We start from the raw sequence: 545,867 nt of genomic DNA, 5'->3' as shown, positions 1-545,867 counted from the left end.
AACAATGGGAGAGCAAGAGGAGGTCAGGGGAGGACAGTTCAAGCATCAATGAGAGGACGGACCGGACAAGCAACAATACAGCAAGCAGCTGAGAAGCGGGGCAAGCAACAATGTAGGAGGGAGGTGGGGAGGAAGAGGTGCAAGTACAAGAAAAGAAAATACCTCTGAAAACTGCGAGCTTTGGAAGGACACCGAGCAAAGGAAGTAGTACTTGGGGATGATCAAGTCTAGGGACAAATACATGAAGTGGAAGTGAAGCCGACACTTGCTGGCCAAAGAGAAGCAAAGAAATGAGAGTGACTATGAAGCCAACTAATGGTAGACAATCCATGCTGCTAGAACTTTTCCACTCAGATTGGGGGGGGGGGGGTCAGCACATCACCCTGCTTCAATACTCTGAGGACACAGTCATTCTTGTTACAACGCAACTGAGACTACTTAGGTCAGATGGCAAAGTAAACAGTTATAGCTTAACCACATTTATGACAGACATAAAGTTACTGTCAGAAACTACCTGGTATCGATTTCCTTAGGAGCAGAAGATTAGTCCTCAGTCCCCACTACTTCTATCAGCAACAGATAATTTACATCTGTTTCAAATATCAGCAGGGGGGAAAGGGGAAGGGGACAACAGAGAGGCTCCTTACGTCAGATGCTTCTACTCTCGACTGGACAACCTTCTTTTATCTGGGTATATGGAGGGCACCTATAATCAATTATCACAACAGTTAAAAGGGACACAAAATTGGACAATCTCCCTCAACAACACATGAATTAAATTGTGCTTTAACTCAGCTCCCTTATTTACCTGCTTTCTGACTGAGGATAGCTTCTCTCTTAAAATGTTAATTAGCGTATGATGATTTATGCTGGAATTGCCAATTCCAAGCTTTCACCTTTGTTTGTTGAGATATTGCCGTTCTTATTGTTCGATTCATAAGAAGTATACAGCTTCTTTTCTTCTCAGTCACATTGAGGTATTTACAGTTGCTATATATATATATATATATACAGAGAGAGAGAGAGAGAGAGAGAGAGAGACGGAGTAGCTCTTGTTTTCCTTGAAAATAATGTATTTTCCAGAGAAGAGCTTGTGGAATATTCCGAGGCTCTGAACTGTCTCACTGTGGGTAGTGCTCTCCCAATTTCTTTCTTCCTGAGAGAGACACTAATTTCCTATGACTCCGGCTGCCAACTGGAATTTCTCTATACTTCGACAGTCTCTGACACAACTTGTATTGGTTTGCTCATGCACAGCAAAGGTACGCTGCTCACTGGTACCTGAAACACCATAGAACATAAACTGGTAACTAGGAAACACTTTTCCTCAAGAACAAGTCTTTATCTCAAGATTCTGTTCATAACAGTAACACTACTCACAATTCACTGCTGATGTGCGATAAAAGATCACTTTGGCGCTTCTGCACATGAGCGGAAGATTCGCTGGGGTATCAAATATTTTTTCTTTCTTCAAGGTTCAGGTGCACAAAAGACACACTTTAGATTTCTTCAGTGAATTCAGTTAAAGTGTGCCGCGTGTTGCTCGCGCGAGGGTATTGGTTCTAATCTAATCCAACAATTAGACTGCATGACCGCTTCACTAAGAATAACAGTGATCCAGCGGGTTACCAACCTCAGGTACTCTATTACTATATACTCACTTGGGCCCATAAACACACACTCATTTATATAGGCTAGCAGATACCGGGTCAATTTATTGTGCTAATAACTGTAAGATTTCTTACCAAACCCATTGTCCCAATGTATTTTCCTCTGGTCAATGGACCTTTTAGTTAACTAAATAGATGAAAAATTACATATCATAAACCTTTATTAAAGAACCACAGACTCGGGAGAGTTTAAATTGTTTATCTAGTAATTTCATGTGAGCCAAGAACCAAAATACAATTAGGACACCGTCTTCAACAAGGAGAGGAAGAGAAAGTAATTCAATCAGAATAATCGTTAAACAAAATTATTACGATGACAGAACCTGAGTAGGGAGGACAAAGAGAGAACAGTACACTGACATACTACACAGAATTATATTTACCTAATATGGTGTGGAAACCAACCACTTGGCCAAGGAATTGGAAAGGGTCCCCTGGGACAGATCAGGTGACAAAGGCTCAGGACAGGATTCAGGACAGGATAGATGACCTCTGCTAGATACGACGCCTGCGCCGCACCCCTCTCTTACACTATCTTCCTCGTCAATTCTTCCGCGATCTTTTTCTATTATGTGCCTCCTCGATTCTTCTGCGATTTTCTTCTAATTAATTGGCTCAAAAGTTCTAAGTCTGGAATTGAATCTTCTTCAGTTTTTTCTTAATTCTCGGACAGCATCTCGGTCTCTCAGCATTCTCCGTCTCTCTGTGGTAACTAATCTAACTAAACTACCTCTATTGTACCTTTCTAATGACATGTACCACCCCTAAATGTTTCAAATTTATAAAACTCCTAACTCTGATTGGACAGGGAAAGGGGAGATGATCATCACACCATGCTAAGTTTTAATACTTTACTTTAAGCTCATTGTTCCATGTTCCCTCTCCTTAATTTACTTTCCCATGCTTTATTTCCCACCCATATTCATAAGTTAATCAATACAATGTATGCAATTTTATTTAAAATCCCTTCGGATCTTAGGACATCATACTGGTTCCCAGGGTATGTTGCTGTTTTCTTTTGGATGACATTCAAGGCATTGCATCGCGGCTCCTGGGTTGTTATAACTGCGCATGTGAAATGGTCACATGATGTATCAGCTTCGGTCTCACTCAGAGGCCCAAATACGAACTAATAGAGAGGTCAAAGAGAGAATATTAAAATCAAAAATAAATGATTTCACTGTATACCACCTATCTCTACTCTACTCCCATTTACTTATATAAATCTTTCGCATTAGCATTTTATTAAATGTGCAGGGCTTAGTCTCAGCATAGGCATGCGCATTAACATCCGAGTTCCAAGCGGCCATTTTGAAAGCGTTTGCGCAGCTGCAAATATTTCCCTCCAAAACAAATTTACGTCATTACTACATAGATGTAGTCGACGCATGCGCAGTGAAAATTCCCGCGTTAGCAGCAATTTTTATTCACTCTCGGCTTACTTGTTAGTATGACACATAGGCAAGCTTCCCTCAAGCTTAGGTGTACGAATTTTCTGATGCATTGTTAGTATTTACGAACACAATTATTACGGTATTACAAGTTATTTGAGAGGATTGCTTCCGAGCAAGTCTCTTTTATATGAGTCCTTGCCCTATCAACAGTGGCCATCTTGGAAATCACGTGATTCTGATACAGCAGTTCTTTCAATAGTATATGGAATAACAGCTTCCTGCAAGGGTGTAATTTCTTCCACACAGGATATTGTCTACTCCAAAGGTATTTGGCTTTTCTCTGCTTCTTTCTAGAAGTTAAAACATTACAGAACAATGACCTCTTTGAATATAAGAGTAAAGACTTAAGCGAGTGGCAAGAAGGCGAGCAGGACCAAAAACCAAACTGAATGCATTCAAATTAAAAGTGTCTTTCTTTCAACACTCATTAAGGAAATTCTATCTAAATTTACATAGCCCAATAACTTAGTCGCTATAACATGGTGTTGAAAGCAAATTGTCTCCCAGAGATTTTCTGTGGAGCTCCTCCTTCTCATACTTTGGAGACGAGGCAAGCACTATCAGGGGAGCAGCCATGAAACTAAAATACCCCCCACTTTCAACACAAGCACTGGTGGCACCAAACAAGCGAGGCTTGTGAGCCTATACCTCCCTAGAAGAGATCCCCTGTCTCTCCCATCCAAGAATCAATCTACTGATCCTTTCACTCTTCCATCAACCCGATGATACCCACCATTTCACCATCACATACTCTTTTCCATTCATTCTTTCATTCATTCATCATTCATTCTTTCACCATTCCATCCATCCATTGACCCATCCATCCGTCATCTATGCTAGTATTCATCCATCTACCTATACATCCATTATATTGCTTACCCAACAATCAATTAGGTCTTTCGTCCATTAATCAATCCTTTTGCCCATCCATCCATTCATCTATTCATCCTCTCAAATTACCATTCACTCTGCCATCCATTTTCCCACCCATACATCCATCCTCTCAAATTTCCATTTTATCTGACATCTATTCACCCACCCATCCATCCTCTCAGATTTCCATTTACTCTGCCATCCATCCATCCTTTTACTCATTCATCTATCCTTTAACCCTCCCATCTTTCCACCCACTCATTCATACTTTTGTCCATTCACCCTTTCACTCTCTCATCCTTTCATCTACCCATCCTTCCACCCTCATCTATCCATCCTTTCATCCACCCATCCTTTCACCCACTCATGTATTCATCCTTTCATCCTCCCATCCTTTCGTCCACTCATCCATCCTTTCACTTACTCATGCATCCACTTTCTTTTCCTTTTTCTATAAACCTAATTTCTTTCTTCCTTTTAGCATTAATTATAAGCTTTTTATCTGATAGGTTTCAGATAAAAGAGGCTCATAAAGAACCCCACCCTCGCTGTACCTGGTAAGCAGGAAGAGCAATGGGGTTCACGATGACCCTGAGCACAATAGTGTCTAAGATTTTAGGAATAGATCTTAAGTTAACCTTTCATCTCCTGACACTCTAGCCAGCAACTCACTTGATAATGGAGTTCAGCCTGGTTAAAATGGGATTCATTTCAAATTCACTTTTTTTCTTTATTATTTTAGACTCCATCTTAAATCCATCTCACAGTCATAAATAGCCAACAAAAAGAGTAGTGATCCATTATTGAGGTCTGACTACTATAAAAGGATTGATGATTTCAAGATTTTTATTTGGGTGATCAGCCTTCTAAAAACAAAAACCATCACACCAAATGACATTTTTAAATAGTACTACTACATACTTGTATAAACACATAAAATCATTAGTAGAATTTTACACAGTTAATCTATAAGGTTCTTTTGTGCAACAAATATTTAAAATTTAATTTAAAACAAAGGTTTAAGACGTTCATGTCTTTCTAACATCCTTTTTATTAAATGGCATTTAACTCTTCGAAATTTTTCTGGTTGTCCAATAGTATTTAAAAATCTATTTCGCTCTCCACATAGTTTCAACCGATTTCCTTTAAATACACATTTAAAAGTTCCACCCCCCTGCATACTAGGGGGATTGAGGTCCCACCGAGCCAGGTGATTACGGCTTCTCTACATGATCGTATATACAAACTATTCAGTAGTGTTTTTAATAGTGACTTCCGTTCTTTTAATAACTTTGGGCATACGCAGAAAATGTGTTGAATAGATTCATCTTTGTATCCGCATAGTCTGCAGACTCGATTTTCCCTTTTATCCTTCCATGCTGTGATTAAGTCTTTTGTCTCCCACATGCCGAGGCGCAGCCTCATAAATTGACGTTTTAGGGTAAGTGAGAAATAGGCTGATCAATATTCCTGAGGCTTCCTTTTCCCATATGAGCTGATAACTGTCCAAGCTTTCCAGTGGATTTAAGGGCAATCGCACACCTTGGGTAATGAAGGTAGACGATGTAAAACTGTAGGTAGGTGCAACCTGGTTAACCCTCCTGAGTATGAGGGTACAAATGTGCCAAGACTTGCGTTATCCCATCTAGTGGAAACGTCCCCGGGAAGCACTCAGCAATTGATTTCAATGACTTTCAGACAATTCGTTTATATATTTTCTTCAATTAATTTATTCAAATTTCATCTTCAACAATGATTATTTTCATCATGTTTTTTTTATATATGGTATGCCCTATGCATTTCGTGCTCTGCCCTTCTTCAGGGAAATTAATATCTGTGATGGATAAACATAAAGTAAACCTTTCTGGTTTATGTGCCTGTGCAATCAATGTGTAATACAATGACTAGTTGAGGACCTTATAACCCCAAAGTGTAGACAGAGTCATCGAGGGTGCACCACGTACGCCTGAGGGCGTGTACAGCGCTTCTAATAAGGGTTAATCAACATATAAAGCGCCGACTGGGTGCCTGAAGGGGTTCTAGGCAGTGTGTATGTGCGTGCCTCTGGGACACCATGCAGAGTCACCGTGTCTCTGGCGCACGTGAAGGGCGTGTTTATAGGGTCCGTGATCGTTTGTATAGCGAGGGGTCTATAATGGGTCACCAGGGCATAGGGAAGGGGGGGTGATATATAACCTTTGCAACACAAGTGTGATGAAATGCTCCCTGGGGTGGGGAGAGAGGGGACACCCCTGCCCCCTGGTGTCTGGGTCAGCACCCCTAGAAGTGAAGGTTCGCACACCATCACTCCCACCCCGCTGAGATGCCACCCTCCCTCTCACACCCCCTTCCACTGTGAGTTGCGTGTCACCACTCTTTCAAGGCCCTACCCGCCCGTCCATCCCGGCTCTCTCTCACACCTGACTGCATCCTTCACCTCACCTGCAAAGAGGGGGTTCGTTTTCTGTAAAGCGCCTGGTTTTCCGGGCAGAGAGGTGGGTGCCATAGAAATATCAGAAATAAACAGAAAACACTTAATTTGAATTGGACAAATTGTATTGCATAATACTTTTTGAAACACTGTGCATGCTTTGTGTTTAAACCTTACCACTTGACAATGTCAAAAATCAAGTGGTATGTCCTAACGAAAATATGTTGTTTTTCATTGTACTGCAGCAAAAATCGGGTCCGCCTTATTTTTTTTTCCAGATCACTGCACGAACTCATCATTACTTTATATTTCGCGGATCAAAAATGCACATTTGTACAATAGCAGGGCAAAAGCCAGTCTTACCCTCTCAAATCTTCCCCATGGCCTAGCCTTATGGGAAATCCACTAAGCGGCACAAAGACCTGCAACGCACATATATTTTAGTGGTTGCTGGTAGAAAGCGTTACGCTTCCTGCTGTAATATCTTTATTTCTTATGAGGGATTGTTAATTAAAGACCCTTGCCACCACCAGTTGAGTAGCAGAGGTTCAAACAGACTGGCAAGGGTGGTAGTGTTCTCTTTCCTAAGATGTTGGGTCAGGGAGGTGATTCCCAACCACAGACCAATCAGATTAACCACCATGACAGGAAACTCAGTAGCAAGGTAACTAATGCCAAAGCAAATTTAATATGAAAGTTTATGATATACAAGGCAATATGGAGCCTTAAGCAGAAGGAAACATGAAACAAGTATACTTAATTTATTTGGATGCACAAACAGGGAAATTGATCAGTAGGGCAATGGATATAATTTGCTTAGTTTTCGTCCGGGGTTTAGTCAAGAATTTTTACCGAAAATCCAAAGCTTAATTTGTGTTGGTGGTTACATTCAGTCTCCACCACATTAATTTCTGGGGACCGAGACATATTTTTCATCAACAAATTTTGCCCCTGAGCAAGAGAGAGAAACTAATAATAGAAGGAAAGAAAAAAAAGAATAAAACAATGTGATAACGGGAGAAAGCAGCGATGAAAAAGTGCGATAAAGATACAGGAAGTGTCTGCACTGGAAGAAAAACAAGCCGGGCGCAAGCGAGCTCTAGCTCGCTATGCCCTGAGATGGTCAGCTCCGCGAGGCAGGTCCCACACGCTATGCTGGGAGGTGTGAAAGTGGCACCAAACAAAACACGGCTTCTTTCATTTACTTGCTTCCCTGTGAAATGGATTTTTTTTAAAAGAAGCCCGCGAGTGGTGCGCGCGCACGCCACAGCGAGACATATGGTTTCGATTATCGTGCCCGTGTCTGGGCACGATAATTGTAACCACATGATGGCCGGTGCGCGTAATAGACACCAATAGGCCGTGGGCGGAGCAATGCGCCCTCCTTTGGCCTACTGCGTGCTCTCTTTGTAAAAAACACACACTCAAAGCCCAATAGTGTGCCCCAAAAGGAAAAGCACACGCTCGTGCCTGTGCGATTCCTACACCCGTTTTCAAACCCCCTTACAAAATGTCTTGTGCTGCGCGAGCAGTGCTACACACTGCAACGCTAGGCGCGAGACCTAAAAACATGATGAAAATAATCATTATTGAAGATGAAATTTGAATAAATTCATTAAAGAAAATATATAGAAGAATTGTCTGAAAGTCATTGAAATCAATTGCTGAGTGCTTCCTAGGGACGTTTCCACTAGAAGGGATAACGCAAGTCTTGGCTGATAACTGTCCAGGCATGCTGTCTTTGCAGTAAGGTATTCTCATCCGTTGAGTGAGACAAGAATTTTGTTGTGTTGATTAGTTTATTGAACGCCTTTTTCCCTATACTGAGAATCCAAATAGCTTGGGCAGAGTGGTCCTCTATCACCTGGTTTAAATAACTACCCCAGGATCCTTTCGTTTTCTTTTCTTTTTGTCTGTCTATTTCTTTCTAGCATAGGTGGTCCATGGTCTCGCTTTCAGAAGCATGCAACCTCCAGCATAATTTCATGAAGGCGCCTTTGCTGCGAAATTCCTGATTTAGTAAGCCAAACTCTAGCCGCACCTGGGCAGGCGATGCACTTTGTTGGATCTGGAAATCTTTTTTATAGACTTTTGTTTGTATTTTATTCAAGGCAGGGATGTCACACCCTTTCATTATTTCAGTGCAATAGGTTACTGTTGGCATTAACTGTGCCTGCATGACTGTTGATAAATTACCGTATGATGGACAGCTTAGTTTCTTTTTTAATACGTTAAAACCGTGTATCAAGTTTTGAGATTTTGACCTCATTGAGATGAGCTGTAATTTATAGTTCAATTTTCGTTCTACCATAAAAGGATTGATGATTTCAAGATTTTTATTTGGTCTGACTACTATAAAAGGATTGATGAAAATCTGGGGATCAAAACCATTTGGGTTTGGCATCCCAGGACCAATATAAGAAATTATTAAAGGGGAATACAGGAGAGCTTTTTTTATAAGGGGATTGTCTATTCTTTAGTAAACTTAACAGGGATAATTTCACTAGGTGGGGAGAACGTGCTTTTACAGTGGCGGCGGCCAGTTTGTGGAATTCCCTTTTTGAACAGATCGGGTGTCTGAACTAACACCTATTGTTTCAAAACCAACTCAAAATGCTGGTTTTTACTGATTAGGCTTCTGTCAGTGAGCTCGACTATGGGTGTGCTTGTTTGGGGTCGCCGCCTATCTTTCTGTTGCTCCTCTACTCTTAGCGCTTTGATGCCTTTTTCTAGAAATGTCATAAATACTTAGGCAATACAAATCAATCTGGGTCCCCAACCTTATCATTTCAACATAAAACATTATGAAAGTTAATTGGGTTATGTTTCCTTCTACTGCCCAGTGCCGACATAAGCTATAGATGGGCAGGTGATCCTAGCTTCATCGTTTATGGCTGCAGGGTGAAAAAGCAGAATCAATTTCCAATTTGATATGTATCTGCCCTACTTTGTGAATGCAAGAGACTGTTGAAACCTATGTTCCGCGAACTTGGTTTGCATACCATAGTCTAAGCATTGCATCATTGTCTAGCAGGAACAAATAAGTAGAGTCTCCCCACTGCTGGAAACAGCATGTAAAAAAAAGTTAAATAATCTGATAATAAAGCAATTTATAAAACTGCTTTATCATAATTTTATTTTACTTGTAGGAGGCGCAGCCAAGTCTTGAGGGTTGGGCCATCAGCAGCAGGAGGAGTGGTGGGCACAGGGCACTGCAAGTGCGCATGTTGGTTTGGCCAGCCGCCTTAGGTCGGCCAGTCCAACATGCACCCTTGGATATCTCCAGGCTGTTTCTTGAAGAGATAAGCAGGGCTCAGGAGCACAGGCTCCCAGTTCCAGTTGGAGCGTGAAACCAGCTTGTTCCACCCAATCCCAGTGCTTCTCTCATGCTGGGTGTTACCAGCATGAGAGCAGCATCTGGATTAGTTCAGGGGACTTCAGGAGCCTGTGTGCATCAGGATTTCGGAGCTGAAGAGCGCAGAGAGGTGGCAAGTAAGTTGTATTTTTAGCCCCCCCTATGCTGCCCCACCACTTTTCCCTGCTGTAGACTTACCAAATATATGGAGATTCTCGTCATGGCTGCAATGTGTGAAGATGCAAAGAAATTTGCGTACTTGTGATACAAGCCTGAAATAGGAATTTTGACGTTGGCTTATCTAAACCTGGTTACATATATGTAGGTATGTGGAATTTGTATACTGTGAACCTAGTCAGATGGTAGCATAGTGCTGTACAGAGTAAAAGTCAAGCAAATGTTCAAAGAGCGCAATGAGAGTTAGCTGGGTTCCAAGAGCAGAAGTGTATTGTTACTGCATTGTGATGTACTATTCTTTAAAGAGGTGCGTCTTTAACTGTTTCCTAAATTAAAGCAAAATCGGGCTGCTGCTGATGGATATGGGATGTTGTTCCAGAAAACCATAATGTGCATAAATGGAAAAAACGTGCTGTTTTGTTTATTCTTTTTTACACTTCTTAGCCTGCAGTTTGATGGTGTCCTGGCTGACAACGACCAGAGATGGTGAGTTTGTACGTAAGATAAGTAATGGTGCTGGTTATGATGGATAATGCAGCTGATTTTGAAGATGGTGTGGACTGGCAAAGGGAACCAATGATGTTCCGTCAGGATGGGGCCCTGAATGAGATGTGAAGTGGCATGTAGGATGCCCTTAAAGGGGGTTTGTGTGGAGTCTGGGAGGCCAAGGAGCAGGGTGTAACCACCACCCAGACTCAAGAAAGCGAGGAATTGAACAGCAGTAATGTTGTCCTTTTCTGGAAGAAACCGTTTCACTTTCTTTAGAAGAGACATCTGGCACCAGGCTGTGTTTGTTTTTTTGCCAATGTGCTTAATTTTTACATAGATAAGTGCCTGGGCCCAATGTATTCCTCAGGAGGCCACTGCAGCTTGTACTACCAACTGGATCTGCCAATGCTGTTATCACATGCCTGCATAAATGCACTTTACTAAATATCACATCCCTATAAATGTGAGAGTTTGAATAATTCCAGGCCCCCCAAAGTAGACAGCCAGTGCCACCATGTGGTTCACTGTCATAAGCAAGTGTTGGTGTTAACAATTAAGTGCTAGTGCCGAGCCCTGGCAAACACAGGCACAAATTAAGCGCTGAGTTGGTGTCTAGGGTGAACTTGGCATTTGGTCACAGCAGAGCATGGCTTTCCCTGCCTTCTTCCTATCTTTTCTCTTTATGCACCCAACCTGCCCACACGCTCTCCTTTAATTCCCTCTTGTCCCCCCCTTCAACAATCCATCCCATGTCCTTGTAACATTTTTTTCTCCGTTTTTTATATGATTTCTCTTTTTCAGGAGGAACCAGCCTTTGCAAAGTGCACAGGGCTCACTACATTTTAATGTACTGTCGTGACATGAACCATCCACCACATTCGAACAGTAATTTAGAAATAGCCACCATGCATCATAGTGCATGTGCATGCATATAAGGGTCACAATGCACATGTGTACAAACGGTGAGTAGACAAAATATCGGAAATGTAATATCGATATACAGAAATATCGAAGTCAAAATATCGATGGAACAATATGGTGCCAATTCCGATCCGGTAAAAACCGGGTACGAACCGTCGGACGGAGCCTTTTCTCCGTCCGACTCGTACCCGGTGCGAAATCCATCCGAAAATGCAAGTACGATTCATACGGAAACACCATTTCCGTACGATTCGAACAAAACACCGACCGAACAGAAACTAAACACAATTCCGATCCTGAAAGGAGCCGACGTGACGTCGGTACGCATCCAGCCTACGTTTCACGAACCAGGAAGTACGATTCGAACCGACGTCATCCCGCACGGAAAATATTTACCGGCTGCCAAAAACTGCCGGGAAATCAGGACGACACACGCAAGGAGCAGCTGGACGCGACGAACAGACATGGACCCGAACCTACGTGCCATCCCTGCCCTCCTAGCAGTCCATCTGGCGTACAGGAACCGACGCAGACGCCGCAGAAGGTCAGCACAACAACCAGGGGCAAAGGGGGGGGCAGGGGCAGGACACACAACACCAACACATGGTACCAAATCACACATGGCCTGGACATACCTGACCATCAGGGCCTGGTCACTTCCAGGGGGTGGGGGCGAGGCCAGCAACGCAAGCGTCCGCCACAACGGAAGTGGATGGTCACGCGAACCGGTACGTACCCTACCCAGGCCGCAAGAGCGTGGGTACGGAACGTACCACGCGTCCCCCTACGTCACTCCAACAATAGCGGTACGGCCCGTACCCACGTCAGAAAGGCCTTGGTACAGCTCGTACCAGCATTGCTGGGGTCATGTAGGGGTACGCGTGGTACGACCCGTAGCCACGCCCCCAAGGCCTGTGTACGGTGCGGACCCCACGGCCCCGCAACAATGGTGGGACGCACCGTACCCACCCACCAAAGGCATGGGTACGGCCCGTACCCAGGCACGCAGAGCGTGGGCAGGGGTATGTACGGACCGTACACCCACCCGTGGAAGTACGGCCCGTACCCCCACCCGTGCATGTACGCCCCGAACCCCCACTCGTGTATGTACGCCCCGAACCCCCACCCGTGTATGTACGCCCCGAACCGCCACCCGTGTATGTACGCACCCAAGCACAACCCGTGTATGTACGCCCCGAACCCCCACCCCACCCTGGTATGTACGCCCCGAACCCCCAGCCGTGTATGTACGCACCAAACCCCCACCCGTGTATGTACGCACCAAACCACCACACCAGCCGTGTATGTACGCACCAAACCCCCACCCCAGCCGTGTATGTACGCACCAAACCCCCACCCGTGTATGTACGCACCAAACCACCACACCAGCCGTGTATGTACGCACCAAACCCCCACCCCAGCCGTGTATGTACGCACCGAACCACCACCCGTGTATGTACGCACCGAACCCCCACCCCAGCAGAGTATGTACGCCCGAACCCCCACCCGTGTATGTACGGACCGAACCCCCACCCCAGCAGAGTATGTACGCCCCGAACCCCCACCCGTGTATGTACGGACCGAACCCCCACCCGTGTATGTACGCACCCAACCCCCACCCGTGTATGTACGCACCTAACACCCACCCCAGCCGTGTATGTACGCACCGAACCACCACCCGTGTATGTACGCACCAAACTCCCACCCGTGTATGTACGCACCTAACACCCACCCCAGCCGTGTATGTACGCACCGAACCACCAGCCGTGTATGTACGCACCAAACTCCCACCCGTGTATGTACGCACCTAACACCCACCCCAGCCGTGTATGTACGCACCGAACCACCACCCGTGTATGTACGGACCGAACCCCCACCCCAGCAGAGTATGTACGCCCCGAACCCCCACCCGTGTATGTACGGACCGAACCCCCACCCCAGCCGTGTATGTACGCACCAAACCACCACCCGTGTATGTACGCCCCCGAACCCCCCCCACCCGTGTATGTACGCCCCCGAACCCCCCCCAGCCGTGTATGTACGCACCGAACCACCAGCCGTGTATGTACGCACCAAACCCCCACCCGTGTATGTACGCACCTAACACCCACCCCAGCAGAGTATGTACGCACCGAACCACCAGCCGTGTATGTACGCACCAAACTCCCACCCGTGTATGTACGCACCTAACACCCACCCCAGCCGTGTATGTACGCACCGAACCACCACCCGTGTATGTACGGACCGAACCCCCACCCCAGCAGAGTATGTACGCCCCGAACCCCCACCCGTGTATGTACGGACCGAACCCCCACCCCAGCCGTGTATGTACGCACCAAACCACCACCCGTGTATGTACGCCCCCGAACCCCCCCCACCCGTGTATGTACGCCCCCGAACCCCCCCCAGCCGTGTATGTACGCACCGAACCACCAGCCGTGTATGTACGCACCAAACCCCCACCCGTGTATGTACGCACCTAACACCCACCCCAGCAGAGTATGTACGCACCGAACCACCAGCCGTGTATGTACGGACCGAACCCCCACCCCAGCAGAGTATGTACGCCCCGAACCCCCACCCGTGTATGTACGGACCGAACCCCCACCCGTGTATGTACGCACCCAACCCCCACCCGTGCATGTACGCACCGAACCTGCTATAAGAATGGGGTGTGCAAAACACCCCCAGCAGTGCCCAGACACAGGAGGGGTGGGTGCAGGGTCCTCCCAGCAGTGCCCAGACACAGGAGGGGTGTGTGCCTATCACTCCCAGCAGTGCCCAGACACAGGAGGGGTGTGTACCTATCACTCCCAGCAGTGCCCAGACATCGGACAATATAACCCATCAACAAGTTCAGTGACCTACAAGGGTGATACCCCAGATGCAGGCGGAGCCATCGCTGAGCCAGCATGGCTATATTGAAAGGCAACCCTCACACATCCAGGAAATGTAGACACAGCACAGCACAGCATTTGGGAGACACCCTGCAGGAAAAATGGCCTGGGCCACAGAGGATGGAACACACCTTGGGACAATGTCACCATACAGTGAGAGCAAACATGACCAAATACCATTTGCAGAGACCTTTGTGATGGCACGCAGATGGCAGGGTACACCCCATGAGCAGCACACTCCAACATTTCACAGACCCCTAACACATTATCACCACCCCAACGCAGGGAGCACCAGCACCAACAGCAAGTCCAGGAAAGCATCAGTGTGCAAAACAAAAAGAAAAGGCTTTATTCAGCAGGAAAATATATCAGAGAAAATGTCCACTATGTACAAGGGCCATGGGCCAGCCCAGCAGCAATGTCCGGGGGGGGGGGGGTACACATCGGGACGTGTGTCCCCTAGCTTGCCTGCACAGTTCACAAGTCCATTTCATCCACAGAAGAGGGGGCATCAGGGGGGAGGGTGGAAACAGGCACCGCAGGGACAGGAGGGGAAAGGGTAGGTGTTGTGGGTGCAGGGAGGGATGAATCTGCCACAGGGGGGGTGCCAGCGCCAAAGGTGGAGGACAGAATGGCGCTGCACACGTCGGCAAGTTCCCCCAGCGACTCCCCCGTACCCAAACCAACCACAGGCCCCAAGGAGGGGGGGGGGGCAAAGGGATGGGTCGCAGCGCCACTGGGGGAGGGTGTGGACAGGGTGGGGGACTCAACTCCCCTGGCCGGGTCCCGCCTCCACCGCTTGCGGGGTGGTGTCATCCTGGGGCTGGGGGGCACACTCGCAGTGGATGATGCTGTCACTGACTGTTGGCCAGGAGAGCTAAGGGGAGTGGATTTGGAGGGAGTGGGTTGTGTGGAATGCGGACTCCCACTGTGGCTGCGTGTTCTACGTTTCTCCCCCGACCCAGTGGGTGTGCCTTCCTCACCCTGTGTGTGCGTGACAGGAGGTGTGCGCTTCGCCTTCCCTGGTGGTGTGGTGCCTGTGTCTGTTGGGGTGCGTGCACGCTGACGTCTGGATGTGCGTGGGACAGGCACGGGAGTGGGAATTGTGGATGGGGCAGGGGTAGGGGGTGTTACGCAGCGCTGCAGGAGATCCAGTGCTGCAGTCAGTGTGGAGTCTATGGACCTCAGCAACTGCCGTTGGTCAGACTGCGCAGCCGACATGCCCTCCATGTATGCCTCCATCTGGGTCAGCACCTGGGTGTGGGCATGGAGGACATTTAGCATCGCAGTCTGACCAACCTGCAACTGCCTCAGGATGTCCACAGACTCCGCACTCACCGCAGCAGTGGTGACAGGGGCAGGGGGTGCGGTGCCTGGCAGGAAGGAGACATGTGGGGACCGAGCACGGAGGGAAGGGCCACGAGCATGTGGGAGGCCGGTGATGGAACCTGAGGTGGCGGGGGGATGTGGAGGGCTGCCATCAGCTGGGGGGGCAGACTCCGCCACCTCTGGGAGCTCAGCCTCGGACCCGTCTGCGTCATAGTCTGTGTTGGCAGTCAACAGGTCCTCCGCCTCACTCCCTTCGGCCTCCGTGCCACTCCATGTGCCAGACAGGACAGCACTGCTGGTACTGGTGCTCAATCTCTCCTCCCGGTCCGTGCTAGTGTCTCCTTCCGTGTCCCCCGGCGATGCTGTGGGCAAGGTGAAGAGACAGGAGAAAATCAGACACCTGTACACTTATGTCACATGAGTCAAATATACATAGGTCACATTGCATAGCCTGAAAAGCAACAGGAGTAACACCTACAAAACAATGTACACATGTAGGCCATGGAACACACAGTTTTTCTACCCACCATGCCACTGAGACACAATGGAGATCATGACACAACAGCAAATCACTGCACCTGAAATTTTAGAGAGGAGTCAGCCTCTGGGGACAAATGTGCACAGCACCTGCACCACACTGCGTCGTCAAAAAGGGATGAGCATGAATCATATCCATTTACTCTTGCCGCATGCTGCAAAGGCAATACATGAAACCAGGCCACACATGACAGGGTCACTGCACCTTGAGCGTATGTCCAGTCAAACATCACACACAGGCTAAACCCAGCAAGGAGGATGAAGCTTCTGACATGTAGGCCTTGTACGCACAAACCACCCACACCTGAGACAATCTCATTGAGACGGAGGAAGTATGTACACCTCTTACTCTGGGATGGAAACACATGGCCTCCACTAATTCATGACTGTACACACACAGCCCCTGGTGGCCATGTCCACACATCATTGACAGGCAAACATCATCAGATTGTCTCAACAACACACACAGGTAATGCCCACTATGAGTATGCACAAGCAAAATGGGTCCCCCTGTACAGTGGACACATGTAGCAACCTGTAGGTCCTAACAGTTGAGCCCAGGGTACAATGCCACCCTACGCAACCCATGGCAAAGACACAGTGAATGGCCATATTGTTGGATGACGCACATGATACCTAGGAAGAGGTGCCCCAGGGCACAGTAGTGCCCACACTCCTCCATGGTCCAGGATGGACATGACTGCAAATTAAGCAACCGTCCCTGCACTTAGCAGGCCTCCCACTCAGGCACATCATGTCAGAGGGCACACAAAAGGACATGCATGCTGGAAGGCTGTACATTTTGGAGACACACCCCTATGTCGTGATTCACAATCAGTGCCAAGTGACATGGACACCACAATGACTGAAATTGGCCATGGCACACGCAAGGTCCCCATACCTGTGGCACATCACCCCCACACATGATGCTGATAGCATAGGGCACCTGCATGAACTGCCTGCCTAAATAACCGTGTGCAAGAGTGGCGACAGACCAGGGAACACATTGCAAGGAGGGGAAGGGAGGGAGTGAGAACAGCACTGTGCTACTTTGTGGAGAAGTTGACGCACTGCACAATCAAACCCTGGCAGTGTATCCATGCAACTGCACACTTACATTGGCTGGGGACACACACCTGACACACATGTACCTACCCCCTTCCTGCTGCTGCCTCTCCTGTAGGCGCCTGTCCATATCGGGGAAGACCACCGCCAGCACACGCTTCTGGATGTGGGTCAGACGACGGCGGCCACGGTTCTTACGGCTCTCAGGTGAGTCCCCCAGCAGGAGCCGTGCAATCCTCCTCGTCCAGCACCGGATGTCCTGCCAGCGTTTCCTCACCTGAGACAGGCTCCGCCTCCGACCCTCTGTACCCCTCACGGCACTGACGGCTTCCCTCCAGATCTCCCCCTTGGCAATGGCGCCTACCTGTGAGGATGCAAAAGAGAGAATACATTAATCCACATGAGCAAAGACACAGAGACACACATATAGAACAATCCTCATTATGAACAGGCCATGGTATGCATGCAACTAATTGCACCTTTGTCATAGGGACATTATCCACTGTGGAAGGCCAAATGCACTACGTGCCAGTGGAAGCACACGGGTGGCATGAGGGGTACCACACACTCACTGACCAGGGATCACACTGTGCCTCACAGGCTACACCAGGATTATGTACAGCACCTCACAGCAGTCACCTGCCCCAGCACACTGATGCTACCTCAGCAGAGTACACAGACACACACAGGTACAGGACAATCACATGGCATTGCCAACTGCGGGTACACACCTCACTCTGCCCATGTGCCAGTAGACGGGGGTGTCACAGGTGTGGGGCTGGCTCAGCACGGCATGCACACAGCACTGCTCCCTGCTCACATCCGATGGCCAGGCCATATCCATCCCTCATGCTGCTTGTGTGCAACACTCCCCATATGCACTCACCCACATGACAGGGGACTAACACACACACCAATGTGCAGGGGACGAACACGGCCTTTGGACACTCACAGCACAGGTACACTGAACAAACACACATCCATGGGTACTGACACCTGTCACACTGGGGGGAACACAGGATCACATCAGGACTGTGGAAACAACATCCCCAGGAGGAGTATGCAGGCAGAATGTGGCATGCACCTTGCATTCATTGTCACAGTAGGCACTATGCAAGTGAGGAGTGCACACAGGAAACACAGCATGCTCTGCATGGGTGACATGAGGCCTTCCACACCCTGGGACCCACTCCAAACAACAGTGCATGTCTGTCACACATGGACACAATGCCAGAAGTCACTGTCACACAAAAGGGGCACAGTCTAAGCTAGTGGAGTCTGCACTCACCTGAACCCCTGGTCGACCATACAGGCTCTGGAACTGTGGGAGGATCACATCTATCAGGGCAAGGTTCTCCTCCTGGGTGAATGGCTGTGACCTCTCCACAGTCCTGGACATGGTGCCAGAGGAATCACTATCAGCAGCAGTGGTCATGGATGAATGGATGTGCAGGCAAGTGCTCTCTCATGGGACCTGGCTGCCTTATATATGCCTGGCTGGCCTGTTCATGTATAGGAGTACAGATTGATTGGTCAGTCACATTAGCATCCTACGTTTCATCCAATCCCTTCAAACCTACCCCAGTGTGTGGCTTTGCATGGTTTCAGTTTTGATAATGATGTCAAGTCAACATCCACATTGCAACAATGTAGATGCTTTCAAACTGACTTCTGCTGTGCACCTGGTGCTCAAATTCAAAAATTTAACTCAGTCTCCATGGCAACCATCAGGCATTTAGGCCCTTATACTTGTCCCTCATGTGTCCCCTATGTGTTTTCATACATTTACACACAGGTACGGTGCGTTCCACGCCCTAGGCACCCCACAAGCAGTGATACCGACCGTACATGCGCTTGTACGGTCCGGATCACAATATGGGCGCTGGCGTATGCGTACGCCACAGTAGTACGGACTGTACACGCGCTTGTGCGGTCCGGATCACAATATGGGCGCTGGCGTATGCGTACGCCACAGTAGTACGGACTGTACACGCGCTTGTGCGGTCCGGATCACAATAAGGGCGCTGGCGTATGCGTACGCCACAGTAGTACGGACTGTACACGCGCTTGTGCGGTCCGGATCACAATATGGGCGCTGGCGTATGCGTACGCCACAGTAGTACGGACTGTACACGCGCTTGTGCGGTCCGGATCACAATAAGGGCGCTGGCGTATGCGTACGCCACAGTAGTACGGACTGTACACGCGCTTGTGCGGTCCGGATCACAATAAGGGCGCTGGCGTATGCGTACGCCACAGTAGTACGGACTGTACACGCGCTTGTACGGCCAGCGCCCATATTGTGATCCGGACCGCACAAGCGCGTGTACAGTCCGTACTACTGTGGCGTACGCATACGCCAGCGGCAATATTGGCCCAGGGACCCTATACACGCGCTCCGAGCGTATGTACGGTGCGTATAACAACTGTCAGTGGTGACAGGCGGCACACAGACAGGAATGGAGCGGACAGGTATTGCCAAGGGTGGACACAAATGCATTGTCTGTGCAATACCACCTGTGTGTGACACAGGTGTGTCAGGATGTGATGTGGCACTTTACCCCTGAGGTGTGGGCAAAGCACATGTACGATGAGCTGTGTACACATGTCGTGTGTGATGGTGCGCATTGTACCACACATCCCCTGCACTCCTTTGACATGTGTGCATGTCGTACACACTAGTGGAGCCATGAGTCACTTGCATGTCCCAGTCACGGACACCCGCACCTGTCCCCTGATGCCAGGTACACGGAATATTACATATGACACGTGTATGGCTGCGTTGCATGCTGCAACCATGTCATGTGTGTGGCATGTCTTTCCATGATTTTGCTGTAGGTGTGTGGTTCAATGCGTCAGCAGTTGCTGCTGCCAACATGTGTCTGTGTGTCGATGGGCATGGCACACTGTTCCGCACACCAGCCCACATATGTGATTTGCCATGAGGTGTGTATGTATCCAACTACACGGAGTATCAACACAAGTACATATCCACATGCTCCCTATGTATGTTCTGTCTCGACATGTACTCCTCAAAGGCAATGTGTGTGGCCTGTCCTATTCCTATGACATGTGACCAGTGCATATCGCATCCAACTACCTGTCTGTACCATACGCATACTACTTCTGCACATGTGTGGATGTCTGTGAATCCTGTGATGCGTGTGCATGTTCACTTACACTGGCCCACAGCTAGTCTCATGCCATGTCATCGTGATCTTGCCCCCCTCCGTTAGTGGCTGTCCCTTGGTAGGAGTGTAACCTGACTGGCGTACGTGTCCAGGAACTGTGGCACAGACCTGACTCACAACGTGGCATATGTGTATTGGCTGTGTAACATGTGCTCAGTGCATTGACGATGTTGTTGTACAGTGCTCACTCTTAGGTGTTCCTTCCATTTCACTGCAGGGCTCCGCCTCTCCCTCGACGTATGCCAGACATTGCTGCCCTGCATGAACGGGACTGTATACGCCGCTACAGATTCAGCCAACGGTTGATTGATGAGTTGACTGGCCGGCTGGAAGCACAACTCCTCCCGCGCCACAGGTATCCAAGTGCACTGACACCCAAGTTGAAGGTGATGGCAGCCCTACATTTCCTTGCCACGGGTACGTTCCAACATACCATTGCTGATGTCGGGGGCATGTCCCAGACGATGTTCAGCCGTGTTCTGCATGATTTCTTAGAGGCCATGTTGGTTCACCTGGATGAGTACATTAAATTCCCAAATCGTGAGCAGTTGACAGATGTCAAGCGTGAGTTCTATGCCCTGGGAGGGATGCCCCATGTCATTGGGTCCATAGATGGGACACATGTTGCGTTGGTACCACCACAGGCACAGGAGGTGGTGTATAGGAATCGCAAACATTATCACTCCATTAATGCCCTTGTGGTGTGTCTGTCCAACATGGTGATTTCACATGTCTGTGTTCGCTTTCCAGGATCAGCACACGATGCCTTCATCATGAGGCGTAGCAGGGTGCCAGAAATGATGCTGCAGCTGCGGAACGAGCGAGCATGTATTGTTGGTGGGTAGACTCTGGCAGTTCAGTGTTTGGCGTCATCTTCCAATCTCACTGCCTGTGCTGACACACTTATGTCCATGATGTTTCCTTGTAGGGGACGCTGGCTATCCCAACATGCCATGGCTGATGACGCCTGTCCGCAACCCCAGCACGGCTGCCGAGCACCGCTACAACAACGCACATGGGCGGACCAGGAGAGTCATTGAGAGGACGTTTGGACTTCTGAAGAGCCGATTCCGGTGCCTCCACAAGACCGGCGGAGCACTCCCATATGCCCCGGTGAAGGTGTGCAAGATCATCATCGTCTGCTGCATGCTGCACAACATGGCAGTGGAGGAAGCTGTTCCACTCATACTGGATCAAGATGACCAGGACCATCCACCCGTGGAGGATGAAGGGCTTGGTGACGGGGCAAGTGATGTGGAGGAGGAGGAGGCTGTGGAGGACATGCGGAGTCGGCTCATACGCAACTTCTTTGCTTAGTGGTGAGTTCCAGTGTCTGAGTGTGCACGCATTGGGCCGTGTGTGGCATGTGTTGCAATGTGTGTGTCCATCTGCATGTCTGCCAAGTGAGTCAGTGGTGTGTATTGAAGTGTCACTCAAGTGATGGCGCAATGGAAGGATGTTGTCTGAGGGTCATCATTGTCACCTGTCATGTTAACAACATGATACGTGTTAAGTACATGCTTGCGGATGTGCTCCTTTGTGCTGAATCCTTGTGTGTCTCTCTTCCACAGGTCCATGTGCATGCTGTCTGCTGGTGGCATTGTTGTGCTCCTGCTACTCCTCATGAACACAGCGACATGTGCTGATTCAGCGTCACATGCACGGGCAAGTGTTGAAATCTCCTCAGGGTAAGGGATGCCTCACGTCGTTTTGGGTGTGTGAATTGTTTGTAGTCTGTGTGCACTTCTCCGGTTCATGTGTGTTCCATTTGCATACATGGTGATCCTACATGGGGAACATGACATGGGGCAGGCTTCACCTGGAGCCATGCTCAGACTTGGTGACTGTCATGTGGCAGGGGATTGGGGATTGTGATGAGGCCATCATTGTGTGTAACACTGGCCTCGGAAACATACAGGTTGCACCGGGTTGACATGGTGTGTGATTGCCCCATCAGGGCCTCAATGGTGTATAGCGGCCTCTCCGTGGCAGCAGGGGGTGTTTAGCTGTTATCCGTCACTTGTGTGCCAGGTCAATGGGATGCCAGCATCTGTGTTGCAATGGGGGGTGCCAGTGTTGCTCCCACATGTACATCCACATGACCTGTGTATGTGTTGACAGAGTATCATTGTCATTCCAACACACATGACTAATAAATTTGTCCCTCTGTCTCCAAGGTGCCTCTTCCCTGTCAATGGTGCCCTGTTGCCACTGTGCGTGCCGCAGGTCTGGCATAGTTTTCATAGGTGGTGCATATGTGTCTATGTGTAGAGTGACAAGATGCTAGGGGTTTGTCAGGGAGTGGGAACTGTATTATGCACAAGATGCACAGTTCCATCCACCTCAAGGCAAGAGAGACCATCCCCCAGGGCAACTACAACATCCGTGTCGAATCCTACCCTGCAGTCTACGGACATGTGCCTCACGACTCCCATGGTACTTGTCCATATCCGGAGTGCATCTGCACAGCTCTGCTACTGCGTCGGGCAACCAGGCCACATCAACGTCCTAACGGGATGGGGGGAATGTTTCACAGCCAGCTGCAGGATGACCTTCTAGATCCACGCCCACACTCATGATGCAGCCCACAACCCCAACACAACCATGTGGCACAGTGATCCTAAACTGCATTCTGGCATCTCCATGCATCCAACCTTGGCCTAGCCACCATTCTCAACATCCGCCTGACGCAAGCATGCTGCACATTGTAGGGACACATGTCTAGACATACCTGGGAGCGGCAAGCCAGGTCACTCAACATGATCCCTGACCTCTGCGCATGACTGTTGCTCCCCTGAATGTGTCTGTAGCCACAGTTGTGCGGGAACCACTCAGCTGGTTGGGCCCAGCACAGGTGAGTTTGGTACTCCATGTCTGTATCAGATGAGACATTGGGACCCATGTGTGTCCTGGGCAAGACTGCGACCCCACGGTTTGGATGGTTGGAGTTAATTCTGAGATCAGGCATGCTTTGACTGTACGACACACACATGTATTGTAATAATGTAGAATCACGGCATCATCTTGTAAGTGTGATTAATTTATTTGTGGTGGGGTACGGGTTTGTGGGGATGACAAGAGGTGCACAGCGGGAGTGTAGAATCCAAAGTTCACTGGGGGAGTTGGTATCCTTGTCGTAGCAAAATGTCAGAGTCCATGCCACAGTCTTCGTCAACATAGGTCAGACAGTGACCAGCAAGTCCATGTGGCAGAGAATGTCATGTGCTGCTATTGGGCCAGAGGGCCAGGTGCCAGGCCAGGTGACCTGGGAGATGGTGATGTTCTGCTGACTCTCACAGTCTTTTTCGTGGACGACCCACCTTCCTGCGGGGACCCTCGGAAGCAGTCCGTGACGATGTCTGTGACGCTCCGTCGGATGAATCCTCCTCCTCCTGATCCCTCCCTGTGTCTGGTAATGGCCTTCGCCTGGTGCCACAGGGAGGGTTGCCCATGTTGTCGGCAATCCGACGGAGTACACCGGTCATTTGGGTTTGCACCGCCACGAGCTCAGCCTGTCTATCCTCCATCCTTCCTTGGTGTTGCAGTTGACAGGCATGTTGCTGGGACTGCAGGGTCTTCATCTCCTGGAGGGTCCCCTTGATGTCATTGAGGGTGGACGCAATCTGGTCCATGCCCCTGGTGTCACGCCGGTATGTATCCAGGATGTTGCTGACCTGGGACACTACCGGGTCCTGAGCTGCCTGGTCAGGTTCGCGCCTCCGCCGTCCTCCACTCCCGCCACCCCTGCCCACGTGCACCTGGCCTGCCGTTGTGGGTGCATCGGGTCTCCGGGACCCCTGAGGGATGGCATCTGCGTTGCCGCCTGCCTCCTCCTGGGTGCCCGGAGGACCGTGTCCCTCCTGGGCAGACTGGCTGGGTGGTCGTGTGCGGGCAGGGCTCCTGGACGTCTCCTGGGATGTGGCAGGAATGGGGGTGGTGGTTGGCACAGTTGTACCTGACGCAGGTGCTGCAGGTGGTTGGACACCAGAGGGGCCAGGTTGGTCTGGGTCATCCACGGAGTGGTGAGAGTCATCGCTGGCGGTGGGGTCATCATCCCGCGGAGCCTGGTCCTGTGTGACTTCCCCCCCAGTGTTGGGGGGTGTTCGTCGACGTTGACCTGTGTGTGAGAGAGACAATGTTAACAGTGTCACATGTGGCATCCATGTTGCATGCATTTCTGATTTGGCACTCTTCCTCTGGGTAGTTGGATCTGTCCTGCATTCCTCTCACAGTGCACTTGTGCATGGCTATGTCCCTTGGCCACAGCTGTCAGGGCTTTACGCATGTGTGAGACACAATCTTAGTTGATGCATCTATTTGGGTACACAGTCAGCAGTGTGGTGTGCGGGCGTAGCGAGCCATGCAGAGGCGCCTTACGTGTTGCACTGTACGTGGCCAAATGGTGTTTTGGCAAGGCAATTTGATGTTGCAGGTAGGGGACTGAAGCATTTGTGACAGGGTTCTTACCGACACGGTGGGTGGGTATACTGGGTGTGTGGTTAGGTCTGTGCCTGCAGCACGGATGGACTCGTGCACAGATTGACACATGGACCGGTCTTCATCTACGGAAGGGGGGGTTGAGGCACTGCCAGACCTGGTCTGCATGCACACAGTCCACCGGCTGACGAGTGGACATGGCCACACCACCCAAGGGTGATTTAGTCTCCCTGTGTCTCCCTTCCTCCCTCCCTCTGTCACCCTCCTCCCTCCCTCTGTCGGTCTCCCTCTGTCACCCTACTCCCTCCCTCTGTCTGTCTCCCTGTGTCCCCCCTCTGTCTCCTTCCCTCTCATTCCCCCTCTCCCTCCCTCTCTTTGTCACTCTCTGTCACCTCAGGCCAGCTTCCTGGGCACACACAGTTAGCCGGTCTTTGAATGGCCATTGGCTTGTTCATGTGAGTTAGTCCCTGTTCTCCGGGCACCCATTGGGCAGTGTGTCTGAGTGTAGGCTGCTGCTGTGGCGGTGTGTGCTGAGACTCTATCAGAGCGATGCATCTTCATTGTCTGCTGTTATGTGCAAATTGTGCCTTCAGACCCATGGCATCCTGCATGGCAGCCATCATTTGCAGGCAAGACAGTACTGTGTGGGTACACACAGTTTGTATGGCTGTGCCCTGGGCCATATGGGCTGAGGGCATTGTTGTGTGCTTGTGAGTTGCTCAATGTTAGTTTTGCTGCCCCCACTCCCAGCATCGACCACATCCTGTGTTGTGTTGGTGTTTTGTGTGGCCTGTGACTTGGCATGGCCCTGATTGATGCATGGGGCATGGAGGCGCCAGTGGCATGTGTGTGTTTGTGGAGTGTTGTTGTGTCCGGTGGTGGCTTGGGGGGGGGGTGGCATGCATGATTGATTGTGTATGGCATCCCCCCCATGTGAGGTGAGTTGTTTGTGTACTCACCAGGGTCTGGGAGTCCTGGCAGTCCGTGTAGTCCCTCCACCGCCAGCGTGGACATCACCTTCTCCTCCCAGGGATGGTATTGTACCGGTCTGGGGGGCGGCCCTCCTCCAGTGATGTTCCCCTGGTTGTGATTGTCAGTCATCTTCCTCTTGACCGTCCTCCGCAGATCGTACCACCTGGATTGGCACTCGTGCCTGGTCCTTCTGGTTGTCCCAACAGCATTCACAGAATCGACGATCCTCTGCCACATGGCGGTTTTTTCGGATATGCTGGTCTGTCTGACCAATGTCCCAAAGAGCTGTGGCTCGACTCTGAGGATTTCGTCGACAAGGATCTCCAGCTCCTCCTTTGTGAACTTTGGATTCTTGGTGGTGGACATGGCGTGGGGTGTGGTTGTGGGGGTGTGGGTGTGGATGGCTGTGGGTGTGTGGGTGTGGTAGTGGAGGTGTGTGTGTGAATGTGATGAGGGGGTGTTTGTGTAGGTGGTTGTGTGAAGGTATGCAAGTGTGAGGTTCAAGTATGGTGGTGTGGGTCGTCTGTGGGCTCTGGCAGCAGTGGGTCTGTTGCAAAGGCTCATGGTTTGTGTGTGTGGTCCATTTTTATTGGTCCATTTGTGGGTGTGGCTGTGTTTGAATTTTGTGTGGGTGTGTTATGAGGAGTGATTGAGTTTTGGGCCTCTGTTTGGCAGTTTGGCAGTTGCAGGTGAGTGTATGTGATGTTTGTGGGGTTGTTGGGCCTGTTTGGTGGTGTGGGGAAACTCTACTTGACTCTCCTTGTGTAAATATGGTTTGTCCGGGTTCAGTACGTGTTTTTTTGGCGTCAGTACGGTCCGTACATGCACTGGTGGGGGTGCGGTCCGTACATTCCCTGGTGGGGTGGTGGTTCGGTGCGTACATACACGGCTGGGGTGGGTGTTTGGTGCGTACATACACGGGTGGTGGTTCGGTGCGTACATACACGGCTGGGGGGGGTTCGGGGGCGTACATACACGGCTGGTGGTTAGGTGCGTACATACACGGCTGGGGTGGGGGTTTGGTGCGTACATACACGGCTGGGGTGGGGGTTTGGTGCGTACATACACGGCTGGGGTGGGTGTTTGGTGCGTACATACACGGGTGGTGGTTCGGTGTGTACATACACGGCTGGGGGGGGTTCGGGGGCGTACATACACGGGTGGTGGTTCGGTGCGTACATACACGGCTGGGGTGGGGGTTTGGTGCGTACATACACGGCTGGGGGGGGTTCGGGGGCGTACATACACGGGTGGTGGTTCGGTGCGTACATACACGGCTGGGGGGGGTTCGGGGGCGTACATACACGGGTGGGTGTTTGGTGCGTACATACACGGCTGGTGGTTCGGTGCGTACATACACGGCTGGGGGGGGGTTCGGGGGCGTACATACACGGCTGGTGGTTCGGTGCGTACATACACGGCTGGGGGGGGGGTTCGGGGGCGTACATACACGGCTGGTGGTTCGGTGCGTACATACACGGCTGGGGGGGGGGTTCGGGGGCGTACATACACGGGTGGGTGTTTGGTGCGTACATACACGGCTGGTGGTTCGGTGCGTACATACACGGCTGGGGTGGGGGTTTGGTGCGTACATACACGGCTGTTGGTTCGGTGCGTACATACACGGCTGGGGGGGGTTCGGGGGCGTACATACACGGCTGGTGGTTAGGTGCGTACATACACGGCTGGGGGGGGGTTCGGGGGCGTACATACACGGCTGGTGGTTAGGTGCGTACATACACGGCTGGGGTGGGGGTTTGGTGCGTACATACACGGCTGGGGTGGGGGTTTGGTGCGTACATACACGGCTGGGGTGGGTGTTTGGTGCGTACATACACGGGTGGTGGTTCGGTGCGTACATACACGGCTGGGGGGGGGTTCGGGGGCGTACATACACGGGTGGGTGTTTGGTGCGTACATACACGGCTGGTGGTTCGGTGCGTACATACACGGCTGGGGGGGGTTCGGGGGCGTACATACACGGGTGGTGGTTCGGTGCGTACATACACGGCTGGGGGGGGTTCGGGGGCGTACATACACGGCTGGTGGTTCGGTGCGTACATACACGGCTGGGGGGGGTTCGGGGGCGTACATACACGGGTGGGTGTTTGGTGCGTACATACACGGCTGGTGGTTCGGTGCGTACATACACGGCTGGGGGGGGGTTCGGGGGCGTACATACACGGCTGGTGGTTCGGTGCGTACATACACGGCTGGGGGGGGGTTTGGTGCGTACATACACGGCTGGTGGTTCGGTGCGTACATACACGGCTGGGGGGGGTTCGGGGGCGTACATACACGGCTGGTGGTTCGGTGCGTACATACACGGCTGGGGGGGGGTTCGGGGGCGTACATACACGGGTGGGTGTTTGGTGCGTACATACACGGGTGGGGGTTCGGGGCGTACATACTCTGCTGGGGTGGGGGTTCGGTCCGTACATACACGGGTGGGGGTTCGGGGCGTACATACGCGGGCGGGGGGTGGTGGGGTGTTCGGCGCGTATGCGGGCACATGTCTCCATGGTTGCTATGGGAGTTCGGTTCGGACGGTGTTTTTTGCGTACGGTTGTGAAATGGGGAGGACGGGAGGGATCGTACTTGCGCAGTCGGACTTTATTTTTCCGCACGGTGGGTTTCTCGCCCGGGGACGTGTCGGTGACTTTTCCCGACCCGAGGACGTGTGGGGAAATCTTCCCAATGCGATTCGTATGGACTTTTTTCCGTTCGAATCGTACTTGGCAGTTTGTACGCTACTTTGACGATTCGGACGGAAAAAAATCCGGATACGAGTCGGACGGGGAATTTTTTTACCGGATCGGAATTGGCACCTTTATCTCTGTCATTAATATCCATGTAAAAAATGTCGAGATTGTTATGTGTAGTAAAATATCGAGGTATAGTATATCGAAAGACATAATATCGTGTAGTAAAAATATCGAAAAAGGATAGTATTAAGTCATTTTGTGATTTGTTAAAAATTATTGTTTAGAAGTGTCAGCAAATGTTTATTTAAGTGTATTAAAAATAACAATTTTGTTTCTATTAATATAATTTTATTAATTTTGATATATAATTTTAGGAGCGGGATGTTGGGTTTATAGGGGATAAGGATGGGGAGTGTTTTAAAAATATATATTTGAAATAAAATATTTTAATACATTTTTGTAGAATTTGAATTTAAATTTTGAACAAAATTGTAATATTTAAATTTTAATTATGAAAAAAAAATTTTTTAGTGGGATGTTGTGTATATAGGGGTTAAGGGTGGGGAGTGTTTTGGAAATAAATATTAAATTTAATATTTGAGGATATAATTTTTGAAATATTATTAATATAATTTTTTTAATTTTGATATGTAATTTTAGGAGCGGGATGTTGGGTTTATAGGGGATAAGGGTGGGGAGTGTTTTAAAAATATATATTTGAAATAAAATATTTTAATACATTTTTGTAGAATTTGAATTTAAATTTTGTAAAAAATTGTAATATTTAAATTTTAATTCTGAAAAAAAAAATTTTTAGTGGGATGTTGTGTATATAGGGGTTAAGGGTGGGGAGTGTTTTTGAAATAAATATTAAATTTAATATTTTAGGATATAATTTTTGAAATATTATATTTAAAAACAAAAAAAAAAATTCTAATTTGTTTTTAAAATTTAAATGTGAAAATTGTAATAATTAAATAAATGTAATAAGTGGGATTTTGGGGTTATAGGGGATAAGGGTGGGGAGTGTTTTAGATATATATTTAATATTTAATATTGAATTTAAAAAAATGAAATTTCAATTTTGGTCAGAAAATTTACAATTAAAAATTTTACTAATAAAATTTAATAATTTATGATATAATTTTTGAAATATTATATTTACAAATAAAAATTTTTTAAATAAGTTTTTAAAATTTAAATGTGAAAATTCTAATAATAACATAAATGTAATAAGTGGGATTTTGGGGTTATAGGGGATAAGGGTGGGGAGTGTTTTAGATATATATTTATTAGTTAATATTGAATTACTAAAAAATTACATTTAAATTTTGGTATTAAAATTTACAATTAAACATTTTACTAATAAAATACATTTAATAAGTGGGATTTTGGGGTTATAGGGGATAAGGGTGGGGAGTGTTTTTGAAAAATATTTAATATTTTATAAAAAAAAAAAAGAAAATTTAATTTTGGTATTAAAATTTAAAATAAAAAAAATTACTAATAAAATAAATGTAATAAGTGGGAATTGGAGGTTATAGGGGATAAGGGTGGGGAGTGCTTTCGAAATATATGTAATATTTTATATTTGAAAAAAATAATGGAAATTTCTAATTTGGTAATAAAAGTTAATTTTAATCATTTTAATAATAAAATAAATGTCATAAGTGGTATTTTGGGGTTATAGGGCATAAGGGTGGGGATTGTTTTAGAAATATATTAAAAATTTAATATTAATAAAAAATAATTTACATTTAGAAATGTTCTTTGAATTAACATTTAACAATTTTAAGAAGATAATTAATTTAATAAGAGTGATGTAGGATTTATAGGGGATAAGGGTGGGTAGTGTTTACAAATTAGTAATTGTTTTAAAAAATCAAAAATATATAGTAACCCTAATTCAATATAGATTGGAGTGGGAATAGTACATTATTTATGGTCAGTGTGCAGCACCTACTTTGATTTCTTATAGACTGGAGTGGGAATAGTAAATTATTTATGGTCAGTGTCAAGCATCTACTTTAATTTATTATAGACTGGAGTGGGAATAGTAAATTATTTTTGGTCAGTGTCCAGCATGTATTTTAATTTTTTATAGACTGGAGTGGGAATAGTAAATTATTTATGGTCAGTGTCCAGCACCTACTCTAATTTATTATAGATTGGAGTGGTAATAGTAAATTATTTATGGTCACTGTCCAGCACCTACTGTAATTTTTTATAGACTGGAGTGGGAATAGTAAATTATTTATGGTCAGTGTCCAGCACCTACTCTAATTCATTATAGACTGGAGTGGGAATAGTAAATTATTTATGGTTAGTGTCCAGCACCTACTCTAATTTATTATAGACTGGAGTGGGAATAGTAAATTATTTATGGTCACTGTCCAGCACCTACTCTAATTTTTTATAGACTGGAGTGGGAATAGTAAATTATTTATGGTCAGTGTCCAGCACCTACTCTAATTTATTATAGACTGGAGTGGGAATAGTAAATTAATTATGGTTAGTGTCCAGCACCTACTCTATTTTATTATAGACTGGAGTGGGAATAGTAAATTATTTTTGCTCACTGTCCAGCACCTACTCTAATTTTTTATAGACTGGAGTGGGAATAGTAAATTAGTTATGGTCAGTGTCCAGCATGTACTTTAATTTTTCATAGACTGGAGTGGGAATAGTAAATTATTTATGGTCAGTGTCCAGCACCTACTCTAATTTATTGTAGACTGGAGTGGTAATAGTAAATTATTTATGGTCACTGTCCAGCACCTACTCTAATTTTTTATAGACTGGAGTGGGAATAGTAAATTATTTATGGTCAGTGTCCAGCACCTACTCTAATTTATTATAGACTGGAGTGGGAATAGTAAATTATTTATGGTTAGTGTCCAGCACCTACTCTAATTTATTATAGACTGGAGTGGGAATAGTAAATTATTTATGGTCACTGTCCAGCACCTACTCTAATTTTTTATAGACTGGAGTGGGAATAGTAAATTATTTATGGTTAGTGTCCAGCACCTACTCTAATTTATTATAGACTGGAGTGGGAATAGTAAATTATTTATGGTCAGTGTCCAGCACCTATTCTAATTTATTATAGACTGGAGTGGTAATAGTAAATTATTTATGGTCACTGTCCAGCACCTACTCTAATTTTTTATAGACTGGAGTGAGAATAGTAAATTATTTATGGTCAGTGTCCAGCACCTACTCTAATTTATTATAGACTGGAGTGGTAATAGTAAATTATTTATGGTCACTGTCCAGCACCTACTCTAATTTTTTATAGACTGGAGTGGGAATAGTAAATTATTTATGGTCACTGTCCAGCACCTACTCTAATTTATTATAGACTGGAGTGGGAATAGTAAATTATTTATGGTCAGTGTCCAGCACCTACTCTAATTTATTATAGACTGGAGTGGGAATAGTAAATTATTTATGGTCAGTGTCCAGCACCTACTCTAATTTATTATAGACTGGAGTGGGAATAGTAAATTATTTATGGTCAGTGTCAAGCATCTACTTTAATTTATTATAGACTGGAGTGGGAATAGTAAATTATTTATGGTCAGTGTCCAGCAACTACTCTAATCTGTATGGTATTTAATGAAATTAAATTACATTAATATAGCAATAATAAAAATATATAAAAGTGAATATTATTAGTATTTTATCATTATATATTGGATTTGTACTAATTAATTCAATATTTATAGTTTAGGATAATAAATACATGTAAAGTTTTAATGTGATATGTTTGGAATATTTAATATTATTATTAGGAAAAATATATGAATATTTTGTATTGGAATAATGGGTAATGGCATTCTGTAATTTTATAATATTTATTGATTTTTATTTTTTTATAAAAAAAATATTCTATATGTTAAATATTCATAATAGAAGATAAATATTAATAATCAGAGAAACACAATTAATAAGACAAGAACATGGTTTTTATTGTAGTTTTTTAAATTTGTTATTGTTTATTCATTTGAGTAAGATCATTCAGAAATAGCATTATTTACATTGTAATTAAATTCAAACATATTGAATATAGGTGAGAACAAATTTTATGTACATTTAGGTGCCAATTCCGATCCGGTAAAAAAATTCCCCGTCCGACTCGTATCCGGATTTTTTTCCGTCCGAATCGTCAAAGTAGCGTACAAACTGCCAAGTACGATTCGAACGGAAAAAAGTCCATACGAATCGCATTGGGAAGATTTCCCCACACGTCCTCGGGTCGGGAAAAGTCACCGACACGTCCCCGGGCGAGAAACCCACCGTGCGGAAAAATAAAGTCCGACTGCGCAAGTACGATCCCTCCCGTCCTCCCCATTTCACAACCGTACGCAAAAAACACCGTCCGAACCGAACTCCCATAGCAACCATGGAGACATGTGCCCGCATACGCGCCGAACACCCCACCACCCCCCGCCCGCGTATGTACGCCCCGAACCCCCACCCGTGTATGTACGGACCGAACCCCCACCCCAGCAGAGTATGTACGCCCCGAACCCCCCCCAGCCGTGTATGTACGCACCGAACCACCAGCCGTGTATGTACGCCCCCGAACCCCCCCCAGCCGTGTATGTACGCACCGAACCACCACCCGTGTATGTACGGACCGAACTCCCACCCGTGTATGTACGCACCTAACACCCACCCCAGCCGTGTATGTACGCACCGAACCACCACCCGTGTATGTACGGACCGAACCCCCACCCGTGTATGTACGCCCCCGAACCCCCCCCCAGCCGTGTATGTACGCCCCGAACCCCCACTCGTGTATGTACGCACCAAACCCCCACCCCAGCCGTGTATGTACGCACCAAACCCCCACCCCAGCCGTGTATGTACGCACCCAACCACCAGCCGTGTATGTACGCCCCCGAACCCCCCCCCAGCCGTGTATGTACGCACCTAACCACCAGCCGTGTATGTACGCCCCCGAACCCCCCCCAGCCGTGTATGTACGCACCGAACCAACAGCCGTGTATGTACGCCCCCGAACCCCCCCAGCCGTGTATGTACGCACCGAACCAACAGCCGTGTATGTACGCACCAAACCCCCACCCCAGCCGTGTATGTACGCACCGAACCACCAGCCGTGTATGTACGCACCAAACACCCACCCGTGTATGTACGCCCCCGAACCCCCCCCAGCCGTGTATGTACGCACCGAACCACCAGCCGTGTATGTACGCCCCCGAACCCCCCCAGCCGTGTATGTACGCACCGAACCACCACCCGTGTATGTACGCCCCCGAACCCCCCCCAGCCGTGTATGTACGCACCGAACCACCAGCCGTGTATGTACGCACCAAACACCCACCCGTGTATGTACGCCCCCGAACCCCCCCCCAGCCGTGTATGTACGCACCGAACCACCACCCGTGTATGTACGCACCAAACACCCACCCCAGCCGTGTATGTACGCACCAAACCCCCACCCCAGCCGTGTATGTACGCACCAAACCCCCACCCCAGCCGTGTATGTACGCACCTAACCACCAGCCGTGTATGTACGCCCCCGAACCCCCCCCCCAGCCGTGTATGTACGCACCAAACCCCCACCCCGGCCGTGTATGTACGCACCGAACCACCAGCCGTGTATGTACGCACCAAACACCCACCCGTGTATGTACGCCCCCGAACCCCCCCCCCCAGCCGTGTATGTACGCACCGAACCACCAGCCGTGTATGTACGCCCCCGAACCCCCCCCCCAGCCGTGTATGTACGCACCGAACCACCAGCCGTGTATGTACGCACCGAACCACCAGCCGTGTATGTACGCCCCCGAACCCCCCCCCCAGCCGTGTATGTACGCACCGAACCACCAGCCGTGTATGTACGCACCAAACACCCACCCCAGCCGTGTATGTACGCACCGAACCACCACCCCACCAGGGAATGTACGGACCGCACCCCCACCAGTGCATGTACGGACCGTACTGACGCCAAAAAAACACGTACTGAACCCGGACAAACCATATTTACACAAGGAGAGTCAAGTAGAGTTTCCCCACACCACCAAACAGGCCCAACAACCCCACAAACATCACATACACTCACCTGCAACTGCCAAACTGCCAAACAGAGGCCCAAAACTCAATCACTCCTCATAACACACCCACACAAATTTCAAACACAGCCACACCCACAAATGGACCAATAAAAATGGACCACACACACAAACCATGAGCCTTTGCAACAGACCCACTGCTGCCAGAGCCCACAGACGACCCACACCACCATACTTGAACCTCACACTTGCATACCTTCACACAACCACCTACACAAACACCCCCTCATCACATTCACACACACACCTCCACTACCACACCCACACACCCACAACCATCCACACCCACACCCCCACAACCATCCACAACCATCCACACCCACACCCCCACAACCATCCACAACCACACCCCACGCCATGTCCACCACCAAGAATCCAAAGTTCACAAAGGAGGAGCTGGAGATCCTTGTCGACGAAATCCTCAGAGTCGAGCCACAGCTCTTTGGGACATTGGTCAGACAGACCAGCATATCCGAAAAAACCGCCATGTGGCAGAGGATCGTCGATTCTGTGAATGCTGTTGGGACAACCAGAAGGACCAGGCACGAGTGCCAATCCAGGTGGTACGATCTGCGGAGGACGGTCAAGAGGAAGATGACTGACAATCACAACCAGGGGAACATCACTGGAGGAGGGCCGCCCCCCAGACCGGTACAATACCATCCCTGGGAGGAGAAGGTGATGTCCACGCTGGCGGTGGAGGGACTACACGGACTGCCAGGACTCCCAGACCCTGGTGAGTACACAAACAACTCACCTCACATGGGGGGGATGCCATACACAATCAATCATGCATGCCACCCCCCCCCAAGCCACCACCGGACACAACAACAACACTCCACAAACACACACATGCCACTGGCGCCTCCATGCCCCATGCATCAATCAGGGCCATGCCAAGTCACAGGCCACACAAAACACCAACACAACACAGGATGTGGTCGATGCTGGGAGTGGGGGCAGCAAAACTAACATTGAGCAACTCACAAGCACACAACAATGCCCTCAGCCCATATGGCCCAGGGCACAGCCATACAAACTGTGTGTACCCACACAGTACTGTCTTGCCTGCAAATGATGGCTGCCATGCTGGATGCCATGGGTCTGAAGGCACAATTTGCACATAACAGCAGACAATGAAGATGCATCGCTCTGATAGAGTCTCAGCACACACCGCCACAGCAGCAGCCTACACTCAGACACACTGCCCAATGGGTGCCCGGAGAACAGGGACTAACTCACATGAACAAGCCAATGGCCATTCAAAGACCGGCTAACTGTGTGTGCCCAGGAAGCTGGCCTGAGGTGACAGAGAGTGACAAAGAGAGGGAGGGAGAGGGGGAATGAGAGGGAAGGAGACAGAGGGGGGACACAGGGAGACAGACAGAGGGAGGGAGTAGGGTGACAGAGGGAGACCGACAGAGGGAGGGAGGAGGGTGACAGAGGGAGGGAGGAAGGGAGACACAGGGAGACTAAATCACCCTTGGGTGGTGTGGCCATGTCCACTCGTCAGCCGGTGGACTGTGTGCATGCAGACCAGGTCTGGCAGTGCCTCAACCCCCCCTTCCGTAGATGAAGACCGGTCCATGTGTCAATCTGTGCACGAGTCCATCCGTGCTGCAGGCACAGACCTAACCACACACCCAGTATACCCACCCACCGTGTCGGTAAGAACCCTGTCACAAATGCTTCAGTCCCCTACCTGCAACATCAAATTGCCTTGCCAAAACACCATTTGGCCACGTACAGTGCAACACGTAAGGCGCCTCTGCATGGCTCGCTACGCCCGCACACCACACTGCTGACTGTGTACCCAAATAGATGCATCAACTAAAATAGTGTCTCACACATGCGTAAAGCCCTGACAGCTGTGGCCAAGGGACATAGCCATGCACAAGTGCACTGTGAGAGGAATGCAGGACAGATCCAACTACCCAGAGGAAGAGTGCCAAATCAGAAATGCATGCAACATGGATGCCACATGTGACACTGTTAACATTGTCTCTCTCACACACAGGTCAACGTCGACGAACACCCCCCAACACTGGGGGGGAAGTCACACAGGACCAGGCTCCGCGGGATGATAACCCCACCGCTAGCGATGACTCTCACCACTCCGTGGATGACCCAGACCAACCTGGCCCCTCTGGTGTCCAACCACCGGCAGCACCTGCGTCAGGTACAACTGTGCCAACCACCACCCCCATTCCTGCCACATCCCAGGAGACGTCCAGGAGCCCTGCCCGCACACGACCACCCAGCCAGTCTGCCCAGGAGGGACACGGTCCTCCGGGCACCCAGGAGGAGGCAGGCGGCAACGCAGATGCCATCCCTCAGGAGACCCGATGCACCCACAACGGCAGGCCAGGTGCACGTGGGCAGGGGTGGCGGGAGTGGAGGACGGCGGAGGCGCAAACCTGACCAGGCAGCTCAGGACCCGGTAGTGTCCCAGGTCAGCAACATCCTGGATACATACCGGCGTGACACCAGGGGCATGGACCAGATTGCGTCCACCCTCAATGACATCAAGGGGACCCTCCAGGAGATGAAGACCCTGCAGTCCCAGCAACATGCCTGTCAACTGCAACACCAAGGAAGGATGGAGGATAGACAGGCTGAGCTCGTGGCGGTGCAAACCCAAATGACCGGTGTACTCCGTCGGATTGCCGACAACATGGGCAACCCTCCCTGTGGCACCAGGCGAAGGCCATTACCAGACACAGGGAGGGATCAGGAGGAGGAGGATTCATCCGACGGAGCGTCACAGACATCGTCACGGACTGCTTCCGAGGGTCCCCGCAGGAAGGTGGGTCGTCCACGAAAAAGACTGTGAGAGTCAGCAGAACATCACCATCTCCCAGGTCACCTGGCCTGGCACCTGGCCCTCTGGCCCAATAGCAGCACATGACATTCTCTGCCACATGGACTTGCTGGTCACTGTCTGACCTATGTTGACGAAGACTGTGGCATGGACTCTGACATTTTGCTACGACAAGGATACCAACTCCCCCAGTGAACTTTGGATTCTACACTCCCACTGTGCACCTCTTGTCATCCCCACAAACCCGTACCCCACCACAAATAAATTAATCACACTTACAAGATGATGCCGTGATTCTACATTATTACAATACATGTGTGTGTCGTACAGTCAAAGCATGCCTGATCTCAGAATTAACTCCAACCATCCAAACCGTGGGGTCGCAGTCTTGCCCAGGACACACATGGGTCCCAATGTCTCATCTGATACAGACATGGAGTACCAAACTCACCTGTGCTGGGCCCAACCAGCTGAGTGGTTCCCGCACAACTGTGGCTACAGACACATTCAGGGGAGCAACAGTCATGCGCAGAGGTCAGGGATCATGTTGAGTGACCTGGCTCGCCGCTCCCAGGTATGTCTAGACATGTGTCCCTACAATGTGCAGCATGCTTGCGTCAGGCGGATGTTGAGAATGGTGGCTAGGCCAAGGTTGGATGCATGGAGATGCCAGAATGCAGTTTAGGATCACTGTGCCACATGGTTGTGTTGGGGTTGTGGGCTGCATCATGAGTGTGGGCGTGGATCTAGAAGGTCATCCTGCAGCTGGCTGTGAAACATTCCCCCCATCCCGTTAGGACGTTGATGTGGCCTGGTTGCCCGACGCAGTAGCAGAGCTGTGCAGATGCACTCCGGATATGGACAAGTACCATGGGAGTCGTGAGGCACATGTCCGTAGACTGCAGGGTAGGATTCGACACGGATGTTGTAGTTGCCCTGGGGGATGGTCTCTCTTGCCTTGAGGTGGATGGAACTGTGCATCTTGTGCATAATACAGTTCCCACTCCCTGACAAACCCCTAGCATCTTGTCACTCTACACATAGACACATATGCACCACCTATGAAAACTATGCCAGACCTGCGGCACGCACAGTGGCAACAGGGCACCATTGACAGGGAAGAGGCACCTTGGAGACAGAGGGACAAATTTATTAGTCATGTGTGTTGGAATGACAATGATACTCTGTCAAAACATACACAGGTCATGTGGATGTACATGTGGGAGCAACACTGGCACCCCCCATTGCAACACAGATGCTGGCATCCCATTGACCTGGCACACAAGTGACGGATAACAGCTAAACACCCCCTGCTGCCACGGAGAGGCCGCTATACACCATTGAGGCCCTGATGGGGCAATCACACACCATGTCAACCCGGTGCAACCTGTATGTTTCCGAGGCCAGTGTTACACACAATAATGGCCTCATCACAATCCCCAATCCCCTGCCACATGACAGTCACCAAGTCTGAGCATGGCTCCAGGTGAAGCCTGCCCCATGTCATGTTCCCCATGTAGGATCACCATGTATGCAAATGGAACACACATGAACCGGAGAAGTGCACACAGACTACAAACAATTCACACACCCAAAACGACGTGAGGCATCCCTTACCCTGAGGAGATTTCAACACTTGCCCGTGCATGTGACGCTGAATCAGCACATGTCGCTGTGTTCATGAGGAGTAGCAGGAGCACAACAATGCCACCAGCAGACAGCATGCACATGGACCTGTGGAAGAGAGACACACAAGGATTCAGCACAAAGGAGCACATCCGCAAGCATGTACTTAACACGTATCATGTTGTTAACATGACAGGTGACAATGATGACCCTCAGACAACATCCTTCCATTGCGCCATCACTTGAGTGACACTTCAATACACACCACTGACTCACTTGGCAGACATGCAGATGGACACACACATTGCAACACATGCCACACACGGCCCAATGCGTGCACACTCAGACACTGGAACTCACCACTAAGCAAAGAAGTTGCGTATGAGCCGACTCCGCATGTCCTCCACAGCCTCCTCCTCCTCCACATCACTTGCCCCGTCACCAAGCCCTTCATCCTCCACGGGTGGATGGTCCTGGTCATCTTGATCCAGTATGAGTGGAACAGCTTCCTCCACTGCCATGTTGTGCAGCATGCAGCAGACGATGATGATCTTGCACACCTTCACCGGGGCATATGGGAGTGCTCCGCCGGTCTTGTGGAGGCACCGGAATCGGCTCTTCAGAAGTCCAAACGTCCTCTCAATGACTCTCCTGGTCCGCCCATGTGCGTTGTTGTAGCGGTGCTCGGCAGCCGTGCTGGGGTTGCGGACAGGCGTCATCAGCCATGGCATGTTGGGATAGCCAGCGTCCCCTACAAGGAAACATCATGGACAGAAGTGTGTCAGCACAGGCAGTGAGATTGGAAGATGACGCCAAACACTGAACTGCCAGAGTCTACCCACCAACAATACATGCTCGCTCGTTCCGCAGCTGCAGCATCATTTCTGGCACCCTGCTACGCCTCATGATGAAGGCATCGTGTGCTGATCCTGGAAAGCGAACACAGACATGTGAAATCACCATGTTGGACAGACACACCACAAGGGCATTAATGGAGTGATAATGTTTGCGATTCCTATACACCACCTCCTGTGCCTGTGGTGGTACCAACGCAACATGTGTCCCATCTATGGACCCAATGACATGGGGCATCCCTCCCAGGGCATAGAACTCACGCTTGACATCTGTCAACTGCTCACGATTTGGGAATTTAATGTACTCATCCAGGTGAACCAACATGGCCTCTAAGAAATCATGCAGAACACGGCTGAACATCGTCTGGGACATGCCCCCGACATCAGCAATGGTATGTTGGAACGTACCCGTGGCAAGGAAATGTAGGGCTGCCATCACCTTCAACTTGGGTGTCAGTGCACTTGGATACCTGTGGCGCGGGAGGAGTTGTGCTTCCAGCCGGCCAGTCAACTCATCAATCAACCGTTGGCTGAATCTGTAGCGGCGTATACAGTCCCGTTCATGCAGGGCAGCAATGTCTGGCATACGTCGAGGGAGAGGCGGAGCCCTGCAGTGAAATGGAAGGAACACCTAAGAGTGAGCACTGTACAACAACATCGTCAATGCACTGAGCACATGTTACACAGCCAATACACATATGCCACGTTGTGAGTCAGGTCTGTGCCCCAGTTCCTGGACACGTACGCCAGTCAGGTTACACTCCTACCAAGGGACAGCCACTAACGGAGGGGGGCAAGATCACGATGACATGGCATGAGACTAGCTGTGGGCCTGTGTAAGTGAACATGCACACGCATCACAGGATTCACAGACATCCACACATGTGCAGAAGTAGTATGCGTATGGTACAGACAGGTAGTTGGATGCGATATGCACTGGTCACATGTCATAGGAATAGGACAGGCCACACACATTGCCTTTGAGGAGTACATGTCGAGACAGAACATACATAGGGAGCATGTGGATATGTACTTGTGTTGATACTCCGTGTAGTTGGATACATACACACCTCATGGCAAATCACATATGTGGGCTGGTGTGCGGAACAGTGTGCCATGCCCATCGACACACAGACACATGTTGGCAGCAGCAACTGCTGACGCATTGAACCACACACCTACAGCAAAATCATGGAAAGACATGCCACACACATGACATGGTTGCAGCATGCAACGCAGCCATACACGTGTCATATGTAATATTCCGTGTACCTGGCATCAGGGGACAGGTGCGGGTGTCCGTGACTGGGACATGCAAGTGACTCATGGCTCCACTAGTGTGTACGACATGCACACATGTCAAAGGAGTGCAGGGGATGTGTGGTACAATGCGCACCATCACACACGACATGTGTACACAGCTCATCGTACATGTGCTTTGCCCACACCTCAGGGGTAAAGTGCCACATCACATCCTGACACACCTGTGTCACACACAGGTGGTATTGCACAGGCAATGCATTTGTGTCCACCCTTGGCAATACCTGTCCGCTCCATTCCTGTCTGTGTGCCGCCTGTCACCACTGACAGTTGTTATACGCACCGTACATACGCTCGGAGCGCGTGTATAGGGTCCCTGGGCCAATATTGCCGCTGGCGTATGCGTACGCCACAGTAGTACGGACTGTACACGCGCTTGTGCGGTCCGGATCACAATATGGGCGCTGGCGTATGCGTACGCCACAGTAGTACGGACTGTACACGCGCTTGTACGGTCCGGATCACAATAAGGGCGCTGGCGTATGCGTACGCCACAGTAGTACGGACTGTACACGCGCTTGTGCGGTCCGGATCACAATATGGGCGCTGGCGTATGCGTACGCCACAGTAGTACGGACTGTACAAGCGCTTGTACGGTCCGGATCACAATATGGGCGCTGGCGTATGCGTACGCCACAGTAGTACGGACTGTACACGCGCTTGTACGGTCCATACTACTGTGGCGTACGCATACGCCAGCGCCCATATTGTGATCCGGACCGTACAAGCGCTTGTACAGTCCGTACTACTGTGGCGTACGCATACGCCAGCGCCCATATTGTGATCCGGACCGTACAAGCGCTTGTACGGTCGGTATCACTGCTTGTGGGGTGCCCTAGGGCGTGGAACGCACCGTACCTGTGTGTAAATGTATGAAAACACATAGGGGACACATGAGGGACAAGTATAAGGGCCTAAATGCATGATGGTTGCCATGGAGTTAAATTTTTGAATTTGAGCACCAGGTGCACAGCAGAAGTCAGTTTGAAAGAATCTACATTGTTGCAATGTGGATGTTGACTTGACATCATTATCAAAACTGAAACCATGCAAAGCCACACACTGGGGTAGGTTTGAAGGGATTGGATGAAACGTAGGATGCTAATGTGACTGACCAATCAATCTGTACTCCTATACATGAACAGGCCAGCCAGGCATATATAAGCCAGCCAGGTCCCATGAGAGAGCACTTGCCTGCACATCCATTCATCCATGACCACTGCTGCTGATTGTGATTCCTCTGGCACCATGTCCAGGACTGTGGAGAGGTCACAGCCATTCACCCAGGAGGAGAACCTTGCCCTGATAGATGTGATCCTCCCACAGTTCCAGAGCCTGTATGGTCGACCAGGGGTTCAGGTGAGTGCAGACTCCACTAGCTTAGACTGTGCCCCTTTTGTGTGACAGTGACTTCTGGCATTGTGTCCATGTGTGACAGACATGCACTGTTGTTTGGAGTGGGTCCCAGGGTGTGGAAGGCCTCATGTCACCCATGCAGAGCATGCTGTGTTTCCTGTGTGCACTCCTCACTTGCATAGTGCCTACTGTGACAATGAATGCAAGGTGCATGCCACATTCTGCCTGCATACTCCTCCTGGGGATGTTGTTTCCACAGTCCTGATGTGATCCTGTGTTCCCCCCAGTGTGACAGGTGTCAGTACCCATGGATGTGTGTTTGTTCAGTGTACCTGTGCTGTGAGTGTCCAAAGGCCGTGTTCGTCCCCTGCACATTGGTGTGTGTTAGTCCCCTGTCATGTGGGTGAGTGCATATGGGGAGTGTTGCACACAAGCAGCATGAGGGATGGATATGGCCTGGCCATCCGATGTGAGCAGGGAGCAGTGCTGTGTGCATGCCGTGCTGAGCCAGCCCCACACCTGTGACACCCCCGTCTACTGGCACATGGGCAGAGTGAGGTGTGTACCCGCAGTTGGCAATGCCATGTGATTGTCCTGTACCTGTGTGTGTCTGTGTACTCTGCTGAGGTAGCATCAGTGTGCTGGGGCAGGTGACTGCTGTGAGGTGCTGTACATAATCCTGGTGTAGCCTGTGAGGCACAGTGTGATCCCTGGTCATTGAGTGTGTGGTACCCCTCATGCCACCCGTGTGCTTTCACTGGCACGTAGTGCATTTGGCCTTCCACAGTGGATAATGTCCCTATGACAAAGGTGCAATTAGTTGCATGCATACCATGGCCTGTTCATAATGAGGATTGTTCTATATGTGTGTCTCTGTGTCTTTGCTCATGTGGATTCATGTATTCTCTCTTTTGCATCCTCACAGGTAGGCGCCATTGCCAAGGGGGAGATCTGGAGGGAAGCCGTCAGTGCCGTGAGGGGTACAGAGGGTCGGAGGCGGAGCCTGTCTCAGGTGAGGAAACGCTGGCAGGACATCCGGTGCTGGACGAGGAGGATTGCACGGCTCCTGCTGGGGGACTCACCTGAGAGCCGTAAGAACCGTGGGCGCCGTCGTCTGACCCACATCCAGAAGCGTGTGCTGGCGGTGGTCTTCCCCGATATGGACAGGCGCCTACAGGAGAGGCAGCAGCAGGAAGGGGGTAGGTACATGTGTGTCAGTTGTGTGTCCCCAGCCAATGTAAGTGTGCAGTTGCATGGATACACTGCCAGGGTTTGATTGTGCAGTGCGTCAACTTCTCCACAAAGTAGCACAGTGCTGTTCTCACTCCCTCCCTTCCCCTCCTTGCAATGTGTTCCCTGGTCTGTCTGTAGCCACTCTTGCACAAGGTTATTTAGGCAGGCAGTTCATGCAGGTGCCCTATGCTATCAGCATCATATGTGGGGGTGATGTGCCACAGGTATGGGGACCTTGCGTGTGCCATGGCCAATTTCAGTCATTGTGGTGTCCATGTCACTTGGCACTGATTGTGAATCACGACATAGGGGTGTGTCTCCAAAATGTACAGCCTTCCAGCATGCATGTCCAATTGTGTGCCCTCTGACATGATGTGCCTGAGTGGGAGGCCTGCTAAGTGCAGGGACGGTTGCTTAATTTGCAGTCATGTCCATCCTGGACCATGGAGGAGTGTGGGCACTACTGTGCCCTGGGGCACCTCTTCCTAGGTATCATGTGCGTCATCCAACAATATGGCCATTCACTGTGTCTTCACCATGGGTTGGGTAGGGTGGCATTGTACCCTGGGCTCAACTGTTAGGACCTACAGGTTGCTACATGTGTCCACTGTACAGGGGGACCCATTTTGCTTGTGCATACTCACAGTGGGCATTACCTGTGTGTGTTGTTGAGACAATCTGATGATGTTTGCCTGTCAATGATGTGTGGACATGGCCACCAGGGGCTGTGTGTGTACAGTCATGAATTAGTGGAGGCCATGTGTTTCCATCCCAGAGTAAGAGGTGTACATACTTTCTCCGTCTCAATGAGATTGTCTCAGGTGTGGGTGGTTTGTGCGTACAAGGCCTACATGTCAGAAGCTTCATCCTCCTTGCTGGGTTTAGCCTGTGTGTGATGTTTGACTGGACATACGCTCAAGGTGCAGTGACCCTGTCATGTGTGGCCTGGTTTCATGTATTGCCTTTGCAGCATGCGGCAAGAGTAAATGGATATGATTCATGCTCATCCCTTTTTGACGACGCAGTGTGGTGCAGGTGCTGTGCACATTTGTCCCCAGAGGCTGACTCCTCTCTAAAATTTCAGGTGCAGTGATTTGCTGTTGTGTCATGATCTCCATTGTGTCTCAGTGGCATGGTGGGTAGAAAAACTGTGTGTTCCATGGCCTACATGTGTACATTGTTTTGTAGGTGTTACTCCTGTTGCTTTTCAGGCTATGCAATGTGACCTATGTATATTTGACTCATGTGACATAAGTGTACAGGTGTCTGATTTTCTCCTGTCTCTTCACCTTGCCCACAGCATCGCCGGGGGACACGGAAGGAGACACTAGCACGGACCGGGAGGAGAGATTGAGCACCAGTACCAGCAGTGCTGTCCTGTCTGGCACATGGAGTGGCACGGAGGCCGAAGGGAGTGAGGCGGAGGACCTGTTGACTGCCAACACAGACTATGACGCAGACGGGTCCGAGGCTGAGCTCCCAGAGGTGGCGGAGTCTGCCCCCCCAGCTGATGGCAGCCCTCCACATCCCCCCGCCACCTCAGGTTCCATCACCGGCCTCCCACATGCTCGTGGCCCTTCCCTCCGTGCTCGGTCCCCACATGTCTCCTTCCTGCCAGGCACCGCACCCCCTGCCCCTGTCACCACTGCTGCGGTGAGTGCGGAGTCTGTGGACATCCTGAGGCAGTTGCAGGTTGGTCAGACTGCGATGCTAAATGTCCTCCATGCCCACACCCAGGTGCTGACCCAGATGGAGGCATACATGGAGGGCATGTCGGCTGCGCAGTCTGACCAACGGCAGTTGCTGAGGTCCATAGACTCCACACTGACTGCAGCACTGGATCTCCTGCAGCGCTGCGTAACACCCCCTACCCCTGCCCCATCCACAATTCCCACTCCCGTGCCTGTCCCACGCACATCCAGACGTCAGCGTGCACGCACCCCAACAGACACAGGCACCACACCACCAGGGAAGGCGAAGCGCACACCTCCTGTCACGCACACACAGGGTGAGGAAGGCACACCCACTGGGTCGGGGGAGAAACGTAGAACACGCAGCCACAGTGGGAGTCCGCATTCCACACAACCCACTCCCTCCAAATCCACTCCCCTTAGCTCTCCTGGCCAACAGTCAGTGACAGCATCATCCACTGCGAGTGTGCCCCCCAGCCCCAGGATGACACCACCCCGCAAGCGGTGGAGGCGGGACCCGGCCAGGGGAGTTGAGTCCCCCACCCTGTCCACACCCTCCCCCAGTGGCGCTGCGACCCATCCCTTTGCCCCCCCCCCCTCATTGGGGCCTGTGGTTGGTTTGGGTACGGGGGAGTCGCTGGGGGAACTTGCCGACGTGTGCAGCGCCATTCTGTCCTCCACCTTTGGCGCTGGCACCCCCCCTGTGGCAGATTCATCCCTCCCTGCACCCACAACACCTACCCTTTCCCCTCCTGTCCCTGCGGTGCCTGTTTCCACCCTCCCCCCTGATGCCCCCTCTTCTGTGGATGAAATGGACTTGTGAACTGTGCAGGCAAGCTAGGGGACACACGTCCCGATGTGTACCCCCCCCCCCCGGACATTGCTGCTGGGCTGGCCCATGGCCCTTGTACATAGTGGACATTTTCTCTGATATATTTTCCTGCTGAATAAAGCCTTTTCTTTTTGTTTTGCACACTGATGCTTTCCTGGACTTGCTGTTGGTGCTGGTGCTCCCTGCGTTGGGGTGGTGATAATGTGTTAGGGGTCTGTGAAATGTTGGAGTGTGCTGCTCATGGGGTGTACCCTGCCATCTGCGTGCCATCACAAAGGTCTCTGCAAATGGTATTTGGTCATGTTTGCTCTCACTGTATGGTGACATTGTCCCAAGGTGTGTTCCATCCTCTGTGGCCCAGGCCATTTTTCCTGCAGGGTGTCTCCCAAATGCTGTGCTGTGCTGTGTCTACATTTCCTGGATGTGTGAGGGTTGCCTTTCAATATAGCCATGCTGGCTCAGCGATGGCTCCGCCTGCATCTGGGGTATCACCCTTGTAGGTCACTGAACTTGTTGATGGGGTATATTGTCCGATGTCTGGGCACTGCTGGGAGTGATAGGTACACACCCCTCCTGTGTCTGGGCACTGCTGGGAGTGATAGGCACACACCCCTCCTGTGTCTGGGCACTGCTGGGAGGACCCTGCACCCACCCCTCCTGTGTCTGGGCACTGCTGGGGGTGTTTTGCACACCCCATTCTTATAGCAGGTTCGGTGCGTACATGCACGGGTGGGGGTTGGGTGCGTACATACACGGCTGGGGTGGGTGTTAGGTGCGTACATACACGGGTGGGAGTTCGGTCCGTACATACACGGGTGGTGGTTCGGTGCGTACATACACGGCTGGGGTGGGTGTTAGGTGCGTACATACACGGGTGGGAGTTTGGTGCGTACATACACGGCTGGTGGTTCGGTGCGTACATACTCTGCTGGGGTGGGTGTTAGGTGCGTACATACACGGGTGGGGGTTTGGTGCGTACATACACGGCTGGTGGTTCGGTGCGTACATACACGGCTGGGGGGGGTTCGGGGGCGTACATACACGGGTGGTGGTTTGGTGCGTACATACACGGCTGGGGTGGGGGTTCGGTCCGTACATACACGGGTGGGGGTTCGGGGCGTACATACTCTGCTGTGGTGGGGGTTCGGTCCGTACATACACGGGTGGTGGTTCGGTGCGTACATACACGGCTGGGGTGGGTGTTAGGTGCGTACATACACGGGTGGGAGTTCGGTCCGTACATACACGGGTGGTGGTTCGGTGCGTACATACACGGCTGGGGTGGGTGTTAGGTGCGTACATACACGGGTGGGAGTTTGGTGCGTACATACACGGCTGGTGGTTCGGTGCGTACATACTCTGCTGGGGTGGGTGTTAGGTGCGTACATACACGGGTGGGGGTTTGGTGCGTACATACACGGCTGGTGGTTCGGTGCGTACATACACGGCTGGGGGGGGTTCGGGGGCATACATACACGGGTGGGGGGGGTTCGGGGGCGTACATACACGGGTGGTGGTTTGGTGCGTACATACACGGCTGGGGTGGGGGTTCGGTCCGTACATACACGGGTGGGGGTTCGGGGCGTACATACTCTGCTGTGGTGGGGGTTCGGTCCGTACATACACGGGTGGTGGTTCGGTGCGTACATACACGGCTGGGGTGGGTGTTAGGTGCGTACATACACGGGTGGGAGTTCGGTCCGTACATACACGGGTGGTGGTTCGGTGCGTACATACACGGCTGGGGTGGGTGTTAGGTGCGTACATACACGGGTGGGAGTTTGGTGCGTACATACACGGCTGGTGGTTCGGTGCGTACATACTCTGCTGGGGTGGGTGTTAGGTGCGTACATACACGGGTGGGGGTTTGGTGCGTACATACACGGCTGGTGGTTCGGTGCGTACATACACGGCTGGGGGGGGTTCGGGGGCGTACATACACGGGTGGGGGTTTGGTGCGTACATACACGGCTGGGGTGGGGGTTTGGTGCGTACATACACGGCTGGTGTGGTGGTTTGGTGCGTACATACACGGGTGGGGGTTTGGTGCGTACATACACGGCTGGGGGTTCGGGGCGTACATACCAGGGTGGGGTGGGGGTTCGGTCCGTACATACACGGGTGGGGGTTCGGGGCGTACATACTCTGCTGGGGTGGGGGTTCGGTCCGTACATACACGGGTGGTGGTTCGGTGCGTACATACACGGCTGGGGGGGGTTCGGGGGCGTACATACACGGGTGGGGGGGGTTCGTGGGCGTACATACACGGGTGGTGGTTTGGTGCGTACATACACGGCTGGGGTGGGGGTTCGGTCCGTACATACACGGGTGGGGGTTCGGGGCGTACATACTCTGCTGGGGTGGGGGTTCGGTGCGTACATACACGGCTGGGGGTTCGGGGCGTACATACCAGGGTGGGGTGGGGGTTCGGGGCGTACATACAAGGGTGGCGCTTGGGTGCGTACATACACGGGTGGCGGTTCGGGGCGTACATACACGGGTGGGGGTTCGGGGCGTACATACACGAGTGGGGGTTCGGGGCGTACATACACGGCTGGGGGGGGGTTCGGGGGCGTACATACACGGGTGGGGGTTCGGTCCGTACATACACGGGTGGTGGTTCGGTGCGTACATACACGGCTGGGGTGGGTGTTAGGTGCGTACATACACGGGTGGGAGTTCGGTCCGTACATACACGGGTGGTGGTTCGGTGCGTACATACACGGCTGGGGTGGGTGTTAGGTGCGTACATACACGGGTGGGAGTTTGGTGCGTACATACACGGCTGGTGGTTCGGTGCGTACATACTCTGCTGGGGTGGGTGTTAGGTGCGTACATACACGGGTGGGGGTTAGGTGCGTACATACACGGCTGGTGGTTCGGTGCGTACATACACGGCTGGGGGGGGTTCGGGGGCGTACATACACGGGTGGGGGGGGTTCGGGGGCGTACATACACGGGTGGTGGTTTGGTGCGTACATACACGGCTGGGGTGGGGGTTCGGTCCGTACATACACGGGTGGGGGTTCGGGGCGTACATACTCTGCTGTGGTGGGGGTTCGGTCCGTACATACACGGGTGGTGGTTCGGTGCGTACATACACGGCTGGGGTGGGTGTTAGGTGCGTACATACACGGGTGGGAGTTCGGTCCGTACATACACGGGTGGTGGTTCGGTGCGTACATACACGGCTGGGGTGGGTGTTAGGTGCGTACATACACGGGTGGGAGTTTGGTGCGTACATACACGGCTGGTGGTTCGGTGCGTACATACTCTGCTGGGGTGGGTGTTAGGTGCGTACATACACGGGTGGGGGTTTGGTGCGTACATACACGGCTGGTGGTTCGGTGCGTACATACACGGCTGGGGGGGGTTCGGGGGCGTACATACACGGGTGGTGGTTTGGTGCGTACATACACGGCTGGTGTGGTGGTTTGGTCCGTACATACACGGGTGGGGGTTTGGTGCGTACATACACGGCTGGGGTGGGGGTTTGGTGCGTACATACACGGCTGGTGTGGTGGTTTGGTGCGTACATACACGGGTGGGGGTTTGGTGCGTACATACACGGCTGGGGGTTCGGGGCGTACATACCAGGGTGGGGTGGGGGTTCGGTCCGTACATACACGGGTGGGGGTTCGGGGCGTACATACTCTGCTGGGGTGGGGGTTCGGTCCGTACATACACGGGTGGTGGTTCGGTGCGTACATACACGGCTGGGGGGGGTTCGGGGGCGTACATACACGGGTGGGGGGGGTTCGTGGGCGTACATACACGGGTGGTGGTTTGGTGCGTACATACACGGCTGGGGTGGGGGTTCGGTCCGTACATACACGGGTGGGGGTTCGGGGCGTACATACTCTGCTGGGGTGGGGGTTCGGTGCGTACATACACGGCTGGGGGTTCGGGGCGTACATACCAGGGTGGGGTGGGGGTTCGGGGCGTACATACAAGGGTGGCGCTTGGGTGCGTACATACACGGGTGGCGGTTCGGGGCGTACATACACGGGTGGGGGTTCGGGGCGTACATACACGAGTGGGGGTTCGGGGCGTACATGCACGGGTGGGGGTACGGGCCGTACTTCCACGGGTGGGGGTACGGTCCGTACATACCCCTGCCCACGCTCTGCGTGCCTGGGTACGGGCCGTACCCATGCCTTTGGTGGGTGGGTACGGTGCGTCCCACCATTGTTGCGGGCCGTGGGGTCCGCACCGTACACAGGCCTTGGGGGCGTGGCTACGGGTCGTACCACGCGTACCCCTACATGACCCCAGCAATGCTGGTACGAGCTGTACCAAGGCCTTTCTGACGTGGGTACGGGCCGTACCGCTATTGTTGGAGTGACGTAGGGGGACGCGTGGTACGTTCCGTACCCACGCTCTTGCGGCCTGGGTAGGGTACGTACCGGTTCGCGTGACCATCCACTTCCGTTGTGGCGGACGCTTGCGTTGCTGGCCTCGCCCCCACCCCCTGGAAGTGACCAGGCCCTGATGGTCAGGTATGTCCAGGCCATGTGTGATTTGGTACCATGTGTTGGTGTTGTGTGTCCTGCCCCTGCCCCCCCCTTTGCCCCTGGTTGTTGTGCTGACCTTCTGCGGCGTCTGCGTCGGTTCCTGTACGCCAGGTGGACTGCTAGGAGGGCAGGGATGGCACGTAGGTTCGGGTCCATGTCTGTTCGTCGCGTCCAGCTGCTCCTTGCGTGTGTCGTCCTGATTTCCCGGCAGTTTTTGGCAGCCGGTAAATATTTTCCGTGCGGGATGACGTCGGTTCGAATCGTACTTCCTGGTTCGTGAAACGTAGGCTGGATGCGTACCGACGTCACGTCGGCTCCTTTCAGGATCGGAATTGTGTTTAGTTTCTGTTCGGTCGGTGTTTTGTTCGAATCGTACGGAAATGGTGTTTCCGTATGAATCGTACTTGCATTTTCGGATGGATTTCGCACCGGGTACGAGTCGGACGGAGAAAAGGCTCCGTCCGACGGTTCGTACCCGGTTTTTACCGGATCGGAATTGGCACCTTAGTATATTTTCTAACATTTTTTAGTAAATTAAAAATATTATTAATAATGTTGTACAATGTAGTGTTTTAAATTAAATTTAACATAGCAATAGGTTTTGTAAATCTTTATACAAAACTTTTGGCAAATATTTTCATATATAAACATTTTAATATTTGTAGTACAAACATATTATGCCTTTTTTATTAATATTAATATGTAAAATATTAATATTAATTATTTTTACAATGTTTTCAAAACAAACATATTTTTAACATAAATAAAATTTTAGCATTCATGCAAAAAATTTGTAACAATTTTTCATACATTGTTCTGTAGTATTATCTTTTTAGAAATTATAATAAAAAATATTTTAAATTTTTTAATATTTATTTATATAATTTTAATCATTAGGAACATTTGTTGACAATTTGTAGGTAAATGAAAAAAATAGGTCTATTTTTGCTAAATATTATAAAATATTTGTGTGTGAATTTACTGTTTTACCTGATTTAATTAGGGCTTTTTAGTATAGTTATATGTTTTATTATGTTTTGGGCACTCTATTTTGTAACCCGGTAATGTTGTTTTGGGTCATTTGGTTTGAAGGGAAGCTCGCGGTTGGGAGTTACTTCGCGTCGTGAAAGGTAAGGTTTGTTTTATATGTTTTAGATGGTTTTAAACTTTATTTTGAGCCTAGTTAGATAATGTTTAGTGTAGCTGTACATATATTAGTTATATTTGGAAATGTTATGTGTTAGAGTTGCGTGTTGTGTTTTTACGTGTTTTTAACGATGTGTAGGCATGTTTCGAGAGTTAGGTTTAAGGTGTTTAATGTATATTTAGAACTGTTTTAAATCTAGTATTATTGTTAGTAAGTGTTTATGTGTTGTTTTATGTGGGTGGGAATGTATGTTGCTTTGTTTTTACAATTTCTTTTCTAGGTTATTCGTTTCGGATGGACTCGTTTTTTTTTTTAAAGAAGTGTGTGTTCGTTTTATTGAACAATATGTTTTTTACACTTCTTTAAATGTTTCGGTTTTCATGGATCGTTTTTTAATATTTTTAGCTATTTTCGGGTTTTTCATGGTTTTTCGAAGGATATTTGGTGAATGGATTCTGGATTTAATCGGCAGTTGTATTTTTGCATTTTTTTTTGGGAACCTTTTTTTTTATGTTTGGATTGTGTAAGCAGGAAATGGATTTTTCAGACTTTGGAATAAACTTGGTAAGTTAATTTATTATTATTTCTTGTGGGTGGGTATTGTTTAATATTATTGTTTATTTTTATTTTATTACAAATATTATTAATGTGTGTTAATATATTTTTGACAATATGTATAAATATGTTACACACAGTAATTATTTTTGTAATAAGATAAATATATTTTATGTGTTTGATATTATTGAAAATGGGTAATTAGTCATTTATTTGTATTTGTACTTTAAAGAAGTGTTTTAGCTATGATGTTTAGGTATTCTAGGCCTTTGGTAGTAGGGTACAATTTTACTTGTTGCTCTAGATATTTATACATTTGTTTAGTTTGTTTTGAGGTTTTTGGAGTTAGCTGAGTTATGGATTGTTCCATTCGGAACTCTTGATAACTCTGTTCTTTTTGTAGGCATGATATAAATCTTTCTAGTGTTGGTTTTGTTCTGCCTGTTGATTGTAGGAAGGCGTTATGCCATCCTTCAACTGCGTTATTAGTTTTGGATTCTCCATTTAATGTGCTTCTGTATACGTTCCACCAGGGAATTAAGAATTTAGGGTTTCTTCTGTGGCCAGATCTATGTAGTCTGCCGACCCATGTATCTTCGAAATAGTCCAATAGTGAACTTAGTTTTTCTTCATTTTGTTTGTAGAAGGCGCTGTCTATTAAAATGTTGTAATGTTCTGTTACGTCTGTGTCAGGTACATAAGCTAGTGCTATGAGTTTTTTTATTTGATATGCAAAAGATGAATTAGTTGCATATTCAATGCTTAGGGCTGATTTTTGCATGTGTCTCCATAGGCATTGATTAAAATGATAGTAACAGCCTTGTATGGAGGTATGGGGGTGTGTTTTTAATATAGTATTAATCATTGCATGTTCAAAATCTAGGATTATTTTTTGTGGGGAAAAGTTATTTGTTTTTTGTTTTATTATATTTAATAGCTCAGTGTATGTGGAGTTATGTTTGTTTGGTAATAATGTGTAAATTAATGGTATATTGCAATTGTGATATAGGACATGTATTGTATATAGTTGGAAAAAGGGTTTGGGACATATGGTAAAAGTCCCATCCATCATCCAGTTCTGTGATTCTTGTAGTTTACAGAGATTATTAGCTGTTCCAAATATTATAATTCTTTTGTCATTGTTTTTATTATCAAAAATGACAAATGGTTCTTTGTTTAAAGTTATACTTTGTTCTGGACTTAGAATAACTTCACTATATGTGTGAGGAATTGGGGTTGAAGTAGTAGTGGTTTTTTTAGTACGTGCTATAGTTCTTTTGAGTGAAGTTACAGATGGCATTTGTGTAGTAGCAGTTTTAGGAATTTTGGGAAGCTGCTCTTTTAAAATTACACTAGTAGGTTTTTGAGAACTTGTGCTAGCTTCCTTTATAGTTTCTAAAGCAGATCTGACTTCGATTTCAGTAATGTTTGGTGGGTGGTTATGTTCTCTAGTGTATAGTACTGTTGTTTGTCGTGTTGTAGCACGCCCATAGCACTTATTAGAGTAGTATTTAGTGCATTTCCAGTTAACCTTTAAACCATACACTTTTTCCTGTGTGTAAGTGAATCCCATATAGCATAGTAACATTTTTCCCTTCTGGCTTGTTATGAATTCAGCTCCTTCAGTCATTTTGATGTAGCTTTATCTATGAAAAATATATATTATAGTTATTATATATGATGTTATATTAATTTTCAGTAGAAAAAAACAAGATTTAGTTACTATATACTTACAAAGTTGGTTTTGATGTGTTTGAGTAGAATGCTCTTGATTCTTTATTTGTGGAATTTTCTTCTAGTATTTTCTTTGTCTGGAAAAGAAAAGGAAATTTGTTGTAATAATTGTTTCTATATTTTTATAGGGAATGGTTAGGGGATTTGCAATTGGGATTTAATTAGGGTGGTATTTTAATCTATTAGTTGATTTTTGGTTGTGAAATACTTACTTTTTAGTTGTATCTTTTTTGGTGCTGTTCTGTATTTTCTTAGTTTCTTTTTGAGTTTCCTGTAGTGAAAACATGAAATAGAAAGAAGACATTAATTTATTTATAGTGTATGTATATTGTAATTACAATTTATTCGATTTGAGTCTTCATGAGAATAATATAGTTAACTTACTTTTGATAATTTTAAATATTTCCTCTATGTTGATTTTCTTATATCTGCAGTTGCAATCCAGTAGATTTTCCTCTTCATTCAATTTCGTTTTTTTGGTTCTGGACTGTGAATGAAGTTGAACTTCTTTTTATAGTGCTTTGGATGTTGTAATATGTGTTTTATTGGTTAGTTTGAATTCGGAGTGTTTTTATTGGTTAGTTCGAATTTTTTTTTTTTTCTGGTAGTTAGTTTCCTAATAAGGAAAACGCTAATTAGTGGTTTTGTGGTGTATTATTCTATATGTATTTTTCTAAACATTATATTATGTATTGGATGCATGAATTGATAAAGTATAATTTAATAATATAGTTGTTTAATGTAGGAAGGTTGTTAATAATGTTTTAGTAAAGAGTTAATTATTTAAATCCATTTTTAAATGTAGTAAATATATAATTGTTTAATAATAATTTTGTGTAGAGTTAAAAGACATTATTTGGTGTTTATGTTGTTTGATTTTAGGTTTTAATTAAATGTTATATAGTCGATATTAGTAAAATGGAGATATTTTAGTGGTCGATATTTTAGTTTACGATATTTTGTTATGAAGTATATGTATATTACTGAGTATCGATATTTTAGGGTTTCGATATTTGTGTTGCCGATATTTTGTGTACCTATATTTCTGTAGTTCGAAATTGTGTGTTCGATATTTTTGTAATGTTTTAAATAAGTATATGATGTCGATAATAATGTGATCGATTATTTTGTATCGATATATTTGTAGGTCGATTTTTAGTCTTTCGATATTGTGTCAGTGATTCGTGTACAAACGTCACAATGCAGCTGACATGACACGTTCAAGCACATCAGCAGTCATCTTCGAATTGGATTCCTTTAATAGAAAACATCTTCCAGCATTGTTATACATGTATGCACATAGATTTTGACACATGCATTTGCATGTAAGTCTCAACAAACAGGGGCAAAGCCATTCGCTCGGCCTTTAAAGGTGACATCTATTGACATTGCCAATGCTTGTTTCTTTTGTCTACAGTGGGTGTCCTGATTTTGCACCTTATGTTTGAATATCTAATTGATGGCACTGTGGAATGTCAGGTCAATCACATTCCCTAGCGGCTCCAGGCACCTACTGTGCCAGGAGCAAGCAGCTGACAGCTGCCCAGGTGTCTGTTTGTTGTATGTGATGGTGACACCAGGTAAGCTGTCACAGGCACTGGTCTTCATTCTCCCACATCTCTTGGAGAGATGAGGGTCACAGTGCCAGGTGACAGTGGGCCTGGAGTCCTGTTTGCAACTGTGATGAGGACATAAAGCAGTCACTGTGCTGCTGCCCATCTCTGAGAGAGCATGGGGGCACTGCAAGAAAGCCCTAGCCAGAGGCGCGTATGGAAGGAGAAGAGACGAGGACCAGCAAACCCTCACAAGCGTTCGGGTTCGCATCACATCCTTTGCCTTTTGGCAAGACATGGTCGGCCCTCACCCTTGGATGAGCCTTAGAAGGGGATGAAACTTAAAATGGCTCAAACCTGTGATCTGAAATTAAACAGGGGTTCCCCATCGCATGCATTAGGGGCTTGACAGACCCTACCAGTTTAATACTCTGACACACGCAGGATACACATAGATTTCATACCTTAACCTCTTTGTCTATCCTAGCAGGCATTGGCTTTCTAGTAAATAAAGTAAGAAGATCAGTTTTCTGTTCACGTTTTTACTCATCCTTAATGCAGTAAGGGGCCGATCTACAATGCATGTTTCTTGTCTGGGATTAACACTTTTGTTCTTATGAGACACAAATGATATACCTCATTCTTTGTTCAGACACAGAGAAACACCGCTTAGAGGCATGTTTTCATCTCACTTGGGCACAACTAATTACCCCCTTATAGAAAAGGGTTTACCTTCACAAGTTTTGTTGACCATTTATAGTTTTTGTCCACATCAATACCAGAAGTAGTTTAGTTTATGAGTTAGTTTTCTGTATACATAAATAAATGTATATTTTCAAGTATGTAATCAAATAATTCACAATGAATATAGAATAACTTTAGCATTTATTGCGATTAGGATGAAGGCCAAGATTTTAGGAATGATTTAACTGCCTTCATTCAAACATCAGTTCAGCAAGCTGTAACATCACCCATGAAGAATGTCTCTAAAAACACTGAAGTTTCAATCCAAAATGTAATAAATTAAAGTTAATTGCCCCATTCTGTGGTGGAAAGCAGAATTTGTAAAGTACAAATCATTTCTTTTGAAATTCTCCGAAGCAAAAAATAATGTGGCTACTAATGTATCTACTGATGAAGACGATTCCTTTAATCAGAAATCATCTTCTAGTAGTTTGCAAAAAGTGGGTGAGGATTCCTCAAACATGAGTGAGAGCTTTGTCCCATCTGGACCTCCAAATGAGTAGGGTATTTCTATTGGTGATAAAAACAAGGTTTATCCCAAGTAGTGATTCACGATATACATTTTTTTTTTTTTTTTTTTTTTAAGTTCAAAAAATTTTTATTAAAGAAGTACAGGTGTCAATACAGCAAGAAAAACAACAAAAGAAGAAAAAATCAAAAATATGGCAGTAACTTGCACAATGAAGCAAAATATGACTGTAAAAAGGATATGAGGCTAACAGAAGACAAATAATTGAGGCTAAATAGTAAAAAAAAAAAAACAGTATTAGATAGCAATGATATAAAATGTATCATAATAAATGTAAAGGAACATAAAGGTCCATCAAGGAGGTTTGGAAACTTCTTGCTGAGAGGCAAGCAAACAAAATGAAGGGGAGGAACGCTTAGCACATTTATCAAGGTATAAGGTTACAGGAATCCATAAATCATGTCGCTTCTTGGCCATATTAAGGGGGTAAATGAAGACAGTATCAAGCCTGTGATTATGACAAACATTGTACCACCATGCTCTAAAAGACACATTAGAATTTTTTTTCCAATTGACCGTAATTTGCTGAAATGCAACCGCTAGTAATAAATCAACTATTTGTACATTGGAATCAGTATCAGTCCAGCAAGGGGAGAGGCTACCTAAAAAAATATTGACATATGAGAAAGGAAGTGTAGTGTGAAATATGGCATTAATTTGGGCCCAAACTTGTTTCCAGAAACTTTGGACGGCATTACAAGAAAAAAGCATGTGAAAAAGAGTAGCCTTGGGGGCCGAGCATGACCAACAAAGGTCAGGGATTGAGGAAGAACCTTTATTCAACGTGTGAGGCGAAAAGAGAAGTCTATTATAAAAGAAGAAGAGAGTTTGCGTGAGGGAAGCCGCTCTGGAGGACTTACGAAGCTTGATCCATAATTTGTCCCATAAAGACACGGGCCAAGATACACCAAAATCAGATTCCCAATGTTCCTCCACCTTGGATTTTGGCCTAGGTGTAACAGTTACGCAAAATGAGTGATAAATTGAGGATGCTGTGGGCTGGGAGTATAGTAAAGAGTGGAAACGGGAATGAGGGCTAGGAAGAACAGGATGAGTAGGGGAATTAGAGAGTTTGTCAAATGTGGACAAAATTGCAGATTTAAGTAAAGTGTACTTGCGAATGAAGGAGTGGGGAAGACCAAACTGTTGGCTACGAGCCGGGAAAGATAAGAAATCGGAGCCAGAAAAAAGATGGGATACCCATATCAAACCCTTTTGCCTCCAAGATTTCCAATAGAAGGGTTTCTGATTAATAAGAACACTACTATTATACCAAATAGTGGTATTGAGAAAGGCAGCTGCAGAGGAAGGGGGGTTGGGGGAGGTGGAAAGAAGAAGCTTGGTGGTGAACTTATGAATGGGAGTGGAAATAGCCTGGGGCTTACGAGAAAATGATAAATATTCAGCGAAGGTAAAAGGGGATAAAGCGAGACGTTCAAGGACAAGCCATAAAGGGGAGGAAGCATCAGGATCTCGCAACCAAAGAGAAGCTTGTCGTAGAAGAAAAGCTTTGTGATAGGCGGGAAAATCTGGGAAGTTAACCCCGCCTTGTGATTTAGGAAGACGTAATCTGCATAAAGACATACGCGCTTTTTTCCCGGACCAAATGAAAGAAGAGAGAACGGAATTGATTTTCTTGAAAAACTTAGTTGGGATAGGTACTGGGATATTGGATATAGTGTAGAGAACTATTGGGGAGAGCATCATTTTAATGGTGTCAAGATGACCCCACCAGGAAAAGTAAAGTGGGTGCCATCTGGAAGTAAGGTCAGACAATTTCTGGGAGCATTTAGTGAGGCACAACGAAATAGTGGCGGAAAGAGAAGGGGCAATATACAAACCAAGGTATTTAATATGGGAGGAACTCCATGTAAAATTAGACGCATCAAAATCCGATATAAAGGTAAATTTAGTGAGGGGTAAAATTTCACATTTGTCATTATTTAGTTTATAACCAGAGATTTGGGAATAATCGTGAACTTCTTTAAGAAATGCAGGAATAGAGATGGTAGGGTTGGACATGAAAAGTAAGATATCGTCTGCGTAAGCAGCAAGTTTAATGTGTGTATGAGAGGTTTGAAAACCATGCAAATCGGGGTTTTGGCGAAGTTTTGAAAGAAAAGCTTCTAATGCCAGATTGAAAAGAAAGGGGGAGAGGGGGCAACCCTGACGGACTCCTCTACCTAAGGTGAAAAAGGAAGAGATTAGGCCATTGGCACAAACCGCCGCTCTGGGACTGGAATATAGAAAAGAAACGAAGGAGATAAAGTTAGGGCCAAATCCAAACCATCTAAGAGCGGAGAAAAGGAAGGTCCATTCCACTCTGTCAAACGCTTTCTCTGCGTCCAAAGCAATTGCCGCTAATGAATCGTGTGAGCGTGATGATTTGGATAGGACGTTGAATAAAAGTCTAGTGTTGTCTGTAATAAAACGGCCCTTAACAAATCCAGACTGTTCCGAGCCCAAAAGTTCAGGAAGAAGAGGATCTAATCTTAAAGCGAGAGATTTAGCGTAAAGTTTATAGTCAATATTAACCAAAGAGATTGGTCTATAATTCTTGCAATGTTGGGCGTCTTTTCCTTCTTTAGGTATGATGCAAATATGGGCATCCGAGAAGGTGCCGGAGGAAGCACCATTAGTTATAAAGGAATCAATAAGCATGTGCAATCTGGGTAATAATAATTTAGAAAAGTGTATATAAAATTCAGCTGTGAATCCGTCTGGACCCGGGGCTTTATCTTTCTTGAGTGATTGAAGTGCAATGTGTAATTCGGATTCAGAAATGGGTAGTTCAAGAATGGATAAATCAACTGGGAAGTGAGGAGGTGTTTTGATGGTGGAAAAAAAGGCAGCTAGGTCTTGTGCAGAGGGATGGGTTTCAGAAGAATAGAGCGTGGAATAAAAACGAGAAAATTCCTCTAAAATATCAACATCAGTATGCTTTAAAACAGAATTAACATCATAAACAGACTGAATGTTCAATCTATGTTGCTTAACTTTTAAATAATTGGCTAAAATCTCACCCGCCTTGTTCTTTCCCCCATAGAATTTTGAGCTGGATTTCAGTAAATATAATGAGGCATCATCAGTGGATTGTTTGTTAAATTGCATCTTAGCTTCAATAAGAGTAGTCAAACTTTCCTGCGAATGAGAGGTATAAAAAGAGTGCTCCAAATCTTTAATCTTGAGGAGAAGATCTTTTGTAATTTGGCGAGCGCTCTTGCGTTTTCTGGAAACATAATCAATAATGAAGCCTCTGGCCGCAGCCTTATAAGCATCCCAGATAGCATGATGGGGCAAGGTGGGCGTGTCATTAATGGCGAAAAACTCAGTGGTAAAATCAACAAAGGAAGTGGTAAACTTGGGGTCCAGAAGCAAAGTGTTATTAAAACGCCACCGTTTCGGCCCAGTGGACCTGGGAAGGATATCAATGTTGGCTAAAACTGGGGCATGGTCAGAGAACAAGATTGGGCCTATGTCAGCATGAGTGAGGGATTGTGAAATATGATGGGAGAGAAAAATATAATCAATACGGGACTGTGAATGGTGGGATGGGGAATAGAATGTAAACTCTTTAGTAGTAGGGTTACATAGACGCCAGGCATCAATGAGTTTGTGCTGGTTTATTGCTTGAACAAACAGTTTATGAGCTTTATTAGGGATAAAAGAAGCCTTAGAGTGTCTATCCAAAAAAGGGTCAATGGGCAAGTTGCAGTCTCCCGCAAAAATAAAATTGTCATCAATGTATTCAGAAATACGAGAGGCCATTGTTCGCCAAAAGGCAGGATCGCCACCAGTAGGTGCATAAATGTTGAGAAGGGAAATTGGGATCCCTTTCGAGGAGAGTTTGACGTATAACCATCTACCCTCAGGATCTGAGTCAGAGCTCAAGAGCGAATGAGGGAAGGATTTGCGAATTAACACAGCCACACCATTTCTTTTACCATCCCCAGGAGCAGAAAAAACACTTCCTACCCATCCCCTTTTAAGTTTGGCAGCTTCAGTGTCAGACAAATGAGTTTCTTGCAGGAAGGCAATGTCAACATTCAACTTGGCTAAATGAGAAATAATTTTTTGCCTCTTAATAGGAGAATGGAGACCTTTAACGTTCCAGGAAACAATACGAACTGCCATTAAGAGATTTTAAAGAGATAATGCAAAGAAGAATTAACACATCGAGCAAAAGCCTCAAAGGAAGTGAAACTGCAAGAGAGAGAAAAAGGAGAGAAAGGACAAGAGTAGAGGATGGATGAAACGTATAAGAGAAAACAGAAGGAAGAGATATTAAAAGACATCAAGAAAATATAAAACTTCGAAGGTGAAGTGAAACACCATGTATGAATTAGGAGAGATCCAGAAAATTCAGTACAAAAGGACAAGTGGTATAAACAAAAGACAAATTGCGAGAAGGTCAATGAATTGATAAAAAAAGAGAGAAGAAAGTCAACAGAAGGCCGACAAGAAATAAAGGTAGGGAAGGGGAAAAGTAGGAAGGAAGAGAGCGAGCGAGTAAAAGGTACTGGCACCAAAAAACCTGAAGATATGAAGAAAGTAATCAAAATAAGAAAGAAGAAAACAAGAACAGACATATCAAAAAAGAACGGGGGATACTCACAAGGGGTAAAACAGGAAAAACAGTCAAGGAACAGGAAAAAACGAGGGTGTACGAGGATATGGAGAGAGGAAGGTAGGGCCAACTGGAGAAGGCAGGACACTCGGGGTCGGGGAAACGTCCAACCAGAGAAACGGGACGGAACGCATAACAATGATCTGTGAAAAAAGACAGACAAAAAGGTTAGAGATCGGCAAATGACAAGGGCATAAAACATATCAAGAATATAACAAAACAGGAAATTATATCAGCAGTGAGAAACTACTACAATGAAAAGCAAACATTCATCAAGAGAACAAATATATTCAAGAACAATGCGATTGACAAATAGGAACAACGCATGAAAGAAACTGGGATACCAATATAAGATTCCAGGAGAAAGTCATGTTGGAGAAGCAGAGGAAGGACCAGAGAGCTCCATGTCTGCATGGCCGCAAGAGTTCAGGAAACTCCGAAGACGTGTAGGCTCCTCATATGTCGTGGTTTTATTATTATAGGTAACTTTGAATAAGCAAGGATGGAAAAGGCCATATCTAGCACCAATTGAACGGAGTTCTGGTCTCATGTCTAGGAAGGCTTTACGACGGCTTGCAGTCGCTTTGGCATAGTCCTGTGCGAAGAACAATGTGGAACCAGACCAAGTAACACGTGAGGAAGCTCTAGCCGCAGAGAGAACTTTCAGTAGATCCGTGTATTCCAAAAAATACATTATTACACCTCTAGGCTTCGCTGGTGTGGAGAGAGAGGCGGGTGCTCGACCAAGCCTGTGGGCACGCTGGATATTGAGTGAGGTGTCCTCTGGCAAATGCAAAAGCTTGGGAAGAAAGGATTTGAAGAAAGTGATGGGATCACTCCCCTCGCAGCCCTCCACAAGGCCATAAAGGCGTAAATTATTGCGTCTATTGCGATTTTCCAAGTCCTCCACTTGCTTCTGGAGAGAGGAGAGCTGCATATGCATATGAGTGACCTTGGCCGCAGAATCCTGAAGAGAAGAGACGTCCCGCTCCACTGATGACATTCGTTCATCCATCCGGGTCCAATTGTCAGTGAGGACCTGCAACTTAGCGTTGGTTTCTTCCATGAAGGGGCGCAGGGCACGTATCTCCTCAAGAAGCAACTCCATCGAGATGTTCGAAGAAGACTTGGGAGGTGAAGGCTGGTCTTTTTTTAAACGTTTGGACGTAACTTTTCCTGAAGACTGTGATGAGGAATCCATGTTTGGCGCCGTCTCGCTGATAGGAGGAGGTTGAGATGCTTCCAATATAGCCAATTCTGTGAAGAGTTTAGAATTTTTAATGTAGTTACGTTTTTGAAACTTGTTAGAGCCTTCAGCCATAGATGCGGCTACGGAGTGTAAATACACAGACCTTAACCAGATATAAGCACAGAAAAGTCACAGGGCTAAATACAGGATCAAAAACAGGCAAAACGGGAAAAGTAGGCAATATAAAAATTTGATGGGAGAAAGCGCCAAACCAGAAAAGCCACAGGATCAGAAAACTGGATTTTTTTAACTCAAAATGGCCGCCATACATGAGGAGAATGAAAAGTCATAACTGTCAGATAGTAATAAAAATGCTCACAAAAATGCTCATAAAACGCTGAAAAGTCCAGGAATCAAAACTGCAGAAGTCTTAGAGGCATGGTAGAGCCGGTACAATATCCAGGAGCGGAATGAGTGAGAGACGCGCTGCTCCTCAGAGGAAAAGAGCATATCAGTCAAAATGGCGGTCGCGGCCGATATAGAGCCGCTACCGGCAGTAAAAAGCTGAGAAAATGCACAAAGAGATTACCGCGTCTTCAAAAAAGGAGCACAGAGTCTTCCAGAGACCTTCCGAAAGGAAAGTCTGCCCGTCATGTTCCTTTTCGCGTTCGTAGAGTGCCCGTAGTCTCTGGCGTGGACGGAGCCCTCACGCCGATGCCGCCATCTCCATTCACGATATAAATGATATGGATGAAGTTAGTTATTACTAAGATACAGACTATGATGCATCTGCTTCCTAGGGTGATGATTTTGATTTGTTTCTGCAACAAAAAACATAAATGATCTACTGCTTCAAATTTAGGAGATTCAAATTTCAATATGGTGCTGAATGCAGAAAGTCAACCTATGTTTGACCCCCAAATTAATTCATCATCCTAATTCCACAGAAGAGTTTCCTACAGAGCATGTGGTTAAATATGTATAAAGCAGATTACATTTGGCTTTAGACAAGCAAATTAAATACAAATTGAGATCAGAATACCCTAAACCCAGTCTGCCAAATAGTTTTACAGCAACTCCAATAATACGTCCAAAGATCTGAATTTTCTTTTCAAAATTTGAAAAACATCATAAAAAGGGAAGGACAAAGGCTGGTCCCACTACCAGATGAAGTTGTTGGACCTATTGAATTGAGTCCATTAACCCATGTTATAGACATTGCAGAGCTAGCCAAGTTGGAACGTTTTTCTATTGATGCAGATTAACTAACTATGTGGACTCAATGGGCAATTTCCCTTTTAGGAAATACCACGATGGAAGAAAACGTTTTCTATTAAAAATACTTAGCTAGAAAACCTGGCTATGGTGGATGCCAGAGTTAGAGCAGGTGGAATGCTCTTTGGAGATTCGTTCATGTAAGGACTCAGCAGATCTGTGATGATGTTGCATCATTGGATAAAGCTCAATGATCTCTTGGGTGAGAGTTTTGAACAGGTTTTTGCCAGGGCCAGCTGAGGAAGAAGTTGCTTTGCCGGTTATTAATCCAAATCTCAACATTACAGTCTCCAACTTTTACAATCAAGACTTTAGACCCCTATTCCTTTCCCAGAGGGGTAGACATTTCAAAAACAGTGGGGCACTAATGCAAAGTGATGCCATTTTAAATGGTAAGGCAAAGTTATGGCCTTCATATCATAGGGACCCATCTAAAAAAGTTTATTTAAAAAAGGCAAAGCATCACAGCAGATCTTTAGGATTTGTCTACAATTCAGGGTTGTTCCAGAGAGCTCTATGCAACTCATTTTCAAAAGTTTCTCTCTAAACCTTTAAAATGTCCTTAAGAGTTAGCGAATTTCAAGTCAAAGATAGCTTTATTTGATATCAAGTATCTTAAAAGCAATAACATACATACAAACATCAATAAAAATACAAGTTATCAAATACGCAACAATTTAAAAGAAAAACTATGTAAATTCATGAGGACAATAGGTTCTTATTTCCAGAAGATAGTGAGGACAAACTGCTGGGAATAAAAACTTGATACAGCAATAAAATTAATTCAGTTTCAGCTAATATGCATAGTATTATATAAAGTGACAGTGCAATAAGAATAAGCTAATCAATAGACCTCAGGATAAAAATAGTATAAAAACATGATAATTAATTAGAGAGGCTCACGTAGGGCTTTAACCCTTACTATCCAAGCACGGCCAAGATACTTGGCCACACCACAGGCAAAGAGGGTTCTTGCATCCGATTTCAGAATGTGCAAAGCAACACTGTGATCATGGGTGCCCAATTGGCTCCAGATGGGTTTAAGCCAACATATTCTAGCCCTCTTATATGCAGGGCAAGCAAACATAAGATGGGCCACATTCTCAGTTGGCGCCTTACAGCAGGAGCAATCCGCTGTTGTCTGACGAGGGGCGCTCCACTTTACAGTTAGTTCTCGTACTGGGAGGGAGCCCACCCTAAACTGCATGTATAGTGTCCTGTCTCGAGGCGTCTGGATAAAATCTAAATATGGTTCTAAAAATATGTGCTGCTTATGAAAATAAAATTCTTCAGTAAGCCTTCCTATTCTCAGATTGCTAAGCTCTTGGTGATCAACCCATGTCCAAGAGCGCCGGGGCACTCTGCTGAGTATCTGTGCGTGGTACAAATGGATTTAACATAACAATAATATCGCTTTTTGAGCTCAGCCTTACTAGGTGGGGTTTGAGTATCCCACGATTTCTTGAGGCCAAAAGCTAAAAGTGTTTTTTGAGATTAAGCAACCAACTAATTCTTCGGTGCCATCTAAGGCCATCAATTCTGTGAGAGTGGAGGCGTAGCTGGCGAACTCAGGGGTCCGTTGAAGGCGGGCCCAAAATAACAAGGGCCACAGCCTGGATATATCTCTAAAAAAGCGCCTACCCATATCACTTGTCAGGGGTTTTAGTGGTAGATTGCAGAGCAGCGTCACTAGGTCTCTTAAAGATGTATGTTCAGATCTGCTAATTCCATCTACATTTTCAAAACCCCAGAGTTCGGCATCATAAAGGGCTGAACTAACTGCTTTAGCTGCATAGATCATAAGAGCAGGAGCCACAGGTCTGCTCCTGCCACACGTTTGTGGCTCAAAAGCATTTTGTCGATATGGTGCCACCAATGCATTTTCTCAGCGATCCGGATACCTAAATAATCAAACGTCAGGACTCGCTCTAGGTGGGTTCCATCTAAAGTAAAATTACTTCTATATGGCCTATAGGGATTAAACACCATAAGCTTGGTTTTGGAGGTGTTTACAATCAGCCCCCTAGACTCACAGAAGAGATGGAATCTATCTAGGAGCTTTTGGAGCCCAACCGGAGTCTTAGACATAAGAAGTGTGTCATCTGAGAAGAGCAGAGTAGGGACCCTATCTCCTGCCAGGGAGGGGGCATCAGATGGAAATTCTTGGAGAAAGCTAACCACCCCGTTCATATATAAGGAGAACTGGGTGGGTGCCATGACACAACCCTGGCGGACTCCTCTGTTTACAGGGATCCTATCTGTCTTCTGGTCTTGGACCCCCCACCTCACTTGGGCATAATTGCCCCCGTGAAGACGAATCAGCAGATTCAGAATCATCGGTGGGATCCCCATTTCACCTAGTAAGTGCCATAACCGCTCATGGGGGACTAGGTCAAAGGCAGTCTTTAGGTCGATAAAGGCCAAATAAAGACTGCCCTTGCCAATTACAACAACCTTCCAGTAGATTAAAAGCAATCTGAATGCTTGGTCCACTGTTCCTGCACAGGCCCTGCAAGCCGCTTGGTACTGGGAGATGATATTATCATCATTCACCCAATGATGAATTCTCTGCAGCCACACTCTGCCAACTACTTTCTGCAGAGCATCAATCAAACTGATTGGGCGGTAGTTGGCATGGTCGTCCCTTGCACCTTTTTTAAAAACGGGTACCACCTTTGCACCTTTCCACAAGTCAGGTACTTGACTATCCTTTGCAATAGAATTGATTAAAAGCATAATAAAATGTGCCCATTTGGGGGGATCTGCAAGGAAAAGATCTCCCGGGAGGCCATCTGGTCCCGAGGCTTTTGCTGGGACTATTTTCTTTATGGCCGCCTCTACTTCTTCTGAGGTGAAATGGTCTGTAGCATTCAAAATAGGACAGGAGCTTAGGTGGCCAGTTAAACCGTCTTGGCAAGTTGGATCGGTCTCAGAATAAAGTTTCCCAAAATGATTACACCAGTCCTGATTTGTGATATGGTTAGGGATGAAATCAGGATCTTTATTACCTGACCTCCTTACCATGTTCCAAAAAAGGTTGCGCTCCCTGGCTACGCTTGCATCCTTTAGGTTCTGCCAGTGAGTCTCGTACCACTCAAGCTTTGCATGGATAACAGCAATTTTGTAATCTTTTCTAGTTTATCTTATTAAAGAACAATTCCTGCTTTTTATTGCTAAAATTAAAGCCTTTTTTTCTGTCTACAATCTCCATTGAACCATGTCTGGCGATATTTGTGGGATTCGCCTGGACCCCATCTGCGCTATCATTCTTTCATATAATTCTGGGATCTTTGATAAACCATCCATTACGCTAAGGGCCTCCTGCAGTTTGAGTGTATTTTCACTAAGAATATGCCTGATCTCAACCATTTGGGATTCTTGTGCAGCAACTCTAGGCCATTTAAGGTACCTTCTGCAGATAGCAAATTTAGTCTCGGAAGAAGTTTAGTCTCTTTAAAAAAAGACAAGCAATTCTGTAAACTACAATACTTCCTTCAGGTTTCCTAAGTACGAATTTCCTAGTCCGAAAGAAGAAAAAATGATGCATCCAGTTATAAATCTAAAACAATTAAACTATTTTGTAGTGTACTAATGTTTCAAAATGGAGACTATAATCTAAGGATTTACTCTTACAAGGAGACTGGATGGTCTGACTAGATCTTCAAGATGCTTATGTGACCATTCCAGTGCATTCAAAATTCAAAAAAGATCCCTAGTTTTAATGAAACAACCAAACCTATCCTTTCCCTTCTATTCGGATTGCCATCAGCACCCCTGTGTTTTACAAGAATCATTAAACCCGTAGTTTTCAATACTCACATTCCAGGGCGTGTGATTGCTTATTTATCTAGACAACGCATTAATCTTGGGTCAAAACAGACAAATTCTTCGACTACAAGTATGACATCTTCTCTTCTCCAAGATTTAGGTTTCGCAATGAACCAAGAAAAATCCATTTTAACTCCCTCAAGACAGATGGATTCCTTGTGTTTTTATTAAATTCAGAGGATTCCACTCTCTCCCTTCCTCAGTCTATAGTCAAGGTGATAAAATCAGAGATTTCCCAAATTCTACAAAGTTCATTGATAGCCCATACAATTTTAGAAAGAATTGTGGGTCTTCTATCCTCTTCAATACAAGTCGTTGTTCCAGGGCCTCTACATTATATGCCATTAAAAGATTGAAAAATTGTCATCTTCACAAAGGTTTAGTCTTTAAGATTTAATTGCTTAAGTTCAGGATTCACTACTAGAACTTCAGTTGTGGCTAAACAACTTAGATGAGTGGAATAGAAGAATGGAGAACCATTTTTGCTTCTGTCCCAGATCTCTAATATTAGAGTCAGATGCAAGTCTGACAGGTTGGGTTACCCAATGTGGTCAATACTCAACTAGAGGTACATATAAATTGTTTAGAGATGGTTGCCAGGTATTAGCAATACAAAGCTTTGCACCAAACAAGATAACTTTTCCATCCTTCTACACACGGTCAATCTGACAGCAGTCAGCTATATAGTCAGATATATAAATCATCTAATGGACCAAGGACCAAGTCACCAAGGACCCCCACACCGCCAAAACCAACCTCCATGAAGGAATGAAGACCGTCGCCGAATGGATGAGGAACAGCCGACTGAAGCTGAACTCAGATAAGACGGAGGTCCTCATCTTCGGCCCCACCCCCTTCGGCCTGGGATGACTCCTGGTGGCAGTCGGCACTAGGAGCACCCCCTACACCCACTGACCATGCACGAAACCTAGGGGTCATCCTCGACTCCACACTCTCCATGACGAAGCAGGTCAACGCCGTCTCCTCCTCCTGCTTCAACACCCTCCGCATGCTTCGCAGGATCTTCAAGTAGATCCCCACCGAAACTGGAAGGACGGTCACCCAGGCCCTCGTCAGCAGTAGACTGGACTACGGCAACACACTCTACGCAGGAGCCCCGGCCAAACTCCTGAAACGGTTCCAACGCATCCATAACGCCTCCGCACGCCTGATCCTCGACATCCCCCGCCACAACCACAGCACACCCCACCTGAGAGACCTGCACTGGCTCCCCATCAACAAGAGGATAACCTTCAAGCTCCTCACCCACGCACACAAGGCACTCCACGACACCGGACCAGCGTACCTCAACTGCCGACTCAGCCTCTACACCCCCGTCTGCCAGCTTCGCTCCACAGACCGCGCCCTCGCCCCCATCCCCCATCCCCCGCATCCCGAAGAGTGACTGCCGGCGGCAGATAATTCTCCCACCTCGCCGCCAAGACGTGGAACACCCACCCCATCCACCTATGGCAGACCGAAGACCTCCTAACCTTCAAGAGACTCCTCAAGACTTGGCTCTTCGAACAGTAGCAGAATTCCCCCCCCCCAGCGCCTTGAGACCCTCACGGGTATGTAGTGCGCTTTACAAATGCTATGATTGATTGATTGATTGATAGGACGAAAATCCAAACTGCTAGTAGAGCTAGCAAAACGTTTTTGGGAAATTTGCCTTCTAGTCTAGCAGAATATCCTACCGGAAATGTCACCACGGTTGCAGATTGGCATTCCATATATCTCCAAGATAACAGCAATTAGAGACTTCATCATTGTCTATTAAAAAAGCTATTTACCAAATGAGGTTTCTCAGTAGATCTGTTTGTTTCTTGTCTGAACTCACAGCTTTCATCTTTCTTAATTTGGAGACTGGATCTGTTAGCAACAGCAATGTATGCTTCCTTCAGGATTGTTTAAGAGAACAACCTTAAACTAATTAAAGATAATAAAACACTTTTCCAGAGAAAATTGCTGATGGGGTCAATAATCGACAAGAGGTACAATGGTCAAAAGAGGAATTAAGCAATCATAAAAATTGTTTAGAGATACTTTTTAGTATTTTTGCAATACAAGGCCTTCCTAAGAACAAGATAAGTTGTTCCATACTTCTACGTACAGACAATCTGACAGCGGTCAGATATGTAAATCGTCTACGGGGAACAAAGTACAAACTGATAGCAGAGCTAGCAAACAGTTTTTGGGAATTTTGCCTTCAACACAATCTGTCTATGTTAACAGAATATCTCCCAAGAAATTTCAACACGATTTCTGATTGGTATTCCAGGTATCTCCAACATTCAAGTGATTCGAGACTTCGTCCTTGCATATTCAAATAACTATTTTACAAATGGGGTCCTCTCTCAATAGATTTGTTTGCCTTTCATCTGAACCCACATCTTCAATTTTTCTTCAGTGGGAAACCGGATCCTGTAAGAACAGTAGTGGGTGCTGTCCTTCAGGATTAAAGAGAATAATGGTTAACCGGGAGGTCATTTAAGATAATAAAACACTTTTGTAATCAAAGTCACTGCATGCATTTTACACATGTATTCCAGCCATGCAGATATGTCAATCAAACATTTTTTATGCATATTTTTATATACTGATATATGGATTAATAGGGTCACTAAAATCCTTACCCTAACTATTGTTATATATAAACTGATGATTTCGCAACATCTTCACTGTCAATTGTCTTGCTCTTGAGTCTGTCTTCTCTTTCATTTCCTAAATTACCATGAGTTCTTTAATGAATTAATTAATTTCTTGCCTTATTTTGGGGAGCAGTTATTTTTTATTGCCCTCTTTGCAATTGCCGCGAGCAGGGTTCACTTCATGGAGCCAATGATGGTAACACTACTCTCGATCTCAAACGAGTGTATTGATTCTGTAATACAAGGAATTGTTGTGTTCTGAACAAGTTTTCTTTACATGCCACTCAACCCGTGGCTCCACATAATTTCGCTCCTTCAACTTGCAACAGTGTCGGCTCACTTTAGTTGAGCACTACTGGCATTTTCCTAACAAGTCACAGAAAACCTTGGGCCTTATTTATGAGGCCATGCGACTCTTTTACGCTGCCATTGCGTCACTTTTTGTGACACACCAGCGGTGTAAAAAATGCGCCACTTTGCACCCTATTTACAATGTGACTCATCTAAGCAGATGCGTCACTTTGTAAAGCTATGTGCTGCCTTAACCTGCGTCAGGTATAATGTATGCAGGGTGGGCGTTCCCACACTGAAAAAGCCTTGTAGAAGTGGCGCAGTGAAATCTTTCAGATTTTACTGCGCCACATCTGGGACGCTACGGAGTCAATATCTTATGCCTTCCTCACAGCAGGCGTAAGACTGATGCTGGCCCTTTCACATGGAGCTTGCCCCATGTGAAAGGACACATTGCTGGAGTTTCGTCTGTTTTCAGACACACCCCAGCAATGCGTCACTTTTGAGCTCACAGATACGTCAGTAACACTGACGTATCTGTCATTCGTTGCGGCATTGTGCATCATACTGTAAATATGACGCATCCATCTGGTCACAAAGAGGGTGCAGCGAAAACTGTTGCATCGCTGTTTTAATTCAGCGATGCATCAGTTTTCATAAATGAGGTCTCTTGTTTTAAAACAATCGACTCCTGGATGAGTTAAGTAAACAATTAATGTAATACTGAAATACGGATAGATTAAGCCTTTTCAAGTATGTCACCCGCATTGACACGGGATCAAGTAGATTTAATATTCATTCGCCTTGGTGTCACTTTGGATTCATCAAGTGGCTGAGGCTCATCGGCAATTATGGAAAACTACCATCAAATGAGCACTGCCATTGTATGCAAACCCTCTCACTAGTGACTTTAAAATTGATAGATTACCCCTCTGTACCATTGATGTAAGCGAGTGGACGTTGCCGTATTTATGCTTTCTAATATGTCCAGCTGACCGGTCCATCACAAATACTGACCTCTAATAACAGTGTTTATAATTTCCCACATAGGTGCCTCCCATGCCTTGCTGTTCTGATGAGACTCCAATACTTCAAAAGAACGAAGTTAAAACGCCATTGACAACCAAAGCACACAAACTCGAAAGATTGAAAAGTTTCAATCAAGCCCTAGGCCTATCTACATCTGGAACCTTAAAGACGCTGTTGTTGTGTGCTTTATATAAACACACAGGGCATATTTATCAAGAAGTCACAGAGAGTAGCAAGCCACCTTGCTGCACTGTGTGACAGAGAAAGGACTGGAATGCACGGTATTTAACATAATACAGCTCATTCCTGTCTTTTCCCAGCCCTGGCACACAACGCACTGCCTAGTGTCAACGCAGGCATCCTTGCGTTGTGGTGCAAGGGTGCCTGTGTTTTAAGCAGGATTGCTTTTGTGCAGGAAGGGGCACATTCCTGCACAAAAACAGTCCCCTGAGGCATTTTCCTGTTTCTATGTGTGCTGACTAGCACACATATAAAGAGGATAAAACAATTAGAAATCAACATATTTATTCTCGTTATGCATCAGCTGGGAATGCATAGCATTTTGACTCATCCCTAAGTCTACCAGTAATGTTAAATCTGGGAATGCATAAAAATCGATGTGTTGCGTGGGAACACCCATGCACCACCCTTGGAACGCCTCCTTGGAGCAGAGTAATGTAATGCATTAATCTGCACAGCGTTGCGTTACTCCAGATACATCAAGCCATGGGGGGGGGGGGGCGCTAGGTGGCGCACATCCAAGATGGCCGCACACCTGTGAGGCTCGGGAAGCTTGGTGAATGCATCCGCAATATATCCTCATCTACACTACGGCGGCGTAATGGCCATTGCTGCCTAGCTGGTCCTTGACTGCTCCGCTACCACTGGGCCAAGAATTGCGGATCCCGGGGCTGTCTTGCTCCGGTTCTGCGGTGGTGTGTACGGCGGGGGTTGCGGCGGATCTGCCTGCTGGAGCCCCGACTCGGCTGCTCTGCCTACACGAGGACCGCGGCCTGCCACGAGAAGGTAGGCCTCAGCACCATCATTGGGCCTGAGCCGCGGCCCGCGCCTCGCTTCAGATCCTTGCCTGTCGCTAATGCTCCTCAGGCTGCCGCTTCTCCTTCCACCTGCGGAGACCTGAATTTGTCCCTGACATTGGAGCAGCGAGAAATGCGGTAAATCGCAGCGCGCCCTTTTCCGCTCCACTCCATACCTGCTTGAGGCTCCGGCGCTGCAACTTGACTCGTCCCTGCTGGCTCCCTGCTGGATCGGCCGCTACCTTCCCCGCTTTGGAGGATCGTGCTTGCCGCGGGCGGAGGGACGGAGCGGCATGTGAAGTCCTCGAGGCACTGGCTGCTGCTGCGGAGGCGTGAGTGCGGATTTGAGGGTGCGTGCATGTCCATATAGCGCTATGGTCGGGGGCCTGTGACACTGCCCACATTGCGCCACACACTGAGGCTCCTGTGGCCCGCTCGAACATTGGCGCTCTACACGCTATACTGATTCCCTGGACTTTGCCGGCGTGGCTTCGGACCCCCCTGGGCCCTCTGCGGCAACTGCTGTATATTGCGCTGTGTCCTTCGCTGTGCTTTGCCGCTGAGCTGCCACCGACCGCACTACTGACACCTCCCTGATGCTCATCCTCTTGGGCGCTGATCGACGACTGCACACTGATACGCGGGGACAGACGCTCATTGATTGCACCTTCTCACCGCAGCGCTGCAATCGGGGGGACCATCCGCCTTTTATAGAGCCTGGGGCCTGATTGATTGCCTTTGGAGAGCCTCCCTCATGACCCGCTTGGGAGGGGGCCTGAATTGACGAGCGACTGTGTGCCGGAGCGCACTGCGGACATCTCCATTCTGACCCTACACCTCCAGATACTGTTCTGCGCTCCACAGCCATCCCCGGTCATCGCTCCTCTGCGCAGCCCTATAGCCCCATTAACTTGCATCTCCTTGCAGCTACCTTCACGTTGTGGAGTTGCCGGTGCAGCGGACTGCTGGGATGGGGAAACCTGATGGACGTCAACCTCGTTTAACCTTCGAATCAAAAAAAGCTGCGACGCGGTCCACCTCTGTTGGTGTGGACTCTGACACTATGGACTGCACACTCTGCAATCCTCTGAAGATGATGTTAAAACATTGCTGCTAGCAGTACAACATAGCCTGTCGGATCTATCGGGGAACATGGATACTATGAACACTCGACTTGACTTCTTGGTGCACAAGGTCGACAAGCACGATGGGCAATTAAAAGAGGCGGAAAGACGCATATCGGAGAATGAAGACATCACTACTCTGATGCAGACTCAGGTCGCTCAGATGGATAAGCTTCTAAAGGTTATTGCAGCTAAGAATGTGGACATTGAAGCCAGGAGCCGCCGCAATAACGTTTGCATCCTAGGCATTCCTGAGAGCACAAATACAGGACGTATGGAGGTATACATTGAACGTCTTCTGAAGAGCTCCTGTGGTGAGGAATCATTCTCGCAGCACCTGGTGGTAGAACGTGCGCATTGTTCCTTGGGCCCATGGTCCCCCCCCAGGGGAAGCTCCGAGGCCGATCATTGCTCGTCGTCTTAACTACCGTGATCGCGATGTGGCATTACAGAAGGCATGTGAATTGAAGCCGCTGCAGTTTGATGGTAATACATTCACCATCTATCTGGATTTTACCCTGGCGGTGTAGGAGGCGCGCCGGAAATTCCTCGCTGTCAAGCAGAAACTTCGGAAGGCTCAGATCGAATACGCTCTCTTATATCCTGCTCTGCTCCGGAGTACACACGATGGGAAACATGTCTTCAGTACCAACCCACAGCAGGTAGAGGACTTTCTAAAAACCATCTCGAGACGCTCTCCACGTCAAGGCAGCGCTTCCAGATCATCTTCTCCTCCACTTGGCTAACTATGCGCTGGATGGCCTCCTGACATGCGCTGTGCCCATTCTCTATGTTTCGTGCTCAATGTGGGATGGAATAATGTCAATAGATGTGTTATCACTTTTGTAGCGTTTGTATGCTCACCACTGTGCCTTCTGGCGGATCGATGTCTCTGAACAGACACTTGAACAGATAAGTGCCCTAACTCTTCTATATATTGGGACCCAGTTTGCATGTATATATTGCCTGCCGTATGCTACGTAGATGAACAAAAAAGCCACTTTGCCAAGCACTCTTTCCCCATGCGCCACTCTTTCCCGTCATGGGTTGACACCCAGGGACTGCACTGCAGTTAGAGTTAGGCCCGGGAATGGAGTACTGTCCCCTGGCGCCCCCCTATGGGAGTTTCCCTATATTGCTGGTTCTTTCTTTGTGTTCTCTTTTGCTGCGTAAAGCCACCGTCTGGCTGGCCTCAGTTGGTTGTAAGAGAACGACTGTCTTTGTTTACTTCTTTGGGCGGGCTCCGCTATGCCGGCATGTTTGGGGTTCCGTTGTGGGTGGGGGTGGTACGGGTTGTACTGAGTTCCTGCATAACATAACATCATTACGTAATTGGACACTTAGGGGCATATTATCAACGGCCATCGATAATTATCGCTGGCCGCGCTTAGCGATAAATTTCTTATCGCAGGCTATCTCTGGAATTTATCGCCCTGGTCCCACGTTATTAACAACGCGTTTCTCCAGGGCGATAAAAATTCCAGCGATAGCGAGGTTTTCGCCGTTTTGCAGGGAACATCGCTGGTTTTCCATCGATGTTCCTTGCAAAACGGCGATAACCTTGCTGATACGACCCTGTGGTCGTATCAGCATAATCCACCCCCTATGTCAAACATAGGTAAGTCAGGATTTTAGCAGACGTTATATTTTGGCGAAAACTGCAGTTTTCGCCAAAATCTAACGTCTGCTAAAATCCTGTGGGCTGCCTTGTAAATATCGCGATGTGAACATCGGCGATATTTGCAAGGTAGTCCATCCGGGGTACGCCCAGTGACGCCCACTTTGCATCTCATTAGAGATGCAAAGGGAGGTGCCGGAAAAAAGGGTGCTAACATGCGATTATGCATGTTTGCACCCTCTTGTAAATAGGGCCATACTTTTATCTCCGCATTTTTTGCTTTTTAAGCCAAAAAAGCAGAGATAAAGCCCTTGTAAATATGACCCTTAGTTTTGCGACATTGGCAGCCTCAATATGCATCACCGACACACCTGCAGAGATGACACATACTGATGCCCCATGCCTCAAACTGCTCACATAAAACGTCAGGGGACTCCGAGACCCTCGCAAACGCAGACAGGTTTTAGCATATCTAGACAGGCATCACATCGAAATAGCCATGCTTCAGGAAACACACATGGACCCTAGGCACCCTCCCTTTTTTGGTACCAAATGGGCCTCTGCATGTGTCTACTCGTCATTTTACACCTACTTCTGTGGCACACTTATACTAATCAAGAGGAACACGCCGTTCATTGTGGGGGGTACATATAGTGACTCCTCTGGCCATAGCTGGATACTTTGGGGTACGCTGGCTACGCAATCTGTCACACTTGCTTGCAGTTACGGTCCTAACACGGACGATCCGGGTTACTTCACCACCCTCTGGGGTCAAATACTAAAAATAGGCTCCACTCATGTCATCTGGGGTGGGGATTTCAATACTGCTCTTTGCCCATCAATGGATCGCTCTAATTCCCTTCCACATGACAACACCAATGTGAGAAGTTGGCCTGGTATATGCTGTTCACTAGTTAAAGTGGACACCTTGCATCAGTACAATTCGACTCTTATGGTAGATAGGTTTAAAACAACCTTTAAAGAAAGCTATACTAGTGGTAGCTGTGGAGAGCAGCCTTCAGGCTAAGTCTTTAGAGGAATGTGAAGCAGCTTGTTTTACCTTACAATCTCTTGAATTACCAAATGAAAGGACACCACACAGGTATATATATCAAATATATATGTATTTATTACTAAACAACTCTCTACTAATCTCTTTATGAGATTAGAAGGCAGGAACAAATGCACAATCAACGTTTCACAATAAATTAAGCACAAATATGGCTGGGGCCTTAGGGGCGTACCAGACCATATACTTAAAAAGAGACTAAGAGATAAGGAATTGCACAGGGACAAGGCCTAGGGCCCTCAGAGGCGCTGGGGCCGCACAGAACCACCCAAGGTAGGTAAGTAAAGGACCCACGGGAGACGCATGCAGTGTGTTAACACAGCCGCAAATCCCTATTGACTTCAATGGAGCAAGTCGCGATTAGAAATTAAGAGTTTAAGGATACTTCGGGAGAGTCTACAAGCAAGTCACTTACAGGGTAAGTAGTTCTAGAGCCAACACCCACAGAAGCACCGTAATGGTGGAGTTACCTCACCCAGGGAGCCGGGTGCATAGGTGCCTTTTGGTGTCGGGTCGCGTGGTCGTTTTCAATGGGAGCCAATGAAGACTTGCTGCTTGTGGAGACAGGAGAAGTGTCCGGTGGAATCCAAGGCTGGATTCAGAAGAAGGGAGACCTGAAAGCAGAGGGGACAGTGTTCAAAGTCACTTGGCAGTGACCCGGGGCAAGGAAGATGGATGCCCACAGTCGTCGGGTGATTTCAGGTGATCCATGGGTGTCTTGACTCTTCAGCCACGAGGTCCAGGAGGCGTCGACGATGACCAGGAGCTGGATTTGTTGTGTCCCACGAAGTCTGCAGCTTACTGCAGTGTCGATGACCAGATTGGAGCCAACAAGCCTTGGTAACAGCAAGTCTCGTGGAAAGGATAAAAAGTCAGCGGTGCAGACCAGCAAGGTCTGAGGGACTCACCCAGCCAGGGTAAGCCAGGGCAGGCCTGGAGCAATCAATCAATCAATCAATCAATCATAGTATTTGTAAAGCGTGCTACTCACCGTGAGGGTCTCAAGGCGCTGAGAGGGGGGGGAGTTTCACTACTGTTCGAAGAGCCAGGTCTTGAGGCGTCTTCTGAAGGCGAGAAGGTCTTTGGTCTGCCGTAGGTGGGTAGGTAGGATGTTCCAGGTCTTGGCAGCGAGGTAGGAGAAGGATCTGCTGCCGGAGGTTGTTCGTTGGATGCGGGGGACGGCGGTGAGGGCGATGCTGGAGGAGTGGTGCTGGTGGGTAGGGGTGTGGAATCTGAGTCTGCTGTTCAGGTAGGCTGGTCCGGTGTCGTGGAGTGCTTTGTGTGTGTGGGTGAGGAGTTTGAAGGTGATCCTCTTGTCGATGGGGAGCCAGTGTAGGTTTGTCAGGTGGGGGGTGGTGTGGCTGCGGTGGGGGACATTGATGATCAGTCGGGCGGAGGCATTTTGGATGCGCTGTAGTCGTCGTAGGTGTTTGTCTGGGATTCTGGCGTAGAGTGCGTTGCCGTAGTCCAGCCTGCTGCTGACGAGGGCCTGTGTCACCATTCTTCTTGTTTCGGTCGGGATCCACTTGTAGATCCTGCGAAGCGTGCGGAGGGTGTTGTAGCAGGAGGAGGAGATGGCGTTGACCTGTTTGGACATGGAGAGGGAGGAGTCGAGGATGAATCCTAGATTGCGTGCGTGGTCGGTGGGTTTCGGTGCTGTCCCCAGAGTGGTCGGCCACCAGGAGTCATCCCAGGCCGAGGGGTTGGGTCCGAGGATGAGGACCTCCGTCTTGTCCGAGTTCAGTTTCAGTCGGCGGCTCCTCATCCAGTCGGCGATGGCCTTCATTCCGTCGTGGATGTTGGTTTTGGCGGTGCGTGTGTCCTTGGTGAGGGAGAGGATGAGCTGAGTGTCGTCGGCGTAGGAGATGATGTTGAGGTTGTGGTGGCGGGCCACTTTTGCGAGGGGGGCCATGTAGATGTTGAACAGCGTTGGGCTGAGGGAGGAGCCTTGGGGGACGCCGCAGATGATGTCGGTGGCTTCGGATCGGAAGGGTGGGAGGCGGACGCTCTGGGATCTGCCGGAGCGTAAGGATGTGGTCCAGTCGAGGGCCTTCTCTTGGATACCAGCTTCTTGGAGGCGTGTATTTAGATTGAGATGGCAGACCGCGTCGAAGGCGGCCGAGAGGTCCAGGAGGATAAGGGCTGATGTTTCGCCGTTGTCTAATTGGCGCCTGATGTCGTCTGTGGCAGCGATGAGGGCAGTCTTGGTGCTGTGGTTTCGTCTGAATGTGGATTGGGACGGGTCCAGGATGTTGTTGTCTTCGAGGTGGCGGGTCAGTTGCATGTTGACGATTTTCTCGATGACCTTCGCTGTGAACGGGAGCAGGGAGATGGGCCAGAAGTTCTTGAGGTCCTTGGGGTCCGCCTTGGGCTTCTTGAGGAGGGCGTGCTTCCAGCTTTCCAGGAATGTCGCTGTTTCGAAGGAGATGTTGATGACCTTCCATAGTTGGGGGGCGATGGCTGCGTCTGCCTTGTTGAATATGTGGTGTGGACACGGGTCTGTAGGAGATCCTGAGTGGATGGAGTTCATGACCTTGTGTGTCTCGTCGTCGCTGACGTTGGACCAGGAGGTAAGGCGGTTGGCGTTGTTGGTGTTCGGAGGAGGGTTGGAGTCTGGCATGGTCGGGTCGGTCATGGTGTTGAAACTGTCGTGGATGTCAGCGATCTTGTGGTGGAAGAAGATGGCCAGTGAGTCGCACAGTTCCTGTGAGGGCGGGATGTCGTTGGTGTTGGCGCTGGGGTTGGAGAGTTCTTTAACGATGCGGAAGAGCTCTTTGCTGTCGTGTGCATTGTTATCCAGGCGGTCTTTGAAGGAAGACCTCTTGGCTGATCTGATGAGGTGGTGGTGTCTGCGGGTGGTGTCCTTGTGGGCTGCGTGGTTGTCCGGTGTACGTTCGTGGAGCCATTTCTTCTCCAGTTTTCGGCATGCACGCTTGGAGGCCAGGAGCTCGTTGGTGAACCAGGTGGCTCTCTTGCTGGCATGGCTGTTGGAGGGCTTCTTCAGTGAGGCGAGGGTGTTGGCACAGTCGTCGATCCACTGTCTGAAGTTGCGGGCTGCGGCGTCTGGGTTGGTGGGGTCGGTGGGAGGGTTCTGGGAGAGGGTGGTGAGCAGCTGGTCTTCGGTGACTTTGCTCCAGCCGCGGCGAGGCAGCTGTTGGGTGCAGTGGTGCGTGGTTGGTTTTTTGAAGGTGAAGTGAATGCAGCAGTGGTCGGTCCAGTGGGGTTCGGTGGTGTGGTCGAAGGCGACGTGGGTGCTTGTGGAGAAGACGGCGTCCAGCGTGTGGCCGGCTGCGTGGGTGGGCGCAGTGACGAGTTGTCTGAGGCCGAGGTTGGCGAGGTTGCCGATCAGCGTGGTGGAGTTGACGTTGTTGTTGTTCTCGATGTGGAAGTTCAGGTCCCCGAGGAGGATGTAGTCCATGGAGGCGTGTGCGTGGGTGCTGGCGAGGTCGGCGATGGAGTCGCTGAACTGGGCCCGGGGTCCGGGGGGGTCTGTAGACGAGCGTTCCTCTGAGGGTGGTGTTGGGGTCGCTGTGGATCCGGAAGTGCAGGTGTTCGGCGGTGTTGAGGGTGTCGTCTGCGTGGGTGGTGACCTTGAGGGTGGACTTGTGGACGATGGCAATTCCTCCTCCAATGCCGTTGGCACGGTCCCTGCGGGTGATCTTGTAGCCGTCTGGGATGGCAATGGCGATGTCTGGTGCAGAGGAGTCGTTCCACCACATCTAGGTCAGGAAGGCTACGTCCGGGGCAGTGGCGTCAAGCAGGTCCCAGAGCTCGATGGCGTGTCTGCGTGCGGAGCGGGTGTTGAGGAGTATGCAGCGGAGGTGGTTGGGTCTGGTCCTTGATGGTTTGATGGTTCTGTCACAGGTGAAGCTGCAGCTGCGGCAGGAAAAGGGTCCGTGGGTGCGTTTCGGTGTGGCCTGGTTGCAGCGTTGGTCTCGGCCGGTGTTGAGAGCATGGAGGGAGTCGGCGTCGTAGCTGAGGCTGGGTATGGTGCGGTGGGGTGCGCGGGGTCCAGGGGTTCTGGCGCGGGGTGCGGTCCAGCTGGGAGGCGGGTGGCGGGAAGCGAATGGGAGAGGAGGGGGGCGGGCCGCAGGGGACGCAGCGGCAGGAAAGGAATGCGGGGAGTGCGGGGAGCGGGGCGGCGAAGAACTTAAGGCACAGCAGAAAGGAAACAGGCAACAAAAACACAGGCAACAGTTATTTAAGCAGCGCATAGAAAGACAGGCAACAATACAGACAACAGTGACTAAAGCAGCGCACAGAGAAAACAGGCAACAAATACAATACAAATACAGGAAACAGGTAGCAGATCAGACCGAATACTTACCGCCCACCACTGGGCCACCAGGGATGAGGCGCAGGCGGGAGCCTGCGGGTGGAGGAGGACCTCGAACTCCCAGCAGCAGCGAGGAGTAGCAGACAGAGGACACAGCACCAGCAGGGAACGCTGGAGCAGTGGGGGGAGCGTCCTGGCCTGAGAACCGGGGAGCCCTTGGGAACTGTAGAAAAGTCTTCAGGGGACCCACAAGCCAACCGGCAAGGGATCGCAAAGAACCTCAGGAGGATCCACTCAACAGGGGCCCACGGTCACTCGGGATGGGGTAGGACTCTGATCTTCGCAGGGATTCCTGCTAGAGGCTTGGACCACACGTGGTCCAGTGCACCGGTTCATAGAACGTCGTGAAGGGGTTGCACTCGAAAATAGTGCACGGTACCCAGGGATTGCGGTTCCTCGTCACTCGTGGGGTCCACTTGCCTCAGCGTCGTTGGGGACTCACGATAACCTTGGAGAAGTCAGGAAATCTTCTTCCTGGGCTGCAGGGACTTCGGGCGCCGGCGGGAGCGATGGAGTTTGCGACCGTTGATTTCAGTTTTTGGTGCCTGCCAAGCAGGGGAGTCACTCCTTGACTCCAAGGGAGATTCTTCCGTCTTCCAGAGGTACTGGAACGTCGACGGTCCGGGATTCATCTTCAGAGTGTCGTCCAGGGGTATCTAGTTTGCAATGGCAAGGGTTCCCTAACTTATACTGGAAGGAAGGAAGGGACTAGCTCTATGACCCCACCTATGGGAGGGTCAGGGGAGTGGGTGGCTACACCCACTTCCCTTTGTCCAGTTTCGCGCCAGAGCAGGGGCAGGTAGCCCCTGAGCCGGTTTGAACTGGTGTATGCACAGAGGAGCCTACTGCTCCCCCGGTGCAGGATTTCAAAGCAGTCTAGGAGTGCACCCACCCAGCCCCAATACACTAAACCCTGTCTGGTAGGTGGTCACAACTCCCTGTGACAGGATACCTATTGTTGGGCTTCCTCCACTGCGAGTTTCGGTCATCAGCAGGAGGGCAGCCCAGTGTCTGTGACTGGTGGCATCCATTTTGTGATTCTACCGTGTTTCCATAGTAGGTAAATGTCTATACCTCTAGAAGTGTGGGATCATACTCCCACACCAGTTACTGGTGTGGGGGTATGATTCCAAAGCGTTTTACACCAAACACGACATGTTTTGATGCAGCCATTCCAAAGTTAGCATTTACCGCGAGGTTATAATGCACTTAAGAGTATATGGTTTGACCACAATCCCAAACAGCCCCAGAGAATGGTCTCTGTGAGCTGCAGAGGGGCCCTGCTCAGGCAGAGGCACCCCCTCACATGGAAACCAAGCACCCTGCCCTCGGGATTGATAGGGCCTGCCTTAGGGGTGACTGATAGGTTTAAATGTGTGTGCAGGAGAGATATAGTGAACCTATATCTCAGTGACATAATACATGCTTCAGCCCCTGGTAGGCCTGTGAAGTACCTATGTCCTTGGTACCTAAGGTACCATATACTAGGGACTCATAAAGCACCACAGTATCCAATCACTAGTGCACCTAATATGCACTCCATGTTGGTTAGAGAGTACAGAGAGGCTGAGGCCCTGATTATCAGGGTCCCAGCCAGACTATAGCCAGAAACCAATGTAAACATCAGAAAAAAGTGGGTGCAACATAAGAGGCAGATCCTACTCTCCTACAATCAATACTCGGGAGACCCTATTTGGTTTATTCGAGGAACATGGACTTGTTGATGTGTGGCGGTATGTACATCCTGCAAATAAAGAGGGCCCCTTTTATACGGCGGGCCACTCTACTTGGTCTCGGCTGGACTATTGGGTTTGTTTCCGGGGAGTGACACCCTGGATTTGTAATGTTACGCACTTAGCTCGTACAATCTCTAACCATGCACCTGTATACCTTGAACTGCTACCCCCTAACTCTATTGTCACTCCACGTTGCTGGAGACTCATACCTGAGGCACTACTAGATACGAGGTTCCATGCTGAACTGGGTGAGGAGATCACGGATGTCTTTGCTAGAAATAAGGTTACTGTCGACGACATGGGTATTTTCTGGGAGGCCTTCAAAGTCACGGTCAGGGGTGTCTGCATTTCAAAGAGTTTTGGAGTGCTCCGCGACATCAGGAATAGACTGCGCCGCCTTGAACTAGAGATAAAGCAACTGGAAACCAATATGTGGGAGGCTAACTTTAATACCCAACGGGCTACCCTCAGTGAAAAGCTCACTGGCTACATTGACACTGCGTCGAGGGAGGTGAAGTTTCGAGGTAAATAGTTTACTGCCCGCAGATACGGGGAGGGTGAGAGACCTGGACGAGCCTGGGCGAATACCAACAGGAAACCTAGGTTCTCTAATTATGTTTTGGACGTGGTGGACGGTGACGGAAATAGGCACAGAGACAGTCTCAACATACTTAGGGGCATATTTACAATAACTGGCGCATCCCTGCATATCAGCAGGGATGCGCCAGTTATTGTGCGCCACAGCTCCGCCACCATGGATGCGCCGCATTTACAATGCGGCGCACCATGGGGCAAAAACGACACAGATGCGTGACGCATCTGTGCCGTAAAAGTGGCGCATTGCTGAAGTTGCGTCGCAAGCGCGACGCAGCTCCAGCAATGCTCTGGGGGGCCCTATCTTGCTAATGCTGCTTCAGGCAGGCGCAGGGTTTTGACGCAGCATGGGTCTAAAAGTGACTGAGTGAAATCTTGTAGATTTCACTCAGCCACTTTTAGGAGGCGTTCCTGCACCGGAACACCCTCCCCTGGGGCTTTATTTTGTGGATTTGGTTATTTTACACCGCCCCCACAGCGAGGGCTTTGATCAATGGCCATACCTCCTCCTCATTTTCATTATCCCGTGGCACACGCCAGGGATGCCCACTATCTCCCCTCCTGTTCGCCGTAATCATGGAACCCCTAGCAGCGAAGATTAGACAGCACTATAATCATATTGGCTTTAGGATTATTACGCCCAATTCTTATTTCGTTATACGCGGATGATGTTACTGTGTATGTCAAAGACCCGCAACATAATCTTAACTCCTTATTGCGGGAATTTGTCAAATTCTGTGGTTACTCGGGTATTCATATAAACTGGACCAAGTCACAGATATTCCCCTTGGCTAACTCTGTTCTCCCCTTTGATACGGACTATCCACTCAAATGGTGTGATACTGATGTCAAGTATTTAGGTATCCGTGTTTTGGCGGATCGGGATGAGTTAATGAGAACGAACTATTGGTGTGCAATGGAGCACATCACGAGCTGCATTACTCGGTGGATTGCCCTTCCACTTTCAATGGCTGGTCGAGTGTCCCTTATAAAAATGGTGATCCTCCCTAAATTTCTATACCTTTTCATTAACATTCCTTACGATCCTGGACGTCATTTTTTTTCCTCGTTGAGGTTGGAACTGATACGCTTGACCTTGGGTGGCAAGCAACCACGGATACAATGGGACACACTAATGAGGCCCTATTCCCAAGGGGGCTTTGACATACCCAACTTCGAATTGTACTATATTTGTGCTCCGGCCCACTTTGCATACTTTTGGTTCCATCAGCCTCGATATACCCCTCATGTAGCCACAGAACATTGGCTGGCTGACCCCACCCCACTGTATGGTGTTCTCCTCACCAACATTGCCCCTCGAGCACACTGCCGCTCCTCAGTGGACTGCACGAATCTGGCCTGGTCCCATATCCGTGATCATATGCGCGCGCCTTGCTTATATTCCCCTCTCCTTCCACTCACGTATCATCCAGATATATCCCTGCTACAGGAAGGCATCTTTGGAAAGGTAGCACGTGCAAGGAGGCTCCACTGCTGGGGAGACCTGTATATTAATGGACAATTTTGCACACTCCTACAACTGTGCCCTGATCCACCGCCGTCCACCATGGAAACATTTTTGTATGATCGCCTGCGTCATGGTATCCAAGCTAGTATCACTTCCTACCCTTCTGAGTCTGCAACATTGGCCCCTCTACATCATATTCTGCGGGCACCCTCTGCGTCGCACCTGGTGTCCACCCTCTACCATACACTATATAGTGATGTTGAGTACCCTCCATGTGCAGCGCGAGCTTAAATGGGCGCTGGAACTAGAACAAGACATTACTGATGCTCAATGGCTGTTTTGCTGCAAGCAGACAGAGCACGTCTCCTCTAATAGCAGGCTTCGACTGATTCATTATAGATTATTGCACCGTAGCTATCACACCCCAGTTAAGCTCTATAAATTTGGGTTGCGGGACACCACTAGGTGCGATAGGTGTAGGATGGAGGATGCCGACTTCCTGCACCTGGCTTGGGAATGCTCAGATGTACACACTTATTGGAGTCATGTCCTCACAGCTCTGGATGCTATGATCCCACTACCCATCTCCAGACCCCCCCTTGAGGCCCTACTGGGGTATACTAAGCACATCCCAGCTCAAAGCCGTAAATTTGTCTCCTTCAGCCTTGCTATCGCTAAGCGGTGAACAGCCTGTAGATGGCGTAGGTAGAGCGCCTAAATTTAAGGACTGGCTGTCAGATATGATATTTTGGCAGGATCAACTTTGCACCTATGCTGAATTGCTCCCACGTTCTTCCCGCCAACTTGACATCTGGGGCCCGCTGTAAGCATACTTATTAGAACATCCCGTTAGTAATGCACACTCACTGAAGGAATTTTTTCTTGTTTCCCATTTTCGATATTTCTATGTGCATGCTGTAACTCTGCCACATGGAGAACATACTGGTCTGAGGCTGATTTCCGCAATAGAATGTCCTGCAATAGAAAATACCCCCTGATGTCCCCCCCAAAACCAAAGCAACTGCTGCAGGTTGTGATTATACACTGCTTTACATTGACTCATGGTTACTTCTCCATAATTGTGTGATTGTCCATGTAATTGCACTAGATCCCTGTTTGATGGCCATAGAGTGTAGGTAATTCTCCTGTGTTTCCGATTTTCGAGGTTTCCCATTTTGGATATCTCTATGTGCATGCTGTGTCTCTGCCACATGGAGAACATACTGTTTTGAGGCTGATTTCTGCAATAGAAAACCCTGCAATAGAAAGACCCTGATGTCCAAAACAACTGCAGCAGTTTGTGATTATGCACTGGGAATGTGATGTTGGAACAATCTTCTTGCCTTACATTGACTCCGTAACTGTGTAATTGTCCATGTAATTGCCCTTGATTCCTGTTTGATGGCCTTACTGTATCGAACCATGATATAAAGCGTATGTAATTCTCCTGTGTTCTAGCTGTATGACCCTTGTTATTGCTGTAATGTACTGTCAACCCTCTCTGAAAATCAATAAACAAATTTTAAAATATATATATATATATATATATATATATATAGATATAGAACCAAAGTCCTGAACTCCCCAGTGAGACAAAGGAAGCTGCAAACAGGTAAGGACCTCTTCACCACGCACAATGCTGACGTCCAACAGTAAAAACAGCAAACGACTCCAAATTTTTCAATTCTGACTTTTTATTTCATTGTCAGACAAGTGTCCGCCTCAGACGCGTTTCGATCGCCTCCGCGATCTTGATCACCTGACGCGCTGGTATATATATATATATATATCAAGCCACGGCTTGATAAATCGCACTTAAGGTTTTGTCACGTTTGACCCCGTTGTATGACTCAAAAGCGAGGCAGCCCTATGATAAATATGCCCCACAGTTTCTTCATATTGTGCTCACTTCCCTTTTTCTGTGGTTCCTTTTCTTTTAAGCTTAAGTAAGCTTTATTAAAATGTATAAGAAACTGTGGCACATCTTACATAAATATTTTAAAATGAACAAAGAAAAGTAATATAAAATATATAACTAAAATAGGAGTAGCACATAATAAAGTAGTATTATTGAACAGGAAAATCGAGAAAACAGAAGAAAAAGTACCAATTTGAAAACAGCATTTTATATTTTTTTGTGGGAGGGGGAGAGGAAGAAAGAAAAGGAGAAAAGCAAAGAGGGAAAGAAAAATCAACAACTGGACCTGAAACAATCAATATTGAAATCCAATAATTTCACAATAAAAAACCTTAATATGAACGTGATGAAAGCAATAAATAGAAAAATTCATGGTGGTTGAAAAACAAAGGTAATGTCTAGAGTCTGCATAGAGTGAGAGGATAAATAATTAGTAAGAGGAGACCAGAAGGCCTCTTTCCGAAGGAGTTGGTGGGAGGAAATGTGTGGTTCCTTTTTTTGCAGGGGACAATGCACACTTTTCATTTGCAACAACAATGTATGTGTAAATATTGATACGTTCATAACTTCTAGTTTAAATAATATATAATAAAATGTTGGATTGGCATATCTGCCTGGCTGTATTACATATGGATACTTTAAAAGTGTATTTTTAAATCTTAAATGAGCTCCAGCTGAACCACTGTTCACTTAAATATTCAATGACCCCGGTTCCAACTGGCATACAGGTTGGACTTGTTTGTTATAACATTCCTTTAGGATTGGTCTCAAGGAATCCGTTTATGCTATGATCAAAAGAGTATTAGCCTAACCTCAGACACCAGAACGCATAGTTAATACCAGTGGCTTCCTTCTGGCAATACTAGGTGTAGTATCCAACTCTATTAGAACTAGCAGTTTCACTCTCATTCAATGCTCGCCAAATTAATTCTCAGTTCCCAGGGTCACATGCAAAACTTGATTTTGAACCAAACTCTAACAGCTTAGTAAATATTGGACCAGCCTAGTCCTCCTCTGGCATTTCGTAAGACTCTGCGGAATACATCTGAAACTTCAGGGTACCTGGCACCACTAAAGCATGTCAATGGGCCTGGACAGTTTGGTCGAGCTGGTGTTTGGGAAGATCTACTTATCCCTTTTCAGTCGATATTACCCTAGAAGTGAATTTCTTAGCATCATAGGCCAGAAAGGGTAAAACGTATTGTACAGTTAACACCTATCGGTCCGCAATTTCAGCAAACCATTGGTCTGTAGATGGAAAACCAGTTGGATAACATCCTTTAACCTTTTAAAGGGAGAAAGAGTTTGTAATCCCCCTCTTCTTAAATGCAGTCAAATGGGGGATGTTAATTTGGTCCTTAGCATTTTTATCTGATGATAGTAACTTATCTCTTAAAATGATTTATGATAAACTAATTATGTTATTGTGCTATCTATTAGGTGACTATCTGATGTTAAAGCTTTATACATTTCAGCTAGACATTTTACACCTATTGTAAGGAATTTTCATGTTTGAAAAAGAACTAAAATACATTTGTTTTCAGTCTTTTAACCTTATTTTTAAATTGTACTACAGCTATGTGTGGATAAGTGTTTACAAGTTTACAAACAAAAGACTAGCCAGCTAAGAAAGTCCTCTGATATCCAACTCCTAATATCCTTCAGGAAACAACATAGACCGGTTTCTTCTCCCACTTTAGCTAGATGTGTTAAATGGATAATGTCAGTGGCTAGTATCAACATTTCTATTTTTGGTGGCCATTCCTCCAGAGGGGCAATGGCTTGTTATTGGTGTTTGTATAGACCACTAAGCACTCATGAAGGTATCTAGGTGCTCTGTAGCAGGTGTGAGAGATCACCCATGGAGGGTATACTCTAAAGTACGAGTTACTTACCTTCGGTAACGATGTATCTGGTGGAGATGTTGTCTAGCCGCAGATTCCTTAACTTAGAATATCCCCAGGCGTCAGACTGGATCCGGAAAATTCTTTGCAGCAGTACCTCTGCGCGACGGGGGACGGCGCCACATGACCCCACCCGGATGTCATCCACGTACGTGATGTCAGCGAGGTCATATAAGTCCCTCCCAGCGCGCTGACGACAGTTTTCTTCGGAGAAACTTTTCCGCGGCACAACGCGGAGCCACCAACCAAAACTGTGAAAGTATGGGAACAGTGTACGAAGGATGGAAAAATCCGCAAAGAAAATAAGGCTGAATTTTGCTGTGAGAAAGAACCCCGCATAGCGGAGCGTAGACCCTTCCCAAAGCACGAGCAACAAGGGAAGAATATCTCAACAGGCAAAAAAATATACTGTTATGACCATGTAGAACTGTGCCGTCCAACAAGGACGGAGCACAGAAGAAACTTCAATGTACTGTAAGAAGGCATCATTGTTACAAAAGAAGAGCAATGTACATGAATAAGGTATCTTCCCTTATGACAATGGAAGTGTGAAACATAGCCGAAGAGATTGTCAAAGAAGACGACTATATAGGAGACCAGAGCCTTCAATTAATGGATAAGGCGGGCGGAAGTTAAACAGCAGGAGAAGAATAAGAATCTCCTGAGGACGGCATGAAATGGAAAGCCCCCTAGGGGAAATGCAGCCGTATATGGTAATACGTAAAGGGGCGCAACTATGTGAGCACCCTTAAAGAAAACCACTGGCAACTGAAAGTAAGTAAGAGGAGAAGTCCTCCAGGCAAGGTGGTCGCAGAAAGGGGAGGATGGGTGGGCGTTAAGGAATCTGCGGCTAGACAACCTCTCTATCAGATACATCATTACCGAAGGTAAGTAACTCGTACATCTGATAGAGACTTCTAGCCGCAGATTCCTTAACTTAGAATAGATACCATAGCCATACCCCAGAGTGACGGACAATGGGGAAGGCTGCGGTGGAAGCCAGACAGCCACCCAATTAGGTCAAAAAAGGACAAGATAATGGGAGGCAAGGCATCCCAAAAAATGCCAGAACTGTACTACACCATACCTGTATAAGTATGAGCTGTAGAAACTGCACTAGCCATATACCAGACAGAGAGGTAGAAAGAGAGAGAGAGAGATAGAGCAAGAGATAGTCCCGAACCAGGGGACCACTCTCAGCGGAATGGCGCACTATGTGGACACCAACCAAGGTTGGGGAAAAAAATATGAAGATAGGCAACTAGAGTCTACCAGGCTAGCCCACGGAAAGAAGGCTAAGGGCACACCAGGCACCCCAGGTGGGACATGGACGAATAGCAACAACCCAAACCAGGTTGATGCGGACCACCACTGAAGCGAACAGAGAGCATACAGCCACAAAGACAACCAGGTCGCGTAGCTAAAATAAGTATAGGACTGCCCAACCAGGCAACCTGAAGACCAAGGTGGGAAGCAACTCATGAAGTGCAGATATTCAGGGTGCAGACCCTAAGAAGAGCTGTCCTACAGGCATAGCTGACATAGTATAGGATGATTCCTATTGAAGAGAATTATAGACCACAGCCTCTGATTGGGAAAAAGTAACCCGCGTCTAGAAAGAGAGATACCGGTCAGTTTCTGCACACCAAAAAGGGAGCAGTGTAAAGCGGAGGAACCACCCCAGGTACTGGGACGCAAAAAGGGGCCAAATTGCTAAAGATGCAGGAAAGGCAAGGAAGTGCACTTAAAGTGTACTGAAAGACACTTTGCAGCATAAACAAAGTACAATTCCGAGTGCAGCCCTGCAAGGCTCCCTGACACATGGAGATATAGGCCGACCTTGCAGCAGCAAAGAGAGGTGGAGTGCATCTACACACATATGCATATATGGGTAAACGAATCACGACCATGCAACATGGGTGGTATACTAGCATACCTATTGCATTAATGGCCGGTGGTAACCGCATTGCAAGTGTGGAAAGCACATTGCAAATCTCCTAAGGAGGAGAATGATGCATATAAGCAAGGCGACCCATGACGAATAGAAGACTGCGCCAAGCCACAACATTGAACACCGTAAAACGGCGATAGAAGAGCACCAGTGGGCGCATAGAACCCAAAGGAACTCTAGTTTTGCATGACATATAATATATAATAGCATACAAGTACCCCACGTGGAGTATGAACACCCCAAACAACGGAGAACACCTCTTAGGGCAAAGCACAGTCAGAGGCCAGACAGAACAATCTGTGGAACACTGCCACAGCAAGCTCATCATAGTAAGCTTAGCACCAAATCAAAACTCATAGGGCATTGAAAGGATGCGAAATGAAAGGGTAACCACCCCGGAACATGCGAAAAGAAGAAGTGGGAAATATAGCCTAAGGCGAAGGGCGAAAGCCCTTAAAAAGGCGCTGTAAAGCCGAGTCGGCATGGACATCAAACAATAAAACCCCATCAAAGGGTAGATCAACAATTCGCTCCCGGATATTTTCCGGGAAGACGCTATCCCGTAACCATGCATGGCGCCTCAAGGCAACCGAAGTAGCCATAGCGCGGCCCAAGGAATTGGCAGTATCCAAGGATGAGCGGATGGTGAATTCAGCAAGTTCACGGCCATCCCGTAGAAGATGAAGGAGGTCATCACGAGCGCCTTCAGAGTTTGCCGAAAAAAGAGACTCCACAGAGTCGCACAACGCAAAGGTAGCCCTAGCCAAAACACACTGTATTCAGTGAACGAAGGGCAGCACTAGTGGAGGCGAAGATGTTACGACCCCACGCCTCAAGCCATCTGGACTCCCTGGAGGGAGGAAGCATTAAGTGAGGCAAGGAAGGGAAGGCAGTTTGCAAAACAAAACCCTGCACGTCTGGTTGTACAAATAAGCAAAGTGGATCATGTGGGCAGGCCGGTGGCGGTGCAACACAGAGTGAGACACCGGATCACCAGAATCTGGGCGAACCCAGGTGCCCAAAATGTCGTCATAAAGAGAAGCCTCAAAGGGCAGAAGCGACTCCACATTCCCCAACCCCTGATGCAGGACATCAAGCAGCGGGTCCACAGGCAGGGGGACCGAAGGGAACCGCATGTGTAGAACACAAGTGGCTAAGGAGATCACTCTAAGAAATGCCGCACCGGCCTCGGTAGCCCTCCGAGGAAGGGACAGCAATTCATCAGTAGGCGAAGGCTGTAAACTAAGCCTTCCAATACACTGGGGGTACAACCAATGCCCAAAGGAAGAAAGCATAATCGAGGAATGGCGGTGCTGATGGGGCTCCTGAGGAGGTGGGGAATTTGCCGGGTCCAAAAATTCCAATGGGGCACAGGCAGGGATAGGTCTGGCGTATTAGGACGGGAAGTCGGCGCCAAACTCTCCCCGGAAGCCTCAGGAGAAGAGTCAACAACCCAGCGTGCGGTGCCAATATGACGTTGGTCGGCTCCGACCCTGCTTCGTCTGGCGCCGACTCAGCTCCATCCGGCACCGAGTCGGCTCCATCCAGCGCCGAGTCCACATCCACCACGACAAGTTCCGCTTCCAAAGAAGGGGATGTCGCCGGAGCCAGGGAGGCAAGCCTCTGGCACCGCACCGGCACCGGCACCGACTCAGCCTCAACCAAGGCGGGCTCCGACTCCGAAGTAAGAAGCGGAGTCGGAGCCGGGGAGGTGAGTTTTCGGCACCGGAACTGCGCCAACCTCGGCTCTGGGCTGGCGGCTGCCTGTCTGGAAGGCCGAGGCATGCTCGAAGCAAGACTTGGAGCACCAGCAACCACCTGCGAGCCCACAGTGAGCCCCACGGGTCTATGCGGCGCGGCAGGGATGCAATGGGTTGTAGAGGGGGACCCATCCGGGCCGCACCCTGACGACACAAGTCCCGGTGCCGGAGCGTGCCGACCTTGGCTCCGGGCAGGCATCTGCCTGTCCAGAAGTCCGATGTGTGCTCAAAGCAAGGCTTTGAGCAGCAGCAACCACCTGCGACGCCACAGGGAGCCCCACAGGACTATGCGGCGCGGCAGGGGTGCTATGGGTCGCAGAACGGTACCCAGCCGGGCAGCACTCTGACGACACCATATCTCTTAGGTCCCTGGGGGGCAAGGCCTGAATTGGCGCAAGGGACAAATCCACTGGCAAGTCCGTCGGGGACCCAGTAAGAAGCAGAGGTGCCGAGGATGCCCCAGGGAGAGGAGCGGACCCAAGAGAGGCCTGCAGAGCCCTGGCATAGGCCTCCATTTGTGTCCAAGTCGCCCCCACACCTGGATAGGGCAGATAGCGGATGGACGACTTCTGGGGGCGCACGTCCGGAGGACTCCGGGAACTAGCGCCCCCTACAACAGACGGAAGTGAGGTCGCAGACCTCGGCGACATGTGCCGCGACTTACCCAGGAGGGGTGAACGATGTCCCCGGGCCCCAAAGGGCGCCAAACGCCGAGAGGGGACTGCCGGCGATGAGGAGTCTGGAGATCGAGACGACTCCGACCGGGACAGGCGAGCCGAAAGGAGCTTCATCCGACGCTCCCGCCGGGATTTCGGCTTGAGCTGTTGGCAGGCGTCGCAATCCGTCGAGTCGTGGTGTTCGCCTAAACAGCACATACAAATAGGATGAGGGTCCGTCGCGGACATTTGCTGCGAACAGGAAGTACAGGTTTTAAATCCCAAAGGCATTGCACACTGTTCCAGACGCAAAGCGTCAAAAGGGGCCTAAAAACAGGCCAAAGGAACCGCTTACTCCGGATCCGCGTTGCACATGGAAATGAAGGAAACTGTCAACAGCGCACCGGGAGGGACTTATATGACCTCGCTGACGTCACGTACGTGGACGACGTCAGGGTGGGGTCGTGTGGCGCCGGCCCCCGGCGCGCAGAGGTGCTGCTTGCGAAAGTCAAGAACAGAGGAGGAGACACTGCTATGTTCTGGGAGGTCATTCCAGACTTTATGTTACAAGTAAGGCACATCCACCTGCTCTGCTTTTGTGTATACGTCGGGTGTGCACTATTGAGAGACTAGCAGAGGGGAGGTGTCTGGATGGTTGGGTAAAGTGAATGTGGCTCTTCAGGTAGGCAGGCCTGGGTTGTGGAGTGCTTCGTAGTAGAGGGTGAGGAGTTTGAAGTGGGAGTGCTTGTTTATCAGGAGCCAGTGGAGTTCTCTGAGGTGTGGTGTGATGTGGGCTTTGAGTGTGAGGCTAGTCTGGCTGCTGCGCTTTGGGTGGTCTGCAATTTTATGTGAGTTTGTTGGTTACTGCTTCGTACAGAATGTTCACATGGTATAACCTGCTGGTTATGAAGGCACGGGTGCTTGTTTTCCTGATGCCGTCTAGTAGCTGCTTGAAAATGTTTGTTTGCATCCTTAGGGTGTTGAATCTACATGAGACTACTGCATTGACTTGGGTGGTCATATTTAGTTTGTTGTCTATGATGACTCTAAAGTTTATCGCTTATCAGTAAGGCATGGGAGTCCCACTGCAATGTGTTTTCCCTGAAAACCACCACTTCCACAGTGTCTGAGTTCAGTTTGAGGCAATTAGATTTCCTTCAGGTGGCCATTTCTATCATGCATGTGGTGAACATGTTCCTGGAGTTTTGTCTGACATGGACAGTATCAGTTGCATAAGTCAGGATATTTATGTTGTGAGCTTGTATGACGTCGGCCACTGGAGTCATGCAGATATTAAAGAGCATCGGGCTGAGTGAGGATCCCTGCGAGACTCTGCAATTAAGATCTTGCTTCAGAGTAGTAGAGAGGCATGTTGATGGTTTGGGATCTCACTGTGAGGAAGGAGCAGATCCATTCAAGGTCGAGTCCATGAATGCCTGCATCAGGGAAACGTCAGACGGTGTTGAAGTCTACTGATAGGTGTAGAAGGGGTGTGGTTCCCCCGTCAAGGAACATCAGGATGTCCTCCATTGCTGCTATAAGTGTGGTTTCTGTGCTGTGGTTGGGTCTAAATCCTGATTGTGTGGATTCAAGAAGCTGCTATTTGGTGAGGTCATCGAAGAGGCACTTGATGGCTTTTTCCAAGAATTGGCTGGATCGGGAAGGAGGGTTATGGGTCGGTAATCGTGAACTTAGGCAGGTTGACCAAGGATTTTTTTAGGAGGGCAATAAAGGCTGTGTGTTTCCATGGTTCCGGGAACGTGGCTGTACTGTGGAGTAATTGAGGTTGGGGTCTCACTGATAGGGATTGCTACTTTGTCAAAGGCAGGGTGGGATAGTAGTCCGCCAGGGTCTCAGTGTGAATGGTCTTCATGATTGTTGTGGTTTCTTTTGTGCTAATGGTGTCCCATGTGGTGATTGTGTTGTCTTCAATCGTCACTGGGAGACGTCTGGATAGGGTTGGGGTCTGGTTGTGGGGGCAAAGTTGCAGTATATTGTTGTGAACTTCCTTCAAAAAAAGTTTGAGAGGTTGCAAATCTTGTAATGGGTAGATGTTGCTGGTGACCAGGGATGTGGAATTCCTATAGCCCGACGCCCGGGACATATTTTTTGGGGTCAAGGGCAACAAGTTTTCATGTGTATTTTGTCCTTGGGACAAGTAGGCCCAACCCCCTACAGTGGAAACCCTTTGACTGCCAGTTTATAGTACCACGTCATGGATTAGGAAAGGGCATTGTCTCCTGTTAAGGTAATATGTGTGTCCATGTGTTAATGCTGTTCAAACTTGTATTTATGGTTCATTAATGCTAAGCCTTTATTATTAGGGTGCGTACTAAAAGTAAATGTTGTAAGCTCGGCCTGCACTACTGACGGTGGTTCCAGTATAAATGTGTACACACGTTTTCAAAGTTTAGTAATGTGAGGCTATGTACAATGCTCCCAGAATGCTCTCTGATTATATGCAAATATTTGCAGAAGCTTGAAAGCAAGAGTGATGATTCTTTGCTTTCAAAATAAAATGTTCACAAAAAAATGCAAGTAGGAATAAAACATTTTGCAAAACTACTGTAAGATTTTAGGTACCATTTCTTCACAGCATTATTTAGTAACATGTTGATGTATGCTTGAATTTCCCAAAAATATTCGTAATGGAAAAATCAATGTAAGCAGTTGAAATATGATTATGGGAAACAATAATAAACAAGCATTGGCAATTACAATAGTTCTGAAATTGGTGGTCAGCCTTTTGGTTCATCAATGCGTGACTTGTTTAAGCATGGTTTTTGTAAAATCTTATTGGTGTGGGAGCTGCTGGGCCCTCACCATTCTAACAAGCATTGGCGAAAACAAAAATTGTTTTTGGTCTCAAAAGCACACATTGCCGCAGCAGTTCTGGGAACTGAACAAAACTACTTTGTGTGCCAATATGCTCCTTGTAAAAAAGCGGAATATGGTCACTCACAGTGAAGCCAGCTGATTGACCAAGAGAAAGAGAGAGAGATAGAGAGATAGAGAGAGAGAATTTTATTAAACACAAAAGGTCATGGTTAACGCAAGGCCTAATTAGAGGCCGAATTATTAAAGAAAGTCTCAAAAGTGTATCCATGACATATACCCTGGCATTAAGTGCATATATACAGTTTCCGTGATTTCACAAGAATTTACAGAAGTAGGCCAAGAAATAGTACTCCTAAAAAATATTTGTGAACTGCATTTTAGCATGAGCAAATGTGCATGTGTAGATTTGCTCATGTGAAAATCTGAATATTTCAAGTTCACTTTTCCTCCAACCACTCTTTTCCCAACCCTGGAAGAGGTTTTACGGCTGCCACTGTCAGGAGTAAATTTCCAACCTTTTTCAGTATGGGAAAAATTTAGAAAAGAGTTGGTGAAAACCCTTAAAACATGCAAGTTAGTAGGTTTGCACAGACTCAAAAGGGCATTCCAACCCTTGATTTTACCGCTACCTTTAACCCCAGTATGTAGATCTGCGGAAATGTGGCAACATAAGGGAATTGCTAGTATTCAAACCCTACTATGGTACGAGCCCTGGCATAAAGAGAGATGCTATATCAGAACTCTTATATAATGAGATTGCTGCCGTAATTTGTCACCACATTACATGGCACAAAAAGGACAAGTGGATTTTGTGACAGGACAAGTAGATTTATGAAGCAACCTGCCCAATGGACAAGTAGATATTTTATTAAATTCCACACCCCTGGGTGACACATGTGGTGTGGTGAAGTCTGACGATTGCAAAGGTTTCTTTGCTGTTGTTGAAACTAGCGTTTATTTGTTCAACTAGGGCCTTCCTCTTAACTTGACCCAGTGAGTAATATTAAATCATCCTAATGATTTATTTGATCACATTTTATCTCAATCATGGCGTATGTTACCTCGTTACAATAGTTTCTGGCTAACAAAAAGAATGGGATGTTGTTTGTCCTCCAATACCTATAACAACACAACCCTTAAATATATGACAGTGGCATCTGCCTGAAGTACAAGTGGTAGTATGAAATCTGAGCCTCGATGGTCAGGGTTGGATGCTATTGTCCATTTAAAACCAAAAGGGCTTTTTCCAGTGGCAGCCACCATATAATTGTATTTGTTACATTATTACACAATAAAGTACTTAAGGGCTCTGCCAAAATGGAAGGATTAGGAATAAACCTCCAATAGTATCCCACCAATCCTAATCAGGAGATAGCGTTTTAAAAAAAATATGATAAATTACATATCTAATAAACAAATTAAAATAAGAAAATCAGATAAACATTTTAAAATATATATTTTTAACATATGTCACACCCTACTTCCCTAAAAACCCAACAACCCACCCCAAAATTATTTTAAAAATCTATTAGTTTATTGTATATCAAATACACCCAAACATTACACTGACATTACTGGTTATTAAACATATGTTATTAAACATATTTTACAATTAATACATAAAAAAACAAATACACAGAAAGCTACATAATAGCATTATTATTAGATGAACACAGTTGAAAATTTAACTGATCATTTCAAATAAAAAAGTTTAACAATTAACAACTAACCCTACTCCCTTATAAATCCAACATCCAGCAAACAAAAAAAATGAAATTTAATACAATTCTTCAAATACATTACCAAATATAAAAAAACAAGTAAACTAAACTACAAAAATTACAAGTAATTAGCAATAAATTAATACAAACCTATAACAATTAAACTAATAAACTGTTTAAAAAAAACAGTATGATATTCTATACAATATTAATTAAAACCATATTAAATACATATTTTTAACAAAGTTAAAAAAATTAAATCCTTACCTGAGATAATATGTCCCATGATATTCTGGATGTCATAAGATTTTTGCAACAATATTAAAGCCCAGGGTTATTTTAGAAAAAAATATTAAGGTTTAGCACCATATCTAGAGGTGGGTGATGATTATCTGTCTTCTCCCTTTCGTCCGCCAGTCTCGAATCCATAAGTATTGCAGTGTACTCCTTCCCTCAGTGCTGATTTATTAGTTACTTACTTACAGAAGATCTGGCTTTTTGGGTTGTTTGCACATTCTTATCGGTTTCTGCTTTAAGATCCAATGCCCTACAGAACAAAGGTGTCTAAAGATTCCAGTTTAAATAAATTAAGCATAACATGCGATTGCCAATTACATATACCACATATTATTCCTGGTTAGCAGCTGCACTGCATTTTGTTGAATTAGCTGTTAGTCCTGCATTATCCAAGGTCTTTGTCTTTTTATTAAATATTTATATTTATTTCGGATTCTTGTAGGAAAAAGACCAATTCAACATCAAAAAACATAATCATGGTATATTGCGGACCCTCCCCATCAGAGCTAAGATATTGAGCGAGTCAGAACTGTATTTCAAGGAAAACGCTGGATCAGTGGACTCGATGATCACGCTATGGGATGCCTACAGGGCGGTTATACGGGGGGTCGTACTGTCCCAGATAGCAGGTCAGCATAGAGAGAAAGGAGCTGGGATGGTGCGATTAGAGGGAGAAATCTTAGACCTTGAATAAGCAGTCCGGACATGGGACACTGAGGAAGTGCGCCAGCAATTGCGTCTTAAAATGAAGGATTTTTCTGACCTGGCCACCGATGCTGCCAAAGCACACCACCGAGCTAAGTTAAGTCGAATCTATGATGTAGGCGATAAAGCTCGCCTATATAGGGATAGAGCCCAGTGTGTTGTGGCTACAATTGAAACGGACATGCAGACCGCTTAACTGAACGCCACGATATTGCAGATGCTTTTGGACGATATTATGAGACACTATACACCTCCCGTGCCCGGCACACGGAGGAGGAGGCCTCCTCTCTCCTGTGTGACATTTCATTGCCATCACACACTCGGAAGGAATGCTCTAATCTCGACCTGGATATTACGGTGGCCGAGGTTGAGAAAGCTATTCATGACCTACAGGAAGGGAAGGCGTCAAGCCCCAATGGTATTCCTATCGAATTGTTGAAATTAACAGCAAGTAAAACGGCGTCCTTCCTCACCGAAATGTATCGTGAAAGTATGGGGTGGGTATTCTTTCTGAAGATCAGAGATTGGCGAACATAGTTGTCATCCACAAAGCGGGTAAACCAGCTAATAAGTGTTCATCCTATAGACCCATCTCGTTACCCAACTGTGAAGCGAAAATACTCGCTAAAGTTCTTGCCACACGTTTGCTGAGGGTTATATCCCATCTGATTCACCCGGATCAATCCGGGTTTATGCCAGCTAGAAATACCTCCCTCAACCTTGGTAGGCTCCATGGAGTCCTGTCTAGGGCAGACACAATTTGAGTGAGGATGCTGTGGTGGTGTCCCTGGATGCAGCCTCAGCATTCGAAACCGTCGAATGGCCATACATGTTCGCCGCGCTTCGTAAATTTGGTTTCGGATCTGCCTTTATTGACTGGGTGCGACTTTTGTATCACCATCCTCTTGCACAAGTGATTGCCAACAATAGAAAATCCCCCGTCTTCGTCTTTGGCAGAGGCACGAGGCAGGGTTGCCCCTTGTCACCGCTTCTCTTTGCCCTGGCCTTGGAGCAGTTAGCAATGTGGATTCGACAGCACCTCTCCATAAGAGGTCTTAAGTGGACATGGGGTTGGGAAGACCGCATTTCGTTGCATGCGGACGACATTCTGCTTTACTTGACCTCCCCGGCTGTATCTCTAAATGTGATTCTAGATATCTTTCGTGTGTTCGGCACGTTCACGGGCTATACTATAAATTGGTGCAACTCATTGCTTTATATCCTCTCTGGCAGCCGGCCTTCACTACCCCGGGGCTGCCCATTGATGGTAGCTGTTGATCGCTTCAAGTATTTGGGGATTTGGGTCTCCAGGGATCTTCTCCCTCCTCTACTGCGTCTTAAAGCGGATGTCCAGCACTGGAAGACACTTCTGTTGACTCTCCTCGGGCGAGCTCCCTATTCAAGATGATGTGCCTCCCCAGACTCTTGTATGTGTTGCAGAACACCCCAATCTCAGTTACTGCCTCATACTTCAAGGAAATCAATGGCGTTGTTCGAGACCTATTGTGGGAATATAAACCACCACGTATTGCGACACATAAACTCACGCTGGGATGGTATGACGGGGGTATAGGGCTCCCAGATATCAAGAGATATTACTGGGCCTCATAACTCGCTGCCATCAACGAATGTACGTATAGATCGCAGGATGACCCGGCCTTCCAAATGGACAGGTGGCTCCTCCCGGGGGGTGGCTTTGAGGGAGCTCTATACACGCGAGCCTTGAGACCCGCCCTGACAGGCCCAACTGGCCATGCAGTGCAAGTATGGAAGATGGCTACTAGGAGTTTAGGTTGAGAGGGGAAGCTCACACAAGCTACGCCACTTTGGTATTGCGACCGGTTGGAAAGACTGATCCATTCGAAGGGATTTGAAAAGTGGGACCTCATAGGTATTTCTAAGGTGGGAGATCTATGGAAAGCAGATGGGATGATTTCCTTCCATCGACTGCAACAGGAGTACAACTTAGCCCAAACATTTCAGATATCTGCAAATCAGTCACGCCCTGCTTGCTGTCATCCCTAGGGTCGAGGTTCCTCCTGAATCCTCCCCGCTTGAGGACAGGATACTTGATGGGGATCTCCCCGAAAAAGCCATCTCCCTCATCTATAAAAAGCTAATTAATAATGTAGCTTATCCCTTGACCCGCCTACGAGCCAAATGGGACCATGATGTTGCCAGTCTTGATGATGAGGAGTGGCAGATGGCGGTGGCCTCTCCTCGTGAGGTGGCCATCTCCTCTCGACTCCACTTGGTCCAGCTGAAGCTTCTCCATAGAGTATACCTGTCGGGTTCGCTCTTAGTCAGCATGGGATACACTAGCAATGGTAGCTGTGTGCGGAACTGCAGACAGGAGGGCACTTTTATCCACATTCTCTGGGAATGTGCAGTGATACAGAACTATTGGGATCAGGTGGTGCGCAAGATGGAGGCTTCACTAGGGCAGCAGACTCAATGCAATATTAAATTAGCGCTGTTGAATATTTGGGATCCTACAGACTTAAGTTCTAGGGAACGCACGTGGGTCACATTGCGACTCATGGTAGCCAAAATAAATATTGTACGAATGTGGAGGGCTCAACAACCACCAAAAGTAGTGACTGGGCCAATGACATGGACGGGTGTATGGTGACCGAAAAATCTATTTACGAAGCCAGAAGATGTCCGAATAAATGGTCACAAATATGGGAACATTGGAATGTTTAAAGGGGGAGGGATCTGTGCGCCACCAAGGAGCATGAGCGAGCTGCTAGGAGACGTTAATGATGTATGATGTATATTGCTGCCTTAGAAATGTAATACGTACACGCCAGAATGCCAATTAATGTATGAGCCACTTTGAACGGTTGCCAACCAATGCCTTATTAATGTCATATGCCTGTTTTCTTTTTCAATAAAAAGAGTTAATAAAAATAAAAAAAATCATCATAACCCAATTTCTTCAAGAACAAAATAAAGCACACACAGTGCTCTTCTAAAGTCCTTACAGACAGAAATTAACTTACCAAAAAATCCATCATAGAAGGATTTGTATACATTCAAAGTTAATCAAATAGAAAGTAATGCTGACTTTACGATCCCTTATTAGAACTTGCCATTGATGTTCACCTCTGCCTTGTTTCGACTCGAGGTTCACCAGAGGCCCAATCAACTAAGGCATGTTCTGTCCAGCACTATCCAGCACTGCCAGCATGCTCACTGGGTCAAACAAGGCCACCTAGATCCTCAAGCTAAATTCTGCCGCTGCAAAGTTACAAGTCGGCATCTTTTGGGCGGTATTCACCATTTAGCGTCCAGTGTGGCTACTGCCGCCATGTCTCAGCTTGGAGGGGGCACGGCCCCTGGCAACCATGTCAGACGATGTGAACACACCATGCATTATCGAAGAATGTCAGAACTGCTTTTAGATGGTTTATGTTGGGTGGGCAATCACAATAATAACATCCAGCTATTCTGAAATGCAAAATAGATGATGAACCAGACCCTATCCACAAATCATTTGAATCTGGCTGGAGCCCCATGTAACTCAAATGGGAGAACTTGAAATTGAAATAAACCCAAAGGGTCTGAAAAGCCTGTCTTATGTCTCTCACTTTCCTGCAATGGAGCCTGTCAACACCCTTTGGTTAGATCAAGGATACTGATAAATTAGGGTGCTCCCAATTTCTCAATAAGGCCATCATCTCAAAGAATGGGCTAGGCATCAAAGGATGATATTTAATTAACTTTAAGGAAATCAACACAGAAGTAAATAGAACCATCTGACAAAGGGACAAGAACAATAGGTGATGTCCATTTAATTCTCAATGGTTCAATATACTTCAAAGCCAAAATGGCCTAATTTTCTGTCCTCACTGACTCCCTCCTTACTTCAGATATACTATTAATAATATACCAGGATTCAAGCTGCAGTTGGAGTATTGAGCTTATGTTCTACTAATGTAGTGTGATCTAGTAAATTTGAAAACACGTGGCCTATTTTCTGCAGGAGTCTTCTTAAGTCCTCATATTCTGTTGGTGACACCTGGGTTTTCTCCAAGAAATTGTACACCATGCATGAACTGTGTATATGAAACATCTCCTCGACCATAAGGGAAGTATTTTGAAGGATGTCCATCCATGTGTGAGTGTTTCTCACTTCTTTAGTAAATCGTTGTGATATAATTGCAATGGCTGTCGTTGGTCTGGATGGGATAATTTGCATGTAGGTGATTGGTTTTGAGGAATTACTGAATATAATTGTGTGGTGGTACTGGGCTTTGGTGATGAGGGGCTTGCAGACCACAATTCCTTCTTGTTAGCCTTAATATTGGAGGACTTTTTATATGATGGCACAGGAATTTCAGGGTCCCCACAGATGGAGGTAGGACAACTAAGTTGGTTTGAGACACCCACAGGCATATCCCCTGAGAACTCTCTGGATCCCCAGAGTTCTAGCCTGAGAGTATGGGGACAACTCATGTTGGGTCACAACTATAGGGCTACCAACCAAGGTGTGAAACCCTGCACACTAGCATTGGATCTTGACTCGACCCAAGGATTTCAATAAAACTACTTTCTCTTTAAAATGAAGTATAAGAAAGTGAATCACTGTTTCATCACAAACCCCATTACAGGGCATCTTTGTGCCTTCTGCTGCTCATCTTCACACCACTATCTTACAGCTTTCAAGCACAAGGAAAGTAGTCCCAAATGCAATTTTACGTAAAGATATATCATCCAAAATCACCTTATTTGAAATAACCAAAGATCGAATCCAAGGGAAAACTTGTAATTAAAGTAATTCATGACCTCCACACTAGTCTCCACTTTGGCGATAATCCCTTCTATGCAGAATGCTCTACATGTTCCCTTGATGCTTACCATATTCACTATATTCTTAGTATGTTTTCAAAGCCTTTAACCATAGTACTTTCCAATATTCCCCTGTTTCATATATTTTTCTTGCAGCAAAATGAAAAACGCCTGTCCTGAGGTTCTGGTATAACCTCCTCCAAAATAAAGCAGCTGAATCCCTGCTGGGTGCCTTGGATAACCCAGTTCTCTTCTCATTTCTGGCACTAATGGGTTTCTCAGGAGTAACCCCAAATTCACCCTACAAATATTCTCTGCCACTTTTACAGGCCTGGATTTCATAAACTCCATATTTTTGTGCACAAAGAGTAACAGGCAATGTCTGGGGTTAATACACTTCAATGACCTCCTTTACTGCACTACCATACTTTGCGCTAACAGATATTACCTTCCTGGTTGCCTGTGGCACAGTCCCACCTGCGTTCTTTGTTCTGGACCTAGGAACCAACTTCAGTAACCCTGACCTCCAAATGATCACAAATCGCTACAATTTGGCTTTGGCTTAGGCAGAAAAAAGCCCTTAGCAGGTTTCCACCTCCTCAGACCATCACATTTATTTTTGTCGTGTTGATTTTCAATACGTTTCTGTTCAATAATCCTCCTAGCACAACAGGTTCTTTAAGAGGGCCACAGCATCTATGCAACTAACACTCCATTATCCATTATGTAGCAGCATTGGGGCATCCCGCCAGCTTTTTTTGTGCAAATCCAAACTCGTTCTGTCTGAAAAGATTTCACAACTGTGGAGGGCGTCGAGTCATGTTGTTTTTAAACCAGCAAATTTCATGACCTTTGTACATAAGTGATTGTCTCTATCTAAGCCTATCAGCCATTCATAAACAATGTCCAATCATGAAATCTCCAGATTACAGTATGACATATTGCTTTGAATAGCCACTCAGCTGGAGCAGAGTCATCAGGAGTCAGGTAGAACTTACATTTGAATGACATTGTTCCAGCCTACAGTCTCTCTAGGGGCACTAGCTTGTTGTGTAACACAGCCCGATGGGATAATGTATTTGATCTAGAGATCTTTATTTTGTTTGCAAGCGCGAGATAGTTTCTTAGGTTAATGTGCCTGCTGCAGAAGGCTGCAAATACCCTAAATAGCAGTAGTGGGAATCTGAAATGACCCAATTTAGCTACCATGTCACATAGGGCTGCTGTAATGGACTATCTATTTTTCAAAAATGGTTCAATATCTAGATAACCCTGTCAGGGTCAACACATTGAGAATTCATCTCCTGAACCAAATATTGTAGAAACAATATCAAGGCTTTTGAGGCTGAAAGCATTTGTATTATAATTGACATATCTAGACATCACCACAGATCGTACACTAACATTTTCTGTTTTTTAAATATTGAAATCTCAGATTTGTAGAATAAATCTGCTTTTTGAAATGTATTAACTCCTTTGAAATTCTGCCTTATCTTTATTAATTGATGGTCATGGCAAATTAATTGCTGTTATGCGATACTATGTAAATAATGTACTAAATGCATAATACTGGTGATAGTTTGGGGTACAATTTTTATTGAGAGAAATGTGGGAATTCCTCAGTGAGGCACACTGGCCTCAAATGGACCCACCCCAAGCTCACACGTTAACCTATCATTTGCCATGCCTACTTTCCTATCTTGCTGGTTGGTCTGACAAAGGTCTCCTTTTGTACAGCACCTTTCGTGCAACCTGCCTGTAACTAAGAGGGTTATATGCCAATGTCATAGCTTGCTTCAAATCCTTGCAATTTTGACTGGTGCTTTTGATCAACGGTCTACGAACTATTCATCTTTTGTCACAAGCTCACAGGAAAATGTATTGTGGGGCCTGCCCAACTTCCCCTGTAAAATGACATTTACATTTTAGTTAGCCTTCAGCATTGTTGAATCCCACAAATATTTAAAACACACTGTTTGCCACTAATTTCCCAAAATGTCCTTGATGGATATGCTCCAAGATCTCTGTAAAGTTATTTTACATTAGCGGTGAGTTTAATTAAAACATCACAAAGTTGAGTGGAATCAGGACACTCCACACTTTATGAAGCAGTTTGTTTACTAACTTTATTTGAAATAATGTTCCTCCCTTTGGGCCTTCCAGGTGTGATGATTACTGATGCAGAATGTTTCAGGTAGACCATCCTACGGCAAACAAATGTTGAAAGTGGAGGCTGGACATCCACCACCAAAGGTCAGTGGTGTGGGAGTGAGGGTTCTGAGCTGAGGCTGACATATTTATTTATAAAAAAAGAACTCCATAAGCTTTGAATTTCACAAAGCTTGAACAGTTTAGAAAATACACAAAGTTGTGAGTTAGTCAACTTTACATTCCTTAATTTTAAATGCCATCTAATGGGTAGGATTTAAAATTGGATTGTGGAAAGTTGACTGATGTGCTTTTTTAATGTAACTTAAAAAAAACTCACGTATTCCTTTACGTAGAATCACATGGTTGCACCCTGACTATCGAAACCAGAATATAAATACCACTACATTTTGAAGACAGAATATCGAATTCAAAATATCGGCAGGTAAATAAGTTTAGATTTTCTAAACCTTACTCCACATATATGTAACTATGTGATATATGCATCCTAAAGGTACATAAATGTGAAGTTAGAAAAAGTAAATCTATACTTTTCTGTGTACACTTACCTTATGATATTCGGTCCATGATAGTTCTGCAGCACAATATTCTGGTAGCCAATATTTAGTAGTACAATCAACAACATCTATAAAAACAAGCATTTACAATGCAACGGTCTCGGCATTGTTAAAGTTAGAGCTATTGGCATTGCTCATGACATTATTTTTGTTTATGTTTTTGTTTTTAAAACATTTAAAGAAACGGCATTGTTATTTACAATGTCAATAGCTTAATCTCTCTCAAATGCGAGACCTATTGCATTTGCACCCACACACAGAGCCACACACAAAGCCACCCACACACACAGAGCCACCCACACACACAGAGCCACCCACACAGAGCCACCCACACACACAGAGCCACCCACACACACAGAGCCACCTACACACACAGAGCCACTCACATAGAGCAACCTACACACAGAGTTACCCCCACACAGAGCCACCCACACAGAGCCACCCACACACAGAGCCTCCCACACCCACACACAGAGCCTCCCACCCACACACACAGAGCCAGTGTTGGGGCTCTTTGTGCTATTATTACAAGCTCTTCAATAAAAAGAATACAAAAAAAAAAGATATCTACTATTATTAGCATACAGGGCAACAATTTATGAGGAGGCTTTTGGGGTGCAAGTTAGCTCCACAAGGGGATGTCTCCTTATATGAAATAAGTCCAGAGGGCATCAATTGCAGAAATATGCAGGGCAGCCACCTTGTATACGCCATGTAGCTAAAGATGTTTTTGGTCCCAATGTTCTTGCCTCTACCAAGTATTAAGGACAGTCTTATTTTTATTGTGTGGCATCCAATAAGTGTAACGATTTTAAACAACTGAATCAATAAAGTTGTTCACCCAGTCATGCTTTGTAATAAAGAATTTCAACATGCAACCTTAAGCTTCCTGGATTCTTGCTTTCCTCTATCTCATTTTGTCATGGAGGGAAGCACGAGGTGGTAATGCCTCAATTACTTACTGGTAATTTATTTACTCCGAGCCCTGCTTCCTCACTTTCATCCATTTCCCTTCTTCCCACCCAGTCTATTCTGGGGCAACTGGTAAAGTGGCATCTTATGCCTTGGTATTAACAGGACAAGATAAGGGGGTGACTTTATTATGCCAAACTATGCTGGGATTGTGTCTATGGAGGCATACCTGCCTCATTCTGTAATAGATGGGAGCAAGACAGAATAATACATTTAGCCAAGGCTTTAAGTGAGATGAAAAACCTGACTTGTGATGATGCCAGAAGGCAAGTGGCGCAGAGATGAGAACAAGTCTTTAAATTCTAATTATTCACATTGGTCACTTGACAACACCCCCAATCAACAACACATAATGTCAGGGCAGGGTGCCCGAGTCCCAGTTGGTACCAATAATACGCCTAACGCCTCGTCTTTGGTAGTAAGCGCTATATAAATGCAGGTGAAACACAGGTAAGGCTGCGGTCACAGAGATGCAACAGTAGGCCCACCCCTCGCTCACCTGTAAGGCAGTGGCCTTCTATAGCAGCTGCTCCTTGGCCGCTCCGTAGTCCGACAGCTTCTCCCGCAGCTAGGCGTGCATGGGCTCCGCCAGCAATACCTCGCTGAGGCAGATGTCATGCTGGCTGAGCAAGGTGTTTGTCCGGCCGGTAGAAAGTGGCGAGGCCCCGGTTAAGCCTCCTGCTGCCGGGTCGGACCTTTACTGATGTCACGTCGCTTACGCCACCGGATTTAAACCTATTATAGAACGTTTTGGATTAAAAAAAAAATTTAATAATAGTTGCTGACTGCTCTTTTCTCAGTCTAATTATTCCTGCACGCACTCGGTAATTTAGAGGGGCGGCCCCTGAGATTGTTGGTTTCTTTGTGTGTTTTGCTTTTTCCTTTCCATCTTAACCACAATACACACGTTTTTCGTCGTGGCCGGTTTTCTTCTTTCATAAATAAGCAGGCAAGGTGGCACTTGGGAGGCTAAACTCAGGCGAGGTGGTTGATGGGGTACATATAAGATGCACATGGTACTGGCAGCGGACTGCCTTCGGCTACCTCTCAGCGTTATCCTGACAACGCGAAAACGTGTGACAAACGGGGGGTGGTCCAGGAAGAACCCAATCTAGAGTGCCGCGAGAGAGTGAGAGGGGGCGGCTGCGGGGGAAAAAACTTAATGGAAAGAAAACTGCCCGGGGAGGTTCCGGAGCGCCCTGCAGCTGCACTTTATTTCCACAAACCCATTAGGCGGCCGCGTGATTTGCAGGTATTTTCTCTTGCTACGTTCAACGGAGTTTCGTAATTAAAAAAAACGGAAACAGCAGTATTATTATTTACAAAAAGAGAATATGCTAACTAAATAGGGTGGAAAGGTGCATAGCTAGCTATACCTCTTCTCCCCTTTCATGCCCTCCGTTTTGCCACTCACCTATCTCCTCCCACTGTCTGACGCCTCCCTCCTGTATCCCGTTGCTTTCCCGTATCCTCGGACTCGGCTTCCTCTCGTAACCAGGAAGAGTGGGGAGCATTCTGCGCATGCGTAGAGTCGGCGACAGAACAACTGACGGTTAAAGACATAGAAGACGGCAAAACAACAGGTGAAAAAGAGGGCAGACTATTCCGAAGTCAGTTTAACGTTGAAATAGCCCGCCTTCATTCAGTGACGTAAAACAGCCAATTGGCATTGTTAAAGTTAGAGCTATTGGCATTGCTCATGACAATGCCGTTTCTTTAAATGGGTTAAAAACAAAAACATAAACAAAAATAATGTCATGAGCAATGCCAATAGCTCTAACTTTACCAATGCCGAGACCATTGCATTGTAAATGCTTGTTTTCATTAACGTTTGGTTTGGTTCACGTGATGCTGTCGCCATTTGTGGTGGTTTAAATGTTTGTTGCATCCGACACCATTTCCTTTCTTCTGCAATCCGTGCTAGGGGCGCTCCTCCTACTGTCCCTCCTGGGGCCTCTTAATTCTGGCATCCCTAATGTGTTGTGTTCTTGGCGCCTGGGAGCAGCGCCTTTCAGGGAGATCTGATAAGAGACAAAAGCTCGGTAATGTGACTCTGAATAGGGATTGCTGAGTAATCACAGGGGCGGATGTCGCCTCCCCTCCGCCCCCCTATCACTCCCCACCCGGTCCCCTCTCACCACCCCCCCCCCACCCCTCCTCTCGTGAAAAGCACGGGTTTTACTGCAGGTGATGGTTCCAAAATACGCCGTCTCCACTAGTACAGCGCTATCAGCTACCGGATTTTGCTTCCGCTCCTGGAAACTCGGACAACATGTGCCCCCTGTCAATCACAAATACCGCAGCCCTTTAAGACCGACTTGTCTCTGGGATTTTACAGTTGGATAGGGCATTACGATTCCCATGACTAATGAGCCTGCCTCCCTGCGTTTGCACCCCAGGATCAGTACTTAAGCGAGCTCGGTGCGTGTGGTCAAATATGCGTGTTGATAGATAATTCAGCAATGTACGACCACAGGCAGTGAGTGAATGGCTTTTTGAATTTGACGGTCAGCCTAGTGTTGTAGAACAGTCGCTTGTGCGTTTTCCCTGTTTGGCTCACGCCTGGCCAGGTGTACTCCGTCAGTACTGTCTGTGGGTTGTACGTGTTTGAAGCCTTTTGCCTCACTTGATTCCGACCTTCTCACCCTCCTGGTTAATCCGGTTTGGTATTTTGTAGCCACGGCGACGAAGTTCTTTTAAAACCTACACAACTCTGAGGAGCCTAAGGTAGGACTTCGTTCTTAAGATTGTTGAACAGATTTAAGAGAGATCATTTACAGTCACTTTATCAGTAACTGTCTCTGGAATGAGCCTTTTGAGAGGAGAGAAGAAAGGAGGGAATGGAAGAAAACGTGTAAAGGGGAGAGAAAGCAGGGCACCACCGCCTTTCTCCGAGGCGAAGCAGAAATGCCTCGGAGAAACGCAGTGGCGTTTTCGGATTCGGGGCGTGTTTTGCTGTTATCTCCTCTTGCCATTGGCTGGAGGAGATAATTAGACTTTCTGCAAAAAACACGCCCCCCGATCCGAAAAGAACGGGGCCTGATCGGAGTGACGGGACCTCTTCTCCAATGGCTGGCCAGCATTGAAGAGGCCAGCCAATGGAGAACAGGGGAGAAGAGGGGCGGGTTCAAGCCCCTCTTCTCCAAGTCATTAAATCTCGGATCGAGACTGCGCAAGCGCAGCCTTCGAGCCGAGACCTAAAAACATTATGCACTATAAAACCTTGCATACTATACATTTTTCCCTACAAGTATTTGGGAAAGAATGCACCTGTTGTGCACAGCTTTAATGTTTGGTCATAGCTGAGGGCCATGGCCCCCTAAAAATATACTTCTGGCTACACGCCTACTTAAACCAATCCATTTGACATAGCCTATCTGCCATATGCGTGATTCTCACAGTCACCAGCATACAGTCCCCATGCATTGCCAATTCACACCATTCTGCCCATACAATATCTTTTCAGTAGCCATTTCCACCACACTATTACCATAAATCAGTTTGGGACCTTGTTAAAGAAGACCTTCCTGCTCGCATACTGGTGAAGCCCCCAAAATAGGTTCTTTGGTTTGCTAATGGTACCAACTGAAAATACTCTTTACTAGCTGAGAATATCCCTCCTATGTTGCCACATAATAATTGGGCGTGAAATTAGGCTGTCTTTCTCATCCATGTTTATGAAGTAGAGATAGCCTTGGCAAAATGAGCCAAGGAGAATGTTATGATATAGGGGGGATCGTAATAATCTGAGCAGGACACTTGTCTAGAATTTTACACATACCACCCTTTTGAATAGATGGCTCTTCAAGGCAGCGGCGCTTTTGTGAGTATTTGTTGTAGCCACTGATTTGCTATATGTGTTAATGTTCACTGATAGCCTTGAAATCAGAAACGCTATTGATCTACCAAACTTACTTTTATTTCTGCAAGTTGAAGTAAGCTGCTATCACGTCAATTGAAATTTTGATGTAGTTTTTAAATTGCGCCGAAAGCACTTTTGAACCTTAGACCCACTTACTTGCATTAATCAGCTACCAAGTCCCCGGTCCGTCACGGCATGTGCCGATTGTACGGAGGGACGCCAAGGCAGCAAAACAACTTCCGATTTGTGGACCGGAAGCCGCACTTAGCATTGTAGCTCCCGCCAGCAGCCGTCCACCCTATATAAAGCGGAGCACGGCGCGGACATGCGCAGCGGCGCGCCAAAGGCAAGCCCGTCTGCGCCCGACTTCTGCCACGACCCCTGCATCTTTTTTTCCCAATTCCACACGCAGTGCTAGCTCTCGTCCTAGTGTCTCATACTCATTAGCAGCTGTTATGGCAATGCTGGTATACTGCAGTAAAGAGCTAAAAGATTTAAACAAATCACATCTCAGGCCCCCTGACACATTGGAAGGGAAAATCAACAGAATTCTTGGTTTATCGCGCACAACAGGTCCCATTTCACCAAATATAGTTCAAACATCTCATGACCCAAATTATTCCAGAACCTTCAAACCATTAAGTGTCATCTATCTTAACGCACGCTCCATTCTGAAGCATTCAATGGAGATGTGGAGTCTCATTCATATGGAGACACCTGCCATTTGCTTTGTCACGGAAACCTGGTTACATGAGCACGCCTCCACCGACATACAGGTCGCCTTTCCACCTCAATATACATAACGAGAGTGGATAGGAAAGAGGCAAGAGGAGGAGGTCTACTCATAGCCACTATCCCCGGCTTGACCATTAACTCCTTAGAAAACATAAGTTCAGGCCATTTAGAGTTACGTATTTTCAGAATTGAAGGCCTAACTGGAGGCACCTGGAGGGGAGCCCTACTATACCAACCCCCCGGTCCTAAAAGGGATTTCTTAGATAAATTATTGGAGATAATCGCCCGCACATATTGGCATCTGACTCCTTCTTCCTAATAGAGGATTTTAACTATCATGCTGAAATATTGTCGAATTCGGACACAGATCAGCTGATCACAAATATGAACATATTAGGACTGACCCAATTCTGGATCTCCTTTTTTCTAACTCTTCAGACATCACCGTGGAACCTCCCACCCCACTGCTATGGTCAGATCATTATTTAATAAAATTTGCTATTCCTGCCCATAGGATCAAGGATGACCCCAAAAGTGAACTAATATGGCGAAGGTCTTGGCGCAAAGTCACTCCATCCATGTTTTCAAAACATGTTAGTCTGTCTCATTAAGCCAGAAGGAAAATGTCAACCTTGCGACAACTGCTTTTGAAAAGGCCATTACAGCTGCACTAGATAGAATAGCCCCTCTCATTAAGGTTAAAGTCAAACCTAGGGCTGCTCTCTGGTTCACGGAGAAACTAAAGGCAGTGAAGCTCTCGTGCAAAGCGTAAATAGAGAAAAAGCAAAGAAAGGATCGACCGTGAAACATATAAAAACATCCACCATGGTTACATGGAAGACATCAAGCAAGCAAAAAAATCATTTATTTTAAACCGAATAGACAAGGCAGAGAACTCCTGTAAGGAGCTCTACAGAATCCTAAAAGAATTTACAACTCCTCCCACCCAGTTACTAACCTCAAATTCCCAATAATGGACTCATTCTCTCTCCAAATTTTTTGAAGACAAAATCGCCACAATTCATCATTCCTTTCTGTCCCAAATAACTAATGATCATTCCGAAAATGTGTCTAGGCTGTCCTCAGCTCCTCCGTATACCCTGCAAGAATTTGTTAGTTGTAACATCGGGTCAGTGGCAACCGTTATGCAGAAAATAAAATCAGGTTCCCCCCCCAACACTGTCCCTCCTACATTCTTCCCAATCATCGTGCCGGTGTTATTGGAAAATCTATTCAACTTATTTAATAAATCACTATCGGAAGCTGAATTCCCAAAACTATGGAAAGCAGCCAGGGTAAGGCTTATTTTTAAAAAATCCACAGCCGATCCTAAACTCTGCCTCAACTATCACCCATTATTAAACCAACAGCTTGTCACTTATCTAGAGAGCCATGGGCTACTGGATCCCTCACAGTCGGGTTTCAGGGCGGCCCATAGCACAGAGACAGCATTGGTGGAGGTAACAGACAGCATCAGATTAGCTCTGGACAAACGTCAGTCAACAATTCTCGTCCTGCTCGACCTGTCCGCCGCCTTTGACACCTTCTCCCAAAGCATTCTAGAACATCGGCTCTGGGAGATTGTTGTCAGGGAGATCGCCCTAAAATGGTTTAAACGTTATCTAACAGACCGTGTTACAACGGTCCAGGTGGGAAACACTGTCTCATGTAACAGACCGGTCAAGATGGGAGTACCACAGGGCTCCATCCTGAATCCGACTCTTTTTAATCTGTACAGGACGCCACTGGCCAAGGTGATCAGATCTAATGGTTTTGATGTCATGTCGTATGCTAACGACACGCAGATTCTGGTCTATCTCGGACCAGATCCATCAGAAACAAAACAGCGCTTTAAAAACTGTATGCCCCACATTAACAGGTGGATGAGTACAAACCATCTCCAATTAAATGGAGGCAAGTCCGAGATCATGCTCTTCGGCAAGGCTCACGAGCATTGGTCTCACGACTGGTGGCCCCCAAACCTTGGCCATTGTCCAACACCCAAACAGACGGTACAGAAACGAGGCTTCCACATGGAGAGTCAAATGTCAATGAAAAATCAGACTAATCACATAATCGGCTCATGTTTTGGATTGATGCGTAATCTACGAAAGGTCTTCAAATGGATTCCGATGAAGGCCAGGAAACCATTAGTCCAGGTACTGATAATAAATCGCATGGACTATGGAAATGCCCTACTGTCCTCAATTAACGAGGGCCTTCTCACTAAACTCCAGATTTTGCAGAACACTGCGGCCAGACTGGTTTTGAATCTCCCGCCAAGATCCTGTCTGCCCCTTGTCTTAGATCTCTACATTGGCTCCCAGTCAGACAGAGAGTCCTATTTAAGACTCTCTGTCTGACACATAAAAACATGTATGGAAAAGGCCCGGGGTATTGGTCCAAAAAACTACGATGGTACCAGCCTTGTAGGTCGCTAAGATCGATCTATGAATCCCTCCTCACACCCCTTAGAATCCACATTGCGAGATATGGAGGGAGGTATTTTTCCTATCTTGTTCCTGTCTCCTGGAATAAACTTCCCCTGAACTTACTACTATCTCAGATCATAACTGCTTTCGCAAAAAGTTGAAAACATGGCTATTTGACAACTAAACGAGTACTCTATCAGAGCCGTCTGCAACCGCCTTGAGACTTCCGAGTGATATGTGCGCTGTACAAATTTTCCTGATTTGATTTGATTCATAGGCATACTGCAAATAAAGGTTTGAGAGTAACTCGGCCTTTACTTTCTAATGTGTGATATATGGACCTGCTTGCTCGTAATGCCGTAAGGCCCTTAAAATGATGGATCTAATGTCATATTCTTGATTGTTATGATAGAAGGTTTACCAAACTCTAAAATATGTATGATTTCTAATTATGCGAGGATGATGTGCGGTATTCCCAACCCTAACAATCGGGTGATATTGTACTTTTATTTACAGACCACATGCGAGTGTGGGAAAGTGAGTGTTAGAACGAATAAGGATGTGCTTTGTATGGATGTGAAAAAGTTACTATTTGTAACACAAAATGAGTTTTTGTGTTTGATTGCCACAGCATGCAGTGAATCACAAGTGTTACTTACACAGGTCTGGGAAAAATGTCCAAACTATGAAAATCCTAGCAAAAAACCTACTTATCTCCGGCTTTTCTGAAGCTTCCCACCCAATTGTCCCCAGCAACCAAAATAACGGTATTTTAGAAGTATACGTGTGTACGTTGTATGAGTATGGTTACATTCATATTGTGAACCCAACAAGAATATTGGGGAACTGGAAGCTCCAGATGAAAAATGGATGACCTTTTAAGGGAAATACAACCAGATGAAACATATTGACCTGTTGATTTACGAGACATTGATTCTCCTGAGACATCCCACCCTCACCTATCCCAGGCTGCCCATAGGATAAACTGTCTTATATATGGGACATAGCAAACACAACAAGATGATGGACGGAGTGTTAAAACTTTTCAATCACTCACCCCCAGTCAAGAGATATGGGTTTAATCCATAGTTCTTTTGCTCACCATGCCACCACAGTTTGGACCCGCCATATGTAAATCAGTCTGGACCCTGCTCCTCATGGGAACGGTCCAGCTGAACTGTCAGGCCAGGTCTTCCATGGACCAGAAACAAGCACCCTGGAACTGGTTTCGGGATTTCACCCCTCATCAGCCAGGCTTTCTGGGGAAAGGCATTAAATTGGACTGTGTCCAGGATGGCCCGATGATGGAGAGAGTATGAGAAGGAGTCAGGTGTGACTTCAGCATGTTGATGGTGAACCCCAAAGATGACAGGAGGTTCGCTGTTGTTTGTGGGTGGCTAACAACTGCCTGGGATGATCCTGCTTTTAACTATCAGTCGTCAAATTAGGAGGAAGACTGGAACTCCTGCCCTCCAAAGCTGTGATGTACCACAGCCATTCCTTATGTTAATATCAAGGAGCACAGGTAAGTTTAAAGGGTAGCACAGCAAACTGAAAACTCAGGTAGTGGTGATATACCCACAGGACAGGAGTATGGAAATACACATCCTGTAGCTTCAGTGCTCTAAGCCAGTCTCCATGGTTGAGGCAGACAAGATTTGGGCAAGTGTGAGAATTTTGAATTTGTCCTGAGGGAGGAAGGCATTGAGGTGGCACAGCTCTAGATAGGACAAAGGCTTCCGTCCTTATTTAGCACCAGAAAGTAGCAAAGTAACAGCCATCACCCACTTCTCATGCCAACAACCTCTCGATAGCCCCCTTGGCCAAAATGGCTTGCACTTTCTGCCGCAAGATAGACAGATGGTCCTCCGTCAGTTGATCCAGGGACAACGGATGGTGTGGTGAAGTGGCTGTGAAGGGTAATGTGTACTCATTCTGACAATCTGCAGGACCCACCTGTCTGCTGTTATGGCCTGCCAATACAGCAAGAATCGTTGAACCGTGCCTCCACCTGGTTCGCTGTGCTTCACAAAGGGCATGCTAATGAAGTATTGCAGGTAAGAGTGTGGGGAGGGGAGCAGCAGTAGGCTGATGGGCTCACTGACCCTGATTGTGGGCCAGTGGTTGCCACAGCCTCAGCCGTGAACTGGCCACTTTGCTTGGGTTGAAGTGGCTGGTGGTATGGGGTATCTCAGCTGAAACTGTGTGAAACGGTTCTAATTACTATTCCCACTCCAGTGAGTGCAACAGTAGAGAAAGTGTTGGATAGCAAAGGGGTTAAAATTACTATTCCCACTCCAGGGAGTGCAACAGTAGGGAAAGTGTTGGATAGTGTAGGGGTAAAAATTACTATTCCCACTCCAGGGAGTGCAACAGTAGGGAAAGTGTTGGATAGCGTAGGGGTAAAAATGACTATTTCCCACTCCAGTGAGTGCAACAGTAGAGAAAGTGTTGGATAGCATAGGGGTAAAAATTACTATTCCCACTCCAGTGAGTGCAACAGTAGGGAAAGTGTTGGATAGCATAGGGGTTAACATTAATTTTCCAACTCCAGTGGGTGTAACAGTGTGAAAAATGTATGATAGCATAGGGGTTAAATTAACATACTTATTAATTAAATATTTTTTGTAAAATGAATAACACATTAAAAATAAATTAACTAAAAACTTAAAAATAAATACCAATAAAATAAAATTAAAATTGACTTAAATACCATTAAATTACTTCCCACCCTATTCCCCCATATACACACATCCCACTACACATAAAAAAGAACACAATTAATTTAATTGTCAATTAATCAATTAACAAAAATTAATTACCAATTAATAAATTAAAAATACATGTATTTATAATAACAATAAATACAAAATAATTATAATTAATATAATTATAAATGAATCAATTACTACAAATTAATTACCAATTAATAATTAATTAGCAATAAATTCATTAGGAAAAACAATAAGTAAATAAAACAAAATAATTATAATTAATATGATAAAGTAATCCATCAATAAAAATTAATTACCAATTAATAATTAATTACCAATAACTTAATAATCAATAACAATAAAAAAAACATATTAATTAAATAATTATAATTAAATTACTTCCCACCCTATTGCCCTATAAACCCACAACCCGCTCTGATACTAATACGCAACATTTACTTTAAAAAAAAAAAGACTAAATTCGAAACATTTAATACATATATTTAAAAATAATAAAAATACATTACACAAAATGTTAAACATACATATAAAATACATACTAAAATACATAACACTAATTTAAATATCGATATTATTAACAACGATATTTTTGCTAATGATATTACTTCGATATTACTAACTTCGATATTACTTCGATATAAAAAAAACGATATTGCTTACCTTAAGGTCGATATTCAGGTCACCGATATTCTTAACATCGATATTCTGTCCCTACGATATTAAAAACTCGATATTAGTGCAGGTCGATATAAAAAAATCGATATTTTGACTGCACACCAAGGCAGGGCGGTGGCATCTCACAATCTGGCATGTGACTGGGGGGCTAGAGCAAGGTTTGGCCCAGGCATCTAAGAAGAGTAGTAAGGGCTCAGTAAATGTTTGCCCTGACTGGAGCATTTCCGCAAAGATATTGGTTTTGACCTCTAAGGTGGGAAGCGGGAGGTCGAGAACACTGCAAAAGATCTACTCTCTTCAGTGGCAGGGCATAGGGGTGAGAGGAGTCCCAACTCAGGGGAAGTGTTAAGGCCACTGTCGTCTTGAAAGTCATCATACCAATATTCTTCCTGCTATGGTTGACCTATCTCATCACCCACATCATAGTTGATGTTCGAACCCGTACCAAATAAAGTATGCAACATATGTATTCTTCCTGGTGGAGTTGGTAAGTCAAGCTATGGAGGTCATGCTTCAAGGAAATCGAGTGCAGTTTCAGCCAGTTCGTAGTGGTGCTGACTTAAGAGTCAGAGAGAACGATGGGATCCTCCTCCTCTGGCATCCATGGAGTTGGCTTCGGTGTCAAGGCTCTGGGAACCAGTGTTGAGCATGACACCAGAGGCAGAGTTGGAGCAGGAGCTGGAGGAAGCCCAGTGGAGGATTCAGAGGGTCCATCTGGTGTTGAGGGCGAACCCACCAGTGGTATCCCATATGGAGTGCCTCTAGGCTACTAGAAGCCCATAGGCATGTCAGCGGGAGTTGGTAAAGATGCAGAGCATGGCCTTTTGGAACTCTTTGATCTGTCTTAGTGTTGCAGAGAGCACCAGAAACTATGGTTGTGCTGGGGCTAGTTTTAGGATGAGCTCCTACATTGACTGACTTTGTGAGAGGGATCGGAAGTCATGGCGACACCCTTGTTTATTCATAGGAATATGTGAGTGGCAGGAAGGAACCAGACCTGGCTTTGATTTTTTTATGTATCTTCTTTAATTTGGGAATGACTTGTGCGGCTTCTAGAATTGAAATGTGATTGCGACTGGGGTTAACTGTAGGACTTGGATTGGTCTTGCTGCGGAGTCTTCCGGTACTTAGCAACATAGTGCCTCATTTATGAGGTTTTGGAGCAAGGCAGTGCCACAAGGAATCTTGCTGCACTGCCCTGTATCAGAAGAAAAGGGCAGGAATGCGCCGTATCTATAAGATACGGCGCATTCCTGCCCTTTTCCCCAGCGCTGGTGCACAATGGGCTGTCATGCTCCAACGCTGGCACCTTTGCACCATAGTGCAAGGGTGCCTGCGTTGCGGGGCTGAATGATTTTGTGCAGAAAGGGACACCTTCCCGCACAAAATCAATCAATTCAGGCGATTTCCTCTTTCCATGTGTGCTGCAGAATGCAGCACCCATAGAAAAAGGAAAAAAAGTAGGAGAAATTAAAACTTTTCTCCTCGTTCCGCCTCCTTAACGCCACCCCTGGGGCGGCGTTAGATTCTGACGCATTCCCAGGTTTACGATTTCTCATCGATCTGGGAATGCTTCAGATTTAATGGGTGCTACGTGGCAACATTCACAGCAACACCCATGGAACTCCCCTTTCACGCAGTGTTCTGCATGAAAGGGGCACATATTTACAAGGCCATGAAAAGCCACGTTAAGTGGCTTTACGAGGCCTTGTAAATATACCACGGCACACAGCGCCACAGGAATGTCAAAAAAGTGATGTTCCGGCGGTGCAAAAGGGCCCCAACGGATAGAGTTTCGCCTACTAGTCTCACCTGGCATGTGGGTTCATCGGTACTCAGTCACTGCAGGCCTTAGAGTTGTGGCTGGACCCCAGGCAAATCTGACAAGGATCTGTCACATACATTTGATTGCAAGAGTCTTTACAGAGCTTAAAACCTGTCATTTTTGGGAGGTGATATTTCCCTTGCACACAGGATTTTTTTTGAGTGAATTGTGTTAGAGACAAGAGGTCGCTCCGGATCCGTGTCTAGTGGTGTGAACATAAAGGAAATGCCATAGTGTTTGCATGTTATTTCCAGAGCAAAATAGCACCAGTGTGGAGCCACACGGCATCACCTATAGACGCTGCTGAAAATTCTTTCAGAACCAGTCTGATGCCTGAAGAACATTCAAAAGGTGTGGAATCTGTGGCCAGAAGTCTCTATCACAAGATGGGCGAATCACAATTAATTGGCCTCTTGTAAGCAGGGCCGGACTGGGTACCAAAACCGGCCCTGGCAAACTGCTCGGCCGGCCCCCCGTGGGGGAGGAGGGGTGCGGCCGAGCTGCTTGCAATGGCCAGTTTTGGCCGATTTTGTTACAGGGGGCTGATATTGCCGGCCCCCGGTAACAAAACCGGCCCCCACCCTAGCGGCCCACCGGGGAAATGCCCGGTGCCCGCTACGGCCAGTCCGGCCCTGCTTGTAAGGTTTCTTCAATCTACGGAAGAGTGCATCACATTGTATTCTATTGTACTGGAGGTTTTATAGGTTACTATGTGCTGCTGAACAGCATCAGAGTACTTCCTGTGAATATTGAAGGTTGAAGAAAATCCAATGAAAGAAAAGGTAAATGTGATGTTTGAAAAGTTTGGAGTCTTGGAGTCAGGTAAGCACCCCTAGGCACTGAGCAATAGTTTTTCATTTTTTTACTGAAAAGTTGCTTTCAGTGTTTGCCTGCCTTTATTACAAGGGCAAAGCAGACGCCATGAGCCACTGTCTTTAGTGGAGAGCACTGGTTTAAATCTTGCTTGGTTGTTGCAGATGTGTAAAATATAGATAACAGATGGACTCAACCAGCCTGCACTCATTAATTTTCATTGACAAGGAATCCACTGAATGTAGGATTGCATTGTACTTCGGTCTTTTATTCAATCTGCATCTTTGGATGAGACATGGCTGTGTTTCTTCAGCTATGTTCACCCTCATTGATAGCTGACCTAACGCTGCAGCAGTAGACAACCACCATAGTATGTTGAGCAGCCAGATTCCTTCACTTTGTTGCTCTGCTGCTTACACACTGACCTCAACCTGTTCAAAGGCAAGCAAGGGCAGATCTTCACCAAGCTGCCAGGGTGGCTACTGAATGGTCTGGGGTGACACTTTAGATAAACTGTTTTCTATTAGAACAATAAAAACATATCTGGGCATAACTCATGTAATATATACTCAGATAAAACATGTTCATAACTCTTAAACATTAATGAATTGTAGCAAATATCTCAATAAATTAGGAACCCCGATCTAGCTCAGCGGTGCCTCCATTTTGTGTAGCTCTTTTCTCTCACTGTTCTCTGTATCCTACTATTGCTCGTATGGGCTATACATAACCTGCCTGCACAAAAGTGGTGGATGATTGTTTTTTTTTTGGTATCTATCATGCGACTACAGGGACGGGCGCTTAATCTTCCCAATCTATGCAGTAGTTTATCATAGATATTTCACGGTATTCTAGAAAAATGTATTCTTTAGGTCCGTATCATAGTATTCAAGAAAAACGTACTCCCTGCGTCACAACGTGGAAACTATGGGCCTCATTTATGAAAATGGTTGCATCGTTGTGACAAAGCAGCGATGTGACACTTCTCAGTTCACCCTCCTTGCGACACCACAGACGCGCAGTATTTAAAGTATGGTGCATCATGTTGCAAGGAGTTACAGATACGTCAGTATTACTGACGTATCTGTATGCGGAAAAGTGGCGCATTGCTGGGGTGTGTCTGAAAACAGATGCATCAATGTGTCCTTTCACATGGGGTAAGCCCCATGTGAAAGAGCCTGTGTCACCCTTACGCCTGCCATTAGACAGGCGTAAGGTTTTCACGCAATGGTGTCCTAGAAGTGGCACAATGAAATCTTGTAGATTTCAATGTGCCACTTCTACAAGGCTTTGATGCGGGGGAACGCCCACCCTACATACATTATACCTGACGCAGATAGAATGCAGCGCAGGGGTTTACAAAGTGACGCACCAGTGGGGCAAAAGTGTCGTAAGGGCTCATAAATAAGCCCCTTTATCTCTATTTCACCATTATTTATTTATTTTGATGGTTTTGTATAGTGCGAACAAGACCCTTGCAGGTACCAGAGCGCTTTACAGGCAGATGTGAGTAATAGAAACACGCATAGAAAACAATATAGTTTTAACAAATACAGTAATAATAACTACTATAAATCGGCACATATGTATAAAGAAACACAAATAGATCAGGTGAATTTGGCCAAGAGAATAGATTTCACTTCTTTTTTTAAATATGCAGTGGAAGGGTTCTCTCTTGTTTGTGGGGGCAAGGTATTCCAAATCCTGAGAGCCATTCCTGAGAATCTCTGGTTGTACGTTTTCTTCTTGGCAAATCGGCTGTGGTTTCAGTAGCAGGTTATTTGAGCTTCTGGTGGATCTGTTACCACTAGAGTGCACCAATTTGTCAGCTAGTTTACTAGGTGTTTTGTGATGTAGTGCCTTGTGTGTCATACAAACGATTTTCAAATGGATTCTAGCCTCGAAAGGTAGCCAGTTGAGGGCACGAAGGTCAGGGGAGATGTGACAATCTTTACGTTTCACTCTTTGGGCTCACAACTGACAATAATTTAACGTAAATACATAGTTTTAAATACATTGGTTTATGGATCAGAGAGGCCACGAAAATTACACACTGCCGCCCACACAAAGAGACACAGTACACCAACCTTTATTAAAATGTTAAAAAAAATTAGGGGTTATTCACAAGTGATTAGAACTTGAACTATGTCTGCACTCATTCCGGCTTCAGGCGATCGTTTTCAGTGCATCTTATGATCAGATTCTAATAGTTATATACAGTAAACTCAGTCCCACTTAATATACTGTGGCACATACATTTAAGCATTTCCATTTGCGGTTTACAGACAGTTTTCACATCTTGAATATTATTTTCTTACATATCACTATCCACGGTCCGGTTGAAAAACCATAGTGGGCAGGAGAGGATATCTTTATTAGAGGTATAATGGTGCTCTCACTGACAAAGGTTTAAAATATCTTACAACTCCCAAATGTATGCCAACTTAATGGCCCTGTTGTAATTAAAAAAATAACTTAGTTTAATGACTTATTACCAGATCTTTAGTTACTACCAGATCTGTAGTACCTACATGGTTACTTCTGAGTTCCTCCCTTAACTAGCTGCCAACCCCTTAATAAAAACAAAAAATGGCTTTCCAGGACATATACTAAACATGCCTTTGCTGTTTGTTTTATAATTTATATTCAGGTCCATTCTCCATATTACTCAAATGAGCCACATAAATTGAATATCTTTTCAAAGGAGAGAAAAAACAATAGTAAAAGTGTTCCTTCAGACTTGTTTCCACTACCTTTGCCTTCCCCTTTGAAAACCTTTAGTGTTGTTTCAGTTCAATGCTTTGTGGTACTGCTTCTGTGCAGATTCACAGGAGAGCTTTTTAAAGTCTCTTTTTATAAGCTAGAGCTGAAGCTAAATTCTGTTTTTGAATTGCACAGTGCTCTTGGAACCAGGGAGGTTATGTGACTGAATATACAGTATAAAGGGATGAAATACTTTAGCAAAACTGCTTTGTTACAAGGTTGAAATCATTCAAGTATACACTGTACTAAATACATCTTTCACTGTAATAGGTTAGAAGCAGAGGATTTCCAAACGAGACCAAATCTATTTAAAAATAACGGATATTCATTGAACAGGTTTTAAAGGTTTTGAGAATTATGCAGTTCCTCACATACTAAATGTAGAAAGTTGGTATAGCGAATAATACATTCAAGCTGATTCAACGACTGCTGTGTCAGAAGATGGTTTCAAAGATTGCTTCTTTTTTTTCCTTCTGAGTTTCACTGAATCTAAATGAGGAACAAAAAACGTAGTATTAGACATTATTTCGGACTCGTGACAAAAATAGCTTTACTTGTTCAAATACATCTGCCCAAAACTACTCTGCTAGTCATTTTCTCGTTGAATCCATCCAATGCTCACTAGTCCAGATTTATCGAGCGGTCTTCACCGGGCACAAGATACATTTCCATCATGTTTGACAAGAGAACTAACATATTCAATGTTACACATTTAATGACTAAAATGCAAGAGATGGGGACTGTCAGAGGTCCAGGCTGGAAACACTTATCTATCCATCTATTCACATCTTTGTTCCATCCATTAGTATCTGATTCTTTCCTTGTGATTTGAGGATGACTTGAAAATTAATATGGGATAACTTCATAAAGATTAAAAAAGTTAAATAATTCCTGATCATACCAACCATTTTGTTGTTTGAAGTTGAAACTAGTCAGATTATTTCACAATTATTTGCTGATTACTACACAATAAACTCCATTTACATTTGTTTTCTTTTCTATGCCATTGAACATACAATGTTCTATAGTGATCTGCGTGTGAGCTATATCACAGGTTAATCTTTTTGCAAACTTTCCTTTTTCTTTACTTCTAAATCGTTATTGATAACAATAAGCAAAGGAAAGTTGCTAGCTTTCAATCGATTAGTAACTTCTGTTAGCCTTCCCAGTTGAGGCAATTTTAGTAACCCAGCCCCTCTTTATTTATACTTCTGTACTGCAGTCCTCATATTCCTGATTTCTGCCTCTACCCATTGTGTTACACTTGTTGCATTTGTTTGCCTTTCTTTCTTGCACAGCCCTCACAATATCATGAGTACTTTAGTGCATAGTGACATTCACATTCAGATTTCCAGTGCCTATAGTTTCTTATTCTCCAGTTCTCTTGCTTTATCTTCTGTACTTTGGCCCTTTTATTACTGCTCTGGGACCCTATTCCTCTGGTGAAATCCTGTGCATTTCAATTCCTTCCTTTTTTTTTTGTACAGCCGTCTCTAGCTTTCCGACCTTTGCTGTGTCCTGTTCTTTATCTTGAATCAGTAAATTATGAAGAACATTTCCTATTCTATCTCTGTATGTTTACCCAGCTCACTGGCATCTATAAAGGGAGAAGCCAAAACGCTTCTGTTTGTATGTGAGGCAATAAATTTAATAATTTCATGACTCCGTGAGTGCCCGTCTATCGTTCCTTGGTTGGACCTTTGTACTAATTGTAAGGTGAATTCCATCCTCACCAACCAATGTCAACCGCTGCAAGTGGAGCGGCAGAGCAGTGATGGAACTGAAAACGAATAAATTATATGTAGGGGCGGTGTGTGTTCTTCAGGCAGGGCCACGCCGGTAACAATTCTTCCAATAACCGCCGAGGCGATCAAAAAGACCACACTCTATCAGGATTCAGATTATGAAAATGTATTCGTAAAAAAAGGCTATTGCCATGCCCAATGCGTTTCGGTTCGGAGTAACCGGACTGAAACGCGTTATTAATAGCAATAGCCTTTTTATATGTGCGTGTGTGTGTATACATACACACAGTTCAAGTAACAAAAATAAACAATGGAAAAGAAACACATATCAACAAGAAAGCACTTGCAGATAACAATTGTGAAAAAATGCTCTCTGTTAAAAAAAACAAAGGCTATTAACATTTGCAGTTATTTGCCCAATACATCTTTCAAAAGCATTATTTCGAACCTGTAGTCTGTTGTGAGTATGACTACATAATAAGGCCAAGGATGCAAATCTGTGCAAGAAAAATGCTATCCCAAGGCAATAGTAAACATACATAGGGACAAGAGGCAGATGTGACCCTTAAGCTGCTGCTGCAGCCTACATCGCCAGGTCCCTACAACATGTACTATTTTACATAGGGTTCCTAATAATCCAATTCATGTGGGGTTTATTAAGAGGTACAGGAGCATTTGAAAAAACAATACATGGTCTCCCTTACAAGAAGGGTCTAAAGCCAACTAGGAAAGATAGCTTTATCTATTCTGTTCTTCATATAAAAAAGCACATGGGCAATGTTTTGTGCATCAGGAAAGATTTTAGCATAATGAAAATAAAACAATATGTATTTATATGTTTATTGTAGTAAATGTGGAGGAATGACACTCACATTAATAACTTACCAATCAATAAACAAAAGTAGCTAAGTTATCCAACTTATGATAACGTTTTGTATATTCCAAGCACATTCCAAGTGCTCAAAGGAGTGCTTGCTCCCCGTACATTAACATCAAACAGAAAGGCATCCCAACAGAAAACTAAATTGAACTGTTAATCATTGCAAAGTACTGGTAGATTTAACAAAGAAATACAAACGTGTGCTAGGGTCTTTCTTTTTTCTTAGAGGCACAAATGTCATTGCAAGCATTAAGAACTTTAAAAGACATAAGTAGAAATAGAAAACATTTGGACACTTTATATATTTCACTGCTTCTTCAGGCCAGTGGACAAGCAGCAAATGGACCAGGGATCATTTGCTGGCATGCTATAAAGATAACACCATGCTCTCCTCATGGGGCTAAATGACCTACAAATCTTAGCAGTTGTAAAAACAAAATGACAGCTTGTGACATCCCATTGGGAGACATGCTGTGGCAGCTGGTGAAGCACCCCCTGCAAAGCGACTACTAAACGAAACATACACTTTCATGCATACAAAATGTGCCTCCAAAACCGATCAAAAACCCAAAACAGCTTCTGGTAAAATTGACTACAGAATCCACAAACTTCTCACATCAGCTAAGAATAATAAGCACCTCGAAACAATCACATCTGTTAAACACTCTTAGAAACAATGCCCCCATTTGATGTTAACAAAAGACAAAAATGGGGAGAAGCACAGGGTGGGGAGAAATATGAAAGGAGAGACAGCTGTAGAACGTGCTCTCTCATGGAGTGCTTCACAAAAAAAAGTAAAAAAGAGTTCCTAAAATGTGAGTAGTGGTGGAAGAATAAAAGGAGCCAATAAGGGAGGTGGTAAGGAGACTATGCTCCATGGAGAACCTAACACAAGCTGGACAGCCTAAAACAAATAAAGCCAGCGAAGAGAAGGCAAGCAAATGTGAGTGACAAATGGCAAAGACAATGGTGAGCAATGGGCAGAATGCATTTCTAGGTCAGCTTTCAGCATAGCCCATATGTCTTTGCAACAGATATCTGTGTTGTCTGATAGGCTTTGATCTTAAAAAGGTAGCCTAGAATTAAGTATATACTGATGAATAGGAGCAGGAGGTGACATCCATGCATTTGAAGAAACTGTTGATAACCAATTCATGCCAGCAGAACAAGAATATTTGGAATCAACAATGAAGAAAATCGGAGGGAGGAGCTTAGCGCGTGATCAAGATGGCCGCGTGAGCCTAGAGCTCCCGAGACCCTCGCTCCCTCCGGCAGATATCCTGTCTAGTATCCTGCTTTTGATGCCCGGAATATTGGAGGGGAGCCGTTGCTGAGGCGAGAGCCGTTGTCCGGATCGAAATCGCCCACCGGAGACCGAAGTTGTACTGCCTGGAAGTTTGTGGCCTACTCCCCGGAAGGTGCCCGGGACTTGCGTTGGCACAGTGCCCGTGCACTAATTGAACAACAGCGGCCACGCGAGGGGCGAGTCGTCGGAAGGAAGGTGTCCTCACTTTCACTTTCGCTTTCCTGTCTCCACCGCGCCCGGCCTGGACGTGGGTAGCGCCAGTCACTGGCTGCATGGTTGTCTACTCTGTATGGGCAAAGAGATTGTCCCCGCGGCAGATAGCGATGTCGAGTAAATCGGACGCCGAAAAACAGAAGCCCAAAAGTACCAGGCGGGGAGGCTACACCCAGACTAACAACATGGACCGCTATGCCCACCAGAAGGGGTCACCGGGCGGATCGGGACAGACACTGGAGGCCTCGAAGGACGTGTCGCCCCCCTCCGCGGAACCAACCCTGCAAGATATCATGGGGGCCATCGAGGGGATGAAGTCCTCTATCGGACAACAATTTGAGACCCTGGCGCATAAAGTGGATGCCATATCGATCGACGTCAATCTGATTCGGGCAGACCTGGGGAAAACTAATGAGCGGGTTCAGTCCTTGGACCTCAAGACTGCAGGCCTCCTGGGCGACGTCTCCGGCCTTCAGCTGGAAGTCCGTACCTTGCGGACTGCAAATGATCACTTTGCCCGACGGTTGGAAGAGTCCGAGGGCCGCGCAAGGCGCAATAACGTGCGCATTATTGGGGTCCCGGAAAATTCGGAGGAACAGTCAGTGGACCTGTTTGTGGAGGACCTGGTGGTGAACCATCTGGCGCCCAAAGGCCTTAGTAAGTTTTTTACTGTTGAAAGGGCCCACAGAGTTCCTGGCGGGAGGCCCAAGGTGGGGGCCCCTCCGAGGCCAATTGTCGCCAGGATCTTTAACTTCAGGGACCGTGATGCCATTTTGCAAGCATCACGGGTGTCCGGCCCGACGCTATTCCAGAACACCACTGTAAGTTTCTATCCGGACTTTACCCAGATGGTACAGAAGCAACGACAAGGTTTCCTGGCGGTCAAGAGAAGGCTACGAGAGATGGGACTGAAATATGCCATGCTCTTCCCGGCCAGGTTGCGTGTGGTGTTCGAAGAGCGGACTTTCTTTTTTGAATCACCAGACATGGTCGGAGATTGGCTGGACACATTGCCCCAAGGACGGACTAACGTGGAACGCTCCGGTGGAGCAGACGGTGGCGGCGATGAACAATGAGCCTGGACTTAAGTACCAGATCTCCGGTTCCCCCGGGAGGGTGACAGTCCGGGGGGTAGCGGGGGCAGTATGGGAGCTTTTTCCTCCTCTGGGGTTCTTTTTGTAGATTAGTCTTTGTATGGGGCGACAGGCACACTGCAAGTTGGGGGGCATTTTAGAGCTTACGCAGGGGTGCAGGGTGGGGGGTGGATTGGGGTTGTTGTTGGGGTTGTTGTTGTTTTTGGTTATGCAAGGCGTAAGGATGCAAGCTTCTGTGACTCTAGTGCGGTTCCACGCGGGGGGGGGTGGTCTCCTTACATGTTGGGATGGGGGGTAGGGGCTTAAAAATACTCAGTTGGAATGTAAATGGCTTGGGGGATCGTATTAAGCGTGGGATTGTCCTGCAATTCCTGAAGCGATGTACCCCTGATATTGTCTTATTGCAAGAGACGCACTTGATTGGTAACATGTGCTATGCACTCAATAGGAAAGGTTACAAGTTTGTTGCACACTCCGGGTTTTCCTCGGGGTCTAGAGGGGCTGGAATACTCGTCAGGTCCTCCCTGCCCTTCGAGGTTGACTCCACTATTGTTGACGATAGGGGACGCTTTGCGGCTGTAGCGGGGAGGTGGGAGGGCAGGACGCTGGTCCTGGTGTCGGTTTATGTCCCTCCTGCACTGCAACCTTCCACACTTGCGGACTTAGAGAGGACTTTGTTGGATCTCCCAGAGGGAATGTTGGTGGTGGGTGGCGACTTTAATGCGGTAGGCTCCGGATTGCTTGACAGACACCCGCCAAGGAGCTCGGGGGGGGGCTCAGAAATGGCTTCCGGACTTTGTAGATACCCTTGGACTGGTTGATTGTTGGAGACTACTGCATCCCACACAGAGGCAATACACTTTCCATTCCGGGGCGCATGGCAGTCTCTCCAGAATTGATTATGTGCTTACCCTAGCTGCACACGCCTCCTTTGTCTCTGAGGCCAGGCACATGGCACGTGGTATTTCTGACCATTCGCCGGTGTGGATCTGTATGGATGTTGGTAGAGGAATGGGGGGTAGGGTGGCCCCAATTAACCCGTGGTATCTCAGGGACCCTATGACTCGTAGTGCGGTGCTGAAGGCGGTCGATCGTTACTTCCAGGAGAATCTCGGCTCGGTCACGTCGGCTGTGTCTTTGTGGGAAGCGTTCAAAACAGTGCTTAGGGGAGAGGCCCTCTCCTTGATAGTAGCGGCCAAGCGTCGGCGAGACGCGGAGGTCGCCCAGATTGAGGCGGAGATCGCGGAATTGGAGCTGTCATTGGAAGGGGAGGTTACGGCGGCGGCGCTGCACAATTTGACCCTTAAGCAGTCGGAGTACAAGGCCCTTGTGACGGACGCGGCCAAAGCCTTGAGTAGGGAACAGCGGGGCCGTCTGTACGACGTCGGGGACAAGGCCGGGAAATTAATCGCGTGGCTGGATAAAAAGGAGCGGGTCAATCGTGTTGTGCCGGACCTCGTGACGGAGGATGGCGTCGTTGTCGCGGAGCCGGATGGCATAGTCCAGTGCTTTGCGGATTACTTCCACACGCTATACCTCCGTGTCGGACAGGCCAGTGGGGGATTCGTGTGAACTCCTGCGTGATCTTGCTTTGCCTTGCCTTTCCGACATAGACAGGGACGATCTGGATGGCGATATCACAGTCGACAAAATCGCGGGGGCTATCCGTTCGTTACGTTCGGGCAAGGCCTCGGGCCCGAATGGCCTGCCAATTGAGCTCTACAAACTCCGGCCAGATAAGATCGCTCCGCATTTGCGAGCTATGTTCGTGGAGGCGCGGGAGACGGGATGCCTCCCACGCGACCAGCGCCTGGCAACAATCGTGGTCATACATAAAGATGGTAAGCCCAGGAACAGGTGCAGCTCATATAGGCCGATATCGCTCCTTAATGCCGAGCCGAAGATCCTCGCTAAAATCCTCGCTAACCGTTTGGTCAGGGTGATCGGTGATCTGATCCACCCTGACCAATCCGGATTCTTCCCGCATCGTAACACCGCGTTGAACCTTAGGCGCATCCACGGAGTGATTGCAAGGGTGGGGATGATGCAGGAGCCGGCCATTGTGGCAGCGCTCGACGCAACGATGGCTTTCGATACGGTAGAGTGGGAATACCTGTGGGCTGCGCTTGCGAAATTCGGCTTTGGACCCGGATTTATGGGCTGGGTGAGACTATTATATGAAGAGCCTCTCGCTCAAGTCGCGGTCAATGGTAGGGCGTCCCGCCCTTTCGGGCTGGGGAGAGGTACCAGGCAGGGCTGTCCTCTGTCGCCGCTGTTGTTTGCTCTTGCTCTCGAGCCGCTGGCGGCCTGGATACGATGGCACCCGGAGGTGAGGGGGCTTCGCTGGTCACCTGACCACGAGGACCGCATCTCCCTCTATGCCGATGATATCCTGCTTTATCTCGCTTCACCCCGGAAGTCCCTCATAGTTATCTGCGACATTTTGACTTCCTTCGGGAGGAATTCGGGACTAACCATTAACTGGGGGAAGTCATATCTGTATGCCTTGTGTGGAGACGTCCCGGTTCCCCCGCGGAATTGCCCGATCCAGATCGCCCGGGAGGGTTTCAAGTATCTTGGGATTTATATCTCCACCGACCCAACGGTACGGTATGAGAGGAACCTGGTCCCTCCGCTGGTGCGCTTGCGGCGAGATGTAGCGAGCTGGCGGCGGCTGCCGCTTTCCCTCCTTGGCCGAGCTGTGCTATTCAAAATGATGTCTCTTCCCCGTTTTCTCTATGTCCTGCAGAACACCCAGGAGCTGGTTCCGGCCAGCTACTTTCGGGAGGTCGAGAGTCTCCAGCGCTCGCTGCTGTGGGACGGCCGTCCGCGTATAGCGATAGCAAAACTAACTCTTCCTTGGTACGATGGGGGTATCGCGCTTCCCGACATCAGAAGATACTATTGGGCCTCCCAGCTGAGTGCGATCAACCATGGAGTCTACGGCCCGGCGCTTAGCCCCGGCTTTGCTATGGACCGGTGGTTGCTGCGTGGGGGTGGCTACTATAGAGCACTTTACTCGAGGCCCCCGGCTGGGTCCCTCACGGGTCGACCGGGGTGGCGGTGAATGTGTGGAAGACAGTCACGAACTCGTTGGGCTGGAAAGATAGGCTCACCCTCGCCACTCCGTTGTATGACTCAGATATGCTGGGGAAACTTTGGCACTCTAAGGGATTCGAGAAATGGGATCTGATTGGCATCTCCAGGGTGGGCGACCTGCTGGCCAAGGGGCGGATTAAGTCGTTTGACGAACTACGGACGGAATATGCGCTGGAGGGCACGGAATATTTCCGGTATGCGCAGGTGCGCCATGCGCTGCGGTCGGTGCTCGTTGAGGGGGAGAGGGTGCCTGAGTCCTCTCCCTTGGAGGACCGGATCCTGGACGGCCATATGCCGGAGAGCACAATCTCCCTAATTTACAAAAAGCTCGTGAATGTCCGGACCGACCTCCTCATGGGGGTTCGGGATCAGTGGATAAGGGACGGCCTTGAGCTGGACGATGAAGATTGGCAATACGCCGTCTCCTCTCCTAAGGAGGTCGCGATCCCCGCCAGACTACGGCTGGTCCAGCTTAAGATACTGCACAGAGTCTACGTCACTGGGCCCCGGCTGGTTCATATGGGCTATTCCGAGGATGGGTTATGCAAGAGGGGCTGCGGGATGGTGGGCACCTTTTTACATATCATATGGGAGTGTGGTGTGATTGCGGACTTTTGGAAGCGGATTCACGTGGTGATGCAGGAGGTCACGGGTATAGTACTGCACCCAGAGGCGCGGCGCTGTCTTTTGAATGTGTGGGGTCCTACGGATTATGACGCAGCGCAGACTCAATGGGTGACCCTAGGCAATATGGTGGCTAAGCGAGATATAGCACGACTGTGGGGATCCCATAGCCCGCCCACCCTGGATGCATGGAAGGACAACATGGACTGGAGCATGTTTCGGGAGAAAACGGTGTATAGTGCACGGGGGAGGCCTAAGAAATGGCATAAGGTATGGGGAAGTTGGAACCAATATAGGGGAGGCATATGTCTGCCTCCTGCCATTGAACCGCCAGAGGAGCAACTTTCCCCCTAGCCTCACTTCCGACTTGGGTTTTTCTGATGCACCTCCGTTAGAATGTTAGTGCCTCTGCTCTCCCTCATCCTCCAGATCGGTGGTTTGATTTGATGTTGGAAATGGGGCCGCGCCCCCGCTGGAAACTGGCACGACTTTGTGGTGTATACTGCCTTGCTTGTTGTGTTTATTGTAGGTAGTTTTCAAAAATGAGACCTTTGTCATTCTCCTGCATTAGAGCCATGGAGGACTTCACGTGTTGATTGTTTAGCTGCCGAACCTCCGGGATGTCGGCTGAATAGCTGTGTATCTGATTTATGCGAATAAAGGTTTTAAAAAAAAAAAAAAAAAAAAAAACAATGAAGAAAATCAGAGACAAGAAGGCTAAACGAACTAGGGTAAAAAGGTTTTTTTAAATGGTGAGACTGGAAAAGATAAGTTGGATTCATAAGTTTGCTGAAGAGCAGACACGCAAATCAGAATTATTTTGGATGAACAGTAAAGAGTTTTTCCAAGGCTAATCTAGAAACAGAGATAACAACAGAACCATATTTAGAAAAACAGAGATGATGGGTGGGGCCACACTGGCGTCTAAGATGGCCATGTAGCGTGAAGCTCAGGAGTCTGAGCTGCCAATTCCTGCCACAAACTGGGTAATCTGCCACCATCCCTGCTCATGGATGTGGGATGAAGCCCGCTTGGACCCTGAGGAAGCCAGTGTAGCCTGTGTATGGTGTGGGGGCTCTGTCAGACCCCGCCAGTGTGGGGCCGCAGAACGGAACCACAACGGCAGGCTTTCCGCCATGTTGGGGGGCAGTGGCCTGCTGATAGGGGGGGACTGGTGTCTCCTGACTTCTCCTGTTGGGAGAGAGCATCGGAACCTGTCACGGGGATCGTAGGGACCACAGGGACATGCAGCCATAGGAGATCAGAAGCCAATCCTGCAACAGCAGGGGTGCCTAGTTCCTCATATGCCCTGCTGGATGGCCGACCACACCATGGCACACTGTAAGTTCCCACTAGTTGGCAAAAAATGAAGACTTGGAAGCCTGCTCACATATCAAATATATATGGATTTCTGAGATTGCTGATACCACAGCAATGGGCCGCCCTGACACATTCGTGGACCAGCTGCTTATTGAGCTCTTCGGTGTGGAAGACTTCTCTTTGACTTTTCTGGTTAAAAAGGCACATAGGTCCCTAAGACAAAATCCACCTCAAGGTGCTCTAGGCCTAGTCCATGAGCAGGGGCAGCTTCATTACCAGGGCTCTGCCATATCTATTTTTGCAGATTTCACCCAGGCAGTACAGGAGGCCCTTGGAGTCAGAAATGTGAAAAAGATGCTGTGCATAAAGAGGATAAAATACAGTATTCTTTACTGAGCACAGATAAAGATTACCATGGACGGTAAACCCTATATCTTCGCCAACCCCGCAGACGCACACAGAGGCTCTGGTGGAGGTGCTGGGTCTGCAGGCCACCATCAGATGTGGATGCTGAGTCCGAAGACGGGATGGAGGGAAAAAATAATATCTGAACCTCTGTGAACTTTCATAAGATGGACTGATTTGTGACTGAAAGTTGATTTCCAGTGCACACTAAGGTCCGTTTGCATGGTAATCTTTAAGGACACTTGTAAGACTGGTTGGATGGGCTTAATGAAGCATTGCTCTCACCCATGGTGTGTATCACCTCTTCTTTTTCAGGGATTATCGAGGGATCTACTCTGAAAGTTGGGGTACTCAGTGAGAGGGTGGGAATGGGTTTCAGCTTGGCTTTTCTATTTGGACTTAACAGCCTCAGGCACCTAGTTTGCACAATACAAAACATACCTGCAGCCCGTGTTACCTGTATGATTACTACCTTTTTAATTTTGTGACATGACTGGTACAACTTATAACAAGCATTTGCAATGCAATAGGTCTCGCAATTGCGAGATTTTGAGCTATTGGCATTGTAAATGACATTGCCTTTTATTTATGTGTTTAAAAAACCTCCAATAATAAAAGGCATTGTCATTTATAATACCGATAGGTCAAAGTTTATAAAATGCGAGACCTGTTGTATTGCAAATGCTTGTTTTCAAGCGCCCCATAAAGCATTTTCACGCTAATAGAGGCCACGCTCCTTTGTTGGGATAAAGGGCGTCTAAAGAAAGGCCCGCTGCCACTGTTAAAGGAAGGGTCGCTGTGATCTGCACTGGGAAAATTTTGCGAGCTATGGAGTTGCAAATACAAAAAAAATCTGATTGAACTGCATGTAACTTTTCTGGTTACTTATTTTAGATTGTAAAATGTGATTGTGGGTAAAAAAAAATCATTACATGTATTGGGAGGTGGGGGTTGGTTGAAGGCGATCTAATGTATCATGTAAGTGTCAGTAAAAACATGGGACACCGCATAGTGTCACCTATATTTAAATATGTACTCCCTGAAAAAACATTAAAACAATTCATTAACAAATCCCTTATTCAAAAATGTCACCAAAACTAGTCTTCAGTATCCTGGTCTAATGGCAGTGTCATTTGTGATGTTTCCATAGAGAGAGTAACACAGACATCTCTCAGCGATGTTATAAACACCACATACTCCCCGTGTCCTGTCTGAATTATACCCAACTATCCAGGTCCTCTACACAAATTATTTTATTTGATCACTTTTGTCTTAGATTTTGTTAATTAACCTAGTCACAGAAAGAAAGCTTAGTGAATCACTAATCTTTTTTCTGCAAGTAAGTTGTTTTTCTCCTGAGAACAAGTAACAAAGCAGAAGGACAACATTTACCTACCGAAAATGTGCCCCGAAATATGCCCAGAACTTCAAGTTTAATTCACAGATAAGGCACGAATAAGGCACAACTGCCCATCAGAAAGAAAGCGAGAGAAAGAAGGAAAGAGAGAGAAATAAAGAAAGAAAAAGTGAGAAAGAAGAAAGAAAGAGAGAGAAATAAAGAAAGAAAAAGAAAGAAAGAGAAAGAGAATGAAAGAAAGAGAATGAAAGAATTTTAGAGAAAGAGAGAGAGAAAAAAGACAAAGAAAGAGAAAGAAACAGAAAGGGACAGAAAGAGAGAGAAAGAAGGAGAAAGAAGAATAAGAAAGAAAGAGAGAGAAAGAAAGAAAGAGCGAGAAAGAGAGAGAGAGAAAGAGAGAAAAAAGAAACGGAAAGGGAAAGAAAGAAAGAAAGGGAGAGAAAGAAAGAAAAAAGAGAAGAAAGAAAAAAGAGAAACAGAAAGAGAGAAAGAAAGAAAGAAAGAAAGAAAGAAAGAAAGAAAGAAAGAAAGAAAGGGAAAGATAGAGAGAAAGGAGGAGAAAAAAGAGAAAGTAAGAAAAAGAGAACGAGAAAGAAAAAAGAGAGAAGAGAGAGAGAGAGAGAGAGAGAAGAAAGACAGAAAGAAAGAAAGAGAAAGATAGAGTAAGAAAGAAAGAGAAAGATAGAGTAAGAAAGAAAAAGCAAGAAAGAGAGAGAAAGAAAGAAAAAGGGAAGAAAGAGAGAGAGAGAACGAGAGAAAGAAAGAAAGAAAAAGAAAAAAGAAACAGAAAGATAGAGAAAAAGAAGGAAAAAGAAAGAGAGAGAGAGAGAAAGAAAGGAAAAGAAAGAAAGAGAGAATGAGAAAGAAAGAGAAAGAAAGAGAGAGAAAGAAAAAGACAGAGAGAGAAAGGGAGAGAAAGAAACAGAAAGGGAAAGAGAGAAAGAAGGAAAAAGAAAGAGACAGAAAGAAAGAGAAAAAAGAAAGAGAAACAAAGGGAAAGAAAAAGGGGAAAGATAGAAAGAAAGAGAAAAAATAAAAAGAAAGATAAAAGAGAGAAATAAAGAAAGAGAAAGAGAAAGAGAGAGAGAAATAAAGAAAGAAAAAGAGAGAGAGAAAGAGAGAAAAAACAAAAAAGAAAGAAAGAGAAAGAAAAAAAAGAGAGAGAAAGAGAGAGAGAGAAGAAAGAAAAAGAAAAGAGAAACAAAAATGAGAAAGAGAAAGATAGAGTGAGAAAGAGAGAGAAAGAAAAAAGGGAAAGAGAGACAGAAAGAAAGAAAAAAAGAAAACAGAGAAGCAGAAAGATAGAAAAAAGGAGAAAGAGAAAGAAATAAAGAAAGAAAGAAAGAGAAAGAAAAAAGATAGAAAGAAAAAGAGAGAGAAAGAAAAAGAAAGAGAGAGAAAAGAAAGAGAGAGAAAGATAGATAGAAAGAGAAGAAAGAGAGGGAGAGAGAAAAAAAGAAACAGAAAGGGAAAGAAAAAGAAAAAAGGGAAAGATAGAAAGAAAAAAAGAGAAGCAAGAAAAAAAGAAACAGAAAGAAAGAAACAGAAAGAAAAAAGGGAAAGATAAAAAGAAAGAAGGAGAAAAAAGAGAAAAAAAGAAAGAGAGAAAAAGAGAAAAAGAAAGCAAGAGAAAGAAAAAGAGAAAGAAAGAAAAAGAAAGAAAGAGTGAGAAAGAGAGAAAGAAAGAGAAAGAAAGAAAAAGGGAAAGAAAGAGAGAGAGAGAAAGAAAGAAAAAAAGAAAAAAGAAAGAAAGATAGAGTGAGAAAGAGAGAGAAAGAAAGAAAAAGGGAAAGAAAGAGAGAGAATGAAAGAAACAAAAAAAAGAGAAACAGAGAAACAGAAAGATAGAAAAAACAGAAGGAGAAATAAATAAAAAGAAAGAGAGAGAAATAAAGAGAAAGAAAAAGAAAAAAAGAGAAAGATAGAAAGAGAAGAAAAGAGAGAGAGAAAAAGAGAAAGAAAGAAAGACAAAGAAAGAGAGAAAGAAAAAGAAGGAGAGAAAAGAAAGAAGGAGAAAAAAGGGAGAAAAAAGGAGAAAAAAGGAGAAAGAAAGAAAGAAAGAGAAAGAGAGGAAGAAAAAAGAACAAAAGAAAGAAACAGAAAGGAAAAGAGAGAGAAAGGAATAGAAAGAAAGATACAGAAAGAAAGAAAGAGAAAGAAAGAAAGAGAAAGAAAGAGAAAGGAGAAAGAGAAAGAAAAAGAAAGACAAAGAAAGCAGAAAGGGTCAAAAGAGAGAGAGAAGAGAGAGTGAAAAGACAAAAGAAAGAAAGAAAGAGAAGAAAAGAAAAATAGAGAAAGAAAGAAAAAGAAAGAAAGAAAAAGAGAGAAAGAAAGAAAGAAAGAAAGAAAGAAAGAAAGAAAGAAAGAAAGAAAGAGGGAAAGAAAGAGAGACAGAAAGAGAGAAAGAAAAAAAGACAAAGAAACAAGAGAAACAAATAGAGAAAGAAAGTAAAAAAGAGAAAGAGATAGAATAAGAAAGGAGAAAGGAGAAAAAAGAAAAGAAGAAAAAGAAATAGAGAAAGAAAGAGAAAGAAAGAAAAAGAGAGACAAAGAAAGAGAGAAAATAAGAGAGAGAAAGGCAAAGAATTGGAGAAAAAGAGAAATAGAAAGAGAAAGAAGAAAGAAACAGAAAGGGAAAGAGAGAGGGCGAAAGAGAGAGAATGAGAAAGAAAGAGAGAGAGAAAGAACGAAAGAGAAAGAGAGAGAAAGTGAAAGAAAGAAACAGAAAGAAAGAGAGAGAGAGCGAGAAAGAGAGAGAGAAAGAAACAGAAAGGGAAAGTGAGATAAAGAAGGAAAAAGAAAGAGAATGAAAGAGAGTGAGAAAGAAACAGAAATGGAAAGAAAGAAATGGAAAGAAGGAAAAAGAGACAAAAAGAAAGAGAAAGAAGGTAAAAGAGACAAAAAGAAAGAGAAAGAGAAAAAGAGAGAAATAGAGAAAAAAGAGAAAAAGAAACAGAAAAGGAAAGAAAGAGAGAGATAAAGAAAGAGAAGAAAGAAAAAAGAGAAACAGAAAGAGAAAGAAATGGAAAGATAGAGAGAAAGGAGAAAAAAAGAGAGAGAAAAAAGAAAGAGAGAGAAATAAAGAAAGAGAGAGAAAGAAAGAAAGAGAACAAAAAGAAAGAAAAATAAGAAAAAGATAGAAAGAAAAAATAAGAAAGAAAGAGTGGGAAAGAAAGAAGGAGAAAGAAAGAGAAAGAAACAGAGAGGAGAGAAAAAAAGAAAAAAGACAAGAAAGAGAGAAGGAAAGAAAGTGAAAGAGAAAGAAAGCAAGAGAGAGAAAGATAGAGAGAGAAAGAAAGAGAGATAGAGAAAGAAAGAGAGAGAAAAAAAGAGAAAAAAATGAAAGAGGGAGAAAAAAAGAATGAAACAGAAAAAGAAAGAAAGAAAAAAGAGAAAAAGAAAGAAAAAAGAAAGAGAGAGAAAAAAAGAAAGAAAGGGAAGAGAAAGAAAGAGAGAACAAAGACAAAAAAAGAAACAGAAAGGGAAAGGGAAAGAGAATGAGAAAGAAAAAGAAAGAAAAAAAAGAAACAGAAAGAAAGTAAAAGAGAAAGAAAGAGAAAGAAAGAGAAAAAAAGACAAAGAAAGAGAGAAAAAAGAAAGAAAGAAAAAGAAAAAGAGAGAGAGAAAAAATAAAGAAAGAGAAGAAAAGAGAGAAAGAGAAAAATAAAGAAAGAGAAAGATAGAGTAAGGAAGAAAGAGAAAAAAAGAGAGAAAGAACGAAAAAGGGAAAGGGAGAAAGAAAAAAAGAGAAACAGAAAGAAACTGAAAGAGAAAGATAAGAGAGAAAGAGAGACAGAAGGAAAGAGAAAGAAAGAACAAAAAAGAAAAAGAGAGAAAAGAAAGAAAAAGAAAGAGAAAAGAGAGAGAGAAATAAAGAAAGAGAAAGAAAAAGACAGAATGAAAGAAAGAAAGAAAGCAAGAGAAAAAATTGAGAGAATGAGAGAAACTGAAAGATAGAGAAGGAGCATGAAAAAGAAAAAAGAGAGAAAGAGAGAGAAATAAAGAAAGAAATACAGATAGAAAGAGAGAAAAGAAAGAAAGAAAAAGAAAGAGAAAAGAGAGAGAGAAAGAAACAAAGAGAAAGAAAAAGAAAGAAAGAAAGAGTAAGAAAAAAGAAAGAAAGAAAAAGAAAGAAAAAGGGAAAGAAAGAAAAAAGAAAAACAGAAAGAAACAGAAAAATAGAACGAAAGAGAAAGTGAAAGAAACAGAAAGGGAAAGAAAGAAAGAGATAGAAAGAAAGAAAGACAGAGACAGAAAGAAAGAGAGAGGGGTGGAAAGAAACAGAAAGGGAAAGAAAGAGAGATGAAGAAGGAAAAAGATAGAGTGAGAAACAGTAAGAGAAAAAAGAGAAAAAAGAGAGAATGAGAGAAAATGAAAGATAGAGAGGAAGGAGCAGGAAAAAGAAAAAAATAAAGAGAGAGAAAGAGAGAGAAATAAAGAAAGAAATAGAGAAAGAAAGACAGAGAGAAAGAAAGAGAAAAAAAAAGGAAAAAAGAAAGAAAGGAAGAGAAAGAGAGAAAGAAAGAAAGAAGGAAAGAGAAAGAGAAAGAAAGAAAGAACAAAAAAGAAAGAGAGAGAAAATAAAGAGAAAAGAGAGAGAAAGAAAGAAAAAGAAAGAAAGAGAAAGAAACAAAAAAGAGAAAAACAAAGAAACAGAAAGAAAGAAAGAAAGAAAGAAAGTGAAAGATAGCGGAAGGAGCAAGAAAAATAAAACAATTAAGAGGAAGAGAGAGAAATAGAGAAAAAAAGAAAGACAGAGAGAAAGAGAGAAAGAAAAAGAAAGAAAGAAAAACAGAGAGAAAGAAACAAAAAGAAAGAGAAAGAAAGAAGACAAGAGCAAGAAAAAGAAAGAGAGAGAAAAGAAAGGAAAAGAAAGAGAGAGACAAGAAAGAAAGGAAAATAAATAGAAGAGAGAGAAAAAGAAAGAAAGAAAAAGAAAGAAAGAAAGAGTAAAAATGAGAGAAAAAAGAAAAAGAAAGAAAGAGAAAGGGAAAAAAAGAGAGAAAAAAAGAAAGAAAAAAGGGAAACAGAAAGAAATGAACAGAAAGAGAAAAAAAGAAAGGGAAAGATAAAGAAGAAAGAAAGAGAAAGAGAGAGAAAAAAAGAGAAAGAGAGAGAGAAAGAGAAAAAGAAAGATAGAGAGAGAGATAAGATAGAAAGAGAAAGAAACAAACAGAAAGGGAAAGAAATATAGAGAAAGAGAAAGAAAAAAGAAAGAGAGAAAGAGAAAGAGAGGAAGAGAAAGAAAGGGAGAGAAAAGAAAGAAAGAAAGACAACGAAAGAAAGAGAAGAAAAGAGAGAGAAAGAAAAAGAAAGAAAGAATAAGAAAGAAAGAGAGAGAAAGAAAGATCAAGGGAAAGAGAGAAAGAAAAAAGAGAAACAGAGAGAACGAAAGAAAAGGAAAGCTAGAGACAAAAATGGAAAAAGAAAGAAAAGGAAAGAAAGAAATAGATAAATAAAGAAAAAGAAAGAAAGAAAGAGAAAAAAGAAAGAGAAAGAAAGATAAAAGAGAGAGACAGAAAGAGAAAAAAAGAAAGAAATAGAAAGGGAAAGAAAGATAGAGAAATAGAGAAAGAGAAAGCAAATGAAAGAAAGAAAAAGAAAGAGAGAAAAACAGAAAGAAAGAAATAGAAAGGGAAAGAGAGAGAGAAAAAGAAAGAAAGAGAGAGAGAAAGAGAAAGAAAGAGAGAGAAAGAGAAAGAAAGAGAGAGAAAGAACGAAAGAGAAAGAAAGAGAGAGAAAGTGAAAGAAAGAAACAAAAAGGGAAAGAAAGAGAGAAAGAAAGAGAAAAAAAGAGAGAAAGAAAGAAACAGAAAGGGAAAGAAAGAGAGATAAAGAAGGAAAATGAAAGAGAAAGAGAGTGAGAAAGAAACAGAAAGGGAAAGAAAGAGAGAGAAAAAAGGAGAAAGAAAAAAAGACAGAAAAAAAGAGAAAGAAAGAAGAAAAAAAGACAAATGGAGAAAAAAGAAACAGAAAAGGAAAGAAAGAGAGAAAGAAGAGAGGAAGAAAGAAAAGAAAGAAAAAAGAGACAGAAAGAAAAAGAAAGGGAAAGATAGAGAGAAAGGAGAAAAAAGGAGAAAGAAATAAGAAAGACAGAGAAAGAGAGAAATAAAGAAAGAGAGAGAAAGAAAAAGAAAGAGAGAAAAATAGAAAGAAAGCAGAAGAGAGAAAGAGAGAGAAATAAAGAAAGAAACAGAAAGAAAAACTGTAAGAAAGAAAGAGAGGGAAAGAAAGAGAGAGAAATAGAGAGAAAGAAAAAAGAAAAGAAAGAAAAAATATAGAAAAAGAAAGAGAAGGAAAGAAAAAAAGGAAGAGAAGGAAAGAAAGAGAGAGAGAAAAAGAAAGAAACAGAAAGGGAATGAGAGAGAAAGAAAGAGAGAGAGAGAAAGAAAAAGAAAGAGAAAAGAAGAACGAAAGAGAAAGATAGAAAGAGAAAGAAAGAAAGAAAAAAGAGACAAAGAAAGAAAAAAAGAGAGAAATAAAAAGAGAGACAAAGAAAGAGAAGAGAAAGAAAGAAAGAAAGAGTAAGAAAAAAGAGAGAAAGAAAGAAAGACAAAGGGAAAGAAAGAAGAAAGAGAAACAGAAAGAAAGAAACAGAAAGAAAGAGAGAGAGAAAGAGAGAGAGAAAGAACGAAAGAGAAAATGAAAAAAACTGAAAGGGAAAGAAAGAAAGAGAATGAAAGACAGAGAAAGAAAAAGAGAGAAAGAAAGAAACAGAAAGGGAAAGAAAGAGATAAAGAAGGAAAAAGAAAAAGAAAGAGAGAAAAAGGAGAAAGAAAGAAAAAGAAAGAGATAGAAAGAGAAAGAAAGAGAGAATGAGAGAAAGTGAGAGATAGAGAGGAAGGAGCAGGAAAAAGAAAAAATAAGGAGAGAGAAAGAGAGAGAAATAAAGAAAGAAATAGAGAAAGAAGGAAAGCGAGAGAAAGAAAGAGAAAGAAAAAGAAAGAATGAAAAACAGAGAAAGAAAGGAAGAGAAAGAGAGAGAAAGAAAGAAGGAAAGAGAGAGAAAGAACAAAAAAGAAAGAGAGAGAAGAAAGAAAAAGAAGAGAGAGAAATAAAGAAAGAGAAAGAAAGAGAAAGAGAAAGAAACAAAAAAGAGAAACAGAAAAAAACAGAAAGAAAAAGAAAGAAAGTGAAAGATAGAGGAAGGAGCAAAAAAAATAAAAAAATAAAGACATAAAGAGAGAGAAATAAAGAAACAAATAGAGTAAGAAAGAAAGACAGAGAGAAAGAGAAAGAAAAAGAAAGAAAGAAAAAAAACAGAGAGAAATAAAGAAAGAGAGAGAAAGAAAGGAAAGAGAAAGAAAGAAAGAAAAAGAAAGAGAGAGAAAAGAAAAGAAAAGAGAGACAAAAAAGAAAGAAAAATAAATAGACAAGCGAGAGAAATAAAGAAAGAGAAAGAAAAAGAAAGAAAGAATATAAAAAGAGAAAAAAAGGGAAAGAAAGAAAAAGGGAAAGAAAGAGAGAGAAAGAGAAATAAATAAAGAGAAAGTTAGAAAAAAGGGAAACAGAAAGAAATAAACAGAAAGAGAAAGAAAGAAAGGGAAAGGTAGAGAGAAACATGAAAGAAAAAGAAAGAAAGAAAGAAAGACAGAGAAAGACAGAGAAATAAAGAAAGAAATAGAGAAAGTAAGAAAGAGAGAGAAAGAGAGAAAAAGAAAGAAAGAAAAAAGAGAGACAGAAAGAAAAAAGAGAGAAAGAAAGAGAGAGAAAGAGAAAGTAAGAGAAAAAAGAGAAAGAGAGAAAGAGTAAGAAAGAAAAAGAGAGAGAAAGAGAGAAAATAAGAGAGAGAAAGAAAGAGAAAGAAAAAAGAGAGAGAGACAAAGAAATGAAGAAAAAGAAAGAGAGAAATAGAAAAATAAGAAAGAAAAAGAAAGAAACAGAAAGGGAACGAGAGAAAGAGCGAGAATGAGAAAGAAAGAGAAAGGAAGGAAGAGAGAGAAAGAACGAAAGAGGAAAAAAGAGCGAGAAAGTGAAAGAAAGAAACAGACAGGGAAAGAAAGAGAGAGAAAGAAAGAGAAAGAATAAAAAAGAGAAACAGAAAGAGAAAGAAAGAAACGGTAAGAGAAAGAAAGAAAGAAAGAGAGAGAGAGAGAGAGAGAGAAAAAGAAAGAAAAAGAAGGAAAGAGAAAGAAAGAGAAAAAGAGAAAGAAAGAAAGACAAAGAGAGAAAGAAAGAGAAAGAGAAAGAGAGAGAAAAAGCGAGAGAAAAAAAGAGAAAACAGAAACAGAAAGAAAAAAAAAGAAAGGGAAAGATAAAGAAGACAGAAACAGTAAGAAAATGAAAGAAAGAAAAGAGAGAGAGAAAGAAGAGAGAGAAAGAAACAGAGAGAAAGAAGTAGAAAGGAAGAGAAAGAAAGAAAAAAGAGAAGGAAGAAAGACAGAGAAAAGAAAGGAAGAAAGAAAGAGAAAGAGAGAAAGAGAAGAAAAGAGAGAAAAAGAGAGAGAAATAAAGGAAGAGAAAGAAAAAGTAAGAAAGAAAGAGAGAGAAAGAAAGAAAGGGAAAGGGATAGAAAGAAAGAGAGGGAAAGAAAGAAAGAGAGGGAAAGAAAGAGAGAAAGAAAGAAAGAAAGAAAAAAGAGAAACAGAAAGAAAGAAAGGAGAAAGAAAGAAAGAAAGGGAAAGGGAAGGACAGAGAAAGAAGGAAAAAGAAAGAAAGAGAGAGAAAAATAAAGAAAGAGAAAGAAAGAAAAAAAGAAAGAAAGAAAGAAAGAAAGAAAGAAAGAAAGAAAGAAAGAAAGAAAGAAAGAAAGAAAGAAAGAAAAAGAGAGAGAAAGAGAGAGAGAAAAAAAGAGAAAGAAACAAAGAGATAGAAAGAGAGATAAGGAAAGAGAAAGGGAAGGAAAGAAAGCGGAAGAAAGAAAGAGAGAAAGAAAGAAAGAGAAAGAAATAGAAAGAAAGAAGAAGAAATAGAGAAAGAAAGAAAAAAAAAGGAAAGAGAGAGAGAGAGAGAGAGAGAAAGAAAGAGAAAGAAAGAAAGATAGAGAAGGAAAGAGAGAGAAAGAAAGGGAAAGAGAGAAAAAGAAAGAAAGAAAGAGAAGGAAAGAGAGAGAGAAAGAAAGAAAGGGAAAGAGAGAAAAAGAAAGAAAGAGAAGGAAAGAGAGAGAGAAAGAAAGAAAGAGAGAAAGAAAGAGAGAGAAGGAAAGAGAGAGAAAGAAAGAAACAGACAGAGAAAGAGAGAGAGAAAGAAAGAGAAAGAATGAAAAAAGAGAAACAGAAAGAGAAAGAAAGAAACGGTAAGAGAAAGAAAGAGAGAAAGAAAGAGAAAGAAAGAAAGAAAGAGAGAGAGAGAGAGAGAGAGACAGAGAAAGAGGGAGAAAGAAAGAAAAAGAAAGAAGGAAAGAGAAAGAAAGAGAAAAAGAGAAAGAAAGAAAGACAAAGAGAAAGAGAGAGAGAAAGAAAGAGAGAAAGAAAGCAAGAGAAAGAGAGAGAAAGAAAGAAAAAGAGAGAGAATGAAAGAAAGAAAGAGAAAGAACGAGAAAGAACGAGAGAACGAAAAAAGAGAGAGCGAGAAAGAAAGAGGGAAAGACAGAAAGAGAGACAGAAAAAGAAAGGAAGGAAAAGGAAGGAAGGAAGGAAGGAAGGAAGGAAGAAAGAAAAAGGAAGGAAGGAAGAAAGAAAGACATTGGTGTGGTAGCTAGTATGTGCTGAGTGATTGAGAACTGAGCTGATGTCTGGTAAGACAGACACCCACGTGGGCTGCTGGGCCGACCTGCTGTGTGCACACACAGCTCAGAAGGACAGCCTCAGCAGACTCCAGGTTTCACTGTGGGCATTTCTAAGTGCCAGACTGCATTTTAACTCGGGCTGACATTGTTTCAATTGAAAAGCAGACATTCAGGGAGGAGCTCGTCTCCTCGCTCTACAAATGACTAAATGACTCTACCAACAAGTCAAAAAAACATTATCGAAGTAAGCGCCGGAAAAGAACAATATTGAAGTAGACCTGCCCCGGAATTTTGGAGCTCTGTTGATGAATTAAAACTCCAACCGCTTTGCGCGAGGCTTAGTTAAAACCGTCAATATTCTCACGCATTCCTTTGAAGTTTGCACGAACGCGGGATTGTGAAATATTTCCATAATTTAGGCAGTGCTATTAGCTACTGGAATTATTTGCAGACGTCATTGTAGAGAATAAAAAGAAAACGAGCAGGTTCGAGTTTTTTTTCTTCACTTTAGGATGCAGCACCGAGACACAGTAAACAAGCATTGATCTCTTGTCTTTATGTGGCCATGTGTTTGGCCCCATAAAGATAAGAAAGTGCTTTGAGCCGATTGGCGCATGCTCCAAGCGTGGTTGCAGCGTGGTTGCAGGAAACCCGGAGCACTGGCTCGTGTGCCTCACAGCTGTCATGAAGACTTTTCTTATCTGCTTGTTAAATAAACAAGCAGATAAGCAAAGTCTTCAAGACAGCTGTGAAGCAGGAGACCCAGTCCGGATGAGACGTCCCAAAAGGACAAAGGGCGGTAACACAGAAGCCTCATTTTCAATGGGAAGCCACCGTTTACCATAAATGGTGACGCTACCCAATGGAAATGAGGGGCGGGGTTTCAAGCCCCCTTCTGATATATACTCACCCACAATATGTCTTGCAGACGCAAGCAGCGCATGCGCGCTGCAACGCAGGTCTGCGAGACCTAACAACTGATACTGCTATCGTGGAACATCAGAGGCATCAATAATACACATAACGTCAGAATGGTGTTGTCCTACTTGGACTAAACAATACCGAAGGGGATGATGGACGGAGCGCTTGAGCAAATCAAACACTCACCACCAGTCAACTGATCAAGATTTAATCCATCATCATTCTTTAGCTCACTTCAACACCCCACTTCAGACAGGGCCTTATGCAAATCAGTCTGACCCTGTGCCTCATGGGAACAGTCCAGCCCGAACTGCCACGCCATGTCTTCCCTGGACCGGAAACAAGCATCCTGGGACCGGTTTCAAGTTCATAACCCTCATCAGCCAGGCTATCTTGAATCCAGTGGCAAAGTGAACAAGGGACCCACGTCTGGGCATACCCTATCAACTTAGGGCGAACAAAGCGATACCAAAGGGGATGATGGACGGAGCGCTTGAGCAAATCAAACACTCACCCCCAGGAAATACATTGGCACCTGGAAAAAACACACACACATTTGCAGCCAACTGGGTCACTCACAGATATTATTCCTCCTCCAGCACTTACTCAAGGGGGTCTGTATCCTTATATACAAACTAATACATTTTGTGCTCACTCGAACTCATACCAATCAAGACTGGAGAGTTATTGTATTGGACGGCATACTTGAGGGCCACAAAGTCAAACTTGTTAATATCAAATGTAGATACATCCAGGTTCTTCCACTCAATCAATCTATCTCTGCAATGCATGGATGCTGCTCTAGTCTTTTCTGGCGGGGACCTTAACCTGATCCTCGACTCTGGTAAAGACTGCACTGGTACCAGAGCTGCAGCGAAAACACACTCTCTCATGGCACTGAACGGCATGATAGATAATAATGACCTAGTAGATGCATGGCAACTGCAACATGCTCATTCCCAGAGTACACGTTCTACTCAGCCCCTAAGGGTCCTAATACCGTATAGACTACTGGCTTCTCACTCCAACAGGCACAACATGGACTGCCGACATTATACATGTTTGGAACACCGTATCTGACCACACTCCTGTCGGACTGATGCTCCACGACCCCTGCCACAAAGTAAATTGCCCACCTTAGCGATTCCCCAGTGAAGCCCTCATCGACAATGTCGTTAGTAGGGATATCTGTAAGGTAATTGAGGAATACTTCAGCTTAAAAGCAGGATCGGCTTCCACAAATGCTATGCTCTGGGAAGCATTAAGGTATACATTAGAGGCATGGCAATTTCAAAACAAGCAGGTGCTTGCAACCACATGCACACAACTCTGAAACATTTAATGCAACCTCACACAGTTAAACTCCTCCAATGTGGCATCAAACTTCTCCACTTATCATCTAGAATGCCATAGTCTATTACAGCAATAGAGAGAGTTTGCAGAGAGCGGGGTGACTTTTCTGGGTAAACATGCATGCGCCCATTGGTACATTTAGGGAGAGAGACCAGGCAGTACACTCACCAGATTGCTGAAAGGTTATTCACAGCAAACACACATCACTCACATCCACACCAAAACAGGGGCCACACTCTTCACTGCTGCCAACATATCGACAGAGTTTGTCCACTATGATGGGCAACTGTACAACTCCCATCCAGATGAATCACCAGTCACCACTCAGGAGTACCTTAATGACACTGCCATGGTGTGGCTATATTGGGAACACCAACAATTCCTAAGTGCCCCTGTCACCCTCAAGGAGATTCTAGCTGCCATGAAAAGTCTACAAGACCATAAGGTGCCTGGGCTGGACGGGCTGACTAGTGAATTTTTTTAAATGTACAAACCCCTCCTAGCTCCTTGCCTCCTAGAGGTCTACCCTGAAGCAGTACAGCCGGGCTCTTTCCTCAAGCACTCAGCGAAGCGATGATCACTCTATTACCTAAACCAGGGAAGGACCTAACCCTGAGTGCCACCTACAGACCATTATCTCTGATAAACCTCGATAAAAAGATATTGGTGAAGGTGCTTGCCACCAAACTTACTTTACTAGTGGAACACCTTATAACCTCCGGCCAATCTGTTTTTGTGCCCCACAGATCTACATTTATTAACCTTTACACCACATTCGAGGTGCCTAATCAGATAGCCCCACATATGCCAGCTGCTGTGGTTCTTCTTGATGTGGAGAAGGCCTTCGAGTATATAGAGTGGCCTTTTCTTTTTCAAATATTAGTTAAGATGGGCATCCCCCAACTTCATTGCATTCATCAAACTTCTCTATGTAGACCCAGTGACCGGCATCTTGTTCAATAGCACACTTACAGACCTCATACAAATATACAGGTACAAATCAGGGATCCCCGCTCTCACACCTGTTATTCATACTAGCAATGGATCCCCCAGCAAGCATTCTGCAGGAGTGACACCCACAAAGAGGTATGGCATTCCCCACATGATGGCTCCTCTTATTCATTTATTCTGATGATATTTTGCTGATGTGAACGACCCAACATCCAACCTCTCTCCCATTTTCCGTGACATATTATGATTCAGACGTCATACAACCCTGCTCATTAATCTGTCAAAATCGGATATCCTCACCCTTACCGACTGCAAAATGCTGGCACAGCTAGAGTTCACTATGAGCTGGGTTACAAACTCAGTCAGATTCCTAGGCATAATCCGTAACCGCAAGAAGGATACTATATTACAAATAAAAATACGGCCCATTCAAGGAACGACTGGGGACGCAGTGTCATGTAGTTCCCACTAATCCATGGGATCTGAGCGTTTGTGGACAACATAAACTTTGGGTGGGGTGCCTGGACTGATTACATGCACCTTCCGTAGTATATGTTGGCCTAAAGACCAGCTAGCTTACATTGCCACCACAAGCCCCCTAACCCAAACAGGAAGCAAATGCTTCTGGCAACCACTGAACGTGACAACCCTGACCCCTCGGGGATCGTGGTAACAGATCTAGAACCCTTTCACTTAGTCACTCGTGCACTTTTGTTCTCAGAGAAACATACAGAGAATACACAATGGGAGGGACGTTCAATATATTTATTGAACTAACGTTATTCTGCTGTGATAATCAGTAGACAGAAGCATATGAAAGTGATCACACGCACCAAAATAGTAAATAGCAGGTAAAGTCCCACCATTGTGCTAAGAACAGTGTATATATGCAGGCATATAAAACAAGGCAATTTAGGCTTACTCTTACTATTCAATCCCTACTCTGTGTGCATCTAGAGTGTGTGTGTATAGCCAAGAATCCCCCCACAGGATGATCTAACCAACGTACCTGGCCAGACAGAATGTAGGACCCGTCTTGGTCACGAATTGGACACCCCTCATGGAGATGTTAGGCAGCTGCTTGGCTAAGTGTCAGCATGCAGGGACTTATCAATCTCAACAGAAGTGCCTCCTCTGGCTAACCCCTGGAAATGCTTATTTATAATAAAAAACATCCTTGCAACGTATATACAGATTAGCACTGTTATGGGTTTGCCGATAGCCCTGTTGCCCCGTGGATAAGGATAGGATGACATTGTACAGCGCGCAAGGTCTTGTACTCAGTGTTCGAGGCATCATGATAATGTTGCTTGAAGCAAAATGTGTAAGCAAAGCAGTTTCAGAGAAACTAATCCAACATTGTCACACACGCAAATATGTGCAAAAGGTTACAGTAAAATGTTAATGTGCAGACAGAGGAAAATGTAAGAAAAGTGTGCAGCGTTGCTACATGGGCCTAATAGACGCACATAACAGCAGGTGGAGAGCTAGATAAATCTATCCCTATCGCTTGAGGGTAGGGGTAGCTATTATTAAGATAGTGGTCCTCCTCCATTTTTTAAACCACGTCATGAATATTCTCATTCCACATCCCAAGACCTTCTTTAACATGCTAAAAAGTGCCCGGATTAAACAAAATTTGGGCTGGAAAGCAACCTTGCATCAGCTGGAACATACTAACGCTACCATATGATAAGGGGGGAATGGAGTCCAGACTTGAAACTTTATTATCTGGCAGCACAATTCCAGAATGTATGATATTGGTACCATCATGACGCTCGCCTTCCATTTTTACATCCTGAGTGCGTCCAAGCAGGGGATACATGCTTAAAACACTAATCACAGTGTGCCTGCTTAGGAATCCCCAGGAAATACAAACTTTTGCGACAACCTTTTGGGCCTGGCAACAGCTTAGCCACCAGCTTGGCTATTCTACACCCTATTCACCAGGATTCCCCTTTCAGGCCACATGTTGCTGCCATCCACAATGGACAATTAGTACAGCGCACACTGACACAGAAGGAGGTGGTGGAACTGGGAGATTTGTACCCCCAACACAAGTTCATGACACTGGAACAGCTCACACATGGCAACGCTCCCTGTTCCCTAGAATGGTTCTACTATATGACGCTCCAACACACAGTCCAGACCCCCCTCCCGGGATTTCCAGACGGAACATAAAGACTTCTCTCCTCCGACACAGATTACACATGCAGTGGAGTCTGCTCGGTGGGTGTCCCAACTACATAATGCATGCTCCTCTTCACCCACTGATGTTCAAGACCACTCGCGGAATGCATGGTCCAGAGTTACAGGCACAGAAATCACTGCATTCCAATGGAACCACTGTATGCAAACCAAACTGGATTCATTGAATGATAAACTCAAACTGAGCCATTAAAATTTTTAACACCCGTTGTTTTCCATACCTGCTCGACGAGCAAAAATAGACCCCTCCCGATCACACAGACAAGAGATGCTTTCAGGAACAGGCAGATTTCATACACCTGGCATGGGAGTGCCCTGACATACCGTCCTTCTGGGGAAATGTGGCTGACATACTTGCTGGGATGATTGAGGTACAGTTCGATCTCACTCAACTCATAGCCCTTCTGGGCTTTGTAAAATCGTTACCGGAAGGGGTTCGCAGATAAACAGCGATTGCTCTATTACTAGCTAAAAGAAGGTATGAGCTGTGCTGGGGAGGAGTCAATGCCCCATGCCCACAAGTATTGCCTTTTAAAACGAGGTGTGGAGCTATTAGCTTTGCCACTGCGTATTCACATGTAAAGAAAATTCCCAAATGGATGCCGATCAGGAATGCTGTGCGCACATGGGTGGTCATCTTAGAAAGATGTTTCTTATAAAGAAAATGTATTCCAATATGGTTGTGAAGTTGTGCACATGCATACTGATGAACTAGAGGCCATTTTGAATTTTAATTTTAATTTAGTGTTCTAAAATGGCTGTATTGTATGACTCAATTTCGCTGCTTATTGATATTAGGTTTTCCCTGACCCACATGAGTTCCCTCCCTTGATCCGCTATAGGTCGCCTACGTAACCCTCTCGCCTCTTCCCTGGAGGGTGCTCTTTCCTCCGCTTCCTCCCAGCTTGTGACGTCTCATTTCCAGGTCTCAACCTGTGGTCCCGTCCGTTTTGGCTTTCCTGGTCAAGGCTATGTCTATAAATGTATTCCCTACCTTCCTTTTCGGTGGGCGGGGGAATAGGCCCAGTAGGCACACCTCCACAGAGCTATCCAGTGGTCTCTCAAGAGTTGCCCCAGTCAAAGTCACCACCTCAGTCCAAAACAGATGCAACGTTGGGTAAAATCAAACCGTATGAATAAAATCTGCATTCTGTTGGTCACACCTCGGGCACTTGCGCATCTCTCTGCCATGTATCATTCACAACCTTGGTGGGGTCAGGTAGGTCATGTGTATGTAATTAAACTGAATGTATCTCAATTCGAACTGCGTAATATCGCTGTGGTGGAGCAACAACTTTCCCCCCGTCCCTGTCTGTAAGTTGTGAATTTAGGGCTTGTTCCCAACAACCCCTGATTTTAGGTAGTGGCAGTAGGGATGTCACAACTAGGGCCATGTAAAACCACTTCACTTGATGGTTGGCAGTTCCCAGGGAGAGCAGTGCGTGTAGTAGAGCATGTGTTTCTGGTTCTTCCATGCCTCCACCCCATAGGTCACCAAAAGTGCGGGTCAAAGCCTCACACTTTTTAAAACTGACCCACTGGCAACTCGTATTGTTTCACCAATTCTTCAATGGGGATCAGTATTTTTTCCTGATAACAGTCTCCCACTGTCTTTAAGCCCACCTCTGTTCATTCCGTTAACTGTTCAAGGGTAAATATCTGTGGTGGGGTTCCATGCAGCAGGCCCACCAAGGGCAGCAGTGGCGTGTAGTTGGGGTTCTTTGTTAGTCTGGATATTCTCCTTTTCCAGCACTGCAGCGCTGTGGTTTGCAGTATTAATCGATAGGGGGTCACTACTTTGTGATCTAGATTTTGGCCAGTATGGGACGCATATGGCACGTTACAACGCATGCGATACATCACATGCCATTACAACGCAAATCGTTACAACGACTTGCTGTAGGGGGCGCTGGATGTTGGATTAGTATAATTTACTATTCCAACTCCAGTCTGTGCAACAGTAGGGAGGGTGTTGAATTTTAAATCCAACACCTTCTGCCCCCTACAGTGAGTCGTTGTAACAACTTGCGTTGTAATGATTTGCGATGTAACTCAGTGGTCGTTTTAATGATCGCGTTGTAATGGCATGCGATATATTGTATGCGATATAAAGCATGTTTCCCGTAGGGGACTGGGGTGCTCTCCAGCCCCAGCCAAAGCATTACCTCTGCATTAGCTCCTGCCATCCACTGCGCTAACCACTGTATCTGGGAGTCTAGGTAATAGAATTCAAAGTTGGGTACCCCCAGCCCTCCACTCCGCATCGGGCAAGATAATGTCCCAAAGGCGACCCTTCTGCGAGCATCTCCCCCATTTTAAGTCTTGTACTAACGAGTCCAGGGGGCAAACCAACCTCTGGGCAATACGAGTGGGAGATTAACAAAGTGATACAGTAGTTCGGGTAGCATGACCATTTTGGTCAATGAGATAAGCGCCATTATGGGCAGTTTCAGGGAGCTCCAAAATGCTACACAGGATCTAAGTGACTGATGCGCTATATCCAGGTTACCCTCTCGTATATCAACCTGGGAATGATAGATATGTATACCTAAGTACTTGAACGTGGTTTGGGCCCAATTAAGGTCATCTGGAAGTGTTGGGGGTCTCTTCAAGGGTCCTGATACCAGGGCAAACAATACTGGCAACAGTGGGCACCCTTGCAAAGTGACCTGTGAAATCTCATATTAAGCAGAGATCGTCCTGCCTGTCTTGACTCTCGCAGTTGGGCTAGCATAAAGTATTTTGACCCATTTAATCCAGCCCTCACCCAAACCCATTCTCTCCATACATTCAAAGAGGTAGATCCAGTTAACGGTGTCAAAAGCCTTTTCTAGGTCTATTGACAGGAGTGCGGCCTGATCATATATTTGCACCGCAGGGTGGTACAGTACCGAACAGAGTCTCCTCCGGTTGTAGGAGGTATTTCAGGAGGGGATAACCCCTTTCTGGTCTGTGTATATTACCATGGGCATATGTGGGAGCAATCTCAGCGGCAAAACCTTGCTTAAGATCACAAAATCCATATTAAGCATGGATAATGGCCTGTAGGCGCCACTTGGGCTCCTGGAGTTGGTGTTTTAGGGAGCGGGATCCCTATAGCGCTTTGTGTAGAGTCTGGAGGATGTTCTAACCTTAAGGACTCATCATTTAGGGTCTCCAGGCGGGGTGCTAATCTGGAGACAAAAGCTGAATAAAATTCTGCAGGGAGACCATCCAGCCCTGCGTTTTCCTGTGGCCATGGATGCTATGGCTTGTGGTATCTCTGGTAGTGTCATGGGGCTCCCAATAGTTCCCGGTGCATGTCTGACTAAGGTTGTCAGCCGCAAAGGCACCAGAAATTCTATAATCATGTCTTGGGGGACTGGGGGCGGGCCAGTATAAAGTATTTCATTTTACTCACGGTACAGGTTATTGACTGCTCCCTGGTTCGTGTATGATTGTGCCCATGGAGTTACCAACATGTGTTATTTGGGAACCTCATAGTTCTGCTTTAATCAATCTTGCTAATAGTCTCCCTGTTTTGCCCTCTTCATCATGCACCCTCGCAAGGTAACTTTTATAGTTGAATCTTTGCAAGCGCTCCAACGCTTCATTGTGCAGGGGCCTAGCATCGGAAAGGGCTGCTGATGTTGTCTCATCTGCGCCATGTTGGTTGTCAAGCACGCATAGTCGCTCCTCAAGAGCGTCAAATTCCCTGAAGAGGACTCTCCGCACCCCAACCATCTGACTCAGGCAGTGGCCCCGGATCAAAACTTTAAAAGCCTCCCATTCCATCAGCTCCGTATAGGTGGAGGTTGCATTTGTGGCGAAGTAAGTCTCAATACAGGAGTCGAGAGATTTTTTAAAGGGGCTTTCTACTAGCCTCTCCGGTCTGAACCTCCACAAGGGGATCGGGGGCCTGGTTCCAAAGGCCGGTGAAACATTAACAACGGGATATAATCCAAGAAGGTGCGTCTCAGATATTTAGTGTGTGTGGCTGTCTCCTTAATTTCTGCAGAACTAATGAATGCGTCGAGCCTAGTATATAACTATGTAGGAGGAAAAGAAAGCATTTTCCCTATCTGTGGCATGCCGTACTCTCCATGTATCAACCAGCCCCCAGTGACGACTCCACTCGTGGAAACCCATTGACGTGCGGTGCAGTTGGGTGCCGGGGGGTGGGGAGGGATGAGGAGGGCAGCCCGGCGCCGGGGCCCTGCCTGGTGCCCGGTGTGCTCTCTCCCTGTAGTATGGGGACAGTCCATCTGGTGCAAATAAAGTTTGAAGCCATGTCTCAAGGTAGCCAATCAGGTCTCTCTCCTCCACCTTTTCAGGCAGTCCCACCACGCGGATGTTATTCCTTCTGTTGCAGCCCTCCGCATCTTCCACTCTGCGCTCAAGTGTGTTTACTCTGGACGTGAGATCTGCGATCTGGTGAGACACCGCCGCCTTCCCTTGAGTCAATTCTGCTATGGACTACTCTGCTATTTTCACCGTTTCGGATAGTTTATGGTGTTCGGCACGAAGATTCCCCAGGCCCACTGAAACTGTGCTGATATCCTGATGCAGCGTAGCTTTGGTGTCTGCAATGGCTTCCAGGATTTTAGCTAGTTGATGCTGCACTGGGTCCACTGGAGTCAGACGTAGCGGGTTCGGTTGTCGGGGGTTGGGGGATCATCATCCTGCGTTGGTGTATTTGAACCGTATCTCGAATTTGTGAGTTGGCTACCTGTTAATGGTTTTCCACCCCTCACTATCGGCGGAGAAAGATCCATCAGAGGACCATCGCCTCTGAGGTAAAGTACAGTGATGCGAGTTAGCTAATCATAAAGGGCCCAGTACGGTTAGAGTAGTGAGTAAGAGTAGTAAATCTGTAAAAATGTTTTCACTGGATCAACCTGAATGGAACAACTTATTGTTAGAACTGATAGGCTAACCTCCACTATTTTTATTGCTGGTTAATTTCAATGTATCTTATCTACAATAGATAACACTGTATAGGTTTCCTCTAAAATGCTGGAGGGAACAAGAGCTGCACGAAAGCACATAAACAGCATGGTGCTTTTAGTGAAAAGTTAGCACACATAAGCATTGGCAAAGCCAAAAGGTCTCACCTTTTGGACCTATTGGCTTTTTCAGGGATGCTGTGCAGCATTCCTTTAAAAAAAATCAAAAACTATGACATGACCGGACTTCATTTTGTAGGTGCATGCATGGCACACTTACAGAATTCCGTAAGTGTTTTTTTTTCATTTTGTTTGCTGATCCACATTGGATCAGTAAACAAAAACAAGAGAAAAGATATGCTGGTTGGGGAGCAAGCAATATGGAGGATGGGGTGAAATGACCAAGCAGCATGGAGGGTGTAAGAAGCCAAGCAACACAGGGGGTGAGAGTAGGAAAATCAACACTAAGGGCATGGGTAAGCAACAGGGAGCATGTGAGAGCGAAGGAAGACAGAGAACGTGGGTGGGTCGGAGAGCAAACATATCAGAGTACGCAACGTGAACCGCTAAGGGGAAGAACCACATGAGTGAAAAAGCATCACAAGGTACAAGGGAATAAGCACACAAGGGCAGCCGAGGAGCACATTGGCAGAACAACAGCAACACGAGTGCAGTGGATGGGAAAGTGTACATGAGGGAGACTTCTGGTGAAAAGAAAATACTCTAGTCGAGTGCTTAAACAAAAAGAAAAAAAGGAGCGCCTGAAAAAGAAACAGAGTAAGGAAACCAGTAATGCATTTCTGCTCCAGGGGAAGGACAAACACATGAAGCAAAAGTGTAGGCCAACCAATCTTAAGAGATGCGCAGGCTCAAAGCCCACTGTAAGCTATCAAAATGTCTTGCAAGCAACAGGCATTCACTGTCTCAAGCTGTTGCGTAAAATAAGACTTTGGCGTAGCTCTACAAGGTTTTTTTTCACACCCACGGGTGACACAATTTATCTTAGTTCAATTCACTAATGCTTGAATTTGAAAATCAGGTTATTGTAGCCCTGCAGAACCCCACCCAATACATTGGGGCATATTTACAATGGAGGTAACGGAGCACGGCGTTAGCCTTCTTGGCTTAACGTCGTGCACTGCCACTTCTGAAACGCAGGGCTGCACTATATTTACACACAATATGGTGCAGCACCTGTGTTTCCCCCGTGTTGGCGCTACATTTAGCTGCCTAGCGCTAACGCAGGCACCCTTTCACCACAGTGCAAGGGTGTCTGCGCTGCAGGGGAAGATTGTTTATATGCAGGAAGGTGTCCCTTCATGCATATATAGAATTTTTAAATGGTGGTTTGTAACTTCTATATGTGCTGCTTAATGTAGTTGCAAGACGTAACATTTTAATGATTATTTATGTGCAGGAAGGGACACCTTCCTACACAAAAACAATCAATGGCGTTTTGCTGTTTCCATGTGTGCTGCACAATGCATCACACCTGGAAACAGACAAAACGGGAGAAATGAAACATTTATACTCGTTTCACCAGGGTACGACTAGGTTTTCCCTGGTCTTAATTTTGGCGCTGTCCCATATTTATGCCACCCATGTAAATATGGGGCAGTGTCAAAATCAATTGTGGTGGACGGCCCACCACATCACCCATTACCCGCCCCTTTCATGTTAAGGATAGCGTGAAAGGGGGCCTTATCTACAAGGCAGAGTAAAGCCATGTTAAGTGGCTAAACACCACCTTGTAAATAAGCTGAAGCCCCTATCACCACCACAACATCCCAAAAAGTGACGTTGTGGTGGCGATAGGGGCTTGTATATATGCCCCATAGCTGTAGGCGTCAATGCTTTTGGGTTACTAACAGTCCTTTAACAGGGATCCAGGAACACAGTGGTAATTGGAAACAAACCTATTTCTTCTTTACAATATCACACACACACACACTGCACTAAGAAAAGGAAATTTAACTTAAATGCATTTATTACAACAGTCTCAAGCTGTTGATTAGTACATCTAAAATAAGCATGCACATTTAATTAGAACTGCACAAAGCATGTTACGAACAATGAGAATAAAATGAAAAATTCCATTATAGTTAAAATATCATCTAACATCCTAACACGCTAAAACCTACTTCTATGTGCTACATTAGGAGAGCATGAAGTAGCACAACTTGGATCTAGAGTTTCTTAGAAAAAATCAACACACTGCATACCTGTTTACAGCCAAACGCGGTAGTTATCAGAAGTCAGGTGAGACAGTGTTCCATGCAAAAGGAAAACACACGTCGCATGAGCTCCTCTACTCCCGAACTTGGATCGGAATCAAAATGAAGCACAATGCAACAGCATTCAGGTACTCTGGCAGTCAACATCTTCTCTGGCAGTATTCATTTGGGGTGGAGGGTCTTTCCTGTCAAGTGGTCAAGTGTCAGGCCTTTTACACTATATCTTATCTGAGACTGTAATTTCTGACATAACGTTAGGAATGCCTGACATAAACTATGAGCATCAAGATGCTAATCTTAGATGCATTCTTATAAACAAATGTTAAAACACATAAACTTAGACTACACTGTTTATGTTCTTGTTCGTGTCTGACCTTGAAATAGATTTAACATGGCACTTGTCCCAGAGTGATGTTGCATCAAGTATCTTATCGATGTCGTTGTCTCAATGACTTGACACTTACAATGGTTCTTGGAAAGATAAGAAAAGATGACATCTGTGTCAAAGGCAGACATGTCAATGGTTCTAACAATAAGGGAAAAGGTCTTGGCTAGGACAGGATGGAGTCTTATGAACTTTATGCCAAGGTAATTCCTTAAAAGTAGTTCCCTGAATGTAAGCAGTGGAAGTTATCTGATCTAAAGGACGCTATAAAAAACTATTATCCAGGAAAATGATGTACGAAAGCCGCAGAATAAGAAGCAAGCAATTGAGATTGAAGAGAATGCAAACCCACAGTAAGCACTAAATGCATAGGTCAGGAACCACCATTTATTTATACCTCTGGGTGCGTGAAGAGCGGCTTGTATGACGTGTGCGTTTCATTCCCTCTGGCCTGGCGTTGCCCAGGCAACCTTGGCATAAAGCGGCATTCATGTGCACAATATCTTCATCCGAAGTATGTAAAGTCTGATATAACGCAAAGCCTGAATGAATGGCCACATCAGTGATGTTTTGACTTAGGTGGCAAAGTAAATTGTGTATAAAGAATTCAACTGAAAAATGTAATTGAAAATAACATTTGAAATATCTTCTTAGAATTTAATGAGGTATTAAAAACAATATTTGTTTAGAAATTCATGATAATCGCCTGTTTCTAACTACTCTCTTATTTGTTCACTGAATCGTTAATCAAGAAATTCCTCTTTATAAACGAAGCATCATGAAGTCCTGGAAGATACTAATTAAAATGGTAATAGATAGTGGCCGCTAAATAAAAATACATAATAATTGAATTGCCTGAAGGGAGCGGGCAAACCAACCTCTAAATGTCAATAAACCTGTCAAACTCTTAAACTGGGCACAGTTTGATTCAGATCGCAGTTTCATCTCTTTATGGCCGTTCTGCCACGTGACGTCTTTTTCATTAACTAGCCGAATTGAATCCAGACAGAGTGGAGCAAAGAATTAGCACAGCAACAATCATGCCACTGCTGAGTACTGCATCATGTGACCCAGTAAAGCACGTCATAATCCCACCATGCGGCACTATGCAGTCCAGGGCATGGGCCCCAAAAGTAAAAGCCATACACTATTCGCAAATAATGATGATGATACATGTATGACATTAATACAAACCTGAGTCGTCCTGCGTGAAAAACCTGTCAATGCTGACCTTTCGGAACACTTGTCTGTAAAACAATATCGGGGCGCATTTCAAGAAAACAGGTATTGCTATAGTCAGACAAAATGTTCCTTCCAAAACAAAGTTCGACATGCTTAACTTAGAAAGTCAGTAGGTTTTCGGCCACATAAAACTGGAAAAGGCAGCTTCCCAGAGTTGGTTTCACCAGCACTGTCTTTTGCAGGTGATTCGCTCCTCTAGCCAGGATCTCGGAATCCTCCCAGGCAGGAGGCGATAAACCAAAATGGGGTATTGGGGCGCAGCCAGGATAATGTGGGGAATGGAGCTTTCCGGAGACTGCTCCGAGTTTTGGGCTTGGTTTGGGCTGCAATGTAGTCCAAGGGTATAACGACAGCCATGTTAAGCTACCAGCCACATTTTATAGCGCTGAGAGCCACTGAGGGGGCACGGTTTCCATCCCAGTGCTTCTGTTGCAGAGGCACAAAGATGCACTCGCTCAAAACTTACTAAGAATACTGAACCGCAGTAAACCATGGGGAGCAGCAGGATGTGCAAGGAGGGCTAAACGTCAACTCATCGTAGTATCACTCCGATGCACCATGCTGCTAGCAAGCAGTTGACTTCTATGTTTTGTAAATCTTTCCATGAGCATTTAAAATGCGTTAGTGAAGCGTAAACATCATGAAAAATTAGGGGAAATGAGGCAATGCTAAGTAACTAAATGTGAAGGGGGTTCGGACAGGCAAGTATCTCGTAATTACTTGACAGGAGCCACTGAGGCCCGCATGCAGCCGAGAACCTGTTGGCTGACCGGCACCCAGTTCGCTACATAGAGGGCCACCGTGCAGCAGCCGCTCATTTCCTTCTGCCACCATTGTAAACAGGTAGGGGCCACAAATCTCGTTGGCAGGCTGGCTGGACCCAAGAGAAGCTGTGGGTATAATCGAAAACGTGCGAGGGGATTTTGCTACTAGGACGACCAAGCGTGGTTGGATCCTGTGTAACAGTATATGCAGACAGCGACTAACAGCGGGGTGGTTGGAGGAGGTGAACCAAGCATGTGCTCCAGATTTGATTTTGACACCCTTTAAGGCAGCGCGCTGGGGTTTGTAGCCTCGCACTCCAGGCCAGACAGAAGGGTAGTCCTTCAAACGATTCCTCAAGAAGCAATCATATCGTAATGAGACGAGGTCTGCGACAGGCCGCAAACCATGCGGGACACCCAAGTCACTGTATATATTAAGTGTAGAGAGCACGAGCATGCAACACAGATATAATATGGATGGAGAAAAAGCAATGGACAAGATCAAGGCGCTGTACCTGACTATGCCAACACAGAGTTTACGACTCTCAGGCAGCCATAACTTAAAGTTGGGACATGGATAATGGATGGGAGAAGTGGGGCAGCGTGGTCATATACAGCCAGAACCAGTGAAAACTGCACCCCAGCACTGTTTATACAGGACACACTGGAAACAGCAGAGGTTGCCTACCTTGTCCGGCCGTGCCTCGATAACGGCAGTAGCAGCATACCGGGTTGCAAGCAACCTAGGCCAGACTCCCAACGCTTGCAAAAGTAACGATTTGAAAGAAAACAGTGGGTGCAGGGAACAACTATTACTACCTGTACCTGTCACCCGGACCCTGGCACTGCCGTTGTTACTTTTGGCTATAACAAATTCACATGTTATCTCTTCAAAATCCAAATTTGCATGATTGTGCTTCTACAGGATAGGCGGGCTCGCATATAAGCCATACTACTCTAGAGCACCAAATCTAGAGAGGTCCTGTAATGGGGTAAACCATCTTCCCTCTAAGGCAATTAACAGAACTGCCCAACAGAATGCTCTCCTTACTTCCAGCTGCACTGCAAAGTCGGAAATCTGGAGTGCCAAACAGGAGGAGAGGAAGTGGGATTAGGGCAAAGCTGCCGACTATGGAGCTGGGAAACCAGTTTCGAGTCTTGGCATTGGCTCAACATCCTGTGATTCTGGGCAAATCACTTAATCTCCTGATGCCTAAAAAACTGTATGTGTCCTTGTGTAAAGTAACTGAAAGCGCTCCAATAATACCTTCGAGTGGTGTTCGTGCTATAAAAAACTGCATTCAATAAAACAAGAGTTGGAGGATGGAGCGAGTGAAAACACTCGTATGGAATGCTCAAAGACAAAGAAAAAAGTAGCTAAAAAACGGGAGCAGTGGATGGACACAAGTACTTGGCCTATGCTCTAGGGAAGGGAAGAGGCTTGACGCATTCATGCCATGGACAAACAGGGACAAAGGATTTGAGATAATGGAGCAAGCAAAGGGGAAGCCTATAGGCGGGCTGAAGCCCACAGAATTAACACAACACGTCTCTTCGAGACAGCGCATGCTCTGTGTAGCCAAAACTAAAAATATGTTTGGCATTGGAATACCTACCTTAAAGAGGATAAGGCTTCTGACAGCATGGCAGCTGGCAGTCCAGCACAAGTCAGAGTGTTTCTGATGGAAAAGCTGACTTGGTTTTACCACCTGAACTACAGTGCTCAACCTAATTATATTGATGCAGGAGAATTTACAGCTGGTCAAAGAGACAGCTATCAATTTTTGTTGGGTATTACATTGCGCCCAGCAAAAAATGATTCAGTGATTAATTGCCACGGCTATTATATCAGAATACATTTTAAACCGGATGTCAGGACATTTGGACAGCGTGTCAACTGCTGTCTAGGCAGTGACCTGCAGGAGGTATGGCGAGCTCCATTAACAGAGAGGTCTGAGGGCTGGAGTTGTGACTGATCACAAAATAATTTCGTACGAAATTACTTGCCACACCTTTGCATATGTTACCTCTACTTCTATAAATAAGACAATGATAATTGCTAGCAATAATCCAAGGAATCAAATAAGGAAAATGCAAGATGCATATAAATTGTTATTTGAAACCCACTGACTAGATTTCCTTTTGTGAGTTACTATCCCACAGAATATCTGTTGATTTGTTAATGAACAAAAAAATGCACGTAGGCACATTATTTAGGCCTGGGCGGAGTTGGCAGAGTTCTTCTATGCGGAACTCAGCGAAGTGCCCAAAAAGCTCAGCCCCGCTACGTGGAGTTCCCCGAATGGTGGAGTGTGGTACGTTGCACTGCCTGCGCTGATTTTTTAACACCGGGAGTTTGGCCGGCGCTGTAATATCAGCTCGAACTGCACTATGCATCACACCAGAGGGTGCTGCTACTTTCTGCCACTTGAGTAGATATTCTACTCGAGTGGCAGTTTCCTTAATGCGATCGGCAGATTTCTCAAAGCGAGGGGTCACAATCTCCCGCAACCGCCCGCATTGAGAAATCTCACAGCGAGGAGGTCTAGCATGCGTTGTTTCTCGCTTGCCAACGTATGTTGGTGAGAATTGCGAGAGAAAAAACTCTGCATCAATTCGCAGAGTTTTGCGGAACTCCAGGCCAGTGCTGGGAGTGAAAAACTCCATGAGCTCTGTTCGGCGGAGAGGAATTCTTCTCCCACTCCTGATTTTCATTTCTCTCTCTCTCTCTTCCCCTTCACTTGATGTTGTTGCATTTTCCATTTAGCAATATATGTCAACTGTGTATATTCATGCATGGAGCACAGGTATATTTATGCATGGAGCACAGGAGCAATTCCAGATAAGAATCCAGTATGTAGAAGAAAGTTAGTGGCATCATGTAAACCAATATGTGCTAGAGCGGCATTATTATTAAATCATATTCATTGAGGTATTGCTCATTATATAAAAACTCTGTTTCAAGGAATTTCTGCTCATTTTAGGAACTACACCTCTAACAACCATCCATGGAACCCTTTGTGTGAATAATTTTAAAATATGTAAATTAACAAAGTTGCACTGTGAAGACAACACTCTCCATGGATAATGAAAAGCAAGGTCAAGATAATGGTTACATGATGTTACTGTGAAGCATGTTTGTTCAAGTGTCTTTTTAAATATAGTTTTTCAGTTCCACCAAAATATATTGAATTGTCCCTAAAATCAATATTCAATTGCAGGACTTAAATACCCTTTCAACATCTTACATTGTGATAACGTCTGATTCTTTCAGATGATACCCTTTGATTGTTCATTCCTTCCCTTCAGTTCTACGTTACTTCCATATACCATTTTCGATGACTGACCCCTCTGTGGCTTTTCATTTTTCTTCTCCGTAAATCCCTTTTTTCGTATCCCCATAACAGCCCTATTCGTATCTGTGCATTTTGTTTCGTAATTTAGAACACCTCATTCTTAACCAGCCTCAATGTCTACTATATGTTAATTAGACACATTGATGTGTGGTCAAAAATCCTCATTTCTTTCCCCCCTGTGGTCTTGGAACTTGCAATTTCTACCTCTGATACACCAAGGTGGTGTTCCCATGTATAGTTACTACCCTCTTTATCCCTCTGATAAAAACAACCCTAGGGCTCCACTCCATTAGTAACTACTCTAATGTGCATCTTTTCATCAGTACTTACCCCATGGCTCTCCCACCCACATTTAATTACTGCACCAAGATTTTGTTTTCTATGAATGATTTAGCTAAGGTGTTGCCCCAAAGCTTTGTTCTCCATATATTACTACCTGATGATGCTACTCTGCATGCATGAATGAACACTCTCAGGTTTTCTACTCATAGAATTCTAACTCCTCAACCGTGCCCCACTCACAATGCTGCTGCCCATGAATTATTTTCCACATGAATCATTCACCTGTGTTGCTGTTCCCCAAGAATTATTGCCCAAGAGCAGTTTTCAAGAGGCTCCTGAGCCGCTTACTCTGCGCATATTAACATTACAAATAAAAGAATTAAAGAACATTGGACAAATTGTCTGAAATGACCTTTTTAATCAATGAGGCACAAAACATAAAGCACAAATACTTATTTTGATGACTCAACAATATAATTTCCATACCTTTCTTGCAGGTCTTGATGCATGATTTCTTAGACATAAAATTGTTTTCATTCCCACCACATCCACTGTATAAGAATGGAAGACATTTTCTCAAATAACTATGGTAATAGAATCTTCTCTCGTTTGCTTTGCAGTTGCCTTTGTCAAATGATTTCTGACATATAAGACGGCCATGAAAATCTAGAAAATATAAATCAGATGCCACATGGAAACTTTAAAAGCATATATCACGCAATGTTACTTTAAAGCACATCATATCAACCGAGCATTTCTGGAGGTGGCAACTAAACATATTTTTGCATGGATACAACCAAGTATGCATTATAATGCTGCATTTAGGCTAGAAAGAAACAAACATTGGCAAAGCAAATAAGTCTTGCCTATGCGAGAGCTAATGGCAATTATTTTTTTTTGTGCAGTTTTATAAAGCGCAATCTCAAACCGAAGGTATTGGAGCACTTTACCTGAGCACCAGTTACATTACACAAGGATGCTTTGGCAATGTGTTTAGCCATTATGTACACCAGCATGGCTGCTGCACAGCATGGCTAAAAGTTAATGGCGTGGAATGGGGTGGAGTAGATTGGGGTAAAGTGGAATGGGGTAGACTGGCATTGAGTGGAGTGGGGGTAAAGTGGGGTACTAAGGAGTGGGGTAGATTGGGTGGGTTAGAGTTGGGTGGGTAAATTGTGGTGAGGTAGATTGGAGAGGGGTAGATTGGAGTGGGGTGGGGTATATTGTAGTGGTGTGGGGTAGATTGGAGTGGGATAGATTGGAGTGTAGTGGGGTTGAATGGAGTGGCATAGAGTGGAATGGGGTAAGTGGTGTAGAGTGGAAAGGCATGGAGTGGAGTGGTGTGTTGTGTCGTGACGTAAATGGCGAAGATTGGAGTGGCGTGGAGTCGCATGGCATGTCGTAATGTGTCTTAGAGTGGAGGGGAGTGGAGTGACATGTCATAGAGAGGAGTGGAGTGTCATAGAATGGAGCGGTGTGGTATAGAAAGGAAGGGCATAGAGTGGTGTAGTGTGGAGTATGCATTGTGTGGTAGCACACTATCATTACAAACAACACATTTTCAATTGAAATGACCATTACATTTGCACCCAAAACAGTTTTACTCCACACAAACTATGTGTGCAAATGTCATCACCTAGTGTACTGATGTGTTTTGATTGTTTTCAAATATATGTTTCCATCACACTTCAGAAATACAAAAACAATGGGCTTCATTTATACTAATTCTGATATATTCTGAAACAACAGCAGAGTTCATTTCTTTTTTGTGTGATAAAAAAACTACACCCTTTCCTCTTACATGGATACTCACCAGGATTGTCACATAAATTCTCTCACTTTGACATCAGAGAAAGAAAAGTAAACACCAAGCTCTCTCGGAAGAGAGGGCTTGACATCTGACCTCTGTCTTTTAATGCACAGCACATGTGACAAGATAGAAACATAATTTAAAGGCCTGCTTACAGAAAGCAAGTTCATGGAAGAATGCAGTAAATAAGGTTTGGGCAATGGGAATGACGAACTCAAACTGGACAGCCTAAAGCAAATAAAGCCAGAAAATGTGAAACACAATCGACAAAACTAATGGTAAGCAACAGATGGAATTAATTCCTAGGTCAGCTTTCTAAATGTCCCCATGATGTCTTTAACAAACCAGGCAGCTGTGCTGTCTGGTAGGCTTCAACGTAGAAAAGGGAACATAATCTGGTTCTGTTATAAAGTGTTGTAATGCCCTTGAGCAATATAAACAAAAATAAATAAATAAAACCTGCCATTGTAAACGATCAATGACTTTAGGCCTCATTTACAGTTCAGTGGACGAGTTACTCCGTCACAAACGGATCCCGTCCACCGCATTACAAGTGCTATTGAATATAATGCCCTATATATAATGTATTATAGTGCTTTACAGTGCATAATACATACAGCAAACTGGATTGATTTCTTAGTTTAAATTAGGGGTGTAACAAGTTGCAAAAGTCCTCTTAACTTCCTATATTTCTTACACATACTTCAGTTACTACCCCAAGTTCCTAAACATTTCTGCATGTTGGATTTCAGGTTGAAATCTGGACTTTCGCTCCTTTTTAGGTCTCGTCTGAGACAGCCCAGGCTGTCTCTTCGAGACATTTTGTAAGTGGGCTTTTAAAAGTGGCACCAGAGGCTTTTCCTAGCATGAAGCTTGAGTGCATGAGCACGTGCACGCGCGCAGCAGCCATCTGGCCGTCATGGCCCATAAAGCACAGCGCTCTCCCGAGCCCTCCTCTGCCCCTCCACCACCTCCTCGTCTGCTTCAAAGGGTTTCATTATTTTTTTTAGACCTTTATGTTGGTTGCAGCTCGGAGCCGGTCGGTCCGTCCATAAAACACAGAATAAATAAGAAGGCACCAATTCATTTCAACAAATTCCCTCCCAGCAGACATGAGGTGAACGTCCATATCGTTGGCTGTTTGTGCCTGCTAGAAACCTAAACGAGAAATAAAATCTTTGCTGTAGATTCAGATCTTGCCTCGGTGCAGTATTTGGGAGAACCGTGCAGTGGCTCTGCGCCTTTGACTCTTCATTGTCACACTCGTTCCAGCTCCCGACTCTACCTCCCCTGCTCTGTGCAGACATTTCATTGAAGCTGATCCGCGTCTCTATCTCTCAGTACACAATGTTTCCCTGTCTCTCATTCACTTTCTCACGCTCTCTTTCTAAGACTCTCTCTCTCTCAATCTCACTTTACCATCCTCCCTCTTTCTCGCCCAATTTACCAGTCCACCCATGTCTCTCAATCTCCTCCCTCTCACGTTTCCTATCCCTTGTCTCTTTATCTCTCTCTCTCCCCCTTTCCGTCTCTCTCACCTTACCCATCCCCTTGTCCTTTCATCCCACTCTCGCCCTCTATCTCTCTTATTTAACTCACCCATCCTTGACACGCAATATCTCACTCCTTCCCTATTTATCTTTCATCTTACCCACCCTGTTGTCTTACCTCACCCCCTCTATCTCTTGCTCCCTCGCCAACTCCTTCACCCAAGTTGCCCCATCTCTCTCCATCTCTCCCTCCTGCTTTCTTTCACCTTACCCACTCACCTGTGTCTTCATCCCTCTACACTTTCTCTCTCACCCTACACACTGACCTCTGTCTTCGTCTCACTCCACTTTTTCTCCTTCTCTCTGCTTACCATCCATGTTGCCCCATCTCGCACCCTGTCTTTAACATTTCTTGTTTGTTTACATATGTATCTCTATTTCTCGTGTCTGTGTTTTACGCTTGTCTCTCCGCTGTCTCACACACTCATCTCAGTCTTTTGTTTCACTGTCTGCCGCCCGATCTGCCTCTTAACTCCATCTGTGTCTCGTTTCTATGTCTGCCACCCTATCTGGCTATTATCTTCATCTGGCCCCTGCCCCTTCAAAGCACTTTAAATGCTTACATTTTTCAAACATGTTAAATAAATATTTAATTCAAGCCACATCAGGGAGGTGAGGCAAGAGACACAAGAGTATGTGTGTGTATATGCGCACGTGCATGTCTGCATGCACGTGTGTCCTAGTCGGCACAAGTGCGTAGGTATATAGGAGTGCCTGTGTGTGTGTGTGTGTGTGTGTGCTTGTATATGTGTACATGCTTGTGTGAGTGTGTAAATGTATCCCGTCTTGGTAATGCTGTATATGTATGTGCATGCTTGCTTATATGCATGTCTATGCGCGCGTGTGTCTGTGTTTGCATATGCTTGTGCCTGCATGCTTATGTGTGGATGTGTGTGTGTACGTATGCTTATATGGTTGCATCTATGTGTGTATGCCGTTGAGGTTGTCTGTTTCCAAATATGTGCATGTCTACGTGTTTGTTTGTATCTGTGTATGCGTGTTTCTTTGGGTCTGTGTTGCACGTTTGTATGTGTCTCTGTGCATCTATGTTTATTTTAAAGGTATTTTGTATTGCACATAAAAGGGCCAGGAGTGGGTGAGAGCACTTTACATAAAACAATATCTGTGACAATAACTACTACTGGCTGGGGAAAAGATTAACCAACCTCATTAGTACCAGTTTAGTACTTGAATTCAACAATCAGCGACTGTACAGTGACAGATTAAACTTTGGCAAGAACATGCCAGTGCCCGGCACCACCTGTCATTTTTGTATTGCTTTTGTTTGAGCTACGATGTGTTTGTTGTAATCTGAGATAATGCCGAAGGTTGTGAATTATGTGTCATGTTTGTGTAATGCATAATCCTGTTGAAAATGTTGTAGCTTCAGGAGCATGTAATTCTATTGTTGTGACATTTTCTTTTGCCCAGGCAGCAAATGACTCTGGTCTCCCCTCCCTCATAATCTATTTCCCATTTTCTGGTTTTCCAGCGCGGCGAGTTCATACAAATGGAAATATGACTCCACTACATACAACAAAGTAAAGTAAAACACTTGTCGTTTTCAACACCAAACGCTCAAGCTTTCAAAAACGAGAGACCTGTTGCATTGCAAATACTTGCTTAGTTTGGTTCAGCAATAAACTTCATTCTCACATTCGGATGGTAGCCTATGAAGCTTGCAGCTCACATGCCGTCAGGCGCCAAAACCATAGGTGCACAAACCTTTCAAAACTCTACCTCTGCAGCAGCGGTGGCTGACTGTCCCGCTCCACGCGGATGATTATTTATGCGTGTGCCATTCAAGCTTCTTTGGGGTATAAACCGGGATCTAGTGAGTCTTCTCCACAAATTGTACTGCTGTACACGTGGGCTGTGCCCAGCAGGCTGCTGAGGAAAAACGTTCAAAGAGATAGCATTTCTAGTTTTTAAAGTTAGAATAGTAAATAACGCAGGGGTCTCAAACCTTTTCTGTAACCAGAGCTACTTATGTTCAATAAAAGATTTCCCGAGCTACTAATATTGTTGGCCTTGTAATAGCAACCACATCAGACAAGATTATATAGGTGGCCACGCTATTCAGCATTACTCAGTGCATAAGGCAGGGTTGCCAGAAATAACTTTAAAAAGTCTGTCACTTTGGAATATTTTTACATAGGAAGTACATAACAGCTGTAGCTGAAATGCTCATGGCACCAAGGTAACAGTATTATTAATATGTCTCCCCAATGCTACATGTTTTATCACTTTACTTTAAAAGTAATTTGAAATTCAACCATTTTTCTCCAAAAATCTTATGACATGAGCTCTGAAAATACATTTTTTTCTCGAATAAACACTTTTTCTATTTAGTAGAGTACGCTGCACACCGGAAAGCTACTCAAAAGGAGCTGGAGAGCTACTGGTAGCTCACAAGCTACTTGTAGGAGAAGCCTGAAATAACGCTATAGTCCAAAATGTTTCAGGAAGACACCAGGTTATATTTTGATTGGTGTTTGGCCTTGCGTATTGCTATTCCCGAAGAGGAAAGATAAATGATTATCAAAAAAATTATTAGTCTTTTTTAGGTCTCGCCTACGCAGTGTGCATGCGCTGCATAGGAGGACCTTTAGCCGTAGTTCTGCTCATTTTCGAAGCACATACTTATGCTTGTGGCGGTATCCACATTGCGGGAGCGAGCAGGGGGCGCACCACAAGCACGAGTATGTGCTTCGAACAAGAGCAAACTGCGCGCGCACGCACACACACATGCATCATTCCTGGGCCAGCAAACACATGATTGCAGTGCCAGCAGTGTGTTTTTCTTTTACTGTGACAAGCACACGTGTGGCGCACGCACGCACCGCTCCCGGGCTTGCTAGAGTTATCGCTTCTGACATAATTCCAGCCGCTTTACGTAGATTTACAGAAAGGTAGCAAAGTCAGACCCTTGCAAGAATTGAAATGCTGACATAAAATGGGCCCTAACATAACCAGAAAGGCTATTTTCAAAGCACTGAATCATTAGAATGCTCAAATAATTTGTGATCACCCTGGAGGGCACCAAAATGTGCAAGTGGGATTTATACAGAACATGGAGACTTTTGAAGCATTTGTGTTTTAAACAAGCTGATATTTTATAACATTCCACACTCAGTTGCCCTATCCACTCCCCCTCTTTACCCATTTTTATTCTTCCATCTTTCTGTATCCTTTCATCCCTCTTGCTCACTTATGTCTTCCATCTCCTCTTTATCCCCTCCATTCCTTCCTTCTTTCTAGCTCATCTTCCTTAACCTCTCTTCCGCCCTTCTTTCACCTCCTTTTTTTCTTTCTCCTTCACCCAATCTTTAGTCGCTCACTTGCACCCTATACTTTTTACTCTCTTCTGACTCAAATTCCCACTCTCTCTTTTTATATCCTTTCTCTTTCTCCCTCCTTTTAGATCTTCCTCATCTCTTGTTTTAACATTTTTAGGTCTCGCTTGAATGATCTATTTTCTACAAAACCAATGCTTACAGAGGGCTTTGAGTCAACTTATTTCTTGTGATTGTATGACTTTCTTGCCTCTTTTGCGTGTTTCTAACTCAATGGCTTTCATTCCTTTTCTTGTGTTTGCCCATCCTCTTGAGCATAACTGTTTTACAGTGTTTCTGACTGGATGAGCTGCATCCTTCCACTGTTTCTATTAAGGGAACAACTTAAAAAAATGTTTTTTTTAAATCACCCCATGGAAGTGCATGTGTTTTCTTGTTGCCTTTCCCGTGTGCTGCTTTCCCCTCACATCCCCACCCTGCACTCTCTGTGTTGTTGCCCCAAGCTTGTCCATTTTTTGCTCGGCCCCACTCTGTCCTCCACAGACTTTTAAATGTTCTTCCCACATCTCCCTAGCTCCGACGTTGTTTGTCTCCCTCACCATTTAAAAAAAATATAATAATTTGTTTTCGAAGGGCCCCGGAGCTTTAATTTGCTACTGAGCTGCTCCTTTCTCTGTAATGCATTTGCACACACTTTAAAATATACAGTAAATTAAAAGTAAAGAAAACAAGCATTGGGATAGCCAATAGGTTTTGCCTTTGGGACCTTATAAGTGTTTAGTTATCCAGCACAATATCCTTGGTGCAACAACATCAAGTGTTGCATGGCTAAATACTTATAAGGTCCCAAAGGCGAGACCTATTGGCTATGCCAATGCTTGTTTAAGTTGTTTTAAGAATAAAACGATCACCAAAATGCAACAAGTTCTAAAGCTGCAAACAAAATATTTTTAAGTTAGCCCACAAGAGACTGCACATCCATTTTCAGCACCAACCTGCACGCACGAGGAAATATTGCAGGGTTGCATGGAGAACTACACAAGGGAGTAGACATAGGAAAAGAAGGAAACTGCTAAAAGGATGTGAGACTAGGTTTGTACAATAAAAATGATATAACACCCTAGCTCAAAAGTGTATTATTGTCACCAAATGAAATGGTGGTTATTTTATAGACCTAGGAAGGATGAAAGTTGTAGATGGCTCTTGCCTGCTTCTAAAGTGTACCTTGCAGGTTATATACAATGAGCACCTCTACTGGCACTCAGATGTATTTTTATGCTAATTGTTTAATAACTGTCCTTGGAAGAGTATCTTCAGAAGCTCCTATGAAGGCTAGAAGCACAAGAGTGAACCGAGAATGTTCTCAAATTCTGAACATGAGTGCTTTTTGCTTAGGAAAGCAAGAAATCGCTGCTGTCATCTATTTCGACCAGCAGGTTTGAATCCCAGCAAGGTCAACTCAGCCTATCATCCTCCCAAGACGCATCATGTTTGTAATAGTAGCACCTGTTATTTGCAGTGGTTAGAAATAGAAACAATGCAGCATCGGGCACTGTTAAACACACTGTCAACATTTGTTGTGAACTGTGTCTCCCCTGTTACAAATCTGGCAAGAATATCTTAGATTTCATCTTTCCGAAGCCATTAATGTGGGTGATAATAACAACTGTTATGTACAGTGCTGAGAACTGACAACATCGTTGTGTGCTCTTAAGGTCATATTTCAAGGTCACTTGGTGGTGTATACTCCTGGAACTTCCAGGCAGCAGTTATCAAGCGGTTTGCTTTGTACCAGAGCCAAGTGTTCCTTGTGTTATTCGGTGGTCCATAGGTGACCAGAAGTACACACAAGGGTTTCTAGAGAAATTAACCAACAACTGATCCGACAAACAGCAATAAGAACATCAGGGGGATTGGGATCTTGGCCCTTGAGTTATTCACCGAGCTTGCAATATACCTGCTTATCTTCGTCTATGCTTCAGGAGCACAACCCACTAAGGTGTCCGGATAACTAAAAACATTACTGATCTGCCACTGCAATGCAAACAAGCCTTTTCTTTTTTTCAGAGTTAGCATAAAATAAAGACTGATAGTGAAAAATAAGCCTTATCCTCAATTGTCTGGTGCTTGAAAATGTGAGAGTACTTACACACGGAAGGGGGGTGGCGGCAATTGTTGTATGCAGAGCATAAAGCTGTCCCATAATTGTGTACACAAACATCCCGCAGTCCCACACAGCCGTCCATTGTGAGAGATCCTCAGTGGTCACTGTGGCAGTGGGGGGCTCTCTCTCCGGTATGAAAGACACTCACTATCCTTTAAATGTACTTCTAAGGTTAATCTCTCAGAGTTAATCAATAACCACAGACGTGATACCTACTGTTGGGTCTCAACGAGGGCGAATACGAGGCGTGGTTCCGTAAGTTGTCGTTTAAAAAAAAAAAACTCAGATGCGTTTTGTTTATGTTTCACCAGTGTTGGGCTTTTGAAAGCGCCGAAAGTCTACGATTGGGAGGCCATTGGGAATGATAAATAGTTCCCTACGCACTCCTCTAACTAGAGCCTGCTCCCCGGTGTCCAGACATCATTTAACTATAGGTACATCTAGCTACCCATGCCAGGCAGGCAGGCGGGCGGGCAGACAGACAGACAGACAGACAGACAGACAGACAGACAGATAGATAGATGGATAGATAGATAGAGATACGCTTCAGTTTCACCAGAAGAAAAACGAGTTTGGGAATTAAACCGTAACAGGTTGACAGATCAAAATGTTGCCTGAAAATAATGTACATTACTTACATTCCAATAATTATTTATGATACGTTATGTTAGTGACATTACTTCGTGTCTTCTCCTCGAGGAAACAACAATAAATCATTCCCTTGTATCTCAGATACCCCTCAAATGACTAGAAAATGTCAGAGACCCTCAAACAGCTGAAAGTATCTCGTTATAATTTATATACGCTTTTTAAAGTTTCTTAAAACTGTTTTAATGTTGAATAATACAGCTGTTTTATCATTTTTTAATCATGTATTTGTTGACCTCAGTTGAGGTCTAAATCAAATTCAATAAACTCTGAATTCCGAATTCTAGTCTTTGCTTCTGGATCGAAAAACACTTAAATTGGTTTAAACCGCAATTTATTGACACATATCTCCGGATCTCCCAGAAAATGCAACAAAAGGTATGGCAGCTTTTGAAGAAACGCAAATCACATAGATTTGACTGGTTCTTCCGAACTGAAAACAAACCTGCAAACCAGACTGGGAAAAAAATTTATTTGCGTCGCCTCGAAGTGAGGTTTTGGTAGATGAACGCTTTCATTTACCTTCTTATCTCTATGCCTCTGACACTGCTCCTCCCCCTCCCCCTCAACAGTGAGATGAGGCTCCTGCTGAATTCTTTCTGTGGGAACTGTTGTTGACTCCACGAACATTCTCCGACCAAAGGTTTTTATTTTTAAAACCGAATTCCAATCCATACTTGTGACAAAAACAATTATTCTTTATTATTAAAAGAAAATGACCCGCTTCATCTTTCAAAATAAAAATATCATGGGTTCACTGCCTTTGAAGACACGAGCAACAGACTTACCAGGGCGTCTATTTAATTTTTTAGGTCTCGCCTGCGTTGCCTCGCATGCGCTGCTCGCTGTCGAGAAATTTTGTGAGAGAGGGATTTCAGAAACGGGCTTTAAGCCCCGCCCCTCATTTCCATTGGCTGGTGTCACGGTTTATGCTAAACAGTGGCCTGCCATTGGAAATTAACTGTCTGCGTTGCCTCCCTTCTGCCTTTTGGTCCGGCCCATCCGGACTGGATCGCCTGCTTCACGGCTGTCGTGAAGCCCTTTCTTATCTTTAGGGAAGGCCAGCTGTTTGAAATTAGAAGCAGATGGCCCTCCCTAAAGATGTTCTGAGCTGAAATGACCGCCATCCAAAATGTTACCGTGGTGCCGTTGGTGGGGCTGTTAATTAGGCGAGGAGTTTACATGTAAATTACAGGAGGAAGAGGACGGTAAAAATGTGAAACGCAGTATGCTGCATCGTGAAGACTTTACAGTGCAAATATTGTAAAATCCACCATGGCACTGCCAGGAGCTTTCCCGGCCGTGGCTTTCTGGGAATCTGCGCTGTGCGGCATTATACAGAGTTCGCCCGGTGGTTGTAGGGGGAGACTACACCGCACTACTGCAGCCGTTTCCAGATCTCATTCCGTGGACAGGGGTCTGCAGAGGTTCAAGGGCCGCAGCGGCCACCCTGGAGTCCGTGGAATAACTGGAGGCATCTAAGTATTTGCTGAAACCCGGAGCGGTACCTGTACGAGCAAGGGGAGCAATGCCCCCCCACCCCATAACAAATGTAGGACACACAGAAAACACGTACACCCCCCCGAATAACACCAGAAGTGATGCTGGTGACTAAATGCCTGGGGGCATCAGGGAGAAGCGCAAACACGGCGGGCTGTGCCAGGAGCTGTAAACAGAAGCAGGCACAGTACGGGGCTTATGACAGCTGTGCCGGTACCGGCCCGGGGTACAGCCAAGGAGGGCTGAGCACATCAGGACCCGGGTGCACCACAGCGGAAGGCTCAGCACACCACACCCAGGGTACACCTAATGCAGGTGCCCTGTGTGCATGCCGCGGAGGGCTCAGCACACCAGGACCCGCGTTAACACTGAGCAGTGGAAGCTGGTGCCTGTCAGGGGGCATCAGGGGGAGGCACAAACACGGCAGGGCTGTGCCAGGAGCTGTAAACAGAAGTAGGTGGCAGAGTACGGGGCTTGTGGCAGCTGTACCAGGTACCGGCTGCGGTGCCACCGTGCGCCAGCGCTCAGACCAGCGCGCACACATTCTGCACATCTAACAGGGAAGAAGCGGCCCAAGAAAATGAAAATACCATTTGATTCTAACAGCCTTTTAGAGAGTACCTCCCGGAGCTGCTGCCATTGATGGACAGATTTCACCTGTCAGTCTGTGCTTGACATGTAACAAGGTGGAGACATAGTCTGTATTCACAGCCTTCCTTCCCTGCGGTATTGGTTTTCGCAGTGTCTGTTTAGCGCAGGCAAAACTGCCTGTCTATTTCACAACAAGTACTCCCCTGATTGTCTAATCGCTGTCAAGTGGTTAAGTTTCCTGGAACAATTCCTGAGCTGTCTCTCATCTGTTTAGTGTGTCTCATAGTTTGGGGCGGTCTCCTCATAAAGGAGGCACCCCCTTTATTCTCCTTTGCAGTTTTGTAATCAGAGATCATGCTGAAGCCCCACTAAAAAGCTAGAGAGGAGGACGTGCATGTTAGATGCTCGGGTCGTGCACAGGTGCACACGGACTGTATGCGGCTCCACACAGAATCCGTGCAGAGAGGCCCTCCTGCGGCGCTCACAAAGCTACGTGTGCTGCAGGGCCCCCTCAGTAATAAACACTCCGGGGGCCCAGTAATCCCCCGCATGCCAGGGCAGCGGCCCCTTCAAAGTGTGAGCCATGCGGCGGAGGGTCCCTGTCACCGGCTCCAAGGGGTGATGGGCCGCAAATAAGCCTTATCAGAGGTGCGCAGCACGTAGGCCCTGCCGAGCCGAGACCAAATGCGAGAGCAGACCCCAGCAACTTTCTAAATTATTATTATTGTTTGAATAATCCGTTGAAGGGGGTGTTCTGGAGGGGTCAGGGGCCTCCTGATGTAATTTACCGAACAATACCAAAGTTACTTTTTAACGATTTGACGTCAAGTGTCCAAGATCTTGAACAACACTCCAGTCACCATTTTGGACTTTAAAAATGTTTATTCGTCACTTACGTTCCATCAACTGATCCAGCTACATCCCCATCTCCCGCGTAAAGAGATCAATATAAAATACAACAAGGCGTATTAGCGCCTGGGTGCTGTGCACCCCACCCATCAGCAACCCCCACCCCTTTAGATGAAAAATCACGGCAGAATCACGGCTGATTGAGACCTTCACGCTAATGGCCCCTGAAGTCCATTGATATATTAATGGGATAAATTGAGCAACGGCGGACTGGGATAGCCGCACTTCTCTGCTATATTCCCTGTGTGGTAAGACCAAAATATTTCTGGTTGGTGTGCACATACAACTCCTGCACCTGCCGTTCTTTGTGCCAACTGCTAAGCAGATAGAGAACTACACCAGAATTTGGAGTGGTGCACTACCTACGTGGTCAGTTCAATAAGTATATTCACTTGTAGAGTTGTAAAAAATCAATTCTTTATTTTCAAAGTCATCCGACAACACAAAGTTCCAGCCAATGCGTTTCGTTCATTAACCAATTAACTTCTTCAGGGCTGAAAGTTACAATACATAAAATAAATATACGGACACAACATCTGAACAGACTCAATTACATACAAAATGCTGTAAAGAACATGGATGAACAAAAAAATGGATCGGTCGGGTTTTGTCGGTTATTTCTTATCAGCGCACTTGGTGTCACATAAATTATTCTTTCCTATTTTAACATTTGTATCTCAACTGCCTAAACATTGAAAAAAAAAGTTTGCAAATAATAAAACACGTGACTCAAATTACTGTCTACTGTATATGTTTTATCTGAATTAAATCATTCATATATATTCACATATAAAATCACGGCTGTCAACACAAAGTGAAATATTGCAAGTAAGGGGTGATCAAGTGACATGTGTGCTTGGGTGCTCAGTGGTGTGCAATATATACAAAGTGCATAAAATATGTACATGTGGGGGATAGGCCAGATAATTATGGAAACAGAATGACTCTGCTGGCTAATGATTATTCTTTTGGTGTGCAGAGCCTTGGTTAATCTGTGCCTCGCGTGGTCGTCGACATTTCAACCCAAACTATGCTCCAATGGGTAGTCAAGGTGGGTCTTCATCAGGATAGAACGGGGGAATGATAATGACAGCCTATAATTTAAGAAAAGCGGGTGTTAGGCGTGTTTGGTTGCTAAGTCTGAAGGAGATACGAGTGTGAGGGCAGGGTGACTGAACTCACCCAAAGTTAACCAGCGTGAATCCTGGTTACGCAATCATCAAATGACGCCTGGAGGTAGAATCAGTGTTGGCCCAGGTGGTGACTGTCTAGAGGATAGAAGGCATACGGTTTAGACCTGTTGTCATGTGCAAGCAGTAGCCACACTAATATAATTTTAATTTGCAAGGTGTGCGCCCAACCCTTTTAATGAGTGTGGCAGGAAGGCACAAAGTACCTTCTGTATATTGAGACGGATGGCTATCCAGTTAAGCCTGCACATGTGTTGACAAATTGTTCCAAGCGGGAATACGTGCTGTGACGTGGCGGATTAAAATGTAGAGTCAGGGTGAGTATTGTGATCTGCAATGCTTTATAAATGGACTTGAAAACCAGAATCCAGGAACATCGCAGGGCCCTCATCAATGGCGATGATAGATACCCCATGACGGAGCATTATCGCACAACACACACAGGTCCCATTAAATTCAGTTTCTTTGGCATTGACCATATCCCCATGAACCATCGAGGTGGGGATAGGGAACTAACTCTATGAAAAGCAGAGGCCAAATGGATTTGTAGACTACATGCAGTCAGCAAAGGACACAACTCAGATCACGAGTTCCACTACTTCCTGAGGTAACAACTTTCTGACCACTAATAGGCCCTACTGGCACTGGTTGAGACCGGATACCCAGCCCTCCAGGGCACCGCCTCACCGTAGTTACTGCTTACTTCTCTACACTACCTTTTACTAATACTTCAAGATAATGTGCCAACTTTTGGAACCCCTATCCCATACACCCCATCTCTCAGCCACTCCAGCCGTTACCACATTATCAGAATTTACTATGTATTTAACATCTTTTTTACCTACATTTCGCCGTGCCCACATGCCGTATTTCATTTATGTCACGCGGTCTGCTCTCCACACCCGCATATGACATGAGCTAAGTTGTGGCACGCCATTCGCTTCTGCGTTCTATGCTATGCACACACAAGTCAAGTTTGTAGTCTCCTTTGAACTTACCACCTCATGATCACCTAGTTATCGCATCACCAGACTTATTTAGCCAGACTACCACGGCTCTAGGCTCCAGGGGACATAGTAATATCGCAACACAGCGACTGTTTAGCCTTACTATGTACTCACTTATGTCCTCCCAATGCTTTTTGACTCGCATTCCTTAGTTTTATTATTATTATTTTTGTGTTATCCGGTCTCACCGGTTGTCCCCAATCACCCCCTGAACTACCATTTCCAAGTGTCAATGCATTTAGATAGCTATGCCACCACACTTCTAGGCCGCAGGGGACATAGCAACACTACAATTAAGGAATTGTTTAGCCTTACTATGTATGTCTATATGTCCCTTCCCCCTTATGCATCTGTGTCTAATAATTTTTAGCATCCCTCCCCGTATTTTCACATTTCCCTTTTCCCTTCTGTTTCTCACAATGCCCTTTTGCCTCCATGTTCAGCATTTTGTATGTAATTGAGTCTGTTCAGATGTTGTGTCCGTATATTTATTTTATGTATTGTAACTTTCAGCCCTGAAGAAGTTCATTGGTTAATGAACGCAACGCGTTGGCTGGAACTTTTTGTTGTCGGATGACTTTGAAAATAAAGAATTGATTTTTTACAACTCTACAAGTGAATATACTTATTGAACTGACCACCTGGGTAGTGCACCACTCCAAATTCTGGGGTAGTTCTCCATTGATATATTAATTTCCATATTGAAAAATATAACAGACAATTTGTTCACAGCCCTTTTTTCCTGCGCATCCCCACTTTTCCGATATTGATTTAAAAATAAGAGGGCTGCAGGCTCGGGCAGTCCCGAGGTTCCCCCCGTTATTATTGTCATCTGGGGGTCATTTTTCATCGCAAGATTTGTAATTTCAATATTTGTGTGACTGAAGTTAGTGTCTAAACATGCTATAACTTTTCATTTAATGAGCTGTAAATACGTGAACATTCATAAAGCAGCTCAGAGGGCCGGGGAAAAGAGTGAGAGGAGGTGAGTGTAGCATGGAAAGAGATAAAAAACAGAACAGAAGGGAGAGTGATAAAGGAAAAGAGGGAGGACCACTGGAAAGGAAGAGGAGTTGTGGAGGGAAAGACCGGAAGGGGATAGGAGGTGAAAGGAGGAGCGGTGAGATAATGATGAAAGAGATATGGGTGAGAGGAGGAGAAGGTCCGGAAATGGAGAGGTGACGGAGATCATAGTAAACAAGCATTTGCAATGCAATAGGTCTGGTATTTGCAACAGTTTAAGCTCTTGGCATTGTAAATGACAATGCCTTTTATTTATGTGTTGGTTTTTAAAACATAAATAAAAGTCATTATCATTTACAATGCCATTAACTTAAACTCACGCAAATGCGAGACCTATTGCATTGCAAATGCTTGTTTTAAAAAGGAGCTTTCCATTTTAACTGAAAAACACGATTTAAAAGGCACGTTTACGGAGAACACTTACCAAAGGTTATTCGGAAATGAGCTCCCAATAAATTGTTTGTGTCAGAGAACATGCAATAAAATTAAAAAAGATATTTTTGGGATTGTCCTCTGCTGAGATATCGGAGTAGGTTTAGCGTGTGCTGCACATTTTTGCGTGTTGAAAACTCTGCAGCCAGACTCTACCTATATCTTCTCAGCATGTTAAAACGATTCCCAATGACCCTCACACGGTAACATCTATTATTTCAACTCAAAGGCATAATTTGGTTTCAGATGCGCATCGTATTATTTTTTATGTACGACACTAGAGAAAGCCACACAGCCGAATAAATCCCAGATTGTGTTCAACGATCTGCACATTAAAATCGCAATTTTTCTTTCTGGTGTTTTTTTCTCACGGAGGCTGGTTGACATTCAAAGGCTTCACTACGAAAACTGTTTTGAGATAGTAGTTCAATAGTGAAGCATCAGATCTATTTTTCCAAAATATAAGCTGTTGTGCAAGAAGACAGGCCAGAAACCACCACGATGCCAAGCTTCTTTTTTGAATGACTTTATATCTTGTCGATTCTTTTTTCAAAACAAATTGTGATGGTATCTCAGGGAGGAAGGACAGCTTTTGTAAGCACCCTGTGTTTGCGCACGGGAGGAAAAAAGGAAGGGCTGAGGGGGTTCGGAAGAGGTGGGGGATGAGGGCGAGGAGGGTGGGTGTTGTATGTTCCTTCTACCAGGGACAGCTTAAGAATTTCGGGGGATTTGGGCAAAACATATTTTGGGGCTCCCTGTTTGACCCAGCTTTGAATTTATAATTCAGTTTCAGCTCTTTCATGCTCTCTTTGCCCACTGCACAGGCAGACTTGTCCAAATTATAAATCTGTTTACAGCTAATATTCAGGGATAGAGATGTGTTTTATCTGCATTATAATGCAGCAACAGCTCACTAATATTATTGCGAATAATCTTTGTGACCCACCCTCCCATTTCTTAAATCTGAGGTCATGTTTATAATGCAGCAACAGCTCACTAATATTATTGCGAATAATCTTTGTGACCCACCCTCCCATTTCTTAAATCTGAGGTCATGTTTTGATGAAAAACAAGTTTTTTGATATAGATGTTGCATGGTTTTGAAAAGCAAACTTTTCTCTGCAAAATGTCTGTAAAAGACTCCCATATATCACTCACACTAAAAATAAGTCGAAGGAAAATGATATTTAAAACAATCTGTTTAAGAATTATTCAAGGTCATCAGGAAAAGTATCCCGCTGGGGCCCTAGGCCAAGGCCCATTTTGGCCATGCTTTAAAGCATTTCTGCCTTCTACTGAAAATAGCCTGTCACTCAGACTGAGTATGGAATCATACTGAAACTACAACAGCGCTAACATCTTACTTATAAATTTGATGTTCTCGGATGTGTTCTGTGTGATTTATTATATGCATAATAGATAAGTCAACATCGTTTAAACCAGTGTTTCGAAAACTGTGGATCGGTCACAAGCCATTCTTGTGAGGCTGTGGAGCAGGCGGGAACCAGGGGGAGGGGGCTGGCGGACAGAACAGGCGCACTTGGAAAACACAATATGATGAGATAAGGACAAGATTTACAGGCCTTTTTATAGAGGAGCTGGGAGTGAAACACAAGGGGCCGTGTGAACTGTTCTTAGTCAAATAAAAAAGTATTTAATAAAACAGATGCTAAAATTGTGACCAGTGGATTGATATAGTACTTGGTCCCTGCTCTCAGGAGGGCGAAAACACAGGAAGAGGCATGACTCATGCATGCCGTGGACAAATGGGGAGAAAGAATATGAGCGACGATGGAGCAAGCAGATGGGAAGCCTATGGGTGGTCTGAAGCCCACAAAGTATATGCAATATGTATCAAAGAGACAGCGCAAAAGTTATCTAGCCGAGACCTAAAAACACCCATCTGTACAGAGACCTGAATGAACATATAGACGATGAGAAGCAGCAAATGAAAACAAAAAACATAAAAGATCCACCTACCTAACTCTCCAAACATCTAAACAGTGATTTACAACAAAAATAACTAGCTCTGTCATGCCAGTTGAATGGTGTTAACCAGAGTTAGATTCTCTCATATTACTCCTTTTATTGGTTAGCATTAGTCAGGCAATTAATGTGAGGGTTGCTTCTCCATTCCGTCCCTGCCCTTGGGACTTCTTCACTGACATTATCCTTTACTATAGCATATGCTTTAGTATACAGGCCCTTGTGATTATTTATAACAAGATGAAACAATGACCATGCTGTGCAGGTTAAAACCCCATCACATTCTTCATATTACCCCTGCTTTCAAGTTTCGTGCATGCATCTATTAGCACTTCTGGTTTGTGCTTCTGAGAATTCTGTACTAGTTAATTTCTTTTCACCATTATCTCAGGAGCTGGAAAGTGTGCTTCAGTTGTTGTTGGCCGTTGTGTTCTCCACACCTTCTGCTTTACGTCTATAAATAAGAGTCTGCAGCTGAGTGTATGACGTGGCTTGTTTTTAGAAGGTTGGGTCTTGCAGTTCTTCCACCTCAGTTTTCAACATCCGTTTAAGTGTATTTATGTGATTTGCGTGCAATCTGCAGGTCACAGAGTTGATTTCTGACTAGAATTACTCAACCTTTCATGCTTACAATGATTGTCTGAGGCCTGTGGGCGTAGTATGGCTGTAATCACACTTCTCTTTACCGTGGTTTGTAACCTGCAAAGAGTAGATCATAAGGGCTTTATCTGTGAAGAGAGCCACAGGGTTGTGTAAGGAATATAAGTGCCATGACTGATTAACTTGTTGAGACATTTAAACATGTATGATCCTTTGGGTCTGCCCCAGGTGTCTTACACATGCATTTTGACAATGGGGACCCTGTCCTATGGCCTATGTGAGCCAATTACTTCCACAATTTCAGAGGCATCAATACAAAATAACCTGGCAGGGATGCGGCTCTCAGTTTTAAATGCCATTACTTTACAGATGTTTCATGGGTATACAATGGAGATGTTTTCTCTGTAATTTGTTGGTAGGTTACTTACATCAGTTACAATGTGAATATAAATGGCAGCCAAATTATTTATGTTTATGAGAGCTAAAACCATAAATGGCATTATATAGCAGACAACTCAATCTTGCCCGGACAAACGCTTTGCTTACAGCAGCGAGCCTCTCACGCGTTGCGAAAGACTTGCCGCGAAAACAGCGATACAATGTTAAAGACAGTGCTCCACAGCTAAATAAGCAACACGTTCATGCCTTGGAACTGCCTAAAGCTAAAAAGAAAGTTGATGACATGGTCACATCATATGTTTCAACATGGCAGCCATCTTTAGCACAGAACTTCCCAAGGAAACCATCTGCTTTTTCCCGTCCCACTTGCTGCTCGCCAACGAGGTATAACAAGCTATTTCACCATTGCACTATCACCGCCCTGTAACAAACATGAGGGATGTGATGCAAATTTCTGTTAAAGTATGCAGTGAACCACATTCACAGACACTAAACTGGAACTAATATACAGGCAAATTAATATAATAATTGCCACATTAATTGCCCACATTGGAGAAGATCAAGATGGAGTGGAGTCAAAACCCCTCCATCTATACAGCTCTTTGCAGCTCTCTTTTGTGATTACACTGGCCCTGGAGGACAACTGTGCAGTCCAGCCAGGCTTAAATGGATTTTGTTATAAGAAAAAGCAATGGATGTTGGGCGTGATTTAGAGTTTGGCAGACGGGTCACTCCGCCATGTTGAATAACCCGCCTACACCATTACAAGTGCAATAACCCACGGCCCTTTTAAAAAGGTGGACGGGATATCTGTCACATTTGTGATGGAGTAACCCGTCTGCCAAACTTTAAACCAGGCCCGAGTGTTGATGCATGTGAATAAAGAGCATCGGATGCATAATATGTGCAGGTCTATACCTTGGTCAGGAAGACAGGTGGGGCGTGGCCTTCGGATTTTCCAACAATCACATTAGCAAATCCAGTTAAAATATGTTGATACGACTGGCCGAACGTGAGGGGGGCTTTAGGGGCAGGGCAGAGGGAGAGTACTGTGTATTGTTACGCCACTAAGTGAGAGGAAATACAGTGTTTTGTAAAACAACCAACATTCTCGAAGACCTTGAAAACAGATGTAGGGGAGGGAGCGAGAGAAAGAGAGAGAGAGGGTTTTCATCTCTGTGTGTATTTACAAATCAAAGTGAAACCCGACAGAGACCGAACCATACCAACCTGGGAGCACTTGTACAAAACTATTTACTTCAGAACATTCATTAGGGGGGTGTAACACCCCAAGCACCTCCCTTGAAGTTATGGCCCAAGAAGTGTGGGAGTGGACTGCCAGACATTTCAAGTTCCTATGGGTGTTACAAATAGAGTTTATTTGTATTCTATCCATCGAATTGTAACATTTCAACATTGTTAACAGACCGCTTTGCCTCCTGTCATCTCAAAACCGTAACCGTGATTAGCACCCAGATTCCAAAAGTAATAGCTGAGAGCATACACGTTTCAGAAACAGGCTACACGAATGCTCTGGTGCCAGAATAGCAAGTAGCATGCACCTCTCTTCCACTTGGAATGGGGCAGAGAATTGCAAAGAGGGAGGAAGATGGCGGCACCCCAACCCAGTGTTGGGCACAACTTCCCCTTTATACACCAGAAATGTATCCATTACCTGCACTTCTTGCCGATGCAGCCTGCATTTCAACTGTTAGGCTGTGGTTTATTACTTCAGTCCTTTCTTCCTGCCCATTTACAACTGGAGGATCTTACATAAAGAGAGAAGACGAAGATTATATAATATTCTATGCAGAAGACAAGTGAAAATAATACAAACAAAAATACACATCTGTTGCAGTTACAAATTTGCAGACACAAGAATGGTAGCACCACAGACACGCATTCTAATGCAATAAATGCCAGCAAAACAGACAAGGAATTGTAAAACAAGCATTTGCAATGCAATAGGTCTCGCATTTACACGAGTTAGAGCTATTGTCATTGTAAATGATAATGCCTTTTATTTTTATTTTCGTTTTAAAAACATAAATAAAAGGCATATTCATTTACAATGCCGATAGCTTAAAGTCGCGTAATTGAGAGACCTATTGCATTGCAAATTCTTGTTTAATGTTGTTCTATAGTGCTTACTGCTGCCATATTCTTATTATTATCTAGTTAGTACATCAAAAACTCGGACAGTAGGCCTGGCCTTAGTATCCTACTACATGCAAACATGTGTGCCCATTTATGCAGACTGTGCAATGTCTCTCTGTAACCTGCCACATGGCACCACAAGCATGGGACTGAAACTGTGCACAGCCATTGGACGAGAGAACAAGCATTTGCAATGCAATAGGTCTCGCATTATAAAAGTGTGAGCAGCTGGCATTGCTAATAATAATGCAACACTAGCTATTGGCATTGTAAATGATAATGGCATTTATTTATGTGTTTGTTTGATAAAATAGATAAAAAAAGGCTTTGTCATGAACAATGCCAATAGCTTAAACTTTTGCAAATGCGAGACCTATGATGTGGCCTAACAGTCCGAGCTGCTGTCTTTCGAACAGGGTAACAAGGCTCAATGTCGGCTCAAAAGCCTTTGATTCTGGGCAAATCACTTAATCTCCCGTGCCTACCAAAAAGGAGCGTTTCCTTGTGTGACGTAAGTAGTGCTCATGTAAAGCGCTCCAATACAGTTCGGTCGAGTTCGCGCTATATAAAAAAGAAATAATCCCGTGAAGGCTGTAAATCTCCCAGGACAAGCGGCAACTGCTCTCCTTTGTGGCGGGCTTCGGGAAATGTTGGGCAGCCTCACACTGCTCTGCCTTTGCACCCTATGCTGCTGGGGAAGTTTGCGGTTTGTCGGCTTTTGCACAGATTTGTTTCTAAACTTACATGAGAAGATCTTACATTTTGTTAGCAGGGGATAGCAAAAATCCCTCTGAACCTCCCCAGTCTCACACACAAAAGGCCCCTCTTGTGGGCGAATAGGCACCGGTGGATGAGGCACCTTGTGGCGCAGCAGGGCTCCTGTAAGGACACGCATGCCCACCAGTGGTGCAACAACCATAACAGATCGAAGCACAAAGAGCCGATTATGTAGTGCCCAAAGTACAAGTTTGGCCACAGGGCAGATGAGCATTGTGAAAGCTGCGCCGCAATATGTCACAGTTGGCACAGACTTGCCTCGGAGGAACAAGGCTGGCATTGTGCGGCAGGGGCTTAGCAGGGAGGGTAGAGGTCGCGGGTAGGCGTGTCAAAATGTGGCATCTCCGGTGAGCCGGATGGCAAGACGGCCTCAAACTGTCCTTGTTCTACGGTAATGGAGAATTCACAAAAAGATTAGAACTGTTGAAAGCGGACCTGATAGCTCCAGGTTTTACCTCACTTAGGCCAGAAGTCACTACACATTGACCTCATGGTTGCACTAAAACCCTGCATCTCCTGACCTGCTAGTCAGGCACCTATTTTCGTTCTATCATGGCATGGCTCAAAGGCGTAAAGGAGGCCCCAGTGGCCCCTGCAGCACCTCGAAGGGCCCCAAACCTTTCAGTGTGACTCTCCTTCCGCTTCAGTAATTTATGAGAGACTCCGGGGTCCCATCATTTTGTTTTACGCCACTGGCATGGCCTGTGACCTTCTACACCTTGTGGTATCATGGTGTGGTGGAGATCAGCGCACCAGCGCTTTAAGACAATCCACCGAGGCATGAAGTAAGCCGGGTCACAGTGCCTGCTGTTTCCGAGTGCCGAGCAAATTCTCGCACTGCATGTCGAGCCCTTGTGAAATTAGTTCACCGAGGCCTTTTCTGAGGAGCGACAAAATAAAGAATGATTTGGTTAACGTGATAAAACACACCCCTTACCATGAATGCAACTTCTTTTGCGACATTTTCATCACTGCGGAGAGCTGCCGCACTGATGGAAAGGGCACATATCTAACATCTGCACCAGGGTGGCATGCTGCGTGATGCCAATCCAATTCGAAGGTAAACGTTTTTGAGGAAAAACAGAGAAAGTTTGTTTTAACAGAGGTGTGGTGACATGCTCACAGATACAATCACAGGACAAGCAGGAAGTGGGATAAGGGAGGGCGTGGCAAATGGTGTGCACTTTCGCGGCCGCTTTGATGTTCTCAGTGGCCGCGCGGCTCACTGAGAACATCAAAGCGGCCGCGAAATGACCACGCAGGCTGCCAAATGGTGCGCGCGCCCGGCGCACATGCACTGTAGTTGGCGGCCTGAAAGCAGTGGTTTGCACTTCCAAATCCCCCTTTTACAAAAGCTCTCGCGAGAGCAGCGCTAAAGCTCTGGCTCAGGCGAGACCTAAAAAGGTGGGGTGCACGGAGGGGAGGAACAAATAGTCTGCACTCATTTGTGACTGCCTGTATCTATATGCGTTAGCACCTTAAAGGCTAGACCTCTGATTTTTTGGGAAAACGCGCAGCGTCCTTATGGAATGCACCCTATAGGACTTGCCCAGTGGTATCTCACAAGACTCAAAGGAAGCACCCGGCATCTGGTGGAAATCCTACCACACCTTAGGGCAGAGCATGTAGCTGTTCTTGAGGGGCTCTCCCCTCTACCACATTACAGTACATCCGCGGTGGAGCACTGGCTTGTAAAGAGAAGCACACTGTACCCTCTGGATGGGGCAGCATTTCATCCTCTATTTGTATACTTTTACCTCCTAAACAAACACCAGGTAGGGTTGTAAACAAGTAAATCCTCCCCCGGGTTTTGCTGTCTAGCAAGTGTGGTGTTGGGCTGCCAGATGTTCTCTGTGTGACGCATGCATCAAGGCTGTTGGAGATGCGACTCTTGGCCAAGCCCTGGACCTGTCCTGTGGAACCTGTTGATTTTACATATGTCTCGGGCAGTGGGACCTAATGCCCTTCAGCAAAAGCAACAATGAATACAAGCATTGGCAAAGTCAGTAGGCCTCACTTTTGTGATCTGTTGAGTTTGCCAGTGTTTTTTAACTGTGTGGGAGCAAAAGAAACACGGGTTGGAGGAAAGCAACATGGAGTGCTCAGGTGAGGAGATGTGAAAAAGCAGATAGGTGAGCACAGCAAAAGTGAGGGTCTGGGAGAAGCTGGCAGTCAACACAGAACAACACTGAATGCAGAGGAAAGACATACACAAGGGAGGTGGCTTGAAAACACACTCTCTAATGGAGTACTTCACACAAAAGAAAAAAAGTGGAATTTTTTCCCCCGGAGTTTTATATAGCGCGAACTTGACCCAAAGGTGTCAGAGCGCTTTATATGAGCACCAGTTACGTTACATGAGGACACCTTCATTTTGTTAGGCACAGGGAGATGAAGTGATTTGCCCTGAATCGCAGGATATTGAGCATCTATCCCTTGCCCAGGCTCGAAAATAATTCCCCAGCTTCGAGGTTGACCGCTCTAGCCGTTAGGCTACATCCTCTCCCTTGAAAAGCAAGAAGTGGAAGCAGCAATGCCAGCCAATCAAAGACATGGTAAAGAGGCCATGATCCTCGGGAGGGACAAGCAGAATATTAATAAGCTGGGACGCAAATAGTACAAGCATATCTCCAAAACACACTGCCGGATTCACGTTATAAATATACAACCTACAGTTCCCAGGAGCAATGCGAGAATGTTCATCGTCTCGCAAAAACAGAACTTTGCTGCAGTTGGACTCCCCATTCAATTCTAAAACGGTCGATTTTTCTGCCATTTTCTAGCAGTTTGAGAGCACGCAGTGGTGGCAGCCTAAGGTTTACCTCACTTTTATGGCCGCTCAGGCCCCGAATGCTCGATCTGTGCCACTACCCAAGGCCACACAGGTGGGCAACTGCGTGGCAGAGCCCGGAGGCGGAAGGCTCCATTGCAAACTTGCCCACAGACTAGTCCCACCAGCAGCCTTTGCTCAAGTAAAGGTTCTGCTGAAAGTCGCAAACATGTATGTAGGTTTCCGTTTCAGACCCTATTTTCTCCAGAACATAATACACAAAGTAGACTCCTGCATAGGGTAGTCCAGCTTTCAATTCCAGTGACTTCCCCGGGATACAGCCAATTGAAACAGAGTAGTTTATTGCTAAAGACCTGACTGGTGCATGCTTGTTGCATTCGCCCATACCTACTTGTGCCACTGTGTGACGCAGCCATGTCCCCGCACCTGTAAATGGAGGCCTCCCGCACGCCATAATGGACGGGGACCACTGATCTTTCTCTTCTCTTATATTGAAAATGTACGTAATACTAAAAACAAAAATCATTCCACCTCACTGTTGAAACCCCCTTACGGTGCTCAAACTGGGATTGCCCTTTGTTTGTTCGACCTTTCTTTATGGGTGAGCCTGGACAGTACATGCTCTGGGCACACATTTTTTTTACCCTCTCACCAATATTCACTGCCGCAAAAGTGAATGATTTTTCGCCCTTTTGTTAATTGACAACCTACCTGCGAACACGAGTTTCCTGCCTATGTCTCGGCAGGCGATCACACCTTCTGTGAGGCCATGTTCACAGGCACTTGCAGGAATAAACAGAAACCATGGCAGCAGTTCTCCCTTAACTTGCGGCCTCTCTTAGTGGACCTGGCTCGTGAAAATGTCACCGAAATGAACCGGCTCTTGGGAGACAGTATGCCACGATTCAGCAAAGGTGAGGGCATCCTCTCCCGGGGCTAAAGACAGACTGGAAAATGTTAAGCGTATTTATTTACGAATATTTACATGCGTCACACCTGTGGGAACAGTCGTATTGAAGAAACAGTCAGTGGAAACTGCGGGGGTGAGGGGCAGGCTTGCCGGGTGCCAGAGGACGCCAGGCCAACAACAGAGCGGCCAGCCTGTGACAAGATGGCATCCCCTGGGAGCATGGCGCAGTTTGTGTGGTAATCTTAATGCACCGTTGGCAGCCCGGCCTCTCGACTGACCCCGGATCTGACTCGGCTGAGGGCTGCCCTGGTGTTTTCATTGCCACATCTCTGGTGACACTGTTCCCGCCAAGCATTCCTCCTGCAGAAGGCATGTCTGAGCGAGGGGCGGCAGCTTCAGGGCTTGTGCCCCGAACGCACCCTTTGATGCAAGACTTTAAACAAGTTCTCCGTCTCTTCTCTGGGTCTGGTCGCGTCCCAGGGTAGCGGAGATTAACTGCAGAGCTCCACCTCTGTTGTCAACTCGTGCTCATGATATTTAAGAGGTTCCGGGATAAGGTGTCACATGATGTTTAGTGGGGGAGTGAGCAAGCTGCAGAGCAAATCGGAAAGTATTTTTATACAGACAGGGTATGTGCGTTGCTGCCCTGTGCAGAGAACGGCTGAGACCGGGACAAGACTTTTTAACCTCTTCGATGCTGCTGGATTGGTCCTGAGACTTAAACACCTTTGCAGGGCACAAGTCCTAAACAAGGGAGGTCGGCTGGGCTGGCGCGCAGTGCACGTGCGCACACATGGCGACGTGCTTTCACTTTAAACTGGGTTTAAAGTGAAAGCACGCCGTGTTTAACAAGATGGCGGCGGACTGTCCACTGTCCTTACATGCACATGCATGCTGTTAGGTTTGGAAAAATGGCGAGAGCAGCCATCTTTGTCCATCCCTACGCGTGCATGTAAGGCTTTGGCAGAATCGATTGAAAAAAGGTCCTCTCCATGGCGAGGGCAGCGCATGCGCTGCTTTCGCCAGGCGAGACCTAAACAATAAAACGTCAACCCTTGCTCGTGGCTGTTTGGTTGTTGTTCACAAAGAATGATATTCTCTTGACAGTGTCTCCATAAAATTTTAATAAACTCCACATTAAACACCTTGCCGTGGCGAGGGAAAGGTTTTATTGAACTTGTCAGTGTTTCCCATAATGCACCATGGCTGCTCGAGCCGGCACTTTGGTTGTGATGAATAGTTTCTAATGATGAAGTGAGTAACAATCGACCTGTTGTATACACAGGCCACATAAATAAAAAACGCATAACACGAGCCTGAAATGTTAGCACAAGGATCTCAGTTTAGTGCATAGAAGCAGAACTCTACACAAGTGGACTTGTATGCCTCCACTCTAGTTACACAGCTAACAAACATTAGAAAAGGCAATAGGCCTCGCCTTTGGAGAGCTGTCGGCTTTGGCAATGTGTTTTGCAGATGCAGAAGGCGGGCGGAAAGAAAAATGCGCTCTGAAATGATAAAAGAAAGTGAAGCATGCCGGTGCGAATGAAAAAAAAAAATGCATAAAAAAGTTATTGCTAAAATCAAGTTCACCGAAGCACAAGTACAGCGATACTATGCCGAAGTGAAAGCAATGCCAATGCACGTGGAAAAAATAATTAAATGCCTATCTGAAGTGATAAAAAGAACGTGACTTAAATGCTGAACTGAAATGATGAAAACACAGTGTTAATAGAGACAGAAATACAGCACCATTAGCGGGAGGGACACAAATTAAACTAAATTAGTAAGTACCTTGTCCGAGTCTCAGAAAAGTAAAGCGAAGTGATGTCAGACGTATGGTGACTGGCCAATTAGGATGCAACTACAGTAATTGAAAATCAAGCCTGCAAATGGTCATTGTTGGGGGGCTCCAAGCCCTTTACTGCATACAATACTCATCGCAGTATCAGCACATGCGTGCTGTTAGGCGAGACCTAAGAAGGCCTGACGACAACGATGGATTCAGAATACGCTATATGCTACCACCACAGCTCTACATACTAAACGAATGGCAGGGACAATAGTCTACTGTTAGTGAAATGAGGGCACGCTTGGGGACCCCTCCAGGTCACAGGACAGCACTCATGTCAAGGGACAGGCATATGCCTTAGTAAACACACAACAGATTGGCATATCAAAGAACATGATACCAGAAACTTGCAGTTGAGCACTCAGGGCAGGGGAACACGTCTGTACACCATAAACAGCTCATTCCATCTCAACAGATTTTTTTATTTTTTATTTTATTTTTAAAGTTTTGTATAGCGCAAACATGACCCAAGCGGGAATCAGAGCGCTTTACATACGAGATGAGGACGACTTAAGTAAATAGCTGTGGGAAAAAAAGCATAAAAATATATATCAGGCAAATAATAGTATATTGGCAGGCACACTGAGATCAAGCATATGCCACGTAGCGTGTTAAGCAGCAAAACAAGATGGGAGACAAGAGGAGCGAAACTTCTAGTTCAGCGCAGAGTCCAACAGTAAGGCTTTCACTTCTCTTTTGAAGGCAAATGTTGAGGGAATCAGTCTTGTTTCCACAGGTAGGGAGTTCCATAGTCTCGGAGCAATTCCAGAGAATGTACGATTGTAGGTTTTCTTTTTTTTTAATTTCTTCGGCTTGAGCAGAAGTGTGCTGGTGCTCCTAGAGGGCCGGGAGGCTCTCGATAGTTCGAGCTTATTTGCCAGGTAAAGGGGAGTGTTGTAGTGTATCGCTCTATGAGTCATACATGAAATTTTTAACTGGATTCTTGAGTCAAACGGAAGCCATTTGAGCGATTTCAAGTCCGGAGAGATGTGGTTGGTTTTCCTAGAGCCAATGATGAGTCTAGTCGCAGCATTTAGCGATGCTCGATGCTCGAATGGGGGCTAAGCTGAGTTTCAGAAGCCCACACTGAGTAGCACTGCCGTATTCTAGTCTGGAGATGACTAGTGCTTGCACCGCAGATTTGAAGTCATCATGGGGAAGGTAGGGTTTGATTTTTCTTAGGATGCTCAATTGGTAGTTAGCACCTTTGGTAGATGCTCTGATGTGATCCTGCATGATTAGGTTCTTATCGAGCACAATTCCTAGTGATTTCGTGCAATCAATGATGTGAGGTGTGCAGTTCAGAGCTGATAGGTTTTTAAGATATTTCTCAACAATCGTGGCTTGCTTAGCAGGAGAAATGAGGAGAAATTCTTTTTTAAGGGCGTTTAGTTTGAGGTGGTTGGATGTTAGCCAATTAAGAGTTTTGAGCAGAGTTCCGTTGAGTGACTTGATATCTTCAGGGGAGGCAATTTTCATGTACAGTTGGGTGTCGTCCGCGTACATGTGATATTGGATGTTTGAGTCTTTGAGGATTACAGTGAGTGGTTCCATGAAGAGTTTGAAGAGCGTGGGGGAGAGCGAGGATCCCTGGGGCACACCCAGCAAGCAGGAACTGGAGTTGGATAGTGTTTGATTGGATTTGATTCTCTGAGTTCTATTGTTGAGAAAAGAGGCAAACCATTTTAGAACTGTGCCTGAGAGCCCCATCCTACATTCCAATAGGCTCAGTAGATTGTTATGTTTTACAGTGTCAAATGCTGATGAGAGATCAAGTAGTATGAGTAGGCAAGACTCATTCTTGTCAAGCAGGGTGAGCGCGTCGTCTACTATATGAGTGATGGCCGTTTCCGTGCTGTGGCTGGGACGGAAGCCTGATTGAAATTGGTTGAGCAGTTGAAATTGCTCAATGTGTTTGCGCAGTTGTTTGTGTACACATTTCTCAAGTGGTTTTGCCAGGGTAGGGATGTTTGTGATTGGCCGATAGTTATTCAAGTCTTCAGGGTCTGCTGTGGTTTTTTGAGAATGGGGAGAACTAGGCCCTCCTTTAGGCAGTCAGGGATCACACCTTGCAGGTGAGACGCATTGATGATCTTGGACCAGAGTGGGACCAGTGATCCTATCAGTTCCTTAAAGAAGTTGGAGGGGAGGTGATCAGTGAAGTGATTTGACAGTTTCAGGGTTGAGAGGATGCTGAAGATGGCAGTGTCGTTGATGGGTGGGAATTGACTCCAAGAGGCACTGTTTTTAGTGGAGTGAAAGGGTGGAATAGGAGGGGACGAGTGTAAGGAGGAGTCAAGAGAGGGTGAGAGATCGATCCGGGCAGACTTTCGATCTGATTCGATCTTACTCGCCTAATCAAGGAAGAAGTCGGCAATGTCATTGCAGTTAGGCTGAGGGCAGGAGATGAGAGGGGATTCATTAGGTGTGGTATTGGATTGTGACTTAATCAGCTCAAATAACCTTTTCTGGCGATTTTTGGCTTTGTCCAGTTGTGATTTGAAGAAGTTTGCTTTCGCCTTTCTTATGAGTTTGTTGTATCTACTCCTTTTTAGTCTTTGGATTATTAGTAGATTAATGGATGGAGCGGATCTCCAAGCACGTTCTGCCAGTCTCATGCTGTGTCTGTCAGCATTTAGGCTGTCGTCGAACCAAGGTTTGGCGGCTTTTCTTTTTAGTTTAAGTGGGTAGTTGCACTCAGGGCGGACAACATGGAGTTGTTATAGTGCTTTGTGAGGTCATGCACATCAGTCATGTTTGCAGGCGGCTGTAGGGAGATATTGCAGCGAGCTATAAGCTCATCAACGTTTGAATTTTGGAGCGTTCTTTTCCAATGTTTTTGTTTTACTGGTTGTGATCTTTTGGGGTTCCAATTTTCTAGGATATGAAAGGTGATCAGGTGATGTCAGACCAGTCACAGGGGAGGATAGATTCAAGCTGTATGGAGTTGGGATTGGCGATGATTAGATCGAGGGTTGATCCTAAATTGTGCGTGGGTTTGTCACAGAATTGAGTCAGGCAGAGATCAGTTAGGAAGTTTTTGAGACTCGCCTGGTCATGTGGGTCATTCCAGAGGAGATTGAAGTCACCAAGGAAGATCTGGGGGCAGTGTCGTCCCTGATTGGAGGAGATGGTTCCCATAGTTTGTTCAATTAGAGGGAGGTTGTCATCTGGAGGGTGATAGAAGATGTGCAGGCTGCATAAGGGTCTATGTTTGCTAGTGATGTCTATGGATAAATATTCACAGGATGAGAGATTTGCTGAAGGGGACTGTTTTGCTCAGAGAGAGTTGTGGTAGATACAGGCTATGCCACCACCCGTTTTCTTAACACAATCAAGTCTGATAATGTTGTGGCTTGGAGGGACTAGAATGTCAAGAGTGGGACCTGAGGAGTCGGTGAGCCAAGTTTCGGTGAGGATAAGGAGGTCTAGATCCTGGGCGAGGATGAGATCAGCAAGGTCCGTGGCATGTTTCACCGCTGATCTATAGCTGAGTAACATGCATTTCAGGTGTAGTTTGTGGTCAGTGAGGGCCTGTGTAATGGGGATCTGCATGAGGTTATTAATGTTTAAGGCATTGCTTTGAGGATGGGAGCTCTATGTGGGTTGGGCGGTGATGCTTTGAATAGCCATCGTTTTGCCATGCTTGGGATTATTTGAGCCAGGCGCCATTGCAGGGGTGGTTTGTGCCGTTCCAGTGGGGACGGAGATGCCTGCAAGTGAGGAGTTGTAGGCTTGGAGGAGGGAGAGAATATCTGATTTAGATAGATGATTTTTGGATCTGGCGGGTCTAGATTGAGCGTTGGTGTAGGGAGTGGAAATCCAGTCTTAGCTTGTGGGTTTCTGCTCAGCGACACTCGGTACCCTGGGGGAAGGAGATGGTATATAGGGGTGAGCCCTGATCAAATGCTGGGACCCCTGCAAAGTCTTGTTGGAGGCGAGGTCAAAGGCCAGGTCTGAGGTGATGTTAAGAAGATTTTGAATGCCAGCTTTCAGTTTTAGAAGTTCTCTGTTAATTTCTTTGAGATTAGATGCAGGATCAGACTGTGGTTCATAGTTCTTGTGGAGGGGAGGAGGGGGGTTGTTCGCTAGGGTGGAGATAGACGGGTCCCTGGAAAGGGGGCGATGAGGGAGGGGATGTCTCTTGAGGAGGATTTCCGTCTCTGCTGTGCTGGAGAACACTGTAATATAGCGCTAGAGTTGGCATGAGCCCGTGGTTTGGATGAAGGGGGCAAAGGGTTTGAACATTGAGGGTTAGAGAGTGAGCAGGGTCTTTTGGTGTTGAGGGGGACAAAGGGAAAAGTATTTAAGGAGGGATGTGGGCGAGCCTGCTGTGTAAAGAGGGAATTATGTTGGGAAGAGCCAGGAGGGCGGGCCTGCTGTGGAGAGGGGGAGATATGTAGGAGAGAGCTAGGAGGATGGGCCTGCTGTGGAGAGGGGGAGTTGTGTGGAAGAGAGCCAGGAGTGGGACAAATGAAGTGACGGTGATCGGTGCTCAGGATATCTTTTGCTCCAGTATTAAGGGAGTGGCAATGTTCCAGTCTGTATCTTCGTGAGATGGTGGGCGAGTCTGTGGGGCCCAGATTTGGCGGAGCTGGGGCCCTATTTGTGTTATTGAGTGTAGGCGGGGCGATCAATAGGTGGTTGCAGCCACTTAAGAGAGAGATCTAGATGGTCCTGTGGCAAGGTTAGTGGAAGGACGTTCCTAGAGTGATTGGAAGTGTCAAGTGATTTTTTAATGAAGGAGAATCTGTCATCAAATAGGTTCAGGTTCCGATCGGAGGCTTGAGTTAGGATATTCCCATTGTTGTATATGGATATGGTAGCATTAGCACTGAAAGTGGGTGACGACTCAACTAAGAGTCTTATACCGTGAGGAAATTTCTTAGCTGAGGCGATTCTGAGTAAAGCTTGGAATGCCGTTCTCCACTGCGCTCTTCTTTTTGTATAGAAGATCAGGTCATTGGTAATGGTTGTCTCTGTGCTATGATGACTTATTTTGCTCTGCCTTCTGAGAAGGAAAGTACTGTTTGCCCATTTCTCACAAACAGTTGTGAAATTAATATATTTACTATAAAAGTCTGCCTAATATTCAGAGGCAAAGCTCCCGCAGTGTACTCCTCACAGTATCAGAAGGATCATGCTGTTGTGCCCTAAAGTGTTCAATGAAATGTTAACAACTCACTTCATATGTAGTTTCCTTGTAAGGGACCTGGCAATGGGCCTCCATTCAGTGCCTGCTACAAATGGCTGAAAGCTTACATGTCCATTACGCAGTGTAGTACTGAGCGCATATGCAGAGGTGTTGGGTGTGCGGCCTGTGGCTAGCCTCCTCTGCAAATGCTTGAACCCCGTTGCAGGGGGGCAGGGTGCGCAGCAGGTTGAGCACGACAGGTTGAAGGCCACAAAGGGGTACATAGCTGCCCGAGGTGTGAAAACAGGCACACAAAAGAAAAATAAATTTAGTGGACGGTAAGGTTGCAAATTTAAAAACAAATTGAGACCACGTGGTTACCATTATGTATTCTGTAACAGGCACCTTTCTCCCGAGCTCACGAGTTTCAGTACATTTGTGATCTGCACAAAGGCAAAAAAACAAATGTACATAGCGCATAACGCTGTAAGCTAGCTTTTAGGACAGAGTAAGAGTGGATAAAGGCACAAAACTGCCTTTGTGGATGAATGCAGAATGTAGATATAGCACACGCACTCAATACAAACAAGCATTTGCAATGCAATAGGTCTCACAATTACGAGATTTTGAGCTATTGGTATTGTAAATGACAATGCCTTTTATTTGTGTTTAAAAAACCTGTATTAATAAAAGGCATTTTCCTTTACAATACCAATAGGTCAAAGTTTCTAAAATACGGACACCTATTGCATTTCAAATGCTTGTTGTTTACAAGCGCCCCATGCTGTGCTTTCACAAAAGGCCATGCCCCTTTCTTTACAAGAGCCATGTCTAATGGGCCACTATTAAAGTGAAAGCGCGGTATGGGATGCTTTTACCCAAAAAAGCATTTGTTTGTCAAGTTTACAAACAAATGATTTTTTTTGTAAAAGCGCCTTGTGTAAAGCGCCCATTTACACGCTGAATGCTGCAGAAAAGTATCAAGTGCCTGCAGTAGGAGAAACCATTAAACGAAATAGTGCTTACTGAGTAAATATGACGTACCGTGTAACAACCGAAGTAAAAAGGCCAGTCCTCATGGGAGGTTACAAATGAAGACAGGGTGGTACTGAGTAGGTACTAACAAGCCTATTAACGAATCAGAAGTCAGCATTTACGAAAGACAATGAGACAAGCCAATGACAAATATGGGCAGAGAGTGGGCGGGACTTCAAGCCTATACTCCAATACAGCATGGCTCGCAGAGCAGCACATGCGCTGACCTGGCACGACCTTAAAATCAAGAGCTTGAGATCAAGAGTGTTGTGTACTGCAATAATGCTTTACCTGCCAGCATGGTATACCATTACCAAACTCAACCAATGTGCTGAAATGACAGTTCACATTAGAGAATTTTCTATCATTATGTTAAATCCCCAGTAATAAGCCCTGATATGACATAGAGCTGACACTTCTTACCATATGGCGGGTTAAGTGTGAAGCATTTGTTACCAGCTACTAGCACAGTCATGACTCATATTGGGAAGGGGTGTTGGTGTTGTCTGTAAACATACATGTGAACTCATGTGACACGCATGTGGTGTATTAATACCAATACATGAAAGACAAGTTGCATAGTTTGTAATCTACAGCCAGTGTACAAGAAGAGTACCAACAGTGCTGTCTACAAACAGAGCATCCAGGATGGTGTGCATCTACATGCTGCAAAGTATTCTGAGCAGAGGTGGTTAAAAATATGTGGTGAAGCAAGGAAGAAGCTTGGAGGGGAGAGGTGGATGGATAGTGAAACATACAGTGTACTGTTATAAGTTTATGATGTCAAGAAATGTGGGCAGGATACGGAAAACATATAGCGTAATGTTATAAGATTATGATGTCTAAAACAATGTTGCAAATTACAATATTGTTACTCCGATACACCTCTGAACGACAATGCAGGCTTTACCTGTACTTCTTGTTGACACAGCGGGCACCTCAAATGTTAAGCTGTAGCTTAATGTTTCCGTTTTTTCTTCGTGGTCGTTTGAAACTGGAGGCACTTACAAAGAGAAAAAACCCAATAATTATATGTTTCACTTCTCACAAGGTAATTTAATTAGATAAATAATTATATTATTATTGTTATTATTCTATCAGTATTATTTTATTATGTTTTGTAATATTTTATCATCATCATTATTATTTATTCTTAAGAAAAGGAAGAAGAAGGAAGAGGCAGAGAAGAAGGGTCCGGTGGCCCAGTGTACTAATGCATCTACACCAGGATTGTGCTTGACTTGGTGGTCACAGGTTCAAATCACAGGGGTCTATCCAGATTTGCATCCTTCCTTGGCCAATCAAAGGAATACCATTGAGTTAGGTAGCAATAAACATCTGTTATTTCAGCCTCAAGAGACCCAAGGGTGAATGTGTGCTTTACAAATACAACTTGTACTAGAAAGACATTTACTCAGCAGAACAGATCAATACTTGCAAAGATGATGAAAAACAGAATGTTAATGTCACGTTATGTTACTGAGTAATTGTATAGAGTCCGCCACTCGTCAGATACTTGGACTCCTGCAACTGTGTGCAGATATTGTCTGCAATCGCGTTTCATCCAGAGGAGGTTCTCCACTGGGGGATATTTGTTCCTGAGCCCCTTTGTGGTGGATAGGTAGTGTTTGAGGGTGTGAGTTACACTCACAGAGGTATTCCTTAAAGGGGTGGGTCTTGCCACCCTCCAGCCTATTGCGTGTGTAGTGGGTTGTCTCTGCTTGGTGATTGACAGTGAGGATTCAGGTCTTCAGGCCCTCTGCCAAACCAGTGTCAGCTGGTGAAGTGTTGTTGTATGAGGGTAATGGACCTCTTGCCCCTCATACTCCTCAGCCACAGAACTACTGAATCTGCTCCACTAGTTACCTCTAAAAAACGAGTGCTGTTCAAGTCAGCATGCATAGTCTACAAAGCTATACATCTAGCTGGGCTACGCTCTCTCCAAGGCAAGTTTGTATGCCACCGTCCAAGCTGGTCCATGCTCTCAGCCAAAATTAACCCGCTCTGCCTCCCGAAGTTTAAAAAAGTGAGGAAAGGTGGCACAGTCATCTCCATTCAGCCTTCACGCCTCTGGAATAGCCTTCCTTCTGCTCTTCATGCTACAGACAGCATGTCGTCTTTCTGGAAGTTACTAAAACTTCGCTTTACAATCAATAATTGAACCCTTGGCAGCCAGGTTCTGCATGATTTAGATCCCTTCATCCCTAGTGCCAAGGCACCTGTTAGATAACAGGGCACTCTATAAATGTAATAAAAATAATAATAATCTCATGCCCTTCCAAATGACCTAGGTGGTTGTGCGTCATACTATTTACAGTTTGTATATTTTGTTTCTGATATGGGGTGTACTGTTCCTGATCTAGGTTCTAATGGAATCATGTCAACTTGGGGTCTAGGTTCTCTCAGTCTTTGCAGTTACAAACTGTCAGTTCCTATCTTGCATTATTCCTGTTGATTATGTGTGTAGACTCCAGCTGTTGATTAGCCATGGCCCATGCATGTAAGAGTGGTGGAGCACGGTAGGGGGGGGATTTCGATGGACGATGATGAGGGAAAATTAAATGAATAATAACATTTCCCTCGTCATCGTCTGTTGAAATCCCCCCCCCCGGGCCCGACCTCCCCACCGCACTTACCTGCACGGGCCGTGGCTGCTGTGGATATGTCTTCTGGTCTCCTCTGTACCTTTGTAACACTGCCCCTTATTTTCCCAGACCCACCAGAGTCATCTCTGAGGTGTCTTTCTTCCCCAGGAGTCACCTCAGAGTTTTCTTTCTCCATCAGAGTTGTAGCTTAGGTTCTCATCACACACAGTCTTATGGCCCATGGTTCCCTTTTAGCAATAAGTCTACGCCAACGTTGGAGACACAAAGGTTTGGTTGTTATGAGACAGACTCTGGCACTTTCTATTCCAGGGTAGCAGGGTTAGAGTCAGTGGTCTACATCCAATAATGCTAAAATCCCGATCTCCTCATTGTTAGTGTTTGATCAATTCACAAAATACTTGTTTGTCATTATATTTATGAAATAGAAACTAGCTCCAGACCAGAATAGTTTACGGTGTATGTGATTTCACATTTCCTGGTTCTTTTGTCCTGGTCAGTGATCCTCGCAAAGTACTTAATTTGAGAGAGCTGGCAATTTCATTAAACACAGTAGTTCTACTATAACTTTTCCTTTGTAACTCTTTTGGCCAGAATAAACATTTCAATAGTCTTTATTGAATACTGGAATCAATTCTAGTTCAGAAGATCCCACAACAGCAAAATGTATTTATAGTGCAATACTGCAACACTGTAAAACAAGCTATTGTCCATTTATAGGTCAAGGTCTACAGACCCCCTACCTCTTCACTCAACATGGTGTCTCTTTTAGATGTCCTGGGCTCAAGAGCTCTGGTCCTGTCATGCCTTGACTACGCCAGCAGGATTCAGACCAGGGCACCGCTGTTGACGTAGTTCCTGATGGATATAATGTCCTACTCAATACAGGCATAAGGAAAGGGCAGAAGATATGACTTCAACGTCCCAGCATCATTGATTACTCAACCCCTACCCACTAGGGAATTGTTATTGTTCTACTACATTACTGCCTAAGTCATGAAGGACCACCTCATAAAATCCGACTAGTAGAACAAACCCCACCCTCTTTGGTGGAATCATTATCGATTTTAATGCCATTTCTAGATATAAAGAATGAATACCAGAAAAACTTATCATATTTAGGGGGTCATTCTGGTGGCGGTCAGACCGTTTCCGATGGCTCATCGGACACTGTCCAGCCGCCATCTGCTGTTGCGGTCCGACCGACGCATTACCATGCGTAAAGTCGGAGGCAGCAGGTGGAGGGACAGTCCGACGCTGTTCTGTCGGACCGTCGGAGGGTCAGTAATCCCTACAATATGGACAGTGCCTGCTCGGGCACCGCCATAAGAATTACAATGTCCCTTTCCACCTGCCCTTTCATGATTGTTTGCCCGCTATGAAAAGGCAGGCAGAAAGTGTCTTTGGGGGCCCCTAGTGGGCCCAATTCTCCCCGGGCCCTCTGCTAAGGGGCCTCGAAAGCACCAATGGTGCCCCCTACACACCCGTGCACCGCGTGGCAGGCACCATGCGGTGCCTGCCACACAGTGCAGAGATGTTTTTAAAGTGTACATTTTCTATTGCGGCTAGTGCTGCAGGCCGCAGCACAAACGGCAATGGAAAATATACACTTTGCGACCGCCGTGAAGGAGGTTGCATTGTGATAAGGGCAGCAGGATCGCTGACTCCATGTCGGGCGGTCCCGCTTCCGCTATGGTGCCAGTCGGCCGAGAATCCGACTGGCATCATAATGATGCCTAATGTTTGGATTTAAACCGAGGTGACCACATCTTGGTTACAGACCTAGACGGGATTAAATCTTTACTGAAGAACTGTTCACAAGCCCCTAGCCACTCACTGTTGTATGGAGTGCCTCATGAGCTTTCATTTTGGTCCTGATTTTTAATAGACTGCCTTAGCCTACTAGCCACAACCATTAGTCACCTCAATTTCAACATTCGAATGAATGTAGTCAAGAGACAGTGCGCTACATGTTCCATCTATCGTAAATTGCGTGATGCAGCAGCTTGGCTTTATATTGAAAGCCTGGCTACTGGAGTGGGAGTAAGCCTAGTACAACAATGTATGTTTTGTCCCCTTTGAGGGACAATTTGTTAAGGTATAACCTGAACCGTATAGTCTAAATATGAGTATCAGATTTAACCAAAAAATAAGTCTTGTATTAGCGACGATCGTTGGAATAACAGAAACCCTGTCTGGGACATCAAATTCTGTAGCGGTACACCAAAATATTAGGTGTCGCTAGGGTGAATCGAACACCAACATAAAATAAAGATTATAGATAAATAGTTCCCAATATTGTATCACGAACAGCAAATGTTAAATACTTCTAAAGGCTGTCTATGTTCACATCCAAACCAAGAAATATATAGGTTATGTGAGCCGCCTTTGATCACCAGAAAAGTATCACTGTCCCATAACTTGAAGAAGGTGTGTATATCACAATAAGTTAAGATCACCCAGTGGGTAGAAAAGGGCATGCAAGGACAATGTTCGGAAAGTTGTACCAAAAGAGAAATCGAATTCAGTAATACCACCCTATGCCACAAATTCTATATCAGATAGGTAATTGTCAAACAAAGATTACATAGCAGTTAGTACATATAAAATCCAGTGAGATAAGGAAATCATCATGATACATTCTGTATGCCGAAAATGACATAATGAGCCTCTTACGTTATTGAGCCTCTCATAACAGAATTCTGGATCTGTGACAAGTTCTACATAATTCAATCTGTTAAAAAGATGTGTGATTCCCGATCAGTATTAAGCCCACATTCACAGCTCAAGGTCTGATGATCCATTTAGTTTCCAGTCTTCTGATAGGATTGGGTTGTAATACAATATGCTACAAATTTTGTATTGCAGTTCACAATTTGTTCCACACTATATTTCTTGTTTGTATTGCATTGAAAACAAGTACTTTTGTGATCAGCAAATTGACATAAATTACAAGGTTCACATTTATAAAAACCCTTAGGACGCTTGGGTAATCATGTCTGACAACTGAGCTGTGAATGCAGGTTCATGAAACTGTGACGTACTCTGTTGCATAATGTTTGACCCCTACTGTGTGTCATCAGAGGCTTTTGAGATAAAAAAAAAAACTAGCAAGGGTGGTGTCCAATATGAGTATGTGCCAATGTTTGTGATGAATTCTATAGCTGACTGATTAAGACAACTATATGAAGAGATAAATGCAATCCTTTTAAGGTTGCTTGGTTTACGTTTTTTATTTAATAAGAGGGTATCACGTTTCACCTTAGATATTTTATGTTTGGCCATGGTTAAGACCTCCTTGAAATAACCCCTATTCAGAAAACATTCTTCAAGTGCTCCCAGTTTCTTATGGAACACTTGACATCTCTGCAGTTACTTCCAAGATGTGCCATTTCACCCAGTGGTATAGCATTCTGAAACCACTTCACTCCATCTATGTTGCAAATTGTTTAATATTGTGTCGAATATACATCTGGACAGTAGCCTTAAACCTAGATTGACCTTTGTGCCTTCCCTTCCAGCTGACAATATCATCGATGTGTTTTACACCTTGGTCACTCATGAATTATTTAGACTTGAAGACACAATATGTAGTAAAATCAGAACAAATAATGATAATCTTAGAACAGAAGAGAAGAGGGCACTGAAACAACCAACACAATAATTGAATATTGTAATCAAGGAAACTAACAAGGGTGGCAACATAGTTGTTATGATTGTGGGGAATAATAGTGTTCTCCCCTTATATCTGGAGACAGGGTTCTTCGTACAGAATACCTTAAAACTCTCTCTGATGTTATAAGCACACAAAATGCAGATATTGCTAACTCAAGAATATCCAGACAGCTGTCAAACGGTATAAATATCACTTAAAAGTTGAATATGCAACCAATGTAGGAACAACTAGATTATTCAGTGTCTCTGTCTAGAGGGTGACCACTTCAGCATTTAGTATTTAGATTGTGTTCACCAATGGGTTGGGGTTGTTGTGTAGAGGTTGCAAGTCGACACTGTGTCCTTTGCTACAATACTGTTTAATGTGGTTTACTATCTCTCATTTGGGAAATTCTGGAGAGCACCTCAACCCTAGGTTCAATCTACCGTTAGGAGAAAAAGACAATTAATACTGCAAATTAGCTGAAAGGATTGTGGATAAAAGACAAACATGAGCTCGTGGTGACAAAGATAGTAACCGCAATGTCTGATGCATAATGCAAAGAGCAGCAGATTAGTGCATGCTCAGACCATCCTTGCATGGAAGATGATAACCTTCCATGCAAGGATGCACCACAGTAGGAAGCTCAGCTAATCGAAACTGTACAAAAGATTGAGATGCCACAGAATGGATCATTACTTATCGAGTGTTAATGAAAAATGACAAACACACAATACATAAAAAGTGAGATAACAGGCTCAGAATTGATGCCTATGCATGAATATGAAAACAGAAAGAAATGGTTTGGGGTGCCCAAACTCAAACAAAAGCACTGAACATAGAAACTGTGATTACCTCCTTATTTTCAACATCATGGAGTCCATTAAAATTAAAATATGCACATCGCAAAATACAACTAGCGGATCGATCTGTACACATTTTAAAGTATCTATGGCCCCACTGGTGAACCTCATCGCCTTATTTGGGTGTCAGTTCTATACTTATACAGATGACACCCAGATCATTCAAAATGACAAACACACAATACATAAAAAGTGAGATAACAGGCTCAGAATTGATGCCTATGCATGAATATGAAAACAGAAAGAAATGGTTTGGGGTGCCCAAACTCAAACAAAAGCACTGAACATAGAAACTGTGATTACCTCCTTATTTTCAACATCATGGAGTCCATTAAAATTAAAATATGCACATCGCAAAATACAACTAGCGGATCGATCTGTACACATTTTAAAGTATCTATGGCCCCACTGGTGAACCTCATCGCCTTATTTGGGTGTCAGTTCTATACTTATACAGATGACACCCAGATCATTCTATGCAAAGATGGCAATTTCAACTCTTTGCATGAATGCTTCAAAACCTGCTTACTTGAGGTAGCTAACTGGAAAAACATCAATGATCTCAACTTTAATGCCAATAAAACGGAGATCCTGGTCTTCGGGAATGCCTCCTACTGATCCCCTTCTTGGCGGCCGGAATCCTTAGGCATTTTTCCCACCCCAGCTACCGCTGCATGAAATTTGGGAGTCAATTTTTATTTCAAAGTGTCTTTTAAGCCTGACATTAATAAACTAACATCTGCTTGTTTCTTTACTATAAAGGTTTTAAAGAAAAAACCTCTGGTCATGAGAAAGATTGATTACTGCAAAGTGCTAAACAGTGACAATTATCAGAAAACTACAAGCAAGCCGTATGAATCTCCGAAGCATCCGGGCAATCCTTGGCTCAAAGATGCCATTAACACAATGGAAGATTATGTCATAGTGAGGAAAGAGCAAAGTATATACCATTAACTTTATATATTACTATTCATATGGACCACAAGTATGTTTTGTCTTTTCTGATATGTCAGTAGCTGTTATCACATGGAAAGATGTATTTAGCTATGGTCGTATTACCCTCTAGTATTGACTTTGACAACAATCTCAGGAATACCCCTCACATCTCAGGACATGAGGCGCCCAGCGAGTGTCTGTTAATTTATTTTAGAATTGTTACGATTTTAAATGACGCTGACTCCGGGGGAGATTGAGCAGAGATCCCAACCCTTGGGTATGACAGTGGGAGGGCCTGACCTGCCAAGCAAGAATGGCCTAGCTAAGTGCTCCCAATGCTTTATGGAGCTATTCCTCACAGGTTATTTGCAATTAAGGAAGCAAGGGACATATGTATGAAGCCCATTTCCCGTTCTCCAACGTGCCGATTCTCAGAATCGGCCCATTTGCGAACGGGAAAAAGCCTTTTGGGATGTATCATCCCAAAAGGCCCTCGCAAAATAGGGAATTGCAAAATTTGCGATTCCTTATTCTGTGAAAGCATTTAAGGAATCACAAATTGCGATTCCTTAAGTGCGATGTACAAAGCACCCAAGTTGTGCGATTTCTCCTTAAGAAATCGCAAATGATCACCAACCTCAACTTGGTGGTAATTTGCGATTTCTTTGAAAAATTCACTTTTTTGCATTTTTAAAGTGCCATGTGGTGCGCATACATGCCCTTAGGGCATGTATGTGTGCCACATGTGCACACATGCACATTTCAGGGGTGCAACAGGGTGTCCTTTTGACATCCTGACACCCTTGAAATTGCATTCTCATTTTGCGATTCTCTAATTGAGAATTGCAAATTGAGAATGTCTTCCCATTCATTCCTATGGACCTCTACGCCCATAGGAATGAATAGGGAGGTATTCCTTAATTGCGAATCGCAATTTGCGATTCGAAATTAAGGAATATGTAGTATTCGCAAAATTATTTGCAAATCCAACATACATAGCGTTTTGCGATTCTCAAATAGCGATTCTCTAAAAATCACTATTTGAGAATCGCAAATGTATCCTTTGATACATATGCCCCCAACTCACCTGACCTTTTGCGAAATATAATGAACTCAACCAAATACGATAGATCTGTAACCATCTAACACTGTTTAAGGCAGGAAATACTAAGAAATGACGACCATCACAGAAATGGAATATCACTGAATCATATATATATAGATTTTTTTTGCAGAGTTTTATATAGCGCGAACTTGACCCCAATTGGGTATCAGAGCGCTTTACATAGCACCAGTTATGTTGCATGAGGACACACATTCATTTTTGTTAGGCACGGGGAGATTAAGTGATTTGCCCAGAATCACAGGATGTTCAGCGTCATTGCCGAGACTCAAACCCAGTTACCCAAGATTCGAGGTCGACCGCCCTAGCCATTAGGCCACCTCCTCTCCCCTAATATATGTTCTAAAATCTTTGGTATCTAGCAAAACAAGCAGTTGCAAAGCCAATTGGTCTCAGATTGGCAAGCTGGCGCAATAGTCATTTTCTAATCAAATGCCACAAAAATAATAGGAAAATAAAATAAAATATAACACAATACTGCTTATACATGGCAGCATTATTCTTGCAATCAAAACATTTAAATAACAAAGTAACAATCACACATTGCATACACACTTCTAATATGTATAGAGACCTGTTTTAACTATAATGGGCGTCACAAAAAATTATGATTTTTATTGGTCCAAGGAAAAGGTACCCTTGGCTTTGAATTACTGTAAACTGAAATCATGGTGTAAACGCACAAGGACAACTAAAAAGAATTGGCATTGGCCACCAGCCTTTTGGCTTTGCTAATGCTTGTTTTGTTGTCATTCTTGCAAATCTTTATTATTAGGGAAGCTGCAAGCCCCTCATCAATCAATCTCAAAACACGAAAACATTAAGAAAAGGCAAAAAGGCTAAATAAAATTTGGTCTGAAAACGCACACACTGCAGCAGTAGACCTTGTCACTTAATGGAACTAAATTGTGTGTGAATGTGCTCCTTGTGAAAGAGCAGAATGCTGTCACTCACAGTGAAGATCGCCAATAGCTGAAATGGGCCAAACCATTGCCCACCACTGTATCTTGAAGAGAGCAGAAGAAAAATGTGAATCACACAACCACAGACCAATGGATGAAAAGGGCAAGCTGAAACTACTTTCTACAATTTTAGTAAAATCAAAACATCTTAGCTAATGCCCAGTAGCAGATAGCAGGGAATGAGGGTGACAGGGGTGGGGGGGGGGGGGGGGGGGGGACAAAATAATAAAACACCTCCTTGCCACGTCTCTCTTCTGTCATTCCTCGTAGTCTCCCCCTGGCCGGAACCAGGAAGCACACAGGCAACCTCCCCAAAGCCAATCACAATGCTGCAATGCAGCGAAGTGATATGTCTGAGCGCCGTGGTTCGGCAGTCAGATGGGGAATGGAAGCCTGGACATATGCTGAACCAGGCTGTGTAATGCAGCCTGGTGGGGAACATGCAAGAGGCGCATGACTGTTTGGCCAAGTAGTCATGCCCACTTGGAGTGCGCAAACTACTCCATCCCATGTGCCACCAGTCCAGTTCCGCCCTACTTAACCCAGCCCTGCCCTACGAAAAAAAAATGATAATAGCAACATTATTATCATTTTATTTTTCTTGCATTGAGAGCAGTGGGGCGATGCTCCTCCGCCTGTGCGATAAAACTGCCCCTGCTAATGTCAGACTTAATACAAAAGACTCGCATGAAAAGACATTGGTAAAATAATTGGACCACCAGCATTGGCCTTTAAGCACACTTCTTTTTATGCAGATATGCATCTGAAAACAAAATATGTGATGACTCACAGTGCAAGAGAACCAATGGCAAAGTGGGCTGACCCATTGCCCCATGCTGTGGGTTTTTGTGGGTGCAATTCACATGTGAATGATATCTAAATGGACTGACAGATGAAGAGGCACTGATGCAAAGGCCAGCTATATGTGTGTTTTTAGGTCTGGCTGGGTAGCGTGGAATGGGCTTTTCTTATTGCTTTCTTACTTCAAGCTATTGGCTGTTTGGTTTCCCCTTCCAAGAACTGCCTCCATTGTAATGCATGAGGGACTATTTTACAGCTGAAAAGTGCAGACTTATTTCAATGTTTGTCACATTAAATTCTTTATCCTCCGCATGCACTCTATTTAGAAAGTAATCTTTTTGGCTACTTTTTCCCCAGTGCCTGCAAATCCAATTGTGTTGGCATTTATATGATTGACAGCATTTGTGCACATAATGCATGTAACCAGCATTTGTCAATCCCTCTTTACAAGCATTGGCACGTCAAAGCTAGACCTATGGTCTTTGCCAATGCTTATTTGTGTTATTCTTAGTATCAGAACCTTTTAGAGAACTAAAGCTATCTCTAGGCCAAGCCTAAAAATGGGCACAAACCTGAGCTTTAAGAGTTGGAGAGGAAGCATGAAGGAGATTAACATAGGGCTCCAAAAGGGAATTAAAGTGTTGGAAGATGAGGAAGATAAGGTCTTCTCTCTGGCATTAGTTAATGTTCTTAGAGAAGTAGAAATCCCAGTCTTGGCAGCTCAAGAAATTCCGACTTCTGAAGAGTCCTGTCTGAAGGCCCAGTGCTTCCTTCCAACACACTACCCAGAATGCAGCAATGAACTGCTTAGAGTCAATGACCAGAGCGCCATGTCCATGACGGACAGGGAGCCAGCGAGGTAGAGTCAGGCTGTGGTGCTGCAACACATCCCATCCCAGGATTGGTAAGTGAGTGTATTGTCATCAGTTAGCTTATGCGTGGTTCCTATTTTAGCAGAAGAAATAGAACACTCCTGCACATTCTCCAATGGGAAACTCCCGCACAAATGTAAAACTTGCAGCCCTCAGAGGGAGATTGTCCCTTGAAAGGTTGTGATTGATGGTGTCACTGTGCCAGGCTAGGAGGCTCCATTTCCTGAAGGGTCCAATTCCTTCCAACATTTCTTTTGCTCACCTATTTGCACATGGCCATTCTTGGATCAGGACATTTAAAAGGCAGAATGTGCTCAGTTGAGAGCTCACTTGCAAAAGGAACCCTTTATGTACAACTGCCAATTGGGCAATCGTTTGCCTGACTGAGGACACTACCGCCTTAATACGGCATTTGCCCTGGGAATAGAGGGGCATATCACAGCCCCCATCTTTTCACGCAATTGACAAGACCTTCACATGAACCTATTTATTTCACAAACCTTTGCCAACTACATGAAGTAGGATACACATACAATGTAGTGACAGAGTACATAATTATTATTGGAAGGACAAATGCTGAAAATACCCTTCTGCTAGCTATTTTTTCTACCGATTATTTGATTGGCTGGATACTGATGCAAAATAGATGGTCCCCCATTACTGCTACGCACATAACTGGATTTTTTTCAGATATGGGCCAATCCTTAATTATTTGGAACAACTGTTTCTGACATATAAGCCTTGAAGAAGTTACAATCGTAACGAAACGTGTGTCGGCTGTTTCCATCGTTGACAACAGGGAGGTTATATGAATAGGACCTCCGTGGGACAACTAGCGAAAGCAACACTCTTGTAGCACTATATATATCTTTGTTTTTGGATTGCACTTTAAACATTAGGTCTCCAAAATTGGAATGTAACATTGTCAAGTGTCATTAAATCGAATTTTGCATAAATCTATCTGTTGGATTACTTGCCTGTGAGCGGTCATACTGCTGAATTGTAAACTGATTACACTATTTAAAATAGTGACACAAAAACTTGGAGAGTGCCGAGGTAAATTTGTTTTGTTAAGGCTTTCGTCATATTCGGGCAGCAAGATGGCACTGATCAATGTTAATTAGCTTCTTACACCAAATGTCAACACAGATGTCTCTTAGTTAGTCAGGAAACTTGCCTTGTTGACAGCTTTGACGACATCAACCATGCAATCATGTTGAAAAGAATGGAAGCGGTGGCCAGATTCTGCAACAAGTCCATCATTTGGCTGGTATCATTTCTCGAAGGGTCGGTTATTTTTAGGGCTCCTGGTTTTATGGTATTTTTTTTTTTGACATTTCTGTCTGTATTTATCCATATTTATTTTTTGTAAACTTTATCTGTATTTATCCATATTTATTATGGGTTTTGTGAAAAAAATAAAGCTGAAACGGGTATATTTCCACATTTATTTAACCAATAAATATGCAGTCATGCTTCAGTGATATGAACACCTGCGGAAGATAAATCAATGCACTTATATGAAAATATGTATATTTCAGTATCAGCCTTGTGCAAAGCTACTGCTGTTTAAGCCTCTTTACTAAAATTCCTTTCTTTTTTAACCTACTTACCTATCAATCCACACAGTTATTGACCTGGCAGTCATAGCAAAGTGTATTTCGAATCACCCGAAAAAGCACAACATTTCTGTTTTCATCCACATTTAAAAATAAATACAGACACGAAAATAAATGGTTTTCTGTCTGTATTTATCTGTAAATATCAGTAAAAACGGAAAACAGGGAGCCTTAGTTATTTTGCATATACAAGCATTTTGGAACTAAAACGTGGACACATGATAATCATCCATTGTACGTTTTTGGGCATAGGGTTCTCCTGACAGTTTTGGTAAGGCTTCAGAGTTTTTGGTAAACAGCTGCTAGACCCTGAAGAGAGACCATGGGGCATATCAGCAACAACCAGCGATAATTATCGCTAAGCGCACTTAGTGCTAGGATAATTATCGCCGGCTAGCGTGGATTTTTATCGCTGAGATAGCGTGCTATTAGCAACGCTTATCTCAAAAGCGATAAAAATCCTAGCGCTAACTGCCAAAAGTGAGATTATCGCTGGAAACCCAGCGATAGCTTGATGATAGGGCCTCACATACTTAGCCATGATATCCACATTCCATAGGATATCATGGCTAAGTCAGTTTCAAAGCAGGCGTAAGGAAATTAGCGATAACAGAGGTTATCGCTACTTTTCTTGTCGCTATGCTGCTTTGCGTGAGGCTTGATAATATGAGAAATGACGCATAGCGACATTTCCCCCGCTATCCTGGGGAGGAACGCCCACTTTGCATCTCATTAGAGATGCAAAGATGGGCGTTAGGAATTCAGGCGCTAAGGCAAGGTTTCACGCAATAGCGTGACCTTGCTAATATAGCGATAAAATGATCGCCGCTTTTCGGCCGAAAACAGCCGCAAAAGCGGCGATACTTTTATATCGCCGCCTTGTAGATATGCCCCTAAGGGGCATATTATCAAGACTGGCGTTAAAATTATCGCCGCTTTAGCGGCAGAAAACTGCCGCTAAAACGGCGATAATGGGCTTGATAATATGCTCTATGGAATTCCAATTGAAGCTCAGGTTAGATGTCCTTCACATCTAACATGGGCTTCAATTGGAATTCCATAGAGCATAGTATCAACCCCATTAGCCCCGTTTTAGCTGCAGTTTTCTGCCGCTAAAGCGGCGATCATTTTATCGCCTGTCTTGATAATATACCCCCATTAACTTTACAACATGCGGTATTATGGCAAGAACTTCACAAAATGGAACAGAAATTAGATAATACATATATGAGCAAAGCACCTGAGAGCCATACACATTGCGTTTGGCGTCAGTATAACTCCAGGGTATTTAAAAGATATATTCATGTGTGGTCATGAGTGACTGAACATATAGAGAGAGCAGCAGTACAATACTGTGTGTTGTGTACATTATATGCAATTGTAGTAAAAGACAGTTGTGGGAAAGAGTTTGATTACTGTATGAAGGAGACATGGAAACCACTTGAGAATCTCAGCAGAGTGAGACCTGATGCTTGCTTATTCAGTCATACGATGCTAACGCCGAATTTATTTGGCAATTTCTCCATCTGCTTTTCCATTTGAGGTATGGCAAATGTGAACGTCACTTTCCTACCACTAGAGGACACTGTAGCATCTCTAACAATCGCTGAATGTTTGTAAATCCAAGTGGTTTTGCCTGAGAATTCTGATCCCTGTATTGGTCAAAAGGCAGCCAAACGAAATACGAAAATGATCATAACGGAAATCTGTAGGTATCGCGGCAACTTTTACAATTGGTTCACATTTGGCAATTTTCGAAATGGCGCCAAAATGTGGATTTGCAGCACAGTTGCAAAAAAAATGGTCACATTGGTCAGAAAGCTGTATATTTTACAGACCGTTCTTTAAGAGCAACATATATATGGACTATTCGGGAACATATTTCTCAGTTTTAGACAATAATGTATGGGCCGATCAGATGTCTGAGCATCAGATAAACACAAACGTTACACGGCAGCCAAACATTTTTATACCAAACCAGAGGCTGTGCGGTGTGCAGGTATCACAGGAAGAGCAGGGGCCGTTCAATGATGGGGCTCTCAGTTATAGAAATGAGAACCATTTAAACTGTCAACTGATGGGGTCATTGGAGCTTGGCAGAGAGGCAAAATGCCTGCCCGAAGTGGCACCAGAATATCCTAGTCCGAAATATCGTCTGACATAAATATTGTGTCCAAAATATTGTTATCAAAATGATGCCTCACTGGAATTAATAATAGAAAATCTACAGTTAATTCAACGATATTATTGTAAATAATCTCTAGACACTGTAGTGACCCACTGGTCACTGTTCTAGTTGTTCTGATGTACCAGCCACTCGCAGAGGGCTGGCTTACACACCCCACCCCACACCCATCCACCACAGGTGTCACTGGACATGTGACCCTGCCAATAAAAGGGGCAGGACGCACGTGCCCTGAGCTAGTTCCACCAAATAGCTAATTGTGTCTGTGCAGTCATTATGCATGCTTGAGTGCCTAGGGCCCTGCACCATTACATTGGGGAGGAGCGGGACCTGCCCGCGTGTTCAGCCTCCTTGTTCGGTGGTTGAAGGAGGAGAGTGATGACCATGTCGAGGGCAACCCCCTGCAGCAGGTGTGGGAAGCATCTGATTGCCTGCGGGGCGTGTGAAGAGCCCTGGGTGAAGGTGAAGAAGCGGGAGCCCACCCCCAGAGGCATATCACAAGCCCCCGCAGCTCCCACAGTGCGGGGGGGCCCCAAGCTCCAGGGTGCCCCCTCTGCTCAGCACTCTGGCCGGAGAGCTCCCGATTGAGCCCAGTGGGGGCCCCTCCACATACCTTGCAGGGAGGCCCCTTCAAGTTTCGTTACGCCAGTGCCCATCCCGCATCAGAAGAGCATGTGGCTGTGCAATCCGGCGTGATGTGAGCCCTCCCCGATGGCAGAGGAGAAATGCAAGCAAGGCTGAACTGCAGAGACACCGGCCGCTGCTGCAGACAGTGCCACGAAGCCGAGGGAAGCCCGACCAGTTAGTTAGTGTGCAGAAGGTGAGCCCTAAGTGGGGAGACGGGGCAGCGAAAGAAAGCCTAACGAGGGGAGAATGATGTAGAGAGCCACTCGGCCTCTACACTACAATGTATAACTCTATACACGCATCCCCCACCCCTCGAAGCGGGCTCGCCTCAAAGGTATAAATAAAGTTACGGAAGACCGCTCGGGGTCTTTCCGGTTAACCCCACTACCTTGTGTCCACGTGGTCCCTTGCGACAAGCGTCCTGCACGCGTGGCCTGCTTCAGGTCACCACACTGGCGACGAGGCCGGAAGTCCCGCTGCGTGCCACCAGCGAGTTGCTGTTGTTGCCGCGGCGTCAGCGGAGCCCACCCGCGACGCTCCATCGCTGCCGGCGATCCTTCGGCGCCCGGCCACGCCTCCCAGCAGCGGTGCCCCGGCCGCCCTGCTCCTCCGCGCCTGCCCGCGTGTCTCCCTCTCCATCGGAGACATGCTCCAGGGTCAGGGCGCGCACCTGCCTGATTCACGCGGTCGGCTGGGCGCGCCACATCTGCACCACCGGCTGCCATCCGCTGAGCCAGGGGAACTCGCCTGCTGGAGCCTGCCTCCCCTCGCGGCTGCCTGAGCGCCCCGCCCCGATGTCAATGGAGCGACAGCTGCGTGTTCCAGCGCACTGAGGGTCAACCGCCTGCTGAGCAGCCGAGGCGATCTGTGAGAGCGTGTGCAGCTCCCCAGCCAACAAGCATTGGCGGATGCACGTGTGCCTGCATTCAACAAGCACTGGCAAGTGCAAGTGCCCCTGTCTACAACAAGCATTGGCGACGGCAAGTCCCCCATCTGTTGCTGGGGGTTCCTTCAAGGATCCTGGACTTCACCGGCCGGGTGTGGTTGTGCCATCCTCTCCCTACCTGCTGCCTAGAGCTGACTGCGTAGAGGGGCTTAGGACCATCGTACAACGGAGTGAGTACACCAGCTTGCGCACACCACGCCCGTACGCCACCAATGCCTCCCAGCCCGGCCGCTCCTCACGTGCGCAGTGCTAGGCGCGCTCCACCAACGAGCATTAGCATCCTGCCGCAAGCGGGTAACAACGCCCCACCGGCCCAGCAGGTGGCCCATGGAGGAGGGAGAAGGGCGAACGACCCGCGCCACGCTTATGCAACAGTTAACCCACTTCCGCCCTTCAGCGAGATGGCGGTTCCAGTCACTGCAGCTCCCCGATGGAGAGCATGGGTCGGCCAGCTCAACAACTATTTCACGGGGACCCGTGAGACGGATGGTACGGTGAAGCGCTCCCTGCTAATCTTCTATGGGGGACCAGAGATATATGATCTGTTCGAGACTCTCCCAAACACAGGTAACGTGGACGATTACAATGCAGCAGTGGCAGCGCTTAATCAACACTTTGATCCGCAACTCAACCCGGACTTTGAGAAGTTCAAGTTTCGGCGCTCCCTTCAGCTAGAGGATGAGTCCGTGGACATGTTTCATGCACGCCTACGTAAACTTGCAGCCACATGCGGGTTTGCCGACCAAAGGGAGGAGATAAGAAGCCAGATCATACTGGGATGCAAGTCAATACTGCTCAGGAAGTTGATACTACGTCAGCCAGGGATCACCCTGGACCAGATCCTGGTGCTAGCCAGGTCACTTGAACTCTCAGACGTCAGGGCTGAAGAGATGGCCGCAGCCCTCCACAAACCGGCCCCGGCACAAAGCACCACACGGCCTCCTCAGATCAAAGAGGAGCGCGTCAACGTGATCCGCAGGCGACCGGCTCCTGCACCGGTCAGGTTGAGACCGCCACCTGGAGGGCCCTGCGGAAACTGCGGAGAAGATCATCCTCCAACGGCCACTTGCGGAGCGAAAGGGCGAGAGTGCTCCCGCTGCGGGAAATTGAACCATTATGCCAAGGTGTGCCGCAGTGGCCCATCGCGGTTTGCCCCGAGGAGACCGAGAGGGTTCACCCAAAGTGTCCGGCAACTGTCGGTAGCTGACTCGGACGACGCAGGACAAGGAGCAACGCACCACCCGAATCTTGACCTGGAAGAAGAAGACGATGAGATTTACTATGTCTCGTTTGTGGGTCAGTTGGGGAGCCGGCGCAGGCCGCTGCCCATGTGCTCCGTGAGAGTGCTTGGTACCGACCTCCGAGCGCTCATAGACACCGGGGCAACGGTGAACGTCATGGACTCCCAGCAGTTCGAGGCACTGGCGCACCGACCCTCTCTGCTACCAACCAAAGCGAGAATATACGCATATGGAGGCGTTGACCCCCTCCCCTTGAGAGGCACCTTCGAGACAACTGTCACCAGCGGTCCTCTCACCACCACGGCCAGATTTCATGTGACAGAAGGCAGGAAAGGCACCCTCCTGAGCTGCCACACAGCTGAAGATTTGGGGCTTGTGTTTTTCACAAATGAAGTCCATGAATCACATGCCGAGGACATTATGAGGGAGTTCCCCGAACTCTTCACAGGATTGGGAAAGCTGAAAGGAAAACAGTTTCGGCTTCACATAGATCCCACAGTCAAACCGATAGCCGTGCGACACCGATGGGTACCATACAACCTGAGGCCCCAGGTCGAAGCGGAGTTGGCGAAGCTCGAAGCGCTGGACGTCATCGAGAAAGTCACCGGTCCCACGCCCTGGGTGTCCCCGCTTGTGGTTGCTCCTAAGCCATAACAACCGGGAGCGATTCGACTGTGCATTGATATGAGGCTACCCAACGCTGCTGTCAAGAGAGAGCGCCATGTAACACCGACCATGGATGACATCGTGGCGGGCCTTAATGGCGCCAAATGGTTCTCTAAACTGGATCTCAACGCGGGATGCTACCAGTTGGAGCTAGAACCGAACAGCAGGTACATCAAAACTTTCGCTACACATGTGGGCCTCAGACGATATAAGCGACTCAGTTTCGGAGTATCTTCGGCGGCGGAGGTATTTCAGAACGCCATCAAGGAAACCCTGTCAGGCCTGACAGGGGTAATCAATCTAAGCAACGATATCCTAGTCTTTTCATGTACACTAGAAGATCACCATGCCCAGTTGAGAGCGACACTCCAACAGCTCAAAGACCACGGCCTTACGCTACACAAGGAAAAGTGTGTGTTCTACCAAGAGTCAATCGACTTCTTTGGTACAAGTTCAGGAGAGAAGGCCTTAAGGTGGATCCGAAGAAGGCGCTTGCCCTACGGTCGGCAAATATCCCCAAGTCCCCCACCGAAGTGAACAGCTTCCTCGGGATGGCAACGTACTGTGAGAGGTTCATCCCTAACCTGGCCGCCCTGTCTGAACCCCTTTGCGTCCTCACACGCAGTGACCAGCCCTGGACGTGGACGACGGAGGCCAACGCAGCGTTTGTAAGGATCAAGGCGGCTTTGCAAGATAAAACTGTCATGGCGTACTTCCGCCCCGGAAGGCCGACTGAACTCGTTGTGGACGCAAGTCCGGTGGGCGTAGGAGCCGTACTGTTACAGGAACACGAGAGAGGCACATGGAAACCGGTTGCCTATGCCAGCCGGGCACTCTCCAATACGGAGACGAGGTACGCGCAAATTGAAAGAGAGGCCTTAGCGATAAAGTGGGCATGCCAACACTTTCACTTGTATTTATTTGGACAGGACTTCAACGTCATCACGGACCATAAGCCTTTGGTCCCACTGTTTGGAGGCACCACCCGGCTCGCACCTCCCCGCATTGAACGGTGGGCAGTACAGCTGCAACAGTACAGGCTCACAGTGCTCTTCCGCCCGGGGGCACACAATCCGGCAGACTATTTGTCCCGGCACCCGGAGGAACTCCCCCGGCGTGCGTCCCCGCGGACGTGAAATATTCAGATGCCTACGTACAGATGATAGGCCGTGATGCTTGCCCTGATGCGGTGACCCTGGAAGAAGTTGGCCAATCCACGGACAGTGACGAGGCCCTGATCAAGGTCAAGAAAGCCCTGGCCTCCCATGACTGGAAGAGGTTTCTGGAGGGCAACCAGGCTCTCACTGAAGAAGAGAAGCACGCGCAGCAGCAGCTGTGGCAAGTTCATCACGAGCTGAGCATTGGGGAGTGTGGCGTAGTCCTAAGAGGTCATCTTCTGGTTGTCCCACGAGCGTTGCAAGGACGTTTCCTGCAACTGGCGCACAAAGGTCATCAAGGCATGGCAAAGACCAAGGCGCGTCTCAGGAACAAGGTCTGGTTTCCAGCCATGGACACAAAGGTGGAAGAGCTGGTACGGCGGTGCCGGGCATGCACGATCACAGGAGGTGACCCACCGGTCATTACCGAAGAGCCATGTCATCACCCATGGGCCAACGTGAGTGTGGACTTCGGCAGCTTTCCGGACGGAAGACAGATGCTAGTACTCGTGGATGCCTACACAAAATTCCCGGTGGTAGAAGTGGTGGAGTCCACGTCGTTCCAACACATACGGATGGCTCTGGAAAGGACTTTCGCTTTGCTAGGGAACCCTAAAGTAATCCGATCAGACAATGGGCCGCCCTTCCACGGCCAAGAGTTCAGAGAATACCTGGCGAGGCGAGCGATCAAACACCGGCGGATAACCCCTCTGTGGCCACAGGCGAATTGGGACGTAGAGAGGCTGATGCGCACCCTGAACAGAGCCCTGCGCATTGCAGTGGAACAAGGACAAGATGCGGAGATAGCCTTAACCAAATTCCTCGATGCATATCGACACACGCCACACTGCACGACGAAATGTGCACCGGCCCATCTCCTGTTCAAAGAAGCCCCGCAGGACGGGATACCGACCGATCCGTCCTGGAGTCCACCGGCACATGACGATGAAGCGGTGCAAGAGCGACGGGAGAAGACGATCAACAAAGCCAGCGAATACCGAAGAGCCCGAGAACACCACTTAGTGGCTGGAGACAGGGTGGTAGTCAAAGATCGGCACCCTGGTTGGAAATTCCGTACACCCTTCGAACCAGAGATGTGGACTGTGCTGGCAACAAAAGGAACAATGGTCACGGCTAGACGAGGCGATGTGAGAGTGACGAGGAATGCGTCGTACTTCAAAAAGATTTACGTGGAACCAGCTGGAGAACAGGACAGCGAAGAAGCAGGGATGGAGAACGACGATTTCCCAGACTGGTCGGTGACCCCGGAGGGGAGATCCCCGAGGCGGAGTGAAGGCGGACAACAAGGCGAACCGGAGCAAACTGCAGGCAGCCACCATGAAAATCGAGCTCAAGGAGAAGAGTCCGTTCCAGCAGAGGAGCAAGCTCCCGGTTGCGAGGTAATCCCGCTCCAAGCCAGAGACTCAGAGACTTTATGTGCTTCTCGCCTTAAGAGAGAACTTTAATGATTGGCATTGTCTAAAATGTTGGAGGGATGTAGAGAGCCACTCGGCCTCTACACTACTATGTATAACTCTATACACGCATACCCCACCCCTCGAGGCGGGCTCGCATCGAGGGTATAAATAAAGTTACGGAAGACCGCTCGGGGTCTTTCCGGTTAACCCCACTACCTTGTGTCCCCGTGGTCCCTTGCGACAAGCGTCCTGCACGCGTGGCCTGCTCCAGGTCACCACAAATGAGAGCGGAGCAGCGCCTCGCTTCCTCCCACCCCTGCGAAGAAGGAGGACACTGCCATAAGCTCCATGGTCTCCGTGTAGCAGTTCCAGCCCACCCCCACCAACGTGTGTACTGAGAGAGGCTGCTGTGTTGGGGTGGAGTAGAGAGGAGACAGCGTGTGCCTCGTATGCCAACCCCGGCAGCCCTGAAATTATTAACTGAGGAAGCGGGCTTCCGGCGGGTGAGTGAAGGCAGAGTAGGTGCCAGTGCAAGAAGTACAATGGCCTGCAGGGGGGTGCGGCCATATCTGGGAGCCGGTGCGGTGCGAAACGAGAAAGTTGCGGCCTTACCTGCGAGGCTGAAGTGAGCGGGAGGGTCGCTGTGCAGCGTGAGGCAGCGAGGGCCCCACTCGAAATTATAAAAAAAAGGTAAAAAAGACTTACTGTGGAGAAGAAGAAGTCCTACGGTGGAGTCCGGCCGCCTGTGTGTCCCGGGCGGCAGCAGTATGAGAAGGTGCCCCGTCCATGAGGCTGGAGAAATGAGGCTGTCGGGGTGCAGATAACGAAGTAAGCAGTGAGAAAGGATTGCCAGGGGCGTAACAAACACCCCCGCAGCCCCCACAGTGCGGGGGGGCCCCTGTCTTCAGTAGGGGAAGGGGGCCCCCTCAGCTCTTCGGTCGGGAGCTGTGTGTCTCACTCACTAAAGCAGCTGCAGCCTGCTCTGTGCTCCTAGCGGGACCCAGGACTGAAGAGAAACAAAGTAACAAGTTACATTGTTTCTCTTCAGTCAGAGCCCGGCCGGAAAAGGGAGGGGGGGGGGGGGCTGGTGCCAATGTGCAGCCCCAATTTTGTCAGTTGGTTTGAGAGGAAATATGCATGAGACGGAGATGGGTCTTTCTGACTACATACATCACAGGAGGACTTCGCCGCAGAAATTATGTCTGCAGGGTTCCTCTATGTAGAGAAGTGAAACGTGTGACACGCTGCTTGCACACATCTCTCATCTCTGTGTCTGCTCCACCTCATGTGTATGCCATGGATCTAGGGGTGCCCGTGCTGGCGAGGAACATCCCCGGAAACGCTGCAGCCCAAGAGGACACAGGGCTGCTGTTTTCAGACCCCCAGGTAAGCGAAAAGCCACCTTGATCTTCTGACATGATATAGAAGCGTTATTGTAGTAATGCAGTAGCATTATATATTTTTGTTATCATTTACAACGTCACTGGTGTGTTGAAACACGATACTCAGTGCAATAGCACTTACCTTTCACCCGTAGGCTGATGTTTGATTAAACAAAAAACAGCCAAAAGCTAAACACAAAACTATTTTCCCATACCATCTGCCAGACAGCAAGCTGCCAAGAAACCTGTGAGTTCGAAGCCCGATTCTTCAACAAGATATGACAACTATTGCAGTTCTCCAGGAGTGGGTCAGGTCTGCAGAAAGTGTTAGAAAACCGGACACGTTAGCAAGGTTTAGAGGTTTAGTCCAGCAGGTGCCTGAGCCCAGCGAGGTATCGGCAAAGTGCGGCTGCGGAGTGTTCTAAGTGTCTGCCCTAGTGGGGTGCTGCTTTAGAGGGGGGGGGGCAGGATGACGCAGACGAGGTCTGGGGGCGCACAGAAATGCAGACTCTCTCAGTAGGGCTGTAATTTTTGTTCTTCACGAAGAAGGTGTTTGGCGAGAAGCAGATACGAGAACCCGGCCCTACTGACGAACTATCATGAGCCCTATATACTGCTGGGTGACGCACTCATACCCGCCGTTGTTCGGATGTTCCCGGGGTGTGAGGAAGATGGTCTAACAAGAGGGGGGGTCTTTACATGGTGTTTAATGTCAAGAACTGTACAGGGGCATCTTGGGCACGAGGCGGGGTCCGGCTGAGCCCGAAGGCCTAGGGATGTTTAAACCGGCAGGATGTCACTCAGTGGTGACGCTCACATCCGGTGCTGCCCGGGTGAGCCTCATCGGTGATGAATAGTCCCAGCCCTACAGCACAGTGACATTAGGACCCACACTTGCTGCACTCAGGGCTACTCACTTCGGTTACTAGGACTTCGCGCCAGTTATAAAGCAGTGAGCCCAAATACAGTGGCTACTGAGTGGCATGCGCTGGCACCAGGGCCAACTTTAAGGCAGAGCGACTGGTGCAGCTGCACCTGGCACGGAGCTGTGGATGGGGGCCTGTGTTAAGAAATAACAGGGGTTTAAAAACACCTGCTGCAGAGTTCATGGTGTGTGGAGCAGTTTTCAGGCAAATGTCAAAATAACTCTGGTGATTAGAGTGATCCGAATTTTTACTCTAGTGGCAGTTTTGACTCATCATAAAGTAGTGTAGAGGGTTAATGTGCCTGCTGGAAAGAACACGTACTATGCAGATCACAGAGCTGTATTTGATGTGGATAGCTCAGTGGGTTACTGCTTTTATCACAGAGATCCTTATGTTATTTGCAGTTCAGAAGTTGCAGTCCTAATATAGCACAGTGACCTATTAACTGTCATAACAGAGCTGCCTTCAAACTGGATGGCATGGGTTAAAATGTTATGTTTTCCCCCAGTCTTTAATTATCCTAATGTAGCTAAAAATGGTTCGTTTGGGTAGAAATAAATTCTTATTAGTAAAGCCAACCCCAAACCAATGTGGTAGATTATAAATCCTGAGTTTGTGCTTCTCCAGACCAAACAATCTTAAAATATACTGCTTTCTAGTATCGATGACGTGAGTCCTACACTTTTTAATCCTCAGTGTTTTATTTAACATTTCCTATAGACTGATTTACACACGTTTGGTTCATTGTCTCTGTACATATATGTGATGTAAAGTGCTCCGATATCCTACGCTGGTATGAGTATTGATATTAAACCATTGAAATGCATGTGTGAGAGGCAGGGGCGTAACAAACACCCCCGCAGCCCCGGCGGTGATGCGGGTCCCCAGTCTTCAGTACATGAAGGGGGCCTCCTCAGCTCATCTGCAGAGCGCTGTGAGAGGTTTGCTCTAAGGGATCTCTGTAAGTAGGCATGTTAACCCAGTGATCTTCATGCGTGTGGTGGGGAGGGTTTGGGGGGACCAGAATTATGTTGCAGTGGAAGACTGATTATGCGGATGGTTTCACTCCGTTCTGCGTCAAGACTCTGCACGATGCCAGGCATTAGTCTCTGCCCTCTCTTCCCCTGTTGGAGAGCACCTGTGCGCTCAGTCTTGTACTCCGCTCCATAGCAGGACATAGGGGCATGGGCCCAGGAGGACGCACACTGCCTGCCTGTGAGTACCCACAACAACCCTACTTTGGCTCCGACGCAGTTACAGACAGAAGCTTTGCCCGGGCTGGGGGACTGAAGGCAGGGGCCATGTGAGTACGGCCCAGACAGGGGATAAAGGAAGGTGTCCTGTGGGTCTACTGTGGGTGCAGCTTCCGCTAGGGGACAGGGAGGGGAGGGAAGGGGTGCTGCCTGCATCCTGTGAGTACCCCAATGGCAATGGGACAGTGTTAGTGTCAACCTGTGAGTACAGCCACTGGGTCCTGAAGATTGATTTTAGCAGCTGTGACAAACAGCACTGATTAAAAGTTCTCCCCCAATAAAAGGAAATAACTGGATTTTAAAGCTTTCTGCACCAAAATCTGCACATGTGGTTATTCACTGTGTTGTTTCCACCCGCTGCATTTCCACAAGTCTTATTTGCTGAAACATAACGGAGGTAAATTTCTTGAATCTTCAATGTTTGCAAACAGGTGTTTGCTCAGGGATCGCAAAATAATGACGCATTCGTATTCAAGGCCTAAATGTTGAAAGTTCGGAAACGACACATACAAACCCAGAGTGAAAACGCTTGTTTGTCATATTTCCGAGGCATTGTCCATGTTTTTTTAGCTTTATTTTTTAATTAAAAGATCATACAGCCGACTACAAGTTCAAAAATAATTATAAAGTATCGATTTTTATAACAAAGTTTTATTATATCTACTTTTAAAAGAACTTTCTCAATGGTACTTCAGTGACCTGTAGTTCATAGCCTGAATCCTTGCGAGACCCACTTGTCTCTACATCCTTCCGAGGCCCGCAAATTTTAGAATCATGACATTGGATAATGCCATCACTCATTATTTACAGCGTTTAGGAACACCCGAACTGAGGCAGGAAGAGCTGTATTGTCATGCTGCCTGATAATGCAATTCTGGTCAAATTGGAACTTTTCATTAAACGGCTTTTGTCGGGCTAAATGTAAACACAGGAGTAAGCAGTTGATCCTGAAACGAGGGTCACTAGAGAGGGGTGAGCGGGGGGTGTCTCAGTAAGGCCTCTCCTGCAGGGCTCATGGACCAAAGGGCACATCTCTGTGCCAGGGCCGGTGACCCCCTCTCACTAGTGGACCAAGAGGCCAGGAGGGTTAGGAACAGAAGATGCAAGAGACCTGATGGAAGGGAAGGGGTCAGGCAGAGGGGGAAACTGAAGAGTGGGGACGGAAGGACTGTGTAGAGAAATAGAAGAAGGACAATAGGGGGACATACCATCGAGCAGGCAGGGTTCTGGCTCCTACCAGCCAAATTAGATGTTCGACCAGTTAGTTTTTTTAAAATTCAGTTTTCAATATATGATTGTAAATAGAACTAAAAGCTTACTTCACACCACGTTAAAAACCCACACCTATAAATGATTTACAAAACAAATAATAACAGCAGGAACTCTTTTAGAAGTCATTGCCCTGTGGTCAGTAATGAAAGCATGTAAGCAAGTGTTGAAGAGCAGTTTCACTAGCAAGACCTCGTGCCACTCGTGAGTCAATCCCCTGTGACGTCTATCTCAGCACACGCCCGAGGGACAAGTCCAACATGATTGGATGAGCTCACTGTCACCAGATGCTCCTAAGATCGTTGTGCACTTCTGCTTTGGCTAACCACCTGCTGGTGCCATCATGGATGCGTGAGTCTGTTTCAGACTTGAGGAGTCCACGGGGTCCAAGTTTGGACAATATTATCAATAAGGTTTTATTGACCGCTTCTGCAGATACATGGTAGATTTCAGCGATAGAATAGCTCCCACATACAATGTGCTCTATTGGCTTTTCCTTTACTAATGTCTTGGTACTCAAAGCTCTGATTCAGACTTGTCAGAGTGTCCAGTTCTTTTGATTCAACTTGTTCAGCGTGAAAGCAGCATGTGGGCACTTAATTTAAGTGTTATCAGGTGCACAGCCGGAGAGAGCTGAGGGTCTCAATGAACATAAAATAAGGAAGGGATTGCAGTCATGTACAAAGCACGTAGGTCCTCATTGCCCAGAATGAAAACACACCCTCTTATGTGTATCAGTGTGCTTGTTCTTGTTGCTCATCTAAAGGTTATGCACTTATTTCACCTAGAAATGCCAGCACTGTAACAAAAGAGTTAAAAAAACTGAATCAAAAATACTGGCATTGAGTTGGAACCTTAATAACAGCGCTTAGAAGCTGTATGCGTGAACCCCTCTCTCATGCTTGTGTTCTTTTTCTATCTTTTCCACTTTCTTGTTCTTTAGCCCAGACTCACTTTCGTGCTCTGCTTTGCCCTCTCTGTCTTTCCATATATATTCCTCTTTCTCTCTCATACTCTCTCTGGCTCTCTCTTTAGTTGTCTGACTCACTTTCTCTTTCTCCTCAATATCCCTCTATAAGTCTATTTTTTTCTCTTTGCCTGTCTATTCCATTCTTTGTCCTTCTGTCTCTGTCTCACTCAGCTTCTCCCTTATGCTCTTTATTTGCCGCACGTGTTTGCCCTCTTCCTTGCCTTACTGTCTCCTCATTGTCTTTTTCTACCTGTAAAGCATAGTAGCCTAGTCTCAAGCCCGGGTAGGCATCCCTTGACTCCGCACAATCAGAATCATGAAGTTCCAAATGGCCAGGCTGTGTGTGCGTACTCTAGAGAGCGGCAGGGAGTGAATATGTGCATCTATGTGAGATTGATATATAGCAAGTGTGATACCCTCTGCCATTTCCAGCTCTTCAGCTAAGCACACTGAATGGTGGGATTTCCAACCGCATACATGAGGGAGATGAATAACATCTCCAAAAATGCAACATGCTATTGGCTCGAAGGTCAGGACTGTCTGGAGTTTGTCTAACCTGGTATAGCTGACTTGGCAGGGGTGTCACATAATTTATTTTTTAAAGGTTTTTATAATTGCAAAGTTTGGCTCTGTTCTCAATATCTATCAGCTATACAATCTCCTCTTCATCAGGCCCTTAGGCTGGTATTAATGTATAGTATGTTTACCAGATAGGCCATGTCACCAGGGGCACCCTATTCAGGGCCATCTATTCCTTTTACAAAGCATTGTAATTTGTAATCTATCTATCTGGCCAGAATACATAAATAAGGCTTTACATTTTAAGGATCGTATGTTGTATTAATCTTTGCAATCAAGACAACCGAGGAAAGTTTTTCAGAGCGTACATTGCCAGGTTGATTATATTTATTTCGCAAAACAGAAAGCGGCTGACACAAGAAGTTTCTGAAAGTAAACAGTTCTTATTGGCATCCTGTTTGCCTTCTGCTCTTTATTTTGATCTACCTGTCATGAGTAGCAAGGGGAGTGCCATGAGTAGCAAGGGGAGTGCCATGGGCTGCAAGGGGAGTGCCATTGGTAGCAAGGTGACGCAGGTGCAATTCCTGGCGACTTCTAAATGATAGTCCATGGCTGCATCCTCTTGGTACTTTTCATTGGCTCCTGCCTCTTCTGCAGTGCCTCACTAGGAGCCCCTGCCTCGCAGCTAGCACTGACTACTAGAGAAGAGCACAAGCCACCAACCTCTGGAGGGCCTAGGATGACGAGGTGTCCTGGATTCACCAGAACAGCACAGATTTTTCACCAGCTGTCCCATTAGATTTCAACAATTTTAACACATGTCCTGGTTTTCAGAGAGGGTCGACTAAAGACATAGGAAGGCACGTTTTTTATGGGTTTTATGGGCAGTATGGCGGGTCGCTGGCCTGAGAGCACTTGACTGGCACGGAGAATGGGGAGCCCCCTCCATGTACTTTGCAGGGGGGCCCCCTCAAGTTTCGTTACGCCACTGAGGATTGCCCTCCCCACAGTGAACCAATCCTGAGGACGGATGAGGCCCAGAGAGCAAAATAAAAATAAAGAACTTGCCTGGTGGGGGGAGGAAGATGGACCTGCGTGGCAGCACCTGTTAGCAAGGGACTACCTTGAGACGGGTCCTGTGAGGCCCGGGTGGGTAATTAGACCTGCGGCATCGGGGGCAACCCTTGAGCTTTTTGATAATTGAGCACACGAGGCCTACAGCGTTGGGAAGCTGCCGGGGCCTTTGAAATTAAGGAGGCAGCGCCACCTAGCGGCCATTTGTGGTACCAAACATTTGCATAACAGCATTATCACGAACAGACCTGCAGCATAGAGATAGACTGCTGTGGCCTATGATCAGAGGCAAGGGGAGAGGCAGCCAAATCCGTAAGTTTCCTGAAAAACAAAATATGTATACACATGAAGATTCAAAAAGAAGGAAAGGAACACTGCTACACAAGAGACAGTGTAAGGGGCAAGCACGGCAGCTCTGGGGCAGCTGCTGCTGATGAAAGTTGTTGATGGAAGATGGATATTGCCTTGACTTGGAGTGGCAGACCCTCCCCCCCCCCCCCAAGTCTCAGTTTTGCTGGGGTTGAAGAAAGGATCACAGCAGTAATCCGCAAGCGAGACTGCAAGGGAATCTGAAGAAGACAGACTGCCAGGGAGAGTGTAAGTGGCAGTGGTGCCTACTGGCCGTAGGTAGTCACTGCAGCAGAAAGGATAACCCTGGGACAGCGTGAACAGGAACACTGTGGCCCTGGGTGCAGAGGAGAAGCTGAGAACACACTGTGTTCCCTGGAGGGAGAAGCTCAAACTAGCCAAGGCAGATGTAAGTGCGCAGCAAGTAAGGACATTGGAAGTTTTGCCACCAGGAGAGAAGGCAGCAAGTCCCTGGAGAACAGCGGAACTGCGCAGCATGCGGTCCCAGTGGTGAAAGGACGCCACCGCAAGGGGAAGATTAGGAAAGAGCGCAAGGAGAGACGTTGCGACTAATATGTAACCCAGACACCGACGGTACGGACCAGAGCATGAGAGTCAGCACCCTGCAAGGGAGAGAGCCCAGGTGGTCACACAGCGTGACTCATCCTATGAAGCCGGCCCAAGCGGTGACCTGAGAAGAGGTTGGTGAAGCCGCGACCTGAGAAGAGGTCCAGTAAGTGGTGACCTGAGAAGAGGTCCAAGAAGCGGTGACCTGAGAAGAGGTTGAAGTAGTGGCGACCTGAGAAGAGGTCGAAGAAGAGTTGACCTGAGAAGAGGTCGAAGAGGTGGCGACCTGACAAGAGGTCAGAGAAGAACGACCTAGTATAAAAGAATGAAGACCGAGAATAAATATTGACAAGAAGAAAGTCGCGACGACAGGTCTGGTCACTGAAGGACGTGAACGCATTGTCCTAGGGGTAGGACAAGACCAGGGAGACCTGTGTGTAGTGCACAGGTCAAGCTGTTCTGAGGTAGCAGCCACTCCCAGAGGGCTGGCTTACACCTACCCCACACCCATCCACCACTGGTGTCACTGGACTTGTGACTCTGTAAATAAAAGGGGCAGGGCACACGTGCCCTGGGCCAATTTCACTAAGTAACTAACTGAGTCTGTGCAGTCATTATGAATGCACGAGGGCCTAGCGTCCTGCACCATTACAGACACAATATTTGTCAGATGATATTTCTAGCTAGGATATTCTTACAGATAACAGTCCCCCCTCCTCTAAACAATTAGATTTCCAAAGATTGGGCCTCAGGTGGCTCTGCCATCATAAATCTGTGACAGGGAAGCCCATCTTCCACAGGACCACCGGGTCAATCCATCAGAAGGCACCTAATGTTAACAGATAGGACTTCTGACAAATACTTTTCCTAACTGGGAGCTCACCGCAATGCATGGCGGACTTGGAAAGGAAAAAGATCACTGGTCCCCATGTGCAGGGAGACAATTCCCTGCACCTCATGTCAATTTTTTTTTTTCTGTTTCACAAACCAATCCCTATTTATTTTAGTATTTTTGACCCTGTGGCAGCACTTTCTCCTAAATGTTCCTCATCGACACAGTGGGTGTACAGTGAGTGCACCAGCGGGCTGGCATGCTGCCCACCTGTTATTGTTCTACAGTGTTTCTGATACTTCCTCAGATATCAAATATAAGAAATACCTTTTTCTATGAAAATATATTTTTACAGTAAAAAGTGTAACAACTTACTTGGATCCTCACAGGTAATCTGACAGTCTTCTATGCTCTTGAAATTGTTTGCATTTCCAAGGCATCCTCCGTACTTAAACGTTTCACATTTCTTTGACGCTTTGTCATAGAAATAACGAGTAATTAATCCTCTGCATATCCCAGGATCGTCTTCCAAAAAGCAGAATGATGGTTTGTCTATGATTTAACAAATTGATAATAATCATCATTTTATACGCCAAAGACAAAATAAAAATACACATGACACAGGCAGACTGATATACCCACCACAGTCTGTCATACAGAGTGAAGGCCTTGAAGTCCCCTCCCTGAACCCACCATAACAAAACGAGTTGACACCCATCACTCATAACAGCACCGGGCAGGATTCACACAGGAAACATCTAAAGCTGTTGAATGCGCAAATGAGACAATTATAAAAAGCAAGTATGCAAAAATATGCACGATTCACTTACACGCACAAGCTGAAAATTAACTCACGCATTCTTTGCACGTTGTGCAGTAAGTGAGTAACAAATACCCCAAAAATTCGAGAAACAAACCATAGCTGAAAATTCCCAAAATGTTATTATATGATGTCCTCGAAAATGTGTTCCATCTGAAATTAAAAGTCATGTGTGACTGCAATTGAGAATTCAAGTCAAATGGTGATCAAACAGCAAATCACCTGGATTTGTGCTAATGCGAGGACTAATACAATGGGAAGGGAATTAACATTTCCAAAGGTGAGTTGACTTACTGGCTGAATCACATTTTCACTGAAAGTGTTGCCATGGTGATGATGATGAAGCTGATAATGATGAATAGTGTTTATAGCCTGAACTGTTACCCCAAGGGATATCCAGGCGCTAGTGAAATGCATCCATGTATTGCACTTATAGATATGCATTTAAGGTTAGAGGCCATGATCTTCTTTGAGCTTATCACTCGATAGGCGCAGGCAAGTTCAGCGATTTCCTTTCTGTTAACTCTAAGGGGACACTTGCCGTGCTCACTCGAAGCTCCACCGCTAGACCCAACTCTCTGGGATTGAGCTCACTCACATCTAGACACCCTTCCAGACAAAGCATTGCCCACTGGTCGTACGCCTTCAGGGTCATGACCCACCCCTCTAGGACAACATTTTAGGTTAGTTGAATCCCTTCCAAAACTATTTTGGAGAGAGTCCCACTCTCAGGTTAGATGATTTTTTGTTTGGAGTTCGCATCGCGACCACCCAAATGCCACTATGCACCGGCTGCAGCATTGACCCAATAGCCAATGGGCTTAAAGGCTTATCTTTCAGCAATTTCCTTTAGTTCTGGGTCTTCCACGAAGGAATGGGTCACAGTTGTATTTTCACTTCAATAGACAGAGGTCTATTTAAAATATGTAACATTTACAAAAATAGGGCTCCCGGTCCTTGGCTCTGATTTCATATGCGTGAAGATGCTTCCAATCACCTTTCTGGATTCCAGCCTCAGGGGCAGGTTCGAAAGTCTTCTCATCTCCAGACTTTGTCCAGATATGTCCAAGACAACCCCGCCCACCTATGATGCTACCTTCTCCCATAAGACCTATCCTGCTCACGACTCACTGTCAAAATAGCTGTTATTGTGTTTGATGTAAGTAATCAGTACCTTCATCATACTTTGCAATGGGAAGCCATCTGGTTTCACAAATCTGTCCCTCCATATATGTTACAAGTTTACTAATTCTGAAAAACCACATCACAAGATGTTGTCCAGATTTGTTCGAGCTAGGTCCCAAGCCACAGAATGACACAATCTTCTCCGTACCATTATTCTGCAAAACATGCACCTTTCAAGTGACTGGAGATGATGTTTGACATAAAACATAAAAAGGAATAACATGACTACCAATAAATAGGTAAAGAGCTTCATATTATAAACTTCACTGCCAATGGTCCAACACTTCATGATGCTCCACTTAGGCACATTTTATGTAATTCTTGCACTGGAGTTTGCAAAGACTGGCCCCGGTGAGAATAATCTGCATAATGTGTGGCTCCTGTCTTCACACACCCTAGGATGCTGGCACTGTTGATTGATGCAATCACTCCCCATTCAAGCCTATAAGAACATGTCAAGGAAGTCACAACCAACCTTCAAGGCCATTGTTGAAGACGTGCACCTAATCTCGTGGCCGCAGTAGGCATGAACGAGTATGGTCATGAGATTCGCCTTCTCTCTATTCCTGCCCTATTCAGGATAGCAGTTTTGACAGCTCCTGATGGATAGATCAATATCTCGAACTTATAACAAACCAGTCTCCAGCAGATTGAGAGATGCAAGGCTGAGAGGTGCTGTATGCTAAACTCTATACATTAACCCATCCAAATTTAAAGCACAGAGTGATGTCTGTCAGAGGTTATGTGTGGCATGTCCTGGTAGCACACCCCAGTCTAAGCTGAAGATCCAGATCTTAAAATTATTTGCAAATCTATAAATTTGGAGACTGTTCTACACTACCGTCGGAGCAGCAAGAAGTCATACATGAGCATCTTTATATGTTATTTGCAGATGTCAAGTCATGGCGTTCATGTAAAATTTCCCTGCAAATAAATCCTAATCTGCAGACTCCCGCTGACAGGGGAACACAAGCGGCGCTGACCATTGCCTCAGCCAGTGTCCTCACAGCGCTGGCTCTCCGGATATGATGGGAGAGCTTCGTTTGGGCAGGGAGGGTTGGTAGAGATTCGTTCCATGTTCCATAAGCCAGGTACTTCCTTACAATTTGGTTTTGGCCAGGGGTGAAGAATCTATATGCACAGGGTACTGGGGGTGGCAGTTTTTTTACATATATTTGGGAGAGGGTGTTGAGGAGATGGGTTGACGGGAAGGTGATGTGAGTGCAAGGTGGGGCACCAGGGCGGGTTTTAAACATTTTTTGTAATGGGAAAGCAGTGCTTTACATGGCCAGGTACTGTTCGGTACTGAGTACTTACACTTCTTTAATTTGAAAGGGATAGTACCTGCACTTCTCAGCACTCCTGCAATACATTTAATGGGACAGTACCAGCACTTCTCAGGATCAGGTACTCTAAAAAGTACCGGCACTTCTTTATTTCCATTTAAAACACTGTGTGGAAGGGTAAATGTAGATGGTGGATGGGTAGGTGGCTGGAGGTCAGGTATAATTTTACCTTTGGCAGGGGAGGCCCTATTATGTATAGCTAGCTTCTCTGCCTCTTCTTAGCTGTTGAAGGCAAGGGTGGATGATTTAGGGACCATACATAACATAAAACTGAAGATGGGTAAAAAGTACAAAATTAGGATATGTTTCATCTCTGGGATCTGACTCTTACAGTCTATTGGATGTCTGTTAGAATCCCTGCGAAAATCATCCCCGTTATTCACTGTAACTTATCTATAATTCTATATGTCGTGTGTACAGAGAGGCACTTGTAGGGGTAAGCAACACACACACACACACACACACACACACACACACACGCGCGCACACACGCACGCACACACACACACACAAACACACACACACACACACACACACACACACACACACACACACACACACCACTGAACATACCAACATTCAGCTCGGATTTTCAAAAACACTTGCTCTTCAAGATGCGGATGTATTAATCTATCACTAATGTTTTAAATGCAAATATGAGTTGTTAGTTATTTTATTAAATATTTTTTACATTCATTATTGACAGGCATGCTGTGAATTTTCAAATTCTAATTTAGATAACTGTTAAAACATGCATATAGGTATTTTAAGACGTCCAAATAATAATACAAAACACATGTGAATATTATGTCATTAACAACAAATAACTGTATAATCACTGTCAGGGGCACTTGTCTTTGATATAAACATCAATAACATTTTAAGGAAAAATGGCAATCTGAGAAGATTTGCTGTTGGCCTATCACCTACCTACTTGCTGCATGGATGCTGCCAAGGACAGCCAATAATGGGTCACTGAATAAGAAGACTATTAACCAATTGATCAAGATTCGTACAGAGTACATGTGTACATTTCCAAATATCTTGTATATGTTTTTCTGCATTATACATATGATATCTTTTTAATATGGTGATATCCCTCATTGATATCTGCCACAACGACATGCATGCAATGTAGGTTATGCACGCCCCCTCTGCTGAATTGGAGACAGAGCAACACCCTTGACACAGATGCATCAATGCTTAGCACACACCTGTTGCCAAATAGCTTGAGATTAGCCAACAATGTCCCATATAATAATGTTTTCAAATTACTACCTAGGTCTAAGTTCCTGTCATGGCAAATCCTAGTAAGTGCAACACAACTCATGCTGCACCTTACATTAAACCGTCACTCACAAGATGGGTGCAGTATGGAGTGCCCTGTTAGTTCAATGAATATTGCTCAACAGGTATCACAAATATTGAAAACATCAATGTGTACCATTGTACTATGTGCCATCTGTACCCATGTAGCATGAATACCTACATAGGCCTGAAGCCTGTCTGTAAACCTTTTAAAAATATTTTCCAAGTAGAAAAATAATGATTCTTGTATGATAAATGTTAGACCTGGCATAGCTTGGCGTGATTACCCCTGACTTTTTGCCTTTGCCTCCCGTGAAGTTAGATGCTGTAGGTACTTGCCACTGCTAACCAGTGTGCGTGTACAGATGTTCCCTGTATAAATTGTAGTGGTGATTGGTTGTCTCTGATTGGTATGTTTGCCTTACTAGCAAGATCCCTAAGTGATGTGCACTGTGTGTGTCAGGGCTAGTACTAAAGAAATGCGCAGAGAGGGAACATAGGTCTTCAGTGTAGGGCCTGCGCGCATTATGCTAAATTAGCATGTTGTCCTGACAAGTGCTACCACTTGTCAGGCCTTACTTTCTCTTTTGTATACACATGGGGCACCCCTGTAGGATGTCCGGGGTAACCCCTATGCGGGGTGCAGTGTAGGTAAAAGGCAGGACCGGTGCCAGTGTGGGTGCTAGGCCCTGATAGTGGAAAATACTCCATTTAATTTTCCCTAGTGAAAGGCCATCCTGCCCATAGGACAGAATGGGGAGGCTGGGTGTAGTATTGTTAGCCTAGTTTCCCAAGAATTGGAAACGGAACAGTGAAGTTTGGTATGTCTGAGCTCACAGCATCATAACGCATCTTTTTGGGTAGATGGTTTTGTCGCTGTGTGTCCAGAAGCCGCTGTTTGAGAAAATGGCCGAGTTTGTGCTTTAGACCTTTTTGTGTGTCTCAGCAGAATGTGAATTGCCTGCTTGGATCTGGGAGAGGCGAGAAAGACTGAGGGAGGTCATGCCCCAGGGGAGGGGTGGAGACGGCGCCAGGCTGCCCTGCACCTGGAGCGGGGAGAAGGAGAGGCTTTACGAGGTGAAGAGGCCTGGTTTAGAGCCATAAAACAATAGCCCCATACCCCTCTGAGTGATTAAAGATCCAGGCCCCCAATATCAAAGGGAGGACGGTGACACTGGGGGGTTGATACGCAAGACTGATTTAGGGAGGGGTCAGGGACCCCGGAGCACAAGGAAACTTCAAAGACAATAAGGGGTATATCTAGAAGAACTGTAACCCCAAGACGTTGGTTATGTTGATGATGTCATCGAGAACGGTCTCGGTATCATTCAGAGAAATGCTGGGAGCGCATTGAAGATGCCGTGGACTGGTCGATTCTCTGGCAGCTTTGACCTGTCCACGATCGGGAAGAAAACCTCTGCCTCAAGAAGAGTTGCTGAATAGGCTGCGGAGAGACCCTTGACCCTTGCTTCATGATCTGGGGCTTGTGGGCAGTTTGCAGCTCTTGACCGACGAGAGACTGAAGGGGTGTTGCAGTGGGTTGTGCCCCCCCTTCTTCCTGAGCAGGACTTTGCTGTGTGCTGCATCCTGTACCCCAAGGGCCCGAGGTGAGCTGGCTCCCTGTTCAGAAGCACAGGAACATAAAAGATTCCAGGAAGTCTCAAGTGGCGCGGTGGTGGGACCGTGTTGTGGCAGCCTGAGACCTCCGAAGGGGTGCCTAAGGTGATCGTGGGCATCCGGAGCGAATCAAGACTCTGACGCGCAGGGTGCGTGTCTTGGTGCGGCTACAGGTGTTGGAGCACCTGTGGATTGTGGGCATCGTGGAAGAGAGCCGAGATTCGGGACCGCGCAGGGGGTACGTGTCGCAGTGCAGTCAAGGCGCTAGTGAAGAGCGCCGGGACATCATGGGCACTAAGAAGGAGTGAGTCTCCGACACGCGGGTCAGCGTGTGGTGGTGCAGCCAGGGCGTTAGTGGAGAGCGCCTGGTACCTTGTGTGCACCAGGAGGAGAGGTGAGACTCAGACGTGCAGTGTGCATGTCGTGGTGCGACCAGGGCTTTAGTGGAGAGTGCCTGGGTCATCGTGTGCACCAAGAAACGAGGTGGGTCTCCAGCACGCAGGGTGCGTGTGGGGGTGCAGTTGCAGCGCTAGAGGAGAGTGCCTGAAGATCGTGTGCACCAGGAGACGGAGCGAGACTCGGAAGCGCAGGGTGCGTGTCAAGGTGCCAGCCGAGGCGTAGTGAGGTGCGCCTGGTCATCGGAGGCCAGAGGAGGAGTGAGTCTCGGACGTGCCGGGGGTGCGTGTCGAAGGTGCTACCGGAGGTGCTGGTGAGGAGTACCGGGGAGCGGTGAGCACCGTGGAGCGAAGAAGTCCTAACAGCGCTGGAGAGGAGGGCCAAGTGATCGTGCTCTCAAGGGCACCAGCGTTGGGTGGAAGGCTTCGTAGGAGGAGTTTGTGCTGAACGTTGGCGGCCCGGACCGGCAGCCCAGCAGGAGCTGAACTATCGGCCCAAGTATATATTTGCTGCTAACGAACTCTCGAACTATTGGACAACGTCCAACACTAGTGGTGCTTAACGAGCTCAGGGGTTAGTGCGCCACGCACTATGTTATGTTTCTCTTGCAGGATACAGGATCATAGCGTGGCGCACTGCATTGGTTATTTACTGCACTGTACTGAATTGCACTGTGACGCATTGCCTTATTCCTTCCTTGCACAGGGCATGCTGGTGGTGATACGCATTGCATTGCCTTCCTATTGCACTGTACGTAATTGCAGCGTGACGCATTGCTGTATTTCTTCCTTGAACAGGGCAGGCTGGTAGTGATCCAAGTTGCATTATCTTGTGTTGACTCAGTACATGATCGTGACGCTATGCATTGCATTGTTTCACTGTGGCATTGTACAGGAACCATCGTTAAGTAGGGCAGTATTCCTTTAATTTTGCAACATGTGTGATTCTAGTGATACAAAGTACCTAACCTGTTGAGAACGGTTAAAGGTCAGCGTAACTGTTGGTTAGAAGCGGTGGTTGGGGATTAGGACCGCCCAACCCACCGGAAACAATATTACCCATTGTGTATATGTTGGATTTGTATCTTGTGGTCATTTTGAATATCTTTCTATATAAAGTATACTCGTTTTCTACAAACTCGTGTGGAGTCCTTTTGTGGTGACATAATTAGGATTGCTGTGGGTGTGGTTGCACATACTGAACACTCGTGTCTTGGAGATAAGCCTGGCTGCTCGTGTCAAGCTACTAAGGGGGTGAGCAGGGCTGTCTTGGACGGTGTCTTTTCTTGGACTAACGTGGAAGCGGGGAGGTCCGGGTCGCGCATGTGACAACAACGGTGCGCGCGGTATCTCCGGCTTCTAACGGTAAACATTAAAAAGAGCACTGCATCTTTTAGAACTGTGAACGAAGACCACTAAATATTGCAGTGTTAAATATTATACTTCAAAAATCATGCCCTGTCTCCAGTGACCATTGTCTATTTCAAGATTCTTTTTAAAGTGTTTGTTATGTTATATCATGTCATATCGCATAGTGCTGTGCAGTGGTATGACAGGTTATGTTATGAGCATATCATCATCACTATGACTTCTTAGCAATGCATGTAACAAGAGGAAATGCTTTATGCAATGTAGCGTCATTCCCAGCCCAGCATCATGCAAATGAAAAAAAACGCACACGGAGCTCTGAAACCTACATCCTTATTCTTCAACATACAACCACACATTGCATGCAATGCGTCATAACTTTTATAACCACACTTTAACATCTCCCAGCAGATTATGTAATTTCTGTGAAGAGTCAGTCCAGTACCGCAAAGGTCCTAGCATACACTACATCTCCCCCTTTGTTAAATAAAAAGTACTGACAGCATTAGCATCATAGTTCTTCAATGAGTAATCAAGGCACTCGCACTGATCGGCCAGATCAGGTGGTATGTGATAGTTGAGGGGCACATTGCTCAGGCGTCGGTGACATCAGTTCAGATGCCTGACCTGGACAGGTAGGCAGGGTCACGTCACTCGTGATATCAGGAGCTGAGGAACATTGGGGTAGGTGTTTAAAGTGTGACGAGTACCACGTGATGGACTTTCCTGGATGATGCACTGTCACCATGTGCCCTTTTCATGCTACAGCCTACAAAGGGTCGACATTAGTCTGTTTTCAGCTTCCTTTTCTGTTTGACCAGTACCCAGTCCCCTTTGTCGAAGACTGTTTCCTGGGTGCATCGGCGCTGATCAGCATATGTTTTTATCTTGGACTTTCGAGAAGCATCCGTGGCACAAACCTCATAAATAGGTCTGAGGTCTATTTTGGTAGTTTGGTTCTAATGGCTCTTCCAAATAGCAAGGTGGCAGGACTCTCACCAGTTGTGGAGTGAGGAGATGATCCATAAGCATGAAGGGCTTGATACAAGGCATAGGTGAGATCGATTCCCTCTATCATTGAGCGCTAAATTACCTTCTTGAGGGTGCCCATGAATCATTCAACAACACCATTGGCTTCGGTCCTGAGAGGTGTACTCTTCTGACACTTGACATAAAGGCAAACAAGAAACTCCTTGAATTCTTTGCTTTTGAAAGGTAGGCCTTAGTCAGATTTGAGCATAGCGGGTATGCCTCACGCTATCAAGCCGCTTGATGGCTTTGTCATGGGTTGTCATTCCACAAAGGGAAAACGCAAGTATTCCTCAATGACTACCATGAAATGATGTCCATTTCCTAGAGGCCCAAAGAAGCCAACTGCAACTCTTTCCCTGGCATGCGCAGGAAGATCAGACATTGTCAACGGATGCTGCGTCACCTTGGGGGATAAAGTTACAAAGGTGGCACGCTTTCAGCTCTTTTCCAACTCGTTCATCTAGGCGAGGGAACCACACTTGGTCTCTTCAGGCTCTTCTGGTGGCTACAATGCCACAATGTCCTTCATGAGCCAGGTCAATGATTTCTCAGGCTCACAGGTATGACGAGTATCGAGCCTCTCAGTATGCTGCCTTCTTCGGTGATGGACAGCTCATCTTGTACACTTTTGAATTTTTGAAATTCAACAACATCAGCAACGGGTCGAACACTTTTCTTCCAAGATTGCATTGTAATGATGTCTTTGAGGATGAATATGTCCTTATCTGCATTTGTAGGAGCAATAAATTGTTCAATAGATAGAGCTGCTGGCGTGATAGTCCTCACAATGAAGTTGAGATACTTTTCAGCCGCTTTGGACATTGAACTGTGGCAATGTAGTGGCACTCTTGACAAGCAGTCTGCGGGGTTTTGATCTTTCCCCGGCTTGTGTACAATCGCATACTCATACTCTTTCAGTTGCAGCCCCCACCTCTCAATAAGAGGGGGTTTCTTATCTTAGGGGTTTCTAAAGATAGCAAGCAATGCCTGGTGGTCTGTGATGATAGTGAAATGTTTACCATATAAAAACACATGAAAATGTTTGCAGGCCCGCACTACAGGCAGACTCTCCTTGTCCGGCTGAAAGCATGTTTTGTTTCAGACAGGTTTCTGCTGACATTGGCTACAATGTGTCTCAGGGCATTCGGATGGCCATTGTGTTGAGCAATGACTGGCCCCAGCCCCACGAGGCTCACATCTACTGGGATCTCAGTATGTAACTTGAGGCCAAAAAAGGCTATTTCAGTTTCATTTTAAATTGCATGTTTTATGTCTTTGAAACTTTAGTCCCTTTCAGGAGACCACTGGAACGAGACATTTTGCTTGTTAGGTCTCTCATTGGGGCACTCAGTGTAGCACAGTCACAAATGTATCTTGAGCAATAACTGGCAATGCGTAAGCAGGATCGCAGTGCGGTTACATCTTGTAGTTGGCAAGTAGATGACAATGTTTGCACTTTGTCTGGGACAGGATTCATTCCCCAATCCAAAAATATGTGCTTAAAGAATTTGAGTTTGGTTTTGTGAAACTCACACTTTGCCTCATTCACAGTGAGACCAGCATCAGCAAGTAATTGGCACACTTTTGTAAGGGCCTTGTCATGCTCCTTTTGAATGAATGAAAACTCAGTCTTTGTATCTGAACAAACCAAGAGGAGTCGAAAAAGTAGTAATGTGCCTACAGTTTTCTTCCAGCTCGAGTTGATGGTATCCTTTGTCTAGGTCAAGACGACAGAAGACTTTGGCTCCGTTCAGCTGCATGATTATGTCCGCGATGTGGGGACCAGGATGTCTTTGTCTCTCGATTGCTTTGTTGGCCTGGTGCATATCAACACAAATGTGCACTGCACCTCCACTGTCCTTTTTTGGCACCACAACTATGGGTGAAACCCACGGCGTGGGACCAGAGGAGCATTCAATGATGTCATGCTACAACAGTGTTTCTAGTTCTTTCACAACGGCTTCTTGAAAGTGGTAAGCAACTCTAGGGTGCTGTTGGGTAACAGGGGGAATGTCCTCATTAATATGAAGCTGAACTTTCATTGTCTTGAGTCTTCCTAGGTCATGAAACAACAACAGGAACTGATTCACAATTTCAGACTGAGAACGGATGTTGTGTTTGAGAGATATCAGTCCTATGTCAGCAGCAGTGGTAAAACTAAATAGGCATGCACTTGATGAAGTTTCTTGAAGAATAAGAATCGGCGCTTGCATTGAAGTCGGTTAATGTCTCATGGTTGCTGGAAATGACCCTTGACTCTGTAACTGTTTAGACACAGCCCACGTGTATACCTTTGGGTTCGACTCGGTAAGGAGTCGCACAGGAGACAGGCTGTTAAACTTCTCTACTGGCATGATATTAATCGATGCACCACTGTCAATGATGAAGGTTGTGGGGCAACAGTTCACCTTTCATGTAATTTTAGGACAGTGTCCAAATGAAATTTTTCGCTCCATTTGGTGCTTCTCTTCTGACTTTTGATCTTCTTTGCAAGCAGCACATTGTTCCTTGGTAGATATCATCGCCCATCCATCTTCTTCACTAGAGCTTAATAGTGACATTGATGAACCTTTGTATGATGAATTTGACGATGATGGACTTTGTTTTGTTTCTACTTGTCGTAACTGATGTGATTTTGGGCTTGTGGGCGTGGTGAAAATGCTTCTGGAACCTTCTGGCACCCATTTTCTCCTCTTGCGGTGACACATTTGGTTTCTCTTTCGTTTTGCAGACTGCTAAAAAGTGGTTTTCTTTCACGCAGCCTTTGCATGTCTGCCGCATGCCTGGACATTTACCTCATGAGGAATTAAAACCCACATCGGAAGCCTAACTTTTCTTTCTTTGGAGACGTCGACTTGTGCACATCTGTTCTGTGCTTATGCTTACTTTTCATGACCAACACTGATTCATTATGCGCGGTTCCTGCCTCAATATCAGCAGCCTGTCGGTCTGCTCATTCTTCTGCCGTTGCACCTATCAGCATTTTCTCTAAAATGAGTGTCTCTTTCAACATGCATCTACTGAAGGAGTCTGAAAGACGACTATCAATGACTCTGAGGCATTTGGCTTCTTCATCATTGAACTTACAGTGTTAGATAAGTGCATCAAGTCTTCCAACAAACTCATCCATCGTTTCACCCGCTTGTTGTCTGGCTTGATTGAAGAAGTACCTTTCATGGTTGACATTTGCCATCGGATTGAACTTGGCTTCCAATGCTTCTTTTATCTTTTGGTTCTGTTACTCCATCACCGGCAGGTTTTTTTTATATTTGATGATTATCTTGTTGTCTTTTTCTTCTAGTGCGTCTATGAAGTAATCAAACATTTCGATCCATGCAGTCCACCTGGCACCTATGTTTGGTTTCTTTGCCGTGTCAAATGGTGGTGGTGGCTTCAGGAATGTAGCCATTGTGCACTTCGCGCCCTTATCAGCCTCTGTGCTTGAGCCTGGGCCATCACGCCTGATCAAAGATCGTATAGAACTCTCTTCGCTCTTGACAGTGAGTAAATATTCGGTTTCTGAAGCTGAAGACCTGGCTGTTCGAGCAGTAGCGGCACCACCCCTCCCCAGCGCCTTGAGACCCTACGGGTATGTAGCGCGCTCTATAAGTGTCACTGATTGATTGATTGATTTCTCGTAGATGGTTGTCATTGCCTTCGTCTTTTTCCATGATGTCAATAAGTGTACTGAATTTGGGAGAGGCACAGTCTCTTTGCCGGCAGCCTTACCAGCAGGTTTCTGGCAGATGTCTTGACTGTGCTCCTCTGCAGGGCCTTAGACTTCTTCGATGCCCGTGTATTAGCGGGAACAGGGCTTTGACTCCACATATGCCACTCTCAGACTGCTTTGCATCAATTCGGGCGCATGTGGTAAGCACGAGCAGTTTGCTGTACTGTTGCAAACGCTCAGGGAGAGCAGCCTTGTTTCTTTGACGCACATATCGCCTACTCGTCACCAGTTATCGCGCCCTCCCCAGCCCGGGAGCAGGTAAATGAAATAAGCCACACCCAGAGCTCTGCAACACATGTCTTTATTCTTCAAAATACAATCACACACTGCACGCATTGTGTCATAACTCTCGTAACCACAGCTTAGCACCTCTCAGCAGATTACATAATTCCTCTTTAGAGTCCACCCAGAACCATAAAGGTCCTTGCATGCCTAATCTCAATACACTACAGGCGATACAGCACGAATAGCCACAGGCTACTGCTCAAATAACTGAGTTATTACCTTCTTCCAAAATGAGAGAAGATAAGCAGGGCCTTAGAGCTCAAGTGTTATGGAGCTCCTGAGTAGGTCTTTGAAACAAGAAGAAACAGAATCTGAGTAAGGTTTTTTAAATCATGGTAACTAAAGAGTGAGTTGAGTAGCTCACCATAGCTTCTCTTCGTGATGAATGGGTTTTGTCTACAGTTGAGAAAATGCGAACCACTATATGGGAGGTTATATGAGGTACACACAGTACAATTAATTCTATTCTCTTAACCATGCTCAGCCAATCTAGGTAGTTGCTGAAAGTGTCTGATAAAACACTTGGGCTATCCTAATTAAAGACTATTGGAATAGTCAAATCAGGATGGAATAATTATGGTGAAGATGTGAATCATGTAAAGATAGGTCAGATAGGCCAGATAGGGAAGGAGGCAACTGGATGATCGCAGGCAGGAAAATCACTGTTTTGTAAGGCGTTCTCTTGATACAGGCTTGTACCTGGATCATGCACCAACAAGCTCAAGTTTGACTACAGAGAATACAATTGGTGAGGTGGAGGGAATTAGGCTAAGAAGGGGGATAGGTTAACAAGCTTAGCTTAGAAAGAGAATGAATGAACAAGTGGTTACGATACACTATGTGAATTACAGCACACCTAATGCAGCCCCATTTGATTGCCGATCAAGGCTTACTTTATCATCCCTTCAGTCAGGCTTCTCATCCTAGAGAGGTGTACAAACACCAAGAAAGGGGAATGACAATAATCTTATTTGTGACTTGTGCATCATACTTTATTCTTAGTGACATCAAGATGCTCAGTTGATCTACACGGTCATTCAGCACGCTGCCTTTAAGGACCTTTGTACAAAGTGTTTGTTCTTGAGTTGGAAAAGTGTTTGTGTTCAGAATTTCATGTTTGTGAATGGCAGTTTTAGGGCAAAACTTGCTGAGTAGATTTTCTGTCTTCACAAAGACCACCGAGTGTTTGCTATTAGAAAACCCTTGTCTGCACGTCCTCTGTGAGGTGATGTTAAGTGCTACAGAATAAGTTGGAGTAGCACTGTTCCTACTGAGACTAAAGCAATCTTTCAACTAACCGCACACCAGTAACTGAAAAGCAACAAGTATTGTTGTGGAGGCAAGATCTGGTACCACTGATGGAAATTGTTGGACTATGGAGATAACGTATGCTGAAGGTCAAGCACTGGAATCTGTGTGTCGCACATATGTGTACAAAGTCAGAAACAAGATGGAACAAATGGCCAAAACAGGCAGAGTCTTATAGCTGCTGGAGAATGCACTCATTGTAGTTCCAAAGAGTCAAAAATGTTGGGCTGCACTAACTTCATTGTTTTCTTGACTAGAATAAAGGTACTGAGCAACACCACCAAACAGTAATTCAAACCATGATACTAGTTGCACAAGAAAGGTACACCACACAGATGCAACAACATCTGCCCTGTGCGGTCAGCCTTGAAGGGAAACTTTAGGGAACCTATAGAAGCATTGGGCATCTAAGATAATTATGGAAAAGTCTTCATCAAAACAGATACCACGGACTTTTTCTTTTTGCTTTGTGGTATTCAGTTTAAAGATTCGCAAATCTCCCAAGACTAAAAAGCCACCAAACAGATGTCAGAAATAGAGAATGAGACATCACAGAAACAGAATGAAGCCCAATAGTGCAAGTCTGTGGTACATAGCCCAGAAAGCAACACACTGGATCATCTAGAAGGTCACCTGGGGAAGAGATAGGAACTGACTTAGCCGACATAGACATATAAAGAAAGAAGTTGAGAGAAGATTCACACTTCTTAGTTGCTAACAACAACTAGTTTCTTGTGACTCCAGTCTTTACTTGTCCTTCTTTGTGCTGTCATTGAATACAAGGGTTATATTACATTATATTTGCAAGCACACATACTGGTTAACTCTGAGACACTAACAGACAACATATTCAATAAATGCCCAACAAATATTACAGGGAAAATAGCTGTGTTTTCAAAGGATTACAGAAATTTAAAAGAGAAAATTTGTTGTGAAGACTCAAAGTGAGGGAGTTCAAAAGCCTTGCAGCCACCACGGGGCAATGTGTGTGAATTGTTGCATTTGTAAATAATGCACAATGTTATAGAGATACTATCTTTTTCTCAAAATGAAATTAATAAACTAACAAAAACTCTGTGGAACTTGGTGGTCAGTTTGTTATTAATGATACAAATGGACATTCTGTTTCTTGCCCTCTAATATACTTGATGTTAGTTCAGAGGAAATGGATTACCTCAGTACTAGCAATTGATAATTGGATCTGGCTACTTTCACACAAGAACAGCTCAACTAAACCACAATGGGGCAGTCAAAATTTCTGAAATCTCCATCACATAAGACAATGGCTCTAGTACAGTATATTGTCTGGATCAGCACAATTCTAGGTCTGAATCATCTCAAATGGATGTGGATCCACCCATAGACTTCCTGGTCAGATCTACATCACCCTGTTACCTATATGCCAATCACATGAAGCACATGAACTAAAAATTGACTCAGCAGCCATCGAATTGGATCTTTTAAAGACAGATCAAGCAAAGATGGTGTCATGGAGAAAGAGGGCAAGATAACAGCACTTCATCCCAGCTTTGAGGATAAGTGTGCTTAAATCACAGAACTGAACGAGAAGATCATGTTCTTGAATTATCTCACTGCAGATGCAGAGGGCCGCTCATGCAGAAACAATGTGAGACTGGTGGTCCTATCTGAGAAAGCTAGGGGACACCAGATGGAAATATTTTGGAAAGATTGGTTCAACACAGGAGTGGTAGCAGCAAAGGAACTGTCAACCTTTTTGCAGTCAAACCTGCATATAGGGTCCCCTTATTGATCTCAGTGTCTGGAGCTTGTCCTGCAACAGTAGATGTGAGATTGCCTAATTATTATGGAGCAAGCTCAATACTGATTTGCATATGACTGGGTCCAAAATAAAGTGGTATGGTAGGTGAAATACAATGGATAGGGATGCAGCCCAAACAATTGTCAGTGTTGAGATTTATTCAAGCATTTTACCCATCCCCTTCTTGTTGTTGCAGTTGACCCCCTAAGTGTGATGACTATGCCCAGACGTGAGTCCCATGCTCACTGTACCACTGGAGCCAAGCTATAACTGGCTGATGAGCCTTAATCAGGGTGAAACCGGTCTGGGTCACTCGTGTTGCAGTTCACAGTTGGGGTGGGCTGTCCCCATTGGAGCAGGGTCAAGATTGATTTGCATATGGCTGGGTCCAAACTGAGGTGGCATGGTGGGTGAAAAATGATGGATTGGGGTGTGGCCTGAGTGATTGCCAGCTGAGATTAATTCAAGCATTTCTTCCATCACCGTATTGTTGCATTATTATCTTTCAGCACGCATGCGTTTAAATTAGATTGAACCCAACCTGGGACAGTGACAGTTAATTGCTCCTGTGCTCTTCCTGATGTCTACAGCTGATTCAGGCACCTTGGAGACGTGGCGCTTGTCCTTGCTTTATAATGACAGCCTCATCAGCACACCTCTAGATGTGCACATACCTGTACTCGCGGATGAAGTTGGTTCATCTCTTTCCTCTCACCCCGGTGAGCAGTGGCGCCTGTCTTTGCAGTACTTGGACCGCCGCACCAGTATACCTTCTGGTGTTCGTGGACTAGAGTCGGCATTTCTAGGAGGCTAATTCTCTTCCTCCCACTAATCTGCACTTGGCCAAACAGCCTTTTGTGCTACTCACAGGTAAGTACAGCAGGGAATACTGTCAATGAGCTCTCATTCATTTATGTTATCTGCTGGTCTTTATTTATATTATATCCTACTAGGTCAACACCCATGAGTACCTAAAAACATTTTATTGTCAGCTTGGTGCTCACATGATATAGTTGCACTTTCCGCATTCACCAACCCTCTGTATCCTACCATAAAGCAGGCAGCCGATCACGCATTTCCTTAGTGATCCCGAAACCAGGAACAAGGTTACTAATATTCATGCAGACCATGAGCCCTTTACCCGCTCTTACTCTAGCCGTTCTCCCACTGGTGTCCTCCATACCTCGTCCTGGTGAGACCCTGATAGTGTTAAGAGGGTTGAAATGCTATCGACAACATTATTGACAAACAAACCTGTTGCTATTCAGGACTCAGTCCAGATACAGGGACAGGATGTGCTTGCCTGCTACCTTAGACAGAAATCTTGGGTTGCTTCTTGGTAAGCACACGATTGCTGTCTTTTCACTTTTCTTGACTGTTTTCTCCTTGTGGTTCTGTTTTTTTCTCTCTGGGGGCACACTGCACACTTCCCTGAGTAATGACTATGTTTAACAGTCGGTTCGCATCTTGTGTGAAATATCTGTTCAAAGGCAAAATAAAGTGTTGGTCAAAATGAATGAATAAGCATTTACTGCTGAAAGTGACTTCACTGCAGCACTGCACATCTTACCACTGCTCAGATGAGATCCATGGGAAGAAGTGTTGTGTTATATGATTATTCAGAGCAGCGAGGCTGACTTGGCACTACGTGGCTCACTGTCACTGGGTAATACAAAAAGCACTGGCGTCACACTTGTATACAGCACCCAGGACCGTCTGGGGAATTCAAATGAAGAGTCTACCACAGAAAGCTGCGTCTAACCGCACGTCGTTCCCTCTCATTCCCACGCTCCTCTCGGTTTGAATATAGTCAAGAAGTCGTGGGAACGAAGGTCAGAACAGTAGCCGCGGAGCCGCGGATGTGTCTAAAAATGCGCCCTTTAATGGAGACGAGCTCCGCAGCCCTCTCCCTCCCGCCCGAGGCCCCTGTGCCCTCGGCAGCCTGGCTATTACGGACTGAGCCGCGCAGGCGCGTGGATCTTTTTGAGTTGCGTTTACTTGGTTAACATGCACTGCACTTCCTTTCCTTGCGCAGCTCTCCAGTCCCATCATTTTGAATTTCCCACAGAGATGTGCCCCTCATGTTCATTTCAAATACATCATTTTGCTATTGTGGCCCTGCAAAGGTTTCCATAAATCCAACGCATTTCAAAGAAAAGTTTTCTTCAGGGATATATTAAGGACTTTGGGGGTCTTGGGCCAAATGTATTTTGGGAGTCCTTATTCGGAACCGCTTTGAATGTATGATCAGTTTCTGCCGTGTCATGCCCTCTTTGGACAGGCTCACTTACCACAGTTTATAATGTGTTTATATATAATATTCAGGGATAGTGATGTGTTTTCAATATTGTAACACAGCAGGAACCCACTGCGAATAATCTCTGTGACACCCTCCCATTTCTCATATCTAAGGTCCTGTTTTGATCTAAAAGAAGCATTTTTACGAATGTTACATGAAACATAAAAACAATTTTTGTCAGCAAAAAGTCTGTAATAGACTCTGACACATCAACCACATTAAAGATAAATGAAAGGAAACAGTATTTAAAACATTCTGTCATTATTCAAGGTCATCAGGGCAAGACTCTGCAGAACAGAGCTGACTCTATCAGAGGGGCCCCTGAAAGGCTGGGGCTCTGGGCCACAGCCCACTTTGCCCTAAAACGTCTCAGGTTCTCATTACAGAAGACCTGTCTTGATGTCTGCCATGGAGCACCGTTAGGTATTTGGGGAGGGGGTGTGATGCACATATTTATTCTTTTTGGAAGTGTTGGTACATATATTCACTTTAACGACAGCCACAAATTCTAATGTCACAGACACCTCGTTAAAACTCTGAAAACTTCCCCGCTGTATCTAAATGGGCCGAAGCAGGTGTTCACCCCGGACAAACAGCTGGCTGGATACACCCCTATGCAAGGAGTATTCAGACACGTGTGAAGCCCCCCCACCACCACCACCACTCCTCCCCGCCCTGCTGCAGTGCTGTGGCTCCGCCCCCAAGACAGCCGCAGGACAAAAAATAAAATGATCTGCACTTAGATCATTTTATTTTTCGTTTTCCTCTGTGGGCAGTGGAGCGACGCTCCTCCGCCATAGTGGAGGAACCTCAGCTATTCTGCCTTAGGACCTTAGTGTAGCGAGATAAACTGGCACAATTCACAATGCAGTATTGAAAACCTCTAAACAGAAAGTGAACAAAGCTAGAGCCCGAAGAAGGAACACTTCACATTAAGCGATACCTCACTTTTCACATTTAATTATTTTTATTTACTCACTCCCTCCAACCCTGCTGATTGACATGGGAACCTCAAACACTGTACAGAAAGAATAGTCATATTTGTAGACCTTTCTTGATCAGAAGACTTCTTATGTGGGACCAAGATGAACATTTAAGATTAACCACACCTTTATGCCCTCAGTTAAAGAGTTTGCTCCACTCCCAAATTCTGAGCCTCTGCAACTAGGAGTAACTAGGAGTAGCTGTATGTCCTTTAGCACAGGTAGAAAGAGAGAGAGACGGATTCTGGACATTAAAGGCGTGCTACTATTTAACATAGTCATGATTTGGATAACCTATGGGCAAATTACTCCATTGACAATACAAGAAGAGTGGCCGTAGGGCAGGGAGAGACAAACCTCATCTCTTTTAGCCTCACTTTATGCACTCTGCAAAAAAGTCCTTCTACTGTAATACATCATGCCACAATGTGCATCATTGAACAAATGGTGTAGTGATACTGAATGTTTTATGTTAATTAATATTTTTCAATGGGAGTCCCTTTCTCAGGGCAAAAGAAAGCAGAACAATTTATTTTCCTTATTCTAGCACTGCAGTCATGCTCAGCCTACCGTCCTGGTCAGAATCAGTCTCTTCTCAAGGACTGGGAGTGAGGATGATGGGATTTGCCAGGAGGAGAGGGCATTACAGGAACATCACCCCAGGACACTGCAACTAGGAGGAGATGTTGAGAAAGTCACAATCTGAATCCATATTTAGGCAGTGAGAGCAGTGCCTCCCATGAGAAACCATCGGACACCTCCTGACTATTGGGACTGGTTCTTTGATCCAGAGGTGGCTAGGGAGGAGATAGATGATATGTGAGCGAGTGTAGACCACCAACAACACACTCTTAGTACATGCAAAACACGCCAAACCCAACAGGGGAATACATCATTAGCTCAGGAGGAAGGCTAGCGCTCCTTGACTGGAATGTCTCCTAATACAGCCAGATTATTTCTTGAGCATTTAAGATGTGCAACCATGTTGTTATCCTCTGGCTCCCCTGCTTTGGCTCTGTGCACTCGCACCCTGCTGTCTTAAAATGTTTAAGGAAGAAGAAATTATCGGGGGCGTGACCGGAGCGGCCTTGATAGCGCACACACTCTAGTGAGGCTCTGTCGCTTATACACGTAATCCACAAAAAATCCTGGATACTGCCTCTAATTGACTCAACAGACTCAGCAGGGTAGCTCCACTCGGCCACCTGAGCCTGCTAGTGCTGTGATTTTCGTAGCTGCTGCATTGTCAGAGCCGGTGTCGTGGGACACTGCGACCGGGCCATTAGGCCTGCTGCTGTGGGTCACACTGTGCAGCGTTTGCCGATATCGCTGTGTCCAGAATGGTGCTCCCCACCTGATCGCTCCTGACTCGCAGCTGGTGGCCCTTGTCTTGCCTTCTGGGGATGGCAGGGCTGCGCAGGGCTGTGGTAGCTGCCTGCCCGCTTCAACACTAGTGGCCCCCCTAGACACGGGTAAGCTGTGTGGCTGCATGGAGGGAGGAAGGGCATTAGGCACGCTGCCCTTTTGCACACGTCGTCTTTCTCTGGGCCTGGCGGTGGTCTTATGGCGGTCCAACCACCATGGTCATAATCAGTTAGACCGCCGTGGAGGTGGCAGTCGAAGCCCCCCACGGGTACGGTGGTCTTGGGACTGCTGTACTCAATCATGCCCTTAGTTTTGTGTAAAATTTGTGAAATAATGAACATGTTATAACATTTAACTTTTATTAATATTATTCTAGGCTCATTGTTATTACCAACAGAATTTTAAGTTAATTACCAAATTCTTTTAGATTTACTTATTACAATTGTATTTCATCCAATAACCCCATCTTGGAACGATTTTATTAAATTATTTTTCAATTCTTGGAGGAATAGAGTATGCGCAGCGTGTTCAATGTCTATTCAAGATAAAATTAAGAAACCTATTTTTTGGCTTCCACTTCCTATGCATTAATGCATATTTCTCGAAATTATATTTTCTACTCACCATGAACGTCTAGGAAATTGAACAGGCATATATTACATACCGATATTATTAGACTTATATACTTCACCATGATAATATTCTCATATTAGTTATTGTTTGTAACCATTGATGTAAGGACTAATTTATTGACATGCATTCTTGATCATATTCCACAAGTGGTATCAAGGAGCCCAGAATAAACAGGTGTATAGAATCCGTACTTGAGGTACAATACATGAAAGAGAACCAAAAATAATTTATTTTAACTTTTGCTGAAAGATCACACCTATTGATGAAAACTTTGACAAAGATTTAGGCCCTCGTTACAACTTAGGTGGAAACGGGTAGGATATTTACCACACATGGTAACTACCATCACCACATGGTGCGATATTTACTATGCACAGTAAATGCCTTGTATTTGAGTTTATACCTTGAAAATAAGGCATAACATGCAGAGTCATTTTTAGTACATGTTTATCCATGCCTTTCCCCCAATACATTTTGGCAGGTTTAACCTGCCACCATCCTTTAGAGAAAACAAGGAGGGTGTGTTAATTATCCCATGACTACTAATTCCAATCCCTGTGCAAACTGTAGTCTGTACAAGGATTCAGCATTTAACTTCTAATTAATGCCACAAGGTTGAGAAAAAAAACCTGAATGTCCATTACTTTAATATAAATGACATACCCAGAAATGAACCAAATATTTTATACAAATATGACAGTGTTCAAAAGTATCAACTCTAAGTTAAATACAATGCCATCGTGAGTTGAACAGCAGTTTGATGGATGCAAAGAAACCCTTTCTGTAACTAAAATTAAACTGCAGGTTCACAAATAACGAATTATTGAAACTCTCGGGCAATAGTGCTCTCACGTCTTCCCTTAATCAATCAGTCCTCGTGGCTGTGGCTCTCTCAAAAAGGTCTCTTAATTACCCTTCCCCCCAATAATTCTCTATGGAGAGAGTGTTGCTGTGCTGTGTGAAGTTTTTCATATCCACCTGTACAGAACAGAGTCCTAAGCCAGAGATGCATTTAAAAAGGCAAGTAAATGTATCGAACACTTATTGCTTCCTTGTCAGTTCTGTGCGAGGCTGGCGGCCTTGCAATGTTACTCAATGCACATTGCTCTCCGGACAGCAGAATGGAAGATTTCTCTCCGTTGTGTTTCTGTCATTTGTATAAGCTCGACTAATGTCAACTTCCTGCTAAAATAATATATTTTATCTCACACACTCTGTTACCTATCGTCACCATTCAAAGCATTCGTTCTCTAGGCCCTATGTCGTGCACATACACACTCTAAAGAGTGAGTGAATCTCATGTTTGTCACATGAGTATTCCTGATTTTATGTACCATGTAACTAACAGAAAAGCATTCTGACACACATCAGAGGATGCTTCCTTGTTAATAGGGGTGATGTAAATGACAAAGTGGAATTCAGACAGTTATCATAAGAATACAATTATTGGGTGTCAGCAAGTTGACCTCCCTACTGATATGTAGTTTAAAAATTGGGCCTAAACTCAATTAATGCAGCTCTAATGGCCTGTAACAATGATAATGTAAAAATAGTGAGGGAGGAGGGCATTTTATTAATTCCATTATTAAACAAGCGCCTAGTGGCTGAAAATGATTGAACAGGAAATGAAGAGGTAGGGATATTATTATATCACAAAATCCAACGCAAAATCAAAAATTAATTGTTAACCCAGATTCTCCAATACAGAGTCTGCAACGAGAAGCACCAGCCTCATTTTCGGAAAAATATTACTAAACATTATCAATAACATTAATGGAAATGGAAACAAGCTCGGGCAAATCCCATCAGTCTGGCCTTGAGAGGCTACCAGCAGATCTACTGGCTTTGTTAAAGCTTGCATACATGTGGTGACCATCTTACACTGGATATTCCCATTCTTTAATAATGAAGTATAAATTCAAAGATGATGGCAGTTGTATACGAATGTACTGGCTGCCATATTGAATATTTTTTGTATATTTTATCATTATTTACTGTTCCAAGAAGGCAGACGTGTTGAAAATGCGTTGGATATCTAGGATCAGCAAGAATGATAAAGTAAAATCATTCAAAGATCAGTGCCCTTACACATGGATAGCCGACTTTAAATTGTTTTGGAATCCTTTACTAACAATGAAGAATGGAAAACCAAATTCTATTATAACAATATATAGCAATGCCCGTTTAGGATGTGGGGCACTGATATGGGGGCCTGGAAGCAGTGATTAAGGAGCAAAAAGGCCCACAGAAAGTAAAAAAACAAGAAAGAAAATCACATTTGTAAATGGAAAAAAGAAAATGTATTAAAACAAAAAAAAAAAAACACATTGGTCCACTAGCCTTGGCAATAAAGGGGACAATTACTAAGGCAGATGTGCACATAGTGCACAAGAAAAATGCTCTCACTTACAGAGATGGATGCCAGTAACCAAAGAGGACTGACGGACTGACCTGTGATGAATTCTGTGGTGGGTCGAAGCAACATGTGGATGACAATGTAACAAACCAATGGTTTGGGACCACTAGCCCAAATACCCTTTATTTAAGATGTCTTCTTAAAGTCTGGCAAGACAGCTTACCCTATCTCAAAAACCAGAAGTAAATAAATGAGACGTAAAATATGTCTTGAAAACCATCCTACATTATCTGAAGTTTTTTTCTTCAGTCCCATTGGAAATGTCACACTTCTCTTCCACTGAGAAGATGGTATGATGGTAATTAATCCACTGATGGCAAACTAATATTACTTAAAATTATCCTCTTCCCCGAAGTATACTTTGGCTTGCAGTAAGAAAAATGTAAAACATAACAAATTTCAGAACACAAAATATGAAGTTTAAAATGTTCTATACTGTAAAAGTGGTGTGTAAAAGCTTGAGGATGTATTAAAACCCCATATGTCATATATATAAAAAGAGAAAACAACACATTCAAAGATGTCCTCTGTACTAGTAATTATTGATGGGTAGACCTAGGAGGCACCACTAATAGTCACGGAAAAGGAATGCAAGAAGAAGTGAGGAGGTTCCAGAGACAGTTAAGCAGCTTGGGAGGAGGCGAAGGAGAGAATAGTATAAAGGCGACTGGGAAAGCTTTAAAACATGGATGAGACAGGTATGGAGGAAGTTAAGTGCGAGCACTGTGGGGGGCAGTGCAGCATGAGAAGGGCAGGCAGTGTAGACAAATAGGCAGCCAAAGAAGAGCAATCCTGCGTGTATAACAGTCACAAATTGGGTGATAGGTGCAGGGGCCCAATGATGAGTGGATGGTGCTCTGGCAATAGGAGGTGACCTTCACATGGAGAATGTGCAGGAAGGCAAGGGATGGTGGTCTACTGGAGCCCCACTGCATGAATATATCAATTAGAGCAAAGACAAAGGGGTGTATAAGGAATAAATACAACTTTTTAGATCGAGCCTAGCGGCAGTGCGCATGCACTAGGCTGCTGTAGTAGTGTATGTGAGAGAAGCCACGCCCACTCTCCTCCCATATTTTTCATTGGCTTGTGTCATTGTCTTTCGTAAATGCTCCCTTCGGATTTGTTAATAGGCTTGTTAGTCACTTCTTATTACAGCCGTGTCTTCATTTGTACCCTCCCATGGCGACAGGCCCTTTTTCTTCGGCTGTTACACGGGACCTGTTATTTAGTCTGTAAGCACTATTTACTTTATTGAGTTTCTCTTTCTGCATGCCGGACATGCGCTGCTTCAGCTTGTGTTTTTTTAAGCAGCACGACCACCCCCGTAACACGGGCGCCTGATTTCAACCACTTTAACCCGGCCTTATCTCGTGTCTGTTTCAACCCCAACCTCCCTTCAAGTAAAATGGATTTAGAAATGATTTACCGAATTAAGTCATGTGGTTTCCAGGTGCACATATTCCTGTACTAATGGGCTGACGCTGACAACAGCACATCTGTGTTACAGGTCATGTGTACTAAAGCCACCTGAGGGTATGTTTTCAAAAGCTTGTTTTATTAACAACACCACCACCAATACCACCACCTTCAATACCACCACCTCCACCAATACCACCAAGGCCAATACCACCAATACCTCCACCACCAATACCACCACCACCTCCAATACCACCATCAATACCACCACCACCGCTAATACCACCATCAATACCACCACCACTGCCAATACCACCACCACCAATACCACCACCATCAACCCCACCACCACCACCACCAATACCACCACCTACACCACCACCAACACCACCACTAATATCCCCACCTCCACCACCACCAATACCACCACTACCAATACCACCACCACCAATACCAATACCACCACCACCAATACCAACACCACTACCACCAATACCACCACTAATACCACCACCACCAATACCACCACTAATACCACCACCAACACCAATACCAATACCAACGCCACCAATACCACCACCAATACCAACACCACCAATACCACTACCATCACCAATACCACCACCACCAATACCACCACTCCCACCTATACCACCACCACCAATACCACCAAATCAAATCAAATCAAATCAGGTGTTTGTCAAGCGCAACTACTCACCCGTAAGGGTCTCAAGGCGCTGGGGGGGGGGGGGGTCGCAGGTTCCAGGCCCTCAAGGAGGGGGTCTGTCGAAGAGCCAGGTTTTGAGGTTTCTTGCAAAGATGGAGAGCGATGTAATCTGTCTGAGGTGGAGCAGAAGGTGGTTCCAGGCTCTGGCCGCGCTGAAGGAGAAGGAGCGACCTCCCGATCTGGTATTTGTGGTGCGGGGGACCATGGCGTAGAAGAGCTGGGCTGATCGTAGGGTCCTTTGGGGTGCGTGGAATTTGAGTCGGCTATTCAGGTATGCTGGTCCGGTGTCGTGGACGGCCTTGTGAGCGTGGGTTAGCATCTTGAAGGTGACTCTAGCTTTGATGGTGAGCCAATGGAGTGTGCACAGGTGCTGGGAGATGTGGCAGTGTCTTGGCAGGTTGAGGACCAGTCTTGTGGCGGCGTTTTGGATGTTCTGTAGCTTGCGGGTGAGGTTTTTGTTTATTCCGGCATAGAGTGCGTTGCCGTAGTAGAGCCTTCTGTTGACTAGGGCGTGAGTGACGGTCTTTCTGTGTTTGAGGGGGATCCATTTGAAGGTCTTACATAGGAGGCAGAGGGTGTGGAAGCAGGAGGACGAGATGGAGTTGATCTGGTGGTCCATTTTGAGCTCTGAGTCCAGGATGATTCCCAGGTTGCGTGCGTGGTCCGTGGGGGTGGGCTGGCTTCCGAGGGAGGGGGGCCACCAGGTATCGTTCCAGGCATCTGGGTTTGGGCCCATGATGAGTACTTACGTTTTGTGAGTGTTTAGTTGTAGGCAGCTGTTTTTCATCCATTTGGCGACGGCTTCCATGCCTTCTCGAAAGTTGTGTCTGGCGGTGTTGGGTTCGTTGGATAGGGAGAGGATGAGTTGGGTGTCGTCTGCGTATGACACAATGTTGAGTTCGTAGGTTCTGACGATGGGGGTGAGCGGGGCTATGTATACGTTGAAGAACGTAGGGCTGAGGGAGGACCCCTGGGGGACTCCGCAGGTGGTAGGTGTAGGGTCTGAGAGGAAAGGGGGGAGTCTGACCCGCTGTGTTCTGCCGGAGAGGAAGGAGCGGATCCAGTCGAGGGCCTTGTCTTGGATCCCTGCGTCGTGGAGTCTGCGTATAAGGGTGCGGTGAGAGACTGTGTCGAACGCCGCTGAGAGGTCGAGGAGGACGAGGGCTGCTGTTTCTCCTTTGTCCAGTAAGGTACGGATGTCGTCTGTTGTGGCGAGGAGGGCGGTTTCCGTACTGTGGTTTTTTCTGAAGCCGGATTGAGAGGAGTCAAGAATGTTGTGCTCTTCGATGAATGTGGCGAGTTGGCAGTTGATGGCTTTCTCGATGACTTTCGCTGGGAATGGGAGCAGGGAGATGGGTCTGTAGTTTTTGAGGTCAGTGGGGTCCGCCGAGCGTTTCTTCAGGAGGGGGTGGATCTCAGCGTGTTTCCAGTCATCAGGGAACAAGGCGGTTGCCAGGGAGCGGTTGATGGTGTGGCAGAGCATGGGTGCGATGGTGTCGGCGGCTCTGTTGAAAATGTGGTGGGAGCAGGGGTCCGTGGGGGCCCCGGAGTGGATTGACTTTATCGTCTTCAGTGTGTCTTCGGTGGTGAGGGCTGTCCAGTTGTCGATCGCGGACTTCAGGGTGTCGGGGGAGATTGGTGAGGGTTCATTGTGTTGGTTGTCTTCGTCGAAGTTGTCGTAGATGCTCTTCATTTTGTGGTGGAAAAAGGTGCTGAGATTGTCGCAAAGGTCTTGTGAGGGAGGGATGTCGATGGACTCGCTGGTGGGTTGGGCGAACTCCTTGATGATGTTGAAGAGTTCTTTGCTGTTGTGTGCATGAGTGGAGATTCTGTCTTCAATTCAATACCACTACCACCAATTCCACCGCCAATACCAATACATACCACCAATACCACCACCACCAATACCACCACCACCAATACTATACCCAATACCACCACTAATACAACCACCACTACCACCACCATCATCAATATCACCATCACCAATATCACCACCAACAATACCACCACCACTACCACCACCACCAATGCCACCACCACCAATATCACCAATGCCACCACCACCAATACCACCATCAATACCACTACCACCACCAATACCACCACCAATACCACTACCACCAGAACCAATACCAATTCCACCACCACCAATACCACCATCAATACCACCACCACCAATACCCCACCACCAATACCACCACCACCAATACCCAGTGCTTTAAATGGGCGGGTACTCACCGGTACTGAGTACCGGCACTTCTCAGTTTTGTCCCCCTGAGTACCGGAACTTATTTTTGGGCAAGGAGAGTAACAGTACTCCATGAAGCAGCAGGGCTCAGGCCCTGAAGTATGGGCACGTGCAACAGATGGTACGTGTTGAGGTGCTGCTCTGGCTGGCAACAGCCTGTGTATTTCTGCGCTGGGGTGCTCCTGCAGTGTTAGGTTCTCATCAGGCGAGCAAGCCCATTGGGATCAAAGGGCTTCAGACAGCCACCCCCCCTCCCCCGTCGTGTGGCAGCCCGGGATGAGACAGCTTACTGGGCACGCACACAGCCGCACCCGAGTACTTCACAGGTCTTTAAAAGACCAATTGCTTTTTAACGAGGCTTTGTTGTTTCTCACCCTTTCTGAGAGCCCCTGCATCTCTGCTGCCTATTGCTGAAAGAATTAGCCCCCTCTGAAATTGGCTCTAGTTGCGGCTCTGGTTCTCATTGGCATCGCAACAAGAATAAGGTTATGGTCAGAGGTGCTGAGATTGGAACTGAAGAACCAGGGTCGAATTCCGACATTCGCTCATCCTCCTGTGGCTCCGGACAACTCTCTTAACCAGGGTTCTTAAAAAAGTAAGCTTTAATGCAGATATTCTGATTGTATGTAAATCGCAGATGCCCATGGCCCAAATTCACGCAATATCAAACTGCCAAAAATTAGGCTCTGCACATGTGACATAGAAGCTGATGCTTGCCATGTCTCTCATGTAAGGAGGCAGTTTGATTTTGCAAGAATTTGGCCCATGGGCATTTAAGCGCTTTACATGACAATCAGAGCATTTGCGTTAAAGCTTACCTATGTGGCTATTATTAAATTCCTGGATCACCGACACACCCCCAGACATGCCCCTAGACACGCCCCTAGACACGCCCCTTAATACCTACCCAGTCTAATTAGTGAGTACCGGCACTTCTAATTTCCCATTTAAAGCACTGCCAATACCACTACCACCACCAATACCACCACCAATACCAATACCACCGCCACCAATACCAATACCGCCACCACCAATCCCAGTACAACCACCAATCCCAGTACCACCACCACCAATCCCACCACCAATACCAATACCACCACCACCAATACCAATACTGCCACAACCAATACCACCACCACCAAAACCACCAATGCCACCACCACCAATACCACCAATACAAGCACCACAAATACCAGCACCACCAATACCACCGCCTCTCACTCACTAGTAATAGCAGGGGCACTGTACGAGGCCAGAGCTGCAGCTGAGACCATACCTCCCTCCCGCCATGCCTGTCATAAAGCACAGCCCGCACTGCACCAGGAGGTGAAGCCAGGGCCCTACTACAGCTAGAGTGTTTTTTATTAGGCCAAAGATAGCGATGACAATACGCAATGCCACACTGCACACTCAAATCACAGAGAGGGCAGGAAATAGCTCCCCGCTCCCGCTCTCCCTCCTGAGCCACAACAGTGTATTCACAGAGTGAAAGGTGTTGGAGCGCTTTCACTAGTGTTTATAGCTCGGATCATATGTAACTCTCACTTCACACTTTGTGTCTGTGTAATTTACAACAATAACACATCTTCTTCAATGCACTATTTATCACTACATTGAAAACGTCGCAGTCCGGTCTCTTCCTCTGATATTTACAATCTAACAAGCGGTCAAGAAGGCCCTTTATTGCAATACAATAGGTCTCGCATTTGCAAGAGTTTAAGCTATTAGTATTGTAAATAACAATGCCTTTTATTTATGTTTTAAAACCCAAAACATAAATAAAAGGCATCATCATTTACAATGCCAATAGCTCAAACTCGTGTGAATGCGAGACCTATTGAATAGCAAATGATTGTTTTTACTGCAATCTTATTGGCACAATCAGACATTAATATTGCACATGAGTAAATTACCACAACTTAATTTTTGCAAGCAAGCACAAAAGTAGGAAATATTTTTCAATCACTAGAGAACTAGAGTGTTTGTGTTACCAAGCATTTTTTGCACATTCCTATGTACACAATGATCTACAAATGTAACCCAAAACCTCTCAAACATCTTTGTTTTGCTTCTGTACAATATACAGACACTATAATTGAATGCTTCTTATATCATGTCACCTAATGAATTTGTGTCTTACTTATAATATATGTTTATATTCTACTGATTTTAAACACATCGCTGTTCAATAATATGCCTAGTGCTTTGTTTGCTTGAGTACTGTTCAGCACTCTGAAACCTGTGTTGTAAAGGTCCTGCTTTATAAAATAAATATTCAATTAAATAAAAAGGCTAAACACATTAATTCAACTCATACTCTACCATGGGTATGATATTTTAATTTAAAGTTCATTATCAAAGGATAAATTATGATTGCCAATACAGTACATTGTCATGGAACATTGTTTATTGAAGGTTCAGTCATTACTTTGGCACTCCAATAAGTTTACTAAAAGTTGTCCTATTGGTATTCATGTCACATGTTGATTATCAGTATAAAAAACCTGATCTAATATTAGTGTTTTTTTAGTTAAAAACTATTGTACTATGAAACATATCATAATTCAGTTTGAAGAACGTATTCAATTGATTTTCACCTTTATTTCCTTGTCCTGTACTACTAAACTTTAATGTTTGTGGCATATGTGCTCTAGTATCACTTCAGATGAAAAGTTAATTAGAATCTACTACACTTTCTATTACATGCACGCATTGACAATTACAGTAGGTCTGGCCTTGGCAAGCTAGTGCTGTAGTTACCTGACCCATTACCCCATGTTGAACGCAGTAGTGGGTAGACGCAAAATGTGAAGGACAACTGAACAGATCAGTTGTTGATGAGGCTTGACTTACAGCCTCTATGTGTATGTATATTTGGATATATATTTATGAATATTTTTGATTACGAGAAGCTGATTAGACACGTAAAGCTATCTCCAAGCCATACCTAAAAAGAATGATGTGCCATTTTTACATATGCTGATAGTTGATTTGCCTCCTACCTATCAACGACCCCAAAAAAATAATGGTTTTATACTTCACAGAATCAAACTTGCCTTGGTTAAATTTCCCCCTCTTTTTCTTGGGTGGGGTATCTGTAAAAGAAAGAAAAATAAACATTATTTACCGTTAAATATAATGGTATGTTCAGTTGGAATAAGAAGACATTTCTTGCAATTGATTGTTAACAATTATTTGTAAATTTGTGCCAACATTCTGTTTCCTGAGGAAACAAGAAGGTGAAGAAGAATAAAATCTACAAGAAAATAGTGTTATAATTTAAGGGTGGAAAGTGCTATATAAACAACCAAACATAAGTATAGAAGGCTGACCTGAGTTACCAATGCACAGGTGTAGAATTCCTCTTTCTCAATGCCCATGCTAGTCAAGAACAGAACACTTTTTCATGTTTAAATTGTCCATTAGAAATGTAGATCCTAACCCTTTGGCTGCCAATTTACAATCTGAGATATGGCTGTAGGAAAGAGGACTATTTGCTGCTTGGGGGAGATATGTATCCATGTGTGTACGGTGCTCAGAGTTCCCTTCATTGCATGCCAATATATGCAGAAGAATGAAAGCAAGATTGGTGATTTTTCTCGTTATAAAATGTACCTAATTAATATCTACAATTTCAAAAAAAGGACAAAAGTCGCAGGTAGTTTTGCTAATTTATTGATCGATCAGAAACATTTTAACCAGCAATAATGGTGCTACAAATAACAATTGTTTTGATTAGTTACCGCGGTTGCCTAAACCTAAAGCACAAACTGTCAGACCCTTAACAATTCGTGTGGAAATCCCCAGAGTTTCCACCACTGAGGCAGAAGGTTTTCCCTTCGGTCATAGGTCTGACTGGATGCGAGTTAGGCAAGCTCTTGCAGCCTTAATTATTCTACATTTGATGGGCATGTCTCCAAGTACCAGGACAGCTTGGTTGCTAGCTTTTAAACTTCCAACACCTCCAAGGCATTCAGTTCAGCTCAGAAAACTTTATTTCGGCCAATGTGACCATAAAAGTGTATATACAGTAAAATACATTTCATTCGATTCAAGAATAAAATAATAAAAGGAAATCCATTCTTCTCGCGACAATGCATGTGCATCACGTAGGTATAACATAAAGGCAATCTATGTTTCGATCAGCCCAACCCCAATAACTTCATTAAAGTGCATGTGCAATATATGTGCAATATGTAAAGCCGGGAAAAGTAAGCACAAGCTCAACCCCACTGGCCATCCATTACAATAGCTTTTTAGGTCTCGGCTAGCGAAGGCTGCGCTTGCGCAGTCTCGCTCGCGAGATTTAATGACTTGGAGAAGAGGGGCTTGAACCCGCCCCTCTTCTCCCCTCTTCTCCATTGGCTGGCCTCTTAAATGCTGGCCAGCCATTGGAGAAGAGGTTTGTCACCCCGAACAGGCCCCGTTCTTTTCGGATTCGGGGGCGTGTTTTTTCGTTGCTTTTAGCCCGGGCGTGTTTTTCTCTCCTCCAGCTAATGGCAAGAGGAGAGAAAGGAAAACACGCCCCCGAATCCGAAACCGCTGCTGCCTTTCTCCGAGGCATTTCTGCTTCGCCTCGGAGAAAGGCGGTGGTGTCCCGGTGTCCGGACGCATTTGTTAATTTCCAAAACTTAGTTGCTCCCTCACCTGATCTCCTTGTTTGTAAAAAGACCGACTCTCTCCAGCTGCTCTAGCTTTGTCCTCGATTTACTGCTGCACTACTTCAGCCATGCCGGGGTATTACTCTGTACACCAAGGGGTTTTTCTGTGAGTATCCCAATGGAGACAGGAAAACAGGAAGATGCTTCGCTGGTGTGTCGGCTCAGCACCGTGTGTGAGTTGCAGGGTGTGGTCTCTTGTATTTCCGTGGTGTGTTGATTGATGGAGTTGTATCTTCGCTGGCGTGTTCTGCACCGTGTGTGAGTTGCAGGGTGTGGTCTCTTGTATTTCCATTGTGTGTTGATTGATTGATGGAGTTGTATCTTCGCTGGTGTGTCGGCTCTGCACCGTGTGTGAGTTGCAGAGTGTGGTTTCTTGTATTTCCTTTGGTTGTTGTTCTGCTCCGGGTGTGTCATACATGAAGTTTCCCTTGCATTCAATCTCTTTAGGGTGATTGACAGGCGTTGCTGGGCTCAGCCTGTAGGGCCGGGCCTGTAGAGGCGAGGTGACATTATAAGATATTAGGATTACCGTTATTAATGCACGGGGTGTTTCTTGTGTCTCGTACAGCGCCTCGCATAGCCCCGCACCTCTAGGCGCTCTCCACGGCTCGGGACGTGAGACCAGGTGACTGGCTCGATGCCCACGGGAACCAGCGGAGACGCAGATTCACTGCACAACCCGCACGTGGGTCACACTTTGCACATTTACACAACGCGTGTCCTTCTCGCTGCGCAGAACTGGATCTAAAGTTACCAGGAAGGCAGCGTGCTGAAGGTGACACAATGTGTGACCCTGCACAAAAGTGAACTGCGCTGTACCCGAGCAACTGGGGGCATTACCCAAGCGGATCTCACCAGATGCAACAGCAGAGCTATCTCTCAGACAGACGGCAGGAACAGAAGCGCCCACCCCAGGCTTAAATGGAGGCCTTGAGCAGTACAATTACCCCCAGGGTAACTGTGGAAATGGGGAGAGGATGTGGTCCGTCGGCTGCGCTGTCGACTATGGTGCTGGAAACCAGGGTTCGAGCCTCGAGGTCGCGTCCACATCCTGTGATTCTGGGCAAATCACTTAATCTCCCGATGCCTGAATGTGTAATGTAAATACGCTGCTCATGTACAGCGCTCCAACACCTTCGGGTCGCGCTATATAAAAGATGCAAAATAAAATTAAAAAAACACGGGTTTTTACTCCTAACAGGAGAGAGTGCAGAGATGTTCATAGACTCGCGCAGCAGAGCTATCCCTCGCATTACACGGATTGCACATAACGGGACAGCGGAGCAATCCCTCGCATTACACGGATTGCACATAACGGGACAGCGGAGCTATCCCTCGCATTACACGGATTGCAGCGGCACGAGGGGGCGCACGTGGCAGCAGGACAATACAGCTGCAGTGCAAAGGCCAATTAGACGCTCCACCCACATTGTTTTTCAAGGCCCAAGAGTTTGGCGAATTATCGGGTTAAATAAAAATACCAACCTGATTTCACCATCACATGAAAATTCAGAAAGAATAAGAATTCAAATGGAATTTTCAGCTCAGCGGTTCCACAGAGATCCAAAAAATGATGGGACGGCAAACGGATCAAGTAGTAACCATTTGCACTTGGTCAACTGGTCTAATTCATATTATTATTATAATTTTTATTATTATTGCTATTATTGTTTTTTTTAACGGTTTGCATGATTTAATTTGGGACGTTTCTCGGTGCTGTAAAAGAACAGGTATTACCATTATCCGATTTAAATATACTTAATTTATCGCCCTCAGAATGATAAATGTCGAACAGTAGAGCTCGAGAACAACAGAACGTGAGGTGCAGCAACTGAAGGAATTCTAATTGCTGGCAGTCGATAGTATGCTTCTTTGTTTTCCAAAAAGGGGACAGCCTCAGTACTAATGAATTGAGGTTCGGTGTTCTAGCACACGTAGCGTGACTGTGTAACACTGTTCCAAATTGCAGCGCCTGTAGGGGAGGCAGAATTCAGGTGGGAAAAAAACACTTTCAGATGCGCCGGTTTCCAATTTACAAACACCGCTTATAACGTTAGAGAAATGTCCCCCGGCATATTTTAACCTTTAGCGAGTGCCTGCACATTTTACATTTACACAGTCGCGACCTTACGAAACAGCCTAAAACTGGTTCAGAGCAGTGCAAGAGAAGTATTTCGCTCGAATCACAGATGTGTGCACCAGGGATGTTAGTCTGTCAAAACACAAATGTAAGCGAAAAGGAAAATATGAGGCTTTTCATTATGATCCTGTCGTTGTGCTCAGCTGGAGTGATTTATGGTCCAAATTAATTAATCTTTATCATTTTTTTCACGTGAACAATAAACAGCAAAAATACGCAATCAGAAGTGAGACCTGGTCTGCAGGATAAGGGTTCCTGTGGGGGCGGGGGGAGGGGCGGCACTGGGAGAAATTAGGGACAGAGCGGGAAAAAAGTCAATTCGGGAAAACTGCTCTAAATTACTTGCCGCCCCTAGCGCCTGTAATTTGAATAAATGTAATATTTCAGTCGGGAGAGAAAATCAAAGGAAATGTGGGGTTATGTGAGGCCAGGGGACGGAACAACAGATAATGTTTGTGTCTCCCACATGGAATTTGCTCCGGCAGAGGGCACGACATGTCTCAGCAGCTTCCTGATGTTTCAGACCTAACCATACAAAATCCTGAGACCAATGAGTAATCATCATAGCAAACCTAGAGAAAACCTCAACAGCTTCCTTAACTTTCCGTTCTTTTGCGAGGCATAGAGTAACGACTACGGCAAGAGTGTTCGCTGACCAATCGCCCCCACTATGGCCACCTCAGAAACCTTTCAGATAATCTGTCCATTTTTATTAGTCATTTATTTTTTAAATGCTTAATTTTTAGTGATAAATGCAAAGATCTAGAAACAACGGTGCCACTTCTGCTTTGGCTCCCAAGATCAATGTGTATGTGTCTATATCCATGTGTGTGTGTGGTTCTGTATGTGTGTGCGTGTGGCTGTGTGTGTATGTGTATGCGGCTCTGTGTATGTATGTGTGGCTCTGTGTGTGTGTGGGAGGCTCTATGTGTGTGTGTGTGTGCCTCTGTGTGTGTTGCTCTGTGTGGGTGGCTTTTTTTGTAGGTGGCTCTATGCGTGGGTGGCTCTGTCTGTGTGTGGGTGGCTCTGTGTGGGTGGCTCTATTTGTGTGTGGGTTGCTCTATGTGAATAGCTCTGTGTAGGTGGCTCTGTGTGGGTGGCTCTGTGTTTGTGGGTGGCTTTGTGTGTGTGGCTCTGTGTGTGGGTGCAAATGCAATAGGTCTCGCATTTGAGATAGATTAAGCTATTGACATTGTAAATAACAATGGCGTTTCTTTAAATGTTTAAAAAATAAAAACATAAACAAAAAAAATGTCATGAGCAGTGACAATAGCTCTAACTTTAACAATGCCGAGACCATTGCATTGTAAATGCTTGTTATAAAGTGCTACGACATTCACAACTGCAAACATGCATTCGTGTAGATTTTACACAAATTGAGAAATCTGCATGATTAAATTATGTGACAATGTACTTTGGTGCATGGAATGTTTTTTTCTTTTGACGAACCTGTTGTCCATCTCCCACATCAAATAACAGTTATTCTTTTCCCTTCTCGCCCTGGAAAGGCACGTTCAAACCTTAATATATTATGTCTGTTTCCATAGCATCAGCCTATCTGCAAATTGTTTATTAATATCCACATACATGCACATACACATTTTTATCCTGGCCATCTCTTCCCTCCGCCTCTGTAATGCCCTTGATTTATGACAATGTAAAATCAAACATGCAGGCAGAGTTTGCACCATCATACACTTAATGAACGGAAAATTCCGCACTTCCTGATTGAAGGTTCAGGATGTGGATTTTAGGAGCACAAATTGCTTTACTTCGGACCTACAGTGTTCAAATAACTTTTTGAGTTGGGCCCGCTGTTGGCATGATACTTTTTTTAAATGGGTGAACATGCAATAAATTTCCTATGAAGCAGAACACAAACCTTTTACAACACACTTTTCTTGACACTCTTCCAGTGTTTCGAAATTGTTTTCGTTGCCGTCACATCCTCCATATTCAAATGTTTCACATTGGCGGGAACGAATGTTGAAATAGAATTTTTCAAAGATTGCTTTGCAGGGGCCACTGTCTCTCTTATAACTACAGAAGGAATGTCCAAGTCTCAGAGGCTGCAGGTCAGGTTCTGCAATAAATGAAAAATACTCCTCAAGTTATTTTTTCCATTAATCTCTATACATTTTAGATAAGCACCAGATATGGCTACAGGAGTGGCCTTCCAACCTGTTTGAGGAGCGTCATCAGTGAGTAAAAATCAAACAAATGGCTTGCCCCACACCCCCAAGTGATCTAACCTGCTAATACGTTTAACGCTGAATGTTGAACATCTTACGATAGCGGAACAAACATGATATATTTAGTGGTGCATGCGGCACCACCTCCCCAAAAACATTAAATGCAGTGGGCCTTATTCTCAAAAGGGCCTTCGTATTCGTGGTGGAGTCTCCGCATTCAGGGCGGAGTCTCCGCACTCGGGGCGGAATCTCCGCATAAGAATTCTCATTGCAGGGAATGTGCCCAAAAGCAGAGATTCCCCCAACAGTGTGGGGCCTCTGCCACGAGTGCGGAGGCCCTCTGTGAATCAGGCCCAGTGTGTCCACCAGTGTATACAGAACAGGCAGCAGCAGTCCAAGCATGCCTCACACACAAGGAACAGGTACAGCATGGGTAGCAGGGGCACAGTTTTTACTAGTGCTGCATGCACAGATGCACCAGAGCCCTAGGATGTGAGGGACTTACTGCACCCCAATTATGGTTGTCCAACTTTTTAACTAGGTGATGGGGCCCATTGTCCTGTCTGTATTAGGACCATATCGCCTTTACTAAACTAATAAGCGCAAGTTTCCCTCACAAACAAAACAGGTGCAACTTGGCCAGCAAATATTCAAGCTTACCCTATAGAATAACAAGCATTTGCTATACAATAGGTCTCGCATTTATGAGTTTCGTAAATTTGACACCTACTGTATTGCAAATGCTTTTTTTGTCAAAAACGCCCATATTGCACTTTAACTTTAATGTCGGCCGTGCCCCTTTTCCTTAGACGAGTTGTGTCTAAAGAAAGGGGCGCGACCGCCATTAAAAAAGCACGGTATTGGGCGCTTTTTCTCAGCATTTGTTTGTCAAGTCACATACAAATGTTTTTTTTTGTAAAAGCGCCCCATGCCGCGCTTTTACTTTAATAGCAGCCGGGCCCCTTTCCTTAGACTCAGCTCATAAAAGGTAAGGTGCGCGGCCACCATTAAAGCCTAAGTGTCCTGAGAGAACGCTCACATGCTTGCGCTACTGCAACAAGGCTGTTTATGTCACACAAGGCTTCTACATTATAATTTCCCTTCTGCCGCGCTGCTCTTCATGCACGCCCCGTGCTGGCTGCTCTCGTGTGATGGGGGCCCTTTCCGCCCCGAGGGGCACATGCGCACGCATCAGCCGGTTATTTCCACAGCGCCCACCCTGCTCCATGCCTTCTACGCCGTTTATGCCTTCTTTCGCTCCGTCGCTGCTGTCGCGTACTCGCTTCTGGAAATGTCTGGGCGATTTATTTTCTGAACACTGTGTTGTTCAGACCCTTCGCCATAATTAGGTGGTATCGTGTAGCGTTCCTTGAACGCAGGGTATCGCCGCTATTTTGCGAGTATTCGTAAATGTGTGTTCACGTTCCCATGCACTTTTTTCTGTGTTTCTCTGCTTTTTAGTATAACTATGCTGTTGTTTAGCGCATATTTCCACTTACTTTTCACTTTCCCATATTTGGTATGTTCCTGTCTATTCTTACCTTCGCCACCATGAGAACTGGAACTGACATCCTGCGCTGTCTCTCCTCCCCCAGGCCAGCTTGTGGGATCACGTGGGATCTTGCCTTCTCCCTCTCGTCCGGTGTTCCACTTTTTCTTCGCCAGGGCAGGCTTGGCTGGGCCTCTGGTTCAGTTGGCTTCCCCCTTGGCCTGCGGCTGGGCACGTTTCCCTGGGCCGGGACTACTACTCTCCGGGGCAGTTCCACGGCCGGGCATAGGGAGGCGGGAGGGCTGTTCCAGGGGACGGGGGGGGAAGGGCAGGGGCAGCGGGCAACCTCACTACTATACATTTGGCGGCTGTGTTGGGGCATTTGGGACCCCGTTCCACCAGTGGCGTAACGAAACTTGAGGGGGCCCCCCTGCAAAGTACATGGAGGGGGGCCCCCCTCCTAGCGGCCCAGACCACCACCTACCTCTTTTCCCCACCACCCAAAAGTCTGGTATATTTTTATTTGAAACAGCCAACATTTAATGAAATGCCTCTCCTTCAAAGCTTCAATAAGAAAGTGGGAAACACTCTTAATACATAAACGACACCATTTGTAACATTATTGTCAAGGGCAGATTTTTTTTAACTGAGACAACAATCAGAACAATGCCAAGGAGTGGTCCTATTCGCTTAGGAACTGCCTATCGCTGAATAACAAATAACTATTTAGGGCCCCATTAGTATGGCAGGCGGACATATCCTGGGGAAACGGGATCACCCACTGAGGGTGCGGCGGTCCCGCACTCCCGATTAATATGCGCCCGCCACATTGGCGGGCGCACGGCGCATCTGCAACATTGCGGCGGGCGGTGCAGAGAGCACCGTCCGCAGCAATGCCACAAAGGCAGGTTGTGCGTTTCAATGCACAACGTGATAGGCACCGCGCGGTGCCTGCCACGTTGTTCATTGAAAGGCACACCCCCATGTGCACCCCCCACCCCCAGAATCCCTGGGGGCCCGCTACGGGCCCCCAATTGCAAAAACCGCCTGCCAACGCCGCCACAGAAAGGCAACACCCCGCCTGCATAGTAATATGGATAGCGGTGTCTACCAAGTGAACATAGAAGCACCATCAGACGTATGATCACAGCTACCAGACTTACAGCACATTTCGTGGAAAAACAACATAAAGACACAGACATACGATGGACAATCATTGAGAAGATCAATGGTACCAGAAATTTACAGAAAAGACTCCTGGAGAGAGAACAACATTGGGTTTATCGTCTGAGAACGCATGAAGAGGGACTCAATGACTCTATACCATGGAGCCAGCTGAACAAATGATATCCTCGGTTTCCCATGGTTAAACACCAGACCTTGATATGAGGACATATAATTTATGGGCTCCTATTGATACCCTGATGTTCTATCCATCCATCACTGAGATACTGAATAGATAACGATCACTACCAGTGTGGCAACACGTTTTATACACCATTACAGTGGTATCCATGCACCCAGAACAGACGATTTCCACAGTATCCTTTACATACGTTTACGAGTGGATAATCCTATTTAATATATAACATCTAATATCCCTATCCCTACCTTGCCTCCCACCGTGGTTTTTGAAAAATTCTAACAACCAGCATTTTGTAGCTGGTCCCCCGGTCTATGACCTCTATCCAGTACTGTGTGTATTATGTACTGCACACCTTTACGTAGTAGGCTATCTACATCTAACCGCGATTACACATTAAACATTGTTGATCATACCTCCCTCTTCCACAATATCGCAGTTTTCTACATATACACGAGCACTAACAATGATGTACTCGTAGAACATCTACAGTCCCTGTAGGACCGATTACGAGTCCGCAACGAGAAACTACATTGCCCATCCAAGTAACTACAATTCCCTTCGTGTCAGTCCCGCTGCACGTCGTGACGTTTTTCGTCACTTCCTGTAACCGAGGGGCGTGGTCTCAATTAGCCCGATATCCCGGCGCGCTTTTATGATACTTATGCGCGACAACCATTCAATGAACTTGCGAAAGCCGAGGACCAGAACCAAACAGGTAGCAGGCAGGGCGACCGTTCTTAAATAAGTAAGTACTCTGTTAAAGCGCGATGTCTACCTTCACCATTACGTGATTAGCACTCGCCACTACCGATTCTACTCATTCGGATCCACACACTAGCAGACCTACTATGTCTGCTCGTTGACACACGTTCTCTCCACGGTTCCCCCCCAGGACCGCCCATTCTGACTCTTTGGTCCTGTGAGATACAGTCAACCTCCCCGAATTGGGTAATGTATAACTGAAAATCTAGTATGAATGAATGTGTTGTATGCCTGTGTATTTGTTTATAATTCACCCATGTATTTTTAACCACACTCGTAGACAGGTCTTTGGAATCACCTGGATCATTTACGTTCTGTGTGCACTAGAGACTGGAGACACTTTGTGCACGCTATTTTCAAGTACAGACATCACGCTGATATCGCTAGGATGCGAATAAAATCGCCACTCGCACAGAATGCCTGTCACATATACAACGATATGTTACAGTGATCTTGAGTGGCACAAGAGGAGGCCTCTCCTCCTAATGAAAGCATGCGCACAATCTCACGCATGTCCACTTGCGGTTTTCACTATACCGCTCAAGGGGAAATGAACACGGCGGCAATCATACCGCTGATATTTTTATATGTTGTTTGTCTTCTACTTCCTTTCCAGATGGAGCCTGGCAGTTGACACACATCCACTTTTACATAATATCACGTGGAGCAGCTACTCTGCCCTCACCATACTGACAGGATAGGGACACCCCATCCCAGTAATTTCAATCACATAGGGGAGTTTCATCCTTGCCCTGAAGAAAGTCCTGGACCATTTTTTGGCCCTTTTTTTGGACTGAAACATGTCGGCACTAGGGTCCTAGGACCATAATACTCCTACAAGACCCATTTTTTCTATTTTTAATTACCCAGACAGACCCAAAAATAAAGGGAAACTGGGGATCTGCCTGAGGTATTTTATCTAGTTTAACCCCCTCTGTCTTAAACATATTAAAAGCACTCCCAATACTGTGGTCGAGCCCACCCGGACTTCTAGGGGTCTGGGTGACCCGATGATGAAGCATGACACCACTAGGGTGTGTGAGGGTAACCTAAAGAAATACTTATCTCCCCCACGACCACGGTTGTATTAGGCACAACCTTAATTTCAGGAGTTTTCATTTCCCTTTTTCCTTTTCCTTTAGCTTTTTTGGATCTCTTTGTTGGTCCGTTAGAGTATTTTTTGTGAATATGGTGTCTACCAGACACCACCACCATATAAACTGCTTTTCCGCCTGGTAGGCAATCGGGCGGATTGCCTACCGGCGAAAAACTGGTGGACGGTCTTCCCATCTGCCGGGGTCCCCCCCGCCATGGTAATGTGGCAGGGGGAAATTTACAGCGGGCGGAGGTTTTTGGCGGGCGGATCGCCACCGCCATACGGGCGGTGGCGATCCGCCCTTTATCCTAATGAGCCCCTTAGGGTGTGAATTAGAATTTACATTGATAGACAATAACTTGAAACTTTGAAAGACAAACCCAAACATGCAATTTCACAGACTTGACTGACAATATACATGAGGATTACACAAGACATAGCTTAGTATCCTGCCAGCTCTAAGAGAGATAAACTAATGAATTATCTGCATGCCACACACTTGCGACTGTCAAGGGTGTGCATGATAATAACGTGAACTGAGGAAGCACTTTTAATTTCTACCATCATGTCTTTATCAGTAAGCAGGACAAAAACAGGCATGTAAACGAGGCTGATGATGAAAACTACTTGGATGCTTCAGAACACTTTTGCAGATGTTTGTCTGTTTGAATTGATCATTTCTGTAGTGTAAACAATGCTAATTGCAAGATTTAAGAAGCACAGACAAAAGAAAGCAAAAGCATAAATAACACAGCATGTAGCATAAAAACAAATCATATCATTCTGAGATACTGTGTCTCCTGTTTAAAGTTAATGGTCCTGAGCAGGCCTAGATTAAAGGGTAGGGATTTGTGGAGATATCCTCTGGAATGGACTTTGTTAAAAGCATCCCGTATCTCATTTTCATTGTGAGGTGTCAAGAAGTGGTTGCCGGTGGTAGTATGTAGATCGTTGGATCAGATCAGAATAGTCTCTGTGCTGCATAACACGTCTGCAGCAGGTTCAGCTGACTGTGCCTGAGCTTACTCAAGGTGAGGATGAATGATGAGTGTGTGAAGCTGTACTCTGCAAGATGAGCGAGTTCAAGATGACAGTGTGACTGATGCCTTGAGGAGGTATGTGCATTTTTGGTGCAAATACCCATCCACAAATAAGTTAATAAATAGGGATTTGCGCCACAAACATGGCTGGTTGGTTGTAATGCTTGAAATGGAAATATAAAAGTGTAAGTACTCCATCATCTGGAGTAGCTGTTTTTAACTGAGAAGCGATGGTACTGTCCTGGTAAAAGTATTGCACTAGCGCTGAGAAGTGCAGGTACCTTGCCAATAAATGTAGTGCACCAGTGCTGAGAAGTGCAGGTACTCTCCCTGTCAAATTTTAGAAGTGCAGGCACTCAGTACCAGACAGCACCTGCCCATTTAAAGCACTGGTTGCATGGAACTGCCCATGAACCACCTATAGTACACTCCCTTGACACAACGTATCGCAAAGTGCAAGTTGTTCTTAACACTGTATTCTTATAAAATTTCTGGATTACAAACTGTAGAAAACAAATAAAGATGGCTCAGACTTTCTAACAGAAAATAAGTTTGACTCTTTACTACTTTGCCGGCAGGAGACATGTTGATGGAATTAGAAACTCTTTAATGTCTCATTAAAAGCTAAAATAAATGCGAGAAGAGGACAAAAGCAAACAGCGTGATTCAGGCTGACCCTCTCTATCTCGAGGGTACCATGAGTGAGGCAGCTCTGAAAACCACAAATCACTGTCAAGTGTCAACCCCCAGCAGCTCCACAGAAGTGATTGTCATCATTAATGCCAACTGTTGATAAAAATGCCTGGAGTGTATTACAAAATCAAGGAAGCCAGGCAGTGTTGTGTTCCATCATAACCACCCAATTGACATCAGGATTCCAGGCCACTGTGCTAGGGTGACATTATTTATGCCACAGTTCATACAATATAGTTTTCATTAGTTTTGTGGTAAATAACATAGGGGACAGGCATTAATACTAGGCCTGGGCAAAAATTTCGTTCCGTTCGCGGAAATTGCGATAATTTGACATTTTTGCGTTCCGCGGAGAGCGCGAAAATGTCAAAAATTCCGGTTTCCGCAGCTTGGCGATAATTTGTTTCTTGCTCGCGCTGTAAAATGATACATTCTCGCGCGCGCGCGATCGCCTTACCTGAATCCCTGCGTTCGCCGACAAGTTTTCTTGATCCGGTCGCGTTCTCCATGAGATGTTGTATTGTTTTTAGCCATTTGCGCTGTCTCGCGACAGTTCGCGCCCGCAGTGACGTCATGCGTCGCGCGATCACGTCTTTCTTCTCGCGATCATGCACCGCGAGAACAACTCAAAACAAGATGGCCGCGCCCGCAAGCAACCACATGGGTAAGTTGGCGACCCGCAACCATGCAGAAAATCTCGCGAACATGCCGGAAAAAAACTTCCGCATCTTTGCGATATTTCTGCTTGTTTGCGATAATTTTAAACATTCTCGCGATAATTTGCGAAGGTTAATTCCGCAAATTCCGCCCACCCCTAATTAATACCTCCCATGTGAATGAATAATATGTTTAAAAAATACATGCATTAGATTAAAATGTAGGCTTTGTCACGCTGCTTATCTTGTTGTACCATTTATGATGACATGAAGCAAGAATATTTGGTATTTGACACTAGGCAGTCTACGGAAGAGGAAGTAGGTGCAATCATGTGTAGTACTTCTGACTACTGCTAATTTCTCTTACATGTTGGAGTAATGTAGTTAAAATAAATGCCAGACTACTCACTATGCATTTGAAAAATGCTTTGTGGGCTCAACCAGCTCCGAATTCTGTGAATTTCGGCCAATTCAGAATTCCTCCATCCTAATTTTCTCAGAGATGTGTGGATGAAATATTTCTGTAGATGTAGTGTTTGTTTCTGCAGCATGATACTCTTTCAGTAAGGTAATTTTTCACGTTGAGGGAATGGGATGTGAGCAATCTTGTAATATAAAGAGAAATGGAAATGTCTTTTCCATGATGGGCCTAGATGTGCCGGCACATGTGGTAACTATGACCATCATATTTACAGATGGCCCCATGAACATCTAAAGGATTTTAGGGGCCCTGGGCCAAGCATATTTTGAAGGCCCCTTGTGAGAAGTTGGCCTGGTATATGCTGGTCACTAGTTAAAGTGGTCACCTTGCACCAGTACAATTCGACTCTTATGGTAGATAGGTTTAAGACAACCTTTTTAAGAAAGCTATCCTAGTGGTAGCTGTGGAGAGCAGCCTTCAGGCTAAGTCTCAGAGGAATGTAAAGCAGCTTGTTTTACCTTATAATCTCTTGAATCACTAAATGAAAGGACACCACACAGGTATATATATATAAAATATATATGTATTTATTACTAGACACACTCTACTAATCTCTTTATGAGATTAGAAGTTAAGAACATATGCACAAAAAAACGTTTCACAACAAATTAAGCACTTATATGGCTGGGGCCCTAGGGGCGTACCAGACCATATACTAAAAAAGAGGTACAAGAAGAACGACTTGAGAAGGGAGAAGGCCTATGGTTTTCAGAAGCGCTGGGGCCTCACTAATCCACCCAAGGCAGGTAAGTAAAGGACCCACGGGAGACGCATGCAGTGTGAGAACACAACCGCGGATCCCAAAAGACTTCAATGGAGCAAGTCGCAGTTGGAATTTTAAAGTTTTAGGATACTTCGGGAGAGTCTACAAGCAAGTCACTTACAGGGTAAGTAGTGCTAGAGCCAACACACACAGGAGCACCGGAGTACTCAAGTTACCTCACCCAGGGATGCCGGGTGCATAGGTGTCTTTTGGTGTCGGTTCGCGGCGTCATTTTCAACGGGAGCCAAAGAAGACTTGCTGCTTGTGAAGACAGGAAAAGTGTCCGGTGGAATCCAAGGCTGGATTCTGAAGAAAGAAGACCTGAAAGCAGAGGAGACAGTGTTCAAAGTCACTTGCCAGTGACCCGGACCAGGAAGCTGGATGCCCACAGTAGTCGGGTGATTTCAGGCGATCACAGGTGTCTTGACTCTTCAGCCACGAGGTCCAGGAGGCGTCGACGACGACCAGGAGCTGGATTCGGAGTGTCCCACGAAGTCTGCAGCTTGCCGAGGTGTCGGCAACCGGATTGGAGCCAACAAGCCTTGGCAACAGCAAGTCTTGTGGAAAGTGAATAAAGTCAGCGGTGCAGACCAGCAAGGTCTGAGGGACTCACCCAGTGAGGATAAGTCAGGGCAGGCCTGGAGCAACCAGGGGAGCTCTTTGGTTCTGTGGAAAAGTCTTCAGGGGACCCACAAGCTAACCGGCAAGGGATCGCAAAGACGCCTCGTGAGGATTCACTTCACAGGAGCCCACGGTCACTCGGGACGAGGTAGGCCTCTGATTTTCGAGGGAAATCCTGCTGGAGGCTTGGGCCACAAATGGTCCAAAGTACAAGTTCACAGAATGTCGTAAAGGGGTTGCACTCGACAATAGTGCACGGTACCCGGGTATTGCTGTTCCTCTTCACTCGTGGGGTCCACTCGCCTCAGCTTCACTGGGAACTCACAATGGCCATCGAGAAGTCAGGAAATCTACTTCCAGGGCTGCAGGGACTTCGGACTCCGGTGGAAGCGGGAAAGTTTGCGACCGTTGATGCAAATTTTTAGTGCCTGCCAAGCAGGGGAGTCACTCCTTGACTCCAAGGGAGATTCTTCAGTCTTCCAAAGGTAGTGGAACGTCGAAGGTCCAGGATTCTTCTTCAGAGCGTCGTCCAGGGATATCTAGTTTGCAATGGCAAGGGTTCCCTAACTTATACTAGAAGGAAGGGAGGGACTAGCTCTATGACCACTCCTATGGGAGGGTCAGGGGAGTGGGTGGCTACACCCACTTTCCTTTGTCCAGTTTCGCGCCAGAGCAGGCGCTGGTAGCCCCTGAACCGGTTTGAGCTGGCATATGCACAGAGGAGCCTACTGCTCCCCCAGTGCAGGACTTCAAAGCACTCTAGGAGTGCACCCACCCAGCCCCAATACACTAAATCCTGTCTGGAAGCTGGTTACACCTCCCTTTGACAGGATGCCTATTGTTGGGCCTCCTCCACTGCGAGTTTCGGTCAGCAGCAGGAGGGCAGCCCAGTGTCTGTGCTGGTGGCATCCATTTTGTGATGCCAGGGCTCTTCAGGATTCTACTGTGTTTCCACAGTGGGTACATGTCTATCCCTCTAGAAGGGTGGGACCATACTCCCACACCAGTTACTGGTGTGGGGTATGATTCCAAAGCGTTTGACACCAAACACGACATGTTTTGATGCAGCCATCCCAAAGTTAGCATTTACCGCTAGGTTATAATGCACTTAAGAGTATATGGTTTAACCGCATCCACAAACAGCTACAGAGAATGGACTCTGAGAGCTGCAGAGGGGCCCTGCTCAGGCAGAGGCACCCCTCACATGGAAACCAAGCACCCTACCCTCAGGATTGATAGGGCCTGCCTTAGGGGTGACTGATAGGTTTATATGTGTGTGTGTAAGGTGAGATATAGGAACCTATACCTCAGTGAGGAGTGCTAACACTACCTCACCCAGGCTGCAGTAGCAGGCCTGTGGTGTCAGATTTAGTCTGCTTCCCAGGGGTGGCATAATACATGCTTCAGCCCCTGGTAGGCCTGTGAAGTGCCTATGCCCTTGGTACCTAAGGTACCACATACTAGGGGCTCATAAGGTACCACAGTATCCAATCACTAGTGCATCTAATATGCACTCCAAGTTGTTTAGAGAGAACAAAGAGGCTGGGGCCCTGATTAGCAGGGACCCAGCCAGACTATAGCCAGAAACCAGTGTAAACATCAGAAAAAAAGTGGGGACAACATAAGTGCAGATCCTACTCTCCTACACCCCTGTTAGGAACAGTTTTAAATGTATGATCCTCTTTCATGTCCTCGTTGGCCATGTCAGAGACAGTGCACAGGCACACTGGTCCAAATTCAAATTATGTTTACATGTAATATTAAGGGATAGGGGATGTGTGTTTTCAATATTGTAACACAGCAGCAACTCACTAATATTAACTGCAAATAATCTCTGTGACACTCTGACATTTCTCATATGTGAGATCCTGATTTGATCTTAAAGAAACTTTGTTATGGCTGTTGCATGTAACATAAACACAACATTTCGCTACAAAATGTCTGTAATAGACACTCACATATCACCCAAATTGAAAATAAAGCAAGTGGTTGCCGAACATCAACTCTGCAGAACATCATCACTTCAAATATTGCCTCATATTCGCACGGTTACATAAATAGAAATGGGGGCATGTGTAATTTACTTTGAATGTCTGGATGGGAAGCATGATTGGATATTTTTAGCAAAATGAAAAATTTACATTGCCATATTAACAGAACACTACACCGCTCCTCCAGAGGAAGCATGTGATAATAGAAAACAATTTAGACTTGTCAGTTGTCTGCTTTCTTTCATAGTTCCCCTAGGGTGTAATGGAATTGCTGCCTATAATCCTTAACCCCTTCAGCGCGGCGCGGATTACCGCGCTGTGCTGAAGGTTCCATTGAGCGGGCGGGGCCATGACGGAGTGGTTCCGTCATGCGCACAGCGCGACCAACGCGACCAACGCGCATGACGGAACCACTCCGTCATAAGAAGCGATGAGGTTAAGAATGGCTACAGCAGCTGCAGAAGTCATTTTTATTTAGGTATGTGTCCCCCTCTCCTCCTTGCAGTGACAGGAGAGTGACCCACCCTCTAATAAAGAAGCATCAATAAATCTAACAATACCCTCGTAGGGCCACAGGCTTGAATTCAACAATATTTCATGGAAGGCTTTGTGTGGCTCCCCCCCTACCCCCATCCCTAATGCGTCCTACACACAGCTTTTGCTCTTCCTTCAGCCTCTTGTTATCCAAAATATCCATAATAAAAATACATAAATGCCGGTGCTTTCAGTCAGCCTTCTTCATCCAATGGTGTGGTCAAGTGTTATTCTCATTTTGCTTCTGACGCACACCCCATATAACACTGGGCAATGGATCAGCCATGATGCCTTGCACTGTGATCACACTTTGTCTACCATGTGCATACCACATGCTGAAAAGGAGTGCACTTTAGTGCCACAGCTGATGTGCCTAGTTTGCTGGGATACTCTATTATTTTGAGAGTTTAATAATATTTTGGGCATTTTTTTCCAATTGCATGTGTGCAAACGAATAAATAAACTTTGGACACTGACCATGGTTAAACTTCCTATCTTTGACAGTGTATGCTGAAACTCCCAGGAACAATTCATGAAGGGCTACTCAGAAGGTGGACATGGCAGCAAGGCCCTGTGCGCCGAGGGAAAGTCCTTTAATGTCTAGGTGGGAAGATGCTCAGCCCATCAAGCATGCAGAAGCTTCAAGTCTCTCGTCTAGCCTTCACAAGAGAGAGGAGATTTTGTAATAAGGATTGAAAGGCTGAGTCTGCCGACTGATTTGAGTAAAAGGGTGAAACCTGTCTACTTTCCTCTCCTATCACTCGTTGAGTTGATGTGTCCAGTGGAGCCCTGTACAGCGCTCCATTGGCTTTTGGCTACGTTGGCACTATAGAAATACCACATACATTGTGATAATAATAATTCACCAGTAGGCCGTAATTATGTCCCATGCTTTCTGCATCCGAATTTGCATCCAACCACCTGCTGATAATATCCACGTTTCGTTCATCCAAGGACGGTTCCCCAAAGTTACAGAAGTTTCCCCAAAAGGCCCCCGGCGCTGCTCTTTACAGTCTCCCACCCTCCGCTTCAAAACCCCCGGGACGCTCACCGTGTCCTACAGCCAGGTCTGCACCTAGGGCCCCGCTTCCCTGCGGGTGAATCGGCGGATGAAGCCCAGGTAGAAAAGCAGCAAGTAGTCCAGACAGCGTTCCATGGTCTCCGGGGAGGGAGGGGGCGGAGAGCACGGCAGTCAATTCTCCGGGGTGCAGGACAAGCAGGCAGGTGGTCACGGACCCATCGGCCCCTGCACGTGTAGTTTAGACTGCGCATGCCAATTCTTTCACACCAGCGCAGCTCAGTCCCATACCGAGGCTCCGCTGAAGACAGTGCTGAAGCGCGCACGCGCGCAGAATGCAGTGAAAAGAGAGGACCATAACTTTAAACCTAGGTCACAAAGACGGACACTTGCAGAGTTGCAGTGTGAGTGTACTGCGTGCTGCAGGGGGCCCCCTGGAGCTCGGGGCCCCCCCGCACCGCGGGGGCTGCAGGGGCCTTTGTTACGCCCCTGCGTTCCATGCGGAGTTTTCCGTAGTTCTATTGATGGGGGGGCAGGGTGTCTAATGTATGTCTTATGACCCAATGCAGGAAGTGCTGCCGATTGCCGCCCAACTCACCTGGGGGGCCACCAGAGGCATCGACAGGTACAAGGGTCAGAGCACACTGGGGCCAGTGTGTGGGGGTCTGGGGCAAACAGGCTCAGGATGGAGGGTAACTCTTGTTTTCTAATTTCAGAGTTAAGTGAACAAGTATTCAAACAGCAATAGGAATGGAGCTGACGGCGAACAGGATCAGATACGGGCAGGGGGTGCTTCAGGGGAGGGTGTGTTTCAGACACGGACTGGGAGGGGGTCGCGGGGTGAACGGTGACCAGCAAGGAAGGTCGCAAGACGCAACGTGGGGCTATGCTAACTTGTCTTTTCATCTCGCACTCAGAATTATCGCTGTGTTCAGTCCTGGAACGCACATTATCATATCTGACATCTTCTCTGAGTAAGTGATTACGGGTAGTGGGGATGGGGCACAGCAGCTAGCGGCAAGAGGCCTGGCCAAACCAGGGTGTGGTTTTGTGCTATCTGACACTATCTTTATCTCCGTAGATTGAGGGACGCAGGAACCGACGAACCGACATGGAGAGGCAGGGCTCACCACCCCTTTTCACGCAGACGTCGCAGGTGGACGATTCATTGCCAAACGCCACGCGGGAAGCGCAGTGGGCGGCGTTTATACAGATGGCCAAGGGGATGGGCCTGTCCTGGACCACGGGGATCTTGAAGGACGTCGAATCGGAGGACTCTGGCGTCGTCTGCGAGCTGCCCCCTCCTGAGCTTGACTTCAACACTGAGGCCGGGCCATCGAGAGCATCGAAGCGGGTCTGCAAGCCCTCATCAAAGGACTTCCCGGCAGACCCGCTGCCAGCCAAATCCAGGGCACTGCACGCGCAGAAGGAGACAGGGCCCCAGCAGGCCACCCCTCAGCCCTTGGGGCCAGCGACCCCGCAAGACAATCTGGCCGCATCTATGTACGCTACGCGGGAGGACCTTGGTAAGCTCACTGACACGCTCAAGAACTTCATGGCAGAGCTAAGAGGGGGACAGGTGAGCCCCTGCCCCCCACCTTTGGGCAGCAGCACTCCTGCGGGAGAGGGAAAGGCGCGGGCAGCTGCAAGGGTCTTGGTTAGCCAGGCGGATGTTCAGCAAACCCTGCAGGGGGCGCCTGCCCCCGCCACCCCGGGCGGGTCGTCGGGGCGGGGGGCAGCCACGCCAGCGCCAAGCAATTTTCTGGAGGGAGCTGGGGAGGTGTCCCTTTCCGCGACCCCCGCCATCCTTCCGGCGCCTCCTATCTTTCAGGAGGCGGCAGTCTCAACGGGCGCTGCGCCAGTTAGTAGTCCTCGCCATCTGCCAGTGCAATTGTTAGCACCCCTGCAAGCAGTAGTCAAGCTGTGCTAGGAACGCCATCTCCTATGGCCATCACCCCGCCGATTGGTGTTCCCCCTGTCCAGCAGATCGCGCCCCCGCGCCTTTTCAGCCTGTCGCAGCAGCACCTTTGCTGTTAGGTCACTGCTCCTTGGCCTGGCAGGTCCCCTTAGCGGCCAAGCAGGTTATCTGGAGGCGAGAGCTGATAGATATCTTCACTCTGCTCTTGTTGGGTCAGGATGGGGTAGATGCCAGAAAAGCGGGGGTGAAGGAGGATGACAAGAAGGTTAAGTACCAGCCGTGGCCAGAGAAGACCATAGAGAACTGGCTAGATGCGTTTGCAATTCTGTCCGCGGTCATCCTGGAAAAACATCCAGGGCAGGGTCAGGGGCTTATCCAATATGGTGTGTTAATTCGCAATGAGGCGATGAAGTGGGGGGGACAGGGCTGGGTGAACTATAACAGGGAGTTCAGGAAAAGGATGTCCTTGTGTCTTGAGATGCGTTGGGTCCAGAAGGAAGTACAGCTATGGCTAGATCACATGGGATCACGCACGCTGCTAGGCGCAGGGGCACAGCCTAAAAGTCAGGTGAACAAGGAAGCTAGCAGTAGTACCTCTCACACAGAGACACGGGGTGACAAACAGTCCTTTCAGGGGGGGGAGCAGGGGGAGAGGGAGCTATAGAGGGGGTTTCAGAAGGTCGCCCCCAGGGACCTGCCGTTTGTTCAACACGGGGTCTTGAAGAAAGGGAACCTCTTATCTGACCTGTCTTATTCTTGTAGAGTTAATCTCTACAAGAATAAGACAGGTCAGATAAGAGGTTCCCTTTCTTCATTTGTCGTTCTCCCCTCCTCTTGGACCTAAAAGTACTTAGGGGAAACCTTTCACCTATACAACACGGGGTCTTGTTCTTGGGATAAAACATGTAAATTTTTGCACGCATGCAACAAATGTGAGGGGCCCCCACCCAGCGGTTTCTTGCCACTCTCAGCAAGGGGGCACCACCAAAGGTAAGCAGGACACTGGTAGTTAGAGGGGGCATTCTGGGTCCTTCCACCACCCCCTCCCGCACCCCTGAGGAAGCAAGTTCTTGGTCCACACAGATTATGCTACCCATTCCCCTCTCACTTCCCACCGGAGACCAGCCCCGGGTAGATGGGGGCACTATTAAGGGCCCTTCGCCAGTCTGTTTGTTAAACCTTTTACCTCTCCTCAGACAGTACCCGCTCACACAGGACAGTCATATGCTACTAACAGGATTTTGCGAGAGTTTCAAAATTCCTTTTGTGGGACCCGAAGGGGCCAGGGAGGCCAATAACCTCAGGTCAGCCAAGGAACTGCCAGAAGTTGTTTGGGCCAAAGTAGAGAAAGAGAGGGCACTTGGGAGAGTGGCGGGCCCTTTCCTGCGACCGCCCCTAGATCATTTTGTGGTTTGCCCTCTGGGGGTGGTGCCCAAGAAGGAGCCTGGTGCTTTCCGCTTAATCCACCACCTCTCTTACCCGGAAGGGGGCTCGGTCAGGCATGGGCTGGAGGAAGGCACTTGTTCTGTCATGTATTGTACACTGGACGTGACTTTGGACCTAGTCAGGAGGGCGGGCAAGGGCGCCTGGTTAGCCAAAGCGGACATCAAATCGGCATTTTGCTTACTACCAGTGCATCCAAGCAGCCAACACCTGCTAGGCTTCAAGCTAGAAGGCAGGTACTTTTCCGACCGGTGCATGCCCATGGGTTGCGCAGTCTCCTGTGCTTACTTCGAGGCATTCAGTAGCTTCCTTCAGTGGGCTCTTCAGACAGGCTATGGGGTCGCAGGGGTGACACACTACCTGGACGATTTCCTATTCATTGGGAGAGATGGGTCTCAGGACTGCAGCAATGCCGAGCGGCTGGCCAGTCATTTGGGGGTCCCTCTTGCGCCAAGGAAGACCGAAGGTCCGGCGCAAGTGTTAACCTTTTTTTGTTAACCTTTTTAGGGATCGAACTTGACACCTTAGCAGGGGAATCCAGGCTCCCAGCAGACAAGGTCCAGGACCTTGCATGGCATATCCAGTCAGCCATAGGTGAGGAGAAGGTCACTTTGGGCTTCTTGCAGAGCCTTCTGGGTGAGCTCAACTTCGCCGCCAGGATAGGGAGGGTTTGTGCACGTAGGATCGCAAGGGCAACTGCGATGGTCAAAAGGAAGCATCACCTAGTCAGGCTAAGCAAGGGGATGAAGGAAGACCTGAGCATGTGGGCAAGCTTCCTGGAAAGCTTTAATGGTGCAGTCTTATGGAGGGCACCTTGGGCGGGATCTCCGGAACTCGCCTTATTCAGGGATGCGTCTGGCAGGGAGGGCTTTGGGGTCATCCTGGACACAGAGTGGTGCGCGCACAGATGGCACAATGTGTGGCGCAGGGAGAAGATCACAGCCAACATTACGGTACTGGAATTGTTCCCAATAGTGGTGGCCTTCTACCTATGGCTCTCTGTTCTGTCGGCACGTAGGGTCCTTTTCTGGTCCAACAACCTGGCGGTGGTACAGGCCATCAATTCTCAGTCTGCGTCCTGCCCTGTCTTGTGTTTACTAAAGGAGCTGGTGAGGGTGTGCCTAGTTAACAACATTGAGTGTAGGGCGCGACATATCCAGGGGGTGCAGAACACAGCGGCTGATGTTCTCTCTCGTTTTCAGTGGCACAGGTTCCGGGAGACGTGGCCGAGAGCGAGGGAGGAGATGACCCCTTTTCCAGCACACCTATGGTTCCTACTGAATCTGTAAGTCGCTTGAGGGGGATGGGCGAGCTGTCCTTAGCACCTAGGACCGTCAAGCGGTACAGGGCGTGTGTGGAAAAATTCTGTACTATAACCGTCGCATGGGAAGAAGGGAGGTCATCCCTGGAGAGCAGGACTCAGGACTTCATTTTGTGGGCCAAGGACCAGGGGAAGAGCCAACCGTGGATTGGGGAACATAGATTTCGAAACCCTACAAGGGATGCTGGATTGGGTGGGCAGGGCGACCCACTCTGCTTTTGAGGCGGCCCTCTTTGCGGCAACCTTTCGCCTGGCCTTCTTCCGGGCTTTTAGAATGGCGGAACTGGTAGCTAGGTCAAGAAAGGACACGTCGGGGTGGCGTTGAACAAGCAGGATGCTGTGTTGGCAGGGGGGGCCCTCACCGTAAGGCTACGTAGATCCAAAACGGACCAGGCGGGGGAAGGGAGGGTGATCGTGCTGAACAAACTAGAGATCGCCAAGTATTGTCCAGTGCGCCTAGTCTCATCTTACCTGGCGCTGCGCCCCTCGACAGAAGGCTACCTGCTAACGCACGCTGACAGTACACCCTTGACCAAGTATCAGGTACAGCGTATAATGGAGGTGTGTTTAGAGCTGTCAGGCAAAAAGATCCAGGGCACACGGTTCTGCAGCCACTCTTTCAGAATAGGGGCAGCGACCACGGCTTTCCGGGCGGGCTTGCCGGAGGAACGCATCAAACTGGTGGGGCGTTGGGAGTCCAACTGTTATAAAAAATACATACGACCATCAGGGGCCTCAAGCAAACACGGAACAAAGAAGAGCGGTAGTTGTGAAAAATAGGGTTGCGACTTAAATGTCGGTGTATTACTTTTGGTGTAATTATGTGCAAGTGTAATTGTGGTTGCTGTGTTTTGTTTAATAAATCGATTTTCAAACTTCCACATCTTCATTTGCCAGGAAAGACGGTCTGGATGATGGGCCATTCTGGAGTCCAAAGGGTATCTCAGAGGGCGGATAGCAGAAAATGGAGGCACGGGTTTACAGCTACGAGGATAATGTGGCTTGGGACACCAGATATGCGATGGAATAGCCTGATGAAGAGAGTCCTTCAGAGACTGGGAGGGGGTGACTCACCGTCCGATGTATTAGTAATACACCAAGGAGGGAATGACCTGGTTCGCCTGGGGAGAAGGGACCTGCTTCACGAGATGAGGGCCACCATGTGCGAGTTGAGCAACAAGCTGGGGACCTGAGAACTATGGTGGTCGGAAATTACACCTAGGCAGGTATGGCTGGGCGCGCGTTCCGGGGAAGCCATGGAGATCTCGCGCAGAAGGGTGAACAGCGCAATGCGGAACTTCACGGAGCAAAGGGGTTTTGGGTTAATCCGGCATGGGTTGCTACACGCTAAGTGCACGGGGTGCTTCGGGGCTGATGGGATACACCTGTCCAAAGTGGGTATGGACTTATTCTTGCTGGATCTGGGGGAGGCCTTGGAAACAGCAGGGTGTAAGTGAGTAGGGCTATATGGTGGGGGGCCCTGGGGTGGCGGGGCCACACCAAGGCTGTGGCGGAGTTACAGGGCGATCCAAAGGCTGTAAGGTACAGAAGGGTACCCTCTACAGGAGCACAGTAAGGATGCTACAGCCAATTATCCCCAGGGAGGTCCTCACGTGGGATCATGGAGGAGCGACGGTGCCCCATTAGTCCTACGGGCGGTTGTGCACCTGAGCAACCGGGGGTTGCCTGCAACGCTCCGCTCCCCTTAGCTGGGAGGGGCGTGAGTAAGGGGCGGACTGGCGGTCTGCCGGAGGGAGGGGCTATACCCTCCACAAAAAAAGGACAAACACCGGTTGGTTACGGCCACCGCGCCAGGATTGGCTGAGAGGGGCTGTAGGTGCAAACGGACCCGAGGCGGTGCGGACGGCGGACCTGCTCTCAAGTAGGATTTTTTTTCATTTATTTTAAAACTCCCCCCTCCCCCCGGCCGCCACCCCTGCGCGAACTCCCCCCTGATCGCTCACCCCCCTCCCCCCCCCTGCCGCGAGCCGCAACTGCTTTGTTCTTGGAAATGGTTTGTCAATGAAAAAGAGTTTCAGTTGGATGTTGTTGTGTTCCCATTATGTGCCCGGAGAGTTATCACGGCTGTCTCAGCTAGAGCTCAGATGCGTCATCTCCCGGGTCAGCTCCGCCCTTCAGCCCTTTGCATAGTATAAGGTAAAGATCATCTGCAGGAGCTTTTAAGGCTTGTGTTTCCAGAGAAGAAGACGTGCACTATCAGGCCTTGGAGAATACGATTTGAATAAAGTAAGATGGAGCTTAGATTTCCATCATGTAAAATATAGCCCTGCTGACTGGGGGCGAGGTTTCTGCAGGGGTAGCTCTGTTATTTAAAATCACACCCTTAAGATTTAGGCGCTGCTGTCCGAGGCTCAGGCCTCCAAAATCGTGTAGACCGGTATCTAAAGCTTTTATCATTTGTAACCAGGTGTGTTGATTGGTGAGTCGTATTATGCATTATGCATGTGTACGTTTTACTTTTTTAATAAACTTACAAAAATAAATACTAGCTACAGTTTGTTTTTCGCCTTGAACAAAAAATAGATGCAAAATACAGATAAAGTAGTAAAAAATAAATATAAATGTTAAAAAAATAAACACCATAAAAACTAGCGCGTTAAAATCCTTTAGGAAATTTGCTAAAACTCACCACATACAAGAAAAGTACGCACTAACCAGGCCCTTGCAATTTGCATGCAGACTTTATTTTTAAACCATAATTATTTTTATTTTTCACCTGATCAGGACAAAATCAGTGTGAGGAGACGGTAGTGCAGCATCGCTCGGAGGTTCACCCAGGGAGGAGGAGAGGAGGATTTCTTCACTCGGACGTCATTGTGAGGTTGCAGTAAACACTAGTTTGTAAGAACACGAGCTCTAGTTTATTTCCAGCTCGGCTCAAAGCACTTTAGATTCATATCAACCCACTTTTAGAACAAAACATTTCACAATGTTGACCAAGGACCTTGGACGCCCTGCTTTTGTTGATGAACGATTTCTAGAACAGGATTATAGCGCTTCCTATCCCCTAGAACAGGGTTATAGGTGCGCTTCCCAGCACCTAAAACGGGATTACAGCGCTTCCCACCTCCCAGTCTGTACCAGCTCCTCTGATGAGTAAATGCTTCAAGTACAAAGGTGAAGTCAGCAATCTTAAAGTAATCGGGTCAAGACCATCTGGCATGGCAAGGAGTCGGGGAGGTTTTGTTTTCCTGTTGACATGAAAAGGAAAGGTTGCCAGGGAAGAAAGTACTGAAGAAAGCGCCGGAGTCACATAACAGGTTAATATTGAAAATAGTCACTTTTGAGTGTTAGTTATTCATAAAAATCAATTTGAAGACGTCCGCAGTATAGTGTCATGAATGTATGTGAGTTAGTAGGTATAGCGTGAGGCGCGGCACCACGCTGTTCAGGGCAGGGCCGCACTTAACAAACCGTTAACACATTAAAAATGCGTCGGTGCATAACCCTTGCCATGGTTACTTAGCCTTACGTAGAGGCAGAGACTGCACAGCTTTATGTTTGTTTCTGTACTTCAAAATTCAATGAAATTAATTTTATAAAAAACGGGCCCTACGCTTAATCAGTTGTTTCTCATTGGTGCTGCTTGCTTGGTTGAGGTGGTAATAACCGTGTGCGTCTCGGATGCAACTTCCATGTATGTTTATACCGTTACGGGTATTTGTGTTATATGTAATACACTTGGTGACTGCGCTTACAATTGTAGCAACAAATAAAACAAATAAAATGTGTTATTCCTTCTCATATCCCTAGTTTTGGCTTTAGGGATGCTTTAGGGATGTGCAGAAGTGCGCAAAGTATGTTAGAAAAAGACATTTTAGGGTAGCATTCAAAATTACATCGAGAACGTGCTTGCTCACATTATTATATACTCCGTTTCTGGCCTGTCCGTGTGTGACATGTGCCAGCTGCAACACCTGAAGCCATGGCATGTTGTATTTATTTATTTATTTAACTTGTATGGCGCAACAGCTACCCAAAAAGGGTTTCCCTGCGCCTGGACGAAGCTTTTGAAAGGAGAAAAAAATTATTGGTTGAAAAGCCAGGTTTTAAGGGCACAACGAAAGTGGGAATAGGATGGTTCTCTGCGCAAGGCGAGAGGAATCGAGTTCCAAAGAGAAGGACCCAAAACGGAGAAGGATTTACCTCCCATTCTTGAGAGTTGGAACCGCGGCACATCAAATTTTTCAAGTGAGGAAGAGCAGAGAGAGCGGGTTGGAACATACTGACGTACAAGAATCTGTAAGTAGTCAGGTGCAAGGCCCCACTTGATTTTGTGCATAAAAGAGAGGGCTTTAAACTCAACACGCTTGTCAATGCGAAGCCAGTGCAGGTCACGGAGAAGGGGGGAGATAGAAGTGTGTCTGGGAACTCCGCATAGGAGTCGAGCAGCGGAGTTTTGCACAAGTTGCAACCTACGGGATACCGCCTTGTTTGCACCTAGAAACAAAACATTACCATAGTCCAAGCGAGACGTAATAAGGGCATGGACTACCGTTTTTTGGGTGTCTTTTGGCAACATCCAGATAATTTTACGCAACCACTTCAGAATAGTGAAGCAAGTGGCCGACACTTTAGTGGCGTGATGGTGCATTTTCAAGGAGTCATCGATGAAGAATCCTAAGTTGCGGACATGGTCAACGGGACGGGGGAGAGGGCCCAATTCGTTCGGCCAGTGACGAGTACCCCAAAGATCTTTCTGTTTACCCAGAATAAGTACCTCCGTTTTATTAGCGTTAAGCTTTAGATAGTTGTTGTTCATCCAAGTCGCAATTTGACGTAGACCCGACTGGAGAACAGAAACAGAGGAAAGAGGATCAGATTTGGAGAGTGAGAAGATAATTTGGGAGTCATCAGCGTAGGTGAATAAAGATAGGCCAGCGCTGACAGCAATGTCCGCCAGAGGCCTAACATATAAATTAAAAAGCAAAGGACTTAAGATGGAGCCCTGAGGGACTCCAAATGGTGAGGAAAGGGAGTTAGAACTGTCCGACGCAGAAAACACTTGAAAGGTGCGATCAATGAGAAAAGAGGATAGCCAGTCGAGAGCTGAACCACAAACACCAAAGGATTTCAGAGTGTTAATTAGGATAGGGTGAGAAATAGTATCGAACGCAGCGCTCAGATCTAACAAAATGAGCGCTACTGTCTCACCAGAATCCAATAGGTGACGCAATCTTTCAGTCACTCCTAAAAGTGTGGTTTCAGTCGAGAAACCAGCACGAAAACCAGATTGGGAAGAATGAAGAAGATTATTCGTATCCACAAAGTTGACAAAGTGAGTGTGGATGTGTTTTTCTAACAATTTAGAAAAAATGAAGAGATATGGGACGGAAATTAGACAAAACTTTAGGATCGGCATCAGGCTTTTTTAACAAGAGGACAACCATGGAATGCTTCCAGATTGGAGGAACAATAGAAGATATAAGGGAAGAATTTAGAGCTTCCATGATCACCTGGAGATGGGCGGGATCGAGTTGTTTCATTATGGAAGCCGGTAAAGGGTCATTAGGAGATCTGATTTGATGGTGCCAAGAGTGGAGATAAAAGTTTCCAATTGCAAGGGAGGCCAACAGGACAGTTTGGAGGAGGCATTGGAATGTACATGGCGGGTATCGGACAAAATGGGAGAGGAACTTAAGCAGTTAAGGGGTGAGTTAGCAATTTCAGAGTGGATAAGTTCAATTTTGTCGGAAAAGAATTTAGCAAGAGCATCACAAGATTGCTTATTAAGAGGCGGGGGTTTAGCTATGGTCTGAGCACCGGCCAGATTTTTCACTAAGCTAAACAAAGTCCTGGGGCGATTTGTGGCGGTATTGATGATGTTGCAAGTATAGGCAGCACGTGAGGATTTGCACAGATCATGATAGATTTTTAGAGAGTTTTTGTAAGCAACTTTCAGATCTGGGGCATAGTTTCTCCGCCATTTTCTTTCCAGTGCTTTGCATTTGGATTTTTCGATCCTTAGGTTATCAGTAAACCAAGGTGCCGGCGGATGGTGGTATATTAATTTCTTCTTAACAGGGGAAGGCATGCTGCAACAGCATGAAACAACCAACTTTGGATAGTTTCAGCAGAAATAGGTGCCTGCGTAGTAGCAGGAGGTGTAGTTTCCCTTAGCAAATTATTCAGAGCGTTGGTATCAACTTTTTTCCAGTCCCTGGTGAAGAACATAGACTGTGAGAGAACTGGGAGAAAAGTATCAGGGGCCTGAATTTGAAATTTCTGAAGAAAGTGATCCGACCAGAAAACTGGTAACGCAGGTTCACACACCATAGATGTGACGTTTGAAAAAATAGGATCTAGGAGATGCCCTGCTTTATGAGTGGGACCAGTATTACAGAGAGCCAGGTTCATAGCTAGAAGATCAGAAATAAGGTGGGAACAGGTAACATTAGCAGTATCTTCCAAATGGAGATTCAGATCACCAAGTATTGAGAAATTGGAAGAGGTGAGAAGGAGAGAGGAGACCACACCGGGTAGAGAAGTCGACCACAGTGAGGTAGAGCCAGGAGGGCGGTAGAGCAAAAGTCCAGAAAAGGAGAAATTAGGAGTAAGTATAAGTGTAAAACGTGCGGCTTCACAATTGGGAAGATTGACGGATTCTAAATTACATTGGAAAACATGTTTATAGATGACAGCAATTCCCCCGCCCGGCCCAGTGGCTCGGTCCAATCTAGCAATAGCGTAATTGGACGGTAGAGCAATGGCTATATCTGGGCCAGAACTATTATGGAGCCAAGTCTCGGTTAAGAAGAAAGCATCTGGGGAATCTTCCAAAAGGAGATCAAAGATGAAACTTTTGTGCTTGGGGAGAGAACGACATTCAGGCTTAAGAAATAAAACCTAGGAGCGGTGTTATCGGGAATCATGGATGTGTGGACCCTAGACTCCAAGGGAAAGGACAAGGAGAAGGAGCAGTGAGCCCCCGAACAGGAGAGAAAGGGAGTATTGTCAACAGCGAGAGGAACACAGTCAGAAGAACAGATCGGGCGTAAGGCAAGAAGTTGTAACGAGGAATAAACTAATCTGGGAGATACAGAGGAAGACGGAGGGGCAGGGGTTCTGGCCCCTGGCCCCGGTCGGCTGCGGACGGGCGCAGACGGGCTTGCCTTTGGCGCGCCTTCGGCGCGCCGCCGGCGCGCCCGCTGCGCGCGTCCGCTGCGCGGATCGACAGGCATCACTGATAAAGCCTGCAGGATCACCTGTCAGCATAGACAAGGAGCCCCACCTCCCCGCAATAAACCAATCAGTGATCTTCCGCTATCTCCCTCCACAGCAAACGGGATAACCCGTGGTGGAACGGGGAGTGGGCGGGTCAGGAAGTAAGTGATTAAAAATGTGTGCAAAAAGGCCGTAAAAACAAAGTGGCAGCAGAACTATTCAGAGACACTATTCAGAAACACAGTATGAGCATTTAGTTAAAAGAATAAACGTTAAAAAGACGAGCGAGCAGAGCGCTACCTTCACAGCTCACGTCCGCTGCGCGGATCGACAGGCATCACTGATAAAGCCTGCAGGATCACGTGTCAGCATAGACAAGGAGCCCCACCTCCCCGCAATAAACCAATCAGTGATCTTCCGCTATCTCCCTCCACAGCAAACGGGATAACCCGTGGTGGAACGGGGAGTGGGCGGGTCAGGAAGTAAGTGATTAAAAATGTGTGCAAAAAGGCCGTAAAAACAAAGTGGCAGCAGAACTATTCAGAGACACTATTCAGAAACACAGTATGAGCATTTAGTTAAAAGAATAAACGTTAAAAAGACGAGCGAGCAGAGCGCTACCTTCACAGCTCACGTCCGCTGCGCGGATCGACAGGCATCACTGATAAAGCCTGCAGGATCACGTGTCAGCATAGACAAGGAGCCCCACCTCCCCGCAATAAACCAATCAGTGATCTTCCGTTATCTCCCTCCAAAGCAAACGGGATAACCCGTGGTGGAACGGGGAGTGGGCGGGTCAGGCAGTAAGTGATTAAAAATGTGTGCAAAAAGGCCGTAAAAACAAAGTGGCAGCAGAACTATTCAGAGACACTATTCAGAAACACAGTATGAGCATTTAGTTAAAAGAATAAACGTTAAAAAGACGAGCGAGCAGAGCGCTACCTTCACAGCTCACGTCCGCTGCGCGGATCGACAGGCATCACTGATAAAGCCTGCAGGATCACGTGTCAGCATAGACAAGGAGCCCCACCTCCCCGCAATAAACCAATCAGTGATCTTCCGCTATCTCCCTCCACAGCAAACGGGATAACCCGTGGTGGAACGGGGAGTGGGCGGGTCAGGAAGTAAGTGATTAAAAATGTGTGCAAAAAGGCCGTAAAAACAAAGTGGCAGCAGAACTATTCAGAGACACTATTCAGAAACACAGTATGAGCATTTAGTTAAAAGAATAAACGTTAAAAAGACGAGCGAGCAGAGCGCTACCTTCACAGCTCACGTCCCATCATGTCTGGCTGACTGTATGACAGTCAGCCAGACATGATGGTCCACAGATTGATTTGTTTGCCTATTAAATGGAATAAAAGGGGCTCACTGTCAACAGGTCTTTTAGTGCGGTCTTCCATCTGCATAGGAATAATTATTTGTAAAGCCATGTTGTCAGCATTGTGTTGTAACACAGTCATTGTCAGTATTATAATCATGTGCTGCTGCTGTAAAGGAGGCCAATCATGCTGACATTGCAGCATTCACCTTCTGCATTTTTCTATGTGTATCTCTAGTCAGTGCTGACGGTAAATTCGCTGCAAGGCCCCCTTCACACTTTCCGCTGCCCTCCGGTGCCCCATCTGAATCTAATTGCTTCAGATTCCTGCTCCTGGCTGTACCAGTGAGTGAGTATCATTTCAGTCCGTGCAGCTTAGTGAATAGCAGGCTGCACTGCTCACTTGCTAAAGGTGCACTTTCACTGAGACAATAAAAGTGCATCTTCAAGAGTGCTAACAAGACAACTTCCGGTCTCTTCAGACAGTATTTAATATCAGTAAGTTTTAGACTCGTTTATAATCTTGTCTGTCATTTACAATAGAAGAACATGGCATATTCCTTTGCGGATCAGTGTTTAATGTATTCCTCGCTTTTACATAGTATTCAGGTTCTTAGGAGATAGCATCAAGCCTTTTAAATGCCACGTTTGTCTGTAATGTATCCCTGCCATCAATTTGGTGAGTTTGAATTTGAAATGGCATCAATAAAGTCTAATTTCTTAAAGGAATCGCTTCATTGAAGCTGTGCGGTGGGTGATTAGGGGCACAGGGTGTGGTTCTCTCATCTGAGACAGGTTTGCAAGTATGGCGTTGGATGCACCTTGAAATGCATCAGGTCACCACATATAAGTAAAATAACTTGTTCCTTCATGTGCGCACACTAGAGAGGTGGCTACTAGATGTCGCTCTCTAAGCACTTTTGTCAAGGGCAGCAAAAACCTTAGGACTGCTGACTGTCAGGTCTCATAGATCAGCTGTGGTGTCTGCGCCTCACTTCAGTTTCTTGTCTGGGCTGGCCTGTTGCTGATGGATGATGTTGTAGGGCCAACCTAGCCCTGTCTCCTTGTATTCGACTCTGAGCTGTCCTCTCACTCTGGTGTGTCTTCTTCTCAAGGCGAGGTCCTTGAAACACTGTTTCGTGCTCCAGAGACAGTTGCATACGTTTTTGCGTCTTCCTCTTTTTATCTCCATACCTTTCTCCCACATTCATTCCTTCTCTTGTTGCCCTTGGCTCCCTCTCACTGACTCTGTCTCTCTATCACTTTATTTGCACTCTCTCCTACTCCTTTCTGGTCTTCCCTTTCTCTGCCGCACTACTCCTTCTTCTTTATCTCTATTTTGTCCCCATCTCTCTCTCGCTCTCTCTCGCTCTCTCTCTCTATTGTCCTCTATCGTCTATCTGTCCCCACTGACTCACTTTCTCCTTTTCTCTTCCCTCCTTTTTCCACTTTTCTTCCTTTGCGCTTCCTTTCTCCCCCTCTCTTTCTCTTGCCTCTTGCCTTCTCTCCCTCCTAGTGCCTGTGATAGGAAAGGCAGTCTCCGCTAATGTCCCCAATGCCCGCACTCTGTTGGTGGGGGTGCCCCACTCCTGATACCCATTATTGGCAGCCCGTGGCACTGTCAGGTGCATGAGGATCCCATTTAATAAGAGTGCAAATCCCTTAAAAGTTCCCAGCTAATGCACTTGGATCAGGGAAAAAGGTCTTGAGCCGGAAAAAGTCTGACTTATTAGACATTATCCTCCTGGCAACCACTGCCAGCCCCTGCCAGGGTCCTCTCCTGTCAGAAAGTGGACGAGAAATAACTGCTAGTGCTTCTCGGCCTTTTGGCTAAGATCAAGTGTGTGTGTGTACTGCTAGTGCCTAGAGGGCCCTCTCCTGCCAGAGAGAGAGCAAAGATAGGATAGTGGAACTGCGTGTAGTGCCAGTAGATTTGCTGATGGTCCTGGGAGTCTGATAGGACAGTGAAGCTGGGGCAGTGTCTGTAGACTTACAGGCAGGCCTGGAAGTATGAAAGGATAGTGGAGCTGGGTCAGTGACGTTAGACTTACTGGCAGGCCTGGGAGTGCTAAAGGGTGTACAGGAGTCTGTAAGGACAGCTGAGCTGGAGCAGTGCCAGCAGATTTATTGACAGGCTTGTGAGTCTGAAAAGACACTATGACCATTGCTTTATTAACCTTCTTGCTTTTGCAAATATGCTTTAAAATGCACCATCTGCCCACTCTTTTTTCAAAATTTTCTTGGGGGGAGCACCCCCGAACCCTCCCTATGACATTGGACTCACCACAAACTTTGCGCCTCACCACTTTCAAATGTCACCAGCCGCCCCTGAGGGGAACTATCGGCGATAACAACCCAAACACAAACATACCTTGGGAGAGGCACAAAGAGCTTGCATCATACAGAAAGAGAAGAGGCGTATCGGCTGGGGCCAAGCAATCAGCTTGGTGCCCGGGGCAGGGAGATATGGCCTGAGACAGACGGACCCACCCGGGAGTGAGAGAGACACCAGAAGCCACACTCCCTCCCCTCAGAGAGGCAGAAGGGGGCTGAGGTGAAAAACACTTGTAGAGCAGTGGGAGTAACATTCGGGGACGTACACCCTGAAAAAGAGAGGCCCCAGAAGGCCTCCCCAGGTGGTGCATCGGAGAGTAGTAGCAACCAGGTGATCAAACCCACAGAGACACAACTACACCTAGCATCACAAAAGAAGGGTGACATACATGGAGCGACAGCTCCTTGGCACCCTGTGGTTGCTGCCCTCCTGATAGAGCACTCCTTGGCCACTGCTACTTTAAGCCACAGAACAGGGCAGAAGAGTGACCCCCAGCAACCTAACACCAGAAGGCCAGAGGGTCTGTGCATAACTCGCCAGCCCTGAAGTAGGATGGCCAGAGACAAAGACCCTAAGACATCCAGGCAAGGCAAGATGGATAAATATAGTAGTGCCTCCACCAACTGCCACTGAAGGCGAGGCAAGTGCCCCACCAGACAATGCAGCCCTCCTCCAGGTGATTCATGCATCAAGGGAGGCACTGAAGGGGAGGATGGCAGAACGGCACTCAAACGTGACCCTCCTATCCCAGGATATACACAATGTATCATAGAGGGTGACACAAGCAGAACATCGTATCTCGGAAGTCGAGGATACATCACACACCCTACGCAGGGAGGTCTCTGGCCTAGGAACAACGCTAAAAGAAGTGTCATGGAGAGTGGACGACACTGAAATAACCTGTGTTTTATTGGATTTCCAGAAGATACAGAGGGACGAGACCTCGTAACTTTCCTGACCACATGTCTTGAAGACTCTCTGCCGACTGCACAATTTTCAACCTGTTTCATAATCGAGCGGGCGCACAGGATGCCTAGTGTACAACCTCCACACGGGGCGCCTCCACGGCTGCTGACTGCACAATATCTCAATTTCCAGGATCGAGACTTAATACTCCGAGAGTGGAGGAAACTTGGTGAAATTAAATATAACAATACTAAGATATTGGCATTCCCGGACTACTCCCGGAAAGTACAAAAGCTCCTGCGTACATTTGACTCGGTCAAGACGAAACTAAGAGATCTTCGGCTCCAATATATACTGCTTTTTCCAGCAAAACTGAAAGTTCTCTTCCAAGGCATGGCCTTTTTCTTCCGAACACCAGATGAAGCATGGGCGTGGATTGATACAGAGCCAAGACACAGGGGGCTCTCCACTTAGGAACATTCACCAAAGAGAGGGCGGCAGACAGCAAAGGGGAAATAGGAGACGCTTCACAGCTGAGACTCGAGAGACAAGAATGGGAACCCCTTTTCATAAGTTATCCAGAGGAAAGGACAGAGCCCAAGCCTCTAACTCAGAGGTGGAATCCATGTATGTCAAGCCCCGAAAAAAGCAACCCAGCGAGCAGCAACACAGCGCCTCTGGCCAGTCGGACAGAGGTGAATCAGCAGACGAAGACAGCGACCAACCACTCATTCGCAACATCAATCTCATTGAGCAAGAGACTACGCAGGCTACAGATCAAGAGACAATAAAGCAGCAACCTTCTACAGTTGGTGAGGAAGGATGAAATCCGTGGCTGCCTGATGACCGCACCAACTCAGTAGCAACATCTTACTCCAACGGACACATAGATTGGTCCTGAGTCCATATCCTTTTTTCCTGTTTATAATAGATTGATCTTGGGGTAGGGAAGGGATACAGACCTCTCAGGCTTTACCTACGCCAGTGTTGTCACGTTGACCATTGGGGAGTTAGGCAAAGGAAGTGGGAGAGAGTGGGGAGTGGGGACTGAGTTAGGAGACAAGGGATGCGTAGAAATGTTAAAAAAATTATTGTTTATGTTTTTGGCTAGACAGTGGGACCTCAGAGCTCCCCAAGAACTGAGTAATGTGCACACACGCCACAGGGCACAATCGAGCAGTAGTCAAGATATAATGCATCAACATCACTGGGTGAAAGAGCTACTCCATATTGAAATGGAATGTTAATGGAATGGGGAACAATGTTAAAAGAGGGCTGGTCACAAAATATCTCAAAAGATAGGCCTAACATCGTCCTTCTCCAGGAAACACACCTACTCAGTACATGCTGTACCTTCATGGGGAGGGGGCCATATACCATGCTAGCACATGCAGGCTTCTCCTCCGGGTCGATGGGTGTCACTATTTTGATTACAAAACAACTCCCTTCCACACGACCAGAACATGGACGGATCCATATGCCGCAGTGTAGGGAACTTGGGGCCAGATGGAACTTACCCTAATTAGTACATACACCCCACCACGACTGCAAAACCAAACACTCAGCAAAGTAGCTGAAATACTCATGGGGTCTGGCCCCTCTATGCACATAATCAGAGGTGACTTTAATGACGTACTAAACCCGAACCTGGATCGATCCAGCATAGATGGGGGAACACGGGTGCCCACCCCACTAGCGGAATTTGTGTATTCCCTCGGGCTCACTGACCTCTGGTGCAGGGATAACGCCATGACACATTGCTACTCATACTTTTCAGGGGCCCATAGAGTCTTCTCCAGACTGGACCACCTCTTCATACCTGCAGGGGAGGTAGGAAGAATAGAGAAAGCAGAATATTTAGCATGGGGCATATCCAATCACTCGCCTCTGTGGTTGAGGTTGGGAGGAGGGGTCTTAAAGTCTCGACAAGACTGGAGACTGTCCGCTTGGGATTTACATGACTCCTCAATAGCGAAGAGATCCGGATGGCCACAGAGCTATATTTCCGTGAGAACGAGTACTCTGTGCCCTCAGCAGTCACTTTAAGGGTAGCATACGAGACGGTGCTGCGAGAGACAGCACAAAACATAATAGGCCACAAACGAAAATAAGCCACCCACCCGATCGAGGCTCTAGAACACAAACTCCTAGAACTAGAAAGACACATTAGCCCTGACGCAGACACTCATTTACTCTGCCAGATTGCAGTGACGCGAAGGGAGTATCGAACATTAGTGGAAAACAAAGTATGAACCCAGCTTCAGACCACACAACATTGACTTTATGAGTCTGGTGAAAAAGCCGGGAAGCTGTTAGCCTGGCTGGGCAACAGAGAAAGGGAGGCAAGGTGGGTGGTGGAGATCAACAAAGCGAAACAGTCTCAGGGCATGGCAGATGCCTTTGCCCATTATTACAGGGCTGTCTATGAAGATAAGCCACTGCCAGACGAGACCCAAATACACACCTACCTTAGCACCATAGACGTCCCCATCCTCACACATGAGGACCGGACAACCCTTGACAATGACTTAACACTGCAGGAAGTGACGGAAGCGATTGCCATACAGAAATCAGGGAAGATCAACCACCAACTTACTGGCCCCACACCTCTTGACTATGTTTCGAGCGGCTTTAGAAGAAGGGACACTTCCACCCGACTTATGTCAGGTGACTGTAGTTGTGATCCACAAACCTTGAAAGCCCCCCACAGACTGCGGATCAGATCACCCAATATTGTTACTTAATGCAGAAACCAAAATATTGGCCTCTATCTTAGTGATCCGCCTAATGTTGGTGATTACTTCCTGATACACTGTGATCAATCTGGCTTTATGCTTAAACGCGCTACGTGCTTCAACCTCCGCTGCTTGGCCATCTGGTTAGAAGCGTTCAGAAACAGGCGAGCTCCCCATGCCCTCCTCTCCCTCGACACAGAAAAGGCGTTTGACCCACTACACTTGCGATTTATGCGGAAAGCCCTGTTAAGGTTCGGATTCGGCCCGCTTTAATGGCATGGATAGATCTGCTATACACTAACCCTAGGGCCAGGGTGCGCGTCAATGGGGCGACATCGGCAGAATTCCCAGTGAAGAGAGGCACCCGACACGGCTGCCCACTCTTTTCTGAGTGGCTTTAGTGACAACGTCGGGCTCCTTGGAGATGAACGGATCTCCTTATATGCAGACGATATAAATATTACATGTCATCGACCCAGATAGGACACTTCTGCTGATCTTACAGCTGTTTAGGGAATATGGTAACCACTCTGGCTATAACATTAATTGGAATAAGTCCAGACTTTACGTGGTGGGGTTCGTTAAATACACACAATCTACCAGGCTAGCTTACAGTGGCAGGAGATGGATTCCAATATTTGGGGCTCTATATCTCCATGGATGATACAATATGCATCAACCGCAACATCAAACGAATTCTGGCGGAATTCCGTGAGGATGTAACGATATGGAGAAGGCTGCCATTGACACTACTCTGGAGGGCTGAATTATACAAGATGATAACACTCCCGAAACCTTTATTCATATTACAGAACACATACTGTGAATACCAGAAGCGGTCTTCACCACCATTAATGAGGAATTACGCACACTTCTATGGGACGGGCACCAACCGCGCTTAGCGTTACAGATGCAACCAATAACGGAGGGATAGCTTTGCCTGAAATACAAGCCAACTACCTGGCGGACAAATGGGGGCACTTGCCCAGGGCCCACCCCACTTTGGCCGAGGAAAGACTCCAATTTCGAAGGGATAGCTACCAGACATTGACTGGGAGGCTGCCCTTATGCATTTGAGAGAGGTCGCGATCAAGCTGCAGCTACGCCTGGCACAGTATAAAATCTTGCATAGAGCATACTTCGACTGAGTGCGCCTCCACGCCATGGGAAGAGCAGATAAACCTAACTGTATAAGATGCAAAACAGAACGTGGCACATATATGCACACGCTGTGGGATTACCCCTTATTAGAGATCTATTGGAGACGAATACGGAGGAAAAAGAGATATTGGGAGCCCGCCTCCAGAGAGATGCTAAGTATGTACTATTGGGTATTTCCGCAGATGTTGACCTCCCCCGTTGTAAACTTCTACTGTGCAATCTGGGATTGGTAGTGGCTAAGATAGACATTGCCAAACACTGGGAATCACCTGACCTCCCTACTCTAGCAGAATAGAGGGCAGGTAATGATCTATACATGGTCGCAGAAAGAGTGAAGTATAAGGCCCGGGGCTGCCTCTGAAAGCTCACAAAGATCTGGACCCCATGGTTGAGGCACTATGGTCTTGAGATGGAGACCGAGGAGATGAGAAACGGCTGCACACAACACCTGCACCAAGGGTAATACGAAGAAAAGAGACCAGGGACTCCTCCCCGATCTGGAGACTGTGTAGTAGGGAAGGAGGGTATTTGCAGCTCTCACCCTATTTCAGATTCATTGTTGAATGCTTGTACTTTTACTATCACGACTCACCTATACTGTAACTTGTCTCAGAAATGTAAATGTATTGCATGTAATGTACATGTCCCCAGATGTTAGTTGTCGTTATGTTAATAAAAATAAAGATATTTATAAAAAAAGAAAGCAGGGATGAAACAAACTAGCAAGGGTGAGATAAAGAGACAAAAAGAGTAGGATGGCAGAAAAAAGAGGCATGAGGGGGAATCCAAAGTAGGCAGCCTTGGTATTTGGTAACCCGGACAATTAGCAGCACTGACAAGGGGCTCATAAGAAAAACGTATTTTCACAAATAACGCATGGAGAGTGACCTCAGCTTGCCAAGGATTCTCTGCAGCCCACTGCTGACCTTCATATTACATCAACCATACCTCACAGACCATGTTATGGCACTCACAGATCGTCAGCCAGCCTGAAATACCACTGTTTAAACCTGATATGCCTAGCTAGATCTTAATCAACCATATGCTAGTCTTCCCCCCTCCCTTAGAGCCGCGCTGCCAGTCTTAAGACCTCTCACCAGTCCCTCAGATCTATTCTGGGGGTGCAAAAGTAACACTTTGCCTATGCTCTCAGGCTGTCATACCCACCTGTGGGCATCCGATTTTTCATAAACTTCCTTCAATTGCCCTCAACCCATCATATGTTATCCCCTTTGGGCCATCAAAGGCCTCGAAGTTGTTTATATGATTTCCTACAGACCCTACATAACCTTACCCTGAGCAGGCCTGAGCTGACCCTCGCGTGTCCTGTCGCTGCACACAGATCGTCAGCTGGCCCTCAGAGACCATCAGTTGGTGCTCACGCCCGCTTCCCTGCAGTGGCCCTGAGATCTCTTTTACTGGCTGTTGGCACTAATTTCCAACACCGAAGAGCATCTCATCCGGCCTGCGGACTCTTTTAGCTATCCTTTAGTGTCTGTTGGGCTCCCCCTTTGAGGCCTTAGATTTTCGGACTCTCTTTCTGGCACCCAGAGCTGTTTAGATACTCTCCACGAGCCGCCATACCCCTCCATTTCACTGCCCCCATAGCCCATCCAACTACCTGCCCTCATCTCTCCAGCCCAAAATGTCCCCACATGCCTACATTCAGCAAGGCATTACACTCGCTAATCTCCTGCTCTCAGGGGACCAACTTTCCTTCGAGCCAAATCTGTATGCCCTACCAAAGGGAAAGAGATGTCTCTTTGTGGTAAACTTTTTCTCATACACAGTTGTAACTTGTTTCCAGTCTCACAGTTTAGTAGCAATGTTACTATGCCTTGTATGCAGCACTGAGTATAATCTACTGATCACAGGTCTGCATCCCAGCAAGATTGCTCAGTTGGTTCATGTGCTGCACATGAAATCTGAAGTTCCTATCCTGGTCAATGGGTCAATGAGTTGGTGTGATTACTGTGAACTCCTATGTGATGTTCTTGGTATCTCTTTTCATTTTTGCAGGTCAAATTAAAAATGTTATTCTTCAGATGTTGATCAAATAAATGCTTTAAATTAGGTAGCACTATTAAGTGTCAAATAAATTCAAATGGTAGTGTACTATGTAAACAATGATAAGAACTTGTTTTGCATAGTGCTTCATACCGCGTTTGCAGTTTCTGAGCACTGCATACCAGATGTTACTACTACCCAAGTAATGGAACTTTACAGTTCTTGTAAGTATGGAAGGCTGAGCATCCTTGCTACGATTCCAAGTTGTGCCTTTCAGATAGTCACGGGTTTCAAAAACAACATTTATTACACTGAGCTATCCTGAGGCATTATTAATGTAATTATATCTTTACAAATGTATACACGAATTATCCCTGTGTATGTGTGTATACACACACACACACACACATATATATATATATAATATATTATCTACTGGCGGTCGCCAGTAGATAGTTATAGTTAGGACCGTGTTTCCATAGGAAATCCGCAACATTCTATTTGGAATAACTTTGGCGCCGGTTGACGAATCCTCGCGAAATTTTCGAAATAGGTGGGGCGCTCCGCTCCGCTCCTACCCTGAAAGTCTCGGGGGGATTCATCAAGCGGGGGCTGAGAAAAAGGGGGGTCCCAAAACGTGTTTTCCCCATGCAATTTTCCATAGGGACCTTTAGTCCAAGGTACAGCCCGAACGGCTGAACAGAATTACTTAAAATTTGGCAGAGAGGTAGTCCTCAGGTCAGGGATGTGCCTTTTGCAGGTCTGGTGTCAATCTGTTCAGTAGTTCCTGAGAAAATCAAAAGTAAAATCATATATATATGTGGGCGGAGCCTAACCACACATCTCATCCTGAGATCTGATTGGCTGTCAGCACTTCATCCAAGAAGTGTTGGCAGCCATCTTGGGACCAATATACATGATAGCACCTCATTAAAAAGTACTGCAGTTAATAGAAGGTTTTAAGACTTTAGTTACATTATAAATCATTTGTTGATGGTACCATACTCATTTTAGGAATTGTGGTATGTTCTAAGGTGATTTCACCATGTGAAAAAGCCTTCTGCTGGGATATCATGATTGAGAGAAAAATATTTTCTCATGCTTTTCCCACAGAGGTTTGGAAGGTGATCTATAAGCTAAACTGAGAGCTTATTTTCTGTAAATTCACATTATCTTTCTCAGTCATGTGAGAATGAAGTCTGACATTCTCAGTAAAACATGTACATCCAACAAGGGCAGAGACTGTCAGTTGATTCCTTTGTGTTCTACTGCAGCTTCCCAGAGTGTTCCAAAGAACAGCTGGAGCGCTAACAGTCCTACTTATGATAAACGTATGGCACACCTGAAGCCATCTTGCTTGGATTAAAGTGGTAACTCTTAAAACATTTAATTTAAAAAGGAACAAAATGAGGGGGTTCATTTTTCCATAAAAAGTATGATTAGTGCTGCAGAAAGAAAAATTAGGGCACATTTTGAGTGACTTCTCAAATCCTCTTCTATTTCATTAAAAAATTCTGACATGCAGACTGAAACATGCACTTTCAATACCAGCAGCAGTTTTCCCTGGTGAGCAGTAGCTTTACTACAGTGATCTAATGAGCAAAAAGAGTGCTAACATTCTGAATTTATGGCAAATGTGTGACACATCTGAATGCCTTTGGAATCAAAGTAAAAAACTGAAAGTATTTCCTACTGAGGAGACTGCAGTAAATGAGGAAATTAGGAAACTTCATAACAAATAAGTCTGCCAAGATGGCCACCAGAGACAAAAGAGCCCAAATGTAGCCCAAATATCACCCAGATGTAGCCCAAGTATAGCCCAATGACAGAATGTCCCAGAGTGTTCTTAAAAACAACTAGAGCGCTTACTGTCTTCATTATGACAAAAGTATGGCACACCTGAAGCCATCTTGATTGGAATAAACTGGTAACACTTAAAACATCTAATTTAAAAAGGAACACAATGAGGGGGTTCATTTTGCCATAGAAATTATGATTAATGCTGAAGAAAGAAAATGAGGGCACATTTTGAGTGACTTCTCAAATCCTCTTCTATTTCATTAAAAAATTCTGACATGCAGACTGAAACATGCACTTTTAATACCAGGAGCAGACTTCCATGGTGAACAGTAGTTTTACTACAGTGATCTAATGAGCAACTAGAGTGCTAACATTCAGAATTTATGGCAAATGTGTGACATATCTGAATACCTTCATGATCGAATCAAAGTAAAAAAATGAAAGCATTTCCTACTGAGGAGACTGCAGTACATGAGGAAATTAGGAAACTTCATAACAAATAAATCTCCCAAGATGGCCACCGGAGACAAAAGAGCCCAAATGTAGCCCAAAATCACCCAGATGTAGCCCAAATATAGCCCAATGACAGAAGTGTGCAAAACACTTATTATTTTGTGTTTTTGCAGTGTTATATAGTGCAGACTTGTCAGGTATTGGAGTGCTTTACATGAGCATTGGTTACATCACACAAGAACAAATTCATTTTGGTTGTAGACATGGGGAGACTAAGTGATTTGACCAGAATCACAGAATGTCTAGCTGAAGCAGAAACTCCAACCTGGTTCCCCATTTGCAAAGTCTGCAGTTCTGGAAGTAACACCACATCCTCTCCCCTAAGTGCAACATTTAATCAAGTGGTCAACTGGATAAAAAAACATAAAGGTAACAAATAATTTAAAAGTGCTTTCTCGCTATTTGAAAGCTCAGAAAATATGTCCTTATTTTAGTCTTTTAGAGCACTAACCATAATTTTGATGCCAATAAGACCCTCTCATATATGTAATTTCTAAGAATGCTCTAGGTATTACAGTTTTGATTACATCAAGATGACGTCAGGCGTTCCACACTTTTGTAATAAATATAGAATGTTAGCAATCTAGTTGTTCATTAGGATACTGTTGAGAGGCAGAGGCCAGGGGCACGGACTCTGAAAATTGAAGGCAGGTAGGAGAGTGCAAAGGCAACAATTTAACCACACTGAGCAGGCAGGAAGGGCCGTGGCAGCACAACAGACTATGGAGGGCAGTGGAAAGGGGGGCAGGGGCAACAAACCAACAATACAGGACTTGCAAGAGAGGCTGTGGCAATGTAATAGACCATTGTGGGCAGAAGGAAAAGGCAATGGTAGTACAACCATACATGCCAACAGACCCGATTCAGCCAGGAAACGTCCAATGTTTTTAAGCTCAAATGAGCTTTATTTTATCTGTCTCCTGTCTACAATCTCCTCTTTTTCAATGTAACTCAAAGGGGAAAATCAATACCCCAGTTTTTTTCAAAATCTCCCTCTTACCAAGTTCAAAATGTTCGCAAGTATGGTACATTGGATCATGGAAGGAAATGGGGTAGGGACATGGACTTGGATAACAGAGGACAGGAGGGACATGGAGAGGTGCACCAAACTGACCCTGCAGGGCAGGCATCAGGGTTTGCAGCAGCACAATACACCACACAGGGCATGCGGGACGGGAGTGCAGCACAACAATCCATAGAAAGCAAGAGGGAGGGGACAGGACCATGCACATGGACAACAGAGAACAGAGGGGCAAGAGGCAGGACCATAATGGACAGACAGGAGAGAAAGCTGCAGCATAACAGACCATAAAGGGCAGGAGGGATGGATCAGGGGCATTACAATGGAACAGACAAGCCAGGAGGGAGGGAGTAGGGGTCTGCACATGTAAACAGAGAGCTGGGGGCAAGGGGGCAGGGCAGGAGCAGCAAGATAGCCATGGAGGTCAGGCAGGATGGGCACTAGAAGCAAGACACACCATGAAGAGCAACAGTGAGACTGTGATGGCATACACACAGACCATGGAGGGAAGGTGGGAGGGGTTCAGGGGCAGCTAACTGACCACACAGGGAAGGTGGGAGGGGCCATGGCAGCACAGAAGACCATGCATGGCAAGTGGGAGGGTTAGTGGTAGCACAATGGCTATGATGGGCAAGAAGGAGGGCGCAGGGGCATGCACAAAGAACGATGGAGGATAGAAGGGAGGGTCAGGACCTGTGCACAGACAAGAAAGTTCAGGGGAAGGGGCCTCACAACAGACCGCACGGGGCAGGCAGGAGGAGCAGTTGCAGCACAACAGACCAGGGAGGGCAGAAGGGTGTGGCAGTACAATGGACCATGTAGGACAGGAGGAAGAGGATAGGGGCATGGCATGTGGACAGGCAGGGTGGAGGTGGCAGGGACAGGTTACAGTCATCTGACAATGCTAGGCAGGTGGGAGGGGAGTGGCAGCTCAACAGAACACTCAGAGTAGATAGGAGTGGCAGGTCCATGGAACTTGGTGGGCAAAAAGGATGGAGCAGGGGCATACACAAAGACATCGGAGGGCAGGGGGAAGGAGAATAGGGGCAGCAAGCTAAGCACAGAGTTTAAGCAGGAGGTCAATGATGGGGCATAGAATTGGGCAATGGAGGGCAGGAGGAGTGGACTGGTACATCACACTAAATTGAGGGCAGTGGCAGCACATCAGACCATGCATGGCAGGAGGGAGGAGGCTAGTCCATAGATTCACACAACAGAGGATAGGGAGGAGGGGGACGGGGCAGCAAGCTAACTGTTCAGAGAAGGTGGGTATTAGGAACTTTATTGTTTTTAAAACGTGTGTCTGTGTGAACTACTTAAAATGTGAACAAGTATGCAGCATAATCTCACTTTTATTCAGGAAGAAGAGGACGTTTGTGACTTGACTCCGGGCTCACTTGGCAGAAACACCCCCTGATCCTCCACCCCCTATCGCAAAATGTAATGCCCGTGAAAAGGGTAGGTGAACACAGTGTTATATAGAACATAGTCCTGAGAGCACGATTGAAAATGAAAACTAGATATAGTGTATGGTATAAACTATGCACCAAAAAGTGTCATATAAGATGAACCGGGCGTGAAATATAATATGCAATGCATTGTGCGCAATGACAGATTCATTGGAGAGCGCGAGATAGCACAGGCACTAGCGCGTGCTATGCGATATGCGCCTTGGAGTGTAATATGCACAGGGCAGTGTTGTGTAACCTAACTAGTCTCTAAAGTTGTAATATAAAATATGTGTTGGGGAGTGTAACGTTGCATATGCACTGTGACAAAGATATGGATCCCAGATTGTAATATGTATGGCATAGCAATGTGCATTATAACATAGGCATCGAGGAAGGCACGTTAGATGGGGCAATATAACCTGTGCGAAGACAAGTGTGGCATGACATATTCACGGGGTGGTGTTACAGTGCACATGGGCTAGAGAGTGTCATAGCATATGCACTAGCTAGTGGAATACAACACAGAGGTGTGTGGCACTCAGCAGGCAATGGTGGGTGTAACACAGCATTGGGCTCTGCCAGGAGCGCGCTGTGACTCTCAAGTGATGTTCGTCCCCTTTCCAGAGAGTAAAATAAAAAGTATTACACATCCGGCAGTGGATGTGTGTTTTATTAACCGTGAGGGGGGGTTTCTTGCATAGTTTTGGTCGAATTTTTGTCGAATCCCCTTTGAATGGCTTGGTGTGCATGTGTATTAAATGTGCCCGTCAATAGCTACCCATGTTTGTATAAATAAACAACAAGGGTGTCTACCGGGATTAGGCACGGTAGGCATCAGACATGTCAGAGCTTCACTAGTGGTGTAAATACATTCCACGTGGATTCATTGTATGCATAGTCGCCTTTTAATGAATATCACGCAAATCGTCATGGTGATAGGTACGTACGGTTTGTCCAGCATGTCCTAGGTGTGTCTATAAATATATATTTTTTAAAAATATTAAAAAACAGTGGCCGGCCCTGGGGATTGGGGTCAAAAAAATATAATTAGTAGGAGACAGGCCCTGGGGGATGGGGTCATCAGGGCCAATAAATTAGAATAAGAAGGGGAACCACACAGCCCCCCTTCTTAAAAAATTAAAATAAATAAAAGACTGGCATCGTGCCGGAGGCCACGCCCCCTCCTTGCAGCACTCTGCAAACGCGCCCCCTGGCGAGTTGTAAGTTGGGGAATTAATTCCTCTTCAATACTGAGGGTCCCTGAGGGCCAACTAGCCCAACAGGCATCTCCAGTATGCACCAGGGAGCTGCGCTGCAGACAGGTGTTCTGAGGCCAAGCCCCTTTTTACACCTCTCTGCAACGCAGCTCTGTGGCGCTTACTGGAGGTACCTAGTGGTCTAGTTTGACCCTAGGGACCCTTAGGATTCAAGGGGACTTAATCTCTCAACTTAGAACAGCCACAGGGCGCGTTTACACAGTGGTGAAGGGAGGGGACGGGCCTGAGGTGACGTGTGCAAACACGCACTATGGCACGTTTTAAATTGGGGATATAATTTTCCTTCAATACTGAGGGCCCCTGGGGGCTAACTAGCCCACCAAGCGCTTCCAGTAAGCGCCACTGAGCTGCATTGCAGAGAGGAGGTCCAGGCCGTGCCACTTTTTACACCTCTCTGCAACGCAGCTCTGTGGCACTTACTGGAGGTACCTAGTGGGCTAGTTGGACCCTAGGGACCCTCAGGATTCAAATGAACTTAATCTCCCAACTAAAAACGGACACAGGGCGTGTTTACACAGTGGTGAAGGGAGGGGACGGGGCCTGAGTTAACGTGTGCAAAAACGCCCTGTGGCCTGTTTTAAGAGGTAGTTTTAATCCCCCTGCCCTATTATATACTAGGGGCTTACAGAGGAGGTCATGCTAATCACAGGGGGACCCCAACGCATAATGTTCCCTCGTGTATGTAGGTGTTTTCACTGTATTCTAAGTGTCTTTTAACGTAGCACTGGCTCTAGGACTGGTTAGTCAGACTCAGTTACCACCAGTATCCGTCTGAAAAAGTTGAGGGTACAGGATGATTTTGCAACAAGGCTTCTTTCTGCTCTTCTTTTTGTTCTTTCTGCACGTTATCCTTCTTCCTGCACTTTTCTTCGTCTTTGAGGACTTCTGTTGCTTCTTTCTGCACTTCTTTTTTTTCTTTCTGTGCATTTTTTCTTCTTTCTTCACATGTCCTATCTCTGTAGGCATAGTTAGAAATTAGCATTTAAAAAACCTTTGGAATTCACAGAAAAAACCATAGGTTTCAGGCACGTTGTAGTTAGGAATTAGCATTTAAAAAACCTCAGAAATTCACTGAAAAAACCATAGGTTTCAGGGGTGTTATAGTTAGCTGGACTTCTCACTTGTACAAAACCATTGAAATTCCCCCATTATAGTTAGTTCAGCTAACTATAACTCGCGTGCCCGCAATGCACTGCTGATGACGTCACATATTACATCACTCATGATATGGTCAGTGACATCACTCATGACATCAATGATAACATCTCAAATGACATCACTGATGACATCACTGATGACATCATCCTTGTGATCGAGTGGCAGACCTCCTCTCACCCTAATATAACCTTTGATACACACATTCAAAAATAGAGACTAAACTTTTCAAAACAATGGACATACCAATACCAGTTACAACAACCTCTTCAGTAATTCTAAGATCCACATACACATCCACTCATTCACCAAAAGTCCTATACAGTCACTCATACATGTATTCACTCATCATATGTACTCATACACCTATACATCCTGTTACACAATGCCACTCATCCATAGAGTTACTCACACACATAGTCACTCATGCTAATAAAGAATCAAACATACATTTATTTGCATATACAGTTATACACACACCACCACACTTACTTCTACGGAAACTTACACATACTTAGTCTTTTAAACAATCACTTATAGAAACATATACTTATTCATACAGAAACTCTTTCAATCTCTCACTCTCACATATACTCACTTATATACACCAATGGTCACATATACTAGTTTAAAACATATGTAGTTACTCATAAAGACACTATTGAGACAGTCATTCACTCACTAACACACCCATACACACACTCATCCACCCATACAGTCCTGCACACATGCTGTCTTCAACACATACAAAGAGTGAGTCACTCATTCATGCACCTATGCACTACGTAATACCCCCACCGAACCATGCAGACACTCAGACTGATACTCAAAAAACCAACTAATAACCTATATAGACACCCATGTAGCTACTCACCAACCCATGCAGCCACTTATACACAAAGTGAGAGACTGATACAGATATTTACATATTTAAACATTACTCACTAAGCCATGTATTCACTATGATACACTTAATCACTCAGTTACACAATCAATTTTTCAAAAACAAATCATCCATTTAGACACTTATATACCCATTTATTCTTCCATCGACCTTAAGATATACATATATAAAACATATTTAATTTTCAGAAAAACACACATTCACTGGATGATGTCATCAGTTATGTCATTTGAGATTTCATCAGTGATGTCATGAGTGATGTCACTGACCATGTCATGAGTGATGTAATATGTGACGTCATCAGCAGTGCATTGCGGGCGCGCGAGTTATAGTTAGCTGAACTAACTATAATGGGGGAATTTCAATGGATTTGTACAAGTGAAAAGTCCAGCTAACTATAACACCCCTGAAACCTATGGTTTTTTCAGTGAATATATATATAGATATATATATATAGATATATAGATATATAGAGCATACTATATTAAAAAAAACAAAGGTTTCAGGGACGTTATAGATAGACTCAGATTTCACTCAGATATATATATATATATATATATACATATATATAAATCACAAAGAGTTGCCCCACTGAAGCAATCACACACGAGGGGGTTACCACACAGCTGCCACAGGCGGTTGCAATACAGTGCTCCTGCGGCGCTTCGTCTTCTGAAGCCAAACTTGTTTCGAGTTAAAAAACCCTTGATCACTGGCAGGTAATACAGCCCAATAGTGCACAGACTCAGCAGATCAGTTTCAGTATGTCATTTTATTATAATATTGAGCCCCACCCATGTTGGCGTTCAAGGTTTGCACCATGGCTTTCTGATTAAAGTTGTCCATTAATATAAGCCAGGCTCGAGTCCCGTTAAAACCCCAGTGGGTCACTGCAAAGTCCGTAATTTCCAAGGCACCATTGTTTAAACAATAAAACTGAAATAGTTCAAAGCGGTAAACAGGTTTGCTGCAGAGCAACCAATATCTGACCTGTGGCTCCGGTCCCCCTCGTTCCAAAGCAAGCCCAACTCTTTGTGATTTATGTAAAGCGGCCTGTCCAGCCGCGAAGCAGTCCCGCCGCCGCAGATGGCGGATCCTCAAGTCCTGCACACGTGGGCTTGCTTTGGAACGAGGGGGACCGGAGCCACAGGTAAGATATTGGTTGCTCTGCAGCAAACCTGTTTACTGCTTTGAACTATTTCAGTTTTATTGTTTAAACAATGGTGCCTTGGAAATTACGGACTTTGCAGTGACCCACTGGGGTTTTAACGGGACTCGTGCCTGGCTAATATTAATGGACTACTTTAACCAGAAAGCCATGGTGCAAACCTTGAACGCCCACATGGGTGGGGCTCAATATTATAATAAAATGACATCCTGAAACTGATCTGCTGAGTCTGTGCACTATTGGGCTGTATTACCTGCCAGTGATCAAGGGTTTTTTAACTCGAAACGCGTTTGGCTTCAGAAGACGAAGCGCCGCAGGAGCACTTTATTGCAACCGCCTGTGGCAGCTGTGTGGTAACCCCCTCGTGTGTGATTGCTTCAGTGGGGCAACTGTTTGTGATTTATGTAAAGCGGCCTGTCAAGCCGCGAAGCAGTTCTGCCGCCGCAGATGGCGGATCCTCAAGTCCTGCACACGTGGGCTTGCTTTGGAACGAGTGGGACCGGAGCCACAGGTCAGATATTGGTTGCTCTGCAGCAAACCTGTTTACCGCTTTGAACTATTTCAGTTTTATTGTTTAAACAATGGTGCCTTGAAAATTACGGACTTTGCAGTGACCCACTGGGGTTTTAACGGGACTCGAGCCTGGCTAATATTAATGGACTACTTTAACCAGAAAGCCATGGTGCAGACCTTGAACGCCCACATGGGTGGGGCTCAATATTATAATAAAATGACGTCCTGAAACTGATCTGCTGAGTCTGTGCACTATTGGGCTGTATTACCTGCCAGTGATCAAGGGTTTTTTAACTCGAAACGCGTTTGGCTTCAGAAGACGAAGCGCCGCAGGAGCACTGTATTGCAACCGCCTGTGGCAGCTGTGTGGTAACCCCCTCGTGTGTGATTGCTTCAGTGGGGCAACTCTTTGTGATTTATGTAAAGCGGCCTGTCCAGCCACGAAGCAGTCCCGCCGCCGCAGATGGCGGATCCTCAAGTCCTGCACACGTGGGCTTGCTTTGGAACGAGGGGGACCGGAGCCACAGGTCAGTTATTGGTTGCTCTGCAGCAAACCGGTTTACCGCTTTGAACTATTTCAGTTTTATTGTTTAAACAATGGTGCCTTGGAAATTACGGACTTTGCAGTGACCCACTGGGGTTTTAACGGGACTCGAGCCTGGCTAATATTAATGGACTACTTTAACCAGAAAGCCATGGTGCAAACCTTGAACGCCCACATGGGTGGGGCTCAATATTATAATAAAATTACGTCCTGAAACTGATCTGCTGAGTCTGTGCACTATTGGGCTGTATTACCTGCCAGTGATCAAGGGTTTTTTAACTCGAAACGCGTTTGGCTTCAGAAGACGAAGCGCCGCAGGAGCACTGTATTGCAACCGCCTGTGGCAGCTGTGTGGTAACCCCCTCGTGTGTGATTGCTTCAGTGGGGCAACTCTTTGTGATATATATATATATATATATATATATATATATATATATATATATATATATGTGTCCACAACTCCCAGAAAGGGAAAATCAGGATCGCACTCCGTAGTTCTGATACAATGCTTTTATTTTAAATTCGCCCTAAGCAGAGAAATCCACAAAAATCAACGCGTTTCGGTCTTGCCACAAGACCTTGATCACGACACTGCTTATCACAATGGACCTCGCATATATATATTCACAGAAAAAAACATAGGTTTCAGGCACGTTATAGTTAGGAATTAGCATTTAAAAAACCTCAGAAATTCACTGAAAAAAACATAGGTTTCAGGGGTGTTATAGTTAGCTGGACTTTTCACTTGTACAAAACCATTGAAATTCCCCCATTATAGTTAGTTCAGCTAACTATAACTCGCGCGCCCGCAATGCACTGCTGATGACGTCACATATTACATCACTCATGACATGGTCAGTGACACACAATCAATTTTTCAAAAACAAATCATCCATTTAGACACTTATATACCCATTTATTCTTCCATCGACCTTGAGATATACATACATAAAACATATTTAATTTTCAGAAAAACACACATTCACTGGATGATGTCATCAGTTATGTCATTTGAGATGTCATCAGTGATGTCATGAGTGATGTCACTGACCATGTCATGAGTGATGTAATATGTGACGTCATCAGCAGTGCATTGCAGGCGCGCGAGTTATAGTTAGCTGAACTAACTATAACGGGGGAATTTCAATGGTTTTGTACAAGTGAAAAGTCCAGCTAACTATAACACCCCTGAAACCTATGGTTTGTTCAGTGAATATATATATACATAGACACACACACTCTCTCTCTCTCTCACTCCCTCTCTCTCTCACTTCCCCTCTCTCTCTGTTTTCACTTCCAAATCTCTGAATCTACGCAGGTGTGAAATGACTGGTATCCTTTAAAGAAGTGGCCCTCATTTAAGACTTGACCTCACACTCTGGTACTCAGCACAGCCTGGTTCTCCTCGTCCTCCAAGCCCCAGTCTTACCGCTAAGACACCGCATGCTCCTCCTCCATAGAACAGACTAGACTACTGGAGGGCACCTTTATCCATCAGGGATCCCCAAGGGCAGACTCAGGAGGGTCCTTCTCGTCCCAGTGTCTCACTCTGGTTAGTAACAAAAACAAAACAACTCAACTGCTGAGGCTGGCAAATGTGTATCTCTCAACTGGCAGCATACATAACTGATCGATGGTTTCGGAATTACAGAACCAATCAACTCTCCTAATCAGATTTTCCTGGGAGACTGCAACCTCCACTGGGAAAAAGATGAAGACACCCCCACATCCCTCTACAAACCTTTCCTAATCGACAACCACCTAGGAGAGCACTGCACCTTCCCGACCTACAGTGAGGGGACTTTCCATGGAGGGCTCGACGCTGACCTAACTTTCACAAAGAAATGCTACATACCAATCTCCCACCTCTTAAATTGGATGAACAAATCACTTCTCTAACCTTTCCAAAACGTTAACCTTAATGCAACTTCCCTATGCCAAACTATATAAGAAAATGGTAAAATGGTAGAGACCGTAAAGACACGCACAACAAACACTGGCAAAGCCTACAGGTCTCGCTTTAATGTGCTAATGTAAAAAAACACCAGCATGCACAAACATGCTGAAACTACTTGTGCCGTATCTCTGTGGAACCCGTCTCTCTCTGGGTCCCCTGTCTCTGTGTGTGTGGTTTTATTCCCCAGTCATCCAGAATTGTGGGTTTGAATTCCCTGAGCTTGCACTGCTGGAGCCGGGCCATTCAACACCACAAGCTCGGGGGATACCAACAAACATTGGAAAAGCATGTCAACACATGATCACCAAACTGCTGTTCATATGTGTTGCATGTGCAAATTCTGTTTATCATATTAAAGCCTGCCCTGTTGGTTTTACCTGTTATAAAAAAAAGATGCATAAAAGGATTGCTTTCTGTATATGGCGCATTTAAAAGATTAAGAATTCAATGTGACAAACAGGTGAGTCAGTGCATTTTTCAAAGGAGCACGTGCTTCGATTATTTCAATGGAAGCACTTTCTACAAAGCGGAATGGTACACCAAACAGCCAATAACATGAGGTAAGAAATACATAATATTCTGGGTGGAGCCAAAGCCCATTTCATTTATATTTTAACACAATATATAACAATCGTTCGTGTAAAGAGCTGCACTGCCACTCCAGAGATAAAAGGAGCACAGACATAAGAGGCAGGCCAAGCGGCTTTGCCACGGCTAGTTTCTGAATATTATGATAATTGTAGAATCATCTTCTTCTGGCCTTGTAATTTCTAGTGGTGTGGCTGGATTCCCTTGTACTACCCTGATCTCAAGCAGCATTAGGTTGTTCCTTCGTAGCATGGTTTTTAGGTCTCGCCTGACCCAGCGCATGCGCTGGTCTGGCCAGACTTATTGAGAGGGCTCCAAAAAGTGCTACCAGGCCAGCATAGAGCTACAGTGCATGTGCGCGGGCGCGCGCGCCACGCTTTACCGCGATTTCTTTCACTTTCGCGCCCGCACGGCCGCTTTGATGTTTGATCACGATCGCGATCACTTTCACTTGCGCGGCCGCACGGCCGCTTGCATAGCCAATAGGTCTCGCTTTTGGGACCTTATAAGTATTTAGTTATGCAACTGTTGCTTAGCTAAACACTTATAAGGTCCCAAAGGCGAGACCTATTGGCTATGCCAATGCTTGTTTACCTTTTTAGAAAGAATTAACAACATATGCCTAACAAAATGTAGTCATATCTGCGTTTGTTTCTAGAAGGACTTTTTGGTATCTGACAATCTGACAGTGCCGTGGTGTGTAGAGGTGTGTGTGTGTTCTTGAGCTGCCAGTTCAGCATGAGGGCGGGTACTGATTTGTTTGGCTCTGTCATTGGATCAGGCAGTTGTTGGGTACTTGTTGAAGGTAGAGGACTAAGAAACAAAGGGACTTCTGTAGCCATGAGCGGAATGTTTTTGACCAGCGGGTCATTTGGTATAGCTTTTTCCCGTAAGTGTTGCATCTTCAGTACTGCATGCAGCTCTATGCACAATAGCTTTTTCTTATGTTTTAAAGGAGACTGACTGAGAATGACTGAGGGTGAAGTCACTCATACAACTGGCAGTATGTATAGAGTTCTGGTAAATATTTATCTGGAGAACACCTGCATTCTGATTCACACATCCACAGTGGAGCAAAGGGCAAGAGGAAGGAATCAGGCAATAGTGTATCAGTAAGTGAGACAATATGGCAAGGTGCCATTCAATGTTCACTGGGAAACAGGGAATAGAAGATTGTGAAATTGGCAACCGATGTACAGCACAATCAGGTAAGCAGCTTCTACCGGTGCCACGTGTGATGTTAGTACGTCAAAAGGCTGTCATGCTGCAGCTGGCCATGCAGAATGGAGGCAGAAGGGTAAGGCGGGGCCTGATGTACTGGTACACCTGGGATGAGCAATATGTACACTGACTGGCAATTTGCAAATCGTTCTATGTACTAAGAGCGATGGCTGGGGGCATGCTAAGTCACATTGCAGACTGTAGATTTGCAGGGGGTTGAAAATCTACCTGGTGAATATTAATTAGTCAGATTGCAAGTTACAACTGTAACTGGCTGAAAATGCACAGATGGAAGCCTGTAAGGCATTGAAGGCCAAAAAGTAAGATGTCCCATGTGGACAGCTTTCCTTTAACAAATCAGAATCCACCTGCTTTGAGGGGTGTAAGTATCTGATCAATGGTTTGCGGTGACAACTGCAGTCGCAAATCATTGATACATCCCTTTCCAAATTGCAGCTAGGCGAGGGATGCCACTTTCATGCCGCTTCCTATTTGCGATTTGAGCCAAGTTCACAAAAGCTCTTTGTGAGTAGGAAAGACATTTGTAACTCATGAATAGGCTTTCATTAAGAGACAGTTACAAACCAATTGATTTTGCAACTTGCAATCTTTGTTACCATAAAATACCTTTGTACATCAGGCCCATAGGTAGGTCATTGAGTGGTAAAGGTGGTGGGTGTTTGGGATAGCACCATGGATCCAGGCATGAGGTTAGGAAAGTCATGTTCCTTCTTTGACTCACAGACCTCTGAGTGTGGTAATGCCGTCGAGGCAGCAGGCTGCACTAAATGAAGGGCAAATTAACAGGTTGACATCATCGCACCTGCATTAGCTGCCTAGCATGCCAGGTAACTGCCACACTGTACTTGCAAAATGTACAGGAGTCACTGGCTTGAATGATGATAGACGACCCAAAAAGCCAGGCTGGACTTGCCATTGAGGATAGACCAGCTAGTGAGAGCTGCTGTGAGGGGTTGGTCAGACCAAATAAATGTTGATGCTAACCTGGCCCTCCTACATCGTGTTCTCATGCAGGCCCACAATTCCACCGTAAATGTCCCTCAAACAAGGACAAAAAACTGAATGCTGGTCATCAACTCACAGGATATGAGTAGACATTATCCAATAGAAGTGACGTACCGAGAATACTATTCTAGGGATAGATCTTTCAGGTGTAAGTCCATTACCTGTCTGCAGTATTTTTTTCCCTAGAATGAATACAGCTAATAAAGCTTCATGTGCAGTAATTTGGAGGAGATGTTGAGATGAGTTGGATGAGGAACCGATTATCCGAATCTGTACTTAACTGATTCTAATTAGACTTGCTCAGTAGTGTTATATTTGGAATCCATATTGGCAGAGATGCTCTGATCAGTCTCAAAATACTCACTATAGTTTGTCCGGCATCAAATTTTGGAGGATGGATACCACCGACTTCCACCCAGAACATACAGCTGGAGACCACAAAGGAACAATGCATTATGAGAAACAAGTGCTGAAAGGGTAAAGTCCCACACAGGCGTAGCTTTGTTTAATGAGTGCCCAAAGTGAATTTAAGCCAAGTGCAGCGCAAAGTCCTCTGTAACTGATATACATTTTTGCCAGGCAACCCATTAGACGAGGTGACAAATGGCAAACTCTAGCTAATGATGTAGCTGAATATGTGGCCAGAGCTGAAACTAGACCTCGAATCAGCACCGCTGGAGCCAGAGGTATCGCCGATGGAGAAACGACTGGTGATAACTGCTGTGTAAGGGCAGATGCAGGGGCTAGTGTCAAAGGGAGAGCAGGCTGAGTTCCCCCAGGATTCACTGGTGAGAGGCTCGCCGAGACATGAGAAATGTTTCATCTATGCTTCTCACATTACTTTAGTTGGATAACGTTTTTTGAACCTGCCTTGCTGTTCCTTATCTCCCTACCTCCGATGATGGGAAAACCCATGACTGTGTCTTAACTACCTCCCGCCTCACAGTACCTTGCATTGATCTCACTGATACATCTTTGCCTAACTGCAGTACTGTGTTTTATTTTGATGGTTCTTGCCCCAAATATAATGATGCAAAGCTAGTGAATGGAAACGCGGTGGGGACCTTACATTAAACAGTAGAAAGAGGATGTTTGCCCCAAGTAAATTCTGTCTCGGTTACTCAATTTAATATCCTTTACTCAAGACCGTATTCTAGCTTGAAATAGGTTTTACAGTTTATACGGGTTCAAAATGTATATTTGGAGCTGCTCCAGAGGAGTTTTCTCACATCTGCTACAACCTCATAAAGAATGGTTTGCTTGATGCTCTTCAACATCTGAGGAGGTTGCACTAGCCAAGCATGCCCCTAACCAATCTACCCGGGACAAGATGTTCTATGGGAATGCCTTTGCTGATAGTGTTGCTAAAAATGCTGCTTTGTTTCCCAATTCCAAAGCAACATTTTGCCACACATCATGTCCAATTCACATGTGTAAAGTAAGGGCTCTTTTTGCATGATTATGCGCCCCCCCCTTCCCCCCTAAAAAAAAATGTTTGAGCTTATGCTGCTTGCCTTTTAACTTGAAAGTGCACTGGGCCCTGCTGGCCCGACCCCAGTGCATGTGCTCTGAGCCCTAAAAAGATATGTGCAATTGGCTAATACCTAATTAACATATCTAACTTATTTATAAGTTCTCAGTATATGGTACTCTGGGTACCCAGAGCCTGTAAATTAAATGTCACAAATGGAATGCAGCACTGCAGTGACAACTCAACATGGCCAACTTCCATTTCGGACCACCAAATATAGTGCTTCGAGCTATCAAATTAATTGTTACATTAAACCCAACACAGTGCTGAAGTTGGATTTAAAGTAACTTCTAATATAAAGGTAACTTTAGAAAGTCACCACTTTTTTGCCCCAAAGTTCTAGTGAACGTTTCTGATTAACTACAGCAGTTGTTGAGCAGAAGATATGTAGGTAGGACAGCGGAGCCTGTGCTGCAGGATGGAGGGTGCCTCCTTCCTACATCTGGGTGGTCGAGCTGTGTGGTACTCAAGTACTGTACGTCTGTGGCGATGCAAGTAAGAGAAGCAACAAGCATTGTACTTGATAGCAACCTACAACACTGTCTCCCAGGTATAATAAAGAAACCCCCGGAGAAGGACATGCAGTGGAAATTTACATAGCTCGCACTGCTACTTGCAAAGAGGTGAGTGGCTTGAGGTGGTTGGGAACTAGGGGCTGCTTGCTCCAATGCTGGCATAGAGACTTGAGATGGGACACACATTCACTTACCTAGTAAAGACGACAAAGTGTTGGAAGACTTAGTACCTGGGTAGAAATCCTCAGAAGGATCTAGGTGGAAAGAGAGGGGGAGTACAGAGAACAAAGTCAGAACTCAAAGCGAGGTCCAAATACCAGCAGGGGGATGATAACATTCTGGATCATACAGGGATCTGAGGCGTATCGGGTGGGACACCACACAGAGAGCAGAGAAACACCACAGATGGCTAAATATAAGTACGATGTATAACTTTGAGCAGAGTGATGGGAGTGTTTATTGTAATACAGACAAACGCACTAACCTATTCATTGGTTGTTGGATAATACATTATGTCAATGATGTTGAGAAAACAAATAGAACAATAAAAATTGTTCAAAAATAACTACTACTGCATTTGTCATCTGAGATAGCCTGCAAATCTCCTGACAGAAGTTGTGAAATTATCCCAGAAACAAACGGTCTCTTAGTGTGAGGATGGTTGACCTCCTCCTGACCGGACAAATGGAGGGCTAGATGGCCCAGCTTCAAAGAGACAGCTGAAAGTGCTAGTCACACTGTAGCTTGCCATGTCCTTTGTGTAGGTAGACAGGCAGGCATATCTTCCAAATACCTGTTGCACAACCGGTTTTCCAGGAGGGGTGGCTCATTATACAGGGCACATCTCAGGGGTGGGACCATACCCCTGAACAAGGGAGGAAATGTTCTGACATCTTGGATTTGGGCAGAGCCCTGCACTGTGGGGTTGTTTAGTGCCATTTTCACAGCACGTAGCGTAAGAATGGGTAGATTTGTCCCACAGGAACTTTGCCCTCAGAGGGTAGGGAGTCCTCCCTACCCGTAAACTCGAAATTGGTATAAAAGTGGCACCCATGGGTACCACCTGAGGACACTCCTGGAACAGAAGAAGGACTACTGGAACAGAAGAAGGATTACACCTGATGAACCTCAGAAATAAAGGTTGCACTAAAAAAGACTGCACATGCCGGACCAGGATTTCAGAAAGAGAATAGCTGTTCCTGCTGTTGACTTCATGGAGGGGGAAACCTGAAGGGCCTGACCTGCTCCTGCCTGCGACAAGGACCAGCGAGTGGACTCCAAGTTGGCTATCTTCCTGTTAAGCTTCAGGGACACAAAAGCTAAAGAAGCCCAGCACTTGCAAAGTACCCAGCAGACCAGTTACCACTGGGATTGCCCTGAACTTCAAAGGTGCAGCCTGTGAGATCAACTCCTAGCCCCCAAGAGGGGTCCCCTCATGACCTGGATCCTTGTTTGGAGCTAGAGTGTACTCTTTCTCCAAACAGAACTGCACCGTGATCCTAAAGATAAAAGACAACGGTTTTTGGCACATAATCTGATGCTCATACACTACCACTACTTTATAGGTAGCCTCATACACCAGCCAAGAGCCAAGGCTCAAACCAGATCGCTGGACTTTGCCTGTCCATCAACTTTAAACCCAGTGCAGGACCCAAGCTGCAGAGGACCCCACCGATGAGCCTGTCGACAAGAAAAAGAACCAGAAAAGTTTCTGAGTTCAAAGGTAAAAACTTGACCGAACCAAAGTGGCCCCTGCAGGCAACCTGCACTCCATTGCAGTCAGCCTCAGACTTGGACCCACACTCTCGCATTTGAGGCTCTTTGACCGCCGCTACAAGTGAAAAGCAGTGATTTATATAACTTTTTTGAGTGGATTGCAGTGATTTGTGGAAACCTTGCAAAAATCGAACTCCGGTTACCTCTATCAGATTTATGTTGTTCTTGCACCTATTTAAATATAAAAATATATACCATTTTTATAAATTGGAGTGGGATTTTTATTGTGTTGTACTTAGTTATTGACTGTTTTGGTACTAGAAAATGCCTGACTGCTAAGTGCCACAGCTACCCAGGAGTGAGATAAGGTTTGATTTAAAGCAATCTAACTCAGCCTGATATGGAATAGTGACATTATTACTTGGTGAGGTCTCAAAACCACCCCAAGATGATTTGTGCTAATATTTTAGTTACGGTCTTCATGTTCTCATGGTGGGCTGAAGCTTAACTTTGTGCATGGACTGACCCTGTCACCATGACCAAGAGACAGATCTGATACTTTGTCTCCAGGATCAGTAATGCATTTAAGATCGTAAGTGACAAAGGAACTCATTTTGTGTCATCATTGGTTTAGAAACTGGGCAGAGCTCCAGGGATCCCTCATTCTAAGGGACTGATGAGCTGTTTAATGGTACTCTAAAATGAAGATGTTAAAGACATGTGAAAAGTCTGGATTCAAATGGCCTGATGCCTTTATCTTTAGCCCTTTCAACAAGTGTAATTTATTATCAAAAGACTAAGCTGAACCCTCATAAAATTATTGCAGGTAGACCCATGAAATTACACTTCTCCAGCGTACTCAGCTTTGTTCAATAGCACATGTTTAATGATGTGACTTTAGATTATTGCAAACAACTGATTCACTTTCTCATCAGCTTCTCAGGTGTAAGCAGTTCTGACTGTTGCCTCATCTGAAGCCTCCCACAATCACCAGTCTGGCTATTGAGTACATGCGAAGATGCACCAGAAAAATTGATTGCTTCAACCACCAACCAATGGTAAGATCCAGTCCAATTTCTGCTCATCACTGCTGTGAAGTGCCAGGGGATTGCCGCCTAAATCTACGCATCACTCTGCAAGTGCGCGACAGAACTGAAGGAATCCGAATCTGTTGACAAAAGAACACCTGCCTCTGCAGATGCATCACGTACATGCTACAAAGATGCAGGCCTGTCAGGAATCTTGGAGTTTTTGCTCTCCGATAATCATGGCAGGGATACAGTCACATTTCTCAGACACCACAATGTAATCTTGCTATGGGCCGGCCTTGGAGACTGTGGCAGACAGCCCATTGGTGGCTGCAGAAGTGAAGGAGTTTGAAGTTGCAGTGTCACATATCAGCATTTCTGGGGCAAGGTGTAATGAGCCAGAACATTCCAGAAAAACCATAACATTCTAGAAGGGGCGGATGCTTTCCAGGCACTTCTGCGTCAGTAAGAGCTGGGAAGATTTAGCCACCAGCCACAATGTTACACTTTGCTTGGTAACAGTAGTTAATGAGTTCTCTACTCTGGACACACAGGGCCTCATTTTCAAGGCCCTTAGCGCGGCTTTTGCTCTGCCAGAGTGACACTCTGTGACGCTCTGGTGGCACAATGTGCCGCAGCATATTTACAAGGCCACGCAAAGCCACTTGGCGTGGCTTTTCAGGGCCTTGTAAATATGTACCCTTTCACTCAGAAGACTGCACAAAAGGGGCGTTCCATGAGTGTTGCTGTGGGTGTTCCCACGCAACACCCATAGAATCTGAAGCATTCCCAGATTTATGAGGAATTGTAAACCTGGGAATGCGTGAGATTCTAATGCCACCTTAGGGGTGGCGTAAAGGAGGCGCAAAGAGGAGAAATATCCTTATTTATCCTCATTTTTTCCATTCTGCAGCACATACGGAAAGAGGAAAACCTCTTGTGATTGTTTTTGTGCAGGAAGGTGTCCCTTCCTGCACAAAAACAATCACCCCTACAGCGCAGACACCCTTGCACCATGGCGCAAGGTTGCCTGCGTTGGCCCATGGCAGACCATTGTGTGCCATGGCAGGGGAAAAGGACAGGAATGCGCTGTATCTCATAGGTACAACAGAATATGTGACGTTACAACGTGATCAAAATGATCGCGGTACGTTACATTGCAGTTTTTACAAAGCAAATCGTTACAACGACTTGCGCTGGACTTAGGAATAGTATGATTTACTATTCCAACACCAGTCTACATACAGTAGGGAAGGTGTTGGAATAGTAAATCATACTATTCCTTAGGTTAGAGCGCCATCCAGGGCAAGTCTTTGTAACGACTTGCGTTGTACTACCCGCGATGTAAAGGCATTGCGATGCAATGCCCGCGTGGTAATGGATGTTTCCCGATACGATGCATTCCTGCCCTTTTCTTTTGATGCAGGCAGCGCTGCTCTGCCCCAAAATCTCATAAATATAGCCACCGTTTGGGTTTCCTGCACCTTTTTTTGTTTTGCTCCCCTTCAAATCTCTTGGGTGGTTATGGCAGCTCAGGTTAACTATTTCCTCCACAGATACTGAGCTTTGCCTGCTACCTTTCCAGAATTCCTGCCTCAACTTCAAACAGTCCAAGTCATCCTGGCTCTTGGCATCTCTACTACTGGAGACAGACCTTCACATTCTGCTTATGGACCATATTATGGTCCCCTGGGGGCCAGTCACACCTCTCCATTTCCATCTGCTAGTAAGACATTCTACTGCTATTCACAAGACATTGTATCCCGTTTACATCAGTATATTTAGATTTATGGTGCCTTGGCTCATAGGATTATGGGGGTTACAAGTCAGTCCACTGCAGACCGAGGGTACTTGCCGAATGCCTTCCACCAGCCCATGCTCCATAGGTCAGTGGGTCAAGGTCCTCACAGAATGTTTCTTTTCTCATTGCCTCCCTTCGCGTCCCCCCACTCCCTCCCCATTAAAAGCATTTCAGATTCTAAAACTCATTACAGACCTTATTTAAAACTGAAGGAGTGGGGTTAGCATCAGATTCCATGGTCTGAATTCCAGTGAAATCCTGACCAGCCCTCTTCCTACCCATGGCTAAGATCTGTCAACCTGGTAGTGGCAGGTGCCCCACTACATTATTCTTCATTGTGTCTTGCTCTAAGCCTCTTTAGTTGGTTTATCGTGTATCTGTATCAGGAGCGGTCAGGGGGTGGGCTGGAAGAAGTCACCTCCACAGAGCCCACTGCCCTCTCTAGGAACAGGCAATTGATCTATAAAGTCACACTTTCCAGCAAGTTCGAATCGATACAATCTTTCCTTGTATTGACTGTGCTCCTGTGTCCACTGATTCCATTTTGTTTTCATGGAATGCAGCAAAAGAAATGTGACTACATGCCAATGTATAGCCATTGCACATTACCCATTTTTCATGCAACTTGAGATTCCAAGGGCCTTTGGATGTACTGTTAATCCACAACAGTATTTCTGATAAAATTGAGAACTACTGTTTTTGAACTAACATTCTGAACTAACATTCAGAAAGGGAAAGGGGTCCCAAAGAAACCCCTTCCGTTTTGCCAATGAGTTACCACCCCAGCTCGCAAGTCAGTAACATTTCAATGTTGTGTACCGGATGCATAAAGAATAGGTAGTTGCAAGGGACGCTAAAAACATGCTCTTTCCAATTACCGATTTTGGTATTCACTTAATGATTCAGAAAAAGTTTTCTGAATCAATACATGTGTTTAATAAATAAGAAAAAAAAAGGTTTTAGCATTCACATACTCTCTTATTTACTGATTTGGAAAGGGTAAACCCCTTTGTACATCTGTACTTTTTTCATGTGATCAATGCCAAAGGCTTCTATATAGCCACAAGGTCTCGCCTTTGGGACCTTATAAGTGTTCAGTTATCCAGCACAATATCCTTGGTGCAACAACATCAACTGTTGCATGGCTAAACACTTATAAGGTCCCAAAGGCGAGACCTATTGGCTATGCCAATGCTTGTTTGGTCATTGGTGGGTTTAGGCACTGAATAAGTCATCATATGTACTATAGGGACAGCCAACAAGGCAACCATCTGTATACCATAATAAAATTACAAATATGTACAAAATGCAGTTGTAAAAACAATATAATCCCCCTACTACTAGAGCCCTGTAAGAATTACTACAATTGTTTACCCCCATGGTTTGTTCTGGTAGGTCACCAACACCAGAATATTGGCCACTGCGGTACTCTGTTATACTCCATGTAACAAAACACCTGCCTGCAGATTTTAGCACAGTATAATAATCCACCCTTTGAAGTCTATTGTTTTTAACATATGATTTTAACAATAAGACCTGCTTACTTTGTCATTTATAATATAAGTATCACACCTAAGGATCTAACATAACGTATCCCAGTGAACAGATGAGGACTCTAGCCTTTACTAATGGCTTGACACTACACAATAGACTGGGCCGAACTGGGAACACAACCAGCCCTGGAAATTCAGCTCTATCAGCCCAGAGGTGTGGGGAGGGGACTGTGCTAGCAAGATGCTGCGCTGCCGCTTTAGTACTGCTGCCGCTTTTGTCACAGGGGCCCGATGTTGCAGCACTGCTGCAAAACCGGCTTCCATTAACGAAACCAGCCCCCATCACTCGAAAACCGGCCCCCATCACTCGAAAACCAGCCCCCATCCTTCTGGCCCACCAGGAAAACACCCAGTGCCCTCAAAGGCCAGTCCAGCCCTGACAATAGAGGCCTACTGAAGTGGGCATAAACTGGCAACTATCAGTCATACATTTATAAAATTACAAATAGTTATGAACTCACGGTTGGCAAAACAAAACGCAACCCCTCTCAATAGGGCCTAACCGGAATCAGCACGGTGACATTTTACTTGCAGGGTTTGTCAGAGTGGGTGACCAGCATCAAAACCCTTCTCTGCTGCAGTAATCTGTTGGCTACATGTAACCAAATACCTTTCTTTGGACTGTAACAATATGAGAGCTACTGTTATCGCATGCTTTTCACAATAAATAAGCCAGGTTCACTGCCTTTGTAATAACCTTTCAGAATAAACAGTCCAGACTTATGGCATTTGGCAAAAATATGCCATACACACCAACCAACAGCATAGCTGTCGTCGCTGGCTTGTCACCATAAGCAGATCAGACCTACTGTACTGAGCATAACCTTTCCCGCAAGGAAACCGCCAGACTAAATCCTAAAATTGCAAATGTATCCCAAATTACAGAGGGCAAAAGTAAAACACTATCTCTCCTAACAGAACTTAACAGGGATTCTTGGTGCAAATGTTCTCTAACCACAGTTTGTTAGAAAGGGTAAAACACCAAAACCCGTGCCTACTAAGGGAATCTGTAAGATTCCATGTAACAAAACATATGTTGGTTTTTAATCAGAGTAGTAACAATCCACTCGAATGCCTTGCAACTGACATGCTTTTCACATGCTTTAGTGTAACTTTCCATAATAAACAAAGCCTACCGCCTTCATCGACTTGTAGCAATAATGCATTTTTTGAAGTTTTATAAAGCTAGGACTATGAGCACTTTACATGAGCACCAGATACATTACGCAAGATAAATCAGGTTTTCATCAGTTTTTTTAGGCAGGCCTATTAAGTGTTTTGGCCAGAATCACAGGATGTGGCGCTGAAGTCGTACAAAACACAGTGAGATGACAAAGCAAAATACTGTTACTCCTAATAAAGGCTAACCACAGTACTTTAAGTGGGATGAAAAAACTGAGGGGTCTCCAAGGGGCGTGGCCGATGTAATTAAGGGCGTGGCTTAAAAACACAAGCTATAAATCTGTGCTTAGCATAGTGTGCAGCCCTACTGGTGTTTTGCTGCTTCTATCAGTGCACCCACATATATAATACAAGTAACATCACACCTACAATAAACCAGGACTATTGACTTGGTCAATCGTTGTTACTTGCATATGCTAAATAAGCAACAACTATGGCTTCCTTGTATATTATATTGAAAATTCTTCAGTGGTGCAATTTTGAGACAGTAAAAGAACAATAACGAGTCTCTTTGACCTTGTATGAAAGGCAATACACATTTTTTTCAGTCTCACTGAAAACCCTTTTCTTCCACACTATTCTTCAACTAAAAAAGGGATCTCTTTTCCAGAAAGCTATATTCTTTCCAGACGTCCACATTCACTCCACATCAAAGACAGCAGTCATGCAGTAAATATCAAAATGTTGAACATAATATTGAATCAACACATAAGCTTGTTTTATCACTCAAGTCCCGTTGATATTGCCGCATCACAGGTATTAGAAAATAAAAGAGCTCTAATGGGACCAGCCTGGTTTGTTCAGCTATACAAATCAAATACTTTCAGTCAAAGACAACACACTAATCTTACCTGAATTGTTTTGCTGTTCTTCCTCCTCCTCCAAAGCTTTGGTCACTCTGCATGAGATATAGGCCAGCAATAGGGGTACGAAGGGCCATGACAACCTGACAATCTTCATTATATTAATCTTTGATGCGCTAAAATAAAAACAGTACACTAAGATGTAAGAGCGTTTGGCTGCAGAACAAGATATGATTTGGCAATATCTATCTTTTATCTCAAAATAGGTATGCATTTTTTTGCACAGTCTTGCTGTCGACACAGATCAAATGTAGGGCCTAACTTATATGATGGTGGAGAAGTAACTCTATGGCACAAGTGACAGTGTGCCCTCTCCAACAACATAGCGGTCCGCCTGCCCAATTTAAGTGCAGGCAGACCACGACAGTGACTATTCCAAAACAGTAAGGGCCATTCGAAAATTGGCTATATGTCCATCTGCCCAATTAGGATGGGCAGACATATAGCTATTTTTTACAATCCATAACCGCCAGGCAAACCCTGGCAGTAAGGAACAGTAAAAAAAAAATGACCCCCTTGCCATGGGAGATGACTAACCCTGTGCGGAGTACACGTAGTGGCACTCCATGGACTTCCACAGAGTTAAAAAAACTCTGCTCCGCCCTCCCAACAATAAACAAATAGAAACCAGTTACCTTCTCTGGCGTCTCCAGGCTGCCCTCCTCCTCGCTGAGGTCTTTCCTCCTCGCCGTCCTCGCCGTTCGCAAAGCCCTACGTTGTACATCTTGCGTGGACTGTACATGCGCAGTCCATGCAAGATGTACAACGTAGGGGTTTGCGACCCATGAGGACGGGGACGGTGAGCAGGAGAGACCACAGTGAGGGGGAGGGCAGCCCGGAGACGCTAGAGCAGGTAAGTGGGGTTTTTGTCTATTGTTTGGGGCGTGGGCAGGGGCTAACTCCGCTCCGCGTGGAGTCGGAATTTTGCCTGAAGTCCGTGTTCCAAATGCAGCGTGGAGTTGGCAAAACTCTGCAAACTCCACTGGCGGAGCGGAGTTTGCTGCCCATGCTTAGAGATAACTCCCATGGTAAGGGGGGAGGGGGGGTATTCAAATGTTTATTTTCAAAAACAATATCCTGCTTTAAGATTTAAAAATAAAATAAAATAGAACACAGCTTGGTGCAAGGGTCTGTTGTTTTGACAGAGCTCTGCACCAAACTTCAAAAATCAGACATGACCGGGCATAACATGACAGCGCCAATGGTTAATGACAATGCTTTAGAAATGACCAACTGCTTGGCGGTCATTTCTAAATTTGGTGGGTGACATCTCTGCCAGGGTGATGGTGTAGTATACTCTGTCACCCTGGCAGAGAACCTGACCGCTCGCCAACAATTAAATTAGGCCCTACGACTTTAGAAAAATGTGCTTGCACTATGCAGTATTTCAAAGGCCAGGGTATTTATTTATTTATTTTGTGTTTTATAGAGTGCGAACGTGACCCATTAGTGTATCAGAGCGCTTTACAGGGATAACAAGTTATTTACAAGATTCGGAACAGGCGATCATGGGGACACTTTGCAGAGATAACAAGCTATTTACAAAGAGTAGGAATAGGCGATCATGAGTACACTTGAGGGAGATAAAACAAACGTTAGCAGGAGCAGAGAAAGACTGCACAACACCAGCCTCTGCCAAATAAAGTGATAGTGAGGTACGAATTATGCAAAATGATACGCAACAACCATGGTACAAGAATCGCGTAGGTTACAACAATGAAATAAAGAGCGGCTTACACAGGTAGAGTTCAAGTACAGAGCAATATCAGGCCGCTGAGCTGTACATGCACTGAGAGTGTTTATGGGAGGAATTTGCCCATTAGGAAAGTCTTAGCTTCCTTTTTGAATCTTGACAAAGAAGGTATTTTTCTGATGTTAGGCGGCAGCGAGTTCCAGATTCTAGGTGCAGTCCCAGAGCAAGTTCTGTTGTTTGTTTTCTTCTTCCGGAAGAAGGTGGTTTTAGCACAAAATCCCTGGCAGAACAGGAGTGCCTGTCTCCTCGGGATACCATGATTTTCTGAGCAAAATACGCAGGAGAATTAGAGTGTAATGCTTTGTGTTTGATACAGGCCAATTCGAGTTAGATTCTTGCTTCGTATGGAAGCCAGTTCAGCGCCTTCAGGTGCGGTGAGATGTGGTAGAATTTTTTGAACCTGTGAAGAGTCTAGCAGCTGCGTTGAGACAAGCTTTTAAGGGAGCCGTTGAGATCCTGGGTAGGTCAGAGAGGGTTGAACATCCATATTCGATCCTAGAGATAACAAATGCCAGTTCTGCCATTTTAAGGCCCGATGTATCTAGGAATGGTTTTAGTTTTCTCAGATAGCTTAGGTGAAACCTGGCATTTTTGGCCAGTGAGTTGATGTGGGCTCGCATGTTTAGGTTCTTGTCCAGTGTGATTCCTAGTGAGTTTACTATGGTTGTGATGCAGTTCAACATGGTAATTGAATTGGTCCATTCAAGTATGTCAGTGAAACTTTTAGGAGGGGAAATTAGTAAGAATTCATGTTTTTGCGTATTAGGTTTGAGCAGGTTGCTAGCAAGCCATTGTACAGTCAACTTTATCCTGGTTCATTGTTTTGATCTCCTCTAGGGATGACATTTTGATGTAGATCTGTGTGTCATCTGCATACATGTGGAAAGAGATGTTGGCGATACGCAGTATTTCAGCCAACGGTTCCAGATAGAGGTTAAAAGAGTTGGGGAGAGAGTTGAACCTTGGTGGACTCTGATCGTAATTGGAGAATGAGAGGATCGATTTCAATTGACTAAGAATCTATGAGAGTGGTTCCATCTGAAGAATTTAAACCATTCGAGAACGGCTCCCTCTAATCCCATCCTATTTTCAAGACGTTCTAGTAGCTTCTCATGGTTAACTGTGTCGAACGCCAATGATGGGCCCAAAAGAATTAAAAGACACGTTTTGCCTTAATCTAGAGCTTGAAGGGCGTCATCTATTATATGGAGAATAGTAGTTTCAGTGCTGTGATCTGGCCTGAAATCAGATTGGCATTCACCTAGCAGGTTGAATTTGGCGATGTGTTGTTGTTGCACACATTTCTCAAGTACTTTTGCTAGTAGAGGAATATTAGATATTGGTCTGAAATTGTCCGGTTCAGCAGGATTCACTATGGGTTTTTTTAAGATGGGGATGACTTGACCAGCTGTTAGAGAGTCCGGTATGGACCCTTGCGTTAGAGAAGCATTGATTATTGTAGTCCAGATGGGTGTGATAAATTGTTTGGTTGCGGACAAGCACCTGGAGGGGAGCGGGTCATTAAAGTGGTTGTTCTGTTTTATGGACAATAGAATTTTCGAGATGATATGGTGGTCATATAAATTGAAGGTAGTCTAGTGAGCTTGAAACTTTTATTATTTCCTCTGTTCAGCAATATATCTATCACATGCAAATAATAATGATTCTACCACCACGGAGAGTACTGGTTTACACTGAGGATGACTACGTTATGTGGAGAAACCAAGATTACGTATGAATAAAATATTTTGTTGGATTTTTAGATTTGGCCAGCATTTTGTTTTAAAAAAGTTATGATGAAAATAAATACATTTATGCACATATAAATGGATTTTATACTCATGCAAGGACTTTCCTTCAGTCATTTTTCTGTAATGGTTTGTTAAAGTGTCATTCACATTTAACTTGCGCCCACCACAATACAGTGAAACGGGCAACCCACTTCATTCACTGGCTATCTTGTACCAATTGGCTTTGCTTGCCTTTACTGATGTACAGAAGTAGGACATGGACTATCAAATATAAGGTCACACCAGTTCCCCTTTAAGAAACCCACGGGAAATCAAAATAATTTGCATCCCAGAGCAATTCTTATCTATTTAGGGAATGTTAGCTTTCATCAGTTACTCTTACAGACTCCACGACTACCTGGCCTAAAGATCGAGCAAAAGACAGTACTCATTTTGGGCATTCAGACTTTAGTCAGCACACAGTTATACAGTAATGGCAGGTACGTCAAACGATACCAAGTATCCAACACTTCGCTCAGATGTAGCTCAAAGAACTAGCTTGTCTTAAAATTATTCATTAATCACACACTTATATGTTCACCTCTGAGGAACATGATAATGGTTTGCTGGAGTCTTGGTCCAAGGGTCCAAAGGGCGGGGCTTTCAGATAAGGATTAATGTTGAGTGATTTAAGTATGATCTTTGTATAAAATTGGCCAACGTTTAATCAACACTTAATTAAGAATTAATTTTCTGCACTTATGCCATGTTGTCTAAAGCTACAGACACGCCAATGTGGAGGGTGTTTTAGATTATTCTTTGTAGGTTTTTTTTTATTTGTTTTTCTTTTGCACTGCATGTATTCCCCACAGCAATACTGACTTGTGGAATACACATGGCACTCAGGGATGGCCTTGCAAGATATTACCTCTGTTTCTTCAGAGATCAGTGGTTGGCAGGGAGAAGGAACAATATTTTGTCCCTTCAGTGGTGGAGTTAGAGGTGGTGTTGCCAGGCCGGCTGGTGTGGAGTGGCTGGAGTGGTTGGGTTGCATATTTTAAAAAAAGAAAGATGTAATCACAATAACATTAGGTAATGGCCCAGACTAGATAGACTAAACAATAACTCTCAAATTGTATTAGGATCATAACATGGAATATCAATGAGCTTTGGTCCACTCCCAAACTCTGTATTGTACGGGAAGAACTTACTTGTCTAACACCTCTGATACCCTGTTTACAAGAAACACATCTATGTGGGGCATGAAAGAGTGAAATTATGTAAACTGGCCCTCAAAGTCTATACATTCAAAAACCAGAAAACGCCAAATTGAGTGTTTTCCAGGCTTGCTAAAAATTATACATGGCAATTGCCGAGGTCTCAAAGTAACAATGACTTACTGCTCACATTCTTAGTGATTCAGTTTCTGTAATGATATGTGGTATAAATGTGTCTAATACAAATGATCTAGCAACATTTCAACAATTATTGCTGGAATTACCTAATAGGTTTATGTGGGGATTGGAATCTCACCATTGACCCCCATCAAATATTCAACTCAATTTTATACTGCCTATCACATGTGGCATTCTAGGGTCGCAAACCAACAAATGATGAGCTCTTTAGGTATTGTGGATGCTTGGCATGAGCATTGACCCTTACAGCTGGGATTAATATTTTCTCAGCTACTTACAAAACATGCTCCATAATAGATGTGTTTCTGATACCACAAAGTTTCATCCGCGATACAAATAATGAAATATTCCCATGCACAGCAGCTGGTCGTTTTCCACTCTTGCTTAGCATTTCAAGGAGAGGGTTTAATATACATCCAAGTCTTTCACTCTGGACATTTAATAAAAATCTTCTCAGTGACTCAATCTATAAGGTTTAATATGCAAAGTGCTTGAGGAGTATATTGTTGATAATATACACACTGCCTCCCTCAACATAGTATGGATTGTACTAAAGGTATTATTAGAGGCTCCACTAATTGGCTAGACAAAGTGATCAGGTCACCTTGGAGAAAATATATAATCTTCTCACCCGTATAAAATGCTTATAAAAAAGCAATTATGGGACTAGGTCTTCAGCAGAATTTAACACAGTTGATTGAAACATTTTGAGAATAAAGAAAGAATTTTGTATTGAGAATAAAAGAAGGAGCTGTTAAAAATTACACATCAGCTGTTCAGGACGCCCAAGGCAAAATAGTTCAGGAACAAGCAAATATAATATTTACATTTCAGAAGTATTTTAAACATCTATATTAGGAGGAACAGATGCTGGTACAATTAGAGATCAATAATTAAATTCATAAATCTAATGTTTATCGAGTTACATCTGCATAATGTTTAATTATGGAAACACTTGTAGAGAAACAAGAATTTGATAAAGCAATTAAAGGTCTTCATTCTGGAACAAACCCTGGCCCTGAGTCCATCCCTAAAGAGTTTTACAAAATCTTTATTAATACTCTCCTATTATCTCTTTTCATCTCTTTCGATAAGAACTACAAAATCCTCTCTACGTGGAGAGAAACTCATATTGAAGTATATCTCAACAAGGCAGAGGATCCAGTCAAATGTGGACCATATCATTCTATAATGTTAATAAATTCAGATTCAAAGATTTACACTTAAGTAATTGCCAATCGGATATCTCTATGAATACAGCAATGCATAGACCCTATGCAACATGGGCTTGTATCCCTCAGGGACTTACAATGCATACTTATTTAGAGGTCTCCATTTCTGACATATCATACGTTCAAGGCTGCTTGGCTGGGATGATACTGCAGAATGCCACAAAGGCATTCAACAGGGTCTCGGCCATTTCGTTGGCATGTTCTGAGCAATACTGGCCTCGGTCCTAAAATAATTAGACTGGTTCAAGCTTCATATGAAGATCTTGCAGCTAAAGTAATCTGCATGTTGGTATGTCATCATAAAGCTTTCCAATTACAATAGGCACTAGCCAGGCCTACCCTCTCACACCTCAGTTATTTGTTTTATCTTTAGAACCATATATACAACATTTCCACTCATATTTCTCTCTTGATTCTGAATGGAATTTCAAGTGAAATTCTAGCCTCTGCGGATGATGTTGCTGTATTTACATCTAATCCATCTAGTGCACTTCTACCTATTAAACACAAACCAGAGCGTTATGCTGCAGTTTCAGGATATTTGCCCAAATACTTTTAAATCAGTCATTTTCTAATTTTTATAGTAGCTAAGTTTTATCAGCTATGTTTCTAGGAGTTAAACTCCCCACTAATATAATGAAAACGTATCAATACAATTATGTAACCCTGCTGGGCAATATAACTTCTAACTTACAAAAATGGAATAGGTGACCCTTAGGGACTGAGGGGAGATGCAATGTTATTAAGATGGTTTTAATACTTCTGGCAAAAAGAAAACCACTAGAGTTAGTTTAAATAAAACTTTAACTCCTTAGACTAGTAGGGAGATTAGCAGTGCTTGATTTTAGGAACTATTACCAGGCAGCCACAAATTGATGCTCCCTCATTTACACGACCGTTTGCATAATCAGATTTTTTATTGTGTCGATTTGCATTTAATAGGAGGGAAACTCTGGTCAGAGTTATTACATTTATTTACAAGAAAAGGCAATAACATCTATTTCCCTATTTGTCGCTACCTAGCATCCATGGAGAATCTACGCTAAGAAGTATTTTGATGGGAAGAGACTCAAACAGGCTTAATCCGTGGAAAGAAATAAGATTAGGAAAAGTTGGGGGCTGAGTTCTTAATGAACAGCTCATTTTCTGGGAACCTATAAGTGAAAAATTATTGAACAATAGTGGGTGGTACCTATCTTGAAATCAGTAGCCTGCCATACAGTATCCCTTTTCTCGAAATCAAGAGTACAAGAGAGTTAGTCAAGCACCTGTATAAGGAATGGTCAGTTCAGTTAGGGATTGGTTACTAGGCTGCTTATATCTGTCCAATGAAGAACAACCCCTTCAGCGATCCAAGAACACATTTTAAAACAAGCATTTGCAATGCAATCGGTCTCGCATTTACGCAAGTTTGAGCTATTGGCATTGTAAATGACAATGCCTTTTATGTTTTGGTTTTTAAAACATAAATAAAAGGCAGTGTCATTTACAATGCCAATAGCATAAACATGCGTAAATGCGAGACCTATTGCATAGCAAATGCTTGTTTCACAGTGTCATAATTACAGAACTGAAGCATTTTCAATGTTTTATACATCGAAGCCATAGTTGTAGCCTATTTATCTTATGCAACTAAACAACCATTCACAAAGCCAATAGTCCTGGCTTGTTGTAGGTGTAATGTTACTGGTCGTATTATATATGTGGAGGTAATGACAGAAGTAGCAAAATACCAGTCGGGCGGCACACTATGCTAAGCACAGATTTTTAGCTTATGTGTTTTTGAGCCACGCCCTAATTACATTAGCCAGCCCCTTTAGAGAGACACCCCCCCCAGTTTTCTCATCACACTTAAAGCCCCACCATATGTAAATATTATTTGTGCACCTACTTCCAAATCATGCAGTGTAGATCAAATTAAATGTATTTCTCCCTGTCAAGCAACCAGTCATAGTGCCACGGATGGCAGAGGCAAAATGCATGATGACAACATATTAATATGCGTGTGCTAGCAGCTGTCGGGCACTGGGGTTAAAATCAACGACATACCTCAGTGTGCCCCTTGGGAATTCAGTACAGTGTTCTAGATACAGTGTGAAAAGCCACGCCACACATTCCCACAGACCATTCTCTGAAAGCGGATACCTCTCTAGTGCATACTCCAGGCGGCCCAGCCGTATTGAATAGCAACAGTGTGCGCGCCGCAAGCTTGGGGCTGGCCACGCGCTTTAGCCTGCTATACATCTGGCGTTGCAGGTCACAGAACAGGGAGCCGAGCACCAGGTGAAGGCCATGCTGTTTGTCATCAGTGAAAACGGACATTAACCACAATAACAGCCATCAACTTCTAGAACGTTAATGAATCAGGCTCTTGCATTGCAGTGGGGTATATGAAAGGGAGGTACAGTTAGCATGCATAATCAATGAAACACATATAGACCTGGGTCCATTTTGTTGTATTAAAAAGAACACCGGCAAAACAATGCACACATGTATCTGCAATTTAGCATATCATGTGCATGCAAAGACACGCAAATGTGCATGAAATCATCACAGATGGTGAACTTTCACCTACGATTTCTGCTCCCTCTGTTTATAAGAGGGTGGGACCGGACTAGTTATGACTTAGTTATGTGCACTGAAAGGAGGCTCCTTTCTCAATAAATGTAGGTGTGTAAACGAAGCAGGATGTGTACTGCCCTGTGGAAGAGCACGCGGTGTATATAAAAGACCAATTTTTGTGGAGAAAGCAATATCTATGCTAGCACGAACGTAAAACAGATTGAAACGTGCGTGTTACAAATTATAACAGTTTGCTTTTGAAGAATTGACTATGAACAGTAAATGGTACAATAGATTAGATACAGCAATGCGGACACCAACCCCGCTTCCACAGAACATGGACACAAAAGCAGCGACAATAGATCTCGCCGAAGCAGCGCATGCGCTGCATTCTCAGGCGAGACCTAAAAATGGGAACAGTAAACAACAACTAAAATCTATTTCACATTTTGAAAGGGAGCATAATATAATTGCTTTACGGGTACCAATTTTAAAAGGATGCAACTTTATGCCTAGTGACTATTAAATTATACATAGCCTTTTTCACAGCATGGATTTGAATATCATGAAACTGCTCTACATGTACTGAACCCGGGAACTGGGTTCACAGGATATGGCTCTGCAAGGGCATAACAGAATTTTGGAGCGAGTGTCATAAAGTTGTGATGAAATGTCTTAAATTATAGGTTAATCTAGACATAATTTTGTTGGGTTGTATGGGCCATCAGGGAATTCAAGCACAATCCTTATGAAGTTGTTTGTTTATCATGACTACAGCTGCAAGGTGAAGTTTGTGCTTCTCCAGACCAAGCACTATTAAACTATACTGCCTACCAGTATGGATGACATGTGACTCCTGCACCTCGTAGTTCTCTGACTTATGTAACATTTCATATACACTGATTTAAACACGTATGATTGATTGTCTCTGTGTAGTGTGTGTGATGTAAAGTGCTCTGACAGCCTACACTGGTATGCGTCAAGAAAAGTGATGTACCGGCGGCACAATGGCCTTGTAAATGTGGCCCGAGATCTCTTAAGATTCTACTCCTTCTTGAGAGTTTGAATATTAAAAAAAAAAAACCTTGGAGCCTTTGAGTAAGTTGGTAAGACATATGGACCTAGCCGCTGACCAGAATGCAGATTATACTCTCCTATATCACATGATACTAACAAACAGCAGAACAAAATACTTCCCTTGTGTACAATACCCACATAAAATATGAATTTGGGTGCCTTTTTGAAACACAACATTCAAAAGAAATACTTCTGCCACAATCAGAAATAAACACTGTTTTTACAGATAAGGAAATCTCTTCACTTCTTATCACTATTGTGAACCCTCTAGTATTTGCTCTACGTGCTAAGATACATCTTGATAACCACTTCAGAATGTGTTGAAAGGGACCTACTTTCAACCGTTTCTTATAGCCTTAAACGCCATACCCTCAGAGAAACTGCTAAGTTGTGAGTGCACTTGTCATCGTCAAATTTGATTATGACACTGAACCCCAATATAGCTCACAAAGCAAATCCTACACAATGGATTGTAATGCAGAATGCAGCAGCATGACTGACCAAGAGCAGCTGCAGGTTTGAAACCTGGTCCTCATCAGGCTGCACTGGACTCCTGATGAAATGTGACTGTAAATTCAAAATGGCCTCCATGATGTACAGGGCACTGTTGCCTTCCTTCCTCCTTGTTGCACATTGCTTTACTGCTGCATCTCCCTACGCACTCTGAAATCCTTTTCTGATTCTCCACGTCCCCTCCTGCTCAGTGGCACATTCCACTGAACACGTAAAGCGTAAAGGCTATTGTTACATCCCTAGGAATTATGCTGGCAACGTAACTGACAGATTACTCGTTTCTCTTTCTCTCTATGCTCTCTAGACTGCTTCTGGCATCAGTCTCATCTCTCTCTGTCTCTCCCATCCTATGATCTCTTAAGACCGAACTGGTACAAGCAGATTGACCCAACCATCAATAAATTCTGATACCCTTACTGAAATTATCTGTACTCAAAGAGCCCTCAGGGCTTGTGGGTTCTGATCCCTGCCTGCTTCAGTGTCCCAGATATTCTGTGAACCATCATAATTGAAAGTGTGTGTGCTCAGTAATGGCCTCAGTGTTCCACTCTGCCTGCCCATCACTTCTTCCACGGCCCTAGAAGCAAAGCTGTGCCCATAAGCCATGCCCAGAGAGCAGCTGTGACAACAAAGCAACTATCTCTCCCCTCTACTGCGGACCTGAACTCACAGGCTTGCTATCTGAACTCTCCTGCCCTCCACACACTAACACTCGAGATCCCTCATTGCTACCCCCTTTATTTGCAACTCTACTCCCCACACACTTCTACCTCCAGTCCTTAGGCAGTCCAGATCAAACCTCTCCTGAAAACGAACTCTGTATTCCCCATCATTGCCCCTCAACCTTTAGACTTACATCATTCTGTCTGCAGTCCCCCTTTCGAGTCCATTACTGGAGGTCTGGGCTCCATCCTGTAGGCATTAAGTGTTCACTGCTGACTGTATTCCCTATACTTTAGGTGTAGTATCTTTCTCATGCATCTCCTCAGTGCTATACGAAGCTTTGTCCATGCTGTATACATTTGTGCAATTTAAAGTAATAGAAAAAGAAAAGATCTGAGTAAATGTGTAGCAACTTTAGCTGCTCGTACGTCCTACAGTCGCAGAGGAGGAAAGACAAGAGACTGGGAGAACCTTAACAGCAGCAACCCAGCTCAATGTACTGCCCCCTCCGTCCCTGCCCAGCACCGCTCAGCCAAGGGCCCCATCCTTGGTTCGCAGCTGCAGTATTGTGCCGCCAGACGCTTGCCAAAATGACACTAGCAGCTAGCAAGTCCTGGTGGCTGCGATGATCCTCACTGCTAGGGTTGTCGTGGTGTGTCTGCTGGGGTGTGCAGCGTATTTGTGAAGTGCGCTAAGACTAGACTCGACATTACATGTATTGTATGTTTGTGACAATAAAAAAAAGCAATTTGTGCCCATTAGATAACGGTGACGACATTTTCAGGTGAAGCAATTACGGACGATGACATTTGGTTTCTCGTGAAATTGAAAACAATAATCACTTTTGTATATGCATTACTATTAAAGTGAGCATTATAATGGCAGGCAGTTTTATTTAGTCACTATAGAAACTATTTCCATAGTCTATGAACTACAGCTGAAAGATGTACACAAACTACTCGTTCATTCGTAAAACTTTATTCGGCTATCAAGAACAGCCATTAAAGTACATATCAAATAACAGTTAAAACAGTTCGAATTTTTGATACAATACTTACAATGATAATTGTAAAATTAATTGGAGCACTATTACATAATACCTTTCCTCACATTAATAGAATAAAAAATAAATATGGCTCCCCAATAGTATTGTCTCCCATAACAGGCACTACAGGACATTTGTCTACATCCAAGTCCACCTATAGGGCCTGTTTAGTCAATTGCAGGTCCCTCCCCAAACACGCAGATGATATTTGGCTCACCCTACAATCGAACAGATGGGATTTAATGTTCCTGACTGAAACCTGGTTAAGAAATAGCACTAACCCTGAAATTTCATTGGCTATTCCAAAAGGGTATAGGATAGCTATGATTAACCGGGCTGGCAATAATAGACTGGGGGGCGGACTTGCTGTGATCTTGAGAGACGATTGGGAGATCACCTACAAGAGAATTGAAAACAGAGGGCTGATTGAGGCTCTGTCATTCTGTATAAAAATCTAACCCAAAAGGTAGCGTAACACACCCATGTGGCCGGCCATATGCTTGACCTAATTTTTTACTAATGACCAAACTTTAAAAGTAGAGGTTCCTCTCATGCTAACCTGGTCGGATCACCGACACATCCCCTTCAACATGACCATGACCATTGATTATAATCAGGTCAGGTCAGTGTATGAAGACAGAAGAAACTGGAGGAAGGTTTTACCTGAGTCCATGGGCCTGGTGCTACAGTTTATCCTTCCGTGGCTCACAGGTGAACCAAGCCAGGACGCATCTGTCTTCAACTGCTGGGTCACCGCTGCCCTTGACAAAACTGCCCCTATTAAGTCCATGAAACAGGCTAGGAGTAAACCTTCGGCCCCCTGGTTCAAGACTGAACTTCGGCTGGAAATTAGCTTGTGTAAGAAGCTCGAGCGTGCTTGGCGAAAAAATTATGAAGCAGAGGCCAAGTGCATATATAAAGCGGCATTAAAAAAAATTCTGGGACTAATATGTAACTATATTAGAACACTAAGTATGAAGTTCCTATCAGAAAACAAAAATTGACATGTAATAACTAAAACGTAACACCATTAGGGATTACGTTGCTAAGCAAATTAAGTTCTCGGACAACACTGCGAAAGAGATTTTTAAAATAGTCCAGGGATTTACTAAACCACTGGCATTGAAGAGCACTATTGCTCCCTCAGCTACCCTCTGCAAAGATTTAGCCTCCTTTTTCCAGGAGAAAATTCAGGCGATCTATTCCTCCTTCCCCTTATCAGGGTCACTAGATAAGCCATCATCCATCCCCCCCCCCTCGCTGGCACTTGGTCTGAGTTCCGTCCGTTTTGTCCTGAGGCATCCCTGTTGGAGTTGAACAGAATTAAATCAGGCCGATCCTTGCCCAGCCAGATTTTTCAAGCTGCTGGCCTCTTAGCTCAACCCTGTATTGAACTCCATCTGGAACTCTTCTTTGAGATCAGGCTCTTATCCTACCATTTGGAAAACGGCCTATGTCCGGCCCATCCTCAAGAAAGAGGATGCAGACCCGGCAGTACTCAAGAATTTTTGGCCAATATCTCTCCTTCCAGCACCAGCCAAAATTCTTGAGAAAGAAGTCCGGAAACAATTATCGGTTGTCCTGGATTCTAATAACCATCTGCATGACTCCCAGTCAGGCTTCAGGTCGGGCTATCGTATCGAGACAGCGATGCTTGAGGTGGCAGAGACTATACGTGCCACGTTAGAGCAAGGAAGCTGTGCAATGCTAGTGCTGTTGGATCTTTCTGCAGCTTTTGATAAGGTATCACACTGGATCCTTTTAGAAAGACTCGAGCTCCTGGGAGTGACGGGAACCACCTTAGCCTGGTTCCGTTCATTCCTCGAGGGCCGGTCTCAGCAAGTGTCCCTTCACCCTCATGTCTCTTCCTCCAGATCTCTGATGTGCGGTGTCCCTCAGGGCTTGGCCTTGAGCCCAACCCTTTTAATATATACCTCACCCCTCTGGCTTTGCTAGTTGAACAATTGACACTCAGCTGGTGTTCTCCTTCAGGGAACATACTGAGGCAGCTTTAATCAATTTTAAGCGATGTCTTCTTAACATCTCCTCAAGGAAGACGGACAGCTGTTTGAAAATGAACACCGACAAAACGAAGGTACTGCTTTTTAATCAAGCGTCTCCTCCACGGTCAGAACTCTGGTGGCCTTCAGAGCTAAACCCTCCTCCACTCGCAGTTGCTTCAGTTAGGAACCTGGGATTCAAGTTTGATTCTAAACTTACAGGTAGGGCCCAGATCTGTCAAGTCTCCTCTTTGTGCTTTTTGAAATTGAAAGCCTTGCACAGATTCCATCATTTCCTCCCAATGGATTGTAGGAAAACTGTAGTCCACGCACTGGTCACATCACAGCTGGACTACGCTAATAGTCTGTATCTGGGTCTTCCTGCTAATCTGATCAGGAAGCTGCAGATTATTCAAAATGCGGCAGCCACGCTCATTAGAAATGTGCCTCTTTGCCATCACATTTCCCCCCACCTACGCAGTCTTTACTGGCTGCCGGTAAAGAGAAGAATAGAATTTAAGGCACTAACCCTGGCCTAAATAAACAACTGGAGATACCGGCCCACAATATCTGAAGAGGAGACTTCAGAAATACCGTCAGACAAGGGTTCTAAGATCAAATCAACAGGAACTGCTTGCGATTCAACCCTTAGCTAAGGCCAGGATTGGCGGGCGAGCCTTTTAAGTAAAGACTGCCTCTTTGTGGAATTCCATGCCTGCACACATTAGGAAGTCCAAGTCTGAACTGATGTTCAGGAAGGCGCTGAAAACTTGGCTCTTTGGCCTACCCTAGAGATCTTACACCGGTCCGTGAGTCCTCATTTGCTGTTTCCGCTGCTAGCGCCGGGACACCTCCGTTGGAGGTAGCCGTGCGCTCTACAAATTGCAATAATAATAATAATAACATTATAACATACGGAAGGCTCGCTTAGAGTCACCAAATATATCATTGCTACTTTATGTGACCTAATATTCAGTGCAACAAGCATGGGTTTAAGATAAAAAAAACTACAATTCTGGTAATAATTTATAAATCAATAGAAAGTGCAATGTGCTGTGTTTGCTTTGATTATCAGGGCAGAGGGCCGTGTCGAGTGAGCGGGACTTCATAGTTGGAAAAGCACTTAGATGATTCACAATTCCACATCTCCTTCTTACCAGCACAAAACGATGCTGCGTATTAGTCACATATAATAAATAGCTATTTCATCCCTCCTTCAATTTCAAAGACATATACAAAGCGACTGTTGGTTTGTTCTTCAATCGTTGATCCAGTCTATACTGAAGGAAGGTTTCTTTAATCCTCGTCATGGTTAGAGATAATAACTTTGTAGGATCCAACCATATAGATAAATTAAACAGCCTGGCGAGGGAGGAATTAATATACTGTAGCCACAGAATACTTAGTGCACCATTCAAGGTTAAACAATCTAAAATAATTGATCTGGTAAAACCAGTTTCTTCATTAACCCATAATGAAGCCCACAATAACAACGGTCTGACTAATAAAAGATCCTCTAAAAACTGTAGTCTGACCTCATGGTGTAAAATAGTATTTGATACAGAAAAGGGTAAGCGTATTAGTTTTAAAAAGCTGTTTTCTTCTACTTGCAGGGCCGTGCTATTTGTGTAGCCCCCAAGACCTGCCCCATAAAGGGCTGTAGTCACTCCTTTTGCCTTATAAATACCTACCATTTCGTTAATGGGTTGATTCCCTAGTTTTGAAGAGAATTTAAAAATCCCTTGCGATGCCCTGCTCATTTTAGCTCTATCAAATAAAATGCCCAAATAACAGAACGAGTTCACTAAAACAATTGGAGTGTTATCTATAGAAAACGATTTACAGAATGTATGCTTAGGCCCACAGACCATGGTAAGTGTTTTAGATTTGTTAATCACCATATTATATTGGGTCATAAAATCTGGAAAAGCATTCATCAATATCTGAAGCCCAACTGGGGTTCTTGCTCATAATACTGCATCATCAAGGGGCGTCAGCCTGGACCAACTACAGGTAATGGTCTACCCCATTGATAAAAAGAGAAAATAATATTGGCGCTGACACACACCCTTGCTGAATACCTTGCCTCACTTTAAATTTGGTTGAACATTCCCACTGGGGACCGAACCGAACTTGGCTGGTTAAGTTCTCATAAAGACGGGAAAGAAACCACAAATGTGGCCTAGGTGCACCCACGGGAGATCAATGTTGACCAGAGTAAGTTATGGTCTACCAGATCGAAGGCGCAACTTAAATCAGCGAAGCATAGGTAAAGTGTGCCTGCCTTGGTACTGGTATATTTACCAATAAGTAGCTCTAGGTTGATAGATTGTTCGATAGTCCCCAGCTGTTTTCTGAACCCAAACTGCACCGGGGATAAAATAGATTGCTCTTACGCCCATTCCTCCAATCTTATTAATAGAAGTCTGCTCATTACTTTCAAAGACGAGTCCAGGAGGGAAATAGGGCGATAGTTTTTTTGGTCTGTTTTATCCCCTTTTTTAAATATGGGTACAATTGTAGATTCACCCCAGGAAGATGGAATTGCATCGATTGAGGCTGAATTAAACACCCTGGTTAAAATAGGCCCTCATAATTCAGGGGCGGATTTAAAAACAACAGCTGGCACCCCATCTGGGCCTGGTGCCCGGCCCCAGCACTGGCCTGTATAGCCCGATGGACTTTTCCATTAGTTATATTCAGGGGGAGGCACCCACCCTTGCACAACGGCTTCCAGTCTCGTCCTATGGCACCCTCGCTACTTTGTCTAAAAATTTCAGAAAAATGGATCACCCATCTATCGCAGGAGACAAAAGAGCAGAACTCAGGGATATCCTCATTTTTCACAAAGGGTGCACTGTATCCCAAAATAGTTTGATGTTTCTATTTTCTGCGGCAACAGCCAGGTTTTCCCATGCTTCAGCCTGAAGTCTCTTTTTCCTAGTGGCTAGGGCTGATTTATACTTGCACCTAAGGGACTTAATAGCCAATATATCCTTTAGGGAATTAGACAAGTAATATTTGAGTGACTGTAAGGCTTTAGTGCAAGCACTATCAAACCATCCCCTTCTCTTGTTCCCTGATGTATTTGGGTACTGGTTAAAAAGTTATTTAATAGAGGTGGTAATATGACTAAAATTATCTATGATTATGTTTGGGACAATTTCGTCATGGAGACAATAGGTTATTTCCCTAAAGTTATTCACTACTATTTTCTGAAAATTCCCACTAGGGTCAATGCCCATCCATTTAATAAATGATATGAAGCCTGCCTTTGACCCCAAAAGAAGAAGGGTAGCATGAGGAAATTGTGGTCAATAAAAAGTGAAGGTACGATACTAAGATTGCAACACATATCATTAGCAGAAACAGACACCAGTACGTGATCAATAGTGGAGAATGAGTTTCTACCAGTAAAGGTTGGGACTGGCTCACCATTTATATCACAGCCACATCTAAGTAATTGGAGGTCATATTTATAAATAATTGAATTTAGTGCTTCACCATACTCATTATGGCAGAAATGTTCATTGCCCTTTCCGTCCTGGTAGATATGAGCACATGCCTGGCTGGTGGATACTGCACATGCCTGGATATTAAAAACCCTGCCCATACTAGTACAAAATCCGTATAAATTGAGGCTAAAAAGGCTTCAAGGCCATTGTCAAGGGCTGTAGCCACACTGCTACGTGTTGAATCAAAGATATTGTCATAAAAATTAACAATTACTAGGTCTCTCCCCCCTTTTTTATTCAACCACGCTAATTGGGACTGAGGGCCCACTGATGAAATCTTCTCAACATTTACAGTGATTTTATTAGACATAAGTATCTGTAGTCCCCCTTTTGCCCGCCCAGCTTGCGATGCTCACACATCTAGGAAGTATGGTGAAAACCCATCTACGTGTACTGGGCTTGTGCACCAGGTTTCTTGTATATATATAATATCATAACCAGATATAGTGCTAATCCAATCAGCATTTCTTATCTCATTCATTAGCCCATTCATATTCCAAGTTGCAAGCTTGAACCCTTCCTCAGGGGATAGACATGCAGGGGCCATATTTGGAGCACAGGTTGATGTATAACAAGTGCTAGGGTGTTCATTACAACTTGCCTTTACAACCTTGGCTGCATCCGACCTACAGTCTGGAGCCGTCCCAGAAATAGGTATATGGTCTTTGGGGGGCGGGTGACTTGCCAGAGCAATAGGATCCCATGTACAGTATTGTATGTTTCTGACATTTAAATAAACAACAATTTGTGCACATTAGATAACTGTGACGCCATTTTCAAGTGAATCAATTACAGTCTATGACATGCGGTTTCTCGTGAAATTAAAAACATTAATCACTTTTCTATATGCATTACTTTTAAACTGAGCATTATAATGGCAGGCAGTTTTATTTAATCACAGCAGAAACTATTTCCATAGTCTATGAACTACAGCTGAAAGATGTACACATAATACTCTCTGCAGCTTGACTAAAGAACAATCACAAACGGTTGGTTTTTGAACTTCCATTTAATTCATCTAAGACCCTGCAGCTTCCAGGCTCTGAGGACATAGCCCGGGGAATTGTTGCAGGGAAAGGTACAGTGCTTTAAATGACAATACATAAGTGCAGGTACTCACTACTTTGTGTATCTGATTGCTCCTGAGAAGTGCCGGTACTCTCGCATTAAATGTATTGCAGCAGTGCTGAGAAGTGCAGGTGTTCTCCCTTTCAAATTAAACAAGCGCAGGTACTCAGTACCGGACAGTACCTGCCCATTTAAAGCCCTGGTCAGAACATGATGACTGCAGTGCGAAGACACCAGTCTCTTTCTAAACAGAGTCAGTGGCCATATCCTCCACGCGTGGGTTCAAGCATCTCCGACCCTTACCCGCACGCCATCAGTATTCACTGCTTGAAGCCGTCCTACCCCACTAACCACTCCAGTTCTCCGCCCAGCCTGCATCATTTAAAGAACAAGGGGCAACCCTGTAACCCTGGGACCTGGGTAATAAAGTAATAAAGGAAACAGCGGTCCTTTAAAGGGGAGGTGCAAACCTCACCTTACTTAGAAAGTGTGAAATGCCCATCAGCTGATTGGTCTTCCTGAAAACAGCACTGTTGTATTCAATTGGTCAACATTAAAAAAAAAAACTCTTTAGGATTTCACATTCAAGGCATTTACGGATAAAGCGATGCTCCCAAGCGGAGCAGTGAAAGTGAGGTAAGTGGGTATAAAGTGCACAAGTGCTATACAGTATGAACAGTGAATGATTGAGGATGCAGTGGAGTTTGACAAAGAGTAAGCGGCTCCAAAATCACATAACCACAGTACACTATTATTGTGTCTACATTTTGACCCTATGGCATCAATTATGAAGGTTCATTATCAGGACGGGGATTAGGAAGCACCCAATTGATGATATTCATATAAAGAACGTCGGCGAGTACATCCAGAATGGTTCCGCAGCAAGAGTCCGATCCGATTTGGAAAGATGGTGTCCAAATCTAGTATTTGTGGCACCATTCAAATGTTTGTGGACTCAAAGGAGATCATGCCTGGAGTCTCTTTGCTGTAAAGCAGATAAAAAAACAGGGTACAGGTTCTTTGGAGGAACAAGTGTTACTTAAGGCAGCGTGGAAATCAGTGGTGCCCTGAAGCAATATGTTTTCGCAGCCTCACAGGGGAGGGAAACCCCAAGCCAATCGCTTAACATGAAGAGTTGCTTAGGGCTTTTGACTGGTTAACAAGTGCCAACACGTGTCTGCTTGCAGCGATCTGCATCGCTGAAAGCAGACGCATGTGCCGGTGCTCATTAACCAGTTTGTTTTACAGCACGGAACAAGCTAACAGCGCAAAAAATCTGCGTGAGCAGTGTGACGTGCCGAATTCTGCCAGCTTGCGGAACTCCGTGGAATCTTGCTGAGTTTTTATGTAACCCTGCAAATTTCCACAAAGTGAAACTCTCCGAGTACAGCCCACCCCTACAGATACTACATACATTCGGTTCTCCCAGTCCAGCACTGCACCAACAGAGGAAAGCTAAGATATGGCTAACATCTGTTGATTTATTGCTTAAAATATGTTAACAAAAGAACAAAAAAATAAAGAATGTGACAGAACAAAGCCTAAGAATGACTCTTTGTGTAACATCTTTAAAAGCAATTACAATACAATCTTTTAGGGACTGGGGTATAAGTACTGTGTGTTTAAGCCGTAAATCCAACAAGTTATCATGAGAGCAAAGTAAAACCAATCAATGAACAAGGAAGATAAGTAATAAGCACTGTGTAGTGATTCTCAAGTAAAAGCATCAGCTTATGTCCCATATGAAGTGTGACAAAATGACTACTTCGGCCCCATCACAAAACATACAGGAGACACAAATGGGGCGATGTAATCATCCTAAAATTGCTTTGGCCTTGATGAGCAGTCCTTCAAAGTAATTGCTAAGCATGAAAAACAGATATAAGCCAAAGGCTAAATGGGGCAGATCCAAAGCTCACTCTTCCTGCACGACATTAAATCGTACTTTTTCTAAAGAAATAATGACATCAGGTTTTCCATATAACTAAAGTAGTCTTTAGCCAGACCCAAAAAAAAAATGGAAAATGCATGCATACAATTGTAGCAATAGACCCTAGTGCGATAGTGGATAGACCAATGTACACTCTGATGAGTCCCTGCAAGTTATAGTTAGCTCAGCTAATTATAAAAGATGAATTTCTGTGTTTTTCTTAGTTCAAGACGTTAATGTTGTCACTGACATACTCACCTAACTATAATTTTACTTTTCTTTGTCTTTTTTCAGTGAATATAAACTAGACACAGACAGACAAGCAATCCGCGAAGGGAGAAAGACAGCTCAGAAAATTCCCTTTATTACTGGTAGCATACACCAGCAAGACCAGGGCGGGTAATACCTCTTGAGACGATGACCAACCTTCTTATTCTTGTTCGAGTGACATCTGAACTGAGATACGTTGTGTTTATATATATAGATTCCGTCAAGCTCTTTAAAAACATTTTTTGGAAAGCCAGCGCTTCAACAAAACTTGATGATATTTACTATTCCCATATTACCGTGAGCGAGGAGATACAAATGTTTTAGCTAGATTTGGATTTAAAATACAGGGACTTGCTCTTACAATTCTAGGGAGCACGAGCCAAACCATATGCAAACCTAATTCTCTCTGACATCCCTACATGCATTGGATCCAGAGGACTAACTGTGTGAGCAGTTCTGCCACAATCACATGTTCTAGTAATAGGAATCGCCTTTTTGTTCATGGGCAGTTGATGTATCTGTTTGGTTACAAAGGTGCTGCTGAATTCTATCAACAAAGGGATTACACTGGAAGATTCCCCTACATTCTTTCCTGTTGCCTGCGTGTGTGAGGAGACTCTAACCCTCATGCAAGCTTGTACATGCCTGGTGCGCCAACAGCAGGGATACAAGGACAGTAAATAGTGTGTTCAGTACAGGTTTAAACCCATTTATTTTTTTAATGTTGCTATGTCAGAAGCAATTGCAATGTGTCCTGACACCGTATTTAAAATCTGTGTTACTTCTCTGTGCAGCAGGGGATTTTTTCAGACATGCAACACTTCCCCTTTGCCACACGTATGATCGTCTGTTCCTCACCTAAAGTTTTCTATTTGGTATGTAGGGCTGGTGCTGGTCGAAACTTGCCTACCAGAGCTGGGTTTTGATTTTGCTTAGTTCTGTTAAACAATGTTGTTTGTTGCTATTGTCAAAAAATGCATAGCAGCCATGTTAATACGAGTGTTGGAGTTAATAAGGTTGTATAATGATAATGCCAGAAGTACATTTTACTTAGCCAGTCTGCCAGGTCACTACAACTCTCCTCACCATCCCCCGAAGATGGTGCCTGGGGCACATGGGAAATGCAAGGTGGTACTTGGGGAAACCCTTTCCATAAAAGACTGGGAAAAGGGTCATAAAGGTGTACGCACTGTGAGCTCCAACACATGTTTCAAACTAATACAATACAACTATGTGCATCAGACGTATCTCTCGCCTAAGACCTTACATAATATTTACACCACACGCTCTGACCAGTGTGCTAGATGTGGTAGCCCTGCTGCCGACTTTGCACATGTGGCGTGGAGTTGCCCCCTGTTGGCGTCTTACTGGGGGTAGATGGTGCGAAGTTTAAATAGAGCAACTAGTTTGGAGGTTCCGCACCCTCCACGGGAGATATTACTGGGTCTGATCCCTGCACCATCTAAAAAGGATCTTAGCCGTAAATTCTTACTGTTGGGTTTGCTACTTGCAAAGCGACAAATAGCTTTAAAATGAATGGGTACACAGCTCCCCAGTTACAATGATTGGTTGTGAGACATGTCCAAATGGGCAGTGGTGGAAGAAGATAGAATGAAACATGTGTGGTGTGATGAACGCCTAGGTGATGATCTAGTGGCCTGGGCTCAAATGTTGTTGGATCTGTGGGACCCTGCAGATACGGAGGTCAACTCAGACTCCTAAGTAGTGCAGGGATGGTGGCTGTGAGTGAGGGGAGTGCTGAGACCAGAAGGTCTAGAAAAGTGCCTGCTTGTGAGATGGGATGCCAATAGAGGAGGGCTGGGAGCTGCAAAACTATACTGTTGCAGGCTATTGGAGCTGAAGTTTGTGACTACACACATTGCTTCCGAATCAGATGATTGTATGTTCTTGTGAGGAGTCTGTATTAAAATGTGAGAAGCTGTGTGGGTTGGGAGAAGTTTGGGGACATTTCATTTATGTCTGGTATTGCAGTTGCAATGATGTTGTATAAGTATTGTTACACTGTAGTCGCAATGCAAAATGATGATCCTATGAAAATCAATAAAGACTATTTAAAATTTAAAAAAAACTCTCCTCACCATAGTGAGTTCCTAGAGTACATTGGTTTCCTTTCCAACACTGCAGGCCCTTGCACTTTGCTCTGCCATATTAATAACACTTGCTTGGTGGAGAACCCCCACCACCCGCTGTAAAAATATATGTACATTTCAATCATTTTCACCGATGTTACACAAATCCCTAGAGTGAATGCTTAGCCAACAGGCCAAGCTAAAGAGTTCCATAAGCTTGGAGCATAACAGGAGAAAGTTAGCTTTGATATTATTGCTTTTTTACTTTTGGTATTTCTAATGTAGCTTGTGAATTGGTGAGATCACCCTGACATGACATTCAAATATGTATTCAAATCGCATTCAATTCTTACCAATGTTCCTAGATCATCAGACTTAACAAGTTGCCATTATTACACAGTTCCAATGAATTAAATAGAGATGAAAGCACAATCTCATGCAAACATGTGTTGTTTTAGTCAATGTTCTTAAGGCTGTGTGGTTTAAATGCACCATCTGTTACTAATTTTCTAAAATATACCTGGTGTAAACTGCTCATAAAAATGTAAAGCGCCCTTCAAAATCTTATATTAGTGCATCATGTCCTCCAAAAAAGCCCGGGTGGGTGTTTTTCTTAGTATTACACCTTTCCACTCAGATGTTAGTGTATGCCCTACTCTGATGTTAGTGTATGCCGACTAAACTTAAAAACCTGGCTACGGTTGTGAAGACAGTAGGCAGTTATCCATCTAGGTTGTTTTAACTTTTTTTTTTTTCTAATGTACTTTTTCAAACATCCTAGAATACTTTTTCATATTGTGATTGTGAGTTAGGATGTGTACTTAAAAAAAACACAACTATATTAATGTTTTTCAATACAGCTATGTAGAAAAATTGGTTTGTGTTGCAGTAACTCCCCCCACACTTTTTGCCAGATTTCTGTGCACTTTGACTATGTGCGCCCTGGGTCCCTGCCAATCAGGTATCCATAGCCTGCGTTCTTTCCCTAACCTGTACCATTGTCTCCACAATTGGCACAACTCTGGCCTACCTTTAAGTCCCTTGTAAAGGGTACCAATGGTACCAAAGGCATGGTAGATGGGGAAATGCCTCTGAGGGCTGCAGCATAATTATGTCACCCTCAGAGACCTGTCAGCACAAATATGCACCAATGCCATTGCAGCCTGTGTGTTGTGGTGCAGCTAAAAGTAAAGAGTCGACATGGCACACATCCCTGTGTGCCATGCCTGCCCAGCACTGCATGAGAGCTAGGTATGTCACCCTTAAGGCAGGGTGCCCTATACCTCATGTGAGGACATATCTGCATGAGCAGACAGGTCCCTATCATATCTAAAGCCATTCTTAGGTATTATAAGTGCCCAGCAAAGCCACCCCAAGTATATGGTCTGGAATATGGAAGAGAACATAAGCTGGCCGCCGAGTAGGAGCTCTCTCTAGGAACTCCCGGGTTGAGGAATACCGAATCGGTAGATATCCTCCGTTATACCCGACCATCCGACGCCTTCTCGATCCTACTCTACTTTTGGAACCAATCGGAACCAACAGAACCAACAGAATCAACTGAAAAATGATCTTACCAGCAGAACTCGACCCCCATAGACTCGTCACCACGACGTAAACAATTCGAATAATTGAACCGAAACTGAGGTGAACCTCAAAGTCATAACGTTTTCCCCCGGCTCCAACCCAGGATTCTGCTCAATGGGACCAAATCCTCCCTGCTGAGGTGAGACACGATTTCTGCCGAAACCAGATCTCTGGTACTCGCCAATGTTCTGTAACTCTCCCTCTTTGCACCAAGACCTCCAGAGCGGAGATGTAGAACACCGCATCCTTCACCCTCAAGCAAATCAGTCCTCCGCATCAAACCGGAACTAATAAAACCAGCGGAATCACTCGAAAAACGGTCTTACCGTTAGAATCTAACCTCCAGGGATTTGTCACCCCGACGCAATCCTTTGAGGTAATCCCAAGGTGAACCTCAAAGCCACGACATTTTCCTCTCGGCTCCAACACGGGATTCTACTCACCGAGACCAAACCCCCCATCTGAGGTGAGTTACAATTTGCAGCCAAACCGGATCTCAGGCACTCGTCAAGGAGCTGTGGCTTTCCCTCATTGCGCCGGGACTTCCAGAGCGGAGACGTAGAGCACTGCCTCCGCCCCCCAGATGCACCGATGTTAGTCTGTCCTTCCCACGGTATCGCTGGTCTCTTAAGCACCGGGATTGCGGCACTCACCAGTGTTTGGTACCTATTCAACTCGGTTCCTTAATCCGCTGAGCGGAAACACTAGACACTCCCCCCACCCCCGCCAACCGCACCAAGACAACCATAACATACCATCAATACAGCATCTCACAACCCCTGGCGCACAGTGATCTTCCTCTTGTACTGCATGGCTCTTTACATACCGGGTCTGCGGTGCTTGCCAGAGTCTGGTACCCATTTGTCGCTGCCTCAAGTCCCCTGAGCTGAGCTGTAAGACGCTATATCCTCCCCAAATTTCATCCAGGCAATCTTGAACTGCCATCGATACTGCAGCCCCTCTGCCTGCTGCGCCTCCCGTGAAGTCGGCTTCCTCGCCACTGTCACCAACTTTTCTCCTACACTTCTCTCTGCCCCTGACATCAGGGCTTCGGTACTGCAGCGCCTCTGCCTGCATGCAGCATCTCCCGGGAAGGTGGCTTTCTCTCCGCCTTCCGAAACTTTTCCCCTACTTTTCAGGCCATAAGTGACTGCCGTCCCGGCCCGCTCCAACTGGCAAGGGAAATTGTTTAATCCTTGCTCCACCATCGGATCATCAGTACTGCAGCACTTCTGCCTGCATGCAGCATCCCCCGGGAAGTCGGCTACCTCACCGCGTTCCTCAACTTTTTCCCCTACCTATCGGGCAAAAAATGACTGATGTCCCGGCCCACTCCAAAAGGTCATGGAAACTGTCTAATATTCTCTCCGTCACCTGCACACCCCAAGGCAAGGTAGACCTCTCTACCACCCCACTTGTGCAAGCGCCCCAGGTCAAACAGGATTACTTTAGAAGCAATCCCAGAGTCATTGGATGATCATCCAACTACTCTAGAAGTCATTTTCACACCATCAGACATCATCAAGCTCTTGAAGTCATCAGCAGAGTTTAGAAACTTGAGCTCGATGACTTGTGGATGACTTGAAAATGAGCATCTGATGACTTCACAAGGTGTGACTATTCCTGATGACTTCGGGAAGACTTAAGAATGAGTATGCGATGACTTCACAAGGTGTGACTATTCCTGATGACTTCGGGAAGACTTAAGAATGAGTATGCGATGACTTCACAAGGTGTGACTATTCCTGATGACTTCAGGAGGATTTAAGAATGAGTATGTGATTTCTTCATAAGATTCAATTGTGCTTGATGATTTGAAAATAAACATCCAAATCTCCACAAGCATCATTTCTTCTTAACATGATGAAATTGCTCCTTATGTTTTGAGAATGATTATACTTCTAGTGCAAGAGGTAAACACCCATTACAACTAATCTTTTACCACTACTACCATCACCCCGCATACCATCACAATGCAACTACCAGTACTCGGCAATGCCATTACAACGCATGGCATTACAATGCATATGCATTTACCATACATGAAATTTGTTGTAAATGCATGAATGGTAGAAGCATATGTGATTTATATGTAAGTATAAGGTATGTATAGGGTTTGGGTTTTGGAGTGTAGGGTTATATGTTTTGGGGTTCAGGGGTAATTTTAGGGTTAAGGCGTTAGGGGTGATGGGGTATTTATAGGGTTCAGGGTGGGTTTAGGTTTTGGGGTGTCTGGGTATTTTTAGGGTTCAGGGTGGGTTTAGATTTTGGGGTGCAGGGGTATTTTTAGTGTTCAGGGTGGGTTTAGGTTTTGGGGTACAGGTTTATTTTTAGTGGTCAGGAGTAATTTTAGGGTTAAGGGCATGTTTGGGTTTTGGGATGCTGGGGTATTTTTAGGGTTCAGGGTGGGTTTAGGTTTTAGGGTGCAGGGGTATTTTTAGGGTTTAGGTTTTGGGGTGCAGGTTTATTTGTAGTTGTCAGGGGTAGTTTTAGGGTTAAGGGCATGTTTGGGTTTTGGGGTGCCCAGGGTATTTTTGGGGTTCAGGGTGGGTTTAGGTTTTGGGGTGCAGGGGTATTTTAAGGGTTTAGGGTTGTAGTAGGTTTTGGGGTGCAGGTTTATTTTTAGTGGTCATGGCTAATTTTAGGGTTAAGGGTATGTTTGGGTTTTGGGGTGCTGGGGTATTTTTAGGGTTCAGGGTGGGTTTAGTTTTTGGGGTGCAGGGGTATTTTTAAGGTTTAGGTTTTGGGGTGCATGTTTATTTTTAGTGGTCCGGGGTAGTTATAGGGTTTAAGGACATGTTTGGGTTTTGGGGTGCCCAGGGTATTTTGGGGGTTCAGGGTGGGTTTAGTTTTTGGGGTGCAGGGGTATTTTTAAGGTTTAGGTTTTGGGGTGCAGGTTTATTTTTAGTGGTCCGGGGTAGTTTTAGGGTTAAGGACATGTTTGGGTTTTGGGGCGCCCAGGGTATTTTTGGGGTTCAGGGTGGGTTTAGGTTTTGGGGTGCAGGGGTATTTTTAGGGTTCAGGGTCATTTTAGGTTTTGGGGTGCAGGTTTATCTTTAGTGGTTATGGGTAATTTTAGGGTTAAGGGTATGTTTGGGTTTTGGGGTGCTGGGGTATTTTTAGGGTTCAGGGTGGGTTTAGGTTTTAGGGTGCAGGGGTATTTTTAGGGTTTAGGTTTTGGGGTGCAGGTTTATTTGTAGTTGTCAGGGGTAGTTTTAGGGTTAAGGGCATGTTTGGGTTTTGGGGTGCCCAGGGTATTTTTGGGGTTCAGGGTGGGTTTAGGTTTTGGGGTGCAGGGGTATTTTAAGGGTTTAGGGTTGTAGTAGGTTTTGGGGTGCAGGTTTATTTTTAGTGGTCATGGCTAATTTTAGGGTTAAGGGTATGTTTGGGTTTTGGGGTGCTGGGGTATTTTTAGGGTTCAGGGTGGGTTTAGTTTTTGGGGTGCAGGGGTATTTTTAAGGTTTAGGTTTTGGGGTGCATGTTTATTTTTAGTGGTCCGGGGTAGTTATAGGGTTAAGGACATGTTTGGGTTTTGGGGTGCCCAGGGTATTTTGGGGGTTCAGGGTGGGTTTAGTTTTTGGGGTGCAGGGGTATTTTTAAGGTTTAGGTTTTGGGGTGCAGGTTTATTTTTAGTGGTCCGGGGTAGTTTTAGGGTTAAGGACATGTTTGGGTTTTGGGGTGCCCAGGGTATTTTTGGGGTTCAGGGTGGGTTTAGGTTTTGGGGTGCAGGGGTATTTTTAGGGTTCAGGGTCATTTTAGGTTTTGGGGTGCAGGTTTATCTTTAGTGGTTATGGGTAATTTTAGGGTTAAGGGTATGTTTGGGTTTTGGGGTGCTGGGGTATTTTTAGGGTTCAGGGTGGGTTTAGTTTTTGGGGTGCTGGGGTATTTTTAAGTGGCATGGTGGGTTAGGGTTTTGGGGTGTAGGGGAATTTTTAGGGTTCAGGGTGTGTTTGGGTTTAGAGGTGCTGGGGGATTTTTAGGGTTCATGGTGGCTTTAGGTTTGGGGTGTAGTAGAAAATTTAGGGATCAGGGTGTGTTTTGTTTTTGGGGTGCTCAGGGTAATTTTATTGTACAGGGTTCAGTTTAGGTTTTGGGGTGCTAAGGTAGTTTAAGGGTTCAGGGTGGGATTGGGGGTGTAGGGGTATTGTTAGTGGTCAGGGTGTGTTTTAGGGTTCAGGGTGGATTTGGGGTGCCAAGGGTAATTTAAGATTTTAGTGGGCATGGGTATTGGGGTGGTATGGGTAATTTAACAATGTTAGGGGTGTTTAGTTATTGGGATAAAAAAGGACTTTTTTGGTTTTTAGTTTTTTTAAAAAAATTATTAAAATTAAATATATATATACATATCATATTAAAAAATATATATATATTTACCATAAACACTTTTACAAAGTTTATGCATTCACCGTGCACGCCTTTGCGTTGTCATGGCATGCGTGGTAAAGGCATATGCGGAGTAAAAGTTTGCGGGGTGATTATATCGCGTGGTTGTGCATATTTATACAAAGGTGAAAAATTGCTTTGCAATTTTTAATAAACAAAAAGGGCAGAAATGGTGCTGTGCATGAATAGCAAAATGTATGCAGCGTTAAAGGTCTGAACTTTTGTCTCCCCCTGCATGCTTGTTTTTCTCAGATCAGTTTGCCGGATGGGCCTCGAACCAGGTCCTGGAGAGCAGCTGCCACTTCTTATTTATTTATTTATTTATGCGTTTTTATATATACGCGGACTTTACCCGAAGTGTCAGAGCGATATGAACAATGAACAAGTTACAAAAGCACTTGCAAGAGGCAAAAGTGAAAATCATGTGCTATTGAGGTACGGTGCAAATTACAAGGAGAACAAGCATTTACAATGCAATGGTCTCGGCATTGTTAAAGTTAGAGCTATTGGCATTGCTCATGACTATGAGCGTGCGTCAGGCTTAGAAAAAGCTGATATTGCTACTGAGCGACCCCCCCCCCCGCAGTACATACAGTGTGTTACTATGGACTGGCACCCACTATCCTATCGGATCAATACTTTGTTTGACCTTAACTGTGGCAAGAGTACAGACAGCTCTGTGGCTCAGAGGGACACATGTTTGATTGTCATGGCGCATTAGAGTGCTGCAGGGAGTTGGTAGGCTTAAGCAGCAGGTTACTTGCTGCACCACACTTCAAGGCATCGGACCACTCACTGCCTGTCACTGCAGTGCCATTTAACGGAGGCACAGACTGCACCTTGGCTGCACTGAATACCTTTCTTCAGTCCCTGCCCATGACCCACTCCACGCCCTACATTTAAATCAATAACAGAGTCAGGGCAGGTTTAGGAAACCAGGCTGACAACTAATCGCCTGTCAGCAGCAGTCTCAAAATCGGATGTTTACAATCATGAATCGGGAGATTAGGCTCGAAATCGGTAGTCTCCCATATGAATCGGGAGGGTTTGCAAAAATGTCCTTGTGGAAATACAGGGATATGCATGACCTCTGACTGCCTCTTAGTTCAGAAATGTCATCAGAGCGGGGCCAGAATTGTTTCTCGGGTTTATGTTTTAAAACGTTCACTTTTAAAAGATAGCACATAATATGATTTGCTAAGGCAAATGGCATCAGCGCATAAAGATATACACTTGCTTGAACTTTAAAGACACCTTATTTTATTGTAACATGATCTATGTTGTATGCTAACATACAACATATTTTCAAACTCTGATCATAAACCAGCATTTTACAGCCTGAGCTCAGGTCTTGCTATTAGTTTGTAGGGTCACCGCTACCTTTACATTGTAGTGCACACAGGAACTGAAAGGTACCAAATTGCCCCATTCCCCAGCCCTCTTTCCTGGGGTTGCTTGATCACTAAATTGCAGGTCTCAGCCAGCATAGGCCAAAAACTCAGAATCACTCTCTTATGATGATGCTACTGCTTGGCAATGGTCACAGTTCGGCAACAAAGTGACAGGACTGGGGTTGAATGTTCAAAAATATAGAAAACGCAGTGGCTAAGCTTAAAGGGCTGGCATTGACAGCATGCCTTTTCGATTTGTCAGTTTTTGTTTTATCATTTATGTTGCGAAACATGGTTAGGAAACCTGTCAGGCCCACATCAATCTAAAACAATTGGTTGAAAACAAAAATGTGTCTTTAAAAGCACGCCGTGGCATATTAGCCCCTGGCCTTTAAGGAAAATACTTTGTGTGTGAATGTGTTTCTGGTGAAAGGAAAGATTGCCGTCACTGAAAGCGAAGTTAGCCAATGTGTGAAGTGTGCTGCTCCATGCTGTATTGGATTTATTGAAAAGGACAGACCTATAGATGTAGAGGTATGAGGAAAAGCTTCTTCAAGTAAGTCTATTACACATACAACTACAGCTATGTGTCATGGAGACTCTCCTAAGTATACTGAGATCATATTGTGATATGCAGGGAGTCCAGTTGAGTCTAGGATGCTTTCATGAATGCAAATGATCCTGCAGTGAATTTAGAGGGCTTTGTTTGTGACGTTTCTCAGATAAAATGCCTTTTGCTATTTCTCTGATCTTTTCTGAATCTTTTTTTTGAGTCTGCCACTTCCTTCTTCCTTTTTTGCCTTCTTTCATTCCTCATCTGCACCTCTATACTCCACACCATTGCGCTCTATTTCGCTGCAATCTATGCCACTCTATTCTACTCTATAACACTGCTCTCTGCACCACTCTACTCTGTCACTGCACTCTACTCTGCAACACATAAATATATGGCACTCTACGCCACTACACTGCATCACTCCATGCCACTCTAATCTATTCTGTACCACTGACTCCACACCACTGCACTCTACGCCACACTACTCTACCCCGAACCACTCCACTCTACACTGAACCAGTCCACTCTACCCTGAACCACTCCACTCTACATCACTTCACTCTACTCTGAATCACTTCACTCTACTCTGAAACAATCTACTCTATGCTAATTGATTCTACACTACTTCACTCAAACCCAATGCACTCCACCAGTCTACTCTGCACCACTGTCCTTTACGCCACTTCCCTCTAGGCCACTCTACAACACTCCACTCTAAGACGGTCTATTATGTTAAACTTTACTCCACTCTGACACCCTACTCCACTCAATGCCACTCTACAAAACTACTCCATGACTCTCTACACAACTCCCTCTGTCCCACTTTGCTCCACTCTGACACATTTCTCCACTCTATGCCATTCCGCTCTCCTACACTTCTCCACTCTACAACCATCTACTCTACACCACTCTACACAACACCCTCTGTCACTCCACTCCACTCTACACGACTCCACTCCTCTCTGACACTCTACGCCACTCACCTCATCTCCACTATACAACACTACTTCCTCCATGCCATTCCACGCCACTCCATGACTCTCCATTCTACTTCACGACACTCCACTCCATGCCGCTCTTTAGCCCACTAACCTTTAACCATGCTGAACAGTAGTCACGTTGGTGTGCAACATGGATAAAACATATTGGCAAAGCCAATAGCTCTTGCATAGGCAAGACCTATTGGTTTTGCTAATGCTCGATTTATTTAGGGACGGCCCATGAAGCAGTTATTTGCACGTTTTTTTTTTGTGGCCATTATCATCTGTGTGGAGAAAATGTAGAATTCTTAAATTCCCACGGCCAGATGTACGACCCACCAATTAGCGAGTCGCAAATTGCTTTGCGATTCTCAATGGCGTTGCAAATTGAGAAGCTCATGAATATTCATGAGCCACTCGCAATTTGCAACCCCTTTGGGAATGGCAGGCACTCCCAGGGATGGTGGGCTGCTGGGCTCCGCAGACCTCCATATCTGGGACTGATTTGTTGAAATAAAGCAGTTTCTTTTAATGCAGCCAGTTTGCCGTAAAGGAAAAGGGGATGCATTAAAAAAAAAAAAGAACATTTTAATTTCATTTTTTAAGGGAAGGTAGTGCTCCCTGGGACCACTGCCTGCTCGTAAAAAATATTTTTGGGGCCAGTCACAAAGGGTAAGGGGTCCCCTGGGGATCCCTTCCCATTTGCGACTCAATTACCACCCTCTTGAAGAGGGAGTAATGGTAAACATCCATTAGTAGGCGGATGTTAGTCGGCGTACCATTACTTTGCAAGCGTTGCAACGCATGCGATGTTACAACGCGTAGCCTTTACTACGCAAGTTGTAACATCGCATGCGTTGGAACACTTGCGAAGCAAAGGCTATCAACATCGTTGTGTGGAAACGGACGTACTTCCATTTCCACACAACGACGTGCACCACTGACGCTGGAAGCCCAGAGAAGAGGAACCACGGCTGAAGGAGAAGAGATGAACAGAGGAGAGAGAGGCAAAGAGGGGCTGTGTAGTATTTAAGGGTATGGGGGAGGGTCGTGCAGGGGGTAGTTTATTTGGATTTAGAGTAGTGTAGTTGTGTTTTTGTAGTGTATTTTGGTTTAGGGTCGGGGGGAAAAAAGTTCTGATGATATGATAAGCTGTTTCAGTAGCCTAGTAAAAACCTAATTGTTCATGGCTACGTTTTTTTTTTAATTTGCTGCCTGCCACATGCGTGCAGTGTCACCACGTAGGTCACTGAAGTTTGATAACAGGAAGCAGATGGCTTCATAGAATTATTTTCCACGGGGCCCTCTGGGCTTTAAGTAGGCAATGGCTCCCAACATAAAAACTTTGCAAAGCATGTCAAGAGCCTTAATCTACCTGTAACCTCCCCATTCCACAGCCATTTGTCTGGATTTTATTGTATTTTATGAAAAACATCAAAAATAGGCAGAGACAATTATGATAACAAATATAATTCTCTCTGCCTATTTTGCCTTTTCTGGTGGAGGTTTTCATAGGTTTTCCCTGAGCCAATAAACTAATAAAGTAAAACATATTCATGTCAGAAAACCCTGTCACTTTGAAAGAATCGCTATTGTTTGTCTGGGCAGCAGAGCTATGCATTAGGTGAGCCCATCAATGATACAGGCCTGTTCTCCCTGAACTTTACATATTTTAATTTTAGACATCTATATAAAAGCAGAGCCATACAGCCTTTTTTCAGTCTCCTGCACTATGTTATTTTCTTTCTTCCAATTTCACCACCCTCCCAGATGTGTATCCCCTTCCCATATCTCTTACTGTTACACCCACATGCCTACCTCATCCTTCCTTTCTCTCACACCCTGCAGTTTATGCCCCCTCTCTCCCTTATCCCACCTCTCATTACCACCCGATGCACTTCTCCTCTTCTCTGCCTCCCTCGCCTATTCCTCCATCATGTCTCCCTCACTGTCTCTCCCTGTTACTTATTCTCATTTGCACTGTTTCTCTGCTGTCCTACCCTCTGTGACAGACTCAGCAGCAGTAGGGTACAGCACTCTCCCTGACATAGGTGTATGAGGGCCTGTGCAGGGTTAGAATGATTGCCAAAAGTAAAGAGTACCAAGTCACGGCATCCGTTTACAAAGAAAGCAAACAAATCGAGAAACTTCCAAAAGAAGCATTTGCAATGCAATACGTCTTGCCTTTTAGTTATGTGTTTTGTTTTATTATGCACTTTGTGCTTTCCAGGTTTTCTGAACACATAAATAAAGACATTGTCATTTATAATGCCAATAGCTCAAACTGTTGTAAATGTGAGACCTATTACATTGCAAATGCTTGTCAATCTTGCGACTACCTTTCATGGTTTCCACTTCTGTTTCTGCTGTTCCCTGCACCTCCATTTTACAGAGTTTTTGCATACTGTAATCTGGTACACTAGTACAACAATGGCTTATTCACTGTGGAGATACCTTTAAAATGTGTGTGCAGTACTGGTATCACCCTGTACTGTTTGTTCAAGATTCAGCTGCCCAGTCCAGCTCTCACTCCTGGCAAACCGTCTTCTCCAGACAGTGAACACAGTAACTGAAAACAATTTCATCTTGCCTTCCTCACCCAGCCAGCATAGACCACAAAATGTAGCATCAATCTCTTATGATGACGCTACTGCTCAGCAATGGTCACAGTGAGGCCACAAAGTGAAAGGCTGGGCAGAATCTTGTGTGCCTTGCACTGGCACCATCTCTTGAAATTTACTTTACAAAAAAAATAAAAGCTTGCCAGACCTACCATCACTGCCTGACTCCCCCTCAACTGTGCGACATGCTGATAATGTTTCCAGTTATATACTGACGTCACCCTCATTTTGTTCTTGAAAAATTGACATGTATTTAGCTGTTTGAGTACATTTCGTGATCTTGACTGGGTTTGAATGTTCTAGAATATGAAACAAACAATGGCAAAGCTAATAGGCCTTTTGGCTTTGTTATGGTTTGTTTTCTCACAGTTTTTGCAAAACTTTATTGATGTGGAACCTATCGGCCACACATCAATATTTTAAAAAAAATTGTCTAAAAGCAACTATTTCTGATCTCAAAAGAACACTTTGCCATAGTAGTCCCTGACTCTTAAGGGGACTACTTTGTGTATGGATTTACTACTTGTGAAGGGGAAAAAATGGCATCACTCGCAGTAAAGTTAGCCAATAGCTTGGCTCACTGTCCTGTCCAAAGCTGTACGCGCTGCAGTGAATGGATAAAATGAGAATGACACGATAATGGACCAACTGATGAGAGGGTTGGCTGAAAGCCTCTATAGCGAAGTGTGTGTGTAATATATATGTGTGTGTGTGTGTGTAATATATATATATATATATATATATATATATTCACTGAAAAAAACAAATGTTTCCAGGGCCATTATAGTTAGGCTAAGGTTTCACTAATATTAAACTTGTGAAATTCAGCAGTTATAGTTAGCTGAGCTCACTATAACTCACGCCCCCCCGCAATGCACTGCTTATGACCTCACATATTACATCACTCATGACGTCTCTAATGACATCACTCATGACATCATCCAGTGACTGACTGTTTTATAGAGTTTGAGTGTTAAATATATATTCCAAGGTGTTTTGGTGAATCGCTGGGTGTATGAGTGCCTGTCTGTATGATTCAGTGGATGGGTGATTGACTGTATAAGTGAGTGATTAGCTGTCTCAAAGAATGTAGGGGTGAGTGACTGGTTGTGTGAATGTCTGTATCAGTCTATCAGTTGGTGTCTAAGTGGTTGTATGTGTGTGTGAGTGGGTACATGAGTGATTGATAGGTTGTCTGAGTACCTGTATGGGTGGCTGGGGGGTCTTCATAGCCCCCCTATATTATTGTAATGAGCCTCGAGCAGGTGGTTGGTGGCACCAAATAAAAAAAAGCACAATTTGCATAACAACATCTACCAAGTTTGGTGTAATTCTTTTCAGTTTGGGCTGTAGTAGTATTGACAGGTTCCGATGGGACTTAACATTGCAAACGCCCCCTATAATCCAACCCCATTTTTTCAGCCCCCTCTTTACAAATCCCCCGAAACTTTCCATGTGCAACAAAGAATCACTGGAACACCTTTTTTGGAAAAAGTTTGCGAATATTTATTAAACGGTGCCAAAGTTGTATATATCTAAGTGTGTGTGTGTATATATGCGTGTGTATATATGCGCGTGTGTGTGAATATATATATATATATATATATGTGTGTGTATATAAAATACAAGACTTAAAATAAAGCTATGAGTCAGGTAGGCTCCTTGTCTTGTATTTAAATCACATTTGGTGGCAAGGAGACCTATTATTTCACGGGCGCCGTTCTCATTGCAAATGATTCTGCAGTTAAGTTAGGGTACCATATGGTGATTTTTCTTCATTCTTACATTAAAGGTCTGCTATCACCAAAGTATAAATTACTTTTTACACTTTACTTCCTTCTTTTAAGCGCTATATCTTACATTTGTTACTATTACACTCTTTCATATTTCTCCATGTACCAGTCTTAGAAGGAGGGTAGATTAAGTTTGCTCTACAACTCTGCCAGTCCTCTTCACTTCACCACTCCTCTGTTTTACCACTGGACACCACTAATCCATTACACCACCACTCTGCTACTACTGCTCTCAACACCCCTCAACTCACCACTCTAGGCCCCTGGACTCCATGCCAATGTATTCTACGCCACTCTACTATATACCACTTCACTCTACAACTGTCCCCCTAAACGCTACTGTGTAACATAGGCTAGTTCTGTGGGTGAAGCCAGAGTATAAAGCACGGACCAGTGACCCCTTATAAATGTGAGCTCTTGTGTCTGGCACAGATCAGTGCTCCACATCTAGTGTATGTAGCATGAATTAAATGTGTTCTATGCAGCTATGCACTGTTATATTGTATTTGAGCCTATGTTACGCACCTTCAACCAGGGCCCTGCTTTTGCAGCATGGCTGAGAGCCCACATCTTTGTTTGCCTGGTTCTGCCGAGTGGGCAGTGGCCCTTTTTTGTGAACTTAGTTATTCACCTTATGGTAAAAGAAGTTATATGTATAATTGCCAAAAACAATGAGAGGGACTAACCTTAACAAATGCCACTGTAGCACTCAATTAGACCCCAAAAATATACATCCTAGATAATACTAGGCAAAACTCATATTTTCCTCGATGGGATGTAATATGAAAAATCTACACAAGTTGCTGGGTCAGATAAGAATATGGCGTCTCCTTACGAAATCAGGAAACTAACTTGCATCTAATTTTCTCTTTATATCCAGCCCGTGTTAAATAAGGGAAACAAAAGAATAACCGTTTTTCCACTCTCCGTGGATCAGATAAATCAGATAAGTAACGATGTCCTTCTAACCATATATAACATCATCATCCTACCATATACCTGATTGACGAGGATTCTTTGGTTAAATATATCTTTCTTCTCTAATTGTATTCTGTACAGGACGAGAGGCTGAAGAAACTCCGGCGCGAAGAAACTGAGCTACACAAGCAGGTACCTCCGGCGAGGGAACATGGATGCGGACAGGTACCCGGAAGAAGAGATCAACGACCTGTAAGAGGAAGACCCGCGTGTCGGAGCCGTAACATGTCAGAGACGTCCAATCAAGGTACCAAAAATTCCCGACTGCAGGACAACAGGAACTGAGCAGGTAAGTTGACAACACCAAGGGAGTGCAGGAAATGCTAGGCAGATCTGTGACTGAACGCGAACCACGTTGTTGTCACAGACCGACCAATTTATCCGCACTTGACGCCACCCAGCTCCCTGTCTGCAATAGTAGCGAGCGTGACTGAGAATGCCCCCACCTTGCTCTCCTTGAGCCTTGTTCTGTCTAATGCTGGGTGTTTAGGGCCTTGTTTTTTGTGAACCAGCTTTTGTGTCATAGATTATGGCCATCTTCAGTATTACCTGTTTTAGATGCTGAAAGGAGGATGTAGAATGGATCCTGGTTCAACGAATTTGAAATGCTTTGATAGTTATGGAACAGATAGATCACTGGTATCCTGGCAAGCTATCACTCTGCCCTGATAGTATTTCCAGAGGCATATTTGTTTGAATGGGTGGTTAAGGGGCTTGGTGCCACAGTCATGCAACTGTAAAGGGACAACATTGAATCAGTCAACTGTTAAATGCCAAACTTGTCACTTCCCCAAGCTGGAAAAGAACACACAGGATATCTCTGTCCTGTCTCAGGATGTCTTAGACGTCTGTTTCTGACCTGCACCAACACTTTGCCATGTGAAAGCCACTGAAACCGTGGCTGTGCATTGAGATTCAGTTTTACAAAAATGTTTGAACCCTGGTCAGTATGGTAATTTTTTAGCCTGTTTTCCAAATAAGAATACTGTAGGTAGAGTTCAGGCTCAACATGGCTGCCTCCATGATGGTTTTGTAAATGAAATCTGGTATTGATTGCTTTCTGTTTGCAGAGGAAGCGTGACAGCGTCTGGTGAACAGCGGCGTTTTTTTCACTTGGACAGGTGAGTCTTCTTTCTTAACCTCCTGCCCACCTCTTCATCAATGCCTTGCTCTCACCATTACCTCTTTGACCAAGTAACCTTAATGTTAAACTTATGAGCCCTTGTAACCATATCTCATCGGGTACACTATATGAAATAAAAGGATGGAACATTTTAAAGGCAACCCAGTCCTACTAAAAACCTAAAATAGTGGTGTTAACATGATACTGATGTATGTTAATTTCTTTTTCCTCCAGACTCTATGAAGTATATGTTCAGGGATGAAGGCTGGCCATCACTGGACAACAGAACTATGAGAAGGAAGCTGGCTATAAAGATTTGCAATACTGGAGGAGGACTAAAGAAAACTCTGAATCTAAAAACAAACATTGAAGTTGCTGGCTTTCATTAAGCCTTTTTGTTTTTGTTATAGTATTCTGGCATTTTTTTCCCCATCTTGAAGAGTGTCCTGGACTTTCTTTATGTTCTCTTGTTCAGTATCCTGGTTCCTATGGGGCCAAAGGTGTGTTTTAGATCAATAAAATTACATGTTAACGCATCCCCTTTGGTGCTTTTTCATTTAACTATTACTTTTTCAGTCTTTTGCCACTGGTCACTACATTAAACAGCTTCAGATAATGCTCTGTACCTCAAAGTAAGGCAAGTCCCAGTGAGTCAGGAGTATAGGAGTAGCTGGACAAGTTGTTAATCTTATCTGAATGTAAAGTATAACATTGTTGAAGCCACTACTTTTGTATGCGTATGGTATTTCTACAGCACAAAGCTAGCCAAAAGGAATGTTTCTGAGATTTATTTTGTACAGTGCCTGCATCTCACGGCAGAGTTTAAAAAGTAATCTTTCCAGAGTAGGAGAATATTCATCTTATTATTGGGACCAGATTTATGGAAGTTTTGTTTTTGGTTTGCTTAAGTTTTATAATGCGGACTTGACGCAAAATCTTTTCAGGATTTATAAACCAGAGCAAATTGGTATTTGTTACAACACTCATCCACAATGGGAAACATTTTCAGGTTTTTCTAGGCATAGCATTTTTTGTACTGCAAGGGGGCCCTTCCAGTACAAAACCAAAGCTAGACTCTCGCAGACACCTTTGCACCATAGTGCAAATGTGTGTGCATGGTGCTCGACTGCCTAATGGTGCACTGTTGCAAGGGAGAGGGGTAGACATGGCACTTTCCTGCTCTCACCCTGTGATGCAACTCAGCAAATTTGGGTGTTGAGCTGCATTAAGTGACACTTATAAATCTAGGTCTTACTTTAGAACTTATGGAATTGCAAATAATTCCTGGTATTGTATAAAGGAGGCATATTGCATTCAAGAGGCTTGTTTTTGACAGGAAGGTTCATTGAGGAGGTGATCCTCTAAATATTTCCCTACCAGCACATCCATATTCCTAAACTAATAGTGGGACCCTGCAAGGAAATACTGACAGTCAGCTAATGTGCTTGTAACATGGAAATTTTAAGGTGTAATCCAGACCGTAATGATTTATTAGTGATCCACAGCCACTCTGATTTATCCATTAAATCACCTGAGAGCTATCTACACTTGGCCTGCCGTTGGCATAAAATCCTGCAAGAGTATTTCATAACCATCTTAAAGACCTTATGTAGTCATTGTCTAGTAATCCACGCTCATTCTGTAGTTGTCCTAATATAATCCTAAATAATCTATGCTAATTTTTGAGTTATCATTAAATCATCCTGGAGTAATCCACACTCATCCTGAAATTATCATGGGATCATTCCAGAGTAATCAACTTCCATCCTAAAGCGGTAATAGGATCATCCAGGAATAATCCACAATCATCCTTAAATTGTCTGGAACCCATCCTGGAGTAATTCACACTCATCCCAAAGTTGTCAATTAGTATTCGTGGAGTTGTAAAAGGTAATCACTCCCTGCCAGTGGAAGTCATCAGAACACCATCCTAGAGTAGTTTTTGTGATTACAGTAAGAGTCATCCCATTTAAATATTTCCCCCTATAGGCATACTTCAGGATGGTTTGGGATGACGTCCCCAGATAATTGCAGGAATAGCCTGGCTGAAGTCATCGAATGACTTCAGAATGGCTCCAGGATGATCTTCCTTTTTGACCAGGGGCCTGACCACCGCAACCCTGCTTACTGAACCACAGAACCTCCGGACTCTCTCCGGACCTTCCAGTCCCGTGCTGTCGAGGCCAGATCGGATGATTCAAAGGCCAACTGCCAAGATAAGGAGCTGCTGAATCCGTCTCCCTGCTGCACTCTAAAATGGCGAACTAACCATCTGGAACTCGCCCCTCAAGATGGCCGACGACGGGGGTGACCTGTGAACTAATGTGAGTCGCAAATCCGCTTGCACACCCTCCAAACCTCCAGACTTGCTCCGGGCCTTCCAGGCCTCACTCCCTGGCCTGACTCTGCTGGAAACGAAGTCCAGCTGCAATAATGTCTTGTTTGTAACCTGTCCCCCATCCTGCGTTTGCGTGACATTTCCCCCACCCCGCGCTCTATGTCAATGCTTTTGTGATAGATTGTCCTATATTTCTCTCCTCACTGTAACCCCCACCCACTGTTCTCCTTTATTGTAATCTTGCCTATGAGTGCTCCTGTAACTTTTTCGCCCTGCACTGAATCAAATAGTTCAACCCTTTTTCTCTATCAATCTACACCGACACTACCCCCGCCTCCTCTCAAACATTGACCTCCTTCTCTTCCCCCTAGAATGGACCTCCTTCTCTTCCCCCTAGAATGGACCTCCCTCTCTTCCTACGCGCTCTCAGATTGTTTATCTCTCACTCAGTCTCTTACCTGACTCTCCCTCCTGTCCAACTCTGTCCTCCCTCTCTCCCGGTGACTCTCTGATTGTTTACTTTCCCCCTTTTTATCTTACCTCCCTCTTACCCTCTCCCACGGATTTTCTCACCCCTCCTACCTCTCTCTATCTTGGTTCTCACCCTCTAACACCCCTGCGACGACCCCAGTCCTCCCTCTCCAAATCCTCCACCCTTCCCCCTCCACATCCTGCCTCCGCCCTCTCTCTCCCCCCCTGCGCAACATTATCGCCTCAACATGCCACCCCTCAATCTCCCCCCCACAATTCATGACTCTACCCTCAGCAGACATGGCACCAACTCATGGACCAGTCTCTACCCCCCCCCCGAACCTCTCCAAAAACCCAAAGAAAATCTTTAAACACATACTACTAATTCGGCAGACGTAAATTTTAATTGTCGATAACTATCTCAGCCTCTCCTATTAAAACTAATTACATCTTCTACTCCAAACGCCCCTGCAAATGGAAAAGCACTTTCCTCCGCCACCTAACAGTATCCAAATCAAGTAAAATCCCGTATGGATTCTAACTGTCTACCACCCCCTCTCCATCCTTCCCTGGCGAAATTGACATCTCCATATTTAAAACTGGCAATATTCTCATCCAAGCCTCTGAACACCACCATGCCTTCTTCGAGCATCATTTCAATACCTTGTACGTCCTACTATCCAATCATTCCTCATCTTCCCAAACTCTCGACACCCAGCTGCTCTCTCTCGCCCCTCCCCCTCGACCCCTTCCCTCCCTCCCCGAGACGTCCCAACTGCTAATGCTTTCTCCCAAATCCTGACCTCCAACCACCCCCTCTCTCCCGTGCCTCTCCCTCCTCCTGACGCCTCAACAACACTCTCCGTCCCTCAAACCTACATACCCCCAATGACCGACTCCCCCCCTGCACCTCTTGCCACTCTCCTAATGCCTGGCCTCCCCTCCTGGAACCCGTTAATGTTCCCCTCCTGGCTCAAATCCCCCACCCCTCCATATGCCACTCAACTCCTGGAAGCCATTGTCGTCTTTCCCCACTCCCCTCACGCCCTCCTACCATCCCTAACCTCATCTTCTAGGTCTAGAAAGAGCCTGTCTCGTTCCCCGGTCATACCTCCGTCCCACAGCCCGTACACCCCTCTTATACCTCTTACCGGCCTCTCCCCTCCTCCCCACATCAGCTCTCCTCCCCCGTCCAACACTGAACATAACCTATCTCCCTCCCCTCTCTCCACCGCATCACCCCGCACTTGCTTTATCCAGACCCTGTCTAACATTGAGCACAATCTCTCAACACTGACGACTGAACTCACACGACTTAGAAAATACTTTAACTCCCTCAACTCCATATCCCTCATTAACCATCCCAGCCACCCAGCCCCTGGCCCACAACACACCTCTAATTCTAAACCATGGAGCACTACACCCCTCGACTGTTTTACCCATAGGCCCCTCCGCGCTTCGAACAATCTCTCACCCTCCGACCTCCTTGACCTTTGCAACTCCTACCTTCCTAAATCAATGATTGACGGTCCCCGTAACCCCCATCACAACATTCCGGTTATCATGGGGAATTGCAGAATTCCCACCTCTCCCACCTCACCTAGACCCCCACCCCAACTTACCACCATCCGTGCGTGCTCCGTCCCTAAAAACAACTCTAGACCCCTCTCCTGCATGCTAGTGAATTGCCGCTCGGCTGTCCGACATGCAATCCAGATTTCGGAGACTATCCTTAATAAAGCCATTGACATCGCCTTCCTCACGGAAACCTGGCTCAATGACCACTCAACTGCCAGCCTAGACTTACTCGCTCCCCCCAGTTACTCCATCATCAGAAAAGATAGATCTAAGAGAATAGGGGGTGGACTAGCTATAATCTTTAAAAATGAAATTCGACTTTCCTTTGTCAAGTCCACTGACCATGCTACCTTTGAAGTTCTGGAAGCCGAACTCAAGCTTCAGGGGTCCCCCTCAATTTGACTACATAATATCTACCATCCTCCTGGCGAGCCCCTTCCCTTCACTGAGGAACTGTCTGAACTTCTTACCCACTCCTCACTTTCGAACTCAAAAAATCTCTTCCTTGGTGATCTTAACCTTCACTGGAATTAGCCCAATGACCCCTCAATCAACCTCCTCACCAATCTCCTTGAGATCAGTGACCTCCAACAGCTTTGTCACTCTCCAACCGACACTAAAGATGCCACTCTTGATGTCATCATTGCTAACAATGACTTGGCCTCCCTTTCTAACATCATCCCCATCGACTTGTCCGACCACCACCTCATTCTTGTTCTCAATCACCACCTCTGCCCCACCCTCTCTCGCCAAAATCATCAAATCTAAGAAATGGACTAGAAAGCTCAACAATATCCCTCCTGGTGAACTGGGGTATAAACTCCAAGCTAAACCCCGTCTCCCCTCTCTGACAAAATGCCAATCAACTTACCGAACATTATGACAAATCCGTCACTGACATCTTAGACAAAATTGCCCCATCCAAACTAAAAACCATAAGAAACATACCATCCAAATCTTGGTACAATTCCAATCTCAACAACGAAAGACGCACACTTAGACTAGAGGAAAGAACTTGGAGACAACTCCCAACTCCCGCCCATCTTGCCCTCCTCAGATCTGCTACAACAACTTACAAGAAACACATTTTCACTGAAAAGGCCTCCTTCTTCCGCACCCAACGTGATCGGGCCAAGAATAGACCCAGTGCGCTTTTCATCATTGTTCTAACCCAAACTTCCTCTGCCCCACCCATGCTGACAGCCACCACCGACAGATGTGAAGAATTTGCTAACTTTTTCTCTGAAAAATCACCAAATTAGATCAATCCTTCCTCACATTCCAGATCCCTCCCAACCCCCTCCTTAACGCTGACTCCACTACCAACTCTCCCTCCTCATCAACCCACCCCCCGATTCCCCCTCCCACCTTCATGCCACTTTACCCCCCGATTACTGCCTGCCCAATCCACAACTTAAAAACAATGCCTCCTGGCATAACTTCCATCCCGTAATGGAGCTTGATGTCTCTAACATCATTCTAATCTCAAACCTTGCTCACACACTAAAGACCCTCTTCCTTCTAACCTTGTCCACGAACTTAAGCACATCATCACGCCTTATTGGACTACTATCATCAACTCCTCTCTCTCCACGGGTTGTGTCCCTGCCTCCCTACAACTTGGACAAATCACACCTATTCTCAAAAACCCCAACGCCGCCCTTAATTACCCTAATAATCTCCGCCCAATCTCCAACCTCCCCCTGCTCTCAAAAGCCCTTGAAAAGTGTGCCCTGCTCCAACTAGATAAACATATTGACACTTTTTACCTACTGGATCCCTTACAATCTGGCTTCCGAAAAGGCTGCAGTACTGAAATGGCCTTGCTTAAAATTTTGGATGACATCCACCACTCCCTTGACAATGGTGAGACTTGCCTACTCATTCTCTGCCGCATTTGATACTGTTAACCACCCCGCCTTACTCAACGCGCATAAAGCTCGTTTTGGCATTAATGGTCTGGTTCTCAAATGGTTCTCCTCCTACCTCCAACACAGAACAAAACAAATCAAAATACTTAACTGCCTCTCAAACCCCACACCTGACTCCTTAGGTGTCCCTCAGGGATCTATTCTCTCCCCGCTCTCTTTAACCTCTTTATGGAACCCCTTACCCCCCATCCTCAAACAAGCTGGTATCAACTACCACCTCTATGCTGATGACACCCAACTCTACTACAAGATTAAATCCCACTCTGCTGTTCTGCACCTCAACAACACCCTGACCAAAATCCAATACTGGTTCCACACCAATCATTTCAAACTCAACCCCAAAAAAACGGAAATGCCCTCAACTGTCCGCTCTCCTTAACTAACTCAGCAAAATCCCTCGGTATCTCCATCGACAACAACCTTTCCCTTCAGACCCACATAAAAAACTCGGCAAAAGGTGCGCTCTTCACGCTCCATCACCTCAAGAAAATCAAACCCTTTATCCCAGCTGACAACTTCAAATCGGTTGTCCAATCTCTAGTCCTCTCAAGAATTGACTATGGAAACGCTACCCCAAAAGTTCACCTAGCACCAATCAAATCGGTGCTAAACCTAGCTGTCAGACTAATCACCGACTGCACATGCTTCGATCACATCTCCCTAGCCCCCAAGTCCCTTAAATGGCTACCCATCGAAGGCAGATCCACATTTATGATTGCTTCATTACGTACAAAGCCCTTCATCATGTGAACCCACTGTATCTCACTAGTAAACTCAACAAAGCGGGCTGCTCTCGATCATTGAGAATGCAACACAAAAAGATGATGGCCGGAATGTTGAACATTGTCAAACATTCACCCCCAGTCACAGATCTGGGTTTAATCCATCGTTATTTTGCTCACCACGCCACCCAGTTCATTAATAGCCATATGCAAATCAGTCTTGACCCTGTGCCTCATGGGAACAGTCCAGACCGAACTGCCAGGCCATGTCTTTCCTGGACAGGAATCAAGCATCCTAGGACCGGTTTTGGGCTTTCAGCCCTCATCAGACAGGATAGCTTGACTCCAGTGGCGTAATGAGCACGGGGCCCACGTCTGGGCATACCCTTCCAACTTAGGGTGAAAATGCAACACAAACACTGGCCTGGCAGTTTGGGCTGGACTGTTCCCATTGAGCACAGGGTCAAAACTGATTTGTATATGGCTGGGTCCAAACTAGAATGGCATGGTGAGCAAACAAACGATGGATTTAGGCCCAGATCTCTGTACTGGGTGAATGTATGACATTGTTCAGCATTCTGTCCATCAATAGTTCTTTTTGCCTCGATCATTGAGAAGCACCAACTCTCTCCTCCTTATTCCACCCCTGACCAAAAAGAAAACTATGCAATCACGCTCCTTCTCCGGAATTGCCCCCACCATCTGGAACGCCCTCCCTAAAGACCTGCGCTGCAACCCCTCATACCTCAGTTTCAAAAAAGGCCTCAAACTGCACCTGCTCAACAAATACTGGGGTCCTTAATATTGTCCTATCCCCTATCTTTTCCTTCCCTCACAATTTACCCTCCCTTCCCCTCCCCGCCTTGCTCACCCCTTCCATAGTCCCTCCCCTCAGTCATTAATTCCCTTCCTTTGCCTATGTTCACACATCCATCCTATCCACGCCTACCCTCCTGCCACCCCTGTTCCCTTATACCCCCTCCATCTACCTGTTACTGTATCTAACCTTACTACTTGTATGCATTGTATTTTCCTATTATTATTTCTCACCAGACTTGACTCTTCATTGTTTTATTTTAACTGTAACTTGTAATCCACGTTTTGTAGTACTGTTTTATACCTGTAACTACACTCACTTTGTAAAGAGCTTGATGACCTAAGAAGATTGGAATCCTGAAGACGTTGCGGCAGGGAGGATCCAGGCCCAACTAACTTGGCCCCAGCCCTACCGGCCTGTCAGCAGCTAAAAGGAAAAGGCGGGCTTCAAAAAGGACCAGCAACCTCCAGATTTGGTGAGGACTGGTCCCCCACTTCAACAAAGACATGAGACTTCTGAGGACAGCGGCCCTGACCACAAAAGAAGATCCAGCCCATGCGGGACCACGAACACTGCTCCAGGACTTACCTCTCCATGCGTCATCCACGACCCGTGTCTCGAGGGTACATCCGCCTGAAGTGGTCCCACAGCAGTTCTGATCTCCAAACCATCGAGGCGTGTCACCTCCAAGGTTCTGTGTCGACACCTGCAGCCTCTTCACGATAATCCCCCTCCACTGTGACCGGACCGTAAGCAGATTAATGACACTGAAAGGCACCCCTGCAGTCTCCGACCCTGTGTCCTGATGACCCGATCGCAAAGTCTCCTGATGTCAGGGACATCTAAACTTAGCTGCCCAGCTGTTGCTTCCTCCCAGAAGACTTCCTGGCCCGAGCCTGCAGCAAAATATCCAAAGACTACAACCTCCATAGGAAAGCATCGGGCTCCCGACACCTCCTAAGCAGCCTGCCCCCGGCCGCCCCTGCACCGCTGGTGGTGTGAACTTGGTGCTGACCTGGGACCTTCTTTGCCCTTACCTTAACCCCAGGAGCTTACCTCCCAAGACCAAGTGGCCTGCCCGTGAGCAGCGCCCCCACCAAGTTGCCGCCTAGCTCCATTGGCTAACATTGGCACCCTGCACTCTGCAGCCCTAGTGCCGCTGGTGGTACACTTTGATGGATAACCTGAACCTTGGGGAACCTTGGTTCTAACCCCAAAACTCAGTTACCAAAACTGTTAACTTACCTGCAAACCTAGCACTTTGTTTTTCTCCATAGGATTGCATGGTGGGTTGAACTGTCTTGTACTGCAACAAAAGTAACTTAGTGTCTTCACAAGAGTTAACCTGCTTACTGCTGTGCTGTAATGCTTAAACTGTGTTGGGAGTTTGTTTCAGGCCAAACTAGAAAAGTAACTATAAAGTAACTAAAAAGTAATCAAAAGTAATTTCAAGTATTTTAAAAGTGCGTACAACCTATTACTCCGACTGCAAAGTAACTTTTATGCTTCTACAAAACCAGTACACACTGTATCTTTCAAAATATCACTGTATTGAAAGAATTACTTGCCTGCTACAAAGTAAATCTTGATTCTAGAAATATAAATAACAAAGTAACAACTTTTAATACAACCAATTTTTCTTATTCAGTCTTTTGAGTGTGTGACATTATTTCTTGCCTGGGTATGTACAACAAATGCTGAACACTACCCTCTGATGAGCCTGACTGATGAACCACACTACCACAAAAGAGAGTAAGGTATTATCTACTTCAGCCCCTTCTATACCTCTGGAGACTGACTGGGCTCTGTGAACACTAAACATCACTCTGCTATAGTATATACAGAGCCAGCTTCCTACAAGCCAGTAAGACAAAAGTAGTCAATATTTAAAATTAAAAAAGGAGGCGTAGCTTTTTTATGAGCATTGAATGTGCAGCCACATGCATCAATGTTTAGCTGCTTTCCAAGGGGGGTGGCATACAAACACCATGGTTTGGAAATAACAGTTGTTACATTTCCCATTATATCTTGGCCAAGCAGTCATTTGTACATGACGATTATGTAACTGAAAATCTCTGAATGTGGTAAATGCTGAAAGGATGAGCATATTTGAACTACAGAGTTGCAAACATTAGAAAGATTGCTTTAAGAAGAAATATGGCTTTTTTCAGATGTTATTTTTCATGTTTCTTTTTGATCTTTGGTTGACGGTATGATTGAAGGTGTTAGACAAGCAAGTCAACACCATAGCTTATCTAAAGAAAAGCTAAATCATTACCAGTGCATGGACAACCAAGATAATAGTGTGAAAAGCATTGCTGGTGAACCATATATTAGACAGATATAAATATTTAACTGAAAAAGCCAACCCTAAAGCAGTTATGGATTTGGACTACAAGATAAGAATCACTTACTATGAATCACTAATGCAGGCTGAGGGTGTCCTGTAATGAGAATATGCATATCTGCTTCTTGTGTCTGCGTCTTGTTTCTGAGGTAAAACTCCATGAACAAGGACTCCAGTGCAGTTGCGGCCGGCATGCTTTGATGGGTAGTGGACGGGCGTGCGGGAGGATGGCAGGAAGGTGACAGCAGGGGGGCAATATAAAAAAATGTAATAAAAAAAGAAACTTACCTGCTCTGCTCGTCGAACTCGAAGAATAGGAAGCACAGCCAGGCCCCACTGACCAATCACAAAGCTGCAATGCAGCGTTGTGATTGGTAAGCACCCAGGCTCCCCTGACCAATCACAACGCTGCAAAGCAGCATTGTGATTTGTCTGAGCATCCTGGTTCGATACTCAGCCAGGGAATGGGGGCATGGGTATGTTCTCTACTGCTGTAATGCAGCCTGCATGGAGAACAGGGAAAGTGCGCATGATTGGTTTGGGCGGCCCAAGAGGGCCGGCCAAACAGTCATGTGCACTTAGGAGTGCACATGACTCCTCCTCCTCCTCCCCTGCCCTGCTCCGAGAGCAGAGCAGCCCCGCCCACCCGCAAAGCAACTCAAGCATAGAATTATAACTCAAAGTTATTATCATTTTATGTTTCTACTTCGCACTGCTTAAAAGCAGTAGGGTGGCACTCCTCTGCCGTAGTGGAGGAGTCGCCACTGCTACAGTGTGCTCTGGTGTGTGTTGGTGTCTACTGGAGATTTAGTTTTTACTGCATGTTGATGTGGGTCTCTTCTTTTCGTTTCCTTTTACCTGGCGCATGATTGTATTTATTTATAATCAAGCCACCCACCTAACTTCAGTTCTACTGCATATTTTAACTTGTTTTGTATTACTACCAATGCTATTTGTGTTGTCTGTATTCTCTTTTTGAGCTCAGTCATAATATCCTGCTAGTAAGACCTGACTTAATTAATTTACCCAGTGCCCTAGAATTGGTTTGAGCAGTATCTCCCAATGTTTGAAGGTAGAAAGAGAGACTAATAAATAAACACTGCTGCTGAACCCTCTCCTTTACATAGACTGGCCGTCCTCATACACACCAAACACTTGGGGCACACGCTAGGAAAAGTTTCATTTGTACAATCAGGTGACAAATTCATTGGCTGTAATGATTTCTGAGACATTTGCCTGCCTCCTAAAAGTAACTATGACTACATAAACATTACCCTGTACAGTAGGTAGCGCTGATAAATGCACATGACAGTGTGCAGGAGGCTGCCCATGATTTATTGGAAGAGCGGCTGCACCATGTGATCACAAGATTTCAGTGAGACTTTTGCCCTTTATGATTGCCCCAACCCACCTCACAGATATCTTTAATGAGATGTTTAAGGTGGGATATTTTCCAAAAATGTGGAAAACAACATCCATGTTACCTCTTTTGAAAAAACGTACACTCAACCCCCTCGAAACTAGCATCTACCATCCAATAGCCCACCTCCCATTTCCAGCAAGAGTGGTGGAGACGGCAATAAATAGGGAATTACCTCCTTCCTGGAATATAACCATCTCCTAGACTATATCCCAGTTTGGTTCCAAAAGCATAGTACCGAAACAGCTCTAATTGTCGCCACAGAGGAAATAAGAACCTGCATCGATCAGGGAGGGAAAGCCGCCCTGATCCTTCTTGATTTATCGGCGGTGTTCGATGCGGTCAACCATAAGGTCTTACTCAAATGCCTAAACTATAAAGGAACAAAAGACAGGGCTCTAGCCACAATCAGATCATTCCTGTCTGACAGAGAACAGTCTGTTTCCCAAAAAAGTAAATCTTTACACCTTTCACCCTACCTTGTGGTGTACCCCAGGGTCACCTCTGAGCCCAATGCTCTTTAATATTTACCTCACACCTCTTGCAAGTTTGATTAGATCATACGGTTTCTCCCTGGTGTCATATGCTGATGACACTCAAATCGTCATCTCAATATCCAGTGATATGCTTGAAACAGCAAGGAGATTTCACAAATGCATGGAAGAAATAGGAAGATGGATGAATCAAAAGTTGAATTCAGGCAAAACCGAGGTCCTCCTTTTTGGTAACAATCCCACATTTTGGTTCCCTTTCTGATGGCCCCAGATTCTGGGGACCCTCCCAATTTCGGTCAAAAAGGTAAAAGACCTAAGTGTCCTATTTGACAACAAACTGACTTTTAGAGCACAGGTAAATGCACTCACTTCCTCCTAATTCAACATCCTAAGAACAATTAAAAAAAATCTTCCTTTCGTTCCCCATGAACTTTGAATAACTGTGGTCATTACTTTAGTCCTTTCAGAAATTGACTTCCACAAAGACTGCTAAGAAAACTGCAGACACTGCAGAACACAGCTGCCAGATGCTGCTTGGGATTCCACAGTTCCAGTTAGCCTCCTAGGCCCTCCACAAACTTCACTGGCTACCCGTAAAAAAGCATATCACCTTCAAGGCCCTATGCATTGCCCACAAAGCCCTATACGACTGAAATACTTTAATAAGAACCTTTAATGGTACACCCCTACAAGAGCACTATTCTCCATCTGAGCCAAAAAACTGCATCATTCCTCGATGCTCAAGCTGGCAAATTGAGGTGGCAGGAGTTTCATTGGCGCTGAAGCTAAACCCTGGAACAGCCTCCCTATGTACTTAAAATCACAGACTTCTCTGCTCAGGTTCAGGAAGGACTTAAAGACTTGGCTCTTTACTAGCCAATCCTCGCCCAGTCCTCCTTTCTTCTTCCTCACATTACATTGTAAGCTCTATGATCCCTAGCACCAAGACGCCTTTGAGCATTTGCGCACTTCACAAAAATATTAACATTACATAACATTGTACATTTTGGACATCCCATGTCTCTCTCTCCTTGCTTTACCCTCTCTCCCTGAAGTGCCTGTAAGTGGCCAAAAGTTGACATTCATTTTTAATGGCAACTTCCAGGAACCAGTCATAGAATAGCCTTTTACTCGTGCTTAGCTTGCCTAGAACCAGAGGTGGCTTTGACCAAGATAGTCTCAGAACTACACCTAACAGTTGCAGCAGCACAGAGCAGATTTTTACCCAGAAGTCTGCTAAAAGATAATTAAGAGTCTTCGGCATAATTATGTCACTAAACGCGATGGCCAGCTGCTTGCTGCTTATCGAAGGGACGTGAGCTCTAAGCCAGGGAGCTTTCCTGAGTCATTTAGAAGCGCTGGCTTGGTGTCAGATCAGCAGGGCTGCAGCAGCATATCTCCTCAGTTACGGGAGGTAAATGAAACAATGGTATTGGTGTTATAGGCAGTCTACATTTGTTGAGCAGTGAGGTGCCCATGGATCTACGCCTGCATTCAACCTCGAGCATCGTTCCTTAAGCATCATTGGAACATTGGAATGTTGGGAGCTCCATTGAAGACAACTGAGTGGTCCAGGCTTCTAATGAACGGTAGAAGCCCGGAACATCAACATTCCAATGTTGTTGTTCACAGCTGTTGCTGTATACAAAGGCCTCACGGAGACTCAGGGGATTTCAATCCCCTCAGGCACCGTGAGGCCTTTGTTTTATTTGTTAGAACATTCTGCCCTTTAGTGGAGGAATGTTCTTATAGCCTTATAGCCCTCCGTAGCTAGGCTATACCGGCATTAATGGCCCGCTCATTAACACTGGAGCAGGCCTTTAATGCCCGGTATAGCCTGCTACAGCAGGCTATAAGGCTATATTGGTCACAAAAGAGGGAGACCCTTCAATGGTCATCTAAGAAGAGTCAGTATTCATCTTTCGTATTCCTCTCGGGGGAACCACCGGGGAAGTGTTCAATGTCACTTGCCACTCCAATAGAACATCAGTGAGAAGTCCAAATAGCTCATCTCAGCGATGCAAGGTATCAGAAGCTGAGCTTTCAGTTATTGGATCTACAAGAGCCTATCTAACAGAAGCTTTGATAGTGATTTGGGCACGTTTTTGAGGATGGACCTTTGTTTTCTTTGCATTTAACATTTGTTAGCAATGCGTCTGCTGGGGGGCCATGACTGCCTGTCTCAAGTCATCCATTCAACCACTGAACCTACAACTGGTCCCATAGATTAAGGACAAAAAAACTTGCTGCAGTAAGGACATGACCGCATGAGAACTAATAAATTTTGTAGGCTTGCCTTACTTTCTTTGAACCCCATGCAAATCTTGTTCATGTTCTCTCAATTTTTGGTCTATGCCTTATTTTGGTAAATGCATTTGTTATTGGCTTGGATGTAAACTCGCTGATTGAACTGTACTCGAATTGTCCTAGCTTAATATTTTGATGGGCCAAGCATTGCTGCTCTGTCATTTCCTGATCATTTTAGACATGTTTGTTGTGGTGAACATGTTCTGCAGGACAGCACAGAGGAAATTACCATGTAGCTTGTCTCCCAATACTTTGGGTTAGAGTCTTGTCCTTCGACAAAACTGGCATTCTTTGATCTGCAAATGGTGTATACCATGCTGTCAAGTGGGCGCTATAAACTAATCTTAGTAGTATCTTGCAGTGATGACTACAACTTATAAGGAAATGTGCTGCATTAAGATAGCACTGGAAAAAATATCTATATTGCCAGGAAGACTCCTAAAATTCTGCAACATACATCTCCTTGATTACAAAATTCGCCTCATGCCCTCTGCATCTGTTCAACAGTTTGTTTTTCAGTGATTTCGTTACTCTTTGCTATTGGAAGTCGGGCAGAATCTTTTGAGCATCCGTTGGTAGTGGAATGAAGGAAAAGCTTCTCAGAGCCAATGGGTCCGCAAAAGACACCCCAGCTGCCGTCTATTGGATTTGCAGATGATGATATAGTGCTGGTTCTTGGACATTGAGCAATCCAGGAGTTCAATCAGAATTCATGAAGCACCTCAGACTTTAAGTCCATCCATTGCAGAGCCAGGAAAACCAACCACCCCATTTGTGTCCCCTGTTATACTAACCTGAACTCTTGGAGTGGAAACATCTCTGATCCCAAAAGAAAGAGGCAACTCTGGCAAGGCAGTATTGTATCTATCAAAACGCACCTCGTGAACCCAGTTTTTGCAAGCAGATCTACTGTTTGATGAATCTAATGTTCTCAAAAGCTAGAAATATTTGGGAAAGACTGTTTGTTGGCCCTCATTGAGAAGAAAGAGGTAAAGATGGCTGTAAGGGAGCTGAAATGTCATATAAGGTTCTGGGGCTGGATGTCTTCACAGGACAATATTTCAAGACCATCACTAGCTACTTGGACCCTGATACTTTCAGAGCCGTTCCATTCTGTTGTGGGTAAAGGGAAAGTACCGAACACCTTGCAGAAATAACTGTTATTCCAAAACAAGGGAAAGACATGGCCCTTATTCAGCCTGCAGACACATAGCCTTGGTGCATATTGACAATAAACTACACACAAACATTCTAGCTATCAGATTTACCCCATGAAATTATTCATGCGTATTAGCTGGGATTCATTCAGAACAAAAGGATGTTTGATAACATAACGAGAGTAGCCCATCCTTATTGAGAAGGAAACTAAAGGAAGACCCCACTGGTCCTCCTGCCGTTGGATGATAAGATAGTGTTTGATAGGGTCTGTTGTGAGTTCCTGCGAAAGGTGATGCTGCAATTTGAACAAGGAAATGAATTGGATTTATATGTTAATGGCCCCTACATGGTCCCGAAGGACAGATTTATGGAAAATGGTATCTTCTTGAAGAAACTGACAGTCGCAAGAGTCACTAGAAAGGTGCGTCAACAGTCCCCATTGCTATTTGAAATGGCTATTAAGCTAGGAATAACTTGACGCTGCCTCAATTAATAGCACATGTGATAGTGGTGTCCTTTTTTGCAAAACTGACTACTAGTTTAGTGCCCCATTTCATACTTCACATCTGAAACTGTGGGATGTGTAGTAGCACGCATCGCACTGCCTTAGACGGTGAGAAAAAGGTTATTGAAGTCTAGAAGAACATTCAACAAATCCACATCTTTACAGTCCTGGTATTCAGACTACAAGAATGAAATATTCTGGTCCATGTAGCCCCTTCCTTCCTCACTTCTTGCTACGATCATTTCTTGGAGGTAGAGTTCTATTGTTATCATAATTCTCAGTCACTTACATATATGATCTGGGGACTTTCCTCTGTCTCAGTTCTGAGCTGCACTCTGCTCCTGGTTGTCTATTCCCCTTGATATTCCTTCGGGCTCCTTAAGTCTTTCTCTCTTCAAGTCCCAGTGCAGCATTCCCTCGGGAGGTAGAGCTCTGACTGTCAGTGCCTTGCTGATTGATTTCCCCTCCCTCTGTCTTGGTTTCTAGTTAGTTGGTTAGGCTGGTCGGCACGCTCTTCTGTATTCTGCCATGCTTTGACGATTCCATGTTTGTTAGGATTCAGATCTGCTTTTCCTATGCCTTCTTGTTTCATTCCATTTGTCTTCGCTTGTGTTTATGTTCAAATCTTGGTAATTACTACCCGAGGCTGCCAGTGAGTTCTGGGGGTTAATGCTCCATGCACAGATTTGCTCAGCGCTCTTCTTCCACATGAGGCCTTGGTGTCTCCCAGAATAACAGAGATGGCAAGCTATCATTCTTGGTAGTTAGGGGCATATTTATAAGAGGTTTGTGTCCCGTGTGCAACACATAATGTGGTACGTGCGCGATACAAACCTCTAAAACAGATTTATGAAGCCGTGCAAAGCCACTTTGTGTGGATCTGAGCGGCGTAATAAATCTGGAGCAGAGCAGCACAAATCGCTGCGTTGTCTTACTCTGCCCTGGGTAGGCATTCCAAGGGCATTGCGGTGGGTGTTCCCTCGCAACTCTGATGGATTTTGATGCACTGCAAGATTTACAAGAACTTGTAAATGTGGGAATGTGCCAAAATCTTACACCTTCCCAGGATAGAACACATAAATAGGGGAATATGCCTCCCAGGATTGTTTTTGTGCAGGAAGGTGTACCTTCTGCACAAAAAAAATCAGGCCTACAACACAGGCACGCTTGCACCATGGTGCAAGTGTGCCTGCATTGGGGCTAGGCTGCCTGAAGTGCACCAGCGCAGGTGGAAAGGTAGGAATGTGCCGTATTCCATTAAATATGGCTCATTCCTGCCCTTTCCCTATGGGGCAGCGCAGCAAGGTGACTTGCTGCGCTGCACCAAAGTTTCATAAATGTGCCCTTTAGTCCTTTATTGTTCTTTCTACTTTATGTAGTCTGTCCAGTTAGTGTCCTATAGGCATCGCCCGGTTTCTGGCCAGCATTCAGATCCGCGTTCGATTCAACGTTCTCTAGTCTTCAGCTTCTGTCTTGTCCTTCTCCTTCTGGGTTTTAGCCTCATTTGTGTTCGCTAAACCCCGCCTCCAGAATGCCCTTTTCAGTGCAGTGAGTGAGCGCTCCTGTAGCCCATCTCACCAGGTGCTCAGACATGAGCTGCATTTTTGTACTTTAACTATTAGCAGTATGTATGGTTAGGGCAAGTTGGGACTCAGTTCCTTATGTTTACCTATTCTTATGTTGTACATCGACTTTCGGTTTTTCTGTATGTATACATCATGTTTTGTTGTGTGCATTTACATATTATTAAATAGGCTCAATATTATTGTGAATCTTGAATGTCCACATTCCACAATAAAAGAAACAGCATAACATTTTAAAATAAAATGACAAACAAGCAGTGCCTGAAGAAGGCAATGAATTGCCAAACACATGCCCAGATTTTAGTCAGCAACCAACCCAAAACAGTGAGCGTGTCACATTTTAAACTTGTATTAACAGCATACACATTGGCAGTACACCACTAGACAAGCCTGAGCAGGTAACAAAAACAAAAAAAACATGAATGTGTAGTGTGAAATATCAACTACAGAGGACAAAGCTTATCACCTATTGGGTCCCATTTAAAAAGCAAACAACATTATATTCTAAGAAACTGCGAAACAGAACTTTTACTCAAGCATCATTAATATAAGTTATATAGTTTCCCCTTCCAAGCAAAACTGAAAAACACCAACTTTAAAGTAGCTAGTTAAAAGTTTGCCAAACTAAAAGTAGTCAGCTGGAGCCACAATGGTAAATATCCACGCCTTATGAGAAGGCATCCTGTAAATTGTACATGGGGGCAGTGCTTCGTTTGTAAAAGAATGCGTGCCAGTGCACAAAGCTCGGCTCAGAAGGCGCGGCCAGTGCTATTAAAGGTCATGTGTTGGGAATACCAAAGCTGTGCAATCTTTAATCCACTTTATGCATCTTTAATCCACTACAAAAATCTCACTGCCCCTTTATCTCACTCTAGCAAGTTCCTGCTTTCTCCCTTTGTGCCGGTTGTTCTATATTTCTCTTCCTCTGTTTTTCCACTTTGTGTGTTTTTCCCTTTCTTGCTCTGTAAATGGCCGGCTCCAATTAAGCCCTGATGGGGGGGGCACTTAAAGCAAGATATACCTGTGGAGGCCTGGGGGTGCTGCAGGCAGATGGTAAAGTGGGCGGAAGTCTGAGGGAGATGTGTGCTGAAGGCCAAATGAAAATGGCACTGCGAGTAAAGGGAGGCCATGATAAAGATTACATGGTGGTGTGCTCAAGTTTGAGTCTCATGGAAACAGTCCAGCCCGAACTGCCAAGCCAGGTCCTCCCTGGACTAGAAACAAGCATCCTAGGACCGGTTTCGGGGTTTCACCCCTCTTCAGCCAGGATAGCTTGATTCCAGTGGCATGGAGAGCACGGGACCTACGTCTAGGCATACCCGTCCCACTTGGGGTGTCAAATGCAAAAACAACACTTGATGGACAGAATGCAGAACAACGTCATACATTCACCCCAGTACAGAGATCTGGGCCTAAATCCATCGGTTTTTTTCTCACCATTCCATTCCAGTTGGAACCCAGCCATGTGCAAATCAGTCTGACCCTGTGCCTCATGGGAACAGTCCAGCCCGAACTGCCAAGCCAGGTCCTCCCTGGACTAGAAACAAGCATCCTAGGACCGGTTTCGGGGTTTCACCCCTCTTCAGCCAGGATAGCTTGATTCCAGTGGCATGGAGAGCACGGGACCTACGTCTAGGCATACCCGTCCCACTCGGGGTGACAAATGCAAAAACAACACTTGATGGACAGAATGCAGAACAATGTCATACATTCACCCCAGTACAGAGATCTGGGCCTAAATCCATCGTGTTTTTTGATCACCATGCCATTCCAGTTGGAACCCAGCCATATGCAAATCAGTCTTGACCCTGTGCCTCATGGGAACAGTCCAGCCCGAACTGCCAAGCCAGGTCCTCCCTGGACTGGAAACAAGCATCCTAGGACCAGTTTCGGGGTTTCACCCCTCTTCAGCCAGGATAGCTTGATTCCAGTGGCATGGAGAGCACGGGACCTAGGTCTAGGCATACCCGTCCCACTCGGGGTGACAAATGCAAAAACAACACTTGATGGACAGAATGCAGAACAATGTCATACATTCACCCCAGTACAGAGATCTGGGCCTAAATCCATCGTTTTTTTGCTCACCATGCCATTCCAGTTGGAATCCAGCCATATGCAAATCAGTCTTGACCCTGTGCCTCATGGGAACAGTCCAGCCCGAACTGCCAAGCCAGGTCCTCCCTGGACTGGAAACAAGCATCCTAGGACCGGTTTCGGGGTTTCACCCCTCTTCAGCTTGATTCCAGTGGCATGGAGAGCACGGGACCTACGTCTAGGCATACCCGTCCCACTCGGGGTGACAAATGCAAAAACAACACTAGATGGACAGAATGCAGAACAATGTCATACATTCACCCCAGTACAGAGATCTGGGCCTAAATCCATCGTTTTTTTGCTTACCATGCCATTCCAGTTGGAACCCTGCCATATGCAAATCAGTCTTGACCCTGTGCCTCATGGGAACAGTCCAGCCCGAACTGCCAAGCCAGGTCCTCCCTGGACTGGAAACAAGCATCCTAGGACCGGTTTCGGGGTTTCACCCCTCTTCAGCCAGGATAGCTTGATTCCAGTGGCATGGAGAGCACGGGACCTACGTCTAGGCATACCCGTCCCACTCGGGGTGACAAATGCAAAAACAGGTTAAAGCATTGTTTTATATATTTTTATAGCAAGCATGTCACAGAAATTTAAATTTAAAAAAGTATGCCCCTGCCTAAACATGACTGCCATGTGCTAGCAATATAAAATTCTATCAAAATAAAAATGAACTATCACATATAACTTTAATAGAACAGTAGGGGTGCTTCCTAGCAGACAGATATACTTAGAAGATATTTAAACCTCTGGTGAAAGTTTAAAAGGATGACCCCATATAATTGCTAAAATCAAGCAAATATTCCATGAAGGAGCAGGGATCCGCCTAGTGCTATCAACCATTTCAAAATTATGGAGACTCAAGAGCACGTATTGATCAACACTATTCATTGGACCTTGAAAATCTCAAAATTGTTTAATGGCTCTAACATGAGCCCTCAAGTAAGATGCATCAGCGCTACCCTAAAACCAATTTGCAGAAAAAAAATGATGGCCAACAAATTACATTTCAAAAGAGAATAGCCAGTGACCTTCCAACAGACCAGAGCAGTAGCCCGGTGTGAGGTATTAGACTGTAGGGAAGGTGATCTGCAGGACTCGTAGAAAAAACATCTTCTCTAAACACCTACTCCTGCAACTTACTTACCTAGAATTGTTGGCATTACCAGAAAGGATCGGCATAGAGGAGGCCATTGAAGACGAAACTGAACTTCCAGAAGACTCTACCCAGTTCCACCGACAATTGTCACCCACCTCATCTGAGATCGATAGATGCCAATGTCGCTGTAAATTCATCTATTTCACTCCTACAGTTTAGTAATGTATTGTCAATTTGTACTTTACGTGTCACTGGAAATATTTAGGTGCATCCAGGTCCAGGTTAGTGTCCTGATACGCCACACTCCGGTACCTATATTATTTTATATCTGGATACACTCCTCTGAATGGACACGTGCATTCTCATGCAGTCTGGCTCAGAATCGCTTATTGTGTATCTTATCATTCATTTGCAAATCCATTCTTTCAATTTCTCAACATTTGTTTCTCAATTTCCAACAAACCTCTTTGTATTCATACTGCTGAATAGAAAACCTTTTCTTGGGACCTGTTCTTTGTGGTGTTACAGGTTATACTTCGACATGTTGTTTATTTTTTTAATACATTATCTTTTAATGGGGGGGGTGAGGTGTGTGACTCTTGGTACATGATGACATCCTGCAAAGGGTCCATTAGACGTCAGCTCAAGGGGCTTGTGGCGCTGCAAAGGGATGCCACCTTGCCCAGTTGTCTGGAAGAAGCTTCCTGCTGAGAGCCTTCCTGATCTCGTGAGGATTCAAAGCCGAGGAAGGACCTACTTCCCACAAAGAAGACATACAAAAGGAAGAGGCGAGGAAGAGTTACGTTGGGAAGGGACATGCATGATTCTGCTGAATTTCGACATTAGTTGCGGAGGTGCCTCTTGATGCTGGCGCTCACTTTCTAGGTAGAAAGGACTGAGAGGCAGAAGGGGGTCGAAGAGGCAAAGGTGAGCTGGGTCCAGACTGTGCTGACAGGTGAAAATGGGTGCATCGTTGCCATGGTTGCAAGGTTTGGTTAAGTAAGGACACTGAACAACTCCAGTAATTAGACTGTCTTAGGATGTTGGCGTGTGTTCAATGATTGGTTGTACCATGTCAGTGTTATTTAGAAGTATATTGAAGGCTTGTTGGATTGCAGGCGTAAGTACGCCAGGCATCCAACTCATATTTTTAAGCAACGTTTTCAATAATGTGTATGGCAACACAGTCATTTAACTTTGGGTGCGCAATTGACCCAGCATTGTGGGTTTGCAGTTTTTTTGTGCTTATATTTGTATTACATCAAAACTGCTGATAGACTTAATATTTAAAAACAAATGTGTAGCTAAAGAAGTATGTGTAGCAAACATTATCTAGATATAAAGTGTAATTCTTCAACTCTACTAATTATCTTTCATTTTAGGCGACTGTGTGGTTTGGGAGGGAAGTTGTGTTCTTATATATTTTCAGGCTATGTTGTCAGAAACAAATTAAAACAAAAAACAGCAGGGATTTTTGGTAAATGCCATTCCTCTCACGGGAGCCGCCTTTGTTTGAACAAAAGAAATACCTCAAGCAGCAGATCTAGGCATTAGTTGAACAAGAAAGATGAAAAAGGCCAACGCGACGAGCAACAATTACCGAGAGTCGTTAACTGACGGTTCGTAAATCACCCATAGTTAGCCATTCGAATTATATAAACGTCACTCCGCATATTACAATATCTAAATTAATGGTGCAGTCAGCATAACATTTACACATTCCTACGTGTTGCGCGTTGCAAAGGCGCGTGCAAAGCAACTATTTCTGCACGTTACCTTCTGAGAGTTTAACACTTTAACTGTGATAAAAATACAAATTAAACGCTCACATGCACTACGTACCAGACCAATTCGCGTCCAAGATATTTTCCCCGCAGTCTTCTCGGGGTATATTCAGGTCTTGTTGGAGATGTGTTCCTTTTGCGAGAGGCAGGAAGCCTCGGGGCGGGCTGGGAAGAGGAACGTAATATGATCCTCCCAGCTGGGTGTAAAACTTTCCTTCCAGTCTGATAAAATGTTCTGCGGAGGAGTAATTATCTCCCAGTGATGCAGAGCGGGCTCGGCCCTCGGCTGATAGGTGAACAGGGGGTTGGTTTCCTGTTTACAATTCCACACACCACCGAGGATGTGTCTGCGGAGGCGTGCCCCTCTGCCTTGTGCACACTGGTGGTGCCAAGGCTCTGCTTGTGCACGCCTGCCCTCGTCTAATGCACAATGCGAAGTGCAAAGAACGCACACGTGCTCCCGCCTTTTGTAGAATGGGTGGTTCAGCTGCTCAATCAATCAAACATTTATAGAGCGCAGCAAATCACCGGCCAGGGTCTCGTGGCGCTGGAGCTGCTCTGCTGGTGGTTTGATTATTCAAACATACAGCTCTTTAGTTCTCTTCTGAATTGCTAGAGCAATGGTGCAGTCCTACGGTGCAGGGGGAGGTTGTTCCAAGCCTTGGCTGCCAGACTGATCCGTGAAGCAGCGGTGGCCCGTGCAGGTAAGAGCAGTGGGGCGGTGGGGCTGGGTGAAGGGGGATTTTGACGGACGATGACCAGGGAAAATTAAATAAATGATCAATTTGCCCTGGTCAGCGTCTGTCAGAATCCCCCCTCACCTGGCCCACCCCTCTTACATGTACGGGCTGCGGCTGTCCGTGAGGTGTCTACGAAGGAGAGGGAAGCTGATCAATGGTGTTTAGTTGGTTGGTGGAGGGTCATGCGTTTGTTGATGTATGCTGGCCCTTTGGTGTGCAGGGCCTTGTAGGCGTGGGTCAGCATCTTGAACTGGCATCTGCTCTGAATCGGTAGCCAATGTAGTTTCTTGAAATGTGGTGTGATGTTGGGGAGGTCGGCTAGGTGTCTTGCCGCTGATATCTGTATTGCCTGGAGTCTCTTCGGGAGGCATGCAGTGATTCCTACGTAGAGCATGCGTCCGTAGTTCAGTCTGCTGGTGATGAGGATCTGCGTGACAGTCCTTCTGGTGTCTGCTGGGAGCCACCTAAATATCTTGCAGAGCATCCAAAGGGTGTGGAAGCAAGCGGATGAGACTGTGTTGGCTTGCTTCTCCATGGATAGCTTGCTATCCAGGAGGATGTAGAGGTTGCGGGCGCGGTTTGTTGGGGCGAGAGGGGTGCTGAGCTCTGTGGGCCACCATCCATCGGTCCATGGCGAGGTGTTGTTTGCAAAGATGAGGATTTCCATTTTTTCGGTGTTGAGTTTGAGACATTAGTCCTTCTTGCAGTCCGAAACGTTCATTATGCATCTGTGAAAGTTAGCTTTAATGGTGGCGGGATCTTCAGACAGTGAGAGGATGAGCTGTATGTCGTCGGCGTATGAGATGATGTTGAGTCCGTGTGATCTAGCGGCGGCCAGGGGAACATGTAAGTGTTGAAGAGGGTCGGGCGGAGGGACGATCCATGGGGGACTCTGCAGATGATCTTCTTGGGCTCTGAGGGGAATGGTGGGTTGGGGATCCTTTGGGTTCTGCCAGTGAGGTACAAGGCGATCCATTTGAAGGCAGGAGGTTGTGGTCTTTTAGGTGTTGGGTGAGTTGCTGGTTGATCGCTTTCTCAAATACTTTTGCTGAATAGGGGAGCAGAGAAATGGACTAGTAGTTCTCCATTGGGGCTGGGTCGGTGGATGGTTTTTTCTGGAGTTGCCTCACTTCAGAATGTTTCCAGTACTCAGGGAATGAGGCTACAGTGATGAAAGTGTTCAGGACCTTCCTGAGCTCGTCGCCGAATGTCTTGCTTCCGAGGTTGAAGGTGTGGTGGGGGCCTGGGTGCTCCTGAGTGCACAGAGTTCACGATGAAGATAGTATCTTGCGCAGTGAGGAGTTTCCAGTGGGTAAGAAGGTATTCAAAGTTTTTGTTCGCTGGTGTGAACTGGTTGATGGTGTCTGCAGCGAAGGGTTGGTGTTAGAAGTTTTCATAGATGGCCAATATCTTGTCATGGAAGAAGGGAGTGATGTAGTTTTCGGTGGCTGCGGGATTGGTGAAGTCCTTCACGATGGCTAAGAGTTACTTGCTGTGGTTTTCACTTGCTTTGATGCGGTCTGCTAGGACGTTCTTCTTGGTTTTCCAGGAGGCGGTGGTACTGGTTCAGAGCAGACCTGAAGGCGGTGTGGTCTTCTGTCTTTTTGGTGATGCACCACTTCCTTTAAAGTTGTCAGCAGTTGCATTTGGAGGAGAGTAGTTCCTCTGTGAATCAGCTTGCTCTTTTGCTTTGTTCTTTGGCTGTCTTGGCGGGGGCAATGGCATTGGGCACAGTTTGTGATCCAATGGGTCAAGCTCTTAGCTGCCTGTACAGTGTTGTGTGTAGAGAGAGTCTGGAAGTAGAGAGTGGCATTCCAATGGCCTTCTGATACCTCTTTCCAGTCTCTTTGTGTGGATTTGGGGGGCATGGTGCCGGGGTGGGTGGGTCCCGAGACGGTAAAGTATATACTGTGGTCCTGAGATGGTGAAGTGTACACTGTGGTGGTCGGACCAGGTGAGTGGTGTTGTGTGGATGTACCTGACTCGGTCGCTGGAGGTGAAGATGGGGTTAAGCAGGTGTCCGGCGATGCGGGTACGGTCGGTGATGAGCTGCTCTGTATGTGCTTACCTGCCTTTGTCTCATGCACACTGTGTGGTGCCAAGGCAAGGCTTGTCCATTTGTGTATTCCACTCTTACACACAGTGTGTACTAGTGGTGCCCTGAAGCACACACAGCAAACAGAGCAAGAATTATCAAGATTCTGTGCCATCACAAAGTAATGAAAAGAGGCACAAAGTCTTGAGTGGGTACTGACTTTCCAGTGGAAGTTATTTTACGCTGGAAATGTGCCTTTTCTCTAGCACAAATAGTGATGTGTGCCACTTTGCGTCATGGAGGTGTTAAATAGGTTGCACTAAGAGGTTCCAGCACATGCACTCATGTATTTGGCACCAAGCCGATCTATTAAGGAGCTCAGACCAGGTCTAGTAACAAACATAATGCCTCCTTGAGGTGGTGCAAATTGGAGGAATGATTTTATTTCTTCAAACATTTCACACATGGGATATGTGCTGCATTGTACAGCAGCACACACTCAAAATGTGAAATGTTTTGTACTGTAAGGGTATAGTATCAGTGAAACCTATGCTAGACATCACACACACATCTTTACAGCAGGCTGCACATATATTTGCATAGTGCTAGGCAGTCTCCTTGCCCACCACCAGCTGCAGGCCGTTCTTATTGTCTGGCTTGACAGTGCAGCTGTCGGCAGACAATTATGTGAGCATTTCTAGAGAGGGGTTTTGGCACTACCCACATGTTGGGAGCCAGGATTACATAATGAGGCAGCAGTACATGTTTTGATTGGGCAGACATTGTGTGCTTCCACAAAAAAGTGTTTGCCTTCCAAGCTGTGATCATTTTGTTTATTTAGCCAGGAGCCTGAGATTGAACTTTTAGGGGTAAACACGTCACTATAATGCAATTAAAGTGTCCTAAATGACAAGATAATTTATTTTGTTTTTCTCTTGTAGAAGCACAGATGGGGAGAAGGCAGTTATTAACCTACATGGATTTTTAGGTGTAGGTTAAAAGGTCAGGTGACAGTTGCATAAATAGTAACATAGCAGTAAAAACATAAAAACATTTACAGCCATACCTCTCCAGAGTGTGGGGAGGTCAGAGGAACAATGTTTAAACCAATTGTTCCGGAGCTCTGGAAATGAACCATTAAGCAGTTTATAATAATAAGATGTGCAAGCAATTTAACATCACGCAGTAAGGGGTCAGCGCACTGAACATAGGGGAAACTAAAGGGATCAACATTCCAGCTACATTGCAAACAGAAATAGAAACCAGCTGCCTGGACATCAACAGTAAGGATCAATGCACTTTAGAGGGAACAGACAGGATCATGGACATTTCTGCCTGACTGCCAAGCTTTCTCGGAAAGGAAACCTTGATTACACATTTATCTACAGAAGCCACTTGGCTATAGCATTTGTCTTTGGTGGGCCAAATCATGTTGTTTATGAAGGAATAAGTCTCATCTGGGGACGCAAACACTTAGGTCTTGTTTTTATACACAAATCTCAATCTGGCAGGATATAGCATACCATACTGCATTCACAGGTTTCGTATAGTTCTTTTGGTAGGATTAAACTTCCTGCGCACGTCCTGCACTACCTGAGTGAAACAGGGAAGAAAGAGATAGCTGAATGAACCCTGGTAGATGATATATTATTTGTCCCCTGCCAAAAGGAGAATTGTGTCTCCGTCTCTATACTTAAGCAACTTTACAATCACCGGATGAGATGGGACTCCCAGGACCGGCCTAGGAGACAGTGATCGTGGGCCCTTTCTATTGCCACTTAATCGTTAAAAGCCTCATACAAGAATATAACAAACAATAATTAAAAGAAAGTTTTTTGAGGACAGGGATAAAAAAAAAGTGCGTAAAGTGCAATTTGGACGGTCCATGTGAAGTTATAAGGCTCGTCGGGTTTAACAGAAAAGTACATCAGGATATGCATCTCGTCTGGTGCAGATAAGTTCTTGGATGGTCTTCCCCAAGGGTGTCACTGCTCCAACCTTTATTAGTGTTTGCCGAGCTAGGCTGTGTGCAGTGCAGCTTGGATGATGTTGGTGAGGTTCCCTAACCTTACGAGAGTTTGTGCAGTTTTATTAGTGAAACACAGATCTGATGCTTCTCTGCAGTGTCTGTGGGCGTCACCCGGCAAAGTGGAATTATAAAGCAGGGTCGATCATTGGCGAAGTGGGGTCAGCAGCACAGCAGGTGTAGCCCAGACTTGAGATGGTAAGTACATAACCTGCACGATGACTGCCCGTCCCTGCGTGCCCAGAGTGGACTAAACCACGACACGTTGGTTGCTTCTGTGGGAGTGGCCCTCAAAACTCTCATTTTTAGCTTTTATTTTCTCTAGTCCTGTTTGCAGTTCTATTCATATCTTGCTCTGCGGCACTTCATGGTCTTCAATGTCAGCACTGCGGCGCTCTCCTCGTCTAATCTGCATGCTGTCTGTTCAGGCATCCCTTCATGTCCTCAAGCCGACGAGTGTTTGAGTCTGTGTTAGTGCCGATTGCTGCCAAACCCCCTTCAAGTCGAGCAGCAGTGTGTGCATATCGCAGCAACAGGATTACCAAAGTTCCATACGCATTAGTCTCTGAATTTCAGCACCAAATTGTGGCATTTAGAGGATAAATTTAACGGATTGATGGAGCATCTGGAGTCATTTTACATCAGGCCATCTTATTTGGCACCATGTAGCACCCCCTGCCATCGCGATCTTGGGGTAGCAAAGGCAGGAAGAGGAAGTAAAGAGAGTTCTAAACAAGCATTGGCATAGCCAATAGGTCTCGCCTTTGGGACCTTATAAGTGTTTGGTTATCCAGCACAATATCCTTGGTGCAACAACATCAACTGTTGCATGGTTAAACACTTATAAGGTCCCAAAGGCGAGACCTATTGGCTATGCCAATGCTTGCTGTGCTCTTGCAGGAGGACCCAAAAAAGGGACTGTTTAGGAGTCTCCTTAATGACCAGAGTCAAGAATACTTGGCCCCTAGCTCCTTGATGGCCCCAGCACCTATCACCTGAACTCAACTAAATAAATAAAAGATTCATAAAATAAAATACAATTGCCTGGTTAGTGGCATCATGCACATGGTAGTGATACGCTTCAAATTAACAGGACATGTATAGTTAATCTGTAGATGCCTCACACAGTGTTGTGTTTCAGCCATTAACATTTGATCAGGCAGAAGTGATAAGTGAGCCTCTGCTGGGATAAATTGACCTCTTCTTCATAGCTCAATAAAACATTTTTTTAGTTATAGCCACCAGATGCCACTGCTGATAAAACAATAAGAATAGCAAGGAGACGAGTGGCTTTTAGTGGAACGTTCACAAGGACGCGTGTCTTTCACACGAGGAAAACACATTCAAATCCAATGGTTTAAACATGTAATTCCGATTAACTTGTATTGCCATAAATCAGGCTTTCACCCAAGGACGTCATGTATTTCTGATTAAAAAAATTAAGTATCATGTAACACTTCAGCTCAAGTAAATTCAAACAACTATCAAGCACGATGTTAACTATAAGAGGAGATAGTAGTTCTACTGTCTTATCATTAATGATCCCGAATTGGCAAATACAAAGAAACAAAACCATAACAATGTTTTGGGAATTTTGTGGTAAAATTAAACCTGTTTATGTAGGGTAGTGACTCCTTTTAGTTATACAGACGATGATAAGAAAGAAGTGCATTAATAAATCACCCATGTCAGGACAGTATACTGCACACAATCACAGGGCCACTAGTATTATATGATTCTGTGGCAGCGACTTTTTGCGCATAATTAAGGATTTGTCACATCTTTCAGTTGCTTATATATTTGGCTGTTAAATGGGAACTAATTAGGTAAAATCTTTGCCCAGGCAGTATTACTATGTGTAACAAGCATTGGTCGCGGGGAATGCAAAGATGGGGGCTGCAGCGGGAGAGAGAGGCGGAGGAAGTTGTGTGCGCGTGCGTGCGTGTCGGCAAACATGCGAGTGGTGCGCGCGCAGCAGCGCCCAAAGTGAAAGTATTCAGAAAGCTGGCAGCTGTGCACGTTCACGCTCGCGTGAACGCAAGCATTAGGCCAGCAAAAGCCGGTGGGAAGCACTTTTAAAACCCAGAGAGGTGGAGGGAGTTGTGTGCACACGCGCGCGCGCCTGCAAACATGTGAGTGGTGCGCGCGCAGCAGCGACCAAAGTGAAAGTAATCAGAAAGCTGGCAGCTGTGCACGTTCACGCTCGCGTGAACGCAAGCATTAGGCCAGCAAAAGCCGGTGGGAAGCACTTTTAAAACCCCACTTACTAAAAGTCGAGCAACAGCGCATGCGCTGCTGTAGGCTCGACCTAAAAACCATGTTTACTTTTATTTTTGCTGTTTTTTCCTGGAACCAGGGTGTTTGAGCGCTTTGTAACAGAACCAGACTGCGTTACACGTGGTTTTCACTCCATTTTCACTTCCTGCCTGAGGTGGACAAGCCACTGAAAGCTCGAGTCCGGCTCGAGCCTGCAGCCCGGCTCAGGTTCAGTTCGAGGTCCTGTTGGAACTTTCAGTCCACAACAAGCTGAACTCTCATATGACTTGTCTTGCCTCCCTCTCTCTACCCAGGATGTGGACTTACAGCCAGAGCTGTCCACCTTGGAACTGGGGAACCAGGTTCAAGTCTTGGCATGGGCTTAACATCCTATGATTCCGGGCAAAGCACTTAATCGCCCCATGCCGATAAACAATGAATGTGTCCCAAAGTAACTGGTGCTCCTTTAAAGGCTCCAAATTCGCGCTAAATAAAAACTGCAGAAAAATGCACAGAGGTAACAACAAAGCCTTAACATAGGGAAAGACATACAGATACCCATTTACTGGCTGATTTGTACAAAGTGAAACCAGAAAACCTGGATAAACAGTGGCTTTCCCACTTAAATTGTAGGATCTTGGGTAAATATTTTATTCCAGCAAAAACCTTTTTCTTCATTATCGCGTCTGAAAGCACTTTCAAATGTATGAGTTCAGAATACCAGTTGTACAAAAACGTATTGTGTTTAATGTAATATAATTATAATGTTGCCCTAGAACAACCTTGGCGGGGTACAGCGTTTACATGACTATGTTCTTGTTTCTTAGTTCACTAATGGTTCATGTTTAAAGTCTATCACTTTTAATAACTTCTCAGTGCATAATGTGATGTACTTATGTTAACGCTTCCTTCCACATGTTAAAGAAATATACACGTTTTTGAACTTTGGAGAGCATTTATCATATTTTGTGTGAAGATTGTTTCATGATTTACATAGCAAATGGCTCGAGCAGGGTTTCAAAGATCCAAGCCAGACACTCGGCTCGACTCTCCTTGTTAATTGGTCGGCTCGCCCTGTTCCCTTCCCCTTGCAGTAATAGGAGGCTGCTGATAAATTAACAGTGGAACAATGGTTAGGGCTCTGATGTCATCAGGGATCAAAGGGTGCGTGATGTCACCTCTACTACCAGCCATTTTGGTGAAGGGGCTTTCAGGAGTAGATCATCTGCAATTTTGGCGGCAGCAGTGGCTGCCTGGGGCGCACTTTGTATGCCGAAGCTCAAAGTCCGTTGAACTGTGCGAAATAGGACGACAGCGTTTTATTTGAAGGCCACACCACAGGCTTCCGGTGACTCACTGTCTCCGACTGTGCCCCTCCACCCCCAACCATCTTCCGGCTTGTCTCCTCAAACTACTCTATTTTTTTCGGAAGGTCATATCATCAGTTTGTAAACTCTGAACTGCCCGTTTCTCCTGTGTTTTTCTGTTCACCTTTTAAAAATACATTCAGTCTATTGTATATGAAACCTACCCACTTTTGAACCTTTTTCGCCTGCAAATCTCCCCATTTTCAGAGAAGTTCTGCCCTGTGACGCAGGGTAATAATAGTCCTGAGGTTTTTGGCAAGGTGACGCTTTCCTCGTTTGTCACCATTTTGTTTTTACTAAGTTACTTTATCAATATGATTATACACATTTATTGTTTTGTCTATCGATAAGAACGTAATTCACAGCTTAATAGATGGAAATCTTTGAGGTCACTCCCCTCTCTGGGCACTTCCATACCGTTTAACCCAATTCGTAAAAGCTTGACTCCGCATTTCATCTTGCTAAGGTTAGGAAGTATGAGAACTCGAAAGAGGAAATATTACCTATTGTTTCGAGTGCTTTAATGTCATGCTCATAATTAACCATTTTGGTATTTATATCTACCTACAACTAGCTTTTTCCTCACTTGCCAATTCTTATTTCCAAGTCAATATTTTTCAACCCCTCATATAACAAGCATTGATAAAGTCAATAGGCCTGCCACTGGCTGCCGAGCTACTAACTTATTCAACCCTCACTTTCTTTTGGTTAGGTATATCAAAAACCTTTCAAGCTGTTCCTCTGCACAGGAGCACGTTTCTGAACAGACGGGTGGCCATCTTGCATTTGTTATAATTTGTAATAAACTATCTGGATGTGCAGATGCAGCATGCAAAGGTGTCTTGGCTGCTACTGGTACCTTACACAGTTTAACAAGCTTTGGAAACGCCAATAGGTTTAGCGTCTGCATGGGGCCTGAAGCCATGCACCTAGCTAAAGTTACAAACTATCCAGGGACACATTGACATGGCATGGTGACATGTGGAAACCATCTCATGCTGATTGAAAATCCAAAAGGCAAGTGCGAATGGAGGGCCTTCACATCTTGATTTCATGCACATTAGAAACAAGGGGGCATATTCTCAAGAACGTGTGATAACCATCGCAAAAATTACTTAACGCAACCTCCAACATCGCAGTCTATCGCGGGAAACTTACGCTGTGTTAACCAAATATTCAGAACACGGTGGTACCATGCAACAGTCACCAGATAACATGTCAAATGGCCGCGTTAAAACCAACTCCACGCCGCAAAAATGTGAAACACGAACGCAAAAAAAGCTGCAATGAGGCTAAGCGCGATACAAAAAGCTGCGAAAACCAGCGGCAGGCCTGCAAATCCCACGCGTCTGGCGGGAAAATGCACTATAAAAGCAGAACAAGAAAAATACACCAGAAACAATCCAAAGTGCGCAGCAACATGGATGCACCCTGACTGAGCACAGAGACCAACGCGAACCCCACAAGCCCCACAGACCACCAGCAAGGAACAACGGGGTCGGGGAAGACTAAGGAGAAGAGGGAGGGGAAGACTAAGGAGAAGAGGGAGAGGAAGACAGGGTGCAGTCCGCAGGAAAACAAGACCAATGTCACCGAGATGACAGAACACAACCAGCTACTGACCCACAATCAGACTACCTTGAATGCAGCCGGAGTGTCGAGGAGGCCAATGGAGGAGGCCAAGAGGCGCTGGTATGATGTGAAAATCTAAGCCATGTACAAAGATGCCGCCAACAGGAAGGTAGCAACGGCGACAGAAGGTGGGAGTCCTCCGCCATCGGAGGAGCTGGAGGAAACGGAGGCCACAGTCAACAGTGCGGAGACGGTGCAAGGAGTCGGGGGTGTGGACACAGCTCGGGAGGACCTGACAACATCAACAAGGTGAGTAAAGACCAGGGACTGAGGGTACGGGGGGAGATGGGCACAATGGCACACATGCACAAATAAGCAGAGCACACTGCACACCCACAATGACCCTGGATCATGTCCCTCATCCCCGTGGCACACTGCAGCACACACACATAGCAATCACAGCACAATCACATTGACGACAATGTATTACAATGTGCAACCCCGACACTGCAGAACAGAGGACACAACTGGCTCTGCACACGCGCAGAAACAGGCCCACCACATCTGGCAGAGCTGGAAACTGTGACATGGAAACGTACACGTAAAACCTCACACCCGTCATGTAATCCAAATGTACACTGCCCCGCTTCTAAATCCTGCACCTCCAAAACAGTCACAATGTACACTGTCATACAGTCTGCATGTAAACAAGAACAATGCGCCAACACACATGTCAACATGCATCTCCCCTCCACATTGCAGAGAGGGACACACAACACCTCCAGCAGAGCACAGAAGACCACACATCAGTGATGCAGGAGAGGACCACCACACCTCCGACACGGACACCCTACAACAGCCCATGGACATCCTACACAACCCACCACCAGAATAAGGGCATCCAGGCTACTTAGAGGAGAACCCAGGCCCTGAAACAGACCACACAGCAGGAAGTACCCGCAAGCACGGCAGGCTTACAACATTTCACCGAACCACACATGGCACCTCAATGCCAGGTGTCAAAACGCCAAAAGGAGGTGGCCCAACAGGTGCGGGTGTGTTCCGAACCCATGGAAGGTGAACTAGAGCACATATGTGGGTGTCTATTACCCTTCAGGGACCACCTACACCCCACAAAGGAGACCCACACTGCCATAGAGACACATGCAGATGCACATTCCCAGTACAGAACCATGCCCAGGGGCACGCACATATCAGTCACACACCCACATTGGCTCTGCATACGACGGCACAGTCCACTACCCTTACGAATTGTGTGGGTGATGACAAAGCTACATGTCCAAGCTCTAACCCACTGCCTGCGGTGACATGTCTGCATTCTCTGTACACCGCACAATGTAATGTCCCAGGGCCCAGAGCCCTCATACATACAACAAAACTTAAAGGACACACACAGACATCATGTTGAACTGGCTACGGGCATGTGCGCCTGGCCCCTTTATTGGCAGGGCCACATCTACAGTGACGCCTGTGCTGGATGTGTGTGGTGTGAGTATAAGGCAGCCCGCATGGAGTGCTTGGTGCTGGCAACAACTTGAACAGTGGACAGCAGTGCAATGGAAACAGAAAACACCAAACAGTCAATTGCTGAGCAACATGGAGGGAGCCGGAGCAAGTACAGAGGTCACCCAACATACAAACAGAAGTGTCTGTGAGTTGCAGTGCGCTGCGGTTGGGGCCCCAGAGCAGAGCGTGCACATGTGAAGAAAATGTCTAGGATTGTGTCCCTTCTGGACATCCCTGATGCAGCTGCAGTGGGGGGATGTCACACCTGCATCATCTTCCTCATCGCCGTCCCAGGTCTTCCACACTGCCTGAGGTGACATTGCTGCTTGACCTCTCCACAGCACACAAGCAAAACAGTAATGGAAGATGATTCATGGTGCACAGAGCTAGTGGCACCTGGAGAGCTGAGTAGGGGAGCAGGCAGAAGATGGCATCCTCGACAGGTGCGGGCAACTCCGTCAGTCTGCCAGTGCGACCGTTTCGACCCTGGCAGTTGGCGGTTGGAGTTGGTCCTGGTGGTGGTGGCGGCGTGTGCCTCCTGCAGTGATGTGACATTCGGGCCGGTCAGGACTCGATTTGGTGTGTGAGCCCTGGTGGGCCGCATTTGAGGCCAGAGGCAGCGGACAGCGCAGGGCCACAGACACATGGCGTTCATGCCCACAAGGCCATCGCCTCAGAGGCCATCCAACATCTCAGAAGAAGGGGCCCCTGACCTGACCAGCACAGAGTTAGTGGCCCCGGATGCACTGCGGCCGGCACAGGCACACCGCCACAGCACGGTGACTTGTGGTGCAGTGAGATAGGGGCACATGAAGTGCTGAGCGGGTCCTCATCGATGTCCAAGGTGGACGTGGCAGAGGCTTGCGTGGGACAGTGGAAGATGTCCTCCAGGGCATGATGCAGAGGGTGGAAGCTGTCCAGAATCAGCAAATGGAGGAGTGGAATGCCACAGCATCGTTCTAGCCACAAAGTCAGCATCACCGACATGATGGTGACGACAACTCCAAGTCCATGGACTCAGTCACCACCAAAGTTCAACCAGAAAGTGTCCATGGGTCTCGGGGAATAGACTTAGTGGCAACGGGGCTGAAAGGGGATGCAGTCTGCGTTGAGGCCTGTACAATGACATCAAGTCAGCCATAACTAAATCAAGACTGAATTCGAATAGTGTGTAACCTACTCGACCGCAGTGGAGGCCTGAGGCAGCGGTCAGCGCGGTTCAGCGAGCTCCTCCTGAAACTCTAACACACGACGTTGACATGAAATTTGGGTGTGACTTGTGGTAGATTGTAGGAGAGTATGATCTGCACTTATGTTGCCCCCACTTTTTTTCTGATGTTAACACTGGTTTCTGGCTATTGTCTGGCTGGGACCCTGATAATCAGGGCCCCAGCCTCTCTGTTCTCTCTAAACAACTTGGAGTGCATATTAGATGCACTAATGATTGGATACTGTGGTACCTTATGAGCCCCTAGTATATGGTACCTTAGGTACCAAGGGCATAGGTACTTCACAGGCCTACCAGAGGCTGAAGCATGTATTATGCCACCCCTGGGAAGCAGACTAAATCTGACACCACAGGCCTGCTACTGCAGCCTGGGTGAGGTAGTGTTAGCACTCCTCACAGAGATATAGGTTTCCTATATCTCACCTTACACACACATATAAACCTATCAGTCACCCCTAAGGCAGGCCCTAACAATCCTGAGGGCAGAGTGCTTGGCTTCCATGTGAGGGGGTGCCTCTGCCTGAGCAGGGCCCCTCTGCAGCTCTCAGAGTCCATTCTCTGTGGCTGTTTGCGGATGCGGTTAAACCATATACTCTTAAGTGCATTATAACCTCGCGGTAAATGCTAACTCTGGGATGGCTGCATCAAAACATGTCGTGTTTGGTGTCAAACACTTTGGAATCATACCCCCACACCAGTAACTGGTGTGGGAGTATGATCCCACCCTTCTAGAGGGATAGACATGTACCCACTGTGGAAACACAGTAGAATCCTGAAGAGCCCTGGCATCACAAAATGGATGCCACCAGTCACAGACACTGGGCTGCCCTCCTGCTGCTGACCGAAACTCGCAGTGGAGGAGGCCCAACAATAGGCATCCTGTCACAGGGAGGTGTAACCACATCCCAGACAGGATTTAGTGTATTGGGGCTGGGTGGGTGCCTTCCTAGAGTGCTTTGAAGTCCTGCACTGGGGGAGCAGTAGGCTCCTCTGTGCATATGCCAGATCAAACCGGGTCAGGGGCAACCTGCCCCTGCTCTGGCGCGAAACTGGACAAAGGGAAGTGGGTGTAGCCACCCACTCCCCTGACCCTCCCATAGGTGGGGTCATTGAGCTAGTCCCTCCCTTCTAGTATAAGTTAGGGAACCCTTGCCATTGCAAACTAGATATCCCTGGACGACGCTCTGAAGAAGAATCCTGGACCTTCGATGTTCCACTACTTCTGGAAGACTGATGAATCTCTCTTGGAGTCAAGGAGTGACTCCCCTGCTTGGCAGGCACCAAAACTTTGAATCAACGGTCGCAAACGTTCCCGCTCCCGCCGGAGTCCGAAGTCCCTGCAGCCCCGGAAGTGGGTTTCCTGACGTCTCCAAGGCCATTGTGAGTCCCCAGCGAAGCTGAGGCAAGTGGACCCCACGAGTGATGAGGAACCGCAATACCTGGGTACCGGGCACTATTTCCGAGTGCAACCCCTTCAAGACATTCTACGTGTGGTCCAAGCCTCCAGCGGGATTTCCTCTGAAGATCAGAGGCCTACCTCGTCCTGAGTGACCGTGGGCTCCTGGTGAGTGAATCCTCCCTAGGCGTCTTCGCGATCCCTTGCCAACTGGCTTGTGGGTCCCCAGAAGACTTTTCTACAGAACCAAAGGGCTCCCCTGGTTGCTCCAGGCCTGCCCTGACTTACCCTTTCTGGGTGAGTCCCTCAGACCTTGCTGGTCTGCACCGCCGACTTTTTACACTTTCCACAAGACTTGCTGTTGCCAAGGCTTGTTGGCTCCAATCCGGTCGCCGACACCGCAGTAAGCTGCCGACTTCATGGCACTCGCCGAATCCAGCTCCTGGTTGTCGTCGACGCCTCCTGGACCTCGTGGCTGAAGAGTCAAGACACCCGTGATCACCTGAAATCACCCGACAACTGTGGGCATCCATCTTCCTTGCTCCGGGTCACTGCAAGTGACTTTGAACACTATCCCCTCTGCTGTCAGGTCTTCCTTCTTCTGAATCCAGCCTTGGATTCCACCGGACACTTCTTCTGTCTTCACAAGCAGCAAGTCTTCTTTGGCTCCCATTGAAAACGACGTCGCGACCCGACACCAAAAGACACTTATGCACCCGGCTTCCCTGGGTGAGGTAACTCCAGCACTACGGTGCTCCTGTGTGTGTTGGCTCCTGAACTACTTACCCTGTAAGTGACTTGCTTGTAGACCCTCCCGAAATATCCTAAAACTTTAAAATTCCAACCACGACTTGCTCCATTGAAGTCAATTGGGATCCACGGCTGTGTTCTCACACTGCATGCGTCTCCCAGTCCTTTACTTACCTGCCTTGGGTGGATTAGTGAGGCCCCAGTGCTTCTGAAGGCCCTAGGCCTTGTCCCCTCACAAGTCGATATTCCTAAGTCTCTTTTTTAGTATATGGTCTGGTACGCCCCCAGGGCCCCAGCCATATTTGTGCTTAACTTGTTGTGAAATGTTGATTTGTGCATATGTCCTTGACTTCTAATCTCATAAAGAGATTAGTAGAGTGTGTCTAGTAATAAATACCTATATATTTTATATATATACCTGTGTGGTGTCATTCATTTAGTAATTCAAGAGATTATAAGGTAAAACAAGCTGTTTTACATTCCTCTAAAGACTTAGCCTGAAGGCTGCTCTCCACAGCTACCACTAGGATAGCTTTCTTTAAAAGGTTGTCTTAAACCTATCTACCATAAGAGTCGAATTGTACTGGTGCAAGGTGGCCACTTTAACTAGTGACCAGCATATACCAGGCCAACTTCTCACATAGATGGAGGCAAAAGCACCAGAGCGGGCGTTCAGTCAGCGACGATGACGTGTCCTGCCTGGTACGGACTGGATTGGATTGGCGTGACGCCTGCTGGACCGCAGTGTAGGCTGATGGCGTAGTCATCAAGGGCCCACAGACACGTGTGGTTGGGATGCCAGGCACAGACTTGGTGTCACCACCATGCACTCTGCCATTGACAAATCAAGACTCAGTCCCACATGTGCGAACGACTCGAACGCAGCGTGGACCGAGGGCAGTAGTCCGCGTGGGCCCACGGACATCTGCGGATGAACTGCTATGCACAGACTTGGTGGCACCACATCGATGGGAGTATAGTGAGATAAAATATGCCATAATTGATGTTCTCTGCCATAGTGTAATCAAGACTCAGTTCCAAATATGTGACCTACTTTTCCACTGTGCATGCAGGTGGAGTACCTCAACGAGAAGGGAGTAGGGAGTACATCGTGCCGGTGTCGCGGAGGCCGTGATGGTTTCAGGAGGCTGCCAGGTTCGCGGCACTCTGGCTTGGAGCTTGCAACGGCATGTGGTGGGCCCTCATCGACACACGCCGTTGTCGGCAGATGTGCATTGAGGCCTGGGTGCGCAGGGCCTGGCAGGACTGGTACGGGACCCTGCGGCCCGGGGTGCAGCAGGTGCTCAGGAGCACAGGCAACACCGCTCATAGCGATGGCATCGGCCTCGTGGTGGGGTGATGGGCGCCGCCCTGGCAGAGTCGTTGGGCATTCCGGAAGAGAACCACGCCCAGAGCTACGTGCTTTTTATTCACACCCCTAGGCGTGCCAACTAACAAGCTACATTTCCGGGATCTTTCCCACTGGCTGGGGTGACATGGTTGCGTCCAATGTCCCCTGCACTCTATAGACCAGCGCTGTATGTCGACATGGATATGTGTGTGGTCTACATACTGCAGTCTGGCCATCGCTTCGACGCCACACTTGGCATTGTATACATTGTCATTCATCGGTCAGTTGCCTCCTTCGCACATACCTGGTCCCCACCTCTTCCCACAATCTGTTATCATGTGGCTGAGGTGCCATGCAGTTGTGCATGGCTGGCCCAGGTTGCTGGAGTGAGTTGTGCTGTTGTGTCTGGTGGGTGGGCATGTTGTTTGGCATGTTGTATGTGAGTTTGTGACGTGTGCATTCCCAGTGTTGTGAGTTGCTTGGTTGTGGTGTTGAGGTGTGTAGTGTGTTCATTTGGTACTTGCCAATGAGCAGCGCATTTCCGTAGGTGCCAGCCAGGAAGCGCCGGGTGATGATGGGCTGGTGGAAGATGTAGGACTCACGCACTCAGAACGGGTGGTTGGCGTGGAGGTTAGTGGAGATTCCCAGGTGGTCCACTATTGCCTGTACAGTGATGGTATGTGTGTGCTTTCGGTTGTGGATATTGTGTGCAGTGTCACCAGGGGGCACAAGTAGGACATGTATGCATTCAATTGCCCCCTGACACGCAAGGGTATCCTGCTATGGCTTTGAGGCCTTACTTGGTCTCCAGCTGTTCCTGCGCAGTGTGGGGGAAGGATAGGTAGTGTGGTACCAAGCTGATGATGGCATCCAAGACTGTTGAGGGGGGCTTGGATGTGGCTGGCTGTGAGACTCTTCAGACTCTGGCGGATGTTGGTTGGTGGGTACCAGAGGCCAACAGGTGCTACCTCTGTGGTGGTCCAAGGTGGGGTTCTGGGGGGGGAGAGGGGGGGAGAGTTGTGGTCCTGGGTGAGGTGGCGGTGGGTTTTGTTGCCCTCTTGGGTGTCCAGCACGCATGTTCAGTGGCTCCATGCCATCTGTTGTTCTTCAGGTGTGTCTCTGGGCTGGGCTCCCTTTTCTGTTGCAGGCTGCCGTCCGACTTTGCACCAGGTCAGAGCAGGTGTTAGTTTTCTGCTGCTAACGCGCCTTCTCGCATGTTTCGTGGTCTTTCCGCCAATGTGGCTGGTAGTTGAGAATGTTGCGGAGTGGTGTTATTGCGGCTTTTTGCACGGGAACGCCTACTCTGCATCTCATTAGCGATAGTTGCCGGGGTCATCTGTGGAAATGTTTTTTGCAGCTGCTATCGCAGGTAAACTGGTGCTATGGGCTGTTTACACCTACTTGTGAATGGGGTGATAAATTTATCACAACTTTGGCTGGGATAAAGTGCCATTAACTCGGCGATAGCTCCTTGAGAATATGGCCCAAGGTGTAGCTTTTATTTAATGATAGGTCACTGAACTGCTATCATTTGCTATGTTATTCGGCTTGTTGATAAATTGAGTTAACCATTCAGCCATCCTTGTGCTCACTCAGCCATATATTCTTGAATGCATATGCTCAATCTCACACTCAACCACCCATAAACGCAAACTCAGCAATACATACTTTCAGATATACATTTTCTGCGTAGTCGAGAAGGATACAGAGCTGCATAAGGGTTCCTTATGGAGCTTCTGTTTGGATTGAACAAAACTAAGTCAATGTGAACAAGTCAATTCATGCTTGGGACATATGACCTAATAGGCAACTACACATGCATGTACACCACAGTTATGCAAGACTGATAAAATGTTAATGTCCTTAAAGTTTGAGCAGCTGGCATTTTCCTTTTTACAGCCACACCTTGAAGGGAGAGTTGGCAAGCAGATCTGGAGTAAACATTCAAGGCAGCAGTTACCACTGTACTAATCAACATTGCTATTGGCACAGAGGAAATAAGAAAGTGCCACAAGGCTAATGCTGGTCACTCTTGTGAATTAATACATGAGGCTGACCTACATGGACCAAGAAGAGGCGCTGGACGATGAGTGTATGTGATTTGAGTATACCTGTATGATTGTGGCATCTGTCGATCTCTTCCTTTTTGTAAAGTGCGAAGATTAAATTATTGTATGAGTCACCACTGATTAGTGTTAAGGATCATGGGGTGATGTCGTGCCCGTTACTTGAAGAGGGTACCAGAAAAAGGTGTCTGTTATCCTCTTTGTTGTTTGCTGGGTACAGGAGTCCGGAACTAAAGAATGTGGTGGGGTGCATTAGTGGGGGCTCTTGTTGAAGTTGGATTTGGGATACTAAGATCTCCCTATATGCTGATAACATTCTGTTATATGTATCATAGCTGGCTGACTCAATTCAAAGACTCCTCAAACCCATGATAGCTTCTCTGGATCAACTGGAAGAAATCAGTTCTGTATCCGACACATCACGGCTGGAGCCCAGGTAGGCACCTACATTATTGTAGATGATCAGAGGGCAAGCAGTTATAACCCTGAGTGGCTGTTAATTTACATTCCAAAAAGCGCTGACCTCACGTCATGAGGGACGTCTCCCATTAGCACACAAATAGAATTTCGGGCAAAAAGACACGCGTCTTTGGATCGAGGCAGTCTACGCTTTCACCTTCTACATATGGCTGCTACTACAGTGTTTGACCTACAGTCGCAGCATTGATTTACGCTTTTTACAACTAATCTCCTGATGAAGGGCTTTTTGCCCGAAATGCATAGGACACATATGAATGTCAATTGCATTACCTTATGAGGATCATTGTTATGAATGAATAACGAACGACATCATTGAAGAAGAATTTATAATCTTAATAAAGCTCATTGAGTAGAAGTTTACGAGGAGATTCATTTGAGTACCTTTTTCTATTCGTGTGCTAATGGGAGACGCCCCTCATGATGTGAGGTCAGCGCTTTTGGAGTTTAATATATCCTCATACTCAGGAGGATTTACCCACTTACACCACTTACCTTAGTGGACATTTTTTCACCATCACACCTATCAGGAGTGCGTTTATCTATCCCATTTTTTGTTTACATGTTGATTTACATTCACATGGAGGCAATACTGTGGAGGAAGCTTCTGAGATCACAGCAGAGCAGGGCAGGGCTGTACGTTTTTTAAATGAGTGAACTCTAAACTTTAGTACATATTGTAGAAGGAACCCTCTGATTTTCCCGGAAGGGCTTTTCTGCAGGATGGATGATGTTTAATGAACCATCATTTGGGAAAGGGGTGCCCCTGGGATCTCACTGGTCACATTGTGCAGAGGAATGTATGAAACAAGGAGAGACTTACAGAATACATGTTCATATTATTTAGCCTCACAACTAGAGAAAATCAATGAACGGACCATCCAGTCCCAGGTTGAACCATTGTTAAGAATGCTTGGCCTCAAAATAGAGTATAAAGGAGTCCTTCATTGTATGGGTGGGAGCCTGATTGACCTCCCCTCCCCAACAGGGGTGCCTGTACAAGCTTGGAGGCTTGCTGTTAATGAAATGTGGTGGCGGGGCAGGATTAAGAGACAAAGTGCATTATGGGAAGGTGGAGGTATAAAAGAGGTGAGCGAACTGAAGTGTTTTAAGGAGCGCAACCTAATAGCTATATCAAGGGTGTGAGATGTATAGAAATCTGATGTAATGTTGCCATTTGCAAAAATATGCCTGGGATATGAGATGTCCAGATCCTGGTTGAGACATGGTAGGATATGTTAAGCAGGGTGGGGCACAACCTGAATATGCAATGTTAGAAAATTGCATCTTGATCGTGAAAATTGAATATTACGGAATTACAGCCACCTATAAGACTTTGACAAACAATGCGGAAAACTAAAGAACAAAAGCGAGCATGATGTGGGAGAATTTATGGAAGATGAATGGTTGGAAGCATTTATGTACCAAGGGTAAAGACTATTATAGCTTGGTTTCTTTTTGTCAAGAATTCCTGTCATACAAGGGAAACACGCCCTTATGTAAACAGGAGAGCTGTTACATAACTCAAGGGAAACACGCCCTTATGTAAACAGGAGAGCTGTTACATAACTCAAGGGAAACACGCCCTTATGTAAACAGGAGAGCTGTTACATAACTCAAGGGAAACACGCCCTTATGTAAACAGGAGAGCTGTTACATAACTCAAGGAAAACACGCCCTATAAAGGGAGGAACCGGGAGGTACAAGGCTGTCGGATATTGTGTTTACACCGACGTACCTGCTTCGTGAAGAGCAGTGTTCCGGAGTGGTGCTCCAGTAAGGCAAGAACGGAGGTAGGTCGAGTCGTTACTCCCTGGGCCGTGTCTTGCCCCATCGTCACCTGTGAAGGACCCGGAAGCTCTACCGGTCAACCATTGAGCTTCGCTTTTTGACTCGGCTGAGTCCAAGCGCAGTGGCGCTTTTGCTGGTTGGAGTCGTAACTCCCAGCCCGACCAGAGACACAGGGACTGCCAGCTGTAACGCACACCAGGAGGTGTTTGCCGCGTTACAGACTCGGAAGTCCACAGGATCGATCGAGCGGCTGCTCTCGGTTCAGTCTTCTTGCTTGTGATTGGGGTATCGGTGACGCATCACCAGGAGGTGACTCCGCGTCCCGGTGCAGTCTGAGGAAGAGGTTGAGCGGCTGCTCCCTTCAGGTAGAGACCCCGGCTGGGTGTTTCCCTGACTCCTCGATTCTCCACAACACTCTTCGTGCCCCTCACAGCCTACCGATTGGCATTGTCGGCCATTTCATTTCTGCCCTCTGTTGGCATACGCCGGGATCGGCGTATATGCAGAGGACGGTTAGGACCATCCGTGCTGTGGGCTGGTAACGTACTTAGCCTGGAGGATTCCAGTGACTATAACTTTTGTTTGTTCTTTGTATTTTATTTGCCTTCATTAAAAGAACTAACCCTTCACAAGTGGTTGCGTCCTCATTGTCGTGTCTGTTAAACGATCCTGAGACGTTCAGGGCGTTACAAAATATCCGACCTTAATAACACTAACTGTCTCCCGGTCGATAACAGACATGGCAACACTTGATGATGTGCTGGCTGCTTTAGCGGCCATGCAAGTTGAAGTGGCTGCCTCTAGGCAAGAAACAGCCGATGTAAAAGCCAGACTGGATGCTATCCAATTGGACCCGCTCACGCCCAGCACCTCCCTCATGAACCAGACCCCTGCGGTAGCAGTGGAAATGCCGGTAGCCATCCCCTTGGCAACACCAGAGAGGTACAGTGGGGATCCTAACACAGTGCAGGTATTCCTCACACAAGTGGCGCTACATTTATCGTGCAAACCAAAGGCGTTCCCCACGAGTCAGGCTCGTGTGGCTTTCCTTATATCCTATTTGGCTGGAAACGCGGCACAATGGGCCGTACCTCTGGTGAGCAGGGACGACCCCCTCTTATGTGATTGGGGTGCTTTTTGCGAGGAATTCCTGAAGGTATTCGACAGAAGGGCTGACTCGTACACGGCGGACCGTGAAATGCTTGAGTTGAGACAGGGATCCAACGACCTGGTGCAGTATCTCAACGCGTTCCGAAGGCTGGTTGCGGAAACCAAGTGGCCTGTTGCTAAACAGACGGCGCTCTTCCATCAAGGGCTGTGCGATGAGCTCAAGGACGCCGTGGCTCATATTGACCCTCAACCCAAGACATGTGAGGGCCTTATCAACCTGGTATTACGGCTGGAACATAGGCTAAGTGAAAGAAAGGGGGATCATGGGAGAAAAGGAAAATCCCTTCCATACTATGTGACGGTGGGAAGTCGTGAAACTTCCACCGCATCCAAGGGAGAACCCATGGACATCAGCGCAATACGAGCGAGCCTCACAGCCACGGAGAAAGAGTCACGCCGTAAACAAGGATTGTGCCTATATTGTGGCAAAAAAGGCCACTACGTACGTGAATGCCCTGCCAAACCGAAGACGTCACGTTATCGGGCCAACCGGTCGGTAACAGCCATGGTGGGCATACCGGCGGAAAACTAGAGGACTCCAAGACCAGAGAAGGGGCATCTCGGAGTCACTCATCCATCCCTTCACTTTCCAACTCGGTCACTAAGGGACAACGACACCTGTTTATCACGGTGCACGTGGGAGTGCATGACCAGTGGATACCCGTTGTGGCCATGGTGGATTCAGGGGCCACTGGCATGTTTATGGACCACAACGAGGCATGCAGGCTAGGGCTAGTGCTTCTTCCCAAAGCAGTACCCGAAGACGTCTATGCGGTAGACGGAAGGCGATTGGTGACGGGGCCCATCGGACAGCACACGGGGGTCCTTCCGATGAGATATGGGAGGAACCATTTGGAACAAATCGATTTTAACATCATCCGAGCGCCCCAATATGGCGTCATATTGGGATTGCCGTGGCTACAGAAACACAACCCCTTTGTGGATTGGCCAACACATCGCATCGAAATGACGTCACCGTATTGCATCCTGCATTGTGGAATAAGAACGGAATCCCTTGACGCAGATGAGAGCGGGAGTCAGACGGTGGCTACAGCGGCAGAAAAAGATGTGGCTCTCCCCCAGGCTTATCACAGTTTTGAGGATGTATTTGATGAGGTGAAGGCGGAAGTGCTACCACCACATAGACAGTTTGACTGCCAGATCGACCTGGTGCCAGGGGCCAGCGTTCCCAGCGGCAGGCTGTATGCCCTGACGGAGCCTGAAAACGTGCATCTCCGGGGGTACCTGGATAAACTCCTCAGGCTAGGATTCATCCGCCCGTCCAAGTCTCCGGCCGCCTCGCCACTCTTCTTCATCCCGAAGGCTAATGGGGAGCTGAGAGCCTGTGTGGACTTTAGGGCATTGAATGCGATAACCATAAAAAATCGGTACCCCTTGCCTCTCATCAGTGTACTTCTGGAACAGGTCAAGAAAGCTCGTATCTACACCAAGTTGGATTTGAAAGGGGCATACCATCTGGTGCGCATGAGGGACGGAGACGAGTGGAAGACCGCCTTTAAGACCAGGTTCGGCCTTTTTGAGTACCTCGTCATGCCGTTCGGTCTGTGCAACGCCCCGGCAGCCTTTCAGTACTTTTTGAATGAGGTATTCAGAGAGGAGTTGGATATCTACGTGGTCGTATATATCGACGACATCCTCATCTATTCGTCCAGTGTGGAGGAGCACGTACACCACGTCAAAGCTGTGCTCCAAAAGCTGAGGGAAAACATGCTGTTTTGTAAACTCAGCAAGTGTGACTTCCACGTCACATCCGTGGAATTCCTCGGAGTGATGCTGAGTCCAGAGGGACAGGAGATGGCAGAACGAAAGATCAAGGCGGTGAAAGAATGGCCGGTGCCCCAAAGCGTGAAGGACGTCCAAAGTTTCATTGGCTTCGCCAACTTTTACAGGCGGTTTATAGATGGATTTTCAGGAGTGGTGGCCCCAATCACACAGCTACTGAGGAAGTCCAAGGAGTTTGTCTGGTCCCCTGAAGCGAACAAAGCCTTTGAGGCCCTGAAAAGCGCCTTTGGTAAGGCGCCGGTGTTGGCTCACCCCGATCCGGATCTCCCCTACGTGGTGGAAGCGGACGCGTCGGATGTGGCGCTGGGGGCTATCTTGTCCCAACGCAACCACGACACAGGGGTGCTTCATCCCGTTGCGTACATGTCCCGCAAACTCAACGACGCCGAACGCAACTACCATATTGCGGAGAAGGAGCTTCTCGCAATCAAGGACGCCTTCACCGAATGGAGGCATTGGTTGATGGGGGCAAGACATGTGGTATCGGTGTACACGGACCATCGGAACCTACAGTTCATGACGGCCACTAGACACCTTTCTCCCAGGCAGCTGCGGTGGATGATCTTCTTTGCGGGGTTCAACTTCCGCATCACATATCGGCCGGGGACTGAAAACCGGAAGGCGGACGCCCTGTCCCGTCAATCTGCAGTTAAGGAACCATTGCCTGCAACCGAGCGTTCCATCATTTCCCCGAGGATGGTATTGGGGGTTATCCAACCGGATACTTTCCTGAGGGGAATAAAGAGAGGGATCAGGTCATTCGCATGGCGGAGGTGGCTCCTCAGTCACAGAGAATGGCAGCTGAAGGACGGGATACCCCTGAAGGGCAGGTGCCTATTGATACCCACGCCTAGGCTAAGGAAACAAGCATTCATCTGGTGCCATGACTCTCCATGCGCAGGTCATTTGGGCTTTGAAAAAACGGTGGCTAGCATGGGACGGCATTTCTGGTGGCCAACCATGAGAGTGGATGTCAGGAGGTGGGGACAGGAGTGTCCTACGTGTGCTACCATGAAGGCCGACCATGGCCGAACCCAAGGGCTCTTACATCCACTTCCGACCCCGGATAGACCATGGGATAGCATATCACTGGACTTCGTGGTGGGCCTACCGGTAGACCAGGGGATGACGGCAATACTGGTGGTGGTGGATTACTTGACGAAAATGGGGCACTTCATCCCCTGCAAGAGAGTCCCTACGGCCGGGGAATTGGCGTCACTACTCCTAAAGAATGTGGTACGACTGCATGGATTACCTGGGGTGATCGTGTCGGACCGGGGGTCGCAGTTTACTGCGCAATTCTGGAAGACTTGGTGCACTGCGCTGCATGTTAAGACCGCCCTGTCCACCAGCTACCACCCTCAAACGGACGGCCAAACCGAGCGCCTGAACCAAACGCTCAAACAGTATCTGCGATGTTTTGTGGACCAGGGCAGGGAAGAATGGGTCGACTTGCTATGGGTTGCAGAGATAGCCTATAACAACGCCACTCACAGCTCCACACAGTCATCTCCGTTCTATAGCAACTATGGCCAACATCCCAGGTTCTTGCCATTTCTACATCCGTTCAGAGAGGACAGGATTCCCGCCACAGCGGACAGGGTGGCACACATAAAAGACACGTTGATGCGCTCAAGGGCTGTCCTAATAGAGGCCAAGAGAAGATACAAGGCTGCGGCAGATAGGAAGAGAAGGCCCGGGCCACTGTACCGCACTGGAGACTACGTCTGGATATCCACAAGAAACATTAGGTTTCGAAAGAACAGTGTGTTCCATCCCAAGTACATGGGCCCCTATCGAATTACCAAGTGTATGGGTCCCGTGAACGTGAAGGTGTGCTTGCCCCAGTCATTGCGGATACACCCTGTCTTTCATGTATCATTGCTCAAACCAGCACCCTCCAAGCCGTCTGGGACACCTAGGCCGGTATGCGTGGAGTCGGAGGTGGAGTATGAAGTGTCGGGCATACGGGCGTCCAAATGGCGCAGGGGGAAGCTGTGGTACCTGGTTGCGTGGAAAGGCTATGGCCCGGAGGAGCATTCATGGGAACCGGCTGAAGGGGTTCATGCTCCGCGCTTGGTCTCCTTGTTCCATCGGCGTTTTCCTGCCAGCGCTGGACCCGTGGGGAGCCGCTGAGAGGGAGGATGTACTGTCAAGAATTCCTGTCATACAAGGGAAACACGCCCTTATGTAAACAGGAGAGCTGTTACATAACTCAAGGGAAACACGCCCTTATGTAAACAGGAGAGCTGTTACATAACTCAAGGGAAACACGCCCTTATGTAAACAGGAGAGCTGTTACATAACTCAAGGAAAACACGCCCTATAAAGGGAGGAACCGGGAGGTACAAGGCTGTCGGATATTGTGTTTACACCGACGTACCTGCTTCGTGAAGAGCAGTGTTCCGGAGTGGTGCTCCAGTAAGGCAAGAACGGAGGTAGGTCGAGTCGTTACTCCCTGGGCCGTGTCTTGCCCCATCGTCACCTGTGAAGGACCCGGAAGCTCTACCGGTCAACCATTGAGCTTCGCTTTTTGACTCGGCTGAGTCCAAGCGCAGTGGCGCTTTTGCTGGTTGGAGTCGTAACTCCCAGCCCGACCAGAGACACAGGGACTGCCAGCTGTAACGCACACCAGGAGGTGTTTGCCGCGTTACAGACTCGGAAGTCCACAGGATCGATCGAGCGGCTGCTCTCGGTTCAGTCTTCTTGCTTGTGATTGGGGTATCGGTGACGCATCACCAGGAGGTGACTCCGCGTCCCGGTGCAGTCTGAGGAAGAGGTTGAGCGGCTGCTCCCTTCAGGTAGAGACCCCGGCTGGGTGTTTCCCTGACTCCTCGATTCTCCCCAACACTCTTCGTGCCCCTCACAGCCTACCGATTGGCATTGTCAGCCATTTCATTTCTGCCCTCTGTTGGCATACGCCGGGATCGGCGTATATGCAGAGGACGGTTAGGACCATCCGTGCTGTGGGCTGGTAACGTACTTAGCCTGGAGGATTCCAGTGACTATAACTTTTGTTTGTTCTTTGTATTTTATTTGCCTTCATTAAAAGAACTAACCCTTCACAAGTGGTTGCGTCCTCATTGTCGTGTCTGTTAAACGATCCTGAGACGTTCAGGGCGTTACACTTTTTTGTCCAGTTTCAAATTTGGGGAGATCTGGACATTTTGAGTAATCAGAAATTATTTGCAATCCTTTTTCTGATAGTGGCACACATACAATCTGGGCACAAATATGGCTGCTTGACAGCCCCATTAGTGGCTTCTTCCCCAGCAAGTCCTGAAACACTGGTACCATGCACCCGCTTACATGAACCATCATCTAAACAACACAAGATTAACACTATATTATAATGAAAATTAACTTGTGTATGGCAAGATCATGTGTTCACAACCATGTTTTTTAAAAAAAGTTTGTTTGTAGGTTTGTAACATTTACAATTGTGACAAATATTGAACAATACAAAACAATATACAGCATGGACCTTCCTTACAAGACGTATCAACACAATCAATTCAATCAGATGAAACCCTTTCGGCTGCCCCCCTTGCCCCCCCTTCCCCCAAGTCCCACCTCAAGTCCCAACGTCAATGTACATAACATCACAGACCAGGTTTCCAAGTCATTATGCAATTTATAATCTATTTTGATTAATTTTATCCTTATGTCCTCTGTAATTGCCCATTCTAAAAGATCCTTCCTCCATCAAGCCATTGTTGGTCTAAGTTGCTTATCTAAATCAAAGGACGTCCTCTGGGGAAAATATCCAGTACTTTCTCAGCTTTCATTCAACATACATCCACCACTTGCTACAAGGTCATTCGTACGTGTTTCTGTATTGGCACACAGACTCGTCGTATATTAAAATTCTCACTTCAATTTATTATATAAATCTTTGTACATAATATTTTATCAGACATAAGTGATTAAAAGACCTTTACACCTACATGAGGTCACAATAAAAGCTTATATATCGAAAATCAAAATTAAAAAACAATATGACATAAGCCTATCTACAACTATCTACGAGAGTTTTCTATTGAGAAGGAATTGCAATAGACAATAATATCTGTCTTTAGTTACCACACTCAAACCCGACAGTTAGACCAACTTTAAGGTGTTTTAATATAAAGCATCAAAGTCTACTGTCCATCTGTATAGAGGAAGATTTGTGTTTTTTTGTAGGGCGTCGACGCGTTTCGAAGGACTATTCAGATCATGCCTTCTTTTTCAAGACCAACATTATTTTTCAACTCCCGTATCGAAAAATCTCATCCAGTATTTATGATGTAGAGAACCAGCTGTTTCTAATATGTGGCCACCTTGGTTCTTTTGAAGAAGTAGTCCCAGGTTGCTGTGGTAAATCCTGGTTCCTCAAATTAGAATCATTATGTTTATTTCGGTCACTTGTTCATCTTTTGTACTGTGTCTTTGGTTTTATAAAAACAGGGAGGCGGGAAGAATTTTGGTAGAGATACCGCTGTTCCGGTCTTCTCTGTATTTAGCGGAACTCAGCTGTTTTATCGTTCAGCTTCGTTTTCCCAACCTTGTGTAGTATTATGGCTTTGCAACCTATTTGTTTAGATTGAGCTCCGATAACCGGCGGCGTCTATGTGCGTCCGTCACGGTGTCGTCTGTTTCTTTGTTGCTTATGCCAGTGAATGGTGGTAAAGAGTTTTGCTAACACCAATACCAGTAGAGCAAACTTATATATAATTGAGTCGGATAGGTCTTTGATTCAGTGGTTGGAGGGAGGGTGCTCCACATTGGTGACCTTTAGCCTGGGGATACGTTTCTGTCATTTGAGGCAAAACACTAGTTTGAGATGGGACCAGGACAGTTCCTTCAATACGGAGGGATAGCTAGGACACGAGTGAGAGATCTTGTTGGGTGTTCCGGAGGCTCCTACCACATCAGTAGTACTGACTGAGATTTTTAAGATTGGTCAATCGGCCCATGCATTGCCCCAGCTGTATAAGCCACTGAAGGCTGATGAACAATTTCTTTTTTACTGGTTCCACATACATGATATAATGAGCTGAAGACACTATTGACAAACGGAGAGTGGACTCAGACACACAGCCATGTTAGTAGATTTCTAGTAATGCTCGGTTTAAGCGTGCACATTTACATTTTCTGCATCGTATTTATTTAACTCCTCTGAAGCTATCTAGAATTTTTCCAGGTAGATTGTCTGAGTGCCCCAGATGTGGAGAGAGACGGGCAAGTTTTCTGCATATGTCCTGGAGTTCTGACCAATTGTAGGGGTACAGGCAAGATGTAATTGGAAGATTGCAAAACACTGTGGCTCTGCCTCTTGAATTGTCCATCTGACACTGCCTCCTTAATATTATACCTAGCCCCAATGGGTTGCAAATTTTCTTATACGACTGCAGCCACCAATGGAGAATGCCTGATCACCCTACACACAGCGACATTTCATACAGCAGCAGTACTCTGAACCACATAAGGTTAATTACTTGGCACTACCTTCCTCTTCATTATCAACACTGGGAGTAACACTCCCTCATAACATCCATGCGATAGCCTCTTCTCCCAGTTCATTTCCTCTTTACATCACGGTGCTGCATATTGGAGCTCCACTGCCATACTGTATAGCTTCAAATCGGAGAGCCCCAAACCTCCTTCTTCCCTATCTAACTTTAGCGTATAAAGATATAACGAAACAAGGAGATCAGGAGAGTATCTTAGTCTTTGAATGTGAATCGTGGGATCTCACATAGAGTGTTTTGTAAGTGGCATAGACAACGGGGCAGGAGCACCAGGTATTCCAAAAGGCAGTAGCGTTCTCCAGTCCCTGGATGATTCTACCTATATTGCTGAAGCGCTTCAACAATGAGGTATGAGCCACCTGCACACCTAGGTAGGGAGGCTGTTCCATTTCCTACCATATGTCTATATTCAGGAGTGGGTCAAGTGCAGTGCCAATCAATCTATCTAAGGGGATGGCACTGTCTATGCCCAGTTGACACGCAAACCAAGGTAAGGGCCAAACATATTCAGTTTGGCCAACAGAATAGGTAGTGATATGTGAGGGTCTTTTATACAGACTAACAGGCCATCGGCACACATTGAAACAATATGTGTTACCTTTCCTATCTTGATCACCCACTCATGTATCACCTCCCAGAGCCCAATTACCAGTAGTTCCAATGCAAACGTAAACAGCGAAGACAAAAAAGGTTGTTTGTCGGTCAGTGTCCCATTTAGGTGCGACAACATTACCCTGGCACACCCTAGCTGTGGGCTACATTTAAAGGAGTCAGACTCATTTTTGAAAGACAGGAATGAAGCTCATCCTCTGCAATACTGTAAACATATGATCCTACCCGATCATATTGATTGTGTCAAACTCCTTTTCAATATCCAGTGTCACTGGGGCACCGTTCATGTCCATATTTTGGATAGAATGTAGAAAGTGGGTAAGCAATATTATGGATTGTGCTTTGCTAAAGTCACAATCTTATTTATGCATCAATGTTCTCACCACAAGGTGGAGCCTATTGGCTAGATTCTTAGCCAGGTGTGTAACATCAGTGTTGATCATGCAAAGGACAGATATGACCCCATATCCATGTGATCCCTCTCTGGCTTGGGCACCGGTACACTTATTGATTCCTGCATTGGATCCGGGAGCAGCCCCAATGCTATAGCTTCTGCATACACTTCTATGAGTGTATCAGGTAGTAAATGTGCAAATGTTTGATAAAACGCCAGCGGTAGAAAGTCTATCCTCAGTGTTTTGTTATGAGGCATATCTTTTAACGCTGTTAGGAGCTCTTCTTTTGTAATGTCTACCTCCAGCTACTCCAATTGTGCATTTGTGAACTTCGGGCCTGAGATCAATGCCAGATAATTCACTGGAATAGGATCCTGTAGCCTCAGAGGGCTTTTGCATACCTGCTCTAGTTAATGTTGCAATATAGCACTGTTGGCCTTCCATGAGTACAACCTCATGCCGTCCAGCTTTGTAAATGATAATATGTGGGGATGTGACAGCTCTCCATGCAATAACCATACTAGAAGTCAACCTGATTTGTCTCCATCTCCGTCGATTTTCTATCTATACTCCCTAAGTATAAACCTAACTAATTCATCCCATTTATCGCTCAGCTATTTTTCATAGTTAACAGCTCAGCCCTGGCTGCAGTATCCAGATATCCTCTATTGGGCAATCAGGAAACCACCTTTTTCTGCTGTGACAACTCCATTTCAAGTTGGTGCTGTATTCAAACCACTTTACTTATGAATTGGCCCATCACCACTATTTTGAATGCCTCCCATTCATTAGCTAGTTATTTATATATATTATTAGAGCGCTTTACAGGCAGATGTGATAAATAGAAACACGCATAGCAAACAATAGCGTAGCGCTCAATAAATGTTATAAATAAATAAGTAAATATACAGAATAATTCTCCTTTTTGATGCTGAGTTTTTGGTCAATGTCAAATGTATTTGTAGAGCGCGCATATCACCAAAAGGTCTCAGGGTGCTTGCAACCAAAGACAAAAGGAATGTACAGTGACTAAAATGCTCAGATACCTAGATTTAGTTAGCAAAGAGCCAAGTCTTCAGTTTTCTGCGGAAAAGTACATGGTCAGTTATAGACGTTAGTTCCAGAGGAAGTTTATTCCAAAGTAAAGGGGCTAGATATGAGAAAGATCGGCCTCCGTTACGTACCGTCCGGATACGTGGCTGGGTAAGAAAAAATCTGGAGCTGGACCGCAAAGAGCGTCCAGGAACATACCTATGAAGTTTTTTTGCCAGATACAATGGACCTGCTCCATGCATTATCTTGTGGTTAAGACTTAGAATTTTAAAACGCCCTCTTTGGCGAACCGCGAGCCAATGCAGGGTTTTAAGAGTAGGGACAGAGGGAGACCGGGGACGAAGATTGAGAACCAGTCTGGCGGCCGTGTTTTGGAGAATCTGAAGCTTGCAAAGTAAATCTTGATTGAGCCCGGTAAACAGGGCATTGCCATAGTCCAAACGGCTGATTATGAGACCCTGAACCAGAGGTTTCCTTGCTTCCAGAGGTAGCCACTTAAAGATCTTACGTAGCATAAGCATAATCCCAAAACAGGTCCCAAGCGCTTGATTTATATGGGTCTTCAAGGACAGAGAGTTGTCGATTGTAATGCCCAGGTTGCGAACTGCTTGCTTAGGCTGGGGACAAGTGCCCAGCTCTACGGGCCACCAGTCATAGGTCCAAAGCTTTTCCGAATAAGATAACCTCCGTCTTACCGCCGTTCCGTTGGAGCTTATTCAGATTCATCCAATCATTAATCCGGATCATACAACTTTTAAAGCGGACTTGCACATCAGCTTGGTCGGAATTACAAGTGACTAACAACTGAGTGTCATCGGCGTAGGAAATTGTTTCAAAGCCGTAGGTCCTGATGATGTCAGCTAAAGGTGTTAAGTAGACATTAAATAGCATGGGGCTAAGAATAGAGCCCTGTGGAACCCCGACTGTTACTGGATATGTATTAGAGACAATCCCATCCACAGATACCATAGTAAAGCGGTCCGCCAGGTAGTTCTCAAACCAATTAAAGGCCTTCCCTCTGATACCCACCTCCCACAGACGTTGTTTAAGAATGCTGTGGGAGATGGTATCAAAAGCTGCGGACAGGTCCAAAAGGACCAAAATTGCAGATTCTTGATGGTCCAACGCTAACCTGATATTGTCCACCACTTCGATAACCGCAGTTTCAGTACTATGAGCCGCACGAAAGCCGGACTGTGAGGGATCCAGTAGCCTATTCGTCTCAAGAAAGACAGTAAGACGTTTATTCACTAAGAATTCCAAAACCTTCCCAAAGTAGGGGAGCAGATAGATGGGACGATAATTAACAGGCAGACTGGGGTCAGCTCGAGGGTTTTTAAGTATGGGCTTAACCAGTGCACATTTCCATTTCCGTGGGACCGTGGCTTGATTCAGAGATAAATTAAAAACAGTTGTTAGAGCATCCACAAATAGAGGTAAAATTTTGGCGCAGGCACGAGGGGGAAAGGGATCAGCTGGGGTACCAGATTGAATCCTTCCTAGACTTTCAGAGACTTCACAATTTGTTATGGGTTCAAACTCAGTTAGGAAAAGAGCACTATTGGGTTCTATAAGAGAGAGAGGTTCGCTCATGTTAATTATATGGCGACCATGGGCGGTTTCCAGAGATGGAAATGAAGCATAAATAGCTTTGATTTTATTGTCAAAGAACAGTGAGATAGAATCAACCCACTCCTGTGTAGGCACAAAAGAGGATTGTTCGACCGCAGGAACGGTAAATTCCTTCAGTATTTTGAGTAAATCTTTGCTCGAGTGTGCCGCATTATTAATGCGCTATGTAAGGTAGGCCTTTTTTGCTGATTTAACATTATTAATATAGATTGAATGGAGCTGTTTATACTTCCTGCGGTGTTCATCAGATTTGGATTTCCTCCACTGATGTTCGGCTGCCCGACTTTGTTGTTTATCCCTTTTTAATGAAGCAGAAAACCAAGGTGAGGCGTTGTTTTTTACTTGAACCTTGGTGGGTGGAAGGACTATATCCAAAGCTTTTAGTATAGAAGATTCCAAATTACTGGCAGCGGATTCTACCGCATCGGCCTTCTCGCCTCTAATAAAGGCTCAAAATGAGACAAAAAGGTATCCATAGAAAGTTTGCACCAAGGCCGAATCCAGATACTTCCTTTTGGGCTCATTTTGTTGGGTGGCTTTCCGGCATGCTAAATTTAAGAATAGAATGATCAGTCCATAAGACAGGGCAAGGAAATTCAATATTGAAATTAAGAGAGTTAGTAAATACTAAATCTAAAGTGTGGCCCGCTAAATGAGTAGGTCCAATCACCCTTGCTGTGTTAGTCCCAAAGTAAGCATTGCACCAATGAGATGAGCGGAATCTGAATCTAACAATAATTCGGCGTGATGGTTAAAATCTCCAAGTAAAATAAAGTAGTCTGCTGCTAATACATATGGTACGATTCTAGCAGCAGATTAGCAAAATCCACCTTAGGACCCGGGGGTCTATAAATCAGGGCCCCGTTCCAAGATTCCGGGCCAGGCGTGTCTATAGAGAAAATTAAGATCTCTAGCTTGGTAGAAGAAAGGGAATCTAATACACGGATCTTTAAGGGGGCCGCTGTTGCAACCGCAATGCCGCCGCCTCTTCCAGTTTTCCTATCAAGTCGAGTCAAATGATATTGGGTTGGAAACGCTGTAGCTACACTCACTGATGAAGAGTCCTGAAGCCAGGTCTCGGTGATGAAACATATCCCCGGCTTCTCTTCATCCAAGAGACTCTAGAGTTCGGTCGCATGTTTGGGTAAGGATCTTGCATTTAAATATAGGGCAGACACAGAATTTGCGCAAGATTTGATATCGTTGGACCGAAGCTTACCTACTTTCTGAAGACGGGTACTCAAATCTTCTCTATTAGTGAGTTCGGGTTCAGGTTTCTTGTGGCACACAGATGAATGAAAGCGCGTGTTACAGGAAGGAGTTTTACCAGGAGTTAAAAGATGGAGCTCCCTGCTAGAGTAGCGCAACATAATGTCGGGCCAATGTCTACAACTTTCTACAGGGAGTCTGGCCGTCTGGCGGCGATCTGGCGCGGACGGGCGCAGACGGGCTTGCCTTTGGCACGCCGCTGCGCGCGTCCGCGCCCGATCCGCGTTATGTAGGCAGTGTGGGCGTGGCGAGCGAGCTAAAGTGCTAACCTGTTTTGGAACCGGAAGTCACTCTTCGGTCCAGAGTGCCCGGAAAAGGCCTAATGTCCCTCCGCATCAACCGGCACAAGCCGTGGCGGAACGGGGATCAGCCACAGAAGGTAGGTGTTTAAGGAACAGAAAATAGAGGCACAGCAGCAAATATATAAAATATATAAAATTTCAATACACAGAGTCTAAAAAACGCAATGCGGCAGAGTTCATACAGTACAATGTCCTAAATTCTGGGCAGAGTTTTAAAAACCTTAAAATGGCGAAAAGCGATAGGAGAGCAAGCAGTTACAGACCAGGTGGAGTGTCTGAGGTGCTGTGTGTAGATTTCACACAGCGCCAGGACACCCTCGGGTAACAGTAGCGCTCAATAAATGTTATAAATAAATAAATAATATAGTTATAGTGGGTGTTGATCCCCAATGTGTCTCAAAATCTCCATCCATCACTTCCCTATTTCTTCTCGGAACGCTGAGTTCTCCACAGGGGCACCAGAAGTCTAGTTGGTGCATTGCAATAATCAACTCCCCCAGGTAAACACATAACAAGAAAATTAGGCGTTTCCCCGCATTGTTCAACCCTGAATGTTAACTAACAAGTACAGAGTGACTATCAGCCTCTCATCAGCCAAGATCAATCAACAATAACAATAATAAAAAATACTGTGGCAAATGATTCCCAGCTGTATATAGCCTACAACTATACTGAAAATATGGGTATCTCAGCAAACAATACCATCGTCCCTATACTTGGGCTTAAGTACAACCAGCCGCACATAGGGAGTTGCCCCCATAGGCCCGATCCTCACAAAAACAAGATATATTCACAATTCAGAGGGGTAGTAACGAGTTATGTAAAGAGCAACTGTTGTTAAGTCTCAATATCTGGAGCATAGACACAATGCTGGTGATTATGATAAACCTAAACATACATAAATTTAGCATCAAAGCACAAGCATAATTAGAAAAACGCATAGATATACCCTTTGGAAGTATCATGGGGTGCCCACAGGCTACCACTCTTAAAACATAGTAACACAACAATTCTAGAAATCCTAGACCATGTCCAACACTAATCAAACATTCTCAGCCAGTCCCGCAACACTACCCAGCAGTGCCTGTGTATCAGTCAGGTCCACTTTTGCTCCCAACTGCAGATCATCAGTATGGCATCAGTGTCTATCGGAATTAACTGTCCTGGGACGGTTGTCTTTTTACAAAAAGTAGGGGGACGTTTCTTGTTTAATCAAAAAAGTAAGGGCATGTCATGCCCCACCGATCCCACCCACTTCGAACACTAAGGGAATATGGCTGTGAACATTTGCACCTTTATGGAGCAAGTATTTAAACTAAAAGCAAAAAATAGTTCCCGCGTAAAGCACGAGCAATGGAAGTACACAAGTACTTGGGTGAAGCACCACGGAAGGGATAAACACATGAAGAGGAAGTGAATCTGGCACATGCATTCAAAGAGATGCAAGGAACAATGAAGCAAGCCAATGGTAAGTAAAAGGTGGGGTCTAATCCCAGAGTAAGCTAACAAAATGTCTCTCAAGCGACAGCAAGTGCTCTGTCTTAGGCGAGACCTAAAAACCAGGAGGCAATCTTACAAGGTAATACCGTTCTTTAATTTAAAATGGTTGCAGATGCATACAGCCAAGGTGTTGGGGCTTTCCTCCACCAACACCTTGCAAGTGTAGGGCTAAAGGAGATAGGTCTCACTTCTCTAAACAGTAAACATAGTTGGAGGACTTCATCACACCACATGTACTTAGTTAGTTGTGTCTTTAGTGTAGTGCTGTTGTCTGCCCGTACCCTTGTTTTTAGTGCAGTTGATTCTGCTTTTGAGCACTTTTTCTAGTTTTGTGCAAAACCATTTTGTTTTCCTTGCACCTTTTATTTCCAGAGTAAATGCTTAGAGTGCTTTTTTCTGTAGTCTGTACATTTACAAGTGTTTTCTGTACTTCTCCTACAGTGATCTCCGAACATCATTCAAAGCACTTTCTGCACCTCTTTTCGGGGATGCAATTAATTTCCCATTTTGTGCATCTTGTTCGCGTTTTGTGTTGACCTGACACGCCTCTTTCTCCCCGCTCACCCTTTTCTGTACTCCTGGTGCTATATTACAGTCATCATTGTTTCGTTTCTGAAGAACAACTACATGGATATCCCTCCAAGTGTTCGTTTATGCGGTTATCGCTCCAAGTTTTCGCTTATACGGTTTTCCTTCCAGGTGTTAGTTTATACGGTTATCCTTCCAAGTGTTCGTTCACTTCAGATCATTGTTGACCACGTGATGCAGGCTGACAAGAGAACTCGAGTTGTCAGTTAGGGGAAGGCGGCTACAAGCAGGTAATATTGATGGCTTGGGGGTAAAGGTCAGAGATGCTTGGCCCCAAGTGTGGGGAATGTGACCAGTGACTCTCTTTAGAAACAAAGTGGTGTCTTCTCACTACAGTTATGGCGTGACACTATACAACCGTACAATCAGCACAAAAGTGGGGGTGACTCACCAAGTTAGGCAGAATGAACTGACACTAGAAATGGAACATTACTTTCAAGAAAATGAAGGCTCGGTGGACTCTGCCCTGACGCTTTGGGAGGCATTTAAACAGTAGCCAGGGGACAGGCGGTCTTTCTGATCGCTGGGACCGGAAGGAGGAAAACACACAAATTACCAGGCTAGAAACTGACATCCTGGAGCTCAAAAGAGGGTGAAGGAGGGAAAGCTCAGAGGAGGACAAACACCTACAGAAAATAAAGAGGAAGGAATATAAGGATCTAGCCAGATGCTGTGCAGGCCCAACATAGAGCTGCGCGCTGTAAAATCGTCGGGGATAAAGCAGGGAAATTATTAGCGTGGCTGGACCGTAGAGAGCAAGTCAACAGGCTGGTAGTTGAACTAATTGATGACTCTGATAGACAGATTAGAGACCCACAGGAGATCGCGGACGAGTACGCGAGCCATTTTCAGCAGATTTATAAGTAACACGTAGTCTCTATAGAGGAAGAGTCATAGTCCCTATTGTTGGATATGCCAATACAAACCTTCTCATCAGAAGATCTCGAGACACTGGACAGTGAGCTCACCACCAAGTGGGCCATAGGCGACCTACAAGCCGGAAAGGCGATGTGCCCCAAAGGCTTGCCCATTGAACTGTATAAACTTGCCCCTAGTAAAATAGCACCCCACCTCACCAATATGTTTCTGGAGAGCTAGGAGCAGGGAAAGCTCCCCGCAGACCACAGACTAGCTACCATTGTGGTCATTCACAAGAGTGGCAAATCCAAAAATAAGTGTTCCTCTTAAAGACCAATATCGCTACTTAACACCAAAGTCAAGATCTTGGCAAAGTTACTGGCCACCCAGCTGCTCCGAGTTGTCACCAAACTCATGCATCTGGACCAGTCGGGCTTCATGCCAGAAAGAAATGCCTCACTTAACCTCCGACATCTACACGGAGTACTGAGCAGAACTGATACCTTACAAGAAGATGCAGTGGTGGTGTCCTAAGACGCCACCATGCAATTTGATACTATCGAGTGGCCATATATGTATGCTGTACTCTAAAGAATGGGATTTGGCCCCCAATTTTTAAACTGGATCCAACTTCAATATGCCAAGCCACTTGCGTAAATGGTGGTAAATAACCCAAAATCAGCAACATTCACTCTCGAGAGGGGAACTAGGCAGGGCTGTCCCGTGTCCTCACTGCTCGAGCCGCTGGCGTGGTGGATACAAAAAGATCCTATTATGAGGTGCCTACGATGGTCGGAGGGCTGGGAGGATCACATCTCATTGTATGCCGATGACATACTGTTGTACTTAACCTCACAGAGGGCCTCGATAAATAGAGCACTGCATATCTTTACCAATTTTGGAAACTACTCTGGTTATACCATAAATTGGGAGAAATCAGTCATATATGTGCTGAGGGGGAGTTTCCCCTCCTTACCCCAAAACTATCTGCTAGAAGAGGCGCAAGAGAGTTTCAAGTACCTGGGGATGTATGTTACCAAAAATCCTGCATTATATTATGAATGTAACCTCTTGCCCCCGCTGCAGTGACTAAGAAGCAATGTCAAACATTGGAAAACTCTTCCCCTGTCCCTACTGGGCCAAGCTGCTTTTTAAAAAATGATGTCCCTGCCGTGTTTTCTATATACTTTGCCAAATTCGCCACACCCGATCTGAACGATTATTTCAGGGCCATTGAAGGGGAACAGAGAGAACTTCTGTGGGATGGGAAACCGCCACGAATTGCAACACAAAAGTTGATAAGGGACTAGTACAACGGTGGTATAGGACTACCGGATGTGCGAAGGTACTTTTGGGCAGCCCATCTAGCAGCCATAAACCAAGGCATATATAGACCCCGCGATGACCCTGGGTACAATATGGACCGATGGCTCCTCCCGAATGATGAATATACTAAAGTGCTATATTCAAACCCAGCAAACCTACGTTTGATGGGCCCCACCGATCATGCAGTCCGTATATGGCATACCGCAAATAAAAGCTTGGGAGGGACAAGGAAAACCACACAGATGACCCCATTGTGGGACTCAGACAGATTCAGCACTTTGAGAATACCAGGGGCTTTGATAGATGGGATATGATTGGAATCTCAAGGGTGAGAGACCTACGGAAAAAGGGAGACGTGGTCCCCTTCGCACAGCTACAGAAAGAATTTGAATTGGCGGACAAAGAATACTTTAGATACTTACAAATAAGACACGCTCTGCGAACAGTCATTCCTAAAGGTGAATCCCTTGCAGAATCCACCCCGCTGGAGGGTAGAATCCTTGATGCCCCAAAAAGCCATTTCACTGATCTATCAGAAGGTAATAACATGACGGATCCCCTCCTGCAGCTGCACGAACACTGGGTAACTCAAGTGGGGGTATGGAAGATGAGGACTGGCAGGAAGCTTTAGCGTCCCCCCAGGAAGCGGCAATCTCTTCCAGACTAAAGCTGGTGCAACTCAAAATTTTTGCATAGGGTATATTTATCATGTCCAACTCTCATAAAAATGGGATATAGACAAGACTCTAACTGTGGCAGAAAATGTGGCAGGGAGGGCACATTCATACACATCATTTGGTATTGTGTACACATACAGCGATACTGGTTTGCGGTGACCCGATGTATGGGAGAAGTCCTGGGAACCCAAATAGAACATAAGATAGGATTATGCCTCCTAAATATTTGGGAACCCACTGACCTAGGTAGTAAAGCAAGGAACTGGGTGACGTTGGGGATGTTAGTAGCCTAACGCAACATCTCCAAGTTATGGGGCGCACAGGAGGCACCAACAATTACAGCATGGAAGAAAGATCTGGACTGGTGTATGTTGATGGAACAACAGCATATGAATCGAGGAGTTGACCTAGGAAATGGTCAAAAGTATGGGGTAAATGGAATTAGTACCGGGGAAACATCTGTGAACCTCAGCAGGTGACCCTCCGACTGACCCCAGTTACAGAAAAAGCGAGATACCATAAAATCACAAGCTCAAAGGGAAAAGACAGAATTGGGCGGGAACCAAGATATACCTTCTATTATTGTAATGCTGTGCATGAAGATGTGTGATTATGTTTGTATTATATTAGTATTGTCATTAATAAAAAGTTATTTTTTTAAAGTTAGGCAGAATGGATATGAAATCACCATGCATGACATCACAGAACGTGACACCACAGGAAGTGGCATCATGGTGTGTAACATCACATGTGGCATCACAACTCATTACCTCACAGGAAGTGACATCAGATCTTAAGACCTCATATATGTTTAGCAGGTCTATTATGAGTACATTTGAGTGCATAACAATATTTAACAAATAAGATTTTGTGTTGGGGTTGTGCCAAAAGATAGACTCATCCTAGACGCAAAACCTGAGCCTCAACTTATACTTTTATTTTTTTATATACCCTGCCACAAAGAACTTGGCAACAAGGAGAAATGTAGCAGTAAATCGGCTCTGCTTAATTAGTTGCAATTTCTGCATTTAAAATATCTCATGGAGTTAAGTCAACTGCAGCAGAGATCTTTGTGTGCTAGCTAAATCACGGGAAATAATAATAATGGTAAGATAACACTGGAGAATAAAGTATTTGCTGGAGAGATCTGTGTTTTGCCTAGTCCTAATTTTGAATCAAAGTAGCATAGAGGGTTAATATGTTTCCTGCAAAGCACATTATGTAATAGGCAGATGACAGATTTTTATTTTATATAAATGGCTAAGTGGGTAACTGCTTTTAAGACAGAGATCTTTTTGTTACTTAAAGTTCATTTATTGTAATCCTACTAATATAGCACAGGGAGGTATGAAGGACATGTGGCTTGCACACCTTGTAACCCTCACTGTTTTATGCAACACGTTCTTTATATTGATGTACAAACAAATGAGTTATTGTTAATGTATACTACTGTAGTGCTAAAGCGCTATAAAGGAAATAAAACTAGTGGTATTTAAATTGCTATTTGTGTAAATACTGAGGCGACCAACACATCTGACATTCTTACAGTGCATGCATATATATCTCTTATATACATGGACTGAACAAAGTCTAAAGTATTTCTCCCTTAAGTACCTATGAAGTGATGCCTTTGTTTCCCCTCCATTGCATCTAGGTGTGAGGCTCCCAATAGCGCCCAGCCAGGATACACCAACAAGCATTTGCAATGCAATAGGTATTGCATTAGTGAAAGTGTGAGCTACTGGCGTTGCAAATGATGTATTTTTTATTTCCCCCCCAAAAATAACCTATCAGTAGCATAAGTAGTAAACGAAAATCCATGAAGAAAGGAAAGGGTGCAGTACCACAGGCTGTTACTCAGTGTCGCTGTGGAGTTGTAAAGGGACCTCTATTAGCCACATATGGTACTGCACCCTTAATGCAATTATAAGCATAAAATATGCAGCTGAGCATACGTTTCCATTTCCATGTTTCTTGTTTTAATTGGGGGCAGGTGGATATGAAACCAGTGAAACGGAAGGCACTGCCTTAAGTTTCCCATCAGTTATGTTGGAGTTATGAATGCTGAATGTAAGTGAAATAGTGATGGGGCACCACAGACACCGGAGCCCCATCTGAGGCCCCTGAAGGTGGAACCAAACAAGGAGACTACACAAGGGACTATTTAGTGTGTCAGTGCATAAGCTAAATATACATAAAATAATGCCAATGCACCTTAAGCAATTAGGGCCTCCAAAGATAAAATAAAACAGGTGACTGCACGTAACAGCCTGTGCACCGTGGACAAGGGAAACCCGTTGGAGGCTCCCTAAGGTACAACTACACCTAGAGATTGCACACAGAATTCTCTGAAGTGTCAGCGTGACAGCTGAATGTAAAGTCAATGGTAACAGTAAACCACAAATAGCGGAGCCCTGTCTGAAGCCCCCAAAACTGGGACTGGACCAGAAGACTGCATGGGGGACTATATCAAGTGTCATTTTAAGGGCTGGATATAAATAAAATGGTGCTGATGCACATCAAGCAATGGGGTCAAGTTGCGAAGCGCCCAAAGATAGAATTACAAGTGTCTGAAATCACTTAGGCAACAGAAACTGGGTGTTCCAATGAAGAAGAAAGAACAGGCAGTGTTGTGAGGGTGCAGTACCACAGGCTGTCACTAGGTGTCCCTTGGGACCACTTCTGGACACATATGGTACTGTACCCTGCAACATGACTAGGGAAAGGATATGGCGCAACGGTGAGAGCTGCTGACTAGTGAGTTGAGGATCCATGTTCGGGTCTGGTGTTGGCTCAATATCCTGTGATAACGTGCTGATTGTTTGATTTCCTCAGAGCCCATGGCTAGGTGTGCTACATAATTAAAAGCAATTTAATGCAGCGAGACTTTAATGTAGCGATCTCGGGGCGTGTAGGTAGATGGGGGTAGACCGCAAAGGATTATAAAATGAGGGCACTTCACTGCAAATTATGCCTAAGGGAACCAAACAAAAAAACAAGCAAAACAACAGTGGCTTCCGAAGGGTGGTGGGGGCCTGCGAGCAGTGTTGTGGTAGGGGTGAGGGCGAGGCATAAAGGGACGGCAAACAAATGAATCAACAAAACAGTTAACAGCAAAGAGGCAGGCCGACTAAAAAAAGAGTTCTCTCTAAGTATAAATAACCTGAACACTATAAGAGGGACCATCCTCATGGGAAGTTACAAAATTTCAAAGGAGGGGCTACTAAGTGTATTCACCAATGAAAAGTCAGCATTTCTAAAGGACAACAATTGGAACCAATGGAAAAGATCGGCGTTTTTTTAGGCCCATATCCTAGATGCAACATGTCTCGAAGAGACAGCACAAGTTTGGCCAAGGCGAGACCTAACAAAAAAAAGACCAAATAGCCCCTTAACTTTGCCTTTGTTATGGGCCCAGCTTGCATCTGATAAGCCTCTTACCCACCTGCACGTTGCTGCTCAGAACAAAAGCAGACAATGTGCAGACACTGCTGAAAGTACTCCAGTGTCAGAAAATCACACTGGGACGAGTTCAGCACATTTCTGTAAATGTAGTAGACGTAGGACAGGAACGTGGCATTCCACTGAAAGCGGCCAGCTTTGCAGCAGGAATGACTGTCTACCCTCCGAAAAGAATGGGTAGACGGTGTCTACCCTTGACTCGCGCCCTGCCTACAATGGGTACTGTTGGCTAAGTTCAGATAAACAATCTTGTTAACTTTCAATTACCACTCCCCGCCCCGCAGCGGGCCGGATGCAAGTGCGGACCTATTTTCAAATTCTGGTGCGGGTTGATGCTGCATTCATTCTGTCTGATTGTACACCATGTTGGTTCATAATGAGGAAATTGCAATGTTACAAAACCCAATTCTTTATTGGTTTTGTTAAGCAAGATGTTTCTATTGTTCGGCTAGATTCCAGGTTGTCACCCCCCCCTAGGTGTAGCCGCAGAGTTTGTGCATTCCACTTTAAGGCCCAGGTAGTGGACCTTAAGTGCACGTCTGGTGATCAATATGATGACTGGGCGGATTAGCTTACAGGGGAGGGCCACCTTGGGGTTTGCAGGTGGCTGGGTGGGGGGAGGTGGGCTGGGGTAATGTATACATTTTGCGCATATTGTTATTCAAGTTTTGGGTTGGCATTGTTTTGGAAGCTACAATTGCAACGCAGTCCTGACAAGACACTTCACACGCTGGGTTTAGATGTCACGGCTAGGTAATACTCTGGGTCCTTCGGCCATCACCCTAATGTCTTGGAATGTGAGGGGCCTCAATAACACACGCAAGAGACGGCAGGTGATACACTACCTTCTCCGGCACACAGTCGACATAGCATTCCTGCAGGAGACACACCTCCCTCCCACAGATTCGGCTCGCTTTGGCTCCAGCTGGGGCCCACATAGATACTTTGCTAACTATAGCAACTACGCCAGAGGCACAGCAATATTGATACATAGGAGGGTTTCCTTCACTCTCATTGACGTGGCCTGTGATCCTATAGGGAGGTATTTGATGGTCACGGGGATGCTACACGGTTATAGGGTCACTCTGATTAATGTATATGCCCCCAATGTAGACGCCCCAGAGTTTTTTCACGATTTAAATACCCGGATTGCTAAGCACGACCCTCAGGCACTACTATTGGGGGGGATCTCAATCTTACACTGTGGCCCACGCTGGACAGCACCTCTAGAGCCCCGGACCGTAAGCCGCGGGTGAGGAAGGCCCTGAGAGATCTCTGCACCCAATACGCCCTATTAGACATTTGGCAACATCATAACCCCACCCTCACCAAGGACACTCAATACTCTAGTCCGCACGGTACCTGGACCAGGTTAGACTATTGGTTGATCTGGCCCGGACTCGTGGATTGGTTAGTTTCCCTCACCACGTTCCCCAGCACATACTCTGACCACTCTCCTATAGCTTTGCGGCTGCTGGTTCCGCGTCCGGAGGGGTATGAGAGGCAATGGCGGTTCCAGAGCAGAGCCCTGCAGGACGAAGTGTTCAAGGCGGAGATTCGGGCGGCGATAGAGGATTATTTTGATAATAACACAGGTTCGGTCGATTCCGTGGCGGTCCTGTGGGAGGGCTTCAAGGCCACTTTACGGGGGGTTTGCATATCCAAGCGGGCGGGGGTGCTCAGAGACCTCCGACAAACTCTTTCCCGTATTGAACGCGACATTTCCCATTTAGACTCCCAACTTGCACTTGACCCCACCCCAGAGCTTCAGGCGGCGAGACTGGCCCTTTTGGTTGAATACAAAGACACTGCCGATAGGGAAATATTATACCTGGGTAAATATCACACAGCACGCAGGTACGGCGAAGGTGATCGCCCGGGCAGGGTTCTGGCACAAATGCTGCGACCGCAGTACAACAAAACTTTTATTACGGTACTGCATTCAGCGTCGGGTTCCGCCCTCACCTCGTCGGCCGCGATTCGGGATGAATTTCTGGACTACTACACCAAGCTGTACTCCTCCAGGGCTGAGCCGGACGGCACGGCCCAGACGGCATATCTCGACGAGGTCACACTGGTATATTTGGAGAAAGACATGCTAGAATTCATGGCTAATCCCATAACTCTAAGCGAAGTCGAGCATGCTATAGATACCCTGCGGGGCTCTTCCGCCCCGGGACTTGATGGTTTTTACGGGGGACATTTACAAAGAATTTAAGGACGTACTGGCACTTCAGCTGATTGAGGTTTACACCGAGGCCTTAGAGAAGCAATGCCTCCCCCCCACATTGCCTGAGGCCGTTATCATATTGCTCCCTAAGCCGGGCAAAGATCACACACAATGCGGCTTCTACCGGCCGCTCTCTTTATTAAATCTAGATTATAAAACCACAGCACCGAGACCGCCCTCATCGCAGCCACTGATGACATCCGAGCCCTGCTCGACAACGGGGAAACAGCGGCCCTCATCCTCCTGGACCTCTCCGCAGCGTTCGATACTGTCTGCCGCCGCACCCTAGTACAGCGCCTCAGCAACATCGGAATCCAAGAGAAGGCACTAGATTGGATCATCTCGTTCCTCGCCGGAAGAACCCAGAGAGTCCGCCTCCCCCCGTTCAGGTCCGAGGCCACCAAAGTCATCTGCGGCGTTCCGCAAGGATCATCACTCAGCCCCACCCTCTTCAACGTCTACATGAGCCCCCTCGCAGCCATCGCACGCCAACACAACCTCAACACCATCTCCTACGCCGACACTCAGCTGATCCTCTCCCACACCAACGACCCAGCCACCGCCAGAACCAACCTACACGAAGGGATGAAAGACGTAGCCGAGTGGATGATGAACAGCCGCCTGAAACTGAACTCAGACAAGACGGAAGTCCTCATCCTGGGATCATCACCCTCCGCCTGGGACGACTCCTGGTGCCCCCCCGCCCTGGGCAGCGCACCCAAACCTACAGACCACGCACGCAACCTGGGCTTCATCCTGGACTCCTCCCTCTCGATGACCAGACAAGTCAACGCCGTCTCATCATCATGTTTCAACATCCTACGCATGCTCCGAAAGATCTTCCGATGGATCCCCACCGAAACCAGAAAGATGGTCACCCAGGCTCTCGTCACTAGCCGACTGGACTACGGAAACACCCTCTACACCGGAACCACAGCCAAACTACAGAAAAGACTCCAACGCATCCAGAACGCCTCCGCACGACTCATCCTTGACATCCCCCGACACAGCCACATCTCCGGACACCTGAGAGACCTGCACTGGCTCCCCGTCAGCAAGAGAATCACGTTCCGACTCCTCACCCACGCACACAATGCCCTCCACGGCCTGGGCCCCAGGTACCTCAACAACCGCCTGACCTTCTACACTCCCACCCGCCAGCTACGATCGACCAGCCACGCCCTCGCCGCCATTCCACGCATCCGAAGAGCCACCATGGGAGGAAGATCCTTCTCCTACCTGGCAGCCAAGACTTGGAACTCCCTCCCCATCCACCTCCGCTTGACCCAAGACCACCTCTCCTTCAGGAAGCAACTCAAGACCTGGCTGTTCGAGCAGTAGCGGACCCCCCTCCCCCAGCGCCTTGAGACCCTCCGGGTGAGTAGCGCGCTTTACAAATGTCTTGATTGATTGATAGAATACAGCCCGACATTCCAGCAGCTGCAGTCTTATTGGACGCGGAAAAAGCGTTTGACTCTTTGGAATGGCCATTCCTCTTGGAGGTGATGAGACGTATGGGGATGCCTTTCGGTTTCATTGCCACGGTTTCCTTGCTATATAGCCAACCATCGGCTAGACTCCACTTAAATGGCACCCTGTCCAGCCCGTTTCGACTATACAGGGGGCCCAGACAGGGGTGTCCCTTATCCCCACTCCTATTCATTTTGGCTATGGACCCGCTGGTCAGACATCTCCAGGAACGTCATATACAGAGAGGGATTCAGTTTAACACTGGCCCGCTCCTCGCCTCCCTCTATGCGGATGATACTATTCCATATGTACGGGAACCACACATCAACCTGCAGCCCCTTATTCACGAAATCATCCGCTTCGGTGGCTTTTCGGGTTTGGGTATCAACTGGCACAAATCGACCATATTCCCGCTTACTGCGGGCAAGGCCAGGTGGGACTGCGAGTTTCCTCTTGAATGGTGTGTCGATTCGGTGAAATACCTTAGCGTGCATATCCATTTGGATTCCGCTCAAATCATTCGACTGAATTACGGGCTGGCCATTACTAACCTGGAGGAGCAGGTGAACAGGTGGCTGTGCTTGCCCCTTTCCCTTGCGGGCCGGGTGGCCATTTTGAAAATGGTGGTCCTACCAAAATTTTTATATTTTTTTAACAACATTACGATCCCCCTTGCGGACCATTTTTTCCGTAGGTTACGCACACTCACGACACGTTTGGTATGGGGTGACAGGACACCACGCATACGTTGGTCCATGCTGACTCTGCCATATGATAGAGGCGGGTTCAATGTTCCGGACTTTCAGCTATACTACTTGGTGGCACAATGCCGATATGCGTCGGCATGGTTTCACCCAGACGCCCGTATCCCGTATTTACGCCCAGAGGCGGATCTGGTGCTCCCCGACCGGCTGTGCGAGGTCCTCCCGTGTGGTTTCCCACGGGACAGGCACGACCTACAGACGGTGTCCACAACCGCTTGGGCGTGGCATAGATTGAAGAAACGCACGGGTACAGCGTACTTATTTTCTTCTGCGTTGACATTGCCCAATGCTAGATGGCTCCCCATTACCGGGGCGAGGCTGGGGAAATGCACTCTGGCCACGCTGGATATCGCAAAGGTAGGGGATTTCTTTCCAGGGGGTCACATATTTTAGTTAGACGAAGACGTCAGGTTCACTAATTGTGATTTTATGACACGGTTCCTACTGAGCCGATTGAAGTTGGCGCTGCGTGCGGTGCTTCCCACATATCCGGTCGAGCCCGAATCCTTTCCCCCGCTTGATTTGGTGTTGGGATCCCCTGATGGTGCGCGCCTCATTTCCAAAATGTATAAGGCCTGTTCTAAGGTATTGCAAGTTGATGATTCCAGGGTGAGGGAGGCTTGGGAAGTGGACACTGGTCACACTATAACAGACGAGCAATGGCAAAAATGCTGTGAGGTCACTAAGGACGTTTCACTCAATAGTCGCCATAAGTTACTGCATTTCAAGTTTCTTCGGCGGGCATACTTTACACCAGCCATGGCACATAGGATAGACACCAGCAGGCCGCATAGTTGTGTGAGGTGCACGACTCCACACGCAGATTTTTTCCATTTGTCGTGGTCCTGTTCCCATCTGCAGCCCTATTGGGCGGCGATACATGATACCTTGGGGAAGATAATAGATCTTTCACTGGCTCCACTCCCCGAAATCGCACTGTTGGGATATACAGTCCAGATCCCCCCAAAGGTCAGGAAATTTGCTGCATTGGGACTCCTCCTAGCGAAAAGGGAAGTCGCCATCCACTGGGGCAAGAAAACAGTTCCTAAATTACAAGATTAGCTGAAGAGTTTAGTATACTGCAATACAAATTCGGAGGTATATTCCAGTTTGATGCCACTGACGTCACGGCCGAAAGATATATGGGGTCCCTTGAGAGCCTATCTGGAGAATTAAGCAGGCCCCCAACACTCAGCCAGATAATGGAATAGTACCTGAGGGAGTGGGTTGAGGGAACACTTCCAGAGCCTCTTGTGGTTCACCTTCGATTATAGACACTTACAAATAGGGGGAGCAAGGCGAAGGATGGGGGCGGCTTGGGTGGGCACTGCCGGCATGATAGTCCAGTGGCAGGGTGTGGGGAGAGTGGGCGGGAGTTGGCAGACCGGGGGGTTGGCTGGTGTGCTAGATGCGACCAAAGTTCTGACTGTTTAGTCCACTATTCCTTTCATTACATTTTCACTGTCAGGAAAAACTTGAATGCTTATTCGTACTTTATTGCAATGCACTGCAACTTTTGGGGGATGGCTTTTGTGCTAGATGTGAGCATTGTTCTGGCTGTTTAGATCACAATTTCTCTCATTGTATTACCGCTGTCAGGAACTACTTGAATGCTTATTCGTACTTCATTGCAATGCTATGTAACTCTCATGCGCTATTTGAAAAATAAAGTGTTTACAAAAAAAAAAAAAATCTTTCAATTACCACAAATGTGTGTTGTTAGTACAATGAATATCGGTCACTTAGGAATTAAACCTTTAGTTAAGCCCACTACGAGGAATTAAACTATTCTGGAAATATTGTTTAATTCATTAATAGAGGAAGATGTTCAGCGGAGATGGAGATGCAAGACTCATCGAGACATATCTGTTACCAGAATGCTTTGAAAAATGTTCTTTCATTTTCATTATGTTTTATTCTGGTGGTTCGATTCCTTAAATCAAAATCATATATAAAAACACGCAAAGGCTTTGATTTTCATTGTATTCTAACTATGAATGTCTTTGGGCTAGTTTCAGTGATTACCACCGGAGTGGACTCACACTCCTTCTGGTCCAGGTAATCTGTGTGCGTACATTCCTGGAGACATTATGTGTAAACTGTGCAGCAACGGGCATCTAGGCAGATGGCACGTCATAGAGAATCACATCATCTACCTGGCTTTGGATCAAATATGCGAACTGGGTGGCACTGGGACTGAAAAATAAAAGTGTCCCCTATTAATGAATTTGATAGCTATAAAACTGGTCCATGTTTGCAAACTGGGGCAGTTTTGAACTTGTAAAGATACGCTGTATAATTGTTTTGCAAGATATGAAAGACTGCATGGATTTGAGTATGCTGCAGGAAATGTTTGTTTTAATATCAGAGAAATCAACAGAAAAAACTGTGCTTTTAATCCCCTAAATATTTAAAAATGCAATGCCCCTCGAGCTCAGCATCCATTGTAGTGACAGTGGTCACATCTCCCTAAAGCCAGGCCTAGTTCATATTATCACTTCAGGTTTGCACACTAGGTGCTGCAGCAAGACTCCATCCCCAAGAAAACCAGTAGTCCTGAAAACATGCATTTAGAATTCTGGGTGTTGGGAGCACAGGGGTCTCTTACATGTACAGGCTATACGTATTTATAATGAAAAAGTGCTAGGGGTTCGGAGTACAGAAATGTCTCACATGCACGTGTTTTAGGTGCTGATGGTGGGGGAGGTGTACCACTAATTACTTTGAGCAAATGCACATCCACTACGTGCTGATTGTTGAGTGTGAGGAGCCACGACGGAGTGTCATCATTTTTTCTACCTTCATGCAGTGAAGAATTTGGGGGTGTTTAGGTCATCATATATATCTGCCTCACTTTGGGAATGCCACCCACCTCAAAGTAGAACAAGTAAAAACTCGGGAAAGGAGAGAACAGCCTGCAAACACATGCACTCTTATTGAGTGCGACAACAAAAATAAAAATAAGTGTAAGAAATTGGAGTGTTAGTTGACTGGGGTGTGAGCCCTGATCAAGAAGCAAACACAATCCTTGTCTAGGTAAGACACAACTCAACTCTAAATTAACCTGGCCTCAACCCTCTGGTAGCTTGGCAAAGAGCAGTTAGGCTTAGCTCAGAGGCAGTTTTTAAAGTATTTGTGCAGCACTTCAAACAGTAATAAAGTGAAAAACACCACACAAAAAGGATCCCACATCACTTTAGAAAAGTAGAGTTATTTTTAATAAAACAAGACCAAAACGACAAAAGTCCAATCAGTAGAACCAGATATATGCAACTTTAAAGGTTTTAGTAAAAACAGCACCAAAAAGCACAAAGCGTCAACTGTGAATATCTGGTCACACCAGGACTGGGACAAACTCACAAGTTCAAACCGATCGCGATGGAACGCAGGCCGGCTACAGGGACCCAGTTAGGGCCATTGAACAACCTTGAATCTTGGTTTGCAGAGCACTGAGAGGGTCTTATCAAAGATGCAGTGCGCAGTCAAAGCACTGTGTTAAAATGAAGGAGGCCAAGTAGACAAGTCATGTAATTAAAGGTTATGGATTTATTCATCAGGTTACTTCTTCAGTTACAGGTTACAGGGAGATGGTAAGATCCATGTTATACCCCACCAGGAGCAGCCTCCTGCTGCTCAGCCCATCCACTCCAACTGATTCTTCCTCAAGCACAAACATTCTGAACATTCCAATGACCTGACCACTGGCTGAGCATCAAGGCAGAGAACAACAATAGGGAGGATGCATTAACCAACAAGTAGATTATAACACATCTCCCCCCATTATAATGATTATAGAAAAACAAATGTACGCAAGATGATAAGACACACATACGACATGTCCAATAAATTCCTCAGAAATTACATGCTCATCCACTCTAGGAAAAATAGGAAAAACACAAGTAAAAGTGTTCCATTCTTTAAAACAGTGGGTGCGCACCCACATTAACTCACACTCTATACACAACTTAGCACAGGGAATATCTCACCCAACAAACAGTAGGTACCACCTCACTACCACAAGGTACCCACCTCACCTCACAGCAAGGCAAAATGACACACAGGGTACCTTCACAACCCCCAAACAGTGGGTATTACATTTCTTAACACACCTCGCCTCACAACAAGGCAAAACTACACACAGGGTATCATCCAACCCTCAAACAGTGGATATCTCACACCACCTCGCCTCACACTCAAGACACAACTCTAACAGCAGGATTAGGGACTCCAAACCCTCTACTGCACTTACACAACTCATGCCAGGACCAGGGACTCCAAACTCTCTAGTGCACTTACACAACTCATGGCAGGACCACGGACTCCAAATCCTCTACTGCACTTACATAACTCAAGGCAGGACCAGGTCTAACCTCAAGGCTAGAGGGTATGACTCAACCCATACCATAACAGGGTATTTTTAAACTCATCACAAACACAGGGTATCTTTAAACCCAATACATTCCCACTAACACAGGGAAACACAGAATAAAATGTTGCATACAATGCACGGTCATAAACACCTCACACAAGGCAAACAACTACACACAGGGTATCTCTCACCCCTTCACAGTGGGTACCACAAAACCCACCTAGCATAAAGAACAACACACTTAGAAAGAACATGGTAAACATTGTAGCAAATTGAGCATGGCATACATCCGAATATTGATAGGCAATATATGCATCAACTACTCACTACAACACGACACACATAAAATAACCAGCATCATGCCACACACTTCACAAGATCCGGAAAATTACTTAAACCCCCCAAAATAAACGTGATAATACATGTATGCAGTAATTTAAGAATGGTCAATAGAAGTCCATGGTGAGCGACTTCTCACCCGAAACTCCTCACAGCATACCAGATCTCCGAAGACACTTCCAAGCCTTTCATGGAAAGCCCAATCAAAATACAGTGCAAAAATAAGTCAAAGCAACATAAATTGAGTTGTTATCAATAGTTACTTCACCGATAAACCACTTGACATGCTGAAGATGCCAATTCGTCCTAGAATGCGGTTTTCCAAAATGTGGCATGTTGGTCAAACTTGCACAGCCGCAAAACGGATTCCAGGCGAAGGTCTGACAAAGCGTGAACATCACCTAAGATGGCCGCACGTAGCCAACGCTGAGCCGGATGGCTCACCGCACATCCTTGCTGCAGAGCATCCCAAGGCAGCACAGGAGACGTGTTAACAAACGAAGACATCACTGGAAACAAGTGTGGGACCACAGGCAGGTAAGGTGCACGCGCACAATTACAATTTCAAATTTCTTCCTAACGTTGTGAACCGCTTCTCAGCAGCAGCGCAATAAAGCTAATCAGGCATCACGTAGATTGCAGGAAACAAGACAGGTTTCTAAACACGCACAGAGCAAACTCAAAGCAGTAGTGAAATTTCTGCTCCCGTATCAAACAAGCGTGAGAGCATACTTGCGCTACCATTCCCCACTAGACTCCAAGGCAGCGTAATTCACTTCTGTGCACTCACATGGCTCACCTTAAAAAAATCTTCAGGGCATCATAAACATTGCACAGCCAAGAACACGACGTGTCAAATCCTTATTGCGCTATTGCCTCTTTTCTGGACACACACCGACCATTTCTTCACCAACATTAGTCCATTTATTTCCAATACCACAGGAGCCGGTGCTTCCAGATACACAGGTTCTTATTTAGGTCTGGAGGATAAAAACAGCTTACTGGTTTTGCTGTACACTGCGCTGGCTGTAGGCTGTCTGTTCCAATAGAGACTGGTGGGGCTGACAGGCACAATTCCTCCATACAGGTTCACATCTCAAGTCTTCAATTTCTTTATCCACATGTCTTCTTGTTAAATTCTTCTTTGTTTCTAGTGACACTTCAAATCTTTTGTGGCCTTGTATTAAACTCTCCTTCACGCTTGGGTCTTTTCCGCTCGTCGCCAGTGTTAAATTGAAGGAGGCCACATAGACAAGTCATGTAGGTAAAGGTTATGGATTTATTCATCAGGTTACTTCTTCAGTTACAGGTTACAGGATGATGGTAAGATTCATATCATGCCCCACCAGGAGCAGCCTCCTTGCTGCTCAGCCCATCCACTCCAACTGATTCTTCCTCAAGCACAAGCACTCTGAATATTCCAATGACCTCACCATTGACTAAGCAGCAAGGCAGAGAACAACAATAGGGAGGATGCATTAATCAACAAGTAGATTATAACACACTGCATCCGTTCCAAGTTACGGCAAGGCTGCAGTGATAAGTCCTATGTCTTCATCGAGGTTCCTGTCGACGAGGGCTTGCGATGCGAAGTCCAGCATTGAGGAGGCAGATTGCAGTCGGAGCGTTGCGTCGTTCCAAGAACCTGCAAAGCAAAGTCAGTCGACGAGGGATGAGAGGGCTTGCGCTAAGAATGCATCACACAGCAGCGGTTCTGATCAAATGATGGCCTGCGATGCGGGTCTTTGTGATGAAACGGATCCATGCACCAGGGGCGATGCATTTGCTCTGCTCAGGGCTGCGCCACACAGCAGAGGAGATGCGTTGGTTCAGCTGGAGCAACAGAGACTGGCAGAGTATCTTAGGCCCATTTCCAATGGTACAGGACTGGGGTCGCACAACTGGGTAGGGTAGACTCCTAGAAGGCAGATTCTAGATGCTGGGTTCAAGGTTGTTGAAGCCTTCTATCCGAGAGACTGTAGTCAGGAGGCTCACCCTTGGAGTTACTTTGGGGTCCTAGGTTCAGCAGATCATGGTCCAGTCCTTCTCACCCCGGCAGGAGGGCAGCAGGTCATCACAGCAATTCTTCAGAGAAGCAGCCCAGCATAGTGGCAGTCCTTTCAGCAGCACAGCAGTCCTCCTTCCTGGCAGAGTATCCACAGGTTCAGAAGTGTACTGAAGAGTTGGTATCTGATGTCCAGTATTTGTACCCAGTTGTGCCTTTGAAGTGGGGGGGAAAGCATCTAGAGGTATTCCTTTGAAATGCACAGGTGCCCTGCCTTTCCCTGTCCTGGTTCCAGACAAACCACAGAGGGTATTCAACCCTTTGTGTTGAGGCAGGAGCCAGCCTACTCAAGTGTAAGAGGGGCTGTGCCAAGCTCCCCTTTCCCATCCTACCAAAGATTGCTCATCATTCCTCAACCTAAGCTCTATATTGTGCGTTGGTGTCTAATAGGAATATACAAAGCCCAGATGTCAACTACACCCAGTTATGTGACCCAGAGACAGGCAGCAGACACCAAATCGCTAAGAGAGGAAAATGACAATTTTCTAAAAGTGGCATTTTGGAAATTGTAATTTAAAATCCAACTTCACCAAAGTTAGGATTTTTCATTATAATTGCAAAGACACCGACCATGAACTGGTTACCTGTTCCAATTTGGAAATTACAACTTTTTAAATGTAATAAGGTAAGTCCAATGCTATCCTATGGGAGAGGTAGGCCTTGCAGCAGTAAAAAATGAATTTAAGAGTTTTTCACTACAAGGACAGGTAAAACTTAAAAGTACGTGTCCAACTTTTTAAATACACTGCACCCTGCCCTCTGAGCCAAGGGGTGATCCATATGTATTAAAAAGGAAGGTTTGGGCCTGGTAAAAAGCTTATTTAGTCAAGTCAAAATTGCAGTTTAAGGGGGAGGAGCCTAGCGCGCAACCAAGATGGCCGCGTAGGTGCGAGGCTCCCGAGGACCCCCGCGACCTCCTGCATAAATCCTGACCATATCCTGTCCTAGACGAGGGGACTGTGTTCGTGAGACCGAGCTGAGGTGCCACCCGTTTTCCGTTTCCAAATCGGACCTCGGGCACCGGCGGGAGCATCGATTGAGGTTTGCGGCCTTCTCCACGCCGGCCCCCCGGATTGGAGTTGTGGGGCGACCCGGAGACAAAGTGAACAACAGCGGCGGGCGAGGCTGGGCGATTCGCGTACCCCGCACTTTCACTTTCGCTTTCGCGCCCTCCTTGCTGCCAAGCGAGGTAGGATCGCGAGGCGGCGTGCGGTGGTGTGGCTTCATCGGGGTGCCCTGCCGGCCCGCCAGCTGTGACCCGCCCTACGGAGCTGTGGTCGCCCTCCCCCCGGAGCCCGTGAACTGGTCTGTCAGCCCCTTTCAAGGAGATTGGCACGATTTGGGGACTGGAGCCATGTCCACGAAACAAGATGGCGACCGGGCAAAGGTGAAATCGACCCGCCGTGGCGCAGCCCCTCAGTCTAACAGCATGGACCGCTACACCCTCCAGAAGGGATCTCCAGAGGCGCCGCGTAGGTCCCCTGTTGGCCCGACTGATGCTCCTGCTCCGCCCGCGGATCTGACCCTCCGGGACGTCATGGGCGCCATCGCCGAGATGAAGGCCTCGGTGGACCAGCGCTTTGACACTCTGGCGCAAAAGATTGACTCGGTCCTCGTGGATGTGGGCCTGGTGAGGGCCGATCTGTCCAAGACGAATGACCGAGTCGACTCTCTGGCCCACACCACCTCGGGCCTCACAACGGACGTGGCAGCCCTCCAAAAGGAGGTGCGCCGACTGGGCCAGGCGAGCGCCCTGATGGATCGTCGACTGGAAGATTCCGAGGGTCGGGCCCGGAGGAACAATGTTCGCATTGTCGGGGTGCCGGAGGGACGTGAGGAGGAGGCGGCGGATCTGTTTGTGGAGGACCTGATCCTCACCCGTCTCCAGCCCCGGGGGATGAGTAAACTCTTCGCAGTGGAACGTGCCCACAGGGTCCCCGGAGGGAGACCTAAGATCGGAGCCCCTCCGAGGCCTCTCATTGCCCGGATCTTCAACTTTCGGGACAGAGACGCTATCCTGCAGACTTCTAGGCAACAAGGACCGGTCAGACTCGACAATATGGACGTAAACTTCTATCCTGATTTTACTCCGGCGGTCCAGAAGCAGAGATTGAGTTTTCTCGGAGTCAAACGTCGCCTACGGGACCTGAACCTCAAGTATGCGATGCTTTTTCCAGCGAAGTTGAGAGTAGAGGTGGATGGCCGCACGCACTTTTTTGATCGTCCCGAGGCGGCCGGGGACTGGTTGGACACTTTGCCCGGGGATCGGGGCCGGGGGGGTGGGGGGGGCGCGGTTGGTGGGGAGGGCTTGCCGGATCAGGACTGAGGGACTAATAGTAGGCCTTGCTCTGGACAACATTATTGTCATCATTGACTGATTGTGTAAGTTCCCCTCCCATGGAGGTCGTACGGGGTCTCTTGGGGGCTTTCCCTCCTCCTCTGGGGGACTAGTTAGTGTTTTCATCTATGGGGCGACAGGCACACTGCACTTTGGGGGGGCTGTTTGGGCTCATGCAGGGGTGCAGGGAGGGGGGAGTTCTGTTGGGATGGGTGGGTTGGGGTGGGGTGTTGTTCGTTTTTACCGCAAGGCAAACCCTTTACTGTATTGGTGTTTTTGAGGTGCTCTCGGGGGGACAAATGATGGCTTCTGTATGTGATGGGGGGTAGGGACTTGACTTTGTTGTCTTGGAACGTTAATGGACTGGGGGATAGGATTAAGCGAGGTGTGGTCCTGCAGAATCTGAAACGAATTTCGCCAGATGTGGTCTTTCTGCAGGAGACACACCTTATTGGTAATTCCTTTTGTGCCATGAATCGGCGTGGCTATCGTTTGGTGGCCCACTCGGGCTTCACGTCTGGCTCGCGGGGGGTGGGCATCATGGTTAAGAACTCGCTCCCGCTGGAAATAGATGAGGTGCGCCATGATGAGAGGGGACGCTACACTGCCTTGGTGGGGAGAATGGAGGGCAAAGTGGTTGTCTTTGTTTCAGTGTATGTCCCACCGGGGCTACAGTCTACCACTTTTGCGGACCTGGGGCGCCTCCTCCTTGACCTTCCGGGGGGGCTTCTGGTGGTTGGGGGGGGATTTCAATGCGGTGGTTTCGGGGACTATGGATCGTCACCCCCCTAGGGACCTCCCCCGGGCGCAGGCGTGGCTGTCTGGCCTCTTAGACACATTGGGATTGGTGGACTGCTGGCGCTTAAAACATCCCACGCAGCAGCAATACACCTTCCATTCGGGTGCCCATGGTAGCCTCTCGCGGCTTGATCATATCCTTGTCCCTGCGGCCTATGCTGGGAGGGTGGGAGAGGTGCGCCATCTGGCGCGGGGTATTTCGGATCACTCCCCGCTCCTGTTGCACTTTGGTGTCCTCCCGAGGGGGGAGGGCAGGGTAGCTCCAATCAATGCCTGGTACCTGCGCGACCTCACTATTCGTGCTGACCTGATTAAATCCTTGCAGCGGTATTTCGAGGAGAATGTGGGGTCTGTCCCTTCGGCTATCTCTCTTTGGGAGGCCTTCAAGACAGTTATTAGGGGGGAGGCCCTCTCCCTCATATCCCATGCCCGGAGGCGCGAGCAGGAGGAGGTGACCCGAGTGGAGGCCGAAATTACTGACCTAGAGGGTGATTTGGGGAGTGGGGTGACGGATGCTGCCCTGCATGTTCTACACCTTAAGCAAGCGGCCTATAGGGCCCTCGTCACGGAGGCAGCCAGGGGCCTCAGTAGAGAGCAACAGGGGCGACTGTATGATGTGGGTGATAAGGCTGGTAAATTGATTGCGTGGTTGGATAAAAAGGAGAGAGCGAGTCGTGTGGTTCCGCTGATTGAGAGGATGGATGGTGTACGTGTCACCGAACCAGAAGACATTGTCTCTTGCTTCGCGGATTATTTCCGCGAGGTGTATTCCCCGGTCTCTCCCTGCTCGGAGGCGGATTCTCATGCCCTGCTTCGAGATATCGCGCTGCCCTCCCTTTCGGTGGAGGACAGGGAGTCGTTTGATGCTGCTCCTACCTCGGACGAAATTGCCCTCGCTATACGCTCGGTCGCATCTGGCAAGGCCATGGGCCCGAACGGCATCCCGGTCGAGTTGTATAAGCTGCGACCGGACGTACTGGCACCCCACCTCCGTGCGATGTTCCTGGCGGCCCACTCGCGGGGCTCCCTCCCGCCGGACCAACGTCTGGCTACAATCGTGGTGATCCACAAGGAGGGGAAACCCCGAGATCGGGTTACCTCCTATCGGCCTATCTCGCTCTTGAATGCGGAGCCCAAAATCCTTGCCAAGGTGCTTGCCAACCGGCTGGTCGGCGTGGTGGGCGATTTGGTCCACCAAGACCAGTCTGGCTTTATCTCCCACCGCAACACGGCCCTCAATTTGCGGCGCTTGCACGGGGTGCTCGCGCATGTTCCGTTTGTGCGGGAGCCGGCCATCTTGGCGTCCTTAGACGCCACCATGGCGTTTGACACGCTCGAATGGCCATACATTTGGGCGATGCTGGCGAAGTTCGGATTTGGACCGGGATTCATCAGCTGGGTCAAATTGTTGTACTCGGGCCCGTTAGCGCAGGTGGTAGTGAATGGGCGAGTCTCGGCCCCGTTCGCGCTGGGACGGGGCACGCGACAGGGTTGCCCCTTGTCGCCGCTCCTGTTTGCATTGGCCTTGGAACCCCTGGCGGAGTGGCTGCGGTGGCACCCTTCCATCCGTGGTCTCCGTTGGACCCCCGAGTATGAGGACCGCGTGTCCCTCTACGCTGACGATATCCTTTTGTACCTTGCCTCCCCGCGCAAATCACTGATTGTCCTGGTTGATGTTCTGCGCTCCTTTGGCCGTAACTCAGGCCTTGTCATCAACTGGGCTAAATCATGTGTCTATGTGCTTTCCGGGGAGGCTCCCGTCCTCCCGCGGGGATGTCCGATCCAGATTGCCTCGCAGGGGTTTCGGTACCTGGGTGTCTATATCACGTTGGACCCGGAGGCCCGCTACGAGCGAAACTTGCTTCCCCCCCTCCAGCGCTTGAAGGAGGACGTCGCGCGCTGGCGGCGCCTGCCGCTATCGCCGCTCGGCCGGGCGGCATTGTTTAAGATGATGTCGTTGCCGCGCTTCCTGTACGCTCTCCAGAACACTATGGACCTAGTCCCGGCGCGCTACTTCCGTGAGGTGGAGAGTCTACAGCGCCGCCTGTTCTGGGACGGGAGGCCGCGTATAGCCCTGGCGAAGTTGACGCTCCCGTGGTATGACGGGGGGATTGCCCTCCCGGACATTAAGCGGTATTACTGGGCCTCCCAGCTAGCTGCAATTAATCACGGCCTCTATGGGCCCGCCTTGAACCCGGCATTTGAAATGGACAAGATGCTCCTGCCCGGTGGCGACTACAATCGAGCACTCTACTCTGGCGCGCCGGATCCCCGCTTGACGGGGCCCACGCGTGTCATGGTGCGGGTGTGGCACGCGGCCAATGCAGCTATGGGGTGGAAGGACCGTTTGACCCGGGCGTCGCCGTTGTATGCGCCTCAGCGGTTGGGCTCCCTGTGGACCTCGAAGGGCTTCGAGAAGTGGGACACGATTGGCATCAGTAAAGTGGGGGACCTCTGGACGAGAGGGGGATTTAAAACATTCGAGACGCTGCAGACGGAGTTTCAGCTGCAGGGCAGTGAATACTTTCGGTACTTGCAGGTCCGTCATGCGCTGGGCTCCGTCTTCCCAGACGTCGCCTCCATCCCGGAGTCTTCCCCCCTGGAGGATAGAGTGCTGGATGGTCACGTTCCGGATAGCACGATCTCCCTCATTTACAAAAAATTGATTAATGACCGCTCGGGCCTGCTGACTGGCCTCCGCGAGGCTTGGGTTGCCGACGGGCTGGAGTTGGACGACGAGGACTGGATTTCCGCGGTGGCCTCTCCGAAGGAGGTGGCCATACCGGCTCGCCTTCGCTTCGTCCAGCTTAAGATACTCCACCGGGTTTACATGACGGGGCCAAGGCTTCTGCGTATGGGTTACGCTGAGGATGGGTTGTGTAAGCGTGGGTGTGGTGCTTTGGCGACTTTTTTGCATATTTTGTGGGAATGCCCGAAGGTGGAGCGATTCTGGCGTGGTGTGCATGAGGTCCTGCGTCTGGTTACGCATGTCGCACTGTTGCCTGAAGCGAGGCGATGCTTGCTGAATGTGTGGGAACCAACTGATTACTCGGTTCCGCAGACGCGATGGGTGACTCTGGGATATATGATAGCTAAGCGTGACATCGCTCAACTGTGGGGATCCCAGCGGCCCCCGGCGGTGTCGGCCTGGAAAGAACATATGGATTGGTGCATGTTCCGAGAAAAGGTGGTGTATGTGGCGAGGGGCAAGCCTGGGGCGTGGGTGAAAATATGGGGCCCCTGGAACGCCTACCGCGGGGGTATCTGCGAGCCACCACTGTTGCCTGCTGCCTCACCGGCTCCGTCCCCCTAGTTGACCCCCTCCCCCAGCCCCGGGCACAGAGTTCCCCCAGTCCTGGACTTGTTTCCCTTCCCCCTCTTCAGATTCCTGTGGATGGTCGGGATCCCTCATTTGAGGAGCACGTGTGGTTACCTCTGATTGCGGGTTGCCTTGCGGGTGTGGTTTTTCTATGTTGTTGTGTGTGTATAAAGTGAAACCGTATTGTCGGCTTTGAGTTATGTGGCCCACGTCGTTGATGCCTCCTGATTTACTTCTCTGCAACGCCAAGTGCCCTTTTGTAAGTTTGTCAGGTGCTCCTGTCACTCTAGCGGCCGGCCGGAAGGTTGTAGGCCCATACTTGTATATACTTGAGATTGCAAATAAACGGTTTCAAAAAAAAAAAAAAAAAAAAATTGCAGTTTAAAATTGCACACACAGGCTGCAATGGGAGCACTTAAGTGGGTGTCACAATCAGTGCTGCAGCACATTAGTAGCATTTAATTTACAGGCCCTGTGCACAATGTTGGAAAACGAGGCAGCATCTGTTAGACCTGCACAAATAACATGACTACATTTGTCCTTCACTTGGAACCAAACACCCAATTGCAGCGCCTGACTCTCAGAGGGTAGCGTTGCAGAGCAGTCTGAGGCTTACTCAAGGGAGGTGGTATGAGCTAGTAATCGCCATTTGCAGGTGCGCAAAAATAACACTCAATAATTGATTGTCCAGTCTGTACTTTGCTTTAAAAAAGTAAGAGTACATTTATTAAACACACACGCTACTCAATACTATGCACCAATTTACAAATATACATAAGGTGCTGGAATTACTTTGTGACATTGCATAACATCTCCACCCCTCCCGCAGGGGGGTGGGGTCTAGTACCACCACTCCCATGTACGCACATCAACTTGCCCCCAATGCAATTATTCGAACATAACCTGGGGCGTGGGCCCTGCGCACTGGCACCATCCCAGTGGTGACCCACCCCATTACCTCAACAAGCATTAAAAATGGGTACACCTGCCTTGGTGACACATGACCCTGACTGAGCATCTCCTACTGACCATAAAGTATGCAACTCTATATCTTAAGGGCTAGCAGTCTGGGGTCTTCACTTAAGCGCAGCAGCAAGAATCCATGTTTACGCACACTTTGGAATGACAGTACTCATTACCTTGGATGATCATTTGAATTCATTCCAATTACAGCCCCTAAAGGCATCACAGATGAAATCACAGGATTACGCATATACAGCCAGACACCCTAGCAGGACTGCTGGCAACATAACCCTACTTGGCTTATGACATCTCCTTACACCTGTGACTTACAGTCCCTTCAAAAGAAGTACTCCTGGCAACTACACTTCTCCTGCAGTGCGCCTCTTCACTTTAAAAGGAATCACAGGTAAAAGCATGGGATTACGTAAATACAGCCAGACCCTCTAGCAGGAAGGTCCAGCAACAGAACTCCATTTAGCTTAACATCACCTTACACACTTACTTCACTTTACACATGTGACTTTCAGTCCACCTAAAAAGAAATAACCAGGTTAAATGCATTTCTGGTGCAATTACACCTCTCCACCTCCAGGGGATGCCCTGCTCCAGGCATCCCTAAATCAGCCCTTCACTCCTTGATGCACTTCTTCATTCACTTTCCACTGTAGAACAAAAGTTCCACCACCTCCAGGGGGTGCCCTGCTCCAGGCATTCCTAAATCAGCCCTTCACTCCTTGATGCACTTCTTCATTCACTTTCCACTGTAGAACAAAAGTTCCAGCCTAGAAGGTGTTAAATGCTTGCTGAGCCCTTGAGGGGTTATTCTTTCCAAGTCCCCATGAGACTTAGGGTGGAACTCTATTTCATGCTGGGGGGGAGACTGCGCTTCTCCAGCAGCCCCCCCAGCACCTTTGCACACATATGGTGGTGACCCCGTCCTCCTGGGGCCACCACGAGCAGAGAAACAGCTGATTTTCCCTGCAGGCCGGTCGGGACCTGCAGGGCATTATGGGGCAATTCTCTCCTCTTCATGAATAATCGATGAGCGGCTCTCCCGCTGTGTCGGGAAGAGCCGCGCTGGTGGCGCTGGCGGCTTTGCCGCATCTTACTGCTTCGGTGGGGGGCCCGGTCCCACCCGGACACCCAGGTGATGGTAGGCCGCTCGGGGAGCCCACCCCCGGCCGCTCCTTCGGTTTTCTGGGGCCCGGTCCCACCCGGGCCCCTTGCACCTCCTTCGATCTTCTGGGGGTCCCGGTTCCACCCCTTCGATGGAGGGCAACCTGGGGAGCCCACCCCCGGCTGCCCCCGCCAACTCCCTGCCAGCACTCTTCTGTGCTGCCGCGGGAGCCGGCTCCTGTCTTCAGGTCTGCCTGCTCCGGCGGTCAGACGCTCGGAATCCAGCAGGTCCTCCTGGATCACGGGGGAGTGCGACGGCACTCCCCTGCCATTTCCTGCACATCAGGGAATGGGGTCCCGGGCCCCCAGGGCCGTCTTCACGGGGAGCGTGACGGCGCCCCCCCGGCTTGGACCGCCTTCCTTCGGCAGGGGCCAGGGTGGGCTTCTGGCACCCCGCGGCTGCCACCTCACCTTCCTCGGGGCCTGGGGATGGGTTCCCGGTCCCCCCCTCCTCCTCAGAACGGTAGGCGCGACGGCGCTCCCCGGCGGCTCTTAGTCAGAGGGGGCTAGGGTGGGCTCCTGGCCCCCCTGTGGGGGGATATCTTCACGGGGAGCGCTCCCCAACTGTGTCTTCTTCGGGCCCAGAGATGGGGTCCCAGGACCCTCCTCCTCCTTCACGGAGAGCGCACCTGCGCTCTCCGGCTTGCGCTTCTTCACCAGGGGCCAGGGTGGGCTCCTGGCACCCCATAGGGGTGAATCTTCACGGGGAGCACGACGGCGCTCCCCGCCTGTGCTTCGGGGCCGGGGGATGGGGTCCCAGGCCCCCTTTTGGTCACCTTCACGGGGGGAGCGCGACGGCACCCCCCCGGCTTAACTTCTCCTTGGGGGCTGCCCCCGGGACCTGATCAGGTCCCGGGGGCATCTCCGAGACCGGCGGCAGAGCCCCATGCGCTTCGTCGTCGGTCTTCTTAGGGATCAACGGTCGCCTTCCTTCCAGGGGCAAGATATCTCAGCCCCTGGGGGTCCAATCTGCCCCATTTTCACGTCTTCTTGCTCCCGGTGGTGCACCTCAGCCACTGGGAGTACTCTCCTTTGCCCTCCGGGTCTCCAAGAGGGTGGATTCAGCAGGGAGCTGTCTTCACTGGCTCCCTGCGCCAGCCTTTCGTCTGGCTCTCGTCCTTGGCCTCTCTTCTTCCTGCGCAGAGGCCACTGCTTCTGCGCACCAGTCCTGGGCTCTTCTTCTGGTGCGGATAGGGTCCTGGGGGCAGTCAGGGGGTCTCTCCTTCCAACTGCCCATTGCCAGGCTCCAGCACATTTTGCCTCCTTAGACCACACCCCAGAGAGAGCTTCTCTTCCTGTGCAAGTTGAGTAGGGGGCTGGCAAGAAGTCTCTGTTGGTCCTAACAGCGACTCATCACTTCCCTGCTCCCTCCTTCTTATCCAGCATCTGGGCTTGTTCAAAATGGCGTCGTCCAGGGTCTCTGGCCACATGTCTCTGAAGCCCCTTCCCCCCACGCTGCCTTCCCTCCTTGGTGCAGCCTGGTGCCTGGCACCCAGTGACAGCTGCTAATGGATGAGCCCGTAGCCCCACCCATCTTCTCTTCGTGGAAGAAAGGTTATCAATCCATCCAGCTGAGGTCAGCCCTCAGCCTGGGTCTGGTCATGGCTGGCTCAGAGAAATATGACGTTCTGGATGACCCAAAAGCAGTACAAATATGACTATGGAATCTGCAGAATACTTCTTTTCACATCCGCTACAGTGGACTTAAGTGCGTGTCTGGAATCTGTAGGCCTAATGGAAGTTAATCTAGCTCATGGGCTCCACATTCCCATAATGGAATAATGAAGTAAAAAAACAGTAAGACACACTGACTTTCCCTGGCACGTTTCTTTCCAGTGTATAAAGCCTATTCCATGTCACCACCCATTACTGCATAAGTCCTGCCACACCATTCACTTTGTAGCTGCTCCTGTACTGCGCATGCGAGGAATCTCCCCTGCGCAGCCCGTACACATGTGCACACGCATGTAGACATGTGTCTGCATCTAACCAGCCCGGTGTCCCTTACTCCAGCTGCTGCACAGCGGCCTGGTCAAGCCAGGGGGACACCAGTAAAATCCCCATGCAGTCTCTACATCCTGAATTCACTATGGGTGAGTCCCAACTTATGAGGCTCCCCCACAGTAAAAGCTCAACAATTAGGTGCTCAAAAAGCGAAAAATCTGGGCGGCCCATAGTGTTAGAACCACCTTCTAACAAAGAGTTTTTCACTACCAGGACAGGTAAAACTTAAAAGTACGTGTCCAACTTTTTAAATACACTGCACCCTGCCCTCTGAGCCTAGGCATGATACATATGTATTAAAAAGGAAGGTTTGGGCCTGGCAAAAGGCTTATTTAGTCAGGTCAACATTGCAGTTTAAAACTGCACACACAGGCTGCAATGGGAGCACTTAAGTGGGTGTCACAATCAGTGCTGCAGCACATTAGTAGCATTTAATTTACAGACCCTGTGCACAGGTGGTGCCACCTTACTAGGGACTCACAAGTAATTTAAATATGCCAATTTGGTAAAAGCCACGATCACCATGTAGTAAGAGAGCACACACAGTTTAGCACTGCTTAGCAGTGGTAAGGTGCACAGAGTCCTAAGTCAGTAAAACAGGAGGTCTGAAGGCAATAAGCTAGGGGAAAACCACGCTAAGGATGCCTGGTCTGACAACAAGGATTGGCAAAGTCAATAGATTTTGCCTATGTGAGAGCTACTGGCTTTGCCAATGTCTTTTAGCTATGTTGTAGAGCAGAATGGCAACTATTCAGCATGGCTAAATGTTAGCAGTGCGGTACAGAGTAGAATAGTGTAGAGTGGAGTGGCGTGGAGTACAGTGGCATAGAGTAGAGTGGTTCAGAATGGAAAGGCTTAGAACGGAGTGGCATAGATTTGAGTGGCGTTGAGTGACGTAGAGTGGAACAGAGTGGCGTAGAGTAGAGTGCTGTGGCATAGAGTGCTTTTGTTATGAGTAGATGATGTAAAGTGCATTGGCATAGAGTGCAGTGACGTGGAGTGGCATAGCGTAGATTGCAGTGGCGTTGAGTGAAGCAGTGTAATGTGGAGTGGTTTATAGTGGAGTAGAGTTGCATAGAGTGCAGTGAGGCAAAATATAAAAGAAAATGAAGTAAATTCTAATATTTATGAAGATTTCTGAAATGTATTAGCTTGTTATGCTAAATAACAGGCTTCCTTCTTTGGAAATATTGAGACCTTTTTCCTGACTGGAGCACAGGGCTCCGGTGCAACTCATGCTGGGACAATGTTTTGCTGATGTTGCTTATCTTGGTCTATGAACTAGGATGTTAAGAACTGACTGTCAGGGCTGAGTCAAAGTACCACATGTGTTCCTTCCCTGCCGGAACAAAGAATGACCCTGTGCAGCATTCCAGAGCTGGGAGTCACATCTTATCAGTAGAACCAACAGATGAATGCAGTTCACAAAAATGCAGGCTTGTTCGGATCCCCAGGTAAACAAAGTTATAAAGTACATGACTGCTTTTGTCTTCCCTGATGCAGCTGGTGCTTGTGAAACATTGTATGCGCTTACAGGGGGAATGGAGCACGCAGATTTCATAACATTGGGTGGCTTCATCTCCACTCTAATTTCCTTTCTTCTCTTTGGTCAGCACTTACCGGCTTCACTTTCTGCTAGTGTATTTGTCCCTCTCCTGGAGCAAGGCCCAAGCATCGCTTCCTGGTATCACCCTGTATCCTTCCACTGCTCACCTGCTTTCGGAGGTACTTCTTTGGTGTTTAGGTCAAAGCCTACCAGAAAGCACACCCGTCTGGTTTGGTGAAGACATATTGGGGACATTCAGATAGCTTCCATGGGAATGTATTCCGCTCAACACTTACCATTGGCTTTATGGATTGTAACGCACATTTGCTTGTCACTGAATTCCTGGGGTGGTAGAAATCCCACTGATGAAGGCTGAATCTTCCTTTACAGTGCCAGCCCATGCTCCATTAGACAAAACAATCTTTGGAGAACAGAACACCCTAACCTCTGCCAGCTAAAGAGATTTCCGCCATGGCAGGCCTGAGAGATGCACTATACGCTAACACGGATACATGTGCTTGGCAGATGGAGTTTCCCAGTTCCAATCTTCACAAGGGAAAGACTTGTATTCTGAGCCCTTAAGGGACGGCAATGGGGAGAGTCCACAAGAAGCCCTGTGTAATTGCCTCTAGGTAGACTAAAGAGTCAGGTCTGCACCAGTAGATTAGCATTGAGATAACTTCTCAGCAGGGCTTTGCCATTTGGCAGGAGGGGCCAATGGAAACCCTGGGCTCAAATGTATAATGAAAGACTGTTGCTGACATAAATTTGATGAGCTCAGGCAATGATAACAGTGAGCAGCTGTGAAGCTCAAAAACTCTAAGCATCCACAAAATAACTGACCAGCACTTGATCCTGTTCAGTACACTTCCTTTATCTCCAGAGTGCTTCTCCTTGGGCACCCACCGAGCTATACAAAGTCAAAGAATCCTCTCTGATACCGCAGGCAAATTCTGCTTTTAGTTGACTGCTCAGCAGTTCAGAAGCAAATTACATTGCAGGGTTAAATAGAAAGGAAAGTTAAATTATGTGGCAAAAATGGAGAAGGTTTCTCCATTAAAAAGAGTTACACATCTTAAAAGAGATGCAAGAATTTTGGGATTCTTCTAACGTTTCCGTCAGTGATGTGAACAACTGATGTGAATATGACTTTGAGTTGATGGTGAAACAAAAAAAAAAAGAATGCCTACAAAGTAATCATTCTATCCACCCTGTTTAAATTACATCTAAATTCTTAAGGCCCTTACACTCTGGGTGCAACCTCTTCAAACGATTAATTACAGCAATCAACGGCTGATATAACCAGTTAACTTTCATAAAGGCATGTATTTGCCCGTGTGAAGTATTTAATAACTTATGATCCGCTTGAGATAGAAAATTATTTTGGGGTAAAAATCGGAAAATTAAGCAGCAGGTAGTGTGTTATGTGGAGAGTACTGCGCATTTCTATTTTTACTTAAAATGCAGCATACAAGCAATCCTGTTTATGTCTCGCCTAGGCAGCGCAAATGCTCTTCACTCTGGCCCAAATCAATTTAATGCGTCTCAACCTTCTGAATAAATTATATTCCGGAACTAGGGTGCTGAGTGAATTTATGGCTCTGCTTACTTTTTTTTTTGCCTTCGCTAACCTGTTCACCTGTCTGCCACTCTTCGCCATGCCCGTGCATCGTCGTCCTCCCTGCCGCCCAGCACAGCAGCCGTCCTCCCTCCCGTCCAGTACAGGAGCTGTCCTCACGCCCACCCAGCATAGCAGCCGTCCTCACTCCTGCCCTGACCTGCCCAGCACAGCAGCCGTCCTCCCTCCCGTCCAGTACAGGAGCCGTCCTCACTCTTTCCCAGCATAGCAGCCGTCCTCACTCCTGTCCAGCACAGCAACTGGCCTCCCTCCTGACCAGCACAGCGGCCATTCTGACTCCTAACTTTGCACACTCCTATCTCTGCAAAAGTACGTGTGCACACACACTATAGCATAAACACCCTATGGTCGCCATAGATTCCTGACACAGGCCACACTCGTTCATAAGATGTCCTTGCCAGAGCCCGAGGCCCTTCTCACAATGGGATACTTTTATGCTACTCAGTCTCCTCTCTGGTACCAGGCCACCTCCTCGCCGTGACATTTCCTCTCAATCGCGTCTACTTCGTGTGTGCTGGCGGGGCTCCCGCTTGCACTAGGTGTCCACCATCCTCGTGGGTTAGAGACTCGTAGCACCCTGGGCCGCTTGCGTCCTGTGGGCCGAGGCCATCCCGCTACAAACCTGTGTCCAGGCTAGGGGGACATGTAAGAGGCCGCACAGTTGGTGCTCCACGCCCAGGTTAGGCCCGTGGACCCAGCTCGGTGTTCATTGCCCCTCAGAGTACCCCTTCAATTATCGAGTCTGGCTCGTAGCTCTCAAAGACTCTCGACCCCAACACAATCCGGGCCCAGCCTCTCCCATTAAGTCAAGGAGCTCAAGCACCGACACATTGGCTATTGACATCTTTCACCAATAAACAATGCAACCCTGCTGTGATGGCCTTGAGGCCGGTTGCGCGCATACTATTCCCGCTGATATGGCACAGAACAGACACGGACACTCGTGTTAGTCCCAGCGTGGTCCCAACTGCCGTTTGCGGGCCACGCCCCTTTATTTATCCCCAGTGCCTGACGTCCCGCGTCAGCGCTAGCGCAACACCTCCGACGCGGGTAGACTGCACCGCTACCCCGCGTCGAAGGATACTACATTCCTTCTAACCTTTATCAAACAACAAACAAACATTGATCTTGGAGATCTGTTACCAGTCACTAGAATTCTAGTCCCAGGTCTTTCACACCAAGAAGTCAGCCAGCTGGGAGGATGGCGCCGGATTTCTTCTCAGGCCGTATCCGGAGCCCTGTCCCCGCAATGACGGCACTGTGGGGGGTCATTCCTTGCGAGACTTCGCTCCCAGGGGATCTCACCGGAGAGCTTGGCAGACCTCCGCCTGGTGTTCCTGGCACAAAGGGTGCACCCTGGTCGGAGCGATCATCCTCTTCGGTGGGGATCGTCCCTTGATAACCTTCTGGGCCTCCCTCCCCTGGCAGATGACTTGGCCTGGCGCCCAGGTGTTCGGACGATTGCAGGTCCAGAGTCCCGGCGTGCACCTTTTTGAAGAAGGAGATGTTCCGTGTGACCTCCTCGGTTCCTCTTCTTGCGGTTATCATGATGCCGGTTCGTCGGACAACTGTCCAGGGTCTAGGTTCGAATGGGAGCCGGAATTTGCTCCCGGGGTACCTGTCCTTGATATAGACTTTGTCTCTCACTTGAATGGCTGACATTCGGGCTCGTCGGTCGGCACTGGCCTGGTCATTGGAGTTGGTCCTGTTGGCTAGGACCTTTCCGGCGTCAATCTGAGACGGGGTCCAGCTTGGGTGATGCGGGATGGTGTCTCGCACTACCCGGCCCATGCTTGCCGGTCCAGGAGCTGCTTCTGTCGTAAGATGAGGCGTCAGCCGATATTCTCTCAGGAAGCTGTAGATGGCTCTCTCGAGTGGCGATCCATCGGCATGCGCGATGCATATTACTTTGTTGAGAGTCCGCATGAACCTCTCCACTTCCCCATTTGCCTGAGGCCAGCATGGGGTCACTTTCCGGTGTTGAATCCCCCAAGCCTTGAGATAGTCAGCAAACTCTTGCCCTTGGAAGGGTGGGCCGTTGTCTGTCTTCACCACCTCGAATATTCCATGGGTGGCTATGGTCTTTTCGAATTTTGTGATGACCTCTGCGGCTGTCTGACTTCCCACCACCTCGACCTCTGGGTACTTCGTATAGTCGTCGACGATCACAAGGACATAGCGTCCATCAGGGAGGTGCCTAGAGTCTGCACTCACTCGCTCAACTAGTCGTTGGGGGTTTTCTTCGGTAATGACGGGGTGGGGGTGATCCGGCTGACCCGACGCCTGGCACCACGAGCATGTTCTGACTGTCTGCTCCACCATTAGATCCATCCCTGGGAACCATACCTTGGCCCTCAGCCGACTCTTCGTCTTCACTATGCCTTGATGGCCCCGGTGTGCGAGGTCCACCGCTTGTTGAGCCAGACTAGATGGGATCACCAGTCGCGGGCCTCGGAGCAGACATCCGCTGTTGTCAACTGAGAGTTCATCCTTGACCCGCACAATTGACTCCAGGATGGCCTTTGCATGCGGCGTTCGTCTAGCCATGGAGGACTGAATGGGGCACCAGTCATTCGACTGGACCGCCATCAGGGCAAGTTGCAGGCATTCGTCCCTCTGGGTGGCTTCTACGATCGTCTCAAGGCTCATGGGAAGTGGCCGGGATCTTTCCGATACAAGCGGGACATATTCCTCCGTGTCTTCGGCGTCCTCTTCTTCCGCTTTGGTGGCCACCCTGGGATGCCTCGAAAGATAGTCTGCGGGATTGGATGAGCCTGGTTTGTATTTCACTCGGTAGTCATGCTCCTGTAGTTGAAGGATCCATTTCTCAATCCTCGGCGGAGGCTTTGACGCTGACCCTTGAAACAGGGGAATGAGGGGTTTGTGGTCTGTAGACACCGTGAACGGATGGCCGTACACGTAGACGTGGAAATCTCAACAGGCCCAGTGGATGGCGATCGCTTCTCGCTCTATCTGCGAGTATCTCTGTTCTGTGTCCGTCAGGGAGCGGCTCGCATATGCTATCGGGGCCCACTCTCCATTTCCTTGCAACTGTGTGAGCACTGCTCCTAGCCCATATGGGCTGGCGTCCACAGCGACATTGGTGGATCGGGACGGGTCGAAGTATGAGAGGGTTGAGTCTGCCGACAAGGCTGCCTTGGTATCTTTAAATTTGGTCCCTATTCAGGAGGAATACAGTGTGATAGATAACCATACACTTAGAATAGAATGTATGTCTTTTGTCCAGCCGGACAAGAATTTATTTTCATAGTATTTTTCAAAAGTAGTATCAAATAAAACATTCAAATGACAAGTGGGCACAGCCGTGACCAACAGAACACAAGACAGAACAATGAACACAAAATTGGCCAAAAGGCAAGCCAAAATGGGTCTGTACAGTTGTTCTCAGTATAGACCAGGGGTCTCCAACCGGTCGATCGCGAGCTACCGGTAGCTCGCCGAGACCCTTCGAGTAGCTCGCGCTGCATAGTGCTCAATTTATTAGCCCTTTAGTGTTATTTGGGCTATTAGGTTGTTTTCAGGCTCCGATGCCCGCCCTCACCCAATCTAGCTGCTCAGATTGGCTTGAGCCTAGCTGGGGCGGGGCAGGCCGAAGAGGATGACGTTCCTCTCCTGCCTACGTGATGCGTGTCTCGTGACCATCTCTAAGCGCCGCCTGCCTTTTCTTCACTGGCACCGCACTGTTGAGTCACGAGTGCTACGGGTGCCAGTGCGGAGCTGCAGCAGGCGTGGCAGGGCAGAGCAGCTGGTTTTCAGGTCAGGCAAGCAGTAAAACTGCCGGGAACCACGCCATCTACCCTGTTCAGTACAGCCTGCCACCTTATATTAATTTCCACAGAGCAGCAGGTAAGCCGTGTCGAGAGGCCTCTCGAGGTCTTAACACGGATTCGTTACTTTTGGTGCAGGGATACCAATTTAGAGAACCCGTAGCGTTAGGATTCTGGAATGAAAAAAACCCATTTCACAATGTTTGTCAGGCCTGGTTTAAGTTTTCGACTCAGACACTGCCCAGTGCTGGCCCCCCAACCCCCTCACAAGTTGCTGAACGGCGCCTTTGTGGGTAGGCATTGCTGAGGTATTTCAAAGTGTGCAATCTGATTCTCTTTCTTCAGCTTTGTATAATGTTGATTTCCGACAGGAGAATATTTCTCCGGTGACTTTTATAGACTGTTTGTGGCATTTGTATTAAGACTAACCCCACTTGTCCGGAGAGCACAGGCATGTAAGAAGAGGCTGCTCCGCTTGCTGCATGCCTGCTCTCAGCGGTGGGAGAAGAACGAAGGGGCGGGGTTACAATATTGAATAGACAGTTATTTTCAATATGGTGGTCTCTGCAAAAGGAAGGCAGCATGGGAGTGACAACATTAATGCTAAAATCCTATTGTGGAGGTGGGAGCATAATCACAGGTGCGGGTAGCATACGTTCTGCTTGGCCTACTGGCCAACCCTTTCTCTCCGTCATTTTCATTAAGAGTCGGCTTATCACTGTGTATCATCGATTGCTTCTGACACCCAAAGAAACACCCCCATATAACCTCCCCTTTAATGCAACCAGCCATTGAAGCTCTCCAAGTCTATGCTTCACCCTAAAAATAATGCAGCTACCCTTTGTAAACCCCCACTTTCACCCTAATAATGAGATCCGCCCCCATAGCAATGTCCCTAAAATACAAGGTCGACTACAATGCCCACTTCTTCCCAATAACAGTCGTATGGTATGCCCCCACCCTATTAGTCCTGAGCGTTCCACTTTGAAATGCCCCCTACCTCATCCCGACAGTACACTGGAAACGTCCATTATTTTCTTCTCAGAAACGTATCCCATTAAAGAGCCTTTGATCTGACCCGGGAATGTAGTTTTACCCCCTTACACTGCCTCTCTGTCTCGCCAGTAGTGCAGTTCGGTTACAGCGGAGTGCCCCCATGGTTCCCATAACACTGTTTGAACTGCTCCTTCCCCGTGGTAGGGCTGTTCCCCACCTGAAAATATTTGCCGTTCATCCCATATTGAAGCTCCCATGAAAAAGTCTCATTTTCTCCCCCATCAATAAGTCCATCGACACAAGCCTTTCTCCTTTTGAAAGGACCTTTTTTCTCCACAATAACTCAGCACTACCCATGAAATGCCCGCTCTCGCCCAATCTCGCAGTTCACAAGAAGTGTTCACTCGTCTCTAAAATACAGTTCCGCTCTCTTGAAATGCCCCCTGACGTGCTTCTATTGCCCGAATTTCTCCCCAGTCATGAAATTCTTTGCCTACGAGATGACAATTTTCATCTCGATATGCCGACCCTGTCCTTCTTGATAGGTGACTGGACTTGGGGGTGTGTGTTCCTGCTGCACCAGTGTGTGCTCACTCTCTCGCCTCGCCAGTGCCATACTCTGATTGGAGGACACTGGATGTCACTGCTGGGCAGTTTCATAATTTTATTGACCTCAGCTAGGACCATTAACGAACACTGAGTGTCTCTGCTGCACTATTGTCTGCTTCTTCTTGTACCACGACCAGTGCCATACTCGCACAAAAGGTTGGAGACCCCTGGTTCTAACTCTTCGAAGGACATTTTGCTGCGGTCCCCTTCCTTGCCAGCGTAGCGCTGAAAAGTGGTGATCGGTGTGTGGGCTCTGAAGAAATTAGGTTTATCGTCCATGAAACTGGGCGTGGGAGGTCTCTCGGAAAAATGTGCGAGTTGCTTGGGGGTTGGTAGCTCACGCAGATTTTCACTGACCAGAAGTAGCTCTCACTACACAAAAGGTTGGAGACCCCTGGTATAGACAGACACAAATTAATCATTTAACACCGTTGCACAATGTGTTATAGCTTGAGTCTAGTGCATAGGGTGTTTGGGTGTCGACGACGTTTCGATGCCACATTAAATATAGGGCATCATCTTCAGGACAAACAAATAATGCACTGCTGTCTTGATAATATATCACAACTTTTTACAATTCTTTACATACAAAAAAGGAACAAGGGGAGAAAAAGGGGGATAAAAAATGGAAAGGAAGAATTTTAACCACATTTGACACAATACTAGGCATGTTTTCAGCATAACGTTTGTGACTTAGATGCTTGGAGTTGCGTGAACAATGTGGATTGAATTTCATGCAGAGGTGGTGACATTTCTCTAGTCTATGCTGAGTGAGGATTGAAATTCGTATCGCAGTGACGACGTTAAAAAGGAGTTGGTTGAATTGATGCTGATTTATGGTGCCTAGTACAGCTTCGTCATGAAATGGTGAATTATTGCAGTGTTTCAACGGAGAAGAGACAAGTGCGTATGATAAAAACCAGTCTGCATATTAAAGGACGACGAACCGGCGCAGTGCCTGATCATGAGCAAGGTGTTTCCAGTGATTCAGGAGGAACACCGGAGGGTCAGTCCGGATTGGTGGTTGGTGGCGGCAATGTCATGTCTTGGGCCAGAGGCGCAACTAGAGACACATTTCAGGGGGGGCCTAATTCTTTCAGCAATAGGCAGAGTGGAGATGCAGGGGATCTAAGAAGGGGTAACAAGGATTGGAATAGCCAATAGGTCTCGCCTTTGGGACCAAGGATATTGTGCTGCATAACTAAATACTTATAAGGCCCCAAAGGCGAGACCTATAGGCTATGCTTGTTTTATTATACTAATAGTCAATAATAATGTATTATTCACTATTGAAGGAATAAAAACAAAAAAACAGAGCACCAGGAACTGGAACCGGGCCTTTGCTGTCAGCTGTATTAACTAAAATAAAATGCTTTTTAATATAGGCTGTGTGTGTGCATGCAGGACGGAGTGTGTTTGAGACAGTGTGGGTTGTGTAAGCCGGTCTCTGTGTCATCACAAGTGAGCGAGTGAGACTGAGCGTCGGGTAGTGAATACGAATTAGTAAGGATGAGTGACAGTAAGTGAGCATGCATGTGTCCGAGTGAGTGAGGAAAAGTGGGTGAAAGAGTGAATGCAAATGAGTGAGAATGAATGAGTGAGGAGTCTGAAGGTGTGTGATTGAGAATGTGGGATAATGACTGAGCATGAGTGAGTGAGAATAATAGTGAGTACAAGTAAATGTGCATGAATGCGAAAGTATGAGTGAGTGGGAATGATTGGGAGAATGAGTGCAAAGGAAAAAGTGAGAAAGAATGAGTCTGAGTGAGTGAGAATAAGTGATCATGAATGAAAATGTTTTGCTGTGCTTGCCAGTCTACCATTGGCAGGACATTTTAAAGGAAATCTTTGGGTTACAGGAGCACCATAATGATGGCCCTGTAAAATGGAGGGGATTCTTAGCATTTCAGGCACCTGTGAATATAATACTGGCATAATATAAGTGATATTTGGTATATGGGACACTCCTAGCAAAAGGATGGCGTCAGTATCCTGTAGGTAATGGTTGACATAAGGGCACCCGTGGAAATAAGCAAGTATACTGGACGTAATTTCTGGCATGGGACCCACACCTGTGGAAATATGCTGACATTTTGGAGGTAATATTTGGCATGGGGCACCTATGGAAAAATGCTGATGCTGGCATATTGGAGGACATTTTTGGAAGGGGGGGCACCCATGGCAAAAAGCTGGTACATTGGAGATAACTCTTGGCACAAGGTAGGACATCTATGGCATGTGGGACAGGAAAAACCATGCCAAAATGCCACATACAAGAGATAGTTTTTGATACACGGGTTACCCATTGTATATGAATGCCAGTAATGTCAAAATGTTGACACTGGTGTAATTTATGTAGTTTTTGATTTCCAAGAGCACCCACGGATAATGGCAGGCTCCCATGACTAAATGTTGGTCCTGGTACAATGGAAGCATTTTCAGTTTTTTCCAACATATGGGGGCACACACCGTACATTTCGAAAAAAATGGGATACACTCCAAAGGAGCATCAGCTTTCATTGACTTGTTTCACCATGAAAGAGATTGAATATTTAACCCCTTCGGTATGGTTCCGTCATGAGCATCTGTGCCCCTGTGGTCATGATGGAACCATTCCGTCATGAGGCCAGGGGCACAAAATCCCTGTGCTGTCTGCAGCAGAGGGATTTCCTTCTCTCCCCCAAAGCCTCGGGAGCTGGGGACGAGCTTCCCTAGCTCCTGTGGCTCCCTGCCTGGTTTCTGTGCAATGACGATCAGCGCTCACGTCGCGCTGTCATCATTGCACAGAAACCGAAATGAGCCTTTAGGCTCATTTCAGTTTCACTTTCTATGTGCTCAGGGGGCTATCTCAGCCCCCCAAGCACGTCGAAAGACGGGAGAGGTATTATTGGAAAGGGAAGAATCTCCCCATTCCAATGGTACCCCTCCCCAGTGGATCCCTGCTTGGGGATTGCCCCAGGAGGGCGATCCCCAAGCAGGGATCCACCCACTAGACACCAGGGAGGGGGGAGCGGCCCCTTGGGCAAGGACTTTTGCTTCCCCCAAATACATTTGGTGTGATTTAGTCTTTTTGCCCCCTGGGGGGCAGATGGTGGCAGTAGCCCCCAATCTGCTCCCCGGGGGGGGGGGGGGGGGGGAAAGGCCACTAAACGCCAGGGTCTTTTTTTTGGGCGCATAAGTCCATGCCCCCACCCCCGCAGAATTTACAGCCTTTCTACCTCCCATGGGGGGCAGTTGGGGGCAGTAGCCAAAGGTTAGTCAAAGGTTCTAATCCAGAAGATGATGATTCAAAAGGTAACAGATTCCTACCACCATTGAAAGGCACAGGATGGTTTCTTGACAGAATAAACTCACAGTGAATAGAAAATACAGATTCTTCTCATTATCAAAGGCAGAGGATGGTTTTAAGATCCATCTCAAATAGAGGTTACAGGTTCCAACCACCATCAAGGGCAGAAGGATGGTTTGTTCTCTTAACAGCATTCAAAAGGTTTTGAAACAAAAAGCAAAAGGATCAAGTTTCAAGTCCTGTAGGGGTGTGTCAAAAGCAAATTTGGTTTCTTACCAGATAGTCCAAGAAAGTTCAGCAATGTCATTGGCAAAGGAAAAAACATGGGGCATAGGAAAATCAAGCTCATTTGGCAAAGAAGAATTTAAATCAATCTGCCAAAGGTAGCAGCCATCAGCAAACTAGTCCAAAAGCAAGAGGATGATTCTTTAAAGCATAGGTTTCCTTGCATAGGGGAAAAATCGAGCATGTTTTGCTGTAAAAAATGTGCTGCTATGCACCTCCTTTGGAAAAAGAACAATTGATGGACAGAATGTGGAACAATGTCATACATTCATCCCAGTACAGAGATCTGGGCCTAAATCCATCGTTGTTTTTGCTCTCCTGCCATACTAGTTTGAACCCAGCCATACGCAAACCAGTCTTGACCCTGTGCCTCATGGGAACAGTCCAGCCTGAATTGCCAGGCCAGGTCCCTAGACTGGAAAAAAGCATCCTAGGACCGGTTTCGGGATTTCACCCCTCATCAGCAAGGATAGCTTGACTCCAGTGGCATGGAGAGCACCGGACCCACATCTGGGCATACCCGTCCCAATCGGGGTGACAAATGCTCCAGCCATCATCTCTTTGTGTTTGCTTTGTTTGCTCTAAGTTGGCAGGGTATGCCCAGACATGGATCCCTTGCTCACTTTGCCACTGGATTCAAGCTAGCCTGGCTGATGAGGGCTGTTAGCCCAAAACCCGCACCAGGATGCTTGTTTCCGGTCCAGGGAAGACATGGCTTGGCAGTTCAGGCTGGACTGTTCCCATGAGGCACAGGGTCAAGACTGATATCCTTATAGCTGTGTATAAACTGGGGTGGCAAAGTGAGCTAAAGAACGATGATGGATTCAGCCCAGATCTGTGACAGGAGGCGAGTGTCTGAAAAGTTTCAGCGCTCCGTCCATCATCTCCTTGTGTTTGCTTTATGCACCTCCTTGGGGTCACTCCTAGTATAAGCTTTGTGACGCCCCATATGGTCAGTCATCATACCATTATGGTAGGATCATCATGTGATTGATCCTTTAGTCGTAAGGTATAAGATTTTAATACTCCAGCATGATTTCCCGTACGTGTCATGGGAAACAATTCCTCTTTCCGTCCTCACAAGTTAGTCGACAAATAAAAGGTTACATCTTTGCAGACCAAGAGATCTGTTTAAAATTCAGGTATTCACCAATTCACTATTCAGAGAACACTAGAAGATTGTCCTCAGCTGTACTAAATGTTGCATATGTAGAACAGATGAAGCAACATTCAAAGAAACGTGAAAAGAATGTCCATTGTATTAGGCTCTGAAATAATGCAGTTCAGCAAGAAACATGCAAAAACGCATTTAAGCTCACATCTCATTTGCAGTAAAATAAACTCTTAATTAGAATCAAACATAATGAAATATACCAAGCAATTCATGTAAAGAACTAATAGTAAAATTGTCAGTGCATTACCACATGAAAATGACTAACGTTAACTATAACCTATCATCACAAAATTTCAACATTCATATATTTAAATTATTCTCAGAATTCATTTTACTAAAATCATAAAATCATTTTACTTTTTATATAATCTTTATGTCTATAATTACTACTGAAAGTATTAGCTATGTAACTAGTTCTAACGTTTTGCACCACATTCTTTTTAGGATGCATTATAATGAAAGGCAATAGAAATGCTGTCACATTATTAGAATTGGATTATTTTCTCAGTAAAGCATTATAAATAATTTTCTTTTATAAGCAACTTGTTTATTACACTTTTATCAGTAGACAATAAAATCTTTTTGTATTTGTCTTTCTCTTTTTCTACGTTTTTTAAGCACGCTTTTACAGTGCTGTTTCTCATTTCTGTGTAATTTTTCTCAAAATGTGTAAAGTGCACATTTAGATTTCTATGTCTAAATCGGTTATGTCATGTATAGATTTATCTAACTTTGAGCTTCATCATACCCTTGTGCATATTTAGAGTGGGTAGCCGGAAATCTTTTTTTATTTTTTTACTATCACCGCCAAGCATATACTGTTTTTGAGGGATAGTAAAAAAAAATAGAAAATGGACCCCCACACCATGGGAGATGCATGCTCTTCTTTAAAACTTCGAAAATGTTCTCGGTACATCTTTGCCATGCCTTAGTAGTATTTTTCAGTATTATCCAAGGCATGGGGCAGCCTATCAATCATCTGGGGAGTCATTGGAGGGAGATAACTATCTCATGGAGAGTAGCTTTCACTGCACGAATATTCTCCTGCACATTTGATTTGGAAAACATTATCTTTCCAGAGAGCAGTAATAGGCCAAGCCAACCCCCTCGTGTGGCCGTCTGACAGGCACCTAAGATGTCCAGCATGAACAGGGTTGCCGTCTGGGTGGTAGTGCAGGGCAGGCACCAGGGTGTTCTCTCCCTCAGACATATAAGAGAAGACCAGAGATGCACCTTCGTGGGAGGTCTGTGTAGCAGATTGTATAAAAGTACAAAAGTACCTGTTATTTGAGTGCTGTGCAGAGGTTAGTATTGCATAGGCAGAACAAGCTTCCATGACTGCTTAGCTAAGGGATCCTAGCCGGCTATCCTCCAAAGTGATTTTGGAGGAAGACTGCTGCCTGGCAATGAAGAGGTCATCTTGGAGATGGTCTGTGTGAGGGCAAAAATGTCCGCCTCTTTGTCCACGTCCTACTTCTCCTCAACCAGCTCCTGCTTCTCGTCCTTTTTCTTCTTTCTCGAGCAGTGGTGACTGCTGAGACTGAAGCCAAGAGGAGGATTGGATTCTTTCCTTGGATTGCCCGCCATCCACTGCTTGCAGATGGTTCGGCCCCATTGTCCACCGAAACGTCCCTAGTACCAGGGAAAAGATAATATAAATGGTTGAACTACATCAAACACAGTTTTGTGTCAGATTTTAAACACAGTACTTTAATTGACACTGTTCTGCAAAAAAATGAAAAATAGTAAAGTCGCCAGTAGGTAGTTATAGTTAGGACCTTGTTTCTATTCAAAAAGCGTTTTTTCTTTTGCCAAGATCTTTGGCGCCTTTTGATGAATCTACGCAAAATTTTCAAAACTAATGGTTCACTTCGGTCAGCTCCTGTCCTGAAAGGGGTGACTCGTCAAGCGAGGGCTGAGAAAAAAGGGGGGTCTCAAAACACGTTTTCCCCATGTTAATTTCCATAGGAACTTTAGACAGAGCTGCAGCCCGAACTGCTGAACAGAATTACACCAAATTTGGCAAAAAGGTAGGTCTTGGTCCAGAAAGTGTGCTTTTTTTTTCTAAATGGTGTAAATCCATTCAGTAGTTACTGAGAAATCAAAAAATTAAAAATGTATATATTTGAGCACCGAGGAGGATTCACGAACCCTCCCGAGCACAAGCTAAATTGTGATTGGCTGCCAACACTCCAAACCAGGAGTCACAAGAAAAAAGATTTAAAACAAGAAAAGGGGGCAGGGTATAAACACCCTGACCCCCTAGGCCTGCCCAGGGGGTCCCACAAGGACCACCGGGGCCCAAAAAAGCATTTTCTTAGTTTTAAAAAAATGGGCCAAATTCACGCTGGGTGCGCGAATATGGCCGAGAAAAAAAAAAAAAAATAATTAAGCACGGGCTCCTGCGCTTCATTTTCTATAAGCCCCTGGGTGGGCCAAGTCCCAGGGGCAATGAGTAAATATGTAGTGGGGGCCTCCAGCAGCCCCGGAGATTGCCACCTCCCCTGGGCTTGTAAATAAAATGGGGGGTGGCTCCTGCCTCCCCCATGCTGTTGCGGGGACCGCCACCTCCTTTAGGCACTGTTCATTATAGGCGGGGGACCTGGCGGGCTCCCCAAGCCCAGGGGACGACCACCTTCCCAGGGCTTAAATTTAAAAAATGAAGTGGGGGGGGACTCCTGGCCCCCCACACTGCCCTGGGGACCACCACCTCCCCGGGGCACTAATTATTCAAATACGGGGGTCCGTTGCAGACCCCGGGATGACCACCTCCCCGAGGCTTTGCATACGTTGGGAGAGGGGCCGCGCAGCCTCCTTCTTAGAGCCCCCAATGCGCCTGGGGACCGCCACCCCCCAGGGCCAGCTCCTGCAATGTCCCGGGGTGCCCACCCCGGGATATTGCCGTTTGCTATGGCAGGGCAGGAGCACGGCTCCTGCCATAGCAAACACTGCTTTGCTTCTTGGAGGCAAGAGCAGGAAACCTGCTCTTGCTTCCAAGAAGCAAAGCAGAATTGCTTTTGGGTAAAGTGAGCTGCATGTTAGCAGTTCCCCTTGCCCAAAAGCAATGCCGACTCCTGCAGGAGGCGGGGAGCCGGCAGGGACGGTGGGGGCATTGGGGCTCCCCCACGGTCCCCAACGCTGTGGCCAGGCCCCAGGGGACGGGGTACCCGGGGCCAATAATCGCCTCAGGAGGGGAGCCGCGCAGCCCCCCTCCTTAAAAATAAAAAAGATTAAATATGTGGCCATGCCTTGGGGAATAGGGTCCCTGGGGCCGAAATCGGCCATGGGAGGGGGCCGCGCTGCCCCCATCCCGTTTAAAAAAACAAAATTAAAACAAATACTCAGACCCTGGGGGATGAGGTCCCCAGGGGCCAAAAATAATAAAGGGAAGGGGGGGCACAGAGCCCCCCTTCCAAAAACCAAATTTAAAAAAAGTCAGCATATCGCCGGAGGCCCCGCCCCCTTCCTGCAACACTCTTCAAACGCACCCCCTGGTGCGTTCTAAGTTGGGGGATTAAGTCCACTTCATTCCTGAGGGTCCCTGGGGCCAACTAGCCCACCAGGTACCTCCAGTAAGCCCCACACAGTGGGATTGCTGAGAGGTGGAGGACACAAGTGCACTTTATCTCCGAGCAGCAGTGCGCCAGGAGCCGTATTTGCAGAGTGGTGTAAAAAGGGGGCATGGACTCTGAGCACCATCAGCAAACCAGCTGTATGGGGCTTACTGGAGGTAACAGGAAGGCTAGTTGGCCCCCAGGGACCCTCATGAGGAAAGGGGACTTCTTCCCCCAACCAAGAGCGTGCCAGGAGGCGCATTTGCAGTGTGGTTGTGAAAGGGTGCGTGGCCTGTGCCACCTCTCAGCATTCCCACTGTGTCAGGCTTACTGGGGGTAAGAGGTAGGCTAGTTGGCCCCTAAGGGCTCCCAGCAGCAAAGGGGACTTCAATCTCTATCCAAGAGCACACCAGGGAGAGTGTTTGCAGAGTGGTGGGCAAAGGGGGCGTGGCCTATTGTGAGAACTTATTAATCCTGCTGTGTGGTACTTACTGGAGGTTATAGGAGGGGTAGTTGGCCCCCAAGGATGTCCTTTGGGGCCAACTACCCCTCTTGTTACCTCCAGTAATTCCCATACAGTAGGATTGCTAAAACGTCTTGGGAGGCCACGCCCCCTTTCCCCACCACTCTGCAAAAGCACCTCCTAGCAGACTCCTGGAAGGGGGATAAAGTCCACTTTACTCCTGAGGGACTTTGAAGCCAAGAAGCCCTCCTGGTACATCCTGTAAGTCCTACGCAGAGGAATTCCTGATCGCTGGTCAGAGGCCCACCAGCCTTTCTCCACCACTCTGCAAACGCAACTACTAGTTAAAGAAGCTTTTGCAATGTAATAGGTTTCACATTTGTGAGAGTTAGAGATATTGGCGTTGTAAATGTAAACTCTTTTACACATTTTTTTAGTGTAGAATGGATGTACGTTGTGTCTAGTAGAATTATGTGGTATGTTATGCAGCGAAATTATGTGAATAGAAAGTATGTGGTATTTAGTGTATAGGAATTATGTGGAGTGGGATTATGTGTTTTGGAGAGTAAATATGTGTTGTGAAGTGGAGTGGTAAACTCCGGTTTAGTCTTCCTCATTTCCATAGAAGATAAACTATAAACTCAATGAGACAAAAAAACAGAAGGAACCACTGAGGAGCACTACTGGACCTAGTCAAAGGTATGAGCAGGGCCACTAGAATTATGTGACTGTGAAACTGCACCAATTTTCACATAATTAAACATTTTCCGCATTAGCCAAATATTCCGTCATCTGCTGCCTAATCTGCAGATTTGATTAAACAAAAGCCTTGTTTCTAGCTTCAATCTTCCCAAACATGCAGCTTCACGTGTTACAGTGTTGGTGTTACTTGCTTCTTTCTGCGCCTCTCTTGCCTGTTTCTTCACCTCACTTGCCTCTTTCTGCACCCCTCTTGCCTATTTTTGCACCCCTTTTTTCTATTTCTGCATCTCTTGCATCTTTCTGCACCCCTGTTCCCTCTTTCTGTACCTGTCCTGCCTGTTTCTGCACATCTCTTGTCTCTTTTTGTACCTCTGTTGCTTCTTTCTGCATTTCTCTTCCTTCTTTCTGCACCCCTCCTGCCTCTTTCTATACTTGTTTTTTCTCTTTGTGCACCCCTCCTACCATTTTCTGCACCGCTCTTGCCTCTTTTTGCAACTCTGTTGGTTCTTTCTGCACTGCTGTTGCTTCTTTCTGCACCTTACCTTTCTGCACTTCTCTTGCTCTTTTTGCACCCGTTAGTTCTTTCTGCACTGTTGTTGCTTCTTTTTGCATCTATTTTGCAAATTTCTGCATCCCTCATGCCTCTTTCTGCACCCCTCTTCCCTATTTCTCAACATATCTTGCTTCATTCTGCACTGCTCTTGCCTCTTTATGCACTCCTCTTGCCTCTTTTAGCACCTCTGTTGCTTCTTTCTGCACCTCTGACTTAGAGGTAGTTGTATTCCCCCTGCCCTATTATGTACTTGGGCCTTACACGGGAGGTCATGCCAATTACAAGGGTACCCCAAACCCATAGTATACCCTACTGTATGTAGGTGTTTTCACTATATTCTAAGTGTTGTTTAGCATAGCACTGGCTCTAGGCCTGGATAGTCAGTCAGTTACCACCAGTACATGTCAGCAAAACGTTGGGGGCAAAGGAAGACTTTGCACCAAGGCCTCTTTCTGCACCTCTTTTGGTTCTTTCTGCATATCTCTTGCTTCTTTCTGCACCCTTCTTTGTCATTCTGGACTTCTGTTGCCTCTTTCTGCATTTCTCTTGCTTCTTTCTGCGCCTTTCTTCCTCTTTCTGCATATGTCCTACCTATGTAGGCATAGTTAGAAATTAGCATTTGAAAAACCTTGGAATATCACTGAAAAAAACATAGGTTTCAGGGTTGTTATAGTTAGAAATCAGCATTTAAAAAGCCTTTGAAATTCACCTACAAAACCATAGGTTTCAGGGTCGTTATGGTTAGAAATTAGCATTTTAAAAACCTTTGAAATTCACCTACAAAACCATAGGTTTCAGGGACGTTATAGTTAGAAATGAGCATTTAAAAAACCTTAGAAATTCACTGAAAAAAAACATAGGTTTCAGAGATGTTATAGTTAGTTGGACATTTCACTCGTACAAAACCAGAGAAATTCGGCCGTTATAGTTAGTTAAGCTAACTATAACTTGCACCCCCACAATCCACTGCTGATGATGTCACATATTACATCACTCAGGACATGGTCAGTGACATCACTGATGACATCACTCATGACATCTCAAATGACATCACTGATGACATCATCCACATGATAATCTGATGTACCCCTCACACCCTAATATAACCTTTGATACACCCACTCTAAAATGCAGACTACCATTTTCGAAACCAAAGACACACCAATACCAGTTACTACATAACCACTCATTGATTCCTAGGTCTACACACACATTTACTCATTCACCCATACAGTCACTCATACATGGTCACTCATCAATATAGCACTATCCTATGCACTCATACACCTTATACAGACACTCACATACCGCCACTCACCATAGAGTTACTCACACATAGTCATGCAAAGAATCAATCACACTCCCATTTACTCACCTACACAATTATACACACACCACCTCACTTATTCATAGATACTAACACATACTTACTCTGTTATACAATCACTGACAAAAGCACACACCCGTCCATACAGCCAATGACTCACTTTCACATATAGTCATTTATATAGTCCAACACTCACATATACTGCTTTTAACATATGTAGTTACTCACATATGTATCACTGAGACATCTAAACACTCACCAACACACCCATACATACACACACCCATATAGCCCTTCACAAATGTACTCTTTGAACCCATACACCCAGTGAATCACCTACTCACACATCTATGCACAAAGTCACACACCCCCACCCACCCACACAGACACTCAGGCACCCATACAGCTACTCAGACAACCAGTCAATAACTCATATAGACACTCATGTAGCTACTCACCAACCCATGCCGCCACTTGCACACCAACTAACAGACTGATACAGACATTCACACAGTTTAGTCACCACTAACTCATGCATTCAGTAAGACACGTTTAGTCATTTAATCACTCACTTATACAATCAGTGAAGCACCTACTAAATCATCCACAGACACTCATACACCCACTCATTCTTCAATACAAATTGGTATATATATATATATATATACACATATACACATATATATTCACTGAAAAAACCATAGGTTTCACACATGTTATAGTTAGCTGGACATTTTACTGATAAAAAACCAATGAAATTCCCCTGTTATAGTTAGTGCAGGCAACTATAACTCACGCGACCGCAATCCTCTGCTGATGACATATGTGTCTTTATGAAAAAAAAATATTTGTAATATATGTATAGCTAAAATTTAATGGAAGAAGACATGGGCAAATAAGTGTCTAAATACAGTATTAGCATCAGCAGAGGATTGCGGTCGCGTGAGTTATAGTTGCCTGCACTAACTATAACGGGGGAATTTCATTGGTTTTTTATCAGTAAAATGTCCAGCTAACTATAACATGTGTGAAACCTATGGTTTTTTCAGTGAATTTGTACGGTTTTTTAAATGCTAAGTTACTTTACGCCATTCGTGGCGTGCGCGCCCAGTTAACGCAGTTCGTTCCGTGTGAAGCGCACCGTGCGCGCACAGTGAGCGCGCACCGCGCGCTCACTTTACGCAATTAGTGCCGTGCACGCACGGTGGTCACGCGGTGCGCTGCGCGCACCGCGTGCCCACGTTACGCGGGATGGGCCATGTACGCACGATGCGCTTCGCGCACCGTGTGCACATGGAGGACATATTATGCGCTTCATTGTGAAAGGTAATCTTTAATATTTTCATTTTATATAAATATGCCATGCACTAAATGTACCCTTCGGGCACCATTTGCACACGGGGTGGGGATAGTGTGGATAGTTTTTTTTTTTATTATTAATTTTTACCGTACGCGTACGGTAAGCGTAATCGGCGATTTTTCGAAAAAAAATAAAATTGAATTTTTGGCCTTGGGGGTTCTTTGGGGACACCTTCATCAATGCTAGGTGGTTAGGAACTGAATACACTGCCCCTTTAGATGTTTTTTGCCTTTGTTTTTGCTGCCCCACTCAGAGTGCGAGAGAGAAAATGGCGGCCGCCGCTTCCTGGTTTCGACCGATTCGAATGTTTACTTAGATCTAACAGCCAATCAGAATCGCGCTCGCGCACGGCACCGTACGCGTACGGTAAGCTTACCGTAAGCGCACGGTAAGCGCACCGTAAGCTGCCACAGATATATATATTGATTTAAATGCTATTTTCTCAGGATCTACTGAACAGATTTACACCAAACCTACAAAAGGCACTTCCTTGACCTGAGGACTACCTCTCTGCCAAATTTCAAGTAACTCTGTTCAGCCGTTCGGGCTGTAGCTGTGTCTAAAGGTCCTATGGAAAAATGCATGGGAAAAACGCGATGATAATGTTGATGGGTGGCGGGCGGCTGCCAGAACATGGCGTCGTACCACCGGAGGCACGGGGGGCTGGCTGGGCCCCGGGGAATTGGAGGAAGTAGCTGCAGCTGCCGCCTCCTCCTCCTCCTCCTCCTCCTCCAGGCCAATCAGCCGGCAATATTCATCTCGGATGGCCTCTAGCTTCCTTTGCCGGGCCCTGCCACCAACTCCTGCCCAATGGGTTGGGAAGGAGTAGCTATATCAAGAAAGGAAAAAAAAGACAATTGTAACCAATACTCTTAGCCAAACAGTAACACAAAATTAAATTAAACACATAAAAATTATAGTGGCACAGTAGTAGCACAAGCAGTTGTGGTATCCTCTCCTCCTCACTTCACTTCCTCTGCCAGCAAGATGTGGATGTGATGAATATACTTTCAAGCACTATGGAGTAGAGTAGAAGTATTCTTCTGCTCTCTCTTATTTAGCACAAATAATTATGTAGGCATGCTAGCTCAGTCAGCTTGTGCCCTAGACAGACATACTCGTGTTGCAGACTCATGTTATGCATGAGGGGCAGCTGTACTACACAATTATATATTTCCATTACAGCCATACTCTGTTAAATCTCAATGACAAATGCTCAGACAATTTCACTTTCGCCCCGACTACTGCAATAAGGCACATGATGATGGTTAATGATGACATGCTTATGAATAATGATATACGGTGGCACATCATGTCACTCACGTGATGATGATGATGACATACAGAGTGATTTGTAAGTACTAGTTCCATGCAGCCGGTAGGCCACCCTTGGCTGACACGGTCAAAAATGACATGAGTAGGTACTGGAGCGGAAGTGGACCTCAGAGTCAGAGGGAGGCGATTAATGATGGGTGGGTAGGGAAAATAATAGTCATGCACAATATATATGTTGTGCTTGCAAACTACTGTGAGTCAAGGGAGTATTCTGTTCTGAAATACAAGTACAACCTCAAACCTTTGAATCAAAAACCTTGCAAAAAAAACAGCCCTTGTTCTTCCCAGGGCTTTTTTCATTTATCAGTGCATTGCTCTTCTAGTTCTAGCATTATTATTATTATTATTATTATTATTATTATTATTATATTCTTAATCTTCACCCTTGGCTTTGGTACTCTGGCACGGTTTAATTTTCTTTTACATTCTCTTCATCCAGTCTGACTCTGTTTTCTCCTACTATCTATGATACCATCCAAGCATCCATCCATCCATCTAAACATGGCTATCATAAACCAGCTTTCACAGACAACATACATTTGTCATTGATATAACCAACCACCACCCATGCCATGCGTCCTTGCTTGCCTTAGAGTTTAACCCCTCGAACCCCCCCCCCCACCCTGGAGGATTCCTTTCACCCATACAGTTTCACCCACCCAGACAGGCATCCTTTCTGGTTTCTCTTTCACCTTTCACCCATCCTTCAACTACCAATGCATCCTATCATCTTCATCCGCCACCTATATGCATCCCGGGGCCCATTTCTTCACCCACGCATCCTTCTCTTCCAGTCATACATGTCGTCTGACTGTTTGTCTTCGTCATAAAACTGTTTTTCTGAGTTGGAGATAGAATAGAATAGGCCATTAGTTACTCAACCCCCGCCGCTAATGCTAATGTTAAGTAAAGGGTGTCTTCTTCAACTGTTCAGTGTTCACAACAACTTAGTCTCAGCAGAAGTACAGTGTACTAGGCTAGTACTGAGTGTACACCCTTTCAGCGAGTATATTCATCATTCTCAATAAGTAAGTAATATGACTTACCACCGCCCCCCACTGCTGCTGGCTCGCCCCCTGTGGCTGCCGCATCCGCTCCCTTCGGAGTGGCATGGCCTTTACCGCTGGCCCCTGCACTGGTGGTCGGTACGCCTGGAAAAAACATATCACATTTTTTACGCCATATACGCCTTCCCCGTATATTTTTTTCATTAGCAAGATTGAAAATACATAATTGATAATGTCATATACACCACACACATCACTACTATCTACAATGCGCATACTAAAGTAGAGTAGACAGGATATCCTATCAAAAATAACAAAATAATATCCGGTTGGGGATTTTGCTGGTGGCAATTTTTTGAAAGCCTCTCAAGAAGAGGACAACCCAAAAGACTAGACTCAGTGACTAGAGCTATTGGTGCATCTCATTTTTTGAGGTCCCTCTTAATTGTGCTGTCCTCCTACTCCTCATACTTCCTTCCAGCCATGGTGCACGGTAACAGTTGTTCAGTGTTCACCATCAATTGCTGCTAATAGAAAAAGTACTAGGCCTGGAATAGAAAAAGTAAAATACACCAATTCGGGGTGTCCTGTTCCTGTCCAACGTGAGTGACCATCATTACTGATTGAGCATGAGGAGACAGTAAAAGAAACTAAAGCCTTCTCATCTCACAAACCTGCAGATAATACCTTAGTTGGGCATACAATCTGCACAGCAGATTAGTGCTACTAGTTCTAGTAAGGAGTCCTTACTAGTACTAGTAGTAGACTAGGACCAATGTGTTCTCTGAGTCTTACAGTACCACTAGGCAATCCACATATAACTAAGGGGAGAGGGAAAACCGAGTGAAACCCAGAAGAAAGCAAGCTACAAACAGACTACTACAGAGTCAGAGCAGAGGTTAGTCAGATGCAGTTTGATTTGATGTAAAAAGAAAAACCAGACACTAGAAACAATGTTAGCAGTAGTACTAGTACTTAGTAGTAGGTAATGGATCAAAAAACAAGATTTTAGAAACAGATAGATTGTAGAGGAGTTTGGAATTTTTTTTAATTAGGTAATGGAAATAATAGAGCGGTAAAAGTTAGGGAAATCTTAATATATAACAACACCAGAGGACTTACTGGGGCCAGCAGCAGAGCCATCTGCGCCGAAGGCCGCTTCCTGCTGATCCTGGGAGGCCCTGCAGCTCCCGTACCCGCCGCACTGCCAGCTGACCCAGTCTTCTTCTTGCCCCTGGATGCTGATCATGTAAGACATAATTAAAGAGACAAAAAATGGTTTGTGTTAAATAAATAAATAAATATAATTGCTCTTAAAATATTTTTAGACAGGAAATGGCAATTACAATAACATTGGCCTATCCTAAATCAATCAGATCGACTTATTCGACTAGTTGTAGTCGATTAGTGAGTATCGCTGTCGAGTACCATCCGATCATTATTAAACATACATTGCCCACCTATTCCAGACTTTGGAATGAATTGCAAAAAACTTATATTTGCTTCTAAGTTCCGATCTCATTCCTAATCCTCTCTTAGTCTCAACTCCAACAACCCCCTTTCACGGACCAATAATTACGAACGTCTGCATTTTTTCTTTTTAATGCATAGATGGACGCATGCATATTGCATACACCAAATTGATTGGTTGCTATTCACTCACTATAAGAACTACAAACAGTTCTACTAGGACTGAAGTCATGTGAGAGGACGCGTCACGCAGGCCGCTAAAAAACCAAATACTACTAACTAGCTAACTACTACCACTATTTTAGTGACAGGAGACTGGACAGCCTGACAGGACAAAGGCAAGGACTGAAGTCTTTCCTATCTGGATTACCTACCTAACTTAAATTATCTAACCTCTCTTACATAACCAGCCGAAGTGAGTGCAAAGTTGCAAACAAGTACTATTAGTTAGCGCCGAGCACCTGTAAAGTAAACAATCACATAATAGGATTTTTAAAAATAAGTTACCTGCATGTAAGTAACAGCAGCATGTTAGCCATTTGCGAAAAAATAATATTCGCAATAACACAGAACAGAAGCACACAATAGTAATATAAAAAGCTTCTCACCAAGCCCCGGGACCTCAACACCTAGAAGGTCCAGATCCCGGTCCAGGATATCGGACCACCAATGCGTCAATTGGTTATGGGTGCGCCAGACCCCGTGGCAGCGAAACACTACCTTGCCCAACGTCGGTGACGCTCGCAGGGCCCGGACCCAGGCCTGCTGCCAGGGTTAAGGGGAGGTGGCGCAGGATACAAAAAAAAGTGCTTTGACACTGGATTCAAGCAAGCCTGGCTGAAGACAGCTGAAATACCAGAAACCGGTCCTAGGAAGCTTGTTTACGGTCCAGGGAAGACATGGCTTGGCAGTTCGGGCTGGACTGTTCCCATGAGGCACAGGGTCAGACTGATTTGCATATGGCCATGTCTGAACTGGGGTGGCAGAGTGGGCTAAAGAACGGTGGTGGATTAAACCTAGATCAGTTGACTGGGGGTGAGTGCTTGCAATGTTCAACACTCCGTCCATCATTTCCTTTGGTTTTTGCTTTGTTCGCCATCAGTTGGCAGGGTATGCTCAGACGTGAGTCCCTTGCTCACTTTGCCACTGGATTCAAGCAAGCCTGGCTGAAGATGGCTCAAATGCCAGAAACCGGTCCTAGGAAGCTTGTTTCCGGTCCAGGGAAGACATGGCTTGGCAGTTCGGGCTGGACTGTTCGCATGAGACACAGGGTCAGACTGATTTGCATATGGCCATGTCTGAACTGGGGTGGCAGAGTGGGCTAAAGAACGGTGGTGGATTAAACCTAGATCAGTTGACTGGGGGTGAGTGCTTGCAATGTTCAACACTCCGTCCATCATTTCCTTTGGTTTTTGCTTTGTTCGCCATCAGTTGGCAGGGTATGCTCAGACGTGAGTCCCTTGCTCACTTTGCCACTGGATTCAAGCAAGCCTGGCTGAAGATGGCTGAAATGCCAGAAACCGGTCCTAGGAAGCTTGTTTCCGGTCCAGGGAAGACATGGCTTGGCAGTTCGGGCTGGACTGTTCCCATGAGGCACAGGGTCAGACTGATTTGCATATGGCCATGTCTGAACTGGGGTGGAATAGTGGGCTAAAGAACGGTGGTGGATTAAACCCAGATCAGTTGACTGGGGGTGAGTGCTTGCAATGTTCAACACTCCGTCCATCATTTCCTTTGGTTTTTGCTACAAAAAAAAAGTGCGGCCACCTCCGCCTCTGTGAATAAGGCCCGTGGCTGCACCCCTTGTGGGTGCCGCCTTCCATAAGGAAGGCGGTCGCAGCTCGCATTCCTCTTCCCCTGGCCCTTGCTCTCTTTCATGGTTCTGGGTAGGCGGGGGCAGAAAAGAAAAAGGTAGGAAGTAAGACAGTAAGGATAAATGAAATGAAAGAAGCAACTGATAGCAAAAGAGTGAAAAATGCACTAAAAACACACAAAAAGTAGGAAAAGAACGCAAAATATACAATCGGGGATAGAGCGGGATTGTAATAAATAAAAAAAATCTGAAAAAAGTTTCTAGAAACAAAGGATTGAAAAGATATAGGGAGGATAGCTCCAGAACCATAGCAAAAAGTGAAAAACAAGCTGGCCGTGCCCATTGGCGACCGTGTGAAGATCGTGCGATATTCCCCCCCGAGCATGCAAAAAGCTTCCCCAAACACGCAATACACGTTCCCAAACAGGACAAACGCATCGCGAACGGGCGCAACAAGCAACTCCGCATGCTTGCGGATTCTGCGTAGCTCACAGAGTTTTTTGGCGACTTCGCGATCTCCGCCCAGGGCTAGTGTTGATATTCTCAAGGGGGACACACAGTTGTATGACAGATACTGGCAGGACAGAGATGTACACAGGGGAGTGAACCATCCTAAATCATAGAAGATGCACTTTAGATGGTTTTAAAACTAATTTTGGGACCCACAAAGATTTCTCTCATACAATTTATGACAGGGCCTAACAGATACCTCATAATGCTTCCTTTACGTTGCCAAGTCTCTGGCAATTTTATATAATTTAATCAACAGCTGCATTACATATTAATCAGGTGCAAATAGGGATGCATGAGAAAGTGTAGTAGCGGGTCACCATACACAGACTCAAGAGATGTAGCAAAAAGAGTAAAATCGCCAGTGCTTAACCCTCCAACCTCCCAACCCTGCAAATCATAACATTCCACAACATTCAGAGCTAGCCACTACTATAATGGAGGAAGAAGGACCAAACCAATACATATATGAAGGGAATACCACATACCTCCTCTCCCTCAAACACAAACATGCCCATACAATGTAACCCCTAAAAACAATGAAAACTACAAAATATTGACTAACAATTTGTAGATCTTATTATTGATAACATGTCTATTGGAATTCCATATTCTCCCATCATCAAGCTTTGCTGACCCTTTGAAAATCTTTACAATCAGATGTACATTGCTGAACTGTTTTCTTTGAAAATTTCACTTTACCCATTTACCTGGATCTTCACATTTTTGACGGCTTTCCGAACATCATAGTTATCCTCCCTTTCCTTTTGCATCCTCAAATCCTTGGTCCTTTCACAAACTATTTTCTCTTCAATTGTTGGAAATTTGCCTCCATATTTACTGACCCAATGAGAAAATACTTTAGTTTTTGCTTTATGTTTTCAGAACATTTCAAAAGGACTCACACCATTCGTTGAGTGTTGGGTGAATCTTGAGTATTTCACTCTGCTCTTTATTATTCAGACCCAGTTTTCCATTTTCAACTTCGCAATTTGGATAGTTTATTTCAATGTTCGATTAAACCATTCAGCCTTCCTGTTTGTCTTGGGCTGATACGAGGCACATTTTTTGTGCACAATCTCCCTGTCAATCAAATATTTTCACATTTCGTCAGAGGTAAACTGTACCCCATTATCTGTCAGAATACAGCTGGGGTTGCCTTCTTCACAAACACTTCAGATAGAAACACACAGTAAATGTGGAGATGTCATGCACTACTTTTATCTCCGGCCACCTAAACGGCAAGTTCATAAGTACAAGTATGTATTTTCTCGAATTTCCTCTCATTTTCAAAGGACCAACAATGTCTATGGCAACTTTATTCCACACTTCACTCAGTATTTCACAACAAACCATTTGAGCCATTCTAACCTTTTGTGTCTTGTCAGCCAACTTACAATCACAACCTTTTTACTTTATATATCCATCCCTGGCCACCAATAAATGCTTCTTAAGCATTTCTTAATTTTACGAATTCCTTGGTGACCTTCATGGACCAAAGACATCAGTTGACCCCTCATCCCTTGGGAAGGTACCAGTTGGTCAGCACAAAATAAATTGAAAGCTCATCCAAATTGATTTCAAAATTTCCAAAGTTCCCCTTCTGTCAGATCCTGTCACTCTTGGAGAAGTATTAAACACGTTTTGCAGTAAACAAGACTTTATTAAGACTGTGATTGCTTTTGACCCAGAACTCTTCACCAAATGTATCCCAGTTACATTTTAACATAAATTGATCTCTTACCCTTTATTCTGCATTCTTTCCAAACTCATAGGAGGAGGCTAACTTTCACAAAGCAATACAATCTTCAACAGTCTCATTTATCCAGTTTCCACTTGCCAAAATAATACACTTGTAAAATGTTGGATACCTTGGACATAAAATGATTACCTGAAGGTTTGATGGTTTTTTCAAACTCATTGAGTGATTGGGAAGCATCTCCATTCCCTTCCACTTCTGCCAGTGATTTTCAAATATGACCTGACCCTCAGCCCCAATGCGATGTATCAACATTGAAACTTTCTTTTCAGGTGAGAGATTTGGTCCACACACCTTTAAATAATTTATGAACACCATTTCCAACTTGGCCCATGAAAACAGTGGTTCACCAGAAGCGGGAAAAAAGAATGGAGGTGGAGTAACATTCTGCATTTTGGGACAGCAATGGGAAATGGAGAAGGAAAGAGATGAAAAAGAACAGAGGACTAAAGAGGACTCAATAGAAAAACAGGGACTAAGAGAAAAAAGCAAGAGAAAAAAACTGTGGAATGCAAGGATTTTTTAAGTATTCACAGAAAAGAAAAAATAATTAATTCAACTTGAGCATAAAACACGAACACTCGAAGTGCCCGACAATCTCCATCCTGAAAGAAAAGAAAAAACAGTAAACGGCGTAGGAATAGACATCAATGTCTGTTTTTGCAGCATGGGCGTAGTAAAAGTCGTAAAGAGTCCGCAAGCAGAATTGCTGATGAAAATCCAGGAAGAAACGCTTTATTCAATGCTTGCTGTAAATGTAGAAACTTGTCTAAGCTAGTGAGAAACAATGCGCGGCGATTCAAGGCAACTCGTGAGAAGATCACCCATCTTGAAATACAGTGTGGTCAGGATTGGATTGGGATCAAAAATCGGCCCGGGCACACCAAAAAACGTGGGCCACATTTGTGTATTGCCTTTCCGCAGCAAAGTTTTGTGAAAAGAAAGGGGGTGCGTGGCATGTTTTATTAACTTCACTTAGATGCAAAAAAATGCACAGATTAGTTCACACTGCTGAGCCACATATGAATGCAAGTGAGACCACTTCTGCTCAGGCCCCTTGCCCCCACTCAATCAGCATACATTAATAGGGCGGCAAAGCGAGAGAAAGGGAGTGATACCTCCGCCCATCTGCCTCCAGAAAGGCCACTCAGGCACCCACTGGGCCGCTGGTGGCATCCTAACAGCATAGCTAGTCGGTCGGGCTGCCCAAAAAAGCATCTCACAGCTAGAACTCAGCTACCGGCCTTTCGACCATTTCCCGAGTGCCCGCTTTACCAATCCAGCACTGCGTGTGTTCATGAGGAAGGCACTTGAGAGCAGTGAAAGAATCAAGTTTGAGGCAGTCGTGTCGCTTCAACGTAGCTAGGCAGGCCACGTGCAGGGTTCTAGAGCATTTACCTCTAAGCTAGAGATACACTGTAACTGAAGGGTTACAAAACTCAAACTCACTCATGCGAGTGGTGAAAATAGGCTTGGAGGGCAAGCAGCAGCTCAGTCATAGTCAAGCATCAGACAGTAAATGGTTAACTACATCAGCCAAAACAAAAGAGACGGGGATGGGGGGGGGGGGAGGGTGCAGGCCCATGTTAAGCATAGAGGGAAAAAACGTGTTGAGGTGCAATCATCCAACTGGCATAGTACCTTAATACCAGTGAAGAAAGTAGGCACTGAAAATCTGTTAGCGAGAGTTAGCGGCGACAGAGGATGCACTAAAATGTGTTGAATACACTAACATGTGTTGACGTTTCCATTAAGCAGCCTCCAAAGCCAGCTTTTAGACTCAGATTGTCGCCAAATGTAGTGGTGATAGTACCCAGTAAACAGACTCCACACAGGTAGCGAAAAGAGCAAAATCCTTTATTGTAAAGCTGAGAAACTCCATCCACAACCGCCAGTCCTTAACCCTATAATTCCCCAAGCCTGCAAATCATAACAATCCACATTCCATAACAGTGAGAGCTAACCACTACTATAAGAGGGGGGGGGGAAGAAGAAACACACAAATACATAGATGAAGGCAATACCACACAAAGACATACAGCTATCCCTTCAGCAACAAATAAAAAGGTTAGACCCAAAGCCAAAAGTGTAGACATTTCCCTTACTGGCCTTTACCATTCGTGTGCTGCATATTGATAGTCCAGGTTTGGTGCAATTTTAGGAGCAGAAGTGGATGTTGTGGCAGGTGATGGATGGGCCAACAACACGGGCCTTAAAAGGGAAAAACTATGTACGAATGTATCATGGTATAGCAGTATAAACGTTAAGGGCAGATTTGACTACAATTATAAACCATTACAAAACACATTGTAAAAAATAACCCTTTAACACACCAAGTCATAGAACTTCCATATAGTGTTAGTGACACAGTTAACATAGGAACATAACTGTACGTGTAGTTGAGTTGTGCTGCAACATCTGTCCTGTTTGTTGTCCTGCTGCACTTGCAATGACTCCTGCTGCAGCCAAAAGAAATGTACCTCAAAAGAATGGCTGTATGAAAAGAGTAGAAGTGACAGAAATATAATCAAAATATCTAGGTATTTCTAGGGAGTGTGTCAGAGGGTGTTTTGATGGCTATGTATATGTTAGGTGCGTAACAATGTAGGCATGGGCGAAGGACAGATATGGATCAGTGATTGTAGGATTTCTAGGGAGTGTGTCTGAGGGTGTTTTGATGGCTATGTATGTGTTAGGTGCGTAACAATGTAGGCATGGGTGTAGGACCGGTACGGATGAGCGATTGGAGGTTGTCAATCAGTGAAAGAGCGAAAGGGTTTAGACTCTTACCTGTCACCACAGGAGTGTTGTGGGAAAGATACAGTCCATATTGCAGGTGGGGCTCTATTGTGGAGAGGACAGAATCCTCAAGGAGATTAGATGGGGACGGGGTACAGGTGACCCATCAGAAACCGCTTGTGCGAGCTGAATCCTGGAGAACTCCTCATTCACCCACCTCCACTCAACTTACCAGGTTTTCATGTACCCCACAGTAGGTGCCTATTACACCAATGCATTGGCCGCATTTGGCCACCTCCTGCTATAAAGCTGCCTTCCATGTACCACTGAGGATGAATGGAGGCAGCCCATGTAGTTTTTGTAATGTTTTACAACAGATTTTACTAAACGGGTTGTCCCCTCCTCAGGACGAGGTAGTGAAGTAAAAAAATACAGTAGGATTTCCTTGAGAACTCTAGTTTGTAATCCTTTGCATGACACGAGGAGGCTCACTACTAAGGCAAGCTATAGGGATAGCTGAAAATGACTTCATTACAATATTTGTCAGGCTGCATAATCTGGCTTTCCAATAGAGGGAATTAATCTGAGCTCTAAAAAAGAACAACGGAACATTGTCAATTAGAGAATTCCAGAACAGAGAGAAATCTGACTATTACCCATTTTTGTTTAAAATAAGTACAATGAAGAGCTGGAATCCCATTTTCAGTCACAAAGGATTGCAAAGAATGATCAACTACATTGATCTGTTTTGTGCGTAGAACGTTTGTTTCAGAAATCACCACTTTATGGTCCTGATTCACAATAGTATACGTTCACTTTTGTACAAGTTTACTACTTTTCGGTATTCACAAAATACATACGGAGATTTATGACTCCACACGCTCTATACTTATGTGTGCGGAGTTCCCTTCTGGCTGCGGAGCCTTCATGTTAAGTATGCAGAGTGCAGAGTCTTAAAACTCCCCATGTTGTTTGTGAATACCGAAAAGTAGTAAACTTACCCAATCCTGTAAGTTTACCTTTGTCAATCAGGCCCTATGTCAATAGGTAGATAACTAAAGCATTTGTAGATCTCCAGAATACACTATGACAAGGAGCTACTGTTGTCTTTCCAACATAAATTCTTAACCAGAAATAGCAGATCGAGTTTAGAGAAAATACAGAAAATTATAGCATAATTTCCATTAAATACCTATCTGATCACTAGGGATCTTGAGTTGGTGGGATAGTCTGAAAATAAACGAAGTTAAAAGGAATGGTATGGTTTCTTTAGGTGTACATAACAGTGCTATCCATCACTATGATGGCAGAGGAAATATCGTTTACGAAATCCAATGTGAGCTTATAGCCAATCAAATTGAAAATGGAAACGGTAATTCCCAATTGAACTCACAGGAAACATTTATGTTTTCTACAGTTTATAGTAAAATGATGTGGGTAGCCGCTTTCTTTTTGTTTGGTATAGACATTAGTTTTGTTCTCGGTATGAACACAAACTGGCACAATCACATTCGACAACATAGGCCATTTGTAGTGATTTCATACTCTGTCAAAATTCTAACCAAGCAACTGTGAAAGGAGAAAATAGGTTTAAGGCAATTTTTCCACTACAATTACAGTTCTAGCGGTATTAGTCTATTCGAGTTTATTAATGTACAAGAGGTGGTTGCCAGATGGACGTACTATCATAGTAACAGTTGAACATTATGCAAAATCTAAACTGCAAGCCACAAAACAAGAAAAACAATACATTTTCGTAGGGTGCGGACGTTGACGTTGGTTTCTGGTAAGATCCTATGTCCCTGCACCTCCCATCTGTAAGAATTCACCCCCTAGGTTGCAATACTGCATTCCGAGTGATCTTCAGTTCCCATTTCGCCATATTAAACGCACAGGCAGTGAATGTTTTCACTTCTTAGTCCGCATAATAGGAATGGAAGAATTAGGTACCAACACTTGTTTCCAACTGCATCCATCCAAGAATTCATTACAGTATTTGATAGAAACAGAGTACAGTGCAGGCACTCGGGGTCATTACTAATCTACAGTTCCCAGAATGCTTAGTAAGGATGCTGCCGCTCGAACTCACATCATAAATACCCAGCACTTACCACACTGTTGTAGAGAAGAGAAACCTGTGACGCGTATCGCACACGTTTATGCTGTGTTGCGGATATACAAAGACGCAAGTAAGATGTAATCTTTTACTGAAGATTTCAGACTGGCAATTCAAAGCTGAGGTTTCATTTTCAGACAGAAAGTGCTGGCATTTGGATAAAAGGAACTGGTTTAAGCATCTTTGAATTGTAGTTCCCCAGCTTTGGAACTGGTGTGGAGATGCTACTTCTTATCTCACTTGAGTTCTGACTATTTTAATGCACATGTCCATCTGGGTTATGCATGAAGTTGCTTGGGACTGACATCAACCACTCAGTGGAATACGATTTTGACTGGGCATTGGAATGGGGTAACTGTCTAACCTTTCAGTGCCCTTGTCAATTCTACATTATGAAACAATAAGTAAGTTTGGAGATCAAAGTGGCTTTAGCCTTCCCGTGACCTTGTTTAATCATAAGGTTCACAACATCATATTCTTCAAGGTCCCTTCTCCGACTAGGTCTTCCAAGGCATAGTGCAGACTACGCAGTGTTTCTAAATCTATGTACTGCTTCACAACAGAGATGCATTGGATCTTGTGAGGCTTCCATAAGGTCCTACTCTGATTAAGCACTATGAGTATATTTTACGCCTGAATTGGTGGGGGATCTTAGACGGTTAGTAGTGTGGATTGTATGTCAGAACGATGTAGGGAAATACATTGCATGGCTTTACCACTCATTTTTCACTCCGCATTTTTTTTTACGACACCTATGCTTTTACAACATAGGCCATTACCATGAAAAAAATATATATATATATATATTTGTATGTATATACACACACACACATATATATATATATATATATATATTATTTATTTTTTTCTCTCCAATGGCCCACGCTTTTTAGAAGGCACTCAACAGCTTCCCATTACTCGGCAATACGATGTCTGTTAATCAGCCCTATGCGTTTCGAGGCCATCCGCCTCTCTTCAGGGACTCGCTTCGCAGTTCTGGCGCTTGCGACGTCTCTGTGGCGCATGCAATATATTTAATTAATGACGTTGGTACGTTGTAAGCTGCAATTGCATGCTGGGACATGTGGTCCCTCAGAGATATATTATTACCCTTTGTAGGCTCCATGCGCCAAACAAGTTGAGGCCACTTTCTTCCTATGTAGGAGATCGTTTGCCGGTACACTTTCCTTTAGTAGTTGGGCTCACTGTGCTGTTCAGTCGGGCTTGGTTCCCAGCCTCAGCCTCTTTATGTTCAAGATGGTGCTCTTCTGCATGGCTGGACGGCCGTGTAACACACATCAACGTTTTATCTAACTGCCATTATATTTTTTAATATTGAACTTGCAAAGTCACCCAATTCCCAAATGTTTGTTAATTTCATCAAATATTTATTATTCTTTCAAATGGAAAACAAGTGCACTGGTAATTTCAGAAATATTCTAGTTTGTTTCCAAGAAAAATCAGGGCAAAGGAGATACAAACTAGTTTTTGAAATTCAATACATTAAATAGCATTTTCTTCTTAAAACAGTGCACCTGACTCAGTCACATATAGTTTATCGAGGACACTATATGGAGTAAATTACCAACTTTTTTTGGAATGCTCAGAGAATTTCAGGAGTTCTCTTGGGATTCTGAAATGGTCCCAAAATTCCATGTCGCACAAAAGTGCACTTGCAACCATTGCTTGTCAAAATATTTTCCCAATGGAAAAAAAACCTTGACTATCAAATTTGGGGGGTGTTCTTTTCCTAAGCCCACCCTGAAAAGGCATTTATTTCTGCCCTTTATCCAAGAGCGTATTTTTGAGGGGGGAACTACTTGCAAAATGTTAGTGAATTCACACAAACATGCGCATTTATGGGTGTTTACCAACGTTACCTGCTGAGTCCAACCAGAAGCACCCTCAAGCCCACTCCTTACTGAGGTATGCTCAATTAGAAACTTTCAATATCTGTAGAATTTAGATGAGAGCAGATTCCTCTTTTAGTTAAAATCAAGCATTACTGATTTGAGGAATCGGGAATGAGATTTACTGACTATTAGTTCAATAACTTCTATAACGTTAAGATGTGGTGTTCTCCAATTCAGTTCATACATGTAAAGAGTTGTTTTAAAAGGTCCCCAAAATGCATTTTGAGCTCAATGGCTGTTCACACACAGTAAATAAACCAGCAAAAAATAATAACACACAGCTAGATTTTTATTATAAATGCTTCAGAGTTGTTCTGAATCAGGTTTTAGTGTGTACATTCGTAGTCGTAGGATCTGGCTCAAACCCAAGTGGGTCATCGGTCTTATTTTCTCTGGTTAATAAAGTCTACATGCCTAGCTCAGCAGCATTGTTTCAGTGCAGATGGAGACGTTCCGGGAATCAAGATTATTCCTGTCTCTTCCGTTCTTACTTTGATTTAATACATACATACATACAATGAAATGTGTTCCTGCGAATCTGGTTGTTCTTGGGTTCGAAATGCCATGTCCTTAAGGACAGAGGGACGGGATGCTCATTTATTTAATTGCCCAGTTGTAAGCCAGTATCGCATACAATGGCTTTCTCAATCTCAAATTTTCCGAAGATCAGATAAACATAGGTTCAGCTCACAATGCGTCCATTACTATTGATAATGGCATTACTCCTAGTCCTACTCCCTCGCCTTCCTTCATAACAAGTGAGGCCCCGCCTCCCAACCAGACCTACCCACAGCCCATAAAAACTCTGGCCGCCCCCACCTCCACCTGTACGTAAACATGCCAAGCTAGCACTCAGATATACTGCACCAGGAGGGAGGGAGGGAGGGTCCTAGAAGGAAGACGAGGGAGTAGGACTAGGAGTAATGCCATTATCAATAGTAATGGACGCATTACCTCCCCTCCCACCCTCGCCTTCCTTCATCACAAGTGAGGACATAGCAAGCAGAAGAAAACAGAGATGGACAACTGAGTGATAAAGAAAACCAAAATTTAATAACGTGCCTCAAACACAGCAGATCAACATCCCTAGTCCCTCATAGAGGACATGACCCTGTGGCCCAGAACATCATCCAAACGTTCCAGACTAGCAATCCGATAGTGACGGACAAACGTAGAGGGAGAAGACCAGGTCGGCGTCCAACAGATATCCACCACAGAGGTACCCTGCAACTCAGCAACCATATCCACCATACTGCAAGTAAAACGCCCCTGAACCCCCATAGGAGCATCTACCCCTTTAAGTTGGTAAGCCATCAAGACCGTGGACCGAAGCCAATGACTCAGCGTAGCTGTCGAAGGCTTAACACCCTTTTTAGGAGGACCAAAGTTAACAAACAAAGCCTCCCCCATCCGGAAGGACTCCACAACCTGCAGATACCACATTAAAGCACGCCATACATCCAGACAGAGCAAACAAGATTCCTCTGCCGAGGAAGGAGCATGACAGAGTTTAGCCAAATCACCTCCTGACTGAGATGAAACGGCGAATTGACCTTAGGGACAAAGGACGGTATCGGCACCAAAACCACCCAATCCGAAAAGATCTTGCAGAAAGGGCATTTACAAGACAAAGCTCCCACCTCACCCAAGCGTTGCACCGAGATGATGGCCATCAAAAACAAGTTTTAAAAGTCAAGAGTCTCCACTCCAGATCCTCAAGGGCCTCAAAGGGTGGTCCGGACAGGACATCCAACACCAGATGCAAATTCCATGAAGGAAAGGACCTGACGGGGCGAGGAAACAAATTCTACAAACCCTGAAAAAAAGAATGCATCAGACCCAGTCATCCCTCAAATTATGCCAGGAGCACTGAAAAGCCTGAATAGCTGCCCACTGCACCCGCAGAGAAGCCACCGACAACCCCAGATGAGCCCTATCCTGAAGGAACTGCATCACCAAAAAGAGGTCAGCTACTGTGGGATCAACTTCCTTAGCAGTACACCAGGCCGAAAAGGCCCACCAATGCCCAGCATAAGACAGCAGAGTGGAGGACCTATGGGAAGCCTGTAAAGTAACAGCCAAATGGTCAGGAACACCCAACACAGCTAAGCCCTGCCGCTCCACTGCCAGGCCATCAGGTGTAACCTCTGCACAGAGCACAGGGGAAGGGCCGAAAACACCAAAGGGGACTGAACCACCGGAAGTCCCACTCCCGGTCGCAACACAACCCGGTCAGGAGAGGAAACCAATTCGCCTGAGACCAACGGGGCGCAACAAACCTGAGCACAGTCCCTCCGGAACCGTACCAGAAAGGACCAGGGCAGAGAAAAGGGGGGGAAGGCATACAGAAGACCCTGAGGTCAAGGAGAGGTCAAGCCGTCGACTCCCAGAGCCCTGGGACACCAGCCCAGAGAACAGAACAGGGCTACCTTGGCATTCTCCGGGTCCGCAACTGGGAAGGGGGGAGAAATCCCTCGACGAGGGAATTTCCCTGCTCAAATCGATCCGCCCACACATTGTCCACCCCCCCCCCCCCCCGAATATAGAGAGCAGACAGACCCAGAATCCAACCCTAAGCCCACAGAAAGATGTCGCTGGCAATCAAGTTCAAGGACCTGGACCTGGTCCCCCACCGCCTGTTGACATAGGACCTCGCCACCAGATTGTCCATCTGAACCAACACCCAATGACCCCGCAGAGAGTCCTGAAAGTGAACCAGGGCCAGCAAAATCACCTCCAACTCCTGCCAGTTCAAAGACCTTTGGGAGTCCAGCAGGGACCAGAACCCCTGAACCTGCTCCGACCCCAGCCATGCCCTCCACCCGGACTGTCTGGCATCCGAAGTCACCACAAGTTGAGCCAGGGGAGCCATGGAAATCCTGCCCAGAAGGTGATGCCAGCAGAGACACCAGGAGAGCTCCTCCCGGATGCGGACCGTCATTGGCAGTGGAGACCCAGACTCGGAGACCCCAGGTACAAACACAACAGGATCCAGTTGGCCAGGCGAAGAAGGTGAAAACCAGAAACACTACAGAAGCTAAAAGCCCTTGCACCCTCTGCCACTGCACTGCCGGAGGAGCCTCCCGGGACATTAAGGCCTGAACCTGCAACTGAAGAGAGACCAGGTGCCCGTCGGACAGAGTAACACAGCCGAACAAAGTCTGAAAACAAGCTCCGATGAACACCATGTCACGAGAGGCGGCCAATGCAATTTCCCCCAGTTTACTAAAAAAAACGTGTCCCTGAAGAACCTCCAAGGCCCTCCCGACCTGAGCGACCAAGATCAACTCCCCGGCAGCATGAAGTAAGAGGTCGTCCAGATACAGATGAATGAAAACCTCCTCTGCATGCATGGAGAGCCATGAGTGGTGCCAAGACCTTCGTGAAGACCCTGGGCGCTGACTTGAGGCTGAAGGGAAGAACGCAAAACAGAAAATGGGCGTCTCCCACAGCGAACCACAGGAAACGCTGAGAAGAAGCAGCGACTGAGACGTGGAGATAGGCATCCTCGAGATCCACGGAGGCCAAAAACTTGCCGGGCTGAACCAGCGGAATGATCGCCTGAAGGGTCAACATACGAAAGTGAACAGTCTGAACCCAGGAGTTGACCCACTTGAGATCTAGAACGGGCTGAAAACCGCCGGACACCTTCTGCACCAGGAACAGAATGGAGTGGGTACCGGTACCCATGTCTGTGACTGGAACCCGGCAGATGGCCCTCTTGGCAAGCAAACTGGCCACCCCCTCCAGCAGAGCCCTTCTATGCAGACTGGAGACAGGCACTGGAGTCAGCCGCATCCCAGTATCCGGAGGAACCTGCCAAAAGTCGATCAAGTAACCATGAGCCACAGTGCTCAGGACCCAGCCATCCGAAACTTCCAGCTGCCACCATGGAAGAAAATGCTGGAGATGACCTCCAACCGGCAGCAAATCGTCCACACAGTAGTTGTCAGGCACCCTTCTTGGCTGAGCCCGTAGGAGTGGGGGCAGCATGTTAGGAAGAAAAGAGGGCTGAAATCATCGCCGCTGTAAAGACTGACGAGACTCCCGCTTCGGGTACGACCGAGGGGCCCTATTCCAAGGTCTATGAGAGGGAGGTGAACCTCCTTTATAGGGCAAAGCATGCTTCTGTTCCTTGAAAGCCTTAGAGATCATGGCCGGCAACTGGTCCCCAAACAGAGCCTGGCCATCAAAGGGCAACTTCAACAAAGCCGCCTTCTCCCCAGGATCCGCCTTCCAGTTCCGGAGCCAATGGGAACGAGCGCTGCCACCAAGACCCCAGTGGACATAGCAGATGATTTAATAACGTCAGAGGAAATGTCAGCCAAAAACTTACCCTGCTGCTCCATCGCAGCCAGAAGGTCAGAGCACTCAGAGCCCTTCTTAAAGGCCGCCGCCAACTTCTCAAAGTCCTGCACCAAAGACTGCGCAGAATACACAGAGAAAAGGCAAGCCCTCAGCGCCAAGTTTCCAGCTGCAAAAGACTTCTCAATGCCAGAGTGCACCTTCCTATCAGAAGCATCAGTCGGGGTACAATCCTCAGGCTGAATAGCGGTCTTGCCAATCAGCGTGGCCACGACAGAGTCCAACTTTACATTGTGAGGCAATGGGTCCTCCCCGTGAAAAAGGTAATGTTTCTGCAGGAAGCGAGGGACCTGCAACTTGTCCACCTCACGCCATTCCCTCAACACCAATTCCTTCACAGGACACTGAAAGGGCATGCCCAATCGGGAGGGTGTAGTATACTGAGGAAAAAGAGACCCACCTGCATCACCCAGCTGGAACGGAGGGAACTCCAAATTGTCTTGTACATGGGCCAGAACGTCCCACATCTCCTCCCTGGAGACATACTTGCCGCCAGAAGAGGTATACAGACCCTCACCATCCGATGGGGATAAATCACCCACAGGATCCATAGCACGAGGACGAGAAAGACTGGAAGGCACTGGACGCGCTTGGAGAGCTCTAGATGCAGCAGCCTCAATCATGCCCTGCACCTCCTCCTTGGACATGAGAGGCACGTCACCCCCGGAAAGGCTCTGGCTCCTAAGGCGTTTAGGGGGAATGGGAGAACCATCAGGAGAGGAAGAGGAGGAAGAAGACACCAGGTGGTTCCTTTTAAACAACCTCTTGGGCCCCATGGTTGCAGCAGAATGGAGAAGCAACCTTCCCCCACCTCCCTATAAGGAGGAAAATCCCAGCCAGCCACCAAATACAACCTCCAACCGGATAAAAAAAACACCAAAATGTCAGACTGGCATTAACCCGACCTACCAGGTCTCCACGACGTATGCAGCACCAGGAGCAGAGGCTGCCTCGCAAGCCTGACCTGGAAATTCAGCCCCAGCCACAGGAGGACCGTCGAACACCGCCGCGGCTTCCTGAGCAACCGCTCTGCCCCCAAACCACGAGGGGAAGGAGGAGAGGAAGCATCGCTGAGAGATCGCTGGCGAGGGCTCCGCCGCCGCAGGGAACCGGACCGAAGACTCCCCGGCGCAGACACAGGGAGGAACTGTAAAGGTAAGTCTCACTAGAGAGACAGAAAAAAACAGGCGGAGGTGGAGGCAGGAAGTGTTTTTATGGGCTGGGGGTAGATCTGGGTGGTGGGCGGGTCTCACTTGTGATGAAGGAAGGTGAGGGAGGGACGGGAGGTAATGTTAATGACTGGTAGGACTTTTTGCAGCCAGAATTTCCTTTGGCGAGTTCTACATAAATGAGTCAGCCATAGGCTTCTGACTGACTAATAGAAGTCAGACAGCCTCTTTAGGTATCAGTGGACTTTGCCTCAGTTTGCTTTGTGTGCAATTCAGGAAATGTTTATAGCTCTCTTCATCAGAACACATGTAGTGCCTTTTAAGGGGAATTTAGTGTACTCCACTTAGTCATGAGTTAGTCAACTTCTGCGCTGTAACTGCTGTTTGGGGAATGTGTCACTCAAAGTGCAAAGTCTCAGCATCATCACCGCTGGCATCATTACCCTCTTTGTCGAACCAGCAACACAAAGGTGGTTGTTCATCTTCGATGTTAGTCAATCTTGCTTAGTTGCCTTCCAGTGAAAGATGGGTCTGGTTGTCATCAGTGTATATTTGTAACTGCAAATGAGCCTTTTTGATGACCTGTGTCTCAGGACGCATATTATTAATAATAAGGTGAGAGAGAGGAGGGCTAAGGTACTCTGCTTGCAACTTTGTCTCTGGGTGGTTTTACTGGCCCAATCCCTATTGGTTGCTGGAGTTTTGAAGAAATGACTGGATCCAATCAAAGCTCGTTCTTGAAATCCCAAATAGTTGTCTCAATCTAGTGGCCAGATTGTCAATAGGTTGCAAGAAATATTAATGGCCTATGGTTGTCCTCACCTAAGGTTAGGGATTTAACAGTATGGTCTTTGGTGTTGCTGCTGTAAAATATGAACGGTGGTCACAGCGGTCACGCGTTCCAAGTATTTCTTTAATTGTCCGGTAAGTGTTAACGTCTCTTTCTAGAATTTTCTTTGGGAGCAGCAAGTTTTGCAGCTACATTTTTTATCATTACCTGCACATTTTCAAATGTAATGGGATAGAAGAGGGTAAATTAAATGATGCCCATTGCCAGTCCGTGTGAGAGGGAGTTCCTTTATTCTGTTGGTCTGTCTTTTCTGCAGTGTTGGTATTTGTGAAGCTGCTCCATGAATCCTGGATTCGGGCAGATCGCAGGTCGGGCATTTTTCACAGTGGAAAACGCTCTTGCAAAATTGAGTCCTTCTGAATGCATCAGGAACCCGATGACAACTGCTGCAGAGCGAGAAACTCCTGCGTTGCAATGCACAAGGACCACGCCACCCTGAGAAGAGAAAAAACAACTTGTAACAAATGGCATGACAACTGTGCCACATATTTACTGAAATTAATACAGTAACCTTCAGACGCTTCAGTTTAGTGTATGCAAACATGTTTGCTTCATAATACACTTTTTCAAAACCATCAAGAAAGCTGACCAGCGAGCGCCTCATGGATCTTAATTTTAGACAGTGAAAGACACCAGGGCTTCAATGACACAACGTCTTTAAAATCAGCGCAGGATACCACAGAGATCAGGCTCAGGATAGGTAAAACTACAAGGCACCGTACACTGGTAATGCACATAATTTACATTATAACCGAACACTGAACAATTGGAGAAAGTGCCTCTTTATGGATTCACTCTGCCTCTGTTAGGAAGAAACTACCAACTAGGGGCCCTATGAGGCCTCACCCTAGTCCCATTAGTACATGCCTCAGTGCCCATCCTTGGGGTGCCCCCCGAGTGCGCTTGGGCCCTCTCACAGGTGACATCACACAAACATATTTTTTATTTTCGGCTGTTATTGCTGAAAAATGCTGTAGTTACAAAATGCATGCTTCACACGGATTATGTCATTTACATACATTATTTTCCACTGCCATGAAAACCGTGGCGGAGATTAAACAAAGGGGTCTTACAGAGACCCTTTTTGCCTCTGGGCCTGGGGATGCATGCTGTGCCATCCCTGTGTGCATGCACCCCAGTACCTGCACGGCATGGACTGTGAGGCTACTGATTTTGACTTTTCCATTGCGAGATTCATTTCATAGGTACTGCTGTGGGAACGCACGTCTGACTAGGGAGAAAACTCTTATTCTGGCGGGCGGTTCAACCATGGGTTTGGTGATGCGGGGCGGTCCCGCACCGCCAATTCGTAATCAGGCCCTTAGTTTTTAAGTATGGCAGTAGCTTTAGATAATGATAGCCACAAGCCACACCCCTGTGACATAACCCTGTGTCTGAAACGATTGATGCATCAATTGAGTTTTGGGCTGAACCCTGTTTTTGGGGTACAGGTGGAATTTTGCTACCTTTTACTCTTCAAACACTAAGAGGTGGTTTAAAGAGACACAGCGGCTTCATGGGCCACAATCCTTTCCCTCTGCCCCCAGAGTGCACATTCACACCCTTCTCTGTGGCACTCATCTGACGTATTAATGAACTTGCCACAGATGTTCAGACGCATACTGATATGGCATCTTTCTGGCTCCACCCATGCCCATCCATCCTTCCAGAGGCACCAATGTAAAATGCAGCTGACTGTTCCACAGCTCTGCCAACAACCTAGGAGCAAGTGGGCAACTTGCACAAGCCCTAGCCCCCTAGGTGCAAACACTCAGGCCTCATAAGCAAATTGACCCACCTTAAGCTCATCAACCTTCCATGAAGGCAGGACAAATGACTGACTGCGCCTAGCCCTGCTGACCTCTTTAAGTTATGCAAGTGTCCAAAGGCACTGACTGAGAGCCGAACAGCAAGTGAGTTTCCCAATGCCACCAAAGGAGATAGGACTCCTCCACCTGGGAGCCATGGGCCTCAACTGCAAACGGAACTGCAGGATACACTGGGATGCAAGCTATAACTAAGGGCTGGTCAATTTATCGGCAGAAAGGTAACAATACGAACACAGAGGCCGGATGCCCCACTAGCTGAGTGTTTCACATTTTAACATAGAGAACAGAGACACAATGTACACAGGATGCCATGAGCTGCAAACCTCTTTAGAGTCACCCCTGCGCTGTGGCTGTGCGGGTATAAAGGCCACTGTGCGAGTGGAAGGACCACTTTATCTACCACAGCCTCACAACCCTCTTCACAGAAAAGGTGGTAAAAGTCCATAAACAGCTTAGTCTTTGGAATGGTCCCTGTGAAGAGGGATGACGAGGAAGGTATCAGAGATTAAGTATGTCTGTTACCAAACAGCCATAGGTCAATCATGATGAAGAGAGACAATAGCACCAAAACACCAACCAGGTAGGTGAAAATAAATTAAGAAAAGAAAAACTGCCAAAATTACCACCCACAAGGTGAACACAAGATGGGTAGATGTCAGCTCAAAGGGGTCATACCCCTCAACATATCCCATACACATTATTTGTGGGCCTTGACATTTACAAAGTAAACACCCCTGATATTTGTGACAGGGATCCTGTCTCCCAACTGGAGTATAGGAAACTCAGCACCAGAGTCACTATTTTCAACAACCTTTTGGGGAAGCATAGAGGGATGCAGAATCATCCCTCTATGCTTCTGATCTAGTACACCTCAAAAAGGAAGCCCCCCTGTCTATAGTCTTCGAAGGCACAATGGAAGCTGCATGGAAATAGGACCTGGGACATCTTTGGGTGAGTCACTAAGGGATGAGGCCTTTAAAGTAACCAGAGTTCAGTGGCATTAGGTCCCAAGAGCATCCTACAAAGAACACTGGTATTGATAGGCCGTGATGACTCCTTGGTTTAAAGAGACTGATATGTGGTAAGCCATTCCCCAGTTGCCAGGAGTAACTGTCTGGAAACAACAGATAACTTAATCAGAGCACTTATAAAAATAAGCGTACACTCCACTTGCACTTAATATGCTTCCAAGTGATAACCTTTTGTAGTATGTGCAGGGAATTAAAGTCAAAAGATGCAGGGCCACTAAAGACATTATTTATGTGATAGAACAAAAGTACGTTTTATAGAGGGATGTTAGACTTTGGGAGCTACTGACACTGTCAATGCAGGTACAGTGTAGTTTACAATCTGAAAAATCAAACCGACACAAAATCATGAAGCTGGTTGTGAGCCATAGATAGAGGGATTGACCTTGGAAGCTGGTGAGCTGACCAATGGAGATAGGGCTAGAAGTCAAAATATTGTATCCAAATGTGTTACCCCAATACCTGAGCTTTCGAAAAACATCTCTGTTCTGCTTTCAATAAAGGAGGATTAGAACCAAGGAGGTGCTCTACTTGCCCTGGAATTAAACATGACTCAGGGTTCACCTGCACATCTGCTTGACATTATGGAGCAACATGCAGTGAACTGTGAGATGAAGCCATGTGATGTGAGCCTTGTTCCCAAAACCGGAGTGCAAGTCCTAGCAGTCCCAGGACCTTACAGATGTCCACAAGGGGATATTAAGGGTCGTAGCTGCAGGCATCAATTGCAGAAAAGTGCTTAAAGGTAGGGGCTGCCTTTATACTGTTTGACACAAGCGGACATCAAAGCAGTAAACATGCAGCAAATTCCAGTGTCTTCCAGTTCCTACTGGTAAAACAAATATTCTTCTTGCTGTGTTTTATCAGTTAAAATTGGTTCTAACAAAAAAACAGAAACTCTAAAAATATGGCATTGTCTAGAGACACCAAGAGAAGAAAAGAAACCAGATGAACAAAATGTAAATGTAAATGTATGTGTCTTGTAAAGCGCACTGCTGCCCTGAGGCGTCGTGGCGCTGTAGACCGCTGGGGTTAAGGAGACTAAACAATCATAGACATACTGTACAAATAATCCCATACTATTTGAGCATTTACACAGTGCACACCAAAAGCTCAATAGACCTGTGGCATCATTATTGATTACCTCAAGCAAGGGACTTCTAGTGAACTTAAGATGATGAATGGCTGAATTGGCTATGCCTCTATTCACACCTATGAACTGTAGGCAAATTAATTTGCTATTTTACAGGCATAAACTAGTTCAAAATGTTAAATTACTAAACAATGTAAATGCCAGTAAGTAAACTAATCAAACAAAATTAAAGCATCCAGAAAGGTTCCAAGTTGACAAAAGATACGAGTAAAGATTATTAACCGGTTCATTTATGCTATATCCAATCTTTGTAATCTGAAAGTGGGCCACAGTAATAGCCCACTGCTGCAGGCCTGTGAGCCATGCTCCCCTCGTGTGCGTGGGAGCAGTGAACAAGAAATAAGATAAGAGCACTCTTGAGAGAATGGAGAGGATATTCAAGGGATCTGGAAATTACTGTACTGATGTTAAAAACAAATATCTCCTGCTGACCCTAAAGAGGAAAAAGACAAAGAAATCTACACAATGGTCTTCAGTATGCAGAAATAAAGAAAGAAGAGTTGTGTTTGTACACAGAACAGCAACACCAAAAGCTAGCCAAAGCATTCTCATGATCACAGAGATCTGAGAGAAATTAAAAGAAAAGTACATTGTCAAGTTAAAGCTAAATACTTCAAGACCCAAATAGATATTACAATCAATTACTGAATGAAGCTCTTTAACATCATAAGGCATACATTTAAAACCACTGTCTTCAATGAAACCATAAACGGCTAAAATGAGTTTGGTGTTTTCTAGGTAAAATATTCTAAATCAGGATTGAAATAAAATAACTGCATCTCTGTCAACAAATATGCTGAGATTTTCCCCGCCAAAGCCTACAGCAACATGTCACAGATGCAACCCTCTATCAATTTAATATTTAGAAAAATGAGCATAAAACTCTCCGGCTACCAGCTAGATTCTATACCAGCTACGATGCCAAATACATGTTTATTACACTTAGTCCATTCATGGCTCAAAATCTGTTACCTTGCAAATAAGGGAATGCTCAACTAGTTTACAGACAGATGCCGCCAATTCAACAAAAGCCCACAACCCTACGATTTCAACAACTACTGTCCAAATGCAGGCACTTTTTATCTGGAGAAAACAAATGAAAACTGTACGGTCACTCAAATGACAAAAACAGTCCCCGAGAGCATAGGTTTTAAGTGACTGGTGAGCGGTTTATCCATTGGGATGCAGCAATCAGAGACGAGCACCCCTGGAATCCTGCCCAGTGGTGCAGCTACAGCCTAATCCCCCCCGATAAGGGAGGCCTTGTTTCTAGGTATGCCATTGACAATCTCTGCCCACTGAAGGAGGCCACTGGAAATATTGTTCCCTTCTAACCTTACTTAACGATAACGAATAAACAAGCAGTGGCAAAGCCAATAGGTCTGGTGTTGGCCGGTTGGTTGGTGTTAGTAAGCAGACCACTGGGATTCATTTTGGATGGCCACAGGGTTAGCATGGCACAAGTTGAAGGATAGACAGAGCTTCCTAGGCAGTGGATGTGTACTGACTGCATTCCTGTAGCTGGAGGGTGAACACCGATACACTGAAATGAAGGAGGGTGGAGACAGGGCTACTGTTAAAAATTACATCAAGTCGTTGTCAGCAAAAGGCTGCTAATTAGTTCCCTCTCAGCGCTGCCATTGGGTGGTTGTTAAGCATGAAGGGCGAGTCTGCAGTTATAGTTGTTCAAGGTGAGACAGTTTCTAGGCAGGGCCTGCCCTTTTGTCTGTTCCACATTACTGCCTCAGGAAGACCGGTGACAGCCGGGTACAGAAATCTAATACAACATTCAACCTCTGTTTTGGATACTCCTGCTTGAAGTCATCACCTTGCAGAAAGGCTGTGTCTGAAAAGCAGCCAAAACATGACATCTGAAGTGGAGGTGGCTGAGGCCCTGACGGCTCAAGCCTGGCTAGAGCCCAATGCCTGGCTCCGGCTCCGCTTGGAGCCACAAGCACAAAACGAGCCGAGTCTTCACGAAGCCTCATTGTCCCAGGTTCTCCCCACCCGTCACCGGCAGCAGGCGTGCTGCACTGTGATCTTATTGCACCTGGAAAGATGTTGGAAACCAGTGGCGTCCTGTGAAAAAGATTGTTATGCTAACAGGCACAATTGCCTTCACTGAGGTGCTGAGTCAATCTAGTTGGGGGAAGCCGGTAAAATCAACATAAAAAATAGAGTAGCCACGGTTCCTTTAACTTTGCATTTGTTTTTTTTAAGCAAAGCTTCTTATGTCAACTTGTTCAATATTTGTATTTTGTTACCAAAATGCACTGATTTTACCTACAAAAAAATGAACTTTGAAGTGAACGGGAAAGATATAACCATGTAGTGGCTGAACTGCGCGTGATACCGGGAGACCTTGCATCAAACCCAGCTTGTGTTTTACGACAATGAGTGATTCTAAGCAATTACCTTTCCCTTCATAGTCAGATGATAGAAAATACATCAGTTCGGGGTGTGAGCTGTGCAAACATTTTTTTGCACTGGTTTTAACAGACGAGAATATTACTCCAACCATAACAACACCCTGTTACTTACAGGTTGCACAGAAAACGGACTTGCCTCTTCATTCCCTGAGTGTAACTGAACTGTGTCTGAAACGAGAGGGTGAGGAAGCAGAATCAAGTCTGCAATATGAAGTTAAGACCTTTACAGATTAAACTTGAATTACTGAAAGCAAACTATACTGTTGAGCGTAAGCATGCTTTGGGGTACCTTGAGTGGTCTGCACCTGTGCCTAATCAGTGCCTTGCCCAGTGCTACAGATCACGGACTGCAGACACGACGGAGCTCCCTTAGTGGGGGTGAGGAGAACCGAAAGGTTGTACCTCTGCAGTACAGAGAAAGAGGAAGATTTAGAAGCTCGCATACTTGAACTGGAGCAAGAATGTGCTACCCCAGGGGTTCTTGCCCTACTCCAACATCTTAAGATGGATAAGGCAAATGGCCCTAGACACTGCCAGACTGAAATAGCTGCTGTTCCAGTGATGAATATACCACACCAAAGACAAAATGGCACAGTGACAGAGAGATGACATCCTGGATAAAAGAAGAGTTTCAGGTCCCGTCTGTGAAGCACATAGGTGGTACATCAGATATTTCCACTGCATTTGCAGTGTACGACCCCCACTCTACACAAAGCCCACCTCTTATTGGATAGGGAAAGCACACACAGTTTGGTAGGTGAATTGACAGTGAAAAATTTGAGTAAGGATGGCCGTGAGGTGCTGGAGCCCTCCTGGTGGTTGATGAACATATGGAGACCTTAAAAGGAATGCAGTCTGGAAAAAGCCATGGTCTAAACAGATTCTAAAAGTGATTTGCCTCGTTATAAACACTCCACTTCCTACACATGTTTTATTAGGATAACTAGTCAGCCAGGAAATGGCCACAATATCCGTCATTTTGAAGTCCTGATGACCGCCTGACCAATGTGCATCATACCGCCCAATCTCTCTCATTAATATGGAGACCAAGATTCTCGCCAAGCACTGGTGACCCGGTTAGTCAAAGCATAACATCCTTTGCTCATCCAGACCAAAATGATTTTATGACGGGTGGAGCACAAACACTTGCACATGCTCACAAAATCCCAAGACCTAGAGAGCGGATACTGGTATCCGATTTGTTTAGTTAGAACTTCCTCGAACTAGTCATACATTAAAAGAATATTGATCTGCATTTCCGAACATACAGCAACATATTATATAACTGTACCCAAAATTGAACAGGACTTAACAGTGTCCTGTCCAGTCCTATCCCCATAGAAAGCAGCACTAGACGGGAACGCCTTCTCAACTCGATGTTGCCTGCGCTAACTATCGATCCACTAGCAAACTGGATTCGATGTGATGCGCTGGTGCATGGTTTCCAATAGATGGAGGACTGCATTTCAATGTGAGAAGACAGCATACTTCTGATACCTGCGAAGCCAGACAAGAGGTTAATGGAAATCCTTGGAGTCTATGGAGAAGTTTCCAGACGATAGGTAAACTAGGGCAATTCAATAATTATTTTGACACGTAAATATGGCAAATAAGGGGCAAAATAAATTTGCTATGATTCCCAAGACTTCATGTAATAAGTAAAGTAGCCCTACATCACTGACGCCAAGACCTCCACTCGACTTAGTGGAATAATAAACTCACGCAAGAAACAACACTATGGCAAACGACATGGCTGATCCTTTCAGACTCTTCGGCTTGAATTGGGGCTTGGGAAGGTGAAGAAATCTCCATGCTTGGAGATGTGTGGGAGGGAGACTATAAGAGGTCATTCATAACATTACAAGAGGAAATTGAGCTCTAAGGCTCCCAATTCTACAAACATCTGCATCTAAGTTATGCTCTAAAAGTACATCAGGCAGGTGCAGTGGCCCTTCCCAAGTATAATCCATGAAAAGACAGAATAGGGATGGGTCAAACGAGTAAAAGGAGAATTTTGAGAATGTATCAAACCCTTGTGTACAGTACGCAGGAGGGAAGAGAATGTGGCCTTATGGCCAGAGCTGCCAACTTTGTAGCTGGGGAGCCAGGTTCGAGCCTCGATGTCGGCTAAGCATCCTGTGATTCTGGGCAAATCACTTAATCTCCCAGTGCCTACCAAAACAAGCATTGGCATAGCCAATAGGTCTCGCCTTTGGGACCCCTGCTACCTTAGAGCCAAATTCCAGGGGGGGGGGGGGCTAATTCTTCCAGCAGTAGGAAGAGTGGAGATGCAGGAGCTCTGAGAAGGGGTAACAAAACAACAAAGCCTCTTTAACAAGCAAATGGTCTTTTGAAGATCTGTGAAGTACTTGGGTGCGGCTGTGTGTGTGCCCGGGGCGGGAAGCTGTCTCAGCCCGGGCTTCCACACACGAGGAGGGGGGGGGGGTGAGGGGGAGAGGCGGGAGCTGAAGCCCTTTGAGCCCAATGGGCGTTGCACGCCTGACTGCACATGATACAGTTTTCTACAGGCCCTGGAAAATCCAATTCATCCAGCCTGAGACGCCATTGGAATGCATCTGCGCGTGGAGAGGTACATTATCTGTGAAACTAAACAGCAACCCAAACACAAGACCGCTCACCGCTGAAGAAAGCCCTCCCGTATAAAGAGAAACATAGCACTGGCTAATACTGGCAAATACTTACGAATGTGGAAACAACAGTTAAATATTTGGCACGTACAGAGCATTGTCCAAACAGCAGGTCAGAAAATGATGCATTTATTCAAGACTTGATGCTAAATCACAACCCCTTACTCTCCTGTACTGGAACCTGATGAAGGGTCTTCTAGCAAGCAAAATGATGCCATTCCAGGTGAGTGCCTAGTTTGTCAGAGCCGTTCTCACAGCACTTTCACCTATGGGCTTTCTTTAGCATCTATAGCATGTGCCCACACATCCATCACAGCTCAAGTGATGGAGCAGCAAAGTCTCTCAGGAAGACGTGCATTCCACCGGGGAAGAAGAACGCTGACGCGTGCACTCTTGACCAAGCTTGAAAGACATAAGCCTGGTCACATTTGTGCTTCCCTAACTTGTGTCTAAGTCACATCATATTCTATTCGCCCCAAATACACTTAAGTGAGTTTACTGGTTAGTATAGTTTGTCAGAGGGAATTTGTTATTCTCAAACGAAGGGCTCTTTTAATTTCAAAAATATTTTATTGAATTGAGAAGAAAAGATCTAAAAGTGCAACAACTACAATCCATAAAATAATAACCGACCGCTTGTGAACCGAAAAATAAATGGAGAAGCACAAGGTTAACAGAGGCGGGAGAGCGCTTACTGACAGGGGGAGAAGGGAGGGGGTAGTGACAGCAGACAGCAAGGGGGTGGAAGAGGTTTAATGAGCCATGACAGAAAGGCAGATGGCGGCTGCGGGCGTGCACGCTCACGTGCACTCAAGCTTTAGGCCACCAAAAGCCTCTGGTGGCACTTTTGAAAGCCACTTACAAAATGTCTCGAAGAGACAGCATGCGCGGTCTCAGGCGATACCTAAAAATGAATGTGTATTTGTGTAGTGCTCGTATACAGCGCTCCACAACCTTCGGGTCAAGTTTGTATTATATAACTGCAAAAAAAAAATAATAATATGTAAGATGCCGAGATCAACATGGGAAGGAGGGGTGAGCTCATTGAAGGAGGGGCAGCAGCGAGATTTACAGGTTGTTCTCCTGAGGCATGGCCATTTCATCCAGGCTGCACCTAATTCAACTTAACTACTTACACAAACTCTATTATCGACCTGAGTAACTTTGGAAAATAGGTGGGACCCCTTCCCCGGAGTATATTAGGTGCTGTGGGGAGATAGGGGGTTTCTTTCATGTGGTTTGGGACAGACCCACTATTCAGGAGTACTGGTGTGACATCACAAGGACACTGTTCAAAGTATTAAAATGACCCTTTAACCCCTCGCCCACACCGATGTTCTCTGGAATCCTGGAGGATCTGGGGAGAAAGGGCCCTGGTGGGAGTTTGGGCCTAATTGCTACAATGAAGATTGCTAAATATTGGAGGTACGAAGCAGCCCCACAAAAACAGGGATGGTTAACAGAAGTTCACAAATGGCAGAACTTGTTTACAGAGCACTATGGTGAGCACACAAACATAAGAAGATATGGTGGCCATGATGGGGCTAGTTTCATACATGTATTACCTGACCTGCGTTGATCCAGGACATAAATGACTGGTGAGGTAATAATCACCACCGATATCTTTCATCGTTTGGTTTCATTTCCTAGGAAGGAAAGATGGGGTTGCGTCACCCGGAAACGCCCATGTGATAATACATCGTCGGAGCTCATAGAGTTTTCTATCTTAAACCACTTTTTTAAAAGAAAGAATTTAACACCATGAGGCCTTACAGTACTTGTAAGACTTGAAAGAAATGACAGTCTGACATCAAGTTGCTATGTTCTCATCTTGGGTACCTCGCGCTAGGGACCAAGTGAACACCCTGGAAATTGAATTTAATTAATCTATGTGCCCTATCCAACAAGCACTCATAATGCACTTGACTGGTTTCCTTGTTTTTAAAAGAAGGTATTTGCAACCCACTGAAAGGAAAAGGGGCTCTAAAAAGTTAACATTTTAGCAACTGTATCTTAACTTGTAGATCTGACAATTTAACATTGTATTTTACGTCGTTTACATGGATGAATATTTTCTTCCTTTTTACATGTATTTTTGCGACACTTTTATGATCTACTGGTATAAACAGATTAAAGTTATATTTGACTTTGGCTGGTGAGGTCCAGGGTTGGAGGTCCGCATAAACAGATTGCACTTCAGTGGGACATGGTAATGAAATGTATGTCATCTATATTCTACCACTAATCAATCAAAAGAGTTGTTAAACAAAATTAAAAAGTGTCTGAAAATAGCTAATGTTATCTGTATTACTGAGTTAGATCAAAACATGCATTTGTATGATCTGAAATCATAATTTCTCTAGTTTTAGATCAAAGGTAGATTATATAATCCGCAGAAAAAATATAGAACCCAAATGTGTGAAAATATCTAATGGAAAGCATAAACGCGGCATGAATTGGTAGTCCCTACCACTGGTATGGCACTTTTTGGTACATTTTAAAAATGGTGCCCCTGTATTAAGATTAAAAGCTCTTTGTTACAAGTGTTATTATTGTACTGAAAACAAAAGTAGCACTCTTCCGAGCATTGAAAGCCCGTGCATTTGTTCTTGGGCAACAATAATATAATGTAGCTTTACAATTCCGCAAAGATGTAAAGAAGAAGAAGAAAAGACATTTAAAGTCTGTTTGCGGAGGTTAAGTTTTTTTCTTAACTAAAGTAAGAGAAGCAGCAGGCTTGAAATATTTTTGCCCTCTCGGTGCCGGCTGAAGGACGTGTGTCTAGGCTCGAGGCGTAAAACGTGATTGGTCCGAGGCACGGATGTTCAGGTCTGCACGCATCAGCACTCCCGGAAGATCCTAGATTCACGGACGCTGCGGTTGGATATCTTTTTTCCATTTTCCCAAGGTGCTGGATTGCGTTTCCGTTTGCTTTTGTGGATACGTTTTTACAGGTGCCTGTGACACACCGCCCCCTTTCGCCCCCCACACAGGCGTCCAGCAGATATACCGGAAGCATTCCTTTCCCCCACGGCCGGTGACGAATCCTTTATAGGGTTTCAAAAGGATGATACAAAGTGGTATTTATTCACTGCGGGGTTATATCGAAGGCTGACTCATAATTCTATGTTTGCCAATCCACTTATCTCCGTTTCCCGTCCAATAATGCGTCAGAACTATACCAACAGGCTTTGCATAATTAAAATGCCTAACGCACTCACCGATGCTCTGAAACTATCTAAGAAAAATATTTATTTTATAACTAATCGAAGCATTGCTGCACATGTGCCTTTCTCATACATAAATCAATGTGTATCTGGGCACTGTACGTCTTCGCATAGTTCGTACTATTGCATATTTCTCTGCCAGCAGGTAAAGCATCTCATCGATATTCGCAGAAACCATTGCACAGAAGAGAAGGCTGCGGTGGCCGCTTTCTTTGCAAATATTTCCCTTGGTGCATCATACAATGGAGCTCCGGAGACATCAGCTCACGCACCTTAATGCACGGACATCACTCTTTGTCATCTTCCAATTAACTTGGACTGTCTCTGGCCCTCCTATGCTACTATTACGGTCCGACTACCCTGTTCTGCCATTTTCCCTAAATCCCAAGGTATAGATCCTCTAAATCCCAGATTCTATTATTCAGAATTTAGTGGCCTGATTACCCATGCCATAGACTTCCTTGCTCTTCTGATGTCCAGTGTCTACGCCATGCAGAAAGCTAGGAGTTTGTTTCACTCTGGTTAAAGTATGGTATGCATGTATGTTAGGAAGGAGGCCACCGGTCTTACTTACTCTGTGTAAAAGTCCAGTATAATCCAAGCTAAACTCTGTAAGGGTCAATTCGAGCTGGTACACAGCATTACTACTCAACCATCTGTCCATGCCCGCAATATTTTTAATCATAAGGTGTACGCCATGAGAAGAACAAGTTACTTACCTTTGGTAACGATTTATCTTTAAGAGACATAGGTTAGTTGTAGATTCCTTACCTTAGAATTTCCCCCAGGCATCAGACTGGATCCAGTCTGATGCCTAGGGGAAATTCTAAGGTATGGGATCTACAACTAACTGTCTCTTTCAGATGTTCTATTACAGCAAGTTCGTTTGACAATAATTCTTTTTTTTTTTGTTTTTTTTTTTTTTTATTCAAGTTAGGTTTATTGATTCAGCTTTATAGAAAAGCCTTACAATACAGTACAATAATAAAAAATACAATACAACCTGCAATTGAACCCGCGGCTAGTATAATCAATATATAACTTATTTCCCCAATAAATACAAGAAGCTATAAAATAAAAGGACGCTCCTGGGCACAGAGCTTAAATATGTTAAAACAAGGATACAACTCTCATGCAACGGGGTCTGGTGATGAAAAATATTGTGTAACTAAGCAATCACTACTAAAAAGTGCTTTCATAAGCCTAACAAGTAGGGTAGAAACTAAATAACAAACTAGTAAAAAGTTAGTTTACAGTGATTTATAACAATGTCAGGCCAAACTTAAAAGGGGGGAGGGCCTTAAAGAACTAAAAAAGCACATGAACCACAACAAATGCAAAACAGTTGAAGAGGATGCACATATCATACAGTTTGCAAGATAAGGTGCAGGGTATAATTGCCAACAATTCTGTCCTGACAAAAGATGGAGGGACTCTCCATATGAGATCAGTATTAAGGCTTAGTTGCACAAGATCTTGTATTGTACCATATGGTGAAAACCTAGCAGGTTTTTTGTTTTTTTTAGAGTCAAGAGAGTGTGATTAAGAGAGTATGATGTATTCTTGGCCAATGAACAACATATTAGTACATGTTGTGCATATACTAGTCTTTACTAGCAGTCTTGACATTTACTCAGAGATAAATTGAAAAGGTCCTACATTATCAATTGAAGTTTGGCAGATCAACAAAAAAAATTGACTCTAGTGACCGATTTTATTCAAAGAACCCAGTATCAGGGTTTAATCAATACACTACCGAAGTGAAAATTGTATATGTGCTTTTTTTTTTTATCTCTACTTACTATAGTTTGCAAGTCGTTATTCAGACATTTGTTGTTACTAAAACACCCTGCAGCTTCTCCTAGTGGGACAATAATTCTTTATTTATAGATGAGCACACTTCCCTTGTTTGTATCCATTTGCTCCACTGATTTTAAAAGTGAGGACTCTTCTGAACAGAAGTCACTGTGTAAGATCCCCTGAAGCCCAACCCCGAGGCCAAAGAGAGACTGTACCAGTAGGACAGCCACTTAGTGAAACATTTTTGATCGATTTGTCCTGTCCTCAAGATTGGTTATTTTCTTATTCAAGAACCTGTAGCATTCTAGACCTGATGTGGTGGAGACAACTAGAACACCTTGGCCATGTAGTAAAAGGTGCACGTGGCATCGACGTGGTGCAAGCACTTGTTTTATGTGGACCAGGTGCAGTTTGATAGTAAAGAAAGGGCTTCAAGGCTCATTGCATGACAGCAAATGAATTCTCTAATATGCATGTGGCTTTCCTAATGCAATGGAATCTGGAGTTCCCTGTTGCATGCCCCATTACAGCAGATGCAATGGAGAAGCACTCATTGCCAAAGACAGCAAACTATTTGTATCTCCACCACAGGGTAAATGGTAAGAGAACAAGGCGGGTCTCTCAGGCCCTCAGGAGTCTTTCCAAGGCTGTGCAGTGACAGGCAGCATCACATGGGAGGGAGGCCCAGAAAGTCTATGACTTTTTTCCCTATGGCACATGACACCCACAATATAATTCCCCTCTATGTGCTTCTAAAGTAGACAGCTGTGCCAGAGAACCCGTATTACAGATTTTTAATACAGTATAATTAACCATTCAGTAAAATTAAGAACGCAGTCTGGTATTTGGTGTGCTGTAGAGGAATGAGGCATCACCCCTTTTTTGCCTCCGTTATTAATGTGGTGTGGAACAACCACTTGGAATGGCCTATCCCTTTTCCGCTTCACCTATGAAAGACTGATGTTAAAAACGCAGTCACCTCCAATGTGCGTCACGCACATGAGCGATAACAGGCAACAGTTTCTCTCCGCTGCAACTTTACTTTGTTCTTGCACAGCTATTCCAGGTTCATCTGAAAGCCTACCCTGTCACTTCCGATGTGTACAACGATTGCAATGGAAAGTGTAAAAGACGATTTCCTGGTTGTTAGAGTTGAGGGGAGTGTCCAGCATCTCTTACCCACCAACATTGTCCATTATTTTACCGATGCTGCAGGCCAAGTTATATTTTCGTTGCAACGGACGTTAAAAGTGGTCTGTTAATGCCTTGCGATGGTTCTAGCAATACCCTATGAGCCACCACCAATAGGTTTGAATGTGCATTTACATTCGTATGACATATAAGGATCAGAGAGCAGAGCCTGTGTGGTTCTACATGCTCTGCTCTCCCATCCATTTTATTTAAATTGTGCTCTTTAGAAACCTAATGCTGAGGTCTATTTCAGTGCCTGTTGTGGATGAGAATGCTGTTCCTGGTTTTCAGCTTGCTTCCAGAACATCAGGCATTTAAAGGAGAATAATTATGGCTGTGCGTAATTTTTGACAATACACTTTCTTTTCACACAATTTGCTTGTGATTTTATTTTTGTAAACTAATTGTTATATCTATCAAATTACCACATTATCACTATCACACCTGGATCATTACAATGCTTACAACACTAGAACCGCGAAAAGATATGCAAGGCAATTACAAGTTCCAGACTTTCTCATCCACCTTGGTCTTCAGTCCTAAGAAATGCAATCATGATCCTTTTTTCTCCAAATGCAGCAATGGAGGAATGCTTAGTTCGGACTTGACAGCGCAGCAGTCTGCTATACCTATTGTTATTAATTCTTTAAAATATACTTAGAGCTGGCTTTAGCTTCAACCAGAAGAGTATTTCTGTCTATCTTCATACTACTGGTATTTTGGTGTATCAATCCCCCTTCTATTTTGCTTTTCTTGCAAAGCATGTGGGAATAGTTTATATTTCAAAAGTACACTAAATTGTCCCAAATACATTTTTGTCTTATAAATGCATTGTGTATAGAAAGCAATGCTTTTTAGGTCTAGCATTCAAGACCTCTTGTATATACTTTAGTATATAAATCAAAAAGCTAAGGTGCACCACACATGTACAGTGATAATCAATTAAGACAATACATATGGTCTCATTCCAATTACAAGACGGAAAAGTATTCCTTAATTTTGTTTCTTTATTCCGAGTTCATAAAACATTTACAGTGCGGCACAGCCGACGCGTTTCGTCCCAAGACAGGACTTCTTCACGGCAGTTTATATGAGAGATCAGTTGTAAACTCCATAATCGATATTAGTAATATGAGAAATAGATCCTCTCTAAAGTTTTCTTCCATATGAGGGAATCTTCCCTATACTGAGTGTGTCCAAGACCGTGGTGATAACATCGGTTTGGCTGGCAAGTTTATCAAAGATTTGTTTAAAGGACGTATTTACCAAACCGCAATATGCTGGTTGCGATTGGAAAAAAAGGATAGGCTCCCAGATAGATCCTCCGATACGATAAAACAGGTGCTGTAAATTAGAAGGTTCCACTGTTAGTTTCAATAGTACCATTATACTTTAGTATATACTTCTTTGCGGGATTACATCCCGCTGACTGATTTTAATTTGTTTGTTTCAGTGTCTTGTAAAAATCTTTGCTTGCTAGTGGTCAATCCTTCCTCTTTGTCCCTCATTTTGGTTGTTTGTTTCCTCCCACCGCGCAGTGACCAAGTAATCTATATTTAAATCTTGGCTGTTTATCTGTTCATTTGGGGGACTATTTGTTTGTTTCCTGCTTGTGTTACTCTGCCAGTGTTCAGCTTCAGCACCCGTAGCTGCTTGCATTTTAATACAACATTCATCCCTCCCAACTCCTCCCATATCGCTCTTCACCCAAGTGTTTGTCTTTCTCTTGATCAGCACGGCGTCTGCTTTACGGAAGCCGCATTTAATGTTTCAGCATGATGCCGCGCCCCTTTCTTTCTGTATGACCTGGCGACTGATTCAGGAGGCCGCGCCCCTTTATTTTAATTTGCACACTTGCTAGTTTCCCCTATTGCCAGATTATTTGTTGCCGCATGGTAACTCTATGGTCCTAACTATAATTTTCTGCGCACTTGTAACATTTTGCTGATGAACAGCACAGTGCTCACTTCAGGGTCGCCACACTTCACCTTTAGACATGGAGCTGCTTCAGGAACCCACTCCCCTTTCTTTAGTTCTACATAGCATGGCGGCCGCTTTGGCAATGTATGATCACAAAAACGTGCCTTCTCCAACAAGGTACCAACTACGTCTGCAATAAAATACAACAGTTCTTCCGTTGTTCAGATCTCTGGTTCATTGTACTACTTTGGGGGAGCATCCAATCTTTCTAAAATATGCATACTGTGTGCCTTCTTTCTAGTTCAATGGCACAGTCTGGAGCAGCTCTCTCGGATTGGCACAGTCTCTCTGCTGACATTTTGTGCCTGTCGCGGTCTGTTTACATTTACCTTGGTTTACATTTCAGTTTACCTCCAGCTTGGGCTGTGGCAGACTGCGATTGTGGTGAAAGATGCACCGGAATGGGGTTGGGGCCGCTGGTAGCATCACCAAGAAGTAACTAGGAGAAGTAAGGAACCTGTAGTGGTAAATGTAAACTTTTCTAACTCATACATTCTGCAGTCACCCTCATTATTTTGTTGCGCTCTCCAAGACACAACTCATGCCAGAATCTAACAATTGTTGCAGGCACCATGACCCTTGAAACAACAAATTTAAAACATCAAAGGGTGAGCTGGCAACAAAAATTGTGTTTCACATTGTTTGAAATCACGTTATGTTATTGCCATTTGGATAGCACTTTCAGCCATTATGGTGACTCCGAAGCACTATCATCCTCAGTGCGGAACTGAAGGAACCATTGTTAAAAATATGTGATGGGATGGTTGTTCGTGGTTAGTAGAAATTTTACTCACGCTCTAGTTTTGAATAGGATTGTGTGAATTAATGTAGTAGAAGGGTATAGTGTTTTACATGGGCAGCAACTCGTTTTGATACTGGAACTCTCCTAGTTGAATGAGAGCGCTTAAAGTAGGGGTAGAGTTTCACAGGGCATTCTTATGATGAGAGTGTTGGAGCAAAGACTGTCTTGCAAGGCTGGATGGAGGCTGTATTGCAGCCACCTCAGAAATTGAAGCACAGAGGAAGGCAAGCATTTACAAATATAACTTGAAAATTGTGTTCATGTCCCTCTGTGTACATGTACGTGCCTCTGTGTATGTGACACTGCTTTTCATTTGTTTGTTTCAGTGTCCTTTCACCCATCTATCATTTCATTCTTACATCATGCATCTGTTCTCTAAGATATATAGGTAAAGACTACTAGTTAGTAAAAAAAAAAAAGTACTTCTCAATGCAGTGCTATAATGTGCCTATTAGTGTCAAAGCTTCTTTGTTAAAGAAATACACCTTTTTGAATTTTGAAGAGACTCTATCATATTTTCATTAAATAGCACAGAAGCCCATCATCGTGTGTGTGGCCGTTCACCAGTGGCACGTGAAGTAACAGTAGCCGTTGTGTAGCACCCAGGATAATGTACCGCATGGTTAAAAACGTATAAGGTACCAAATGCAAGACATATTGGCTATGCCAATGCTCGTTTTGTTTTCTAGTGTTGCAGTTCTCAAAATGTTTTTTGTCACAGCTAAAAACACATGCTAGGTCTATAAGCTTCCCAATGCCTTTTAAATGTTGTTTGGCCTGTAAAGACATTTAATGAACCAGTCCTTTGAAGCAGAAGCATCGATTGGTTCGGCAGGAAAAGCTATACTAACATGCTCTTCTGCGTTTCAATTGAACACAGTGTGGGTGGGGCAAAGTAATGTTGGGGAGTTCCAAAACATATCTGTGCACCTTGTATAGAAGGAAAACAAAAAAATATTTTCTCTAACGTTTCCATTAGAAACATTTTGTTTTCATATTTTAGACCTTTCTTCTTTTCTAATTAGGAACCGTATGTTCTATGTTTCCCCTACTGGATCACGGATTTGAGAAGTTTTTAGGAAGCAAGTGGTACATTAAAACAATTGCTGAAAACATTATTTTATACTTTAAGATGACACACAAAATACAAATAACATTTACCTCCTTTTTTACTTCCTCAAGAAAATCAAAACATTCTAAGAAATATGATGTGATATCGGTCTCGGGAAGATCCAATATTGAAATACTCTTACACTTGAAGTCATCTGGAAAAGGATTTGTAACTCCATAAGCAACATTCAGTATATGGGTAACCTTAAAAAAGAAAAAAGTTACAGTTAAAATGTAAATCTCTATGCTATTAAAAGATAAATGTATAATTAAATATTAGCATTTCTTTATTTGACTAGATACTAATTATGTAAATGCTACACAGCATAGGTATTACATAAGTATAAATCAAAAGAGGAGCAAAGAAACACGCTATAAATGATAAGCCTCATCATTTAAAACTATTATGTGTAACAACTTATAGTAGACAAGTACAGGATGTACAAGTGTCTGACAAAAAGTATAATTTTTAAGTGCACTTAATTGACGTTCATTCCACAAGTCACTAAATGCAATTTCTGACATTAATAGGATTTTGTCTGATGGTAAGTGGATTACCGAGCACACTGACATTTTCTCTGAATTTTTCCTCATTTGTATTCTTTGAGGCTTTCAAAAGAAAAGAAAAATTCCTTTAAAAGTCGCCTGTGCAAAAAAGCGTATGGGAATATCACATAATTTACTATGTAAAGCAGGGAGTAACAACTGCCAGTTTCCTTCCTCAAACAAGCATTGGGAAAGCCACAGATCTCACATTTGAAAGTCGTTAGTCGGCCTTTAGGCTGTGCCAATTCTTGCTGTGGATGCTCAACAGGATTGAGAAAAATAAGCTAAATTCCAGACACAGCGTAATGACGTATATGCATGCATCCACACATCATGACACAGCAGCTATTTTGTTTTTTGGTCCAATCATGATGACATACCCTCACATGCTGCGTCACCATGCCTACATGCTCAAAAGAGATGGTGGAGGCTATGTTTTTTTTTTTTTTACCATTAACCGATCCAATGTGGCAGACACTTATTTTGCAATGGTAAATTTAAAAACTAAAGAGCGAACGCGTATTAGGGAAAGGATTGCCCAGAAGTAAATAGCAGCAATAAAAACAAGCAATGCAATAGGTCTTGCATTTGTGAAAGCTAGAGATATTGGCGTTGTAAATGATAATGTTTTTACATTTTTTTGTTTGTTTACAGTGGAGTGATTGACACGTTTTTCTTTCTTGTATAGAGTTTGTACTAGATCAAATGTGACAGAATGAGTTGAGTATAATTTGATTTGTTGATTACATTATAAGAGTGTTGGCCTGGGCGCTGTGAAGGATGCAAAGGTATCTGTGAATGACTCGACCTTTCATTTTAGGAGCGATGTGCAAGGGAAGGCGAATAAAGTCATAAGCTATGTTTAGCAAAATAATTCTTTTTTGGTTCAAACAAAGCGAGCAGCTAACCAGGTGGTGCTAATGGTTGCTATTTAAGCTAATTATTGATAACAGCATGTATTATTTCTATATTTTAACATTTAAACAAATGCAGTCATACGTGCTGAATGTAGGAAGCTGGGTTTCTGTTGCAGTAACCCTCCCCCACTTTTTGCCAGACTACTGATGTACTTTGACTTGATGTCCCCTGGGTCCTTGCCAATCAGGTTCCCAGGGCCGGTGTTCCTTCCAAAACTGTACCTTGTACCCCCAATTGTCACCTCTCTGGCCACGTTTCAGACCCTTGTAAAAGGTACCAAGGGCACTGTGGCCAGGGAAGGCCTCTAAGGACTGCATCACTTATTGTGCCACCCTTAGAGACCTTGACTCAGACAGACAGACAGACAGACAGACAGACACACACACACACACACACACACACACACACACACACACAATGTTTTGGTGCAGAAGAAAGTAAAGAGTCGATATGGCACACATCCCTGTGTGCCACGCCTACAACCCCCTGCCCTGGCATAGGTCAGCCACCCCTCTAGCTGGGTGCCCTATACCAGTGGTGAGGGTACAGGTGCATGAGCCCTGTACCCCTACAGAGTCTAGACCAATTCTTAGAAACTGTAAGTGCAGTAATACCATTAAGAGTATATGGTGCTGGGAGTTTGTCATTATGAACTCCACAGCACCATAATGGCTTTACTGAAAACTGGGAAGTTTGGTAACAAACGTCTCAGCACATTAAACCCACACTGATGACAGTGCAGGATTTAATGAAAAATGCACTCAGAGAGCATCTTTGAGATACCCCCTGAAAAACAACCAGCCTCTGGTGGGTTTCCTGACTGGTACACCCCAACCTGCCTCCACATGTTTTTGGACCCCCGGGGTGGGAGCCTTCGCTCCCTGAGCCCAGAAACAAAGCCTTTCTTGGGCAGAGGTGGTCACACCTCCCGCAGGCCAGGATGAGCCATCTGTGGCAGGGGAGCTTCAAAGGACTTGCTGCCTTTGTAATGCGACCACCAGCCTCTCCTGCTGTCAGGAGTAGGCCCCCTTCCTGTCTCCCCTCCTTTTCGGTGGGAAGACATGTGGGAAAAATTAGCACAATCCAGGTGTGCCCACCTCTGCCAACCCCACCCCTCAGGTGGGGAAGGCGAGGTGAAGCCCATTCTTCAGTGCCCACCATCTTGCAGATGGCATGCACTCTCCAATCAGGACTATGGAATTGTGCCCACTCCCCCACATGGGGTCAGCACACAAAGGGTGTAGTCACCCTAAGGTCAGTAGCCCATTGGCTACTAACCTCGAGACCCCTAAAACGCCCCCTAAATACAGTATTTAGGGGCAGCCCTGAACCAAGAAGGCAGATTCCCACTACCTAAGAAAAAGGACGAAAGAAGATGCCCAGCAGAGGACACTGCATAGAAGAACGGACTTGGGCCCCAGCCCTACCGGCCCATTTGCAGTTTCCAGAGATCCTGCGCCAAAAGTCGCCTTGTCCTGCAGCCAGCAACCTCCAGAACCCCTGGGAGGACTGACTGCCTTCAACAAAGACCGGATCTCCTGTGAACAGCTGCTCTGTTCAAAAGAATCCCCAAAACAGACTCCGAGCCTGCTAAGGACAAAGAAACCCGATGCCTGGAACCACCACTGCACGCGTTGCCTATGGCCTGAGTTGTAGTGGCCCACTAGTCTCAGGGAGGTGCCCCAGCGCTCCAGAGTCTGAGTCCACCGTGGGTTGACCCTACCAGGACTCCTCGACGTCGCCTGCAGCCTCTGCACAGAGATTTCACCCCCAACGCGAGTGGCCTGGCAAGGTGAAATCCAACCTCAAAAGAAACCCCTGCATCCAGCTGGCCTGCGCCCTGGAGAAAAGAACCCAAGGTGCACCTATGTCCCCGAGCCCTCCAACTTACCCGTCCAGCAGTTGGTTCCTACCAGTAGTCTTCCTGGACCGAACCTACAGCGAAAACCCAAAAACGAGAATCCCCATTGAAAACAACAGGGCACCCGATGACAAAACAGCATCCTGCAACCAGCCGCCCCAGCGCCGCTGTGGGTGCACTTTGTGTGCTAAACCGGATCCCCCTTTGCCCTGAGCCTAACACCAGGAGCTTTGCTCCCACAACCTTGTGGCCTGCTCGTGAGCAGCCACAAACCGGAGGCCCCCTATTCTCCACTGGATAACAATGGGACTCAGCACTCTGCACCTGGCTGCCCTAGTGCCGCTGAGGGTGCTTTGAGAGTGCATCCTTGACCCTGGGGGGAATCCTGTTTCCATGGTTCTAACCCCAGAATACCAACTCCCACAAACTTGTACTTACCTGCAAACCGTTAACCTCATTTTTCTCCATATTGACTGTGTGTCCTTGAAAATTGTTTTAAATGTGGAGTTGGTTTTGTATGAAAAACTGCAAATAACTAAAAACTGCTTTACTTACCTTTTCTCTAGGAAATGTCCCAGTGTGATATCTAGGCATATCCCACTGAGTAGAAAAAGTAATTATAAAGTAATCTGAAAAGTAACCAAAGTAACCAAAAGTAATCTAACAGTAATTTCCACTGTACTGAAAGCATTTACATACCTGTAACAAAGACATTTTCATTCAGCTTGCTTGTATGTGTAGTATAAGCTTTATTCAATATAAAAATATCATAAAAGCAGTACATTTTCGGATAAAAAGAGACACTTATTTACAGAATTAAATTTAAAAAACAATTAAACCATCACCTAAAACAGCTTATACAGATACGGTTTCCGATACATATTTTTGTTCATGATTTGGTTGCACAAACCTTAAAAAGTCGAAAACTAAAAGTATGAACTGAAGCCCTATGTAAAAAAGGGAGACCCAATTCTATAACCCTAGCTAGGTGGACGCTGATCACAATTAGTGTCTGCACTAATTAAGCAATTAGGCTTCCTAGCCAAAATCTTACTTCTTGTTAACCAGGCAGAGCCCAAGAATTTGGCCACCCTGCATATCAAAGTAAGTGAGGAGGAATCTGTACATAAAATGCGGAGAGCATTACGATGGCTCATTGGGCCCAGTAATTGACAAACCGGCTTTAGCCACCTCTTTCTGGGGAGCCTATACGCCGGACAGGCGAACAAGAGATGTGCAATGGACTCATTGTGATAAGCACAACCCGGACAGGGTAAAGGTGTCGTGTTTGGCCCTTTCCAGCATGCAACTAAGCTGTTGGTAGGGAGAGTCCCAAATCTCAACTTCATATACAGTGCCCTGTCTCTAGGAATCTGGATGAAATCCAAATAAGGTTCCAATGTGCAGGTGGTTTTATGCTGGAAGAATCCCTCCGCCAATTTCCCCAGTCTGGGATTTTGAGTGACCTGTATCTGCACCCATTCCCAGTACATTTTTTTTAAAACCTGCTTTGTAGGTGGGGTCTGGCTACACCATGCCTCATTTAGACTAATGGGGTACAAAAGGGGGTGGTGATGGACGGAGCATCAGAACCAATCAAACACTCACACCCAGTCAACAGATCTGGGTTTAATCCATCACCGTTCTTTTGCCCACTACACCACCCGAGTTTAGACATGGCCATATGCAAATCAGTCTGACCCTGTGCCTCATGGGAACAGTCCAGCCCGAACTGCCAAGCCATGTCTTCCCTGGACCGGAATCAAGCATCCTAGGACCGGTTTCTGGCTATCAGCCGTCATCAGCCAGGATAGCTTGACTCCAGTGGCGTAGTGAGCACGGGTCCCACGTCTGGGAATACCCATCCCACTTAGGGCAAAAAGCGTTACAACAAACAAATGATGGACGGAATGCTGACAATGCAGACATTCTCCCCCAGTCAAGAGATCTGGGTTAAATCCATCGTTCTTTTGCCCACTACACCACCCCAGTTTAGACATGGCCATATGCAAATCAGTCTTGACCCTGTGCCTCATGGGAACAGTCCAGCCCGAACTGCCAAGCCATGTCTTCCCTGGACCGGAATCAAGCATCCTAGGACCGGTTTCTGGCTATCAGCCGTCATCAGCCAGGATAGCTTGACTCCAGTGGCGTAGTGAGCACGGGTCCCACGTCTGGGAATACCCATCCCACTTAGGGCAAAAAGCGTTACAACAAACAAATGATGGACGGAATGCTGACAATGCAGACATTCTCCCCCAGTCAAGAGCTCTGGGTTAAATCCATCGTTCTTTTGCCCACTACACCACCCCAGTTTAGACATGGCCATATGCAAATCAGTCTGACCCTGTGCCTCATGGGAACAGTCCAGCCCGAACTGCCAAGCCATGCCTTCCCTGGACTGGAAACAAGCTTCCTAGGACCGGTTTCTGGCATTTCAGCCGTCTTCAGCCAGGCTTGCTTGAATCCAGTGGCAAAGTGAGCAAGGGACTCACGTCTGAGCATACCCTGCCAACTTATGGCGAACAAAGCGGTACAAAAGGGGGTGGTGATGGACGGAGCATCAGAACCAATCAAACACTCACACCCAGTCAACAGATCTGGGTATAATCAGGCACAGGGTCAGACTGATTTGCATATGGCCATGTCTGAACTGGGGTGGCAGAGTGGGCTAAAGCACCAGGTTACAACATACTGGATGATCTGTTTTCCTAGATTGAGATTGCCCTGAAGAAGTCCTAGGTTAAAAAGGACGAAACGCTTTGGCTGATGGTTGTTGGAATAATAAAGAAGAAAAACATCATACATCTTGTATTAGCAACGACTTATTTTATTGGAATAGGATACCTCAAGATCTATGACATGTTTCCTCATGGACTCCGTTACCTGACAAATTGGGGTGCTGTTACAATTTAGTTTGTTTGTTTTGTATCCCCAGGACAGGGGAGGTGCACTGGACAGGGGGGCACATTTGGTAATTTGAACACAAATGTGCCAGTTTCAGTTATTACTTTGGTAATTTACGGTATGGGTGCACTCACTTTTAGGGTCCACTGTCTATTTTTCGAGTTTCATGCCACATCCAGGGGTACCCACCAACGGGCCATTGCGCAAAAGAACAAGGAAGTGGCATTATGCAATTATGTAACTCTTTAACCAACAGGAAGAAAATTGACAGCACCAGAACCTATCTTGTGGCAAGGAACAGACACTAGGCCACAGTACAGGATGGCAATGCAGCCAGAACAAGGCTCAGTTACAGGAGCACTATTACCAAGACACCTCAGACATAGAAGAAGGACATGTCTACACGACCACTATCACCAAGACACAGCACAGAACATAGAAGCGCGCCCAGCCATGGATCCTACAGAACCAGCACCGATACTGGCACCACTGTGGGCGTGGGTGGGCAAACAAATGTCTGACCTCACTAAAAAAGTCTAGAACAACTGACCTCACCTCCAGGAATGGAACTAGAAGCCTGCGGACTGTTTCCGCTTCTGGTTTCAGCAGCTATCCACTCAAAGGAAAAATACAGTAGGTGCAGATCTCTACAGGCCCGCCAGGCACACTCGCAGTGTTTGTAGCTGCTAGAGGTAGCCGGGGAAAGAGACCGCCTGTTGAAACTGAGAAAGTGCACATTAATCATCATCTTTAAACTAAGCCTTAATTCAAATAAATAAATGTTAATGGATTAACGGAAAATAATTTCACATCGTGCATAGACTGGGGTAATGGGATGTATTTGACAGTGGTCTTATATAACAATAAATATATTACTGTGGTTGCACATATTTTAGAAATACATACTTTGAAAGCACATAGAAGAGCTGCACCATATTATAAATATTTGCTTCTCGTAGGTCTGGCTTGAAGACAGCTCATGTTTTTTTTAAAAATTGTAGTAAAACCACATATGTACATATGTGCATGCATGCATACCTACATACATACCTTCATACAAAAATACATAATGCAGACATGAACTTTCAGTCAGCCCTCTTCATCCCTTAGTTTGTTCAAATAATGTTCACATTTTGCTTACGTCCAGCACAGCATGCAGCAGTGGAAAATGAGTCAGCCAATTTAGTTCATTGGCAACCTTTCACTGTGAGTGGGAGTCATTTTCTTGATCACAAAACAAAAAAAAAAAAGTGCACGCTGTACAAGGCCAGGGCTATTGACTTTGGAAAGGCTTCTTTTATTTTACATACCGGTGCCGCTCCTCTGCGCTTTTACCAGGAAAAGCAGAATCAAAAGCAAAGCGGTACAAGAAAAACATATGATTGGGTGGCTCGCTTGGTATCGGACAGGCGAGGTCTCTGTTAATGATATAAATCCGGGTGCTTTTCGCTGTTCCAAAGAATGACGTGTCCGAGCCACAAGGAATAAAATAAACTGAGACGTAGCATGAAAAAAGAGCCTTTAACGTGTCCTATGTCGGCTGTAAGGGGTTAGCAATACCTGTGCGTGGCCTGATGCCTTGGTGTCATTAAATACAGTAGGAATAACACCTTTTTATGTAGGCATTGAGATGACAAAACTCTAAAGAAACTCTTTGTAAATATTGTCTGCAAATCTTTCATCCTGCAGCTCTCTTTTGCCCACGGGAGCCCCCTCCTTGTCTGCCTCTTTGTCCTGGTGGGACCAGAGTCCCAGGACAACATCGGACAATACCCAGCTCCTTCCTGCAGCACCAGTCAACAGATAGGGGGACTACAGGTCCCAGTGTGCAGTGCGAGCACAACCAGGTGCCGCCAGTGAGGGGGAGGCGCCTGACATCGCGCTCAAAACGCTGCCTCTCCCCTGCGGCGTGGGACGCGCGCGGGCCGCGCCCGGGCAAAGCCCGGGCCAAGGGCAGGCCCATCCTTGCCTGTCATTGCCAGGAAGAGGCAGGGCAGGGACAGACCCCTTTCATCCAACCTTTTGGGACATAAACCAGAAGACTCTTAAGATACTGTGTGGTCTAAGGATCGTGTAGCACATCTGGTCCTGTTGAGCTGCTGTAATCTATTTGCCCCCGGGAGCTGCGAAGTTGTTAAAACATATTAGAAGTGTACTAATGTTTTAAAGTCTATTATCCCCTACTTGGTATAAATATCTCTTTTGTTACAGGTCTAACTATTTAGTTTTGGTTTTATAATGGGCAAAATGAAAGCCATGGAGGGCACAGGGGGGGTCATGCTGGTGGGACAGGTAAAGGGAAAAAGGCCAGAAAAATAGCAAAGAAAGCAGATGTGATCAACAATTGTGTTATGAATTGAATTGACAACCTTATCACATAGTGTGAAGGGCTATTGGGAGTCAACCCACTAGCTCCAATCGATCCTGTTAACTCTTTATTTGCAAAGGAACTTATTCCCTAGCGTCCAACTATCATCCCGCCTATGTTTCAGAAAACTCATCGCAAGGATACAGTGGCCTGTAAGGAGAACACACAATCAGACCCTAAATCCCATCTGATGATCGATACATCCTCCAAATTGCCCATCTCTTCTGTCCAGGATGTTAATTGTCACATCAAACCTTTAATCATCTGCACAAATCGTTTTTCAGTATTGGCAGGGGAATCAGAATCCCGTGAAGAGGATCAATCCTCACATTCTATGACAACCTTAGAGAAGAGCCCAACTGAGACAAATGACACTTGTTCTTTTTCACTACAGACCCTTCTCCAAACTGTTAAATCACTTCAGAAGGAGGTTGGATCCATGAAAGTGATGATTAAGGAGCTTGTGGCCACTGTTAAACTTTTAGTTTCTAACAATATATTACAAACACCAGCCATTTGAGTACCATCTAACTCGCATCAGACATTAACACCAGGAGACCCAATAGATAGTGGCCAGCCACTAGCTCACACAGCTCTTTCGGGACGAGCCGCTAAGGCTCTGCCTGCTAATCTGGCAGGCTCTTCAGGAATTCCCCCCCCCCCCTAATGCTCTGCATAAACCTCTTTATTCTAAAGTTGCTGCAAATTGTAGAAGGCCAACTGAAGTTTTACCCGTTCCTCCTCTGGGAAGAAATACACCTTTCCAACAGAGCAAGGAACTACTCTACCCCCCTGTACAAGCGCAGACAGTCTTTATGGGTAATGTTCCCAAAATAGGTGCAAGATATGAGAATGACGACTCCCTGATAAAGAAGACCATACATGGGTTACGCCATGTCAGGGGTTGCCGCTCGCTGATCAGGGAAGACATAGTCAGGGCACGGAGATGCATGTCTATCAACCAGATTACCGACTGCATCGAACTTACCCTGACTAACCCAGACCTAGCGGAAAGCCTCTTTGCACTCGAGTATAGAACTTGCTCTCCTGACTCTTCATCTATTCAGATTAGGCGTTTCCCAACAATTGCTGCGGCCAGGGCTCACGATAGTGCGAAGCTAATATCCACATTAAGAGGGTCCCCGTTTGAGGCTGTGGATTAACTATGTCGGGCTTACCAGCCTCGGCAGGAACTACAACTCACCCCAACTACTAATAATCAAAGCGCCCCCAACATTACTCGTTCAAGTACCATCTTTGACGAATCTCTAACCATGTTACAACAGCCATAGTGGTAACCTAGGTTGCAGCTCAAGGGACCAGGGGGTCGTAGTGCTTGTTAACACCTCTGTTTCACATCCCGTTCCACTTTGGTTGACAAAACAAATCCTTATCTGTGATGGAACTCCAACATCCCAGCTTAAAATTCTGTCTTGGAATATTGCAGGTCTTCATAGTAAAATGTTGCTCCCCGATTGGAACGACTTGATTGAGGAACACCATATCTGCATATTCCAAGAAACATGGAGCTTAGCTCCACTATATAAATCTGGTTATACTTGATTTTTTAAATTTGCTACCTCCGCGGGGAGAGGGCGGCCCTCTGGAAGTCTCATCGTTTGGATAAAGATTGACATGGCTGCCAAATTACTGAACATCACTGTGACAGCCCAGATATTATGTGGCTTTCGATCAAGCGAAGCAGAGGAGGTAAAACCCTTGAGTTGTTTAATGTCTATATAAGGGGAACACCAGGGGGCAAAACGTCAAACATTGTCCTGTCCTTAGAACATGAGCTTGCCAACCGCCCACCAAATTCACACGTTATGATAGTACGAGATTTTAATTGCACCTTTGAGCCACTAGACTCCGAGGACTTGCTAGGGACAGAGGAAGAAGACACAAAGTGGGTTGTTCCATTGCTAAATATACCTTCTATTAGGAAGTGGTCCCAAATTGCAATTCAGATCAACGCACTTGCCCTAGAAATAGGACTAAGGGCTGTGAATGGCAAAATCCCCTCTGATGTTTTAGGAGCCAATACATTTAACAGAGTAAATTGCCTCTCACGTATTGATTATATATTAGTAGACGTGAGACTCTGGAAATTGATAATAGATAGGAAGTGCTCCCTTCTTTTGACAGTGACCACTATACGCTATGTTTGAGCATGGAAACCCCTTTGGCTCTCCCCTGTCCCCCAAATCAGTCTCAAGGGCCCCTTATGACAACGAAAGAACGGATTCCTTCAAGCTATAGAAGGTTCCTCAAATGGCCTAGAGTCGCTGCCCAAGAATCTTCGATGACGGGCATTAGTCACGCCCCGAGCACAAACACTGCTCTATTACAGGAAGCCCTCGGTGAAACAGATGGCCTGACAAAGATAAAAGAACTATACAATAGAATGGCAGATCAGATTGGATCCTATTTCATAGCGCAAAACACTGGCAAACTAAGTGGAGGTGCCAAAAAGCGCTACTCTTGGTTCAACTGGGATTGTAGAGAGAAAAAAAGGCCCTGGTCTTAGCAATAAAAAGCAAAAATTGCTCCCTAACTAAAGAATCCAGAAAGATCTATAAAATTGCAATCTATTGTGCGAAGTTGGAGTGGGACAAGTCCCACTGGCAGAACCTAAAAGACGCAAGTACAGCTAGAGACCCCAACCTCTTCTGGAATATGGTTAGGCGATCAGGCAACAAAGATCCAGACCTGATTCCTAACCATATTACAAGCCAGGATTGGTTTCATCATTTTGAGAAGCTCTACTCAGGTACTAACTTAACTCCCCAAGAGGAACCACATGATTACTTAAATCCTCACTCTGCTTTGAATACTATTGACCTCTTCACACTAGAAGAAGTAGAGATAGCCATAAAGAAAATAGTCCCAGCAAAAGCCCCGGGACCCGATGGCCTCCCAGGAGATCTTTTCCTCGCAGACTCCCCTAATTAGGCAAATTATGTTATGCTTTTAATTAATTCCATCGCAAGGGGTAGTGCAGTACCTGAGTCATGAAAGGGTGCGGAGGTGGTACCGATTTTTAAAAAAGGTGCAAGGGATGACCCTGCCAACTACCGTCCAATCAGTTTGATTGATGCTATGCAAAAAGTAGTTGGCAGGGTGCTATTGCAGAGAATTCACCACTGGGTGGACGAAGAGAATATCCTCTCCCAATATCAAGAGGGATTAAGGGCCTGCACAGGGACAGTGGAGTGGACCAAGCATTTAGGCTAATTTTAATTTACTGGAAGGTGGTCCTAATCGGCAAGGGCAGTCTTTATTTGGCTTTTATCGACCTAAAGACTGCCTTTGACCTGGTCCCTCGTGAGCGGTTGTGGCATCTGTTAGGCGAAATGGGTATGCCATCGCTGCTATTGAACCTGTTGATTCGCCTACACGAGAGCAATTATGCCCAAGTGAGGTGGGGGTCCCAAGGACAAAAAACAGATAGGATCCCTGTAAATAGAGGAGTACGCCAAGGCTGCGTCCTGGCACCCACCCTGTTCTCTCTATATATAAACAGGGTGGTTAGCTTTCTCCAAGAGTTTCCATCTGACGCCCCTGCCCTGGCTGGTGACAGGTTCCCCACTCTTCTCTTCGCAGACGACACACTGCTCATCTCTAAGATGCCGGCAGGGCTACAAAAACTTCTAGACAGATTCCACCTCTTCTGCGAGTCCAGGGGGCTGATTGTCTATACCCCCAAGACTAAATTAATGGCATTTAATCCTTGTAGGTCATATAGAGGCAATTTAATTTTAGACGGAACCCGCTTGGAAAAAGTAACAACGTTTGATTACTTAGGAATTAGGCTAGTTGAGACAATGCAGTGAAAATATCACATTGACAAAATGCTGTTGAATCATAAACGTGCGGCAGGGGCACTAGCAAGAGAGCATCGCTCCTCACAGAGCAAACCTGTGGTCCCCTCCCTCACAATTTACGCAGCCAAAGCAGTTAGTTCAGCACTTTACGGTGCTGAATTATGGGGCTTTGAGAATGTGGATAGCATTAGTAGATCAGAGCACACATTTCTAAGAGATCTAGTGATGCTCCTCTGCAATGTACCATTGAAACCACTGATGAGCGACATGGGTAGGCACTCTTTTAAAGACGTAGCCAGGTTACGGCCATTGCTATTTTGGGACCGTTTATGCTGGACTCCTGAGCTTACCAGCTATGCTTCTGCGCTCACAGAAGTAATGGCTTTAGATAGCAATCAAAGAAATAGCTGGGTGCTAAATCTTTAAAAAAACTTTTGGCACTCGGGCTTAAGGAGTCATGGGATTCGGAAACTCCACATAGCAAGGCTGAGCTCAAAAGGTCCTATTGGGCTTGGGTCAATGCCCAGGAGCTTAGTAATCAAAGAGTAGGAAGACTCACAGAAGAATTTTTCCTTCATAAGCAACATATTCTTCTAGAACCATACCTAGATTTTATCCAGAAACCACGAGATAGAGCACTTTATATACAGTTTAGGGTAAGTTCAACTGCAAAGTGGAGCGCCCCATATCAGACACCAGCGGGGTGACCCTGCTGCAAAGCCTCAACTTATGTTTGCCTGCCCCGTCTATAAAAGTGCTAGAACAAGATGGCTCAAGCCCATCTGCAGACAATTGGGCACATATGAACATCGCACTGCCTTACGTATTTTAAAGTCAGATGCACATACCATTTTTGCCTGTGGTGTGGCCAAGTACCTCGGTTGTGCTTGGATAGTAAGGTTCAAATTTCTGCACGGAGTATCCTGATGAATTATTATGCTTCTATGACATTTTTAGTCTATTGGTTTGCACAAGTACTGCACTGTCACTTTACATCATAGCCCTTTTATTCCAAAAGTAAAAACAAAAAAACTATATCTATCATGCGAAAGAAGGGCTAGAATGAATCTATCTTAACGATGTTTTTCATTTTTTTGTCACTTATAGTCTGCTCCTGTTATCTTCTAGATAATGCAAATGTAATGAATTTAATTAATCTAGTGGATTTTTTCTTAATTGATGCTTTTTTTGATAACTTGTATTGTTTATATATATTGAAAAATGTAAGATTGCTAATGCTTTTAAGATACTTGTTGTCGAAATAAAGCTATTTTGACTATTTAAAATTAGCACTATAATGTCCCAGTTTTTTGTCGGGCACCTCGATAACACACAACGAGTGTACCCGTGACTCAAATCAGCCTGCATGCCAGCTGGGAAATATAAATAAACTTTGCTGGAAAGTGAGTGTAATTATCGCATTCCCTCGGATGCTGTTGGACGCCAGACTCCTCTCATCTCTCAAGCTGTGCCCTTAAAAGCAGCTTTTCAGATGCCACAATGAAATGTTACAGACTTTACTAAAGTATAGGGGTGGCTCAGTTACTGAAACACTTGGCACATCTGCTATGATTTGCAGACTATGAGTTTACATTCAGGCAGGGCCACATACAGCGTTCCATCCTTTCAAGGACAGCAAATTGAGTACCACTGCAGTGGCTAAAGATAACATTTAATTTAGTGTGTCTAGAAATGGACTAAGTGTAGTAAAGAGCACTATATCGAAAACAAGTTAATCACGGACATGTTTGTTTTACTGGGATGCAAATGTGTGCTACATTTGATTTAATTGAATTTGCTTTTAAATCTACGCGTATTGAGCCATTCTGTCGATGTTCACTGGGAGTGGCTGGGTGTAGGGCTGTGAAAAGTTTACTGTGGTGCCATAAGCTTTTGACCATGTCTTTTCTACAACGCTACTTCCTGTGATGTCGCACTTCCTGTATTGTCACTGTCAGTAATGTCAAAGGTTGTACCTTAAAGATCAGCCCTGCTGTTTCCTTACCAGAGATTGAGCTCCTGAGCAGCAGGTCTACCCTTCACATAGCCTGAAAATGGCTGCCACCTACCGCAGAGGTACTGTCAACCCTCCCAGGCGACGGATCCTTAGCTACCGAAAAAGATCTTAATATGCTGGAGCTCTGAAATGTATTTTTATGTGGAGGTAAAATGGTGTAGTTTGCATGTGTGTAGAGGATGCAAAATCTGAAATGTGAAAAGAATACGTGTGGGGAAAAAAGATCTTGATATGCTTGAGCTCTGAAATGAATGTGTCTGCCTTGTGTGAAGTCAGCGCAGGGGAGAGGTGCGGGGCAGAGGGACAGGCACGGCGAGTTAAGAACACAAAGAAAGAAAGCATGTCTAGAGATACAGACTACCAACTAGGGTGCATGTTTTCATGTGCAGGTAATATGGTGTCGTTTGTATGTGCGTAGCGGATGCAAAATCTGAAATGTGAAAAGAATACGCGTGGGGAAAAAAGATCTTGACATGCTTGAGCTCTGAAATGTATGTGTGTGCCTTGAGTGAAGTCAGCGCCACAGTGAAAGTGAAAGCTAAATCAAGCTCGCGAAAGTGAGAGCGCGGTGGGAGCACTTGAAAGCTAACATCGCCAGAGAGGAGACGCCGTGCGCGTGCACATTGGCTGTCCAGGCAAGTGCACATGTCCTGTCCCCCTTCACCCACCAAACCGATAACAGTAAGTCTCGCCAAGGCGGGCAGCGCATGCGCTGCTTCGCTAGGCGAGACCTAAAAAAGGCACAAATAATTTGTTGAAAAACAAGCTATACGCCAGAATGCATGTCCTATAAACCCAGCGTGGTTTCAAAGAGCAGCCCTCTTGAGGGTTAATAGAGCGCATGCTTTCTTGAACTGATGATAAAATGCCATTGCTATTTTAACAGTCGTCAGCAGGAATATGCCTTTGGGGAGTGGGGCAGTGGGATCATCTGAGCTGTGCCAGCTGCAAACCTACAACAGATTTTTAGAAACGATTTGCAACAGGAATCCTTTAAAAAATATCCTCATAGTGTTAAAATTGCCCTTGAATCGTGTAAGACAACGTGAGAAACTTGCAAAATTATGTTTGTAATGTCTCCGGTCCCACGTAAACATGTGTTTGAGTACTGCCTTACCTCTTAATTGCAACGCTAATGTGGCACATTCGCAGTGTTGGGAGGGGGAGGTATAATTAACGTTATTTTTGTCATACACACATATGTATTTTTACCTTATCCTGATAGCCAAGACTTTGGAGTCAGTCACTTATTGTAGCATGCTCTTGCGGTAAGTGCTTTCTGGTAGGAAGAGGACGCAGTATTAATTAAATCCATAGAGACATTTAGGTTAAGCATAAAAAGATGGCGACCGAGTACTCGTGTAGTATACTCCTCGATTTATAACTACTAAAATAAAGAGACGCTATGTTCATCACGCTATTTGGAGTGACTAACATGGAGGACGACAATTTATTTGGAATTCTGGCACCCCTTAGTTGTATATTGATGCTGGTTTTTTGTGCGTTCATAATTGCGAACAAGGAAATTTAGATTGATTTTGAAGCAACATAAATTTAAAATGGAAGGCACTATTTTTATTAAATTTACCAAGTGTAGATATAGTCGGATCTTGCTGTTAAGCAAATTATTTAGGGTATTGTTAAAAGATTTGCGCTTTTAGGTTCTTTCAAGATGGCGTTGATGGAAACAAGGCTGAACGCGAGCCGTGTCAACCAGGCCGTCACATGATGTAGGGCATAAGGTCAAAAGTGCTGCTTTTCACTCACTCGCCTTGTACTCGAGGAGCCGGCGTGAGGGATGTTGGATGACCTAATTATGAAACTATATAGTGAGAAACAGAATGGGTCCGTGTGAGTAAATAAATCACGCTCTGGGGTGAATTTTTAGTTTTTGAGTTGGTATTAGACAACAGCATATAGCAGACTCACATTGAATGGTGCTTAGTGATTAAGAGTTGGATGTCACGTGGACAAAGATTGTTTGTTCACGTACAGGTTAGAAAGGGTTCATTAGATCCCCGCAGAGTATCTTAATGAGGATAAGAATATATGGTTGGATTGGGATCTAATTTTGGAACTTTACTTAGTAGTATTTTAACTTTGGGTGAGAGTAAAACATAAGACTTTAAGAGAGAGTGGTATATTTAGGAAAAATACATTATATTTTACTAAGGAAATGGCTCGAGACACAATTCTCTGACTGGCCATGTTTGGATTGTTGTTTTTTAGCATTTGGAGCCTAATACTGGAGACTGAACGTCTATCTTGGGGACCCTAATAAAGACCTTTACCCACGCCGGAGAATGGTATGGGTTGGAAATATCACCACACATTTAGTACGTACCAATAATAAGGTTAATTCATGCCCTAAGTTGATATAGAGCGATCACTTTGGAATACAAGGACTAATAATAATTAGGTTACTTTGTTCTTTATTCTCTCTCAATTCTGTAGTAGATATAAAGAGAAGCCGATTAAGGTTTGTGTGTCTTAAAAAAATAATTCACTTGCGGGTGGCATGGCACTCACCCTCCCCCCCTTACTGTTTTTAGATTAAGGACTGTGGTTTGGGATGTCTCATATACTAAATGGTGCAGGACTAATGGTGAATAGTCACACATTAGATGTTTTAAACACATTATACACATTTCTTAGTATTCAATTGAGGGTAGCGATACGTTTCAACAAGTGAACAAATTTTTAGAGAGTCTGGTTATGGTGCAACACAACATAAAGAGATGTATTTATGCCATGCTTAGTGCTCGACAGCAGATGCGGAAATTCATATGTTTAAGAAATTGTCTTTTTTAAGCGTAGCAATGACAACAATTATAATAATCAATGACATAAACACATGGTTTAATATGAAGAGTTTTTCCAAACGATGTATGTCATTACCTTGTCACGGTGGTGGAGTAATGGTGCAATTTCATAGAACCACTAACTTGAGAGTGCTATAATGATAGTGATTGTAGTGTATCTTTTCATATAGCCTTGAAAAAGTCGCATGTACATGTAACAAGAAGCGACGAAACGTGTTGACTTTGGCTCTCGACCTGTCACAGTTACTCACACATGAGAGGAATCAACAGAAAGAATAAAAAGATTGAAGATTCTAATTGTTATTGACTTGTACATATATCTTTGTTGACTTACTGAGCTACTGCTGTCAACATTTGATACGCCTTGAAATCTGATGTGTGCTAGGCATTTTGTAAACAAGAAAAGACATGTATACTGATGGAGTGCTGAAAACAGTTTTTCCCCTGAGTATAAGCAGTGGAAGGATACAAGTCATCCAGTCTAAAGGATGGCAAATAAACTAGGCTGCAAGAGAGAGAGACAAATACAACCACAGGAAGCAAAGTCATGGTCCAGTCTGCTTGTTATGAGTGCGTGGGTGATGGTCTTTCTTGATTTGGGGGAGATCCATTTGAAGGTCTTACAAAGGATGTGGAGGGTGTTGAAGCTGGTGGAGGTGACGGCTTTGATCTGGCGGATCATGGAGAGGGAGGAGTCGAGTATGGTGCCGAGCTTCCATGCGTGGTCCGTGGGGGTTACCGTGGGCAGTGGGCCACCCGGTTTTGACCCACGCTGATGGGGTGGGTCCGAGGACGAGGACTTTCGCCTTCTCCGAGTTGAGCTTCAGACAGCTGCTGCTCATCCAGGATGCAACGTCTTTCATTTCTTCCTGGAGCAGAGTCTGGTGGCTTCGGGTTCCTTCGTGAGGGAGAGAATGAGCTGGGTATCGTCGGTGTGGGATACTTTGCTGAGTCCATGCTGTCGGACGATGGCGGTGAGGGGGGCCATGTAGATGTTGAAGAGCGTGGGACTGAGCAATGATCCTTGGGGTACTCAGCAGTTGATCTCGGTTGGTTCGGAGAAGAAGGGCGGGAGTCTGATCCTTTGGGTTCTGCTGGCGAGGAAACCACTGTTTGCACAAGTGTCAGAAATGTAATTCTGTCTATACAATTCAATAGCTGGATTTTTCATCCAATAACTTTGGGCAGGTCAAACCTACAGAAATTTACTAGGTGTAAAATGCCTGGTAAATACCAGGATGTGCACATTTTTGCATGGTAAGCACCAAAATCCAATTTTCAGACCAAACCTCGGAAACGTTGTTTTTTACTGCATCCAATAAATAACGATCCCCATGAAATCATTAACCCCTTCCATGCGGGGCTGATTCCCCCGCGGTGCTGACTGCTGCTTGCGCGGGCGTGGTCATGACGGAACGGTTCCGTCATGAGCACAGCTCAACCGACGCTCATGACGGAACCGTTCCGTCATGAGCGTCGAAGGGGTTAATCAGGTGTGATAAATAATGACGCAACTATGCAGGAATTGTAATCAAGGCATAAGTAATCATACTCACAATATTAAGTTCCTAGTTGAGAAGAAAGGCAGCACACTGTTATGTAATGGTGTTTTTTGTGTGCTCATCCACCATTGATATGGACTCGTAACGCTGTAGGCTAGTTAGACTGACCGTTATCACAAGGCTTTGAATTTTCATGGAAGCCTGAGTCTGATTTTAAGTGTGGTGTTGTGAGCAACTGTTTGTCAGTGGGCCTACTTGACTGCATAGTCCAGAAATATTATAACTCAGTGTTTTATTGGGGGGGACAGGGTGGAGGGTTATGTTCCTGGAGTAAAATGGTTGTGTTATGTCTGTCTGTTGCATGAGGGGTGCTCATTAACTGAGTGACGTTTGCTCGACTGTGGGGTTTTCTGATGTTCATGATGGATGTCATAATTCAAAGTGGTGTTCAACTGCAAGAATGGCATTCGCAGAAGGAACTGGCTCTCTTACAGTGAGGTAACAGCGCAAATAGCATGTTTAATGTAGTTGAAGAGCAACACAACACCATCAGTATGACCGGTTTTGCTGCTCTGGATGCATGTAAGTGTGGTGTCTGTGTATCTAATATCTTATTTTGGAATAGGACACGTTACAACGCGTGCCATTACAATGCAGCCATTACAACGACCGCATTGTTACATTGCATTCCATTACAACGACTTGGTGTAGGGGGGTGCTGGAGTTTGGAATAGTATAATTTACTATTCCAACTCCAGTCTGTGCAACAGTAGGGAAGGTGTTGGATTTTAAATCCAACCACTTCTGCCCCCTACAGCAAATCGTTGTAGTGACTTGTATTATAATGGTATGCGATGTAACAATGCGGTCGTTGTAATGGCATGCGTTGTATTGACTTAGTTGTAAACGATGTTTACCCTTATTTTGTGTTCGAAGCATTGGTTGTTGAAGAATAGATTCAGTGGCACATTTTGTGTGTTCTATTGTGTAGCAGGTGTTTTCTCAAGCATCTTCTGGTTGCTGTTATCTTCAGTGATGTTGCACAGGGGAACACATTGTCATTTATATGTACTCTTGTGTGGTGCAAATCTAGCGTATCTTGATGGTACCAAGGGGGTGTTGTATGAGTTCATTGTTGTATGCCGTTGGGTTGGTTACTTCACCAGAGCTGCAGAGCAAATTCTACTGTACCTGTAATGTTTGGGAGCAACGAGGTACAACCTGTATGGTGTGTTGATTGTGTGTAATGTTGGTGTTTCTAGCTTATTCTGGTACACAGGCACATCCAAGTGAGCAATACAGTCTAACTTCAGAGTTTTGTTAACCATGTTAGTGGCATGCTAAAAAAAAGTGGTGGTGGTATGTCTCAGCATCCTGTTGTGTTAGGTCTTAGGACAGCCCAGTCCCATTTGTACAACCTTTAGCATAGTGCTGGTTACTACGTTTGTGATGCTGGCATGTATAGAGTGTTCTGCTGTGTTTTTGATGTTGAGGGATTGGGAAATCTGTAAAGTGGTGTTTCCAGAGTTTCGTTAGGTTGTAAGTGTTTTGGTTTGCCATGGAGACGTAGGTGCCATGCTAGGCCAATTGCGCATTTCAGACAGCTATGCTTCTCCTATTTCTATGTGTGTTTTTCTACTGCTGTTCATTTGGTCATCCTTCAGAGAAAGAATGGCCAGTATTTTACTGTGTTAGCCAATACGTAAACTTCCTGACACCCTTCTCACTTCTTTCTAAAAGTAATGACATAAGCCCAACTACAAAAACCCAAACAACGGGTCAGTGACCTTGTTTTTATACAATCTTGTTTCCTGAGCTGATAACACAGTCTCATCAGTAGATTGTATCCCACCACAAAAAGAGGGCAAAAGGTGTGCACACCAATACCCTGAAATTGTGACAGGAATAACGGGCACAGCAGCCCCTGAAAAACAAAAAATATATACTTTAAAAATGAATATTATCAGTAGCTCATTAGGGAGGACAGTTATTGAAAGGGGTGGCGGAGAAGGATGCCTATTTACTTTGGATAGCGAGATTAACAGCCACACCGCTTCCCTCCCATTTCCCTCTAGAGAAGGAGCAGAGTACCCTAACCCTGAAACCATGAGGATTTACATTTTTGAACATACGGGACGAAAGACACACTTCTATTTGATGAATGTACATTTCTCTATAACAGACTCAAGGGCGAAAAACAAGGGCCCCTTCGGAATCTCCACCAGCTGATCAGCAGACACAAAGAAACAAGTTATTTTCACATTGGGGGAGACAGACCACATTAGAATACAAAAGTGATACAATGAATACTGAACGTAATCTAAGGTCCAACTCCAAGAAGATTAACAACAGGTTTGAGCATAATGAATATTCCTTTTTATGCGCAAGGACAGAGATTAAATCCTTCACAACGACTGAACGGCTGAGCACCGAAAACAAACATATCTGCCTGCCTGGACGACACAGAGAGACAATCGAGGTACAGCATCTGTATGGTAGGCATGCCAGAATGGGTGGAGGGCCTGAGCAAAGAACAGTTTATGGGCAATTGTATTAATATAGTACTGAAACCAAAGGGCGACTCCAAATTCTTTACAGTTGACCCCACTTTGAGCCTCAAATAGAATTTGTAGGCGGAGAACTAGAAGATGGAAACAGAAGTTCTGAAGATGAAATGGAACAAACTGTTGTCCCGAATTCAAGGCCCTCAGGACCTTGATCAGGAACGGCATTTTGTGCTTGTCTTTAAAAATACTTTACTCAAGTAATATCAGAACACAGATTTATTTGGACACTCCAAAATAGTGTGTTGACCGTTGAAGAACATCAGTCACCAGACTGAAAACACAGGTAGTATATATACAAATCTCCATGGTCAGCGGTCATCTAGTTACCTGTTAGAGGAAGCCAGTACAAACATAATGTTTTACAGGTTAACAGGCAGAATTTAAGCAAGGCTTCCTGCAATTAGAAACAGTTCCAGCTTCCCAAAACACGATAGTAAGTAAGACAGCTCAGGCTTGTACAATAGAGATATACAGTAAGCAATGTGCGGGGATAATAAATGTCTAGTAGCAGAAACTGCTAGTTTGTATTCTTCCGTGGTCAATACAGGATGAAAAGTGACCTACACAGATATTTTATCTATGCTCTCTACTCCGGAATCAATAAATCACTTCTCCATAAAACTCCAGACCGTCCAGAATGCCGCAGCCAGACTCGTCCTCAGCATCCAACAACACAACATCACCCAGCACCTCCATGACCTCCAGTGACACCCCGTCGAAAAGAGTTACCTTCAAGTTGCTCACACACGCCTACAAAGCCCTCCACAACACCGGACCCCAATACATCAAAGATAGAATAACAGAAAAGTTAGAAACCTCCGCCGTGTAGACGCTTGAGCCCAAGCCGTCTTAGGATAAAGCTTCACAAAGGGGATAATCAAATTAGAATACCGGGAGGCAGGTAGCTAATAAAAGCTGTTTATATTTAAAATCGGGAATATAGATAACAAGTTCATGGGAGATAATGGACTTAGGAGCAGATAGAATACCGCTGTGAGCAATGGACACCTATGAGGTTACATGGGTCCAGTTATTCCGCTAGGTCAAAAGACGTCTGCGCTGCCTCCAGGAGGCGTATATATATATATATATATATATATCTGTACATATTTGACCACTGCTCAGATCTATACAAGGGACCACGTAATATTCCCTCATCTTAACCCTTTCATATACCCTTGATTGGACTACGCAAAATCTAGGATAGTTTTTTTCATTGTTCTTGAGATTACGGACACCACATTTCATGTTTTTATTTATAGAAAATCAACTGGCTTCTCCTGAAGAAGGCGTTCGTCACGCCGAAACGCGCGTAGAGAATTACATCTCCATCTACCCATATTTAGCCACTCCTTGTGTTTTTATTAGCATATAATGTACCTCTATGTGTTTTCCATATATTTTGTTTAGAATATATGTGAAGTTACATCAGCACATATATATGGTCATTTTGATTGTTATGTTATTTGTCATGTTATTTATCTTTCAAGTCGATATATTTATTTTAACAAAATGATTATCATAATAAAATTAATTGTTTTTAATGTCTTTCGGTTGTACACTGGGTTTCAGTTTATATGTATAAAACCTGATTAGCGCCAGGTTTGTTGTGGCCTAGGATTGGCTATTAACTTCAATATTGTTTCCCTGCCCTAGGAACTATTACCAGACACAGGGGGTCCTTGCTTTATATATAGTCAAACTCCATATATAGTCAGAAAGATAGCATGATCAGACCTTTGCTAGAATCCAAATCCTGGCCTTATATGAGCCATGGTGTAAGCAGAGTCTATTATCAGTGATCAAATATAATGATCAAATATAATGAGAACGCTGGTACCACTGAGCTTACGACTTGTAATTTCAACTGCTAACTTTTTGGTAGCGTTATATAATCTACACCAGATCGTCCGGTTTGTAGTGCTTGGACCCATAAGTCATTTCCTTCACACTGTAACAGCCACAGTTCCCCCTACCATTTGGGTTCTGACTTATACATCACACCCTTTCTGTTTAAAAGCAACAACATCAGATTTCCGAAAAAGATTCGATTCATTCATCCCACTTCTGCAATTATAATAAGCAAGGCTGTGAAGAGACTAGCCTCCAACCTGTGTCAGTAGACTTACACATGGCTATCCAACATATTCATATCGCACAATCAAAGGAAGGAACCAATTTAACATGAAGAGCGGATTAAAAAATGGCATATTAATCTCACATGCCGGGTAGACTCTGCCTCCGTCACTACTTACAAGTTTATTGCAATGGAAAATACACCATACAAAAAGAGCAGATCCAGTAATTCATTTGGGAATAACCGGCTATTCAAACTAGTGTAAAAAACCCAACCACTGTTTCCACCTACACATGGGGGCAGGGGGGGGGGGGGGTCGAACCACTATTAACATGAAATAGGAACGTCATTACAATATTCCAATCCACAAATATCTGCATGAAAACATAGCAGAACAGATTATCTATCTTTCTTCAACCAGGCAGGTCCCTAAAGAAGTCCCAGAGGAATGCGTGTGCTAACAGTATACCTCTTCAGAGTTCCATCTGCAGCGCCTACACATACTGGCACGTATTTTGCAACAGACATAGGAATTCAAGTCAATGGTCAAATGCTGCAAATTCTTTCCACATTGTCAATTTTTTTATGAACAGTTTACAATAGTATGATGAGAGGACATCTCTCTTTTAGAAAAGCCAGACATTTCTGAATCAGGGGTTTCCAATGCAATACTTTCTGTGCTACCGTGCCATGTGGAAAACCTCTTTGGAGGGGGGGAACGAGGTAATGCGCTTCTTTAGTAGCATTCTCCTTGATGTCGGGTCGGTGTCTCTTTCTTGCTGCCCTATCAGAACCATGGGGCACATGTATCAAAGTACAAGTTTGCGAGTTCTTAATAGAGATTTTTTGCGATTCGCTATTATGGACTTGCAAACTACTATGCAGGTAGGAATCTGCTAATATTTAGCGATTCCTACTTATTCTTTATTTGCGACTCGCAAATTGCGAGTCGCAAATAAGGAATGGCTTCCCATTCATTTCTATGGGCCTAGAGGCTGACTTAAGCTCATCTCTTGCACTAAGAGGTAATGGGCGAACCTTATGTACGAAAGGTTGAGCATGAGGCTTAAGTTTTATTTGATGTTGGAAACCTTTGACTGTGCCCAATTTGGTGGAAAACAAATTGGGAAACAAATCCAAAATCTTTTTTACATCCTGTGAATGATCATTGAGATTAAGACAATCTATAGTGTCTTGTTCATCTTCTGACCGCCCAGCTGGGGAGTAACCTTGAGGAACATCACCAAGGGCAATTGGATTATCTGAGCCAGGAACAAGGTACAAACCCCTTTTAGCAAGATCCGGCCAGCCAATTATATTGCCTTCTTTAACTGCAACATAAACTTTTGAATCAATTGAACTTCCCAAACATTCTAATCTTGAAGAAAATTAACCCAACATTTCTATATCAAATTCTCCAAATGCTTTTGGATTGATGTTTGTTTTGGTCAAAGCAATGGAACCTTGTCATTTCTCAAGAAACATGACATTGGATACAATAGTTATAGGTGAACCAGAATCCGCCATAATAGGAATCTCAATTTTTCCAATAATGCAACACCTTAGGTACCTTTGACATAATGAGGATTGAAAACTGAATTACATTCAACTGTAACAATGATGTCATGAAATTGCTCTGAACAATCTTCAAGAGATTCTGTAAATTCCACACTATTAACTCTGGTAGGCCTCTTGGCAGACCTGCAAACCCCTTTAAATGGCCAATCTTTTTGCATAAAACACATCTTTTTCCTGAGGCGGGACACATAGCATAGTTGCCAGGATGTGATCTTGAACCACATCTATAGCAAATAGTGTTTCCTTTTTTTGTAGGTTGTTTAAAAGATTTGTTTACGTTAACAGCACTGACAGAATTTCCAGAATCATGTGAAAGTGACTTGAAAGAGTTGATGGATTGATCTTGTTGAAGAGCTTTGGAGGTCACAATAGATCTCTCAATGCTCTTTACGATGTCAATTGTTTCTTGTAAAGATGGTTTTCTGCAACTGAGAAGACGTTCTTGTATTTTTCTTGAATAACAAGAGAAAATAAATTGATCGCGGATGTAGATTTCTGGATCTGCCTCAAACTCACAAGTTGATGCTAGAACTCGTAATCCACCGATGAATTCACCCACCGTTTCATCCTCACGTTGTTTTCTCCTGAATAAATTATGCCTTTCAAGCATAACGTTTGATTCTTGGTCATAATGTTTTGTCAAGCGAGGTAAAACTCCTTTGTATGGATTCCAATGATCTGCACCCCCCGCTACACCAGCAGGAGTTGGAAACTTGGGTAAGCTTTCAAAAACATGTTGTGCAGCGAGTCCTAAACAGCCATAAAGAATTGCAACCTTGCAATCAGGAGAAAATTTCACAGCATCTATGGCAACAATATGGTTTTCATAAGCTTTAACCCACGGACACCAAGGAATGCTGGGTTTACCAGGGTGCTGCAAAAAAGGAGGAGGTTGGGCAAATTGTTGAGAAGTAGCCATGACTTTGATGAAGTAAAATATAAATAACGAGATGAAAATTAAGAAAGCGAGGGAAATAACCTTGTACTCTTAAATTATTATAAATGTTTTAGTCATTTAGTCATTTAGCAAAAGAGTTCTGTATAATTTCTTCAAATGTGAACAGTATTTTAATAAAGGTGAGCCTGTCACCGAATATGAAGGCTTCAAGGTGGGTAAACACAAGTAAAATCAAATAGGTGAATAAGGTGAGCCTATTACCGTGTATTAAGGCTCAAGAAGTGAAATTGCCTGGTAAATGAATGAAAATTAAAAAGGTGTGCCTGTCACCATGCAAGTAAACAGGCTGGATCATACCTGCGTATACATCAGCTGGTCGAAGTAGACGTGCAGTGGTGGAGCGTTGAACTCACATCCAGATCTAAAATGGCCATAAGCGTGATGACGTCTTAGTGAGAAGACGTGTTGCGTAGCCCAAACGAAGATGGCCGCCAGCGTGATGACGCTGCAGAGGCGGAGCTATGCTGACGCCATGTAGCAACTCGGAGTCTCCCAGAAGTCTGACAAAATAGCTGTGGAAAACAGCAGAGATCCGTTCGTGGCTGTGGCGGTGACAAACTTGAATGATGAGGCACGGAGCGCACGGAACAGCAGTGCGTCGTAAATGCCTGCTGAAATTTCGAATTGGCTGGTGGGTGCCGGATGCGTGGAGTCGACTCCAAATCGTCACCAAATGAAGTGTGGAATCATTCAAGTAGGCAGTCCGGTGAGATCACAAAGTTTTATTGAAGATACAAACACCCACAGCCAGGCGCTCCCGCTGCAAACCAGGATCTCCACCAACTAATTAACGTTGGCAGAATCCTGGCATGCATCATTCAGCACCCGAATGTGGAACGGAATTTGAACAAATACATTAGGCACAAGACACATTCTCGTGCCGGTAGCAAGAGAGCGGTCAACAAATGCATGCAATATACTACACTGGTTTTGTGTGAGGGTGCACTATTGTGATGTAAGGTTTGGTAGCCTATAGAGCTTCTAGCATGAAAATACATGTAATACACGTGTATGATCATAATCAGAGAATCTGTTTTGCATGCATATGCCTTTCCCTTTTACTCTAACAGTTAACTACATTAGGGATGGGTTTAGTGACTGACAAGTAGTCCTTGAAAATACACCTACCACAGGATCACTGCAGAATGCTGAACGTGTGTACCAAGAGGTCCACATATGTGCATGCTGTCATTAACAACCACCATCTCTACCCAGTGTGTGCTTATTTACTTAAAACATACACGAATGAGCTAAGCATGTCAGCTATCATATATGACCTCAGAGAAACATTTTGCACTGTGAGTAACAAAGAAGACAGACTGTATCTTCTACGTAGAAACTCAACAATGCAGTTATAAGAAATGGGGAGGCAGGTCTTTTTCCATTGATGGTTACAAACTAGCTATGGAAATCCCTACTCCGCTCCCTAAGAGCAGAGGTTCTGGAATCACCTGAAGGCCTGGCTGTCCTCTGAAAACAATCATGTTAGTCATCACGAGCTGTGCGGGATCTTCCTATAAGTCTAGAGACTCTAGTCTAGAGTGATGGTGCATATTGTAAATGACATTAAATAAATGAATCATCGAGCTATCTTCTAAAGAGGTGCGAGTGTTTTCACGTATGCTCATCATGTTCCAGTATCTTACTCGTTTTCTAAGAGGGCCAATATAGTTTAGTCTTCGTCACATAATTAGTTACCTTGTATTTTTTCATGGTGTCCAGATCTTGAGCTGCATCTTGAGAACCTGGAATTCAAAGAGAAATAATTATGGAGGACACCGACTGGAATATCGCTTAAATACGTTGTGTTCTTTCTCATAAGAATATGAAAGGTATAGTAAATGCAGAGGGTTTTTCCAGCACCACCAAAGAATATTTACTCAGCAATAAGTACAGAAAATACAGTATTTTTCTATCCTCCTAAAGACTTTAAATGTAAACAGGGGCAGGGAATCACTAACGCATCTGACACTTCACTAGTCCGATTCAAGGGTCAAAAAAAGAATCACCATAAACATTAAAAAAAAAATAATATTCCAACACGTTACGAAATTTGCCAATTGCAGTCATCACTTTTTTCACAACCACACCTAAAGACTGCACATTTTTGTCTCTGCAACAAATAATTAAAATAATATTCTTTATTTATGGTCTGCTTTGGCAAGGACTCAAACACATCAACAATAAGGAGCTTAGGGGGTAAATGGGCAGGTCGCCCCCCACTCATCAACTAGCTACAAAAGAGGACCTGCTCATGGATGTATCAAGTGAGAAACTTTCATCAGTACCCCTTTCACATTCAAAACACCTATGTTTCAAATAATCATAAGGCAGCCATCTTTTATGCCGTCCATAGTCCGATATCACTCAAATCTTTAAAAAAACCTATTCGTGTCTGTATTAAGTGCCTTCCCCACTTTCCCTCTACCTGTTGTGTGTCAGAAGGAAAGACCGTGTGCAAACAATATCTAATGAAAAAGGATGGCAGTGCCTCACGGAAGTAACACCATGGAGGATACCCAGACAGGTTCTCGCCTGCTACCTCACGTTCTCATCATTAGCAGCTGCCACCCAGAAAACAATGTCAAAAACCTACTAAAAATGAAAACATATAGTGCTGTGTGTAAACGCTAGGCTACGGTATGTGTAGCTGAGCCCAGGACAATATCAACCCTAAAAGGAGAGACGGGGTCTGATCAGAACCCTCGTCAAACCGCATTAAAACCGAGCTAAACAGCACTGGCTGTCTAGTATTTATTCCATGCTGTGTGTTTGCTCACTTAAAAAACCAACATGTTTCATTGCCTCAGAGAGCTTGCGGCAATTTCATCAGGGCTAGGGTCGACTGGCCACACTGCACCTTTTGTTAAACCAGTTTGCTTTTTATCTGCACCTAAGGGAGACACAATCAACAACACGCAATCAGCCATCTCCATCGCATTAACTCGTGCTTTTAAAACCTGGTGCCTGTAACAAACAAGAATATTTACCACATGGTCGCTCGCCTGTTGCATACCTTTACCCCTCTTATTGGTGGGTATCTGTTGTATAAAAGTGTACACGTCCACTCAGTTACTGGCCGCCCGATAGCTGAGGGTGTGTAAATCTAAAGGGCAAACATCAAAATATCAAAACGTATACATCGATGTCAGTGAGCAGACAGTGTGACCAGATCCATATCATCTGCTTGTTGGGTGCGACTGTTAATATCCCATCATCCCCATCTTTATCAGATCTTAGCCACCACACCGTTCAGAGGTCAGTTACTCAGCCTCCCATTAGTATCAGATGATGCCATTATCCTAGCTATTGGGGTTGCCTTTCTATCGCCCTAAGGATTGCTACCGCTACATCCATCTCTAAGACACCGGGAACGGCGCGTCTGTACATAGCGCTATTCCCCTTCGCTGAGCGTATTAAAAACACTATATCCACCTTCGACGACCTTCTCAATTTTGCCCTTCGAATAACACCATTGGCCCCGAAGTGCAAGTATTTGAGCAAAAAATAATACAAGATATTGCTGACTTGGAAGAAAACCAGCAGGGTCCCAGTCGTAGCAATATGACACAGTCTGATTGGCAAGCTGTACAATCTTTACAGCAGAATCGTGCCATCACCATCAAACCGGCCGATAAGGGCGGGGCGGTGGTGGTGATGAATACCTTACACTATGAAACCGAGGTAGCAAGATTACTAGATGCTCGTCATAATTATAGACCCTTGATGAGAGACCCTACAAAAAATCTTCAGATGACCATTAGCAAAATGGTCACAGAGGCCAATGAGAAAAAGTGGCTCACGGCCAAAGAGGCAGACTTCCTGATCAACGATAAACCTAGGGTGTCTGCTTTTTATATTGTCCCAAAAATACACAAAGGGCAAAGGCCTCCACCGGCTCGCCCTATAGTATCGGGTATCCAGTCAGTACTGGAACCCTTATCTCAATACTCTGATTTTTTTCTTGAGGGAATGTGTTATCACACAGCCCTCCTATGTACAAGACACTACAGATGTTTTAAGAAATTTGGACAATATGGATTATGACCCTGAGCATCAGTTTCTTGTCACCATTGACATAGAGTCATTATACACCACCATCCCCCAGGAAGCAACACTGGCGGCAGCAGCCCACGCCCTGGGGGAATGCGAATGGTTCTATGATGTCCCACAAACTTTTGTCCTGCAATGTATAGAGTTGGCCATAACACAAAACTTTTTTGCTTATAAAGACCAGATGTATTTGCAGGTGTCCGGGACTTCAATGGGGGCTACTTTTGCCCCCAGTCTGGCCTGCATATATGTGGGCCAGTTTGAAGCTAACCACATCAATCACACCACCAATCTCTTCCAGGGGAACATTGTCCTCTGGTAGAGATATATTGATGATGTGTTGTGCATTTGATCAGGCTCTGAAATTGACCTCGATAGGTTTTTGAATTGGTTGAATAACCTTGATGACTGTCTCAAGTTTACTTGGACTGTAAACAGGTCAACAGCAACATACCTGGACCTGGACATCAAGGCGGTGAATCACAAACTAATCACCAATGTTCATCAAAAACCTACAGATAAGAACTCGCTTTTACATTACAGGTCCTACCACCCCAGAGCCCTCAGGGACAATTTACCTGTAGGTCAATTCTTGCGATATCGCAGGAATTGTTCCTCAACTGAGGCATATGTGGAGCAAGCAGATGCTCTGTCCCGCAAACTGGAAGAGCGAGCATATCCTAGAAAGGTCATTAAACAAGCAAAAAAGAAAGCCCTTAACACTCCACGAGCTGCATTGCTTGAAAGAACATCTAAAACCAACGGGGATTGTATTCCTGTGGTCACCACATTTGGACCTTTGTTGACGAAAATCAGACAAATAATCAGAAAACACTGGCACCTGATGAACACCCCTACCATGACCATGCCTCAACCCAGATTAGCCTTTAAGCGATCAACCAATTTGCGAGACCGGTTGGTGCATTCACGACCCAAACAGGAGATCAGAGATACAGGGATCCCTTCAGGACACTATCAATGTGGGGGGTGCACAGTATGTGAGCTCACTGCACCGGTTAAAAGTGTTACCTTGGTGGGAGGCAAGACATGGTAGCTTAACATGTTTAGTAACTGCAATACATCTAATGTCATCTATAGACTCACATGTCCATGTGGACTCCACTACATTGGTCTCACTACACGCAAGATCAAGATCAGGGTCCAGGAACATCTTAGCACCCTACGAATAGGCAAATTGACCACGAAACTGGTGCAACATTTTCGCATAGCCAAACATAGTCCGAAAGACTTGCGATGGGTTGTGCTGGAAAGACTGATGGGTGATCAATATAATATGGAGACAAGACGGATTACGAAAGAAGCACGTTGGATGTACCAGGAGAAGGTGGACCAACAGGGGCTGAATGATTACATTGAATGGCATAAGGTTGTGGCTCGTTGAATCTCCATAGAACTTTAGCCCTTTGACATCAGCGTAGAGCTCCATTGTCTGTCCCTGACTGTGAATAGGGTTTATAGGAGAGGTACAGGACCTATTGCCTCTGGTTTCATAGCAATGTATATAGTATACCATTATTCATGAAAATAGATCGTATGAAAAAAGATAACAGGGAATATGAATAATGTGTATGACCAGCACCCGCGGCATGAGAACAGATCTAGCCACTTATACGCAAATGGAACAAACTGCAGATATAGGCACACATCTCCTTGCTTTCAATATAGGTATTCCCTTATAAATGAAACTTTGTAACTTTTCCAGAACAATAATGTGTTTTAAATTGTTTCAAACATCATCTCGAGTGATTCAATCCAATTGACCCTCACAGCAAGTAGTAAACGGGAGAATAGTTATTCAGCCCGGCACGTACATTAAAACTTACACAATATGGCCGCTGAGTCCCTCAATAGAAGTACAACTAGTCAACAAGCGTCTGCGCATGCGCGAATGCGCCGCGCCCATAAAAAACGAGGGTGTTCAGCTGTACTACGAGGCTGAATTCTATCCGTGGCTACAGGCTGACGAGGTGAGTGTACGATGGAGAAAGAGAGGAAGCTGACTTTTTCCACTATTTGTAAATAAGGTGGATATAGTGTTTTTAATACGCTCAGGGAAGGGGAATAGCGCTATGTACAGACGCGCCGTTCCCGGTGTCTTAGAGATGGATGTAGCGGTAGCAATCCTTAGGGCGATAAAAAGCAACCCCGTTAGCTAGGATAATGGCATCATCTGATACTAATGGGAGGCTGAGTAACTGACCTCTGAACGGTGTGGTGGCTAAGATCTGATAAAGATGGGGATGATGGGATATTAACAGTCGCACCCAACAAGCAGATGGTATGGATCTGGTCACGCTGTCTGCTGTCTGCTCACTGACATCGATGTATACGTTTTGATATTTTGATGTTTGCCCTTTAGATTTACACACCCGCAGCTATCGGGCGGCCAGTAACTGAGTGGACGAGTACACTCTTATACAACAGATACCCACCAATAAGAGGGGTGAAGGTATGCAACAGGCGAGCGACCATGTGGTAAATATTCTTGTTTGTTACAGGCACCAGGTTTTAAAAGCATGAGGTAATGCGATGGAGATGGCTGATTGCGTGTTGTTGATTGTGTCTCCCTTAGGTGCAGATAAAAAGCAAACTGGTTTAACAAAAGGTGCAGTGTGGCCAGTCGACCCTAGCCCTGATTAAATTGCCGCAAGCTCTCTGAGGCAATGAAACATGTTGGTTTTTTAAGTGAGCAAACACACAGCATGGAATAAATACTAGACAGCCAGTGCTGTTTAGCTCGGTTTTAATGCGGTTTGACGAGGGTTCTGATCAGACCCCGTCTCTCCTTTAAGGGTTGATATTGTCCTGGGCTCAGATACACATACCATAGCCTAGCGTTTACACACAGCACTATATGTTTTCATTCTTAGTAGGTTTTTTATATTGTTTTCTGGGTGGCAGCTGCTAATGATGAGAACGTGAGGTAGCAGGCGAGAACCTGTCTGCGTATCCTCCATGGTGTTACTTCCGTGAGGCACTGCCATCCTTTTTCATTAGATATTGTTTGCACACGGTCTTTCCTTCTGACACACAACAGGTAGAGGGAAAGTGGGGGAGGCACTTCATACAGACACGAATAGGTTTTTTTAAAGATTTGAGTGATATCGGACCCTACCTATGGACGGCATAAAAGATGGCTGCCTTATGATTATTTGAAACATAGGTGTTTTGAATGTGAAAGGGGTACTGATGAAAGTTTCTCACTTGATACATCCATGAGCAGGTCCTCTTTTGTAACTAAGGACTCAAACACAGTCTGAACAATTGAAAAACAAATGCAGCAGTGAGACAGGTTCCCTCCCTTCCTCACCCACCCCCCCTCTTATATAGCCTACGTTATGACCATCAGATTGGACTTGATTGCTCACGAATTGGGGTGCGGCCCCTGTATCCTCTGTTATTCCTATTCTCCGTC

At 45.6% G+C, this 545,867-nt stretch overlaps 2 protein-coding genes and 1 long non-coding RNA gene across 3 annotated transcripts in view; 1 reads left to right on the top strand and 2 right to left on the bottom strand.

Annotated features, from left to right (window-relative positions):
* Positions 1-122,380: 122,380 nt before the first annotated feature.
* On the bottom strand, positions 122,381-386,769 carry TFPI (tissue factor pathway inhibitor). Its single transcript, XM_085648705.1, has 9 exons — positions 386,387-386,769; positions 325,394-325,521; positions 264,927-265,127; positions 259,300-259,338; positions 228,352-228,528; positions 198,073-198,165; positions 184,182-184,274; positions 163,888-164,067; positions 122,381-123,559 (listed from the first exon to the last, which is right to left on the bottom strand). The coding sequence occupies exons 2-9, from the start codon at positions 325,500-325,502 to the stop codon at positions 123,480-123,482; spliced, it is 972 nt and encodes a 323-aa protein (XP_085504831.1). The 5' UTR covers positions 325,503-325,521; positions 386,387-386,769; the 3' UTR covers positions 122,381-123,479.
* LOC146857955 (uncharacterized) lies at positions 362,307-364,207 on the top strand. Its single transcript, XR_014979632.1, has 3 exons — positions 362,307-362,846; positions 363,628-363,678; positions 363,915-364,207. It is a non-coding gene; the product is annotated as an uncharacterized LOC146857955 (long non-coding RNA).
* A 100,351-nt stretch (positions 386,770-487,120) lies between the features above and the next one.
* Positions 487,121-545,867, bottom strand: part of DUSP19 (dual specificity phosphatase 19) — a 91,505-nt gene continuing 32,758 nt past the window's right edge. The window contains exons 2-4 of the mRNA XM_085648704.1: positions 540,077-540,123; positions 512,485-512,637; positions 487,121-493,671 (exon numbers count right to left, since the gene is read on the bottom strand). Of these exons, the coding sequence (XP_085504830.1) occupies positions 493,465-493,671; positions 512,485-512,637; positions 540,077-540,123 (407 nt within the window). The 3' untranslated portion in view covers positions 487,121-493,464. The remainder of the gene's footprint in view (positions 493,672-512,484; positions 512,638-540,076; positions 540,124-545,867) is intronic.

Source organism: Triturus cristatus, chromosome 3_2 (assembly GCF_964204655.1).
Source record: "Triturus cristatus chromosome 3_2, aTriCri1.1, whole genome shotgun sequence".
Classification (NCBI taxonomy): domain Eukaryota; kingdom Metazoa; phylum Chordata; class Amphibia; order Caudata; family Salamandridae; genus Triturus; species Triturus cristatus.
Note: the sequence above shows the minus strand (reverse complement) of the source record. Positions and strands in the feature narration are given on the sequence as shown.

What these genes read in the sequence shown, in the direction of transcription:
- TFPI (XM_085648705.1), bottom strand. Translation starts at nt 325,502, where the DNA reads ATGAAGATTGTCAGGTTGTCATGGCCCTTCGTACCCCTATTGCTGGCC. An exon ending in AGAACAGCAAAACAATTCAG is followed by an intron (nt 265,128 to 325,393) that starts GTAAGATTAGTG and finishes CATTTATTGCAG; the next exon opens with AACCTGACCTGCAGCCTCTG. An exon ending in TGCATCGGCAAGAAGTGCAG is followed by an intron (nt 164,068 to 184,181) that starts GTAATGGATACA and finishes TATATTTTCTAG; the next exon opens with ATTTTCATGGCCGTCTTATA.